General features: G+C 45.8%; 1 protein-coding gene and 3 long non-coding RNA genes across 10 annotated transcripts; 1 reads left to right on the top strand and 3 right to left on the bottom strand.

The window, feature by feature from the left end:
- Positions 1-1,967: 1,967 nt before the first annotated feature.
- Positions 1,968-3,714, top strand: LOC139047620 (uncharacterized). The gene is made up of 2 exons (XR_011507266.1): positions 1,968-2,336; positions 2,401-3,714. It is a non-coding gene; the product is annotated as an uncharacterized lncRNA (long non-coding RNA).
- A 26,849-nt stretch (positions 3,715-30,563) lies between these two features.
- Positions 30,564-33,848, bottom strand: LOC135911534 (uncharacterized). Its single transcript, XR_010567380.2, has 3 exons — positions 33,512-33,848; positions 32,815-32,877; positions 30,564-30,784 (listed from the first exon to the last, which is right to left on the bottom strand). It is a non-coding gene; the product is annotated as an uncharacterized lncRNA (long non-coding RNA).
- A 5,628-nt stretch (positions 33,849-39,476) lies between these two features.
- LOC139047621 (uncharacterized) lies at positions 39,477-51,834 on the bottom strand. Its single transcript, XR_011507267.1, has 3 exons — positions 51,768-51,834; positions 42,872-43,017; positions 39,477-39,579 (listed from the first exon to the last, which is right to left on the bottom strand). It is a non-coding gene; the product is annotated as an uncharacterized lncRNA (long non-coding RNA).
- Positions 51,835-66,434: 14,600 nt separating this feature from the next.
- On the bottom strand, positions 66,435-487,032 carry LOC135911547 (saccharopine dehydrogenase-like oxidoreductase). Of its 7 annotated transcripts, none has more exons than XM_065443875.1 (13): positions 486,842-487,032; positions 365,147-365,253; positions 301,827-301,907; positions 294,855-294,984; positions 255,298-255,347; positions 212,337-212,479; positions 193,585-193,702; positions 168,944-169,063; positions 131,890-131,946; positions 96,595-96,718; positions 88,746-88,827; positions 73,963-74,072; positions 66,435-66,678 (listed from the first exon to the last, which is right to left on the bottom strand). In XM_065443875.1, exons 1-12 carry the CDS (start codon positions 486,930-486,932, stop codon positions 73,970-73,972), a joined length of 1,206 nt encoding a protein of 401 aa, XP_065299947.1. In that variant the 5' UTR covers positions 486,933-487,032; the 3' UTR covers positions 66,435-66,678; positions 73,963-73,969. The 7 variants fall into 7 exon arrangements, with proteins under 7 accessions (XP_065299947.1, XP_065299941.1, XP_065299942.1 ...); XM_065443869.1 differs by lacking the exon at positions 486,842-487,032 and adding an exon at positions 418,935-419,303; XM_065443870.1 differs by lacking the exon at positions 486,842-487,032 and adding an exon at positions 418,935-419,303 and having other exon boundaries at positions 73,959-74,072.
- Positions 487,033-488,654: the final 1,622 nt, after the last annotated feature.

Below are 488,654 nucleotides of genomic sequence, written 5' to 3' on the forward strand. Positions count from 1 at the left end.
CTCTCGTATTGGGCTACGTGAATTAAATCATTCGTTTCCTGCCTGCACAAACGTTTGCATCTCGAGTGGATGTCAAGCACATCGTATAATAACGTGCAATTCCGTCGTGCTTCGCAGCAATATACACAAGCACTGCCGTAAAGCTAGTGGCAAAAGTACGATGTCATGAAACCAGATCAATGCATATACCACGCTCTTTTGGTGCGCTGCGTGAATGGAAACATTGCTTGCCTGCCTGCACAAACGTTTGCATCTCGAGTTAATATCAAACAAACCATATTATATGTGCAGTTTTGTCGAGCGCTTCACCGCACTGCATGCAAGCATTGCCGTAAAGCCTGTAGTATAAATAGGGTTTCATGAAGTCAAATTAATGCGCAAACCTCGCACTTGTGGTGTACAAGGTATACAAAGAATTCGTTGCCGTGTCTCCGCAGTAGTTGGTCACGTTGATTTGTGTGAGCATATTGGTTCATGTGCCCCATCTACCTCTGTGATGAGAAAATAAGCAAGAATATCAGCTGCTATGTGTCGATGCATATGCTTTTTATTACAAGGTGTAGGAGCAGTACATCTTACTGCATGAATAAACCACTCATGGAAACAGTACGTTCCTTGACCATTGTAGCTATTTAGTAGCCAAGGAAGCGCGCTATATTGGAAGTTGCAATTTTTTTTCTGTTCGCAAAATTCAATAACTCAATGCTTTTGCTAAAAGCAAAAAAATATAAATTTCGCAATGATACGTGTGCTGCGTCAGTAAGTTAAGTAGGCAGCACATAATTAGGCTAAACCAGAGGAATATCTGCAGGTAGGGATTGATACAAATGTACAGATCTAGTATTTAAAAAAAATGTTTTCTCAAATCTTTTCAGTGTGGAGTAAGGAGTTGCATATGCGGCCAGCGCTGATTTCCAGCGCTTAATTTTTGTTGAACCTTGATGTAACAAAGACGTAACACTCAGCACTCTACTTTGTTACATCAAACTTTTTTTTACAATGGCACACTGCATTCTACTAAACGTGCCGCTCATGCGCCCCAAAATTTTGGCCCCTCTAAGGAAGTCACTGTTTTAAGTCACTGTTCTCTAAGTTTCGTCAGAAACTTAGATATCGCCCCAAGTAACCACGGATATCCGTGGGACGTCCACCATAAGTCCCAACGTCCATCCATCCGGATATCCAACACGGACGTCCGTGGGACGTACATGAAAAGTCCATATCCTGTTTGGATGTTCGAAGGACATCCCACCGGGATGTCCATGGGACATCCCATTTTGAACGTCCGCTGGCTGTCCATAAATAGGCATGCCCAGGATATACACTAGTGAGTTATATATAAACTAGCATAAATATATTGCCGGAAATTTTAGTTTGTTCATATTATATCTGTTTATTTTTGTTCTCTATCGGACACAGTTCATTCTTTTTTTCAAAGCAAAATAAATATATTTCCAACTTGATATAAATTCTGCCCACTTTAACATCGCAGTATTAAAATACGATTTTTTTTCTATCGGTGGGTCATACAAACAATTTGTAGTTTGCTTTAAAAAAAAATGCTTGTGGATGACCCATTTGAAGCCACTTATTCGACCTAGAGCCAAGCACTCAAGTTACCCCTCATTATGAAAAGTTCCTGATCATAGAGTTTTGGTCCTGACCTCCTAACATGTAGGTTCAGGTTTATCATTGGAACAGGAAGTAAAACACGTTGTTGGGCTAGTTGGTGCATTGTATTAAGAAAAAAACCAGCAAAAAAAAAAGACGGACACAGGAAACATACACAAGACAGGCCTCTTCCAGCCTCTTTCCTGTCTTCTCGTATGTTTCCTGTGTGCGCCTGTTTTTGGCTGGTTTCTTAAAACAGGAAGTTGTCTGCAGTGTTCAATTGTGCTACAATAATATCATTATAGGTAACAAAAACAAATCTCAAAGGCTACGCTTTTGGTGGCTGCATGCGTTGAAAGCGATTACGAAAGCTATAATGCGTCAGAGCCGCCATGCATTGACAGTAATCTCAAAGGCTATGTTATTCTGGCGCCGACAGCTTTAGCAGAAACTAAAAAAACTCGAAAATCAGATACCGAATATTCCCAGAATAAGTAAATATTTAACTGTGTAATAATAGAATATTTAAAAAACCTATTTATGTTTGCGTAGATGCACGTGGAAGTGTTAGAACCTTGGCAAAGCAGAACGCTGCAGTCATCCAATCCAATCCAAGCTCTAGCCATCGTCGCCACGCCATTTTTTCATTCTGCGATCGTTTTAGGGCAGCGGAGCAGCGTTTGTCACCTTCCGTGCCTGCCGAAGTCTCCTACTCAGCTACCAAGGTATGACAGCTACATCGATTTCTTTTTTAATTCGTTTGGGTATTGAAATGTGTTTTCTTCACAGGTGCCAGGATGCCTAGACTGCGGGAGAAGCCGCACGCGCGAAAAAAGAGCGTCGCTGGAAACAAAGACGATATTCGAGGACTTCGGATCTCGCACCGGCAGCCAGCAGTCAACAGCTCGAGAATTCGCAAGTCTAGAACTGTGCAGTGGCGCGTATACCCCGCACGCATGCATTAACATGTGCGGTCGGGCTGTCCCTGCAAACATTTGTACGCCTTGTGATGTTGGTCGCTGCACCGAGGCGACATCGGAAGTTCAGGACGGTGGTTGTGACACTACGCTCACTAAGGACAATGTGCCTTGTTTCCCTGATGGATATACTCTACGTGACGCTTCGGATGGTTCACTTCGCTGTGAGAACGGAACAGGATCCCTTAGGAGAGGTGTACGCACAAGTCAATGCGGGTTTTCTGGTAAGCAGGACCCCGGAGTCTACATTTTTCTTTAGCTACCGCGGACTCTTCATTGGCGCCCTTTTGATTCTCCTGGCAAAGAGCTTCTCCTGGCTAATGCGCTCATGATCAGAGCTGTAGCCGTCAGTAGCAGCAAGATCGCCTGCTGATCTCTACGAAAAATAAAAAGCTCCTTTTAAAAAAGTGAAGAATATATTAGTTGTTTTTATCTACAAGTTTGTTTAATATCGTGAGAATATGGTCACTACGGCCACGGCGGGGACATTGTAAACGAGAGTACGCATTCGATGGCCAAGTGAGTTTTAATAATTGTAAGAACGCACTACGCCACGAGAAAGAGCTATTGTTTAAAGAAAGTGAAGAATATATTGATTGTTCTTCACTAATAGTTCGTTTAGCTACGTCAGAATGTGGAGGCATTGGGAACGAGAGCACGCATTTGACGGCAAGTTGACTTACGAGAACGCACTACGTCGCGAATAACATTTAAGCTGCAATACCATTAAGCATGTCCGTGTGGCACCCCGCGAATGACATTAAAGTTTAAGGCATTAGCCAGTTAATGTCATTTTTTGTGCCCGTGTCGCAGAGTGCTAGTGAAGTGATGTAGTCAAGATTAATTCCTTCATGTCATTTCTGTTGCTTTCGCTGCTTAATAATGCTAATTGATGTATTTTTGCTCTTTCTTTTTATTCCATGCTGCAAACACAAATGTCAAAGCAGGGTGGGCAATAAGTATTTTTTGTTCTGCTGTTCTCTACCTTGTGTTGTGCTATTGAAATTGCAAGTTTTCTTCTTTATCCGTGTATTTATTTGTTCTTTGAACAGTACGCATATATCTGCTTATTGGTCTTTTTATGTATATGTATAAGGTGACAATAAACGTTTAATTGTATTTGGAAGTTGGTGTAAGTTCATTTCTCGTTTATTTAAAACAAGAATGCATTCAAGCATTAGACCAATGTAATATATGTATATATAATGGTCCGGTGCTTGAATGTGTCCCGGCCACTACTGTCGCTTCAAGGCATGTGTATATCTGGAATATCCCCGGGAAGACACACACACACACACACACACACACACACACACACACACACACACACACACACACACACACATATATATATATATATATATATATATATATATATATATATATATATCATGAACGTCCCCTGAATGTCCATGCTGGATGTCCGCGTCGGACGTACTACGGATGCCAAAGCGATTACCTTTGGATTCCCCAGGGACGTCCCTCGGACGTACGTCGGACATTCATGGATATCCCACGGACATCCCGAATATCCAGAAAGGACGTCCGTCGGACGTCGCCCGGATATCCGTGGTTACTTGGGGCTACTTTCAACACTCGTGAAACCAGCAGCCACGTCGGCATGCCGCCTTTACACCGGCCGCAAATTAATTTTACAAAATGTGGCGCGCGCGGGCCGTGTATATGCACTCAGCTGCGCGCGGACAGCCATATGCACGGGCACGGCCGGGCAAGAGACGTCGCGCGCTCTCCGACCCTAGCGCGCGCTTGATCACGGGACGTGGAGAGCGCGCATAAAGCCGCCATCCTTCTCGGCTCACCCTCGCACCCTTTCATTCGCAATTAAGCCCAGCATGTGGGATGCAACGGGGCACTATAATTTTTGTCACGTTGGCGAGAAGCTTCATTTCCAACCTATGCACAAGTGTCGTACCTGAATTTCAAAAGTACACGGACCATATTTATGTTGGCAAAATTATCGGAACTCACTATTTAGACTCGCCAAAATTATACTTAGCTGCTCACTTGAACTCATAAGAATATATACTACTCAGCCGAGCTCACTCGTGCTCAAATTCGCGAAAATACTGCTCAGCTGGACTCACTCAGACTCATGGGATGATCTGAGGGAGTTGACTCATCAGTGAGTTTGCCAGCGTATGATGTGTGCTGAACCACAAACCTGGCTTTCTTCAATAAAAACAGTTGGTCGCTTTAGCATATGGATGCACATAAGTGTAATTCAGAGAGCGCGCGGCATTGTAAAGGCTGCCACAGTTACCATGCCATGCTGCAGCTCATTTCAATCATGTCAAAAGCACTACCCCTGCCAGCTTTTAGTCAGTCGATCAAATGTGATTGCTATTTATCTCATCACAACACCTCATTTTCCTGCCTAAGGCTTTGGGTGAATTTTCCTTGGCATGCATTTTGTTACTCTAACAGGTTACCAGTTATCTGTTGCCTATACGAAATTTGAAGTTGTGCACATGTCATGTGGACTCCATGCCAAACTCGTAGTACTGCATGCGTTTTTGCAGTTAGGTCTAGAGTTGCAGAATCGCATGTTGGAATTACTTTAGTTAGCAACTGTAGCTTTGGAACAAACACGTGCATGAGAGGGTGCTTAAGTGTTACCTGTCAGGACTGGGAGCACCAAGGCAACTTGTGCAGTAAAGGCATGGGCAGTACAAGCCCACAGATTTTACTAAGTGTAGCTGAGGTGATGCGTCGACTTCACTATGAAGAGAGCCAAATAAAAGGTTGCTTATCCATCATACCTATTCTGGAGCCTTTTCTTGAGCTTTTCTAAAGCTCAGCGCGTACATTAAGCTCAGCGTGTACACTTTATCACAGCATAATTATTACATGTGATATAAAACATTGTATTGTGCAGTTTCTCCAACTCTTCGTGAAGGCATCTATCCATAGATTAAACAGGAATAGGCTCAATGTTGACATATCTCCATAGTAGGATCTCCAGGTCCGCGAACTGTCACAATGCATCACAGACATTATTTAAGTGAACTCCAAAAGTGAAGCTCTTCGTTAACATTGGCTAAAATTGTATTTTTATATAGCAAAGTGATCATGCATAAATCTGTATGTCATGACAGAACACTTTGTTTCCCACGGACTTTAGTTTACAATTGTTTTCAAGATCAGGAAAATTGTGCAGTGTGCTAGTTGGTTCAACATACTTAACACTGTTGTGCGGAGTGACGAAGTGACAGGACTTGAGCGAGAAAACAACAGACACCTGAGCACAAACTATCAACTGGTGATTATCACAAGACTGATTCTGCTGAAAAGTAGGAACCAAACGAAAAGACAAGTCGTGGAAGCATACAACCTCAAGGTGGACACATAGGGCTCATGTGTCAGCCCGCCGTCTATTTCACTCAGCAATAAAGAGATTAGCAGAATCGCTGACAATAGAGGGTGTAGGTAGACCGGGAAGAGGACTCCTGTGCATGCGTGTGGGCTTTATGTACGCTTCACTTGCAGAAAAATAAACCAGTTCATAGTTTGCGCTCAGGTGTCGTGTGTTGTTTTCTCGCTCAAATCCTGACCCTTCATCACTCTGCGCAACAGTGTTAAGTTTTCAGGTTGTTCACTATGTGATGTAGGAAGGGTAAAATTGATGGGAAATCCCAATATTCTCGGGCATATCGCGAAAAATATGGCCCAAGTCAAGTGTCATTTTAGCCTTCACTGTCCCCTTATATAGGGCAAATAGTAATAGTTTGAATTCTATGGACGCTGGTTGCTTTTCCTGACTTAACCTAGGCAGTGCTCAGCTCTCAGTTGAAAGGAACAGGTAAACAGGAGGACTTGCCACATAAGCAGGAGGTAGCACTCCAGACTTAAGCTTAATATACTGCGTGCTTCCACAGCCCTAGGGGGCTAGTCTGTAAGTGTTGACTAAGTGGACTGTCCATTCCATTAAATGCTGAATGAATAGAGCACGAGAGCCCACGGTGACGATTGCCGCTTGCTCTACCAGCTTAGAGCTCTACCTAATCAGTGTGTGCTGAAACAGTCCACTTAGTGGATCCTTACAGAATCCTTCCCTAGACTGATGTTTGTGTTGGTAGGTTGCAAGTATTGCACTTTCTTTCCTTTCATGTGGGCAGTTCCCACATATGGATGCAATTTAACATATTGTATTCATATTGCCTTTGGTCTATACATATCTAATTCATGGTTATAACCAGGCCTACCAGCTCTTGTTCTGCATAATTATATAGCCTTCTCATTGGAGAATGGAGTCATTCTCCATTATACCCTCAAGCACTTGAAGTAGACACTGCAATAACCCCAAGGGAGGGGGCACAGTAACGCAAAAACCTTATTGGGCTTGTATTGCTGCTGAAGGATGCACATACCATTTATGCTAAAATTCTCAGCAGACATTCCAAAGTTTGTACGAGTTCGACTTTAGCTGGCTAAACTGAATGATTCATATTGAAGGCAATTCTTGCAACATTTGGTCAAACTGAATGAAACTGGACAGCACCATTAGCTGTGTTCATCTACCATTTATACGACTGCTGCCCCGAGCATTTTGCCTGTTGCTTTGCCTTTCGTTTCTGTACTATCAAGTTCAAGTACACATGTACTTTATCACTGTACAAGTAGAATGGCTTCAAGGCTTTTCCTGGGCATTCAACAGTCACTATCTATTCCTATAAACCTTCCTGCATGTGAAGGCAAAAGAAACTTATTAATTCATGCTGGAAGTATAAAAAGACAGGTATTTGCACAGAAAATGTTTATTTTGAGCACCGAGGTTCTTGCTGATGTAGATATGGTGCTGGCTCCCTCCTTGCCCGAAGCATGTGCTTGCTGTACACAGCACCAGATGATGGCTTCCTAGGTCAAAAGATCAAAGTGAAATAAGAGGCATTTTGTTTTAGCCCCGGAAAGAAAAAGCAGGATTGAGACATTAACATGTATAAAAAATACTTGCCTAAAGAAAAATTAATACACAAGCAAATTCAATAAAGAGGTTCACTTTCAAGAGCAAAAGTATGGTTACAATGAAAATTACAAGGAAGCTTCACTGCTCATTGAGGTTTCAGTTCAGTAGTTGTTGAGCCACGAGGGTTAGCATGCTACATCTTGCATATTATGTTTTGTAGAACAATATTGCACTTTGAACAATGTAGTGCCTATTTAAATGAACTGACAAGGAACGCTGAAACTCCAGGCTAGTTTGGTCTGCACAAGATATGATACAGACACTGTACTGCATTCATTTAGTGTTTTTGTCACTGATCTTATGCACAAAGGTCATTCACACCTATCCTACATGAAATGCAGTTACTTCTTTGAAGCTTCATCTAGTCCTTGAATTTGCTGCATGCTTATGTCTAAGAGAGTTCGTTTGGTTCCTGTTAATGTAGTACATCTAAGCAACTGTTATCAAATGCCCATAGTGTTCCCTTGAATGTACAAAGCATTTTTGGCCCTTTCAATGCAAAATACTCATTACATTTGACACTTGGGACTCGTGCAAGGCGCCATTTAGTATTATATGCTTGTCCACATCTGATAATACATTCATAGCTGGGTCATTCCCAGGCCAAATGCCTTGGTTATCACTGTGACCATCTCACACTTTTCCTTTAGAATCCTCTTGTCCAATTTTAAGGAAGCATCCCACGACACAATGTCTCCATCCTAGTGGTGCTATGGAGTTAACTTATGTGCTAGTTGTAGCAGATGACGTCAAGTGAAGGCCATTGAAGATAAAACTCTCTGCGACAATTCCTTTTGCACAAAAAATGCAAACAATACAGAATAGTCGAAATGTAGTTATCTGGCAAGACTGGCTGCATCCATCAAGTTTTGTTTGGTGCAATTCTGAGGTGGCTCCATGTTACAAGACGCTTCGCGATTATTGCCATGTGACTCTTCGGGACTCTATAAAACATAAGAATTGCCTTACTCCGGCCTTTCTCTTTGTGCAGCGGCCAACGTTATTATTCGTCCAATCGCACCGTGTACTGTTCGTGTGTCCATAGACTGAATTCTTCACCACATTGTTTTTGCGGTATTTCGTGAGTGATCCATGAACTCATCTTGGGGTGGGACTTCTTATCTTTGGCGTTCGCTTCTATCTCTTGTCGTCAGCGCCTCACACAACTGGATGCCACTGGCAATTCTCTTCCTAACCACGAAGAATGCATTCGTCTCGTCACCTCTTCCGATTACGTTCTTTGGCCACCTAGAGAAGAGATTATAGGTGTCAACTCCTGTAACATAGTGGCTGGCGGCGTATTCATTCTACCCTATGACTATCTCGAGCAATTCTGATTACCCCTGGCCTTATTCGCTTCTCTGAGGGGTCTGCATTGCTTACTGCAATAAACCAAATCGAACCCCAACTGTTGCCTCGTGTATCAACTGTCACTTGAGCTGTTGACACTCATGTCGTTGCAATTGTCACGAAGACAGCTCAGTGTGTTCTTGCGTCTATTACCGTGCGCTGAACAAAATCGTGCGCAAAGATGTTCACCCCGTGTCACGGATGGATGATGCACTAGATTCACTCCACGGTGCTGAGTATTTTTCTAGCCTTGACTTTAGACCAGGCTACTGGCAAATGCCAATGTCCAAATCCAACAAAGCAAAAACGACATTTGCTACCCCTGATGGGCTCTACGACTTCAGTGCGATGCCTTTTGGATTCTGCAATGTGCCTGCCACATTCGAACGCATGATCGATAAGTCTTGTGTGGCTCGAAATGGAAAACCTGTCTGTGCTATCTCGACGACATTGTGTTTTCAACCATGTTCTCACAACATTTGCAACATCTTGATGAAGTTCTTGCCTGTCTTGCAAATGCTGGTTTGCAGCTCAACACACGCACACGCGTGCACACACACACGCACGCACACACACACACACACACACACACACACACACACACAAATGCAGTTTGGCCAGCAAGGCCATCAAAGTTCTGGGGCACATAGTCTGCAAAGAAGGTATTCGACCGGACCCCGAGAAGCTTACTGCCATCCTCCAATTTTGTGTCCACTGCGTCAAAAAGACATGCACAGTTTTCTTGGACTTGCTTATGCCGGCACTTCATATGCAACTTCGCTACACTTACGTCCCCGCTCCATCAACTCCTCCCCAGTAATGCGCCCTTTGTTTCGTCCAACGAATGTGAACTTGCTTTCCTGCTTTTGCAACATGCCCTGACGTCAGACCCAGTACTGTGCCACTTTGATCCAACTGCGCCCACCATCTTTCACACCGACGCTAGCAGTCAGTCTCGGTGCCATTCTACTACAATGCGACAACACATTCCGCGAACGAGTAATTGCTTATGCTAGTCGTGCACGAACCAGTGCAGAAAATTACTACACCATAACCAAGCAGGAGTGCTTTGCTGTTGGGCAGTGCAAAAATTTCACCCATGTCTTCATGGCCGCCATTTCAGAGTTGTTACCGACCATAACACACTGTGCTGGCTTTCATCGCTAAAGAATTTATCAGGTCACCTGGGTTGCTGTGTGCTTTACCTACAGGAGTACGATTTTAATGTCACCTACAGGGCTGCAAAGAAGCATCAAGACACCAATGCTCTCTCTTGCTATCCTCTGCCGAATCATGACCATTCACCATAACCTCTCCGTGATTGTGTACATCCTGAGTCCTCTTCATCGCCTTTACCCACTGTAACCCTCGAATGGCTAAGACACAACAGCCCATCTGTCCTTGTGTCCCACTAACGCATCGACCCATACTGCTGAACTATTCTCCAACGCATGGAAGATTCTTCATCACCTCCAAACGCCTTACTTCGTCGACAACTTAATCAATTCAAGCTGCACAATGGGGTTTTACATTGCAACATTTATCACATTGATGGCAACAAATGGGTCCCGGTCCTACCATGTTCTCTGCAATGTGAGGTGCTTGAAGCCTTTCACGATCATGCGACGACTGGTCATCTAGGCTACCACAAGACTTACAACAGAATATGAAGTTGCTGCTCCTGGCCTGGCCCATCTTCAGCCGTTGCGAAGTATGTTGCAACCTGCGTTCATTGTCAAAGCAAACCCAACAGCTCCTTCTGGCTCTTTACAACCTCTGCCTTGTCCCGCTTCGCCTTTTGAAGTAGTTGGAATAGACTTGTACGGTCCTCTTCCCATGACCTTACATGGAAATCGTTGGATTGCAACGGCCATAGACCATCCAACACGCTATGCGGAGACAGCATCTCTACCATCCGGACTGCTGCTGAAGTCGCCGATTTCTTTCTACACAACATTATCTTACACCGCAGCGCTCCGCGCGTTCTCCTCAGTGACCGCAGCGGTCTTCCTCTCTTCTATCCTTACCGAAGTTCTGTGCGCCTCTAGCACAATTCGCAAGACGACTTCCAGTTACCATCCGCAGACCAACAGCTTGATGATTGCGATGTACAGTCACGTGCAATATGAATTGCAACACCGGTGCCCGTGGTCGAAGGGGCTCCAAGGCTGTACGGCTGTGCAGACACATGGTAAGTTCCAGACCGAAACACAGCTTCAATTAGTAGTGTCTATTAAACTGCTATTTCGAACGTCAGAGCTGCTGCGCAGCCGTGGAGCCCCTTCAACCACGAACAAGAGTGTTGCAAGTCATATTGCATGCGACTGTACATCTACCCTGGCCACACGAACGGGGATGCAATCCTGTCGTTCATGACATTCGCCTGTAACATGGCTACGCAACGTACTACTGCATTTTAACATTTTGTCTTCATCTATGGGTGTTCACCAAGTTTCATTCTTGATGTATCATTCCTTTCGACTCCTGTACCCCCATCAGTTCCTTTCTTGGAACAGTTTGTGTCTCGCCTCGCCCCGCTTAACACCGACGTCTCCCAGGACGCTCGCAAGTTTCGTTACGACTCGACCCACCGTGCTGTGACTTTTTCTCCTGGTGACGAAGTTCTTTGGGCTCCTGTGTGCATTCCTGGCTTATGCAAAAAATTTCTCATGTTTTATTCGACTTTCCACGGTCATTGAGCAGACACCTGTCAATTACCATGTCTCGCTTGTTAGAACGCCACCCGATTCCCGTTGCTGTGGCACAGAGATAGTGCATGTCTCCCACTTAAAACCAAATACTTGACGCATTTTATAGTACTTACACGCTGCCAGGCGGCCGCTTCGACAGCGAGAGAGAATTAGCATGGGCACAACACATGCCCGACTTTCAACTTCATCATCTGCACATCTTTTCCATCTGCATATATCATCACCAGCAGCACAGTTTAGTCCTCGAGGTAGTAGTCCGAGCTTGGCTGGAATAAAGCGGTTCCTTACGATATATATATATATATATATATATATATATATATATATATATATATATATATATATATATATATATATATATATTTCTTGCACTTCAAGAAACTTCGCTTGACCTCGAAGACTTGAGCACTGAAGTGACGGCGCTAAGTATATACAAGACCTCATAGTAGGAGACAGTTCAATTTCACAGCCTGAGTCCCCTTGCTGGTGTAATCTTCCTTCGTGTAATTGTCGCATACTTGGCTATCACTAACACTGCTTCGCCTTTCTGCAAAACTGCAGCCTCTCTCTTTTTTTTCTGCTAGTCCGAGCATAAGTGCTGTCGCACATGACTGCTGTTGATTCTGATTTCGAGTGAATCTGGCTTGGCCTCATTATGGTTACTGAGTGAATTATAGGGAGAGAGAAATAGAGGAGAGCAAAGGCAGAGAGGTTAACCAGACGGATGTTCGTTTTTCTACCCTGCACTGGGGAAAGGGGTATAGGGATGAAGAGAGAGAGTGTTCCACAGCTATCTTGCACTAAGATTTAAAAAAAAACAGTTCCGTTACTCGAAGAAAACCTAGTGCATATTGTTTCCAGTAAAGTGGAGTAGTAGCCAGGAATTGTTTTGTTACTGAGATTTAATTTGGTAATTACAATGATCTAACTCGAGAAGTACTCTCATAATTTTCAAAGTGTCAATGAGGCATTTGTTGGCATCCCAAAATGACATCTAACTGCAGTGTTTTCAGCAACATACTAATTGCGTACAATTTTACCGACTGGAAAATAACCTCACGAACTATGAAAAATACCATGTCAGTGAACTCTCACCCGCATCATAAAGCAGTGCCCTCAAATAAGCTGATTGAAAGTAACTGCATTGCCTATCGCAAACCCGAATAGACAGCACACCACCTTGATAATGGCACAGAAGGAACCCCAACAGCAGGTTTTGCAGCTTCGCAGCTACTCCTTTCTCTCTGCGTCACACTTATTATCCCTCTCTTAAGGCCGACTGATACATGATAACAAAAGCCCCTTGATAAGTGCAGCTCTGACCACACACGAAATGTGAAGAGCAATGTAATAGGCACAGAATGTTTCAAAATCCAGACTTTGCTCGCACCGCATCGAAAGAGTGCAGGCGAAGTTATATTTCACACCAGAAACTTGCTTTGGACCAAAGCCAATATAAAGTGCGTGTTTTATTTTTGATGAAAGTGTATACGTGCTGCAAAAACAGGTTCGTGTTAACAAATAAAAGCGAAATAAACACACTGGAAAGCGACCAACTTGTAGAGAAAAGGCAAAACCAATGCATTCACGAAATTAAATATACCACTTCTATGACCCGAACTGGCAATCAGAAAGTCGGCACACACGCACACACAGACAAAAAAACTGTGTGCTCTAACTATCTATTAATTCGTAAGCCCCGTTGAACATCAGCCTAGAGGATGTGTTCAAATAGGTCTCCTTTTGCAGCTACGCAGTACTGTCTATTTTATCACACCTTTAGTGGCTTTCTTGATGACCGATGCCGGAATTCTATGGCAGACATCCATTATCCTTACCTTGAACTAATCTGACGTCCGTCTAATCTGATGTCCGGCACAATCTTTCACATAACCCCAAAGAAAGAAACTTAACGGAGAGAGGTCAGGTGACCTAGCGGGCCTATTTACAGGCTCATGCCTTCCAATCTATTTGAAAAGTAGCACCCAACCAGTTTCGTGCTCGGCTGCTGCTGCATGCAGGTGGCCCATCTTGCTGATACAGCAGAAGTGGAAGATGTGACAGCGGGACTTTGCTGAGAAACTCATCAACCACTCCTTCAAGGATATCGTTCACATAACGCTGTCCACTCAGTGCATGATTGAAAATGGTACTGATTATTGCACTGGCGTAAATTCCAAACCACACATTAAGCAACCACTGGTACTGGCGCCGATTGCGCTGTACTTAATATAGATTGGAGTCCCTCCAATAGTGTGCGTGAATGACAATGAATGTATATATGATGGCACCTGCACTGTTCTTTTGCACAAACTCATCATGCCACAGGTTCTTAAGTGTCAAGATGTAAAACTCACCAGACCCAGCTTGTCAGTTAACAATATACACTGTAGAATTAACGTCTAAGGTTATCACTAAGATGAGTGCTAAAACCCCTTAATGCTTACATTAGGACCAGAATTCACAAGTGGCTGTAATATCAACGTGTAAGCGCTCAGAGGGTTCCTGAAGCACTGTTGATCACATGAACATAACTTCCAGCCGGGATATACACGTGCGATGGGAGACAATGTCACACTATTAAAAGTCACTCGTTACAAAGCAATACACTACACCCTTTCTCACAAAGCTTTATAACACTGGTAAAATTTGTTGGCCAAGTTTCGATTTATCCTACTTTGAAGCAAGCGCATGAAGAGAACATCCCAGTCTTCATCCACGATTAAATCACCAGTATTAAATGGACCCACCTTAAGGGTTATTTGGCAGCAGCATGTGTATGTCCATGCTTGTATCGTTTATTGATTGTCCCGCTCTAGTAGAATGGACGACCACGCGGCCTGATCATGCACTTTGTAACGAAGCTTCTTTCTAGAAAATCACAAATACCGACCGCACACACAACCTTTGTCACATCTGCACAGATCACTCGAGCGTTACACTGCGGAGAAAAATTACCAGAGAATGGCTGTTGATAGCGCAGCGATATTGCTATGTAAAGGCTCATATTACTATGTAAACGAACGCTGATTCTCGCGCGTGCAATGACGCCGCAAAGCACTCATTTAGCGACTTCATTCACTACTGCCCTTAGTCGGTGGACGGCAGACCTGAACCATGTGTCAGGAATGTGCGTTTACATTGCGAGATAAATGATGAATACTCTTTATTTTCTCTAAACAAGTGCGCGCACATGCCGCACTTGGGTCATCTGCCATTTACACATTCTGCCGTGTAGCAGCACCGTAACCAGGTAATGTTACGTTTAAGTGATTGTGAAAAAGGCTCTTACCAGTACACTGTAGCACTGGCTGATTGGTGCGGCGGTCCGCGGGATGCGTCGCAAGGAAAATAAGCTGGTAAGGAACCTGGAAATGAAGTATCAGGCTGCCGAAAGCGTAGGTTTGCATACTAGAGGCACATTAAATGGAAAAGTGAAGTACTTACGATAGCTTACGCTAGCACAAGCCCCCCCCCCCCCCCCAAAATAAACGATCCACATCTTTGTCCAGTTGTTTGAGCGTAGCTCACCTTTGAGCTCGCCATTCTGCCGCCAAAACCAAATACGGATGTGACATCACAGACGCGAAAAACAAAGAATGAATGCGACATCCCTGACGTGACGTTTGGGTGAACCTAACGTCTGCGTTCCGTCGACCGGGTGAACGCAGACACTTTCATACCTTAAAACTATCACTAAAGAAATTATAAGCCAATCCAAGACATCTAAGCGACCTAAAAACATAACTGCGTCGGAGAGTCATATCATTGCAAATCTGAGTTGCCGGAATGACATTGTTATTAAGGAAGCAGATAAGGGTGGAAGTATAGTTATTTGGCCAATAGAAAAATACAAGCACGAGGCTTACAGACAACTAAACAACCCAGAACATTACCGCAAACTAGATAACGATCCGACATTGTCCTACACAGTGAGAATTACCATGAAATCACTTTTGACTGATGAATTGATAACACCATCAGAATACAAATTTCTTACACCAAGCAACAAAACTGCCGGGCGTTTTTACCTCCTTCCCAAAATTCATAAAATTCCATCTGCTCAACTATACACTGCTATTATCCCAGGCCGTCCGATAGTATCAAACAACAACACAAACAATTTTCAAAGACGCTGACAAAAACTTAACTGAGAACTACAGACCGATATCACTAACGTGCATATGCTGCAAAATGATGGAACATATTATTGCATCTCATATTTACCAACATCTAGAATCGAACTTCTTTTTTCATAATCAACATAGTTTCAGGAGAGGTTTGTCGTGCGAAACGCAACTGCTTGAATTTACGACAGATTTACATTTTAACATGGACTCAAACCTTCAAACTGACAGCATCTTTCTAGATTTTTCTAAAGCTTTTGACCGCGTAGCTCATTGTCGCCTGTTTTTGAAGTTATCATCATGAAAACTTAATTCACTAACACTATCCTGGCTTCGAAATTTTTTTCTCTAACAGGCAGCAGTTTACTTTCGCTGACAGCGTCTCCTCGCCCCTTTCAGATGTTTCATCCGGTGTACCACAAGGAAGCGTTCTTGGTCCCTTACTCTTTCTGATATACATTAACGACAAACCCAATAACTTATCATCATGCATGCGCATTCTCGCTGACGACTGCATTATCTATCGTTCTATTAACACCTCCGATGACCACCTGATCCTCCAAAATGATCTTAACGAAATCACTAATTGGTGTGACACCTGGCTAATGACTCTAAACTCATCAAAATGTAAAGTGATGTCCTTCACCCGCAAACGCAATAACTTGGACTATTCTTACTGTATTAAAAATGTCCCATTATCTCGGACCTCATCATTTAAATATCTAGGAGTTAATCTTTCAACAAACCTCTCCTGGACTTCTCACATTACTACCATCTGTGCCAGTGCTTCTCGATCACTGGGTTACCTGCGACGTAACCTTCGGAACTCACCTCCACTTATCCGCAAACTGGCATATCAAACATTTGTTCGCCCTCGACTTGAGTTCGCCGCTCCAATCTGGTCTCCCCATCAAAATTACCTAATTACCATGCTGGAATCAATCCAAAATAGAGCCGCACGTTTCATTTCCCGAAATTATGACTACCGTTCTAGCGTAACTCAAATAAAGATTCACCTTTCACTTCAGCTACTAAGTAATCGTCGCGACATAGCCCTTTTGTCATTATTTCATAAATACGCCCACCACACTAACAAACATTCCTTACACCTAGAAACGTCGTCACACACGTCGCACAGATTATACAATCATCATACCTTCACGCGCATCTATGGTAAAACAGAAGCATTTAACTTATCTGCAATTCCACGTGCCATTCGGCTCTGGAACGACCTCCCCGACAACATAGTTTTGGAAACTGACCGTGATAAATTCAAGCGCTCACTGAACTCGCTTAACCCATGTTAACCATTAATAACACACTCACTACTCTGTATTATTTCTTTGCCTTTTTCTTGCAGTGTTATACGTTGTTACTAACTTGTATTGTTCCTTTTTATTGTAATCATATGCAGCTTTATGTAGCTAATATGTTTCATGACATTTAGGCTGTGCACTTGGCTGCTGTTTTCATTTGTTATTGTTGTTAATTGTATGTACTTGATTGTATGCCCCCCTTACTCAATCCCCAAGAAGGGGCCTTGTAAGGTATTTTACAAATAAATAAATAAATAAATAAATAAATAAATAAACACCCCGACAGAGAGCATCTCCACATTCCTTAACCACTACCTTGGTGACTTGCCAAAAGCACTTCCGTCATTTGTACAAGATACGCCCCACCTGCTGAGAATTATAGAAGACATTAATACTAAAGGCACACTACCCCACAACACAATTCTCGCAACACTAGACGTCACGGCACTGTACACCAACATTCTAATCCCTGATGGTTTATCTTCGATAAAACAAACGCTGTCTCAACACAGTGCACAACACTCTACTGAAGTCTACCTGTCTCTCCTTGAATTAGTTCTAACACATAACTACTTCGAATTTGAAGAGAGGTACTACCTACAGATACATGGTACAAGCATGGGTACGCCTTTTGCACCAACCTACGCGAACATATTTATGGGGATTCTAGAAAAAGATTTCCTATCGCGCTGCACTACCAAGCCCCACACATACCTACGATACATAGACGACATACTCATAATCTGGGGACATGGTCAAGACAGTTTAGATAAATATGTAGCCTTTCTAAATTCTGTTCACCCAACAATAAAATTCACATCAGAATCCTCAACTGAGCGCATAAACTTTCTGGACACAACAATATACATTGACAATGGTGAACTAAAGACAACGCTGTATAGGAAACCTTTCGACAAACAACAGTACCTAGAATAAACCAGCCACCATCCCAGACACTGCAAACAAGGCATCTTTAAAGGCCAAGCCACACGACTACGTCGCATTTGCGTTGAAAACCAAGACTACATAGATAGACTCAATCACCTTAAAGAAACGCTATCAAACAGGAACCGCCCAAACAGTGACCTTCAAACAGCTTACATCGCTGCAACCAAACTTGATCGAGCCGAGGTCCTCAAGCCCCGCCCGAGGATCACAAGAACAACAACGCCTCTTCTTACTACTAAATTCTCAAACGCACTCCCAAACGTGAATAACATCCTAAGTAAATACTACCCGATTCTCACCAGCAACCAGAAACTTAAGAAGATATTTCCCGACCCTCCCAGAGTGGCCTACAGACGCAACACTAATTTTAAAGATGTTCTTGTGCACGCCAAACTACAGAAAAAGAAGAAGTTGGGAACCAATCCCTGTGGCCGCCCCAGGTGCTACATGCAAACACATTCAATCTACTACTACAGTAAAAAGTACAGCGTCGAATTACACACACAAGGTAACTTCGGCTTTCACCTGCACATCAAGCAACGTAGTCTACTGTCTAGAATGCGCCGCTTGTACCAAACAATGCATAGGTGAGACTGGACAACAAATCAATACAAGACTCAATGGTCACCGCGCGGACACAAAACACAATTTACCCAAAGCAGTAGCCAGCCACTTTAATGAACATGGACATATGTTGGACAAAGGAAAGCTCTATATACTACAAACAAATTTCCGTTCCCCTCGCGAAAGGAAGTATACGGAATCATACCTCATACACAAGTTTAATTGCCTACACCCGACAGAAATTAATTTGGCACGCGGCAACTTAGAATCTTTAAAAGCTGTAACTTAAATCTGAAACTCTCATATCATCAACCAATACACAAAACACATTAGGCCACCAGCCAACTTTAATTCTTAACCTCACCTACTCTTCCATGTCGAAAAAAATTTTTTTCCTGCCTACTACTCAATTTAATGTACTCTTTCAGGTTTTTACGTCTACACCAACTGTACGATCCCCTTCTTCCATGTACACTTGCCCCCGCCCGCTTCTGCACGCGTCACCCTCCTGTTTGTTATACCGATTTCGGCCCCCCCCTCCCCCTCCCCCCTTTTTTAATCTTTTTTTTCTTGAAACCCCCTCGTCAACACATTCCGAAATCAATATGCCTTTTTCGGCGCCTCAACCCAGAGTATCGCCTTCTGGATGCCGCCGTAACGACACCTACGTTAAGCGCGTGGGGCAGTGCCCCTTGAAAGACCATGCCGCTGCCTTTCAGTCACCCCATACATTGCACCGCAGACTCGTCGTCGCCACCTTAACTATTTCAAAATTACTCGACGTATTACTACTATGCTACTCAAGTCACTTTCAACTCATGTTTTTTTGTGTGTGTGTGTCTGGGTTTTCTATTTTTCTGTGTCTTGTATTACTCGCGCACAGACCGCTTGAACGGCCGTTCTAATGCCTCAAGAACATGCCTCAAACGACTCCCCCTGAATACCTCCTAACCTTTCGCATCACCAACACGCTCCCAAGCCCCCGTATTTCTTAAAGATTTCATTTTTCTCTTTCTTTTTCTTTCACTCCCCCCCCCTTTTTGTGTCTTGGTGCCGCCCTGGCTCTCCCCCCCCTTTTCCTTTTTTCCCTTTTTTTTCTGCTTCTATTTCTTTTCTTTTCTCCCCGCGTGCCCACTCTCACGCTCTTGTCCCCTCGTCCTGAGGATGACGCTCACAGACGTCGGACGACAGCGCCTGTTGTAATCTCTCTCTTTAAAACCAGCCGTCAGGGACAACACCCGCACGTGACTGCACTAACCCTTTAAAACTAACACGCCGAGGATAACGAGGCCGCCTTTGACGAAGATAGGTTCTCCTATCGAAACGTTGGCCAGCCTGTCTGAGGCACTTTATCCCTGTTTACAAACTTTATACCACAGTGCGCTATTCCATCTGTCAGCCCCTTTCTTGTTTATGAAACAGGATGTAACCTTTCTCTATGGTGAAACCTTTTCGAGGTGTTGCTGCGTTGTATTTTCGATTTAAGTGGTCTTCGCTGCCGTGGTTAGTTTGTTTGGCTGGTTAGTACATGTGCAAACGGCCATTTGTGATGTTCTGGAGTTGTGGAAGGTCGTTGCCCCTATTGCAAGTACTTGCGTTGTCGCGATGTCATTCGAACACTATACCTTCTTTATTCTATGACTATACCATCAGAGCAGAAACAATTGCTATAGCCTCCCCCGGTGGTCGTGTAGGCGTCAGCTCTCGAAGTATTGGGCAATGCACGGTGGGAGCCCGTTTTATCTGCGGATGCGTGCTTGCACCAACTCTGACGAAACTCATCATTCGGGACCTATGAAAGCAGTGCTGTGTTGTTTTTGTTCCCTGCTTAGTTCGCCTGTTTACATACTCGCCTGAATGGGTGCTATTGTGATTTGTAAGTTTTCCCCCTTCGGTCTGTACCAGATACCTCGCATTCAGCTGCTTGTCACCTGTGGTCGTTTTATAACTTTGCTGCAGAATTTTGTCCTTAAGACGAATAAACTTGGGAAGGAAATCGTGAAGCTTTACTCCCGAAAAGCGCTTGTACGTCCATAGAATTTACAGTTCAAATGCAACACATATCCTCATTTAAATTTTAGAAGAATTTATAATTTCAGTAAATTGAAATTGCAGATAAACAGAATTCAATAAATTGAAGATTTCTATATGCACACCAAATAAGTTCTGCAAAGTAAAACGGTTTGTTACTATAAAGTTCAATATATGGAGGACTAATTATACAAAATTGATTGATATAGGAGTTGATTGGATACAGGGTGTGCATATTCACACGCCTGGTTCCTTAGTCAGTCGTTACGTGTCGGTCTACTTGGGCAATAAACCAAGCAACAATGTTAATGTTTTTGAACTGTTCATATATCGGGAGCACACCAAGAAGGTGATCTAAAACCTCCAGGCATATGGTGACTTTCTGTTCCAAAAGGAAGAAAAAGTAATAATAATTTGTACAGTGGCATAGCAGAGTAAACAAACAAAAAAGCTGTCTTTTTAAGACAATGCTACTTTTTTTTTCCTAATTACAGCAGCCGTGCAAGGTGTTCTAGATCAGTTACAATATTTGAAAATTCATTGTGGTGGGCCAGTCTGTTTCCCTTAGTGTTATAATGGCCTCGTATTCTTGCGAAGTTAGTCATATTACTCCTGTATCCTTACTACATTGAACTCCTGATATGTTTTATCCCGGCCACTGCTCCTCATCCACCATGCTGCTTCTGCTTAATTGTTCTCAAGGCAATTATATGGCCCTCCTCTCCCTATTATTCAGGCAGAGAAACAGATCCACATGGCCATCACAAACTAATTTTCACTTGCACATGCCCTGACGTTCAAAACATTGCAGTTGAGCTGGAAGCTAGAGGGAAGCTAGAATTAGCACTAGTGAAATGTGAAGGTTGTTAGCAAAAGTGCCCACAGTGGGTGAGGCCACAGTTTATGCGAAGATAAAAGTTTTGAAAAAATTGTATAAATTTTGCAGTTGATATTGTTGTTTTATTAATGCTGCTCTTGCTTTAGTTATCCTTTTTTTTAGTCACCAAATGTGTTAAATGTCACAGCATTTGATATTATAGCATTGATATATATCAGTGGGTTGGGGGGTCCTCATCTAGATAGTTCATTTCTAATGCATACACTTTGCATGGCTTGTTCGCTTTGCCAACACCTGCTATATTACTTTGCTATCAAAACCTTCACAATTGTTTTTCGCACAAAAATAAAACAAGGAGTCTAAAAATGTTCCTTTGTATCATGCAATATATATATATGATATATATGCATATATCATGCAATATCATGCAATGAGCTGTATGTTCTCGAGACACAAGTTAACAGCTACATGTTAGCTGCAAAACCTCTTAAATTTGCAACAATATCGAATATATTGAGACGCTATCTCGGTTAACATAATGCTATCTCGGTGAACATATTGCTGCAGATGCTGACCAGCACATGAGTAGTGCTTCTTTTATTACAAACATTTCATCACATTGCAGAGAGTGTGTACCACTTAAATCACAATCATTTTATTGAGATATTTTTGTGTCATTTGCATGTGGCAGAAGCAGGAAATAGTAAGCTGACTCTGCCTTAAAGCAAACATATGCATGAGAGAGCGCTTAAAGCATTACTTGTTCAAACCGAGGCTTTGGTGTCTAGATTTCACGACGAAGAGAGTAAAATGTGAAGTCACTTACCCTGTATTCTGAAACCATCTATGACTGGGAGCTTCATTCCACTGAGATGAGCGCAGTGCCACCCCTTGACTGAAGACGACGCTGTGTTTCACAGTAATTGACATGAAGTTTAATTAAAGCTACGCAACCGCCTGTGTCAAGAAGTGGGGCTGCTGTGCATTTGAATCCAGGTGGAGGGTTGAGTAGAGAATACAGAAGTTAGTCATCTTTACCTATCCTCGAGCCTCTTAAGAGGTTTCCTACAACATTTAAGCTCAGCCTTTCTGTTTTCTTACAGCATGGTTATTACAGGTGGTACAAAACATTCCATTGTACAGTTTCTATAATTCTTTGGGAAAATATCCATCACCTCACTAAAGAGGAATAGGCTCAATAGGTTCACTGGTATCATCTATAGTGTTTCCATCCAAGACCTATTGCTATTACAAGGCATTGCAGACATTCAGTGACGTAGCCAGAAATTCATTTCAGGGAAGGATTCTCCACTGGCAACTACCACTCCCCCATCACCTCTCTCTCTAGCACTATATAAATGTGTGGAGGGTTTTACATCACACCAAGACAAACTCCTAGCACTTCCCGGACAGGAATGCTTTAGCAATGAGGATGCACATTTTTACGTTGCCAAAACTTCGCTTAACTTCTGACAAAAGTTTTTCATTGCTTAGACTACGCCTAAAATTATGCTATCATCCTTGCGCTGTTTTTAAAAATGACTATATTAAAAATACCATTTTGTTTAGAAATTGATGTATTTATATAATGTATATTATGACCTTGTTGGTACATTAGTTAGGAAAGCGAACTCTGCTAAAAACATGACAGCGCTCTGTCTTGTGTCTTCTTGTTTGCAGCCCAGACTTGTTGCAGCCCAAGTAACAGTGAAGGTCAGCGTTATTTTACGAGATTTGCTAGTGTGTGGTTCAGCCATGGCTGTGTATGGAAGAGAGCGGGCACTATTTTGGAAGTCGCCTATTACCTTATTGCAGGCATTATGGGCATGCTTCCCTGACACCTGCCTATTCTAAAGACTGCAGAGCAGCAAGCACAGCACATGCTATGACAGGGTAGGTGAAATTTGGCTAAGGCAACTGGCCACGGCTTTCTGGTGTTGAGCGATTGAGCAGTGATAAGACAATCCCCCTATGTTCCATAATTTTTCACTTCCTTCTTGATGCCCTTAATGCGCGTCACCACCCTAGCCCCCTTACCGTATCATTCTCCCCACTCCCTGGAGCTCTCTGAAACTCTTTTCAGCTGATCACTGTCCCACTTTTCAACATTCACGGGGTTGTTGAATGACACAGCATTCTATAACATTCCTATATTTATGTTTCTGTGTGGACATCGAAGCCATTCACCTAGCTCCCATAGTTTGTTGTGGCGGCTTCTTAGCTCCCCTGGTCCAGCACCCCGTCCTTGATATAGATTGCCGCGCGCAAATCAGCATTCTGTAGGCCTTTCTTTCTTGTCCCGTTTTCTCTCCATTTTTTTCATTCTTAGCAGTGTGTACAAACTAGCCTGAGAGCAAGCGCGTCTGAAGTTTGTTAGCATAATAAAAGTCAGAGTCAATGGAAAGTAAACGAAGAAAAAAAAAGGTGGGGGGAGTGTTTTTTATGAGTTTTCTAAACAAGCAAGTTGTAATATAAGTAAGTTGTATAATAGCAAGCACCAAGTATGAAAGAATAAAAAACGCATTTGCACTTCTCGTCTGACTAAATTTACTGTGCTTTTACAGAAATGAAAATCATTGAAAAGGAAGTAAGTGTTTACGTTGAGATACGAGCAAGTAATCTGTAAGCCTCGTAAGCTTATCTCAAGTAAAACAACATGAAATCCTGAGTGAGCTTCGTAAGTACACGTGTTATAATAGGAACACCAACCTTCTTCAGGATGATAAAAGCACTGTAGATCAAGGTTCTCCACGTAGTGGAAACATTGTTAAATCTGTTAAGATGTGAATGTGGGCAAGTTGGTAACAAAGTTCTAACTTGCTAAAGCACATTACTGTCCTCATCGAACTAATGACTATAGTTTCTTGTACATGTGTCTTGATCACATTGACCACAACATTATGCATTTTTAGCTTTCTTTAATACATTCTGTAGCCCCTCAATGGATTCGAGATGCTAGAAACCTATGTTGAACTACAAAGTGCTTGCCATTAAAAAAGAGAAGAAGTCAGTTCCTGTGAAATATTTATTAGTTAGAGAAAGGCTAAAATTTAGTACGAACATCAGCCATGTCTTGAAGTTTCCATCCTACTCATTTTACAGTTGAAGCTAGCTTGCTTCTCAGGTTACTTGTGCTTAGAATTAAAGCACAACAAACAGATGAATGGCTTCCCGGGGCGTTATTCACAGAAAGTGGTCATTTTTCTCACTCTCACCGCAGTGTTTGAGCTACTGCTGGTACTGTTGACCGCATAGCAGCCAGTGCAGTGCCACTGAGTGTCGTGTGCCGATGTGCCAGTTTTTCTTAGCATGTGGACACTTCTCCCACGAGTTTCTTCAATGTTGTCTTGACGAGGGCCGAACAGTGAATGAGCCAGTTCATCTTGAAATTTTATAATTGGTGTAGAGTTTCCTTCAAGCATGCCACCAATGTTCCACGCATTTATGATGGCACATCCAACAAGCAACTCAACAGCTACCTTTCTGTACCACTTGAGTCCTTTTCTAAGGCAGTTGTGGTATAACGTCATTTGGTCACTATAGTCAACGCCCTTTTTTGCTGCATTGTAATCGAGACCGGCCTGATGTATCATGATTGGTGCGCCGTCCCTTGTTTTCTTCCCACTGTCTACCAAAGTTGCTTCATATTTGGCGACAGATGTGAGTATCAGAACAGGCCTCTTGTCCATCCACTTCAGTGCCTTCACTCCATTTTTGGACTGAAGTCCGGTAACACTGCCATTTGCAACCTTTACTTCAGTGATATCTTTTGGCAGCCCTTTCCTCACTGAGCGAACTGTGCCACAAATGAAAGTGTCTTCCTTTAGAAGGCGAAGAGTAAGCGGCAAGCTCATGTAGAAGTTGTCTACGTACAGCGGGCACACGACTTCCTTGTAATTTTGCAGGAGTTTCAAGCATACATCATAGGCGTGTCCGATGCGAACTGTTCAGTCACACTTTCTGGCATATACATCAACCTTTAGCCTGTAACCGTCTTTGGTACATGCCTTGAACAGCCTGACTCTGTAAGAACGAAAGTCTGCCACGCCATGGCACTATTGTTTCATCTATCACAACCTCCTTTCCCGGCTCAAGCACAATGGAAAAAATTTTGGTTCAATTTCTCTACCAGAGGATAGATCTTAAAGACATGATCCTGCAACTCTGCAACCAGTTAATTGTACGCAAAATGCTGGAACCTCAAAAGCAGGGAAAAGGCGGTCACGGCTCATATTTTGACGAATGAGTTCAACACCATACAGGTTACCTTTTGCCCAGTAGTGACTAAGATAGGAAGATGGACGAGATTAATACAAATTGGTATTCCAACAAATGCTTTCGTTTGTTGGAGATTGGTTTCCATCCAATTTTTCAACTTTGATTTAGATTTGGGAGTCGGAAGATAGAGGAGACCAATACAAATCAGTATTCGAATAAATGCTTTAATTTCTTTGGCATTGGTTTCCATCCAATTTTTCAAGCGTGATTTAGATTTAGGAGTAGTTGACATCAACACTTGTTGTGTGAACCTGTTTGTTTCATTGACCATCATTTGCCAAATGTCATCCGTAATAAACAGTGAACATAAAGATGGGGCATAACGGCTAGATGGCAACTGAATGATAGTGGGCGGCCTAGAGTGTGGTGTCACACTAGGCGAAGTGGTTGTTGCCGGTGTCCATTTCTCTAGAGATGGGCTGAGAGAAATGAGAGCGTTGTATCCTGAATCATTCACCTCAGAAACATCAGTCAGGTCTGACTCTCCATTCGACATGCTGGCTGAGGTCTGCGATGGTTCGTAAACACTATCTTTGTCACTGATTTCACTGTCTGTCCAGTGCTGAACATGTGACACTGAAGCACTTGACTCATCCGTTGGTGATCGCGAAGTTGCTGGTGCATTCTTCTGGCCCAAAACTAAGTTTATTTGTTTCCTCTGCATTGTGCTTTTTTTGCATCCGTAAGGGGCATGAGGATCTATCTATTAGACACGCTGAAAAGTTTGGGAGTAGCAAGAAAAATGCAGGTACTTATTCCAATGGCACGTATTTCAAAAACTGCTGCGAAAGTTTGCAAGAAACCCAACTGAGAAATGCGCCGCCACTCCACTCTCCGAAACAAACATGCCACCCCATGTCCAATGCAATAAAAATATATATTAGTTGCAATTTCAAACCTCAGATGGCAACACAAGAGCGAGAATTCTTGCGTGTGGGTCACTGGTGAGTCACGCCACACACAGCATAAAAACGTTTTCATTGAGTGCATCGTGGATTGCCAGTGGGTCATAGCATTTAACATCAGACAAGTAGTCTACTGGCTATCTATAACCTCACACAACGAAAATCGTACCTCTGAGTTCAAGTGTCATAATGTTATCGCAGCAGGAAGCAGATGAATGCCCGTAAATTTGCTGCTGCATAGGAATACAGGCTGTGCTGTGATGGCACTCAGAGTGACACGTGACTTATATTCAAGGCAGCATCAGTTATTTGTTGAATCTGTTGCTTCAGTGGACTAATTAAAGTTTAGAGAAATAATGAAAAATACAACCCGAATGTCTGGGTTCTTTTGTTTTACTTCGCTGTAGCAAGAGAGATGAATTTCCGTTTCGTCACCTTTTTCCGACGTTTGCACGCGCGCAGAGAACGAAACTATACGTCATTGTCTACTGTGTTCCAGCATTGCGATCATGCATGCTCTTTTATCCTCTCGCGTTTGCCTCAGTGCTGGGGCACTGACTTATACCGCTAATCACGTGTTCTCGTGTCGAGCGCGCATTACTGTCCACTACAGGAAACGAGACAAGCGCAACAGCTCGCGCGACACCATCACCGGAAGTGTGCCGGTGACGGTGAAAAAAAGAAGACGGCAGGGTATACCCGCCGCGACCCCTCGGCTCCGGTATGGGAGAACGCAGTGAAGGAAATTTGCTTACACAGGCGAAACGGGGAATGTCGAGAGAGTGTTTATATAGGCGGCGACGCTCGCCTCCTGAAATCATGTGTTCGCGGCACTTCAATCATTCTCTATCTGCTTTTAGTGAACCAATTCGAAAAATGCTTGCGGTAGAACACTTCTTAGAGGGCACGTAACAACTTTCAGCGTATAACCAAAATTTGTTATGTAGCCTGTGAGGGGCCCTTTAAAACAAACTCGGTAAAAATCGGGTGTACCGTGGGATGTTGTTACAGCTGCGTCGAGCTTCACAGCCCTCTACACAAGCATTGCTGTGAAGCCTGTGGCAGAAATAGAGTTTTATTAAATCAAAGGACTGCATAGAGCGCGCTCTCGTGTTGTGCTACGTGAATTAAATCATTCGTTTCCTGCCTGCACAAACGTTTGCATCTCGAGTGGATTTAAAGCACACCGTATAATAACGTGCAGTTCCGTCGTGCTTCGCAGCACTATACACAAGCGCTGCCGTAAAGCTAGTGGCAAAAGTACGATGTCATGAAACCAGATCAATGCATATACCACGCTCTTTTGGTGCGCTGCGTGAATGGAAACATTGCTTGCCTGCCTGCACAAACGTTTGCTTCTCTAGTTAATATCAAACAAACCATATAATATGTGCAGTTTTGTCGAGCGCTTCACCGCACTGCATGCAAGCACTGCCGTAAAGCCTGTAGTATAAATAGGGTTTCATGAAGTCAAATTAATGCGCAAACCTCGCACTTGTGGTGTACAAGGTAAACAAAAAATTCGTTGCCATGTCTCCGCAGTAGTTGGACACGTTGATTTGTGAGCATATTGGTTCATGTGCCCCATCTACCTCTGTGATGAGAAAATAAGCAAGAATATCAGCTGCTATGTGTCGATGCATATGCTTTTTATTACAAGGTGTAGGAGCAGTACATCTTACTGCATGAGTAAACCACTCATGGAAACAGTACGTTCCTTGACCATTGTAGCTATTTAGTAGCCAAGGAAGCGCGCTATATTGGAAGTTGCAATTTTTTTTCTGTTCGCAAAATTCAATAACTCAATGCTTCTTGTAAAAGCAAAAAAAATATAAATTTCGCAATGATACGTGTGCTGCGTCAGTAAGTTAAGTAGGCAGCACATAATTAGGCTAAACCAGAGGAATATCTGCAGGTAGGGATTTAAACAAATGTACAGAGTATTTTAAAAAAATGTTTTCTCAAATGTTTTCAGGGTGGAGTAAGGAGTTGCATATGCGTCCAGAGCTGCAGGATTTCCAGCGCTTAATTTTTGTTGAACATTGATGTAACAAAGACGTAACACTCAGCACTCTACTTTGTTACATCAAACTTTTTTTTTTACAATGGCACACTGCATTCTACTAAACGTGCCGCTCATGCGCCCCGAAATTTTGGCCCCTCTAAGGAAGTCACTGTTTTAAGTCACTGTTCTCTAAGTTTCGTCCGAAACTTAGATATCGCTACTTTCAACACTCGTGAAACCAGCAGCCACGTCGGCATGCCGCCTTTACACCGGCCGCAAATTAATTTTACAAAATGTGGCACGCGCGGGCCGTGTATATGCACTCAGCTGCGCGCGGACAGCCATATGCACGGGCACGGCCGGGCAAGAGACGTCGCGCGCTCTCCGACCCTAGCGCGCGCTTGATCACGGGACGTGGAGAGCGCGCATAAAGCCGCCATCCTTCTCGGCTCACCCTCGCACCCTTTCATTCGCAATTAAGCCCAGCATGTGGGATGCAACGGGACACTATAATTTTTGTCACGTTGGCGAGAAGCTTCATTTCCAACCTATGCACAAGTGTCGTACCTGAATTTCAAAAGTACACGGACCATATTTATGTTGGCAAAATTATCGGAACTCACTATTTAGACTCGCCAAAATTGTACTTAGCTGCTCACTTGAACTCGTAAGAATATATACTACTCAGCCGAGCTCACTCGTGCTCAAATTCGCGAAAATACTGCTCAGCTGGACTCACTCAGACTCATGGGATGATCTGAGGGAGTTGACTCATCAGTGAGTTTGCCAGCGTATGATGTGTGCTGAACCACAAACCTGGCTTTCTTGGATAAAAACAGTTGGTCGCTGCAGCTTATGGATGCACATAACCCACGAAACACGCAAGCAGCTATTTGATGTCTAAAAGATGTCTTCAACGGCTAATTCAAAAGCCTAGTAGCTGTCTTGATCAAGACATTTTGTAGCCATGGACGTCTAGAAGTACTTCAGTTAGCCCTGCTAACGTTACGCTAAAAGTTGGCTAATGGACAGCTTGACAAGAACAACTGAAGACTTTTATTAGACATTCCCTCAAATTTTTGCGGCAGCTCTTACAGTAACACGACGTTTGCCCACAGTTACAATTTATTTTAAACGAGGCATGGACATCAGAAAAAAAAAGTTTATATTGTCGGATAGAGTGATGCAGAGGTATTTTTTCCAGATGTGAAACATGGGAATAGTGTAGTACAGCCTCATTGGTCAATTTGTGCTTTTTAATTAGACCAATCAATTGAATGCCACCTGTCAGAATTATTTTGCAAATCAAACAAGATCTGTATTGTATGCTGATATACTTCCAATGTTCACTCATTGACCTAAACAAGAACATCTCTGCGTGAAACACACCATTATTGACAAAACTTCGCCCTGCTGGGTCTCCACCAAATTGAAATAGTTTCTAGCAAAGAAAAATTTTGTCAGTGATGCTGCAGTTCAGGCAAAAATTATATCCTGGTTTCAGCTACAGGGGGCACAATAGCCTTACACCAGTATACGAAACAGAACACTGTGCTGCAATGAGTTAAGAAATAAAGGATAGTACACATCTGGAAAAACACTCTGCGAACCACTCTAACTAGCAATATAAATATATTTTTTCTGATGTCCATGCTTCATTTAAAAGTAAATTGTAACTTACTTTCCGGGTGCCTCTTGTAAGGTAACGCCAAATGCTTGCACAGCATCACGCAGAAATAATGGCCAGTTCTTCGGCATACCATCCATTAGTGAATTCCTTGTATGTTGCATGTTACAAGATACTGAAAGATAAATCATAATATGCTGTTATTTTTTTTCATAAATTGTATGATGAGCTTTTCATGCATAAAAGGTGATTGCAAGCTAAAATGCAGCAAGGCATCAACTTCACACCATGTCACATACTCATACTTTATTACCTAATAGATTAGAAAAGATGCAGAAAGTGTAATTAAGAAGAGTGACAAATAGCAGCAAAGGTGATCATCGATAAATCTTGAAGATGATTGCCGCCGCTGCCAGAGTAGGCCAGCCTTCGTAGGAGAGCACTGGCTGCCCCCAAAAGCTTGCCGTCACAGGCCACCCGTGACGGTTCTTGTAGACATAGGAAAGCAATACCTGCACAGAACAGGAAAAAAAGGGCAAGGGAGGAAATGGGAATGTTGAAATTGGAACTTCAATTAGCAATATGTGCTACGTAAGAAGTTTGGCTCACATTAAAAATAAATTTAAGCATTCCTTTCTCTTAAATTACGGGTATCTTAAGGTATGTATGCGATGATGTTTAAAATGACTAGTATATTTCCTATCATGAGAAGCCAACAAACACTGACACCAAGGACAACATAGGGGAAATTACTTGTGCTTAATAAATTAAATAAACGATAAATTAATGGAAATTAAAGTGGATGAAAAAACACCTTGCCGCAGGTGGGAACTGAACCCACAACGTTCGCATTTCGCGTGCTATGCTCTACCAATTGAGCTACAGCGGCGTCGTTTTCCCATCCACTTTCTTGGGTATTTATGTGTCCTAGTAGAACACTGGGAGTGTTAGCCAGCGCCCCAACTCAGAGGCCTTGTTCCTGGCATATAGTCGTTAAGTTGCATAGCAGACTCAAAGTCAGCCTTTAAATTATTGTATGGTGTTTTGTGGCTAAAAAGCGACTTATCAACCTGTCAAACAAGTCTGAGAAGCTTCCTGCAAAATATAATCAGTTTAAAACAGTAATTCACTCTGCAGGTAAATGATGTACTAACTTAATTAAAAATTAAATAGCGTTTTATATTGTTGAACTAAAAGCAAGTTTGGCATTTTGCACTGCCTAGCTGTTGCCTGTCTTTCAAACTTAAACATGACACAGTACAGAGTAAGCAGGTAGCATGCAAAGGAGGACTGGTGATAAAGTAGTGTTCCAAAGTAACACTCCTAGCTGGATCAATCACTTTTGTTGATATATTTTGAAGTGACCCTAATTGGCTTCGGGCAATACCTCACACAAATGATGCAACACCTTGGATGATGCTTCATACAAAGTTGAAAGTATCTCATGATGTGATCAAACGATAACATTGCCCGCTGACTTGGAAGTGTTAACATGCTGTTTGCGTGAGAAAGTGTGAAGTGATTCGTATAGGTGGCAAATTATCAGTGTATCTATACTCTCAGGTAATTCTGAGCATCTATGCTGACTGGCAACTGAGAAGCTACTGCACACAAAAAGGTGTATTCAAGTAATGGTCCATGCAGAATAATTGCCCACCTAGTGAAGAGGCAAATGTGGCAGGCTAATGGGCCAGGGCAAATAGATTGATAAATTCTGATAACACATCCAATGATATTACTGAAATAGGTGATAAAAAACAGCACAGGTAAAATTGCAGTCATGACAAAATTTTAAAAGCACCTCTGCAAACTGCTGGAACCCTCAGCATCATGCCTGTTCTACACGCACATATGTTGCAGCGCAATCTATATCTCAGACGCAGGCGCATCCACAGATCACTTTGTGATCTCCTCACAATAAGGTTAAAAAACAGTCTGGCACAAGCTACTTGATGCGATTCATTTTGAAAGCACCAGCCAAGTGCTCATGGTGGTAGAACGAAATTGAAGTTTGTCCTTGTATGGAAGCCTTGGCCCATGTTTTATCAATTCTAGCGGCAAAGCACACCTTTTACAGCATACATAAATCTTAAATAAGACTGCTTGCTGATGCTGTACAGTAAGTTCCTGTAAAGAAACTAAATCACACAGAAAACATTTAGAATACCAAACTAATCAAATACTGGCTTGAATACATTTGTGCATTAGAGAAGCAAGATGTAATGTACACTGTTGTGGAAAATTTTTACTCATGTATGGAATACTTCTATGACACAGCAGAGTTAATTTGTGAGTTCTTACATAGCAATGACTACCTACAGGTAAATTTTGTAAGGCTTAGGGAAACTAATTATTAGTAGAACTGTGTATGTACACTGGCACTGAGAAATTGGTTATAATAGTGGCAGCTTATAATGGACCAGAGCTAAAAAATGGCCGTTGGTGAGACACCAACTAGCTATATTACCACGAAGCGCTCCCTGGCCTTAACCCACATAAAAAGCACTGGGAGGACCAGAGAGGGTACAGTACATTGGCTTACACTGATCATGATGAGGTCCCGTCATCCAGCTAGCGCCAAGGTACAAGAAGGATGTCCAGCCGTCTATAGAGTGAAAGGGACAAAATAAGATAGCATCAAGTCAGTTGAAAGGCAGATTTGCAATTACACATAAGGTGACCCAGTCACAGTCATTCATTAATAAATGCCAAGCTGTCGTGATTTCACTCCCAGATGAAGCACCTACTAGGTTAAACGTTTTGCTGCTTATTTAGAACAAAACAAGTGAAATTTGTACATCAGCAGACGATTTAATTTGGAATTGTATAGTTGAAGTAAACATTGCAGTTATATTTTTTGTTTTGCTATAAAGTGGGATAGCTACAAACTGCATAGTCACTGACACACGCGCGCACACGTAAGTACAAAAGGACACAAAATAAGGCGAGTTCAGTCTGGTTCAGCATTACAGCCAGCGCGTCATCTTCGAATGCACTCCTTTCGGTTGGCTCGTGCTACGTTAACCACAGGCTAACAAGCAGGGCAAAGTTCTGACTGTTGTTGCGGAAGTCGTGGAGCGCGGCAGTGCTGAACGGCTGAACACAAGCAGAACCCTCGTATAAAAGTAATGACGAAAACTCGCAGGGCAGAAGAGCCCATATATCAAGAATTGCCGCGGGTAACACCTAAATATATTCGCATTGTTGACGAAAAACGAAGCGCAATGTATTTCACTTACCGGAAAAAGTGTTATCCGAACGTGCGACGTACAAAGACGCACCGAGACACGAAGGCGGCGAACGCAGATCCCGCCATTGTGGTAGTAAGCCGTCGGCGAAAACACGCTATACAGCCGATGCCACGAAGCACTGATGCAAAACACACGGCAAACAGCATCAGCACAGCTAAATGACTCCAGTTAATATCCAGTATAAATGTACAGAACGGCTTGAACAACTGGCATAACGAACCCACGAACGAGACATTGCGGGCGGGAGTGGCCGTTTTTTTCAAGGTAGTGACTACAGTGACGGGGCCCGGCACTTTAACATCTGCACTACAGTGACGGGGCCCGGTACTTTAACATCTGCACTACAGTGACGGGGCCCGGTACTTTAACATCCACACTACGGTGACGGGGCCCGTCGCTTTAACAACACTACACCTACGGGGCCGTCACTAAAGATGTCGGTATTGGGGGCGAGGACGACTTACGGAGTCGCCATCTGTCGGAAGCGCCTCACATGCGTCGGCGTTAAATAAAGGTTAAATAAACATACTACGCGGCAGCCCTCCTGAACAATTTTGCAAGTACTCTCGAAATGGCAGTATTTTACCTTTAACATAATCATGTTGGACAAACAGAAAGCACAGAATGGTTTACATTGATTGATTGATTGATTGATTGATTGATTGATTGATTGATTGATTAACTTTTATTTTACAGTCCTGCAGAACGCGTATTAGCACGTCGCGGGCCGCTCCCACGACGGGACCGACAGGCCTAGCCTGCCAGCCGCATCGTGGGCCTGCTGGACAGCCCAACGTTGCTCAGCCAGGAGTGGGTTGCGGAGGGCCGCCTCCCTCCTAGCTGAGCTGCGGTCAGGGCTTGCTATAGAGATACATCCCCAGAGCATGTGCGAAAGTGTTGATCTATCCCCGCAAGCAGGGCACGCGTCATCAGTGTAAATCTCCGGATATATCGCATGTAACGTGAACAGGTTGGGATAGGTTTCTGTCTGCAACAGTCTGAATGTCAGTGCCTGAGGCCTAGTGAGCTTGGGGTGAAGAGGAGGGTATTGTCGCCACGAGAGATAGAAGTGTTTAAGAAGTTCATTATAAGTGGCAGGCGCGTCCCTACCATGCATAACTGTAACCATGGTTTACAAACGCTATCTCTTTGCCTACTACATACAGTAAGCTGGGACACTGCGAGCGGTCGCCGCAATCGATTCCACCGAACCGGTTTGCGTGAAACGTAAGCAATCGCTGAGAAAACTATGTGAAATATGTTCTTATAGTGGGATAGCTGTCTGTGTAACTAAATGTAGCATAACAGAATGAAGCTGCAGTGCAGCGATCGCACGGGTTCGCGGTGACCGACTTCGCGTCTGCATGCATGTCCTCGCGCAATGTTTCGCTTTCGCTCCGAGCACGTTTTCGCACCGTGCCGTGAGCTTTATGCCGCAGCATATGAGCATTTGACAGTACGCAAGCAACCATTGTTGCATGGACACTATCGGAGCTGTTCAAAAATAATTTCGTTATAGCTAGGGTCTTCGACGCCTACAGCGACTTGTGACATGTTCCGTCGCGATGATTCAGTCTTAATTTTCTTTTTCTTTTCTTCTAAAGTCTTGGAAGCTTCAATATCATTATTTCTCAAATTTCATCGAACTGCACGTTTATCGGTCTTCTAAGCGAGCAATTACCCGCTGCTTCTTTTTCTTAATTCAGTAGAATATTCATTATCTGGTGCTACACAAGCAGGAACATGTGCCGTGCCTTTTTTAACGTGTTTACCGTTCCCCTTCCATAAGAGTGAACTTTCTTTATTATAATCATCATAGGTGTTGTACTTACGCAAAAGATTGTACATTCGCGGACAAGTACCCATTGCGGTCGTTCGATCCGTATGTGTGCAATCAATGTATTCCATTACTGCACGGAAGTTGCTGACATCGTGAAATTCACGTGGTGTTGTGGACAGTACTGGAATAAAATACCGCGGTCCGTGAAGTGCTTGGCATCCCCATAGGCGCCAGCACCGAGAAGCTCATGCAGCTGGGGGTCCACAACACCTTCGATGAGGTTGGGTCACAGAAGTTAGTCCAGGTTGTCAGGCTCGCTTCCTCGCCTGCGGGGAGGCGGATCCTGGAGGCGCTGGACTTTAACCCGTCAGGGAAAGGCGGTGCGTGCTCGACGCGTGGTCGCGGGAGGCCGTCACGGTCTCGCCGTTCCCGCGCAACGTGCACCCGCAACGCAATGTAGGCACACGCCGGGACCGAGCGGTCGCACTTCTCGGATCCGTCGCCGACGATCCACGATCGGTCGCGTTCGTCGACGTCGCCCAATACGGTTCGTCCGACCGGTTCGCGGCGGCCGTGGTGGATCACAGGGGCAACCTAACGCCGCGTCCGTGCGAGGCAGGTGTCCGGATTGCGGAGATCCATTCTGAACTTTAGAACACATGCTCTGGCGGTGTCCCTCGTTACGGGACCATGGTCATCTCACCACGGAAGAAGAGTGGGAGGAGGCGGTCAGGCACGGCCTGCCCGTCCCAACGTCGGAACGGCTCGCGGCGGCCCCCTCAGGGGGTTTCGGAGTCGCTCCTCAGGACCTTAATAAAGTTCACTGCCTGCCGTGAAGTGCTCGAAGTAATTTGCATAGAATGTTTGAAAGAAGTGCGGCCATTGACGTCGCTACAGTGTTGACTGCAGGGCTGAGGTTAAAGCGCTGGGCCCCGTCACTGTAGTGTATATGCTAAAGTACCGGGCCCCGTCACTGTAGTGTATATGTTAAAGTGCCGGGCCCCGTCACTGTAGTACAAATGTTAAAGTGCCGGGCCCCGTCACTGTAGTCACTACCTTTTTGGTAACTTCCTGCCTCCCAGTGTTTCCAGCACAGAATGAGATGTTCGACAAATTTGGATTGTGCCGCCGAAGTGGTCGCAGCGCGGTGGCTCTGGGACACCGCTGTGCAACACCGGCATTTCGCTCCTGCTGCTGCGCGAGCATAGAATGGTTTCCAGGCGTCGTGTGCGCGCCCTGTATGGAAAACAATAACACGCCCTTGATTGTTGAAGTTCTGGTGTGAAATTATTTAATATTAAAGCCAATTAACTTATGTTGCTTCGAACGAGTTCGATTTGACTGAGGCGTCTTTTATTCGCTAACGTCGACGGCCGACGGTAACCGCACATTTAACACGTCGTTTGGAATTTTATGCACTTTTAGACAAAAAGATCTAGAAAAGTTCTTAAGTTAGACATTCTGAATGCGTTTACCAAAACAGACTCTAGTGACACCCGTAGTGGGTTTTGCCGCAGATAGAATATATGCTAGCATATTCCAAGTGCTGAGGTTATGTTTAGAAGAAATTCTATTTTCAGTCTTATCATAGACCAAGACGTCTATAGCCGTTTGTAGCCATTTCAAGAAGTTTTTAAGAGGTTTTGTGTTTCGTGGGAAGTGTAATTCAGAGAGCGCGGCATTGTAAAGGCTGCCACATTTACCATGCTATGCTGAAGCTCATTTCAATCATGTCAAATGCAATACCCCTGCCAGCTTTTAGTCAGTCGATCAAATGTGATTGCTATTTATCTCATCACAACACCTCATTTTCTTGCCTAAGGCTTTGGGTGAATTTTCCTTGGCATTCATTTTGTTACTCTAACAGGTTACCAGTTATCTGTTGCCTATACGAAATTTGAAGTTGTGCACATGTCATGTGGACTCCATGCCAAACTCGTAGTACTGCATGCGTTTTTGCAGTTAGGTCTAGAGTTACAGAATCGCATGTGGGAGTTACTTTAGTTAGCAACTGTAGCTTTGGAACAAACATGTGCATGACAGGGTGCTTAAGTGTTACCTGTCAAGACTGGGAGCACCAAGGCAACTTGTGCAGTAAAGGCATGGGAAGTACGAGCCCACAGATTTTACTAAGTGTGGCTGAGGTGATGCATCTAGACTTCACTATGAAGAGAGCCAAATAAAAGGTTGCCTATCCATCATACCTATTCTGGAGCCTTTTCTTGAGCTTTTCTAAAACATTAAGCTCAGCGTGTACACTTTATCACAGCATAATTAATACATGTGATATAAAACATTCTATTGTGCAGTTTCTCCAACTCTTCGTGAAGGCATCTATCTATAGATTAAACAGGAATAGGCTCAATGTTGACATATTTCCGCAGTAGCATCTCCAGGACCTCGTACTGTCATAATGCATCACAGACATTATTTAAGTGAACTCGAAAAGTGAAGCTCTTCGTTAACATTGGCTAAAATTGTATTTTTATATACCAAAGTGATTATGCATAAATCTGTATGTCATGACAGAACACTTCGTTTCTCACGGACTTTAGTTTACAATTGTTTTCAAGATCAGGAAAATTGTGCAGTGTGCTAGTTGGTTCAACATACTTAACACTGTTGTGCGGAGTGAAGAAGGGGCAGGACTTGAGCGAGAAAACAACACTCACCTGAGCACAAACTATCAACTGGTGATTATCACAAGACAATGATTCTGCTGAAAAGTAGGAACCAAAGGAAAAGACAAGTCGTGGAAGCATACAACCTCAAGGTGGACCCACAGGGCTCATGTGTCAGCCCGCCGTCTATTTCACTCAGCAATAAAGAGATTAGCACAATCGCTGACAATAGAGTGTGTAGGTAGACCGGGAAGAGGACTCCAGTGCATGCGTGTAGGCTTTATGTACGCTTCACTTGCAGAAAAATAAACCAGTTCATAGTTTGCGCTCAGGTGTCGTGTGTTGTTTTCTCGTTCAAATCCTGACCCTTCATCGCTCTGCGCAACAGTGTTAAGTTTTCAGGTTGTTCACTGTGTGATGTAGGAAGGGTAAAATTGATGGGAAATCCCAATATTCTCGGGCATATCGCGAAAAATATGGCCCAAGTCAAGTGTCATTTTAGCCTTCACTGTTCCCTTATATAGGGCAAATAGTAATAGTTTGAATTCTATGGACGCTGGTTGCTTTTTCTGACTTAAGCTAGGCAGTGCTCAGCTCTCATTTGAAAGGAACAGGTAAACAGGAGGACTTGCCACATAAGCAGGAGGTAGCACTCCAGACTTAAGCTTAATATACTGCGTGCTTCCACAGCCCTAGGGGGCTAGTCTGTAAGTGTTGACTAAGTGGACTGTCCATTCCATTAAATGCTGAATGAATAGAGCACGAGAGCCCACGGTGACGATTGCCGCTTGCTCTACCAGCTTAGAGCTCTACCTAATCAGTGTGTGCTGAAACAGTCCACTTAGTGGATCCTTACAGAATCCTTCCCTAGACTGATGTTTGTGTTGGTAGGTTGCAAGTATTGCACTTTCTTTCCTTTCATGCGGGCAGTTCCCACATATGGATGCAATTTACCATATTGTATTCATATTGCCTTTGGTCTATACATATCTAATTCATGCTTATAACCAGGCCTACCAGCTCTTGTCCTGCATGTTTATATAGCCTTCTCATTGGAGAATGGAGTGATTCACCATTATACCCTCAAGCACTTGAAGTAGGCACTGCAATAACCCCAAAGGAGGGGGGACAGTAACGCAAAAACCTTATTGGGCTTGTAATGCTGCTGTAGGATGCACACATACCATTTATGCTAAAATTCTCACCAGACATTCCAAAGTTTGTACGAGTTCGACTTTAGCTGGCTAAACTGAATGATTCATATTGAAGGCAATTCTTGCAACATTTGGTCAAACTGAATGAAACTGGACAGCACAATAAGCTGTGTTCATCTACCATTCATACGACTGCTGCCCCGAGCATTTTGCCTTCGATTTCTGTACTATCGAGTTCAAGTACACATGTACTTTATTACTTTACAAGTAGAATGGCTTCAAGGCTTTTCCTGGGCAATTAACAGTCACTATTTATTCCTATAAACCTTCCTGCATGTGAAGGCAAAAGAAACTTATTAATTCATGATGGAAGTATAAAAAGACAGGTATTTGCACAGAAAATGTTTATTTTGAGCACCGTGGTTCTTGCTGAGGTACATATGGTGCTGGCTCCCTCCTTGCCCGAAGCACGTGCTTGCTACAGCACCAGATGATGGCTTCCTAGGTCAAAAGTTCAAAGTAAAATAAGAGGCATTTTGTTTTAGCCCCGGAAAGAAAAAGCAGGATTGAAACATTAACATGTATAAAAAATACTTGCCTAAAGAAAAATTAATACACAAGCAAATTCACTAAAGAGGTTCACTTTCGAGAGCAAAAGTATGGTTAAGATGAAAATTACAAGGAAGCTTCACTGCTCATTGAGGTTTCGGTTCAGTAGTTGCTGAGCCACGAAGGTTAGCATGCTACATCTTGCATATTATGTTTTGTAGAACAATACTGCACTTTGAACAATGTAGTGCCTATTTAAATGAACTGACAAGGAACGCTGAAACTCCAGGCTAGTTTGGTATGCACAAGATACGATACAGACACTGTACTGCATTCATTTAGTGTTTTTGTCACTGATCTCATACACAAAGGTCATTCACACCTATCCTACATGAAATGCAGTTACTTCTTTGAAGCTTCATCTAGTCCTTGAATTTGCTGCATGCTTATGTCTAAGGGAGTTCGTTTGGTTCCTGTTAATGTAGTGCATCTAAGCAACTGTTATCAAATGCCCATAGTGTTCCCTTGCATGTACAAAACATTTTTGGCCCTTTCAATGCACAACTCATTACGTTTGACACTTGGGACTCGTGCAAGGTGCCATTTAGTATTATATGCTTGTCCACATCTGATAATACTTTCATAGCTGGGTCATTCCCATGCCAAATGCCTTGGTTATTACTGTGACCATCTCACACTTTTCCTTTAGAATCTTCTTGTCCACTTTTAAGGAAGCATCCGACGACACACCCAGTTGAAAAAAACAATTGGACCCAATTGGAAAATTTCCACTTGTTTCCAATTGGTCCCATTTGTGTATTAGTACCCAATTGGGCCACTTGGAACAATTGGGCCAATTGGTTGTATACCATCTGGCTCAAATGGTGCAGTTGGCATAAAACCAATTGGTTGTATACCATTTGGCTCAAATGGTGCAGTTGGCATAAAACCAATTGGTTGTTGCCAATTGGGTCACATGGTGCAGTTGGCATAGAACCAATTGGGCCAATTGGCATGGAACCAAATGGTGCAAATGGAGCCGCTCGACGGGTCAAATGGTTTCGACTGTGCACCGCCCGCCTGCGCTGTGTGAATCTGGTAAACTAGCACAGCAATAAGGAACCAAATTATTACGTGTTGCTCGGCTAGTTGGTTCATATATATTGTGATCTAATATGATGCAATACAATACGAACAGCACAGAAAGAGAATCTCTTCATTAATACTATTCCCCATGCTTTTCTTGCTTCACATCATATCACACAAGGAGCCACTACTTCCTTAAGATGATAACTACATGTGACAATGAGGCAACAAGTGAAAAGTAGGATTTAAAGCTTTATTACTAAGAAAAATGCAATGCGGGACACTGTTCATGGTCCTTTTCCGGTCTAGTCGCGCCACAACCTGCAGAAATGGATAAATAAGAAGACAGCATTGTGTATGGAATCCTGAAAAACCTGTTGCCCTCAAAAGCTGGCACGACAGGCAAGCTGATATTAGATAAAAAGGCACCTCAATTTTAATATTCAGCAATCCAACCAGGTTGAAGAGAGTCACAATTTGCGGTTTATGTAGCTAAGGTTCAAGCAGCAAATGCAAGAAAATTGTTCTAATCAGTATATATTTTTCGCTGTTCTGTCAATGTCAGCAATGTTCTCCCCCACGTAGTGATTCATACGTTTCACCAGTGCTGTCACGACGCTCTTGGGGAAACCTTGCTTTTAAAGAAACGCTCATGCAATACACTTGAAGCATTTTTGTCGAAATTAGTTCAGTGCATCATGCATATTTGCTACATTACACAAAAGCGTATACATATATCTGTGCAATCATTTAACTCAAACGAGTGTGCGTGACCCGTGCACTCGTGTAGTGCAGTAATGCAAATTAATAAGAGCTTTGGAAACGTGGAAACTTACCTCCGATCTGCAAAATTCTGGCAAGGTAGCGGGCACACGTGCCGGCCGCGTTTGTCCTCTTCACCATATAAATACCCGCCGAAAAGTCGTCGTCAGGCTTGAAGTTCTTTATGTCTGTCACTGGCACAATTGCCAAATGTTTGTCGATTTCGTGCCGCACGAAGCACGCAAGGCGATCAGGACAAAGCGCAGAATGCAGTGCAGCACGCATGCACGACTGTCGACTTTTTTTGTTGCTGCCATGGTTGCTGCACACACGAGCACATGTTGATAATGTTGATGTCGATTATGTTGTCCCGTTCGGCCGCCAAGGAAAAATGACGCTGAGACAAAATTTAATTCCAAGGAAGAATTCTTTCATAGATGTGAAATATAAAATTTAAACAATATTGCTAAATTACAAATTGCATTATGCCTAAAAGTTGTTTGAGTCATGTGTTTAAGAAACACATAAAAAAGTGCAAGTTTTTTTTTTGCTGTTTAACATGATCAATACATCGCAACCACTTTTTTTACGGTTGTTCCCCATTTACTTGCCCTCCAAATGACAAATAGTGTCTTCCAATCTCACGAATCCAATCTCGAATCTCGCGTCCAAATCTCAAAAGGAAAAGAGAAATCTGCAAATTTTGTACACAAGAGACATTAACATTTTCTCACTTAAAATTTTATCCAAATGGTTTTGATAACTCCAATTGGACCATGTGGCAATTCGGATTTACCCAAATGGTCCTGCTGGAAACTCCATCTGGCCCAATTGGAAGGGAGGGTTTCCATATGAACCAATTGGCCGTTCTAACTGGTCCAAATGGTCCTGTTGGAGAAAACACTTGGTCCAATTGGAAATTGCCGTTTCCAGTTGGACCCATTGATATTTCCAAATGGTTTCAATTGTTTTTTTCGACTGGGCAATGTCTCCATCCTAGTGGTGTTATGGAGTTAACTTATGTGCTAGTTGTAGCAGACGACGTCAACTGAAGGCCACTGAAGATAAAACTCTCTGCGACAATTCCTTTTACACAAAAAATGCAAACAATACAGAATAGTCAAAATGTAGTTATCTGGCAAGACTGGCTGCAGCCATCATCTTTGTTTGGTGCAACTCTGACGTGGCTCCATGTTACAAGACGCTTGGCGATTATTGCCATGTGACTGTTCGGGACTCTATAAAACACAAGAATTGCCTTACTCCGGCCTTTCTCTTTGTGCAGCGGCCAACGCTATTATTCGTCCAATCGCACTGTGTACTGTTCGTGTGTCCATAGACTAAATTCTTCACCACATTGTTCTTGCGGTATTTCGTGAGTGACCCATGAACTCACCTTGGGGTGGGACTTCTTATCTTAGGCGTTCGCTCCTATCTCTTGTCGTCAGCGCCTCACACAAATGGATGCCACTGGCAATTCTCTTCCTAACCACGAAGAATGCATTCGTCTTGTCACCTCTTCCGATTACGTTCTTTGGCCACCTAGAGAAGAGATTATAGGTGTCAACTCCTGTAACATTGTGGATGGCGGTGTATTCATTCTACCTTATGACCATACCCTATCTCGAGCAATTCTGATTACCCCTGGCCTTATTCGCTTCTATGAGGGGTCTGCATTGCTTACTGCAATAAACCAAATCAAACCCCAACTGTTGCCTCGTGGATCAACTGTCACTTGAGCTGTTGACACTCATGTCGTTGCAATTGTCACGAAGACAGCTCAGTGTGTTCTTCCGTCTATTACCGAGCGGTGAACAAAATCGTGCGCAAAGATGTTCACCCCGTGTCACGGATGGATGATGCACTAGATTCACTCCACGTTGCTGAGTATTTTTCTAGCCTTGACTTTAGACCAGGCTACTGGAAAATACAGATGTCCAAATCCGACAAAGCAAAAACTACATTTGCTACCCCTGATGGGCTCTACGAGTTCAGTGCGATGCCTTTTGGACTCTGCAATGTGCCTGCCACATTCGAACGCATGATCGATAAGTCTTGTGTGGCTTGAAATGGAAACCCTGTCTGTGCTATCTCGACGACATTGTGTTTTCAACCATGTTCTGACAACATTTGCAACATCTTGATGAAGTCCTTGCCTGTCTTGCAAATGTTGGTTTGCAGCTCAACACACGCACACGCGCGTGTGCGCGCGCGCACACACACACACACACAAATGCAGTTTGGCCAGCAAGGCCATCAATGTTCTGGGGCACATAGTCTGCAAAGAAGGTATTCGACCGGACCCCGAGAAGCTTACTGCCATCCTGGAATTTTGTGTCCACTGCGTAAAAAAGACATGCACAGTTTTCTTGGACTTGCTTCTTCCGGCACTTCATATGCAACTTCGCTACACTTACGTCCCCGCTCCATCAACTCCTCCCCAGTAATGCGCCCTTTGTTTCGTCCGACGAATGTGAACATGCTTTTCTGCTTTTGCAACATGCCCTGACGTCAGACCCAGTACTGTGCCACTTTGATCCAACTGCGCCCACCATCTTTCACACCGACGCTAGCAGTCAGTCTCGGTGCCATTCTACTACAATGCGACAACACATTCCGCGAACGAGAAACTGCTTATGCTAGTCGTGCACTAACCAGTGCCGAAAATTACTACACCATAACCAAGCAGGAGTGCTTTGCTGTTGGGCAGTGCAAAAATTTCACCCATGTCTTCATGGCCGCAATTTCACAGTCGTTACCGACCATAACACACTGTGCTGGCTTTCATCGCTAAAGAATTTATCAGGTCACCTCGGTTGCTGTGTGCTTCAACTACAGGAGTACGATTTCAATGTCACCTACAGTGCTGCAAAGAAGCATCAAGACACCAATGCTCTCTCTTGCTATCCTCTGCCGAATCATGACCATTCACCATAACCTCTCCGTGATTGTGTACGTCCTGAGTCTTCTTCATCGGCTTTACCCACTGTAACCCTCGAATGGCTAAGACACAACAGCCCATCTGTCCTTGTGTCCCACTAACGCATCGACCCATACTGCTGAACTATTCTCCAACGCATGGAAGATTCTTCGTCACCTCCAAACGCCTTACTTCGTCGACAACTTAATCAATTCAAGCTGCACAATGGGGTTTTACATCGGAACATTTATCACATCGGTGGCAACAAATGGGTCCCGGTCATACCATGTTCTCTGCAATGTGAGGTGCTTGAAGCCTTTCACGATCATGCGACGACTGGTCATCTAGGCTACCACAAGACTTACAACAGAATATGAAGTTGCTGCTCCTGGCCTGGCCCATCTTCAGCCGTTGCGAAGTATGTTGCACCCTGCGTTCATTGTCAAAGCAAACCCAACAGCTCCTTCTGGCTCTTTACAACCTCTGCCTTGTCCCGCTTCGCCTTTTGAAGTAGTTGGAATAGACTTGTACGGTCCTCTTCCCACGACCTTACATGGAAATCGTTGGATTGCAACGGCCATAGATCATCCAACACGCTATGCGGAGACAGCATCTCTACCATCCGGGACTGCTGCTGAAGTCGCCGATTTCTTTCTACACAACATTATCTTACACCGCAGCGCTCCGCGCGTTCTCCTCAGTGACCGCAGCGGTCTTCCTCTCTTCTATCCTTACCGAAGTTCTGTGCGCCTCTAGCACAATTCGCAAGACGACTTCCAGTTACCATCCGCAGACCAACAGCTTGATGATTGCGATGTACAGTCACGTGCAATATGAATTGCAACACCGGTGCCCGTGGTCGAAGGGGCTCCAAGGCTGTACGGCTGTGCAGACACATGGTAAGTTCCAGACCGAAACACAGCTTCAATTAGTAGTGTCTATTAAACTGCTATTTCGAACGTCAGAGCTGCTGCGCAGCCGTGGAGCCCCTTCAACCACGAACAAGAGTGTTGCAAGTCATATTGCATGCGACTGTACATCTACCCTGGCCACACGAACGGGGATGCAATCCTGTCGTTCATGACATTCGCCTGTAACATGGCTACGCAACGTACTACTGGATTTTAACATTTTGTCTTCATCTATGGGTGTTCACCAAGTTTCATTCTTGATGTATCATTCCTTTCGACTCCTGTACCCCCATCAGTTCCTTTCTTGGAACAGTTTGTGTCTCGCCTCGCCCCGCTTAACACCGACGTCTCCCAGGACGCTCGCAAGTTTCGTTACGACTCGACCCACCGTGCTGTGACTTTTAGAGCGCAGCTCTTTGGCGTCCGTTCCTGGGTTTCGCGTCGTCGTCAGCGTTGGCCTCGTAACCAGCTCCGCCCCCCTTCGCTGGAGTGGGAGACGAAGGACACGAGCCGCGAATGGCGGAGACCAATGAGAGCGGCCCCTTCAGTGACGTGCACGCGCGATGCTGGTGTCATGCGGACCCTCCTTACGGCTCGATGCGCACTCGTGTCTGGTCTCAGCCGATCCGCTCGTTTCGTACTATCATCTGCTCGCGCCACAGCTCTCGCCCGCGCCTGTTTGGTTCTGTTGGGTCGGTCTCGTTCGCGCTTGTTTTGGTTGTTATTTCGACAACAAACGGTTACAAATATCCCTCGAGGCCAGCGCACCTTCCACAACTTAATGCGGTGAGTGTAAGACTCGTATATCTCCGCGAATCCCATTCATGCAAGTGCGACGACTGATGCACGGCGGAGGCAAATATGGCATTAAGGGCCCAGTTGTGAACGTCTTTGTGAACGTCTTTGATAATCAAGCATTGGTGTACCAAGTCGAACATATATCAGTCTATTTCTCCGACCACAAAGCTTCCTCCATGACTGTCAAGAACTGTTAGTGGAGTCTTTGTTAAAGGAATACGTGTGAAAAATAAAAAAAAAATCTGTGATAGCGCATACATGTGTTGCTCGATTTCTTTGCCTCAATCTATCGAAAAGGTGAAACAGCTTATTTGCTGCGCTCAAATCTCGCATTAGGAAGTAACGTAATCGTCGGTAATTTTTTTCTCCTGGTGACGAAGTTCTTTGGACTCCTGTGTGCATTCCTGGCTTATGCAAAAAATTTCTCGTGTTTTATTCGACTTTCCACGGTCATTGAGCAGACATCACCTGTCAATTACCATGCCTCGCGTGTTAGAACGCCACCCGATTCCCGTTGCTGTGGCACAGAGATAGTGCATGTCTCCCGCTTAAAACCAAATACTTGACGCATTTTATGGTACTTACGCGCTGCCAGGCGGCCGCTTCCACAGCGAGAGAGAATTAGCATGGGCACAACACATGCCTGACTTTCAAATTCATCATCTGCACATCTATTCCATCTGCATATATCATCACCAGCAGCACAGTTTAATCCTCGAGGTAGTAGTCCTAGCTTGGCTGGAATAAAGCGGTACATATATATGTATATATATTTCTTGCACTAATATGCACTAATTGCACTTTACTAATATGGATGAGATAGTTCAAGTGGCTGAGGAGTTCTATAGAGATTTATACAGTACCAGTGGCACCCACGACGATAATGGAAGAGAAAATAGTCTAGACAAATTCGAAATCCCACAGGTAACGCCGGAAGAAGTAAAGAAAGCCTTGGGAGATATGCAAAGTGGGAAGGCAGCTGGGGAGAATCAGGTAACAGCAGATTTGTTGAAGGATGGTGGGCAGATTGTTCTACAGAAACTGGCCACCCTGTATACGCAATGCCTCGTGACTTCGAGCGTACCGGAATCTTGGAAAAACGCTAACATAATTCTAATCCATAAGAAAGGGGACGCCAAAGACTTGAAAAATTATAGACCGATAAGCTTGCTGTCTGTTGCCTATAAAGTATTTACTAACGTAATCGCAAATAGAATCAGGAACACCTTAGACTTCTGTCAACCAAAGGACCAGGCAGGATTCCGTAAAGGCTACTCAACAATAGACCATATTCACACTATCAATCAGGTTATAGAGAAATGTGCGGAATATAACCAACCCTTATATATAGCTTTCATTGATTACGAGAAAGCATTTGATTCTGTCGAAACCTCAGCAGTCATGCAGTCATTACGGAATCGGGGTGTAGACGAGCCGTATGTAAAAATACGGAAAGATATCTATAGCGGCTCCACAGCCACCGTAGTCCTCCATAAAGAAAGCAACAAAGTCCCAATAAAGAAAGGCGTCAGGCAGGGAGATACGATCTCCCCAATGCTATTCACAGCGTGTTTACAGGAAGTATTCAGAGACCTGGATTGGGAAGAAATGGGGATAAAAGTTAATGGAGAATACCTTAGTAACTTGCGATTCGCTGATGATATTGCCTTGCTTAGTAACTCAGGGGACCAACTGCAATGCATGCTCACTGACCTCGAGAGGCAAAGCAGAAGAGTGGGTCTAAAAATTAATCTGCAGAAAACTAAAGTAATGTTTAACAGTCTCGGAAGAGAACAGCAATTTACAATAGGCAGCGAGGCACTGGAAGTCGTAAGGGAATACATCTACTTAGGGCAGGTAGTGACTGCGGATCCGGATCACGAGACTGAAATAATCAGAAGAATAAGAATGGGCTGGGGTGCGTTTGGCAGGCATTCTCAGATCATGAACAGCAGGTTGCCATTATCCCTCAAGAGAAAAGTGTATAATAGCTGTGTCTTACCAGTACTCACCTACGGGGCAGAAACCTGGAGGCTTACGAAAAGGGTTCTACTCAAATTGAGGACGACGCAACGAGCTATGGAAAGAAGAATGATAGGTGTGATGTTAAGGGATAAGAAAAGAGCAGATTGGGTGAGGGAACAAACGCGAGTTAATGATATCTTAGTTGAAATCAAGAAAAAGAAATGGGCATGGGCAGGACATGTAATGAGGAGGGAAGATAACCGATGGTCATTAAGGGTTACGGACTGGATTCCAAGGGAAGGGAAGCGTAGCAGGGGGCGGCAGAAATTTAGGTGGGTGGATGAGATTAAGAAGTTTGCAGGGACGGCATGGCCACAATTAGTACATGACCGGGGTTGTTGGAGAAATATGGGAGAGGCCTTTGCCCTGCAGTGGGCGTAACCAGGCTGATGATGATGATTTCTTGCACTTCAAGAAACTTCGTTTGACCTCGAACACTTGAGCACTGAAGTGACGGCGCTAAGTATATACAAGACCTCATAGTAGGAGACAGTTCAATTTCACAGCCCGAGTCCCCTTGCTGGTGTAATCTTCCTTCGTGTAATTGTCGCATACTTGGCTATCACTAACACTGCTTCGCCTTTCTGCAAAACTGCAGCCTCTTTTTTTTTTTCTGCTAGTCCGAGCATAAGTGCTGCCGCAGATGACTGCTGTTGATTCTGATTTCGAGTGAATCTGGCTTGGCCTCATTACGGTTACTGAGTGAATTATAGGGAGAGAGAAATAGAAGAGAGGAAAGGCAGAGAGGTTAACCAGACGCATGTCCGTTTTTCTACCCTGCACTGGGGAAAGGGGTATAGGGATGAAGAGAGAGAGTGTTCCACAGCTATCATGCACTAAGATCGACTTAAAAAAAAACAGTTCCGTTACTCGAAGAAAACCTAGTGCATATTGTTGCCAGTAAAGTGGAGTAGTAGCCAATAATTATTTCGTTACTGAGATTTAATTTGGTATTAAAACTTATTGTGCGCAACAAACAGGGACGAAGAATAGAAGAAACACAAGGACGAGCGCTCACGAGTAGTTTGCTTTGCAACTAGGCCGACTCGCAGTCTTGCTTTATTTTGGTAATTACAATTATCTAACTCGAGAAGTACTCTCATAATTTTCAAAGTGTCAATGAGGCATTTGTTGGCATCCCAAAATGACATCTAACTTAAGTGTTTTCAGCGACATACTAATTGCGTACAATTTTACCGACTGGAAAACAACCTCACGAACTATGAAAAATACCACGTGAGTGAACTCTCACCCGCATCATGAAGCAGTGCCCTCAAATAAGCTGATCGAAAGTAACTGCATTGCCTATCGCAAACCCGAAGAGACAGCGCACCACCTTGATAATGGTACAGAAGGAGCCCCAACAGTAGGTTTCGCAGCTTCACAGCTACTCCTTTCTCTCTACGTCACACTTATTATCCCTCTCTCAAGGCAGACTGATAAATGATAACAAAAGCCCCTTGGGCAGCCAAAGTGCAGCTCTAACCACACACGAAATGTGAAGAGCAATGTAATAGGCACAGAGTGTTTCAAAATCCAGACTTTGCTCGCACCGCATCGAAAAGAGCGGGCGAATTAAGTTATATTTCGCAACAAAAACTTGCTTCGGACCAAAGCCAATATAAAGTGAGCGTTTTATTTTTCATGAAAGTGTATACGTGCTGCAAAAACAGGTTCGTGTCAACAAATAAAAGCGAAATAAACACACTGGAAACCAACCAACTTGTAGAGAAAAGGCAAAACCAATGCATTCACGAAATTAAATATACCACTCCTATGAGCCGAACTGGCAATCAGAATGTCGGCACACACACACACACAGACAAAAAAAAACAGTGTGCTCTTACTCTCTATTAATTCGTAAGCTCCGTTGAACATCAGCCTAGAGGACGTGTTCAAATAGGTCTCCTTTTGCAGCTACGCAGTACTGTCTATTTTATCACACCTTTAGTGGCTTTCTTGATGACCGATGCCGGAATTCTACGGCAGACATCCGTTATCCTTACCTTGAACTAATCTGACGTCCGGCACAATCTTTCACAAAACCCCAAAGAAAGAAACTGAACGGAGAGAGGTCAGGTGACCTAGCCGGCCTATTTACAGGCTCGTGCCTTCCAATCTATTGTGCATGAAAAGTAGCACCCCACCAGTTTCGTGCTCGGCTGCTGCTGCATGCAGGTGGCCCATCTTGCTGATACAGCAGAATAGAAGATGTGACAGCGGGACTTTGCTGAGAAACTCATCCACCACTTTTTCAAGGATTTCGTTCACATAACGCTGTCCAGTCAGTGCGTGATTGAAGATGGTACTGATTATTGCACTGGCGTAAATTCCAAACCACACATTGAGCGACCACTGGCACTGGCGCCCATTGCGCTGTACTTAATGTAGATTGGAGTCCCTCCAATAATGTGCGTAAATGACAACGAATGTATATATGATGGCACCTGCACTGTTCTTTTGCGCAAACTCATCATGCCACAGGTTCTTAGTGTCAAGATGTAAAACTTACCAGACCCAGCTTGTCAGTTAACAATATACACTATAGAATTAACGTCTAAGGTTATCACTATGATGAGTGCTAAAACCTCTTAATGCTTACATTAGAACCAGAATTCACAAGTGGCTGTAATATCAACGTGTAAGCGCTCAGAGGGTTCCCGAAGCACTGTTGAGCACATGAACATAACTTCCAGCCGGGATATACACGTGCGATGGGAGACAATGTCACACTCTTAAAAGTCACTCGTTACAAAGCAATACACAACACCCTTTCTCACAAAACCTTGTAACACTAGTAAAATTTGTTGGCCAAGTTTCGATTTATCCTACTTTGAAGCAAGCACATAAAGAGAACATCCCAGTCTTCATCCACGATTAAATCACCAGTATTAAATGGACCCACCTTAAGGGTTATTTGGCAACAGCATGTGTATGCCCATGCTTGTATCGTTTATTGATTGCCCGCTCTAGTAGAATGGACGACCACGCAGCCTGATCATGCACTTTGTAATGAAGCTTCTTTCTAGAAAATCACAAATACCGACCGCACACAACCTCTGTCACACCTGCATAGAGCTCTCGAGCGTTACGCTGCGGAGAAAGGTTACCAGAGAAGGGCTGTGGACAGCACATCGATATTGCTATGTAAAGGCTCATATTACTATGTAAACAAACGCTGTTTCCCGCGCGTGCAATGACGCCGAAAAGCACTCATTTAGCGACTTCATTCATACCGCCTTTAGTCGGCGGACGGCAGACCTGAACCATGTGTCAGGAACGTGCGTTTACATTGCGAGATAAATGATGAATACTCTTTATTTTCTCTAAACAAGTGCGCGCACATGCCGCACTTGGGTCATCTGCCATTTACACATTCTGCCGTGTAGCAGCACCGTAACCAGGTAATGTTACGTTTAAGTGATTGTGAAAAAGGTTCTTGCAAGTTTGAAGATACGTAAGATAAACAGTGTCGTCTAATATGCGTTCTCGGCGCTAGTACGCTGTAGCACTGGCTGATCGGTGCGGCGGTCCGCGGGATCCGTCACAAGGAAAATAAGCTTGTGCAAGCGGGCAGCCAGCCGAAAGCGTAGGTTTGCATAGTAGAGGCACATCGAATGAAAAAGTGAAGTACTTACGATAGCTTACGTTAAACGATCCACATCTTTGTCCAGTTGTTTGAGCGTAGCTCCTTGCCATTCTGCCGCCAAAACCTAAGACGGATGTGACATCACGGACGCGAAAAACAATGAATGAATGCAACATGCCGGACGTGACGTTTGGGTGAACCTACCGCCTGCGTTCCGTCGACCGGGTGAACGCGGACACTTTCCCCGTCTCTACGAGAACGATGCCAATCCGAATCTACAACATACCGGCATTCCCATGCATACCACAGCGCAGCAGCGCCAGATTTCCCTCTAGGGGCGCTATTCTGGAAATTCCGCGAATTGTGACGAATGGACGTGCTTTTCAGGGTTCCGTGGCGACGACGAAATCATAAGTTTTTGTGCATGCTTTGAGCTTGCTTGTTTTTATTTGCTGTTTTTTGCATTTAAATAGTAATTGAGGGTTTTTCCGTTTCTTTCCTTTTTTTAATTTGTCTCGTATTTCGGGTCCGCGGGTGTGCTTCGTGTACGTTTGTTTTGCAGGATGATTAGAGCGTCCTTTCGTGCCACGTGTTCCAACATGTGCAGCCTAGTGGGACGTTGAGTGTTTGTAGTCTTTTAGTAGCAGCTTGGAAGTGGCAAGAGAAATAGCTATTAGTGGTTTTACTGTGCATGTTTGGTAGAAAAGTGAGAGCGTGACCGCGTGGTTGAGCGCGTCATACCTTTGGTCTCCGCGGCATTGATTGTTTTTGAAACAGTGGTGAGAGTTGCTTTGCAGCATTTTGAGGATTTGGACCCTGCGCGTATCGCTTTTTTCTAGAAGGCACGTGCTCTGCATTGATATAGTATTATAGTATTTGCAAAAAGCCTGCAATACATGGCGAGAAAGCCGGTAAAGCAGGCAGTACGGGGGGCGAACCTCAAGGCAGATGAGGAGACGGGTGAGAATGGAGAGGGCGTCGAATCAACCGGCACACAATGTGATGTCGATACTAGGCTGCAGAAAATGGAGACTTTCCAGGAAGAGCTTCTTAAACAGGTGCAAGAGCTCAAAAATGAGCTAAACACGGAGCGTGAGGCACGGAAGGTAGTTGAAAAGAGACTGGAAGCAGCCAAGGAAAAGCTGAACAGGACCGCCATTGTGACCGAGAATGTGCGTGACAATGGAACGCAGACCCCCGACGCTACAGGCGCGGGAGGGTCAGAGAAATACGTGGAACGCAGGCAGGGTGATGATGGGTTAGCTGGAAAAAGCAGCACCTACCTTGAGGCCGCTACGCGGAAAAAGCAGGAGCCGAGGGGACAAGGCCCCTTGTCGAGTCCGAATCACACGGAAAATGACAAAGGGAAGCAGGGAGAGGTAGGAGAGAGTGAAAGGGTGATTACTGCAGGCGATTCAAACCTGGCTGGGTGCTCAAAAGCAATTGTGGAGAGGGTGAAAGGCGACAAAAGAGTGGTGGTAGGGACATTTCCAGGGCGCACACTGGGTTCTGTCATGGAGCGAGCAAAAGAAAAGCTCGAGGAAAATGCCCACGTGCGCAACCTCGTCATAGTAGCAGGAGGGCTAAATGACGTCCTAAACAGGAAAGGGCCAGGACTAGCCCAGCGCTTGGCGAAGGGGTGGGCGACTTGCGCGAGCTATTCCCTCAGGTGAAGATCGTGGTGTGCACGGTGCCGGAGGTGCCTGTGCGCGACGGTCACGTACAAAGAGCCATGGTGGCTGCTAATGAGGCAATATGGAAAATGAGCCGAGAGAAAGGCTTCGAGGTTGTCGAAGTAAACAGGGAAGTAAGAAGTTGTGATTTTAAACGAGACGGGATCCACTTCAATTATAGGCTAGCACGAGAAGTGGGCTGGCGACTTGGTGCTCGCGCTGTTGCTTTTTAGGGGGCCCGCGGGCGCTCAGGAGGTCAGAGTAGATAGTAATGAAGAAGGTCCCTTAGGGGAACATCAGAAGAGCATCGCTGTCGGTAGCAGAAAAATGAGGAAAGCAAGAAAAAGAGCTCGCCATGCAATAGGATGCATAAACATGCAGGGCGGCAGAAGAAAGGAAAAGTGGGCAGAAAAGTGGGGCAGTGCCCCTTGAAAGACCATGCCGCTGCCTTTCAGTCACCCCATACATTGCACCGCAGACTCCTCGTCGCCACCTTAACTATTTCAAAATTACTCGACCTATTACTACTATGCTACTCAAGTCACTTTCAACTCATGTTTTTTTTGTGTGTGTGTGTCTGGGTTTTCTATTTTTTTGTCTCTTGTGTTACTCGCGCACAGACCGCTTGACCGGCGGTTCTAATGCCTCAAAAACATGCCGCCAACGACTCCCCCTGAATACCTCCTAACTTTTCGCATCCCCAACATGCTCCCAAGCCCCCGTATTTCTTAGATTTCATTTTTCTCTTTCTTTCACTCCCCCCCCCCTTTTGTGTCTTGGTGCCGCCCTGGCTCCCCCCCTTTTTTTCTTTTTTTTCCCAGACAGCAGTTACATAGAGAACAAATAGGGGTGTATACGGTTACAGAAACGCACCTTAGAGACTCAGTAGAGCCGCCAGTTATTGGGAATTATGTTTGGGAAGGGCGCAACAGAACTAAGTCGGAAAGAAATGGAGGGGGAGTCGGTACGCTCATCCATCAGGGAACCAAATGGAAAAGAGCAAATTCACAATGTCAAGAGCATCTTTGGTTATCAGGTACAATGAATGGGAAAGAAACTTGGCTGGGCGTTACGTATTTGTGGACTGGAAAAATTTGCACAGAGAAGAATAAAGAGTTAGTGGAATGCATAAGCGCGGATATTAAAGGTTTCGGGAATGGTGCTGAAATTGTCTTATTAGGTGACATGAATGCCCACATACAGCATTTAGATGGCTATACTGACAATAATGGGAAGTCAATGCTAGACCTTTGTGAGCAACATGACCTCGTGATCCCGAATACAGGGCCTATGTGTGAAGGACAGATCACATGGGAAGCGGGAAACCGGCCATCGACCATTGATTACTGTGTGATAACAGAAGGAATTCATGATAAGTTGAGAGAAATGGTCATTGATGAGGAAGGGTTTAGCAGCATAGGGAGTTACCATAAACGCATCATTTTGAAAATGGGATATGTAGTTGGGAAAGAGAGCAAGAGCAAAATGGCCAGTCCATATTTGAACGCTGAACGAATAGCAAATATAGTCACTAGAGTTGAGGAAGAGCTTGGCAAATGGTCAAGTAGAGAGTGGGAATATGGTGAGCTTCTAAGTGTAATAACGACAGAAATACGGAAAGAGAAACAACATGTCCATTGGAAAGGAAAAAAAAACCGAAAAGCTGGTGGAACAAGGAGATACGAGAAGCGATCGCCGAACGACAGAAAGCATCTCGAGAGCACAGGCCGGCAAAGAAGGCGCAGTTGCCACAGGATGAAGTAACTAGTAAATGGGAAATATACCGGTAGAAAAAGTGTATGGTTCAAATACTGGTGCAAGCAAAATTAAAAGGTGAAAGTGAATGTTGGTTGTCAGAAATACGTGAGAAACAGAAGGCCGCACCTAGAATATTTTGGAACCACATAAAATTATTAGGCAGGAAGTCAACAACAATACAACAACATATCCTAGACATAGATGAAAACAGACTCGAAGGAGAAGCGGCAATAAATTACATCCGAAAAGCAACAGCCGAATCTTTCCAAGGCAATGACGAGGTTATACTTGTTCAAAAAAGGAGCATGAAAGAGACCCAAGGGGAAAAGCAGCTGGTGCTAACAAATGTAAACTGGAACAAAGCGGAAGAGAAAATTCCTAAGCGTACAGCCACAGGGCTAGACGAGGTTCCCATTAGGCTGATAAATGAACTAGGACCAAAAAGTAAGGAAGCTCTGGTGAAAGCAGTGGAAAGAACTTTAAAAGATAGACGAATACCAGACAGTTGGCGACAAAGTAGAATGAATTTGATTTGTCAAGGAAAGGGGGAGAAAGACAGAATGCACTCGTATAGACCGTTGACCATTACATCGGTAATATACAGGATAGCAATGCAGGCAATCAAATTAAAGCTTGAAGCATAGACAGAGAATAATGGCACTTTGGGAGAGCTTCAGAATGGCTTCAGAATAGGTAGGCGTTTGGATGACAACTTGTTTGTTCTTACTCAGTGTATTGAAATATCAAAAGCAGAAAGCAGACCGTTGTATGTGATCTTTTTAGACATTACAGGAGCCTACGACAACGTGGACCGCAACATATTGTGGGATATCCTGGAAGGGGAAGGCTTAGGTAACGATTGTATACAGCTTTTGAGAGAGATTTACCTAGAAAATACCGTTTGCATTGAATGGGAAGGGATGAGGAGCGAGGAGAAAGTTCATATCAACAAGGGACTGAGGCAGGGGTGCCCTTTATCCCCGCTGTTGTTTATGATGTAGAATGTGAGGATGGAGAGGGCGCTAGAAGGAAGTAATATCGGGTTTAATCTCTCATACAAACAGGCGGGTACAGTAATAGAGCAGCAACTCCCACGTTTATTTTATGCGGACGACATTGTGTTGCTAGCTAACAAGCAAAGTGATTTGCAACGTCTGGCTAATATCTGTGGACAGGAAGGCAATGATTTAGGTTTGAAGTTTAGTGTTAGAAAATCAGGTGTTATGGTATTCAATGAAAACAGTGAACAGACAGTGGAGATACAGGGCCAAGAAATACCTCGGGTAACAGAATATAAATACCTTGGTATATAGATAAACGAAGGCAATGGATATATGGAAACACAGGAAAAAACCATAACAGTAAAAGGGAAGAGAAATGCAGCCATAATGAAGCACAGAGCGCTATGGGGATACAATAGGTACGAGGTCCTCCGAGGTATGTGGAAAGGTGTAATGGTTCCAGGACTTACTTTCGGAAATGCGGTTGTTTGCTATAAATCGGGGGTACAATCAGGACTCGACGGGAACCAAAGGTCAGTGGGTCGCCTCGCATTGGGCGCTCACGGGAAGACTACAAATGAAGCTGTGCAGGGCGACATGGGCTGGACTAGTTTTGAAGTGAGGGAAGCTCGCAGTAAAATTGAGTATGAAGAACGGCTGAGGAATATGGAAGAAAGTAAATGGGCTGGGAGAGTGTTCAGGTATCTGTACAGGAAAAACATTGATTCATAGTAGAGGAAAAGAAATAGGAAGCTTACCAGCAAGTATGCGGCCTGTAGGGTGGACAACACAACAACAAACGACAAAGGTCAAGCGGAAAGTCAGAGAAGCTGAATTAATCTCATAGGTGGCGGCAATGGAAAAGAAACCTGCCATGAGTAACTACTTAAGAGGAAAAAACGAAATCAGGAAAGAAACCATTTATGAGAACTCAAAGGGATGCTCATTACTTTTCGAAGCGAGATCAGGATGCCTTAGAACACGCACCTATAAAGTGAGATATAAGAAGGAAGAAGAAGCATGTGCTTGCTGTGGTAAAGCTAGGGAAACTACGGAGCATGTTTTATTAGAATGTGAAGACGTCTACCCAGTGGTCGATTTAGGCACCACTGGCCTCCTTGAAGCTCTTAGGTTCACAGGGAGCAGTGGTAAAGCAAACATGTCCGCAATAGACATTAGTAAGAGGCGACAGGAGGATTGCTGGAAGAAAAGTAGGGAAACGACAAAAGACGGAGACGTACAAAAGCACAGTTCGCAATAGGGGATCAGAAAATTTGGGCGTGGTAGTTCATAGTGTTTTTTTTGTCTTTTTTCATTGTTTAACCTAGGTAGAATATTAGGCAGTATAGTAGCAAGAGCTTGGTGGCGCAAGCCACTGCCCCATTCCAAAGGGGACGCTCATAACATCCATCCATCCGCAATTTTCTTCGATGCGTGACGTGGGCGCGACGCAAACAATATGGCGCTGGTGACCCCGTTTTGCTTACATAATGTGACGCCAACTTGACGTTTCGCCTAGGAAATTGAAATGAAGGCACTGAATGTAGCGTTATCGGTAAAGCAAAACTTTTCCTCCGCAGTAAAAATAAAGCAGCTATCTCAAAGCGTATGATTATTCCGTCGAAAACGCTTTTCGCTTCCGTCGTCTGCTGCGTACAAGCTGTTGTCTGCTTCAACAGCTAGGATGCGTGTCCCCGGAAAATGGAATGAGTCATCTCATGTTGGTGCCAACGCACTTGTTTTCTTGCTTGAGACGTGCCGCCTTGCGTACATTTCTTTTTACAAATTAGAAAGAGGCCGTTGTCATAACTTTTGATTGGGCGAAAAGGCATTAATCTTGATTACAATACAAATGCAGCAGTGAAAAGTGGACAACATTGCCGAAAGCTTGCTATGTTCAACCAATAATATATCGTATAAACGCGTTCTTTCAAAAAATGATGGCCCCAAACACAAATGCCAAAAGCACCGCAGAGCGATGCAAATACTATGACCACGCATTACGAACAAAAGGTTTTCGTGGTGCCAAACGACGGCGAAAATGTGGTGATACGCATTCCTCTCGGCTGTCATTGCATATGGCTGCTCATTAACGTAATTCGCGTGGCTCCTCGTAGCAAAAATTATGGCGGAAAATTTCAGCAATGGCGGCCCAGGGCAACGTCACGCATCGTCAAAATGACGTTTACGAAACAGCCCTTCCTGTGACGCCCCTCATGAGATATTCCTTCAGCCAATCGGCAAGCTGGCATGGCGCATATCTTGGGGCGTCACTACATATTCGCGCAATTGCAGATGCATTGCACTGGTTTCTGCACGTTACCGCTCACATTCTTATTGAAGCGCTAAAATCACAATAGATCTGCCAAGGACCAAAAAAATGTATTAGTCCATAATATTTGCAGCTTCACGTCACGTTTCGTCATCTTGATGAAAACGCAAAATGACATTTTGCAAAACTTCCATTTCCCGGCACAAACTTCAAGGCACGTGAGCTCGCCACAGCCAATCAGAGAGTCAATATGGCGGATAATGGCAGCCGTGCAACCGCCATGCATGTCGAGAATAGCACCCTAGGTAATGTAGTGAGAAACTCTATGACCGCCGCCTTTTAAAAATCTAACGGGAGCCAAGCCAAATCAGTATTAGTTGGCTATTTGGGTGAATGCAACGCACCCGTTCGAACCATAGAGTTTCTACAAGAATTATATGGTTATATTATATGGTTATATCATATGGTGTCGTCGCGCAGCATTTCATCGACTTGGTGCCTTATAGCTTCACATTGTCGTGTCAAAACTTGGTAAGGGCTTTGGCGGAGAGGTCGAGTGCAGTCTTCGGTTATTATGCAATGCTTTGCGACTGGGGTTTGTCGAATCCTTGACGACGTCAAAAAGCACTCTTTGTATCGTCGACGCAGACTTCTGAGCTGTTGCTGCTTCATCATGGGTAGAATTGGATTTATGTCGAAGTCTGGCTCGGGAACTACGGTCATCAGGGCAGATGCGGCAGAATCCGAGAGGACAAACGCATTGCTGGTTTCCAGAATTTCCTCGATGTATGCGATCGTCATGCCCTTGTGCTTGAACTCCTGGCTGAGGTTTCTCAGCAACACTTTCGTGTTTCCTCCGTGTAGTCGAACGATCCCTCTTGCGACGCAAATTTCATGGTCGAGCAGTAGACATTGGTCGCCTTCGATGATGCCTTCTACGTCAGCGGGTGTTTCGGTGCCAACCGAAATAACAATGCTCGAATGAGGCGGGATGCTCACTTGATCTTCGAGCACACTCATGGTGCGGTGACTAGGAAGGCTCTCCAGCGGTATCGCATGATCTTCCGACAGTGTCATTGACTTTGAGTTCAGGTCGATGACTGCGCATTGTTGGTTCAGGAAGTCCATGCCGAGAATGACGTCTCGTGAACACTGTTGGAGGATAACGAAGGCGGCAGGGTAAGTCCGGTCGTGAATGGTAATTCTTGCCGTGCACATTCCAGTCGGCGTTATGGGGCGTCCTCCAGCGGTACGAATTTGAGGGCCTTCTCTCGTAGTCTTAACTTTCTTTAACTGGGCGGCGATGTGTCCACTCATGACAGAGTAATCAGCCCCTGTGTCGACTAAGGCGGTGACTGCATGGCCGTCGAGAAGCACGACGAGGTCGGTGGTTCTTTGTTTTGCATTACAGTTCGGTCTTGGCGTTGGATCACGGCTGTGTCGCGTTGACCTGTGGCTGGTATGTGACGTCATCAGGTCGTCTTTCGTCGTCGTATTCTTTGCTTCCAGACTTCGTTGGGACGGCGGCGTGTCGTTATGTCGTCGAGGTAGTTTCTTCAGCGTCTTCGTCGGAGGATCTTCGTCAGTTCGACGAACAGCAAACGCACCTCCATCGGTTGCCGCTTTTAGTTTTCTGGATATGGACTTGCTGACCGGCCCCAGGCTGGGCCAGTGTATGGTTGGCGCTGCGGCGACAGGTAGTGGCCTGGTGATGGCGAACGCAATGGTCGTCAAGAGTTCCACTGAGTAGCGGCGAGGTAGTCGGCAATATTGCAAGGGCGTTCACCTTGCTGCGGGCGCGTAGCGTTGACGGCGAACCCTCACAGTCCCATCTCCCGGAATGGGCACCGTCGGTAGATGTGACTTGCTTCTCCACAGTGATAGCAGAGCGGGCGGCGGTGGTCAGGAGCGCGCCAAACGGCTGTCTTCCTCGGGTAGCTCCGCTGGGCGACGGGTGGGCGTGCTGGCAGCGGCGGTGGTGGTTGACAAAATTGCGGCGTTACAGGGCCCTAGCGCGGTCGTGGAGGGGGACCTTGACGGCGGGCGATGGCGGCATAGGTCATCGCTTCTGGCTGGGGCTGCGATGATTGTGGTTACACCTTGGGGACTCCGAGCGATCGCTGGACTTCTTCTTTGGCAATTTCGGTGATTGAGGCCACTTGAGGTTGCAATGAAGGTGAGATCTTCTGAAGCTCCTCTCGTACGACTGCCCTGATGGTCTCACACAGGTCGTCGGTAGCCAGTGATTGAACTCCGGCGTAGCTTGTTGGCTTGGTGCGGCAGTCGAATTGCCGGTTCCGCATTTCTAGTGTCTTCTCGATGCTCGTCGCCTCACGAAGAAACTCGTCGACGGTTTTCGGTGGGCTTCTTGCCATTTCAGCAAAAAGTTCCTCTTTGCACCACGCATCAGTAGGCGGACTTTCTTCTCCTCTGACATTTCCGGGTCTGTGTGGTGGAACAGACGGCTCATTTCCTCAGTGAAGGTCGCGATCGTCTCATTCGGCAGCTGCGCTTTGGTCTCCAGTACAGCTTGGGCTCGCTCTTTTCGCATGACGTTTGTAAATGTTTGCAGGAAGCCGCTTCGGAACAGGTCCCACGTCGTCAAGGTGGCTTCTCGATTCTCGAACCACGTCTTGGCGGCGTCCTCCAATGCAAGATAGACATGTCGCAGCTTGTCGTCGCTCTCCCAGCTGTTAAACGTAGTGATCCTCTGATATATCTCCAGCCGGCTTTCCGGGTCCTCAAATGTGGAACCGTGGAATGTCGGTGGTTCCCTGGGTTGCTGAAGAATTATTGGGGCCGCTGCAGCTGCCATTGGGGATGTCTTCTTGGTCGTTTCTGGACAATCTTCTTGGACTGTCTTCTTGGTCGTATCTTGTAGAAGACTTGTGTCCCGGGGGAGCTGCTGTAGCCGGCGGCTTGCTCGATGTTCCGGGACGACGCTGGTGTTGTCTTTTTGGTCCGGGCTTAGATTACGGCTTGTCAGGAGCGTCCGGTACATGAACGTAAAGCACCTCCACCAGATGTCACTTGGTGGTGATGTTGAAGAACACAGTAGAAATACTGTGAACGACAAAACTTACTTTTATTGGGCGAACCTGTGCACACAAAACAGGCTACAATTATAGCACAACGATAGTGGCGAACACGGTTGGCGATCGTCGAAAATCTGATCAACGGGTCAAGCGCGTCGGCTTTTATACATCAATGGTCGAATGTTCCATACTAATCGCTGGGGCCCGCATGTCTTCCACAAAGTTCTACATTATTCGTGTCGCGCACACACGCAATCAGTTTTCACAAGGTTCGGTCACAGACAGCGGATGGAACCATCGATAACATTCCAGAAACTTCCTATACATGCAGGCGCGTCCTGCGCCGTGCGATAACATTTGTTAGGTGGTGAAATGTGTCGCCCGATAAAGACAAGTACACGTGTCAATAAACACTGTTGGCAGTTAGCGCTGTGCGTGTCCCTGTGTGTCTTCTTTTGTCCCCTTTTTTAATCGCGCTACCGTTCTCCCCTTCAAGATGCATTACCAACAAGCCCACATTGCAACACTTGGGAAAGCAGTTGCTTTGCAAATGTAAAAACAGGCAAGTTCCTATTGTGCAGGGAGCATTTTTTTTTACCCATTGTAGCAGGCACTTGGTTAATTTTTTACTGCACAGTTTAGGCTCACGAAACAATGGTTGTGAGGTCAGGGAGCACGCTGAAGCCTCGACGTGCTTTGTTCAGCTTCTGTACAGAGCTGTACAGTAATGTAGAGTGTTGCAACATATTGTACAGTAATGAATAAAGGCACATGCATAAGCAGTGTTCAAAATGTAAGAAACTTGACTGCTAGTCAAGCTTTGCTCGAATGTGGGTCCGAAATCTTCTATGAGCTCTTGGTTAAGTAAAAACCGCACACTGCAGGAAGGATTCCTTGTAATAATTTGTACATACACTGAACGCTGATGGATAAAAGCAGCCCACAGTGGAAAAAATAATGTTGCACTCAGGCACGTACCCAGGGGGGGGACCGGGGGGCCAGGGCCCCCCCGGAAATCAAATGGCATACGCCCCCCCCCCCCTGCCCACCCATGCCACCACTCCTCACATATTCCTAAAGCGCTGCCAGATCAATGTTGAGACTTCGCAGCTGTTCATCGGTGAGCATTATGCTGCCTTTTTCACTCGTCCTTTTAGATGGCGGTAGTTATCGGCATCTCTTGTAATGCGAAGGACAGTTTTCTCGTAGATTCCGCACCCGCACGATTAACTCGATATGCGTTCAGTTGTCACCATCTATTCAACCATCACGAGCATAGCTGTTGCTTTTGTTAGTTCAACCTTCTTTGTTCAGGCTGATCCTGGGACCAGGAGAGGGATGCGGCTGTTGCTCAGCTGGTCTGTACTCTCATGGAACGAGTTGTGGCCGGAGAAATCACCAGTTGCGTTTAACTTATCCCTTTGCTTCATTGTTTCCTTGAGTTACGGCTCACCGCGACGCTGACAGATGTCCGGAACCATATACACGTGATATGGGTTAGACAAGGCGGGAAATAAAATAATGTGAAAGAGCGTCCATCATGAAACTCTGCAATAACCCTTAAACCCATAAGCAAGATGACTGTCGCCCGTTACCTCGTCTGTTTTTCCCTAACTGTATAGCACTTTTCGTGCAAAATTGGCAACTGGAAACAAAAATCGCAAGGAGTTGAGATATTTAGCGATCTACTAAGGGAGAGAGCCAAGGCAACAACCAAACTGCAAGCAAAAGCGAATAATAAAAAAGTTAACCGTTGTTTATGAGAATATTTATGGATCAACATCTTTTTATTTAAAAAGTAGAGAAATTGCCGCCGGAAGTGGAGAACAATTACTTGTTTTGAATGACGCTTCTACAGTTATCGGTCGAACCGCCTCACGTAGCCACTTCTCTGCTGTGCTTATGTGGGTGTTTTTCTAACCTTTCGCAGTGAGCGCAGTGCGTCTAGAACCGCAGAGTCCTGCGCTCTACGCGGTTGTATGGGACTGGCGGCCGCGCAGCGTTACGCAATTTGCGGAACTGTCAAAACTGATCAACAAGGCGAAAATAACTGATGTTCGAAACTATAACATGAAAAACACTGAAGAAGCCATAAAAAATGAACGCAGCCTGAAATCAGTAAAAAAGAAACCTGGCGTAGGACAAACCATGATGTATGCACTAAACGATACGAAGGATAATATCATCAGCAATCTCGAACATATAGTAAAATCAGCGGAAAAATTCTAAGCTGACCTGTATACAGTACCCAGAGGAGTCACGATAGTTCACTTAGAAACAGTAATGAGCAGGATACAGAAACCCTCCTATATCTAGCGATGAGGTCAGAAGGGCCCTGCAAGACATGAAATGGTGAAGAGCGGGAGGATAAGGTGGAATAACAGTCGATTTAATCAAAGATGGAGGAGACATAATGCTTGGAAAACTGGCAGCTCTTTATACGAAGCGTCTATCGACTGCAAGGGTCCCAGAAAACTGGACGAATGCAGACATTATATTAATCCACAAAAAAAAGGAGACGTTAAAGAATTGAACAATTATGGGACCATTAGCTTGCTCCCAGTATTATATAAAATATTTACCAAAATAATTTCAAATAGAATAAGGTTAACACTGGATTTTGTCAACCAAGGGAACAGGCTGGCTTCAGGAAGAGATGCATTACAATGGATCACATCCATGTCATCAACCAGGTTATCGCGAAATCTGCAGAGTACAATAAGCCTCTCTATGTGGCTTATATAGATTACGAAAAGGCATTTGATTCAGTAGAGATACCAGCAATCATAGAGGCACTACGTAATCAAGGAGTACAGAGCGCTTACGTAGAAAGCTTGGAAAATATTGCTACATGCGTGAGGTATTTGTTTGTTTGAACGAGGCGCCTAGGCGCCATCACACCAGACAAGAAGAGGAAGAATGAACTGGGCTCGCGCTGTGCATCTAACCGGTCAGCGCTGCAACCGTTGTTGCAAATATAATCTGTAAATAGTTTGTCGTCTTACTGACTCGTCTTTTGCGTTAGAATATCTACGAGGTTCTACAGCTACCTTAATTCTACGCAAGAAAAGCAGGGAGATACCTATAGAGAAAGGGGTCAGACAGGGAGATACAATTTCTCCAAAGCTATTTTCTGCGTGCCTAGAAGAATTCAAGCTATTAAACTGGGAAGGCTTAGAAGTAAAGACCGACAGCAAATATCTCAGCTACCTTCGGTTTGCCGATGACATTGTTCTATTCAACAACAATGCAGACGAGTTACAACAAATGATTGGAGACCTTAACAGAGAGAGTGTAAGAGTGGGGTTGAATATTGTTATGCAGAAGATGAAGATAATGATAAATAGCCGGGCAAAGGAACAAGAGAGCAGGATGGCCAGTCGGCCACTAGAGACTGTGAAGGAGTATGTTTACCTAGGTCAATTTTTCAGAGGGAACCCTGATCATGAGAAGGAAATTCACAGAAGAATAAAAATAGGTTGGATCGCATACAGCAGACATTGCCAGCTCCTGACTAGAAGCTTACCATTATTATTGAAAAATAAAGTGTGCAATCAGTGCATTTTGCCAGTGCAATATGTCCAGTGCCAATGAATTTTCCAGTGCATTTCTCAGTGCATTTTGCCAGTGCATATGGGGCAGCGACTGGAGAGCAAGTTAAGGACCACGCAAAGAGCGATCGAACGAAGATTGCTGGGCATAACGTTAAGAGAGAAAGAGAGTGGTTTGGATCAAAGAGCGAACGGGTATAGACGATATTCTGATTGACATGAAGAGGAAAAAATGTAGCTGGGCAGGTCATGTAATGCGCCGGTTAGATAACCGTTGGACCATTAGGGTTACAGGATGGGTACCAAGCGAAGGGAAACGCAATCAAGGACGTCAAAACACTAGGTAGAGCGATGAAATTAGGAAATTCGCGGGCGCTAGTTGGAATCGGTTGGCGCAGGACAGGGGTAATTGGAGATCGCAGGGAGAGGCCTTCGTCCTGCAGTGGACATAAAACAGGATGATGATGATGATGATGGAGGTGGTGCCCCCCCCCCCCCCGAAAAGAAATCCTGGGTACGTGCCTGGTTGCACTTGTTATTAGTTGAACACAACAATCAAAATAGCACACACTCACGAGCATCTACCCATTTTTTAGTCTGTTAAAGCACCCTAAATGTGAGATCGGAAAATTAGACAACCCAACAGAAGCTTCTGCGTCTTCACTGTAGCTATCATTTCAAAATTCTGTTGAGATGTCGACCAAAGCACACATTTTGCATCATTTCATTGAGGAAGTGCTAGGAGCACTGGATGCTAGTTTTGACAATACCTCTAGACAAAGATTTACTTTTCTAGTCTGCAATCTGTCAAAAATTTTCAAATCTAACCAATAGTTAAAGTTCAGTCGTTTCAGGCAGAACAACGCTGTTGTAGAAGAATTCCAAGGGAAATGTCTAACATGCAGAAAAGCTGTCAATGAAGTCGATCGATTTCTACAGGCCTGGTAAAGAAAAAGTTAAGCGTCTAGGCAAAGAATCAGAATTTTGATGCTTATGGTGATCTGAAGCCGTGTCCTCAGATATCTTACACACTTGATACAAACCGATTGCCAACGGTGACTTTCTGTGTACCAAGTGTGTAAGTACCTATTGAATGTGATCTTTAAGAGAAGTTACATTACAAGAAAGTTCACACCCTTTGTGGCTTAGTTTGCCCTTAAACACCAATTGTCATAGATCTTGTGAACACTTCCTTTTACTTAACGCTAGTTCTGCACTTGCTGCTGTCTTGTAAGGAATGCTACATCATGCTGATATGTGCTTGTTGTGCCGTTTGTGACTTGAAAGTACCGGGAATGCTGCACAGTGTTAAAGAAAGGTGATTCGCACAAGATAGCTAGATAGAAATTGCTGTCTGTGAACATAATAGGCCCCAAAGGGTGCAAATCTTTCTTTGAGAGTAATATGAAAGACAGGTCACATTAGATGAACACATGGACCCAAGTTTATTATTATGCAGCACTGTGCAGTGTGAGCATTTAATAGAAGGAGTTAGAACACATGAACCTTGTAAATTCCACCTGGGCCACAAATATGATTGTGTGCCTTTATGCTAGAGCATTCTGCATTACAGAGGTGGTGGTTATCACTAGCGAGACCTCGTGATGATAAAGTGCAACGCCAAGAGCCTCCTCTTGAAGCTTTTGAAGATGGTCCCTCCATGCCATGAGCTGCAACAAAACAGAACTTGCATTAGTTGCAGTGTAGTCACTTATGGAGCCCAACATTATGAAATAACTTTCCCGCAATTCCCTTCAAAACTACTTAAGCTTCACAAGCTATTTGCAATAAACATGTGATTATTAAGTCTGTTAATATGCTTCCTGCAAAAGTGAACTTGGGTAGATTTTTATGTGAAATGGTGGCCAATTCTGTAGTTTCAATATTTTATTCTAGCTTTAGAACATTTGAACTGGGCCTTCGTGCTTAAACTGAGGTTGTTTTGCAACAGTTTGTCACGCTTTAAACAGTGTTAATCTGCTCAAACCCCAACAAATGCCAAGGAATGACGCGAAACCGCATTTAAACAAAAGTGTCAACAAGCCTCTGAAGTACAGCTACGAGTACATCCACACTGACCATTAACGGAACCATGATGATAACGGCAATGGCACCTATTTTGTAATTGAAAGTAAAGGCTGAGAAACACGATTTAAAAATGTTCCTGTACTAAAAAGGACCAATTTCTTTTTGCCCAAAATGGTGGTTAAAATCTCCAGACACAGAGTAATTTCCGTGTAGTTGGCAACACTGCCTAAACTAACCTAACAGCAGCATAAACGGAAGCAAAGAGCTGTGGTGTTCAAGACAGTGGTGCGCTGTCTTGAACCAAGTACATCAACTGTAATAAGACTCGACAGTTGGGCTAGTTTTGCAGTAAAACACGTTGTGGGGCTAGCTGGTGCATAGCTTTCAATAGATGAAGCGCCAGTTGCAAGTAGCGCCTTGTCCTATCTGTATTTCTTCCTGTGTGCCGTTACTATTGGCGCTTCACTTAATGAAAGTTGGGCTAGTTTATTGCCAGGCATATTAGAATGACAGCGCCCAAGTATCATGAGAAGCCAACAAACAAAGACACCAAGGACAACATAGGGGAAATTACTTGTACTAATTCACCCAAAAAGATCCCATACTCGTGACGCCTGCGGCAGAAAGGATGTTCCAGATCCGCTGCCAAGGTTTGTGAGTGGTGGTGCTGGCTAACAGTCACAAGTTTTGTTGTAGTAGTAAAAACATCTACAGTAAAACCTCGTTAAGCCGCACCAGCTTAAACAGTAGTTCTGTTTTAAAACTAGTAAAGTGAAACCCCCAACTCAGCGGCCATTGAACATAATGCATTTTGTATCCGCATAAACCGTATCAGCTTGTCGCATACGTATCGGTTAAAAAGTAATGTTTTCACTTTTCGTCGCGCGATCACGGCGGTACATCGTCCCCGTCGGGCGGCCTGGCAGAACAACAACAAGCCTCAGAGATCCGAACGGCCTCCAAGCGCAAATGCAGAGGGCGCTTGGAAGGGTGAAGCATTCATCCATCTCCCCATCCGAGAAGCCACATCAACATCAACATCACTTCGGCGCCGTGCCAGAGAGCGTTCTTTATTTCCTACGAGAAAGCGTTGTGACGTGCAAGCTAGGACTCTCGTTATGCCGAAGCTCGGCCAAAAACACCGCGTGCTTAGCATTCAGGAAAAAATGGACATCGTTCGTGCCATCGAACGTGGCATGAAGAAGTCGGTGCTGGCACGTGAAAGGGATTTACCTTTAACTACGGTGTGTGGCATATGGAATGCAAAGGAAAAGTTGTTCTGCAGTGCTGCTGCGACCGCGAAAAGATGTCGTATACGAGGTTCGACTTTTCCTGACGTGGAGGAGGCGCTGGTGAACTGGTTAAAAGCAGCACGGTCGAAGAACTTGCCTGTCAGCGGACCCCTAGTTGTGGAGAAGGCCCTGGTTTTAGCTTCGCAGCTGAACCACGATGACTTTGTATGCAGCAATGGCTGGCTGGCGAGGTTCAAGGCGAGGCACGGCGTAAACACAAGAGTCGTTTCAGGAGAAGGTGCCGTTGGCGACGTGGATGGGGCAGAACAATGGCAAAATGGTCAGCTGAGGCACATCCTGACCGTCTACGCGCCCTACGATATCTTCAATATAGATGAGTCGGCACTATTCTTCAAGCTGCTGCCAAACAGGACGCTTGCGTGTAAAGGTGAGACGTGCACCGGCGGCAAGCATGCCAAGGACCGGATTTCGGTTACGTTCGGTGTGAACATGTCGGCAACTGAAAAACTTCCACTTCTCGTGATTGGGAAGTCAGCCAAGCTGAGATGTTTTAAAGGCGCCCGACTGCCCTCCGGAGTTGTCTACCGCAGCAACACGAAAGGGTGGATGACGTCGAAACTTCTGAAGAGTACATGTGCCTCATCGACTGCCGTTTCACGGCGAAAAACAGAAAAGTTGTTGTTATCTTGGATAATGCCTCGGTGCATGTCACGCTTGATAACCTTGCGGCTGTAAAATTGGTGTTTCTGCCTCCTAACACTACAGCGATTGCACAACCCTTGGATCAAGGTGTCATTCAGGCTGTGAAACAGCTTTACAAAAAGAATCTGCTGCGCGGAATTCTTCTGGCCTTTGAGTGTGGCAAGATTTTTTCAATTGATCTGCTGGGTGCAATTCACCTGCTCGAATACTCGTGGCGCCATGTTGAATCGGCGACTGTGCAGAACTGCTTCAAGCGCACTGGCTTCACGGTGTGTGCGGGTGACGCTGAGGATCCTAGCGACGCCGTCGACCAGTCTTCTGACGCCGTCGACCAAGCTTGCGAAACACTGCTCGCCGAAGTGCTGGAGCGGCACGGTGTTACCCGAGGCATTTCTTTCACCGACTTCAGGGACATCGATAGCGATGTTCAGACTTCTCCGGATATGTCCGACGAAGCTATAGTTGCCTCTGTTGCCGAAGTGTCGTGTAACGACAGCGATGAGGATGACAGCGACAGCGACAGCACGGGCGATCCAGGCCTGACAGTGGCCAAAGCTGCACGTTATGTCAGCCTCATGCGGGTGTTTGCCGAGAAGAGGGGGCTGGTGGAAAAGCTGGCTCGTGGCTTAAGTGAGTTTGAGGCAGCTGTCGTCGCTGCCAGGCCGCTGCGCAATCAAACAAAGATCACAGACTTTTGTTGCCCGAAATGAATAAATAGTGTACGTTTTTTGCCCTTTCATTGCATTCTCTCCGAGTTCCGTTTTTGACAGGTAAGTGGGCGATCTCACGCTATTTCGGTTAAACAGTACTACCGTTTAGTACGTACCTTTTCTGAGCTCCGGCCAACTACAGTTTAACGAGGTTTCACGGTATACCCCAAAAAATAGATGGGGAAATGGCGCCGCAATCAGTCAACTGGTTAGAGCATCGCACGAGTAATGCAAAGACGTGGAGTCGTTCTTCACTTGCGGCAAGTTGTCTTTTCACCCACTTTCATTGCCATTATTTTATCATTTCTTTAATTCAATTAGCAAGTAGAAGTAATTTCCCCTATGTTTTCCCTGGTGTCTTTGTTTGTTGGCTTCTCATGATATGATTAATAACAATCGGGCGCCTCAATTAGCCCCCTTTCTTCTAGTTCATTACATAAAGCGGGTCTCGAATCCGGCAACATTGATGCCTTCAGGTAGCATGTGTGGGTTTATTGACCAGTTTCCTTCACCCAAAAAGATCATATACTCATGACACCTGCGACAGAAAGGATGTTCCACACCTGCCGCCAAGGTTTGCGAGTTATGGTGCTGGCTAACACTCCCAAGGTTAGTTGTAGTAGTAAAAAGATACCCAGGAAAGTGGATGGGAAAACAGCACCGTGGTAGCTCAGTTGGTTAGAGCATCGCACGCGTAATGTGAAGACGCGGGATCGTTTGCCACCTGTGGCAAGTTGTTTTTTTGATCCACTTTCATTGCAATTAACTTATCATTTCTTTAATTCAATTAGTAAGTACAAGCAATTCCCCTATGTTGTCCTTGGTGTCTTTGTTTGTTGGCTTCTCATGATATGACTAATAAAAATCAGGCCCCTCGGTTAACCCCCTTTCTTCTCATTCAGCGCCTAAGTACACATGCAACAAAGAAGGAAGTTATTCAAGGTACATGACGCAAGGTAAAAAAACACAAGAACAAAAACAGGCCAACAGAAGGAGTGCCACTTCGCTCTTTCTGGAAGAGTTGCTGGAAGAAGCCTAGTATGCAAAGAAGAAAGGTGATTATTGCATTAGTGTTTCTTCCGTGTCTCTTCACAAGAGTGGCTCTCTGTTTTTAGATACTGCTTTATGATAGCTTGTCTGAGCAAGTTGCAATTGTAATGTTGTTGTGCGCATCTTAACTCCTCGTATATATTGGGTGTAGCCTCATAAAATAAATTTATTTGCAAGCTGGCGCCCTTGCGTGTTTTTACCTTGAGCCACATATCTTGTATAGGGGTTCACCAACTAGCCCGACATGGTACACTCTTGGTACACATGGTACAGTGAAACCTCGTTAAACTGTAGTTGGCTGGAGCTTGGAAAAAGTACGTACTAAACAGCAGTGCTGTTTAACCAAAATAGCATGAGCTCGCCCACATACCTGTCAAAAATGGAATTCAGAGAGAGTGCGATAAAAGGGGAAAAAAACAGGCAGTATTTATTCACTTCGTACGACAAAAGTGTTATTTTCGTTTGATGCCACGGCAGCCTAGCATGACGACAGCGGCCTCAAACTTACTGAAGCTGCGTGCCAGCTTTTCAGCCAGCCCCCTCTTCTCGGAAAACACTTGCATGGCAGATTCCTCGTTGGTGTTACGTATTCTCCGTGCACGTGCGCAGTAGTGCTGCACAAGTCCCGGGGTGCCTTTTTCATTGCCGGGTGCCAGAGTTCGGAATACTTTTCGTTTGGAATAGTTACGTTATCGCGCCCATTCTCGTCGCGACGATTGCATTCACGAGGCTGACAAAGCGCGCAGCTTCTACCCCTGTCGGGCCTGAATCGCCCGTGCTGTCGATTTCCATGCCATTCTCATCACTGTTGCTAGTCGACACTTCGGCAACAACAGAGGCAACAATGGCGAAAAGTCGAACATCATAGCCATCATCTCTTTGCGGTGCCGAGCAACTTCTTCACATTCCAAATGCCACACACCGTAGTCAACAGCAGATCCCTGTCATGTGCCAACACCGATTCTTTGTGTCATGTTCGATAGCACGGACAATGTATAATTTTTCTTCTATGCTGAGCACCCGGCGTCTTTTTTATCTGAGTTTCAGCATGACGCGAGTCCTCGATTGCACGACGCCACAATGCTCTGGCACAGCGTCGAAATGATGTTGATGTTGATGTGGCTTCACGCGCAAACGTACAGGGCGCTTGGAGGCCGTTGCTCCGATCTCTGAGGCTTGTTGTTCTGCCGGGCCGCCCATGGAGACGACGCACCACCATGTTTGTGCAACGGAAAGTGGAAACACTATGTTTTAACCAATGTGTATGCAATAAGCTGGTGCGGTTTATGCGGATACAAAACACTTTACCGTAAAAACCCGCGTATAGTACGAGGTTTTTTTCCTGTTATTAGCGTCCCAAATTTCCGCCTCGTACTATATGCGGATCCGGACAAAAATTTCAGTTCGGCTCGAAGTTTTGGTTTCGTTATTGCTCTGTGGCTACGGCTTGGCTTCGTAATATCTGCATGGCTACGACTTGGCTTTGTTATTGCTGCCTGGCTACGGCTTGCCTTCGCTATTGCAGCGTGGCTATGGCATCGTTTCTTTCTTTGTTGAGTGCGGACCTTGGCAGTTCACGTGTTAACCGCGCTTCGCGAAGTGCATCGTTTTTAGTGAAGGAGCACGATGTCGGGGGCACGGAAGCAGTACTCGGCAGCTTTCATGCGAAATGTGATTTTAGCGGCAGAGGAAATCGGCAACAGTGCGGCCGGGAGGCAGTTTGGCGTCACCGAGGGAAGTATCCGCGGATGGCGACGGCAAAAAGAAGCACTTTTCGAGTGCAGCGGAAAGCGAAGAAGCTTTCGCGGCCCGAAGAATGAGGCATTCCCTGAAATTGAACTCAAACTGACGGAATTCGTCCGAGAACAGCGAGCCGCGCATCTTGCTGTGAGCGTGGAGCTCATGCAGGCAAAAGCCAGGGAGCTTGCGAGAGAAAAAGGCCTAACGAGCTCCACCTTCAAAGCAAGCAAGCATTGGGTTTATCGGTATATATGCCGTGCAGGATTTTCATTGCGCCGGAGAACTTCAATTTCACAAAAGCTGCCGGAATCGTTTGAAGAGTTACTGGTGGCTTTCCAGCGCCGCGTTATTTCGTTGCGCAAGTTGAAGAACTTTCAGCTAGGGCAAATCGGCAATGCTGACCAAACACCAGTTTATCTGGACATGCCATCGCCCCTCACCGTGCACGAAAAGGGCTCGAAACAAGTTTGTGTCCGGTCCACTGGGAACGAGAAGACGCGTGTTACCGTCATGTTGTCATGCACGGCAGACGGCCGCAAGCTCCCGCCCTATGTCGTCTTCAAGCGCAAGACAATGCCGAAAGGTGAGCTGCCGAAAAATGTCATCGTTAAATGCCATGAGAACGGGTGGATGAATGAGAGTCTTGTGCTCGACTGGATAAAGTCCGTTTGGTGTAGGTGGCCCGGTGCACTGTTGTCGTTCCCGTCCATCCTCGTGCTGGACGCGTTTCGTGGCCATTTGGCCGACTCGGTGAAGAAGCTGTTGCGTGATTGTAATACTGAACTCGTCGTTATCCCTGGTGGGATGACGTCTCAGCTGCAGCCTCTAGATGTTTGCGTCAACAAGCCTTTCAAGGACGCGGTGAAGCGGTGCTACGCAGAGTGGATGCGGTCAGGTGAACCTGCAGTGACGCCAACTGGGCGGCTGAAGCGGGCATCGCCAGCCACGCTGTGCAAGTGGATCGTGGACGCATGGGCGAGCATCCCAGAAGACCTTGTGCGTCGCGCTTTCAAGAAGTGCGGGATCTCGAACGCGCTCGATGGCACCGAGGACGAGTACCTCTGGGAGGATATGTCAGACAAGGAATTGTCCGATGAAAGCGCAGTGGAGGACGACAGTGAATGAAGTGCTGAGTCCGGTTTCAATAAATGTTTTCCCCGAGTTTCTCTCACTCGTATTATACGCGGGTAAACCTTTTTTTTTCCATTTCTCGTCCCAGAAATTTCACCTCGTATTATATTCGGGTTCGTATTATACGCGGGTTTTTACGGTATGTTCAATGGCTGATGAGTCGGGGATTTTACTTGACTACTTTTAAAACGAAACTACTGTTTAAGCGGGTACGGTTTAACGAGGGTTTACTGTATACTCAAAAGTAAGACCACGAAACCAGGTGCTGTGTTGCATGTGTAGCTAGCAGTCCCATTCTGATATGCAAGGATATCAACCCCACAAATAGCAGCACACCTACATGCTCCTCAGTCTTGATCGGAGAGTACAGCTATGCGGAAGCCCCGCTTCAGGACCCTCTCCATGTACGACGTCCCATCGAGAGCCACACCAGGGCTGAGGACACCACCCCTAAAACGCAGAGTCGCAAAAAGGGCACATTAACACTCTCAGAGAGCAGGTATAGAAACAAAGCGAAAAAAAAATTTAAAATCTGCTGCACCAGTGCGTGCACATGCATTGTGGGGCAGGGCACAGTTTTCGCTGATACATCATCTAAACATAACCACAAGAACATCAATAGACATAGCATTTCTGACAGTGCATCTGAAGCTACTTAAATCTAGGGAAGACGAGATACTCAAACTGTTTATTTAGGGCTCACATTTTTTACAACACCGACAGACATTTCAAAATGACTATAGGCAGTAATTAGACGGTCATAAAAAGTACACTAATTTGCCACCACAATAATCAGGTGACTAATCTTAATGCAAGACTTGAAGCGCATCATTCGAAGAGTCCAGAAAACTTCCAGACACTGCTATTATCCACATAAAGTAACAAATTCCTGTCAATTTCGCACAGAGAAGTCGAAGTGAAATGCTGAAGACTGCTGCTGTCATGCTCCTAGCAGATGGCCATTGTTGTATCGTGCACAGATTTCAATACGTTATCAATGGAAACATTACTCAGTCCCTCACCATTTATTCCATCCTCTTTTCCTTTCCTTCAGGTGGCTCCAAGCACATGCCTTCTAATGGCGCTGCAGTCGGCAGTGACGCTTAATATAAAATATAAAATCCCCCGACGATGCTAACATTCGTCAGCTTGACCTCTCTAACATTTCTCTTTGGAGTAATGAATGGCTTATGGAACTTAATACTAATAAGTACAAAATTATGCGAATAACAAGAAGTGCCAATTCTCCGCCTGTGTACTACCTAAATAATGTTGTGTTAGAAGCGGTTACTTCATATAAATACGTGGGTGTTCATATTTCTGCTGACCTTAACTGGACGCGCCATACTGAGTCCATTACTAACAAAGCTAACCGCATGTTGGGCTACGTGCGTCGTAAATTTTCTAAAACTCCATCTTCTTTGAAATGATTGCTTTATAAAACACTAATACGTTCTAATCTGGAATGTGCCATCGCGATATGAGATCTGCATCATGAAAAACTGATAACTTTACTTGAGCTGATTCAAAATAACGCTGCTGTTTTATCCTGTTCAACTTTAACCATACTGCAAGTGTAACAAGCATGAAAGCTGATCTTTACCTCTTTTAGCATCCCGCCGGCAGACAATGAGTTTGAGCCTTTTTCATAAACTGTACCATCACCCCATGCTACGCGATTCCCTCATTTCGTCCCCCATATACGTGTCAAATCGCATTGATCATCATCACAAAGTTGGCATCGAAACATGTAACACTAAAACTGCATTTCAGTTTTTCTTGCCTCGTACATCACGTGAATGGAACCACCTTCCCGCAGATATTGTCGACATAACTGATAACCAGCATTTTCGTTCTGCACTAGCTAGCATTGTATAACAGAGGATGATAATACTTGTTCTGTAATATTGACACGTGTATTTATATTTATCGGGCGACCAGGTTTCGCTGCCTAACAAATCTTATCGCACAGCGTGGGACGCGCTTGCATGTATCCGAAGTTTCTGGAAAGTTATGGATGCTTCTCACTGTAGACGTGGTCGCATCCTGTACGAAAGCCACCTGTGGCAACTTTCTGTAATAGTCAATAATTGTAACGTTGAACCGCAATTGGCTGAAGCTTGTGTGAAAGGTCCCACAATGTTGATAGCAACTTTTTCCCAGGCTTTCTCGGGAAGAGTGACAGTCTGCTTTAGAGCTGCAGATGTACATGCTGATTTGTCACATGACTGGCAGGCTACACGTGTGCACAAGTTCTTCAATGTGATTATCCATGCATGGATAATCTTAAGACAAGCTTTGGCACGACTAATTCCTGGGTTTGACTCCTGAGCCAAATCCATCAGATGGCATGGCGAAGTTGTAGGCCCTGCAATCCTGTCGCCCCAGCACAGAATGTCACTAACAGAGAGTTCAGATTGCACGTGAAAGTAAGGTAGCAGCTCTTTTGACAAGGATTTCTTGTCAGGCCAAGAAGTAGTGGTAAACTGCTTAACTTGAGAGATAGCCTGATCAGTGGCACTTGCTTCTTGAAGCTCTTGCATGGTAACTACTGGGAACAAAAGACATAAATTCTTCTTCAGGTGCATCGTGGATGAAACTATGTACGGGCAGCCAGGAGAGTGCATCAGCCACGACCTTTGCACTACCCTTCCTGTATTCCATGATGTAGTTGTAGCACAGCAACCGTGATGACCAGCACACAATCCTTAACGGATAGTGATCTGTGCTTTTCATTGAAAGGAGCGTAACCAAAACAGCATGGTCTGTTCGCAAGATGAAAGGTCGGCCCCACAGGTGACGTGCCAGTGCTTGAAGGCCCAGACGCAGGCAAGGGCCTCACGTTCGACTGAGTACTTCTGCTCATGCGGTTACAGAGTATGTGAGCTGAACACGACAGTTTGCAGTGATGTTCCGTTATCCTGCTGCAGTACAGCACCTAATACATATCCTGAGGCATCAGTTGTAATGCACACAGGTAACTGAGAAACAAAAGGATGAACTTCACAAGATGTTATAAACATTTTCAGCTGCTCCAAGCCGCTTTGTGCTGCTGCAGTCCAAACAAAAGGCGAATTTCCTCCAAGTAAAGTGCACATTGGCTCTACAACATCAGAAAGATTGCAGGATGAACTTGTAGTAGAAAACTGCAAGTCTCAGCAGCGAGCAATGTTCAATGATATTTGTAGGTGATAGTGCCTTGTTACTGCCTCAATAGATGACATCAGTGAGAATAACCCTTTGTCGCTGACAACATGGCCTCGGAAAGTCAACTCTGCGACGTCAAAAACATGTTTATGGTTGAGCCTGAGGCCAGCATGTTTCAAATCAAAATGCAAATTGACCAAGTGATCTTCTTGGAAGCATCCATACACGATTATGTCATCACTGTAAAATAAGACGCATTTGCATCCTTTGAGGATCATATGCATCATCTTCTGAAATGCTAACGGTGCTGATGCCAGTCTGAAGCAAACCCTCTTAAAGTGAAATAGTTTATCGTGCGTTATAAACATAATAAGATCATGACTTTCTGGACTTAGTGGTAACTAGTTATGCAGAAGCTAAATCTAGCTTGGAGAATCGCTGTGCACCAGCCAAGCTGTTCAAAAGTTCCTCAGTTTCTGGCAGGGGAAAACTGTCCACTACTATAAGTCTGCTTGGCTCTCGTAGGTCTATGCACATGCGAATCGAGCCATCCTTTTTTCTGGCTACGACAATTGGTGAGACCCACTCTGAAGAATCAACACACTCAATGATGTCCTGAGCTTCTAATTTTCGTACTTCTGCCGAGACTTGCTCACAAATGACGAGTGGTTGTGGTCTCAGTTTGCTGGCCACTGGCTGAACAGACGCGTAAACTCTGAGCTTATGAGTGAAATCTTTGATAGTTCCTAGCCACTTTTCAAACAAGCGCTTGAACTCGGAACATAATTCAGGAGCTAGCACAAGAGTTTCTTCCATCATCAGCAGACACCTGAGCGGTGACCCCTGAATCTTCATATCCAGAGCTGTGGTACCACCTAGCCCAAGAATGGTTGTTCCTCCAGACACAATGTGCAGAAGAACAGAAGTGCATCGGCCATGAAATGAAACTGTAGTGATGAAACATCCTTTTAGAGGAATTGCTGGCTTAGAATAATTGAGAAGCTGGACAGATGTTGATGTATGAGGAAATACAGTAGCAAAATAACGTCAGTAAAGTTTGTGGGGACTGCGCAGTCCATTTCGTTGCAGCGCCATAGCGGAGCACGTTTTGAGCATAAAAGCCGCATCGCGGCGAGGTCGCTTTCGAACTTTGCGGGCGTGGTACACCGCTTTTCCTCTCTCTCGTTCCTCCGAGGGCACCGAACAGCAGCGGGACCATAAAACACTTGCTGCCGTCCGCCCCAGAACGATCCAGGGGCTCACCCGATTTGTCTGTTTGGGTGGAACCCACGTTCCCTCTCTCCTGGCGGCTCAAGCCAACCGAGGAGCGGCAACATGAAAGAAGCTCTCGGACAGCGAAATGGTGCGTACCGACTTCTGATTCTCCCGGTCACCCCTTGGGTTGGCCGGTCTTGCCGAAGGTCCTCGACCCGAACCAGTTGTGTACCTATTCGCTGCTCCTGTTCTGGAGGCTACACCAAAAAGACATGGCTCACTTGACGTGCGCGGTCGTAGTGCGTCGAGTCGCCCGCGAAGGTTACTCTGAGTGGAAGGAACGTTGCCCTGGTAGCACAGCCGTTGGAAGCCATCCTCCCAAATAGCGGAGTGTTACCGCATTTTCTGGTAGTGAGTGCCACCCTTGACTTTCGGGAGCTTCGGCTCATGGGCCTCGCGCCCATACGGGTGTAACAGTCATCGCAAATGCCAAGGTGATCGTCTAATAAACGCCTTCCTTGTACTCTGGGCCTTCTCCTTGTGGCACTCTGTTTCGCTCGCAGAGGAGACCGAACGAGCGTCTGCTTCGGGCACACGCTACACACGCGGCTTAGCTGATCGTTTCCCTGAGGGGCTCGGATCCACGGACCCGCACGGTGGTCTAGGTGACACCCAGCGGAGCACCACTATAGTTGGAGGCCACAAGTTCTTCAGCTAGGATTGAAACCAATGACCCAGTGTCAATCAGGAACGACACAGAAATTCCTTAAATTTCCAGCACTGCATAAATTCCCTTCTTACGGCTCTAGATGTGGCAAACACTTATGTGATTGTCCGTGTCAGCTGTACGTCATTTTCCGCGACGTGCTAAATTTATTTTACAGACTTTGCAAGAGACTTGCCCACCTTTTCCAAATGGCCAATTTTTCACATCTGTGACACTAATGTGCCTTAGCTTTGCAGTGAGAGCTATTTGCGAGATGTTCCAAAGAAGCACAATGATAACATTCTTGCTCTTTGAAAGCTCAACAACTTTCAGTTTGCGTCTTATAGAGTGTGCATGTGCCACAGTGCCTTTTTCTTGTATTTGTGTCTTTAACGTGATGCACTTGTGCTTCATGTCGTGCAAGTTCTCTCGCTTCTCTTGTCACTTGATCATGCTTTCTTGCAATGGTAAGGGCTCAAGAAAGTGCAAGAGACTCTTCCTGTAGAAGACGCTCATGCAAGTATTTATTACGCAAAAAAGGTGAGGCGTGCAGACAGGACACAAGAGAAGAGAAGTGGACAACACGAACGCCGACTATCAACTGAAGGGAGCACTGAGGCGAAAAAAAGAGGACACAAAACTCATCTGTGCAAGCTCTGGAATGGTATCACCATGTGTCAGTCGGGTACATGTGCCGGTCTACGTGAGAGATAGCTGTTAAAGCACTTAATCTCTTATGTAAAGTAATCCTTATGTAAAGTAATCGAAGGCTGACTCATGCACGCACTTCCACCATTATAGATATGCCATGCCTCTACCATGCCTCTACCATGAGATGCTGTGTGTACAACGCATTAACTTTCCCATAAGCTCTGCTGAGGCAGACGCTGCCACTAAAGGTACAGTGTACTACAATGGGCAGTGCATCGGGCGGCACTCTCCCTGGCTCCAGCTGCATTGCTAGTAGCGGTGGCGTAGCGATCGACCACTCTTGAAAAGAAGCAAATGAAACATTCGCGTTCACTGCAATACACATATGTTTGTTTGGGGCGTGCAGGAGATATTGTTAAGATTTTTGCCCGAAGCACTTTATTTATCTAATCTGTACTCTTTGCTTGTTATAAAAAAATAACATGCATATTGTTTTTCGCCCCAGATGCAAAAGCAATCCCTGAAATAATTAGAGTGTGTCTTGTTAGGAACGGCCTGCAGAGGTGCCGACATGCAAAGTTTTCTCAGCCAGCTGCAGCTGCGAGTGTGGCGAGCTTCCCCGAAGCGACTATGGAAGCCTTCACCACCTGCCGTGGTGACTCATTTCGTAGGGATGATGATGTGCCACGTCAACACCCCCTCGGCACCGCTATGACTAAACGCGGTCGGCAGACCAAGCATTGTTCGTGGATTCGCTGTGTCCGCTGTTTGAAGCAGGGGAGTCCCTGGAAGATATTTTGCACAGTCGTCTCACTGGGTTTAGAAGTCATGGACAGACGCGGTGGTCATTGTCTGTGGGGTCAACACTGGGATGAAGAGGCGCCTGCCCGGGCCAAGCCCCGTGTCTCCAAGTAAAACCTTTTTGGAAGTGTGTGTAACCCTCCCCCTAAAAGGCGGGTCGACTACGATGTTGGACGCTACAATTAGCGGTGAACTGCCGTTTTTCCCTCACCTAGGGATCTAGGGAGGACAGAGTGTTTATAAGCAGCTGTTGTGCGGCTGCTGATTTTGCTTTCTCTCGCAGTCATGCTAGACTGATAAACTGCAACGTCCTTATGTAGATACTGTAAATAAACTCATATTCCTCATTCTCGATGGAAAGCAGTCCTTCCCCTCAACAACATCCTCTGCATGGATAAGTTGGACGACGACATGGGCCAGCTACCATCTATTTCATGCCAGACTCCAAACCTTACAAGTGGTGGCAGCAGTGGGACGGACTTTGCGAGGTAGTGCTGTGTCTGCGGTGAGTGCTTGGTTCTCGCTTTGACTCTTTAGGCTTCATTTTGTGGTTGTTCTGTTTAGAACAGTAGGGAAGCTAGATTGTTGATTGTTAGCTAGGTTGTGTTTTCCTAGGTAGGTTTCGCGAGCAGGGCCAAGGCAGTAAAGCAGAAATCATGGAGTTAAGGACACTGCTGAGAGATGAATTGTTGATTGTTGGTGAGGAATTGGGCCTAGATGTGCGCAAGGAAATGCTAAAATCGGAATTATGCAGCTAATTTCCGAACAGGCCAGTGAGGAAGAAATTGAAATGGGGTTGGAACTTCTGAAGAAGAGAGAGAAACGAGACAGAGAGAGAGAAGAACGGGATAGAGAGAGAGAGGAACGCGACAAAAATCGTGAGTTAAGAAAAATGCAACTTGAACTTGAAAGCAAACGTTTGGAGTTGTCTCAAGGAAGTGAAGGGGCTCTGGGACGATCAAATGAGGCAGAATCACACCGCATGGACAGGCTGGTAAAGCCATTTGAGGTCGAGAACGACATAGGCTTGTTCATTTGGAAAGGACTTGCGAGAAGATGAACTTCGGTCCAAGTACACGGCCACAGCGGTTGCTGTCTATGTTGCCGTGTGAGGCGGCGGAAGTAATCGCCAGACTCGGTGCAGAGGATGCATATGATTATGCAAAAGTTAAGGCTAGTATTTTGAAAAAGTACTGTGTTTCAGCCGAAGCTTTTCGGCAGAGGTTTAGAAGCACAAGCAAGAAGGATAGCAAGGAATATCCGGAGTTTGCATATAGCTTAAAGGCAAACCTAGTTGAGTGGCTGAAACGCACGGAAGTGTACGACAGCAGAGACATGATCACTGAATGTATGTGTCTAGCGCAGTTCTACAAAAGCAATTCCCAAGCTGTGAAACTGTGGGTGCAAGACAGAGGGATGTAAACACTGTTGAAAGGGTGGCTGAATTAGCCGAAGAGTATGCAACGTGCAGAAAGCTGAACGCCGAGGACGGAAATTGGGACAGTCGAAATGGATCGTGGAAACCATTTCCATTCAAAAAGGGTTCGCACGCTAAACGACCGGAACCTGTAGACGTGGAGGAAAAGCGCACAGAAAAGAGCGAGGAGAAATCAAACAAGGAAACAGTACCAAAAGAGCAGAAAAGAAAATTTGAATCTTTTAGACCAATTCGCTGTTACAAATGCCACAAACTGGGACATATCGCTGTAAACTGCAAAAAGCCTAGCGTAATTTTTTCCTACATACATGAAAAAGACGAGAATATGGAACTTTTAAGCCCATATCTTCACCACCTGCAAGTTAATGGTAAACCATGCCAGGTGCGGTGAGACAGTGCCGCCACTATGGACATTGTCCATCCGTCTTACATGACGGTAGATGACTTCACCGGAGAAGTAGCATGGATCAAACAGGTTGTAGAGGAGCGTAGGTGTGTCTGCCCATGGCCAAAGTGAAAATCAGTGGACCGTTCGGGGAGCGTTTCCAAATTTTTGTCGCTGCAGTACCCCTACATTTTTTCGAATCGTTCGGATCAATTACTACGTGACAAAGGGCTTAAACTGGGAAAGGGCGTAGTACAGGCATTGACGCGGGGCCAAGCTCGTAAAATCGCGTCGCTTTCAACCCCCCCAGATGGGAGACCTTGTTGTCCAGCCCCGACCTACCGACCCAGCTCGCGCTGGCGGCTAGGGGCCAGGAACTGCTGGACACATATGGGACCTGAGAAGAAGGTTCCACCCCGTCTGGTGCCAGCGCACACCAACCGTCACTAAGGGATCAGTACAAAAGTTGATTCTCTCTCTCTCGGCTGAAAATGCCCAAGTTGCTCCAGTGGAAGTAGCAAAACAGGTAAGTTCAGTAACCGAATCCGAGCTAGGCTCGAGGGACGAAAAAACGGTTGAGGAAAGCCTGCCAGCTGACCAGCTCAATGAGAGCGTATCACTAGGGTGCCAAAGTTCACGCCTGCAGGAAGAGCCAGCTGACGCAATCGCAAGCGAGACAGGGTCGTTATTATCACCGGCCTCCAAGAACTTTGATCAACTCTTACGTGTGGACAGAGTCACTGGCAGCTGAGCATTGCTAGGCGCAACGTGACGATACATGAGAGAGGAGGATTGCTGTACCGGCACTACAGAAACCAAAAGGGCAGGATTCTAGATCAGTTAGTCGTACCTACTAAGTACAGGGAGGACCTTTTGAGTCTCTGTCATGGGAATGGGTGGTCCGGCCACTTAGGCATAAACAAATCAAAGGAAAGATTGCTTATGGAATGCTACTAGCCTGACTGTTTCAAAGACGTAAAAAACTTTGTAAGATCACGCGACGCCTGCCAGCGCTCGTGTAAACCAGGAGAAACATGGAAAGCTCCACTAAAGGTAGTGCCCTTAATAACAGAACCTTTCAGACGACTTGTGATAAACACGGTAGGGCCTCTACTAAAAACAAAATCGGGTTACAGGAACTTGTTTACCATGCTGTGTCTGGCTACAAAGTTTCCAGACGCAATCCCTCTGAAAGAGCTCAGCTCCACCGAATTAATAAAATATATCCAGAGAGGGAGATTAAGATCGACTGCAACGATTGTGATGGCATCATTGTAATCCGACATACGCTGGCGGGGTGTCCCGCGACTCTCCTCAACCTCGTTAAAGGATGGACATAATGGGAGAAAAGGATTCAAAGCCCATTGTTTCAGGACCAACTAAGGGCTGTCCAGAGGGCTCATGATGTCGCTGAAAGGCTTGGCCTGACAGTGCAGACGTGGGAGCGGCCCCACCTTGGCTTAAGAAGTCGAGCTTCCGGACCTCATTACAATAAAAGTTTTCACACACACACACACACCGAAGAAGCAGACGCGCTTTTGACAGTATTTGCACGAGTTGGGTTTCCAGCTGAAATTCAGGCAGATCAAGGGTTAGTATTCACCAGTGCACTGACTTCCCCATTCTTGCAAAAGTGTGGGGTAAACTTGATACACAGTTCCGTCTATCACCCTCAATCAAATAGTGTAGAGAGGTGGCATTCAGTGCTTAAGCCAGTTTTGCGGGCGCTCTGTTACGAACACAAGGAGGATTGGGAGAATTGTCTACCGGCCACTTTGTTTGCTTTGCCAACGGTTCCTCATGAGGCTACAGAGTTCTCGCCAGCAGAACTAGTGTATGGGAGGACACTCTGTTCACTGAGAATGTTAAGAGAGATGTGCGAGGAAAGAGGAGAGAGTCTAACAACGGTAGAATACGTGCTAAATCTGCTGGAACGGCTAAGTGCAACCCAAGAACTGGTCGCAAAGAACATGGGAGCAGCTCAAAAGAAAGCCGAATTCTATTACGACAAGAATGCGAGGCTTCATACGTTTAACGCGGGAGACCAGGTAATGATCCTCAATCCTTCAAGAAAGAACAAGCTTGAAGTTCACTGGGACAGGCTCGTTAAAGTGTTGCACAAACTTTCAGATACTAACTATGCTCTGAAAATGCCCGGTCGCAGGAAGGAGGTGAGGATATATCATTGCAATTTGGTGAAGCCGTATACAGAGCGGACCGCAGTCTTTAACTATACCATCAAAGAGCAGAATGGCACTAGTACCGAGTTTAATGAGTGTAAGGCGACTTCCAACTCTGAAATCAGCCTGAAAGAAGTGGTAAAAGATTTGGTAAGCTCGCACTCTCTTAGTCCCGAGCAGCTAGATGAGCTAAGAGGGCTGTTAGGGGAATATCTCGACAGATTCAGCGATCGGCTAGGTAGAACCGAACTAATAACGCATGAAATAGAGCTGACATCAACCGAACCAGTAAGATCAAAGCCTTACAGGGTTTCTCCAAGACAAAGAGAGATTATGGAGGCAGAGATACAGCGCATGCTAGAGTTGGGAGTTATTGAGCCCGCTGAAAGTGACTATACGTCATCGCTAATACATGTAGAAACTCTTAACAAGGACCCTCGTCCGTGCGTTGATTACAGGAAGTTAAATGCCATCACTAGGGATCAGCTGTACCCGATACCCAACATTGAGGAATGAATTGAAAGAGTTAGCGCTGCTAAATACATTTCAACTATAGATCTCGTGCGGGGGTACTGGCAAGTTCTACTTTCAGAAACTGCCAGCCGCTATGCCGCATTCATCTCGCCTGTAGGCACATTTCGCCCTCTCGCACTCAGCTTTGGGCTGAAGAACGCGCCGTTTAGCTTCTCTAAGTTAATGTATATTATTCTGAAAGACTTGCAGGAGTTCGCCTTGCCATATCTTGATGATTTAGCAATTTTTTCGGACAGCTGGGAACAGCACGTATTGCACATCAAACAGGTGTTCTCACGGTTGAGGGAAGCGGGCATAACGATGAAAGTGGAAAAGTGTAGGTTTGGCTGCTCGCAGGTTACTTATCTGGGCCATGTTGTCGGTCAGGACATGAGATGGCATGCTGAGCTGAAAACAGCTACGATTGGGGAATTTTCACAGTTGCGCACGAAGACAGACATCCGTTCATTTTTGGGACTTGTGAGGTACTATCAACGGTACATTCCGAATTACTCGCAAATAGCAAGTCCTTTAATGGACGCCCTACGAAAGGGAGCACCGAATAGCGTGCGCTGTGATAAGGACAAAGTGAACGCTTTCCAAAGTTTGAAAACGCTATTGGTTTCTCGTCCTGTGCTTCGCATGCCAGACTACACAAAAGAATTCATAGTTCAGTGCGACGCAAGTGACAGAGCGATGGGCGTGGTACTTAGTCAGGTCGGCGACGATAATGAGGAACATCCTATCCTCCATGCCAGCCGTAAACTAATTATAAGAGAGGAAGCCTACAGTGCTTCAGAGAAGGAACGCGCTTGTTTGGTTTGGGCAGCCCAAAAGTTGTCGTGTTACTTGTACATAGCGAGGATCATCTTCGAGAGCAACCACTGTCCTCCGACGTGGCTCAATCAAATGTCCCACAAAAATGGCCGCTTGCTCTGATGGAGCCTCACTCTCCAAGAGTACAACTTCTCCGTTGGTTATAAGAAGGGAAAGTTGCATAGCAATGCGGATGGTTTGAGCAGGCTAATTTGAGTTCTGCATTTAAGGGTCTCGCCTAAATTTTAGGGTTGTTATTGTTAATTTTGTTAAGCCACAAAGATCCCCTCTCATTTAGCAGGATTCCCTTCATGATTGCCCAATTTGTCAGCACGAAACTGCTTCAAAAATTGGCGTAGCAAAATGCAGCACTTTTTGTTTCTGCACTTACAGTTTCTTTGAAGCCTAGCGGGTCTAAAGTGAGATCCAAGATACGTCATCTGAGCACAGAGCCATGTCGTGGGGTTCATTTTGCAGTTGCCGGTCCTTGTTGGATGCTTTAGGGCGGTGACATCACTGCACAAGTGGTCGCTGCAAGCCAAGGCATCACCCCCTTGCCACCAGCCGTTCTCTTCCTGCCCAGCAGTTGTCAGTGCTAGACAGTCGAGATTTTCCGGGCCATGTATGATTTTGGAAAGAGCATTTCATTATGCACAATATGCTATGCTGCAATGAGTGCTGAAATACAGTTGTCGACTGATTTTCTGGACTCCAACAATTCGGACATGCTCGATTATTCGGTCTGCTTTGCGGCACCACCATTCTCCCCATAGACCATAATGTATAACAACTGCCAAAAGTTCAGACACCTTGCAACCTCTCGTCTGGTTTTTCGAACACTCCTTGAGCCAACTCGATTAAAAGCACCATACACCGACTCTGAGCGATGCAAGGTTCGATTTGCTGAACGCCATTTTTGTTCTGAACGGAGCCTCCTTGCTGTCTCACAAAGTGGCGCTACTGCAAATCCTGGCTCATCATCATCGTTTCTGAAGTACTGAAGCGCCAAACAGACGACACAAGAAGAGACATGGATCGTGTCTTGTCCGTGTCTAGTCCGTGTCTCTTGTGTCATCTGTTTGGCACTTTAGTACTTCAGTAACATGCACCAACTAGCCCAACAAAAAGTTCTGCTGGATCATCGTTTCTGCCTGTTTCGATAGAGTGGTTCTACAGCAGTTCCGGTTTCAGCTTAGTAAGCCATGTCAAGACAATCCAGCAGCTGATTTGTTTCTTTGCGCATGACGCTGCGAGTAGGCCACGTTTTTCGTTTGTGCGACTGGTGTTGGCATGGTGGTGTTTGCTTTGCGTGCTGTGTCGTGGTTCCAGTGATCCTATACGGCATACAGAAATATCGCGTCAAGTGTCTAATGGCGCTGACAGTGCCCGCACAGACTGCGCTAGGGAATTCTGGGAAGCCGGTGCCGGGAGGCCTAAGATTTGTCGCCTTCCAATGTGCTCCCTACTGACGTGGAAAATATTCTGCCGAGACCTGTGCAGTGGTTGCATTGAGATTCTGGACACCGTCTCATTTGACAGTTTCACAGGTGCTGACACTGCTGTACTGACATGCGCAGAACTTGACGAGGGCCAGATCATTCGTCAGGTTTCTGATGCACCGCCGAACGATGACTCTGAGTCAGAAGATGACGCACCATGTGCTACGCTGCCGTTGCATGCGGAGCGTGTACCAGCAGTGACTGTGCTTTCAGCCGCCTATAGTGGCCGTACAGCCATCTCCGAGATTGAGGCTTGTCTGATTGCCCGTAAACAGAACAGCGTGCAACGGCGCATTCATATTTATTCAAGCCTACTGCCGAGCCCAAATAAGTGCGTAGAAATAAAGGATTTTATTTTTAATTTGCTTTTTCGGACACCTGTTTATTTGGACATTTTCGCAGTCCCCGTGAGGTCCGAATAAACGGGCGGCAACTGTATTATTTGTAGTGGTAAATAATTTTTCCCGGGACTTTTAAAAAACTACCATTTTCTTGCAGTAACGCAAGAGTTAAGATAGAGTTAATTAAGACACTCGAACCCACAGCTTTTGGTAGGAGGAAATGAGTAATAGGAAGTAACAAGGAATTCGAATCAGAATGTCAAATAATTTAACAAATGTCTCGTGAATGTGTAGCCTTTCGACTTCATCATATTTAGTGTATGCTAAAGCGACTGTGAACTCTTTTGTTTCTTGACACAAGTTCTCTGCTTGTAGAAACCCTGTCATAGTGAGGAAACACGCTAACAAGCTGAACATATTTACATCAAGATAGTGTTGAACTTTTTAAGTACTTTTATAATTTTTTGCTCAAGGTTATATACATGTAACCATACTGCACTACATAATACCCCATAGTCATTTTTAAACAATAAAATAATGCAGGTCTGAACAAAAATTCTGAGAATTTTTTGATGTGCAGCACAATCTATGCATTATAACAAAATAAACAACATCGATCCAGACATTGTTGTGCTATGCTTTGCATAAGCGAGATGGCCGGCGCAAGAGAACACTTTTGAGGATTGGTTAAAACATGTTGGCGGGCTAGTTGGTTAGAATCCATGGTAAAGTGTATAAGAGTGACTGAACGAGGACGTAGAAAGAAACAGATACACAGACACCAGCGCTTCACTTTCAACGTTATATTTCATTTTCGCATGCATCAATAAATATATACCGTGCGAGTGGAAACAAACGTAACAGTAAAAAAGAACATTCAGTGGTGCATTTCGATGAACCGTACACGTGTGCAAGGCATGGGGAAAACATGTACTGCAATGGTCACAAAGATAAACCAAGGAATCGTACCTCCTTTTCAGATAGCGACACCAAAGGCTTGCTTACGCACTTTTGCTCTAATTTTGCAATCTGGTAGGCCTCCACAATCTCCCTCGTCATCCTGCTATGAGCCTTATACAGAATGGAAGTGCTTTCAAACATGGGCTTGCAGGAACAATCTTGGCAGTGAATACCCGAATGACCCGAGATTACCCTAGTGACGTTATATCAATGCTCTTTTAATCTCTTATTGATGCATCTGCCAGTTTGACCAACATATGTTCTTCCGCATGAAAGTGGAATGGCATAGACAATGTTATGAGTAAAGGTTACAAATTGTTTGCGAATGTACGCGCTGTAAGTGACGACTGATACCATGGAATACCAACTAACCCGTACCCAAACCTTGCTTTAGTATATTTGCTGGACAGCAGTCTATTTTTAGGTGGTCGCCAACCATAGCAAGGAGGAAGAAGGCAGCGAGACACTCACTTGACAATCATCATCTCCTTCTCCTTCAGCACCACCAGTGCCACTTGCACCATGCACATGGCTGTCGTCACATATGCCGGGTCTGCGCATAACAGGCAGTGAGATCAGTGTGACCATGAGCAACCACGTCATCAACATTATCATCACGTCCAATCTATTGGGCATTTTTCTTTGCACTGTACAGAATTTATTTTAAAAATTGCCTGAAAAAGGTAGCACATTATTGTTCTTAAGCTGGATTACTCAGGAGAAGCAGATATTACTAGCACAAAAATGAACAAGAAGAAGGTGAACCAAGGGGCCCTATTTTTGTTAGACACAGCCGTAAGAAACCAACAGAGAATGAAGCCAAGCAATGCATAGGGTAAGTTATTTGTAGCATTAATTGAAGTGTAGAAATGATAAACTAAAGGGAAATAAAAGTGGATGAAAAAACTACTTGCCACTGGTGGGAGCCAGTGGAAATTGTTTCCCTTTAGCTTATATTTCTACATTTCCACTAAGAACTGCAAATATTTTCCCTTATGCTTTACTTGGCGCCTTATGTTTAAACAAGAAATTGCAATTCACAGGCGACCAAAATATCGCAAATGATTCTAAACAAATGATTTTATGGCACATATTTCAAGTTGCAAATTGCAGTCAGTGAATTCGAAAGGCACAAATTCTAAAAATTACACCAGTTCCGGTATTTCAAGTGCACAACAAGATACTTTGACATTCTAAGTATTTTTGCAATTCAATCATAAAATGTTTTTGGAAAATAGTAAGTGAAACAGCACTACAATTTCACCACAATTCTGATGGTGCATATTTCAAACCAGTGCCATATTCAGAGTTTGTTCCGAATAAATATGTCTTGCAAATGCAGTGGCTACAATCTGCAAATTGCAATAATATGTGCCACAATACAATCAGTTAACAACATAATTAGCAAAATTTGCTAAGTATTCAATTATATAGTTTGATTCATCGTGCGAGTAATGTCCGCGTCTTCTAGCAATCCAGTTCAAAGACTAGAAATGTGCTACCCTCCACAGGCAATTTTTAAAAATCTGGTATACACTTGAACCCGCTTATAACGAATTTGACAGTTCCGCAAAATGGATCAGGCCATTGGCAGTTACGATTCGACACAACCTTGGTTTGAAAATAGGATTCTCAGTATCTTTATTTTTGCTCCTAGCACTTTTCTATATCTAACAGCAAGTTTTCGTTAAAGAATGAAATGCAGTGTTACGGTCCTTTCGAAATGGTGATCGGCCGGTTCCAGTCCACTGCCATTTCAAAAGTACAGCACATCTGCCATACTTTTTTCTTCAAGAGCTTGGGATATATTGTACCATCAACGGGACATGAGTGGATTCTGCATACTGACACATGTACTTCCTTATCCTTTTCTCAGGAACTACATTTCACCCGCTAACAACTTAACGTTATTGCTCAGTGCATGACAGGCCGGAATTATTTGGAACTTGAATGTTATGCTTGATTTTGTCTGTTGTGTATGTTCTCACCAAACTTTGTGTAATCCGATTACATGCGCAACATGAATTCTGTAGTACTTTCTGCAAGGCACACAGGCACCAGCGATTATGCTGGACCCTTCGACCAGCCACGTGTAAAAGCCGACATGTTTAACCTGCAGACAAGATTTTCTACGATCAACTCTACTCGCCGCTATCATTGTGCTTGAGTGTTACTTATTTTTCTGGTCACAAGTTTGTTCAACAAAGAGTTAAACTTGTAACTCAGTTTTTAACACTGAGTCCACCATCACTATGTCACAATATGATTCGGCCGTAGCATTGGCCACATGTGCGCCAACAGCCACGAAGTTACGTTTTTATATGTCGTTTCAGCCAAAAAAGTGCAAATTTCAAAAGGTACAACCCCATCACAAACTGCTATCAGCAACAATGTAAATGAAGCATTGACAAACCGTAAATGCCAACACTTTTCAACTTTGCATAGCAGCTGTGCATTGTGCTGCATGCAGGCCGACTCAGGCCACTTGAACATCTGATAGCAACGCCTGAGTGGACCTTGGTTTAGACTCGTCAAAATCGTCCAAACAGTGTGCGTAACATGATGCATGCAGCGTTGCACAGAGAACTGCGCAAAAACGAGCACCTGGTTCAGTCCAGGTGTTGTGCTTCACATGCAGCCTCCTTTTACAACGACCGGCTTTGACGTGTTCATTATAACAGTACAGTGCTTTCGAAAATGTTCGTTATATCTGGATGTAGCTTCAACAGGCAGGGTTGCAAAATTGTAAATGCGATGAAATGTGGTCGCTATAACCAATAAATCGCTACAAGTGGGTATGTGTGCGTGCGTGCTTGCGTGTGTGTGTGTGTACAGTCGAACCTCGATGTATCGAACAGCGCGGTGATCGCCAAATAGTTCGATATAGCCAGAATACATAAAATTAAAAAAAATGCATCAAAAGCTTCAGCAAATTAATCAATGAACCAAGGACACGATCGGGTATCGTTCTTCGGAACGTGCATTCGGTTGCGCGACATGCAATTGGCCTTGGCTGCACTGACTTTGTCTGCCGGGAGCGAGGTTAATTGCGCCGCACACAATTAGCCTAGGCAGCGCCGACCGCGTCCGCCGTGCGAAGCTGGTGCGGTCTAGGCTAATCATGTGCTTCGAACAACGATCCCCGATCACGCCTCAACCGTGGCGCAGTAAACACTCAAAGCTTCACACAAAGTATTTATTTATTTGGCTGAAAGCACTGCAGCAGTGTAGCCTGCTTCTTATTGGCAGCCACGTGCTTAAACACAGAGTCCTCCACATAGTTTAAATGATCCACAAGCAATAGGCCAGCAGTGTAGAAAGGCCAAAAGAAGCCTCAGTTAAAGTCGGGAGCAGGGCAACATCAGCGCTTGTGGGATCAACCTCGGTAGAGTCTTCATTTGGCCGCTACTTCTGCTGCAATCTCCACGCTCGTCAGTCGAAGCATTTTGAAACGCTTTTGATAACAAAGTATTAAGTGGCGTCTGCAAAGGCGTCTATGAGTGAGCCCAGTGAGTGCGCGCTGTCCTGCGTCATTGTGGATGCAAACCACTGGTCCTCGCGAGGCGCGGCAGGGGCAGAGTGCGGCACTGAGGAGGCGTCAGTGCCACAAATACAATGAGTCGATTTTGTCGAACTAGCCAAGCCACTGTGTGTGTACGCAGCGACGTTCAAATGGTGCCCTCGGCGCGATCGATCTATGCAGCTATGGTGCACAGCAGTCGGGAACGCCCATTGCGCCACCGCTATCTTCGAGGGCGTTGAAGAAAAGCTCACCGCCTGTCAACAGAGCACACGTGGTCTGGGGTGGCAGAGATCTGGGGTGGCACGTGGTCTGGGGTGGCAGAGCTCGAAATAAAAAATTAAATATGCATGCGATTTTCCAGGTGATGTAGAAAGTGTTCGATATATGGACTGTATATATAGACCACTATACGAGAGGTATTTATTCTGAAGTGGACATATGCTAGTGTTTATATATACATATACATATACATATATATATATATATATATATATATATATATATATATATATATATAAACAAAAAACACTTTACCCAGCCTCATGTCACTTGGTTTTCTGCTGTCCTCAAGAAGGCATTTCACTACCACAGGCATAATTTCTGTCAGATAGGTGCACGCCACTGCTTATAAACTAAACTAACTGCCTGATCTACTCAAACTCACCATTTTCTCTTAATCTGGACTACAGCACCAGCTACACCTGATCGCTGCCTAAGCCATATCGCTGTCTTCTTGTCTCTTAACATAATGCCTATTACTCTTAGCACTGGCTAGGACTCTTTATCACACTAACAGCCTTAACTCATGGTTATGCAATCAATCAAAGGTGGTTATGCAATCAATCAACTCATGGTTATGCAATCAATCAATGTAAGGGTCTTCAGGGACTCGGTCAAGCTGCCTAGAGCAGCTTTTAGCCCTGAAGACTATCCAGAATTTTCTGGTGAAATAAACTTTGATTGATTGGTTATGCAGGCGCGAGACAGGGGTAACCGGAGGTTTTTGAAAGAGGCCATTGCCCTGTAATAAACATAAAAAAGGCCAGTTATGGTGATGAACACGACTTAGGCATGCATCTACAATGACTGCATATCATCATCATCATCGTCGTCATCATCATCATCAGCCTGGTTACGCCCACTGCAGGGCAAAGGCCTCTCCCATATTTCTCCAACAACCCCGGTCATGTACTAATTGTGGCCACGCCGTCCCTCCAAACTTCCTAATCTCATCTGCCCACCTAACTTTCTGCCGGCCCCTGCTACGCTTCCCTTCCCTTGGGATCGAGTCCATAACCCTTAATGACCATCGGTTGTCTTCCCTCCTCATTACATGTCCTGCCCATGCCCATTTCTTTTTCTTGATTTCAACTAAGATGTCATCAAGTCGTGTTTGTTCCCTCACCCAATCTGCTCTTTTCTTATCCCTTAAGGTTACACCTATCATTCTTCTTTCCATAGCTCGTTGCGTCGTCCTCAATTTGAGTAGAACTCTTTTCGTAAGCCTCCAGGTTTCTGCCCTGTAGGTGAGTACTGGTAAGACACAGCTATTATATACTTTTCTCTTGAGGGATAATGGCAACCTGCTGTTCATGATCTGAGAATGCCTGCCAAACGCACCCCAGCCAATTCTTATTCTCCTGATTATTTCCGTCTCATGATCTGGATCTGCCGTCACTACCTGCCCCAAGTAGGTGTATTCCCTTACGACTTCCAGTGCCTCGCTGCCTATTGTAAATTGCTGTTGTCTTCCGAGACTGTTAAACATTACTTTAGTTTTCTGCAGATTAATATTTAGACCCACTCTTCTGCTTTGCCTCTCCAGGTCAGTGAGCATGCATTGCAATTGGTCCCCTGAGTTACTAAGCAAGGCAATATCATCAGCAAATCGCAAGTTACTAAGGTATTCTCCTTATTAACTTTTATCCCCAATTCTTCCCAATCCAGGTCCCTGAATACCTCCTGTAAACATGCTGTGAATAGCATTGGAGAGATCGTATCTGCCTGCCTGACGCCTTTCTTTATTGGGATTTTGTTGCTTGCTTTATGGAGGACTACGGTGGCTGTGGAGCCGCTATAGATATCTTTCAGTATTTTTACATACGGCTCGTCTACACCCTGATTCCGTAATGCCTCCATGACTGCTGAGGTTTCGACAGAATCAAACGCTTTCTCGTAATCAATGAAAGCTATATATAAAGGTTGGTTATATTCCGCACATTTCTCTATCACCTGATTGATAGTGTGAATATGATCTATTGTTGAGTAGCCTTTACAGAATCCTGCCTGGTCCTTTGCTTGACAGAAGTCTAAGGTGTTCCTGATTCTATTTGCGATTACCTTAGTAACTAGTTTGTAGGCAACGGACAGTAAGCTGATCGGTCTATAATTTTTCAAGTCTTTGGCATCCGCTTTTTTATGGATTAGGATTATGTTAGCGTTCTTCCATGATTCCGGTACGTTCGAGGTCATGAGGCATTGCGTATACAGGGTGGCGAGTTTCTCTAGAACAATCTGTCCACCATCCTTCAACAAATCTGCTGTTACCTGATCCTCCCCAACTGCCTTCCCCCTTTGCATATCTCCCAAGGCTTTCTTTACTTCTTCCGGCGTTACCTTTGGGATTTCGAATTCCTCTAGACTATTTTCCCTTCCATTATCGTCGTGGGTGCCATTGGTACTGTATAAATCTCTATAGAACTCCTCAGCCACTTGAACTATCTCATCCATATTAGTAATGATACTGCCTGCTTTGTCTCTTAACGCATACATCTGATTCTAGCCGATTCCTAGTTTCTTCTTCACTGTTTTTAGGCTTCCTCCGTTTCTGAGAACATGTTCAATTCTATCCATATTATACTTCCTTATGTCAGCTGTCTTGCAGCTGTTGATTAACTTGGAAAGTTCTGCCAGTTCTATTCTAGCTGTAGGGTTAGAGGCTTTCATACATTTGCGTTTCTTAATCAGATCTTTAGTTTCCTGCGGTAGCTTACTGGTTTCCTGTCTAACGAAGTTACCACCCACTTCTATTGCACACTCCTTAATGATGCCAATAAGATTGTCGTTCATTGCTTCAACACTTAAGTCCTCTTCCTGAGTTAATGCCGAGCACCTGTTCTGTAGCTTGATCTGGAATTCCTCTATTGTCCCTCTTACCACTAACTCATTGATCGGTTTCTTATGTACCAGTTTCTTCCATTCCCTCCTCAGGTCTAGGCTAATTCGAGTTCTTACCATCCTGTGGTCACTGCAGTGCACCTTGCCGAGCATGTCCACATCTTGTATGATGCCAGGGTTCGCGCAGTGTATGAGGTCTATTTAATTTCTAGTCTCACCATTCAGGCTCCTCCACGTCACTTTCGACTATCCCGCTTGTGGAAGAAGGTATTCATTGTCCGCATATTATTCTGTTCTGCAAACTCTACTAATAACTCTCCCCTGCTATTCCTAGAGCCTGTGCCATATTCCCCCACTGACTTGTCTCCAACCTGTTTCTTGCCTACCCTGGCATTGAAGTAGCCCATCAGTATAGTGTATTTTGTTTTTACCTTACCCATCGCCGAGTTCACATCTTCATAGAAGCTTTCGACTTCCTGGTTATCATGACTGGACATAGGGGCGTAGACCTGTACGACCTCCAATTTGTACCTCTTATTAAGTTTCACAACAAGACCTGCCGCCCTCTTGTTAATACTATAAAATTCCTGTATGTTATCAGCTATATCTTTATTAATCAGGAATCCAACTCCTTGTTCTCGTCTCTCCGCTAAGCTTCGGTAGCACAGGACGTGCCCACTTTTTAGCACTGTATATGCTTCTTTTGTTCTCCTAACCTCACTAGCCTTATTATAACCCATTTACTGCCCGCTAATTCCTCCAACAATACTTCTAGACTTGCCTCACTAGGTATTTTTCTAGTGTTAAACGTTGCCTGGTTCAGGTTCCGATGGCGGCCTGTCTGAACCCAGAGATTCTTAGCACCCTCTGCTGCGTCACAGATCTGACTGCCACCGTGGTCAGTTGCTTCACAACTGCTGAGGACCGAGGACCGGGTTTGAGTCTCATCACATACATTAATGATATAGCCATGAACATTAACCCACTGATTGAAGTACGACTATTTGTAGATGACTGTTTGTTGTTCTGCCAGGTAAAAAGTACCAGTGACCAAATTTTATTGAACGAGAAATTGCAGATTAATAATGACTGGTGTACCTTATGGGATAGGCAAATTAACTTTAAGAAGTCTGCTTGCATGACTGTATCAAATAAAAAACTACCCTCACTTTTTTTTATGCTATTGGCTATATGATGAAACGTACAAAAGAAATGAAATATATTGGAATATCTATAACACAAGATCTAAAATGGAACCATCATGTGGCGATCACTTGTGGATCTGTACAGCGAAAGCTTGGCTTGTTAAAAAGGAAATTGAAGTTTGCCAGTTCTGATGTAAAACTAAGTGCATACCGGACAATTGTTCACCCTAGTCTAGAGTACGCAAGTGTAGTCTTGAACCCATACCAGCAATACCTCATTAATAAACTAGAAAAAGTACAGTGTCTTGCTGCTAGGTTTGTCTTTTCCTTCTACAATCAAACGCAATCAGTTACAGAGTTGCTTGATAGGGCTAATCTTCCGACACTTGCTGAGCACTGGAGGATTGCTTGATTAAAATTTATGTTCCAATTACAAATGCGAAACGTAAACATGGATCCCAACCTGTACTTGCGACTACCTGGAAGAATATCACCTGATGATATCACAGATGACTGCATATAGTCCTCTACAGACCTGGTCCATCCAGCCGAATGGTGACCGCATGATCCATCTGTCCCCCGTGGCGGTCACTTGTCTCAGCCAGCTTCTCTCTCCAGCCACGGCCACGCATGGTCATCACAAATGAGCAACCCATGGCCTGGAACGCAAGTGCACTCTGTTCAGCAATCACAAGGACAAAGAAAATATTAATGCTATGGTGATGCTACAAAAGAGTTATTAGAAGGCAGATCATACAATAACAGCACAATGCAACAGGATGCTTGAGTAATAAGTTGGCTCATTGTGAAAAAGTAGGCCACACAACTGCAAAAAGCTGCAAGCCCTCTCCTCTCCCTACATATGTAAAAGAAACCATATGAGGATTTAATTGGAAGTTCTGCAGTCACATTAGTATTTGACACATTCAGTGTCAAATATTGTGATGATGTTTCCCATCGTGTGCTGCCTCCATCTTCCCACATAGTAGCCACAGCGTTTGACCTTGCAGAGTATGTCATCTACCTTCACATTAAACTTAATTTACAAAGCAACATATTGGTGTGACAGTGAGAAGTCAATCTGTGTGTCACAGCAAATGAAACTATTTTCGAATGAACAGCATTCTCTTAGAATTTCATTTCTTTGGTGTCAAACAAAACAATGTAATCGCATTACTTCAGACCATTTCCAGATAAATGAGTTCATAAAACTAATTTGCATTCATTTTCATGCTGAATACGTATCCTCAACACCAGAATACCAGCCAGCTTCACAAACAGTGTACAGTCAACACCAGCAATAACAATATCCTGAAGCAATGCAATTCTTGCTACAACAAAATATTTTTGAATCCCTCACGAACGCCCATACGAGTCAATGCATTCCATATCTTGCGACAATGAAACTTTTTTTCACAGCAATCTTGCATTAACGAAATTTTCTGGAACTGCCACATATCTACTTGTGTAACACCAACAGTGTCTAAAAGTGCTCAAATGCATTGGTTGTGCCCTCAAATTGCGTAAACTACCGCCACAGCATGCCTGCGTGGCCACCACCATTTTTGCTTAAAAAAGACAGCAAGCAGTGAAGCAGTTGCACCTGGCAACAGTGATGATGATGATGACTCTGATATATCCTTTGCAATGGGTGCGCGCTGCACAGTGTCCTGACCTGAAATGTAATACAAATTAAACGCCAAGAAAAAAAAAAACAAAAACAAAGAGGAGGTGGCCTTGCAGTGGGCACATTTATATAACCTGTGTGACATGGGCTCATGCGGAGCAGGACACCTGCGTGGCATGCTGACCCATAAGTGCTGAACACATCCACACATGAAGACTATGATGGCACTTTGCGTTTCGTGTACCACGCACGTGATCGTGTGCACGCAGTGTCATCAGTGTGTGCGTTAGTGCTCGGATGCGTCAGCTATGAACGTATGGCGATTGGACTGTTTGCTTTGCCAGCCTGTCAAGATGCCATCTCCAGCCAAAGAGCAGACATTTTTGATGCCACGAGATAAGGCAGCAGTTATTGCCCCGGTTGAAAAGCACAGGAAGAAGATAGAGGCAGCTGACAAATTTGGAATTGCGTGCAACTCGCTGGCTACAATTTCGAAAAACAAGACTATATATTTATTTATTTGTTTATTAATTAATTAATTCATTCATTCAATTACCTCACAGGCTCCTGAAGGAGTATTGCATGAGGGGAGGATACAGGAAATTAGCAAAAAGAAAGGATTACAAAGAAATTATACATTGTTAGTTAGTAAACATCAAAAAACAAATATTTAACAATATTGTTACGCATGAGGAAAACGAAGACTGGTGAACATGCTTGCCGTACTGAGTGGGGAAAAGAAGAGAACGACGCTCCTTCGCGTGTAACAATATAAATAATGCTATAAATTAAACAAAACAACTGTGTGAAGTAGCAAAAAAGGAGCACCAAGAAATTACACAAATGGTAGCTGGTGAAGATGAAAGAACAAATCTCTAACAATGTTAACGCAATACAAAACAAACATTAAAAAAAAAGAAAACTACACAACTTCGCTATAAGTATTTACTTAGATGCGCAGTATGGTTTAATTGTGATGAATTATGGAAATAATATACATAAGCGTGCTTCGAAAGATACAGGGTCAAGAATGTCAACTATGCCGTTTGGTAGGTTATTCCAATGCTGAATGGCACATGGTAACGTGGAATTGAAAGCATTGGTTCGGCCAAAGATATGCTGGAAACTGATATGATTATGCAGTCGCCGAGATGTACGAGTGAGCGGCAGGGTGGACAGGCGCATGCTGTGGACTATATTGTGAAATAGACGACGCAATGCTATGGCTCTTTGTGATTCAAAAAATGAGAGGGATAAAGATGACTTAATGCTAGTCACGCTAGAGTCGCGGTGATAATCTCTGACAATGAAGCGGGTGGCGTGGTTTTGGACTGACTCGAGAGTCGCAATTAGGTAAGCTTGATGTGCGCGGTGCTAAAGTCCAGCGGCTATCAACTACACGCGCACCTTCACTTTCAGTATCATTTACCAACATCCGCAGTCTGTTGCCAAAACGTGTCATGCTTGAATCATATCTTGAAGATAGCATGTCTGATGTTGTATTGTTAACCTAGACCTGGCTTAATGCAGATAAGGTGACTCCGAGTTATTTCGTACTTCTAATCAGTACGCCATTTATCGCCATGATCGTTCACATAAGAAGGGGGGCGGTGTGTTGGTGGCCATCAATAAAACTATTCCTTCTTTTCTCGTTGACACTGACACTGTTCTTGAGGTAGTTTGGGTGGCTTGTCCTACATTATACGGGAAGTTACTGATGTGCGTTTGTTATCACCCACCTGCCACTGACCGCTTGCTCGTGTCTGATTTTCATAAAAGTATTACCAGGGCCCTTGAACAGTTTCCCACTAATAAAATATACTGCAAATCATATTGACCGCAAAAAAGACGGGGACATAGGAAGAAAACACATACACAGCACAGGCGGTAACTTTCAACTGCCTGTGCTGTGTATGTGTTTTCTTCCTATGTCCCCGTCTTTTTTGCGGTCAATATGATTTGCAGTAAATACCAACTAGGCCAAACTGAAGTTCTTCTGAATAAAATATACCTATTGGGGGATTTTAATTTCCCTGATATTAATTGGTCTCACTTGTCTTCATCGAGCACTGATTCAGGTGATTTTATTGAGCTGTGTTTAGAGCTCAATCTTACGCAAATTGTTTCTGAGCCTACCCGCGGTACTAACATATTAGATCTTATTCTCGCAACAGAGCCACATAGCATAAGCCCTGTCATGCAACTTGATGGCTTTAGTGACCATAAGCTACTGCACTTCTCAATTTATATTCCACTGAAATTCGCTGGTGTTGAACGTAAGATTATAAGGGATTATAGCAAAGCAAATTACGAACAAATGAACAATGAACTTGAGGTTTTCCTTCAGAAAACGTTTCTTCCATCATTTACAAATAATTCTGTTGAAGTGAATTGGAATTCATTTAGAAATATTACGTCACTCCCAGTAGACAAATATGTGCCACTACTCACTATATCTAATGACAAACGTAACCCATGGTTTAATAAATCACTTAGATCACTCCGAATTAAAAAGAAAAGGTTATACGCTTCTGCTAAACGGCTATCGTGTCCCTCGGCATGGTCTAAATATAAGGATTGTTTAAAATCTTACTGCCTAGCAATATGTGAAGCCAAAAAGAAGTATTTTTCCAAAGATCTGTCCTCACTTCTACACACTAACCCTAGAAAGTTTTGGCAAGCTATCTCTACTGATCGTGGCAGTAATACAGTAACATTACATGACGCTGACTATGTTCCTGTCCCTGCATCTGAATGTGCTTCAACTTTCAATTCGTTCTTCAGCTCTGTGTTCACCAATGAAGACTGCTCTTCCATTCCCTGTGTCTCCGACCTTCATTATCGCTTCATGTCCCCTATAAATATTAGTGTTGAAGGCATTTCAAAACTAATACGCGATCTAAAGGTATCTACATCATGTGGCATTGACAATATTAATTCTAAAATTCTAAAGAACACGTCAGCTATATCCAGTCAGATTTTGTACTACATCTTTCAGCAGTCTTTATCAACAGGTCTTCTACCTGCTGACTGGAAGATAGCCAAAGTTATTCCTATATTCAAAGATGGAAACAGACACTCACCTGGTAACTACCGCCCCATTTCACTAACATGCATTTGTTGTAAGCTTCTCGAGCACATCATTGCCTCCCATTTACTCCACCATCTTGAATCTAATAACTTTTTCTTTCAAAATCAACATGGTTTCCGTAAAGCGTTGTCTTGTGACACCCAACTATTGCAATTTACATTATGGCATGAATAACAGCAAAATGATTGATTGCATCTTTCTCGACTATGCAAAAGCATTTGACAGAGTGGCTCACTGTCGTCTAACAGCTAAATTAACTGCTCTTAAAATTGACTCATTAACATTACCTTGGCTTCGCAATTTCTTATCTAATCGGCACCAGTTTGTATTTGTGAATAACTTTAGCTCCTCCACGTCTGTTGTAACATCAGGTGTACCCCAGGGTAGTGTGCTAGGCCCTCTTCTTTTCCTAATCTTTATAAATGATTTACCGAGCAACATTTCCTCCTGCATACGACTTTTTGCGGATGATTGCATCATTTTCAGAACGATTAACTGTCATAATGATCACCTAACTTTGAAAAATGACCTTCACCTAGTTAATCAGTGGTGCGACCGTTGGCAAATGACACTTAACACATCTAAGTGCTGCGTTCTTTCCTTCACTCGTACGAAATCATATCCTAAGTTTCCTTACAAAATCTGCTCGTCGGAAGTACCCCGTGACTCTACTTACAAATATCTTGGCGTTCATTTTTCTACTAACCTAGCCTGGAGCTTTCACATAGAGAAAATATGCGCTAAAGCTAACAGAACTTTAGGGTTTTTACATCGTCATCTGCACCTCTCGCCATCTATTATCCGTCAAAAGGCCTACCAAACTTTTGTACGCCCTCAACTTGAATACGCTTCTTCGATCTGGTCTCCTCATCAACAATACCTAATAGATAAATTGGAATCCATCCAAAATTGTGCTGCCCGCTTTATAACTTCCAACTACAGTCGTCAATCTAGCATTACCCAAATTAAACGCGATGTTCTCCTGCCGGACTTGGATTCCCGCCGCTCTGTTGCTCTCCTATGCCTCTTTCACTAATACTACTATAACTCATGGTCCAGCCGCTTGTCGCTTGAAACTCCTTCTCGCACATCTACTCGTCTTCATAATCATCTCAGTTTCAGGCGCATTTTTGGCCGCACACAGTCATTCAATAACTCTGCATTACCGCGCGCCATCGCACTATGGAATAGCCTTCCAAATAATATTGTCTCAATAAAAGATCCTGCGAAATTTTGTGAACATTTGGAACATCACATGTTCACTTGACTTTGCTGTACGACTTTGTATTGTATTCGCCTTTGTATTGTTTGTGGACTTTGTTTTCCATTGTATTTCCTTGAATTTGTATGTATTTTTTCCTATGTTTAACAGTGTTCCTTTTTCTTGCAATGTACAAACTTATTTGTTTCTCTTACTATGCAGTTCCCTTCTTTGTGTTAATTATTTCTCATTTTTCTGTAACCCCCCCTACTCAATGCTCCTCCGAGCCTGTAGGGTAAACTGAATAAATAAATGAGGTGACCAGATAGGGGCAGCGAATTCCAATTGTGGTTAATGAGAGCAGCATTCCGGGCAAGTTGGTAATCCATTGCTTAAAAGATATTGCGCGACATAAAAAACGACACGGACGTGAAAGAAGACTGAATTCCTTTGGCAGCAACAATTACGTAGACTCCGAGAACAGCAGCCACAAAAGAAGCGGTCGGCCCCGCGGAACCTCGTCCACATTCCAGAGTCTGTTGCTTTGCCTGAAGATATTCGAGAAGTCCTATCTCTCGGGCCGAAGTTTGCCATCCAAACCAAAAGGCCCCCCAGAGAACTTCTGTCCTACGTTCGAGATGTCTCAAGGCTCGTCCCAGACCACGAGGTAGGCCGTATCGTATCAGAAGGTGTGGATGTACTACAAAGACACAAGCAACCGAAGGCGAGGATTTCGGTGAATCGGGTGGCCTCTTCTCTAGTGGACAGTGCGCTGTGTGTAATTCCTGCCGACAAAGAAGGCGGTTTTGCTGTGTTACCTGCTCAAGACTTTAACGCCAAGGCTCTAGAAGCCATCAGTGCCACGTTTAACTGTCATAGGGAGGTGTCGCTGGCCAAGGTAAAGGCTGTGGCAAAGCGCATGTGCAACAGACTTAACCTGCAAAAATTAACCAAGGCCTTTGAAAACAGCAAGCGAGATCACCTACAAGTTTTCTTCAGTGCCAAAACGCATAAACCCGGTGTTCCGTTACGGGTTATTGTGTCAGAAATTGATACTTGGCAAAAGCCGTTGGCAGTGTTTTTACAACAAAAGTTGGGCCTTCTGCCTGTCAGCGACCCTTTCCTCGTTAAGAGCTCAGAAACTGTGATTGAATTTTTGAAGTCACATTCTGACCGTGGTCTTCAGGCGTTTTCCATTGATGTAAAGGATCTTTATTATTCCTTGCCGCATAGAAGCGTACTGTCCTGTGTTGAGCAATGTATAGATAAGTATGGTGATGTTTCCTTCCAGAATGAGGCCGGCATGTCTTGCAGTCAATTTTTAGAACTTTTACAAATTTATCTTAATTCCACCTTTATCACTTGGGATAACCAATGTTTTTTGCAGAAGAGCGGAATTTGTATTGGCTCTTGCATTGCTCCCATTCTTAGTGACTTGTTTTTATCCTGTTTAGACCATGACATTTCTTTACAAGTGCAAGGCACTGCAGTTTTTAAAACATTTAGATACGTTGATGACTTTTTAATTTTCATTGACTGCTCTTCTGATGCCTTCATTCTGGAAGCTAAGAAAGCGTTAGAAACGTTTCAGAAGTGCTTAGCCCCCCTTCAAACTACTCATGAGCTGCCGGCAGATAGGTCTCTTCGTTTTCTTGATCTTCGCCTGAATTTTCAGGACTGCCACACGTGTTGGTCGTACGAGCCGCGAGCCAACAAACCACTTCTGCCGTATACGTCCGCACATTCCAAGCTTGTTAAGCGGGCCATTGTCAGTTTGTGCTTCAAGAATGCCCTTAGCAAGTCTTGCTGCCATGTTGTGGACGTAAGCTTGGAAGCGCAAACTTTACGGTTGTCCTTGGCTGGATATCCCAGGGTGGTGCTAGTGTCTGTCGCGGAACGCATCTTAAGAGAAGCGCGATCCAGTACGCAAAAGTCAGTTGCCGATGCCCCTCCTGGCACACGCCCTAAAGTTAGTGTCATACCCTACATGCACGGGATTTCCCACAACTTGAAAAAGATTGCCCAAAGAGCGAATGTAAGAGTTGTTTTTTCTGCTCCCGACAAGCTCGGCAGGCTTTGCAGGCTGACGGATCCAAGTGCCGTCCCTTCCGATAAATGCAGAAAGCATCACCGAAAAAAGTTTGTCGAGTGTGTACACCGGGTGGTGTACAGCCTTCCGCTTTCATGTGGCAAGAAATACATAGGACAAACTGGGCGTTGCCTCAATGATCGGCTCCGTGAGCACAGCACCAGTGTAAAAAACGGCTCTGGCGGTTTCTTGGCGATCCACTGTCGCGATCATGGGTGCAAACCTCTTGAGGATCAATGTACGATTGTTTCCCGTGGCAGCACGCAGCTCATCCGTGAGATATCTGAAGCACAGATGATCGCAAAATTAGGTGATGCGTGTGTCAGCTTCCCGTCTCTAGCTCTCACAGAAAAGGAATTACGTTACTTGGACGCGGCATCACACGACACGTAACCATGTTACATGATTTCGCACTTCATTTCCGTGTAAGCGCATGCGCGATCTACGTGCATGCCATGTATAAAATGACGCAGTGGCACAATGAACTTAGTTGAAAGTTTGCGCTTGGTGTGTCGTCTTCTTTCACGTCCGTGTCGTTTTTTATGTCGCGCAATATCTTTTATCCAATTGTGGCCTTACGAATGTCTGATAGGCGATACGTCTGGTGAGGGCAGGAGTTTCGCGCAGGTTACATTTAAGATAACCGAGCGTATGTGAGGCTTTAGCAGTTATTTTTTCGATGTGTGCAGACCATGACAGGTTAGGTGTAAGGCGAATGCCAAGGTACTTATACGAGTTGGAAATGGTGGAATGTGAGTGAGTGAAACAACTTTATTTGTGTAGTATAGTGTCGCCCCCTGTCAGATCTATGTGTCATCGCACATGTATGTTTTGTAGTTGTTTAGCTAGATGGCGCACTCCCCTTCTGTCATGTGACGAGCATTGGACCAATCGGGAGGTGTCATCTGGCGTGTGAAGTCTTTATTAGCAATAAACGGCCGTGGCTCGGCCGAGTCTTCGTTCCGGTTTTCATCGGTAGCAGTTCGCTCTGAGTCTCCTTCACTGCGCCGGCGTTAGCCGCGCGTTCGCTGGTCGGGGCCCCCCGCTTGCCTGCCGCTGCCGACACAACATCTTTTGGCGACGAGGATGGGATTCCCGCAGCGGTTCCGACCGAAGCCCCGGGCAACCAACGAGCTTCGTAAGTGAAACGTCCCTTCCGTGTCTGCACGGCTGGCAAAAGCCGCCGACGCACTTGGCGTCGCGAGGCTTCCGAGCCTAGGCCTACTCGCCCCCTTGTTCTTCCGCGCCCCATTCCTGCTGCGAGCTCCGGCTTGTTTTCTGCGCTGTCTCCTGCATGCTACCGGGCATGGCGTCTTTTACGGCGAACCTTCCCGTTTTTCTGGAATTGCCCGGGCCACCGTTAATCCCTTGGTATCGCTGGAAAAAAATTTTTCAGGCCCACCTCGAAGCAGCCGGCGGTGGCGACTGGACAGACGCGCGACGAGCGTCCGCGTTCGTCAGCGCTCTCGGGCGTGAGGGACAACGGAAGTACTTTGCAGACGAGGAGCAGGAAGCAGCAAGGCAGTTAACCAGCGCAGCGTCAGCTTCAAGCGAAGCAGCAAGGCAGTCGACCGGCGCAGCCTCAACGTCAAGTGATGCAGTCCCGCCAGCATCACAGTTTCCGAGACTCTTGCAGCGGCTTGACCGGCTGTTCGCCACGTCAACAAATGTCCTGGCGGAACGGCGCGAATTCACTAGTCGAAAGCAGTTCGAGGGAGAAGAATTCCTGGAATTCGTGACCGCATTGAAGGAGAAGGCGGTACAGTGCATCTTCGGCACAAGCTATGACGAGCGCGTCCGAGACCAAATCATACATGGGGTAGCGAATGTCAGCGTTCGCGAAAAGTTGCTGGCTCATGGCGAAACCCTGTCCCTGGACAAGGCAGAAGAAATTGGACGCTCGTTAGAAGCCCTGCATCGAGCGAACCGCGCGTTCGACTCGGAGAAAATACAGAGAATCGAGGCAGCTCAACTTGGCGCTCCATCGACGAGCCAAGATGGCCGACGTAGTCCGGGAGGCCATGAAGATGGCCGACTTCTTCCGAGGAGCCGCCAAGATAGCCGACGCCTTCCAAGAGGCCGCCCAGATGATCGACATTTTCCGCGAGGCTCCTCCGGGACCCGCAATGAAGCACAGTATGCAAAGGACCCTAATTTCGACCGCTGTACATGCGATCGGTGTGGCAGCCCGAAGCATATTGCCACATACAAGAATTGTCCCGCAAGGAACCGGCGGTGCAACGCCTGCCACACGTTGGGCCATTTCGCATCAGTATGCCGAAAAACCCGTACTGTTCAGCACGTCTCTTCCGCAGGACAGCCGTCCATGTCTGTATTGACAGTGAGCACTTTGGAAGCTAAAAGGGATTTACAAGTCCCGGTAATGGTTAAGGACGTCGCCATGCGGCTGCTCGTGGACACAGGAGCGTCTGTCTCATTGATGACGGCCGAGGATTTTGGAAAGCACTTTGGTCGACAGCACAGACTGTCAAAAACAGCAGTGGACTTGAGGAATTTCTCCAAGCAACGCATCGACATTCAAGGCCTGTTTCAAGCCATTGTCCAGTTTTTTCAAAGGTCATGCTCCGTCACGTTCCACGTAACGACTACAGGAACATCACTGCTGGGTTTAGATGCCATCCAACGTTTGGGCATACAGATCGACGGTACGTTGCTGACATGTCGTCTACCATCGCTTCCTTCAGTACAGAGCCCCACAGGTGTGCTTCCGGGTTATGATCACCTCTCCAGTGACGAGTTCGGTCTCGTCAACAACTTTGTGCACCGAATTCATCGGCAGCAAGATGCGAAACCAGTATCTTCAAAGTTGCGCCGACTACCCCTGGCTCTCCGTGACCAGGTCACAAATGAATTACGACGTCTCGAGGACTGCGACGTCATCGAGCGCGTCGAGGCTTCTGAGTGGGTGTCTCCACTCGTGGTGGTGCGCAAGAAGGATGGAACCATGCGGCTCTGTGTAGATCTACGGGAACAGGACAGTCTCGTGTCTCACGTTAAAGAAAGGGTCTTGCAGAAACAGTGGCAAACTAAGCAGTGTATAGACAAACGTAGAGGTGCTCAGGCAACTCGTATCAAGGTGGGCGACACCGTCACAATAAGATTTAAGAGGAAAGGATTTTTTAAGTACAGTAAACCTCGTAAAGTCAAGGCCCAGATAGGACCATCTACTTTTCTACTCAGTGATGGGAAGACGTGGCATGTGTCTAAGTTAACCCTAGTGATGAAGGATCCAGCCGGTAGTACATTGTGTACAAGTGATAAAAATTTTTTGTACTTGTATTCAAACCTGGATATTCATTCTGATGACTCGTCTGTAGTGACATCGTCTTCTCATAAGCATCAGTTAAGTAGCTTGTCTGACTGTATCACTTCCGAGTCTACGCAGTCAGCAGTCGTCTCTGATTCCGTGGGGGAATCGGTAGCCTCCCAGGACTTGTTGGGACGTCGAGAGGAGCTTCCTGGGCAACCCTCTCCAGCTTTGAGCGACAACCACATTCAGTTTTCCAACCAGGGGGAGGGAAATAGTAGTGGGACGACTGGGTCTTTAAAGTCGACCGAAATGCGTCGCAACCCCCAAAGTTCTTCTGAGCTACGCACGCGTCCTCATCGTGTCAAAAAATGGCTTCCGTGGCTTGACGATTATGTTTCTTGAATGTAGAGCGTTTTGCCGTCTTTGAAATGCCACGGCTAGGGGCCTCGTTGTGACATTTAGGAGGCAGTTATTTTTCGTTCACACAGGTAAAATGTGTTCCTTGTTGAACTTTGTTTGAGTGACTGCCTGTGTTTTGGTGCCCAAGACTGGTGCGCGTGTATGTGAACTTGGACCGGGACGAATTGAATTTGTTGTGGACTTAAGTGCGTGCTTTGTGGGCAACTGGTGCGCGTGTGTGAACGTGGGGGGGAATGAACTGGAATCGCCTTTGGACTTAAGTGCGCGTCTTATGTGCGCGTTTCACTGTAGGTTTACTTTGTTTCAAGGGGGGGGGGGAGGATGTAGTATAGTGTCGCCCCCTGTCAGATCTATGTGTCATCGCACATGTATGTTTTGTAGTTGTTTAGCTAGATGGTGCACTCCCCTTCTGTCATGTGACGAGCATTGGACCAATCGGGAGGTGTCATCTGGCGTGTGAAGCCTTTATTAGCAATAAACGGCCGTGGCTCGGCCGAGTCTTCGTTCCGGTTTTCATCGGGAGCAGTTCGCTCCGAGTCTCCTTCACTGCGCCGGCGTTAGCTGCGCGTTCGCTGGTCGGGGCCCCCCGCTTGCCTGCCGCTGCCGACACAACAATTTGGTCCACTACAGACGTAAGCGAACTCCATGTCACCTAGCTAGGCCCACTCGGGGACCATCAGGTGAAACCTGACGGCCCTCTCGCGAGCCCTCTGGACTGTCAGGATTTGAGAGGTCTGATCCTGGGCCCTAATGGTGGCAATGGGAAATGCTTGGAAATGGTGCAGTGAAACCTGCCTGGCTGTGATTGCAAATCATTTTAAACCTACCAGCTTCATTTCCACTTGGCAGGCATGGTGCATTGATCCAGTGGCACTGGATTTGCCCCAAGGTGCACTAGTAATTTCGAGTGCACCTTTTGTTTTCCGGATTCTTTTCAATTTTTCTGATTCTCTTCAAAGTGCCTTGCTAAGTACCTTGCTGCCTCTGCTGCCTCGTTGTGTTGACTATTTTCTGCCCTGATTTTGACGTTTGCATTATGACCACTAAAATTCCTGACCTGAAGCGCGAATTTCGCAAAGAATTAAGAGAGCTGAAGAACAGCATGGACTTTATAAACAAAGAATTTGAGGCTCTAAAGAAAGAATTCAGTGAAGTAAGAAACAAGAATGTGGCACTGAAAGAAACACAACCGGTGCTAAAGCAAGAAATTGAGGCGTTGAAAAGGAAAGTGCAGGAAAATGCCATGAAAATTGTGGTACAAGTTCAGTATTCCAAAAACAAAAATACTGAAGTGAAGGGAATTCCGCAGGAGAGGTCCGAGAGCCTCGTAAGCATACTTGGAAAAGTTGGCGAGGTTGTCGCAGAGATCATGAAAAAAGAGTTCATTGAAGTCTGCCACTGAATTCCAGCACTAAATTCTGACTCTGATCACAACATAGTGGTGGTTTTCCACAGCAGGCCTAAACGCGATGCAGTCCTTAATAAGACCAGGAAGCACAGGCTCACTACAAATAAGGTCAGATTTCCTACTAACCAGTCCGTCTACATAAATGAGTACCTCTGCCCGCAGCTCAAGAAGCTGCTAGGCATGGCCATTACTAGAAAAAAAGAAGTAAACTGGCGTTTCGCATGGGCTAAGAATGGAAAGATTTTCGCACGTCAGACAGACACATCACGTGTCCTGCGTATTTTGTGTGAATCAGACTTGGAAAAAAATGCAATGTGCCACCACCGTTAGCTAGTGTTTTTGTTCGCGTTAATCTTATATTTTGTTTATAAATGGATACACCCGGTGACATTGTAGTGCCGCACGACTGCAACTACTTGAAGTTCTTGCATTTGAATGTGCAATCTGAAAAGAACAAGTGCGATGAGCTTTCCATGTTTTTAAGCAAATGTTTTCAATTTAATGTGATCATGCTAACTGAGACTTGGTACAAGCGAGAGAGTGATGTACTTCACCTGCCTGGATATCAATATTTTTTCTTAAACAGGTCTTCCCGTCACGGAGGCGGCGGGCTGCGGTTAGTATCGAATTAGTTTTCTTGCACCTTGAGCCCCGATTTCTCAACTCGAGATTATGACGTTTTAAGCTTGCAGTAAAAAAAAAAATTTTTTGTGGTTGTATATTGCCTACCTGATGAAAAGATTGATAACTTTACTTTTTTTTTTTAAAGGATTCTCAGTTTCGTGTGTCTAAACGACATGAACCTTTCCGTTGGTGGTGATTTCAACATTAATCTTTTACAAAGTACTTCGCAGTCCCAAGAACTACAACTACTCCTGCACTCTTTTTACTGCAGGAATATTATTACAGAACTTACGTGTGTAAGTCATGCATCTGAAACACTACTTGATCTATTCATCACAAACCGCTCTGAAGATATCACCAAATCGGGAGTGATTATGGCTGATATGAGCAATCATTTGCCGATATACGTGTTCTGTAAGCTTCATCAGGCTTCAAGACCAGTGCATCAGTCTCAGTCATTTGTTTTCTAGGAAATTAATTACAAAACACTAAACACATTCTGGTAAAAAATTAATATTGATTGGAGTTTGGTGCTTCTATGTCAGAATGCTGATGATGCATATGATAAACTCATGCGCTCCCTTAAGGAAGCGTATGACAACTCCTTTAAATATAGGAGAGTAAAGAAGTCAACTAGAAAACGGAAACTGTGGTTTAATGATGAATGCCTTAGGATGATCCTTGAGAAGGATTCACTGTATCATAAGTCTGTCAGAACAATGAACCCTGATGAACTTGCAGGCTTTAGGAAATACTGCAACTATGTTACAAAATTTGCACAAAATGCAAAAAAGCAGTATTACGAGAACCTATTTCAAGAGGTGAGTAATCGGAACAGTCTATTATGGCACGAAATTAAAAAGCTTCTGTATTCCTATGTCCACAATAGTGTTGACTTTAAACTTGTAGTTGAGGATAGAACGCTAAGAGGCAAAGAATTAGCAAATGTGTTTAATCATTATTTCACCAGTCTGGAAAAAAGTATTCACGACACAGCAGTAACCAACTATTTGGGCACATGCAATGCACATACAGCTTTTCTTAAACCTACAGATCCACATCAAGTTTACACTATATTCATGTCATTAAAAAATAGTAAGTCCCATGATGCGAACAGGCTTCAAATAAGACTTAAGTTTGTGCTTGATCTCTTGCTACCAGTACTTACTCATATTTTTAACCTATCACTGTCAACTGGAATTTTTCCTGAAAAAATGCAACATGCGAAAGTTAGTCTTATTCAAGTCCGGCGACAAAAATATGCTGTCGAATTACAGGCCAGTCTCAGCGCTGCCTGTCCTATCCAAGGGACTAGAAAAAGTTATTTGTAGAATATTAAAGTAATCTTGTGATAAACATTTCATCATATCAAATAAACAATTTGGGTTCCGTACGGGAATGTCAACTAAATTGGCTCTTCTAACCCAAAAAGTGTTCATTTTATATCGTTTTGAACATAAGGAACTAACGCTAGGAATTTTCGTAGACTACTCTAAAGCATTTGATAGGCTAATTCATCAGACTTTGCTCACTAAACTAGAACATTATGGGTTTCGGGGCAATTTCCTCAAACTTTTACAATCTTATCTTAACCACAGAAAACAACTCGTTTCAATTTTATCAGAAGACTCACGTCTCCAAGAAATTACACAGGGCAATTCCCAAGGAAGTACACTAGGGCCAGTATTGTTTACTATATATATTAACAACATTGTCAACATTTCTAATGACTCGAACTTCATCACTTATGCAGATGACACCAGCCATTTTTTTTTTCAGTGTCGTAATATCGGCGCTCTCTTGTTGTTGGCCAATGTCGCACTGAAACAATTGGCCAAATGGAGCAAGGTCAACGCTCTCAAATTAAATACAACAAAAACAAAAGCTGTTATTTCTGCACCTTCACAAAAACATCTGAGTGAAGACATACTGCTGCAGGTTGGCTCTGAAGTAATTGAACTTGTTCCTAAGATCACAACTTTGGGTGTTATATTTAATCAAAATTTTAATTAACATGTGGAATATATTGCATCCCATTTAGCCAAAGCTTGTGGCATGCTTTGTAGACTCCGTGAGACGATACCATCTAAAGTTAAGCTGATTCTTTATAATGCACTATTCTCATCTCATTTAATGTATTGCCATCTTGTATGGGGTACCATTTCAAAGCAAAACATCAGTAAATTATTACTGCCACAAAAAAAGGCTGTCATATCGAAAATGCGCCATTCGATGCACATACATTTGAACTATTTTCGAAGTTCAATATCATTTGTCTAGCAAGTTTATATGAAGTTAACCTTGCCCTAAAATACCAGAGGTACTTTAAGTATAACAATGAAGCGTTCTTCGGGTTGTGCAACCTAACAGAACCAACAGATACATACTATAACATTAGGAAAAGAAAGATGGCTGCTACCACTCTCCCGTATAAATCATAGATCAAATTGTTTATCGACTCACGTCCCATTCTTATTAAATGACTTTCATGAAAACGGTGTCGAGGTAACTGACATTACTAGGAAAACAATACGAGACTTCCTAATTCAAACTGAGTAATTATTTTTAAATGTTTCTTTGACTAGGGGAAGTCACTACTTGCCTTCGTTAAGTGGTTTTATGCTTTGATGACATTTTTGCATATAAGATGTAACCTGTAAGACATTTGTACACACCTTTATTTGCCAACTATGTTTTCGTATGTTAAGAGAATGTTATATGATAAATTTTTCAGCAATTAGAAATAATTATGTATATCTGTTATATACTGCAGATTCATATATGTCACTTGTACTGACTAAACACACTGCTTTGTATCACTGACTGTACATTTCGCCTTACAAATTCTCACTTATACATTTGTACATTGCATACACTAAAGTGTACACTTTATCTTTTTTTTTATGTCCCCGTTGTCATGCATACGAGCAAGAACCTCGTCAAGCTGCAAAAAAGCAGCTTTTAGTTTTTGTCCCAGTGTTCATTTTTTGTAAATGAATGAATGCAAAATAAAGGTTCATTGATTGATTGATTCATACATGCTATCGGTACAGTGCCGCCATCGATGACGAACGCATGGGGCGAACTTTGCACCATGGAAAACAAAATTCCAGATGGCCTCTGCGCCCACGAGTTTGTTCATGTGGATGAAGATGCTTTCATATTGAATTAATTGGGCACAATTTTGCACTCCTACATTAACGCACAAGCCCTTGCATGCATACACTTGAAAACACCCCTCAACAACTGGCGAGTTCCCAACTAGCCCAACCGGCATGACACTTTCTTCACGAGGAGACGACCGACGAGGCCATCGTAAGTAACGTGTGTGGAGCTGATGATGCCAAGGACCACCAAGGACCAAAACATCACGAGAAGAAGATGAATCCACAGGATGTGTTAGACACCTTCGACACAATGCGTTCCTTTTTCGATAGCAATGTGGCATTGGACTGCTTCTTGCAGTGTAAAGGTAGAGCTGTCAAGTTGCTGCAAGGCAAGGCTTGGCAAAGTAAGCTCACCAACTTTTGGCAATAGATATTTGTGTTGCAAGTTGCGGCAAGGCTTGGCAAAGTAAGCTTACCAACTTTTGGCAATAGGTATTTGTGTTGCAAGCGATTTCCCAGACTTCTTGTGCCAATGAAATTCCTGCGAGAGCTAATCTTTTTGCTTTCCCTGGTGATTTCCTTGTTGCGGGTTTCGACTAAACATTTCTTCATTGCTCAACAAAAAGGATTTTATCTTCTGTCACTGTTGCTATATAATTATCACATTACTGACATTAAACTACATTACAATGCATAATTACACAAAGCTACTCTCAATCCATTGAGTAGACAGCAGTCTTTGGTGACAGTGCTTGCCAAGTTTGTTGTTGTTCGTACCGTCCATGGCCACATCTTTCCTCACTGTGGTGCTTGGTTCAAACTTACATGAGAGCAGCAATTACACACAACTGTGGTTTCCGTGCCTCCACATCAGACACAGCCACTGCATTTGCTGCACGCTATGCCATGTGGCCTGCCTGACTTTCAGCTTGACTGGACTTGTGTTGGCTGTGTCGACATATTCCAAAGCAATTAAAAGGACCCTGAAAAAATTTTGACGATTTTGTACTAATGTACTGAGTCGTTAGAGTAGGTCCTTCTGATCATTAATTGATGCATCGAAGTGCTCCACATAAAGCATGTAATTTATTATAGAGTTTTAAAAAAATGTACGTCTCTGCCGATCACAGCAGACTGCTTGGCTGAATTTCAAGCTACCCATTTGATGTAATTTACCCCAATGACGTTAGTAGGGTGGGCTATCTGATTGGTTGCCCAGGGCGCTTCATCAATAATTTTTCCAACTTTATGGTGAAGAAATGTTGTTCATAATAGTTGGAATGTTAGTTCATTTGTTTCTATAAAAAGAAAGTAACAGAAAGAGAATGCACAAGAACAATTTCTCACTACACTTAAGCACTTCCGGCACACACCAAGCATTGTCTGCTTGTGTTACAACATGCTCGATTTTGACGAGAGCTCCGCAGTCAAAGTCGGTCTCAGTCTTTTTGCGGGCACCATGATTCGACTTTGTTGCGTTGTGGGCTGCAAATGTAGTGACTGGAAATATGTCAAGCTGCGACATTGTGTCCCTCTGCAAGGCAGCAGACGAGTGGACTAGCTGCAATGCACCGGACCGTCGCTATCTGATCGGCGCCAGGGTTTGCGCGTTTGCGGCAGTCACATTACGCTGGAGGATTACTACCACAATAGCGCTTCGCGAGTCTGAAATTTGGGTAAATGCAAGCGCAAGGAGACAGGGCCTGGCCGTTTGACCATGCTGTTTCACATTATGAGCAGAAGCACTAATGTGAATGGTCGCCCGATGCAGCCACATGATGGCACAGAGCTTAACCACACACAGTATCAGTAACGAAATGTATTCTTCTTTGCTGCTGGTGTAAATTTTTCGCAGAAGTGTAATCGTTAACACATGTTTGTAAATGTTTAAAATGTTTTGCACTTGGTTAGAGCAATATTAACACTTTGTTCGGCTGGTTAAGTTCTGCGCCAACAGGTGGCTGGACCGTGCAGACCAATCAGGCCACTAACGTACGTCTATGCTATAGTTCCTTCATCAGCTAGAGTTTATGCCTCCACCCATTCGTCAAAACGCCCAGCTCGCCTGTGGTTACCAGAATACCAGACACGTTCGGTGCTGCGACAGAATGCTCACAACGCACGTTACTTCGATACCTCTCGCTTGGGGTCGACTGCCAAGCAGCTGGCAGAGAGTTTGGAGAGGTTCGCACGCTCACTCCTGGAGAACCGGAAGGCAACGACATGACATGCCATCATGATGCAGAGCCAGTGAAGGCGGAGCTTAGCTCTGATCACTGGGCGAACAAGTTGAGGAGAAAATGCATGTCTACAGAGGATGGTAACTTGTCACCCTCTATAGCTCTTAATATGAGACGCTTCGCACAAATTGTGGTACGAACGATTAACTTTAGCTGTACCCTACGCATCTGCAAAATTTGTCCGTACCGTTTCGGGGCCCTTTAAGTACTACTGCAAAATAATAATAATAATATTTAGACACAAGCAGACATAATGCTACTTATGCCTCTTTTTACTGACTGTCGTCATTGTTGTCGTTTTCAAATGATTTAATCTTTGCTGTGTGACAGCACACAGGTGTGACAGCACGGAGTGATAATGACATTAATATCAAAAAATGTCATTTCTTAGAAGTGACATTAAATTTGCCATGTGACAGCAGTATAACAGAATGGTTGTACGATGTGATGCATAATGAAGGGCTTTTACACCCATTGTATCAGTTGTCAGATTAGATCATAGAGAGCTGCAAAGTTCCAAACACAGTGCTTCAACATTTCCGTTCTAGTTTTCATCAGTTTAATGAATTAAACAAGGTGTGCTTCCTACAGGCACCAGAATACAGCTGAACCCATTTATAACGAACTCGATAGTTCCACGAAAAGTGGTTGTTGTATCAGTATAGTTCGTTATATATGGACTCCGTCTTGAAAACACTCCAAAAGTGACCGCTCTAAAGCTGGCATCAGCAGTTACAATTCGGCAGCACTTTGGTCCGAAAACTAGACTTTCAGTGTCATATTTGTTCCCAGTGCATTCTCAAATTACCGTTAGAAATGTCCATCTCAAGAGAGAGAGAAAAACAAAATTTATTAAAACAAATAATATCCTACATAAACAAATACAAAAATTAATATATATAGGAACCACACGGTCCCTCGACAGGTCCTGGGCGTGGGTGGAGTCCTCAGTCGAGGACCTCATGAGACGTGCCTGCACAACGCGCTCTTACAACCAGACTGAGCTGGTCCCGGGAGTTGACACTAGACAGCAAAGAGTTCCCACTGTTGCGTGTGAAAAACGAAATGCAGCATCATACAGTTCTTTCAGAACAGTGCCCAGTTCCGATCACCTGTCATTTTGAAACTGCAAGCACAGCTGGCATTTTTTATTTGAGACCTTGTGATTTATTTTACTACTACCAGCGGGACACGACCGTATTCTGCATAAAAGATCTAAGCATTTTAGATGGCCGGAACATAAACCATGCGAACTACTGCGGCATGCCGCCATTCTGAGAAGGTCTCGGACATTGTGGTCTCTGCCATCATGACTGCATGTCAGCCAGACGAAAGCCGTTAAATAACATTATCTATGTCACGTCGGGCGAAAAAAATGCAATGTTGGAAAGGTTTACCACGAATCGTTATTGGCAATCAGTCGCATGTAAACGAAGCATTGCCAAACTGTGATCTCCTGATAACAGTGTAGTAACTGCAGTGGTGACGTAGAGGTAGAGCATCCGCCTCATGTGCAAGACGCCGAGCAATTTTCCACCGGATTAAAAAAAAAATCTGCGTGTTGATAAAATTGCATAACCAGGCCTGGAGTGCGGCCTGATCCCAGTGACCAGAACCGGTAACGCACTCCCTCACGAGAGCAGGATTGGCCCCCCTGGTGCAGTACTTGGCCACAACCTCCTATATGAATACAACGATCAAACCCCAGCCCTCAGTCCCCAGCAGCTGCGAAGCAACTGACCACGGCGGCGGTCAGACTTGCGACGCAGACGAGGGTGCTAAGAATTTCTGGTTCCAGACAGACCGCCATTGGAACCTGGCAATCTTTAACGCTAGAACATCATCTAGTGAGGCGAGTCTAGCAGTGCTATTGGAGGAATTAGAGGGCAGTAAATGGGATATAATAGGGCTCAGTGAGGTTAAGAGGACAAATGAAGCGGGTACAGTGCTAAAAAGCGGGCACGTCCTGTGCTACCGGGGCTTAGCGGAGGGATGAGAACTAGGAGTTGGATTCCTGATTAATAAGGATATAGCTGGTAACATACAGGAATTCTATAGCATTAACGAGAAGGTGGCAGGTCTTGTGAAACTTATCATCATCATCATCAGCCTGGCTGCGCCCACTGCAGGGCAAAGGCCTCTCCCATACTTCTCCAACAACCCCGGTCATGTACTAATTGTGGCCATGTCGTCCCTGCAAACTTCTTAATCTCATCCGCCCACCTAACTTTCTGCCGCCCTCTGCTACGCTTCCCTTCCCTTGGAATCCATTCCGTAACCCTTAATGACCATCAGTTATCTTCCCTCTTCATTACATGTCCTGCCCATGCCCATTTCTTTTTCTTGATTTCAACTAAGATGTTGTTAACTCGCGTTTGTTCCCTCACCCAATCTGCTCTTTTCTTTTGCCTTATAGTTACACCTATCATTCTTCTTTCCATAGCTCGTTGCGTCGTCCTCAATTTGAGTAGAACCCTTTTCGTAAGCCTCCAGGTTTCTGCCCTGTAGGTGAGTACTGGTAAGACACAGCTATTATATACTTTTCTCTTGAGGGATAATGGCAACCTGCTGTTCATGATCTGAGAATGCCTGCCAAACGCACCTCAGCCCATTCTTATTCTTCTGATTATTTCCGTCTCATGATCCGGATCCGCCGTCATTACCTGCCCTAAGTAGATGTATTCCCTCACGACTTCCAGTGCCTCGCTGCCTATTGTAAATTGCTGTTCTCTTCCGAGACTGTTAAGCATTACTTTAGTTTTCTGCAGATTAATTTTTAGACTCTTTGCTCTTCTGCTTTGCCTCTCCAGGTCATTGAGCATGCATTGCAATTGGTCCCCTGAGTTACTAAGCAAGGCAATATCATCAGCGAATCGCAAGTTACTAAGGTATTCTCCATTAACTTTTATCCCCAATTCTTCCCAATCCAGGTCTCTGAATACCTCCTGCAAACACGCTGTGAATAGCATTGGAGATATCGTATCTCCCTGCCGGACGCCTTTCTTTATTGGGATTTTGTTCCTTGCTTCATGGAGGACTACGGTGGCTGTGGAGCCGCTATAGATATCTTTCAGTATTTTTACATACGGCTCGTCTACACCCTGATTCCGTAATGCCTCCATGACTGCTGAGGTTTCGACAGAATCAAACGCTTTCTCGTAATCAATGAAAGCTATATATAAGGGTTTGTTATATTCCACACATTTCTCCATCACCTGATTGATAGTGTGAATATGATCTATTGTTGAGTAGCCTTTACGGAATCCTGCCTGGTCTTTTGCTTGACAGAAGTCTAAGGTGTTCCTGATTCTATTTGCGATTACCTTAGTAAATAGTTTGTAGGCAACGGACAGTAAGCTGATCGGTCTATAATTTTTCAAGTCTTTGGCATCCGCTTTTTTATGGATTAGGATTATGTTAGCGTTCTTCCATGATTCCGGTACGTTCGAGGTCATGAGGCATTGCGTATACAGGGTGGCCAGTTTCTCTAGAACAATCTGTCTACCATCCTTCAACAGTGAAACTTATGAAGAGGTACAAATCAAAGGTCGTACAGGTCTATGCCCCTACATCCAGTCATGATGACCAAGAAGTCGAAAGCTTTTATGAAGACGTGGAGTCGGCGGTGGGCAAAGTCAACACAAAATACACTATACTGATGGGCAACTTCAATGCCAGGATAGGCAAGAAGCAGGCTGGAGACAAGTCAGTGGGGGAATACGGCATAGGCTCTAGGAATAGCAGGGGATCGTCATTAGTAGAGTTTGCAGAACAGAATAACATGCGGATAATAAATACCTTCTTCCGAACGCGGGATAGCCAAAAGTGGACGTGGAGGATCCCGAATGGCGAGACTGGAAATGAAATAGACTTCATACTCTGCGCTAACCCTGGCATCATACAGGATGTGGACGTGTTCGGCAAGGTGCGCCGCAGTGACCATAGCATGGTAGGAACTCGAATTAGCCTAGACTAGAGGAGGGAGCGGAAGAAGCTGGTACATAAGAAGCCGATCAATGAATTAGCGCTAAGAGGAAAAATAGAGGAATTCCAGATCAAGCTACAGAACAGGTATTTGGCTTTAACTCAGGAAGATGACCTTAGTGTTGAAGCAATGAGCGACAATCTTATGGGCATCATTAAGGAGTGTGCAATAGAAATCGGTGGTAGCTTCGTTAGACAGGACACCAGTAAGCTATCGCAGGAGATGATGGATCTGATTAAAAAATGAAAACTTGTACTTGTGCATGAATCATGCTCTCCCTAGCACCTAAATTGGACTTGCTTTGGCAAACTTTCCTGTTGCGCTTCTAGAATTGTTTCTCTTTGTTTTCCAATCTGTTTTTGTGTTATAACCCACTCCTGCCTAAGGCCCCATATGAGAGGTCGGCAGTACTCGTGAAATAAATAAACATGCTCTCAAGAACGGAGAAAGCCTAAAAGCAGTGAAGAAGAAACTAGGAATAAGCAAGAATCATATGTATGCGCTAAGAGACAAAGCCAGCAATACCATTACTGACTTTGTCTTTGTAGGTGGTGATAAACTTTTTTGAAAGGGGGAAGGGTAAAGAGGGTCGTGTCTGAGGGATCAAGTAAGGCCCTGCGCCTGCTTGGCCTTTTCCGCCCAGTCTACCAGTTCAAGTTGTCGGTCGACGTCCCCGGAACTGAGCCAGGCTGTCCAGTCAGTCTTGCTGCTGACGGGGGGAATGAGAGAACAGGAGCGAGGTGCATTCCCACATAATGTGTGTGAGCGTTCCTGTTTCTGAACAGAGCCTACAATTGTCGCTTTCCTTGCCCCCTGTGATTTTGTCACTGTCGTGGGTATGTGTTTGTCTGAAGTCGCCGAAACGCGACCGCTTGCGTTTTGTCAAGTTGCTTGGCCGATGGTGGGAGCGCGCGACGCCTCAAGCGATACCGATGGGCTATTTCATAATAAGTCTCGCAGGGTTCCTCGTGTCTCTCCTCCTCATTCACGCCGTCCGTATCCGCGGACGAGGCTCGGCGCGCGAGGTCTCTAGCCAAACTGTGAGCCGACGCGTTGCTGGGCACAGCCGCGTGAACGGGGGCCCACACAAGGGTTTTCAAGCCGCTTAGGGGATGTCGTGTGAGGACATGGTACGCCTGTTTGGAAATTTTACCACGGACGAAATTGCCGATGGCCTGCTTGCTGTTGCTGATGACGGTATTCGCTTCCGCATGCATGGCCATGGCAATTGCGGTTTCCTCCGCTTCCACCACTCGGCCAGCCGTGATTGTTGTATGTTCTATCAATCCTCCGTTGTTATCCACTACCACCGCGGTCATGAGGTCGCTGCGAGGGTGTCTGGCTGCATCTGCGTGGACCACTCCATCTTGTGAGCCGTAGTGTCGCCAAATGGCTTCACTACGGGCCTGCCGACGGCCCTGATGGAACTCGGGGGTCCATGTTGCAGGGTAGAGGCGGGGCATAAATATGCCCCCTGACCTTTCGCGGAATCGTCATGTACTCTGTAACCTCGGGGATAGCCTCGAGACTGAGCTTCCGGAGGACTGTGCAGCCAGCCGGGGTTAGCGAGAGACGACGGACTTGGGCTGTATGGTGAGCGTCTAAGAGCTCCTCAATCGTGTTATGCATGCCTAGGGCCTCTAGCCTTGCGGAGGCCGCGTGGTCCGGAAGGCCCAAGGCTACCTTTGTGCTTTGTCGGATCATTGTGTTTAATTTAGCTAAGTCCGTGGCTGCGAGTTTGACATATGGTGTCGAGTACATGGTTCTGCTGGTTATGTATGCCTGCACAAGTCAAAGCAGATCACCCTCGCCCATGCCGTGGTGCCGATTAGGCACCCGGCGAATGAGCTGTAGTGTGTAGTTGGTCGCCCTCTGGAGTTTCTTTAACATGAGCCCGCAGCGCAGCATGTTCTGAAAGTCTAGCCCCAATATTTTGATACTGGGGCGCTCCGGGATGGTAGATTCTCCGACCTTAAGTTCAAGGAAGCGCCTTCTCCGTGGTAATCCCCTGGGACAGCTACTTCTGCCGGGCTTGTTCAGGAGGTATTCCAATTTTTCTGGTGAGCACGTCAGGCCCGTCGCCTCCTCCTAAGCTTGTATGACGTCGATGCCGCGTTGCATGATCTCTTGAAGAGTTTGTGGATCATCCGCCGCTGCTCATAACGTCACGTCGTCAGCGTAGAGGCTGTGGTGAAGCCCAGGGATAGAGCACAGCAGTTCCGGGAGCCCGCACATCACCGCGTTAAAGAGAAAAGGGAGATGACTGATCCCTGCGGTGTGCCTCAGCTCCCCAGCTCTATAATGTCAGTTTCATGTCCGCCGACTTTGATCCGGCACTTCCGGTCGGTGAGAAAGTTTGGGACGTATTGGTATGCTCAGTTTCCGACACCCAGTTGGGTCAGGCCCTCGAGCACCGCTGCATGGGCGACATTGTCGAAGGCCTTCTTCAGGTTGAGGCCCAGGAGGCACTGGAATCGGCGAGCGTCCGCCGGACTTTTGGGTTGAATCACCTGCCTTTTTAACTGAAGGAGTACATCTTGGGAGGACAGGTGTGGCCTGAAACCAAACATAGAGTGGGAGAACTCGTCCCCATTTTCCACGTGTTCATTGAGACGGTCTAGGACCACGTGCTCCATCAGTTTGCCGATGCATGATGTGAGTGAAATCGGCCCGAGGTTGTCTGCATTGAGTGGTTTGCCTGGTTTTGGTATTAAGATGATCGTTGACGTCTTCCACTCTTCCGGGATGGCGCCCGTCTTCCAGCATTCGTTCATGAACTCAGTGAGCTGCTCCACTGCGGCCTCGTCGAGGTTGCGTAGGATCTTGTTGGTAACGCGGTCCGAACCCGGCGCCAAGTTCGTCCGCAGCTTGTAGGCGGCGGCCGACACCTCAGCGAACGTAAAGTCTTCGTCTATGTACGCGTTCGGCCGGCCATGGTAGGCCGCAGGTAACGGTGTCTTGAGTTGCGGGCCGATGTACTTGTGTCGCATGTCGGCCAGGAACGTCCCCGGGTCCTGAGCATGCCTGTAGATTAACTTGGTCATGTTTCTGCTGCCTTCGGCCCTGGTGGTTTCCGGGTCCAGGAGGTGGCATAGGAGGTGCCACGTCCGGGCTGCGCTGAGGCGTCCCCTCATGCGATCACATATTTGGTACCATTGCTGCCGGGTGACCACGGTCGCGTGATCGGAGATCTCTGCGTCGAGCCGAGTGATTCTTTCTTTTAGGGCTTGGTTATCTTTCCCCTGCTGTTGCTAATGCCGGAGCATGCTCGATCTTGCCTGCCACATATGGAGCAGCCTGCTGTCGACGTTGGAGGTTTCCGGGGCGTCTTCCAAGTCAAGATGTTCCGTATGCTCTTCCACGTCGCCCAGGCGTTGGCTCGTCCAGGATGAGATATTGGCGATGGACCCCTCACTGGCTCGCACTCTTTTGGACTCGCGGAATTTGTCCCAGTTTGTAACCAAGAAGCGATGCTTCCGCCGATGCTTGCCGCGTGCATAAATTTCCGTGTGAAGGATGCAGTGGTCGCTTCCCAGAGTTTCGCTGGTGTTCGTCCAGGCGTAGTCTTGCGAGTGGACAACGAACGTCAGGTCCGGGTTAGTGTCTACCTGACCTCGGCTGCCGATTCTGGTGCGGGCGGTAGTATCATTGATTAGCAAGAGGCCCAACTCTTGCGTGGCTTCTGCTAGATGTCTACCCTTGCCGGTGTCGCCCAGGTATCCCGACAGAGTATGACCGGCGTTAAAGTCCCCAACGATGAGCAAGGGGCAGTTGCGGCTCACTTTGAGGGCCGAGTGAAAAAGTGTATCGAGCTTCGGGTCTGCATGCTGGGCGACGTATACGTTGAGGACGAATAGGCTGGGATCTGACGTGCGTGTCGAGATGATCACCACGAAAACGTGGGGGATGCCTGAGGGGGGAGAAGTTTCGATGTCGTGGATCGCTGCCACCTGTTCTCGGCGAACGAGCGTAGCCACTTTCTTGGAGTTGTTACGGCAGTGGAAAGCCCGGTAAAAGAACAGGCCGGCTTCCATGTTGACTTCTTATAGCGCTATGATATCAGGTTTGTAGGATTCTTGCTGTGCCGTGTTATTAACATCCTGGTGAAGGTTGGCCTTCTTCTTTTTGAATCCGTGGCAGTTCCACTGCCAAACGTGATAGGTGCTACTGGTTGTTACAGCCATGTTGATTGTTGGGGAGGGTGTGGACGGCCAGGTCCAGGTGAAAAGGGCGGAGGACCGCCGCTGTGCTGACGGTCTTTGTAAACGTGCTATTCATAGCACGTTTACAGGAGGTATTCAGAGACCTGTATTGGGAAGAATTGGGGATAAGAGTTACTGGAGAATACCTTACTAACTTGGGGCAGTATTCGCTGATGATACTGCCTTGCTTAGTAACTCAGGGGACCAATTGCAATGCATGCTCACTGACTTTGTGAGATAGTTCAAGTGGCTGAGGAGTTCTATAGAGATTTACACAGTACCAGTGGCATCCACGATGCTGATGGAAGAGAGAATAGTCTAGAGGAATTCGACATCCCACTAATAACGCCAGAAGAAGTAAAGAAAGCCTTGGAAGCTATGTAAAGGGGGAAGGCAGCTGGGGAGGATCAGGTAACAGGAGATTTGTTGAAGGATGGTGGGCAGATTAGAAAATCTGGCTACCCTGTATACACAATGCCTCATGGCCTCGAGCATACTGGAATCTTGGAAGAACGCCACCATAATCTTAATCTATAAGAAAGGGGACACCAAAGACGAAAAATTATAGACTAATCAGCTTACTGTCCATTGCCTACAAAGTATTTACTAAGGTAATCGCAGGATTTCGCAAAGGGCACTCAACAATACGCCACATTCACACTATCAATCAGGTGATAGAGAAATGTGTGGAATACAACCAACCCTTATATACAGCTTTCATTGATTATGAGAAAGCGTTTGATTCAGTCTAAACTTCAGCAGTCATGCAGGCATTACAGAATCATGATGTAGACAAGCCATATGTAAAAATACTGAGAGGTATCTATAGTGGCTCCACAGCCACCATAGTACTCCATAAAGCAACAAAATCCCAATAAAGAAAGGCGTCGGGCAAGGAGATACGATTTCTCCAATGCTATTCATAGCATGCTTACAGGACGTATTTAGAGACCTGGATTGGAAAGAATTGGGGATAAGAGTTAATGAAAAATATCTTAGTAACTTGAGGGTAGTGGGGCGCCGACTGGTGCGGACGTGCAAACATCGGCTCCCGATATCATCAATGATTTCACGAGGTTATTCACGCTAAATCGAAGTGAATTGTGTACCAACGAAAGCAGCAAGTTACACGGATTCCGTGGATATCGGATTTATTTCGGTGGGTGGATTCTTTCTCAACATTTTCTGCATTCGAATTCTCAACCTCGTCGTTCAAAGGTGGGTAGGCCTAGGCCTAACACCGCAAGTCAGTCATTGCCGCCATGGAAATCGTCACCGGTGTGACGATATCGCCGGAAGATGCGAATGACCCGGGCTGGATTGCGGCATATAACCGCAAATCGCGCAAGGTAAAGGCCAGTCAACCACAAGGAGCAAGTTCAAGTACTCGTGGCAGACGAAGGGACGGCGATCGCACCGCCGGACCGAACAGCGCATACCAGCGCCTCGTTGCTACCTCGAGACTCCCTCAGCTACCGAGGGACACGTTCCGTATAATCGTGAGACCCCGAGACGGTCTTAACGTGGCCAAATCTACACCAGTGCAGGTTGAGCAAGCCCTGGCAATGGCGGCAGCCCTGGCTCCTCAAGACCTCACGGAAGACTCCATCTGCCCCAACGTAACTCAGAATATCTTCATCATCTGCACCCCCAGCGAACGTAATGCAAGAGCATACGCCACGGTGCAACAAATTCGCATGAAAGATACCACGTATCGGGTCGCAGTATACCTGGCGCCACCCGATGATACCTGCAAAGGCGTAGTCCGAGGCATTGACCTCGAGCTCAACGACTCCCAACTCCGAGAACTGATCGTCACGAAACGCAACCCCAACGCCTTGGAGGTGAAGAGAATCAAGAACACCACAGCCGTGACAATCCTTTTCCAAGGAATGCAAGTACCAAATTACATCTACTGCGGAGCAAGCATTGTTCGATGCACACTCTTTCGCAGACACACAGAAGTTTGCTACAACTGTGGCAACATCGGTCACCGCGCGGATGTCTGCCCTAACCCCAGTACGACGTGGTGCCGGAAGTGTGGCATCACAACTCCAGCGGAAGATCACCAGTGTTCCCCTCACTGCACCCTGTGCGGCGGACCGCACCCCACCGCCGACAAGGACTGCAAGCGCAAGTTTCAGGTCCCTTACATCGTTCGACAAAGACGCCGCCGCAGACGCAACCGACGAGGCCGTAGCCGCTCCCAAGGACCAAGCGGCGCCAGTCACAGTGACTCGACCGCCACCTCGGGTATTCCCGTAGCGACCACAAGGAGTCGCTCGGTCACTCCGACACCCGAGCGCCGCAGCGCCCTACGCAGCAGCCGCTCCCGCTCCAGGGGACGACGCAACAGCCGGTCCTGCTCCAGGGGGCGCCCTACGTCCGGCCCCACCGAACTGACGTGGGCCGACCGAGTACGAGGGAGACATCACCAGCAGCAGCAACGGGACGTTTCATCTACCAGACAGGTAACGCGGTCTTCATTGCCCGAGCATGAGAGCGAGATAGTCACAGCCCTACGACAGGAGCTAGCGGGTCTCCGGGCCACCATACAAGTGCTTACAGCGCAGCTTAATGACGCAAAACAGGAGATTCAAAACCTTAAAGCTCCCAAACAAGCACCACCCCAGGAGACCAACGTAAAAGTTAGCACAGCCAAACGCAAGCCCCCTCCGCTCCCAGAGACGGAAGAAGAGAGTAATGCACCGCAAGACACCCTAGGCGAAATTCTGCGCCTCACGCGAGAGAACCTAGAAAGTATTCGTATCCTAACGAATCGTGTAGAGGTGGTCGAAAATAAAGTCGCCATAAAAATTAAAAACAAAGCTAGTCAGCCACAACAGATGGACACGACGACGCAACCCTCGTCACCAATAAATCCCCCGCAAAACCATCATGGCTGACACGACACGGGACACCTTAGAAATTTGGCAGTGGAATTGCGCTAGCTACGCGAAACGCAAATCCTCGCTGCAACAGTACCTCAAAATTTAACCCAAAAAGCCGCACGTAATACTATTACAAGAAACCCTATGCGAAACCCTCACGCTCTCAGGGTACAGCCCCGTCTCCCAAAAAGGAGGGGACGCCAAGAGAGGCATCGCCACGCTCGTTAATAGAAAATTCGCGCATATCGTTCATAACGTCCTTCCGAAAAACAGTCGCATCGAGGCGATCCTAATCGAGCTCGTACCTAACCGACTCCTAAAGCAAAGCATTTTTGTACTAAACGTCTACAGCTCCCCTGCGCACTACAAACAATCTTTCCACGCGATCCTTACTAAATCCACATCATTGGCACGAAACTCACCGCTCATTATCGCAGGGGACTTCAACGCCCCCCACCCGTCGTGGGGTTACCCCACAATCAAGCCTAGCGGCAACAACCGCTCGCGCGCTATCGACGACCTGTCCCTCACCCTGGTGACGGACCACAGGTTCCCCACCAGATTGGGTACGTCGACACGACGCGATACTACGCCGGACCTCACGTTACTCCGAAATGTAGCAAACTACACATGGACGAATACGCAAGAGAACATGGGCAGCGATCACTTCGTCACACGCACAGAAATACCAAACACGGCGGCCCCACCCCGGTCTTTCACCCTTACAGACTGGGATAGCTTCCACCAGTTACGGAAGGAAGACACGAACACGTACGATTCCTTCGCAGAGCTCCTCTCTGCGATAAAGGGCGACGTAGCTAGAGCCACGAAAACCATACAAACGGAATTGGAGGTCCCAAGGGTTGACCCTCACCTCGCACACTTACTCGAGGCCAAGGCCTCGATACTTGCGCGATGGAGAAAACAACGTCTCAACAGACGTCTGCGCAAACGCATCGCGATACTCAACCGAGATATCGAACAATACTGTACGGAGCTCACAAGACTCCAATGGCAGGAACTATGTTCGGCGGTCGACGGCCGCATGCGGACCGGAGGTAAGTGGAACCTCCTGAAACGCATGTTAGACGACAGCCAAACAAAGGACAATCACAGCCACGCGCTAGACCGACTTTTACACTTATATAAAGCGAAAGGGGGAACGGAAGAGTCCTTCCTGGCAGAAATCGCCAAACGTTACCTTCCATTAGGCGATGCTCACCCCAACGATTACCCGAACATAAAGTGCGACACCACTCCCGAACTAGACGCTGCCTTCACGGAAGCAGAAGTTCGAGAGGCGCTACACAACCTCAACAGCAGGTCAGCCTCAGGACCCGACGGGGTAACCAACCGAATGTTACGTAACTTAGACGACCAGGCCATTACACTACTCATTAAAGACATCAACCACGTGTGGGAAACAGGAGAGGTACCAACGCAATGGCGCACGGCCACGGTGGTCCTTATCCCAAAACCCGGCAAACCACTTAACCTCGACAATTTACGCCCTATCTCTCTTACCTCATGCGTGGGTAAAGTAGCCGAGCACGTCATTCAAAACCGAGTGTCACGCTACATTGAGGAACACGAACTCCTCCCACACAACATGGTAGGGTTTCGACCCTACCTTTCCACGCAAGATGTCATGTTGCTCCTAAAAAGACAGGTCTTTGACGTTAAAACAAGAGACGTTCGAGGCATCCTCGCCCTCGATATCACGAGAGCATTCGACACCGTCTCGCACCGCTTCATATTGGAGTCTGTGGCAGGCCTCGGCCTCGGCCAGAGATTTCAGGAGTACGTGCGCTCCTTCCTTAAGGACAGAGAAGCCCGACTGCGAGTCTCACAACTTAAGTCGGACTGCTACACACTGGGTTCCGTCGGAACACCGCAAGGCTCAGTCATCTCTCCATTACTCTTTAACATAGTGATGAAGGGACTCGCAGACAAACTACGAGACATACCGAACGTAAATTGCGCTCTATATGCAGATGACATCACCATCTGGAGCCCGGGAGGCTCCCTGGCAGACATGGAGCAGGCATTACAGTCTGCCCTAGATGCCACGGAGGAGTACCTACTAGAGACCGGAATGAAGCTATCTTCCAAGAAATCGGAACTCTTACTATATCGCAAGTCTTGCCAAGGAGTCCGATACCTAACTCCTCTAGACGAACTTCCGATCGCACTACATACAAGAGACGGCCAACAGATTCCACAAGTCGACCACATACGCATTCTTGGGCTCCTAATCGAAGCCACCGGATGCCACGCACACTCGATCAAACACTTAACCGCCAAAACCGAAAATATGATCAGACTCATCCACAGAGTCTCAGGGCGCAGGAAGGGTCTCTGCGAAGATAACCTTTTGCGCGTATACCACGCATTCCTTGTGAGCCATATTAATTACGTCGCCTCTGCCCACAATTGGACGAAAACAGAAAAGACGAAACTAAACACACTCATGCGCAAGAGCATCAAACAGGTCTTGGGCATTCCACAAAGAGCAAGTACAGCAAAGGTTGATCAGCTAGGCATGCACAACAACATCGACGAAGTGATCGAGGCTCAGACTATGGCGCAAATACTCCGCCTATCCTCGTCCAAAGCCGGTAGACTACTTCTAAGCGAAGCTAATGTCTCCCCATCTCCCTATCTAGAGCACGCTGTTACCCTACCGAGTGAAATTAGAGACAACTACAGAGTCTCACCGTTTCCCAGAAACGTCCACCCACTATACAACGTGGGTAGGCGTCGGGCCCGCGCCCGCGCGATTCTCGACCGCACAGACGCGGATCGTGAAGCCACCGCATTTGTTGACGCGGCCCAGTACGGCAATACATCAACTTTCGCGATAGCAGTTGTGGACGGCAACGGAACGTTACGGTCATCGGCATCGGTTAAATCGACCACCAGCGCTAAAGCCGAACAGATAGCCGTAGCCATCGCCATGGCAGACCCCACATTTACCCATGTCCTCACGGATTCGCGTGCTGCAATTCGGGCTTACGAAAGCGGCAATGTACCGAAAGAGGTAGCTCATATATTACTAGCGAGCTCAAACGAGTGCAAACGGTGCCTCTCCTGGTTCCCCGCTCACATGGGGAAAGACATCCACCCGCAAAAACCCAACCTCAATGAAACGGCCCATGACCGTGCGAGAGAACTTGCCCGCCGCGACGGTCCCACGGCCTCCGAGGGGCTGGACATTCAGTTTAATGACCCGCTACTCACATACCAAGAAATCACCTCACACTATCGGAAAGGCAGAATGAAATACCCGCTCCCGCACGCCAAACTCGAGCGCGCGCAGGCGGCCGCGTTTCGAATGCTGCAAACGGACTCGTATCCGTCACGAGGCCTATTAAGCCACTACAATTCAGAAATCCCGGCAAATTGCCCAGACTGCCCAGAACCCTACTGCTCACTCTCGCACATGCTTTGGCAATGTACCGCGTTACCAGAGGGCCCTCTCTCCAGTGAGCCCAAATGGGAAGAAGCCCTCAAAAGCCCGGACCTCAAACTGCAATTCAAGGCCGCCCAGAGGGCCCAAGAACTGGCGGAGCGTCACCATGTTCCCGTCCCGACTTGGGCGTCGCCTACGGTTTCGGCCCAAGGAGCTCGCCGTGTGCGATCTCCAACGGCTTAGACCCCTCAGGGCCTCAATAAAGTTCTTGACTGACAGTAACTTGAGATTCGCTGATGATAGTGCCTTGCTTAGTAACTAAGGGGACCAATTGCAATGCATGCTCACTGACCTGGTCAGGCAAAGCAGAAGGGTGGGTCTCAAAATTAATCTGCAGTAAACTTAAGTAATGTTTAACAGTCTCGGAAGAGAACAGCAGTTTACGATCAGTAGCGAGGCACTAGAAGTGGTAGGGAATACATCTACTTAGGGCAGGTAGTGACTGCGGATCCGGATCATGAGACTGAAATAATCAGAAGAATAAGAATGGGCTGGGGTGCGTTTGGCAGGCATTTTCAGATCATGAACAGCAGGTTGCCATTATCCCTCAAAAGTAAAGTGTATAACAGCTATGTCTTACCAGTACTCATGTATGGGGCAGAAACCTGGAGGCTTACGAAAAGGGTTTTACTTAAATTGAGGACAATACAACAAGCTATGGAAAGAAGAATGATGGGCGTAACTTTAAGGGATAAGAGCAGATTGGGTGAGGGAACAAATGCGAGTTAATGACATCTTAGTTGAAATAAAAAAAAAAGAAATGGGCATGGGCAGGACATGTAATGAGGAGGGAAGATAACCGATGGTCATTAAGGGTTATGGACTGGATTCCAAGAGAAGGGAAGGGTAGCAGGGTGTGGCAGAAAGTTAGGTGGGCGGATGATATTACGAAGTTTGCAGGGACAACATGGCCACAATTAGCACATGACTGGGGTAGTTGGAGAAGCATGGGAAAGGCCTTTGCGCTGCAGGGGGCATAGCCAGGCTGATGATGATGATGATGAACTGCCGAACCTTTGCAACATTCCATGGCAGCAGTGCACTGACTCAGGCCGCCTGAATATCGACAGCAAGACAGGAATGCTTCAGTGGCCACTGCTCCCATGGTGGAAGGACGTAGATCGTCGTTCCAAATTGATGAAACAGGCATAATGCCCATGGTGCCAACTCTTTAGTCAGCTTTGACGCAGTAGAACTGTGTTATGCAGTGAAATATACACAAAATACTGTATTAGGGGCCACCGTGACGGAATACCGTACGTGTCCCTTAATTATACACACGTGCATCTGCCGTTCCTGGTCACAGGATGAGCACCGAGAGATCTAATAACTGCACTGGCAACCACTTGGACTGCTTCTAATGTGGTGCTTTTTTGAGGGAAGCATGAGCACTTCCTGTATGTAGGAGACATATGATTTGGTCGACCACTGGACACGGGTGGCAAGCTCTTTTCGTGCAGCCTGTTGGCGACCTGATGCGTTGCCGAATAGGTTGCGAAGCCTCTCTTTGAATATGTCCCAGCTGGAAAGCTCGACTTCATGGGTGTGAAACCAGACACGCGGTTTCCCGTCCAGATAAAAGATCACATTGGCAAGCATGATGGTAGGGTCCCAGTGGTGGCTTTGGCTAACACGCTCATATATGTTGAGCCAGTCGTCGACGTCAACACCATTTTGGGCGGAGAATGTCCCAGGATCCCGGGGACTAGGAACCGTAATGTACATTGCGGATGGTGACGGGGTGGGTCCATCCCAGCTACGGCTGAGAAGACGACGGTGCAACTGCTGCGGAGCTCCGTGGTGAGGACGGGGAACGTTCCACCTCCACCACAATGTTACGCGAAGGACGAGTCAGTATGACGAGCAACTATTTACAGGTTATTTTACAACAACGGTTGCAGCGTTGACCGGTTAGATTCATAGCGCAAGCCCAGTTCGTTCTTCCTCTTTTCTGGAGTGATGGCACCCTCGCGTCTCATTTAAACAAACACATACCACACACGTGTAGCAATATCCTTAGACGTATTAGACCAAAAAAGACTATATTCTTGACTAGAGGACAAAGAGAAGCAAGATTGTGAGCACTGTGGCATGAGTTTATGAAAGAAACAATCTTTGTTGTGTGCTCTGCCATCACACTGTGTTGTAGCAGTGCGTGCACCTGCAAAGAGAAAGCAAAAGCAAAGCCAGCTTTGTACCAACCTGCTCCCTGGTAGGGCCACCATGCTTTACCATGCCGGCTGAGAAGAAGCCTGGGAACTGCAAAGAAGATTTCATTGATTGATTGATTGATTGATTGATTGCCAGGATTTGACGTCCTAAAGCAAAATACAGACAGGGAAAGACTGGGAGAGAGATGTCAATGCATAGCAGAGGGCTCCACATTCAATTTCGATGACTCTGTATTTTCTAGTCTATTCCCAGCTTAGTACACCAGCGTTTTTGCATTCTGACTGTATTGTAACATGGCCATGGTAGCTCAAAATTCAACCCACAGCTAAGGTGTTCTGAAGTGGAACACCTTAGCTGGAAAGCCACCTCTCTGCCTGGCACACAAGACACCCACAGCTGTAACATCATCATGTGGGAGAGCTGGTTATCTTCAAGCTTTTCAACTGACAGACAGACAGACAGACAGACAGACAGACAGACAGACAGACAGACAGACAGACAAAGAACTTTAATTACAAGGTCCTGAGAAGCTTTGCCCTAGGGCAGAGCTGCGGGCCGCTCCCACGTGGGGACGGGTAGGCCGAGCCTAACCGCCGCATCGTGGGCTCTCTGGACAGCCCAGGTTTGACGTGAAAGGTCTGAGCTCTGGATGGCAGAGCTCCATTCTTCTTCTGTGATGCGATTGGGTCCCTGTAACGAGGGGCATCGCCAGAGCATGTGTGCGAGATTGCTAACAGCCCCACAGTCGGGGCAAGTAGAGCTAAAAACCTCTGGAGTGATCATGTGGAAAAGGGCCAGGTTTGGATAGCACTTAGTTTGAAGCATGCGTAAAGTGGACGCCAGAGGTCTAGCCAGTTTGCTGTGAGGGGAAGGATAAGTCCTCCTACCCAGGTGATAGTGCGTAGTAATTTCGCTGAAAGTAGTGAGAGTGTCCCGAAACTCGAGGACCCCGGAGTCTGAGCTCGATCCTGCTCCCGCGCGGTGGGTTAGTGCGCGCGCTTGGGAGTGGGCAATGTCATTAAGATTGGGAAACGAGTCAAGCTGGGGTTCGAGGTGAGCCGGAAACCACGTGATGGTGTGCGGAGAGATGATCTTGTTCTTGAGAATCTTGTGAGCCTCCTCAGCGATGGATCCTGAAGCGAAAGCCCTGACCGCCGATCTCGAATCAGTGAAGATTTGTGATCTTCTGTTGTCTAGAAGTGCTATAGCAACTGCGACCTGCTCCGCTCTGGTTGGTGTTGAGCACTTCAGGGAAGCCGCATTCACTATCTGTCCGTTGTGGTCAACGAGGGCAATAGCGAAGTTAGACGACTGTCCATATTGGGCGGTGTCGACAAAACATGCCGAGTAGGGATCGTCCTTGGTACGCTTGAGGAGGGCGAGGGCTCTTGCCCTGCGTCTGCCTACGTTGTGTTGAGGATTAACGTTACGAGGAAACGGTGCAACTCGTATGTTGTTCCTTTGATCTTCTGAAATTTCATATTTCCGCTCTTCCAGGAGGATAGGGTTGATCCCAAGAACCGCCAGGATCTTCTTTCCAGCCGGGGTACAGGATAGACGGGCCAGTTGGGCTGACTCCTGGGCCTCACTTATCTCGTCCAATGTGTTGTGCACTCCTAGTTGCATAAGGAGATCCGTACTCGCCTGTAACGGAATGCCTAGTACTTTTTTAATACTTTTTCTGATGAGCGTGTTTAATCGTTTCTTCTCGGAGTTATACCAGTTGTGCATGGCTGCCACATAAACTATATGACTCATGAGGAAGGCGTGGAACAACCTGAGGAGGTTGTCTTCCTTGAAGCCTCCACGCCTATTCGAGACTCTGTTGATAAGTCTGATCATGTTCTCAGTCTTGGCTGTGAGCTTGTTGAGTGTCGTATTGTTACTGCCATTGGATTCGATGAACATGCCAAGTACCCGAATGGTGTCTACTCTGGGGATGGTACAGCCGCTTTTAGTGTGGAGCTTGATGTTTATTTCTGACAATGGTTTCCAGCCTCTAGGTTTGGGACCTCTCCTGAGTGGCCTGTAGAGGAGGAGCTCAGACTTGCTCGGGGAGCATCTAAGCCCCGTATTTTCCAGGTACATCTCTGTTTGATCTATGGCCTCCTGTAGGCCTGATTCAACAGCTCCTTCGCTTCCTCCGGTGCACCAGATTGCGATATCATCAGCGTAGAGCGTATGATTGATCCCTTCTATATTGGAGAGCCTTTCCGATAGTTTCTTCATGGCGATGTTGAAAAGCAGTGGTGAGACTACCGCTCCTTGTGGCGTGCCTCTGGGGCCCAAAATGAAATTGTCGGATTTGAGGTCACCGATTTTGAGCGTGGCCTTGCGATCCCGTAGGAACGAGCTAATGTATCTGTGAAAGGCGTCTCCCAAATTGAGCTTGGAGATGGAGTTAAGAATGTGAGCATGGGATACATTGTCAAAGGCCTTCTCCAGGTCTAAGCCTAAGATGCCTCTTACATCTCTTGTGGTGTTGTCAATGATTTGACACTTGATAAGCTTCATCACGTCTTGCGTTGACAGGGCCGGACGAATAACTGAGGCGGACCAAAAAATACATAACCCCAAGTTAAAGTTTTGTACTGTATGAATGCTCTTATTCGCTTGTTTTCTGTGCACGAGAGAAATGTTTATGAAGCTGAATTTCCTGAATAAAATTTAATCTGCCATCAGCTATCTGTCTGCTCTACCTATTCACAGTGCCAGAGGCATCAACACAGGACACATACCACGAGTGTGCCTTCGTCCTCCCTGTCCTTGCCCAACCCCCCCCCCCCATGCCTCATACTTGTCCCCAGGCGGCCGACCGTGGCTTCACAACTTGAAGTTACAAGCAGCAGGTACGAGTAGTACGTGGCACATTACATCAAAGCAGCCCTTTGACAAGCCACAGGCCACTGAATGCCTCTTTTTATTGTAAGTTAAGAGCCCAGCTCTGGACATAAGGCTCCAAGCTCCACAAAAATTGTTGCATTCTTAAATGTTGCGCTCTATCACTTACACACAGCCCAAAGAAAATAGGGTGTTTTATATTTTGTGCACCCAAATTCATGAAACGCAAACCACTGGGCTTGCAAAAGAATGAAAAGAGCCTACAATGGAGCCTGGGTTTTTCCATATACAAAAAAACTTTGATACACTGTTTCCAAAACTCCCCGATGCCGCTGAGAACTTATAACCACAACAAAGGTAACAGCAGATAGATGTAGCTAGGGTACAGATTAATTTTTTATCTGAACCTGGCCATCAGTTCCCTGGTTCCTAGCACAAAATGCCACCTTTCTTATTGGTTAAAGACTGTAAATGAAACTGACTGATATTCTGTACATGCAAATTACCATTTTTGAAGAACCCATACCTTTGAAATTGTTTCTTAGATGAACAGGCACAGCATTTGTTTTCTAGTAAAGATTTTTCAATAAAAGATTCCTCAATTATTTTTCACATGTATAGGTATGCAATGAACAAAAATGAATGAAAAGGCACAAAAGCCTTTGATATGGTGACCTTACATGGCAAAGCATGCTTTTAGGACAAGCAAACATTTCAATACTTGAGCTCAGCACAGCGACAGTTGTTTGAATAAAAAATTACCAACCCAAGAAATCTTGAGCATAAAGTTCTTTTTTTTTCTTTATTAGATGGATGTTGACTACATTATCATAGTACAGTAAAACAGCCTTAGTAGGTAACTACTTAATAAGTGATTCGCATTTAAATATAGTCACGACAAATTCCCCACCCTGCTGCCATTGAATTTGCTAACTGCATAAGCTGTAGTCAATTACTGCATGCCAAACGGTTAGTGCATAGTATTGTTACGTGTGGAAAAACACAGATGAAAGAGGCTATATACAGGGTATATAGCCCCTAGACCACCAGGCTGGCACTCACCCGCGCCTAGGGCACCGACCCACTTCGTCGTCGTTCTCGCGGTGGCTTGTCTCTTGAGCATCGCTCAATGATATCGTAATATTACCCCCTGGCGGCAAAAGCACAGTCACGGTGCTGTTAAATATCCAAGGTGCATGGAGAGTTGTAGGGCTTGAGTCGGGCAACGTGGACAATGTCACTGGTTGTCACCGCGGATGACGTAGTGGGCGTGGCTAGAGCGATTTCGTAGGTGACATCGGCTACTTGGCGAAGCACGCGATATGGGCCTGTGTAGCAGGAAAGCAGTTTTTCACAAAGGCCAACTTTACGCGATGGTGACCAAAGCAACACAAGGGTGCCGGGCACAAAATGGACATCACGGTGACGGAGGTCGTAGCGTTGCTTTTGTTTGCCTTGAGAGACTTGTAGACGAGTGCACGCAAGTTGGCGAGCATGGTCAGCATGGGCGATAGCATCACGGGCATATGCGCTAGTTGAAGCTGTGGTGGACGGAAGCACAGTGTCCAGTGGTCGCGTCGGTTCACGGCCATACAAGAGGTAAAAAGGCGAAAAGCCGGCACCTTCGAGACGGGAAGAGTTATACGCAAATGTAATGTAAGGTAGAGCCTGGTCCCAGTCACGGTGGTCGTCTAAAAGGTATTTAGATAGCATGTCTATAAGGGTGCGGTTCAAACGCTCAGTGAGGCCGTTCGTTTGAGGGTGGTAGGAGGTGGTAAATTTATGCTGTATTGAGCAGGCACACATGATGTCGTCAATGACTTTGGCTAAGAACGTACGACCACGGTCTGTTAGCAACTGACGCGGAGCACCATGAATCAAAATGATATCATGCAGGAGGAAGTCCGCAACATCAGTTGAACAACTGGTCGGCAGAGCGTGGGTTACGGCGTAGCGGGTCGCGTAGTCCACCGTGAGGGCAACCCACTTGTTTCCTGATGTAGATTCCGGAAATGGGTCGAGAAGGTCTAAGACAACACAATGGAAGGGCTTGGCAGGGATGTTGAGCGGCTGCAGGTAACCAGCGGGCGGCTGGGAAGGCTTCTTGTGTCGTTGGCAAAGTTCACAAGCGGCGACATAACGTCGTACGAAACGGGCAAGGCCCGGCCACGAAAAACGGCGACGTACACGGTCATAGGTTCGAGATACGCCGAGGTGTCCTGCCATTGGTGCGTCGTGGAGCACTTCTAGAACAGTTGGGCAGAGGTGTTTAGGTATGACAAGTAGGAACTCAGAGCCGTGCGGATGAAGGTAACGACGGTACAGAGTACCGTAGCGGAGGACGAAGAGGCGTAGAGTGGCGTCGGCCGGAGAGTGTTCAAAACGGTCGATGAGTGCTCTGATGTAGGCATCATGACGTTGCTCGTCGGTGAAATGAAGCAGCTGTGACACAGAGAATACACAAGCAGCACTGGTAATATTGGAGGAGTCAGGGTCGTCAACAGGGTAACGCGACAAGCTCTCAGCATCTTGGTGCAGGCGGCCAGACTTGTAGACAATGGAATTCGAAAATTCCTGTAGTCTCAAAGCCCATCGACCAAGCTGGCCTGTAGGATCTTTTAGGGATGAGAGTCAGCAGAGAGCATGATGGTCAGTGACTACGGAAAAAAGGCGGCCGTAGAGGTAAGGACGGAACTTCGCTATTGCCCAGACTACAGCAAGGCATTCTCGTTCCGTAATGGAATAGTTGCGCTCCGACGGTGAGAGGAGGTGGCTCGCATAAGCAATAATGCGATCCTGGCCACGCTGACGCTGGGCTAAGACGGCACCTACGCCATGACCGCTGGCATCTGTACGCAATTCTGTAGAGGCCTCAGGGTTGAAGTGGGAGAGAATGGGTGGTGAGGAGAGAAGAGTGACGAGACGAGAGAAGGCGGCGGCTTCTGCAGTACCCCACGAGAATTGTACGCCTTTCTTCAAAAGATTAGTGAGGGGTCTAGCAATTGCCGCAAAATCTTGAACAAAATGACGAAAGTACGAGCATAGCCCGACAAAACTTAACGTCTGCGGTTGTCTTCGTAACTGGAAAGTCTCAGAGAGCGCGAGTTATGTCGGGATCAGGCTGTACTCCGGAAGCGTCAACGAGGTGTCCCAGAACAGTAATTTGGCGGCGGCCGAAACGACATTTCGACGAGTGAAGTTGCAGCTCCACCTTTTGAAATACATCAAGTATAGCTGTTGGATGCTCAAGGTGAGTGTTGAACGTGGGCGAGAAGATGATGACGTCGTCGAGGTAGCAGAGACATGTGGACGATTTGAAACCACAAAGCAAGGAGTCCATCATACGCTCAAAGGTGGCAGGGGCGTTGCATAATCCGAACGGCATTACTTTAAATTGGTATAGGCCATCAGGTGTGATGAATGCAGTTTTTTCTCTGTCCATATCGTCAAAAGCAATCTGTCAGTATCCAGAACGAAGATCAATAGAAGAGAAATAGCTGGAACCGTGGAGGCAGTCAAGGGCGTCGTCTATACGTGGGAGCGGGTACACGTCCTTCTTAGTGATGTTCTTCAGGTGGCAGTAGTCTATACAGAAGCGCCACGTGCCATCGTTCTTCTTAACCAACACTACAGGTGACGCCCAGGGACTCGAAGAAGGCTCAATGATGTTTTTGTCTGGCATTTTGTTGACTTCATTTTGAATTACTCAGCGTTCCGACGCAGAAACTCGATACGGTCGTCGGTGAATAGGAGTAGCATCGCCAGTAAGAATCCGATGCTTGACTGCGAGCGTCTGGCCTAAAGGGCGATCATCGAAGTCGAAAATATCTCTGTAGGACGATAATACTTGGTAAAGGTCTTCAGCCTGCGCAGAAGACAGGTCTGTCGCAACCATTTTCTGTATCTTGGGATCGGCGGCTGAGGCTGGCACGATGGGCCTGGTAAGCTCGCAAGAAGCATCGGTGGATAAAGTTGCCACGTGATGGTTGCCGAGACAATCAACGTTGGCAAGGCAAATACCTCGCGGTAGAATTTGCTTTGCCAATCTAAAGTCAAAGATAGGCATGAAAGTGCAGTTCGCAGTAATAGTAAGTATACTGTGAGGCACAGTAACGTCATACTGTAGTGGAATGTCGGGCAGAGGAGTGACGAGGTACTCGCCATCAGGGACTGGTGGGGAAGACAAGAGTTCAATATAGGCTATTGATTTTGGCGGCAGGCGAATAAAGCCGGTGGGGCATAGGCGGCACTGGGGTGTGTCAGAAGGTTCTGCGACAATCGGCAACTCAAGGCGAAGGGTACTGGAAGAGCAGTCAATAAGAGCAGAATGCGCGGAGAAAAAATCGAGGCCGCGAATGAGGTCGTGGGAACAATGAGCAATCACGGTGAAGAGGACAGGAGTGTGGCGGCCGGCGATGCTGACACGTGCCGTACACATGCCGATGATAGGCACAGTACCGCCATCCACAACGTGGACAATGCATGCCGATGCTGGGGTGAGGAGCTTGTTCAGTTGTCGTCGGAAGGCAGCACTCATAATAGAAAGGTGTGCACCTGTATCGATGAGTGCCGTGACAGGATGGCCATCAATGTCAACGTCAAGAAGGTTTTGGTTCGTGTGTAACGTGAGCAGAGGATTTGAGGGCAGGGTGGACAATGCAGCTTCACCTCCAGAAGCTGCAGTGCCTAGTTTTCCGGCTGGATCCGGGAGGCGGTAGGCGACGGGGCGGGGGCGAACGAGACTGATGGCGTCGAGATGATGGAGAGCGGCTGTAGCGAAGGTTCGGGGCAGGAGCATCAGCGGCAATGGGTTCATGGCGGGTGGCATAGGGAACGGAAGGTCCAAAGGGGCGGGAATGAGCGGCAGTGTATATCCGAGGAGGTGGTGGCCATCGGTTGCGGCAGTGATGAGCAACGTGGCCGATGTGACAGCAGTGGAAGCAGATCGGCCTGTCATCAGGGGTACGCCATTCGGACGGGTTGCGGCGAGATGTGGCAGAAAAGGACTGCTGGGGACAAGGAGGGCTGCTAGAGAACTGCCGAAGCGTGGGTGGAGACGAACACACGGAGTTGAGACCCATGTTCTCAAATTCCTGTCTGACGACGGAGTGAATCAGCGCAATCATGGTTGCTGGTGGATCGGGAGGCGTCACGGAGAAAGCTGGCAAACAGGTGGCCTCGAGCTCGCGGCGAACAATACGTGTTACATCGTCACAGGGGGTGGTCTGACGCGGTCGACCCACACATGTCGACGTAGCAGCAGTCTTGGGTAGCCGCGTGATGTGATGTGTGATACGGCGGCTCTTAGCTTGTTCAAGGCGACGGCATTCTTTGATGATGGCGTCGATAGTCGAGACGTGACCGAAAACAAGCAAATTGAAAGCATTGTCGGCGATGCCTTTTAGCACATGCGACACTTTAACTGCTTCAGACATTGTGTCGTCAGCTTTGCGGCAGAGAGCCAAGACGTCGAGGATGTATGAAACGTACGGCTCTGTAGATGTCTGAACAAGAGACACAAGAGCATTTCTCACGGCAGCCTTGCGCCCAATGGGGTCGCCGAACAGTTCCCTGAGCTTTGCTTTGAGACAGTCCCAACTGTTTATCTTGTTGTCATGCGTTTGGTGCCACACACGTGGGGTGCCGCGGAGATAAAAGATGACATTGGCGAGCATGGTCGTTGGATCCCACCTGTTATTAGCACTGGCGTGTTCATAGAGCTTGATCCATTCGTCAACGTCCTCTCCTTCCAGGCCAGAGAACTCACCAGGGTCGCGATGTTGGGCAACCGTGATGATTGGAGCAGTCGGACAAGCCGAAGCCGTTGCAGAGGCTGTCTCGTCATCGGGAGGCATGGTGACAAGCTCAATGTACTGACCACTCCGGAGTTCCGTGGTGAGGACGGGGATTGCTGACCTCCACCAGAATGTTACGTGTGGAAAAACACAGATGAAAGAGGCTATATACAGGGTATTTACACTGGAGCCAGACCACCAGGCCGACACTCGCCCGCGCCAAGGGCACAGACCCACTTTGTCGTCGTTCTCGCGGCGGCTCTTCTCTTGAGCATCGCTCGATGATATCGTAATAGTATATTTTATTTTTTGGCATCTACAACGCCAGATTTGTGGAAATGTCGTGTGCGCAAGCCATAGATAATGAAATTGTGGCGCCCGGACATTTCAGGAACAGCTGTCCCCCTCGATAGTGACGTCAAAACACGCTAGCCATGACGTGCTTCTTGCTCCCATAGCTTCCGGTACTCCCAGTGATTAATGACGACAACATGGAAGCCGGTGATGGCCCTTTCGTGTGTTGACCATCATGAGGACATTTGCAGTGAAGCGGGGAAACTGGCTCGCGGCATGGCTGAGTTTGAGGATGCTGCAAGGCCACCACATTGGCAAGTGAAATTCAAAAAAATTTTTTTTTCAGCCTGCTTGCACATAAAACTTGCCTTTGTGTTTGAGTAAGAATTAAGACGTAGTTCTCTTCTTGCAAGCCAGTTTATAGCTGCTCATCTGCCTTGTTGGTTAGTTAGTACATCGCTGAATGCGTACCTGATCCATGTTCCCAGCCAACTACAGTAAACTCTCAGTTGTACGAACGTCGGTTTATCGCATATTTCAAAATAATGAACTTTTTATAGATACCCGGCAGTTTTCTTACAGATTCTATGCAAAAATGTTTCACTTAAACGAATTTCGGAACAGTCAATATTTCAGTTTAACGAACTCGCTCAGAGGACCAAGGCTTATTTTTACGACCCATGTGGTGTGTTTTTCATCAGCTCCGTTCAGCCTTCCAGTTTTATGTAACAACGGCAATTCGCGTGCCCACTTTCGAGACGAATGCGACGAAACGGAAGCGGTTGTCTCTCTCAGATAAGCTGGAAATCCTTCAGCGCCTGGACAACGGTCAAAGGCAAGTGGACGTTGCAAAGGACTATGGAATTGCACTGTCGACGTTGTCAATGATTGTGAAACAAAAATCAAAGCTTGAAGGAGAAACTTTGAAGTATCCCGTGCAGAGTCGTTTCCTGGCGGGATTCATCAAAGAAGTGGACGATGCCGTTGCGGTATGGCTTCGCGACCTACGATCTCAAAACATTCCAGTGTCCGGCCCGATGACACAGGGCAAGGCGAAGGAATTCGCTCTTCTTCTGGACGTTCGCGGCTTCGAAGCAAGCAGTGGATGGCTAACACAATTTTGGAATAGACATGGGATCGCATGGAAAACAATTTGCAGCGAAAGCAAGGATGCCGACCAAGAGGCAGCGAGAACCTGGAGGGATGAGGTTGTAGCTGAGGTTATAGGGTACATTGGAAAGTTGAGAGACTTTGTGTCTCAACAGCAAGCTGTGCCAGAAGAAGTGTAAAGAAACATTGACTCTTTGGACAGTTTCGTTACTTCCTGTGCTTTAAAAGTGCAAGTGCAGAAGAAGATTACAAATTGTTTTTCTAAGTGAGAAAGGCAGCATTATAACTGTTATGAACCTTGTACTTGTTGATATGTACAAATTCCATTTCACACATTTCTAACACTATGAATGCCATGTTTTTTGCTCCATGAATTGCACTTCAAACTTTTGACTCTATGCCATGTCTTATGTTGGTCTAGTGAATATTCAGTTTAGTGAACTTTCAGTTAAGTGAACTATTTCCTTCAGTCCCTTGAAGTTCACTCAAGTGAGAGTTCACTGTACGTATTAACGGAGGTTTTACTGCATGAGGTTTCGATTTCTGGAAAGCACTACAAGTAGTTATGTCACGTTTAAATCTGAAATGCTCCAAAATGTCAGCAACACATGTTGAGCATGGCTCCCCATTAGTTCACTCCTCTTTAGAGGTGCTGGTCATGTAGTAACACAAACTGTTGGCAGGTGTGCAGATCAGCTGGATGCATGCTGCCACATTGGCCATTCTTTCCTGTCTGCATTTCTCAGCATGTGTCACTTGTCTTAGGACCAAACTTGTATGTAACAAATTACATTTCTTGGAAGTTTTGTAATTGATCAATTACATTATTTTGCCAAGTAACGCTCACTATAATTCAGTTACTAATCTGTAACCAATTACAAGCAACCAGTTACTCTGTTGACGAGGTAAGCTGTAAGAAGCAATTCAGCTTTGAGCACTTGAATTCGACGAGAACTACAGCAGAACAGCCACGCTCATGCAATCAGGCACTCTCACGGATGTGCATGTTCAGACAGGCAAGCTCGGGAGGAGCACAGTGTCCACATTAACATGCTCCATCAGATGTTGGCCGACGATTTGCACTGGTGTTGCTAAGCTCAGAGTGATGGCAACTTTCGACAATGATGTTATAAAATCCCTTATGGACAATTTTTCAGTCTTTCACTGGCCCCAACGGGTGTGCCTTCTCAGAGTCCCAGCGAGAATGAAGTGTGTCTCAAGGATTCATAAAAGAGCAGCGCAGCATTGAGTAATCACCATCTTGTGCGCAATATGTTTGTACTTTACAACAATGTCCTTTCCTCCAGCTGGCACATTGAGCGAGTTTCAAAGGGACCACTAACGCAAAACACTAAATCAGTTTAGGCTGATAAAGCATAGTTTGAGAAATGTAATAGGTTATTAGATGAGAAAACGAAGGTCAAAGAGTCAGTATTTCCAGGGTGTTTACCAAGTTTACATTTAAAATTCCCTGAGTTTTCCAGGTTTTCCGTGAGTGTCTTTGCGACATCCCGACTGATCCAGACCTTCGTTTTATGTCAAAACGGGTCGACAGCATGTTGCATGATGCTGTCACTCCCACGTAAGCATGTTAAATATAAGAAGAAATGAATTAATCCAGTTTGAATAGTACGAACTAACATTTAATTTACTCAAAAAGAAAACAGGAGGGCAGAGTTAGTAAAATGCACCGTGAATAAAATACCTTTGAAAAAAAAATAGTAAAACCGATTGCAAATGAAGTCAAACATTCTCAAATACGAATAAAAAGGAGATGCATATAGAAACAAATATTTTCGAATGTGAGCTATTTCCATCAATTCATTGCTCATTGATATGAGGCCAGAACTTTTTGAAAAATTTTTGTGCGCAAACAAACAGGGACGAAGAAAAGGAGCAACACAAGGATGAGCGCTTTTCCTCGTCCTTGTGTTGCTCCTTTTCTTCGTCACTGTTTGTTTGCGCACAAAAAGTTTTTAAAAAATGAATCTGTTCCAACTAGGCCAAATCGCAGTTATGCCTAAACTTTGTCACAAGTGAGATTCTCTCAAGATTTAATATGTCAACCTCAACTGATCTGACATATTCTCACCCCGCGCACAAAGCATCAGTGTTGTGTTTCACTGCTTTAAAGAGTTTATTTTGGTTTGGATGAAAGACACCTGCATGTCGGTGTCAGCCAACGCTTTGCTTTTTGAGCTCCAGCTCCTTCAAAGAAGCGGCGGCATGCTTTCTTTCCCATTCACTCCTCAATGCGCAAGTCGTTTCTATTCTCGTCCTTGTTCTGCCACGCATTTACCTCATGGACCATTTGAAGCATCCTCTTAGTCACTTGTACAGTCAACGTCCGACTTTCAAACTCCCTAGGGGCCACGAAAACGACAGAAAAATAGGGCAGTTCGAAAAAATTAATGCCTATTACTGCCCTCAAAGGCTCAAATCACCACAGGCACATCCGAAAAAACTCTGAAGGCCTGCTAGTACACGTATTAGGCATACAGGTGCTTGTACTGTGACAGGTGATGGCGGGTGCATGCGTGTATAATTAAGGAATACATATTGTGTCCAATGATGATTGCCCCTTCTCACGCTAGTTATGCTTCACGTCAATACTTCCGTGTATGTTTCATTGCGTAACACTGCCATACTGAGGCATAGCTGATTTTCGGAAACCGGCATTATGCAACGCGTTGTGCTTTACAAGTTTCGAAGTGAATCGCGGGGACTGCAAAGGGGGAGTTGGTGCCATTGCTCAAAGCAGCAAAGTCTTTCAATGGCAAAGAACGACAACATGGCCAAGAACGTGGCATGGCAAAGAATGACAAGAAGCTTAGCAGTGAACATCGAAGCAGCTAGGCCTAGCGTTGCTGCGGTGATGGCTACGGCTGCCAGCGAATCTGCATGCGAGAGGGCCAGTTAGAGCTAGGCATCAAGGTAATCAAAATGGCAGCAGTGGTGGCGGCTTTGATTAATGCCATTTCGGACCTGCAGCCACGGCAAAAAGTCCGAAAAATCGAACGGCGAAGGATTCTTGCATCCAAAATTTCAGATGTGTTTCTACAGTGACTCTATGGGTAGTGCCGCGATGCTGTCCGAAGTATCGGGCGTCCGGAAAGTCGGTCGTTGACGGTACGCTGGCAACTCCTCCAGCGGCAACACAGTGTCAAAGAGGATTCGATACGATTCCTCTCAGTTACTCGGGACAGCATTACCTCAACTTTCATTCCCTTTCAACAAAATTACTGCTCCTTTTCTCTTACAGACACAGAAATTCCCCGAGTTTTCCCCGAGTATTTCCAGACTATTCAAGATCCCTGAGAATTTCTGGATTTCCCGGTTGGTAGACACCCTGATTTCAATTTCGCACCAAAACTCTGACACCAGTACATCATTGTAGCATCGGAGATTCCAAATTGAGTTTTTTATATTTACAACACAACACAATACTGTAACGTAGATTGGGGATGGAGTCTTATACGCTCCAAAATATACGCTCCTCTTTAACCCATTGACGGTTTTAGCCGTACATGTGCGGCGGCGGTTTTCTGTCCCGCAGGGTCTTCGCCGTACGGGTACGGTTTCGATCCTCCGTTTGAAATTTCATGCCATAATGACGATACACGCTCACTGGGAGGTGCTGCCACCTCTTAGGACTTACAAGAAGCGTTTAGAAATTTGCGCTACCTTCTTGGGGAGATAAACAGAACTGACTTCTAGCTTCAGCGCATCGCACAGAGTGCGGCAACACCCCTTTTGCGGTTTCGGTTTCGCCGCATGATCGCAACGGAGGCGCGCGAAACGTCATTTTTCTCTTTTTCGGCACTCTCTTGCAGATGCGGTGGAAGTTGATTTCTATCTTGATTGGCGCTGCTCTTAGCTAGTTTATAATCGCCGCTCGCGAGGTATTCTCATTCTCAGCGGCAACGCGCTTTCGCGGTTTCGGTTCCGCCGCAACGGAGGCGCCCGAAACGTGATTTTTATCTTTGTCGGCACGCTATCGCAGAGGCGGCGGAAGTTGATTTCTATCTTGATTGGCACTGCTCTTAGCTCGTTTATCACCGCCGCTCATGAGGTATTCTCGCTCTCTGCGGCTGTGCGGAGACTCGTGTTTCAAGGAGTACCACACTCTGAAATACTATTTAACATTTTGCAGTTCTGAGTGATGCCGACACCAAAATACTGTTCCTAATTTTTTTTTATTATTTATTCCCGACTGTATACATCTTGTACATTCAAGATCCGCAATAAAGTAATTTGACCATTTGGGAAAGTTTTCTTCAAAATAATTCGACCCTCAAAGGGTTAGTGGCCGGCCAGAACAAGAGCGTGCAGCTTACGCACTTCATTGTCTTTCGTGGCGCCGACCTTTGCACGCGCCATCCTGCGGTGCGGGTGCCCCATATCTTTGTGTCGATTGGCCCTTATGTGAAAAGCGACTGTCTAGGTCGCATCAAAAAGTTCTTTCAGTGACATAAGAAATGGAGCTGCTCAGGTGCATCTCGATGTTCACGTACGCGTATAGTATGATTTCATGCGCACTACATGAACAACTTCAGCGTGAGGACGACGACGGAGTGAACCGGGGTCAGAACTACAGGGGACGACTTCGTAGGTCACATCACTGAGGTGGCGTGTAACCTTGTAGGGATCAAAATACCGGTGGGTCAACTTTTCTGACGGACTTGTGTCGGACAAAATACCGACGGACGGGCGTCCAGACCAACACGCAGGCGCCGGTGTTGTAATGGATGTCGCGTCGACAGTGATTGTATTGAAGGGTGTCGGTATGCCGTTGGCTCAGGATACGATGCCAAGCAAGCTGGCGTGCCTCTTCGGCTCTTTGTATGAACTCTTCCACATGTTCGCTGGTCGGGCTATTATCAGCCAGAGGTAGCATGGCGTCATGTGTTGACGCGACGTAGCGCCCGTATACAGGTTCGAACGGCGTAAACTGTGTAGTCTCCTGTACAGCAGTGTTATACGCGAAAGTCACATGGGATAAGATCTCGTCCCACGTCTTGTGTTCTATTTCGACATACATGAAGAGCATATCAGCCAGCATTCTGTTCAGACGTTCCGTTAATCCATTGGTTCGAGGGTGATAGGCAGTGCTCTTGCTGTGAGAGCTATGCGTCAGCTGCAGAACATCCTGCATAAGTTCTGCTGTAAATGCTGTACCACGGTCGGTGATGAGAAGAGACGGTGCACCATGTCGTAGGACGATGTGGCGTACAAAGAACTTGGCCACTTCATACGAATTTGCATGCGGAATAGCTTCGGTTTCGGCGTACCGGGTTAAGTAGTCAGTAGCGACGACTATCCATCTGTTGCGCAAAGAGGTCACTGGGAATGGCCCAAGTAGATCCATTCCTATTTGTTGGAACGGTACTTGAGGAGGGTCCACAGTATGGAGAAAGCCAGCTCGTTTAACTGGTGGTTTCTTTCGGTGCTGACAATTGCAGCAGGTCTTCACGTACCGTTGCACAGAAGAATAAAGCTGGGGCCAGTAATACTTCTGTCGTATCCTTGCTAGTGTCTTAGGGAATCCCAGGTGTCTCGCGCATGGCTCATCATGGCAGGCTTGCAAAATGTCTTGGCATAGCGCCGATGGCACGCCAAGGAGTTACGTATTGGGACCCCTTTTGCAGTTTTTCTTGCAAAGGACGTTGTTGTGCAAGTAGTATGATGATAAGCTGCGCACAAGCGAGCGGGGTAAAACACCTTCAACTCATCGGAGGTGCTCGACCAGCGGCAGCAGCTCATCGTCAGCGCGCTGGTGCTCAGCCATCTTTATGGCGTCCATAACGGCGACAAATGGCAAGTCATGGTCGGGGTCCGATGACGTCGTAGGGAGTGGTGTGCGTGACAAACAGTCAGCGTTACTGTGCTTCCTTCCAGATCGGTAGACAACTGTAATATCGTACTCTTGTAAGCACAGGCTCCAACGGGCTAGTCTGCCTGAAGGATCAAGGCAGAAAGTTGGGCTAGTTGGTGTGTCATCATTATTCAAGACTAGCACAAGATAGCAGGGACACAGACAAAGAAGACGATAGGACGAGCGCTGCCTGAAGGATTCTTGAGGTTGGCAAGCTAGCACAGGGCGTAGTGATCGCTGCCGTACGGTCTACCATACAAGTAGGGTCGGTATTTACCAATTACTCACACAACCACTAAGCATTCTTTTTCAGTGGTTGAGTAGTTTTTTCAGCCTTGGTGAGACTGCGGCTTGCATAAGCAATGGTGCGTTCCCCACCAGCTTGCCACTGCACAAGAACTGCGCCGAGACCCGCATTGCTGGCATCAGTATGAATTTCAGTGTCAGCATCTTCTTCAAAATGATCAAGTATTGGGGCCTCTTGCAAATGCTTGGGCAATTAATTGAACGACTGCTGCTGCTCGTCAGCCCAAAGGAAAGGTGCATCGACGCGTGTAAGCCATGTCAGAGGCTCAGCAATTCTCGAGAATCCCTCGACGAAGCGCCTATAATATGCGCACAAACCAAGGAAGCGTTGGACAGCCTTCTTGTCTTTGGGTGGTGAAAACTCGGCGACGGCAGCTAACTTGTCGGGGTCTGGTCGGATGCCTTGAGAACCAACGACATGGCCAAGAAATTTGAGCTCTTGGAACCCGAAGTAGCATTTTTCAGACTTGATGATGAGGCCGGCAGTATGGATCGCAGCGAGGACACTCTCGAGTCATGCGACATGTTCGTCAAACATGCTCGAGAACACGATGACGTCGTTCAAGTATATGAGGCAGGTTTGCCATTTGAGTTCAGCAAGCACAGTATCCATAATCCGCTGAAAGGTTGCAGGTGCGGAACAGAGACCAAAGGGGAGAATTTTGAACTCATAAAGCCCGCCAGGTGTCACAAACGCTGCTTTTTCACGATCCTGTTCATCAACTTCGATTTGCCAATACCCTGATTTAAGATCCAACGAAGAAAAAAACTTGGCACGTTGTAGATGATCCAATGTGTCATCGATGCGTGGCAATGAATAAACATCGCGCTTGTTGACACGGTTCAACTTTCTGTAATCTACGCAGAAGCATAGTGTGCTGTCTTTCTTTCCAACACTACAGGGGCGGCCCAAGTGCTGGTGAACAGCTGGATCACGTCGTCTTGGAGCATCTCTTTCACATGATGCTTGATCGCTTCCCTTTCCACTGGAGACACTCTGTAAGGATGCCAACGGACAGGGCGTGCTGACTCGTCCGTAATAATGCGCTGCTTTGTGATGGACTTTGGATGATGTTGAAAAACAGTTCGCAAATTCATTCGCGAGACTCAGTAGACGGTCTTTCTGATGGTCTGGCAGAGCGGCGTTGACGTGAATCCATTCCTTTAGGCGGGGTAACTCAGATTGCTGAGACGAGGCAGTTTCCAATGTGGCAATGTCAGTAACATCAGTAGTTTCGTGAAGAAATGCGATTGTTGTTCCTCGCGGTACATGCCGATACTCGTTGCTGAAGTTTGTTAGCAAAACGACTGAACATTTATTTCGCACCTGAAGAAGACCTCTAGATATAAAAATGTGGCGCTCAAGAAGCAGGGGCATGTTTGCCTCAGCAATTCCTTCGGCGTCGTCCTCCATGTCACATCGGACAAGGGTAAGCACACTGCTCTTGGATGGCAATGTGATGTGATCGTCAGCTACGTGAAGCGTGATATCATGGTCGTGGTCATTACTGTTCGCTATGGCTTGCTTAGTAGCGAAGCTGACTCTAGACTCTTGCAGGTCGATGATGGCACCGTTCACTTGAAGGAAATCCATGCCGTGTATAAGGTCCTTTGAACATTCAGGAAGAATGATGAAGTCGCAGACGTATGTGAAGCCCTGAATGTTGACTCATGCCGTGCACCGGCCCATTGGAGTTATGACATGCCCTCCTGCAGTACGAATCTGAGTTCCAGTCCATTGTGTCGAAACTTTGTTCAGTATACGCGTGAGATTCTGGCTCATAACAGACGTGTCCGCACCTGTGCCGATTAACACCGTGACTTTATGGTCCTCTATGGTAACTGGTACGTTGCAGGATACTGACACTGAACTACACTACTTTCTCTGCATCTAAATTACGTCATATCGTGGTCGTCGTAGTGGAGGATTTTCAGCGTTCGCAATGTCAGCGACCTCCCCTCCGCAGGCCACTGGGCTCAGTTTTCCCGGGAGGCTGGGCTGGGTGAGCGACGCCTCTTTGCTCTTGGCGTGAAGAGGGGGCTGGAAGACCTGTTTCGGGTGGGTGACGCTGACTGGGGTTCACGGAACCGTGGGGCAAACGAGGTCCTGATGTCCACGAAGTACGCTTCAATCTCCAGGGAGCATTCACCATTGCGCGGGCACGGTGCATTCAGTGAAAATCCACGGAGCTCAGCTCGGCGGTAAGGACACGCCCTGTACAGGTTATCGGCTTCACTGCAATGAAAACAGAAGGGCCTCCGGTTCGCAGTGCGCCATACGTCGCTCTTGCGGGATGGTCGTGTTTCAGCCATGAATGGCGTGCGGCGAGGCCTGAAGTCACCAGTTGCTTGTTCAACGGTGCGCATACTATGAAAGTCAGGACGTCGCTCACATCATAAAAAATTGGGGACAACGAACTTCGCGCAGCTTCCGCATACAACATGCGAGGTTGTGGCTGCCATACCTCGTGCTGTGGTGTCTCGCTTCGCTCTGGGGCTTGGACTGCCTCCTGATTTCCTCCCAGACGACCTCAGCCAGAGCGAGTCGCTGTACCGATGCTGGAACCACCTGAAGCTTTTGGAGCTTTTCTCGAACAACAAGCCTAATGAGCTCCCGCAAGGCGTCGGTATTGTCCAGGGGTATAGGGAGAGGGTCACGCGATAGGGTCGACACATCATGGTTGTACTGCCTTGTTCGCTGCTGCAGTGCCTTTTCTATTGATACGGCTTTCACGAGAAACTCTGCAACGGTCTTTGGTGGGTTGCGTATAAGGGCACCGAATAACTCTTGCTTGACACCACGCATCAAGTTCACATCAAGATCGGCACATATCTTTGACAAACATTGCGACGCTTTCGTTCGGCCTCTGTACTCTCGCCTGAATTGCAGATTCAGCTCGCTCCTTGCAATCGAGGCTGGCGTATGTGCCGATTAGCTGCTGTCAGAATTCATCCCATGTCGATAAAGCCGCTCCACGGTTCTCAAACCATGTCCACGCATAGTCCTCGAGGGCAAAGTAGGCGTTGCATAGCTTGCGCTCTGGAGTCCAGCTGCTGAATTCTGCGACACGCTCAAAGTGCTCGAGCCAGTCCTCTACATCCTCGAAGGTGTCCCCATGGAAGGACGTGGGGATTCGCGGCTGGTTGAGGACGATTTCAGTCGGCGTGGTCGAGGAAGAAGATGGAACCAATCTATTCATCTTTCTGACTTGATTGGGTAGAGGCTCGTGCTCAGGTAGCAGTCCTTGAAGTCGGCAGCTTGTCCGTACGAGCACAAGAGTGCTCGACTGGACTTCGTACTGGGCTTGTGGATGGTGTTCGATCTGGGAGTGGTAGCATGTACTCCACACCTCCACCAGAAAAATGTAACGTAGATTGGAGACGGAGTCTTGCAAAATATATGCTTCTCTTTAACCCTTTGACGGTCAATGACGTAAATATATGGCGCCGCGAACAAGTCCGAAAATGGTCGATGCCGTATATTTACGGCGTCGTCTGTACGTTTAAAAAGCGCGCCAATTTCCTAACTTTTTCTTTTCTGTCATGTGCTGCCACTATGTGAGGATACAGGGAATTTTTTTTTCGCGCGCCTCCCTCTCTCGGTTTTTGTTCCATGGTTTGTTTTAGCACTAGTTTGCTCCAGCACATCTAAATACTACTGCTCGCGCATTGGCGGGAGCGTGGGCGGGCAGCCGTTTGGATTTTGTTTTGCGGGCGGTTTCAGCTTTTTGCGCATGCGAAACTGATGGCTATCTCGTTCCTAATCGCTCAAAGGGCGACCACTTGTTTCTCCCTCATTTAGTGCTCACAGGGGTGCGCATAGGAAAGATGCCGCCGTGCATGCGTTTCCATTTCTTTTCTTTTTTGTAAGACTTACGAAAACTAACTGCCCTAGCTGGCAGGCGATAAGATGAAGATTAGCGGAAGTTTTTCACACATGTTGCTTTTTTTGATGGGCACACAACCAAACAGTTTTTGTGAGTGCGCGCACCTACGCAGTTCGATTACGCAATGGACGTACGTATTAGTGTAAGAGCAGGAACGTTTGAGGCTTGCGAAATATTTTCGTGTGCGGATTTTCAAAGCCTTGAACTATGTGCATAAAAATGCATCAAATTTTAAATTCTGATAAGTTTATTTCCTTTTTGATTGTTGTTATTCATGAATGAACAGTGCATAAATACCAACGCAAAATATTTTTTTCTCACTTTACAGTCAACCTAGAAAAATTACGATAATTTTTTTTTCACAATAAATCCCTAAGAAAAATCTGAATCTGCAATAAAAAAAATCGACCCTGGGCGGTCGCATATGGCGAAAAAAAAAAAATCAAACCTCAAAGGGTTAATGGCGGGCCAGAACAAGAGCGTGCAGCTTACGCACTTCATCGTCTTTCGTGGCGCCGACCTTTGCACGCACCGTCTTGCGGCGCGAGAGCCTCACATCTTTGTGTCAATATGTTCATGTTGTGTCAGATGTATGGTGCACCAGCAAAAAGCCTTGCAGAAGGGTTGAAATCCGGGCCAGTTGGTACATACTTTAAGGAAAAAACCAGTCAAAAAACACAAAGGACAAGAGACAACCTCTCCTCTTGTCCTTTGTGTTTTTTGACTGGTTTTTTTCCTTAAAGCAAAAAGCTGATCAGAAGGCTTGATGTGGCCGATGCACCCTACAGAGGCTTGGCAGTAGTACACGAGAACATACAAAGAAACAGCGTGAAAACATTTTAAAAGGACAGATAACAAACACAAGATAACAAAGTTGGCATTGTTTTAGCTTTATGTGCATCGATTGAGATTCCTTGTTTAACAAATGCGGGAGAGTGTAGCACAACATTTGGCAACCATGATTAATACGAGTCTTAGGTACAAACCATTTCAAACTAGCTCGCGGGGAGTGCTTAGGCTCTTTGCATTTTCATGTGCACAGCTGTAACATAAAACAGTTATTTTTCATAACACTTGCTTTATACCGTCGGAGGAGTAAAATTTCATACAACTGGGAAAGGGGGTTATACCAAGTGCCTTAAAGATAGGCTCAGTGTGTTCTAGTCGTGGCGCATTCACAATATTTCAAATGGCTTTCTTTTGAAGGAGGTGCAAGCAGTTGGTACTGGTAAAAGATGTGGCACCCCAAACCAGAAAGCAATAGTTACCAACAGAAGAGAACAGTGCATTATACAACATTTGCCTAATACACTTCAGCATGAAGTATTTGGGCCCTGGTGGCTCAGTAAAGGTTCCCAAAACTTGCCATGTTTAATATTAGGATGCTTTAGAGCACGATGTAGTCAATCTGTAGCACTAAATTCCCTAGAAAATGCCATCAAAATGCATGACGTCACAGCAAGCAGGAGTCGCCACCCGTTCACCGTTTGACCCTTTTTCTGGCACACCAAGCATCTTCTTGCAGTAAAAGTGGTGGTCTTGGTATTCTGGAAAGGCAATTTACTAATGTAAAATTAATTTTTTTCTAAAGTGTCCCTCTAAGTGTAGTTGCTGTTGATAATGTTTGCACAAGAAAACGAGGGAAGATGACCAACCAAAATGTTTAAAAGCAGTTGTTACTCAACATGATAATGTGTGAAGGGCTGCAAAGGCTCACTGTATTTGCTGAATGTTGATAAAGGATGGGAGGAAGGTAATCTAAAAGTAATCAATTACATTTTAGTATATGCTTAATTATTTTATTGGTGCAGTGTAACCAATTACATTTTTGAAAGAAGTAATTGCAATTGTGGTCAGGTTACATTTTTGCTATAACATGTACATGCCTGCTCAGTACACAGGGCAGCCCCAATTATCCTTCTGTCCCTTCTTATTTTGTGATGACAAGCGCAAGGCTTGTCATCACCACATTCAGATGAGCTCATGGTTGTCAGAGTGCCCACAACAATGCATTCTCGAAGCAATGCAATGGCCAATTACTGCTTTGAAACACACGATGTTACATTAAATTAAAATTATGGGGTTTAAAGGAACTGACAACTGGCCAGAATGTGTTGCAAGACATTGATGAAACGAAATGACCAGGATTTATAGTGACAGAATACCGCACGCTGTTTGCGGTGTATGTAGGAATTCTACTGATTCTAAATTGGTAAAGAAGGTCTCAAAAACCAGTAAGTGGCGAGGCCTGGTGGTGAAATCTTGGTGCTTCAGATGTAGTCTATAAGATTGCTGCACGTAAGTCGACCGTTATTAAGTAGAACATAATTATTGCTTTAAATTGCAGTTGTTATATAAGTAGACACTTGCGCTTTATTCAATGCTTTGGAAATTAAAAGCGCATGCATGGCTACGGCAACACGCTGAACTGCGTATCACATGTAAAAGCATCGTTTCGTTTTCGACCCGATTGGTTTTGTTTTGACTGGTTAAATACCAAAGCAGTGAACAGGAAATCATAAAAAGACGTAGCTGTTATCGCAGAAATACTTCAACTTTTCGGAAAACATGAATCGCAGGAACCTCGACTTGATAAACAAAATAATAGTTTCTCAGAGTTATGGCCACACTTGTTGTCTGCCTCCCACTAATGCCGGTGTCACTATCGCACTCACCTATCCTTGTTTTCAGCATGCTTCCAGTGAATGACTACATCCACACTGCAGATAAAAAAAATCTGATAAAGAGTGTTCCACGACTTTTTCTGCATTAGCACTTCATGACTAGACTGGTAAGCATTTCATTGCATTAAAATATAGGCACCGTGAAAACAGGTTGTCAGTCTCTTTAACGTTCCGAAAGTGCAGTGATTTTCATGAGGGACATTGTAGTGGGGGATGCGGATTAGTTCTGACCACTTTGGGTTCTTGAACACCCACTGATATCTAAGCACACAAGTGTTTGTGCAGTCCACCAGAATGCGCGGCTGCCACCACCTGTCTTGCAGGCTTATGCTTAGCACCACAGCACCACAGCCACATTTGCAGTGGGTTATGGTGATGCATGTACAGCTGCCAACTGATAACATTAGACATTATTTATTTCATCATGAAATTGTACATGAACATAAGCAAACAACTGTTGGGCCCATAGCCGAGGCTAGTGTAGGCCCACATGGTATATGTGCATATGTGCAATGAAAATCAAGACAGAGATGAACAATCGCGTATCGGTTGTACATAATTAATCAGGATGAGAAACAAAAGAGGAAAAACATCAGTGCAGCATGACATAAAAGTTCTGCGGAAACCCGCAAGGTGGGGAGAAGTAACTAATAAAGGAAAAATGAAACATCCACCCAACTGTAGCTAAGTGCTACAAAGGAAACCTATACGGGTTTCTCAAAAGAAAAGCTCCACTGTTGAAGAAAAATTCGTCCTGGTCTGTGACTCAAACTCGGGACCAACGCCTTTCCGGGGCAGCCACACTACCATCTGAGCTAGCCAGGCAGCTAGCAGAGCGCAGGCAAAGTCTAATTTATCAACAACTCAGAAGCAAGGGCATGAGTTTGACGTAATAGTTCTGCGGAAACCCGCAAGATAGAGAGAAGCAAATAATAAAGGGAATGAGACATCCACCCAAACTGCATTCTGCCTTGACTGGAATGCGGGTGCAGTGCTCTATGTTAGAGTCTGTGCAAGGTGGAAGAATGTTACAGCCAGTGAGCCACTACAGGAAGTACAGTGCAGTCTACTTATAATGATATCAAAAACAAAAAATTCAGTCATTATAACCGATGATCACCGGTATATCTAGACTGCCGTAAAAGAAAAAAGCTGCCAAACATGCCTTTGCAGCTCCGAACCCAAATTTGCTCTTTGCACTAAAGAATAAACATTATAGAAAGTAGGCTGTGAAAAAAAAAAAAATGTTTGTTTATAAATCTAGACAGCGTGCCAAGCGTCAGGAATGGTGAAATAGCCAGAAATCTACACTTGCTTTCGTGGCATTTTCAGGTTGAAAACCACAGTGTGCATCACATCCTACAGCTGTGCGATGAACACTTGTGGCGATTTAATTGAGCGTGCATGAAATCCACGAGCAACCCAATCGACGACAGTGCACTTTGCGTGACCATTGGGGCTGAGGTCAAGGACGGGCCATTATCAATCTTCGTAGTCACTGCCGCTGCTGTTGTCACCTTTGTCACACAATGCCACTGTCTCTTGCGACAACAATCGCCTAGTCATAGATCTCTCTGCAGAATGAGGCTGCACTATCCGCGATCAGAAACTTCTCCATCGAAGCACTACCCGTTTCATCGTCAGTAGCGACATGCTCCAAAAGCTCGGTAATGTCAGTGACTTCCACTGTGTTGGTTTCGCTATCACAGGGGTTTCACGTTGGTGCACAAGCCTGCCTTGTTGAAACAGTCGCTTACAGTGAAAGAGGGCCACTAACACTTTTTCTGTCTATCACAATGGCCACTGGTTCCGGCATTCAGTATAACGGCGCTCCTGATTTTCAGAGTCATCAATATTGTTGACTGCAAAATCTCATACTTTGAGTCTTGCAAGTGCTAAGAGATTTATTAGCAATGGGTGCGAACGGGTAGCAGTTACAAGCATTCGGCAAAGGACAGCAACCACGAGCTCATGCCGGTAGCGATAGTGCTGTGGTGCAGGCAGGCTACTCTTCTTCACAATTGCCCTTTGCAGAAAAAGGCGCCGTCCTGGTGGCTTAAGGCGAAGATACTACTATTGGGTCGTAGTACGGCTTAATGCGAGAGAGGTGGACAAGTTCGCGGCCGCGATGGCGTAGGTTCGTCGGTGGCATGCGGGGCTCTATGATGTAATTGACGGAGGACGTTTGCTCCAGAACGCGATAGGGTCCTAGGTATTTTGCGACAAGTTTTGAGGAGAGGCCGGGTGTAGTAGCGGGTACCCGAAGCCATACGAGAGAGACAGGCGAAAAAGTTAGTGCAGAACGGTCAGCAGGTTGACGGGATTGCTACTGCCACTGGTCCTCGGTGAAAAAAGAGTGGGGAAGCTGGCGGCATTCCTCAGCCTGACGAGCACCTTCAGATAGCAGAGTACTTTCGGATGCGTCAGGTGTATATGAAAGACTGGTATTGAGCGTAGTAGAAGGTTCTCGTCCGTATAGGAGAAAGTAAGGGGAAAAACCAGTAGCTGCTTGGGCTGCAGTATTGTACGCATACGTCATGAAAGGGAGAACTTGGTCCCAGTTTGAATGATAAGATGCGACGTACATAGAGAGCATATCGCCAAGAGTACGGTTGAAGCGCTCGGTCATGCTGTTAGTTTGCGGATGGTACGCTGTACTGGTGCGGTGGACGATTCAGCATTCGTCGAGTAGTGCCTTCACAGCATCGGAAAGAAAGGTGTGGCCTCTATAGCTCAGAAGTTCGCGAGGGGCACCATGGCGAAAAACGAAATCTCGTAACAGAAACGATGCAACGTCGTGGGCGGTGGCAGTCGGCAGAGCAGCTGTTTCAGCATAGCGGGTCAAGTGATCCACTGCAACAATATTCCAGCGGTTGCCTGCTGGAGTGGAGGGTAGCGGTCCGAAATGTCTATACCAGCACGATCAAAGGGCCGAATAGGGCAGGGAAGGCGTTGTGAAGGGTATACTTGTCTGGGAGGTAATTTTCAGCATTGGCACTGAGAACAGGAGCGAATGAACTTTCTGCCGTAGTTATACATGCCGCGCCAATAAAATCGGATGCGAAGTCGAGCATAGGTCTTGAAGAGGCCGGCATGCGCGCACTGAGGGTCTGCGTAGAAAGCGTCGCAGATAAGGTCACGGAGGTGAGAGGGTATCACGAGAAGCCACTTGCGACCGTCAGAGAGGTAATTACGACGATAAAGAAGGCCGTCACGAATGCAGAAGTGGGTAGCCTGGTGGCAAAGAGCGCGAGATGGTGAAGAGGTGAATGGATCAGAAAGGATGCTGATGAGAGCACTGATCCAGGGATCCTTGCACTGCTCCGACGGCATGTTGCGTAGTGCATGAGATGTAAGTGTGGGCGCAAGGGCAGATAGGCAAGCGCAGTCAGCGGAGACCGGTGAGTGAGAAAGGGCATCAGCGCCCGTGTGTTTGTGGCCGGAATGGTAGAGGACATGGATGTCGTACTCCTGTAGCTTAAGGGCCCAGCGAGCAAGTCAGCCAGATGGGTCCTTAAGGGCAGACAGTCAACAAAGGGTGTGATGGTCAGTGACGACATCGAAAGGGTGACCATACAAATAAGGACGGAATTTTCCAAGGGCCCAAATAATGGCTAAACACTCTTTCTCTGTAACAGAGTAATTAGCCTCGGCCTTTGTCAGAGTTCGGCTGGCGTAGGCAACGACATATTCATCAAACCCTACTTTTTTTTGCGTGAATACGGCGCAAAGTCTGACGCCGCTGGCATCGGTGTGGACCTCTGTGGGCGCTGAGGTTAGCAGGCGGCGTAATTTCGTGAAGGCGTCATCACAGGCGGGCGACCAAGCGGAAAGTTCTTTGTCGCCACTTAGAAGAGCTGTCAGAGGTGCACTTATGGAAGCGAAATTTCGAATGAAACGTCGGAAGTATGAGCATAAACCAAGGAAACATTGAAGCTCCTTTAACTTCTTTGGTTGCGGAAATTCGGTGACAGCGTGGAGCTTGGCTGGATCCGGAAGGACACCATCTCGCGATCAAATCAATCAATCAATTAAAAAGTGAGCTTTATTTAAACAAGTCAAGTAATGTGTACAAAAATAGTTGGACCAATAGCCTATGTGGCTAGTAGCTGGTCCAATACACAAAAGTACATATGCAGGTCAACCAAATACATATTTGCTCAATGAGTAAGAACACTTTTTTTACATGAAGTACTTGTTTTTTTTAAGGAAGAGTTATTACGTTTGGCTAGACAAGAAGCGTTTACATACAAGATCAAAATTTCTGGTTACTTTTATTTCCACAGGCACAGTGTTCCAAGTTAAGCGCCAAAGAACTCTATTAATCGTTCACCGTATACATTGCTGCAATAAGGAAGGTTTAAGTTAAAGTTAGTTGCTTGCCTGGTGTTTGCACGTGGAAAGTTAAATATGGTGTTGGGCAAGGGAAAGTTGGTGTTCAGTATTTTGTGAACTAAACAAGTGATCTTATAATTTCTTAACTATGGGAAAGAAAGAATACGAAGGTCAGTAAACAGAACGCTACTTGGGTGATGAACAGAGGAAAATGTTATTATTTTTAGGGCGTGTTTTTGCAACTGCACTATAGGTGTTAAGTAAGTTTTATATGTTAGGCCCCATATTTCACAACCATAGCTCATGTGGGTATGAAACAAAGAAAAGTATATGCAATGAAGCAAAGCACAAGGAAAATATTGCCGGGCACGGGCCGGTGTGTAACAGCTGAAAGCGAGTTTTTTACAGACAACACTAATTTGTTCTCTCCAGTGCAAGTGACTGTCTAAAGTAACACCTAAATATTTAAATGAATCAACACAATCCAGAGTTCGGTTCACTAGAGTCAAAGTGAACTCATTGTAGTCTAGTATTTTCCTGTTAGAGTGAAATATGATATACTTAGTTTTATCAGTATTTAGGGCTAGTCTATTTTCTGAAAACCCTTTAGCAACTTTTAGCAGTTCACCAGATATAGTGTCTTGTAATGACGAAAGGGAGTCCCCTGAGTAAACTAAGGCGGTATCGTCAGTGTACATCAAAACTTTTGACAGGTTAAGTGCGTCCGGTAAATCATATATATATATAAGAAAAACAGAATAGGGCCTGCAACCGAGCCTTGCGGTACACTGCATACAATATCTGTGAAAGCAGAATGATGTTTGTTAACTACCACTTGTTGCCTTCGTGCCTTAAAGTAGCTGTTGATGAATTGAAGCGCGTTTTTAACGATACCATAAGATTCCAGTTTTACCAACAGTATGGAATGACAGATCGTATCGAACGCCTTTCTTATATCAAGAAAGATTGACACAGCAATGTTATTCTTGTTAAGAGCAGAGTTAAGCGATTGCGAAAGTGTTAAGACTGCCGTTGATGTAGATCTACCTGCAACAAAGCCATGCTGCTGCGGGCATATAACGTTATTGCTTACAAGAAATGCATTTAACTGCAGCACAATGAGCTTTTTGAATAGTGTGTTAACTACACTAAGAATTGAAATAGGTCTATAACTACTTGGATGGTTCGGATCACCAGTTTTGTACACAGGGATAACCTTTGACACTTTAGTATATTTCGATAAAAATTTCTACTTATTGCATGGTTAAACATGTGACAAAGGGGCACTCATAAACATCAATATTGTTTTTCAAGATCTTAACTTGAATGCCGTCAAGTCCGGGTGCCTTATTAACAGATAATTTGCCTACGATACTTTTTATTTCCTCAAGAGTTATTTCACAAAACGAAAAATCACTGTCGATGCTTGTCTGGATCCTGGTTGTGGGAATTGAAAATACGGACTGCTTAGATATATTGTCACCAATTTTTGAGAAATAATCATTGAAGTCAATAGCAATCTGAGGGGACGGATTTTCGGGAGTAACATACTGTTTATCCTGTAATCCTACTACATCTCTTACTATTTTCTATATTTGCCTTCCATTGCCATTTAGTCGTTTAATCAAGTTCGTATAATAGACCTTCTTTGATTTGCGAATTAGCATAACTGATTTGTTTTGAAAAAATTTAAACTGGCTTTTGTAGTAGTTGTTGGTTTTGTTATGTTTTAATTTATTATAATAGTAGTCTTTCCTTTTCAGTAGAGCAAGTATGGACTCATTCATCCATGGACATATGGCGTAATCATAGCTGTGTCGTGAAGCGTACCGCAATTCTTCTATCGCATTTGTAATGCAGTCAATAACGTTTTGACATTCCGTGTGAACATTGTCATTGTAGAGGTTATCAAAATCTGTAGTGAGTAAGATGCTGCTTACACGTGGATAGTTAAGCCTTGTCGAATATTTGTGGTGCGTTTGGCGAAAAGAACGCAAACAATCCCGAGGCAAAAACAAAAATGTTGGACAATGATTAGCAATTGTGGTGTCATAAACACCTGCCCGTACATCGATATTAATATTGCACAAAATATGATCGATGAGAGTTGAAGACATGTTGCAAACACGAGTGGGGGATGAAATCACATTTTTAAGATTAAAGGACTGTAGAAAAATATGTACTCATAGCAGTCATCTCTAGACAAGTCGATGTTCATGTCACCACAAATAATAATTGGATTGCAGACATGTATTAGAGGGTCAATAACAGTTTCCATCACAGAGATGAAATTATTAATACATGAGCTAGGAGGTCGGTAAACTACGCCTATAACAAGACCACATTCAAGTTTCACAAAAAGGGTTTTGGCACTTTGGTTGCTGTACGAACTGTTAACTAGGCATTGAAACCCGAGCCTGTGGCTTATACAAAGTGCGACGCCACCGCCACGTGCTGCACTTTCTCTAGGTTGCGATTACATCGTGTATCCAGGTATTTTTATTTTTTCATCCCTTCTTAGCCATGTTTCTGTTATCGCGATGATGTCGTAAGAAAACGAGTGTTGCAATATGTAGGTTAAAAATACCTCTAGATTTCTGTTAATACTACGGATGTTGCAGTGGACTAAGGACAAGAAATCATGTCCTTTCCATGTTTCTTCAATATCTGCTAAAGTCTTCATTTTTCTGTCTTTTTTTACGCTTACTCCACCTGAGCAAGGCCCTCTGCGCATGTCACATGCAGTACACACGAATTTTCTGTTTTCTGCATGAGGATCTTCCCATCCGACACCCAAGTGAATTTCCAGTTATGTTCCCTCTTTGCACTCAGCGCTTTGCTTAACAATACGTTGTTCGCTGGACACAAGTGTTCATTAATAAAAATTGGAGAAATATCGTTAAAGCCAAGAAGAGACGTGTTTATTCTGTGTTTTTTAGCCGCTTTAAACTCTGTCCCTGACCCTTGTCCCTTGTCGGGACACAAACTGAACTACGACATTTTGTTTCGCCTTGTCTTTTGTGGGAGCCCGATGAATTACCTCTATGTCTGAATCCTAAATTTCAGATTCGACACAGACAGCAATAGCTTTCATTATTGCGGAAAGGTTTTCATGTGGAGCCACAGGAATGCCTTTCACCTCCAAATTGTTTTTGCGACTATGCTGCTGCAGGTCGACCAGTTCTTTCTTAATTTCTTTCAAGTCTTTTGAAAGGCAGGTGTTCTCATTCATAATTTCCTTATTCCTGGCTTTGACTTCAACAAGTTCCTTCCTTATTTCTACGATTTCTGTCTTGAAAGTTTCAAATTTTTTATTAATGAACTCCATGCCCTTCCTCACGTGATTGAGCTCCGTTTCTATGACTTTTTTTATTTCGGCGTGCTGCTTATCGAGTCGATCTGACAAATCTGCAAGTACCTTAGCTACTTCCTTCACAGTCGAAAGTGGCTTATCAGACATTCTATTGGCAATAGACAGAGCAATCCAGAAGCCTAAGTGTTGTATCTATTACGAAGTAGGTAGTTACTGACGTACCTGCGTAGAACAAGCAAGCGGTTACTTGTCGATCGACCCTGTGGCTGCCTGGATTGCTCCGCTATGACGCCTTCTTTCGCCGGGGCAGCGTTATGTAGCCGCAGAGTGACGTCAATGCTGGCTGGAGCGCAGACACAGTTTGCAGCCTGGCCGCTGTAAGATGACTTGCCCACGACCTGGTGCTGCGCTGCTAGCAAGCTTCACAGCGACGTGGTGGCGAGTGATGATCCCGGGGCTGTCTGGCGATTTCAACTGCGTAGAACAAGCAAGCGGTTACTTGTCGATCGACCCTGTGGCTGCCTGGATTGCTTCGCTATGATGCCTTCTTCCGCCGGGGCAGCGTTTATGTAGCCGCAGAGTGACGTCAACGCTGGTTTGAGCGCAGACGCAGTTTGCAGCCTGGCCGCTGTAAGATGACTTGCCCACGACCTGGTGCTATGCTGCTAGCAAGCTTCACAGCGACGTGGCCAGCGATGATCCCGGGGCTGTCTGGCGATTTCAACTGCGTAGAACAAGCAAGCGGTTACTTGTCGATCGACCCTGTCGCTGCCTGGATTGCTCCGCTATGACCTGGATTGCTCCACTATGATACAACATGGCCTAGAATAGTGAGCTTTCGGGCGCCGAAACAACATTTTTTAAAGTTAAGTTGAAGTCTCGCGTCAGTAAGGCATTTCAGAACTTGCCCGAGATGGGTGAAATGTGTCCGGAAATCAGTGGAAAAGACAACTATGTCATCCAGGTAGCATAAACATGTGTTCCATTTCAGGCCACGTAAAATATTATCCATAATTCTCTCAAAAGTGGCTGGAGCATTACACCGGCCGAAAGGCATTCCGATGAATTCGTATAATCCGTCAGGTGTTACAAATGCTGTTTTAGGTGCTGTTAAGGGACTTGCCAGTATCCGGAACATAAATCCAGCGAAGAAAAGAACTCAGCTCCCTGCAAACAGTTGAGGCTATCGTTGATGCAAGGTAACGGGTAAACGTCCTTGCGCGTTATCTTGTTCAGACGTCGGTAGTCGACGCAGAATCGAATCGAGCCATCCTTTTTCTTAACGAGGACGACTGGTGATGCCCAGGGACTCTTGGAAGGCTGCAAAACGCCACGCTTGAGCATGTCGGCAACCTGGTGGTCATTGACACGGCGCTCAGAGGCGGATACTCGGTAAGGGTGCTGCCGTAAAGGTGCATGACTGCCGGTATCTATCTGGTGAAAAATGGTTGATGTGCGGCCCAAACAGGAAGCATGGCTGTCGAAAGAAGCGCTGAACCTCTGCAGGAGAGCAATAAGCTGGCTTCATTCTGAAGATGACGTGCCATCGTCGATGGAGCAGTGGAAAGCGTCGAGGAGTGACTGATCAACCGCAGGGTCACAAGTAAGTGCGCCAAGGTCCGCAGAAGTAGAAACGGCAGGAGAGTCAAAGATGCAAAAGGTGTCAACCGGTTGAACAAGGCCTAGGCATTCACTATGAAATAAAGCTATAGGGCAGGCCGTGGGATTGTCGACCACCATCTTCGTGACGCCACTGCGAAGAGTAAGGAGAGCAAAGGGCAGCGGAGAACATCGCCGGCGAATGAACACTTCAGAGGGCGTAAAGAGAACAGTCCCATCAGAAATAGCGTCGCACGACACAGGCACAAGCAGGGAAGAGCGTGGAGGGACAGCATTGTCTTCGGACACAAACAGCTTAACACTAGAAAGGCCGTTTTCGATACTCTCAAGGTCAGGAAGTGCAGAAAGTTCGAGTTCGGTGTGACAACAGTCAATAATGGTATTATTATTTGCACGGAAGTCCCAGCCTAATATAATGTCATGGGAACACGAGTGCAGCACGACAAATTCGACGGTATACAGTAGACCTTGAATGAAGACGCGAGCAGTACAGGCAGCGAGAGGCGTCATATTTTGAGCGTTCGCGGTTCAAAGGGGGAAGTCGGAGAGAGGCGTCAAAACCTTTCGTAGTGTGCGCGTCAGAGTTCAGCGGAAATTACGGATACGGCGGCTCCTGTATCTACAAGTGCCAGGACGTCAATTCCTTCGACAGAGACTTCAATTACGTTGGCTTGAGAGGGACGAGGACTTGGGCATTGCAACGTGGACGCAGTTCGTGCCTCGGGAGCTGAGGCCATCAGTTTTCCTGCTCGGTGAACACAGGGCGGCGCCGCATCGGAGAAAGTGAGCGACGACGAGGAGATGGTGAGCGGTGGGTAGATGCGGTTGGACGGTCAGGGGAAAAGAGGTAGGAAGGCTGGAAGGCGAAGAGGAAAACGAAGCGGGGAAAGGTAGTGCTCGCCGGATGTTTTGAAGAGGAAGCATGCAACAACGACAATGGCGCGCCACATGACCAGCACCACTGCAAGCAAAACATATTGGGCGGTCATCGAAGGTGCGCCACTGGTGAGGGTAAGGTCCGAGTCGTGGTTAGGATTCGGAAAATGCTGTCGTTCGGGTAGCGGCATAAGAGGAAAATGCCGTCGGTAGTGAAGCGGCATAGATAGATGGCGGCAAAAATGTCGGTGGTCGATGCATAGAGGGTGGCAAGAGCGCTTGTAGATGAGATCGGGAAACTGCTTCAGCGTAAGTGAGAGGTGCCGTGACTGGTGTATGCTCAGTGGCTGGAGGAACGGCTTGAGATACTTGCTCTTGAAAGAAGTCGCAGATCGTAGGATGCAAAGCAGGTGGTGGTTCCTGGGCAGAAGATATCAAAGATAGCTGGCGGGCGACTTCTGCGCGAACGAATTCCTGAATTTTCTCGAACAGAGCAGCATGGTTGTCGTCAACTGCAAGGCTTGACAGAGAGTCGGCGGGTGGGGTGGGACGTCGGGTGTGAAGCCGTTGCCTGCGCAACTCGTCGTAACTCTGGCACAATTCTATCACTTCAGCGACAGTGTGAGGACTCTTCGATAATAACATTTGAAACGCGTCGTCCTGAATACCCTTCATTACATGTCTGATCTTCTCCTCTGACATCGACGCATTCACCCGTTTGCAAAGGTCAACAATGTCTTTGAAGTTCTCTCCGGCCTCTTGGGATCGTGTGCGCAAACGTTGCTCTGCACGAAGCTTTCTTACTGCTGGCCGACCGAAAACTTGGGTAAAGTTGCTCTTGAAGACCAACCACGAAGTGAGGTCGGCTTCATGGTTTAGAAACCATAGTTTTGCAAAGTCCGTAAGATAGAATGCGACGTTTTTAAACTTGGTAACATCGTCCCACTAGTTATGGGCACTCACTCGCTCATAAGATGAGATCTAATCTTCAACGTCTTTGTCATCTGTGCCAGAGAAGATAGGGGTATCTCGTTGACGCAAGGCACCGGCACAAACCAAGGTGGCCGGCGCCGTTGGAGGAGCTGGAGGAGTGCGTGTGTCGTCAGGCATGATGGGGGTAGAGTGTGACTCCAAAGTTCCAGGATGGGCGAAACCCAGCACCTCCACCACTTGCTAAGAGATTTATTAGCAACGGGCACGAACAGGTAGCAGTCACAAGCGTTCCGCGAAGGACAGCAACCACGAGCTCATGCCAGTAGCGATGGTGCTGTGGCGCAGGCAGGCTACTCTTCTTCCTTACACAACATTTGCAGCTTCATCTCAAGTGGCACAGCTTTGTGCTTTGTTGGTGCCATCATCTGCATACTGGGCTTTCTGCTGCTTCAAAGCTACTTCTGTGGCACATTTCTGCGCTCACAGAGAGAGCGAGAGAAACTGTAGAAAGCACGAGTGCTACCGTGCCACTTCACTTTTCCCTTTTCACTTCTTTCTCTTTCTCTCTCTTTTCTGGACGAGTATGGCGCATGGTCATAGGCAACATGGATGCGAAGCAGCTGGTGCCCTCGCGATGCTCTTTGTGGTTTCCACAAGCAATGTGCAGGTGGGACGCGCGGTGCAGTAATGGGGGCAGATATGAACTCACGTAGGCAAACTTTTTGCCCTGCCTCAGCATCGTACATAAACTCAGCAACACAAATGTCAAGCTCAGTCTGCATAGAAAACACCGTCCAGAAGGCAAAATTTTTATTGTTCTATCCGATATGCGGCCATAACATATTGCGATATATGCTTTTTTTCTTCTCATAGCTCTAATGCACAAGTTGATATCCTTAAGCCGACTCATTGTTGTAACCAATATACAGTAAAAAATAATTTGAACTCAGTTCATTCGAAATTTCGGTTAATTAAAGAAACTTGAGCGATCGCATCATTTTCAATGCAAATTCACTGAAAAATTTGAGTAGCCCGAGCGGCTCTATCTGGATAATTCGTAGATTCCGGCTGGCAGCAACGTGCAACCCTTAGGTTAGGGTGCTACATACAGTTGCCGACCAATTTCTGGACCTCGCGAATACCAAAAAATAGTCCAAAAAACCCGTTCAGTCAAAAAAAAAAAAGGCTTAGAGTGACTTGAATAATGCCCTGCCTCATGCTATGCTGGGAGGTGATCAGACTTGCTTGGATTTGCACAAGAGTGACGTCTTCTCCATATACAGTATGACAAGAGTGTCGCCGTGTTGGCGATCTCTGCCATAGGAGTTTGCCATTGAGATCACAGAAACGAGCTTCGCACCACTTGGCTCTCGCGAAGGAACAGGAGGCGGCCCCGAGCACACAAATGTGAAGCCACACGAACACTCACAAAGATGCAACGTCTCCGAGACACACCTGCTCTGTGGACAGACTACGTGCAAAATGGCAACCAAATTTTTAGGGGTGGAGGGAACAGATCTTGCATTAAATGACTATGAGACTATGACGATAGTGATGACCAAAAAAATAAAGAAAAAAGAAAAGGTGCTGTCGCCTGGAGTGTTTTGTCAGCCATGGAAGAGGGGGTATGACCTTCGAGACCGGAGAATGGCACTCGCTACCTTTTATAGCACACTCCTCCCAATCTTGGAGGCTATAGAGTGGGACACTAAAAGCCAAGCCAACAAAAAATACAACATGGCGGCCTCCAAGAACGCGTAGCGTAGTTCAGAACGAGCAATTTAATCTGGAAAATCTAACTTTGAACCTCAATTCGTCCACGAAATCGGCCATGTAAATGCATTAGCTCAATGGGAACCCTGACGGTGCATTTATGAAGTCCAGAATATCCACAGAGTGCGAACGATTGGAGTTAAGTGCCCGCTTTAGACGTGGTTATCGATTCTGTGAACACTGTTTGCCATGTCTGTCTGCAGCTTTCTTGAGTGCAGCGGTGGTGATCTGTGTGTGCTACGTGCTACAAGCCAGCTGGAGAATGTGGCATTTGGGGTGGCAAACTGCCGCGCCAAGCAATCCAATGTCAATGATCACTTCCGAGTAATCTTTCTTAGACACGGAAAATAAAGGCGATTTCTTTTTGCAGCGACTACTTGCTTGCTTGCTTTTTTTTTCATTTTGGTTCATTCGAAAATATGCTTAATTCGAAGAATTTTCGTGGCCTGGCTGCCTTCAAATTATCGAGGTTTTACTGTATCGCGATACATGGTATTGTGATAAGTGGACTACGCTGTACACATTTATATATTTGGGGATTTGAAAAAATGAATGATGCCATTTACTGCTTTGTAAGGGGCTGGACTTCTTCTTTTCGTTTTTTTAATGTGGACCCACAAGTTTGAGTTATACCCAAGTAAAAAACAAACAAATTTGTGCCTTTGTTGAAAAACAGCTGTGCTGGCTGCCATGTACAAAGATTTTGGAAAGACTTTAGTTTAGCTTCATTTGCTGCCCCATTCATAGTTGCTGGCAGCTTGCGGCTGGAGCCGCTGCAATGTGGTTCCCCGCAAGCATTCGACAAAATGAAGTTGTCCTGGCACGTGAGCTCAGCACTTGCACAATGGAAAAACAAATCGCATCAAAACGTGAATGAAATGTTGCGATCAATAATACCCGCACACTTTTTAAGACAATAAAGGAGTGACAATGTACGCACAAAGCATGGAAAGCCCGAGTGCGCAGTGTGTGCAGTGACAGTAACTGTATACAAAAGACTGCACAGGCAAAAAGCATGATGGCACAAGCCATGGGGTGCCAAGGAATTAATTTCGTGACAAGGCCAAGTGGTTAAGCCAATAGAGTTCTAGCCAAAATACTATCAACTTCAGATGCAGCTAAACAGGTGACCAATGAAGAGAGTGGAGATATACCATTGTGCGAGTACAGTCGACAAGGCACATAACAGAAGCGGAGGTTAGAAAGGGACACTCCTCAGCGGTAACTTGCCAAGGCATTATCATAAAAAAAAAACTTGCATGCATGCATGCACACACACACGCACACACACACACACGCACACACACACACACACACACACACACACAGGTGATGGTTGAAGAAAAATGTGCACTCACCAAGGAAAAAACGAAAGCAAACAGGTTTTTCAGCATTTCGATGCCCAATACAAGTGCCTTGTTCACTGTATCCAGCATGCTCACCTTCTCAAGCAACCAGCGGCCACAGCTGCACATACTCAGCAGGCCAAACACAGCTGCCACAATGACAAGCCCCACACCAGAAAAAAATCCTGGAACCCGCAGATACGTCTGGATTTGCACCTGCACAGAACACAATATGGAGACCGAGCACAAAGAAGCTTCAGTGCAACCAATTCCAAACTGTGGCTGCTGAACACTCATGCAAGACAGAAACTTTGGCCAGCTGGTGCAGCCTGCTGTATGTAGTAAGACCTGCATTTTTTTCTCGTAATCGTGGCAGGATGCACCCCACACACGAGTTGGGCATGAAACTACCCGTTAAAAGCACAGGCGATGTCGCAAATAAAGTACAAGATAATGCTAACACTGGCTGCATACATATTTATTCGAGACAACAAGCAATGAGCAAGGTTTTATCGCTCTAAATGTTTGTCCATGTCTTCACGAGAGCTGACTATGTGTCCTCGGCACATTTTCAAAAATGGTAATTCTTGGTTCTGTCTATGCCGTGGGAAATTCTACCAACTATGAAACTTTTAGCAGCAGTATCAACCCCACGCCATATGGTCAAGTTTCAATCTATGGTGAACCCTTTACGTGAAGCATCCTCCATTTCGGTCAGCATAGGGGATTGCTTGCTAAAACCACATGTAGCATTACATATAGTATGTAACGAGATGTAACAAAAACATGTAATACCTTAATGTCGGCTACATTTTGCAATCATGCTGCCCACATGCCTTGCTTTGGTATCACTGTAGTGGAGAAAGAAGCCATTACTCGACTGAGTTGTTGTCATGCCATGCATTTAGCCACTCAATTGGCGTTCAGAGAGGCATAGCTCAGCAATGCGTTTGTCAGTTCGAGTGTGAGTGGTCACATTTGAGAGAACTCACTCAGTATATAGGTAGGTATACAATTGAACCTATTTATAACAAGTTCTGCGAAAAGTGATAGTTGTATTAGTAGTTGGTTATAAGTGGAAACAAGCTAAAATTAATAACAGTGAAGATCATGGCGGCAGTTACAATTTGACATTACTTGGGTCCAAAAATTGCAATTTTAGTACCTTACTTTTTGTTCCCAGCACTTTATCCCATCTAGCTAACCATTTCCGTTAAAAACATCACCTAAAGAATGAAATGCGGTGTGGCTTTCAAAATGGTGCAAGGCTGGTTCTGATCACCTGTCATTTTTAAACTAAGACCGCAGCAGGCACCATTTTTTCTTAGAGAGCTTGTTATATATTTTACTATCGGCAGGACACAAGTGTATTCTGGATATGACATCGAAGTGTTCCAGTTGACTGGAAGTGGAAACTGCTGCAGCATGCTGGCATTTTGCAAAGGTCTTACCATTACTGCTGCAGCATCAGTAGCATGTGCACCTAGAGGTGTGAACTTAAATGATTTCTAAGTGGCTTGAAAAAGAACGAAGTTGAAAAGCTGTAACGCCATCGCAAAGTTTATTGGCAATGACGTAAACAAGGTGTTGACGAATCGCGATCTCTCGAAGAATTACATAGTAACGTCTGCCGGCCGTAAACGAGAGTGCGACTATCGTGACCTCCCGATATTGCCCATGGTGCCGCATGGGGAACTGCGCAAAAACTTAAGTGCCGCTGCCGTGGCCTTCGCGATCACACCGGCGCATGCACTGATAGCACTGTTTTATTGCCCAGAAACTTTTGCTTAGGTTAAATGCACAACAAACAGGTCACAGCAGTCCAGGAAGATTTTCTGAGAGTTCTCCAGCATGGTCAGCAGCCGTAAATGGGACATTGCCTTCAACGATCAACGCAGCAGAGGGTGTTGAGCTCGAGTAACATCAAGGTCCGCTGATCGGCAGCAGTACCCTCCAGGCTTCTCGTTTGAGTCCAGTGCTCTCTCCGAGACCTTGGGTTATTTCGCGCCCATGCAGATGCAATAAAATGTTCCAGTGACCAGCGTGCGAAATTTTGACATTAGAGCAGCACAAACCACAGAATGCCTACCTTTAGACTTTGTGCAACTTCTGGATGAATGGAAAGTAGGCCGAATAACAGGGGACAAATGCTTGAAAGTACTGCACCCCAGCACCACTTCAGCTGCTTGTACAAGATCATGTGCCACAGCTCTGGCGGAACCGCATGAGATACAGGAACGATAAGGCTAGCAAAGGTGAGCACCTACGTTTCCGCAAACGATCGTTGGTTTTGGATTTGTATACCAGCCAACAAATTCACTGTTGCCAACATAGCACCGTGAATGGGTGAGATCCAGCAGTTATAGCGACTCCATAAACCAACGCCCATTGCGTTCGCAAGTTCTGAACACGGAACATGAAAAATCATAAAAATATAGGTGGCCATACAGTACTTGTAAAAATGTGCGGAAAATCAGGCACCTTACGATAAAATAGTAAAACTTGGTACATATGCGTCAGGGTTCCCATAGAGCCAATGCATTTTTGCAACCTATTTTTCCAACAAATTTAGGCCCCAAAGTTTGATTTTGCAGACCGAATCATTCGTTCCAAGCATGAGAAATTATGTTCCAAGCCATGCTACCTGATCTTGGAGGCCACCATGCTGGACTTTCCCCTGACTTGGCCAGGCTTCACTTCCAGTGACCCACTTTGGCCTCCAAGATTGGGAGGCGCACGCTATCAATAGAGTGTGCCCGCCATCCTCCTGTCTTGGAGGCCATGCCTGATCTTTCTTGGCTGACAAAACACTTCAGGGGATGCCACTTTTTTGAACGCAGCTCTTAGCTCTTTGCCTACTATAAGGAAAATAGGCTTCTTTGTAGCTAACACCAGATTTCTTTTTTTTTTCTGAAGGAACTACTGCTTTCAGTATTTTATGTAATACAAAAACGAAAAGCAGAATAAATGCACTTTTAATGCATAAATGTTTTATTAACGAGATGCATGTCATAAATAATGATATAAGTTGCCAGAATCAAGATTATGGGATAACGTTGAAGGAAGTATGTAAAGACACGCGTGTATCTACTAAGAAAAATATATAGCAAAAATTAAGAAATACAAAAAATGCATTGCCATTAATAAGCACTACCTAGAAAAAAAAATTTTAATTCATGAGGAATTCCACTACAAAAATTTAACTGCAAGCACTACAGTTGGGCGTGCCAGGCTGCAGCCACCGATGTACCAAACTGGTTTGCATCATCGTCGCCCTGCGAAAGTCCGATGAAAATACAGTATCCTCAGACTTGCTGCTGCTCGATCCATAAATATTATCAGCCACAGATGCAGCAGAATCACGAGATCTGCGACCTCTTGAAGCCGCGCCACGCTCTCGCAGGCAGCCTTTTTGCAAGGTATCTGTATAGTGCAACAAACCAAGGACACAGGAAGAAACGAAGACGAAGACAAGCGCTATCTTTGCTATCTACTTTGATGAAAGCAAAAATGCAGAAAGGCGAACAGTTTAGAAAACCGAAATATAGTTCTCTTCCTTCATGTCCGATGGTGCAGTATGCCCGTGAGTGGCACGGAAGGTCTCGAATATGGTGTTTCAAACAATTGATAGCAGGCGGCCATTTTTGATTTTTACTTTGACAATCGCAAAACTTCTAAGTGCGTTTGAAAATCTCCACTTGGTAGGAAAAAGGGGAACAGTAAAGAAAACAAAAATATAGTTATCTTCCTTCACGTCCAATAGCACAGTGTGTCTGTGAGTGGCACGAAAGATTTTGAAAGCAGCGTTTCAAGCCACTGCTGGTGGGTAAATGATGCCCAATGGCCCCATACAGAAAGAATTAGGCACCCGTTCCTGCGTGTCGGCATGCATCGGCATACCTCGGCATCCCTTGTGAACGAGCACAGCGAAGGATGAAAGAGCGTATGCGGAAAGTAGCGGCAGATTAAAGACAGCAATACCAATGAGAGTGGGAGAAGGATACAGAGGGACCATGAGGTGGAAAGCAGAGGAGGAGGCTATGGCAAAAGTGTGAGAAGTGTAGCGCTGCACAAGATGGCTTCTGTGGCAACAATGGCTATGAGATGGCATGACAGTAGCACGCATCAGACATGCAGCATGAGACAGACTGCAACGTGCCGCACGAGATAGATTGTATGCACCAGCCAATATATCACGATATAAAATTATGGAGTATTACGTGCCAAAACCATGATCTGATTATGAGGCAGGCTGTAGTGGGGGACTAAGGATTAATTTTTACCACTTGGGATTCTTTAACGTGCACCTAAATCTAAGTCATCATCATCATCAGCAGCCTGGTTACGCCCACTGTAGGGCAAAGGCCTCTCCCATACTTCTCCAACTACCCCGATCGTGTACTAATTGTGGCCATGTTGACCCTGCAAACCTCAATCTCATCCGCCCACCTCACTTTCTGCCGTCCCCTGCTACGCTTCCCTTCCCTTGGAATCCAGTTCGTAACCCTTAACGACCATTGGTTATCTTCCGTCCACATTACATGTCCTGCCCATGCCCATTTATTTTTCGTGATTTCAACTAGGATGTCACTACCTCACGTTTGTTCCCTCACCCAATCTGCACTTTTCTTATCCCTTAACCTTACACCTGTCATTCTTCTTTCCATAGCTCGTTGTGTCGTCCTCAATTTAACTAGAACCCTCTTAGTAAGCCTCCAGGTTTCTGCCCCGTACGTGAGTACTGGTAAGATGCAGCTGTTAAAGACTTTTCTCTTGAGGGATAATGGCAACCTGCTGTTCATGATCTGAGAATGCCTGCCAAACGCACCCCAGCCCATTCTTATTCTTCTGATTATTTCAGTCTCATGATCTGGATCCGCGGTCACTACCTGTCCTAAGTAGATGTATTCCTTTACCACTTCCAGGGCCTGGCTACATATCGTAAGCTGCTGTTCTCTTCTGAGACTGTTAAACATTACTTTAGTTATCTGCAGATTAATTTTTAGACCCACCCTTCTGCTTTGCCTGTCCAGGTCAGTGAGCACGCATTGCAATTGGTCCCCTGAGTTACTAAGCAAGGCAATATCATCAGCGAATTGCAAGTTACTAAGGTATTCTCCATTCACTCTTATCCCCAATTCTTCCCAATCCAGGTTTCTGAATACCTCCTGTAAACACGCTGTGAATAGCATTGGAGAGATTGTATCTCCCTGCCTGATGCCTTTCTTTATTGTGGTTTTGTTGCTTTCTTTATGTAGGACTACGGTGGCTGTAGAGCTGCTATAGATATCTTTCAGTATTTTTACATATGGCTCGTCTACACCCCGATTTTGTAATGCCTCCATGACTGCTGAGGTTTCGACTGAATCAAACACTTTCTCATAATCAATGAAAGCTATATATAAGGGCTGGTTATATTCCGCACATTTCTCTATCACCTGATTGATAGTGTGAATATGGTCTATTGTTTAGTAGCCTTTACGGAATCCAGTCTGGCCCTTTGGTTGACAGAAGTCTAAGGTGTTCCTGATTCTATTTGCGATTACCTTAGTAAATACTTTGTAGGCAATGGAGAGTAAGCTGATCGGTTTATAATTTTTCAAGTCCTTGGCGTCTCCTTTCCTATGGATTAGGACTATGTTAGCGTTCTTCCAAGATTCCGGTATGCTCGAAGTCATGAGGCATTGCACATAGAGGACGGCGAGCTTTTCGAGAACAATCTGCACACCATTCTTCAATAAATCTGCTGTTACCTGATCTGCCCCAGCTGACTTCCCCCTTTGCATAGCTCCCAAGGCTTTCTTTACTTCTCCCGGCGTTACCTGTGGGATTTCAAATTCCTCTAGACAATTCTCTCTTCCATAATCGTCGTGGGTGCCACTGGTACTGTACAAACTCCTCAGCTGTGTACTGTGTAGAACTCCTCAGCTACTTGAACTATCTCATCCATATTAGTAATGATACTGCTACGGGACAATATGTGCGATCAAGAAAAGGCGAGCAGTGTGAAGACGACGACGATTAGAAGCTAGCACGGGCTGTTGCCTCTTGGCCAAGCGCAGCGTATTTTCTTGTAAATATACTTGTACATAGCTTTTCGTCTGCGTCTTCCTACATAACATATCTGGTGGAGGTGGACGTTCCCCGTACCTCGTCACAGAGCTTCGCAGTGGGCGGTACGTCGAGCCTTCCTTCATGGCTCCCGGCGACAACAACTCAACTCCACCGGCTCCGACACCTGCTGCCACTTTGACGACTTACATCACTCTCCCTGCTCCCCGTGATCCTGGCATATTCTCGGGCAAAGATGGGGAAGACGTCGATGACTGGATCAGCCTGTATGAACACGTCAGCCGCAATAACCGGTGGGACCCTACTATTATGCTCGCCAACGTAGTCTTTTACCTCGGTGGCACACCTAGAGTTTGGTATCGCACACACGAAGATGAGCTCACCAGTTGGGATTCACTTAAGACACAGCTTCGAGACTTGTTTGGCAACCCCTACGGTCACCAACTTGCTGCGCGGAAGGCGCTTTCCAGCCGTCTGCAGACGTCAACAGAGCCCTATGTCACGTACATTCAGGACATCTTGGCTCTGTGCCGCAAAGTTGACACCCACATGACTGAGTCCGACAAGGTTGCCCACATCCTCAAAGGCATTGCCGATGATGCCTTCAACTTGCTCGTTTGCAACAACGTAGCGACGGTGGATGCTGTTATAAAAGAGTACCGCAGCATGGAACCCGCTAAAAACCGACGTATTGACCAGCAGTTTGCCCCTCTGCCCAACACCCCAGCGACATCTTCCTGTGCCGACACTCCTCGTCCCAGCAACACTGCCGATGGTACCAGGATCGTGCAGCATGAGATCGAGGCCGCCTATCCGGCTGCCTTCGACTCCAGTCCCACCAACACATCTGCAGTCACGGTCTCACTGATCCAGGCAGTTGTCCGCCAAGAGTTCGAAAACAAGAGTTCGAAAACACCATCTGCTCGGCCCATCATCCTGATACCCACCCGGCTTCTTCGATTCCGCCTCGTCCCGCATCTTCTTACCCACCACATTTCCGCAACCCATTGTCAGGATTGGGGGCTCAATCCCTTCGTCCGTGGTCCTTTGCCAAGATTGGAGTACGGCATGAATTCGGAGGTAGCTGGCCCATGCCGTCGTCCAACTTATTTACGCTGAGATCGTTGAGGTAGTGAAGAACTGCTTCTCATCGAGAACGGGGAAAAGGGGTTTAATTACAGAAATTAACTCAGTCTAACATGACTGTTTGAGAAAAAGAGTAACAGTCCAACATGACTGCATGAGAGAAGTGACTCAGTCTAACATGACTGCTCAAGAGAAGTGTGTCCAACAATCGCACAACCACAGTTTTTATACACTCGATCCGCTGGTCCTACGACGCGGCGGCTGTTCGTTTACACACCACCAACTCGCAGCTGCTCTGAAGACCAGTTTACAGACACAAAGGCACACACATTCCGAAGCCCAAGCGACGGCGTTGAAGGTGGTGCCGTTCCGGAAAATCGACGCCGCTCGAGGGACGCTCGTTGTTTTGCAACATGCGGAACCGTGAGAGCGCAAAAATAAGCCGTTCCCGCGGTAGCTTCTTCAGGCGTGTCGGATCAGCGCCGCGTTGAGGAACTCTGGAATCATTGTCCACACCCCAAACTCGTCTTGTCACAATGTCGAAGCGGGCTGGAGGAAGGCGGCGGATTCCAGCGCAAAGGTCGCTTCTTTGAACGCCTCGCAGCTGCAGCGGCGGAGAGCGGGAGGTGCGCGTCTTGCACCCCTTGTCGTAATCGGGTGGCAAGGTGACAATCTTGTTGTGCAACCCGCCGTTCTTTACAGCGCCTCCATGGCCCCAAAAGTCTCGACTGTCTAGCGCTGACAACCGCTAGGCAGGAAGAGAACGGCTGCTGGTCAGGGGGGGATTGATGTCTTGGCTCGCAGCGACCACTTGTGCCTTGATGTCACCGCCCCAAAACATCCAACAAGGACAGGCAACTGCAAAATGAACCCCACAACACGGCTCTGCGCCGAGATGACGTGCATAGGCTCTCACTTTAGACTCGCTAGGCTTCAAAAAAAACAACAACAACATAAGTGCAGAAACAAAAAAAATGCTGCATTTCACTATGCCAATTTCTGAAGCAAATTCCTGCTGACAAATTCAGCAATCATGGAGGGAATCCTGCTAAATGAGAGGGGATCTTCTTCGCTTAATAAAATTAACACTAGTAACCCTAAAATTTAGGCGGGACCCTCAAACGCAGAATTCAAATTAGCCTGCTCAAACCATCCGCATTGCTATGCAACTTTCCCTTCTTATATCTAACGGAGAAGTTGTACTCTTGGAGAGTGAGGCTCCATCGGAGCAAGCGGCCGTTTTTGTGTGACATTTGATTGAGCCACGTCAGAGGACAGTGGTCGGTCTCGAAGATGAACTTCGCTCCGTACAAATAACACGACAACTTCTGGGCGGCCCAAACCAAACAAGCGCATTCCTTCTCTGAAGCGCTGTAGGCTTCCTCTCTTACATTTAGTTTACGGCTGGCGTAGAGGATAGGATGCTCCTCGTTATCGTCGCCGACTTGACTAAGTACCACGCCCATACCTCTGTCGCTTGCGTCGCATTGAACTATGAATTCCTTAGTGTAGTCTGGCGCGCGAAGCACAGGGCGAGAAACCAATAGCGTTTTCAAACTTTGGAAAGCGTTCTCTTTGTCCTTATCCCAGTGTACGTTACTCGGAGCTCCCTTTCGGAGGGCGTCTGTTAATGGACTTGCCAATTGCGAGTAATTCGGAATGTACCGTTGATAGTACCCCACAAGTCCCAAAAATGAACGAACGTCCGTTTTCGTGCGCGGCTGAGAAAAATCTCCAATCGTAGCTATTTTCAGCTCAGCCGGCCGTCTCATGCCCTGACCAACAACATGGCCCAGATAAGTAACCTGCGAACATCCAAACCTACACTTTTCCGCTTTCATCGTTAAGCCGGCTTCCCTCAACCGTGAGAACACCTGTTTGAGGTGCGATACGTGTTGTTCCCAGCTGTCCGAAAAAATGGCTACATCATCAAGATAAGGTAAGGCGAACTCCTGCAAGTCTTTTAGGACAATATCCATTAACTTAGAGAAGCTAAACGGCGCGTTCTTCAGCCCGAAGCTGAGTGCGAGAGGGCGAAAAGTGCCTACAGGCGAGATGAATGCGGCATAGCGGCTGGCACTTTCTGAAAGGGGAACTTGCCAGTACCCCCGCACGAGATCTATAGTTGAAATGTATTTAGCAGCGCTAACTCTTTCAATTCGTTCCTCAATGTTGGGTATCGGGTACAGCTGATCCCTAGTGATCGCATTTAACTTCCTGTAGTCAACACACGGACGAGGGTCCTTGTTAGGGGTTTCTACGAGTATTAGCGGTGACGTGTAGTCACTCTCAGCGGGCTCAATAACTCCCAACTCTAGCATGCGCTGTATCTCTGCCTCCATAATCTCTCTCTGTCTTGGAGACACCCTGTAAGGTTTTGATCTTACTGGTTCGGTAGAGGTCAGCTCAATTTCATGCGTTATCAGTTCGGTTCTACCCGGCCGATCGCTGAATCTGTCGAGATATTCCCCTAACACCCCTTTTAGCTCATCTAGCTGCTCGGGACTTAGAGCATGAGAGCTTACCGAGTGTTCCACTACTTCTTCTAGGCCGATTTCAGAGTTGGAGGTTGCCCTATACTCCTTAAACTTGGTACCAATGCCATCCGGCTCTTTGACAGTATAGTTAACGACTCCGCTCCGCTCTACATACGGCTTCATCAAATTACAGTGATATATCCTCACTTCCTTCCTGCGACCGGGCATTCTCAAAGCATAGTTAGTCTCTGAAAGTTTGTGCAACACTTTAACGGGCCCGTCCCAGTGAACTTCAAGCTTGTTCTTTCTTGAAGGTTTGAGGATCATTACCTGGTCTCCGGCGTTAAACGTACGAAGCCTCGCATTCCTGTCGTAATAGAATTTGGCGTTCTTTTGAGCTAGTGCCATGTTCTTTCCGACTAGTTCTTGGGTTGCGCTTAGCCGTTCCAGTAAATTTAGCACGTATTCAACCATGGTTGGACTCTCCCCTCTTTCCTCCCACATCTCTCTTAACATTCTCAGTGGAGAACGGAGTGTCCTCCCATACACTAGTTCTGCTGGAGAGAACCCTGTCGCTTCATGTGGAACCGTTCGCAAAGCAAACAAAGTTGCCGGCAGACAGTTCTCCCAGTCCTCCTTGTGCTCGTAACAGAGCGCACGCAAAACTCGCTTAAGCACCGAATGCCACCTCTCTACACTGTTTGACTGAGGGTGATAGACAGAACTGTGTATTAACTTTACCCCGCACTTTTGCAAGAATGTGGAAGTCAGTGCGCTCGTGAATACTGACCCTTGATCTGCCTGAATTTCGGCTGGAAACCCAACTCGTGCAAACACTGTCAAAAGCGCGTCTACTACTTCAGTGGAGCTGAGCTCTTTCAAAGGGATTGCTTCTGGAAACTTGGTAGCCGGACACAGCATGGTAAACAAGTACCTGTAGCCTGATTTTGTTTTTGGAAGAGGCCCTACCGTGTCTATTACAAGCCGTCTGAAAGGCTCTGTTATTAAGGGCACTACCTTCAGTGGAGCTTTCCAAGTCTCTCCTGGTTTACCAGAACGCTGGCAGGCGTCGCATGATCTTACAAAGTTTTCTACATCTTTGAAACAGCCAGGCCAGTAGTATTCCATAAGCAATCTTTCCTTTGATTTGTTTATGCCTAGGTGGCCGGACCACCCATTTCCATGACAAAGACTCAAAAGGTCCTCCCTATACTTAGTAGGTATGACTAACTGATCTAAAATCCTACCCTTTCGATCTCTGTAATGCCGATACAACAATCCTCCTTTCTCATGTATCGTTACGTTGCGCCTAGCAATGCCTTCTTTAGCTGTGTCCCGTAATTTAGCTAAGCTCTCATCATTCTTTTGCTCAGCTGCCAGTGACTCTCTATCCATGCGTAAGAGTTGATCAAAGTTCTTTGAGGCCGGTGATAACAACGACCCTGTCTCGCTTGTGAGCGCGTCTGCTTGCTCTTCCTGCAGGCTAGAACTCTGACACTCTAGTGCTACGCTCTCATTGAGCTGGTCAACTGGCAGGCTCTCCTCAACTGTTCTTTTGTCCCTCGGGCCTAGCTCGGATTCGGGTATTGAAGCTATCCCCTTTTCTGCTTCAGCTGGAGGAGCTTGAGCATTTTCAGCCGAAAGCGCCGCGATCTTAAGAGCTTGGCCTCTGGTCAATGCCTGTACTATGCCCTCTCCCAGTTTGAGCCCTCTGTCACGCAGTAACTGATTCGAACGATTCGAAAAGATGTAGGGATACTGCAGTGACAAAAATTTGGAAACTGCAGCCTCAGTCTCTAGCTCCCCGAATGGTCCACTGATTTTGACTTTGGCCATGGGCAGACACACGCTGTGTTCTTCTACAACCTGTTTTATCCATGCTACTTCTCCGGTGAAGTCCTCTACCATCACGTAAGACGGATGGACAATGTCCAGCGTGGCGGCACTGTCTCTTAGCACTCGGCATGGTTTTCCATTAACTTGCAGGTCGTGGAGATATGGACTTAAAAGTTCCATATTCTCATCTTTTTCCTCCACGTAGGAAAAAACTACGCTAGACTTCTCGCAGTTTACAGCTATATGTCCCAATTTGTGGCATTTGTAACAGCGAATTGGTCTAACAGATTCGAATTTTCTTTTCTGTTCTTTTTGTGCGGTTTCTCCGTTAAGTTTCTCCTCGCTCTTTTCTGCGGGCTTTTCCGCCATGTCTACAGGCTCGGATCGTCTAGTTTGCGTACCCTTTTTGAACGGAAATGGTTTCCGCGGTCCATTTCGACCGTCCCAGTTTCCCTCCTCGGCGTTCAACTTTCTACGGGTTGCGTACTCTTCGGCTAATTCAGCCGCCCTTTCCACAGTGTTTACATTACCTCTGTCTTGCACCCACAGTTTCACAGCTTGGGGGATGGTTTTGTAAAACTGCTCTAGACACATGCATTCAATGATCATGTCTCTGCTGTCGTACGCTTCCGCGCTTTTAAGCCACTCGACTAGGTTGGCCTTTAAGCTATACGCAAACTCCGGATAGCCCTCGCTATCTTTCTTGCCTGTGCTCCTAAACCTTTGCCGAAAAGCTTCGGCTGAAAGGCGGTATTTCTTCAGGAGACTAGCCTTAACTTTCGCATAATCATATGCATCCTGCACACTTAGTCTGGCGATTACTTCCGCCGCCTCACACGGCAACATAGACAGCAACCGCTGTGGCCATGTACTCGGGCCGAAGTTCATCTTCTCGCAAGTCCTTTCAAAATTGCTTAGGAACAAGCCTATGTCGGTCCCGACCTCAAATGGCTTTAATAGCCTGTCCATGCGGTATGATTCTGCCTCACTTGATCGACCCAGAGCGCCTTCACTTCCTTGAGGCAACTCCAAACGTTTGCTTTCAAGTTCAAGTTGCATTTTCCTTAACTGAAACTCGCGGTTTTCTCTGTCCCGTTCTTCTCTTTCTTTTTCCCGTTTCTCTCTCTTTTTGAGAAGTTCCAATCCCATTTCCATATCTTGCTCACTGGCCTGATTGGAAATTAGCTCCAATAATTCCGATTTGAGCATTTCCTTGCGTACATCTAGGCCCAGTTCCTCACCAACAATCAACAACTCGTCTCTCAGCAGTGTCCTTAACTCCATGACTGCTGCTTTACTGCCTTGATTCTGCTCTCTAAATATAGCTAGGAAAACACAACCTAGCTAACACACAACAATCTAGCTTCCCTACTGTTCTAAACAGAACAACCACAAAATGAAGCCTAGAGAGTCAAAGCAAAAACCAAGCACTCACCGCAGATACAGCACCATGTCGCAAAGTCCATCTCACCGCTGTCAGCCAGTTGTCAGGATTGGGGGCTCAATCCCTTCGTCCGTGGTCCTTTGCCAAGATTGGAGTACGGCATGAATTCGGAGGTAGCTGGCCCATGCCGTCGTCCAACTTATTTACGCTGAGATCGTTGAGGTAGTGAAGAACTGCTTCTCATCGAGAACGGGGAAAAGGGGTTTAATTACAGAAATTAACTCAGTCTAACATGACTGTTTGAGAAAAAGAGTAACAGTCCAACATGACTGCATGAGAGAAGTGACTCAGTCTAACATGACTGCTCAAGAGAAGTGTGTCCAACAATCGCACAACCACAGTTTTTATACACTCGATCCGCTGGTCCTACGACGCGGCGGCTGTTCGTTTACACACCACCAACTCGCAGCTGCTCTGAAGACCAGTTTACAGACACAAAGGCACACACATTCCGAAGCCCAAGCGACGGCGTTGAAGGTGGTGCCGTTCCGGAAAATCGACGCCGCTCGAGGGACGCTCGTTGTTTTGCAACATGCGGAACCGTGAGAGCGCAAAAATAAGCCGTTCCCGCGGTAGCTTCTTCAGGCGTGTCGGATCAGCGCCGCGTTGAGGAACTCTGGAATCATTGTCCACACCCCAAACTCGTCTTGTCACAATGTCGAAGCGGGCTGGAGGAAGGCGGCGGATTCCAGCGCAAAGGTCGCTTCTTTGAACGCCTCGCAGCTGCAGCGGCGGAGAGCGGGAGGTGCGCGTCTTGCACCCCTTGTCGTAATCGGGTGGCAAGGTGACAATCTTGTTGTGCAACCCGCCGTTCTTTACACCATCTGAATGGCGCACTGGTGACGACAAGCTCATTTGCTTCCACTGCCATCGAATCGGGCACATTTCTCGGCACTGTCGCAGTCGCTGGAGTTTCCCGACCCGGTCTACTTATACTGCCTACTCTCGCCCCCCAGGTGGCCCTTCTCGTCCCTATGCCGCACGCTTCGCAAACGCCGCCGCTGATTCTCCTGCACCGAACCGCTCCTATTCTCGTTTGCCTTCACCCCAACGACGACAATCTCGCTCTCCCCAGCCCTATCGCTCCTATTCGCCGACTCCCTTCGGACGCTGCTCCCAGCCGGAAAACTAGACGATGCAGCGCCTCGAGGTAACGCTGCATTGCTCCCTACGCTGCCAAATCCTCTACCGACGTTGCGCACTCGTCTGAACCTTCTTGACGTGCAAGTCGACGGTGTTTCTGTGTCTGCACTTATAGACACTGGGGCGCATTTGTCCGTAATGAGCGCTGACCTTCGTAACCAGCTCAAGAAAATTATCACGCCGCCACGACGCCTGTTGTGCGCGTCGCCGATGGCGGAACAGCCCCTGTAATTGGTAAGTGTACCGCCCGCGTCTCCTTCGCCGATTGCTCAACAATCGTGCTATTCACAGTCATCACCTACTATCCCCACGACATCATCCTCGGCTTAAAGTTCCTCTCTGCACATTCTGCTCTCATCGATTGTTCTGCCAGTACTCTCCGCCTTGACCTGCCTGTTCTGGATCCTGCTGAACCACACCCCAGTCGCCTCAGTTCCTATCGACTTCGTTCGCTTGCCACCTTCCGCACTGACCTACGTTGACCTAGTGTCATCCCCGTTAGTCCCCGACGGTCACTACATCGCGGCTCCTATGCAAGACGTCCTCCTTACACACGGGATCACAGTACCTCATACAGTTTTATCTATTACGCCGAACTGCGTCTGCCTGCAAGTGGTCAACTTTGGCTTGACAACACAAGTGCTGCCACGTGGGATGTCTCTGGCCCAGCTTTGCTCATTCGAGGATCACTCAGTAGCACCTATTGCAGTAGACGACAATTCACCTGATCCTCCTCTACCATCGCAGTCGGCAACTTGTACCATCGCCGACCTACAGAAAATGATTGCGCCCGACATGCCGCCCGAGCACGCTCGTGAGCTCTACCGCATTGTTTTCCTACTACAATATTTTTTACTTTAAAGATCGTCCTTTGGCCAAAACTACAGCTGTCAAACAACACATTAATACTGGCGATGCCCCTCCTATTCATCGCCGCCTGTATCGAGTGTCACCAGCTGAGCGTCAAGTTATTCACGTAGAAGTTCGCAAAATGCTTGCCAAGAACATTATTGAACCATCATATGGGCGTCACCTGTTGTACTGGTCAAAAAGAAGGATGGCTCATGGCGCTTTTGCGTGGACTATCGGCACCTTAACAGGGTTACCAAAAAGGACGTGTATCCCCTACCTCGGATTGATGACGCCCTTGACTGCCTCCACGGTGCTCGCTATTTCTCCTCTATTGACTTTCGTTCCAGCTACTGGCAGATTGCCGTGGACGATCTCGACCGCGAGAAGACTGCTTTTGGAACACCCGACAGTCTTTATCAATTCAAAGCGGTGCCGTTCGGTCTATGTAACGCCTCTGCCGCTTTTGAACGCATGATGGACTCCCTTCTTCACGGTTTCAAATGGTCCACGTGCCTGTGCTACTTGGACGACGTTATCGTATTTTCCCCAACGTTCGCTACGCGCCTCGAGCGCCTCTCAGCTGTCCTGGACGTTTTTCGTCGAGCCGGTCTGCAACTCAACGCATCGAAGTGTCAATTCGGCCGTTGCCAGATTACCGTCCTTGGACATCTGGTTGACGCGAACGGAGTGCTACCGGACCCAGGCAAGATCCATGCTGTTGCGCACTTCCCTGTTCCGAAGTGTGTCAAGGATGTGCGCAGCTTCATCGGCCTTTGTTCGTACTTCCGCCGTTTCGTGAGAAATTTCGCCGCCATAGCATGGCCACTAACCGAGCTTTTCAAAAAAGACGCCCCTTTCCAGTGGGGCGATAACGAAGCCTCTGCATTCTCACATCTAATCGACATTCTCACAACGCCTGCTGTTCTGGCCCATTTCGATCCTTCTGCGCCTACCGAAGTCTGTACTGATGCCAGCGGTCATGGAATTGGCGCAGTACTGGCACAACGCCAGCGTGGCCACGACCGTGTTATCGCTTACGCCAGCAGGCTCCTCTCGCCCGCGAAGCGCAACTATTCCATCACTGAGCATGAGTGTCTGGCCCTAGTTTGGGCGGTTGCGAAGTTCCGCCCATACTTATATGGCCGACCCTTTTCCGTTGTCACAGACCATCACGCGCTTTGCAGGTTATGCTCACTGAAAGATCCTACAGGAAGACTTGGTCGCTGGCCCTTACGCCTCCAAGAATATTCGTCACCTATAAATCTGGCCGACTACACAAGGACGCTGACTGCCTGTCTCGTTACCCGGTCAACGAGCCTGACGACGCCGACAGTAGTAGCTCCATCGGCATTTTTATCTGTGTCTGCCTTTGCTAACATCGCCGATGAGCAGTACCGAGACCTATTGCTGCGAGCACTTATCGAGCGTCTCCGCTCTACGCCTACCGACACATCCGTTCGTCGATATGTCCTCCAGGGCGGCATTCTGTATCGAAGAAACTTCCTCCCTGATGGCTCTGATCTTCTTCTTGTCGTGCCAAAACAGCTACGACAGACTGTGCTCTTTGAGATGCATGATGCACCCACTGCAGGACATCATGGGGTAACCCGCACGTACGACCGCGTCCGCCGCCGCTTCTATTGGCCTGGTCTCGCTCGCTCCGTTCGACGCTATGTTGCAGCCTGTGATCCCTGCCAGCGTCGGAAAACACCTCAGGTGCTACCTGCCGGTCATCTCCAGCCGATCACCGTCCCTGTGAACTGTTCTTTCGTGTTGGATTAGACCTGCTCGGTCCCTTTCCCATGTCATCCTCTGGGAACAAATGGGTAGCCGTCGCGGCTGATTACGCCACCCGATACGCTATCACTCGGGCTCTCCCTACCAGTTGCGCCACTGACGTCGCGGACTTTCTCTTGCGTGACATTATCTTGCTCCATGGCGCCCCGCGACAGCTGCTTACTGACCGTGGTCAAAACTTCCTCTCGAAAGTTATCGCTGACATTGTGCATTTCTGCTCCATTCAACACAAACTGACTACCTCATACCATCCTCAAACCAATGGCCTTACAGAGCGGTTAAACTGTACTCTTGCCAATATGCTGTCCAAGTACATTTACAAAGACCACCACGACTGGGACATTGCCCTTCCTTACGTAAAATTTGCGTACAATTCTACCCGGCACGACACCGCCGGATTTTCCCCATTTTATCTACTATACGGTCGCGAACCTACCTTGCCCCTAGACACGGCACTTCCTCCTGCTGCAATCTCAACAAGCGAGTATGCGTGTGACGCCATCGCTCTCGCCGACCATGCACGCCAGCTTGCCCGTGCTCGACTGACGGCCTCACAAACCACTCAGCAGTGTCAGTACAACGCTCGCCATCGTGACGTACAGTTTTCGCCTGGTGCGTTCGTGCTCCTGTGGTCGCCCTCTCGTCACGTCGGACTTTCAGAGAAGCTCCTTTCGTGATACACAGGGCCCTACCGCGTGCTGCGCCAGGTGACGCCTGTGACTTACGAAATTGCTCCTGCGGGTTCAACCTCGTCCTCTCCTCCGGCATCTAGTGATGTCGTGCATGTCAGTAGGCTCAAGGCCTACTACACTGCTTCCGAGTCCGATCTTTAGCCGCTCCAGGACGGCGCTTTTGCAGCCGGGGGTAGTGCTACGGAACAATATGTGCGATCACGAAAAGGTGAGCAGTGTGAAAACGACGACGACGATTAGAAGCTAGCGCGGACTGTTGCCTCTTGACCAAGCGCAGCGTATTTTCTTGTAAATATACTTGTACATAGCTTTTCGTCTGCGTCTTCCTATGTAACAACATTGTTGCAGGAAGAAAGCAGGCCCACGAGTGTAAAATAATGTATATTTACAACTGGCGTATATGGCGTTCAGGCAACTGCCAGACTTCGTCTTCGTCTAGTCCAATTCAACTTCGTTTCCTTCACCATAACATCACCCTCCCGGTGGAGTAGCTCCGTCCCGGTGCAAGTTATAGAGACTCACTTATTGGGGGGACATAGGGCTTAAGGGGGGATGCTAGGCTCAAGAGTCAACTTTTGAACTACTGCATCAATTTCTATCAAATTTTCAGCGACTGTTTATAATCTGCTCATTAGAATATATTCAAAGTTTCAATGCGCTAGCTCAAACAGACAAAAAGTTATAGCTCTCATATTCAGCAATCATGTGTCTCAGCTTAGGAAAACTATCATTTCAAAAATAATGGAGATATATCAACTGTTTGTAATTAGATGTCTTCTAGGTGGTTCATAGTGCAAGATAAGACCGCTCGCATGCTTTTTATGCAATTTCTGTAAAAATGTCATCAATCTAAAAACAGTTCAATTTTTTTGTTGTCATTACATGTCAGACATCTCAAAATATTTTCTGTTAGAAACTATTTAGCACCCTAAAAAGCATCTTATCTTGTTCCTGAGAAAATTTCAGTCTAGAAACCACCTTGAAAGCATCTTTTGGCAATGTAGTTTAGAAATGATTGTTTTCCTAACGGTTTTGTTTCCCCAAAAAGTGCAAACTCAGAAAAATGAGTTCAAAGATTTGAGAACATGCTATTTTATTTTGTGGTAAAAAAAAATTAATCAAAGTGCCCTGCTCCATAGGTCGGGCCCTCATCTTCAACGCGACGCTGTTCTGTGGCAATTGCTTCAAGCCTTCTTTTCTTTTTCTCAACTTTAGAGCTGTCCATCACCGCCGTTACCACCGCCTTGATGGCTGTAACTTTTACAAAACGGTAGCCGCTGGGCTCCGGCGTTTCCTCGCTTTCGTCGGCAGGACCCTGGCAAAGTAGCGCGACCTTCCTTTCAAATGTCAATTGGCATTCACCACCATCAGCAGAACCAGTAGACATTTCCATAGGTGACGAACCACCATCGGAGCTTGTAGGGTTCGCATCAGCCGCCGGCAGCAGGCTTGGGCTTGGCGAACGCACAGGCAGACGCTCACTTGCTGGCGGTCGCCCAGTGCTGTTTAGGCCTCTCGCTTTCGTCGTGCGTTTTCGCTTCCCGAAGCTTTTCCGTGTCGAAGCCTTCGTTGCGGGCATCTTCGGGTCACACCACCGGCCACCCGATGATCGCAATAAGCTCACAGAAGGAAGATATAGCAACACATAGCAAGCGTCGAGCGCAACCAAAGCAGGAATGACTCCAAATGGCGCGAAAACAGCGTTGGGTGGTCACGTGGTACATTTCCGCCAATCCAAGCTCCTGTTTCGGTTTGCCACCCACTGTTTCGGTTCGAGCTCCTGTTTCGGTTTCTGCGGCCAGTAATATGCCTTTCTTTTTTAGTTCTTCGATAGTTGCCTTGCATAGTCTCGATGGAAAGTATTCCGTCACTAAACAGCGCGAAAAACAAACTTTCTATCACAGGCATTCACTTCACGTTCGGTTTTTTGCCCGCACCGCGGCCGCGTCTTGAAAAGAGCGTTCACAGACGCCTTCGACGGCAAATGCGCCCCACCACGTCGTGAAAAAAATTCATTTTCTTCTTTTCTACTTCTCCGATAACAACCAAACCTGGTGAGAATATTCTTCATTAAACCAGCAATCCAAAACAACTCAAGCTTTAAAACACATTTTTTTTCCGAAAATCGGTATTTTAACCCCGCATCCCCCCTTAAGCCTGGCGACGTGAACAACATCGCTGGTGACGTTGTGATGCACTGAAGGCTGACCGACCGGGGCGATCTTGTATGTCACGTCGGACAGTTGGTGCAAGATCTGGTACGGACCAGAATACCGGGAAAGTAGTTTTTCTGACAAGCTGATGCGACGTGAAGGCATCCAGAGAAGGACGAGGGAACCAGATGAAAAATGGTAGTCTCGGTGCCGAAGGTCGTAGCGTCGTTTTTAAGAAGCTTGCGAGACTGTGAGGCGATGACGGGCGACATCTCAGGCCTGGGCGGGTAAGTCAATAGCATCGTGAGTGTAACCAGTGCTGGGTGATTGTACTGCAGAAGGTAGCAACGTGTCAAAGGGCAAGGTGGGGTCGCAGCCATACAAAAGGTAAAAAATGGTGAAAATCCAGCAGTGTCGTGACGGGACGAGTTGTATGCGAAAGTGATGTATGGTAAAGCAACGTCCTAGTCACGGTGATCGTCGGAAACGTACATGGCCAGCATTTCAGTTAGCGTGCGGTTGAGTCGCTCGGCGAGGCTGTTCGTTTGAGGATGGTACGCGGTAGCAATCTGGTGTTCTGTAGAGCAGGAGCAGAGCAGGTCATCGCAACCTTCAATAAAAAGTAGCGGCCACGATCCGTCAGCAACTGGTGAGGGGCGCCGTGGTGCAGGATGACGTCGTATAGTAAGAAGTCGGCGACATCTGTAGCGCAGCTGGTTGGTAGCGCTCGTGCGATGGCATATCTCGTGGCATAATCAGTTGCTACAGCAATCCATTTGTTGCCTTTGATGGACTTCGTCTTCGTCTAGTCCAATTCAACTTCTTCGTTCCCTTCACCGTAACATGATTGCAGGCTTTATCTCTTAACGCGTACATCTGATTCTTGCCTATTCCTAGTTTCTTCTTCACTGTTTTTAGGCTTCCTCCGTTCCTGAGAGCATGTTAAATTCTATCCATATTATACTTCCTTATGTCAGCTGTCTTATGCTTGTTGATTAACTTCGAAAGTTCTGCCGGTTCAATTCTACCTGTAAGGTCAGAGGCTTTCATACATTGGCGTTTCTTGATCAGATCTTTCGTCTCCTGCGTTAGCTTACTGGCATCCTGTCTAACGGAGTTACCACCAACTTCTATTGCACACTCCTTAATAATGCCCAGAAGATTGTCGTTCATATCTCCAACACTAAGGTCCTCTTCCTGAGTTAAAGCCGAATACCTGTTCTGTAGCTTCATCCGGAATTCTTCTATTTTCCCTCTTACCGATAACTCATTGATCGGCTTCATATGTACCAGTTTCTTCTGTTCCCTCCTAAAGTCTAGGCTAGTTCGAGTTCTTACCATCCTATGGTCACTGCAACGCACTTTGCCGAGCACGTCTACATATTATATTATGCCAGGGTTAGCACAGAGTATAAAGTCTATTTCATTTCTAGTCTTGCCATTCGGGCTCCTCCACGTCCACTTTCGGCTATCCCGCTTGCGGAAGAAGGTATTCATTATACGCATATGATTATGTTCGGCAAAGTCTACTAATAACTCTCCCCTGCTATTCCTATTGCCTATGCCATATTCCCCCAGTGCCTTGTCTCCAGCCTCCTCCTTGCCTACCTTGGCATTGAAGTCGCCCATCAGTACAGTGTATTTTGTTTTGACTTAACCCATCGCTGATTCGACGTCGTCATAGAAGTTTTCGACTTCTTGGTCATCCTGACTGGATGTAGGGGCATACAGGTGCTCGACCTTCAATTTGTACCTCTTATTAAGTTTCGCAACAAGACCTGCCACCCTCTCGTTAATGCTATAAAATTCCTATATCATCATCATCATCATCATCATCCTGATTACGCCCACTGCAGGGCAAAGGCCTCTCCCATACTTCTCCAAGTACCCAGATCATGTACTAATTGTGGCCATCTCGTCCCTGCAAACTTCTTAATCTCATCTGCCCACCTAACTCTCGGCTGCCCCCTGCTACGCTTCCCTTCTCTTGGAATCCAGTCCGTAACCCTTAATGATGATTGGTTATCTTCCCTCCTCATTACATGTCCTGCCCATGCCCATTTCTTTTTCTTGATTTCAACTAAGATGTCATTAACTTGCGTTTGTTCCCTGACCCAATTTGCTCTTTTCTTATCCCTTATTGTTACACCTATCATTCTTCTTTCCATCCTTCCTGTATGTTACCAGCTATATTCTTATTAATCGGGAATCCGACTCCTAGTTCTCGTGTCTCCGCTAAGCCCCAGTAGCACAGGATATGCCCGCTTTTTAGAAGTGTATATGCTTCATTTGTCCTTTTAACTTCACTGAGCCCTATTATATCCCATTTACTGCCCTCTAATTCCTCCAATAGCACTGCTAGACTCGCCTCACTAGATAACATTCTAGCGTTAAACGTTGCCAGGTTCAGATTCCAATGGCGGCCTGTCCGGAACCAGGGATTCTTAGCACCCTCTGCTGCATCGCAGGTCTGACCGCTGCCGTGGTCAGTTGCTTCACAGCTGCTGGGGACTGAGGGCCGGGGTTGGAGTGTTATAGTCTGTGGGGATGCGCGACCCTCGCGCCTCCCCTGATGTTTTTCCCGCATAGCGCGTCTCCTGTAGTGCGGCTTCGCCGCACACGCGGCGGTCCAAGTGGTACAGGCGCAGTGCGAGAGATGGCGCTAGTGTTGCGCGGCCGCGAGGTTACTTGGGCGCCGAAAGGAAGGCGCTTGCTCTCTTGGGTTGGAGACAGGGAGCGTGCCGCACGTGCAGCAACGCTCTTCCCCGGCGGGTCACCGAACAGCGCGGACATTCCGTGTGCGCGGCGACCATGCATCTGCGAGACCACCTCGCGTGGCCGGCTTCGAACGCGCCACGATTCGCGTGACTATACACGCGAATGACCAGGCGTTGGGATCCAGCATGGGGCGAACATATTCGCTCGCTTCCGGTCGCGGAGAGTCGGACTTCTAGATTTGTCGCGCGCCCATCGGCATGTTTTGTGGATAGCAACTCGGCTAGCAGGCATTGATGGATGAAAGGTGCAATAAATGCCCTTGTGACTGTTTGCACTACTGTGTTGTCGTTCCTTTGTCCCAAGAGTACGGTGTGAGATTTCCCACCTCAGACCCCACAAGTCATATAGGAGGTTGTGGCCAAGTAGTGCACCAGGGTGGCCAATCCTGCTCAGGTGAGGGAGTGCGGTACCAGTTCTGGTCACCGGGATTAGGCCGCACTCCAGGCCTGTTTATGCAATTTTATCACCATGCAGATTTTTTTTTTAATCCAGTGGAAAATTGCGCGGCATCAGATTCAAATTCCGGTCCTCTTGCACGGGAGGCGGATGCTCTACCTCTACACCACCGCTGCACCGCTGCATCACAAATCTAAGTACACGGGTGTTTTTGCATTTCACCCCCGTTGAAATGTGGCTGCTGTGGCCGTGATTTGGTGCCACAACCTCATGCTTAGTGGCACAGCAAACCCACCAAGAAACCATGGTGGGTTGATATCGCAAAATGAAAACGCGTATAGAGCGGGCGCTCAAATTTCGCATTAGGAAGTATCGCAATCGTCAGTGAACCTTTTTTGGGGGGGGGTCAGCATTATCGTTGTAATCACTTGATGCCGAATCCATCTTTTTAGCTTCAGTCACCTTTCTGTGCGTGGTGTGTTCACAGAGCAAGTGTGTCTCGGAGACGTTGTCGCATCTTTGTGGGTGTTTGTGGGGCTTCGCATTTGCGTGCTCGGGGCCACCTCTCGTGCCATCGCGAGAGCCAAGTGGTGCAAAGGAACATGGCTTGTTTCTTCGATCTCCATGGTTATCTCCATTTCGCTCTTGTTGACTGTACACACAGACTACGTCACTTGCGCAAATCCAAGCAAATCTGATTGCCTCTAAGCGTAGTATGCGGCAGGACATCATTAGAGATATCTTTACGTCGCTCTAAGCCTAATATGTTTTTTTTTCTTTTTTGGCTGAACAAATTTCTCGGATTGATTTCTCTGACTATATTTCAGTCCCCGTGAGGTCCGGCAAATTGGTCAGCAACAATATAATATACAGCCATCATTACTGAATTGGTAGAGCACTGCAACACCTTCTGGAGAAGCTGTGGGTTCAGCATTTAAAGACAGAGGTTTCCTTCCACTTTCCTTACCTTTTCTACTATCAAAATTAAGAAAAAGTAAATCATGTCCCTCCACAATTATTAATTAGGGATTCTGTCCAGCTTAAGTCCCTGAAGAGGTGGTCTGTTGGAGCACTGGTGGCGTGGACACAAAATGTGTAGGCAATGCAGTCTTCCCTTATGTACATAGCTGCCCCTGATGCCAGTCTTTCCCGACAAAGACCATAAAAATTGAGGACAAAAAAAGAAAGAGCAAGTTTACCTTATGCTCCCTTGGCTTCAGGTCAGCTGCATTTATTTGGCAGCTTCTTGTATTAATACCGAGTCTCTCAGTTCTCTGGATTCATTCAAGGTGCATGGCGCAAGAGGTGGACGCAAAGTAGGACGGGACACAGGAAGGGTTCCAACTACCAACTGACGCTTACTGCCTGAAATGTCTTCTTCAAACCCTCTCTTGCAGTTCTCAAGACACATCACTGTTAACAATAACAAACCTAGAACAACCTGAATAAAAACATCTTTGACATGTGAAGGAATGACACATTTATCATTGAATGACAGCGATGCTTAGATAACACATCAAATCATATTTCCATGGCTTCATTGTCTTACGAATGCCACTAACAAAAATCAAGCCCCTCAGTTTTATTCATATTGTTTTCAACCATCAAAACTGCACTGTGTGGTGTAGAAGGACATCTATCACTTTGCTTCTCATTTTGTTCTATCATTTTCTAAATATAATTTGTTTTGGACTTACGGAATGCAATGCGTGCTTCTCACAAGCATGGTGACATTTATTATATTTGAATGAGCACAATACAAGGTTTAATCAGTGTGCTTTGAGCAATGATGTTGAGTAGGCAGTTTTACTCTTTCCATCTTCCATCTGTCTTTCCACTTATCTTTTGCGCCATAACCCTTAAAGGGACACTAAACCACTCGTGTAGCCGGGGGGGTCCATACAAATTAAGCAAGCCCAATGCAAGGTTCTCTCGATGCTTGTTGCCAAGATGGCACTAATGCGCTAAAGTTTGCTGGCTAAAAGACTTCCCACCATGACTGTGCACTGACCGGCTTGGTGCCGCAAAGCTGGTGTCGGAACATCTCGCTGTGGATCATGACAGATCGGTCACTTCCTAGGAATGGCACGCACCACCCCTGCGCCACGTCGCTCCAGAAGAGGGCATTCCTGGAACACACCGGCCTCAAAACTTGAAGGATAATGCACGGCAATTTCACTTGGACTAAACTGATTTAAAATATTCTACATCAAAAATTGGTTGCTGCTTTTGAATACTTATTTCTCAGTAAAGATTAATGAAAAGCTATCTGAGATAAGATACCACACATTTTGGAGTTGAAAACACACTCATGATTTGACAAACGAAAAAAAGAAACTGGCATGTCTAAACCCACTAAAAGCATGCCTGTTTGTAGTACAAATGCCTCTGCCCTAAAAATTTCCAACAGGTACTCTCATCATACATTATTGCAAACTTCTTTCTTTCTTTTTTCTTTCTTGGCTCATTCCTGTAATCTAAAAATTTCGCAAGTTATGCCCCATTTGTCTGCTTAGAAAATGTTTGTTTTATCTCCGAGTTGTGCGCCACTTCACTTGTCAAATTGTACAAATTTTTGTATTTAAAGTCATATCAAGTGAAATGGTATTCGTGGCATCGCTTTAGACTTGATTAGGTCATATCTGTGTCATAGATGCCAGTTTGTGCAAATTAATAACATTTCATCCCAAGTTAAACCAGTCTATATTGATGTTCTGCAGGGTAGCATTTTAGGTCCTCTTCTCTTTAATATCTTTATCAATGATATTGTTAATGTAGATTTCAACACCAAGTTAGTTTATATGCTGACGATGCAACCGTGTTGTTTTCCTCAAGTAATGCTGTTACACTGCTTACAGTTGCGAATTGTGTGCTTAAAAAATTATATACTTGGTCTGTCGAAAATGGGCTGAAAATCAGCACAGGAAAAACTAAAGCAATATTGTTTCATGCCAAGAATAAGAATGCCCTCCTGAAGGTTGACATTAAACTTGGCTCTTCAAAAATCATGCTCGTGAATTCCATTAAAACCTTAGGTGTTTTCTTTGATCATGACATGTCTTGGAACTGTCATACTAATTTTTTAACAAAGAAGCTTTCTCAAGTTTCAGGTCTTTTTACTATTAAACAGATTCCACAGAAGGTAAAACTTCTGCTCTATAACTCTTTATTTTTTTGCCACCTGCCTGGTTTGGGGCACAACATCTGTCACTAATATTAATCGTATTTTTCGTCTGCAAAAGAGAGCTATTCGTGCTGTGCGCAAAGTTCCATTTGACTTTCCAACTAATTCATTACTTAAAAACCTAAAGATACTTAAAGCCCCTGATCTCTTCAATTTTTGCTTAGCCTTAACATACGGTAAGGAGTGCCAGAAAAACATTAACCACGCCAGGTCTATAGCCAACTTGACACGACATAGAAGCTATTATGCAACAAGATTTCTGGAATGTTGGTTTGGGCCATAACCACGTACCAACTACACAAAACAAAAGCTTTCATACACTTTACCGCAATTATTAAATAAGCTAATAAACGATGTATTGATGTTTTTTCTTGCAGTAAAAACAAGCTAATAAATTACTTTGGTGCCTATTAGCCTTTAATCTCTGTATAACTAGGCTTCTTTTTATTGAGTTATGTATTTTTTCTATTGCTATCTGCTGTATGAACACTTCTATGAGAACGTTTATTGCTTTTGTTTTTCTTCTTTCTCTCTTACCCTCCCTTTTTGCTATGGGTTGGTTTCTGCTGCTGCTGTCACGAGAAGGTTTAAGGACTAGCCAATTGTTCTATTGTAACTTTTTTCCTTATATCCTCCATAAACTTGTATATTTATGGAAATAAATTCATTCATTCATTCATTCACTGTTATAATACTAATTGCAACGACTGTTCTTCATTTTAATTTGTTCTATTATGGTTGCATACTAATGTTTTATTACTATATAATCATCCCCCATAAACGTCTAGATTTTTCTACACTCCCTGTTATCTCTGATGAGATTACCAGTGTGTTCTAAAAAAATAAATAAATAAAATTCAAATCATAACATACCTACAACAAATCGAATGAAGAAATAAAGCCGAAGTAAATTGAATATCAAATATCATAAAACATATCACAAAGTTTAACCCTTACAAATTTTGGGCAAGAAAACACGGTGCTGCATGTGCTCGGGAGTCTCCTAGCATTGTATAGAATGCAGCAAGCTGTCAATAACTTAGGTACACTACAATCAAGATATACAGTACGGTCTACTGTTATTAAAGAGAAATCCAAATTAGCATGCCAGCACTGATTACAGCTCAGTTCTACTGCTGTATAAGAAGCTCTGGAAAACTTTTTTTTTATTACCAGAATGACTGTTGAATAGAATAAAGCACTGTTTTCCCTCTGAAGATAAAGAATTAGTGATGTTATCTTGTGCTGAAAACCAATGAGGTCCTCAGTTTACTAGATTATGGCAATCTTCTACTGCATAGAAAGTTTTCCTTTCCAGTTTTCTTTCAAAATACAGAAGGGCTTTCCCATCTTTACAGTTGGTGGGTTATTGTAAGGCCCATTTGCGTGACAGGTGAAAGTGCAGAGTGGGCGTGACGTGACTTGAGCACTCCTCGGCACATAGCCTTCATTGGTGCTGTGCAGGTTGACCTCAGTCGGAGACGACGGTAAAGTGTAGGCACCTTTTCATTGTCAGGTTCGGAGTGATTTGCCACATGTCAAAGATCCTCAAATCGGGAGGTGTCGGCAAGCTTGCCCAACGCTGTTTGCCCTTGCCCCCTCTCGTCCATCTACCATCTGTGCGAATGTATGCAATCAGTCAGTCAGCGCCAGTGGCGTCGCCAAGGGGCGGGGGGGGACACAAGAATATAGTAGACTCCCATTTATTTAATGTCATTTAGACTTTTTCACTGATTCAAATGCACTGAAAAGTCCCAGCGAGAAATCATACATTGCTATTGAAGGAAAACTCATTCAGTTTGAAAGTGAAAGCATGTTGCTTCAGCGCAACCCTCAGTGGCATCCCCTCATCAGGGTGTCTACCAAGTTGACATTTCCAAATTCCCTGAGTTTTCCAGGTTTTCCCTGAGTGCTCTTGCGAAATTCCTTGAGTGATGCAGAACTATGTTTTATGTCAAGACGGGCTGGAACCATATCGCCCGATGCTCTCACTCTTTCGTAAGCATAAGAAATTTTTCTTTAAGAGGACCGACTTAATCCAATTTGAATACTAAAAAAATTAATTAAATTATGGGGTTTTACGTGCCAAAACCACTTCCTGATTATGAGGCACGCCGTAGTGGGGGACTCCGGAAATTTCGACCGCCTGGGGTTCTTTAACGTGCACCTAAATCTAAGTACACGGGTGTTTTCGCATTTCGCCCCCATCGAAATGCGGGCGCCGTGGCCGGGATTCGATCCCACGACCTCGTGCTCAGCAGCCGAACACAATGGCCACTGAGCAACCACGGCGGGTAATTTGAATACTAAAGAGTAGTGTTTATGTTACTCAAAAAAAAAAGAATAGAAGGGAGGGGTTAGTAAAATGCACAGCAAATAAAATGTCTTCGAAAGAAATTGCAAATCGAGTCAGACATTCTCAAATACAAATAAAAAGGAGATGCATACAGAAGCAAATATTTTCGAATATGAGCTACTTATACCAACTGATAGCAAGCTCAGTAGTATGAGGCCCGAATTTTGTCACAATTGAGTCTCTCTCAACAGCACGTATGTTAACCTCAACTGTCCTGACATACAGCCCGCGCATGACGCCTCAGTGTTGTGTTTCACTGTTTTAAAGAGTTTATTTTGGTTTGTATGAGGGACACGTGCATCTCGGCGTCAGCCAAGAGTGCTTTTGAGCTCGGGCTCCTTCAAAGAAGCACTCGCATACTTCATTCCCCGTTCATTCCTCAATGCGTTGGTCCTTTCTGTTCTCATGCTCCTTCTGTTGCACGTTCGCACTACGGACCATTTGAAGCATACTCTTGGTCAGTTTACAGTCAACGTCCAATTTTTCGGACCCCCTAGGGGCCGCGAAAACTTCCGAAAAGTCAGGCAGTCCGAAAAAATAAATGCATGTCTTTTACTGCTCTTAAGGGCTCAAATCGACACAGGCACGTCTGGAAAAGCTCTGAATGCCTGTCAGTACACTTATTAGGCATAGCGGGGCTCCTACTGTGACAGGAGAGGGCGGGTACATGCGTGTAAAATTAAGGAATACATACTGTGTCCCGTGACAATTGCCCCTTCCTACGCTTGTTAAGCTTTACCGCAATACTTTTGCTAATGCTTCACCGCGTCACACAACTGTACTGAGACAAAACTAACTTTCAGGAACCAGCATTATGGAATGCGTCGTGCTTTCCGAGCTTCGAAGCCAAAATTATTGCTGACAGCGGAGAAATGAAGAAACACGGCACCGAACGGCAAGCAGCTTAATAGCGAACGTCGAAGCAGCTAGGCGTAGCGTTGCAGCAGTGGTGGATATATATGGCTGCCAACGGATCTGCGTGCGATAGTGCCGGTTCGAGGCGGCGAGGTAATCAAAATGGCAGCGGTGGTGGCTTTGATTAATGCCGTTTCGGACCTGCGGTCATGCAGAACGTCCGGAAAATCGGACGCCAAAGAGTTCTTGCGTCCGAAATTTCAGACGTTCTGATACATTGACTCTATGGGGTACGTGGTGGTGCCGCGAAGCCGTCCAAATTATCGGGAATCCGGAAAGTCGGCCGTTGACTCTACACTGGCAACTCCTCCAGCCGACGACAGGGCGTCAATGACGATTCGTTATAATTCCTGTCTGTTACTCGAGCCAGCATTACCGCGACTTCCGACCCTTTCAATAAAATTACAGCTAATTTTCCCTGATGGAGGCACAAATTCCCTGAGTTTTCCCTGAGTTTTTCCAGACTACTAAAAATCCCTGAGAATTCCCGGTTTTCCCGGTTTTCCCGGTTGGTAGACACCCTGCTCATGCGCTACTGGCTACTAAAACTTTGAGAACAAACTAAACAGATGGCGTTACTGCCTTTCTTTCTTTTGAGGATTTTTCCACTCAGTGACAATGACACTCTCTCAGCAACATGACAGTCAAATGCTGCTGAGGCAGCATTTAAACATGTTGGCACTCTTAGCCGCACGCTTCAAGAGCAAGAAGCAAATATACACTACAGACTACTTCAAGCAGTAAAAAAACATTGTAGTGCATTCATTTTGCTTCCATTCATAACTTCAACCTTTCAGATACCTTGACCAACTCTTGCAGTTTCACAGGGGTCAATTTATTTGGGAGTTGACTACACATTGGCACGTCTCCCTCACATTGTAAAACTCAACCTCATAGTACATAACATAGCGACACTTGACAGGTATGAAAGTTGGCAAACAATTGTAGTAGGACATTTTAGCCTCATACTAATTTGGTCTGCAAATGCCAAACCTACAGCTATACTGACATTATTGTGACGGGTGCTGATATGCTGTGTAGCGATAAGGCTAGGTGTGACAACATTGCTCATGAAAAAACAATAACAAAAGAGAGAAAGTGTTTCATCTGGCTACGCTCAAATGTTGCAGCAGCAATGATTGCAGGAACGAAGAAACCCAACGTTGCACGATATCACATGACATCATGATACATTCACAACTATGGCACCAAAACTGCTCCATAGAAACAAGTATCACTGAAATCAGGGTGCAATGACACTTTCAACTTTTTTTTAAAGGTTTAGACGGTTTGGACCTTCATTCAAAGCAAAGAAAGGAAGAGAGAGAGAGAGTGATAGAAATAAAAAATGTTACGTTGATATTCTTTTAACTGCTTCGTCCTCTTTAATGCCTAAACCAGAATGTGACAAACGAATGGACAAATTTACCATGAGCCCTGAAACTTATTTAATACCACGAATTTCTAGACAAACTAGACGTATGTACACATGCTCACAGCCTTGAACCTCACTTCGTGTGCACGAATCCTTTCATGCACTCTTTTCTTCCTCAGACCATCAATGAGTGGAACACATTACCATTTTGCGAAAGCGATAGCCACGACATTGAAAATTACGTGTCTTCATGATCATGAAGACACGTAAGGGGTTCCGGTGCCAACATGAGGACCACGCACTTAAGGCTCCTGTTTCTGCAGGTTGGTGAATTTTACCATTATAACCAGTTTGCGGAATGTCAGTGTCGGTGCAAGAGCCCTACACATCACCTGGGGTCCTGTTGGGCTCGTGACTGATGTGTGGTGTGCTGTGTGTTCAACATTTTCGTTAATGAAAGCACTGTTACCCATGGTCGGAGACATTGAGGAAAATGCCGGCCCTTTTTCAGAAAATGCAGAACATGAACTATTAAATGCAATAAAATGCCAACCAAAACTACTAGAGGGCCAAGAGAAGATGCTTCCGGAGCTTGAAGTTTTGAGGTCGCAGCAGAAAACATTGCACAAGCGAATTGAGCAGATGACAAAAAAAGTTGAAGCTCTGACCGAGGGCAATGGAAGGGAATGTTTGCGGGCACTCAACACTAATCTGGCTGATACCGTGCGCAATGTATTGGCAAAACAAGACGATATTGAAAACAGGTCGCGTAGAAATAATTTGCTTTTCTTTGGTTTGGGTGACACCGAAAAAGAAACATGGAACGAGTCCGAGTCCAAGGTGATTTCGCTTTTTGAGGAAAATCTGGAAATAGAAATTAACCCCTCCGCTATAGAGAGGGCACACAGAATTGGCATACACGCGGTTAACAAAAAAAGGCCTGTAATTGTGAAGTTTATTGCTTTCAAAGATAAGCAAAGGGTCTTGACTGTTGCCTCTAAACTTAAAAGAACTACCTTTTCAATAAGCGAAGATTATTCTAAACATATTCATCAGGCAAGAAATTCTCTGCTCGCATATGCACAGGAACGTAAAACGAAGTACACGCTTAGGTATAACAAGCTGGTGATGGGTGGAAAAACATACTATATCTTTGATGGCTCTAGTGGTTCTGTTCGAGAATGTACCTAATAGCAAACAACACAGCCTTCTTCCCAATTTACTAGAAATAGACCTGAACAACTTTCTTTTATTGTCGTAAACTGTCGAAGTCTAAAAAATAAAGCGAATGATTATGCAGGCCTTCTCTCGATATCAGAGCCTGACATTGTTATCGCCACCGAATCCTGGCTAGACCCTGACATTGCGGATTCTGAGGTATTTCCATCAGACTATGTTGCATATAGAAAGGACCAAAATGCACCGGGAGCGGGGGGGGGTGTTTGTTTTAGTTCGGGACACAATTGAAAGTGCACCATTTCTTCCAGCTGACGATACGTCAGAATATGTAGGTGCAGGCTATGCTTTTCAGATGGAAACGCCCTTATTGTCGGTTCTTTCTACAGACCACTTAATTTGAACACTGTTGAACCATTTATCAGCCTTTCAAGGTCCCTCTCAGCCCATTCATCTGAAAAGATAATTCTTGGTGGTGGTTTTAACATGCCAGATGTTGAATGGCGTGACCTATGTTCTGTGCAGAATAATAGGTCATTGCTTCACTCTGCATTTTGCGAGCTAGTAATGACCTATGGGCACTTCCAGTTCATTAATTTTCCTACTCGTTTTGGATGTACAGACGGAAATGTGTTAGACTTAGTTTTTAGTAACCAGAAAAATATTATTACGATATCATTGAGCGATGCTCAAGGGACGAGCCACCGTGAGAATGACGGCGAAGTGGGTCTGTGCCCTTGGCATGGTCGAGTGTGAGGGTGGTGGTCTGGCTGCAGTGTAAATACCCTGTATATAGCCTCTTTCATCTGTGTTTTTCCACACGTAACATCCTGGTGGAGGTCAGCGATCCCCGTCCTCACCACGGAACTCCAGAGTGGTCGGTACATCGAGTTTGTCACCATGCCTCCCGGTGACAAGACAGCCTCTGCAACGGCTTCGGCTTGTCCGACTGCTCCAATCATCACGGTTGCCCAACATCACGACCCTGGTGTGTTCTCTGGCCTGGAGGAAGGGGACGTTGACGAATGGATCAAGCTCTATGAACACGCCAGTGCTAATAACAGGTGGGATCCAACGACCATGCTCGCCAATGTCATCTTTTATCTCGGCGGCACCCCACACGTGTGGCACCAAACGCATGACGACGAAAACAGTTGGGACTGTTTCAAAGAAAAGCTCAGGGAACTGTTCGGCAACCCCATTGGGCGCAAGGCTGCCGTGAGAAAGGCTCTTGCGTCTCGTGTTCAGACATCTACAGAGCCGTACGTGTCATACATCCTTGACGTCTTGGCTCTCTGCCGCAAAGCTGACGACACAATGTCTGAAGCAGATAAAGTGTCGCATGTGCTAAAAGGCATCGCCGACGATGCTTTCAATTTGCTTGTTTTTGGTCACGTCTCGACTATCGACGCCATCATCAAAGAATGCCGTCGCCTTGAACAAGCTAAGAGCCGCCGTATCACGCATCACATCACGCGGCTACCCAAGACTGCTGCTACGTCGACATGTGTGGGTCGACCGCGTCAGACCACCCCCTGTGACGATGTAACACGTATTGTTTGCCGCGAGCTCGAGGCCGCCTGTTTGCCAGCTTTCTCTGCGACGCCTCCCGATCCACCAGCAACCATGATTGCGCTGATTCACTCCGTCGTCAGACAGGAATTTGAGAACATGGGTCTCAACTCCGTGTGTTTGTCTCCACCCACGGTTCGCCAGTTCTCTAGCAGCCCTCCTCGTCCCCAGCAGTCCTTTTCTGCCACATCTCGCTGCAACCCGTCTGAATGGCGTACTACTGATGACAGGCCGATCTGCTTCCACTGCTGTCGCATCGGCCACGTCGCTCGTCACTGCCGCAACCGATGGCCAGCACCTCCTTGGATATACACTGCCGCTCATTCCCGCCCCTTTGGACCTTCTGTTCCCTATGCCACCCGCCATGAACCCATTGCCGCTGATTCTCCTGCCCCGAACCTTCGCTACAGCCGCTCTCCCTCACCTCGACGCCATCAGCCTTGTTCGCCCCGTCGCCTATTGCCTCCCGGATTCAGCAGGAAAACTAGGCAATGCAGCTTCTGGAGGTGAAGCTGCTTTGTCCACCCTGCCCTCAAATCCTCTGCTCATATTACACACGAACCAAAACCTTCTTGACGTGGACGTTGATGGCTATCCTGTCAGAGCACTCATCGATACAGGTGCGCATCTTTCTATTATGAGTGCTGCTTTCTGACGACGACTGAACAAGCTCCTCACCTCAGCGTCGCCATGCATCGTCCGCGTTGCGGATGGCGGTACTGTGCCTATCATCGGCATGTGTACGGCACGTGTCAGCATCGTCGGCCGCTACACTCCTGTCCTTTTCACCGTGATTGCTCATTGTTCCCACGACCTCATTCTCGGCCTCGATTTTCTCTCCGCGCATTCTGCTCTTATTGACTGCTCTTCCAGTACCCTTCGCCTTGAGTTGCCGATTCTCGCAGAACCTTCTGACGCACCCCAGTGCCGCCTACGCCCCACCGGCTTTATTGCCTGCCGCCAAAATCAATAGCCTATATTGAACTCTTGTCCTCCCCACCAGTCCCTGATGGTGAGTACCTCGTCACTCCTCTGCACGACATTCCACTACAGTATGACATTACCGTGCCTCACAGTATACTTACTATTACTGCGAACCGCACTTTCATGCCTATCTTTGACTTTGGATTGGCAAAGCAAATTCTACCGCAAGGTATTTGCCTTGCCAACGTTGACTGTCTCGGTGACCAGCACGTGGCAACTTTATCGACCGATGCTTCTTGCGAGCTTACCAGGCCCATCGTGCCAGCCTCAGCCGCCAATCCCAAGATACAGAATATGGCTGCGACAGACCTGTCTTCTGCGCAGGCTGAAGACCTTTACCAAGTATTATCGTCCTACAGAGATATTTTCGACTTCGACGATCGCCCTTTAGGACAGACGCTCGTGGTCAAGCATCGGATTCTTACTGGCGATGCTACTCCTATTCACCGATGACCGTATCGAATTTCTGCATCGGAACGCCGCGTAATTCAAAGTGAAGTCAACAAAACGCTAGACAAAAATATCATTGAACCTTCTTCCAGTCCCTGGGCGTCACCTGTAGTGTTGGTTAAGAAGAAGGATGGCACGTGGCACTTCTGTGTAGACTACCACCATCTGAACAACATTACTAAAAAGGACGTCTACCCACTCCCATGTATAGACGACGCCCTTGACTGCCTCCACTGTTCCAGCTATTTCTCTTCTACTGATCTTTGTTCTGCATATTGGCAGATTGCTGTTGACGATATGGATAGAGAAAAAACCGCGTTCATCACACCTGATGGCCTATACCAATTTAAAGTAATGCCGTTTGGATTATGCAACGCCCCTGCCACCTTTGAGCGTATGATGGACTCCTTGCTCCGTGGTTTCAAATCGTCCACATGTCTCTGCTACCTCGACGACGTCATCATCTTCTCGACCACGTTTGACATTCACCTTGAGCATCTAATAGCTATACTTGATGTATTTCGAAAGGTGAAGCTGCAACTTAACTCGTCGAAATGTCATTTCGGCAGCCGCCAAATTACTGTTCTGGGCCACCTCGTTGACGCTTCCGGAGTACAGCCTGATCCCGACATAACTCGCGCTCTCCGAGACTTTCCAGTTCCGAAGACAGCCGCAGACGTTCTAAGTTTTGTTTGGCTATGCTGTACTTTCGTCGTTTTGTTCAAGATTTTGTGGCAATTGCTAGACCCTTCACTAATCTTTTGAAGAAAGGCGTACAATTCTTGTGGGGTACTGCAGAAGCCACCGCCTTCTCTCGTCTCGTCACTCTTCTCTCCTCACCACCCATTCTCGCCCACTTCGACCCTGATGCCCCGACAGAATTGCGTACATATGCCAGCGGTCATGGCATAGGTGCCGTCTTAGCCTAGCGTCAGTATGGCCAGGATCGCGTTATTGCTTATGTGAGTCACCTCCTCACACCATCGGAGCGCAACTATTCCATTACGAAACGAGAATGCCTTGCTGTAGTCTGGGCGGTGGCGAAGTTCCGTCCTTACCTTTACGGTCGCCCTTTTTCCGTAGTAACTGACCATCATGCTCTCTGCTAGCTCTCATCCCTAAAAGATCCTACAGGCCGGCTTGGTTGATGGGCGTTGAGACTACAAGAATTTTCGTATTCCGTGGTCTACAAGTCTGGCCGCCTGCACCAAGACGCTGACAGCTTGTCGCATTACCCTGTTGACGACCCTGACTCTTCCAATATTACCAGTGCTGCTTGTGTATTCTCTGTGTCGCAGCTGCTTCATTCCGCCGACAAGCAACATCGTGACGCCTACATCGGAGCACTCATCGACCGTTTTGAACACTCTCCAGCCGATGCCACTCTACGCCTCTTCGTCCTCCACGACGGTACTCTGTACCGTCGTAACCTTCATCCAGACGGCTCTGAGTTGTTACTTGTCATACCTGAACATCTACGCTCAACCGTTCTAGAAGAGCTCAACGATGCACCAACGGCAGGACACCTCGGCGTATCTCAAACCTACGACCGTGTACGTCGCTGCTTTTTCCGGCCGGGCCTTGCCCGTTCCGTACGACGTTATGTCGCCGCTTGTGAACTTTGCCAACTACACAAGAAGGCTTCCCAGCCGCCTACTGGTTACCTGCAGCCGCTCAACATCTCTGCTGAGCCCTTCCATCGTGTTGGCTGAGACCTTCTCGGCCCATTTCCGGAATCTACATCAGGAAACAAGTGGGTTGCCGTCGCGGCGGACTACGCGACCCGCTACGCTGTAACCCGCGCTCTTCCGACCAGTTGCGCAACTGATGTTGCGGACTTCCTCCTGCATGATATCATGTTGATTCATGATGCTCCGCGTCAATTGCTAACAGACCGTGGCCGTACGTTCTTAGCCAAAGTCATTGACGACATCATGCGTGCCTGCTCAATACAGCATAAATTTACGACCTCTTATCACCCTCAAACGAATGGCCTCACTGAGCGTTTGAACAGCACCCTTACAGACATGCTATCTAAATACGTTTCAGATGACCACCGTGAATGGGACCAGGCCCTAACTTACATTACATTTGCGTATAACTCTTCCCGTCTCGAAACTGCTGGCTTTTCACCTTCTTACCTCTTGTATGGCTGTGAACCAACGCTACCACTGGACACTGTGCTTCCGTCCACCACAGCTTCAACTAGCGCTTATGCCCGTGATGGTATCGCCCATGCTGACCATGCTCGCCAACTTGTACGCACTTGTCTACAAGTCTCTCAAGGCAAACAAAAGCGACGCTACGACCTCCGTCACCGTGATGTCCATTTTGTGCCCGGCACCTTTGTGTTGCTTTGGTCACCATCGCGTAAAGTTGGCCTTTGTGAAAAACTGCTTTCCTGCTACACAGGCCCATATCGCGTGCTTCGCCAAGTAGCCGATGTCACCTACGAAATCGCTCTAGCCACGCCCACTACGTCATCCGCTGTGACAACCAGTGACATTGTGCACGTTGCCCGACTCAAGCCCTACAACTCTCCATGCACCTTGGATATTTAACAGCACCGTGACGGTGCTTTTGCCGCCGGGGGGTAATATTACGATATCATCGAGCGATGCTCAAGAGACGAGCCGCCGCGAGAACGACGACGAAGTGGGTCGGTGCCCCTGGCGCGGGCGAGTGTCGGCCTGGTGGTCTGGCTCCAGTGTAAATACCCTGTATATAGCCTCTTTCATCTGTGTTTTTCCACATGTAACAATATCATAGACTTCATTGCACCAGTACCAGGGGTCATGAAGTAGTCGCAGGCACTATTGGTTGCAGAAAAATAGAATTTACCAAAATGCGTCTGAGAAAAGTATTTTTTTATGAAAGGGGTAATTATGAGGCTATCTCTAATGAATTAAATGATTTTCTGCCTATATTTGTGCATTACAGTTCATTTAGTAGCATCGACAGTCTGTGGGTCATATTCAGGGATAAACTGCTTTCATTTACCTCAGATTTGGTTCCGTCTAAAGCGGTTTAGACTAAGCGCCACAAAGATAAACCTTGGATTAATAAGGATTTACGTTCATCAAGTCAGAAAAAATCCCAAACTTACAAAATATATTGCAAAACAAGAAATCCAAGCATGTACAAAAAGCTAAGGAATATCAGCACAAAACTTAAAAGCGAATTGAAGGTTGCGAAGAATGCATATCTACAAGCCTTAGCCGATAAACTAAAAGCAAATCCAAAAGAGGTCTGGCGGTATATGAAGAGCAACAAAAAGGATGACACTGGCATCCTGGCCATCGCAAATGATGGCTACCGAATTAAAGAAGACAAAAGCAAAGCAGAAGTTTTTAACAAGTATTTTTAATCAGTTTTTACACTGACACGATTACCGGAAATGGAAAACATTGCCGTGAGCAAGGATGGGGTGGAGGCTTTGTTGTTTAATCTGAACCTGCATTCAGCTCATGGACCCGATGGAATTTCTAATCATGTTTTGAAACACTGTTCTAGACAGACAGCGCCTTTCTTAGTAATATTAAGCAACAAATCATTAGATAATCAAAAGCTGCCTGAAGATTGGAAGACAGCCAACATGACTTCAATATTTAAAGAGGGTGATCGTACACATGTAGGCAATTACAGACCGATATCTTCAACTTCCGTTTGCTGTAAGACTCTCGAACATGTCCTGTACTCTAATCTGATGAAGCATTTTCAAGCAAATAACTTTTTCACCTCGGCTCAGCAAGGCTTCTGCTCTGGTTTTTCGTTGTAACACAACTAGTCAAATTCACTCACGATATTGCATTCGGCCTGGACCATGGTGAACAAATAGATGCACTCTTTCTTGATCTGTGGAAAGCATTTGATGTCGTCCCGCGCAATCTACTTTGCTTAAACTTATCATTATAGGCATTCCTGAATATATTCTCGGCTGGATAAAGGATTATTTACACCTGCGCAAACAGCAAGTTGTTCTTCATGGGGTGACCTCGGCTCCAATGCATGTGCTATCGGGGTGCCTCAGGGCTCTGTGCTTGGGCCACCTTTGTTCCTTGTTTATATATTGATTTAGTATTAGGCCTTAAATCAACCATTAGACTGTATGCCGACAACTGCATCATGTATGGTACAGTGAATTGTCATGCCGATATGTCTGTCTTACAGGATGACCTTGAATAAGTGTCCATCTGGTGCAAGCGTTGGCAGATGACTAAATACTGGTAAATGCTACCATGTGCAGTTTACAAAGAAAAAGAACAAATTTCCCAGTTCCTATTGCGTAAATAATATTGCACTCACTACCACTATGGATGTTAAGTACCTCGGAGTTACGTTTTCTGAAACGCTTGAGTGGACTAATCATATTAACTCAATTAGCGCGAAAGCTTACCGTCTTCTTCACTTTTTCCAACGAAATTTTAAGCATTCTCCTTCGTCACTGAAGGCAACCTTCTATTTAACAAACATCAGGCCTATTCTAGAATATGCATGCGTTACCTGGGATCCATACACTAAAAACCTCACAGATAAAATAGAACGCGTCCAGAAGCTAGCAGCACGCTTTGTAACAGGAAATTATAATTTTACTATCCCAGGATCCGGAATACGGGAAGGGTTGGGTTGGAAAACTCTTTCTTCACACAGGAAAATCCTAAGATTGAAATTCCTTCACAATATATATAAAAGTAAAATTGGTATCAACAAAACACTGTTCATCAAGGAGCCGCATTAAGTTTCATTAAGTTTCATCTAGGAGAGACAACGCTAACAAAATTAGAGCTTATCAGTGCCGTACTGATGTGTTTAAGTATTCATTTTTTCCTAACACGATTAATGAATGGAATGAGCTCCCTAATGAAGTGATGGCAGCGCCTGCTTTGGAAAATGCTATTGAGAGCCATATTCTTTGATTGTTCTGTTATTCATCTCTACACATACGCAACTTTTTTTTGTTAGTTACTTTGTTACTTACTTTGTTTGATAGTTTGTTAGTTTGTCTTCCGCTTTTGCGAATTTCAATGCTTAAACAATGTTATATTTACTGACATATTCTTTTGATGTCACTGAATATGTTTCCATTGTGACCATTTTAACCCCCTTACGATAATGTGTGCAGGTGATGTAGGTATACCAAATAAATAAATAATAAATAAATAATCATATAGAGTCAATGGCCTATTTTTCAGACATGTCCGATTTTTCTAATGGTCTCGTGGCACTGCCACGGTACCCCATAAAGACAATGTATAAGAATGTCTGAAATTTCTTAGGCAAAAACCCTTCGCCATCCGATTTTCCAGAATTTTGTCATGACCGCAGATCTGAAACAGCATTCATTGAAGCTACCACCACCGTTCTGATTCTAAATACAGCAAGCAGTGTTACACGGTGAAGCATACCAAGAATGGGAAGGGGCAATTATCATGGGCCACAGTATGTATCCCGCTGTCTCCTGTGACATACGAGCACCGAGCTAGTGACATACGAGCACCGAGCTATTTCGGATGTGCCTGTGCAATTTGAGCCCTTGGGAGCAGTAAAAGGCAGGCATTTGTTTTTTTTGGACTGCCCAATTTTTCAGATGTTTTCGCGGCCCCTAGGGAGTCTGAAAAATCTGACGTTTTATGTACCGCATTTACCCAAACCCATACCTTTTTTTAAAAATATGGGTCTGAAGATTGCCTGCACATTACAGTCAGATACGAAACCAAAACTGTGTTCACAGTGTCTGTGACAGCCTACGATCAGGGCCATCAGAAACAGCATCATCACCATTACAAAATGGTGACAAAGAACGTTTTTGTGAAGGTTGCTGTTGGTTCATTTTGTGCTCTACTATGATGTTGGCACCGGACGCGCCAGCATATTCGGCTGTCTGCATTCATGACAGTGTGCGAAGCACGCTATCTACACACAGTGCCAGGAATGCTGTCGGAAGCACACTTCGACGAGTCCAATGCAGTCTCGCCAAAGTGGCTACGGTATCCCTAAAAGTGACCGCTCAAGAATACCACCTCTGTGTGCTTGGTTATCTGTGGCCAATGATGTTAATGGTGACTACGAGGAGCTGCTTTTATTTATTATTATTATTTATTTTATTTATTTGTTACATACTGCCGGCCATATTTGGAGGCCAAATACAAAGCTTTCATTGAGCGTTCCTTATGAAAGCTCAATAAAAAAAATTTGCATCTGTGAAGGTGAATTCTGCACCCCTCCTTTTTTTTCTGCTTGTGAATGAAGGGCATACTATATCTTTTTTTATGAATCAGCAGCCTGTTACATTCACGTGCACTTCTATTTTATTACTCTATATCTGTGAAAATTGGCTATGAATTAGACTCAGGGGCACGTTAGAATCGGGTAAATTGATAATAAAATTTATCATAGTAGCCAATATAACATTGCATCCAATATTCACACTGCATCCAAAAGCACGACGCTCATAAAAATGTGAGAAAATGGCAATTAGAAATGGTGTCAGGAAAGGAGACGATTCTCTTGCAATTATTCAGTGGATACTTGAATAAAGTATGCAAGATGTTAGGTTAGCAGGAACAATTAATTGCAAGGACTAATGAACTAATGGGCTCTGCATTGCAATTTGAAATTGTATAATTGCATGTGGTTGAGTAATGCTGGTTCCCAAAGATCAGCTTTGCTACAATATAGCAGTGTTACACGGTGAAACGCGATGTATTACGGCAAAGCATATTAGGAGCGAAAAGGGGCAACTGTCACCAGACACTGTGTATTAATTATGTACACCTACCGTGGCCGTTTCCTTTTCAGGGTGTCTACCAAGTTGACATTTCCAAATTCCCTGAGTTTTCCAGGTTTTCCCTGAGTGCTTTTGCAAAATTCCCTGAGTGATGCAGAACTATGTTTTATGTCAAGACGCGCTGAAACTATATCGCCCTAGGCTGTCACTCTCTAGTAGGCATATGAAAAAATTTTGAAAAAAAAAAACGACTTAATCCAATTTGAATACTAAGGAGTAGTGTTTATGTTATTCAAAAAAATATAAGGGAGGGGTTATTAAAATGCACAGCAAATAAAATGTCTTCGAAAGACTTTTCAAATCGAGTTGGACATTCTCTAGCACAAATAAAAAGGAGATGCATACAGAAGCAAACATTTTCGAATATGAGCTATTTCTATGAACTGATAGCATGCTCAGTGTCATGCAACTGTCCTGACATACTCTCAGCTCGCACAAGACGCCTCAGTGTTGTGTTTCACTGCTTTAAAGAGTTTATATTGGTTTGGATGAGGGACACCTGCATCTCAGCATCAGCCAACAATTTGTTTTTTGAGCGCAGGCTCCTTCAAAGAAGTGGTCGTTCATTCCTCAGTGCGTCGATCCGTTCTGTTCTCGTCCTCCTTTCGCCGCGCGTTCGCCCCACGGACCATTTGAAGAATACTCTTGGTCAATTTACAGTCAACGTCCAATTTTTCAGACCCCCTAGGGGCCGCGAAAACTTCCGAAAAATCAGGCAGTCCGAAAAAATAAATTCATGTCTTTTACTGCCCTTAAGGGCTAAAATCGACACATGTACGTCTGAAAAAGCTCTGAATGCCTGTCAGTGCACTTATTAGGTATATCGGTGCTCCTACTGTGACAGGTGAGGGCGAGTGCACACGTGTAAAATTAAGAAATACATACAGTGTCCCGCGACAATTGCCCCTTCCTACGCTTGTACGCTTCACCGCGTGACACGACTGTAATGAGGCGAAGCAGACGTTCGGGAAAGAGCATTATGCAATGCGCCGTGCTTTCCGAGCTTCGAAGACAAAATTATTGCTGTCAGCGGAGAAATGAAGAAACACGGCACCGAACGGCAAGCAGCTTAATAGCGAACGTCGAAGCAGCTAGGCGTAGCGTTGCAGCAGTGGTGGATATATATGGCTGCCAACGGATCTGCGTGCGAGAGCACCGGTTCAAGGCGGCAAGGTAATCAAAATAGCAGCGGTGGTGGTTTTCATTAATGCCGTCTCGGACCTGCGATCACGCAAAACGTTTAGAAAATCGGACGGCGAAGAGTTCTTGCGTCTGAATTTTCAGACGTTATGATACATTGACTCTTTGCGGTACGTGGTGGTGCCGCGAAGCCGTCCGACTTATCGGGAATCCGGAAAGTCGGTCGTTGACTGTACACTGGCAACTCCTCCAGCCGACGACGATTCGTTACGAGTCCTGTCTGTTTCTCGAGCCAGCATTACCGCGACTTTTGACCCTCTAAAAAAATTACAGCTAATTTTCCCTGATAGAAGCACAAATTCCCTGAGTTTTCCCTGAGTTTTTCCAGACTACTCAAAATCCCTGAGAATTCCCGGTTTTCCCGGTTGGTAGACACCCTGCTTTTACAGCCTGAGCACTGATACACCTAACAAGTATACTGGCATGCTTTCAGAGCTATTTAAGATGTGCTTGTGGCACGAGCCCCTGGGAGCCCTTTCTAAGGAGTCTGAAAAATTGAATGTTGACTGTGTTTCACTACGTTGTGCTCAGCAGTCAAACCAAATTTTAATTACTTCCATCTTTTGTATAATGTTTATCTCATTAACTAGTTTTGTTATGCACCCCCTGATTGGTCCTTGGATCGCAGGGTCTTAAATAAATAAATGAATGAATAAATAAATAAATAAATAAATAAATAAATAAATAAATACATTTAGCCAACTTCCCAGCTCGTGAAATAAAGAAAAATGCAGAAGACTGCTGACTGCCTGCGATATGCATACCTGCGATCCAGATGTGTATGGCGTGGGGGAAGTGGCTTGGTGAAGAGCTTCTCGCGAGCCTGACGGCGCAGATCGACAAGCTCGGACGCATGTGCCAGCCCGTACATGGCACTCTGCCAGGTGCCGTAGTTGATCTTCATGCCCTACACACAAGAAACACACACCCTCAACCACTTGTGACAGACAACTTATTACAAGCACAGGGTATAACCTCAACACAGATTTGAAAAGATGTTTGATTCAGTAAATGCCAGCAGTCATGGAGGCATTCTTTTTCTGCATAAACCGCGAAAGCACAACCAGAAACCAAGCCAAGACAAAGCTGACAGCATCCCAAGACATCACATGGACATGAAATTTTCTGCTGCCCGAAGAAATTTTGCTTGTCACCTGGAAGTCACGTGCCAGTCCACGCGTAGCCACACAACTGTGTAACAGCTACCAGTGCAGATGCTTCGTTCCAAATTTGCTCTTGTTACCTGCTTTCCTCCCGACAGCAAAAAGAAAATGGCAAAATCAAGCTTTTAATCTCACGCTGAGTACAAAGCATCTGAGATCACACGCACACCACAGTCTTGGATGCCATGGAGCCACGAAGGTGTTTTCACTCCTAGCTGTCAGATGGAATCACATCATTTCACATCACAGCGGCATGGAGTGCATTTTTACTGGCAATAGTGGCACATCCAAACTACATGTAGTACCCCTCTGGTTAAAACGTTGGCCTCGCAGCATGTTTGAGCTTTTTGTTAGGGCATAGAATTGTACAGGTTTAGGCCAGAACAAAAGTTAGTTGCAACTTTTTTTTTCTCGATGCCATGCCCAATTGTCTCACAGCGAGACGTGACAGTATGACAAGGTCCATCTATCAAGTCACTTGAATATTGCATGCTTGTGGTTGCATCTTTATTATTAGCTTCGCAAGCCAGGAAAACAAGTGCAGGACTACACAATACAGTAACTACTAAAACGGGAGAGCACAGTTGGCACATAGTCACACAAAAACCTTTTGACAACCCGCTGACAAGGGTAACATGAACGAGTTATTTTTTCTAAAAATCAAATGGAAGTAGACAGTGAAGAATTAAATTCTGGGGTTTTACATGCCAAAACCACAATTTGATTATGAGGCACGCTGAAGTAGGGGACCCCGGATTATTTTTGACCACCTGTGGAACCTTACACCCACCCCTGACGAATTGTACAATGATGGCGCCACTGCCCCGCACCTATTTCGTTGTAGTGTGGACCCAATGCACGGTTCATGGGCATTTTTGCATTTCGCCCCATCAAAATGCAGCCAACACAGCTAGGATTTGATCCCATGACCTCATCCTAAACAGCGCAATGCCAAAGTCACTAAGCAACCACGGTGGGTAGTAGACAAGTAGGATTTTCTTCTATGTTATAATGTATTGCAATTTTCTTTTTATTATCAGTGGTTGAGCACAAGTGACAAAATAATAATGAGGAGTTGCTACATCATCGGGTTAATACTAAGATGTCCAAGTGGAGTCTCAAATAGTGTCCTACAGTTACCTCAATTTCTTGATTACTGACACTTGTACTCGAGCATTAACCTATCGCTTAAACTTGAAATTATATTTTCTTTTAGTGTCCTTTTAAACTTAGAATCTCATTGGTATTCAGTAAAACATAATGTCACTAATTCTTTAGTTTCAGAGGGAAAATAGCACTAGATTCTATTTAATAAAGGCAACTGCTCCTCCACAGTTGAACAGCACCCTCTCACGTGCTGTCACATGGTCAGAAGTGCTGCCGCAGTGTTGCAGAAGTCACACTTTGATGGTGAACCAGGGAAAACATGGGCAAGGTGGGAGATGGAAGTTCAAGACGATGAGCAAAACGAGAACAAGGTGAAAGCAGGAGCCAACGTTTCGAGAAGCGGACTTTTTTTCAAGGCGACATGCTTTTGCTGGTGAATGAGATAAGACCGAAGAAAAATAGTCGGCGTTTGTAGCTTGAAGATTACTGGGTGTTTCGCTCAGACCGCAGTAGGAACCACGGTGGGGTCACGACTTTGCTGGAATGCAAGCACCATACAGGAAACCTCCGTTAACTCAAACTCTGATATCTTGAAATATCAGTTAAGCTGAAATTTTTTACTGGCTTGGTGCCAATGCCATGCATTTTGCCTTCTTATCCCAAAATGCTTTTGCTATGTACTCTGTATAGCTTGAAATCTCAACTGTGAAAATGTTGGGAAAAAGTCACTGCCCAAAGGTTTCACATTTTGTGTGACAGTGACAGGACTGTAAGTTTGTAGCGAATTCCACTGGATTCTAAGCCTCTTATCAACGCTTCACAGCCAGCTGCGATTTCACTGAAAATGCTAGCGGAGCGCCACTCTGGTCCCTGACCCAGTGCCACAAGCGTGAGAAAGTGAATGTGACCTCTGCAACATGCATGCTCACATGGGTGCGGAGTGTGATAAGTTTGCTTATCCACTACTCTGCATTTCTATATTTATGGATCCGCATGTTACACCATGTAAGTTGCGATGCTGGACTGTGAATTTATCGAATACTGCAACAAATGCACGGGGATGGCCTTGTTTCGCTGACTCTGGAGCATAAAGTTACCCTCATAAAGAGGTAGAGAAAGCAAAAAAAAAAGTCAGCCATAGCCAAGGAATTCAGTATTCCTTTGTTCATACTGTCGACAGTGTTCAAGAACAGGGAGGAGGTCTTGGATGAATTTGAACAATGTTTTTGAGCATTTTCACAATATTTCGTGTGACTAGGCTTTGAATACATCAGTGTCTACGTGTAACAGTATTGGCGATTGCATAATCTCAAGTTTCAGTGACCTATTGGAGCGAGGGGCAGACGAAACATTTGCTCCCCGCTGCCAGCGCTTTTCCTGATAGCATTGGAGTGCATGCGAAAGCATGGATGGCTTCACTTAGTTCATACCGCTGATGTGAAGATACCGTCGACTTACGTGACATGAAACCGTATCATTCATCACCGACTCCCAAACTTATTGAAATTAATTGTTTCTTCATTCAAATTAGGTTTTTTCGATTGCCTGATAATTAGGTAAATTCTGCAGCCCTTTTCCATGTAAGAAAAGTCGACCAGCGACTGTACTTAAGCTCGAATTTCAATACAATGAAACTTCTATATAATGTTACGATTGGGGGCTCAATCCCATTGCTCGTAATCAGTTGTCGAGATTGGAGTCGGGCGTGAATTAGAAGGTATCTGGCCCATGCCGTCGTCCAACTTTTGCACGTTGAGGACGTTGAAAGGAAGGACTGCTCCTCATCGAGAACGAGACATATGGGTTTATTTACAGTATCTACATAAGAACGTTGCAGTTCATCAGTCTAGCATGACTGCGAGAGAAAGTGTATTGAGCAGCGTCTGCACAACAGCGGTTTATAAACACTTGGTCCTCCCTCGATCCCAAGGTGAGGGGAAACGTTTGACCAGGAGACGAGCCGCCTTTCTGCGAGAGGAATTACGCACACACACACACACAGACACACACGCACACACACCCGCACAGGTTCACGGTCCCTCCCGATGGCAGACGGCCTTCGCAGAACTTGGAGCTGACCCCCGCAGCGCGGCCGCCGTGGTGTCCATTGTCTTGTGTCTTAAACGGCGCGTGGGAAGGGGTCTCCGTAGACGTTCCTGCGGCAACTCCCTCTCTCATAGCAGATCAGGTTGGCGGTGGCGGGTTCAGGCACAAAGCCTGCTTCGTCGAACTCGGCTCCAGCGACGGAGAGTCGAGGACGCGCATATTGTTCTCCACACACAGTCGACATAGTGACGCCATGGCTAAAGGTTTGCGGTGGCATTCCAGGAAAAGTTGACGCCACAATCGCAACTGGCTGGCAAACTTGCACTTCAGTGGGCCGTTCTTAACAATAATGGAACAAATTGCCGATTTTGCCAACTTCATTATATCAACGTTTAACTGCATTTACAATACTTAAAAGAGAGACAACGATGCATGAACAAGATGGTTGTCGAGACTGATTTCACCTCTACACATAAAATCATCTTCTGACTGGCGGCACTCTTGGTTGCTCCGTAACATAACCTGTGGCTGTAAAGGCGCCTCGGCGCTAACTATAAGGGAGGTGAACTTGTGGCAAAGTAAGGCTTCAGCCAGGACACATGCACAACATCCACGGGGACACGCGAGTCCAGCGGAGCAATCTTGTAGTTGACATCACCAAGCTGACGCAATATCTTGTAGGACCTTGTGTAGCACGGCAGCAGCATTTCAGAAAAGCCGATGCGGCAACATGGTGTCCATAGGAGGACAACGGAGCCAGGAGGAAATCGAATGTCCCGATGTTGGCTGTCATACCGGATCTCCTGCGCGGCCTGAGACTCACTGAGCCGGGAGCCGGCAATCTGGCGTGCCACATGAGCCCGGACGAAGACATCTCAAACCTATTCATTGGGAATGTTCGTCGAGGAAGGAAGCAGTGTGTCAAAGGGCAAAGAAGGGTCGTGGCCAAACAGAAGGTAAGAGGGTGAAAAGCCAGTGGTCTCATGATGGGACAAATTATAGGCGAAAGTCACAAAGGGTAACGTGCTGTCCCAGTCACTGTGGTCGTCAGAAACGTACATAGACAAAATTTCTGTCAACGTGTGATTGAGCAGCTCCGTGAGTCTGTTTGCATGTGGTTGGTAGGCAGTGGAAAACTTTGTGCTCGGCAGAACAGAAATGAGGTAGGTCTTTAGCTACTCGGGACAAGAAGGTGCGGCCGCGATCATTGGAGGATGGAGGATGACGTCATGTAAAAGGAAATCTGCAACCTCAGTTGCACAGCTTGTGCGCAAAGCTCACGTGATCGTGTACTGGGTTGCGTAATCAGTCGCGACAATGACCCACTCATTGCATGATTTCGACGTCGAAAAAGGGCCGAGAAGATTGAGACCGACGCGAAAGAATGGTTCTGAGGGCATATCGATGGGATGAAGGCGTCCAGCGGGCAGCACAGCAGGTTTCTTGCAGGGCTGACAGAGCACACAGGCTGCAACATTGCGCGGTGCACAGAGTGGTACAGGCCTGGCCACTAGAAGCGGCGGCCTATGCAGTCGTAAGTACATGAAATGATGAGGTGGCCTGCAGTAGGGGTGCAATGCAATTGCTCAAGAACTGATGTCTAGAGATGGCGTGGTACAATGAGCAAAAATTCTGGTTCTTCTGGGCATAAGCTGCAATGGCAGAGAACGTCATCGTGGAGTACAAGCCTGTGCAGCGTAGGCTCTGAATGTCCAGAATTGAGGCAATCGATGAGAACACGTAAGCAGTGATCACGCCGCTGTTCAGTGAGAATGTCATGTAAACCAGAAATGGCCAGGACACAAGTGTCGGTGGCATGCACATCACATTCAGGACGGTCGACAGGATGATGGGAGAGGCAGTTGACATCCTTGTGCAAACAGCCTGACTTGTATAAAACAGCAAATTAATATTCTTGGAGCCGTAGCGCCCATCTGCCCAATCATACAGTGGAGTCTTTAAGTGCGGAGAGCCAGCACAAAGCATGGTGATTGGTAACCACGGAAAATGTGTGGCCATACAAGTAGGGGCAGAATTTGGCAATTACCCAAACTAACGCCGGGCACTCCCATTCAGTAATTGAAAAATTCCTCCTGGCGGGTGACAGGAGGCGGCTGGCATATGCAATTACGCGCTCTGCGTTACGCTGCCGTTGAACAAGTACAGCCCCAATTCCATGGCCACTGCATCCGTGTGAAGTTCAGTGGCGGCAGATGGATTATAATGAGCCAGCAATGGGGGAGCCGTGAGCAGGTGTACGAGGGCGGAGAAGGCTTTGGTTTGAGCGAGGCCCCATGTGAAAGCAACGTCCTTCTTAAGTAACTTGGTGAGTGGGCGAGCGGTTTCAGCAAACTTCTTCATAAAACAACGGAAATACTAGCACAGCTAACAAAGCTTCTTATGTCGGCAGTGTAGGATGGAACAAGAAAGTTCTGGACAACACGAACCTTGTCAAGGTCAGGTTGAATGCCAGTGGCACTAACAAGATGGTCAAGAACAGTGATTTGATGATGTCCAAAGTGGCAAGTGGTACAAAGTTGATCAACAAGCGCAAGATACCAGACATAAGGAAGTGTAATATGGATAGAATTGAGCATGCTCTCAGGAATGGAAGAAGCGTAAAAGCAGTGAAGAAGAAACTAGGAATAGGCAAGAATCAGATGTATGCATTAAGAGACAAAGCCGGCAATATTGTCACGAAAAGACAACTGAAGATGTACCCGGTGTCGGCAAGACAGACAGTTGTACAAGGTGGCGTGCAAAAACTCAAGCCGGCGTTCTCAGCCTCTACTTCTTTTTCAGCGCGCGTTCCGGTCACAACTTCTTTCTCAGCGCTGGCTCATGACACCTAGCGGCATTATTCCCCCGCCAAAAGAAAAGCAGCGACCCGAGGCCTACTAAACAAGAGAGTGGAAGTTTGGAAGTCATATGACATTGGGTTGGCGCCACCTTAACGTGCGAAATATGGTTTGAAGTGAATAACATGCACTATGTCCGAGTGCTGCTTTCGACGCTGAGGCAACGCGGCACCGTCGGGAATGACCTCATAGTTCACAAACGTGGGGTATCACTTTGTAGGGTCCAAAGTATCTACTGAGCAGCTTCTCAGACAACCCCTGGCTACGGATTGGAGTCCACACCCAGACTTGCTCACCTGGCTGGGACTCGACTTGCTGATGTCGAAGGTTGTAGCGTTGGGTGTCTGCTCTGCTGCTTCTTGATGTGTATGCGCGTGAGTTGACGAGCTTCCTCTGCATGCTAATTAAGTTGCTCGGCCTCGGAACTAAGTAATGCGTCGGTCTCGTGTGGGAGCATAGCATCTAGCGTGGTCTGGACCTCGCGCCCATAGACAAGACCGAATGGTATGAATCGTGCAGTTTCCTGAATGGCGGTGTTCTACACGAATGTAACGTACGACAGGACTTGATCCCTTGTTTTATATGCTGGACGTCTACATACATAAACAGCATGTGCGCAATGGTTTTGTTTAGCCGTTCCGTCAGTCCGCTGGTCTGCGGATGATAGGCAGTCGCCTTGCGATGCTGCGTGCAGCTCAGCTCAAATATGTCCTCTATCAGTTGGGCTGTAAAGGCAGTTCCTCTGTCGGTGATGACATGTGATGGGGCACCATGTCTGCGGACTATGTGATCGATAAAGAACTGGGCAACTTCGTAAGTCACGGCACGTTGTACAGCCTTTGTCCCAGCGTAGAGTGCTAGATAGTCTGTGGTGACTATAATCTACTTGTTTCTGCTCGCTGACAAGGGAAAGGGTCCCAGAAGATCCATGCCGATTTGGTCAAAGGGCACGCTAGGTGGTGCGGTGGGTTGGAGTAGCGCCCCAAGCTTCAAAGACAGTGATTTCCTGCGTTGACACTCACGGCAGCTTTGTACGTAATACTTCGCCATGGTAGAAAGTCTGGGCCAGTAGTACGTCTGGCGTACTCTTGCAGGAGTACATGAAAATCCCAAGTGTCCAGACATGGGCTCATCATGGCAGGCTAGGAGGGTGGCATCACGGAGGGTGGCAGGTACGACCAAGAGATATTCTTTGTCGCTGGCACTCGAGTTTTTTTTTGTAGAGGACACCCCTTTTGGAGGCAAAAGGTCAAGAGACTGCGAGAAATATGTTGCACGATTGTAACATGCTTGCCTTCTAGATGATCGATGAGAGGGCGTATTTCGGCGCCCTCACACTACCGTATGAATAGGTCAGATGTGGTGAGGGCCCCAAGGAATGTGCTGTCTTCGTCCATGTCCTTATCGCAAGTTTTTTTTTGACGGGAGAGCGCGACAACGTGTCCACATCTTCGTGTTTGTGGCCCGATTTGTAGACGATGGTAACATCGAACTCCTGCAGACAGAGACACCATTGAGCAAGTTGCCCAGAGGGGTCTCGCAAGTTCGCTAACCAACACAAGGAATGGTGGTCTGTCATCACCTTGAAAGGGCGACCATAGAAATAAGGCCGAAATTTCATGATGGCCCACACAAAAGCTAGATACTCTTTCTCAGAGGTGGAGTAGTTGATTTCGGCGTGTGAAAGGGTGCGACTGGCGTAAGCGATCACTCACTCAACGCCTTCCTGGTGTTGAACAAGTACAGCGCCAAGACCGATGTTGCTTGTGTCGGCATGCACCTCGGTGTCAGCGTCCTCGTCAAAGTGAGTGAGGACGGGTGATTCCTGCAGGCGCTGCCGTAACTCGGTGAAAGCTGCGTCCCGCTCATCCGTGCAAACTATTAGATTCGACGGACGATCCTACCGCTGACAACCAGGTGTAGGAGTCGTCGGGCTATCTCGCCGCTGCCACCACTTGAAGGAGTTGAAGGTCGTAGAGAGGAACTCGGTGAACAGCATTTATTTACATATTAACATTTTAAGCCAGATACATTGGCAGTCTAGCACGACTCCCATATGGAGCCCGCAAGACTAACATACAGCAAACAGCTTAAGAGCACACCGCTCACTAGTACATTTCGAGCATGACAACGAGCACTCAGCTCCCGACGACGAGCACACTCTAGCAGCCGGCAAACGCTGCTTATATCCTCTCCGCTTGACGTCATAGTTCGATGTCATCGTTCGACGTCACCATTCGAGGGCCCCGTGGAAGGATTCCCCGTGGACAGAAATGTTCGTGTTGCACACACACAAAGGTTTCAGTGCCGCACAGCTTTCAGTGCTGCACAGCTCTCGGTGTCGACGCGAGAGGTCTTCGTGGAACTGTGCTCAGTCCCGGGTGGCGCGGCGGAGTACCACATTCCTGAGCTGACCGCGCGCCACGTGGCTGCCGGCCATTCGCAGTTCTCCAAAGTGCGCCCCGTCTGGTGGGATTGGAACACGTGCAGCGGGCTGAAAGCGGGCACGTTACCACCCCGTACGGCCATTCTTAACAGCTCCTCAATGGCCCGGAAAATCTCGCCTGGCCAGTGCTGGCAACCGCTGGGCAGGAAGAGAATGGCTGGTGAGCAAGATGACGGCTTTGCTCTCTGCAACCCCTGCGTACTTGGAATGCCTTCAACCATCTTACAATAACTGGCACAGAAGAGTCGACCCGGCAACACATTACCGCTCAGCGTTCAAACGCCCGGAATTAGCTGCTAACCCACCAGGCTTCCTATCACAATTTCCATGCAAGTCACTCAACTGGAAATCCCAAATCTTGCCGCAAAATTTCGTGCCGCCAAAGTGAGCGTTCACGTTCCTCTCGAGTTCGACCAAACCCGACCATTGCGCTGCACAAGAGTAAAGGTTTACGCAGAATTAGACCGAAGGTTTTCAAACACTAATACCCAAACATAACTTAAGCAGCCTAACTTCGCGAACAGCCTGTTCCTATCCTATCACAGTGGCGTACTGATCTCATGTACTGCTGCCACTGAACCGTCTGGCCAACTCCACAGGTATGTAAATACAATCCCGCTAGGCTTGTCGTCTATATTTCAAACGCGTACTTGCGTCGTAGGCAAAATTTTTTATTACGCTGACTCACATTTGTTCCTTTAATCCACACAGGACACGTTCCTTAAACAAACCACCAAACTTGCGTAACTTACGCAACACAGAGGAACCTTTAAACAAATGTGTCTTCTACTAACTAGCTCTACGAACGCGTACTAGAGAAGTCAAAATACGGCTGCCCTCGACACACACGAGCAACCCAGTCCTAAACCTTCTGCTTCCTTCCGTCCGCACAGGACACGCGCTAATGGACCTAAGAGCTCTTCTCAGTGCAAATCACGCACTTACTGAAAATCCACACGCTTAACCTTAGAAAATTCAAAAACACTTAAAAAGAAAGAAGGTTAAATAACACATGCGCGTTACGATAGGCCTCTCAACGATAACCTTGTCCTTCAGGTTACTCACACACACGCAAAGAAGAAAGACTATGTACTCATTAATGAACATCTCGCGAGACTACAGGTTTACATAAAATGCATCTTTCAAAGCTCCGAGCTTCTCAAACAAAACATAAAGCTCGTATCTTACTTATGGAAAGAAAGTGTCTCAAATCGCGAAATTTTCCAAATGCTCAAAAATAAGACAAAACAACACCTTGCACTTCTATGGAAGCTCTCTTGGCTCCCCCGTTTCAAACGTTTACAACTGACTCATACTATTTGAGCCGTACCCGAGGTGGTCGTGGTCCGAAAGCTACTCTGGCTACTGAGGAACAAAAAAGGGCTGACTCACTATCAGCTCCCCCAAGACGTTACAGTCCCCTGCCAATTTGCGTCCTGGCGCCCCGCTTTCATCATGACCTCGATTGACCGTGTCACTACTCCCCACCTGGTCTCGTCTTGCCACCTTGCGCTTCTTCGTACTGCACGCTGAGCTTCGAAAAGAACTACGGAACGACGAGGAATTTAACTGCCTTGTGCCCTTTGTCCGCGTCAGTGCAGAACATGCTTCTCGGTCTCTCTTTGACCGGTGGCTCGAACGTGCTTGATGCACACCCGTCGTCAATGACAACCACACCTTCTTCCTCATGCCTTGCCTTTTTGGGTCTCTCGCCATCTTTGGCGGCGCTACATTAGTCAGCGCATTCCTATCTTTAGCACGCTTCTTTCTGCGGCGCTTTCTCTTTGCATTCTCTTTCATGTCGCCTTCTGGCGCCTCGTGCTGGCCGTTACACATCTCATCGGCCTGGATCGGTCTCTTACCCACACAGTCTGAGTGATTATCATTTAAATTGACTCTATCTTTGCTTCGACTGGCGGACAGCTCAACCGACTTTGGCACAATGCAGCAGTCTTTACTCGAGTTATGCAACTCGCACTCTTGCAAACTGCCCTCTACTGCATTGCCCAGCTCACGCTGTGCATCGACACACAGCCCGTCGGTCTCGATTGCTGTCTCACGCGCACAGTCCGAATGATTCCTAATTAAATCATCCATATCTAGGCTACTTAGACTGGCGGAGAGCCGCACCGATCCCTGAACAATGCAGTTGTTCTCTCGTGAACTATGGAGCTCGCCATCCCGAGAACTACTCTCAACTGCATCGCTCAGCTCGCACTTCACTTCGGCACGAAGATCTGACTCGACATGGGTGCTCGCGTCTGTCAAGTCGACAGTACCCTGTACCTCGCTAACGACCTCGATACCATGAGATGCGACGCACACACGCGGTAACTGTGCCAATTTGTTCATCGCAGCTGGCCTAGCTGTCTCTACAATTCTCTGTTGGCACAGCACGTCGTCGCTCTCATTCTGGCCTTTAACGGCCTCTGTTGCCACTAAGGCTTCGTTAGCTGCTAGCACTTCGAGTTCACCTATGAACGTGCTGCTACTCTCACAGGTACTACTCTCGCCTTTCGAACAAAATCTGCTATCCGCTTCTTCCCACTTTCGCTGCGTCCAGCCTACAGATTTCTCAAGCCGCTGTTGACTTAGTTCAATTACCTGCTCTAAACCTTGAATCTCTTTCTTCAATGCCTCAATGTACTGCCTTGTTACTTCTGTTAGGCCTTCTTCCTGTAAAATGCTTTTCAGTTCCTGCCTAGCTTTTTTCTGTTCTTGCTTAAATTCTTCCTGCTCTTGCCTAATTGCTTCCTGTTCCCGTTTTTTGTTTAGAATTCGGTTACCCATTTGTTCTATGAATTTCGAATCATGGTTACTTTCTAGAATTGCCTTACGAATTTCTGCTTCCGTCAAGTCCTCCTCTACGTCTACCTCGATCTCCTCACACAACCACAACAGGTAAGCTCTCGTCAAACACATTAGCACCATGGTCGCTACTTCAAAGGGACACTAAAGGTTACTATTAAGTCAACGTGGACTGTTGAAATACCATCACAGAAACCTCGAAATGCTTGTTTCGTGCCAAGGAGAGACTTATTTTAAGAGAAAATGCGTTCTGAAGCGTCCGCGTACCTCTAGCGCAGTTCAAATCGCCCGCCCTCCGGAGTACTGACATCATGGTCTCATAGTGACTTTGCGCCATCGGTGAGTAGAACGGCGTCCGCAGACGGCGCTACGGCTTTTCTGCACAAAACGCAAACGCGCGGCCAGAAACAGAGCCAAGACAGAGCTGACAGCAGAGCGAAAGCGGGAGTATAGTGGCTAGCGGAAGGAGAAATGAATTACGTCCCACAGCACACAGAGAGTCAGTTTTCGTTAAACTATAGGCTGCGGCGAGCTCGCAGAGTGGTTGGCGTGGTGTGTGAGAAGTGACGAGCCTTTTCGCACTCGCAACAGGGCATAAAAAAGTGCGAATCGACGCAAAACTCGGCCTAGAAACTTGCTTCGCCACAGCCAGGGCTCAATACGACCCAAGCTGGCACGACCCAGGTGTCGTTTCCCGCACCGCCACCAGGCTCCGCTACTATACCTCAAACTCCAGCGCAAGACGCCCATAAGCTGGTACTTCATTCTATGACGCAAACTTCGACGCTCGTCGCAACGGACCCTGACACCGACAGATTGGCTCGTGATGGTGGGCTCAACTTCAGCGATTTGAGCACCGACGAGCGCGACCTGCTGCTGAGGGCTCGCACTGCCGGCGTCGTTGCGTACTACGACGGCGACTTCGACACCGGCTCTCTGGAGCGGGAAAGCAACGAGGGCTTCCCACGACATCACATGGACGTGGCATTCTCGCTGCTTGTTCCAAATGAAAGTTTCGCGAGCCAGCAGAACCCTCACAGCACGACGCGATAACGAAAGTACTGAAACTCCAAAGCGTGCACGGCGCAAAGTCGAGCGAGCAGAGTCGAGCGAAAACGAAACCTTTCGAACACCCATATTACTGAAGGGTAACGTCAAAATGTTATTTTTTCTTAGAATCGAATAGACGTAGACAAGAAGCATTTTTTTCCGTCTTATAATCGAATGAGATGATATTTTTAATACGAGTCATTGAGTATTAGTAACACAAATTATGAGGAGTCCTTTCGTCATCGGGCTAGTACCGGAATGTCGCTGGGGGCTCTCGAATCGTGTCATGCATTTACCTCAATTTCTCGGTTACTAGAGCTCTGTCCGCGATTAAATTGACGCCTTAGACGTTCTAGAATATTGCTCTACCACTTTAACTTGAGTTTCTGGTAACCTTTAGTGTCCCTTTAAGCTTTGGGTCTGCTGTCACACAATACTTGCTGGGATACCCACGCAAATCAAAATACAAGTAAAATATCCCAGCGAATCAAATCCAAAAACACAGTGAAATTGAAGCCTGGCAAATCTTACAGCCAAAACCAAACGCTTACCCACTGAAGCAGCACCATATCACCAGTCCTTCCCCGCCGTATCCAGTCAGTTGCAAGAGGTGGTCAATCTCAAATCGCCTCCAACTTGATCAGAATGCCAGTCGGTCACCATGTGCCAACGTTCGTCAGCTGCCGTTGCTGTCTCCGATTCGTAGGCCGATTTACGAGCCGTAGGCCGATCCCACTGCTGCCACCAGTTATTAGATTCGTCGGACGATCCTACCGCTGACAACCAAATGTAGGAGTCGTCGGGCTATCTCGCCGCTGCCACCATTTGAAGGAGTTGAAGGTCGTAGAGAGGAACTCGGTGAACAGGATTTATTTACATATTACCATTTTAAGCCAGATACATTGGCAGTCTAGCGCGACTCCCATATGGAGCCCGCAAGACTAACATACAGCAAACAGCTTACGAGCACACCGCTCACTAGTACATTTCGAGCATGACAACGAGCACTCAGCTCCCGACGACGAGCACACTCTAGCAGCCGGCAAACTCTGCTTATATCCTCTCCGCTTGACGTCATAGTTCGACGTCATCGTTCAACGTCACTGTTCGAGGGCCCCGTGGACGGATTCCCTGTGGACGGAAATGTTCGTGTTGCACACACACACAGGTTTCAGTGCCGCACAGCTCTCAGTGTGGCACAGCTCTCAGTGTCGACGTGAGAGGTCTTCGTGGAACTGTGCTCCGTCCCGGGTGGCGCGGCGGAGTACCACATTCCTGAGCTGACCGCGCGCCACGTGGCTGCCGGCCATTCGCAGTTCTCCGAAGTGCGCCCCGTCTGGTGGGATTGAAACACGTGCAGCGGGCTGAAAGCTGGCACGTTGTCACCCCATACGGCCATTCTTAACAAAACAAAGGGTGTCTCTCCTCGCGTGAGGCGTATGAGTGGTTCGACGATCCACGAGAAATTGGCGATGAAGCGACGATAGTACGCACACAGACCAAGAAAGCAGCGTAATGCTTTCTTGTCCCGAGGAGTTGGGAAAGCAGCAACAGCAGATGTTTTGTCTAGGTCAGGCTGGACGGCATCAGCGTTCACGACATGCCCGACAATCTTCAGCTCTTCGTAACCGAAGTGACACTTTTCTGGCTTTAGTGTGAGATTAGCGGAGCGGAGCGCTTCAAGTACCGCCTCTAAACGCTTCAAATGTTCTTCGAAGGTCACCGAAAACACGACGACGTCATCTAAGTATACTAAAGAACTGTGCCACTTCAGACCCGTCAGAACAGTGTCCATCATTCTCTGGAATGTGGCTGGTGCCGAACGCAGGCAGAATGGAAGTACTTTAAATTCGTACAGTCCGTCTGGGGTAACAAAGGCAGTTCTTTCGCGATTTCGGTCGTCAACTTCGATTTGCCAATATCCACTCTTCAGATCTATGGATGAAAAATACCTGGTTTGCCGCAGTCGATCTAACGAATCATCGATCCGTGGAAGCGGATAAACGTCTTTTTTTGTGACATTATTCCACTTTCTATAGTCAATGCAGGACCGAAGCATTCTGTCTTTCTTTTTGACGAGGACCACTGGCGACGACCAAGGGCTTTGGGATGGTTGTATGACGTCATTGTCCAGCATTTCTTTCACTTGTGCATTAATCACGTTGTGCTCTTTCACAGATATGCGATAAGACAGTTGTTGTATGGGACGAGAAGGGTCACACATGATTATTCGGTGTCTCATGATGGGTGTCTGGCATACCTTAGAAGAAGAAGATGCGAAGAACCCCTTGAACCGAAGTAGCAACTCACGCAGCGCTTTCTGTTTTTCCTCTGAAAGGTCTGAATTGATGTCAATATTGCCGAGTGTCTGAGCAGGGTTGTCCTTTGTCATAGACACAAAGCATTCAGCAAAGTCTGCTATGGGCTCAGTGAAAGCGATAGTAGTACGACGAAATAGGTGCCGATGTTTCTGGCTGAAGTTCGTCACGAGGAGTGCAGAACGTCCACCTCGAAGCATAAGACTGGGCTGCACATACACCGTGAGTCAGCAAAAGGGAGGAATTGCCCTCTGCAACAGCTTCGCCATCACACAGATCATCGTATATGACCACTACCAGTACACTTGTGTGTGGTGGTAAAGTTACAATGTCGGCGTAAACCCGAAGCGTGTTACGTCGGCAATTGTCGTGGCTGGTCGCTGCTCTTTCTGTCGAAAAAGTCACTGCACACTCACGGAGGTCTAAAATGGCACCACACTCTCGCAGAAAGTCGATGCCCAAGATGAGGTCCCGCGAACAATCGCGGAGTATAAGGTAGCTGACTGGAAACATAGGCCCACGAATTTGTACTCTGACTGTGCACATGCCCAACGGTGTTACAATATGCCCACCAGCAGTACAAATTTATGTTCCAGACTAAGGCGTGATAAGTTTTCCAAGTTCTGTGGCTAGTTTTCTGCACAAGATTGAGTAGTTGGCACCCGTGTCCAATAACGCACTAACGTGGCGGCCGTCCAGCACAGCAGGTATGTCTAGCGAGAGTCTGTCGCTGAGTTCGGCTGCTGTCATCGCTGAATCGTGCTGAATAGACCATGCTCGCATCGATGGCAAGTCTTCGGAAGGGCGATTATCAGCGGCCTCACCCCCGAAGGTCGCTGTTCTTAGTTTTCCGGGCGAGGGCTTGGCGATCGTCCCTGCGCTGCCATTGCAGGGCTTCTAGGAGCTGGGGAAGATTGTCTGGGGGACGGCGAGCGCGACTGCCGCCGTGGGAACAGTGGCATATTCTGCTGGTTCAGGTATTCTTCAATTGCCCTAGGCCTTTCGCTATATCTGGGCCTTGGTGAATCCACAGCAAAACCTTGCAGTCTGAAGCAGCGGAATGGGCACTCGCGGTATACGTGACCGGCTTCTCCACAGTGATAGCACAGAGGCCTTCTGTCCAGGGTACGCCAAACATCAGATTTCCTTTCGAGCGGGCGCTGATCCCCCATACATTGGATTGGTTGCAGTGATGGGAGCGGCGGGACGTATAACGCGGCGGGGACGAAATGGGTCGGAGCGCAGACAGGGACTCACCCCAAAACTTCCGCATACGACGGCCACTGCAACTGTGCTGTCACAGGCGGCGCATTGCTGCTTGGAACGGGACCTTGGATCGCTTGCTGCACTTCACTTCTCACGAGGGCAGAGATGGAACCCAGTGTGAGCTGAGGCGGGCAGCTGAGCCGTTGAAGCTCATCACGTACCACAGAGCGGATAAGCTTTCAGAGAAGGTCCACGTTTCTAAAGGCAATCGCGTCCGTCAGTGAAGCAGCATTTGCGTGCCTGTCATACAGATTTGAGTGCTGGTCCGAAGGTAAAGTAGCGTTCAATTGCCTTTCAAAGAAAGCTGAGTGCTGGTGTAGCATGTTTTCCTTCCATTGTGGTGGCTTCGGTTAAGAATTCAGCCACGGTCTTCTGCAGGCTTCGAACAAGACCAAAAAATAACTGTTCTTTGACCCCCCGCATTAGATGGCGCAGCTTTTTTTCCTCTGACATGGTTGGGTCCACCCGACGGAAGAGGCGCGTCATATCCTCGACATATGACGTCATGCTCTCATTCGGCAGATGAATGTGGGACTGGAGCGCCCATTTAGCTCGTTCACGGCGATCAGCATTGGTGTATGTTTCCAGCAAGGCACGGCGGAACTCGAGCCACGATTTGATGAGCCCTTCTCAGTTCTCGTACCAAGTGTGGGCACCGTCCTCCAAGCTGAAGTAGACGTTTCTCAACGTCACCGCATTGCTCCATTCGTTTATTTCGGCAACGCGCTCAAACTGGGCTAATCAATCTTCTACATCCTCGAAGATATCCCCGTGGAACACTTTCGGCACTTGGAGCTTCCGCAGTAGGTACTGAGTTGCCGTTGTGGCCGTACCTTACATAATGGTCTTACTGGTCTTACATAATGGTCTTACAGTTACGTACCTTACTGTGTACTTCCGTAAAGCTGCTAGAACACATCATCTGTAAACACATAACCGATTTTCTTGAGGAGAACCACGTTATCGATAACCGACAGCATGGGTTCCGTCGCGGTCTTTCCACTATTACTCAACTGATTGCAACTGTCCACGACCTGGCAGCAGCATTAGATAGGCAAAGTCAAGTCGATATCATTTTTCTTGATTTCGAGAGGGCGTTCGACCGCGTATCACATCATAAGTTACTGTTAAAATTAAAACCCATATTAAAACACGATTGCCTTCTCTCGTGGATTGAAGCCTATCTTTCGCACAGGCGTCAAAGTGTAGTTGTCGATGGTGTCCTTTCTGATGCGGTCCCAGTGGATTCCGGTATTCCGCAAGGCTCTGTTCTAGGTCCCCTTTTCTTTCTAGTATTCATTAACGACATTGCTGAAAACATACATGTTAAACTGCGATTGTTCGCTGATGATTGTATAATTTATCAAGAAATTTCTAGTCCTAACGATCAACTTCTTTTAAGCGATTCGCTATCTACAATTGAAAACTGGTGCTCGACGTGGCAAATGACTGTGAATTTGAAAAAGACCTTAGCAATGACTGTCACACGGAAAAAGAATCCCTTAAGTTTTACATATCGCATAGCCAACAAACCTCTCTTAGTCGTAAATACCTTTAAATACTTAGGAATTCACATAACCTCTTATCTTCGATGGAATGCACATATCTCGTATAAAGTACGAGTTAAAATACACTCATTTATTTACAGGTATCCATCTTGATCACTTTTTTCTCTTCCCCCCTGCTGTTCTTGTCTCTTCTGTCTTCTTCTTCTTCGCCGGAACATCACATCCTCCCGGACTTCGGTTTTCATCCCTCCTGGGATGATAGGGTACGACATTTCCCACTGTTGCTATTTCAGTTTTTCCTTCCGGTCCCAAATAGTGTAGCGATTTCAAGATTCCTTGTTGCTTGACGGTCTTTATCACTGTGTAGGGCCCAGAAAATTTGGACTTCGGTCCATCTAAACTCCTCCGGACTAAAACTGTATCTCCAGGCTCTATTACAGGCATCTTTGGGCTATGTCACAGATCGAAGTGTCTCTTCATTGTTGATCTGTAGCGTGAAAGCTCCTCTTCTGTTTTGCGCCTTTCCTGCAGATCTACTTTCCCAACGATTCCAAGGTCGTAGTCGGCCGGTAGCCAAGTTGCTTCGCCTGATGCAGCAAAGTTAGGCGAGCATCCTAATCCCATGGTATGAGAATGATTGTGGTGCCTGACTGCTGCTTCCAAGGCACACTTCCATCCTCCATGGAAATCATGGTAAATTGCGATGAATGTTTTCAAATCCCGAATGAGCCTCTCAGCTAGGCCGTTTCCTTCTGGATGGTAGGGTGTGGCAAATCTCAGGGCAATTCCTCTATCACGGGCCCATTCTTGAAGCTTCTTACTGCGGAAAGCTGGCCCGTTGTCGGAGACCACTACCTTGGTGTTCTTGAACATATTCCGCTCCAGTAACGTCAAAACAGAATTGGCGTCTTCCTTTCCTGGCTTTGCAGCAGCCATGCGTGTGCATTCATCTATTGCGACAAGGAATGCCTGAGTCTTACTGACTCCCTCTCCTCGCTTTTTTAGTTCGGCAAAATCTAGATGAATTACTTCAAATGGGACTTGGGAATGATGAGCGATGACCATTTGATTCCCTCTTGGACGATACTTGGCCTTGTTAATTTGGCACTGGTGACATGTTTGCACGTAGTTCTTGATATCTTCCTTCATATTTTTCCAGATGAATCGACTTTTTATCTTCCAATAAGTTTTCCAGAATCCATCATGCCCTCCTGACTCTGGGCTGTCATGGTACAGCTTCAAAACTTTTTTCACCAAAGTTCCTGGCACACAAAATTTGCCATTATTGCAAGTCAGATCTTCGGTGCCTTCCCACAAGCTGCAAACATGTTCATGATCAGATGTTCTGACTTCTGTGATGTGAAGCCTGGAAAGTGCATCTGCGTCAGGAAGCTTATCACCAGGTCGATGGCTTACATCGAAAGTGAACTGTTGTATTTCACTGATCCAACGCGCCACTCTGCCCTTGGGCTGGGTTAATCCCAAGAGGTAGGTTAACGCTCGGTTGTCAGTGAAAAGCCGGAAATGACGACCCTCTATGTAGCTTCTGAAATACCGGAGTGCCATCACAACAGCCAGAGCCTCTTTTTCTGTGGTCGTGTAATGTTCTTGAGCTTTTGAGAACGTAGAAGAATAATAGCCAATCACCTTGAGCTGGCGTCCTTGCTGTTCCGTTGTGTCTCGTTGATATAGAACGGCCCCTGTACCATATTGTGAAGCGTCCGTACACAGCTCGAAAGGCTTGTTGAAGTCAGGTAGCACAAGCACAGGATCCGACGATATAGCTTCAACAAGGTACTCGTACGCTTTCTCGCACTCTTCACTCCAGATAAATGGCACATCCTTTTGCGTCAGCTTGGTGAGGCATCTTGTCTTTGCAGCGTAATCCTTAATGAACGCACGAAAATGACCGGCGAGTCCGAGGAAAACACGGAGTGAGTGTAGGTCATATGGCTTGACGAGCTTCTTCATCCTTTGTATAGACTCCTCTTTGGTTGTTTTAGTTTTGCCGTCAAAAACTCTTCCTAGAAAGACAACATTTGTCTGAAAAAATTCACTCTTGTTCTTGTTAATCTTTAACTTTGACTTGCTGAGGGCTTCTAACACGCACGAGAGGTGTTTTTCATGTTCTTCTCTTGTACGTGAGTATATGATGATGTCGTCAATGTATACGTTACAAAACTTTCCCAGGAACTCATCAAGAATGCCATTCATCATTTTCTGAAACCAAGCTCCAGAATTCTTCCAACCGAATGGTAAGCGGTTGTACTCGTACACATCGAAAGGTGTTACAAAAGCAGTGTACTGCTTGTAATCTTCTTGTAGTGGCACCTGCCAGTATCCTTTACAGAGGTCGATCCGAGAGAAAACATTTGATCCACCAGTTTCATTGATGATCTCGTCTATTCGGGGCATGGGAAAAGGAAACAAATCAGTCTGGCCGTTGATCTGCCGGTAATCTGTGCAAAGGCGAAATGAGCCATCGTCTTTCGGTACTATGGTGACTGGTGACGCGAAAGTGGATGTTGATGGCCTTATAATACCGGCATTTAGCATTTGCTGCAGTTCAGCCTTTAGCCAGGTCTTTTTCTCGAGGGAAAGACTGTACGGCTTTTTACGCACTACTGTGACGTCACGAAGCTTAAACGGTACCTCGAAGACATCTGCTGCTGGCGGGTACGTCTCAACACAAATAAGTTCGGGAAAATTTGTCAGTATCTCATCAGCATTTCTAACTCTTCGATGTGAATTTTCAATTCCACGCAAGTTAGGCTTAAATGATCCGTCAATAGTCACTTCGTCTCTCCAAGAAATATTCATCTTCAATCGCTTCATATCAGGCCGAGATAAAAGAAACAGGAAATCAACACCCTGCATGACAAGGGCATCTACTTTTAGGTGATGTCCACCAAATTCAACCTCTACTTCTGCCCAGTGTTGCAACCTTCTAGTTTTTCCATCATAGCTTTGAACACTAACTATTCTTCCTTCATAAACCTTGCTCGGTTGGATGATTTCCTGATTTACCAGGCTTACAGATGCTCCAGTATCAACCAGGGAGTCCAGACATTTTCCATTTACCATCATTTTAACAAATAGGAGATTTGACTTCAGAAGGTATACATTTTCCATCGTGTCACATTGGTCGGACTCGGTATTAAAATATTCTACCGTTTCGCCATGTGCGTCAATGCTCAGTGGTAGAGTACTATGCCTTTTGATGGGACCGTGAATCAGAAAATCACTGGACACATACTTAAGGCAAGCAAGTAAGTCATCCGTGGAGGTTGGACGGTGTACACAAACCTCTCTTTGCGATTCGTTAGTCATGCCTTGAATTATCAGGGGAAGGATTGCAGAGTCTGGTAGATTAGGGTCGGCAATGTAGAGTAAACGTCTCTTCTCGAAAAAATAATCCATGACTGGCCCTTCTCTGTGTCTGAAAGCTAATGCGTCGTCCCATCTGTCAACCGGATTTCGCTCAAAAGCAGAGAGAAAACTATCTTTCCACTTCTGCCATGAATCACGGCATTGACTTGCGATTCGCATGTCCCACCATGTTCTGGCATTGCCAGATAAAAAACGGCGCATGTTACACACTTTGTCGTCCAATGACGTCCAGTGGTTTTGCGCACATGCATATTCATAAAATCTGAGCCACAAGTTGGCGGCATTAGACACCCCATCGAAACTATCGGGCTTGAACTCTTCTTGATGTGGTTTCTGTGCTCTTAGTGAGTCGCTAACTGCTTCGAAAATCAGTCGCTGTTGCTCATACTGCGTGGTCTGCTGCTGAAACAGCGCTTGCAACAAGGCGTTATGCGAGTGCTCAGTCTCGTTCTTGGAATCTATCCTTGAATGTCCCGGAAACATAACCTCAAATTCAGACATAGAAGCATCGATTCTTACCACACCTTTCTCAACGAGGGCTGCTTCGTTCAGTTGACTCTTCTCAGCGATTATGCGAAGCAGTTCCGATGAAGTCGCTGATTCCTGAAGAAGCACTGGATCTTCGCCGTCAAGCTGGTAGGTCTTCACGGTCGTCTGCCCATCTGTTCTTCTTGCCAACGTTACTTCGAGCCACATGGTCGGCTGCGCCAAATATAAAGTACGAGTTAAAATACACTCATTTATTTACAGGTATCCATCTTGATCACTTCTTTCTCTTCCCCCCTGCTGTTCTTGTCTCTTCTGTCTTCTTCTTCTTCGCCGGAACATCACATATATATATATATCACACATATATCGAAAAAAAAGCCCTAAGACAACTGCATTACTTGAGGAGAACACTAGCTCAATCTACTCAGGAAATAAAGCTTTTAGCCTATAAAACCTATGTACGACCGCTATTAGAATATGCTGCGGCAGTATGGGATCCCTGGACCGAAAGCAACAAAGTGAAACTAGAAAATGTCCAACGCAAGGCAGTCAGGTTCATATTTAATTGTTACAGCTGGAGTATAAGCCCAACAGCCCTGCTGCACACCGCAGGACTCGAACAGTTGGACATCCGACGTCACCGCGAACGACTAAAATTATTTTACTTATATTGTCACAATACAATAAAACTAGAGGAAGGCATTCTAGTTGAGCCCATTTCCCACCGCCCTACGCGTTCCTATCATTCCAAAAAAGTCGGCGCAATTTCGTGCAAAACAAATGTTTTTAAATACTCATTTTTTCCCCGCACCATTGTTCAATGGAACGATCTGCCTGGAAACGTGGTCAGTTCCGAAACGGTTATCTCGTTTTTACAAGCCCTGAGTGAACAATAGGGCACACATGCAATTCGTTTTGAATCGAGTGTTTTGTTTTTTTGATTCTACTGTGTTTTGCACTCCAGCCGAGTCTCGTTGTTTTGTTGCAATGTACGATTTCTTTGTTCCTGTTACTTATGTACCCCACTCCTGCCTAAGGCTTGTAATACAGGCCGGCAGTATTTGCTAAATAAAAATAAAATAAAATATAAACGTCGACATTCCTTCCACACTGGTTCGTGGGGGCGTCGATGTTGTTGAGGAGAGATGACCAAGCTCCGCAGGCAATCCTCTGATTCTTCTGCTGGCCCGGTGAACAGGGGTGTTCCCTAGTATAGTACTGGTACTCCTGCTACCAGGAGGGGTCTGTGGCATCGGATGAACTGTACCACGCACCTCCACCAGTTTTGTCACGAAAAGACAATTGAAGATGTACCTGGCATCAGCGAGATGGACAGTTGTACAAGATGGCGTGCGAAAACTCAAGCCGGCATCCTCAGCCTCTACTTCTTCTTCAGTGCCAGCCTCTTGCCGAGAGCGTGTTCCGGTCCCAACTTCTTTCTCAGCGCTGGCTCGTGACAGCTAGCAGCAATATCATTACCAATACAGATAAGATAATTCAAGTGGCAGAGGAATTCTATACAGATTCATACAGTATTAGTAGCACCCACGACGATAATGGAAGAGGGAATAGTCTAGAGGAATTTGACATCCCACAAGTAATGCCGGAAGAAGTAAAGAAAGCCTTGGGAGCTATGCAAAAGGGGAAGGCAGCTGGGGAGGATCAGGTAACAGCAGATTGGTTGAAGGATGGTGGACAAATTGTTCTAGAAGAACTGTCCACCCTGTATACACAATGCCTCATGACCTTGAGCGTACCAGAATCTTGGAAGAACACCAACATAATCTTAATCCCTAAAAAATAGGACGCCAAAAAGTTGAAAAATTGTAGACCGATCAGCTTACTGCCCATTGCCGACAAAGTATTTACTAAGTAATCGCAAATAGAATCAGGAACACCTTAGACTTCTGTCAACCAAAGGACCAGGCAGGATTCCGTAAAGGCTACTCAACAATAGACCATATTCACATTATCAATCAGGTGATAGAGAAATGTGTGGAATATAACCAACCCTTATATATAGCTTTCATTGATTACGAGAAAGCGTTTGATTCTGTCGAAACCTCAGCAGTCATGGAGGCACTACGTAATCAGGGTGTAAACGAGCCGTATGTAAAAATACTGAAAGATATCTATAGCGGCTCCACAGCCACCGTAGTCCTCCATAAAGAAAGCAACAAAATCCCAATAATGAAGGGCGTCAGGCAGAGAGATACAATGTCTCCAATGCTATTCACACCGTGTTTACAGGACGTATTCAGAGACCTGGATTGGGAAGAATTGGGGATAAGAGTTAATGGAGAATACCTTAGTACCTTGTGATTCGCTGATGATATTGCTTTGCTTAGTAACTCAGGGGACCAATTGCAATGCATGCTCACTGACCTGGACAGGCAAAGCAGGAGGGTGGGTCTAAAAATTAAATTGCAGAATACCAAAGTAATGTTTAACAGTCTCGGAAGAGAACAGCAGTTTACGATAGGTAGCGAGGCACTGGAAGTGCTAAGGGAATACATCTACTTAGGGCAGGTAGTGACCGCAGATCCGGATCATGAGACTGAAGTAATCAGAAGAATATGAATGGGCTGAAGTGTGTTTGGCAGGCATTCTCAGATCATGAACAGCAGGTTGCCATTATCCCTGAAGAGAAAAGTGTGTAACAGCTGTATCTTACCAGTAGTCACCTACGGGGTAGAAACCTGGAGGCTTACGAAAAGGGTTCAACTTAAATTGAGGATGACGCAATGAGCTATGGAAAGAAGAATGATGGGTGTAACGTTAAGGGATAAGAAGATAGCAGATTGGGTGAGGGAACAAACGCGAGTTAATGAAATCTTTGTTGAAATCAAGAAAAAGAAATGGGCATGGGCAGGACATGTAATGAGGAGGGAAGGTAACCGATGGTCATTAAGGGTTACAGACTGGATTCCAAGAGAAGGGAAGTGTAGCAGGGGGCAGCTGAAAGTTAGGTGGACGGGTGATACTGTATTAAGAAGTTTGCAGGGACAACATGGCCACAAGTAGCACATGATTGGGGTAATTGGAGAAGTATAGGAGAGGTCTTTGCCTTGCAGTGGATGTAGCCAGGTTAATGATGATGATGAAAGTGGCACTTGGATGAGTTCAATTGCAGGTCGGCGCGTCAGAAAGCAGGAATGGCCGATAGATGCGATAGAAGACTCGCAAGAGTTGGTGAAAAAACTATGACATTGTCAAGATAAAACAGATATGTAGACCGTTTATAGCCGCGATGTAAGGAGTCCATTCTTTCGAAGGTTGCCAGGGCATTACAAAGGCCGAACGGCATAACTTTGAATTGGTAGAGGCCATCAGGTGTTACGAAGTCAGTTTTCTCACAGTCAATGTCATCTACAGAGATGTGCCAATAGCCTGATCAGAGATCAATTGATGAAAAGTACTTGGCTCTGTGCAAGCAGTCCACTGTGTCATCAATACGCGGCAAGGAGTACACATCCTTGCATGTGGTTTTGTTGAGATGTCTGAAATCCACATGAAAGTACCAACTGCCTTCCTTCTTGACAAGGACAACAGGGGACGCCCACGGACTGCAAGATGGCTTGACAACGCCCTTAGACAACATCTTATCCACTTCCTGTTGTATCACTTGTCATTCAGCATGTGAAACACGGTACGGTTGGCAGCATATCGGATTGGTGTCTCCTGTGTAAATACGATAGGTGACCACCAACGTCCACCAAGGGCAGCTGTCAAGGTCAGAAATGTCGTGGTACCGTACTTACTCGATTCTAAAGCGGCCTCAACTGTAATGCGCACCTGTTTTCTGTGACCCAAAAAACACAAAAAAAACCCGAAAAGCTCCATTGTAACAAGCACACATTTTCCATGACAAAAAAAAAAAAAAACAGTACAATACCGCCCACCTCGTGCTTTCATATAGAAATACTATTTTTTCTCATTTGGAAAAAAACAGATTTATTCCCAATACACTAAAGTTGCGATGAATAAAAACACAAATGGTAGCGGCGCACCTTGCCGGCAAGATTTTCACTGTGCTGGTATGAGTCACATGGGGCAATAGATATCACTCATCGTCGCTATCAGAATACTCCTTATCTCTATCAACAGACCAAAGCATTTCATCCTCGGTGCCGTCCATGGCATTCGAAATCCTGCACTTCTTAAAGGCCTTGTTAACCATGGCAGACGGGATCGTGCACCCTGCATCTTTCACTCATCCAGCAAAGTCCTGCAGCTAGGCACGCTTCATTTTATTGGCGGGCATGAATTCGTGGCAGCCACTGACAAGCCATTCGATGTAGAGCACCCTAATTCTATCTTTCGCTGGCTTGTTCAAACAAACTTAGAGCGGCTGGAGCTGTGATGTCATGCCAACAGGTATCACAACAAGGTCGGTGTTGCATGCAGCCAGCTTGCCCTTGATGCACTGGTCAAGGTGGCAGCTGAATGCGTCGAGTACAAGCATCCCATGCAGACCCAAACTGCCGCCGGCTCTCTTTCGCCAAACGTTATCAATCCAGTCAGCGACCAAGTTCGTGATCACCTTTTTCACTTGTGCACAATCACGCCACTCGGAAACACGATTCCTCTCGGGAGCGTCTTCCATCTGAAGATAAGGGGACAGCTTGTGCCCGTCCACAGGGCAACAAGGCATTGCAGTTACTAGTTTTTTCATGGCCGGAAGACAAAACGTGCATTTGCTTTGCCCCCTTTTTTCAACGGTTGTGGTGGCAGGCATGTCAAAGTAGAGCAGCGTCTGATCGGCATTTCCAATCTGTCCAAAGTGGTAGCCATTTCTACGGCGCAACTTCAAAACGTACTGCTAAAAACTGTGCAATTTCTCTTCATATTCTTCGGGCAATTTTTGGCATATCTCTGTCCGGCTTCGAAGAGAAAAGCCTTTCCTTTTCATAAAATTTGATAGCCAGCACCTGCTCGCTTTGAAGTCACTCCGCATTAGCCCTTTCTGTAGGGTTAACTGTAACGCCCGTACTTTGAGCAGATCGGTCGTCACAAGCTGCTGTGCCGCTTGCTGCTCTTGCACGTATTTCATGAGCAGCTCTTCTATTTCAGCGAAGCGACCCTGCTTCGGTCTACTGAAACCCTTCCTTGTTGCTTTGGTGGTGAAAATATTCTTCTGTTTGTGCCACTCCCGCACGCAAGTTTTAGGAACTCCGAATGCTCTTGACTCGGCCCAGTCTCCATCCGTCTCTGCGCACATGATAACTTTCCTTTTAAATGCGGCATCATGGTGGACTCGGCGTGTCTTCGCAGTCGGCGCTTCTATGCTGACTGAATAAACGCAGAAAATGGGTAGATAGGCAGTAGACTAGGTTAGTCCAGCACCTGGTTACACGTACAACATGGACGTATGCACATGGAGGAAGCTATGGCAGCTAGGCTAGAAGCGCGTATGAGGCGGCCATTTTTCTAATGCCGGTGGCGATATGGTAACACAAATTTAGGGTCATACTTGATTCTAACACGCATGCAATTTTTGGACCCGTTTTGTCGGGAAAAAGGTGCGCGTTAGATTCGAGTAAATACGGTAAGTTTCCGAGAGACAACGGAAGTCTGCAGCTTGTGCCGAAAGAAGATAAGGTGCAATCATCTTGCTAAGTTCATCTGTGAGAGTTAGTGAATCGGAGGTTCCTGTAGAGGGCGATGGAATGTCGGCATCAAGAGCTGATATCTCGCAATCATTCACAGGCGAGATGTCGCCTGAAGACATGCCTCTGGAAGGAAGTTGAATTGAGAAGTTAAAATTAAGGACAGGGAGCGAAGTCTCATTGCCTGTAACAGTGAGCACGGTATACGTAATGGTCAAATATCTTTGAAGCAGTATGTCAGTGGTGGGACACACTACGCAGACGTCGGGGATAGATGGGAACGACAGTAGAGGGATGCACGTAGTGGCTTGAGGTGACAGGCGGATGTCTTCGGGAGAGCATAAGCATGGTTGTTTGACTGGTAGACTATAGCAGCTGTGGGGCAGTTCAAGCTGAATGACACTAGTCACACAATCAAAGAGGGCTGTATGGCACGATTAAAAAGTCTAAGCCGAGTATAACGTCATAAGGGCATCGTTCCAAAATGGGAAACAAAACAGTACAGTCGTCGACTGATTTTCCGGACTCCAAAAATTCGGACATGCTCGATTATTCGGTCTGCTTTGCGGCACCCCCATTCTTCCCATAGACCAACAACTGCCGAAAGTTCGGACACCTTGCAACCTCTCGTCTGATTTTTCGGACACTCCTTAAGCCAACTCGATCGAGAGCACCATGCACCGATTCTGACCGGAGCATGGTTTGAATAGCTGAGCGCCATTTTTGTTTTGAACGGAGCCTCCTTGCTGCCCCACGAAGTGGAGCTACCAGAAATCCCCGCTCATCATCATCGTTTCTGTCTGGTTCGATAGAGTTGCTACAGTAGTTCGGTCTCAGCTTAGTAAACCATGTCAAGACAATCCAGCAGCTGATTTGTTTGTTTATTCGTGCACGACGCTGCGAGTAGGCTACGTTTTTCGTTTGTGCGACGGTGTCGGCGGGGTGGTGTTTGCTTTGTGTGCTGTGTCGAGGTTGCGGTGATGCAACACGACATACGAAAACACCGCGTAGAGTGTCTAATGGCGCTGACAGTGCCCACGCAGAGTGCGCTGGAGCATGCCGGCAAGCGAGTGCCGGGAGGCCTAGGATTTGTCGCCTTTCGATGTGCTCACTCCTGACACGGAAAATGTTCTGTGGGGACCTGCGCAGCGGTTGCATTGCCATTCCGGACACCGTATGATTTGACAATTTCACAGGTGCTGACGTGCTGTACTGACATGCGCAGAACTCGATGACAGCGAGATCATTCGTCAGGTTTCTGCTGCACCACCGGACGATGACTCCAGGTCGGAAGATGACGCACCATGTGCTACACTGCCGTCGCATGCGGAGCTAGTACAAGCAGTGACTGTGCTTTCAGCCGCCTACAGTGACCGTACGACCCTCTCCGAGATTCAGGCTTATCTGATTGCGCGTAAACAGAACAGCGTGCAACGGCGCATTCATGATTTCTTCAAGCCTACTGCCCAGCCCGAATAAGTGCGTGGAAATAAAGGATTTCTTTCTGGTTTTTTCTTAATCTGCTTTTCCGGACACCTGTTTATTTGGACATTTCCGCAGTCCCCGTGAGGTCTGAATATACGGTCAGCGACTGTAGTTAGGCGCCCCGCAATGCCAATGCGAAAGTGCACATACCAAGTACGGTATGTGTTCCTCCATTCGTGATGTGGTGGGTGATTGATGCAGCGGGTGTGAGAACTTTGTTCAGGCATCAGCGTGATTGGGCACTCATCCCGGATACGTGCGCACCAATGTCTATGAGTGCTGGGACACTGACGGCATCGACTAAAACGTCCATGAAGTTGTGTTTGGTCGGCAAAGTGATCAGAGGGTTTTGCAAGCAAGCCGTCAATGCAGCAACACCTCCGGGAGCTGCACCACTTAGTTTTCCAAAGACAGGTATCGGGGCTGCATCGCAAATGGTGGGCGATGAGCCTGCGGCGATGGGGACGATGGTCGAAGAGCTGGTGGCGAACAGGACTAGTGACGTTGGAATGACTATGAGGGACTGTTCCAAGGAGCACGAGCGTCACTGTGTCTGTTGCGGTGCTAATGGAGACTGGTAATGACGCTTGTTCTGTTCGGGGTGATAACTGGTGAATGGCAGTCGCAGAGGGGCGGAGACAGTACAATTCTTACAATGGCACGCAACATGACCGATACGCTGGCAGGCAAGACAGATTGGCCAATCGTCCGCAGTTTGTCACTTGGCTGGATTTCGGTAGCGTGCAGAATACCGCGGACCAGTCGATGGACCGGGGGAGTATTCTGTAAGAGTCCACCTAGTGGACTGTCCATTTCGGTCGCTGCTGAGTGGCTAGGGCCACTTGTTTCCTCTTCTCTTGTGCAGCTGCATCTACTCAGCAGCGGCTGAAATTGACAGCCCACTCAGTGGACTCTTGTAGAATAACCCCCCTGGAGCATGAGAAAGCTGTGATGCGGCAATGGCACATACAGAATGAAGTCCAACATTAGCGAGTTCTTCATGGACTGTTGCCTGCATAAATGGTGCTGTAGGTAAGTTCAGCTCACTGGGGCGGGGAAAAAAAGGCTGTAGGAGTCATGGCTTCAAGTTCTCGCCACACTATCCGCGTCGGGTCATCCAATGATAATGGTCGCTGCACTCCTAGCCTCTTTTCACAAGAAAATGTTGCAGCTGTGTTCCGCAGACGTGCGAACAGCGTTGCAATGCGGCGGCTCTTAGACTGCTCAAAGCGTTGACATTCTTTTAAAATGTCCTGTAGTGTTCACAATTTTTGCACATGAGCAGGTTGAAACCATCATCAGTGATCCCCTTCAGTGCATGCCCAACCTTGTCTGACTAGGTCATATCGCTGTCAGCCTTACGACATAGAGCCAGCACATCCTGGATGTAAGAGATGTACGGTTCTGTGGATGTCTGTGCACGCATGGCTAGTTCTTTCTTAGTGGTGCTCTTCTGCTCCACGAGACGGCCGAACAAGTCCCTCAGCTTCTGTTTGCACATGTCCCAGTCGTTAAGCTCTTCCTCGTGATTGACATGCCACACCTTCGCCATGCCTTGTAGGAAGAAGACCAGGTTAGGTAACATAATCGTCAGGTCCCATTTGTTGTGGGCACTTGTTGTAAGCATTTGTTTGTTTTCTTGATACCCTCGATAATTTGTGATTTGGCTAACTCGGAGAATTTTTTATTTTCATGAAATACAAATTAATGAGGTTTTACAGTATGAAAGAAAAGTACTAGGTATGCGCCATCTAATTCAGTAAAATTTATTCTTGTACGTTTATGCTGCAAAATATGACATATCTATTACATGAGAGGCGTTGGAGATGTGCACCTCTTTGCAACCAAATGAATTAACTTACAAGTTCCTGCAGCCAGCGGCCACAACGTTTGTGCTTGCGACCAAGACACAGTAGGTGGCCTACTAGAAGCACAAAAATGCACAAGTAATGTGCGATTAGACATAAAATTGCATCTGCAAGTAGCAGTTGCAATATATGAAGTAGTTATTTTGTAAGAAATGCTGCAGATCAAGAGCAACTGCACTGCAACACGGATGGAGTCAGACTTGTATGTTTGCACTACCCCCGTAGCATTTGCAGCATTGCTTGTCATGTATTGTGTCTCAGTGTAGTCATGGTGTGGTATACACACAGCTTTTCAGCAGGAATGCTAGTGTTTGTGTGCACAATGCTTGTTCCAGCAGAGAAAGGCCGCATGCTACCGTGGCTCCACTGCAGAGCCAATAGAGTAGAGTGGTAGTAGAACGTCTCTGGAGACCTAAGTTCTAAACTACCATGCATGAGCCCTGGATACCAGGACCACACGATGGTGCGATTGAAATTGGTATTCAGGCTCCTAAACACACAAAAAAAGCAGCAGCAGCAGCAGCAGCAGTAGTAGCGGCGGCGGCGGTGGTGGCGGCGGCCTGCCTGCGCGTAGAGTAGCCTGCCTGCGCCACAGCACCATCGCTAGCGGCATGAGCTTGTGGTTGCTGTCCTTGGCCGAACGCTTGTGTCTGCTATCCATTTGGCTGCACCCATTGCTAATAAATCTCTCAGCAAAAGTAAGATCAAGTAAGTTCTTGCACCCTACAAGATCATCCGATGCACTCGACTATGAGGTCGTGCCAGACGGCAATTCGCTATCACAGCGGCGCCACTCATGACCTGAAGTAGTCCATCTTGTACGACTTAAGTCATCCTACCAGCGCTAAAGGACTCTGGGACTATGCATAGCTGAGCTTTGGACTTCCCTTTTCGGACTGTATTACTTTGGACTTTGTTTCTTTGTTGTTTTGTTACTGTTTAATAAGTATATTTTCATTTTTTCGCTCTTCTATTATGTTAGTAGCATCGGGACAATGCTTTTTGAGAGGGTGGCATCAACACATGTACTTGTTTATCTTTTTCGGGTGATCGCTTTTCACCGTCTAACACATGTTATCGCTCAGCGCGGGACGCGCCCGTATGTATCGGAAGTTTCTTGAATGTTACCTATGGTTCTTTCTGCTGTCTGTTTTTACCAAAGCATGCACAATCTGATTGGAAGACACGCGGGCACCATAGATTACTCTGAAACCTTCGATGGCTCATGTATAAAAGCCGACACACTTGACCGGCAGATCAGAATTTGACGATTGCCAACTGTGTTCGCCGATATTGCCGTGCTTCGAGTGCAACTTGATTTTGTGGGCGCAAGTTCGCCCAATAAAAAAGTTCGTTTCGTCCTTCACAGTTTTGCTGCTGTATTATTCACCGTCACCACTACATGACACTGCTGTAGAGTAATTTGTTTTTGTGGGCACTTCTAATAAGAAGTTAGTTTGTGACTCACCCGTTGTTTCACTAGTAGTACTTCAGTGTCACTACAATGTGACCATATTTACTCGTATAACCTTTACCTTTACAAGTTCTTTATTAGTATAAGGCCTGCACTTTTTCCGATTCTTTACCGCTTGCAGACCTAACAGAAGGCATGCTTATGCCTACACACTGAAGCCTCAAGATACGCTCTGACTGCTACCTAGAATAAGGCAACCCCTAGCAGCCGACTACGAACACATAATTATTTTTGTATGTGGACAATGCTGTGAATATGTGCGAACAATCGAGCAGTTAAGTAAAACTACTTGCGATTGCAAAATCGATTTCATTGTTTCTGATAGAGCACCAACAAAGTGGAAAATTTGTTTACAAGGGGCGCGATCAGAGATCAATGTTCGGCGCATTCGTTCGGTTACTGGCACGCCCGACTGCCTACTCCGTGCCGATGTTGCCAGCTGCGGGGCGCAGCCACGTTTTTGATGACATCAAGATGACGACCCACTCCTGTCGATCATCTTGCAACCTAGCACGTCGTCTGTTAGAAGCAAAACGTGACAGGAGTTGTGAAGTTGGAGCAATCATACGCTCATTATGAGACCGGCTTCGCACGGCATGTCAGGTGAATTGGATTAGATCCAAATGGCAGCTGCAGCCGTGGTATTAGGGCGGCTAGAAGGGGAGGTGTGCATACCGGTGGCGCTTTCCTTCGGGCGCGTGTGACCCCCTTGCACACCGATGCCACCAGGGGGAATGTGCGCCTCCGCTGTCAGTTGGTCTCGGCGCCCCTTTTGGAGTGTTCCTCGCGACAATCCGTAATTCGAGGGCGAGATGCAGTCGGCAGCGAAAAAGAAGACGGAGCTTTGTGCCCGGATGTGATACTGGGTGCAAGAAAACCCCAGAAAAGGTATCTCTTCCGTGCCCCTGCCTGCAAACAAGCGTTTGCCAAACGGGATCGAGTGGTCCGAATGGTCAGGCCAGGTTCATTGAAGCTATGACGTCGAGGTCCCCTGCAGAAGTCATGAGGTTATTTTAACATAGTTTTTCTCTCAAAATGGTGCGTGATTGTTCTCTTTGGTACCGTATTTACTCACATAATGATCGCACTTTTTTCGCCAGAAAAATTGACGCAAATTCAGGGGTGCGATCATTACGCGGGTTAAATTTCCCGCAAAAACAAATTTTTTTTTCCTCCCGCGTTTGCTGCGGGTGCGGGACACCAAAACAAAAATGGCGGCCGGCGGAGCAAGCCGAATGCGCCGAACGCAATTTTTTTTTTCTCCTCGTGAGTGCATTACGTGCATTGAAACAGTTTCTTCCGTATCAGTGATGAATAATATCGTTAATATCAACAAGTTTGCAGCAATAACGTAGCCATGTCCACTTTGAGGGGACAGAAACAGATGGGCGCACTTAGCTGACAGTGACAGAAATGCATGGCCGGTGTGCTGCGGAAACTGCGGCATCTGTCTTCACTACTATCCTAACGCGGCACGTTTCCGCTAAAGGTGGGCGAATATCTTAGCTGTGTTACAAGCGTCGGTGTATGAATAGCGTACACATCTAACGTATCCGTGTAAACGTGGCTACTATCATTGCCGCGCACGATTTGTTGCGTGCTCACGAGTGCAGATGAAAAGAATCGAAAGGCGCCTCTTTTGTTTTTGTTGACCACAACCATTATAAAGCCTACCCATAATAAAGGCAAGTTTGGTTGTACCTCTTTTTGTCATGGAAGATCGGAAAGTGATGAAAGTAATGAAATGAGGCATCTGCTTAAGAATGTTGGGTGCGTGCAGACGAGTCGTTCGCGTAGCATTCGACAGATTGTAAGCGCGATCATTATTAGCTAGACTTGGCACACGACATATCGCTGCGGCAAGTTTGGGGTGCGATCATTACACGGGAAATTAAAAAAATCGAATTTTGACGACAAAATTCAGGGGTGCGATCATTACGCGAGTGCGATCATTATGCGAGTAAATACGGTATTCCAGACGAGGCAGCAACAAAGAGGCCACCCTTGATAAAACTCTTCCGTTTGTTGATGAATGGGAGGCTCACTCCAATGGGCTCGGCTTTCTTAGTAACAGTACTTCCGAGGGGCTGACGATGACCATCCATTCAACAAAACACCTTCTAAAGTACTTTACCGACAATGCTGACATCATGTACATGACGACTTCGAAACTGAGCCAAGACCGCCTAGAGCAATGTTTTGGCGTTGTGAGACAAGCGAGTGGGGCAAACAATCATCCTACCCCACCTCAATTCATTTTAGTCATAAGGTATGTATACGTGCAAGCTTGGTAAATAGTACCAATGTTTTGCAGAAGTTCGGCATGCTTAAGTAACAAATGTTGCTTGTGCACATCCAGGTGTCTTAGCTTCTAGAGCCTCACAAGGAGCCCCAAGGACGGCAATGTGTCGTCGGATGTCCTGGAGTTGTTATCTGTTGAAGAGGTGCTGGCTGAACAAGAAAGCCACAGTGAAGACAGCGTGAAGGCTGTGCCAACAGATGCCGTGCAATAGGCTGTGGACCACCAAAGTTGTGTAGAGCACCGCAGCGACGCATGGCTTAAAGTTTATTACATTGCAGGTTATGTGGCGAGAAGGCGTGTTTTCCCCACACATTGTGAAGACTGCAAAGCAGCATGTCTTAGTGATAAAGGCAATATCCCCAGAGAACTTCTATCAGAGGCATCCAAAGAGCTGGACCTTGGGGGCATTTTATATCACCCAGAATCGTCCTATAAGCTGGTAAATGCCCCTGAAAAGAAACTCACTCGTTCATTCAGTGTAACACGCTTGCATGCCAAAGCTGTTGCCGAAATATAGCAGTCAATTCGTGATACGCCAAAAATTGGTTGCCTGGACCATTCTGCTACCCTAACAGCCTCAGTTACATGTTTTTATTGCCTCACAAGGATTCACTTTTTGCTTAAAGGTGTCAATCAGCAGGGCAGTGAGAAGAAATGGAAAACACTGAAACCTTGTGTGTTGTAAAGTTTTCACTATTTCTTTACTCACTTGTAAATAAACGATTTCATGACCAGATCTGTTGTTTCACTGTCTGCAGTCATTGGAAATTGCTTATATGAGCGTCAAAATGACATGCTACAGGTGTGCAAGTGCAGACAGAAAGTGGCTTGTAAATACGTCGAGACGAATTATCAGGTGATGTCTCTTAATCTGGAGACATTACCTGATACGCATAGGGTGATTGACTACTGTACGTGACTACGTCATAGGGTGATTGCATAGGGTGAATGACTACTACGCGTGCGTCACGCATAATGATTGACTGCGCTGATCTAGAGGATGACGGTCGCATTTTCAGGGAGGCGAAATTCAAGGCGCCCGTGTGCCGTATGATGCCAGTGCGCGTTAAAGAAGCCGAAGTGGTCGAAATTATTTCGAAGCCGCCCACTAGCCCTTAACAACCTGAGCCGCTTCACGAAATGTGCACAGACAAAACGCGTTTGAATCTCGATACAGTGCGAACTGGGCCCGTAAAATTTCACAGGAGTAATGATGTGGTCTGACGTAAGATCGTTTTCATGATAAATATTTATTCTTTGACGCTCGCAGAAAGCCCGGAATATCTGAAACGGGCTCACTTTCACTTCGGTTCTAGAGATGCGGCCGACGCGAGGCTGGCAAGGCGCTCATTTGGGCTGGCTGCTTCCCGCGCCTCGGTCAACAGCGTCGCCCCGCGGCATCGGTGCGCTGTGGGGTCATGTTTTCGCCGCCGGTATTCACACCTCCCCTTCTAGCCACCCTAGTGGTATGGCACATTCAGATCTAATCCATAGTTTAATTCAAGAAAATGGCACTTGCCATGGGAACTTTGGTTGTTGCGTTGGCATTGCTCAAAGAAGAAGGAGAGCAGTTGGAGGCGCGAAACGTGTTTAAAGAGATGACAGAATTCCAGCGTCGCTTTCATTTCTCGAACCAAACAGTGTGTTGGTTGTATGGTGAACTTGACCCCATCATAGGGTGCCAGCGAGCCAGTGGAATGTTGTTGCTTCTTGAAATGTGCACCACTGTTCCCATTTTTTTTCTTTTTCCTTGCTGTGCGCCACACCACCTAAGGACCACGCAGGGAGACTAACAGTTATAAATTGTAGTACAGTAAAACCTCGTTAAGCCGTACCCGCTTAAACAGTAGTTTCGTTTTAGAAGTAGTAAAGTCAAATTCCCGACTCAGCGGCCATCGAACACAATGCGTTTTGTATGCGCATAAACCGTACCGACTTATTGCATATGCATCGGTTAAAACGTAGCATTTCCACTTTTCGTTGTGCAAACACGGCGGTGCGTCATCTCCATCGGGTGGCCCGGCAGAACAACCAGCCTCAGAGATCGGAACAACGGCCTCCAAGCGCCCTGTGCGTTTGCGCGTAAAGCCACATCAACATCAACATCATTTCAACGCCGTGCCTGAGAGCGTTGTGGCATCATGCAATCGAGGACTTGCGTCATGCCGAAGCTTTGATAAAGAAGATGCCAGATGCTCAGCAATCAGACATCATCCGTGCTGTCGAACGTGACACGAAGAAGTCGGAGCTGGCACGCGACAGGGAGCTGCTGTTGACTACTGTGTGTGGCATTTGGAATGCAAAGAAGTTGCTTGGCAGCGCTGCTGTGACCGCGAAGAGATGTCAGCTACGAGGTTCGACTTTTCGCCATCATTGCCTCTGCTGTTGCCAAAGTGTCGACTAGCGACAGTGATGAGGACTACATGGGAAGCAACAGCACGGGCGATTCAGGCCCAACAGTTGCAGAAGTTGTGCGTTACGTCCGCCTCGTGAATGTAGTCGTCGCAACAAGAACAGCACCCGGCAATGAAAAGGGCACCCTGGGACTTCTGCAGCACTCCCACACGTGTACACGGAGAATACGTAACGCCAACGAGGAATCTGCCATGCGAGTGTTTGCCGAGAAGAGGGGGCTGGCTGAAAAGCTGGCATGCAGCTTCAGCAAGTTTGAGGCCGCTGTCGTCGTGCTAGGCCGTCGCGGCATCAAATGAAAATAACACTTTTGTTGCGTGAAGTGAATACTGCATGTATTTTTCCCCTTTCATCACACTCTCTCTGGGTTACATGTTCCGTTTTTGAGAAGTAAGTGGGTGATCTCATACTAGTTCAGTTAAACAGTACTACCGTTTAGCACGTACTTTTTCTGAGCTCTGGCCAACTACGGTTTAATGAGGTTTCGCTGTACTGTTAAAAACCTGTTAATTCGGATTTCATGGGACCGGAGAAAATGTCCAAATTAACCGAATGTCTGATTAACGAGGTTTCGACAATAATAACAAAAGATATCTAAAACATCAACATACCTTTCTTCATGAAATAACTAGTTATTGTTGCTTGTTGCGAGCGAGAAGTTTGCGTGGAAAGCAAAATTTTTCGGAGTTTTTGTAGGTGGTGCAGTCTGCGCAGACTGTTGGGAGAAACGACACAGATGTCCTCTAAAACTTTAAGGGCGTCATCAGCCTTTTTAGCAGTGCGGCGTGGCACTTCATAGGTATCCATGACGGGCGCATTTTTGCTATCAGAATCGGGCTCTTTGTCGCCTAGTACACCCAGTGTTTTGTCATCGTTGAGGCGACCGGCAACGACAACATCACTATCGATGTGGATGTATTCGTCCAGCGGGACATCCGGAGGCAGAAGTCTGTCGAAGCGACTGTCATCTTCCTCGGTGTTTTGGTTCACATCCGCATCCCCGGCTTCCAAAGAACCTCCGTCATCGAGAAAGCCGCTGTGTCGTAAGCAGTTCGCAATTACTGCGGGCGGCGTGTTGCTTCACACATGCGCCACCATGTGCACTGCACTGAGCAGAATTACATCATATTTTTTCTTTGCCTCCATACAGAGCAACATGCGCTCAAGCACTTGTCTTCTGTATTGGCCTTTAACATACGGAATAATTCCTTGATCCAGAGGCTGCAGGGAAGCCATTGTGTTAGGCGGCAAAAAAAGCAGTGCCTGTAAAAAGCACCAGTATGTTTGTCAACCCCGACACATTACTGTGCGCACTACAGTTATCTAGAACAACTAGCGCTTTGCGCGATTTTGTACAAAAGTGGTGGTCCAGTTTGCGCAGGCAGGCCTGAAAGAGGGCCGTCTCATCTGCGTTAAAAATGTTGCAGGCATCATAATCGGCTAGGCGTGCGGGTAATCCTGCCCTCCAATCTTCGACCATGCCTTCATTCACAGCCCCTTTCTCACCGCACACGCCTAGGAAGACCAGGCCGTGTCTTTTCTTGAATCGGTCGATCCAGCCTTCCGATGCCTTGAAGTCTTCGATGCTGAGCTTCAGCGCGTACTTTTCGGCCTGCGCACAGATAAGGGGGCCACTCAAGGCAGCTGTGCGTCGCGCGAATTGGCAATCCATCTTAAAAACGCTTCTTAATCTTTCAAGTGTGCTGCCATTCGCAGTCTCTTCCTGTTGTCAGTGAATTTGTCGCTGTCGTACGCCTGAAGAATCTCCGCTTCATTTTTCACGTACTTGCTGAGTGTGCTTCTCTTCACGTTGAATTTATTCCTTATGACCTACCGAGGCACCCCTGCCTTCATGCCTTTCGATATTCCTACTTTCGCTGCCAAATCCTTCGCCTCATACTTCGCCCGCTTCGGCGGGACACGAGAGCACATGGTGGCGCGGCTAGGCGCGGCAACGAAGCGACGGGTATACGCACGATGTCAAGAAAAAAGAAAGTATAAACAGAAAAAAGAAAAGCGCAAACAAAATTTCACACACACACAGAAAGTTCCGCCTTCTCTGCACACGCACCTGACGCAAACTGATAAACACGATAAAAACAACAACGAAAAAAAGACTGCACAACTCCACAACCACACAACTGCACAAGCAAAAGACAACGGCAGAAATGGCGGCCAGCAATACAGAGAAAAAACATGTATGTATAGATTAGGGTTGCTAGCATAGACCAATAACTACCATGCCGATAACCATAGTGATACAGAGGTAGTGCCAAGTGCCATGCCAAAAGCAACTGCAAAGCCAGAATTACGCCACTGCCGCCGTGTTTTTTGAGACTTAGGTTTGTCTGTTATGCAGCAATAAAATAAACATGGCTGCCTTGACGTATTTCTGGCCTTTCGGCACTCCTAGCCCATGCAAGCAAGGCCTTTGAGATCGGCGCACGCTAATCGGAGATGCCATCACTGGCAGTGTGGTTTGAACACCCCCTAGTGCCACCCGATCCTATATGCCTCACGTGCTTCTGAGCTCCGTGAACTGTCCGAATTAACCGAAGTAAGACCAAATATGCCCGAATTAACGGAAGTTTCGTACCATAGGGTTATGTACATGTTCGACGGGACCAGACGGTGCGCCCGAATTAACCAAATTTCTGAATTAACGGGGGCCAAATAAGTGAGGTTTTACTGTAGTCAAACATATTACTATTTGAGAACATGTTTAAGGTTGAGTAGAAAAAAGTACATTTTTTTATACAAGGATATCGTTCATTAGAAGATGAGAAACATATCATTTTGTAGTATATTGTCTGCAAGCAGACGACAAACACGGCAAGTATACTTCTCGGGAGTTCACCGCTTGCCGATTGGCTGCTCTCTTCCTCCTGTTCTCACAAATTTTGCATAATGCACCCTTTGTGACGTTGCAGGAACTGAACAGAACGCATATTAAAAAAAGATTTCCGATTGCACCCAATATGTTGCTCATAACGCACTCCATTCAAATAAAGTTAGCCTGAAATCTAATGATGACAGAAGCCACAAGTGCATTTTGAAGTTGTTGCCCTAACGAAGACAAGTTCCTTTGTCAGCACGTTGGTTCTAGAGAGAACTCTTGTTCAAGCACTGTTACCCACTTACCAAGCCTCCACCTTCCAGTCGACCTGCATTATTTGGTTAGCTATATAGCATCACATAAAAGATTGCTTCCATGCCCCAAACTATCTGTCAGAATAATTAGTTTGTATGAATTCGCACTGGGGTATGTATTCTTGAAATTGTGTCAAGAATTGCAGTCAGCCCTTCCTATAACAAAAGTCCAACTGACAGCGGAAAATTGCATGAAATTGTAAATATCGTAAAGTTGAGGATTCTACATTTCAGTGGTAAAATTACTTTCCAGGCTCCCCGAAGAGTCCTGGCAAACAGTGCTTTCCAAGTAAACATTTATAAACAGAATTTTGCAAGAACTATTACAAACAACCAATAATTATAAGATCAAAATCCTTGCCACTTGCAGTGAGGACATGGTACAGACCACGCATGCTGCTAGGAGCCGCTGTCACAATGCATATGTGATATCATCGTTACCACAGACTGCATATGCCAGGCCACCATTCCTTTTACAATGGCACATTGAATCACAAGGTTGCGATTTCATTCAAGATGACAATACGGCATGACAACGCCGTTACAGCAAGAGGCTTTGTGTGTGTGTGTTGCCGAGCCACTCATAAGGCAACATTATGCAAGTACCATCAAAGTGAAAAACTTGTTTACAAGCTGTTGCTCATTATTGTGCTCCAATCAAATACAATTCACTTGAAATTTAATGAAGACTGAAGCTACAAGAGCATTTCCAATTCATCCATCTTACTCTATTCCATCACCTCTGGGTTATCATTAAATGCAAATACCATGCAGACGGCCTTGATTCTATGACACTAAATTTAGGTGGTGCGCAAAATCAGTTGGAGCTATTTTATGCCTACACGTGAGCTTACACCGTGTTTCAATAAGCACACAAAAAAACTTGGTAGGCATTCAAAGGAGCTGTTGGCTGATAGTCTGCGGAATATTAGATTTTTCAAATAATCGTTACCCACAGTGAAGGTCCCAGCCGTGGTTGGTGCCTTGACATGTGCAGCGTTCCCACAGTGCGCAATGCTTATCAGTACGAGATTCGACCACGTCAATCGGACCGATCCAAACGATTAACGGTATGTGAACAGAGGGAACAACAAAAGCAGCGCGTGTGGAAAGCACAGAAGCATGTGTGAAGGTCAGCCCAATTAGCCACTGGAAGGCACACTTATTGTATCAGATACACGTGTTCAGTGTTCATGCATAATGAGCTTTCTACCCACATACAGCACACAAACTTGACATGCACGCTCATGGTAGTTGCCGGCTGGTCGACCACGGATTCGAATGGCACTTCAATAGCTGTCAATCTAACCTGTACGCATCAATCACTGATGAGCCAACCTCATTAATATTATCAACAAGCTTTCTGCAATGGCCTGCAGCCCATTATCACATTGGCCAGTGGCGAATTTTTGTCACAGCCACACCTTTGATCACACTGTCTAGCCCATTAGGCCTAATTAGAGATGTGTCGTTCGGTATCGGCGACAAAAGTTATGGTTTCACATTGAATCAACACAGATCTATTCACTGCGTTTGTATGAACTTCAGAAAGCCAATGAACTGCCTCACCAACGAAAGCAGATGCATAGGATGACCACTGTTCACGGCCGCCATCTTTGCGAATGCTGTACGGTGACCCCTTGTTCCGAACACAATCTGTAGGTGCACAACGGTCTCTTTTTATAGCTTCATGTGACCCGTTGCAAGAATAACTCTGGATTTACACGGCAGGCTTGAAAATATGTGACAGTGCCCTGACCCTGGGCTGCAGATGCATTTACACAGACAGCAGATGGATGCATACAAAAAAAGGGGGGGTGCGGGGAGCGGGGTAGGTTGCGCAATCTTGCAGAGGCCTCCCAATGTGAGAACTCTTTACCATAGGCACCAACCGCAGTTGACCCGTGCAGCCCAGATGACCATGCAGAGCCGTGCCAAGCGGCATGATACACATTTAGCTGCGCAGATTGGCTGATTAAGGGCCGATTAAATCACTTGTTATAAAGATGGAAAAGCCATCCTGTTTTCTGGAAGAAAACTTTAAAGCAATAGTTTCTAAGCGATAGAAGATTGCCATAAAGCATTGTATGAGCCACTATTCAGCTGAAAGACCCCATTTGTATTTAGGACAACTTTGCTATTTCTTCAGCTACAGCGGGAAAAAAGCACTTGATTCTATTTTATAGAAATTCTATAGGTAAAAGATATTTTCCCGGCCTTGGTACATGAACTGAGTTATCAGTGCTGACATACTAATTTGGTGTTCCCTTCATTAAGAGTAGAGCATACTATACATATAGATTCATAGGTACCCAAGTTAAGAAAGCTAGCAGGACTCTTCTTAAGTAATGTGACTAGCCTCCTGAGCATGTGCAGCACTGTTCTTTATTGCACAAAATTCGGAAGCACAAAAATTGTGTTAAACTTTTCGATATTCAATACTTGATATCTACTACTCGGTATTTGCACACCCCTAGTACAAACGTTTCAGAGCAAACTTTCCATAATGGTGTGCTGCCTGCCGCAAGTGCCAGCTAGGCCTAACCAGTATTGGTTTGTCAGAGTGGCTGATCAAAGTTTCAGTTTGGTGCAGAGTGTGGCTTACAGTGACAATAATGCCACCGTCTTCAGAACAACTAGTGCTATCTATTAACGGCTTGCGGAAATTAACCAGCATGTAGGTATGCAGGTGACGCTCAGTGAAACTTTCTTTCCCCTATGTTCGCACATTAAAGGTAAGAGAGGGGGGTGCGAGCCTTACATGAGGGCTGGCCTTTGATAAGTAAATACGGTCATCACCAAGGACACAGACTGTGAGAAGAAAATCTGTAGAAAAATAAAAATTTCTCTGAGTGCATCAGGCAAGCATGCTCATGATGAATGAGAGCATGATGACAGGCTTGAGTAAAGCAATTCTACCAAGAGTTTCATGAAAAGTACAGTGGCACAGACTTGGCAGCAGTGCAGAATACTCACCAATGGACCTTTCTTCATAAACACGAACGATTCCACTTGGTCCAGGTCACCTGAGAAACAAAGGCACTATGAAAGTCACAGTAGACACTCATTCTTTCCTTGTATAATATCTAATGGCAAAGTTTACCTGAAGATGACAACACCACAAGTCTGACAATAAGTTTCAATCTATGATTTCTCGCTCTGCTACCAGAACACTTAGCTAATTTCAATGACCAACAGTGCTTGAACAAGAGTTGTCTCTGTAGGCAATATTTCAACAAGGAGTCTTGTCATCATTACGGCATGAACTGATTTTCAAAACAGCATTTATACACTGCTTTCCTAGTAGCATGTTAAGGAATGTAGTTTTTGCCTGTGGAAAAACAGTGCAGACAGCGGGAAGGATAAAACAGACAAGACAATGAACAGTTTCATCCTTTGTTTGTTTCATCTGTCTAATCGTCTGCACTATTTCGCCTGTTGAACATAAACGAACAAGCCTAGCTTGGAAACGCTGTGTAGTTGTTGCCCTGTCAAAAACAAGTGCCTTTGTCAGAACGTTGGCTCGAGAGACAACTCTTGTTCAAGCACTGTTAGACACTTACAAGCCTCCACAATCCAGTCAACCTGCCCTATTTCATTAGCTATACTGCATCGCATAAAATTTGTCTGTCGGCATATTGTTAAATTTTGTTTGTTTGAACTTACACGATGGAATGTACCGCATTTACTCGCATGATGATCGCACCCCTTAATTTCGTCTCAAAATTAGATTTTTTTTCTTTCCCATGTAATGATCGCACCCCGAACCTGTAGCAATATGTCGTGTGCCAAGTCTAGCTAATGATGATCGCACTTACCATCTGTCAAATGCTACGCGAACGACTCTTGAAGACATACCAAGTGGTCTGCACGCACTCAACATTCTTAAGCAGATGCCCCATTTCATTTGTTTAATCACTTTCCGACTTTCCACGCTTCCCTGAAAAACAAGAAAGCTACAACCAAACTTGCCTCGGCTTCATTATTTGTAGGCTTCATAATGGTTTTAGTCAGCAACATAAAAGGTGCCTTTGATTCTTCTTGTCTACACTCATGAGCACGCAACAAATTGCAAGCGGCAATGATAGTGGCCACATTTACACTGATACTTTAGAAGTGTACCCTATTTACACGCTGACGCTTGTAACGCACCTAAAATATTCGCCCACCCTTAGCTGAAATGTGCCATATTAGAATAGCAATAAAGACAAATGCCGCAGTTTCCGCAGCATGCCTGCCACGGGTTTCTGTCACTGGCAGCTAAGCATGCCCATCTATGTTTCTGTACCCTCAAAGTGGGCATGGCTACATTATTGTCGCAAACTTGCCAATATTAACGATATTATTCATTACTGATATGGAAGAAACTGTTTCAATGGACATAATGTACTCACAAGAAAAATAATTGCGTTCGGCGAGTTCGGCTTGCTCCGCTGGCTGCCATTTTTGTTTTGGTGTCCCGCACTGACAGTGGCAGCTGCCTGCTTGCTGACATGTCATCCCACAGCAAATGCAGGATGAAAAAAGAAAATGTTTCTTTTCGTGAGAAATTTAACCCACATAATGATCCCACTCCTGAATTTGCGTAAATTCTTTTGACAAAAAAGTGCTATCATTATGCCAGTAAATACGGTATTCTTCAAATTGTGTTGAGAAACGCAGTCAGCCTTCAATATAACAAAGTTGTACATGTACTTGCAGCGGAAAATGGCATTGATCCCAAATCTCATCAAGCTGAGGATTCTACATTTCAGCGATAAAATTACTTCTCAGGCTCCTAGAACAGTCCCGGCAAACAGCGTTTTCCGAGTGAATGTTTATAAACAAAAGCTTGCACCTTCAAGGGGTGTACAGTAGCGCGATTAGAGGACGGGACAAAAGAAGACACACAGGGACACACACAGCGCTAACTTGTTGGAAGTTAGCGCTGTGTGTGTCCCTGTGTGTCTTGTTTTGTCCCGTCTTTTAATCGCACTACCGTACACCCCTTGAAGATGCATTACCAACAAGCCCACATTGCAACCCTCGAGAATCTAGCAAGAACTATACCAATGACCAATAATTATAAGGTTAAGATCATTGGCACATGCAGTAATGACATGGCACAAACCACGCATGCTGCTCGGAGCCACTGTCACAAAGCATATGTGATAGCATCGTTATCCCAGACTGCATATGCTAGATCACCTTTTCTTTTACAATGATGCACTTAATTCACGACCATTGCAATTTCATTCAAGATGACAATGACAATATGACAAGCACAACCCCCCCCCGCCCCAAGCTGCTCATAAGCCAACATTATGCAGCTATGTTCCTGTTTCAAACGGCCACAGCTGCATGTAGAAGCATATCTGTGAGACCGAGCAACCAGGGCACGCCCAGCATCATTCCTATTGTAGTGCCAAGGCGGATGGCGCTAATGGTGCATTCCAACCTGACCCTGTCAGCTTTTTTACCAATTGGCCCATAAAATTTGGGCCTGAATGGAATGGAAAACTTTATTGACCTCTTTAAAGGTTTTAGCGGGTCGAGGCGGAAGTCTTCATTCTTGAAGCTTGAGTCCTCTTCAGTCATGGATGGGCCCCTAGTCCAGGGCTCCACTGAGCCGGGCCGCCTCGCACGCGTGTGCTATTAGAGCTCTTTGAGTCTCTAGCTCGCGGCTGGTGAGCCAGCTCTCCCATTGCTCCGCACTTGGTGTTTTGTGTTTGTGGAATGCCTGGTTTCTTGTACACTCCCATGTAATGTGGTATAATGTTGGCTTAGCTCCACACCACGGACAGGTTGCGCTATACTGCGTGGGGAACATCCTACTTAGTATGTGTAAGTTTGGAAAGGTGCCCGTTTGCAGTCTCCGCCATCCTGCGGCCTCCTCCTTTGTTAATGCTTTATGTGGTGGCGGATATTGATATCTTAGACCCTTATAGAGGTTTAATAGCTCTGAATAGCTGTTCCCGCAGTTGATCTGTGGACCCTCTGGGGCGGTTGACGTTCCTGCTCGGCTGGTCATCCCTCGAGCTAGGCAGTCCACCCCTTTGTTGCCCCTGATCCCTGCGTGGCTAGGTATCCAGATAATGTTATGTGTGGGTTGTCATTCCGGAACCAGCGCGGTCGCCTTGCTCCGCTTCTGCTCCTGCTGCGTTTGATTCTTTACGTAGTTGCGGAAGCTCTGGTCTTGCAGGGCTATCTTTTGATTTAGCTGCTGCATTTGCTGCGGCATTTGCTGCATGAAAGCTTTGAGGTCTTCAATTGAGGTGTTCCCCTCGCTAGTTTGCGTGCTCTCTATATGTTGCTGCGGCGGTGGTGGCGCCCTAACTGGTGAGAAACCTGCCTTTCTCATCTCTTGCATTTCCTGAATTAGGTCGTCTATTCTTTTCCTGAGCTGCCGGGTTTCTTCGTGGCAGAGCTCAAGTTCCTTTTTAAGATTACTGTTTTCGGCACAAAGCCTCTTCTCGTTTTCTGTCTGCATGCTTGTGTTATTGGTTATGTTGTTGTGCGGAGCAAAGAGCGTTTTGGGAGGGCCGGCTCCCCAGCTCACCTTAACTCCGCCGCTTTTCTTCTGCTGATTTGGCTTCGTCGTGGTCTGCTGGCCCGCGCCGCCCAGAGGTGGGTAGGACTCGTCCCTCTCCCGGCTTCGGCCCTGGCCTTGACTGTGGCTGCGCCCTCGGCTGCGGCTCCTGGATTTACTCCGGTAGTCGGTCCGTCGCTCTTGATCTTCATTCCGTAACCAGCGCGGTCGCCTTGCTCCGCTTCTGCTCCTGCTGCGTCCCCGCCGCTGCTGGCCCTGGGGTCCCCATCGTAGTTCGTTTGTCGACTTCAGGCATTGTTTGCAGTCCTTTGTGCCCGCCGCGTGGAAGCCCCCACACAGCAGACACTTGGGTGTACATTGATGATGTTCTTCCGTATCTTTCGGGCCACATTGCTTGCAAGCTCTGATTCCGGGGGTCGGGCAGACGTCCAACCGGTGACCTTGCTGGCAGCAAATATAGCAAACTTGCCGCGTTGGTCTGTATGGATAACACCACATCTCTCCCCCGTAGTACAAAACTTGCTTGGGGAGGATGGGGTCATCAAAGGTGATAACAGCTGTGCTAGATCGGCCTAGCATTCTCGCCGCTAAAATCTTCAACCCTTGCGTGCGTGTTCGTAAGTTTGTCTTGAGTTCTTCGGCGGGGGTCCCCGGGTCCGCCCCGTGAATGACCCCGCGCAGCGTTCCCTCCGGCGCCGCCACGTGCGCGTTGACTTCGTAGCTGTGCTCACCAATCTTCAGTTGCGTGATGCGCCTGACTTGCTGAGCAGCACTTTCGTTGTCTGTACTAATTATGATGATGTTTGAGCCCGTGCGGAGCCGGATGATGAGGTCTTCAGCCCTGCATCCGTGTCCGGTGGCCGCAACCACCGCTCGCGCCACTTGGTGTGTCTGCAGGTTTTTCACTGCCAGTCCCTTCAGCCGGAGGACTATCTTTAAATCATCTCTGGGGAGCAGAGGCAGTCTCCTCCTCGGTGCTCTCTCTCCCTCTCCTTGCTTGGTCACAGCTGGTGCGCCATCTGTGCGCTTCGTCGAGTCAAGGGAATTTTCATTCCCTAGCTTCTTTCCCGCCAAAAGTTCTGCTTGTCCGCTACATTGTCGTTTTCTTTGCCGCTTGGATATGGCGATCGCCCAATCCGCGTCTGTGTCCTTGCCTTGATTTGCTTGTGACATTGGTGTCGCTGGGGTGCTGCCTTTCAGGGCTTGAGTAGTTACCGCTGCTCCATGGGCGAGGGTCTCCCCAGCGGCGTCGCTGAAATCTTCATCCATAATTTCGTGTGTTTCCGCCATGAAACTTGTCGAATCATGGGGTGGTAGGTGTGCTAGGTTGGGGTTTATGACTCGAGAAATCGCTCCAGGCTCCTCTGCTGCTGGCCGAGGCTGGGAGAGCCGTGGAGCCCCGCTACCGTGTTAGGCCTAATGGGCCTAGCTTCTGCCGGCCACGTAGGGAATCTTCAAGCTCGTGTAAATCCAAAAATAGTGGACCCACCGGCTCGAAAATGGTGTCCTCGTGGTCCGTTCCGCTTCCGGCGTCGGTTCCGACCAAAATTTGGACAGTCCAATTGGGTTAGACGGGTCAAAAATCCGGGAAAACTACGGAGCGCATGTGAAGAAGCAGCCAGGGTCCCTCGATCTTCTTCTTCCTTGGGCCTGAAAGTGCACTTGCCAATGATGAATTCACTGTCTAGTGATCTTTTTCTTTCCTGTCCCAAAGGGTTCAGATATTTGCATGCAACGTGTATGGACTTTATTAAATTGCCAATATGGAACAATATTGCACCACTAAATTGCTGAAAATATGTACACTGTGTTTAAAGGGTCCCTGAAACGGTCTCAACAAATTTCATAGATGCGTAGGGTACAGCTACAGCAAGATTCACGCTACAATTTTAGTCAAGTGTCTCATATTAATGGAGCTACAAACAATTACTAGTTACCTTCCTCCCTAGCCTTGCTATTTCTTCTGAACTCATTCGACGAGTGATCGGGGCTAAGCTTCGCCTTCACTGGCTCTGCATCATAATGTGATGCCGTGTAGTCTAATGACTAATGTCTAATGACTAGTCTAATGTAGTCTAATGTGAGCCAGCGCGCGAAGCCTCTCCGACTTCTCCGCTAGCTGTCGATCCCCAGCAAGAGCTATGCAAGCAGTACATGTTGCAAGCATTCTGTCGCAGTGCTGAGCATGTCCAGTATTACTGTAACTGCAAGCGAGCTGGGCATTTCGATGGATGGGCGGAGGTGTAAACTAAAGCCCCTCCAAACTATTACCGCTGAGAGGAAGGAGGCTTTAGCGTAAACGTGACTGGCCCTGAGTGACCTAAGCTCCTCAGATAAAACCGGTTTTCTAGGTAGTGCCACTCCTCCTCCTCTACTCGTTTCTTCTTCCGACCTCCTCCTCATCATTGTACAGAAGCACCCACAAGAAAGCTCAAAACTTATTGGGGCACACAGAAAAAATATTTATTATTTACTTTCACATCGATTATAATTATTTCTTTCATAAAAGCATCTTTTCACACATAAGGTAACTATTTGTTTACTTTCTTGTAGGAATTATGTTATATATATAACCAGTGATTTCGCGGCAGCAGCAGCGGCAGGGAAACACTGAATCTAAGCCTGTGCTCTGCTTTTTGCAGTCAGGAACATCGACCTTGGCCTATCATCACATCGAAGTGCATGCAGAAGAGCTTCCGCACCACCCTGGCCTGCGCACAAGAAGCTAAAGTTTGGACTGCCTGCACGCATCTGTGGCGCTCGTCACCAGCATCTCGAGTATAAAGGCTGCTCATCCTGGCGTAGCAGCATTTAGCGGCAGCAGCAGCGGCAGGAAAACACCGAATCTAAGCCTGTGCTCTGCTTTTTGCAGGTTGGTACCTTTCTGTACGACTCCCTTCTGAGTATATACTATTGCTGCTGCTGCCGCTGTCATTAGACTACTACCAGTGCTTATGTGTTACATGTCTGACTATATGCTCTTTTTTCTTATTGTATTTTTTGTAGAAACATATTAAGTTGTATACATAGCAATGAACACGAAAGAAATTTGTTGCTTTTTCTGCGAAGCCAAGTTTGAACCTACTGAGGCAGTGATAGTATGCACCGACTGCGAGCACCGATTTCACATTGGAGATTGCTCTGGCCTCACAGAAAAGCAGTACAAGAGCAAATTAGCGTCTGCTAGGCAAAAGTGGTCATGTCTCACCTGTAAGGCCTCGAAGAACGTGAAAGAAGGCCAAAAAGTTGCAGCCAGTGCCGATGAGATTACGGACATTAGATCACTGTTGCTTAGCATTAACCGAAAGCTGGACGAACTTATGCCCCTTAAAGAAACAGTGTCTAAAATTGAAGAATCAGTTCAAATGATGTCAGAGAAATAGGATGAAGTTCTTGAACAGGTGGCCACACCCGAGCGGGAAACAAAGGAAATTCGGAAACGAGTGGACATGCTAGAACAAAAATCTAAAGACACAGCTGGTGAGACGGTTCAAGTGCAACTGGAGCTACATGAACTGGAATGGAGAAATCGAAGGCAAAACTTAGGATTTCATGGAATTCCTGTCTCTGAGCTAGAAAATCTTCTAAACAAAGTGAATAGTGTTGCTGACATGATAGAAGTTCCCGAACTCACGGAACTAGACGTTAGTGCCATACATCGCCTTCCAGCAAGACCTGGCAAGATCCCCGGTGTGATCATTAGGTTCACAAGGCAAATGGCACGAGATCAGTGGTTTATGAACAGACATAAATTGAAGGAAAGTAACCCCAGTATCTTCGTACTCGAAAACCTGACCAGTCACAACAGGCACTTACTTGGTATGGTAAAAGAATAGGCCAAAGAAAAAGGGTATCGTTACGCGTGGCTCCGAAATGGCAAGGTATTTCTGAGGTGGGCGGATGGCGACCGAGCACTTGTGATACGAAATGCACACGACCTTCCTGCTTAGTTTATACTTTCATAATTGCACATTGTTATGTTAAAGGTGCAGTATGACACAACATAGATATTTTCTTCCGCAAGAATTAGATGCAGCTGGCGTAACCAAACATAAGAATTCCTTGAAATGCCTTCACTTGAATGCGTGCTCGCTCTGCACTAAACTAACATATATCATGGATTTCATCTCGTTTTTCCTTTTTCTTCGATGCCGTCATGGTCACGGAGACGTGGTTCAAATATGACCGCGACGAACTTCGGTTGGCTCCTTATCACTGTTATTTTTTAAATCGTCCAAATCGTCGAGGGGGCGGTGTTATGCTGCTATTGAAAGATGCAGTGAATTGTGAATTGCTTCCATCGTTCTGTAGTGCATGTGACGACTTCGAAATACTTACGGCACGTGCTGGCAAATACGTGTTCTCTGTTTGTTATAGGCCCCCAAATGGGAGCCTTCCTAGTTTTTTTTTTGTATCTATAAGCAGTTTATGCAAATTGTTTCCGAGAATAACTTGTTCTTGATATCTGGTGGTGATCTTAACATAGATCTGTCTGTAGATTCCACATACCAGGAAGCAAAGATCCCTATAATAATGTAAAACGGTTTTGAAAATCTGATTGCTTCGCTAACCCGAATTACAGACAGCAGTGAAACACTACCCGACTTATTCATAACTAATATGCAAAACAAAAGCATAACCACCGGTGTGCTATCATACGACATAAGCGATCACCTTCCAATATTTATCATGATACCTAAACATAGTTTTCGAGACAAGAGGGATGTGAGATGCTTCACTTATCAGCTAATTACAGCAGCCAACCTTGAGGCTTTTAGAACTCGGATGTTAATCTGTGACCTGAAAGTTATCGGTCAAACCACAAACGCTGAAGAGGCATTTACAAAGTTCATTTTTCTGGTGTATACAAGGACCACTTTTCCGAAAAATGAATTACCTTAGGCGAAAAAATTCGTAAACCTTGCATAACGCCTGAACTGCTTGCAAAAATACATCGCAAAAACGAATTGTATCATAAATTTATTCAAAATATGGACCCAGATACACTGAAACAATTCAAGATATGATGGGTGGTCACACCCAGAACAAATTATTTAGGGGAAAAGCTGTCATACACAATGCCAATGCTTCTAAATAAATATAATAATCTAGGCGCTGATGTCACGCAAATAATGGCCCTACAACTGAGATACTTGTATGCGCAGGATTTTTATATTACTGGTTAAGTGTACATCCTCTTGGCTAGTATGTATATAAAGTGTGTATATATTGTCACATGGTCGTGACGTCAAAGAACACAGTAGCAAAACTGTGAAAGGCAAAACTAGCTTTTATTGGGCGAACCTGTGCCCACAAAACAGGCTACGCTTAAAGCACAACGAAAGCGGCGAACACGGTCGGCGATCGTCGAAAATCTGATCAGCGGGTAAAGCGCGTCGGCTTTTATACAGCAGTCGTCGAATGTTCAAGACTAATCGTTCGGACCCGCGTGCCTTCCACAAAGTTCTACGCCATTCGCATCACGTGATGAAATCAGATAACATAAGGTTCAGCGACAACTGACAGCCGGATAGAAGCATCGATAACTCTCCAGAAACTTCGGATACATGCAGGCGCGTCCTGCGCTGTGCGATTACATTTCTTAGGCGGCGAAACCTGGTCGCCCGATCAAGGTAAGTACACGTGTCAATACCCCCCTCTTAAAAAGCATAGACTCGATGCTGCATACAAATTAAAGTAATAAAGAAAAACACCCGTAGCAAAGAAAACGAAAATAAGGAAGTTCGTCAGCGTCCGTAAAAGGGTTTCAGACGCACCACGTGGACCACTTCAAATTGTGTGCGGCGCCTCTGTGAATGCAAAATTCCGTCTGGCACGACCTCATAGTCCAGTGCGCCAATACGTCGAATGACCTTGTAGGGTCCGAAATAGCGGCACAATAGTTTCTCACTCAGTCCTCGTCGGTGTATTGGTGTCCAAACGCAAACACGGTCGCCGGGCTGGTACTCGACGAAGCGTCGTCGGAGGTTGTAGTGTCGGCTGTCGGTCCTCTGTTGGTTCTTGATCCGTAGGCGGGCGAGCTGTCGGGCTTCTTCGTCGCGCTGGAGATAGCTAGTGACGTCAACATTTTCTTCGTCAGTAACGTGGGGCAGCATGGCGTCGAGCGTTGTCGTCGGGTTCCTGCCATAAACCAGCTTAAACGGCGTGATCAGTGTTGTTTCTTGCACCGCCGTGTTGTAAGCGAAGGTTACATACAGCAGGACCACATCCCACGTCTTGTGCTCAACGTCGACGTACATTGCTAGCATGTCGGCGAGGGTCTTGTTCAGGCGCTCCGTGTGACCATTCGTCTGCGGATGGTAGGCAGCTGTCCTCCTGTGACTTGTCTGGCTGTACTGCAGAATGGCTTGGGTGAGCTCTACTGTAAAAGCCGTTTTTCTGTCGGTGATCAGGACTTCTGGGGCACCATGTCGCAGCAAGATGTTCTCGACAAAAAATTTCGCCACTTCGGCTGCGCTGCGTTTTGGTAGAGCTTTAGTTTCAGCAAAGCGGGTGAGATGGTCCGTCGCCACGACGATCCACTTATTCCCGGATGTTGTCATCGAAAACGGCCCCAACAAATCCATCCCAATCTGCTGGAATGGTCGGCGAGGAGGTTCGATCGGCTGTAGTAATTTTGTTGGCCTTGTCGGTGGTGTCTTGCGTCGTTGACAGTCTCGGCATGTCTTGACGTAACGGGCGACATCAGCGGTCAGACGCGGCCAGTAATACCTTCCCTATATTCTCGACAGCGTCCGGGAGAATCCGAGAGGACAAAGGCATTGCTGGTTTCCACAATTTCCTCGATATATGCGATTGTCGTGCCCTTGTTGATGTGCTTGAACTCTTGGCTGAAGTTGGTTAGCATAACTTCCACTTGCCCTCCGTGGAGTCGAGCAATCCCTCTTGCGACGCAAATTTCACGGTCGAGCAGTAGATGCTGGTCGCCCTCGATGAAGCCTTCTACGTCGGCGGGTGTTTCGGTGTCGACGGAAATAATAATGCTGGAGCGCGGCGGGATGCTCACTTGATCTTCGAGCACACTCAAGGCGTGGTGACTACGACAGCTCTCCAGCGGTATCGCTTGATCTTGCGACAGTGTTATCGATTTCGACTTCAGGTCGATGACTGCGCCATGTTGATTCAGGAAGTCCATGCCGAGAATGACGTCTCGTGAACACTGTTGGAGGATAACGAAGGTGGCAGGGTAAGTCCGGTCATGAACGGTAATTCTTGCCGTGCAGATCCCAGTCGGCGTAATCAGGTGTCCTCCAGCGGTCCGAATTTGAGGCCCTTCCCATGCAGTCTTAACTTTCCTCAACTGGGCGGCGATGGGTCCACTCATGATGGAGTAATCGGCGACAACAGACAGCCGGGTAGAAGCATCGATAACTCTCCAGAAACTTCGGATACAAGCAGGCGCGTCCCGCGCTATGCGATTACATTTGTTAGGCGGCGAAACCTGGTCGCCCGATAAAGATAAGTACACGTTTCAATATGCTTTTGTATATGTGTGTGTACAGTTAAACCTGGATGTAACGAACCTATATGTAACGAATTCCTGGATTTAACGAAGTTTTTGAATTCCCCAACGCTGCCCCCATTGAAGCCCATGCATTTTCGACCTTGATGTAACGAACGCGTTGCGGCGGTTAGCCTTGATGTAACGAACTCCCAAAGCTGATCAGTCATTACATTTTGCACTTTTAAGGAAAATTCGGCCGAAGAAATGCTCTAGATTATTGAATATTAATATTGTAAGGAGCCAGCAGCTATGCGAACGCCAGGGATTGCCGCGACCGAGCAAAGTTAGCGATGATGATGATGATGGCGGCAACTAGCGCCGCTCCCTGCCTAACGTAGCAGTCTTTTCAGGCTTTGCTTGTCTAGCGTGACGCCAGGTGGCATTGGCATCGGCAGCTGATTTCTCTTTCAGATTTATTTTGTTACGTATGGATTTGAGGACAAGCATTCTTATTTAGTGATTTTTATTTGTTTCAACGGCTTAGACGCACTTATGTGTAAGAATTCACTTGAAAAGCAACGCTGATAGCCGGTTCTTTCATTGCCAGGGCGCGGGAAGGGAGAGGGACGATGACGAACGACACTCCATGACGAACGACATCCGTCACTTTTTTTTTCTTTCTCTATGGATGCGTTGCATTCGCCATTTTGAGTGTTGTCCTGCGTTCTGCACGTGTGCGTGTGTCAACTGTGCCCTGGTACTGGTTTGTCCGACTTGTTTTGGAGGTGCTAGGCCTGCCTGTCGGCGTGTAGTCGTGCGTCTCCGCTTCTAACTACGTCGTCGGTTGGTCGTGATGAGTTCTGCTGCCAGAAAACGAAAAGTTCTGTCTTTTGAAGACAAACTCGCAATTTTAAATGCTGTCTCCGCGGGTGAGAAGAAGAAGGACGTTGCCGCCCGTTTCAGCATTCCAGCGAGCACACTATCAACGATTTTGAGTGCGGAACACAGCATCAGAAACGCAGTGGAGTCGGGAACAAGCTCGAAGAAAAAAAGACTGAAGCTGTCCACATACACTGATGTGGACAAGGCAGTGTTCACGTGGTTTTTGGACACGAGAGCCAGAAATGTACCCATAAGTGGTGCGATCTTGCAACAGAAGGCAAAGGATTTTGCGTGTATCTTAGGCCATGATGATTTCAAGGCAAGCAACGGGTGGCTGCAGGGATTTAAGAGCCGGCATGGTGTCGTCGGAAGAGTAATCAGCGGCGAATCTGCCTCCGCAGACAGCGATGCTGCTGCTTCGTGGGTGGCTGACGAGCTGCCTGGAATACTGAGTCGCTTCGAGGCGGCTGATGTCTACAATGCCGACGAGACGGCTCTATTTTATCAGATGCTTCCGGGCCGCACGCTAGCGTTAAAAGGCGATGACTGCCGCGGTGGAAAGCAGAGCAAGCTCCGCATAACGATTCTGCTGTGTGCCAACCTCGACGGCACAGACAAGCGAGTCCCGCTAGTTGTCGGCAAAAGTGCCCGTCCCAAGTGTTTTAAGGGGACGAAGCGTATGCCCGTGAAGTATGTGGCGAATTCCAAAGCTTGGATGACTCGGCCAATATTTTCTGAGTGGTTGAAGGAATTTAACCAGGACGTCAAGCGGCAAGGCCGTCAAGTTTGCCTACTGCTGGACAATTGCTCGGCGCACCAAGTCGAGGGCCTGCAGCTGTCGAACATCGAACTGCATTACTTCCCGGCCAACTGCACGTCTCTAATACAGCCCCTGGACAAAGGGGTCATTAACAGTTTTAAATGCTGTTACCGGCGCCGACTAATCCAGAAGATACTTCTCGACATCCGTCTGGAACGGGAGATGAAGATCGACATTTATCAAGCAGTCGAGATGCTTGCTGCCTCCTGGCAAGAGGTCAGGGCAGAAGTTATCGCGAATTGCTTTTTAAAGGCCGGAATAGCCAAAAACGCACGGGCTGGTGCCGACGAGGAGGAGGAGGAAGACCTTTCTACTCCGTCCGATGTGGCCGAAGCGTGGAACGAGCTATGCACTTACGGCGGTGTACCCGACGACGTTGAACTGACTGACTTTTTGTTTGCCGACAACGCCGCCGTGGCTACAGAAGAAATGTCTGATGCAGCAGTAGCTGAAAGCGTGCAAAATCCCGATGGCGGTGATGATGGTGCCTGTGAGGCAGATCCGTGTGACGTGCCTTCTGCAAAGGAGGTGATGAACGCAATGGACGTTATGCGCCGTTTCGTCGGCTCGCTCGACGATGAAGGAGCTCTACACGATTTAGCTTCTTTGGAGCGGCGTGTTGTGCCGTCACTTGTGCCGAAGAAGCAAACGGAAATTACGCAGTTTTTTGGTGCAAAATAAATGCTTGAAGGGTGAGTTCACCTTCGCGGATATATTGAGCTATTTGGTTTTGTTTCTGCATCATTCGTACGAGCCTTCACGCGAAACCTGCATGTAACGAAAACCTGTATGTAACCAAAAATTGCGAGCTTCTGTCAACTTCGTTATATCCAGGTTTAACTGTATATATGTAGGTATGCATACGAGGGTGTATGCACATACAGGTATATGAATGCATTTGTGTATGTATATATACGTGTATATATATGTATGAATATATTGTTCAGCGGCGTCTTCTTATTTCATTTGTATTCACCACGAGAACCACACAAGCTACCCTAAGTATTTTTGATCTAGTCACCAGTGACTCTGTATGTATACGGGTATGGGTGTACACGTGTATATGCGAGTATGTGGGTTCATGAGAGTATGTATACCGGGTGTCCCAGCTAACTTGAACCAAGGGTTTAAAAATGAAATATTGGGGTCAGGAGAGTGAAACTACCTGCATATTGGTGACAGGCATTTGGCGCACCACAGGAAATTTTTTGTATCGCAATTACTTAACTAGTAATTAAGATAATTTTTTAAAAATTTTTAATATTGACTTTAGACACTAAGTGTGATTCGCAAAGTTGGAGAGCACTTTCAGAAACCCCCATTCCATTATTCGCCATAAAGAAAACCTTACGTGTACCTCTTTTTTCGAGCTCGAAAGAAAGCCCGCGAAATACAAAAAAAACCACGTGACGAGCGCATTTGCGCGCCGCGATCGTGCTGCTCTCAACCGTGCTTTCAGTGAACGAAATCAGCTCCGGTATTCATTCGGCGGCCCCGTTGCAGCGGCAGGCCGATATCTTGGCGGGGGTTTTTCGTCCGCGTCAGCTAGTTGGCACCCGGCGACGACGACTTAGTCCCAATCTGATAAGATACTGAGATGGCGAGTCTGCTTTGTCACTCAGAAGCAAAAGAGAAATACAGGGAATAATGTTTCGCCGCGAGGTGTTGGCGGCTGTGTGTTGCAGTTTCCTAATGAGGATTTTGAAAGCTAGAAGCAGCGGTGAAGCACAGTTTGTCGTGTGCTCTTCTTATGCCACTCTCATGCGAGACTGAATCTTTGGTGTAGTGATTACTAGCACTGCAGACATGCCGTTTACAAATGAAGAGAAAGCAGACATGGTTCTGGCTCTAGGTGCATGTCATGGGAACAGAAGGCGCGCTGCAGACCTTATGCAACAATGGCACCCAGGCAGGCGGCCAAGTTCAGTAACGATCCTGCGTGCCTTCGAGACGCTGCGACGGATGGGCAGTTTTACGTCCACACGACACAGAGCACCTGTTTTTGACGAGGACTTCGAGACGCATATTTTATCGCTGTTCGCTCTGGAACCCCAAGCAAGCGTGCGCAGCGTGAGCGAGGATACCGGAGTCTCCAGGTCATCAGTTTGGCGAATACTGCGCAAACACCGCCTGCATCCGTACCACGTACAGCTTCATCAAAATCTGTTGCCACGGGACTTCCAAAACAGGACCGATTTTGCTAATTGGATTCTGATAAAGATGCAGGACGACCCGGATTTTTTGAACAAAGTGATATGGAGTGACGAAGCTAGTTTTTCGCGCAATTCACAGGTGAACCTGCACAATGCTCATTACTGGAGCGATTCAAATCCCTACTGGGTTTTACAGACGCAGCACCAGTACCAGTGGTCATTTAGTGTTTGGTGTGGACTTTTCGACGGTAGTTTGATCGGGCCTGTGTTTTTCGACCAGACGCTGACAGCAGATCGCTACACCAATGATATCCTCAGAGGACCCGTTGACGACTTCCTTTCGGATCTACCGCTCGCCAGGGCCACAAATGTGTGGTTTCAACACGATGGCGCCCCCGCGCACAGCAGCGCCAAGGCTCGGACCTGGCTCGACGCAGCGTTCCCGCAGAAATGGATAGGACGACTAGGTCCCGTGAACTGGCCAGCCAGGTCTCCTGATATGACACCTCTGGACTACTTTTTGTGGGGTCATATCAAGGACAAGGTGTACAGCACACCAACTTCCACACCGCAAGACCTTAAAGACAAAATAACGGAAGTCTGTTTAAACATGCCTGAGGCTGTCATACGAAATGCAATGGCTGATTTGGTTACAAGATGCCAGAGCTGTATCGTCGCACAAGGTGACCTATTCGAGCACTTTTTATAATTGGTAAGAAACCGAAATGAAATGGAGTCAGGACAACCGCATGCCACGGCTGTCATCGCCGCACAGCCAAGCCATAAACCGCCACTTTTATTTTCTTTGCAACTGGCAAATAAAACTCCTCTCATTTGAAAACTTCGAGCTTGGCAGTCTTTATCGCGACTGCAAAGCGCAGCGCACTCGCTGCAATTTACACCGTCACGCGCGAACTGGCTGACACGGCCGAAGAAACCACCACCAAGATATCGGCCTGCCTCTGAAACGGGGCCGCCGAATGAATACCGGAGCTGATTTCGTTCACTGAAAGCACGGTTGAGAGCAGCACGATCGCGGCGCGCGAATGCGCTCGTCACGTGGTTTTTTTTGTATTTCGCGGGCTTTCTTTCGAGCTCGAAAAAAGAGGTACACGTAAGGTTTTCTTTATGGCGAATAATGGAATGGGGGTTTCTGAAAGTGCTCTCCAACTTTGCGAATCACACTTAGTGTCTAAAGTCAATATTAAAAATTTTAAAAAAATTATCTTAATTACTAGTTAAGTAATTGCAATACAAAAAATTTCCTGTGGTGCGCCAAATGCCTGTCACCAATATGCAGGTAGTTTCACTCTCCTGACCCCAATATTTCATTTTTAAACCCTTGGTTCAAGTTAGCTGGGACACCCGGTATATATTGTGGGGTTCTCACACCATGCTCTTGGGAGAAAAACGATAACACAGTAGTGCAAACAATCACAAGGGCATTTATTGCACCTTTCATAAATCAATGCCTGCTAGCAGAGTTGCTATACACAAAACACGCCGATGGGCGCGCGACAAATCTAGAAGTCAGACTCACCGCGGGCGAATATGTTCACCCCATGCTGGATCCCAACGCCTGGTCGTTCGCGTGTACGGTCACGCGAATCGTGGCGCGTTCGAAGGCGGCCACGCGAAGCGTTCTCGCAGAAGCATGGGTCGGCGCGCACGCGGGATGTCCACGCTGTTCCCCGACCCGCCGGGAAAAAGCCAGCCTGTCCTCCCCTGCGCCCCCCAAGTAACCCGTTAGCAGCGCAATGTTCGCGCCATCTCTCACACTCCGCCCCAACCACATCGACCGCCGTGGGCATCACGCAGGTCACGCGGCGAAGTCGGATTACAGGAGATGCGCTATGTGGGAAAAACATCAGGGGACGCGCGAGTGTCGCGCATCCCCACAATATATATATATATATATATTGTAAGCACTATTAACGTACTTCGTCGTTTTCATTTGTACATATCCATCATCATCTTCCCTCTTCTTCGACTTCTTCGCGCGTGAGCTGCGGGCGTTGCCTTTTTTGGAATAAACAGCACTGGACAACTTGATCGGTCTCGGTATTATGAAGTGGTGGAGGTACGTCAAGATTCCGACGTCCTCTCGCGTTCCCGTCTTCCCTGGAGCTCTGTTCCGGTCGCCGCCTGCACCCAGCTACCCCTACAACAATGGACACTTCCAACCCCGGCCCTTCCGGCGCCTCTACCTTACCACACCGACGACCCCACCTGCGGCGCCCTCTTGGACTGTGACGAGCCCTCAGCGCGATCCCCCTGTCTTCGCGGGACTCCGCGGTGATGACGTAGACGATTGGATCGACCACTACGACCGCGTGAGTTCTTGCAACAAGTGGAACGACACCCAGAAATTGAGGCACGTCGCCTTCTACTTGACCAGTGTTGCAAAGACGTGGTATTTCAACCACGAATCCGACATCGCGGATTGGTCCACGTTTACCTCGAAGCTGCGGCAAATCTTCGCTTCCTCATCTGGCCGTGCAGAAGTCGCCAAACAGAAGCTGGGAACGCGGCGCCAACTTCCCCAAGAGTCTTACACCTCATACATAGAGGATGTCTTGGCTCTGTGCCGCTGAGCGAATCCTAGCATGACGGAAGCCGAACGCGTTCGCCACATCTTAAAAGGCATTGGGCCTGTCGCATTCAACGCCTTAATCGTGCAAAATCCGGCTTCTGTCCAAGACATCACTTCAACGTGTCAACGCCTCGACGAGCTGCAGTCTATTCGTCTTCCACATGACAGCAGCGATCCTCAGGTTCCCCATTCTCCAGATCTACGTGCTCTTATCTGCACCTTCATCCGCGAAGAGCTTCAACTACAAGACCTCAGGCGTCCACCTGCTGCCTGCGCCCCAATCCCCGCCTTCGACTTGCGCGCGGTCGTAAAGCAAGAGTTGACAGCGATGACTACACCCACGACGAATCTTGCTCTGGTAGCGCGCTCCACACCTACCTACGCGGATGTTGTTTCGCTACCCACCCCTACTGTGCCTTTCGTGCCTACTGGTGCTTCCTATGACCATTTGGCTTCGATGGGAACCAGAGCACTTGCTGCGCCATCGTACCCTCAGTGGCGTCCACCTCGTCCAGTTTGTTTTTACTGCGGTATACGCGGCCATATATCTCGCTTCTGTCGCCGGCGCCAGCAGGATGAAAGGCGAGGCTATGCTGAGCACGAAAGAGACCGCACTCGCCGATCAGACGACTACTATCCCGGACCGTACTCGCCCCCGCAACAGCGTTCTCCGTCTCCACCAGCTGCTCCCAATCTGCCTCATAGTTCCCGTTCGGCCAGACGTCGTTCCCCATCCCCTTACCGGCGTTCTACATCACCGCTTCGCCCCACTTCCCATTTTGTCGACCAGCACTCGGAAAACTAACTGTTGCAGTTTTTGGAGGGGAAACTGCTTCTTATCAGTCTTCAAAAATTCCTCCTGTTTGCCCGGCCAACATGCTTTCTGTGACTGTCGAAGGTGTTCCCGCGTCAGCTCTCATCAATACCGGTGCCGCCGTTTCTGTTCTTCGGAGTGATCTGTGTTCGCGGCTCCGTAAAGTAAAAACGCCTTATCTTGGACCTATTTTGCGTGGTGCTAATAATGCATTCATTCACCCTGACGGACAGTGTACTGCTCGTGTTCTCATCGACGGCATACGCCACCACATCCAGTTTATCATCCTTCCAATGTGTATCCATGAACTTATACTGGGTTGGGACTTCCTACATTCTGCTTCAGCCGTCATTTCATGTAGAGAGGAAGTTGTCCACATCACGGATACAGAGCTTGAACCTGTTGCGGACTCTTCACTTTCATGCGTGAACTTGACCATCGCTGCTGACTACGTCCTGCGTCCTGGTCACGAAGACGTTGTAGCCGTAACATCCAGTCAGATCGCCAACGGAGACGCCCTAGTCGCCCCTTCTTCCCGCTGTGCTTCTCGCGGAACTCTCATTGCCACCTGTATCGTCCGGTTTTCACGCGGCCGCGCCCTTCTGTCTGCTTGCAACACGACCCCAGATCCTGTGATGCTGCCCAAAGGGATGACTGTGGCAACCCTCGCCGACACTCAACCTATCTCTCTAGTCGCGCTTTGCCCTTCTTCATCGCCAGCCCCAACCTCAGGTTTGGATGATTCTTTCCCTCCTCCAGCCGTTCTTGGTTCTGACCTAACAGCCGCGCAGTCCGAAGCCCTAATGGTGGTCTTGGCAAAACACGAAGCCTGTTTCGATAGCTGTTCCCCTGTGTTGAGCCAAACTCCTGCGGCTACACACCGCATCGAAACCGATGTTTCCGCTATTATACGACGACGCCCCTATCTGTATCGCCGTCCGAACGAAAGGTCATTGTACAACAGGTCGCTGACATGCTTGCGTGGAAGATAATACGACCTTCATCTAGCCCATGGGCGTCACCCGTGGTCCTGGTAAAGAAAAAAGATGGCTCAGTTCGCTTTTGCATGGATTATCGAGCGCTCAATAAGATCACACGCAAGGACGTATATCCAATACCTTGAATTGACGACGCTTTGGACACACTACAAGGGTCGGAGTATTTCTCCAGCCTTGATCTTCGGTCAGGATATTGGCAAATTCCGATGAACGAGACTGACAAAGAAAAGACCGCATTCGCTACACCGGATGGCCTTTATGAATTTAACGTGATGCCTTTTGGCCTTTGTAATGCTCCTGCCACATTTGAGCGCATGATAGACAACGTACTTCGTGGTCTAAAATGGAAGACATGCCTCTGTTATCTGGACGATATTGTCATCTTTTCGTCTGACTTCAGCCAACATCTTCATCGATTAGACGAAGTTCTCAAGTGGCTTGCGAATGCTGGTCTCCAAATCAATACAAAAAAAAAATGCAAATTTGCAAGCAAAACAATAAAAGTATTGGGTCACGTCGTCTCAAAAGCTGGCATCCAGCCTGACCCCGAAAAGATTAGTGCCGTTCTTCAGTTTCCTCGCCCCCAGCAACAGAAAGATCTACGTAGTTTCCTCGGCTTGGCGGCATATTTTCGTAGATTTATACGCAACTTCGCAGCAATAGCAGCTTCTCTACACAAGCTACTTGTTACCGGTGCCTCTTTCACGTGGACTAGCGCCTGCGAGTCGGCTTTTCAAGCTCTTAAGCGGCATCTTACTTCCGAACCAGTGCTTCGCCACTTCGATAATCGTGCCCCCACCATACTCCATACTGACGCAAGCGCACAAGGTATTGGCGCAGTACTTCTGCAACGTAATACAGAATCTAAAGAGCAAGTCATAGCATATGCCAGCCAAACACTTTCTCCCGCTGAGCGGAACTACACCATTACAGAGCAAGAGTGCGCGGCTATCGTTTGGTCGATTCAGAAATTTCGCCCATACCTTTACGGCCGCCACTTCACCATCGTCACCGACCATCATGCTCTGTGTTGGCTGTCATCAATGAAAAACATGTCAGGACGCTTAGGACGCTGGATACTGCGCTTGCAGGAATATGACTTCACTATAACATACAAGTCTGGAAAACGCCATCATGATGCAGACGCATTGTCTCGCTGCCCACTCTCACTCTCTCCCGGTAACGCGCCGTCGTCTTCCCAACCACGTCGTTCCGATGCTACGCTTGCCTCCCACCAGCTCTCGATAACGCCCCTGGACCAAGTTACGCTTTCATCACGCTCTGATTTCGTCTCGCTTCAGCGGGCCGACTCCTACTGTCGAGCTCTCATGGATCGCCTTAGTGGGTTCACCGAACCACCCAACAGCCGCTTGCGACGCCAACTTCGACAATTCCGCCTTCAAGGTGGCATGCTATACCGCTACGTTTACCACCCAACAGGTCACCGGTGGGTCCCAGTTCTACCTCGCTGCCTTCGCTTGCGGGTATTAGAGGCACTTCACGACGATGTATCGGCTGGCCACTTAGGCTTCCACAAGACTTACGACCGCATAAAGACCCGCTGCTTCTGGCCTGGCCTATCCACAACGGTGGCCAAATACATTGCCTCTTGTGCGTCATGTCAGCACCGCAAACGCTCGACATCCCCTCCTGCCGGTTTACTACAACCTCTCCCTTGCCCGGACGCACCTTTTGAATTTGTTGGCATTGATTTATATGGTCCCTTGCCGTTGACACCCTCTGGTCACCGTTGGATTGTCACTTCGGTCGACCATTTAACAAGATATGCCGAGACTGCCCCTCTGCGATCCGGCACCGCTTCTGAGGTCGCCGACATTTTCTTGCGCGCCATCGTCTTGCGCCACGGGGCTCCTCGCGTTCTTCTCAGTGACCGTGGCAAGGCGTTCATTTCACAAGTTCTCGAGGAAGTTCTTCGAGCCACTAATACCGTCCACAAATCTACTTCTACTTATCATCCGCAAACCAATGGCCTTACTGAGTGCTTCCACCGTACGCTGTCTGACATGATTGCCATGTACATCCGTCCTGACCACACTGACTGGGATAAAATTCTTCCTTTTGTGACATTCGCATATAATACTGCTATTCAATGGACTACTGGCTACAGCCCTTTCTTCCTTGTGTATGGACGATCTCCTTCCACCATATTCGACAGAGAACTATTTCGCACCTTCTTCGCCTGACGCGTCGCTTCCAGAAGATTTTGCTGCCCCAGTTGCACATTGCCGTCAAATCGCCCGGCAAAGCACAGAAGCTACCCAAGCTGAGCGCAAGCGTTACTGCGACAACAAACGCCGTGACCTACGCTTTCACGCAGGCGACCAAGTCCTGCTTTGGACTCCAGTCCGCACCCCAGGCCTCTGTGAGAAGTTCCTTCCACGCTACATTGGTCCATACACCGTTGTGCAGCAAACATCTGCAGTGAACTATCTCGTCCGCCCAGTACACTCCGTCACTGACCGGCGCCGCCGGGATGCCGAAATTGTTCACGTGTCGCGCATGAAGCCCTTCACTCCCCGTTTAGATAATCTCTAATCTGCGGCCAGGCTGGCCGCTCCCATGACGGGGGGAAGTTAGTGTAAGCACTATTAACGTACTTCGTCGTTTTCATTTGTACATAACCATCATCATCTTCCCTCTTCTTCGACTTCTTCGTGCGTGAGCTGCGGGCGTTGCCTTTTTTGGAATAAACAGCGCTGGACAACTTGATCGGTCTCGGTATTATAATATATATTGTTACAAAGAGTTGCGAAGAAATGGTTTTATTTACAGATGGATGATCGTAGCGTGATCGTAGCGCAACCCGGCCTCTCAAACACCTAATTCTCTTCGTGTTCTCTCTTCTTGTCCACGCCTTTCGTATCTGTTACATTTCCCCGCAAGCAGACGAAGCCCGTGGAGCAAGTCAGGATGGACAAGCAGGGTAGAAAGGCTTCAGGCGAGCAATATGAGTCAGCTGAGTTCTGCTTGATCGCCGACCATTGCACAGGAGGCGAGCTATGACATGAGTTCGCTCAGGCAGTCCACAACTACAAATGGGCCTGAATATTGTGACAAGACCTTTTGGCACAATCCACGCTTGCGTTGCGGTGTCCAAAGAAGGACCAAGTCACCTTTTTCCAACGATACTTGTACGTGACATCGCTCTTTCAAACGACTTTGCGAGGCCAGAGTACAAAGACGAACTATTCGACGGGCTTCTTCGGCGAGACACAATGTCTTCAATACAGAATCGTCACTGTGCAGTACGAAGGGTAAGAAAGTGTCCAGAGGGCTTCGCAGTAACCTTGCATAGAGGAGATGAAATGGGCTATAGTTCGTGGTTTCATGTTTCACCGTGTTGCATGCGTAAGTGATGAATGGAAGCACATCGTCCCAGTTCTTATGATTGGAGGAGACATACATGGCAAGCATGTTGGTCAGCGTTCTGCTTGTCCTTTTAACGAGGCCATTGGTCTGTGGATGATACGGCATGGAATGATGGAACTGTGAAGTGCACAAACGAAGTAACTCTTCAATGGCATGAGCAGTGAACTGGTGACCACGGTCACTGATGATGACACGTGGTGGGACATGACGAAGGACCACGGAACGCAGCAGGAAGACCGCCATGCAAGCAGCGGTGGAAGACGGTATGGCTGCAGTTTCTGCATACCGTGTAAGATGGTCTACGCAGACAATTATCCAACGATTCTTGTTGTTAGATAACGGGAATGGACCCAAAAGGTCAATGCCTACTCGCCCGAACGGCGTACTGGGCAGTGTCAATGGCCGAAGGGGACCCGGGGCTGCGGTGGTTGGTCGCTTGTGACGTTGGCACATTTCACAACTAGCGACATAGTGCTTGGTTGTTTCATACATCTTGGGCCAGTAAAAGCGTTCCTGCGTGTGGTGCAGCGTTTGTATGAAGCCGAAATGGCCGGATGTCACATCATCATGCATGGCGCGTAGAACGTCAGAGCGGAGACTCTCGGGGACAACAAGCAGAAAACGCGCTCCATGCCCGGAGTAATTAGTTTTGTAGAGCAATTTATCACGGACAGTAAAGTGACTGCTGCCTTTGGAAGTACGGGGGGGGCGACAAAAAAGCGGATCGAGGGTAACATCATTCCGTTGTTCTGGCTGAAAGTCTGCCACGTCAGGGAATGTAGAAGTAACAGCAGCGAGACAGTCGTAGAAATTCTCAGCATCGCAGTCGGTAGTCACAAGAGGAATCCGAAAGAGGCAGTCTGCGTCAGCGTGACGACGGCCACTCTTGTACAATACCACAAAGTCGTATTCCTGGAGGCGCAGTGCCCAGCATGCAAGGCGACGCATGCTGGGCGAAGAATGATGGTCGGTGATAATCTTGAATGGTCTACTGTAAGGATAACACCGGAACTTTTGTATGGTGAAAATGGCTGCCAGGCATTCCTGTTCCGCAACCTTATAATTGCGTTCAGATTTGCTCAAGCAATGGCTGGCATATGTGACAACATGTTCTGCGTCACTGTGACGTTGTACAAGCACCGCTCCTGTCCTGATTCCACTAGCATTAGTGCGAACTTCAGTCGGGCAAGACGGATCGAAGTGATGCAAGAGGGGTGCTGACGTTAGTATAAACTTCAGTTGAGAGAATGATGCGTCACACTCTGGTGTCCAATTGAAGGATGAATTTTGTCGCAAAATATTTGTCAACGGGTAAACGATGTCGGCAAACCGGGGAACAAAACGACGAAAATACGAACATAGGCCAATGAATGAGTGGAGTTCTCGTGCTAACTGTGGTGGCTTGAACGAGCTCACCGCTTCAATCTTACGAGGATTGGGTCTGACGCCATCCTTGTCGACTAAGGGTGCGATCTTGTACGCGTTCCAAAATAGAACGGAGGCGGTCCGTTCCACCGAGCCGCACACGCTTGGTCAGTTTGAACGGTGTCGAACGCCATGACGTCAATTGTGAAGTGATATCTGCTGTCAATCATTCCGTGTTGTCTGCTATCGGAAGAACGCAACGGAACGGACTGCCAATTTCGCGACGGAAAGAACGGACCGCCTCCGTTCTGGAACGCGTACAAGATTGCACCCCAAGTGTCCCAGGACCAGTGTTTGACGTTCACCGAACCGACACTTTTTTGAGTTTAGAACCAGTCCAGCTTTCTTAATGCAGTCGAGAACGAGGCTGAGGCGTTCGCGATGTTCTTCAAACGTGCGGCCAAAGATTACGACATCATCAAGGTAATACATGCATATCTCCCACTTTAGACCACGGTGTACTGAGTCCATGAATCTTTCAAAGGTGGCAGGAGCATTGCAAAGGCCAAAAGGCATAACATTAAATTCGAATAGGCCATCTGGAGTCACGAAAGCAGTTTTTTCCTTGTTGGCAGGGTCAATAGATATTTGCCAATACCCCGATCGCAAATCAAGTGTTGAGAAGTAAGAAGTAGTGTGTAAGCAATCAATGACGTCATCGATTCGCAGTGGTGGATAGACATCCTTCTTCGTCACTGCGTTTAGATGTCTGTAATCCATGCAGAATCTCCAGGAGTCATCTTTCTTTTTGGACCAGAATTACTGGGGCTGCCCATGGACTAAATGACTCTTAAGCGACACCTTTGTTCATCATCTCCTTGATTTCCTCTGCAATAATTTTGCGCTCGGATGATGACACTCGGTAGGGCTTCTGGTGGATGGGGTGTGCTGAGCCGGTATCTATTCTGTGACGAGTGCAGGACGACGGTAAATGAAGGGGTGCATCTCCATGCGTGAAGTCGAATGCAGCCTCATGCCTGGCTAGGACCTGTACCAGTGCTTGCCGTTCCAGGGTTCATACTGGTGTATATGACAAAAATTCAAGGGTTTTTAAGGACTTTCAAGGTACTGTGTTTGGATTTTCAAGGACCACACGCAGGGCCATAATTATACATGCGTGTATAATTATGGAATACGTACTGTGTCCCGTGACCATTGCCCCTTCCCACGCTTGTTAAGCTTCACCGCAATACTTCACGTATGCTTCACCGCGTAACATCGCTGTGCTGAGGCGCAGCTGCCTTTCGGGAACCAGCATTATGCAACGCGCCACGCTTTTTAAGCTTCGAAGCCATACGTGAGGATTACAGATGCGGAGTTGGTGTGATTACTGACGGCAGCGAATTCTTTCAATGAAAAACATGGCACCGAATGGCAAGAACCGTAGCAGCGAAGCCTAGTGTTGCCACAGTGGTAGCTACTGCTGCCAGCGGATCGGCATGCGAGAGCGTTGGTTAATTCAAGGCGGCGAGATAATCAAAACGGCAGTGATGGCTTTGATCAATGCCATTTTGAACCTGCAGTCGCGGCAAGAACTCCAGAAAATTGGACAGCAAAGGGTTCTTGTGTCTCAAATTACAGACGTTCTTATACATCGACTCTATGGGACGCGTGGTGGAGCCCCAAAGACGTCTGTGCTACCGGGCATTTCACTAAAATCGGGCGTCCACAAAATCGATTGTTGACTGTACACAGGCAACTCCTCCAGCCAACGACACGGCGTCAAAGACAATTCGTAACAAGTCCTCTCTTTTACTCGAGCCTGCAGTAGATCACGACTTTTGTTCCCTTTCGATAAAATGACAGCCAAATTTCCCTGATTGAAGCACAAATGCCCAGAGTTTTCCCCGAGTTTTACCAGACAATTCAAAATGCCTGAGAATTCCTTTTTTTAAACAAAATCGCAGCGGGAATTCAGGAGGGTTGAAATTTTCTCGAATGTAATCACTGGAAGTTTATTAAAAATAAAAATTTAGGAAATTCAAGGATTTTTAAGGATCTCCGAAAATGCCAGGACATTCAAGGCCGTGAAAACAATCTTCTCAAATTCAAGGGTTTTCAAGGATTTTAAGGACCCACACGAACCCTGCCGTTCCGATGTACCGAGAGCCTTGCTGATCATGCCAAGCATTAGCTCTTCAGGATGGCAATTATTGTAAGGAGAGCAAGCTGTAGAGACGTCCGTAGTTAGTGCCGCTATTGAGCTACATGCGGCTTTATCGTAGAGAGCTATTTTCATACCGCAAGAAAGGACAACTGGCGTGGCGGAACAGTTCAGCACCCATAATGTGGCGACTTCTTTCGTCATGCACACGACAGAGCAGAATCAGAATCAGAATAAAAAAAAATTATTATTAGAAGTTGGGTCACATTAGAAGTACTTAGTATGCAGAAGGAGATCCCATAGTGAAAGACTGTATCGGGACCTCCTGTACAAGAACAGTTATTGTAGTTAACATCTAAAAGCAACAACCGTATATAATAAGGAAGTATACAAGCAACAAGAAAAGAACAGTTACAGAACAAAATACAGGATTGATTACAAAAATAACAAGGTTTAGCATATCTCATGGTAGCAGCAAAATTGTGCAGGAACAAAATACCAGCAATTTATTTACAACAACAAAAGAAAAAAAAAGATGGAAAATAAAAAGAGAAAAAAAAAGCGAACAATGACTGACTACAGTAATCCTTATTGTTAATCTGTCAATAAAAATGCATTTTTAGTTCTCTTTTAAAATGTGATAAAGATCTTGCGTTTTTCATTGTGAAAGGAAGGGTGTTCCATATTGATATGGAAGAGAATTCTACAGTCTGTTTACCATAGTTAGTACGGACTCTTGGTAAAAGAAAATTGTTATTCAACGCAAATCTGGTGGTACTATGAATCATTAGGTTAGAAGGCGAAAATGGGATCGATGGTAGTTCATTATTCACAAATCTGTAGAAAAAAATACCTAGGTTGTATTTAGTGAGTCCAGATATGGTAAGTACGTTAATCTCCTGTAGTAGGGAAGTGGCATTAGAAAAGCGGGGGCTGTAAGTAATTATTCTTATGGCTCGGTTCTGAACTGTCTGTAGAGATGCTGTATGAGTATTATAGGTGTTACCCCAACATATTATGCCATAAGTAATGTGAGAGTGGACAAAAGAGTGGTAAAGTGAGAGTAATGTGGCACGTGTGAAGTAAGGGCGTGTTTTAATTAAGATGCATATACCATAAGCTATTTTCTTTTTTATGTGAGCAATGTGATTGTGATATTTCAAATTACAATCAAGTAGAATACCAAGAAAAGATGAACATGAACTTGGAGGAAGGTGGTGAGAACCGAAAGTGATAAGTGATGTGGATGGTATGTTTCGCTGAAGAGAAGAGAATACAACAAATTTAGTCTTAGTTGCAATAATAGATAACAAGTTAACATTAAACCACCTTAGGATATTTTCTAAGTCAGCATATAACTTATTAACGAGAGATGAGATATCTTTATGAAATGTGAATATAGTGGTGTCATCCGTGTACAGAATGCATTTGGTGAAAGAAAGACAGTTAGGTAAATCATATTGTAATAATATAAGATATCATAATAATATAAACCAAAAATAGAAGTGGCCCCAGCAGGGCACAAGCATATCTTTTTTGAGCACAGTTTATGCGAAGAGGCCTAACTACAAGGTGAACGCAATCAGCATTGACAGTAGTTGCAGAAACACGAACAGGCGTCAGGCAGCACGATGGTGCAATCACTTCATCAAGAACACTGAGTGTGTCTATGTCCTTGTCTTCACCACCCAAGCTTTGTTTGAAATGTGCTGATATAAATTACTTGTTCAATGATATTTCATCACAACCACAGTCCACGGAAGCGCCGCACTGTTCAGGAAAATCGATACCAAGAATAGCATTGTGCGAACAACAAGAAAGGACAAGGGATTCCGACACAAACACTTTCCCAGCCATCATTAACTCAAACTGTTAAAAAATACTAAAGAAATTATTGCAGTGTATTTTTCGATGCTCTTTTCACTTTCACTTGAAACAGGAATCTTACCAGACGACTGGAAAGAGGGCAAGGTCATTCCAGTCCACAAATCAGGTAACAAACAATCCCCACTAAATTACCGCCCCATTTCTCTAACAAGCGTCCCATGCAAAATTATGGAACACGTCATATACTCTCACATTATGCACTTCCTTGACACTAACAATTTTTTTCATCCTTCCCAGCACGGATTCCGTAAATCTTTATCTTGTGAAACCCAACTTGCCATATTTCTTCACGATCTACACTCTAATCTCGACCTCAACCTTCAGACCGATGCAATCTTTCTCGACTTTGCTAAAGCATTCGACACAGTATCACACAAACGCCTTATACCAAAACTCTCCCAGCTGAATTTGCATCCTAACGTTTTCGCATGGATCGTAGCATTTCTCAACAAACGTTCCCAGTTTGTTTCAATTAAAAGTAGCCGCTCCAGCTCCCTCCCTGTAACATCCGGCGTCCCCCAAGGATCTGTACTCGCACCCCTCCTATTCCTCATATATATTAACGACCTGCCTGTACATGTATCCTCCCATATCCGTTTATTTGCCGATGACTGTGTCATCTATTGCACAATTACAAAGATTTCTGATCAAACTACACTCCAACATGACCTTAAGCTTGTACAACAGTGGTGTGATCTTTGGTTAATGAAGCTTAATCCTACTAAATGCAAGCTCGTTTCCTTTCATCGCAAACTTAATCCCCTATCATTCTCATACCTAATCTCCCACTCCACTGTCGAACAAGTTCAAACATACAAATATCTAGGCGTCACCTTATCCTCTGACCTTTCATGGAACGCACACATCAGCAATATCATATCATCCGCGAACAGATCCCTCGGTTTTTTAAAGCGTCATTTGCGTCACGCACCATCAGACATAAAACTTCTCGCGTACAAATCACTCATCAGATCTAAACTAGAATATGCAGCACCCATCTGGAGCCCGCATCAAGCATACTTAAGAAACGAACTAGAATCTGTACAAAATCGCGCCACTAGGTTCATCCATTCTTCATATTCATACGACGTAAGCATATCATCCCTAAAACGTAAAACTGATCTTGCTAATCTTTCTGTGCGTCGCCGCATCGCCAGTCTTTGTTTGTTCCACAAATTATTTCACAGTCCACTCAATCAAGCACCGTATATCATCCCACCAGCGCGCATATCCCCCCGTACGTCCCATCCTTACTCAATCGCATGTGCACGTGCTCGCACCACTACTTTTGCTGCCGCATTTTTTCTTCGCACAGCAGTGGACTGGAATGACCTTCCCCGGAACATTGCAGCCATCACGTGTTCATCAACTTTTGCGGACAACTTAACTACATTTGTTTCTCATGAAAATCACTCTGTGTAACCTTGATTTGTAAACCCACTCCTTATGTAATACCCCTTAACCGGGGTCTTTAAGGTAATAAAGTGATGATGTGATGAAAACACTCACAGCACAAACACCAAGGGGATGAAGCCACTTGCCGCCTACTCCACAAAAGGCAATACTGTCGTTCCAAGAAAACATAACTTTGTGGCCTAGACGGTTTTTGAAAGTGAGGCTTATCACAGACACAGTGGTCCCCGTATCAACTAACGCCATGGTCGGTATTCTGTCAATCGAGACATTCACTTTGTTTTTCAGCATCACAACACGCAGAGGTATTTCTTGCAAAGACCGTCCGGTGACCACACCTCCATTGGCCGCGGATGCTAGTTTCCCGGCGGCAGTGAGGAAGAACGGCGCCGAGGGGATGGAGAGCGATGGGGACGGTTATTTGGTGGCGTCAAACTCCGCTCAGATGCTGGCGAATTGCTGCGTCTGGTCTCGTGTGAGAAGTGGTTCATTGGAAGCAAATCGGTCATCCGCAAGTCATATGAAGTACGGGTTCTGGGTGGCGAGAACATCGGTGGTGTCCTACGTGATTGACGGCATTGGCAACAATACCGAGCTACATGGCCTGTGGAACCGCAGTTGTAGCACACGGGAGGGTCACGGTTCACAGCGTCTTCCTCGAAACGAATGGTAGGTGGCTGCGGGCGGCAAGAAAGTTTGTTGTCATGTGAATAACGTGTCTCTGATGCTTGCTGAAATCCGTTATATCGTTCATAAGTCACCTCGTGGTAGTAAGGTCAGTGCTGTTCTTGTCGTGGCCTGACAGAAGTCACAGGGCCTCGGGGGTAAAAACGCGGCTGCTCTCGTTGTGGCCGAGCGTCATAAGTAGGGCCTCTATCGTAGAGACGTGGCTGCTGTCGGGGTGCGAGTTCTTAATCCTCAGTGCCCCTTGCTGCAGCATACGGGGAGAAGGATGCGACGTTTGGCTCGAAAGCTGGTGCAAGACGGAAGCTATGAGTGCCTGGATGTGCCACTTGCGCGTGCAGGCTGAACTCTTCCTGAACTATTTGTCGGATCGTTGATGCAAGGTCAAGGGGCTGGTTGTTGTCCACGCTTGCAACTGTCGTCACATTGGCTAGCCTGCCAAACTTCGGCGTGATGCTTTAGTTGCTCGAAAGTGCGACAGTGCCGAATGATGTCAGCGACGGAAGCCAGGTTGTCTTTTGCGATGAGGAAATTGTAAAGATCCTCGGCAATTCCTTTTAGGATGTGCCCGACTTTGTCTTCCTCGGACATTCCAGAGTCCACCATCCTACACAGTTTTATTACTGCCTCAATGTAGGTCGTGCAGGTTTCACCTGGAACTTTCGCACCTTGCAGTAGTGTCTGTTCTGCCCTTTTCTTTTTCGTCGCGGAGTCACCAAATCGCTCTTTGATTTCAGAAAAAAAAATCTTCCCCAAGTTGTGAACGTTTCCTTGTGATTGTCGAACCACAACAACGCAGTATCCGTTAGAAAGAACACGACGCTCGAAAGCTGAGAAGCGCTGTTCCACTTGTTGGTGGCACTCACCCGGTGATAATAAATGAGCCATTCCTCGACGTCTTCGTCCGATCTTCCGGCGAAAGTACGCGCATCTCTCAGTTGCAGAACAGAACTTGTTGGCGCAGCAGTTGGAATGGGCCGTTGTTCGTCTGCGTCGTGGGACATATTCAGCTCCGGTCGATTCGGTGGGAGTCCAGCAAGGCGACGGCTCCGTCGAAGAACTTGTGGTTCAGCCTCCGTCTTCGGGTGTCGATTACCCCGCACCTTCCGCCATAACTGTTACGAAGAGTTGCAAAGAAATGGTTTTATTTACAGAGGGACAATGATCGTAGCGTGATTGTAGCGCAACCCAGCCTCTCAAACACCTCGTTCTCTTCGTCTTCTCTCTTCTTGTCTGCGCCTTTCGTATCCGTTACAATATGTATGATGCATATGTGTTTGCATGTATGCTGTTGCCAGATATTCTGTAGAGAGGGCTGCGGGCCTCGTCAAGCTGCCTCTACTGGAGCAGCTTTTACTTCGCTACAATAGCAGCTCGGGCTTGTTGGTTTTCCATCCTGCTGTTAACAGCGCAAATTGTAGACAAGAGATGAGACAAGAAGACACCACAAGCGCTGTGTGTATCTGTAAGCAGCACTTGTGGTGTCTTCTTGTCTCGTCTCTCGTCTACATTTTGCGCTGTTAACAGCAGCTTTTACTTGCAGCTTCCTCCATCAAGTAGATAGAAATAAAGTTATTCTATTCTATTCTATAATATGCACAGTCTAACTGCCAATACTCAGCAGGCTGTATTTTACACCACTAACTATGGCATCTCGCATGCTCCCTCACATGTGGCCACCAAGATCTACGCTTGTTATTTGCTCTCTACCCTGACAGCAAGAAATAAATGGTGAAATCAGCCATCGTTTGGTCTCATCTGATGCTGAGGGCAGGACATTAGGTGTGTTTTGTTCTTGAGATCAGTTATTTGCTTTGCCGTCGTTAGGCCAAAACAACAGCGCAAAACAACGGACACAAGAAACTCGACCCCCCCCCCCTCCCCAGGACAAGGCGCTACTCTCAACTGACATTTTATGATGTCTCTCCTTTATAGAGCGCAGAATCTAGAAGAACATGTGCAGTGAGCACCATGTGCAGGAACTACCAACATCCGATCACCACAGCGCACTCGTGTGACAGAATCCAAAAAACCATATTCAACTCTGTACAAGGTTATGAATGAATTAATGTTTATTTCATCTTGAGTACAATTTCAAGAAAGGTTAAAGGCACACTAATGCACTGTGAGCCCCATGACTGTATGAAGAAAGGTTCCGATAATTCTTGGGCGTTGATATCACGGCTCTTTTTCAAAATCATAGTATCACAAAACATAGCTTTGCACTTGCATATTTTACAATGTTAAGCCAAATGGGAACCTGTGCCTGTCGGTATGGATCGCTCATGTTCCCGGCACACATGGGACCATTGGAAAGGCTGTTCCCTAACTTCAACGAAACGGCACACGAGGCTGCACGAGACCTAAATCACCGTGCGAGCCCGGACTCCCTCTCGGCAGAATGGGAGGGCGAACGCGACCTGCTCATCACTTACAACGATCTCACCCAGCATTATAAGTTATTCAAGAAAACCATGCCGCTACCGCACAAAGCACTCAATAAAGCACAAGAAGTCACGTACAGGCAGCTTCAGACGTGCACCTACCCATGCCAGGCCTTCCTACACAATATCTTTCCGGACGCGCACCCTCACAATGTGTGTCGCTACGGTCAGGATATAGCTAGCCTTGCTCACATGCTCTGGGGTTGTCCCCTGGCATCGGGGGCCAGGACCACCAAGGAAGAGTGGGACTGAGCTCTACGCAGCTCGGACCTTGAATCACAGCTCTGGGCTGTCATTCGGGCCCGCGACGCGGCAGAGGGGCATGGCCTCTATGTCCCGACGTGGGTGCGGCCCACTGCGCACTAATCGCACACAGGACCTCAAGAAAGTTATTCATCCATCCATCCATCACCCCACCTAGTCTTCTGCCATCCTTGACTGCACTTCCCTTCTCTTGGCACCCATTTTGTAACCCTAATGGTCCACCGGTTATCTGCCCTATGCATTATATGACCTGCCCATGGAGCTTCATTCTTTTGCTCTTAATGTCAACTAGAATATCAGATATCCCTGTTTGCTCCTTCATCCGCACCATTCTCTTCCTGTCTCTTAATGTTATGCCTAACATTTTTCGTTCCATCGCTGTTTGTGCAGTCCTAAACTTGTTCTCGAGCTCCTTTGTCAGTCTCCAAGTTTCTGCCCAATGTTTTAGCACCAGTAGAATGCATTGATTGTACACCTTTCATTCTAATGATACTGGTAAGCTTCCAGTCAGGATCTGACAATGTCTGCCGAATGCGCTCTAACCCATTTTTATTCTCCGATAAGTTTCCTTGTTATGATAAGGGTCCCCTGTGAGTAATTGACCTAGGTAAACGTACTCCTTCACAGATTCTGGAAGTTGACTGGTGATCCTGAACTCTTGTTCCCTCGCCAGGCTATTGATCATGATGTTTGTTTTCTGCATATTAATGTTCAACCCCACTCTTACATCCTTTCCATTAAGGTCCTCAATCATTTGTTGTAACTCGTCCCCAGTGTTCCTGAACAGGACAATGTCATCTGCCACCCGAAGGTTGCAGAGATATTCGCCATTCATCCTTACCCCTAAGCCTTCCCAGTTTAATAGCTTGAATACTTCTTCCGAGCACACAGTGAACACCATTGGAGAGATTGTGTCTCCTTGTCTGAACCTTTTCTTTAAAGGTATCTTTCTACTTTTCTTGTGGAGAATTAAGGTAGGTGTGGAAACTCTGCAGATATTTTTTTCAAGATATTTACGCAAGCCTCCAGTACTTGACTAAATCAAATGCCTTTTCGTAGTCTATAAAAGCGATACAGAGAGGCTGATTGTACTCGGCAGATTTCTCGATTACCTGATTAATAAGTGCCCATCTAATGGGGGGTGCGTCAAACCTTCCCTTGTTCACGAACCCGGGTGGATCGTGACAAGTACCCCTTCCTGAATTCCAGTGTTGCCCTTATTCTATTGGAAATTATCTTGGTGAATATTTTATACAACACTGGAAGTAAGCTAATGGGCCCATAATTGTTCAGTTTTTTAGCATTAAAAAAACAATGTGCCCACAATTGCTCTTGTGAAAATTTATATCAGCAGCAAAGTAGAATTCCCTTGGTTACTGCTATATTAGCTCTGTTTGGTTGAGCTCTGTGCCACCAGGTGGCTGCACTGTGCAGGCCATTTATGTTTGTGCCTCCGCTCATCTAGTAAAACACCCAGTCCACATGAACTTACATTTACCCGTATACCACACATGTTAGAACTCTGTATTGCGGTAGCAATCCTCTGGCGTGAAGTGACAGCTGCATACACGTAGATGCTGGCGCCAATCAGATACCAACAGCCCGATGCACTGCAGCCATTTCGCTTGCATGTTGCCTTGCAGAGGGACACGATTCTGCAGCTTGACATGTCGCTGACTACTATGTTTGCAACCCGATGCATGTTGCTCGCAAAAAGACCAACACTGATGGTGCAGTTCGCTTCAACATGGAGCATGTTGTAACACGAGCAGACGACACCTGCCCTGTGCCGGAAGTGCTCTAGTGTAGAGATAAATTGCCGTCGTGAATTCTCTTTATGTTACTTTATTTGTATAGAAGCAAATCACCTAACATTCCAACTACTACAAACAACATTTGTTCACCATAACGTTGAAAATATTATCGGTAATGCAACCTGGGTAGCCAATCTGATAGCTCACCCAACTGACGTCAATTGGGCTATATCAATTGGGAGGGAGTAGCTGAAAACTCAGGGGAGCGCTGCTGCTGCAATCGGTAGCAATGCATATTTTTAAACCTTATAATAAATTATGCGCTTCAGACAAAGCACTTAAATTGGTCACTTAATGATCAGAAAGACCTACCCTAACGACTCAGTCCGTTTGTACAAAATTGTCTCAAGTTCTCTAAGAGAACTATGATCCAGAGATGAAAAAAGGTTGCTACATATAGTGGATTTCACTAAAACTAGGTTCATTATATACTAAGGTTTGACTACCTATATGTTTTACATGTTTTTCATCTTTAGTTTGTTTTACTAATACTCAATACGTACATGATGAGCAAAACGTGAACAAGGTGAATGCAGGAGCCAACGTTTCGACAAGTGGACTTGTCTTCTTCAAGGCGACATATGCAAGTCCACTGTCGAAATGTTGGCTCCTGCATTCACCTTGTTCACGTTTTGCTCATCGTCTTGAATTGCCATCTCCCGCATTCCCCGTCTTTTCTCAATACGTACATGTGTTTTCAAAAGCACATGCTTTGATCATTTATTACTGGTATGATTTTGTTTCAGTGTGTGTGTCATGGTGTCTACTAAATTACTTAATAGATATTCCCTGAATTTTCCAGGTTTTCCCTTATAATTCCAATAAAAATTCCCTGAATTTTAAAGAAGAAGGTTTGAGAGTCGAACAGAGGCACAATTCACATAGACAATTCCTCTCACAAAACAGTTTATTGCAGCGCCAAAGCGAGATTATGGGCGCATTTATTCACTTTAAAGCGTCAATTTCTTCCTGGAGAAGAGACGCCTCATTCTGTGCTTCAGAGATGAGCCTTTGCTTCTTTTGTTGGAGTTCCTTGATGCGGGTGGCCGCCCTTTTCCTGTTTTGTTCAGCCTCAGATGCATCCAGCCTGTCTTGCTTCTTTTTCTCGAGCTCCTCCTTCCACCGAATACTTGCGCCACGCACCATTTCCACCATACTGTCTGTAATGTCAACATTGGCTACACCCCCTGCTGCTGAAACTCCATCATACACTATTCTCTGCGCAATGAGAGATTCTTCGTTCAGGTTCTCTATGAGGCATTCTTTATTTACAGAAAAACTTCTTTCGACAGCAGCATTGCCATGGGACATGGTGAGGATGATCTTGACAAAGATAAGCAACTCCTTATGGTTCCGTGAGCACAGCTCAAACCACAAGGTGTCCAGCCTCTGTGCCATCCTATCAAAGTTCTTCAGAAGCAGCTGTGCAGAGCTCAGCGAACAGACTTGCACACAGGATCGGTGCGCGCGTTCTGCTTCTAAGCCGGTCAGCCACCGGTGCTCTGTGAGTATTTCCAGCGCAATCGCTAGTCGTTTTTTGCCAACCTCCACTGACAAGGCGCAGACTGGATCCAGGCAACTCACTCCTGTTGTTAGCCTGTATTTTAGAGGCGATCTCTCCATAATCTTCTGCGAGCACACCTTCAAAAAAGAAATGCATTCCTTCTTGAATGTAAGCAGTGCAAGTTGAGATGGTTTTGCAGCTTTTCGAAGTTCGCTCTTGGCAGCAAAACCAACATCAAAACAGTTGACAAAAACGATGTTCTCGGGCTTCTCCAAATCTATTTTAAGTAACTTGAACGGCGTGTCAGCGGCGCGCAAAATTTCTTGCTTAATGATCCTTCCCAACAGTGATCGTAGGACAACCTCCAATGCTGCGGCAAGGAAGGGGACCATTGGTTCGTCCGTTTGAAATTCGGTCAGGAATGGCTTCAATTCCTCAGCAACTGATAGCATGAAGGCCAGTTTTGCCGGCAGCATCGTGTCAGCTACTAGCGTCTCAACTGTGGTGTAGCTGGTGCACTTCGGCTTGCTCTTGTCTTTAGCTGAACACTCCACGTATTTTATTAAGTGTGGCAGTACTTGAAGAGCTCTTGAAATCACCATACTGTTTTCAAGCCATCGAACCACACAGAATTTGAGCGGAAACGATGTGCTTGCTGTGATGCGAATGTAATCAGCGCGGCGCGCTGGAACACACTTGAAAAGGTTATCAATACTCCGCAGAAATACTACCAAGTTCCAGCCAGTTGCTGCATGGCCTGTTTTGAAGGCACCATGAACCACATGTAGGCCACAGCTTCCAATTTCCAGGATTTGTCGACTGTCGTGACAAGTGAGTTCTTCCTTAAGGGATCTAAGAAACTTGAAGTTTACATTGGGACCATCCATTGACACTTGCAATATCTTGTGCTTTATGTCCTCTGTGGCTTTCTTGAAAGCAAGTGTCAGGTCTTCAGAACAGGTGTGGCCGAGAAAACATGAAGTCAGGTATCGAGTTTTTACAGTAGCGTCAGCCGAATCGCAGTATCTGACCAGCACATCCATTTGGTCTTTCTGCACTACTTTGTTTAGTGATTCATCGAATGCTACAGCTATGTACGGTACTTCAGCAAGAGCTGATAGCAGCTTTTTCCGGAAGAATGGCGCGATGCCATGACAGATAGTATATCCGACTTTGTCTTTTCTTAATTGCATTTTCTTGGCAATTTCACAAGACTGGAACATCAACGGGAAGAGCGCCGCCGATGATGCCACGGAACGGAGGGATGCATGAGTCATTACAGCATTCATGCACCATACGATCTCAGCTTTCGCAACGTCTTTCTTCAACAGAAAACCACGTACCGTGATCTGTGCAGGCGCTGATGTAGCAGGAGGCATTGATGAGGGGTCTGCACTCTTCGCCCGTTCGTCGACGGTCATCGCGGTTGACAGGGCTGCACTGCTTGGCTTGAAGAACGAGAATACACGTGTCTGGGAGCCACTTTCCAGCGCCTTCATGGCGTTCTTATGCTTTAGACTTGCAGCGTGGCTAGACACCACGGTTTTTCCCATGTTGCTCAAGCGAAACGTCTTGCAGCACACTGCGCATTGTGCGCTGTATACATCGTTGGGCACAGGCTTAATCCAGCTCGCGAAGTCGGATACGTTGGCGTTGGTCCAGTCAGCATTGAACGAGCACTTCGTCGACTGTGACATCGCCGATTTCGAGTGTCTTCAAAAGTAGCCTCACCGCAAAACAAAACTATCAGAATGCCGCCGCCATGAACAAAGCACAACATACACAAGTGCACCCACGAGCACGTCACATGCTACCACAAAATGGTGAGATGGTGATACTCATCCGATAATGATGATGACAGTTGCCTCTTAGATCGCTTGCTGCTGGTTGGTTACTAGCGCCACTTAGTGGCAATTAAACTGCGGAGAGCTACGATGCATGGAGTCGGGGATCTACGGCTCAATCTCGGAGGCCGTGTGTAAAAGCGCCGTTGTTGCACACCGCCTCAGAGATCTGCGCGGTATTCGTGCCGGTTTGGGACGCTGTGTGCAACAACGGCGCTTCTGCACGCGGCCTCCAAGATTGAGCCGTAGATCGTATTCATCGCTTTGTCGATCTCACCGGCCACATTCCCTGATTTGACCACGTTTTTTATAATTTCCCTGACAATTCCCTGAGTTTTCCAGACATATCGAGAATCCCTGATAATTCCCGGTTTTCCCGGTTGTTAGACACCCTGGTGTGTGCATACAATATTTGCTGTGCAGATCCTTTTCTTTGGTTGCAATAGCCACCATATATTCCCAACATCACTCCAAGAGAGCTGCCCCCACTGTGCCTATACCTAGTGCCAACCTGTGCTCAAATGTGGAAATTGCAGCACCCGCAGAGCTACATCTCCATAAACTACTTGCATAATCAATGTGAATTGGCACCGCTGCAGTACACGTTTACAACAGAATGATTTCTAGTGTTCCCGATACTTCTCATGCGCCTTATGCTGCTGAAGGTCCCAACAAATGTGGGCCAGGAGCACTTACAACACAAGAAAAAGGATACATTTAAGAGGCATAGGTTACATGGAACTCCTTTATTTGAAACATGAAATCAATTTTTTAAATAGTCTTGTTTCTCACAACCGTAAGAGACTGAAATGAATAAACCAGTGACATACTAGTTGTTTAGTTTCATGTGATACAAACCTTCTACTATTACCTACTGTATCTGCTTGCCTGAATGTCAAAGGCATCATTTTTGCTGCACTTAGAAGTTACTTGCGACCACTGTGTGATAGTGTAGCCTGTTGTGTTTCCCTGCCAGCTTCTGCAAAACATCTTTTTCTATTCCTAAAAGTATTCCTAATTCTTTTTCTATTCGTTTTTCTATTCCTAATTCCATTAAAGTCCCCATTGGGGATTGCAGTAATACTCGCAAACAAATAAATACATGAATATAAACAATATCTTTTTTTTTCACTCGAACTCAGGCCTACAGCAAGACAAAGGCCTATTGTAAAGATCTTTATTTAACCCAGTTATGCGTCACCACACCCACTCAATGCCACAAATTTCCTGACCTGAGTTTAGGAAAGTTGTCATACATTTTACAATGAAACTCATTTCAGAGGCCAGCTCTTTACAAAGAAAAAGTATCTACAGATGCAGCATGCTGTTTAGACAGACTTTGTGGAGCACCATTTTGCTTCTCACTTGTTGTATCCACCAGGAAATTTTTTATAATGGCAAGTGTGAAAGCGTGTGCTACCTGAGAACATTGCCCCTCATGCTTTCACAGGCCACTGCGTTGGTACTGGCAAGCAAGCGGCGCTCAAGCACAGCTTGATGTCATACCTTCAAAGTGCTCCCGCATGTACATGAGGCAAATCTCGGCAGGAATGCTGTCAAAGCCACAAGAGCCCAGGACCACGATGCCCTTCTCGCGGGCTTCATCGTAGAACTCCATTTGCATTCGCTCAAGGTACTGTGGGGGGACACAAGAGGGGCATCAGTCAAAGCAACTCTTTTCACTGAGACCTTGGCTGATCTCCTTGGCTGAAAGCTGCAAATAAATCAGCTTGATGAGACCCACTAGAGGTCAACACATGAAAAATATGTACAGTGTGATCTACTGTTAATGGTGGAGCTTGGTCGTAGGACCACAATTTTTTACATTCTTCATTCTCCAAGTTGTGGTGCCAAAAACAAGAATGTATACATGTCATTTTACAAGCTGATGTTGAAAATGAGGTTCATTTTCGTTTATTATATTATTCCCATTTTATGCAACATTTCTTCACTTATTTTCTAAGTAAACTTGAGAAACTTAAGTTATTCAGATTTCTCTTTCAGTATATCAACAGCTCCTGCATTATCCAAGAAATCTAATAAGACCAACCTCATTGCTCTGTCTAGCATAGAATAAAAGTTGCATGACTTTGACACACAGAAAAATATTCTTCTAAGTTTCAACATCAAAGTATCCTCTTTTTAAACTTTTTCATACTTTCCTAATGTTGCTCAGTTAGAAACAGAAGTAGTGGTCATCGTAAGGTTTGAATTAAACACCATACAAACTCAAGGTGTCTACCAAGCTGACACTTTCGAATTCCCCGAGTTTTCCAGGTTTTCCCTGAGTACTTTTGCAAAATTCTCCAAGTGACACAGATCAGGCTGGCACCATGTCGCCCGATGCTGTAACTTTCTAGTAAGCATGTTAAAAAATAAAACAAACGACTTAATCCAGTTTGAATAGTAAGGAGTAATGTTTATTTTATTCAAAATAGAAAATCAAAGGGAGGGGTCATAGTAAACTGCACAGCGAATAAAATATCTTTGGATAAAAAATGATAAGGCCCATTGCAAATTGAGTCGAACATTTTCAAATACAAACAAAAAGAGATGCATACAGAAGCAAACAGTTTCAAAAATGAGCCATTTCCAACAATTGATAGCAAAGTCATTGCTATTAGGCACAAACTCTGTCACAAGTGGGTTTCTCTTTCAGCAGCTGGAAAGTCAGCCTCAACTGTCCTGACATACCCTCAGCCCATGCACAATGCCTCAGTGTTGCGTTTCATTGCTTTAATGAGTTTATTTTGGTTTGGATGAGGGTCACCTGCACCTCGGTGTCAGCCAATGCTTTCCTCTTTGAGCTCAAGCTCCTTCAAAGAAGAGGCGGCAAAGTTAATTTCCCGATCATTCCTCAATGCGACCGTCCTTTGTGTTCTCATTCTATTTCTGCCGTGCATTTGCCCAACAGAATATTTGAAGCATCCTCTTGGTGAGTAGTACAGTCAACATCTGATTTTTCAGATGTCCTAGGGGCCGCTAAAACTTCCTAAAAATAGGGCAGTCCAAAAAAAAAATGGATGCACGTCCTTCACTGCTTAAGGGCTCAAATCACCACAGGCACGTCCGAAAAAGCTTTGAAGGCCTGCCAGTACACTTATTAGACATATCGATGCTCATACTGTGACAGGAGACGGCGGGTGCGCGCATATATAATTAGAGAATACGTACTGTGTCCAGTGACAATTGGCCTTTCCACGCTTAGTAAGCTACACCGCAATACTCGGCATATGCTTCACTGCTTAACACTGCTGTATGTAGAGGCGAAGTTCACTTTCTGGAATCGGCATTATACACTGCGCCATACTTTCTGAGTTTCGAAGCCAATCGCACAGATTACAAAGGCGGAGTCGGTGTCATTGCTGACAGTGGCAAATTCTTTGAAGGATAAACACGGCACTGAACTGCAAGAAGCATAATAGCGAAGGTCGAAGCAGCTAGGCCTCGCGCTGCCGCGGTGGTGGCTACGGCTGCCAGCGAATCTGCGTGCGAGTGCACCGGTTCGAGGCGGTGAGATAATCAAAATGGCTGTGGTGGTGGTTTTATTATTGCCGTTTCGAACCTGTGGTCGTGGCAAACAGTTAGGAAAATCGGATGGCAAGGGGTTCTTGTGTACGAAATTTCAGACGTCCTTATACATTGACTCTATGGGGCACATGGTGGTGCCCCGAAGCCGTCCTCATTAGCGGGCATGTCCCAAAAAATCGGTCGCCCACTGTAGACTGGCAACTCCTCCAACCGACGACACAGCTTCAAAGACAATTCATTATGATTCCTCTAATTTACTCGAGCCAGCATTAAGGCGACTTTCGTCCCCTTTCAATAAAATGACACCTAATTTTCTCTGATAGAAGCACAAATTGCCCGAGTTTTCTGTAAGTATTTACAGAATATTCAAAATCCCTAAGAATTTCCAGTTTTCCCAGTTGGTAGACACCCTGAAACTATCGTTACCAGCCTGATAATGATTGAACCACAATTAAAATACTAACACGAAAGGCAACAAGAAAGCAAAAGTAGAAAAAGTTTCCTGAGAAATGTTTCATTGGTAACATTTACCCTCTTGCCACTTCGTGCTGTTATTCATTTTATTGAAATTTTATTACCCCACAAACCCCTGCTTTTCTTTTTTTCAGGTATCTTTTCAATGGTAGTTGTTTCACTTTTTTTTTTCAGCCCCATTTCTTGCAATGTGCCTAAACAATGAATCTAAGCCAACTTGCTTGACCAGTTTTTTTTTTTACTTTTTTAAAAATCTAAAACAGTAACTACATCTGTTTCCTCTCAGACATACTATTTCAGGGTGTCTACCAAGTTGACATTTCCAAATTCCCTGAGTTTTCCAGGTTTTCCCTGAGCACCTTTGCGAAATTCCCTGAATGAGCCAGAACTTTGTTTTATGTCAAGACAGGCCGACACCACGTTGCCCGATGCTGTCACTCTCTAGTAAGCATACTGAAACAAAAAAAAAGACTTAATCCAGTTTGAATAGTAAGGAGTAATGTCTATTTTATTTAAAAAGAAAACAGAAGGAAGGTGTAAAATGCACAGAGAAAGAAATGGTAAAGCCCATTCCAAATTGAGTTGAACATTTTCAAATACGAATGAAAAGGAGATGCATACATAAGTAAATATTTTTTAATATCAGCTATTTCCATCAACTGATAGCAAGCTCATCTGTATGAGGTCCTGAACTTTGTCACAACTAATTATTAAGGTTCTCTCTCAGCAGCTGAAAAGTCAACCTCAACTGTCCTGACATACTCTCAGCCCGTACACAACATCTCAGTGTTGGGTTTCACTGCTTAAACAATTTATTTTGGTTTGGATGAGGGTCACCTGTGTCTCAGCGTTAGCCAACACTTAGTTATTTTAGCTCAAGCTCCTTCAAAAAGGCGCCGGCAATTCCTTTCCCGTTAATTCCTCAGTGCGTCGGTCCTTTCTGTTCTCATCCTCCTTCTACCACGCTTTCACCACATGGATCATCTGAAGCATCCTCTTGGTCAGTTGTACAGTCAACATTTGATTTTTCGGATTTCCGGGGGGCCGCAAAAAAAACGAAAAAAAACGGGCAGTCTGAAAAAAATTAATGCATGTCTTTAACTGCCTTTAAGGGCTAAAATTACCACAGGCAAGTCTGAAAAAGCTCTGAAGGCCTGCCAGTACGCTTATTAGGCATATCAGGGCTTGTACTGTGACAGGAGACGGGGCGCACGCATGTGTAATTAAGGAATACATACTGTCCCGTGACAATTGCCCCCTTCCCACGCTTGTTATGCTTCACCGCCTAACACTAGTGTACTGAGGCGAAGCTAACTTTCGGAGACTGGCATTACGCAACGCGCTGTGCTCTGCGAGTTTCAAAGCCAATCGGGAGGATTACAAAGGCGGAGTCGGTGCCATTGGTGATAGCGGCGAATTCTTTCAATGAAAAACACGGCACCGCACGGCAAGAAGCTTAATAGCGAACATAGAAGCAGCTAGGCCTAACGTTGCCGCAGTGATGGTTACGGCTGCCAGCGGATCTGCCTGCGAGAGTGCCGGTTCGAGGCGGCGAGATAATCAAAATAGCGGCGGTGGCGGCTTTGATTAATGCCATTTCAGACCTGCAGTCAGGGCAGTATACATTGACTATATGGAGTACATGGTGGTGCCGCAAAACCGTGCAAATTATCGGGCATGTCCGAAAAATCGGGCGTCTAGAAAATCGGTCGTTAACTACTCTGGCAATACATCGTGCCGATGACGGCGTCAATGACGATTCGTTGCGATTCCTCTGTTACTGGAGCCAGCAATAAACACGACTTTCGTTCCCTTTCAATAAAGTTACAGCTAATTTTCCCTGATGGAAGCACAAATTCCCTGAGTTTTCCCTGAGTTTTTCCAGACTGTTCAAATTCCCTGAGATTTCCCGGTTTTCCCGGTTGGTAGACACCCTGTATTTGGCAACATCAGCTAACATCAAGCAAATGTGTCGGGCCATTTTCTGCTTCTGCATTACATCGTGAATAGGTGTACGGTAGTTTGATTAAAATACAGGACAAAAGAAGACACACAGGAACACACAAAGCACTAACTTCTTTTGTCCTGTCTTTTAATTGCGTTACTGTACACCTATTCAAGATGCTTACCAGCAAGCCCACATTGCAACCCTCGTGATCTGCATTACACCTTCAGAACACTGTCTTGAGCAGGCACACGTATTTATTTGTTTGTTTGTTTGACATGCCTCCAAGGCTCGAGGGCATTGCAGGAAAGAATGGGGAATTACAAGCATTATGCAGTAAAATAATATAACAATATCTTCATTAACAATTACCAAAATTAGCAAAAGGCCATATGAATGAAAGTCTTGGAGCTCTTGATGGCGGTGATGGAGGTATAAAGGTAATTTCATTTGATGCTGGTCTTTAATTTGAAAGAATCATTAATGCATTGTTGGGCAAGATGGCAAAGAAACTTTCGTTTAAATCCAAAGCAGGTGAGGAATTTATAGGAAGATGGAGGCATGAAGTGATGAGCAGGGGTAAAAACAGGAATGCCGCTGGAGTCAGTGTTTCGACAAGGGCACTTGTCATCGTCAGGAGAGGAGGAGAACGAGTAGAAAAAACAAAGTTTTATAAAGACTGAACAGGTCTTTATAAAACTCAGTTTCTTCTACCAGTGTTTATTTTCTCCTTCCTTTTCTTGTTCTTTTCTTTTCCCATGTTCAAACAACATATCTTCATTATTTTTTGCTTTCCGTGAAGATGGGCCTACAGTAATGTCAGCACGAGTTTGCACATTTAAAACTGTGTCTACTTTTTTTCTGCCACACTTCTAAACCCAAAGCAGTTCCCCTACTTCTTGCCTCTCTACAAATGTAAACACCGCAACCCTTCTCCCCCCCAAAAAATTGAACTCTGGGGCTTCACATGCCAAAACCCCAATCTGATTATGAGGCTCATTACAGTGTGCGACTTGTTCTGTAATATGCACCCAATGCATGGTACATGGGTGTTTTTTGCATTTTCCGCCCATCCAAAAGCAGACACTGGCCAGGATTCAATCCTAACATAAAAGCCACTACACCATCACAGTGGATATTCTCCTCTCCTTGTTCCCTCTTCCCCCCCCCCCCCTCCTTTTTTTGAATAACTTGACTTCTGCTTACTTGGTGCATCAGTTTATTTTCCTCCTCCTCCTAGAGAGCAAGCTGCTATGTGTACATAAAAACGCTGCTAAGGAAAGACGCAGCTGCTGCCCCAACAAAGACAAGTCCCTTTGCCGAAAGATTGACTCCAGCGACACTCCTTGTTCAAGCATTATTCACCTTCGTTGTAGACAACATGATGGCATTGTTGAGGCACAAAAATGACAGTGTGCAAGAGATTGCTGAAGCTTTCCTTATTCATAAGTATGCTGACATGCGTGTTGTCAGGATGCCTGTGTTGCTGTAGCAGATAGAAATCTATTCTTGGCTGCCTATATTTAACAGTTTTTTTTACATGTGTAATACATGTGTAGTTTTTTTACATGTAATATACTGTGTATACAAGTTTTTGTCAATAAGCCCCAGTTGCTAACTGTGCACTCGTGTCATACTTCTTGTCCTTTGTGTGTTGCACTATTCTTCATCAGCATGAAATGCCAAATAGCCCAGCATTTTCTGTACATTATATCATACGTCCTGTCACCTTTCTCGTGTCTGTCATGTTAATGCTGTGGCCATCTGTTAGGTTCACATTTCTGTTAATCTTAGAGTTTAAAATGTCAATATAGTGAGGGGGCCCCTCACTACAGTGATGCGGCAACAGCAGCTGACATTCCCGTCTGGTTTCGTGACATTGCGCAAAAGTGTTATGCTCATGATTGCAGGGTCCTGGGTTTGAATCGTGTTGGGTTAAGTGTTTTCTAAAGTTTTGTTTCTAACATTGCTGCATTATTATACATGTATTATTTTCCCAATTCGACTTCTACAGTACATGTACTTTTGTCCTATGCTTCACCACTAGGCCTGACATGAACAGTTCCTGCAAAAGAGAGTGAAATGGCACTGCGCAAAGTGCAGGGCTTAGGTAGGTGCTGCTTTAGTGGCTGCAGACCCAATGAATAACGACACGTTGTGCCCCAGTGACAAGCACTAACCACTGACTCCGTGCACATAAAAGTGCGATAGAATAAAAAGGGGACCCCCTCTCTATTGAGCAACTACACTATTGTGACGAGTCCCCTCCCCATAGTAAGTGCGTAGACTTTAATTTCTGTTTCACGTGAGGATATATCATATTTCCTAAAATTGAAAGTAGTGCCTAATATGGTAAGTAGCAGTAGGTGACAGGTAGTGCCTGACATCAACACAGTGATATTTATATTCACTTTCTACTCACATCCAGTTGAACTATTAATATCTGAAATGCCAAAGTCAGGAGTCACACGGCCCTCTGCAGTTTATGTACAAAGTTGTGATGCAAAAGAAGAAAAAAAAAAACTCACTTGCGGTTCTCCACTGACATCAATGTGGTGGGTGCCAGTGTCAATGCAGGCCTTTACCACTTGGCGTCCAAAGAAACGGTACTGCAGAGAACAAATGGGAACTATCGCCATTAGCAATGAAAAATGGTTCATTTTTAACCAAACTTTTTGTGTGTAAAACAAACAGGGACAAAGAAAAGGAGCAACACAAGGACGAGCGCAAGGACAATCGCAAGGAAAAGCACTCATCCTTGCGTTGCTCCTTTTTTTGTCCGTTTGTTTTGTGCGCAAAAAGTTTGGTTAAAAATGAATCTGTTCCAACTAGGTTGACCCGCAGTTATGCTTCAGTTCAAAGTGATTCAAATTCATCTCAAGTATACTTACAGATGCCATGACATACAAGTCATCCACTGTGGTATGTACACGCTAGGGGGTTGGAATAGGAGAACATTTTTTTTCTCTGGTTCTGGTAAAGACGTGGACTCACGGCTGTCTCTATTGTTTTGCCCAAGACATTACTGGTGGAGGCGCTGGGTAAATGCACCTTTGCCCCCAAGTTTCCGCCATCACTTCTAACACCTTACAGACAGCCACAGCTCCCACAGCAAGAAGTAGCCACCACGTACATGAACTACCACCCAAATTCGATCCCTTTTCATCAAAACTGGAAATAAGGATGTCAATAACCACCACAAACCAGGCGAGCCAAGCCTAGAATGCCCAGTCTGCTCTCCAGCATGTTTTTCATGCACCACAGACACACAGACCATTTTGAGGATGTCGAAGAGTGGTTGGACCACTCCAGTTGGGTTTCCAGCATCGATGAGTGGGACAATGTTCACAAGCTGCAGAGAGTTTGCTTTGCGTTGGAAGACTCGGTGAAGACATGGTACGAGAACCATGACGGTTCCTTTGCAACATGGCTAGAGTTCAGTCAACAGCTCCAACTTCATTTCACGGCCTTTACATTTTTCATATCAGCGGCACGTAGTGTTTTGCTGGTTTCGAACCGATATAGTTCTAAAGTTTGTGTGCTATTTTCTTTACTAATTAAATAGACAGAAAACATGGAAGCATTGATATCAGTTATTTTGGGCACAATTTTCGGGACATATGAGTATATTCTTTTATGAAAAAATACATATTTTACTTGTCTTGACAGTGCATCGCATTCAAAAATTCGTTCACAGCATCTTTTGCAATTGCAATGAAGTTATTATTCATGCATTTGATCCCTCCACAAATACTATGAGGAGGAGGCTGAGCTGAAATGTGAGCCCACACCCAAATGAAATTTCTGGCTACGCCACTGCCTGTGACAGCATTTACGAATGTCATCCAGAGTAAAATCAGACAGGCGGTGCAATCATTCACACCACTCACAGCACCAAGACCTGAGGTTCCCATCCTAACATATGCGGTGGCATTGAGGGCTCCTGCGCCACTGTCTACAGATCCCATCGTGCAGACAGTGGACCAGGCTACACCTCTGTTCCTGGACGCCTCTTCGCTTCCATTACCCGGTTCAAGGTACCCGAACATACCTACGTATCTACCACCTGGCTCAAAACAGAACACTACTAAAGCAAGTGTGTGGTGCTCGTCGGATAATGATCTGCACTTCTACTACTGTGGCGAAGTGGGTCATGTGTACCGCAACTGCCAGTACCGCCAGTACCGCCAGTTAGGTATGGACGGCTCCCAGCCTGATGTGCGGTGCCCGTGCTACGGTGAGCGGCCCCACAAAATTGAAGCGTGTTCGATGGGCCAGCAGATTCCTGTTCAGGTCCGTGTCACCTAGCTTGCCCTGGCCATCTCACGCTCCGCTTAGGAACCGATCACCGAGTCCCCACAGGGGGAACTAGACACGGCGACTTCTGGGGGTGAAGTCACTTTCCAATGAATATTTAAAGAACCTCCCTCGACACAACAACCTGGTGACGACCATTCCAGTTTTTCTTTATTTTCAGACACTAATAAGATTATTTCTGCCGACATCGCCGCATTTGTTGATAATAATGTTGTCACTGCCTTTGTCGACACCAGTGCCGATTATTCAGCTATGAGCGGCGCACTGGTATCTAAATCTAAGTCGCCACGCCATGGCAAGGGCCCCACTTACACATGGCAGGTTGCCATCTGGTGTGGCCAACTGGAATGGTATTCAAATCCATGCGTTTACATCTATGGGGTCTTTTCTTGCATTACCTGTGTGCTCCCACCCAATAACCCTTGAAATGGGCTTTCTTCGTGAATGTGGCACAATCATTGACCTACATGAGTGGCTGGCGTCGTTCGAGGACCCTTTTCCTCCTGAAGCTGACATCCAATTACCGAAGACAGCACTACGTGTGCACAATGAATCTGCGACTCTGCCCCCCTGAAGCAGCCTTTTTGTCGGTGTTGAATGTGAACAGGACGTCCCTGACGCTGTAATTGTGGAGGCAAATTTGCCTTTCCTTCTTGCCCACCAAATCTGCTTTGCCTAAGGCATTATTCAGCCTAGAAACAAACAGGTTCACCTGCTGGTCACAAACTTTCACGAGGATTATCGTCATCTTACACGATACACCACCACTGCATACTTTGATGGAATTGCCAACGTCGACGATCCACCAATATTCGCTGCTCTTTCGCTGTGTGACCAATTTGCCACGGCATTCACAAGCACTCTCGATCTAAGCCCGAGCCTACCATCATCACAATGAGTAAGCCTTCTGGTACTCGGTTCTTCTCAAGATTGTTTCGCTACAACGACGAAGGTTAACCAGACGCCTCTTGCCCAGCATCGCATACTTACTGAACCTACCAAAAGGCCAATTCGACAACATGCTTATAGGTTGTTGTAAACTAAACACTATATGTCACCAAGTTCATCGAATGCTTACAGCCGACGTCATCCAGCCATCGACCTGTCCCTGGGCTTCGCCAGTTGTGTTAGTAAAGAAGAAAAATGGTAGCTTGCGCTTTTGCATTGTTTATCAAAAATTGAATAAGATCACGAAGGAAGACGTTTATCCTCTGCCCCCAATAGATGACTCCTTAGATTGTACATGCAGTGCTCGATAATTTTCTTCCATGGATTTATGCGGTGGCTATTGGCAAATCACATCTGACGCATGTGATTGCAAAAGACCATTTTTATTACTCCTGACGCCCTCTAAGGAGTTTCCTTCCTTGTGGATTGTGCTTGGCGCCAGCTACTTTTCAAGGAATGATGGACACCATTCTCTCTGGGTTCTCGTTTACGTAGACAATGTGGTGGTCTTTTTGGACACATTTGAACAGCACGTCCAGCATCTGCAGGCAGTTCAGGGAATTCGAATTGCTGGACTTTCTCTAATACCCAAGAAATGTCATTTTAGGTATGATGAATTTAAGTTTATTGGTCACGTTGTGAGCCATGCTGGCATCCACCCAGACCCTGAGAAAACGAGCACCACCAGAGCACTTTCCGTGTCAACAAATGCCATATTTACTCACATAATGATCGCACTTTTTTCTCAAAAACATTGACACAAATTCAGAGGTGCGATTGTTACCCGGGTTAAATTTCCTACGAAAAGAAATTTTTTTTTTCATTCCGCATTTGCTGCAGGATGACAAGCAGGCGGCTGCCGCTGTCAGTGCAGGACACCAAAACAAGAATTCCGGCCGGCGGAGCAAGGCAAAAGCGCCGAACGCGATTATTTTTCTTCGCGTGAGTACATTACGTGCATTCAAACAGTTTCTTTATATCAGTAATGAATAATATCGTTAATATCGGCAAGTTTGCTACATAACATAGCCATGTCCGCTTTGAGGGCACAGAAACAGAGATAAGCGCACTTAGCTGTCAGCGACATAGAAACACATGGCGGGCATGCTGCGGAAACTGCGGCATTTGTCTTCACTGCTATCCTAATATGGCATGTTTCCGCTAAGGGTGGGCAAATATCTTAGCTGCATTACAAGTGGCGGTGTATGAATAGGGTACACTTCTAACTTATCAGTGTAAACGTGGCCACCATCATTGCCGCTCGCAATTTGTTGTGTGCCCATGAGTGCAGACGGGAAGAATCGAAAGGCACCCTTTATGTTGTTGTTGTTGACCAAAACTATTATGAAGCCTACAAATAATATAGCCAAGGCAAGTTTGGTTGCAGCTTTTTTTTTTTTCATGAAAGTGCGGAAAGTGATGACAGGAATGAAATGGGGCACCTGTTTATGTATGTTGGCTGCGTGCAGACCACTTGGTATGTCCAAGAGTCGTTTGCGTAGCATTCGACAGATGGTAGGTGCGATCATCATTAGCTTGACTTGGCACACAACATATTGCTGCGACAAGTTCAGGGTACGATCATTACATGGGAAAGGAAAAAATCGAATTTTGACTACAAGATTCAAAGGTGCGATCATTATGCGAGTGCGATCATTATGCGCGTGCGATCATTATGCGAGTGCGATCATTATGCGAGTAAATACGGTAAGCGTGATCTCTGCCGATTTCTGGGGCTCTGTGCGTACTACCGACGCTTTGTGAAAAGATTCTTTAAAATCGCTAAGCCCCTCAACCAACTTACAAAAGAAGGTGTCCCATTTGTTTGGAGTCAGGATCAGTGCCATGCCTTCGATACCCTCCGCAACCTTCTCCAGGCCCCACCTGTACTTGGTCACCTTGACGAGAATGCTGACACGGAGTTGCACACAGGCGCCAGCAACGTCGTACTAGGAGCTGTCTTGGTTCAGTGGCAAAATGGCATCAAATGTGGGATTGCCTATGCGAGCCGCACGTTATCGGCTGCAGAGAAAAACTATTTTGCAACAGAAAAGAAATGCTTAGCCACTGTCTGGGCCAGAACAATGTTTCGGCCAACCTGTACAGTCGCCCACTCCCAGTAGTCACCGACGACCACTCCCCAAACAAATGGACTGACCGAACGGCTGAACAAAACAATCGCGGGTATGCTATCAATGTATGTAGTGTTAAGAATGGCGAGCTGCAATGCAAGATTGCCACCCAGTTACGACTGGGGAAAGCAACATCTCGGGAGCATTGCCGCGAACTTCTAGCCACAGCGTGACTAAAACGACTTTGTGTCAGGGAACAAGACGCGCATCCCCCACTCTCCGTCACTTCAGCTAGGATGCGTTCGATGAAGCGGGCTTTGTGCTGCAACCGCCGCCATCCTCTAGCCTCATCGCCGTTGTGACGGAATGAGTTCGGCGGGCGAACTATTGTGCCCAAACTCCCCAGTGCGGACCTGATCTGTTACGCGTGTGCGAGCTGCCGCGGGAAAACAGTTTTTTGTTGCTTCCCACACGCCGACCGGGACACAGGACAACGAGCTACCCAGAATGGCTCCGAGCTAACCGGAACGGCTCCCCTCTGACGTCGGTTCCGGACATTCGCCCGTGGGTGCCTTTGTGTGTGTAAACTGTCCTGCGGGGTGGCGGCGAGTTTACAATGAGTAAACGAATGTTCGCGTCACCTTGTATCGCGGGAGGACTGAGTGTTTAAAAACTGCTGTGGTGCGAATGCTCGAGACACTTTTCTTACGCAGTCATGTTGGACTGACACTCTTTTTCTTAAGCAGTCATGTTAGACTGATGCACTTTTCTCAAGCAGTCATGTTAGACTGATATAAATACTGTAAATAAACCCATATTCCTCGTTCTCGTTGAGAAGCAGTTCGTCCCTTCATCAACGTCCTCAGCATGGATAAGTTGGACGACGGCATGGGCCAGCTACCTTCGAATTCATGCCGGACTCCAATCTTGACAACGGATCACGAGCGATGGGATTGAGCCCCCAATCCTGACAACTGGCTGACAGCGGTGAGATGGACTTTGCGACATAGTGCTGTATCTGCGGTGAGTGCTTGGTTCTTGCTTTGACTCTCTAGGCTTCATTTTGTGGTTGTTCTGTTTAGAACTGTAGGGAAGCTAGATTGTTGAGTGTTAGCTAGGTTGTGTTTTCCTAGCTAGATTTAGAGAGCAGAATCAAGGCAGTAAAGCAGCAATCATGGAGTTAAGGACACTGCTGAGAGACGAGTTGTTGATTGTTGGTGAGGAACTGGGCCTAGATGTACACAAGGAAATGCTAAAATCGGAATTATTGCAGCTAATTTCCGAAAAAGCAAGTGAGGAAGAAATCGAAATGGGGTTTGAACTTCTGAAAACAAGAGAAGAACGAGAGAAAAAAACAAGAGAGAGAGGAACGCGAGTGTCAAGATGAGAGGGGTCTATATGCCACATTCTAACAAGGAAATTTTACCATTCTCATCTTCCCATTCGAATCTAATTAAGAGTGGCATAGCTATCACCTGTTCGAGGTCAGCCCTTCTGAAGTCATGCCACCACAAGACAGCTGAAAGTTTTCAGACCCAAGTAAATAAGTTGAAACAGGCATGCTTTACAGAAGGGTTCCCATCGGCCCTTCTTCAGGCAGTGGGTGAATCGCTGTTGTAAAAGCTCCGGCACAAGGCGCGTGGTCTGGAGCAGGCGACCCCCCTCAACACAGGCCCCCTAGAAGTCATGGGTCTATGCGCACAAAATGGCACACAACCTGAAGAAGGTGGCGGCTAAACAGGGCCTTCGACTCGTGTTCTCAGTTGCCTGCAAGTTATCCCAACTATGTAGGCATGTGGCGGATGGTCCGCGCAAGGTTGCCTGTACTACTAAGCACGAGTACCAGTACGTGCCCTATGCCACCAATGATGTGGTGTACCAGTTTCCGCTGCAATGCGGCAGTGTTTACGTTAGCCAAACTGGCCAATATATTAAAGATAGACTGCGGCAGCATTTCCACTCCTTGAAGGGTGATAGCAGCGCCAATCTCCCCAGAGACACTAGGGAATGCAAAGGTTCATACCCCAAATTCAATCAAGCCATCATTGTAGGACGGGACAACTGTAGACTTGAGCGAGAAATTATGGAAGCAGCACACATGTGCAGACTTGGCCTAGACAAGTGTGTGTGTGTGAGCCTTTGGCAGCTTTCCTAGATAAAGAAACCCGTTTTTTTAATTAACCTGCGATAGTTTATTTCTTGCCCCTTGGCATTTTCCATAGTCATCTAGGGTGCTTTCTGCCACGTGTGTTTCATTTTGTTCAACAGTATGTCAAGGCACGCTGCACGCAGACGTGACATTTTGCTGCTATGTGTTTTATGGTAATAAACCTCAGTAGCTAGTTCCTGCTCGTCCTGTCCCTCCTTCACCACGTCTCGTCTGAAGTCACGGTACTTTTCCTCTTTAAACCGTTGACCACAACTGGGACGATATCCTTCCTTAAGTCATTTGCATACAATACCGCAATTCAAGGAAGTACAGGATTCACCCCTTTTCGCTTGCTCCACAGTTGAGAGGTCACCACAACGCTTAACACCATGCTCCTTCCCGACAACTTCGGAATGTATCATACGGATGCTGCCATGTTCGGCAATCACGCCAAGGAGGCCCGTCAACTCGCACACTGCGATATTCAAGTTAATGAGAGCAGCATTCCGGGCAAGTTGGTAATCCATTGCTTAAATAATATTGCGCGACATAAAAAACGACACGGACGTGAAGACGACACACAAAAGTTTGCGCTTGGTGTGTCGTCTTCACGTCCGTGTCGTTTTTTATGTCGCGCAATATTATTTAAGCAATGCGATATTCAGTGTCACCAAACTGCAGACACATGCCGCTCCAAGCTTCATCACCACGAGCTTACCTACAATCTTGGCAATGAATTGTGCGTGTGGACCCCCATCTGACAGCATGGCCGGTCCAAAAAGTTGCTGCAGCGCTACTTCGGTCCCTACAAGGTTGTACGGTGACTCAGCGATTTTACCTAGGAGATTCTCCCAGAAGGCACCTCAAGAAAGTTACGTTGACTTCCTCAAACTGATGTCGTTCACGGTTCAAAACTCAAACCATGTTTTTCGCCATGGTTCGACCGTCGACTGACTTTACTACATTAACGACTTAGCGTCGTTCCCTGTTGTTTCTTTCTTCGTTTTTGCTGTGTCCCTTTTTTTTTCTTTCTTTCATTGCTTCTTTGGCAGATTGTTATTTTGCATGACGACACATTCCTTTCATTTATATGGTAACCCTCATTTTTTTATTCTTTTACCCTCCCATAGAGCATTGAGACTACACTTCTTTAGGTGAGGGGGGAGGGCAATGATGCATGCCATGACATATGAGCCATCTGCTGTGGCACGTACACGCTTGGGGGTTGGAAGGAGAGGAGAAAGTTTTATTTCTCTGGTTCTGGTAATGATGTGGACTCCTGGCTGTCTCTGTTTCATCCGTGACAATACTTTCATGTTTACTAAGAGAAAACGGTTGCTCAGCTAAAGACAAGATTGAATTCATTTGCTCTAGAGTTGATTAGAGAAGAAGAAACTTTATTAGACTAGTCCGGCTGTTTTTGTTGTGGTGGCCTCAGGTGGCGGCTCGAAGTCCTTGGACTCGGGCGGCATCTTCTATAAAAATATTAATCTGGCTCTTCCAGCAAACATAGCAAGAAGTTCATCAAGTGTATTTCTGGCTCATTCCACACAGTTCCTTTTTCCTGGGGTAAAGTTTATTCAGGCTGTTGCATTAATATTTCCCATGCCAAATTTTTTCCAGGATACCAGCAGAATCTCACAAATTTTTTATGGCATATTCAATGTGAACCTTTCATTATTTCAATATCGGCAGTTTATTCATTATTTTTGTCCATTGCAGTCAATGTTTTCATGTTTTTGAGTTGCACATAGGCATGGTCACAGGAACTGTATATGTGAAGCTTGACACTTGGAACAGAACTGAAGTTTGCTGCTGTTGTTCTCCATGTAATGTATGCTGTGGCACCGAGAGAAAAGGAAGTTGCAGAGGCACCGGTGGCAATGCATTTTTGTTGAGCCACATTTACACGAGAGGGAGCCAGACGTTCGAACCCTCTCCCGCAGATGTCACTACTAGCTCTGAAGACAACCCACTTTTCTCATCCGATTGTTTATCAGTGGCAAAGAAATGCGCGACCACCAATGCGGCGTTGAAAAAGGCGGCCATCGTCTCTGCAGCCACTTCACTCCAAACCATCACTTTTAATACCCTGGGGAGCATTTCCGCTAACCCTGTCCACAAGAAAAAAAAAAGTTAAATTCTGGGGCTTCACATGCCAAAGCCAATACCTGACTATGAGGCATGCAATAGTGGGGGACTCCGGATTAATTTTGACCACCTGGGGTTCCTTAACATGCACCGTGGTACATGGGTGTTTTTGCATTTGGCACCCGTTGAAATGCGGTTGCTGTGGCTGTGCCTGCAAGAAATCAGTTCTTTTGGAAAGCTGGCGCTGATAGTAGTGCAACATACCAAAATGATCAAACGACTGCCACTAGTTTTCGGTACTTGGTAGACAAAAGAACATCCCGGGACAAGTGAGCCTCATTATTGGCATATATATTGTACAATACTCCTGGCACGTGAGACTCATCCTTGGCACAGAAAGGGTTGACATACATCTTTAAGGTCATCGAGTATCATTGAAAGCATCTCAGTCAACCTGTCTGGTAGCTCATTACAGATGCTATGGTTACTTTGTCTCATGAAACCAAGGTTGCATTAAAACAAATAATCAACTACTGTGAGACATAGCTGGTGTATCCAGGGCAAACACGGGGAAGGCGGGAGATGGAAATTCACGATGATGAGCAAAACGAGAGCAAGGTAAAAGCAGGAGTGAACGCTTTGACAAGTGGACTTGTCTTCTTCAAGGCGACATGTTTATTTATTTATTTATTTAAGAATACCTTACAGGCCTCAAAGTGAGGCATTGAGTAAGGGGGGCAGTACATAGAAAATACATTGAATACAAGACATCTATAAACCGTATCTGTTTACAACCTACAACCAAAGTACAACTGAGATGAGAAAAGAATTATTTAGATCACAATTCACTAGGGAAAAGAAGAAACATAAAAAACATAATATAATAACAAGGAATAAATCACACAGATTGTTTTCAGTGAAGTCGTGTAATTAATAAAAACAGTAATGATGAAAAACAATGACAGAAAAGTTACGGACGCGACATTCCAACGAAACGGCAAACATAGCGACATGACAGTAATAATGCGAAAATAGGCTGTAAATATAGTGCAAGTATAGAAAGCATTGTGCGAAAAACGTAAAACTTCACTTTTCTTTATTCATGTATTCGGTCAAGGCATCACGGAATGAATTGTAGTTAGATTGGCTTGCAATGCTGTCAGGGAGCGAATTCCATATTCTGACAGCACGAGGAAGAGCAGAGCAATGGAATGCCTTTGTAGACCCGAAAATGCGGGCATAGCTGAAATGATTATGAAGCCTATGTGACGTGGAGTAGGGTCGTTTCAAGCATGCGGGTGTTCGAGTGGAGTGAAGGAATTTGTGGAACAGTGTTAAAAGGGCAATGTCTCGGCGAGTGCTCAAGGATTGTAATGAAAGCTTAAGTTTTATTTGTGTAACACTAGACTGGTAGCTGTAATCGTTTATGATGAAGCGGCTTGCTCTATTCTGGATCCCTTCTAGCATTTCAATTAGGTTTCAGTATGATTTCCTCATCACAGTATATATAAGTGGGGTTGTTCTAAAGGGGAGAGGGCTTAAGGCGGGTGGGTGCGGCAACGAGCAAAGGCATGTCGAATTGAGAATAAAAGAGGGCTGTGCACAAGGCCGGGGACCCCCCCGTCTGTCAATCACATGCCAACGCCCGCGTGTCAGCCAGCGTGTGAACGGCGTGCACAGCAGCCCTTTATTACCTGTTTCACTGGTGGTCGTAGGCTATCATGTCTCTGAAAGAGATAATAGATAAAGAGCACAAATGATATTTGCTCTATTTATCGCGATTCAGTTATTGCAGTGGTAAATTGCCGTAGTATAGTCAACAAGATAGATGAGTTTGCTGGGTTGGTTGAGTCATTAAAGGCGGATATAGTGTTTGGTACTGAATCCTGGCTTAACCCATCCATTACCGATAGCGAGGTGTTCCCCTGCAAGTATACTGCTTATCGTAACGACAGGCCGGGTCATGGCGGTGGTGTTTTTCTATTAATTCGTTCGTCCCTTTCGTCTTCGATGTTGAACATCGGTCATGACTCGGTCGAGTCGGTTTGGTGCACAGTTACACTGGCTAATAATCTTTCTTTTATCACTGGAGTGTTTTATCGATCACCAAGCACGAATTTTGGTGTTTTGGAAATGCTGTACGGTATCGTTTCGGGGGCATCTGGCTAACTAATACTGCTTGCGGGTGATTTTAATTTGCCCGACCTAAAGTGGGAAAATGGCACATGCGAGTTAATGAATGCAAACTGTACTAATCTAGAAATGAGGAACCTGGTTGATAGTTTTAGCTTTTTTCAGTATGTCCTCGAACCCACACAAATTAATAGTACCCTTGATCTTCCACTTTGTAATTCGCTAAATTTAGTTGGTAATGTTGATATTATTCCAGGTATAATGATCATCGGGTTGTGGTCGCAGAGATTAAAACGAAAGTACAGCGCATAAGAAAGTGCATAAGTAGAAGAGTTTTCTTCTTTGAAAAGGGCGATTATTCATCAATTTCTGATAAACTTCTTGATTTTCTTCCTGTTTTTGAATGCTTTGCGGAGGAACACGAAGTCGAATTTCTGTGGAGCACATTTAAAAGAAAGTTTTTTGACCTTAGAGAGAGGTTCGTACCAAGTATGTATTGAATCAGCTAGACTCCAAAAGCGTCAAAAACCATGGATCACCTTTCATGTATTGAGGTTAACTAAAAAATGAAGGCATGTGTTTTAAAGACATAAAGAACAAAAACACACGCGAGTTTTAAAAGGCTACAAGAATTAACACGCGAATACAAAGGCCTGTTGAAAAAAGCAAAAGAACAGCATCTTAAACAATTAAATGACAAAATGAAAACAAATCCTAAACCGTTGTAGCAATATTTGAAGGGATGTGGGTCTGATCCTGTTAGAATAAATGAAATTATTTACAATGAACGCATTCTTTCTGACGATGCAAAAAAAGCAACATGCCTAAACAGATATTTCCAATCAGTCTTTCTTTCTCAATCTGCATGCAGCCCACAATCATCCAATAGCAAAGTTTCTCTTATGAAACCAATTGAACTCAGCATTAGCAGCATTGAATCTCTGCTAAAAAACCTTGATGAAAGTAAGGCTATCGGTCCTGACGGTATCTCTCCGAGAATCTTAAAAGTGTGCTCACCCCGTCTCGCTTTACCTTTATTTAATTTTTCACAAGTCATTAACTACTGGCCAGATGCCACAGGACTGGAAAATTGCGAATGTTGTCCCTATCCACAAAGCAGGCTTTAAAAAAGAAGTTACTAATTATAGACCTATCTCACTTCGATTTCGTGCAAGACCATGGAACACATAATACGTACGGCTATCATGAAATATCTAACGAACAACACGTTGCTTACAAACAGACAACACGCAAGGGGTTTTCATGTGCGACAAAACTGACTGAATTTTATGATGACCTAGCGTCTGTAGTTGATTTGGGTGGACAAATAGACGGCATATTCCTGGACTTTTGCAACGCATTTGATACTGTTTACCATTCCTTACTACTTCATAAACTTCGAATGTTAAATATAGATTCTAGTGTATTTAGCTGGATAAAGAACTACTTGTCAAGTCGCTGTCAACGTGTGGTCCTGAATGGTACTAATTCAGATTATTTTGAGGTCACGTCAGGCGTCCCGCAAGGATCTGTTCTGGGGCCTCTTCTTTTTCTTATATATATTAATGACATTAACTTAGGTATTGACTCTAACATGCGGCTCTCCGCAGATGACTGTATTGTGTATAGAAAAATCGATAATGAACATGATGTTCTCAAATTGCAGGCTGTTCTAGATCGCATCTGCGAATTGTGCTTAAAGTGAAAAATGAATTTGAATACCGGTAAGTGCGTCCATGTGCGGTTTACTAAGAAGAAAAAAGTAATCGATGCCAGCTACTGTCTAACGAATAATATATTAAGTAATAAATCCATGACTAAATATTTGGGCGTGATGCTGTCGGGCAACTGCTCTTGGTGGGCACACGTAGACTCTGTAGTTGGCAAAGCGGCAGTTGCTTTGAATTACATTCAAAGAAATTTAAAATGTGCAAATTCTAACCTTAGAAGCACGGCGCACCTAACTTGTATATGACCTATTTTGGAATATGCTTGTACCCTTTGGGACCCGTCACAGATATGTCTTATAAATAAACTAGAAAAAATACAAAACAGAGCAGCCAGGTTCGTCTTGGCTAGGTACGGGAGGAAGTACAGTTGCACAGGTGCAGGTGACGTAGCTGCAATCACTTGCCCGACATCGTTTTTCGAAAATGTGTCCCTGTTGGCTAATCAATAACCTGCTTTTTCACGTGTTATTCTTTGTTTTTATGCACTTGCGAAAATGTAGCTTCCATGTACAATTTTTTCTGTATACCTTTGTTTATATTTGCATTAAAAACTGTACCTACCCCTTATGTAATACCTCTAGCAAAGGGGTCTTTAAGGAAATAAAACTGAACTGAACTGAACAATGAAAACAGAGCTCAACTGGGAATCCCTGTCATCTTGCTGAAAGAAACTGCGGCTAAAGCTTCTTTATGAAATCTATCACAACAAAACTGGAATTGATAGGGAAATGTACATAAAACCACCAAACTATATATCGGCACGCACTGACCACCAGTGCAAAATTAGAGAATACCGGGCTAGGACGGGCCTGTATGCTTTTTTTGTAAAAACTATCGCTCAGTGGAATCAACTGTCATGTGAACAGGTGTGCAGTGTGAATCAAGATGTATTCTTTTCATGCTTCTAACCCCCCTGCTGTAACGCTTTCGGGCTAAGCGGGGCTATGTCTGAATAAAGAATAAAGAAGGGGCAGCAGAAACCGGTGCTTGTAAAAAAAATAAAGAAAAGAAAAGAAGAAAAATACTGAAATGGTATATGTAAATAAAGGGGGAAAACAAAAGAAAAAGAAGGAAAAACACAGAAGAAAAAGGAGGGAAAGAACGCTAAGAAACCAAACTAAGTGTTGTTGCCTACAGCTTGAAATTTAGCATAGCGAATAGATTCTAAAGCTCCATTTAAAACATTTATGCCTATTGGTTGCAATGTATTGAACTTATGGATAATGTATGATTCTCTGTATTTTCTTTCTCGTTCAGAAAGGAAATTTGACTGTAAGATATAGAGTTTAAGTTCATCAAAGTCATGACCTGGTTGGTTGAAATTCTTGGCGACGGCTTTGGGAAACTCTTTAGTTGTGTCCGCATGATGTCCGTTTAATCTGACATTCATTGATTGTCCTGTTTCACCGTTATATAGTTTCTTACAGAAGGAACATTTAAGCATATAAATCACATCTGAACTTGTACAAGTGAAGCTAGATTTGACTTCGTATTTGCAGTGCTTTTAATTTTAATGTCACTTTGAAGGTACCTGCAGGTTTTGCAACTGGGGCAACAACATGCTTTTATTAGGGGGGAATGCTGTTGGCTGACTTTTGGGTGCACTAACATGTCTTTAAAGGGGTTGGGACACCAAATTTTGAGGCTATAAAAAGCATGTTGTAGGCTGCTTCCGTATGCAAGGACACCCAGAATGAGGTATTGGACGTTGCAAACATTTCAAAATAATTTTAATTCAGCTCCAAAAAGTTATTAAAAACTCCTTCTCGTAGTCGAGACCCATCGCTAGCGCGGCAGTTAGTACATCACAGAGGAGGAACGGAAATATTGACGTCATAGCACACTAGCAAAGAAACGTGACGTATGATGTGTAGCGGTGAAATGCGGATTACAAAGCCTGCTGAGCCAAGCGACCGAGGACCGAGCATAGCCTCCACTATGACCGAGCTACAGGCATATAGAAATCCTTTCTTAATGCAAAGAAGGGGTAAGGCGTGCAGGCACGGACACAAGAGGAGAGAAGTGGACAACATGAACGCCGCACGGCGGCCCGCGAATGGCAAACTGCGTGCGGCGAGTTGCCGCACGTTTGAGTGTAACACTAGCCGGCCGACTCCGAAAGGGACCAGGATATGTGGCGTTCGTGTTGTCCACTTCTCTCCTCGCATAGTCGCATAGTTCGGCAGCTTGGAGCAGTCTCTCGTTCGCTTGGCCTTTCTCAATGTGAGGGCCTGTCCACGTTACCGGCACGGAAACTCACCGCACGCCGTTTGCCGTTCGCGGGCCCCCGTGCGACGGTGGTTTTACTCGCGAACGGCAAAATTTCCTTGCCATAGGGAGGACAGGCCCGGGACCCATTTGCGTGGCAGCCGTACGGCGAAGCGGCCAATCAGCGACCGAGGAGTGGTCACTCTGGCACCGACGGCAGCTTCACCGCCTCTGATCGTTCGGCGCCGCCGATATCGTCACTAGGCCTTTTCCGGTTCACTTCAAAGCTAAAGCTTACGGCGCTTCGGAATGAATAACCGACCCTCACAAGCCGTAGTATTTCCGTACCGTTGTTGTCGCTCTTCGCAATAATTATAATAATCGCGACATGCACTTCGAATCGCCAGTTGTTGATCTCTGCTGGCAGAGCACACGTATGCGCGAGCAGACGACGCAGCATAGTTTTACGTCACCATCTTTTGAGGCCATCGTGACCAAGCCATGTTGCGTTTCCTCCTCTGCGATCCCGGAGCCAGAAACCGAAATCGCTAGGTATAATAACGCTATTATTAAATTATTTATCGGATATATATGAATCCCGCTGTGTGTATGGTGCTCCCTGAAGCATGACACAACGTTTGAATCAACAAACGCATGAACAAAAATTTTGATGTCTCCACCCCTTTAAAGATCCTGTTGCGGCGATAGGTAACCCTAGGTACATTCGGGAACACTTTTCTCAGGCGCTCGTTACTTGATAATATTGGGTGGTATTTTCGTAGGATGTTGTTTATATTCGGTAGTGCATTAGAACATTTTGTTATAAAGACCAGCGGTCTGGCCGATTCTGGTGTGGGCTGTTTCTTCGGCAATTCCGACTGTCTCTCCAATCTTGACGTGACATCATAAGCTCTATCAAGAGCAACTTAGGGATAGTTCCTTTCTGCTAGCATTACTTTAAGGTCATTTAGGTGGTGGATATAATCGTGGTCTTCGCTGCAGATTCTTATTCGTTTCACTTGTAAAGCAAGTAAAGTTTATTCTCTCTTTTGCAATGTCATACAGCATCTGACCATACATCGCCACATCAGGAGGGAGGCTAAAGGCTGTATATGCCTGACGAGGGCTATTCTCCTCGTGGTGGCCAACAGTGCATTCGAGACGACAACAAGCTTTCTTCTAAAGTAACATTAAAATCGCGCAAAAAAAAAAGAATGTCCGCAATCCGCCACTTTCACAGCTCCACGGTGAAAGTGGCAACAACGCGACAGCAGCAGCTCATTCATTGTAAATATATTTATTCGCGGTCAAAATGCGTCGACATGCCTTTGAAGTTGAAATGGACGAGCTTCAGCCCTCTCAAACCGTACACGTGAAGTTTGAGTCAATGTTGATCCTGTGTAGCGAAGTTTGAGTTAGGCCTGACCCCGTCGAGTTCGTGCACACGCTGCCGATCGAGCTGGACTTAAAAAATAAGCAATCATGACGAAGGAAACTACTCTTATAGTTAGGTTGTGGCCCTATAGTGATTTGATCAGTACTCTTCACTTCGCACGGCACATACACAATAAGCGGCAAGCGGCGACACAGCGCTCTGCCAACATCTTGTACTTTGGTCACCATTTCCAAACGCTACCGGTCGCATTCCTGTAGATGGTGGGTCTGCATGTGTTAGTATGCTGACATTTCTTAATTCCAAAGCATTGTTTACCTCTGCGTCAAACAGGAAAGAAGAGACAGTGCATTAGATCATTATCATCATCAGCCTGGTTACGCCCACTGCAGGGCAAAGGCCTCTCCCATACTTCTCCAACTGGCCTGGTCATGTACTAATTGTGGCCATGTTGTCCCTGCAGACTTGTTAATCTCATCCGCCCACCTAACTTTCTGCCGCCCTCTGCTACGCTTCTCTTCCCTTGGAATCCAGTCCGTAACCCTTAATGACCATCGGTTATCTTCCCTCCTCATTACATGTCCTGCCCATGCCCATTTCTTTTTCTTGATTTCAACTAAAATATTTACTCGCGTTTGTTCCCTCACCCAATCTGCTCTTTTCTTATCCCTTAACGTTACACCTATCATTCTTCTTTCCATAGCTCATTGCATCATTCTCAATTTCAGTAAAACCCTTTCCGTAAGCCTCCAGGTTTCTGCCCCATAGGTGAGTACTGGTAAGTCACAGCTATTATACACTTTCCTCTTGAGGGATAATGGCAACCTGCTGTTCATGATCTGAGAATGCCTGCCAAACGAACCCCAGCCCATTCTTATTCTTCTGATTATTTCAGTCTCATGATCCGGATCCGCAGTCACTACCTGTCCTAAGTAGATGTGTTCCCTTACCACTTCCAGTGTCTCGCTACCTATCGTAAACTGCTGTTCTCTTCCGAGACTGTTAAACATTACTTTAGTATTCTGCAGTTTAATTTTTAGACCCACCCTCCTGCTTAGCCTGTCCAGGTCAGTGAGCATGCATTGCAATTGGTCCCCTGAGTTACTGAGCAAAGCAATATCATCAGCGAATCGCAAGTTACTAAGGTATTCTCCATTAACTTTTATCCCAATTCTTCCCAATCCAGGTATCTGAATACGTCCTGTAAACACGGTGTGAATAGCATTGGAGAGATCGTATCTCTCTGCCTGACGCCCTTCTTTATTGGGATTTTGTTGCTTTCTTTATGGAGGACTACGGTGGCTGTTGAGCTGCTATACATATCTTTCAGTATTCTTACATATGGCTCGTCTACACCCTGATTCCATAATGCCTGCATGACTGCTGAGGTTTCGACTGAACCAAACGCTTTCTCCGAATGAATGAAAGCTATACATAAGGGTTTCATTTCATTTCATTTCATTTTATTTCCTTAAAGGCCCCATTGAAGGGGTATTACATAAGGGGTGGGTACATACATACATAAAGAAATTGAAGGCCATATTTTTATTACAGGGTAAGATAATTTGTTACGGTGTTTAAAAATGTGCTAGGACAGGTTATGACTGTGATTTCGTTGGAAAGGCCGTTCCAGTCTGTTGCTGCACGAAAAAAGAATGAAGACGAAAAAGTGACAGTGCGTGTACGTGGGCGCGCGACTTGTTGCGGGTGACCGGTGCGGCTGGATATGCGTGCCGGGGGGAGAATGTATGGTGCTTTGCCAAGTGAGCTGTAAAAGAACTTGTGAAAAAGACAAAGACTAGCAATGCGGCGGCGAGATGCAAGCAATGACAAGCCAGATTCTGTTTTTAGTGCCGATATACTGATGTTGTAGGAGTACTTAGAATGAATAAATCTTGCAGCTCGATTTTGAAGCGATTCCAGTTGATTGATGAGATATACTTGATGAGGGTTCCAAATGGGGGATGCATATTCTAATTTCGCCCTGACGAGAGACTGATAGGCTAGTAATTTTACATGTTGGGGGACGTGGCGCAAGTGGCGTTTTAAAAACCCGAGTGTTTTGTTAGCAGATGAAATGATGTTCATAATGTGCGTTTCCCAGGTTAAGTCACTGCAAAGGGTTACTCCGAGATATTTGTAGGAAAGAACTAATTCAAGGTTGACGTCAGCAATTTGGTACGAGAAAACAAGTGGATTTCTGCGGCGGTGGAAGGAGACAGTCTTACATTTGTTAGCGTTTAGTTCGATTAGCCATAGGTTACACCATTCCTGTACACTTCGCAGGTCGTTTTGAAGGGACGTGTTATTGGAAACGCTGTTAATTTTACGATAAATTACACAGAAGGGTTGGTTATACTCCGCTCATTTCTCTATCACCTGACTGATAGTGTGAATATAGTCTATTGTTGAGTAGCTTTTACGGAATCCTGCCTGGTCCTTTAGTTGACGGAAGTCTAAGGTGTTCCTGATTCTATTTACAATTATCTTAGTAAATACTTTGTAGGCAACTCACAGTAAGCTGATCGGTCTATAATTTTTCAATTCTTTGGCGTCCCCTTTCTAATGGCTTAGGATTATGTTAGCGTTTTTCCAAGATTCCGGTACGCTCGAAGTGATGAGGCATTGCGTATACAGGGTGGCCAGTTTTTCTAGAACAATCTGCCCACCATCCTCCAACAAATCTGCTGTTACCTGATCCTCCCGACAGCTGCCTTCCCCCTTTACATAGCTCCCAAGGCTTTGTTTACTTCTTCCGGGGTTACTTGTGGGATTTCAATTTCCGCTAGATTATTCTCTCTTCCATTATCGTCGTGGGTGCCACTGGTACTGTATAAATCTCTATAGAACTCCTCAGCCATTTGAACTATCTCATCCATATTAGTAATGATATCGCTGGCTTTGCCTCTTAACGCATACATCAGATTCTTGCCAATTCCTAGTTTTTTTCTTCACTGCTTTTAGGCTTCTTCCGTTCCTGAGAGCATGCTCAATTCTCTCCATATTACACTTCCTTATGTCAGCTGTCTTACGCTTGTTGATTAACTTCGAAAGTTCTGCCAGTTCTATTGTAGCTGTAGGGTTAGAGGCTTTCATACATTGGCGTTTCTTGATCAGATCTTTCATCTTCTGCGATAGCTTACTGGTATCCTGTCTAACGGAGTTACCACCGACTTCTATAGCAGACTCATTAATGATGCCCATAATATTGTCGTTCATTGCTTCAACACTAAGGTCCTCTTCCTGTGTTAAAGCTGAATACCTGTTCTGTAGCTTGACCCGCAATTCCTCTATTTTCCCTCTTACCACTAACTCATTGATCGGCTTCTTATGTACCAGTTTCTTCCGTTCCCTCCTGAAGTCTAAGCTAATTCGAGTTCTTACCATCCTATGTGATTCGGTTCTTACCATCCTAGGTGCATTCGATACAGCAGCATAAACTCACTCAGTTGCCAACGCTGTGAACGATGGCATCCGCCTTTTTGAGAGAGAACTACACAGCATATAAGTGGGGACTTATGCCGAGCACAGTTGTCTCAAATAATACTTTATAGCATGCGCAAACTGTAAGTATGATGAAGTTAAACAAAAGCTAGAATCAGTAGTAACAGCCCGTAATATATATGGCTGGATCACAGTTGCAGTTTAAGGGACTCAGCCGCTCATACTGACTCGTCTGTATGTTTTGCTATGTTTTGAGATTATTTCACATCATCGACGCGCCATTTCTACAATAACCGAAGCTAACAGCGATCTGAAGCTGTAGACGTAAACAAATGCACCACTTTGGCAAATCCCACTTGGAAGGCTGCGCTCGAAGGCTTCTTGAATATGCGAAATGTTTAGTGAATGTGTAAAAGGAATACAAAAAGCGATATGCAATCGCAGACATCAGTGACAACGAACTCAAGGCAGCCGCGTCGGCAAACGGAACTCAGCGTGCCTTTATCGGCTGCGCTGTTACCATAACAGCGCACGCGGGTCTGTTCACCCACTATAGTCGATGGGAGAACGAAATGCTGCCCCGGAGAAACCATTGATAATTAATCGCGATCCACGAAACGCACAACCGATGCACACTCAACATGGGCATAGGTACACAAATCAACCAGCGAAATCCCCGACACCCTTCGAAAATGTTTCCAGCGGCGTGCGTCAGAGGGCAGCACAGGAACATGTGCTGCCTTTCACATGCATGAAACCGGCACTACTATGGCTGTGCCATTCGCGTCTTTGCTGCTCTTCATGCAGGTTGGTGCGAGGCTCACTTATAAGCCGCTGCCTCGTCATCACCGAAGTGGACATCGTTCAAGGGCCTTCGTCGCAAGTTATCAACCCGTCATGCGCAGCTGACACTGTTTTAGAAAACACTGACTGCAACATCACCGAGGAATACTGCCGTGCCGCTGCTTATGGACGTTGTGCAACTCGGGTCGATCTACCACGGGCTGTTAGCAAGCACCACTTCCATGTACAAAAGGCGGCAAGCTTCAGTCTGGATTGGGGGCGTGAAACCGGCATTACTATGGCTGTGCCATTCACGTCTTTGCTGCTCTTCATGCAGGTTGGTTCAGATGATATATGTGCACAGTGTGTTTTTGCCTTGCCTGTTTCACCCCCTGTGCTTTTCGCGAGTGTATGTTCGCGATCAGGGGCCAAGCGACTTTCTCGTGGAAGGAAGACTCCCTTTTTGCTGCTTCGTCGCGCTGCATTTTACTTCCTGCTGTTGTTGATATGCGGCGACGTTGAGCTGAACCCTGGGCCCGGTGACACGATACTGCAGCAACTCTTGGATGGCCAAAATGAAATCAAGCAGAAGCTAACCGCAATTGAAAAATACCATGCAGACAATAAGGCTGCTATGGCTAATGTGAATGCGCGTATGACCAAGATTGAAGCAACTATACAGGTTCGAAAAATTACGCAGTTGCGTTGCAGAGTATAAGTCGAGCTGTGATTCCTTCCAGGCTAACTTAGCATCGTTGGTACACAAGGTGGATGATCTTGAAAACCGTAATCAGAGGTGTAACCTAAACCTAATTTTTTTTTTTTGGTGTCGACGGAGATGACGCGTGGGAACCATATACAAAATCTGAACAGCCTGTTGTCAATCTGTGCACTTCAGTATTACAAGTCGGCGAGGTGGAAATAGAAAGGGCACACCGACTTGGCAAATTTAACATTGACAAGCAACGCCCTATAATTGTCAAATTTAGTACATATAAGGACAAACAGAAAGTTCTGCTGGCGGCGAAGAAATTGAAAGGTACAAGAATTCCCATTTCAGAAGATTTTTCTGAGCCATTACGAAAGAAAAGAAAAATGCTTCTTGAATATGCGAAGGAACATCAGTCTGAGGCAGATAAAGGGTACGTAAAGCGTGACGTACTCTACTTGCATAAAATGAAGTACGTATGTTTGAGACGAATCCATGGGGAAGGTTGTGCGAGTTTGAAAAAGCCGAGAGAAAGGTGCGCTGTTATCGTTCCTGAACGTTAACTGCAGAAGCCTCCGAAACAAAACTGATGAATTTTTTAACTTGGTTGACATGAGTAAACCATCTGTTATTTTGGGCACTGAATCGTGGTTAGATGGTAACGATTGGGACTGTGATGTCTTTCCTAGCAACTACGTTACCTATAGAAAAGATAGAGACTGTCACGAAGGTGGTGTGTTCATTCTCGTTGATCAAAATACACAGTCGCAGATGTTACGGAAGTCAGATGATTATACTGAGGCTGTCTGGGTGCAACTTCGTTTGAAAAATGGAAAATCACTGGTGGTCTGTTCCTTTTACAGGCCTCCTGGCAGTAAGGTACAGGTTTTAACTAAGCTAGTGGAAGATGTAGAAGTGAGAAATTATGACTCCTTAGTATGGTATGAAGAACTTTATTTATGTCCTGAGGGATCAGTCTGGGACTGATGCGGGCCGCTCCCACGTCGGTACAGGGAGGCCGAGCCCCTCTGCCATCACACGGGCCCTCTGACAGCCCTGAGTTGGTCCGCCAGCACTTTACTGTACAGCATCCGCTGCCACCGCTGTTCACCTCGAGAACCTTCACCGGCCAATGCCAAGCAGCGCCACAGCATGTGTTCTAAATCGAGCAACCCCCCTTCACACACACAATAGACTGAAACCCCGCAGTCCGGATTAATTTTATTCATGATGACCGTGTTAGGGTACGTTCGTGTCTGCAGAAGCCTTAATGTAACCGCCTGCGACCTATTTAATTTAGGATGTGGCAGCGGGAATTAGTGATCGGTGGTGATTTTAATTTACCCGAAATTATTTGTTTGCAAAATGCGACAATATCTAATGTGTCTAGTGCATCAGCAAAGGAATTGATGAAGTCACACAACTCATTTGCGCTATTGCAGTTGGTGTGCCAACCTATTAGTGGAAGCAATGTGTTAGACTTACTTTTTACTAATTTGCCTGTGGATACGCAACCTGTGCTGATCTTGCCAAGCATAAGTGACCATAACGCTGTTTTGTGTAAACTGAAATTGGGGTACATTAAAGTCGCTAATAGCGCAGGTAGACGGATATACAGCTACCGAAAGGCACAAGTCGATGAAATCTCGTTGGCACTCGACTTGTATAACGACGTATTTGAAACATTGTCAGAGTCGCTTAACGTAGACGAATTGTGGTGTCTACTTAAAAAGGAGATTTTTCGAGTTGCGTGACCAATTCGTCCCATCATGGATAATGACGAAAAGGCGGGGTGAAGTAAGCCGTGGTTCACGAGGTAAGTTTGTAGGGCACTGGGAAAAAAAAATCAAGTATAAAAGGCGTACAGGAAGAAGCCGACACCCCAGAAAAAGCAACAATTGCAACAAGCTTCAAATGAGGCGAATTCGGCAATTTCACACGCGAAAGGTATTTTTTATGCTTCTTTTCATTCTAAGTTAAAAAGTAACCCTAGAGAATTCTGGCAGTTTATCAAGAAGAATAGAAAAGACGAAGTGTCAATTCCTCTGCTCGAACACAATGGAACTCTTGTGAACGATATTCTAGATAAGGCAGAATGTTTTAGCTCATTCTTCAGTTCTGTTTCTTCTGCGCGCGCAACTAATACTGATTCAATGTTTCACTACGGACTTATCAGGGGGGAACCAATGAATGACACCGTCTTCGACAGGAGGGGCATTCAACTACAACTTGAGCGTTTAAGTACCACTAATGCTAGCGGTCCCGATGACTTGCCGAACTATCTGCTTTCCGCTTGTGCAGGCCCGTTGTCTAAATACCTTTATGTGCTCTCTGCCAAGTTATTGACACGCAGAATGTTGCCTACAGACTGGAAAATTGCCAATGTTGTTCCTATTCCGAATTCAGGACCTCGAAAATCTGTGTTTAATTAACGACCGGTGTCCTTGACTAGCGTACCTTGCAAGATCTTTGAGCATGTACTTTTTAGCAATATCATGACTCACTTAAATTTGTTTTCCTTGTTGATCCATCAGCAACACGCATTTCGAAGTGGTTTTTCTTGTATTACTCAGGTTACAGAATTAAAGCACGATCTAGCATCCACTCTTGATAAACGGGGCTGTGTAAATTGCATCTTTATAGATTTCAGGGAGGCTTTTGACCTAGTGCCCCATTCTTTGCTGCTTGAAAAATTGTCGTGGTACAACATAAATAAAACGGTTGTTGAATGTATAAAAGAATACTTAAATTGCAGGAGACAACGCGTAGTCGTTGGAGGTAGGCTGTCACATGGTGTTGATGTGTCACCGGGGGTGCCTCAAGGTTCAGTTTTGGATCCGCTGTTGTTTTTGTTATACATGAATGACACTACCGTTGGCATATCATCTTTCATCCGATTGTTTGCGGACGACTGCGTTTTGTATCGCGTTATGAAAGGTCCCGATGATTATAATGAACTACAGAAGGATTTAGACAAGGTTGCAGAGTGGCGTGATAAATGGGGCATGAGTATAAATCATGATAAAACTGTGCAGATGTGCTTTATGAGACAAAGGTCACCAAATGTATATACATACAGCAGTAACGGCACAAATCTTGCATCCGTGTGTGAATATAAATACCTTGGGGTGTACTTGACCCCTCAACTATGCTGGCACATGTCATGTTAACTATATAATTGCTAAAGCGTGTAGAGTTCTTGCTATGCTACGTAGAAATGCAAAATGCTTTCCTTTAGAAACAAGGAACCTGCTTTACAAAAGTAACATGAGACCAATACTAGAATATGCTTGTACTATCTGGGACCCGTGGACTGCGACAGGCATAAAGAAACTAGAAAAAGTACAAAGCTTAGCAGCCCGTTTCGTGGTTCAAAATTATACTCAGTATTTTAGTGCATCCCAAACAATGGAAACATTAGGCTGGAATACACATTAATATTGTAGAAAAGCATTCAGATTAAAATTTCTGCACAATATATATCATTCTAAAACCGGCCTCAATCGTGATAGCTACATAAGGCCACCGGAGTACACTTCTGGCAGGCGCGATCACCCACTTAAGATTAAAGAGTATAGATGTAGAATGGAGATTTTTAAGATGTCATTTTTTCCTAAGATGGTCAGTGAGTGGAACAGGTTGCCCAGCGATGTTGTATCGCTATCTTCAAGTGATGCTTTTGCTTCAGCTGTATGACTTTCAATTTTTTTTCTCTGTACTTTGTGCTTGCGTCAACAGAACCGCTTTGTTTAACTTCGCACATGTACGGTTATGCCCTACGTCTTTTTTTCTTCTTTTTGTTGTGTCGGCGATTTCCCCTGATACGTAATTTTTTTTCCATGTATTCTATATTAACTGCTTTTTGTCAATGATATATGTACTTCTCCGCCCCCCCCCCCGCCCCCCCCACTGTAATGCCAAACTGGCTCTGTGGGTACTGTGATAAATAAAAAAAAGAGGCCGATTCTGTACAGTGTCTAAATGTTTCGACATAGTAATTTTTGAAATTACAGCTGTGAAAGAAACAAGAGCACACAAAAATCAATAAATAAGTAAACCACCGTTATCTAGCAATGTTGTAAATAATCTGCCACATTAAGACTACAGTAGGTCTAAGTTGTGTGTTATGACCTAAGTAACAGATCCATAATTCTTTTCTTGTAAAATATTTTACTTGGAAACTCATGTATTAGAGTTTCGATATCTTTGTTGTCATTCAAGAAAGTTATGATGGTATGTTCAAAAGTCTGAAGCCCATAGTTAGTTCTAACCTCAGGAGTTTTGCGAGAGACATATCGGAGTTAATATACAGCATCAGACCGTGCAACTGAGCAAAAGCTAAGGTTAGGTTTGCTGTGGATCAAGCAATGAGCCTCTATTGCCTGTCGAAGTGTTATTAGCTTATATATTGTCACGTGGTAGTGACGTTGAATAACACAGTACCAATACTGTGAACGACAAAACTAACTTTTATTGGGCGAACCTGTGCCCACAAAACAGGCTACACTTATAGCACAACAATAGCGGCGAACACGCTCGGCGATCGTCGAAAACCTTATCAGCGGGTCAAGCGCGTCAGCTTTTATACAGCAATCACCGAATGTTCCAGATTAAACGTTGGGACCCGCATGCCTTCTAAAATGTTCTACACCATTCGTGTCAAGCGATGAAATCAGATAACACAACGACCGGCGACAACAGACAGCAGATAGAAGCATCAATAACTTTCCAGAAACTTCGGATACATGCAGGCGCATCCCGCGCTGTGCGATTTGTTCGGCGGCAAAACTTGTCGCCCGATAAAGACAAGTACACGTGTCAATACCCCCCTCATAAAAAGCATCGACCCGATGCTGCAAACAAACGAAAGTAATAAGTAAGCACTTATAGCAAAGAAAAAAGCAAAATAAACAAAGTTCGTTAGCGTTCGTAAAATGGTTTAAGACGCAGCACGTGGACCAGTTCAGGTCATGTGCGACGTCGCTGTGAATGCGAAATGCCGTCTGGCACGACCTCATAGTCCAGTGCGCCAATACGTTGGATGACCTTGTAGGGTCCGAAATAGCGTCGCAATAGTTTCTCACTCAGTCCTCGTCGGCGTATCGGGGTCCATACCCAAACACTGTTGCCGGGCTGGTACTCGACGAAGCGTCGTCGGAGGTTGTAGTGTCGGCTGTCGGTCCTCTGCTGGTTCTTGATTCGCAGGTGGGCGAGCTGTCAGGCTTCTTCGGCGCGCTGGAGATAGGTAGTGACGTCAAGATTCTCTTCGTTCGTTACGTGCGGCAGCATGGCGTCGAGCGTCGTCGTCGGGTTCCTACCGTAAACCAACTTGAACGGCGTGATCTGTGTTGTTTCTTGCACCGCCGTGTTGTAAACGAATGTTACGTACGGCAGGACGGCATCCCAGGTCTTGTGTTCGACGTCGACGTACATTGCCAGCATGTCGGCGAGGGTCTTGTTCAGCCGCTCCGTAAGACCATTCGTCTGTGGGTGGTAGGCAGTTGTCCTCCTGTGCCTTGTCTCGCTATATTGCAGAATGGCTTGGGTGAGCTCTGCTGTAAAAGCCGTTCCTCTGTCGGTGATGAGGACTTCTGGGGCGCCATGTCGCAGCAGGATGTTTTCGACAAAGAATTTCGCTACTTCGGCGGCACTCCCTTTCGGCAGTGCTTTAGTTTCAGCGAAGCGGGTGAGGTAGTCCGTCGCCACGACGATCCACTTATTTCCGGTTGTTGACGTCGGAAAGGGTCCCAACAAGTCCATCCCGATCTGCTGGAATGGTCGGCAAGGAGGCTCGATTGGCTGTAGTAATCCGGCTGGTTTTGTCAGTGGTGTCTTGCGTCGCTGACAGTCTCGGCATGTTCTGACATAACGGGCAACATAGGCGGTCAGGCACGGCCAATAATACCTTTCCTGTATCCTCGACAGCGTCCGAGAGAATCCAAGGTGCCCAGCGGTTGGATCGTCGTGTAGGGCGTGCAATACTTCTGGACGCAGTCCTGACGGGACAACAAGAAGGTAGTTGGCGCGCACTGGTGAGAAGTTCTTCTTTACGAGTAGGTTGTTTTGAAGCGAGAACGAAGATAATCCTCGCTTAAATGCCCTAGGGACAACATCGGTGTGCCCATCCAAATACTCGATGAGGTTTTTCAACTCCGGGTCTGCTCGCTGCTGTTCAGCGAAGTCTTCTGTGCTTAAAATGCCGAGGAAGGCGTCGTCATCTTGCGGCGGCAAGTCAATGGGGGCACGTGATAGGTAATCGGCATCAGAGTGTTTTCGTCCGGACTTATAGGTTACAGTGATATCATATTCTTGCAGACTTAGGCTCCACCGTGCCAGCCGTCCTGAAGGATCCTTCAAATTCGCTAGCCAACACAAAGCGTGATGGTCGCTGACGACATTGAATGGCCTGCCATATAGGTATGGGCGAAATTTCGCTGTAGCCCAAACGATGGCGAGGCATTCCTTTTCGGTTGTAGAATAATTGCCTTCCGCTTTTGACAACGACCGGCTCGCATAAGCTATCACGTGTTCATGACCATCTTTTCTCTGGACCAGCACGGCACCGAGGCCTAGGCTACTGGCGTCAGTGTGGATTTCGGTATCGGCGTGCTCGTCGAATGCGCAAGTACGGGTGGCGACTGCATGCGTCGTTTGAGTTCTTGAAATGCATCGGTCTGCAGCTTTTCCCACTTGAACTCGACGTCAGATTTAGTTAGCTGTGTCAGCGGCTCAGCGATACGTGAAAAGTCCTTGACAAATCGCTTGTAGCAGGCACACATGCCAAGAAATCTACGCACTGCCTTCATGTCAATGGGCTGCGGGAACTTTGCAATGGCAGCTGTCTTCTGTGGGTCGGGGCGAACTCCAGACTTGCTGATGACGTGGCCTAGGAATAGAAGCTCATCGTAAGCGAAGCGGCACTTTTCTGGCTTCAGAGTGAGCCCTGATGACTTGATGGCCTCTAGTACTGTCGCAAGCCGCCTAAGGTGATCGTCGAAATTTTAGGCGAAGACGACAACGTCACCCAAGTAAACAAGACAGGTCTGCCACTTCAATCCTGCTAACACCGTGTCCATGACGCGCTGGAGTGTTGCAGGCGCCGAGCAGAGTCCAAATGGCATTACCTTGAACTCGTAGAGGCCATTTGGAGTGATGAAGGTGGCCTTTTCGGGATCTCTCTCGTCGACTTCTATTTGGCAGTAGCCAGACTTGAGATCCATCGACGAGAAGTATTTTGCGTTGCAGAGCCGATCTAATGCGTCGTCTATCCGTGGTAGGGGGTATACATTCTTCTTTGTGATTTTGTTCAGTCGAGGATAATCGACGCAGAAACGTAAGGTGCCGTCCTTTTCCTTCACGAAGACAACAGGGGATGCCCACGGGCTTTTCGACGGCTGGATGATGTCGTCGCGCAGCATCTCGTCGACTTGTTGTCTTATAGCTTCACGTTCTTGCGGCGAAACTCGGTAAGGGCTCTGGCGGAGTGGTCGAGCGCTTTCCTCGGCTATTATGCGATGCTTGGCGACTGGTGTTTGTCGAATCCTCAAAGACGTCGAAAAGCAGCCTTTGTATCGTTGGAGCAGACTTTTGAGCTGCTGTTGCTTAATCACGGAGACACTTGGGTTAATGTCGTAGTCTGGTTCGGGAACCATGGTCGTCGGGGTAGATGCGGCGGAATCCGAGAGCACAAACGCATTACTGGTTTCCAGAATTTCTTCGATGTACGCGATCGTCGTGCCCTTGATGTCCTCGAACTCCTGACTGAAGTTTGTCAGCAACACTTCAGTTTTCCCTCCGTGCAGTCGAGTGATCCCTCTTGCGACGCAAATTTCACGGTCTAGCAGTAGACGTTGGTCACCCTCGATGACGCCTTCTACGTCGGCAGGTGTTTTGGTGCCTACGGAAATGACAATGCTGGAGCGAGGCGGGATGCTGACTTGACTTTCGAGCACACTTAAGGCACGGTGACTACTAGAGCTCTCCGGTGATATTGCTCGATCTTCCGACAGCGTTATGGACTTCGACTTCAGGTCGATGATTGCGCCGTGTTGGTTAAGGAAGTCCATGCCAAGAATGACGTCTCACGAACACTGTTGCAGGATAACGAAGGTGGCAGGGTAAGTCCGGTCGTGAACGGTAATTCTTGCCGTGCATATTCCAGTTGGCGTAATGAGGTGTCCTCCAGCAGTCCCGAATTTGGGGACCCTCCCATGCAGTCTTAACCTTCTTTAACTGGGCGGCGATGTGTCCACTCATTACAGAGTAATCGGCCCCTGTGTCGACTAAGGCAGTGACTGCGTGGCCATCTAGATGTACGTCGAGGTCGGTGGTTCTTTGTCTGACGTTGCAGTTGGGTCTTGGCGTCGGATCACGGCTGCATCGTGTTGAACTGAAGCTGGAACGGTGCGTCGTCAAGTCGTCTTTCATCGGTGTAGTCTTGGCTTCGCGACTTCTTCGGGACGGTGGCGTGTCGTCATTAGGTCGTCGAGATGGTTTCTTCGTAGTGTTCGTCGACAGCAGAGGATCTTCGTCAGTTCGACGAACAGCAACCGCACCTCCATCGGTTGCTGCTTTTAGTTTTCCGGATATGGGCTCGCAGAGCGGCCCCGGGCTGGGCCGGTGTATGGTCGGCGCTGCGGCGACAGGTAGCGGCCTGGTGACGGCAAACGGGACGGTCGTCGAGGGCTCCATTGAGTAGCGGCGAGGTAGTCGGCGATGTCACGTGGGCGCTCTCCAAGCTTTGGACGTGGTGCGTTGACGGCGAACCCTCTCAGTCCCATGTCGCGGTATGGGCATCGGCGATACACATGGCCAGCTTCTCCGCAGTGATAGCAGAGCAGCCGGTGGTCGGGGGCTCGCCAAATGTCTGTCTTTCTCGGGTAGCTGTACTGGGCGACGGGTGGGCGTGATGGCGGCGGCGGCGGTGGTCGGCGGAATTGCGGCGTTGCAGGGCCCTGGCGCGGTCGTGGAGGGGGACCTTGACGGCGGGCGACGGCGGCGTAGGTCATCGCTTCTGGCTGGGGCTGCGATGATTGTGGTTGTAACTCGGGAACTCCGAGCGATCGCTGAACTACTTCTTTCACGATGTCGGCGATCGAAGCCACTTGGGGCTGCGATGAAGGCAGGACCTTGCGCAGTTCTTCGCGCACAATGGCCTTGATGGTCTCCTGAAGGTCGCCGGAATCCAGTCCTTGGATGGCGTACTGCGGCGTGAGCCCCTGGCGGTTATATTGCCGGGTGCGCATCTCCAGAGTTTTCTCGATCGTCGATGCCTCTGCAGAAAACTCAGCTACGGTCTTCGGCGGGTGACGAATAAGTCCTGCGAAAAGTTCTTGCTTGACGCCCCGCATCAGGAAGCGGACTTTTTTCTCTTCTGACATTTCCGGGTCGGCGTGCCGGAAAAGACGGGCCATCTCCTCCGTGAAGATCGCGATCATCTCATTTGGCAGCTGCACTCTGGTTTCTAGTAGTGCTTGGGCTCGCTCTTTTAGTACGATGCTTGTAAACATTTGTAAGAAGCCACTTCGGAACAGGTCCCATGTCGTTAAAGTGGCTTCTCGATTCTCGAACCAGGTCCTGGCGGCGTCTTCCAGTGCGAAATAGACATGCCGCAGCTTGTCGTCGCTGTCCCAACTGCTAAACGTAGCGACCCTCTCATACGTCTCGAGCCAGGTTTCCGGGTCCTCGAATGTTGATCCGCGGAACGTCGGAGGGTCCCTGGGCTGCTGCAGCACGATGGGGGACGCTGGGGCTGCCATTGGGGTTGCCTTGTCCACAATCTTTTGGGTCTTCTCAGGTAGAAGTCCGTGCTCCGGGGGCAGTCCTTGCAGTCGGTGGCTAGCACGCTGGTCTTGGGCGACGTTGGTTTTGTTGTCGGGCTTCGGGCTTCGATCGCGGCTTTGCGGGGGCGTTCGGTACATGAACGCACAAGCACCTCCACCAGATGTCACGTGGTGGTGACGTTGAATAACACAGTAGCAATACTGTGAACGACAAAACTAACTTTTATTGGGCGAACCTGTGCCCACAAAACAGGCTACACTTATAGCACAACGATAGCGGCGAACACGCTCGGCGATCGCTGAAAACCTGATCAGCGGGTCAAGCGCGTCGGCTTTTATACAGCAATCATCGAATGTTCCAGATTAAACGTTGGGACCCGCATGCCTTCTAAAATGTTCTACACCATTCGTGTCAAGCGATGAAATCAGATAACACAACGATCGGCGACAACAGACAGCGGATAGAAGCATCGATAACTTTCCAGAAACTTCGGATACATGCAGGCGCGTCCCGCGCTGTGCGATTTGTTCGGTGGCAAAACTTGTCGCCCGATAAAGACAAGTACACGTGTCAATATGTTAAGGAGGCCCATTGGTCGCCAGTATTCTCCTGTACTCGAAGTGAAGGGAACATTAAGGATTGCTCTAATTGCTTTTTTTTGTAAGATAAATAAGGAGTTTAGGTTTGTAGATGTTGTCGTACCGCATACAAATAAGCAGTAATGGAGAAGTGATTGGATAAGGGTAAAATATAGTTGTTTTTTTAGCCAGGTTGGTAGAAGAAGCCTTAATTTATGCCTTAGTCCGACTGAGCGTGATATCTTAGAACACAAGTAATTAACGTGCTCAGTCCAGGTTAACTGCTCACTGAAGACGACACCAAGGAAACGTGTAGACCTCACACGTTCAATGTTTTCTTCTCTGAAACTGAGGACAGGCTCGAAGGTTAGAATTTTATTTTTAGATTCAAACACTACAAATTATTTTTTCCACATTTAGCTGAAGCTTATTGGCATGTATTCATAATGACAGTTCAGACAAATATTTGTTTGCATTTGCTATAGTGTTCAAGAAGTCATTACCGGAGAAAAATATGTTAGTGTCATCTGCAGACAGAACTATATCAGCTAAACTAGGTACATTGATAATATCATAAGTAAGAAAAGTAAGGGCCCTAAAATGGAGCCCTGTGGAACACCTGTACATATTGTGCCAAAAGCAGATGGAACACCGTTTACAACTGTGCACTGTATTCTTGACGATAAATAGCTATTAATAAGTTCCAGAGCAATACCTCTTATTCCATAAAACGGTAATTTACGTAATATTTCATGTTTAATAGAATCAAATGCTTTTTTGAAGTCTAGGAATAACCCAAGTGTAATAAACTTGTTTTCAATATTACTTGGAATTTTGTCTTTTATTTTGATAAGGGCCTTTTCAGTGCATTTTCCTTTCTGGAAATCATACTGATCAATTATTATTGCTGATGTTTTAGTGAGGTAAGATGTTAATCGGCTCTTGATAACATTTTCTGCAATATTGGAAAAAACAGATAAAACTGAGCTTGGGCGGTAATTATTAAGGTCATGATGATTCCCGCCTTTGTGAATGACACACACCCTTGCCGTTTTTAACTGCTGCGGAAATATCCCTTTTTCTGACATTATGTTGCATATGTGCACCAGGACGGGTGCAACTGCATTAGTTATAGTTTTCACTGCTTCCGCTTTAATATCGTCAGTTCAAGTAAAAGGACCATTCTTTAGTTGTGACACTGTGATGCACAATTGTGGACAAAGCCGTTGGTATCGAAAACACACAAACTTTTAATGAAACAAGAAAGAGGCTTAAAATAAATAGAAGGAAATAGAAAGCATAAAACAAACACTCAAATAGACATCACGGCAGTAAGAAACACACTTGGGGCTAGTATGACGTTAAATAGTGTGCGTGTCCAGGCTTGCCAGGACAGCAGGGACACATAACAGTCTCAGCGTGGAGATGCGGCGACAAGCTGGCGAAAGGAGTTGCGCCGGTCTCACCAAAGGTCGGGGTGTAGGATGGTTGACCAGGCAACGGGAGCGCCCTTGCTCTGGCTTGAAGATAGAGGCAGGCGGCTAGGCGGCACGAGTAGATGGCGGGGGCGTTCTGGCTGGGCAGCTGGGCGTAGAACTCGGGCCCGTAGCCCGACTGCTCTTGTCCTGCCCACGAGCACAGAAGCTCGAACGCCGGCCTCGGGCAGCAGGTGGCACGACAGACGGGGGCGGCGTTCTGGCCGGGCAGCTTGGAGTAGAACACGAGCCCGTAGCCCGACTGGTCTCGTCCTGCCCACGGGCGCAGAAGCTCACAGCCCTTGAGCTGCTGGCGGCACGCTCGGGTTGACTGGCAACGCACAGGAACGGGCTGGCAGGAGGCCCCAGTCGCGTGAAGTCCTGGTGGCTCGGGTCCGGAACCCAACTTCAACTCTCGGTCCGGTCCGGTCCGGTAATTGACCTTCTCCTGGCGTCACTTCCTGGAATTTTCCCGCTGTCTCCCGGCGTCTCCCCCTTCTGCCAGTGCACAACGCTTTTTCTTCTGCTCTGGCCAATAAGTCATTTTCCGATTGGCTGCTTGACGCCCCGTGGTCTTTCCTAATTGGTTGGCTTTTCTTCTTTTAGTTCCTTTTCTTGCGCCACGCGTTCACATGCCAGACACTATTCGGCATTGTTGTTTTCTCCTTCCAGCACGGAATTCACCTCGGCGCACGCACTCCTTGTCGTCTGCTTCTGTCCGTACCGACCACCGCACCATGTCGCGCCCCACACACATCACAGACATGTACTTCTGTATCTCATATGGCGTCACTGGCTCGAGAAAGAGAACTTGTCGAACAATTAAGCAGATTGTGAGTGGGGTCTGGACCGGTAGAGGTGACATTGTTATTAGCACATACAGTTAGAAAGTAATCATTAAATTTATTTGACAAAGAGGCACCACTATAAACCGTTCCGTCGATCTTGATCTCATTTGGTATTGATGGATTGGCTTTCGAATGCAATTTACTGAAAACTTTCCATATTTGCTCCGGGGTATGTTTCTCAAAGAACATCTTGCTATAATATTCTTGCTTAGCTTTCTTCAAATCAGAATTTCTTGTTATTTTGAAAGTATGAAGTAAGTTTAAATCTCTACTATGTAAAAACTTGGCGAAAAGTTTGTTTTTGTGAACAATTATTTTGTATAGTTTCATATTTTACAGGGCTTTCTCGACCTTTTGTGTTTAGTACGACGAGTCAGTGGAAAAGCAATTTCGTATATCGCACAATTTTTTTTCAGGAATATATCGTAACAAATGCTGGGGTTTGTTTCATTGTATACTTCAGACCAATCCAACTGAAAATCTAATTCATAAAAATGGCTCAATGTTTTCTCATTATATTATCTGTATCAAGAATGCTGTGTTGAATTATTTAACTCATATTTATGAATAGGTAAGATAGCAAGAAATGGAAGATGGTCACTGAGATCAGAAGCCAGTACACCAGAAATAACATCAGAGCATAGAAAATCCGTAAAACACAACTCAATACTAATTTCACTACTTTCAGTTATTCTTGTCGGTGCCGTAATTACCCATTCTCACAATTATAACTTGACAAAATATCAGATAGGTCTCTGGACGCCACACTACCTGATTTCATGTTGATGTTAAAATCACCAAGTACAACAAGCGGGTTGTTAGTGTTAGGAATGCACTGGAGTGTATCCCCTAAATACAACAAAAAGTTGCTGATCTTTCCGGAGGGAGGCCTGCAAATTAAAACTACAGTTGTACCATTTGATTTAACAACCAAAACTTCATAGTCAACGTGTACCGTAGAGAACTCTTCCAAGATAAGTATATGCTATACCATTACGAAAGTAAAGTGAGATACCTCCTCCTTTACTATTTTTTCTGCAAAGTGATAAGTTGGAATAGCCATCTAGTGATAGAGCGTCGTGGCAATCAGTGAACCACGTCTCTGTAAACGACAGAACATCAAATTTGTAGTCTAAGGTGCTGAGAAAAACACGAATATCATCAGCTTTATTAGTTAAACTTCTTGTATTCAGACAGAATATCGAAAATTTATTGCTCTGTTACAAAAAGGATATGCTACAGTTTTTCTAAATTGTTCAACACTATGGTATACATAGGTATGCGGGTTGCGTTCTTTGTCCATATTTATTTGCATGAGAAACATAGGGACGATTCTTATGCATTGCTCGAAAACCTAGTTTCTGTCTGTGTTTTCTTTTGTTACAAGGAGAATGCTATGTAATGAGGGGGCTCTGCGCTTAACTTCTTCAAGATCAGATTCATTTCTGATATGCAATGCTGCTTCCCCGCTCACTCTACGAACCATAATCTTTCCGTCTCCCTGCCATGTGAATTCATAGCCCCTCTCCTTAGTGGTGGTACGTACCAGCCAGAGCAAATGCTTATTGTGAGGTGTCGAGTTGTCATAGAAATGCACATCTGCTTTAGTGTCTCTTAATTGCTTAGCCTTTTCTTGCCACTTTGCCTTTGTTTTATGCGAGAGAAATCGCACTATGAGCGGTGGCGTTCGATCACCTTTGGTGGGCAAGCAGTGAATAGCTTCCATATCATCAGTCAGCGGGGCCAAACCAAGCAGCTCAGCGATATCGTTTACCTTAGACTGAATATCCTCTTTCAATACATAGGCAACTCCACGGATTTCTAGATTGAGCCTTCTTCCATATTGTTCTAAATCATTTATTTGATCTTTTATTTCTTCAACTTCGCTTCGTGCCGCAGAATTCTCTACATGCTCCATGCGATTTTTATTTCCTGCGATTTCACTGTCGTGACCTGACAGCTTTTTCAGAACTTTGTCATATTTATCTAACATATGTCGCACTGACTTTTGTACACCTATGATTGCATTTTTCAGTTCCAGAAGAGATTCAACTTTTTCTGTCGGAGGCAGCAATGCATTCAGTTTTTTGTTAATGGCTGACATCTCTCTTGCTATATCCTGCTCATTGGGTGCTGGATTATGGGCAGAAGTGACGCCAACGCGCAGAGTAGCTTACGAGCATGTTTTGCATTCCCATTTAGGCAGAGTGCCAAACGCTTTCTTCTTCTTATAAGTTCTCGCTGCCATTCCGGAACACTTGCCGAAATGATAGCTTAATTCGCACCCTTTACAAGTGACGAACTGTCCCGTTTCTGGAAGCAGTTTAGAACATTCAGGGCATTCATCACTATCATTAGCCATGTCTATCTAATAAACCAAAGAAAAGGACAACGAAAAAACATTTTCGCAATTCGGCAGCAGCAGCAGCACTTAAGCAAATTAGAGCAGCGAAGTAAAGCACCAACCTGCAAAACAGGAGAGATTTGTCAAGTGCTGTCCATCCAAAGGGCGTCGCACTGCTGCCGCTACCAAATGCAACTGTGTAGCTCAAGCTCGCACAAGCCACCGTAGTAAATTCCGGGGTAGCTGACTTTGGATATCTAGGCCAGTATCAGTAGAACAGCTCATGCGCAGCAATGCGGCGATTCCAGCGAGTGTTGCTGTCCCCGAGATTAGTTTCCGTCCGTGGCTGCAAGAGAGGAGAGATTTGTCAAGTGCTGTCCATCCCAAGGGGTGTCGCACTGCTGCCGCTACCAAATGCAACTGTGTAGCTCAAGCTCGCACAAGCCACCGTAGTAAATTCCGGGGTAGCTGACTTTGGATATCTAGGCCAGTATCAGTAGAACAGCTCATGCGCAGCAATGCGGCGATTCCAGCGAGTGTTGCTGTCCCCGAGATTAGTTTCCGTCCGTGGCTGCAAGAGAGGAGAGATTTGTCAAGTGCTGTCCATCCCAAGGGGTGTCGCACTGCTGCCGCTACCAAATGCAACTGTGTAGCTCAAGCTCGCACTGGCCACTGGTAGTATATCCTGGGGTGGCTGACATCAGATATCTTGGCCAGTATCAGTAGAGCAGCCCATGCGCAGCAATGCGGCGATTCCAGCGGGTGTTGCTGTCCCCGAGATTAGTTTCGGTCCGAGGCTGCTAAACAGGAGAGATTTGTCAAGCGCTGTCCATTCAAGGGGCGTCACACTGCTGCCGCTATCAAATGCAACTGTGTCCGACAAAAATTCCTTGCTTGCAGTGTCGCGGGTGATGACTGTTGCAGTCTAAATATTTGTGTATATAACACAAGAAGTAGTGTGTGTCAGCCAATCTACAGTCACACTACAGAATAAAATGTTCACTTCCATAAACTGGCTAAACACAGAGCCGGTGGCTTTACTTTTTGTAGCTTAATTGTAGGCTCTGATGCCTGTAGCGAGTGCCTGTCCTGTGGGCTTTTACAGTAGTCTAGTTGGTTGTAGAAATCTTAAGGCACTGACGATGAGTCTCCGATAGATGTGCATTCAAGTACAAAAGCATAACAGGCAGAGAATTACGAGAGAATTGGAGGCTGCAATCCATCACAAACAAAAGTACATGATACCAAGGTCAGAATCTTCTGCTTTTCATGACTGAAAAAAGGTAAAAGAAATTAGCCCATTTTCTTTTTTTTTTCTCAGTTGTATATTACTGTAACACATTACGAACAGATCAAATAAATTTGAATGTCCTTGAGTCAATGAGGTTACACCTCCCAAAAATGTATACAGTAAATATAGTTTGCACTGCAAGGATACTGAAGGAAAACTAGTTTTGTTTCTCCCAAATGAGTTAGAACGCACCAGTCAGCATCCTTTTTCTTTTTTTTTTTCAGATGCATGTTGTATGAGCCAGACATTCAGATAGTGTCTATATAGCAAGACAATGAAGTGGCGCAACTGTCAAAACAATGAATCTTTTACATTTCAATATTTTGAGTGCTTTTGGTACCGGCAAAAGCAAGTAAACATGCAAAGTTTGAATACTTTTTTTTCGGAAGCCAGGAAAATCAAGAAGGCCCAAATTAAATATAGAATCGTAGCCCTGTCAACATAGAATAGCAGAAAAATATTTGAATTCTTGGAGGCTCAGAATATTGCCTGAAAAAAAATTTTTTTGCAAACAGCTCCGTTTTCAAGGTCAAATAAATTGCTTTGGTTTTTCAAGGTCAAATAAATTGCTTTGGTGGTCGGCTTAAAAATATATGAGATACATCATCAGATAGCCCTGCATATCTGCTATGTATGTGAGAAGTTACAAAAAGGAATTAGTTTTGAAATACAACAAATCATTTTTTGAAATGTTCATACTTGGATTGCGATGTGAAGCCTTGCTGTCTAGCAAGGAGAGATTGTTAATAAAACAAACCATTCAACACATTGTGACGTGATTTTCTTTTTATCAATACAAAGAGAAGGGACATTAAGCGTCACAGCCTCAACTTATATTTCTTTTTCCATAAATGCAAAAAGTGAATATCAACCACGTCTGGGCACATCTGCCTGAAAAGGGCACATATGAATTTTATAGCAAAGCACGTTCAGGCTGTTGAACAGTGGTAAGTCACAACACCAGAAAACATTGCTCAAGCTCGTGTAGGTTTTCAGTTGTAATTATGAAGTTGTTTTCTACGTTTCTACTTGTATCGTCCCATGACAGTGTTTGGGCTCTAGGGAGCATGGCACAATGTGTCCTGTTCCCTGCATGAGAAGCCAACAAAGACACCAAGGAAAACATAGGGGAAATTACTTCTACTTACTAACTGAATTATAAGAATGATAAATTAGTGGTGCAATGAAGCAGACACGCCTCATGTTTCCAATAGCAGCTCGGAGACGACGACCCTTGCTGTGATTTGCAAGAGAGCTCGGGCTGTTTGCTGCTGTTTATCTGCTGCTTCTCACTTTTAATTAAATATCATTACATTTGGTGGAGATTGCTGGAATCCCTCAAATCACCCTGGAGCTCTGCAATCGTACATTGCCCACCAACACCATGACAGATGCAACCTACACACTGACTGTACCCATGATTGCTCCTGTCACTTGCGCCAGCGTTCTACGTCAGCACGACCCAGCCATCTTTTGCGGGACAGGAGCACATGACGTCAAAGACTGGCTGTCCTCCCATGAACGTGTAAGCGCTTGCAATAAGTGGAGGAGCAGTCTAAACTGAATAACGTCTTATTTTACCTGGCTGACGTCACAAATCTATGGTTCAAAAATCCCGAATCTTACATTTAGAGTCAGTCCGCTTTCAAGACACCTTTCGCTGAAGTGTTTGGCCGCCCTGCTGTCCGCAAGCTACATGCCAAACAGTGTCTACGCCAGCAAGCACAGCAACCAGGCGAGACTTTCCCCGGCTATATTGAGGATGTCTTGCATCTCTGCAGCCATGTTAATCCAACGATGACGGAGGACAAGAAGATCAGCCATATTATGAAGGTTATTGAGGACGACGCGTTTCAAATGCTGCTGGCCAAGAGTCCAACCAGCATCGCCATACTCTTCAACCTGTGTCAGAGTTTCAACGAATTGAGCCGCCAATGTAATGTCGCCCACCAAAACGTCCCACAGGCTCACTCGGTCTCGGCCATTGCAGCTGCCGCTGGCCATACCGATCCTTCTGCTCTCCTCCTTCAGCTCAAGGATTTCATTAGCGAAGACGTGGCCCACCAGCTCTCGCTACTCCCTCACAGCCAGGAGCCTGCCCCAACAGCGACTCTGGCCGTGCAACAAGCCCTCCGTGCCCAAATATCTGACACACTTACCCCCGTTCGCTCGCCAGCTCCTGTGATGGCACCACTCTCTTACGTTGACTACTCGCCACTATTCACATCTCCGACAGCACTGCCCTCTTATGCCAACTACCCGTCGAGGGTCACACCTCCACCGCTCAACTATGCTGCCACTATCGCATGGCCACCCCACTGTCATATTCCATCCCCCCATCAACGTACCGGGCTCCCCCTGCTCCCGTTCCACGGCAGTCACCCCAGCTTTTTCGTCAAGCAAACACATGACGCATGCCAGACAACAGGCCTATTTGCTTCATCTGTGGCATTGCTGGTCACACTGCGGGCTTTTGTCGTCATAACATGTCCTCGCACCGTGATGCCTTCAACTAGTTTCCATACGCGCCACAACATGTCGCCAAGATACGCTGCCAAGATGCCGCTGACTGGCCGCTGAGACCCTTCGATCGCGACCACCGTTCAGACAGTCACCATTCTCTTTCTACACGTCGACAGTCGCTGTCACCTATGCGTCGTCAGCCACCTACTGCCGAGGGAAACTGACTAGCACAGTTTTGGAGGCAAGAACTGCAAGCTCATTGAACTTTCTAAGGCCTCAATTTTCACCCCAGAATGTCATTGATGTCCATGTCGAGGGAGCACCAGCCCAAGCACTTATCGACCAGGGCCACCATTTGCGTCATCCATGAAAATCTTTGGCGTAAGCTGAAAAAAGTCACGAAGTCTCCATCTGGCATGGCACTCTACACTGCTAGCACGCAATGCATTCATTGTACAGCTGTATGCACCGCCTGTGTAGTCATCTAAGATGTTTTGTACGTCAAGTTTTTTGCGTTGGCCTCCTGTTTTCGTGATCTCATCCTCGGGTGGGACTTCGACTTCCTGTCATGTCATAGTACCATCATCGATTGTTCTCGCGCGCAAGTGGCCCTTTCGCTGCTATGCGACTCGCCATCGGTCGGCGCCAACCTCAGTGTACATAAAGCCTTCGTTGATTATGATACTGATCTACCTCCAGAGGTGTTGGTGCTTGTGACCGTGTCGCGTACTGCTGTGCCAGACTCAACTATGGCGTTTACACAATCTGACATGCTTGCTCATCGCAAGGATTTATTTTTCCCATTCACCGTCCTCACTGTGAGTGGGCACGGCGAAAGCGCTGCGGGCAAGGTGCTCAATATGCTACGTCTTTTCCTGGTACAGGTCTTGCTGCTGTCAAGTACGCATGCACCTTCGCAGACTATCGCCACGTTTCATCAAGTTTCAACAGAAGAATTGGTCACTAAAGATAGTACATGTGGCAGCGCCGTCACCGTGGGGACACCACAAGTACATGGATATCTGACATTGTCGATCGTGACATCATCAACCTTTGGCCCAATAAATTCGGCACCACACCCGTCTGTCTTCAGTGGGCACGGCGAAAGCGCTGCGGGCAAGGTGCTCAAAATGCTACGTCTTTTCCTGGTACAGGTTAGTTATGTATGCACCATACGATCTGATGATAGGTTTCTTGTTCTCCTGCCGTGCCCACGCACATGTCTAATCTGTGCCAATAACTGCTATTGCTCATGTATGCTGCTTATTTGTGGAGATATAGAAATGAATCCAGGCCCAACAGTTGATGAAATGTTTCAGACACTCATTATAGGGGGAAAAGACATTAGGCCTTGTTTAGAGGCAACAGAAAGGGCACTAGGGAACTTTGGTGATCTTTGGTGCAATGAAAACAGATGGAATTGAAAACACAAGCATAGCTTTGAATGGTGTGCAGGATGCACTTATACGGCCTTAAGCCAGACTCAAAGATTTAGAAGATAGAAGTCGGAGGTCAAATTGTTTTTGGCGTAAGGGAAGATCCTATTGGATTAGAGTCGGACTTGCGCAGAAAAGTTATCGATGATCTCTTTTCTGCTAAATTGGGAGTGCAGTGCTCATCTGGCATGGGGTTACAAAATCGAAACTCAAAAAGGCAGGAACCTATGGCTAGACGCGCAACAGGAAGGCCTGACCCTCGTGACCGACCCATCGGTTCCCACGAGAATAGGTGCCAGCGTTTGCGCAGATACTACGGCAAATTTAACATTCACCAAGAACATACGGGATGCGCAGTAGACAAATACGCAACACGACTTTGGGAGCGATCACAATATACTAGAAATAACGGTAAGGGCAGGACCGCGCAAGACAAAGGGCAGACCACTTAAGATTGTCGACTGGGACAAATACAGGAAAATAAGGGAGGAGGACGACGACACGACACAAGGTATTGAGGAATGGACTGAAAAACTAAAGGGAGATGTGGCGGCAGCTGCGAAAACAGTCCCGCCGGAGGCGCATTTAGAGAACGTAGACAGTAAACTTCTACAGATGTGGGAAGCTAAGGCAGGGTTGCAACGGAGATGGAAAAAACATAAACACAACCGGACGCTTCGTAGAAAGATAGCCAAATTAAACACGGACCTAGAACAGTACGCCCAGCAGCTATGCAAACAACACTGGGAGGAAAAATGCAACAACATGGACGGTCAGATAGGAATGGCAAAAACGTGGAACATCCTTCTATATTTGTTAGACCCGGACGGGACAAAGTCGGCACATAGGCAAAATATAAATCGGCTAATACAAACGTACCGAGGGACAGAGCAGGACTTCCTCAAGGAAATCGAGAAAAGATACATCTCGCAAGCGCTGCCCATCATACACCCTGACTACACAGGGCAGGTAAATGATGAATTAGACCGCAAAATTGGCGAGTCAGAGGTCAGGGCAGCCCTGCAGAAACTCAATACTAAGTCGGCACCCGGACTAGACGGTGTAACAAATAAAACACTAAGTAACTTGGACGATGAGTCTATAGCTAAGTTAACCGAATATATTAACGAATGTTGGGAGGCAGGGCAGATTCCGCAGCAATGGAAGACGGCACAAATCGTGTTAATACCTAAACCGGGAAAGCGACTGCAAATTGAGAACTTGAGACCCATATCTCTCACTTCTTGCGTGGGGAAACTCATGGAGCACGTGGTCCTAGCGAGGATAACCACCAACCTCGAAGACTGCGACGCCCTCCCGCCCACGATGATAGGATTCAGGAGAAACCTCTCAGCGTACGACGCTCTGTTACAACTAAAACATCAGATCATAGACGATTCGGGCAGATCGACAAAGGCGATTCTCGGTTTGGATCTAAAAAAGGCCTTCGATAACATAACACATGCAACGATACTAAATAGAGTAGGCGAACTAGAACTGGGAAAACGCACGTACGATTATGTACGCAATTTTTTAACTGGTAGAAAGGCAAAGATCACGATAGTGAACCTAGTTTTGGAGGATATCGAGATAGACAGCACAGGTACGCCACAGGGCTCAGTCTTATCACTGATGCTATTCAATATGGCGCTAATCAGGCTGCCAGCCAAGCTACAAGAAATCGAGAGTCTAAATCATACCTTATACGCAGACAATATTACCCTATGGGTGGGAAATGGAAGTGACGGGCAGATCGAACAAACGCTTCAAACAGCAGTCGAAACAATAGAAAAATATCTAGAGGGGACAGGGCTAACATGCTCGGCAGAGAAATCGGAGCTGTTACTGTACAGCCCGACTCGCAGAGGTCGCAAACCAGGCAACTACAGGGAAGAGCTCACCCATAGAGAGGAGATGCAGTTAAAGGCGGCTGATGGGAAACCCATACCCAAGGTCGATAGGATCATGGTATTGGGGCTCCTCATTGAAGCTAAGGGCAACAACGGAGAAACCTTTAGAAGACTGGAGGGAAGCAACAACTGAGAAACCCTCAGAAGACTGGAGGGAACTGTAGCGCAAATCATGAGGCTAATCAGAAAGATAACAAATAAACGTAGCGGGATGAAAGAGGAAAACATGATCAGGTTAATAGAGGCCTTCGTAATAAGTAGAATGGTGTACGTAGTGCCGTACTTAAAATGGCAGATCATGGAAAACATCAAACTAGAATGCCTCATTCAGAAAATATACAAACTAGCCATAGGACTACCGATCAGCACCAGCACGGACAAGTTGCAGCAATTAGGCCTACACAACACTATAGACGAGCTCATTGAAGCACAATGTACGGCACAATATGAACGCCTCTCTAAGACTAGAGCTGGCAGACACATCCTAGGGAGATTAGACATAGGTTACCCCACACAGCATGGTGTCAAGGTGGACATCCCGATAGATACGAAGGAAAGATTGGTAATACCTCCCTTACCAAAGAACATGCACCCAGAACACAATGAGGACAGAAGAAAGAACAGAGCGAAGCAAATACAGAAGAAATTCGGCAGCGACAAGGACGCAGTGTTCGTAGACGCGGCTCGATACAGTCGCAGACGGGAATTTACGGCAGCCGTAATCGATAGGGAGAAACGGTGCAAGACGTGCGCGACGATACGCACCACAAGTAACGAGATAGCTGAAGAAGTAGCCATAGCGCTCACAGCAGCTCAGACTAACGCAACCGTGATAGTCAGCGACTCTCAGATGGCTATAAGAAACTTTGCCAACGGCCGAATCTCCTCGGAGGCACTACGAATTCTTCTTGCAGGAGGCCAAAATTACAAAAGAAAGATATACATCACCTGGACACCCGCTCACACCCTCGCGGAGGACGGCAACAACGAGGCGGCACACGACGCGGCTTGAGGGCTTACGGACCAAGCCGCAGCCGCAAGTGACGCCCCGACACCCTCCGGACGTGACGGTGCAGTAAATAAGTGGGAGTGGGAGGACAGAATGACCACATATAATGACATCACGAAACATTATAGGTTAGAGAGGCGCATGTTCTCGCGACCTCACGCAAAATTGACAAAAAAGCAGTCTGTCGCATGGCGGCAGTTACAAACTAGGACGTATCCGAATCCTGCGCTCTCGCACATCATATATCCGGATGTATGTCCTACGGACAAATGCAAAACATGTGAATCCAGAGCCACTCTGGAGCATATATTATGGGAATGCCGAGGGATAAATAACAATAAAGAAAACACGGCCTCTAGCAGCAGCCTTCGCACGTGCTGGGAAGCTGCGCTGCTCAGCCCCGCCCTCGAAGATCAACTATGGGCCGTCCAGCGGGTCGAGGATGATGCCAGGACCCAAGAAGTCCTGGCCGTCACCTAGGCGGGGCCTTTGGCCCTCCCCACCAACTCGCAGGGCACACCATAAAGTTCTTTCCTCCTCCTCCTCCTCAGATTGGAAAATAGCACGTGTGATTCCCATATATAAAAAAAGGTGATCAATTGTCAGTTTCAAATTATTGGCCCGTTTCCATAACACGTAGTTGCTGTAAGATGTTGGAGCATATTGTAGCCAGTTACCTGCGAAAGTTCCTGAGCAATCATAATCTTTTGTCTGATAATCAGCATGAGTTTAGGCAGGTGTTATCCACAGTTACTCAGACTGTTTTGTCTGTACGTGAATATGTGCGGGTGCTTGATATGTCCGGGCAAACGGATGTGGTTTTCTTTGATTTCAGCAAGGCCTTTGATAACGTGCCACATGGCAAACTTCTCTATAACATGGAATGTATGGGTATACCACTTTTTATCATTCTATAGGTTCAAGCTTACCTTACGGACAGACAGCAATAGTATGTGGAAATTAATATAACCACTTCTAGTGTTGTTAATGTCCATTCAGGAGTTCCTCAGGGAAGTGTGCTGGGACCATTGTTGGTTTTAATATATGTAAATGATTTAGTTACGGTTGTTTCTGAAGATGTCTCTATTAAGTTATTTGCAGACGACTGTGTTGTGTTTAAACAAATTTCATCAGAACATGACCACAGCTCTGTACAAAAAGCAGTTTTTGCCATTGAAGATTGGCGTCTGAAATGGGCTATGGAATAGTGAAAAAACTGTTCTCTTACGTATAACTAGAAAAAAGTCTCCCAGTGTGCGTCCTTACTTTCTTCGCGGCAACATGATTTTGGAAGTTGAGAAATATAAATATTTAGGTGCAACACTTGACAATAAGTTAAAATGGTCGGCTCACATTACTAATATTTCTACAGCTGCATTTCGAAAGCTATGGGCTTTACGAAGAAAGCTAAAAACTACCCCTGAACACAAAAAAATTGGCTTACAAAACTTGTGTGCGGTCTTTACTTGAATATGTTTCAGTAGTGTGGGACCCATACACGAAAAAAGATATAATGATGCTTGAAAAAGTCAATAGGAAAGTGGTTAGGTTTATATGTGGAAAATACAAAAGGGAAGACTCTCCCTCGCAGTTAATGATCTCAAATAACATTCATAAACTAGAAACCCACAGAAAGATTAATAGATTGATATTCTTGTTTAATAGTTTTACAGAAAAAAATAAGCTCCAGCATCTAGAGTGCATTAAGCATCCTCTAGTGAGAAGGACTCGGAGCGTTCATGAGCACTCACTTGCTCCCCTTTTTGCCAAAACTAACAGTTTTAAATCCAGGTTTTTCCTAGAACAGTGCAAGATTGGAATTCATTACCGGCATCTGTTTTTTTCCTCACAAAATTTTTTCTGATGCGTTACATCATCCACTTACCTGATAATATGTATGTTTTGTATTCGTGTGCTGCTAATATTGTATAATATTATTCTTTTGGTTTATTCTTTTGATATCCGTGTGCTGCTAATATTGTATAAATTTTATTCTTTTGGTTATGTAACAATGTAAATATGTTCCTGCTTGGGCCAAGCAATGGCCTGCAGTTTTCTGAAATAAATAAATAAATAAATAAATAAATAAATAAATAAATAAATAAAATCTGCTTTGATACCCATCTGTAATCAGCACCGGTACCCAGTGATCATACTGCACAGTGAGACCTTAGGATATGTGCCAGCTGTCACGTGTATTGAAGACGTTGACGATGGCACCACCTGTTTACATATGGATGCCATAACTTCCGTCTCATCAACCCTGCCTTCAGCAGTTTTCAACAACGCCATCACCATCGACCTTTCGCTGTCTCATCGCACTAAACTTCGTACACTACTGAATGAGTTCGTTTCTTCGTTCGCCTGCAACGAACCGTCCTCGAGTCACCTGACAAATGTCTCTCATACTATCAACACCGGTTCCCATGCCCCCTTGTGGCAGCGCGCGTATCGCGTTTCTGCAGAAGAGCGCTGAGCTATCATGGAAAAAGTGGACGACATGCTGCAGCGCAGCATCACTCAGCCTTCTCAAAGCTCTTGGTCATCACCTGTTGTTCTAGGGCGAAAAAAAGGTGCCACCATTTGGTTTTGTATTGATTATCGCCGCCTAAACAGAATTACAAGAAAAGATGTCTACCCACTGCCTCAGATCGACGATGCTCTTGAATGTCTGCAAGGTGCCGAATAGTTCTCGTCTTTAGATCTCCGCTCTGGCTATTGGCAGGTTCCCATGGCTGAGGCTGACCGCCCAAAGGCAGCTTTCATCACTCCCGATAGCCTGTATGAGTTTAACATCATGCTTTTCAGGCTCTACAATGCTTCCGCTACCTTCGAGCACACGATTGATACCATCCTTTGCGAACACAAATGGAAGACTTGTTACCTGGATGACATAGTTGTTTTCTCACAGGATTTTCCGACACATCTCACCCGTCTGCATGACGTCCTGACCTGTCTCACTTCTGCTGGCCTACAGCTCAACCTTAAGAAGTGCCGTTTTGCTGCCTGAAAATTAACTGACTTGGGTCACATCTCGAAAGACGGCATCCTTCCTGATCCTGACAAGCTTCGTGCAGTCGCCGAGTTGCCGAAGCCCACATCTATCAAGGCCTTGCGAAGTTTCACAGGCCTGTGCTTTTATTTTTGATGCTTCATGCGGAACTTCGCTTTTATTATTGCACCCTTGATGAAGCTGCTTACCGCAAACAAAGACATTTGCGCATGGTCATCAGCACACAATGAAACTTTAGGCAAGTTACGCGAGTTGCTGACTTCCCCGCCAATTCTTCATTATGGCCCAACTGCGCCAACAGCGGTTCACAGTGACGCCACTGGTGTCGGCCTTGGTGCAGTCTTGGCCCAATGGAAAGCCACACATGAAGAATGTGTCATAGCTTATGCAAGTCACACCCTTAAAAAAGCCGAGATGAATTACATTGTTACAGAGAAGGAATGCTTAGCCATCATTTGGACATCGGGCAAGTTTTGTCCTTATCTCTACAACCGTCCTTTCAGCATCATCACTGACCATCATGACCTTTGTTGGCTCTCCACCTTGAAAGACCAGTTGGGCCGCCTCGGCCGTTGGGCACTTCGCCTGCAGGAATATGACATTTGTGTCATATATTGCACTGGTCAAAAGCATTCCGATGCGTTTGCGCTCTCCCGCTCGCTGATGACACCTGGTGTGGCTTCTCTTTCTGTTGCTTCGCCGACCTCAGACCCGTCACTACTGACCCCTATTGACATGCCTTCCGAGCAATGCAAGAACCCATTGTTTGCCCTGCTGTTTGACTACCTTGCCGCTCCATCAGTCATTTCTACAGCGCTGACGCTACGCCATCAAGCAACCCACTTTGCCATGCGAGACGATGCCCTCTACCACCGCAACCATATGACTGACAGTCGAAAATGGCTTCTGGCTAACCCTCATCACATGCACTTTGATATGTGCGCGTACTTCCATGCTGACCCTTAAAGCGCCCATACCGGCGTCCTAAAAACCTTCACAAGGCTGTGTCAACAATGTTACTGGCATGCAATGTATCAGTTTGTGCTGCAGTAGGTTCAATCAGTATGTCCGCCTGCCAACTAAGCAGAACTCCCCCCTGCGTACTACTGCCCCATTACAGCCGCTACAGTGCCCTGCTCGACCATTCGAACGCGTAGGCATCGACCTCTATGGCCCACTCCCACCCAGCGGATGTGGAAACCACTGGATTATTGTTGGCGTCGATCACCTGACGTGCTGCGTCGAGACCGCGGCTCTTGCTGCCGCGACGTTGCGATGTTCATTCTTCGCAACTTCATCCTTCGCCACCATGCTCCTCGAGAACTGCTCAGTGATAGGGGTCATGTCTTCTTGTCAGAAGCGATACAATCCCTCCTTCATGAATGCCAGATCATTCACCAGAAGTCGACCATGTGTCAGCCCCAAACAAACAGTCTCACGGAGCGCTTCAACCGAACACTGGGCGACATGTTGAGGATGTACATCTCGTCCGACCACACCAATTGGGACACCATACTCCTGTTTGTTACTTTCGCTTATAACACCGCGACACAAGCGACCACCAGTTTTTCCCTTCTTTTTCTCTTGTATGGGCATAAGCCTTCCTGTCCTCTGGATACTATACTGTCTTACTGACCTGACGCTCCTGAGCGCACCACTATTTCAGAAGTCGCCCGATACGCTGAAGATTGCCGCCAGCTGGCTTGTTTGTTGACCAGCGAGGATCGGGGGTATCAGATGACAAGACGCTACAGTCATCAGGCCACGCCCACCTTCCCTACTAGTTCCCTTGTTTGCCTATGGATACCACCTCACATGCCTGGCCTTTCTTTTAAACTACTTGCACAGTACCACAGTCTGCACTGGATCATCGACGCCTCCTCCCCTGTGAACAATATTGTTGATGCCGTCACACCATCACTGGACCTTCATTGTCGATGTCGTGAGACAGTGCATGTTAGCCGGCTGAAGCTTTATTTCAACTCCCTCATCTTTCTCTGCTCCTTAAATCGCCAGGATGACTCCATTTCACACCCGGGGCCAATGTAATGAAGCAGACGCACTTTGTGTCTCCGATAGCAGCCCAGAGATGACGCCAACCCGTGCTGTGATTTTCAAGACAGCTCGGGCTGTTCGCTGCTGCTAGCCTGCTGTTTACCTGCTGCTTCTCACCTTTAATTAAACATCATTACAGTGGCAATGAAATTGCATAAAAAAACAACTTGCCGCAGGTGGGGAACGATACCACGTCTTTGCACGCATAATGCGAAGACGTGGGATCATTCCCCACCTGTGGCAAGTTGTTTTTTCATCCACTTTCATTGCCATTAATTTATCCTTTCTTTAATTCAATTGGTATTTAAAACAAGTAATTTCCCCTATGCTTTCCTTGCTGTCTTTGTTTGTTGGCTTCTCATATGATAAATAAAAATCGGGCCCCTTGATTAACCCCCTTTTTCCTATTTGTAGATGGCATGAAATGTACCTTCCAACTCTGCAGGACTCCCTGATGAAATTAACACATCAGGATATTTGTGGGGTTCTCCTCCCGTACTTTTGGGACAAAGGAACGACAACACAGTAGTGCAAACATTCACAAGGGCATTTATTGCACCTTTCATAGATCAATGCCTGCTAGCCGAGTTGCTATGCACAAAACCTGCCGATGGGCGTGCGACAAATCTAGAAGTCGACTCACCGCAGCCGGATAGCGAGGGAATATGTTCGCCCCATGCTAGATCCCAACGCCTGGTCATTCGCGTGTACGGTCACGTGGACGGTGGCGCGTTCCAAGGCGGCCACGCGAGGCGGTGTCGCAGAAGCATGGGTCGGCGGCGCGCGGGACGTCCACGCTGTTCGCCGACCCGCCGGGAAAGAGCCAGCCTCTTCTCCCCTGCGCCCCCAAGTAACTGCCGTAAGGCGGCGTCTCAACCACATCGACTCAACCACATCGACTGCCGTGGGCATCACGCAGGTCACGTGACGAAGCCGGATTACAGGAGACGCGTCATGCGGAAAAAACATATCAGGGGATGCGCGAGAGTCGCGCATCCCCACATATTCTACCTGCAATGGCTGTATGATTCACCTGGCACACATTGCATTAGAGCGTGCATCTCTTGGCAATGAACCGCAGGCCACGACACCATTTCTTTGTCATCCGCATTGCAGATGAAGTCAGCAAGATCATGCTTCATGGAATCATTTCTCTTTGTCGTCTGCATCCCAGGCTGGCAAGCTTGAGAGCATGTTGGAGAAATGCTGGTGCTGGACACAATCAATTGAAAAATAATTTTTCGTGTTTAAAAAGTAATATGTTTTTGTAACCTCTCACATACAGGGCAGACATGCACAGCTAACAATGTATTACATACATTTTTAGGCTGACCACCAAAGCAACCTTTTTTACCTTAAAAGAGAAGCTTCTGGCAAAAAATAAGTCAAACTAAATAAAAAAATGTTGAATGTTATGCTTCTTTTTCAGGTGATATGCTGAACCTTCAAAGCATCAAATATTTTTCGGCTATACTTTGTCAACCGGGCTACCATTTTCTACTTAATTTGTGCCTTTGGGATTTTCCTGTGTACTGAAGAAAATATTCAAACTTCACAAGCAATTCCACTCCCTTTTGCCAGTGCTAAAAACACAAAATATTTAAAAATTTGAAAAATTGACTATTTTGGCTGCCCCGCCACTTCATTGTCTTGCCATACAGAGTATATGAATGACTGAATAATACAATGTGCATTGAAAAGGATGTTGATTGATGCCTGCTAGCTCATCTAGGCAGGAAAAATAAATTGTCGCCAGAATGCTAGACATGTTCTTGCAACAAAAATAAATGTGGAGAATGGAGTTTTGAACTTCAACACAGGTGCACAATTTTTCAGCTATATCTGTGATGTTCAAAAAAATGCTTGATTTGGCATGGAATAGTCTTTCTCTTTAGGTGCCAATCGGTTTAGTCCATCAAAAGCTTTCCTCCGCCTCATTTTTGCATCTTTATATACACGAAAAGCATGCTGCTGTGAAACAGACAGAACATTTTTAATTCTTCAGTGAGTTTTGCAACAGTTTACAGAATGTGGATATCAAGCGGGATCTCTCTACAGGAACATAAGACGTGAGAACGTAGATTGCCTTGTGCCTAGCACATGCTTGAGAAGCAGCCCTCCAGCTGCTTGAAATATGTGCTGGATGCAAGACTTTGTCAAAAACAATGAAATAGGGGTTATGACATACTGGTACCGACAGCAAGCACCCAGACGTCAGTCTTCCAACTTGTTTTACTAAATAATGCTTGCACATGTTTATTCAAACTTCCAATCAGGGATGTTTCCAGATTTTTGCAACACGTTTTAAATATCACTGATCACATCAGTGCCTTTGAGTTTGGGCTGCTATCTTGGTGGGCACAATTATGCATGCACCAACTCAGGGAAATACAGCTCTATCTTGTCTACCTCAAATGGAAGAGGAGAACAGAAAGGTGCATAGAATAGAATAGCAAACGGGCATAGTTATGCTTCTGGTTCTTATAAGAAGTTGTGGGTGACGAAAAGAGAAGAAAAAAAAATGCTCACGCACACAGGCATTGGTAATCTGGTTGGCTGTTTTTCCAGAAAACAGAAAGTATGAAGAGATAGACTTGGAGAGTTGAGAGATAGGCAAAAAAAAAAAATATCTGAAACAATGGAGGGGAAAAAAGCTTTAAAAAAAGTTGTATGACGAGATGTCTGGTTAAGAGCAGGCCGTGCAGATGGTACACGAAAAGAAATCAGTGAGAATACAGTCAAACCCACTTATACCAATATTCAAGTGCTACGAAAATTCCATTGTTATAACTGGGTTGCATGAAAAAATTAAAATAAAGGGATGGCAGAGCTGTTCTGAGAAAGCTACAATGGCAGGGAGGCCAGCACCCCTACCCACCACATTCCTCCATTGGATGCTGATTGTGTTCTCTCGTTTAACTGCTTCCTGGGCGCTCCGATCGTGTGTAACAAGCCACGGCTGTGGACATTAAAGAATGGCACTCATATAGAGGAGTCACGTGCAGCAAGTTACATACAAGCTCCTCCGAGGCATCGCTTCGGTGGCCACAAAAGCGGCCTTTTAAAAATTCAAGAAGCTTGCAGAGACAGCCTGTCAGCTTGAGAAATGAAGAAGAAACGCCGAGGCGAGATTGTCACAAGCATTTCGCCACATACTTCGCACTAGCTTGCACGAGAGAACCTTATGTCTGTCAGCCCCGCATGCTTTACGCAAAGCTTGCCGACATCCTTCTCCAAGGCACCCATGTGCTTCACGTAGTGCAGTGGAAACTTCCTCATGAAAACGAAACACCGTAAAAGTAAATCATCTGCCAGACCTCCTGTGAGGTCAACGTCGCGGCAGCCTGCCCTACCATGTCATCACTGCCGTCATCGCCGTCGCTATCGGATGCAAGCACGTTCGTGACGATCGCCTCATTGGTTAGAAGCACTTAGTTTCCAAATCTATAGCCGTGCGCTTTCTTTTCACATGCAGCGCCGTGCATTGCCAATAATAACTGGGCAGTTGCAATGCATTGCATTGGCAATGGTAACCAACAAAGACGAACACAAATGATTAAGCTGTTTACAGAACTGCACTGACTGAGGAGCCAGTGAGCAATCTGTGAGCGGCGCAGTTAGCGCGGTCCATTCGTGTTCCAGAAGGTGGCACGGCATAGAGCTATGGGCACAGCCCATTCATGTTCGGAGGGGTGCAAGGGCGACGGGAGAGAGGCACGTGGAGAAGGCTGAAAAATGAGCACGTGGTGGTTGTCAGGGCCATCGCTCAGTGGCTAAAATTTCTGGTTTTCTTTCTTTCTTTCTTTTCAAGGATTTCACATTTCACTACCTTTCAGCAAAAGACCCAGCAGCCAGACTTCATCATTATAACCGATAATGGGGCATCGAGGCATTGTAGTAAGCAGGTTATTTCACCATGGAAAACATTAAAAAATTGACAGTGCAGCAGCTTCTCATTGTTATAACCGATATATCGTTAAAACCGGTATCATTTTAAGTGGGGTAGACTGTACACACTTTGTCAAAATTTAAGAAAGAGAAAACAGATTTACTAATCATCAAATAACCAACTCAATAAAAAATACATGAAAACAAACTCAGTATGAAAAGAAGTTTGTTACTATAAAATAAAGTTAGTAAAATGGGTCAGGAGAAAAAAGAAGCAGTTGGAGCAAGGGATACGATTAGCTCTGTTCTGACCAAATGTATCTAAGAGGGCAAAAATTAAATGCTGCTGTTTTCTTGCCATTAGTATTTCATTTCATTTTCGCTTATCATTTCTGCATTACAACGAAAGGTGGGCACGTCAGCCACAGAACATAAACGCACATAAATATGGTGCAAAACAATATGGGGCAACCGTCCTGCTGCTTCACAATCTATGCGTGGTTGAATAGAAACAAGCATCCCTTCCGCTGGCAACAGAATGCCACAGTGGCAGGTCGTACATTGAGCGATTTCACGAGTGTCAATATGGCTATAGTAGTAGTTTTTAGTGGGCTGATGGGCAACTGTGGTACAAAGCATGTTTGCAAAAGGAAAAACCTGCTTAGCCTTCAAGGTCAAAAGTCGGGAAGGTGGAATTGGAGATTCTACAAAAAGAAAAGCGGTTGAGGAAATGTACTCCCAAACTTCTCCCTAAAATTCACTGGGAAAGTCCATCAATAATCCATTGTCTCTTCAGCATACTTATAAGGTACAGCACAAAAGGCAGAATGACTACCAAGTATTATTGAACTTGAATGAAACAGTGCTAAACACAGGATGGTGACAAGAGGCGACAAACATGATGCTGTTGCAGGCACTGCTACACAGGCCATTGTATTAATGATTCATTATGCAAAAAAGAAGTGAGGCGTGCAGACAGGACACAAGAGTAGAGAAGTGGACAACACGAACGCCGACTATCAACTGAACGGAGCACTGAGGTGAAAAAAGAAAGAAGACACAAAACTAATCTGCGCACGCTCAGGAATGGTAACACCACGTGTCAGTCGGGTACACGTGCCGGTCTATGTGAGAGATAACTGTTAAGGCACTTAATCTCTTCCTTATGTAAAGTAATCGAAGGCTGACTCATGCACGCACTTCCACCATTATAGATATGCCATGCCTCTACCATAAGACGCGTATCTTCATTCTTATGCTTGTACAATATCGCGCATTCATCTAACTCTGGCGTGCAGTTACAATCTCGGCAATGTAGTGAAAGATTAGAAGGCCATCCACCGGTTAACGACCCTTTATGATCCGTTAGCCTCTGATTGATACACCGCCCCGTTTGCCCTACGTAGAACTGGCCACAGCTAAGGGGAATATTATAAACCACACCCATAGACAGTCAGTAAAACTACTGCTCCTCTTGTGCTTCACTGGACAAATATCTGTTCGTTTTTTGCCTTTTACCCGCTCCTTTTTATTCTGTACCGCAGCACATATCTTACCTAGCTTATTGGGAGCAGTGAAAGCAACATTAACATCAAATCTACTTGCAACTTTTTTAAGCCTGTGCGACAGTGAATGAATATACGGAATAGCCACTACTCTTTTTTTGCTGTTACTCAGGCATTTGTATTGGCTCAAAGGTTGCCCCTATTCCTAGCAACATTTACTTCAGTAAGGTTGATAGCTGCTTAGAGAAAGCCTTAGGTGATAGCGTTATCAAGATATTTCGTTACGTTGATGATTACCTGATTTTCTGCAATAGGGAAGAATTCGATTCTGCTGCTACTTCAGTAAGTGAGCAATTTAAACTTTATGGGGGAGGATTAAAGTTTACGAAGGAATTTCCTCAGCGACGCGTAATTCAGTTTTTTTACATTTCCTTGATCTTCGAACAAAATCATGTTTGTTGGCAGTACTCCTCAAGATCTTCGAAGCCATTGCTAAACTTTCAATCCAAGCATTCTAAATTAGTAAAAAACAGAATTGCCATGTCGTGTCTTAAGTTTTCCCTCACCAGATCCTGCATGCACAAAATGAGCGCCAGTTTTAATGCGCAGGTCCGGCGCCTATTAGAAGCAGGTTATCCTAGTGTAGCAGTGGCCACTGTGGCTGAGCGCCTAAAGAAGTCGGTTTCGAGAGTGATGAACGTGATTACAGAAAGTAGTAATAGCAAAGAAAGTGTAGTGGCTATTCCGTATATTCATTCAGTGTCGCACAGGCTTAAAAAAGTTGCAAGTAGATATGATGTTAATGTTTATTCCACTGCTCTCAATAAGCTAGATAAGATATGCACTGCCGTACAGAATAAAACGGAGCGGGTAAAAGGCAAAAAACGAACAGATATTTGTCCAGTGAAGCACAAGAATAACATCAGTTTTACTGACTGGTATGGGTGTGGTTTATAAAATTCCCCTTAGCTGAGGCCAGTTCTACGTAGGGCAAACGGGGCGGTGTATCAATCAGAGGCTAATGGAACATAAAAGGTTGCTAACCGGTGGATCACCTTCTAATCTTTCGCTACATTGCCGAGATTGTAACTGCACGCCAGAGTTTTATGAATGCGCGATATTGTACAGGCATAATGAAGATACACGTCTTATGGTAGAGACATGGCATATCTATAATGGTGGAAGTGCGTGCGTGAGTCAGCGTTCGATTACTTTACATAAGGAAGAGATTAAGTGCCTTAAGAGGTATCTCTCATGCAGACCGGCACGTGTACCCGACTGACATGTGGTGTTACCATTCCTGAGCATGCGCAGATGAGTTTTGTGTCTTCTTTCTTTTTTCGCCTCAGTGCTCCCTTCAGTTGATAGTCGGCGTTCGTGTTGTCCACTTCTCTACTTTTGTGTCCTGTCTGCACGCCTCATTTCTTTTTTGCATAATGAATCCTTACCAACTAGCTCAGCTTTCTGTCGTTCTAAGTATTAATGATATCACGAGCACGCATATTCACTCTAGAAGGTTCAGTTAGCCCCCACCTAGGCGAATATTGCAAGAAATGTAACTGTAAACCCATGCTTACGGAGTGCTTACCTTTAGGTAAATAACCTGAACAACACTATTCATAAAAGTTAGAATTGTGTCGGCATGCTTTCATTGTCACTACATCGCAGTGAAATCATGTACCTATCCAGCATGTGTAAAAGCACTGCTAAGGGCAATATCTCATGTACCTGTCATTGTTTGCTCCCTTGTGCTCATTGTGCTTCCAGAATATAGTATTGGCATCAAAAGGCACTTGGTTCAGTTATGTATTTCTCTCATGTTCAGCCTTCAAGTTCAGTAATGCAACAAGAAGCCGAATTCAGAATGCTGTTACTATCATCATGGTGCTGGCAGTGCCACCGTGCATGTGCCTTGAATGCAGTGATATCGGTCTATTGCTGCTGTCCTAATAGTGCAATGCAGGATGTAAATGTCAGGTGTGAAGGGCGTGAGCATAGTTCATCGAATGGCCGGGAGCAATACAAGATAACAATGACCACGAGCTGCACAAATTTGGCGTGTGCCAATAGAGACACAAAAAAAATTTTAATAAAACACAAACACCAACTGGTGAGGCACACAAACACAGGAGGAGAAGAAAACAGAAGAGGAGAGTAAAGAGAGCAGCGAGGGACTTTAAAAGACGTGTCGGCGGTTGGAACAAGGGAAGGAGGCTAGGGTGCAGAGGTGCAAGATGGACAGGTGTTCGGACCTGGGCTCACGAGGCCTCTACCGAGCCAGTTGTGCACTTCCCGACGGCTCGGCATCTCCTCGTCGAAGGCTGCGGAAGCAAAGTGACAAGATGCAGAAGAGCAGGATGCCTGAACCTAGACTAGCACCATGTGTCTGCAGAGTGAGCTGACTAGGAATCTGTTTCCACTTTCTTCCTTCGCCAGTAGAAGTGCTGCAGAGTTGGGGTCATCATTTTCTGTTGTCTGCTAGCAGCATGAGTTCCTGTGCTTAAGTATTTCATTGCAATGTGGCCTTGTAATACACAATGTTACTTTTCCTGCAACACTACTAGCTTTGCTATGACATTATTACTGCTTCCCATGCTAGTTGCAAAGGAAAATTTAATATGCAACAAGAAACTGCCTACCGAACTCCCTCTTTAATCTTGATTTTCAATGTAGACATACACTGCTATACAACGGCTTAATTCGTGCTTTTCAGGAAGCTTTATATTTGAGCTTGGAGATTATGTGTTTGTGTTGCATCTTAGGTGAAAATTGCTACACCATAGCCTGAATTGTGCATTACACTGCAGGCAATGATAGAGATGTACTGATCGAGTGGTTGACGCCATGCACGCATTTTTGCTTGGAGGTCCGAGAACCTTCGAATTTCCTCATTTGCAAGTACAGCTCCTCTTCACACATTATTTTGGCCACAAACAATTGTTCTTGCATTATTATAGTCATCATGTGCATCATTCAGACATTATTATACTTTCCGTTGGAAAATGTCTGTACAGACATGTATTCGCGTTTTCTTCATTTTCGCCCCAGCATTCCGTGTTAGCATTCAATCGACTAGGTGGACACTGCTACTTGTAAATAAAAGATTAGAGTAATTTATAAGATACTCTAGATTAGAATATCCTAATTAAAGGTAACTTCGCTCAGCAGCAATGTGAGTGGACATTGTTGCACTCTGCAAACAACGTTTCCTCTCCTTGCATGCACAACTTAAAAAATGGTGCACTTGCACTTCTATTCCTCCAGTGCATACATTTCGAACAATCCATGATATTTAATAATTTGAGTATATACCTGGTGGTCAGCATGTGCTCTTTCATTCTTCAGCTTTGCAAAAAGTTTCTCAGTAAAAAAAAAAGCATTTGTACCACGTCAATAACTTTGAGAAGCACAATTCAAAGAGCCAATTCTCCATCATAACTATGAATCACTCAGAAGCTGCTTCTTATGCTCCATCTCGCGTGCAACCATGAAGCCATATCAGAGAGTTCCGAAACTGTGCCCGAGTAACACCAGAAATTGTTTATTTGTGGCTCCTCAGTAAAGCAGAAAAATTAACAAATTCATGTTCCAGATAGCGCTTATTGATGTGGTTTTTTGAGCACAATATTTTTGTTTTGTCAAAACACTTCCCCATTTTTATACATGTTGGCGACAGCGCCTAGCAGTTCTATGCTTTCGTGCTATAAAATGATGCAAAGATGCCCCTGCAGTTACTTCATAGGCTCCCTTTCGGGAGCCAGAATTGCACCACTGTTTTCCACGTGCCACTTGCACCAACTCCAGCAATTCCAGCTAGTAGCTTTTCAGAGTGGCTTCACCACATAACTTTGGAGGCTAAGATGGTGCACCCTGACGCAACTCTAACGGGACCCTACACAGTAACTGCATAAAAGCCCCCTATCCTGTAGTGCCAGTAGCAGGAGAGGCACAAACTACGAACATGGAAGGAACCAGTTGCTGGGCATTGTTAAGTACCTGTCTATTCTTAATCTATGAACTAGATCCAAAGGGCTTACACTCATTCCCTGCTATCTTCTGCAAAGCCTGGGACCTCCCGCTATGACTACTTCCTGACCACAAGGCAACAGTCGAGCGTATTGTCATGTTGGCCGCCTGCAACCGGCTACTCTCTTCCGACTTGTGCCTCATACAGTTTGTGCCGTCACAAATTGGACTGCTCAAAGGCCATCACCACATCTGGGGAACCCTTTATTTGCTGACTTTTGTTATTCCTTGATAACTTAGTGAATTCTCTGCTGACTCCATAGCTTCTTAGTGTGTCTTGTGACATAATGATCGTTGTGACTTTCCGATGGGCTGTATTAACTCCTAGTCCTAGTCTTGGTTCATTAGTAGCCCTGTTATCTCTTGCCGATAAATTTATTGTTGCTTGTGGTTTACAGCCAGCCTTATCTTTCACTGAATGCACCAAAGCCCAACATCTTGGATGCATTTAATTGAATTATTAAACAAACCTTATCATCATAGTACACAAGCAATGACACAATGCATGGCTGCACGCACTGGCACAGATGGGGAAAATTGAGGCTGAAAGACGTATATTCATTCAGGAGGAAGACATGTCGCCTCTCTTTCGTGCAAGGACGTCAGCTGAGCGTCTCCACTTGGCAAGGCACGCTTCGGCGGTCGCATTAATGTCTCAAGCGAAGCAATTCTCCCATGCCCCTTCCCCCCCTCCAAGTAGGTTCTTCCAGCGACTTACAAGTAGGCCACCCTCTTGGTCAAGTTATCTCAGTCAAATCTGTCATCACAGTCAACCAGGCGTGCATCCATTTGTCACAACAATGATGTACACACAAGCTTTTTGCAGAATGTTACAGCATGACTCAAGAGAAATATACTTTCAGAATTTTCATATCAAATTTTAAACAGAAATGACACTTGAAGCCTGTCAAACATTCGTTCAACAGGTTTGTCTGGTCAGGAGTGAAAAATCTAACTCAATAAACTCAAGTCTAGAAAAGGAATCAACAGAACAAAGAATGATAACATCTGTAGAACAGCTTTTGTTTTCTATGTGATATCTTTGCTTTCTTGATTATTTGAGTTGTCACTGCATTTCAACTTTTCCAGCTGGCGGACTAAATCACTTGGAACTGTGCTTTTTTTTGTGTGTGTGTCTACAAGCTTGTCATCTATGCGTTATATAGCATGTTTTGCTCGGCTCCAAAGAAAATTTGGTCGAAAGTCATTGCATATGCCCTGATTGTACATGTCTTGTTCTGTCACCTGCAGTGCTGATAATGTTGAAGGAAAAATCACGAACTTAACTTTGCACCCTCATCTACACCCTAGGGTGGTACTACAGCTACTACTCTTAGGCCACAAAACACTGAAATTCTGTCACAGCTTTACAAATAGGTGCATGCAACGTGTCAGTTGGACACAGCGACAGCATACCTGGTAGAGAAAAAAAAGTCGTATTTTCAGCCAAAAGGCAAAGCATCAATTCCAATAGCGAATAGACAGACAGCTAGAGGAAGATAGTAGTTTTATCGGCTGTAGAAACTTGGAAACATTCACTTACTAACTAAATTAACAAGCATAGTATGAATTGTTTGCAGATGATTGTATTATATTTAGCAACATTTGAACTGTCTCTGATCAGCTTTTTCTGGAAGAAACTTTGGATAGGTTGGCAGAATGGTTGAATGGGATATGGTTATTAATTATGACAAAACAGTGCATATGTGTATTACAAATAAGTCAAGAAAGCTAGAATACTTGTACAAAATGAAGGATAATAAGATTAGGAAAGTAGAAAGCTGCAAATACTTGGGGATAACTTTTAACTTCACATCTATTTTGGGTGCCTCACATAGACAATATAACCTGTGCAGCCCGAAAAAGATTAGGATTTCTAAAGTTTAAATTAGGTGACTCCACATCCTCACTAAGATTAGAAGCCTATAATAATAATATTTGGGGTTTTACGTGCCAAAACCACTTTCTGATTATGAGGCACCCGTAGTGGAGGACTCCGGAAATTTTGACCACCTGGGGTTCTTTAACGTGCACCTAAATCTAAGCACACGGGTGTTTTCGCCTTTCGCCCCCATCGATATGCGGCCACCGTGGCCGGGATTCGATCCCGCGACCTCGTGCTCAGCAGCCCAACACCATAGCCACTGAGCAACCACGGCGGGTTGATTAGAAGCCTATAAAACGTACGTTAGACCTCTCATAGAATATTCGAGTATTGTTTGGGGTCTGCACACAGCGGTAGGTATTGAAAAACTAGAAAGAATTCAAAGGTTAGCCGTGCACTTCATTTATAAGCGCTTCAAACGACGTGATTCCCCAACGAGTATGATGGAAGCCGCAAACTTGGAACCACTAACTGATCGAAGAAAAACTGCTAGATTAAATTTCTTTCGCCAGCTTTATTACGGGAAATTAGGAATACAATCGCGCGACTATATTATTAAGGACACATCTCGAATTTCTCGCCACAAACACAACCAGTATTTAAAACCAATCTTTGTACAAACAAACCTTTTCAAAAACTCATTTTTTCCGAAAACAATCAATGACTGGAATGCCCTACCTGGTAATTCCCACTGGTTACAACCACCCACTTGATTTATCTTGTTGACTGTATCCCTTGTATATATTTCTATGTTTGATTTTTTTGTATTTGCTCACGTAGCCCCCTCCTGCTTAGACAGATGTCTGCAGTATTGTGAAAAAATAAAATAAAAATAAAACATGCAGAAGCAAACATGAACACATCACAATCGATGAGCACAGACACTCACTGTCAAAACGCTGGTATGAGCACGTGCGGCCGCAGCAGTGAGCAAAGTAACCTTCGTGCTGTCTATCGCTTCAACATGATAATGGAGAGAACACGCCGTGTACAAAGATATCAGTCGCCTGTAGATCCTGGCCATGGTGCACACGACCATGCAAAGTACACACTTGTTGGCAGAGTCTAAGCTGCCCCCCCTTCCCTCCTGCTCTGCCTCCCTGCTTTCCTCCATATGTGGTGGACGAGATTGAGCCTGTCTGCTTCCTTCGCGTGCTTTCACCTGCACATACAGCATATGTAGCACGGCGACAGTATTTTCGTCCCTAGACTTTATATGGAACATCACGGGAACAGCGATGTTGACAGCGAAAATGCAGCTGGAGTGTCCATATAATTAAAAATTAAATTATGGGGTTTTACATGCCAAAACCACTTCTGATTTTGAGGCATGCCATAGTGAACGGTTTTTTCACATTTCGCTCCGTCAAAATGCGGCCGCCGTGGCCAGGATTCGATCTCACGACCTCGTGCTCAGCAGCCCAACACCATAGCCACTGAGAAACCACGGCAGGTGTCTATGTAATTGCTATCACAACAAAAATCGCCAACCTGAACTATGCTCATCTTCATACTGAACCACGGCTGACTAATTCTTTCATCAGCATTAAATTTTATGTCCACTGCAGAACAAAGGCCTGTGTGTCTCATGCATAAAAGGCAACAGAGGCATGAGGGGGTCATTAAGAAAAAATGAAACCTGACACATTGTAGCAACATTTCACGCATTTGCAACTTCAATTAAGGGTTGTTAGGCAAAGCACTTTGTCATTTATAATCAGTAATAGAACCAACCAGTTACTTGCCTGAACCATTGTGTACTGTGAGTTCATCTTTTGATTCGTTTTCTCTTCTGCAACCTTCTTTTCAAGCACAAAATTAAGTAAAAAAAAAAAACACAAATATGACATACTGTATAAATAAGAGTGTCAGCTGTACATGATCGTTCTAGCTAAACCACTCGCTAATTACCACTCAAATTTCAGATAGTTGTATACTTAGCAGAGGCTTTACTCTATTGCCATGTTTGTGAGCATCACTTGCCTGTAGTGTGTCGTCTACAGCGATGCCACATAACAAAAAAAAATGAGTATTTCATAATGAAATGGGGTGACATCTGTCACCACTATGATGGAACATATCTTTTTTGTAGCAGTGACAGATGGCACCACTGTTATGTTGCAGCAGAAGCAATATTGTTTTTGTAAGTGTCATCACAGCAGATGGCGCTCCTTTTTGTGTTAGTGTGAACAAAACAGGCAAGATCTACAATTTTCACAAACACAGTATTAAACAAAGCCCACTGCAAAATGCTACCTCTGTATGAAACCTGAACAGAAATCAGTTGGGTGATGCCTGGTACTCCTATTTATGCAACACTCAGCACAAGTACATCCAAAAGGCCACAATGGCAGACACTGACCGGACCGACTGTGTTGAGCACCAAGCGTGTCCGCTTTGCCATATTCAGCAGGGACTCCTCGTTCGCCACATCAGCCACGATCACTGGCACGTTGTCCAGGGCATCCTCTGCACGACAGACACGTCAGCAGGCTCCAAGGAAGGACTGTTTCAGTTTCAATTTAAACCACGCGGCAAGGTTACAAAATGTGGATTACCATATTTATTCGATTCTAATGCATCCCTGAATGTAACATGCACCCAATTTTCAGGGGTTTAAAGTAATAAAAGTGCAGCTGAATGTAACCTGCCCTGATTTATAAAACAAAAATATAGCATGCCCCCTCACATTTGCAATCAGAAAAAGATGAGATATTCCGACTTTACCTTCACAGAAGGGAAATGAAAGCTTTCGCAATGAACGCGATGCGTTGTTGTTGCCATTTGCATTTCAATAGCCACAGATACCAAGCACACAGGGGCAGTATTCTTGGCAGAGCTTGGCACGGAGCCAGAAACACTGGCAGCCACACATTTGGCATCTCTGAGAGCGGTCGACTGAGAAGACCAATACAGATCATAGTCAAACAGAAAGAGAACCCACAGCATAACCCACAGCAACCTTCATGGACATGTGCTCTGTTGTCATCTTGCGATGACGGTGCGTCTGATGGTAAGCTGATGTCGATACTGGAATGCAGTTTTGGTTTCATATTCAACTGTGATTCGCAGGCAATTTTTTTACCCATTTTCTCAGAAAAAAAGGTGCACGCTATACTTGGAAAAATACAGCACAGATGTTGACAAAAATATCAGAGTCAACTGGCCTAAAAGTGTATCTCTCGTTAGTACACTGCTATATAGAAAAACTAAATATAGTAGTGAAGCCACAAACAGTATTTCTGGAGCCAGCAGCTGACAGGAAAAATTATCTCAATAACACAGAACAATTATTGTCACAAATGGTAACTGGTGGAATAATTACATTATGGTAAGTGAAAAAAAAATTCACAAGTTTGATTCAAACTTCTAAAGTCATTGTTCCCTGAAATAGGATAGTAAAAAATTGCGTAGTAGTGTGATTAAAAAATTTGTTGTGAATGTGCCATACATTTTTTCTCGATCTTGGTAATAAGTAGTTGTCAGAAGCAAACTGGGGTGAAACTGAAGGGAGGGAACTGGCCGTAGTTATTATTGGGAATGGGAGCCTTCTGCTGTTGAATTTACGTACAAGCACTATTACAAGTGAACATTTCTTCAGTTCACACAAAAGGATGCACGCAAAAAGGATGAGTGCTACTACGAACGGTCGATTGGTAGCAGCATTCATACAACTATCATTTCTGGCTTGTAACTCATCAGAAAGACTCTGCTACCAACTGTCGATTGGCAGTGGTGCTTGTCATGGCTTAGTAGAGTGGTCAGGTTAATTGGCTGAACATTTTTTGGGCTGTAGTACAGAGTAGATGAGAACAGAAAGTGTGTTCTTCAGCGTTATTATGTCTATTGGATTCACTTGCACCACTGTGGATCAGTTTACAGCAGGGCAAGGGAAGTTCAGAAATCGCGCAGCTTTATTTCATTGGTGCAGATACAATGCAACATGAGAAACGAGTGCCAAGGTGCAGACAAGTTTCAGAACCAGGGGTATTCATTGGCTTCTGAGGCGTTGACAGCACACCCCGCAGTGCATAGACACAGCAGAAGCGTGTGAGAGGTGTTTGAACAGCACTTACAGCCATGTGCTGTGTCATCTGCTTTGCTGCTGTTTAGCACCTGCATACATGCACCGCATAACCACTGTCAGCAGGGAGGATGCAAAAAAACTGTGGACCAGCCCTGAACTTTGAAATATACGGCATGATTCAACGGGCACCATTTCTGCACCACTGAAACAAATGGCAAGGTGCAGCACCTCGTAAACTGGTTCAGGTGGTGCAAGCAAATCAAATGGGCCTATTACGCCTTCACCTGTTTTAGGTTGCAACCTAAATAGCACATCCATTTTTTTTTTGTCTGTAGAAGAATTGACAACTGGTCAACAGGTACACTTGCACTATGGAGAAAACAGCGCGAAATATGAAATATGTTGTATGAAATATGTTGTACGAAATATGTTGTACGAGCTCAGAATTGCAGCAGAAAAAGCGCTGAACTAACCATTACAGTGTTATTTACCATAATGTATGTTTAACTTATACATCGACAAGAAAAGCAAGAAAAAAACAAGAAAAGAAGTACAATGCGAATGAATTTTAACTCTCACGTGTGCCAAGACAAATAAAAAATAGGAGAGCCCAACAGCGCCATCCGAAATAATTACACTACTACTATAGGCACCGGGCGCGGGATGAGTTTGGACCAGTGGCGTCTTCATGCAGCGGCGCCGCGAATGTAATGGCATGTGGCAGTTGGGCTGGGGAAAGCAGACACAGCCGCCAGCTACCTTGGCCTAATATGTTCCATGTTTCTCCTGTTTCCATTGCTGAAATACCACATGAAACCAAATCTGATCAAACATGATGCGTTTTTGGGTGCACTAATAGTTACTGAAACATGACCGAAGCTGGTTAGGCCATTCATTTCAATCGTTTTTTTTTAATCGCGGCCTCACCTGATGGAACGACGAGAAAACTGGATACACATGGTCTGTAGGCAACAGTACAGCCGACCTCTGAAGTTCTTGGAGCACAGAAAATTAAAATGTTAAATTTTTTCACGATCTCAGCACAGAGTCTGAAATGTGTGTCAGGAATATCATGATTCTACAAAGAAGCACCAACTCTACATTTCGATTCGAGGACCTGTACTCAGGCTGCAGTGAAATTTAGATTGTACTCTGATGTTGTGTTCCGGAAACTTTTGAAAGGGGGGGGGGGGGGGGGTACGTACAGTGCTCAGCAATTGAAACACGATACTCGAAGCACATGATCCCCGGTGCTTTTTGTACAGACTGTAAGCACTGGGGACGCCGAGCCGATGCATAGTGGTATACAGTAAAAGCGAGAACCTTGGTGATGCATTGTGACTGCATTTCGTCCCATGGCAATTCCTAGCGATCACCTATGGCGAAGAAAAAAAAAAGCAACAGCTGAGCACTCCAAGTATCGCGTTTCAATTTCTGAGCACTGTACATTTCCGACGCTGCTTTACTATGATCTAGTTGTTCTAACATTATTAAAGGAGCCCTTCATCATCATCATCATCATCTTTATCATCCTCATCATCATCAGCCTGGTTACCGCCCACTGCAAGGCAAAGGCCTCTCCCATCCTTTTCCAACTACCCCGGTCCTGTACTAATTGTGCCCATGTTGTTCCTGCAAACTTCTTAATCTCATCCACCCACCTAACTTTCTGCCGTCCCCTGCTACGCTTCCCTTCCCTTGGAATCCATTCCGTAACTCTTAATGACCATCGGTTACCTTCCCTCCTCATTACGTGTCCTGCCCATGCCCATTTTTTTTTCTTGATTTCAGCTAAGATATCATTAACTCGCGTTTGTTCCCCCACCCAATCAGCTCTTTTCTTATCCCTTAATGTTACACCTATCATTCTTCATATGCATGAGCTTCGTGTCCCCTGTGAATTGCCTGTAAATTGCCCATGTTCGCCTCCGCACGTGTAACGGCTCTGGAGCAAGGGCACCGAAGGCAAACACTCAGATCTGCAGTGATTATTTTGCTGTCAAAACGGTGTACTCCCTTTAGGGTATATTTTCCTTCCTGATGCTTCCCAGCTCTGATGGTTGTGAGCAGCACACGACTATTTGCTGTGCATCAACGACAAATGCAAACACACTGGAGTGTTCACACTCGTCACGACAGCGGGCTCTCGTCGCACTAAGCTATGTGGAATGGACCCCGACTGAAGATTGGGCGTTTCTAAAGCATTAAGAATGGTGAAACATTGCAAATATAAAAATTACAACAGACAGAGAAAGAGAATTAAATGTGGGACAATGTTAACGTGCACAGCAAAATAACATCTGAAATATAACTGCTGGAGTTCTTAGCTTGCCACGGTGAGCTCAGTTTGTGGGGCACAATTACACAGAAATTTGCACTATTTTTCAACTTAATAGATTACTTGATGCCATGAACGTGGCTTGCCTCTTACAAGTGGCGACTTTTCTCAAAAACAGACACCTGACATGCATATTTACGGTATGTCATGCCTTAAGATCCGCAGAGCGAAATCACCGGAAACACCGCGAGCCCCATCCTCTGCTTCGCATGCCAGTGCTCTGGCTTTTGCTGTTTGCCAGCACATCACTGGCAATGGCCAACCGGCGCCTATAAGGTATCTCTTTTGCCGACGGTGCAAATGGCTGACTGGGTAGCACATGTCGCCATTTTCGCACAATAAACATTGCTCCTACGATTACATGTGCTCTGTGGTCTTTGTGAACAAACAACACTTTCTGATCATTAAACTTCTTTTACAGACAATGTGCAGACAAGTGCCAATTTCCGACATTTAATTATAATAGGTCATTGTGCAATTTCACGTTAACGCAGCGGCCAGTTTGGCAAACATGTACTTTACCACTCCGTTATTCTGCTTTTACACAAACACACCTTATCACCAAACAATTTTGGACATTCACATTTCTATGTACATGCACAACTGTACATGGACGATTTTATTGATACAAAAGTGCTGCTTGCTCAGAAAGAACATGGGTAACCATGAAAGCTACCTTGTTGATCATGCTGATCACGTGAAAATTGAGACTTGTGTTAGCTAGCCATCCATCACATTGTCAGTGCAAGAGATACGACCATATGGTTCTATAATAAATCACTCGGGACTTCCAAAATTCTTTATTACAAGTCACTTCATTGTAAATATTGTGCATCCTACCCCGCACAATACCGCAGGCTAGGCATGCTCAGTAAAGCAGAACACTTATCTAACTTAAACTCCAAAGATACTCAGTAAACGAAGCCACTAATTTTCTTCTGCACACTTTGTCCAATGGAACGTACAAATGCAGCTGGTCTTATTACATGCAGTTCTCAGCACATTCTGCATGGAACCATGGAGCAACACAAGGTACAGCTTGCAGAGAACTCAATGCTGCTACTGCCTCCATAGCCAAAATTCTGCAGGCTCTTCGTCACTGATGCCTTTGTTGAACTTCATCCCCTTGCCATCATTGTTGACTTCAAAAATGTCATCTGCCTTCAGTTGCATGAAATCGCCATCAACAGTGACACACTTATCAGCGATCACACTAACTCCTACATTGCAAAAAGTGTTGTATGAGCTCAGCGATTCCTGGAGCTGTGCAGCAGAACTGCAATACCCACTGGCATGCTCAACAATTGCATTGCATACACTAGCGCTGACTGCAACATAGTTGTGACTGCAGAGGGCAGTGGCAGTGTGCGTGCAATGTAAAGCAACACATCTAGGACACTTAAATTCTTGTTTTTTTCATGAGCACCGGTTGCTGACGTTCCTTCTATTATCTCTTTCAGAAACACTATAGTCCACAACCACCAGTGAAACAAGTAATAGAGGGCTGCTGTGCACTCCTTTGACACGCCGGCTGACACACAGTCATTGACAAGCGATTGACAGACGGCCGTGTCACTGGCCTTGTGCGCAGCACTCCTTTATTCTCAATTCTACACCCTCGCTGCTAACACACCTTTGCTCATTGCTGCAGCCACCCACCTTACGACCCTCTCCCCTTTAGAAGAACCCCGCCTATATATACTGTGACAAGGAAAGCATATGTCGCCTTGAAGAAGACCAGTCCACTTGTCGAAACGTTGGCTCCTGCTTCCACCTTGTTCTCGTTTTGCTGGTGCACAAGCAAGTTTGTTCTAGTGGTCTTGGCTGCAGAGACTTTTACAATACATATTGTCACGTAGTGGTGACAGTGCAAAAATGTGAATTATGAAACCAATTTTTTATCTGGTGAACCTGTGCCCACAAAAGCAAGTGACACTTGAAGCACAACGATAGCGGTGAACACAGTCGGCAATCGTCGAAATCCGATCAGCGGGTCAATCACGTCGGCTTTTATGCATCACTCGTCGAAGGTTCTGGTGTAATAGCTGGTGGCCACGTGGTTTACAGAAACAATTACACAATTCGTGTCACACATGCATAACATAAAGCATCAACGATGACATTCACGTAAACTCCAAATCATGCATATGCGTCTTGCACTGAGCGATAACGTTTAACATTTGTTAGCTGGTGAAAAGTGGTCACTGGAGAAAGATAAACAAGCACACATTTCAATATGAGAGACAGGAATTCAGCCAGGACAATGTAATCATTTGTTATACAGGTAATTTAATTGTACAGGCATTCATTCCAAGGGCCTTTTCTGGCCCTCACTTGAGTTAGGGCATGTGCAAGTTAAGGTGATAGGCCACAAAGAATTTGTTTTTTAATTGGAATACAGAATTTAAACAGCTTTTTTTTCCTGAATAAGCATGTCTTATTTAACTTATGCAACTATTTAAAGTGCAGAAAATGGTCCATTTAATTTTTCTGGCAGGTAACCTTTACAATAAAATGTGGTAAATGTGCTAGTCATGCCAGCAGTGATAGGTAACTAATAAACTGCTGAATTGAGTAATGCTTTGGCATTTACAAAGCTAAGTGGGGGACCTGTGCTATGAACTAAGATAAATGCAATGGGATAAGCATTAAGAAAGTAATGTTTGAAAAACTGAGCAAAGTGAAAAAAAATTGCCAATTTGGACTAAATTTATTTGCAAAATGAGCTGCAAATGCAAAAATACTGCATCATTTTATTTTGTTATAGTTTGTTGCACACATCTCTATGTAAGGAATGAGTGTGCAATATTTCATATCAAAATGTTAATTTTAAAAAGTTATCAATGTTTGCATAACCTGAGGTGGGGCAAAATCTTGTCTTGAGAAAGATGTAAACAAACATTCAAACCATGTGATGGACCAGACTCATAGCGGGAGCCCCCATGAGATGTACTGAGATGCTCCGTTTGTTCATGTGGCTGCTCAGCAACAACATAAAACAGAAAAAGTTATTTTGATTATTTATACAAAAGAAATAGTCCTGATTTACCCTTTTGCAATACGAGGATATGGGCTCGAAAACTCACTGTAACTTTCAAACTAATGAACATAGGAAGCTAACTTCTTTTGCAACATGTTGCTGAATGTTTGGGCACACATAAAACATAAAAAACAAAAGAAAAATTGTGAAAAGAAGTTGACTTTTGAATGTGGCCTACCACCTTAAGCTTCATCTCAGGTGTATGTCCTTTCCTGTATTTTTTCTTTTTTCTTTTCTTGCATTAGTATAAATCTGGCTCATGTCAAATAAAACCTCAGTTGCAAGTTGACCCTTGTCCTGTTGTTCTTCACGACTTTGTGTAGCGTCTTTTGTGCTGCTTTCATCTGTTTTGTTTCTGTGCGTCTGTTTTGCACCAGGTGTAGATTTTGACACTCACACACCAATCAGTCCTGCAAGAAGTTCCTCTGAGTGACAACAGTCAAGCAAAGATGTGATAGTCGCATGGATAGTGACCAGAGCATGAGCATCGGGTTGTGCACTTTACAAGAAATTTGAAGCAAAATAATGACCTGTGCCAGGCAGAGTGTTAGGGATGCTGAGAAGGATGATGGGCTTGCTAGGGATCATGAAATAGCAGCAGATATGCACGTTTATAATGAAGGATATCTTTGTGGTTCTTCACACAAATATCTGAAGACATTTCAGAGAAAAGATAACAAGATTTATTGACTGAGTGTTCTAAAACAATGCAAGGGCTAAATGAATGAAGGGCTTGAAATGAATTTCAACTATTTATTTATTTATAAATACTGCTATCTTAAACAAGATCTTAGCAGCGTGGTGCACGAGTAAGTTCACGAAACAATATAAATACAAAAATGGGGAATTACACTCAAAAATTCTTCAAACAAGCGCTTCACAAAAGCGCTTCACACAAGTGCAAAAAACAGGCACAAAAAACACAGGCGCAAAAACAAGCGCTTCAACGTTACATCAGCGATCTTTCCCAATCATACAGTAAAAAAGTGCTATCACTGACAATCTCAGCAAGTGCAAAAAAAAAAAGTTAGATATGTTTCGAAAAGTGATAATGAGTACTGTGTTACAGTTTTATCGGCCAGCTTATTCCAATCTACTATAGTTCTCTGAAAAAAAGGAATACCTGAAGCAGTTGAAACGTGTTGTAAATGGAGTTACAGCTAGTGAGTGTCACTGTCTGGTAGCGTAACCTGTTGCACAGGCGATAATGTGAGACGTGTCGATGTTGTAGTGACCATTTATTATTTGGAAAAAGAATTTTAAACGACGTGCATGATTTCTGTCACTTATAGAAGGCAAGCCGCTCCAAGATAAAAGGTTAGTAATAGAACTACGCCCATATGTGTTGTAGATGAATTGAACTGCTTTTTTCTGTAAGCCTTATAGCTTTCCAATATTGCTTTTAGTCAACGGGTCCCATATAACTATAGCATATTCTAAAACAGGGCGGACTAGTGTTTTGTATGCCAATAGACGTACAGTTGGTGTGGAGGATTTTAATATGCATCTTAGAAAAAACAACTTGCGGCGACAATTTGCTATTACTGTTTCAAGGTGCTTTGACCAGGAAAGATCCTTTGTTATGTACAAGCCAAGGTACTTATATTGCGCTACCTGTGACAAAAAAGCGTTTTCTGTGCCATAGCGATATACCAATGGCTTCTTTTTTAAAGTTATCCGCATATATACTGTCTTTTCAAAATTAATGCTCATTTGCCATTGTCTATACCACTCAACTACCTTATTAAAGTCCCTGTTTAACCTAAGTTGGTCTTCTTCCTTTGTTATTTCATCGTACAGAACGCAGTCTTCAGCATAAAGCCTGATTTTAACAGAGAGGTTGGTGACAATATCGTTTATATATACCAAAAAGAAAAGGGGGCCAAGAACAGATCCCTGTGGGACACCAGAATTCACAGCAGCTATATCAGAGGTTGTTTTATTTACAGTAACAAACTGATGGCGGTTTGTAAGGTAGGCTTTAATCCATGCTAATATTTTATCATTTTTAAGCACAGCTCCTAGCTTATGAAGCAATTTAACAGGAGACACCCTATCAAATGCCTTGCTGAAATCCATGAATATCGCATCTGTTTCCCTTTGTTTACAGTGTTAGCAAAGTGATGTATGATTTCAACTAGTTGAGTAGTCGTCGAAAGGCCACTTCTAAAACCATGCTGCATGTTTGTGAAAACATTATGTTCGTCTAGAAAACCAGTTATATGTTTATGAATTATATGTTCTAAGAGCTTACAAGATGTTGATGTTAATAAAATCCGTCTGTAATTTTTGATGTGAGATTTACCCCGATTTATGTGAAGGTTTTATTCTAGCAATTTTCCAGTCTTCCGGTAATGATCCTTCGTTGATTGACTTCGCAAATAGAATGCACAGATATTTTGCACACTATCCAGCATAACGTTTTAGAAAACAGTTCGGGATATCATCTGGTCCTGGAGATTTTTTAATGTCAAGCTTTAACAATAAATCCAGAATACCCAGTTCCGAAATAACAATGTTGGGAAGGGAAGGCAGTTCAGCAAAAAAGCATGGTAAACAGCCATCATCACTTGTCATCATCATCATCAGTCATCATCAGTCATCATCACTATACAAATTTTAAAGGGACCCTGAAGCACTCTTTGAACACAGCAAGAAAATGGTGCCAATCTGTCATAGAGGGCGTAGTGAACATGTGAGCCAACTACTGCACAGCATACAGGGAGTGCACTATCTACTGTCAAACAGCGAAAAATCACTTGCTCTTGCTTCGCAATGTTGTCATGTGGCATCATCGAAAGCACATGCCCACCAATGATATTGGCTGATTCCATGATGGCAAGAGCAGTCTCAGTAGTACAAAACTGCCAATTTTGAGTTGCATAAATGAAAACTATGTATGTCTGCGATCTAAAAAAGACAGAAAAAAATTTTAATCTTTGCAATGCGCGCAAGTGCATATACATCAATGACCTCCGAGAGGGCAGTGGCATGCTGCGTACCAGTCTGCTATGGTCACCATGGTGTGCCGCGACGAACTCTCTCGCCGCCGCAAAACTCAACTTTTGACCGGGGCTTTGCCCTCCTGGCTTCTCTGCTGTGTAGCTTCCAGCGTGCTAGCCAGAGAAGCCAGGAGGTCAAAGCCCCGGTCAAAAGTTGAGTTTTGCGGCGGCGAGAGTGTTCGTCGCGGCACCCCATGGTGACCTTCCAGCGTGCTAGCAGAGACAAAAACAGAGAAAGCTGGGCAACGGTGCAGTAACTCATCCCACAGTTGAAGGATTAGAAATATTTTGGGGGGGCATGAGATTCCCAAGATGGTGTCCTTTAATGAGGCCATTTTATGATTATTTAGGAAAATGTTTTCAGGGCACTGTTAAATAAAATAAAAGTGCTTAGAGTCATGTATGTTCCCAGTCATCATCATCATCATCATCAGCCTGTTTTATGTCCACTGCAGGACTAAGGCCTCTCCCTGCGATCCCCAATTAACCCTGTCCTGCATTACCCAATTCCAACTAGAGCGTGCGAATTTCCTAATTTCATCCCTCCACCTAGTTTTCTGCTGTCCTCGAGTGTGTTTCCCTTCCTTAATGGTCCAACGGTTATTTAACCGGCGCATTACATGACCTGCCTAGCTCCATTTTTTTTTTTCTCCTGAAAGAGCGTAGGTTAGGGCGTGTTGGTATTCCATAACTGAGGTTTTTTAGCGCACGAAAAGGGACGAAAGACAGTGGCAAGACGCAAACACGTTGATGTCAATTAGAATATTGTCTATACCCGTTTGCTCTCTGATCCAAATCGCTCTCTTAACATTATGATTAGCAATCTTCGTTCCATTGCTATTGCGCGGTCCTTAACTTGTTCACAAGCTTCTTTGTCAGTGTCCAAGTCTCTGCCCCATATGTCAGCACTGGTAAAATGCACTGATTGTACACCTTCCTTTCCAATGATAATGGTAAGCTTCCAGTCACAAGCTGACAATGTCTTCCGTATGCGATCCAACCCATTTATTTCTTCTATGAATTTCCTTCTCATGATCATTGTTCTTTGTGATTAATTGACCTAGGTAAACATACTCCTTCACAGACTAGAGGCTCACTGGCAATCCTGAATTACTGTTCCTTTTCATGGCTATTTATCATTATCTTTGTCTTCTGCATATTAATCTTCAATATACTCTTTCTCTGTTAAGGTCTTTAATCATTTGTTGTAACTTGTCGGCATTGTTGCTAAATAGAACAATGTCATCGGCAAACCTAAGGTTGCTCAGATATTCGCCGTCGATCCTTACTCTTAAGCCTTCCCAGTTTAATGGCTTGTATACTTCTTCCAAGCTCGCAGTGAATAGCATTAGAGAGATTGTGACTCTCTGTCTGACCCCTTTCTTTATAGGTATGTTCCTGCTTTTCTTGTGTAGAATTAAGGTAGCTGTAGAACCTTTGTGGATATTTTCCAAGGTATATATGTAAGCATTCTGTACTCCTTGATTATGTAATGCTTCTATGACTGCTGGTATCTCTACTGAATCAAATGCCTTTTTGTATTCTATGAAAGCCATACAGAGAGGCTTACTGCACTGTGCGGATTTCTTGATAACCTGATAGATGACATGGATGTGATTCATTGTAGAGTATTTCTTCCTGAAGCCAGCCTGTTTTCTCGGTTGACTAAACACCAGTGTTGCCCTTATTATACTGAATATTATTTTGGTAAATATTTTATTTAATACTGGGAGTAAGCTAATGGTCCTATAATTTTTCAATTCTTTAACGTCTCCCTTTTTGTGGATTAGTATAATGTTTGGATTCTTCTAGTTTTCTGGGACCCTTGCAGTGGATAGACATTTCGTATAAAGAGCCACCAGTTTTCCAAGCATTAAGTCTCCTCCATCTTTGATTAAATTGACTGTTATTCCATTTTCTCCTGCAGCTCTTCCTCGTTTTATGTCTTGCAAGGCCCTTCTGACTTCATCGCTAGTTATAGGAGGAGTTTCTGTATCCTGTTCATTACTGTTTCTAATGAATGTAACCTGACTCCTCTGGGTATTGTACAGGTCAGTATAGAATTCTTCCGCTTCTTTTACTATATCTTCGAGACTGCTGATGATATTACCCTGCTTAGCTTTCAGTGCTTGAATCTTGGTTTGTCCTATGCCAAGTTTCTTTCTCACCGATTTCAGGCTGCGTCGATTTTTTACGGCTTCTTCAGTCTTTCTCATCTTAGTTTTGAATGTCACTTATTTTCGCCTTATTGATCTGTTTTAACAGTTCTACAAATTCTATCTATCTCTTGAGTTGGACTTTCATTCTTTATCGTTTCTTTATTAGGTCCTTTGTTACTTGGGAGAGCTTGCCTACCGGTTGTGTTGGTGGCTTGCCTCCCACTTCAATTGCTGCCTCTGAAGCCAGCCTAGTTATGGTTTCATTCATTAGCTCTATGTCATCATCATCTCTCTGTTCTAAGGCTGCATATTTGTTTGCAAGTACGAGCCTGAATTGGTCTGGTTTTACCCTCACTGTTTCTAGGCTGACCTGTTTCTTCTTGACCAATTTTGCTCTTTCTTCAAATTGAGGTGAATCCTAGCCCCCACTAACCTATGATCACTGCACTTTAGCCTACCTATCACTTCTACATCTTGCACAATGCTGGCATCAGCAGAAAGTATGAAGTCAATTTCATTTCTTGTTTCACCATTAGGGCTTTTCCAGGTCCACTTCCTGTTGCTATGCTTCCTGAAAAAGGTGTTCATTATTCAAAGCTTATTCCTTTCTGCGGATTCTACCAGCATCTCTCCTCTAGCGTTCCTAGAATCGACACTGTAGTTGCCAATTGTTTGTTCACCAGCCTGCTTTTTCCCCACTTTTGCATTGGTCACCCGCTGCTACAGTATAATGAGTTTGCATTTTTCTCATCGATGATTCAACATCTTCATAAAACTGATCTACATCCTAATCATCTGACTGGATGTTGGAATGTAGGCTTGTACTACCTTTAATCTATGCCACTTATTAAGTTTGATTACGACTACAGCTACCCTCTCATTAATGCTGTAGAATTTGTCAATGTTGCCCGCTATGTCCTTATGAATTAGGAATCCTACCCTGTATGTCTTCTTATCTAAGAGACCTCTATAGTAGAGGACATGTCCGTTATTCAGCATTGTATAAGCCTCACCAGTTCTAATCTCACTAAGGCTGGTGATATCCCAAACAATGTCTGATAGTTCTTCAAAGAGTCCAGCTAAGCTAGCCTCACTCGAGAGGGATCGGATGTTAAACATTGCAAGGGTCAGTTTCCACTGGCGGCCTGTCTGGACCCAGAGATTCTTAGCATCCTCTGCTGCGTTACAGGTCTGACCGCTGCCTTGGTCAGGTGCCCCGCAGCTGCTGGTGACTGGGGGCCATTGGGTGTTAGATATGGCGCCGTTTCCTGAGGCTACTTCGAGTTCCCCAGACCACATCGGATGGCAGCACAGCTAATTGAGGAATGCAGAAGCAGGAAGCGCATTCCAGAGAAGCGGCCGAGCAAACAAGTTTAAGGCAACAAGTTTACGTGCCAACAAGTTCGTGCGCCGCCGGGATTAGCAGGTGGGCATCCGACAATGAAGCAGGTGCAGCCCTCCCCTTCTCCTCGTTCGAAGTGCATTGCCAGTCTGCGAGGCAAGACCGCAGCAAGCCGCCAGGTGTGACACCACGACACGGGCGCCTACCATTGGCTGAAAGTGGCGTCATCGGAGTGGACTCTCCCATTGGTCAAACATGACGTGACTTACAGTGCTCGAAGGGTTTATAAGAAGCCTTCCAGAGAGACCTGAGGATTCTGGGACATGCCCTGATTCCCTGATTCACCTCTCTCGAACTTCTTGCCGCGGGCCGCAGCGTCCGAGTTGCTGCCGGCCCGTAATGTCTGTACAACCGTTCCTTGTCGCTCACCTCCTTGTATATAATGTAGAATAAATCCCTCTCAAGTTTGGGGTTTTTTCATCCCGGAGCCCGTACTCCAACCCCTACATCTGGTTGGCAGCGGTAGGATCGCCTCCGAATGCATCAGCTGGTGGCAGCGCTACAGATAAACCTTCGTCGAGAGAGATCCTAAGGAACCGGGAAGAGCGACGAAGAGAGAGCCTTCGTCGAAAGAGGTCCGAAGAGACTGGGAGTATCGAAGAAGGAGCGAGCCTTCGACCCAGGGAGTCCGGAAGGAACCGGGAACAGCGGACGGATGAACCGGATGGCAGAGTGCTGCAACCGTAAGTGAGCGCGTGGTTTTTTTTCCTTATGATTCGCCAGACTCAAAGGTTGTGTGTTCAATTTTGATAGTTCTGGGAATCGGGAATTTGTTGCATTGTGTGTTTGCACAAATTAATTAAGGAAAACAGTTTTAACCACCTGTCGGGGCAGCTGCCATGGATCTTAGAAGGTTGACGAGGTTAGACTTGTTGTTGGTGTGCGACGATTTGGGAGTTGAGGCGGACGAACGGATGAAAACGCCAGCTATCATAAAGGCGATTCAAGATAGTGGCAATGATGAGAAAAGCATTGAGCTTGCTTGGGAGGTGATACAGGAGCCACGGGAGCGTGTGCGTCGTGTATGTTTGCGAGAGCGTCGTGAGCTTAGGAGTGAGCGTCAGCGTGAAGAACGCGAGAATGAACGGAAGCAGGAGCTTCAAGAACTTACTCTTACGTGTGAGCGTCACGGACGTGAGAATGAACGCGAACGTGAGCGAGAGGAAAAGTATGAGAGAGAGAAGGCAGCACTGATCAAAGAGATACAGTATTGTGATCAGTTATTGGCACAGAGACAACGGCTGTCTGAGAATTCTGTAGGTAGTACAGAGCGAAAGAATGAGGAAGCATCGAGCGGATTTTCGCCAGAAGCCGACGAGAAGAGTAGTGCCTGTGAGATTAGCTGCAGATTCATAAGTAAAGGGAAAAGGCTAGCTGCTAACGATGCCTTAGTGGCAATAGAGGCCGTTAAAGGCCAGAGTGAGAGCGACGAGGTGCTGTGCCAACAGATGACTGTAGAGACAGCTAGGCCAGCTGCGAACAAATTGGCACAGTTACCGAGCGTGTGCGTCGCTGGTAAGGTTAGCGAGGTTGCTAGCGAGGAAAAGGGTACTGTTGACGCGACAGACGCGAGCACCCATGTAGAGCCAGATGTGCGTGCAGAAGTGAAGTGCGAGCTGAGCGATGCAGTTGAGGGTAATTCTCAGGATTGCGAGCTGTGTAGCTCAAGAGAATACAACTGCATTGTTCAGGGATCGGTGCGGCTCTCCGCCAGTCTAGATGGCCTAGATAGGGATGATTCAGTAAATCATTCGGACTGTGCGCGTGAGACAGCGATCGATACCGACGGGCTGTGTGCCGATGCACAGCGTGAGCTGGGCAATGTAGTAGAGGGCAGTTCGCAAGAGTGCGAGTTGTCTTACTCGAGTAAAGCCTGCTGCATTGTGCCAGAGTCGGTTGAGCTGTCCGCCAGTCGAGGCAGAGAGAGGGTTGATTTAAATGTAAATCACTCAGACTGTGCGGGCAAGAGACCGATCCGGGCCGACGAAATGTGTACCGGCCAGCACGAGGCACGTGAAGGCGACTTGAAAGCAAGTGCAAAGAGAAAGCGCCGTAAAAAGAAGCGCGGTAAAGACCGAAAGACGGTAATTAATGAAGCGCCGCCAAAGATGGCGAGAAACCCAAAAGGGCAGGGCGCGAGGAAAAAGGTGCGGTCGTCTAGGACGATGTTGACGCATCCAGAATGGTCGAGCCACCGGTCAAAGGGGGACCGCGAAGAATGTTCTGCTCGGACGCGGACAAAGGGCACGAGGCAGCTAAACTCCTCGTCGTTCCGTAGTTCTTTTCACAGCTCAGCGTGCAGTTCGAAGAAACGCAAGGTGGCAGGACGAGACCAGGTGGGGAGTAGCGACGCGGTCAATCGAGTTTGTGTTGAAAGCGGGGCGCGAGGACGCAAATTGGCAGGAGACCGTAACGTCTTGGGGGAGCTGATAGTTAGTCAGCCCTTTTGTTGTCTCTCGGCAGCCAGAGTAGCTTTCAAGCCGCGACCACCGCGAGGACAGCTCAGAGTATGAGTCAGACATAAGCGTTTGGAAAGGGAGGCGAAGAGCCCTTCCGTAGAAATGGAGTGTCTTGTTTTTTTATTTTGAGCATCAGAAAGGTTTCGCGATTTGAGACTGAGATTTCTTTCAATATGTAAAGGTTTGAGCTTTGTGTTTTCGTTCGAGAAGCTCGAGATTTGAAAGATGTGTTTTAAGTAAACATGTAGTCTCGCGAGATGCTCATTAATAAGTAGATAGGCTTTTTTTTTGTGTGTGTGAGTAACCTGAGGGTCAAGGTTATTGTTGAGAGGCCTATCGTAACGCGCGTGTGTTTTATTTAACCTTCTTTCTTTCTAAGTTTTGAATTTTCTAAGGTTAAGCGCGTAGATTTTCAGTGAGTGCATGATTTGCACTGAGAAGCGTTCTTAGTTCCATTAGCGCGTGTCCTGTGTGGACGGAAGGAAGCAGATTTATGACTGGGTTGCTCGTGTGTTGAGGGCAGCCGTATTCTGACTTCTCTTATAAGTACGCGAGGAACGAGTTATTAAAAGACGCATTATTTTAAGAGTTCTGCGGAGTGTGTAAGTCCCGCAAGTTTAATTGTTCGTTTACGTCACGTGTCCTGTAGGACTTTCAGGGAAGAAACGTGAGTAAACGTAAATGAAAAGTTTGCCTACAACGCAAGTACGCGTTCTGTTTAGTGACCACAAGGCTAGTGCGCTTGTGATTACGTACTTGTGAGGTTGACCAGATTATTCAGTGGCGCCAATACGTGCGATAAGTACGCCACTGCGATAGATTGGAAACATGCTGTTCGTGTAGTTAGACCACTTAAGTTATGTTCGGCTGTTTTCATTTGTTGTTTGCATCGTCAACGACCCTTTTGTTTTGCAACAACAATAGTACTCTGGTCTTGTCGGCAATCGAGGAGAAATGGATAGCTGTTTGGAAGGGTGGTTACAACAGTTTTGTCGAAATTGGGGAACTAAAAGATCAGGGTTCATTTTGACTCAGTAATAGCCTGGCGAGTCAGGGGTGAAGAGCCTGCGCTTACACGTGGGGCAGCGCTGTGTTATTTGGTTTGTTTGACGTATGTTCTCCAGGGCCCAGGATCCCGAGGGTTGTCAAACGTGGCTCGACCCCAGTACCCTGCAGCTTCTTTCAGCGTTCCTCATGGCCAGCGAATTGAGTTCACCGGCCATTCAGAACTACCGGGGCGAGGACGAGCTGTTAGATATGGCGCCGTTTCCTGAGGCTACTTCGAGTTCCCCAGACCACATCGGATGGCAGCACAGCTAATTGAGGAATGCAGAAGCAGGAAGCGCATTCCAGAGAAGCGGCCGAGCAAACAAGTTTAAGGCAACAAGTTTACGTGCCAACAAGTTCGTGCGCCGCCGGGATTAGCAGGTGGGCATCCGACAATGAAGCAGGTGCAGCCCTCCCCTTCTCCTCGTTCGAAGTGCATTGCCAGTCTGCGAGGCAAGACCGCAGCAAGCCGCCAGGTGTGACACCACGACACGGGCGCCTACCATTGGCTGAAAGTGGCGTCATCGGAGTGGACTCTCCCATTGGTCAAACATGACGTGACTTACAGTGCTCGAAGGGTTTATAAGAAGCCTTCCAGAGAGACCTGAGGATTCTGGGACATGCCCTGATTCCCTGATTCACCTCTCTCGAACTTCTTGCCGCGGGCCGCAGCGTCCGAGTTGCTGCCGGCCCGTAATGTCTGTACAACCGTTCCTTGTCGCTCACCTCCTTGTATATAATGTAGAATAAATCCCTCTCAAGTTTGGGGTTTTTTCATCCCGGAGCCCGTACTCCAACCCCTACATGGGTAATTGAGTGAGTCGTTTGGGAGGGAGTGGCTGAATACTGCACCAGGGAGGCCAATTCTTGTTCTGGTGAGGGAGTGTCTTGTTGAAGCTTAGTGGGCCTTCCTAATTGGGTTGTACCTGGATTAGTATAGCCCCATTCGCTCTCGGCATATTTTGCTGGTGACAGGCATCACTCCAAGCCTGCAGATGTTGTGCCAGTTATATCACAAATGAAAGCTCTTATCCCTACCACTGTAGAAGACAAGCTGTGTGAATTAAGCAAGTTAATCGGGGCAGAAAGTGCCACAGCCAAGGAAAGACGAAAAATTGGGCTCTTATACAATCCATTTTCAGTAATCAGATTTTCAGTGAAGCATCCGAAGATTAATATCAATTGTGTTGAACTATCTTAGTTCATTGTGCAGTCATATTGTGCATAAAAAATTAGGAAAGATGAGCATATATTTCATTGAAAAATAATAAAGTGGAGTTTACACTGGCAGTATGCCAAGAAATTGTAGGAAATGAAGTTCTGCTCATCTGGCAATCATAGTGCCAGGATTCTCTCTAGAATCTTAAGTAGCACAATTTACAAGTACTGCCACTATGCTCAGCCCTCTAGAGGAAAAGTTCAATTTCATACATTGCGCTGACCTTGTACTCAAAGGAAACATAAAATGCTCCGAGGGACACAGCCACGATGCACATATGGATGGCTCTACCACAAGCAGCTGAGAACAATAGCCAGGAAAGTGGAGGCTGCTTCCGTGCTGTATTCATTACACGGAGCGGTGCACTCTGTGAAAACACATGCTGTTTCAAAGATAATTCAGTGCAGTGAGCCATACGCAAAAGCTCTCATCTGCCTCGCATAATCTGACCAGTGAGCCCCGAAACTATCATTGCCTTGCATATGAACCTGATCATTCCTGCTTCAAGTGCTGCTGAATAGAATTCAGCTTCATCCCTTTAAGCTAGCAAGAGCTCAGCAAAAACACTGTCAGAAAGGGAATGTACACTCAAGTCACAAATTCCAATGTGCATCTGAGAGCTCTAAAAGGCTTCACAAAAACACTGCATTGTCAATGGTATCAAGCCTGCCTGGCCATAGAGTTTTCTGCTAAGACCGAAAAGCAGTGCTGTGGTGCTGTGGCAAGAAATTAGGCCTTTATTGAAGAGCCAGGTCACTTTAAACACGCACCTGACAAACATCACTCCAACTGTCACAATGGTTGAGTCTCTATTAAATCATCATTTAGAATTCAGGCTTCTGTGTATAATTATGCAAGAATGCTCTTAAAGGGACACTAAAGGCAAATATTAAGTCAAGCTGAAGTAATAGATTAGTGCTCGAGAATCTCTAAGGCATCAATATTATGGTGAAGAGAGCCTTAATAATCGACAAACTGAGGTAAGTGCAGGATATAATTGAAGACACCCCAGGGACATTCAAGCACTTGCCCGATGACGAAAGCTTTGCTCAGTTAAATTATGTCAATAGTACTCAACCACTTGTTGCAAGAAACATCCTTGTATTGTATTATAAGACGAAGTAAAATGCTACTTGTCTAATTCTATTTCATATTTACAGAAAAACTAATTGAAATTACGCTTGACAATGACGCGAGTGGTCGAAAGGTTAAATTTTCGCTTGACTCCGTGCCACCCACGCATTTGGGTTTCAGTAGTTTCGTTATTGCATAGTGCTGCGCTGGTTTTGCTGGCTCACAAAACTCGCACAAACTGCAAGTAGCAGAGAATTCAACTCCCATGTGATGTTGTAGGATGCCCGAACAGTCTACCACACTTAACCAAAATGCAGCTGCTGTGGCGAATCTGCCACTGCCTTGGCTCAGTACCGCCATCTGTCGCGCGCCGTTTTACTCACCGAGGGTAGCAAAGGGTGGTGATGGTGCATGCAACGTGACCACTCCCCCAATGGGGTGGCAGGAGATTTGAATTTCGAAAAAGATGCTCAGACGCTTTAGATGCAATTTTCTCGTAAACTGTCTTTTCTAGGCATTAAACAACGATTGTAAGGTTTCTGGAATATTTAAACAGCCCACATAGACATAGTATTTGCCTTGATTGTCCTTTTAATCAAATTCATTATGAACCTGCAGCGTGCACATAACAAACAAGACACAAGGCAACTTTCAGTACTTAATTAAAACATAAGTACTCGCAGTAGAACACACAGTTATACTGACTGTGACCAGCACTGGTGGGTCGCTAAAGTTCGAGGAGAGGATAGAAGGCCCACCTTCTCTGAATGTTGCTTTAAATTGTATGTTGCAGTTTTCATGTATCTGTCAGTAAACATTAAGAGGGCACTGCAACACTTTTTGAACACTGCAACAAAATGCCTGCAATCTGTAGACATGCCTGCCAAATATAATTCCTCTTTAAGGCAGCGCGGAGTCTGCAACATTGCATAAAAGATTACTCTTTTCTCCTGATGCTTTCAAGGCCCCCTCTATTATTATGATGTCACAAGTGTGTCCCCACCTCATAGACAGTGACATCATACACTAGCTGGTGCACTCAACTGCGATATCAGGGATCACCTAGCAATGTTTCTTACCTTACTAAATCTGTAGCCCCTGTCCTTCTACCGCACCTTCACGCATCTTTTGACAGCAATGAATTTGTCTGTATTATTTTGAACACTGACTGGTCCCATTTCCTTAAATTCACAGATCCTGAGGCTCCTTTGTCTGAATTTTATTCCATCATTACTGATGCGATACAGAGCTGTACAAGAACTATATCTTCCAATAGGTGACATCGGGCTTCACGCACCCCACTTGGATTACTAAATTTCTTCTTTCTTCTTTACAGAGGAAGGAAAAATTATAAAAAATAAAATAAAACGGCAGCCATTCAACTGCAAGCTAAAATCATGGCATGAAAAGTATTCGGCTGTATTAGCCTCTCTTCTCAAAGCAGCCAAGCGGCACTATTAGTCAGCAGCTTCAAGATTGTGTAAATAACTAAAAGAAAATGAAAACTGCTTAATCTGTTTTTTAACAACGTAAAACCACATAAAAAAAAAGCAAGTGACTTGGGTTGTTCAGGATGGCTGATGTATTGATGATGCCTCAGGGATTGCAAACGCTTTTTCTGAACACTTCTCATCTGCTTACTTTGACACCTCTACCTCTCCTTGCTCCCGTTATCCTCATTCGTTTTTTCTATATATCGTACTCATCCCGAAGAAGTGCAATCGGTTATTACCAGGTTGCGCGCCACAGGCCTGCGGTGTAGATAACATTAATGGTGCTGTCAAAATTAATCGCTCCTGTGCTTTCTCACATATTTAACTTGGTATTTAAGACTGGAGTGCTTACGCAACAGATCAAGGAGGCAAAGGTACTGCCCGTCTTTAAAAATGATGACTGTAAGCTTGTAGAAAATTACAGGCCAATTTCTGTGTTTTGTTTCCTCGACAAGATTTTAGAAAAACTAATTGAAATCCACTAAGTAAATATCTCAAAGTTTCATATTCTCTCCAATTGTCAGCTTGGATTTCGTGAGGGGCTTTCTACGAATATAACTATTGCAAACTTCATTGACATAATTAAAAGATATATTGATAATGGAACTTATGCTGGAACTATTTCCCTTGGCTTTGCATTTTGAATCTATTGACCACAACATACTTATTATAAAACTGGAGAATTCTCATTTTAAGACGTCTGACCCTGTCCGACCGTTAGTTAATTACCCTGTGGAGCTTAAACTTAGACCAGTAATATCTGACAAGGAAGGTTATTTCGTAATTATGCCAGATGACATGTTTTCAGAAAAAGCGATTTGAGCCGTAGAAAAAATTTAAAGCCAGTAAAACTCAAGCCATCGGCAGTTAAAGGGAAGCTGAAACACTTTTCGAAAAAAATGAATTCTCTGCAGCATTCTACAGTTTTGGGTCCCTGAACACGAATATCTGGTTCAAAAAGGGCGGAAACAAATGCAAGCGGCTGTTTTTTCAAGAAAACACGCACCAGCGCCTCAGGGCATCGCGCGAATGCCGCTGTTGCCCATGACTGGTCGGGGCCGCTGTGACGTCATTCGCGGCAGTCGCCGGTCGGCGCCGCCGTTTCAGAGCGTAGCACGCTGTTCTGTTCTGGCTTCATAGCTGAGTTGTAAGCATTATGGAACATTCTCGCTGTTTCGGACAGCTTGTATTTTCGCCGCACATGTTCGAAACGACAGCTGATACGGAAAACGATGGCGGCAACGACGATGTTGAGTGTGCCAACAGCAAGAGCGATGTGTGTACCTTCTCGCGCGTTGGAAATCTTAGCTGGTATGTATTTTTTTTTTTTCCTTGTAGCTGCACGTTCCAATGACGGTAGAAAAAATGCGCTAAAGTGTCACTGGGAACTTGCTGCTGGAAGAATGCCGAAGCACTAACTTCTCATTAGATTGTAAACACGGGTGCAATTCCGCGATGTCAAGCACCTTGCTGCTGCTTGTCTCAAGTCCCGTGGTTCTTTAAGTGTTGATACACGATCACGAACATAAGTGCCACGTTTCAAAGCGCGCACATGCAGTGCTGCGAGGTACAGTCGTGGAAGTTGCTTATCATACACATCCAGAGATGGCCAGAGGTATTATATGTACAATATTCATACTATGGTTCAACGACTTTGCGATTGTGGCTCGATCAAGAATCGGTATGCGTGCTCCATGCTAGTGTTGACATAAGGATATTAGGCAGTTTTAGCACTCCCTTATGGTAAACACGATAACTGCAACTGTACATCGAACGTTACTAGGCAAGCCTATACTCCATTTCATACCTCAGGTGCAACGCTGTGGAAGCTACGCACGAAGCCCGGTCACCAAAATTTATTACTGCGCGCGTTTCCGTCTATGCTTTGCAGCGTGCCAGCGGCGTTTGCTCATGCGAGCATGCACGTGAAGCTACCGCGAAGGGCTGCAAGTAAAAAATGCCGAAAACAAAACTGATTTAAAAGAATGTGTTAGCAGCTGTATAAGTACACGGACTGTTTCTATGGGTAAATTCTTTTTTTTTCATTCAGAACTGAGCTTATATATAGAAAATTTTCTCAAAAATCGGGTCAAGAAACACCCATTTTCTAAGTGCGAACGCAGCCACTGCAAGAAGTATCTCAAGCCTCCACAGCGTTGCACCTGATGTATGAAACGGAGTATAGCAACGCTAGCAACAACGCATTTCCGCATTTGTCGTAAGGCTATCCGGCTATCACGGAAATGGTCCGAGCACAGCACAGTTGATTTTGTCGGCATGAACTTATCTCTCCTCACCGCATGGACCCACTGCGCTGCAAGCTTCTTGTCTTTCGGGAACCTATGAAACACCACATCGTCTCGCCCGCCTGTGTTCGCGCAGCCGAATGCTGCCCAGAATGAGGGCATCTTGGCCGCCCTTGGCTGTAGGCACTCACGCAGCACAGAAACAGTTTACGAAAATCGCAAAAGAAAACAAACGTGAGCGACGGCGGCAGATCTCTCGTAGCGTCGTTCAGTAAAGTGCAGGACGGAAAGAGGCATGCCAGCACATGGCAGCACACCGGTCCGGCAGCTCGATCCCCCGGGAATGACGTCACTCTCGCCGGTTCTCTTCTCTGGCAACCACCTCACCCGGCGCTCCGGGAAGCGATGGGGGCGTGTCCGGGGGGGTGATTTAGAAAGCAATTTCCGCCCCTTATACTAACAAAACGAAGAAAAAAATTGCGGAACCGTAAATTATTAGGTCTGTTCTTCCCAATCCCAGCAATTCATGGAAATTGAAAACCGTTTCAGCTTCCCTTTAAGCAATGTGCGCATGACCTCCTGTCAAGACATGATCTTGATAGGATTGTCTCTAATTTCAAGATAGCAAAATCCCTCACCTTAGAACTGTTTTTCTTGGCGAAGACCCATAAGCAAGAAATTCCTTTTCGTGCTATAGTGTCAGAGAAAGGGACGTGGCAGGTCTGTGTCGCAACCTACCTACAGAACTGCTTAGCTTCACTAGTTTTTTCAGACCCCTTTCGCTTGCGTATTTCTCAGGCACTAGTTCAATATTTGAGAGAGGAAAATCCTGGTGATCGTACAGCTTTTAGTATGGATATCAAAGACCTGTATTATTCCTTGCCGCATGACAGGTTGCTTAATTCGGTGAATGAGTGCATTAAAGAACAAGTGCAAGAGTCGGCTTTTATTGACAGATGCGGTGTTTCCACGGGAGCTTTTCTAGAAATTCTTTCAAGGTACTTGAAGTCGACGCTGATTGGGTGGAGAGATGGCGTTTTTCTGCAGAAATCACGCATTTGTATTGGCTCAAAGGTTGCCTTATTCTTAGCAACATTTACTTGAGTAAGGTTGACAACTGCTTAGAGAAAGCCTTAGGTGATAGCGTTATCAGGATATTTCGTTACGTTGATGATTACTTGATTTTCTGCAATAGGGAAGAATTCGATTCCGCTGCTACCTCAGTAAGTGAGCAATATAAACTTTATGGGGGAGGATTAAAGTTTACGAAGGAATTTCCTCAGCGACGCGTAATTCAGTTTCTTGACATTTCCTTGGTGCTCGAAAACAAAATCAGGTTTGTTGGTAGTACTCCCCAAGATCTTCGAAGCCATTGCTAAACTTTCAATCCAAGCATTCCAAAGTAGTAAAAAATAGAATTGCCATGTCATGCCTTAAGTCTTCTCTCACCAGATCCTGCATGCACAAAATGAGTGCCAGTAGCTTCAATGCGCAGGTCCGGTGCCTATTAGAAGCAGGTTATCCTAGTGTAGCAGTGGCCACTGTGGCTGAGCGCCTAAAGAAGTCGGTTTCGAGGGGGCCGGACGGTATTACAGAAAGCAGTAATAGCAAAAAAAAGGGCAGTGGCTATTCCGTACATTCATTCAGTGTCGCACAGGCTTAAAAAAGTTGCAAGTACATATGATGTTAATGTTGCTTTCACTGCTCCCAATAAGCTAGGTAAGATATGCACTGCCATACAGAATAAAACGGAGCAGGTAAAAGGCAAAAAACGAACAGATATTTGTCCAGTGAAGCACAATAAGAACAAGTTTTACTGACAGTCGTATGGGTGTGGTTTATAAAATTCCTCTTGGCTGTGGCCAGTTCTACGTAGGGCAAATGGGACGTTGTATCAATCAGAGGCTAATGGCACATAAAAGGTTGTTAACTGGTGTAACGCCTTCTAATCTTTCGCTACATTGCCAAGATTGTAACTGCACGCCAGAGTTAGATAAATGCGCGATATTGTACAGGCATAAGAATGAAGTGACGCATATTATAGTAGAGGCATGGCATATCTATACTGGTGGAAGTGCATGCGTGAGTCAGGCTTCGATTACTTTACCTAAGGATGATATTAAGTGCCTTAACAGTTATCTCTCACATATACCGGCACGTGTACCCGACTGACACGTGGTGATACCATTCCTGAGGTTGCGCACATGAGTTTTGTGTCTTCTTTCTTTTTTCGCGTCAGTGCTCCCTTCAATTGATAGTCGGCGTTCGTGTTGTCCACATCTCTGCTCTTGTGTCCTGTCTGCACGCCTCACCTCTTTTTGCACAATGAATCCTTACCAACTAGCTCAGCTTTCTATCATTATAAATCAGTTATAGGCCCTCTTCTTTTATTAATTTACATTAACAATTTACCCAATGACTTTTTTTATATTTACCTTTTTGCAGATGACTGTGTTATCCTTCGTGAAATTTCAGACAAATGTGATAAGAAATTCTTACAAGATGATATAAAAGCTATCTCTAACTGGTGTGACGTATGGTTAATGCAATTTAACGTAACTAAATGTAAATGTATGCATGTAACTTGCAGTAATATTCCTCCACCAAACTACTATTACTTTAATGATACTCCCCTAGAAGTCGCAACCCCCTATATATACCTAGGCGTCCACATAACCTCGTCACTTTCTTGGTCGTTGCACATAGATAAGGTAATTAACAATACTAACTGCACGCTAGGTTATCTTCGCCAAAATTTTTCTTCTGCTCCTACATCATTAAAATTAATCTTATACGAAACGCTTATTAGGAGTAAAATGGAGTATGCCTCACCCATCTGGGACCCGCACATAGAAAGCATTACTCAATCACTTGAACTAATCTCAAACAATAGTGCACATTTCATTTATAGCAATTATAGCCGCACATCAAGTGTAACTGCCATGGAAAACTCTTTGCAACTTGCTTCCCTCTCAGCCCTACATAAGTGCTTTCGCCTTGTTTTATTTCATAAACTATATTTCCACAATTCATACCTGTGCAGCAATATTATATCATCTCCTACCTACATTGCCTATTGCATTGATCATAGCCATAAGGTTGGAACAATTCAATGCCACACCGGAACCTGTCACAAATCATTTATTCCTAGGACCTCTCAAGAATGGAACCACCTTCCCGGCGCAGTTGTCGCAATCAAGGACAAATCAAAGTTTCGTTCGGCCATATGAGACATCACTCCCGGACACAATTAACCAATCAATTTTGCTGTAATAACAAACCACCTTTTGCTGCTTTGTTATTTACTAATGTATATGTTTATTACCCCCTCCTCTCTGTAATACTTTGGTCTTGAAGATACAATAAAATAACAATAAATAACACGGGGCTGCTGCTGTTATGGCCGAGGCATCGAAGCGATCGCTCATTGGGTTGAGGAAAAGGCCACTGAACTGATGGCATGAAATAGCTTGATATTCTCCCAGCTAAAATATGGCAGAATGTTTTCGTTTTTCTCATTATTTCAATGTTGGTTTTGAAATCTAGAGGTGCTGCCGCTGGAAAGGCGCCACTGATATCTTATCAACCATCTGCGTTTCACAGCCATACCAAAAAATTTCAAAATTTCAATAAAACCCGGCAATAACCGTTGAACCCACAAGCAATATGAATGTCACCCGTTACCTCGTCTGTTTTTTTTTTTCCTTAATTGTACAGCACTTCTCATGCAAAATTGGCACCGGGAGCAAAGAGTCATAAGAACTTGAAAAATTAAGTGATCTATTAATGGAGATAGCCGAGGCAACAGCCAAACACGAAGGGAAAACAAAAATTAACTAATTTAATAATTGTTCGTGAAAACATTTATGCACGACAATCCTTTTATTTAAAGAGGAAGTAGAGAAAACGCCACCGGAAGTGAAGAATGGTTCCCTGTATTTTGAATGATGCTTCTACAGTTATTATTTGAGCAGACTGACATAGGCACTTCTGTGATGTGCGTATGCGAGTCTTTTTGTAACGTTCCGCAGTGGGCACAGTACGTCTAGAACTGCAGCGTCCTGCACTCTACGCGGTTCTACAGTGTTAGGCTGCTGAGCACGAGGTCGCAGGATCGAATCCCGGCCATGGCGGCCGCATTTCGAGGGAGGCGAAATGCAAAAACACCCGTGTACTTAAATTTAGGTGCACGTTAAAGATCCCCAGGTGGTCGAAATTTCCGGAGTCCTCCACTACGGCGTGCCTCCTAATCAGAAAGTGGTTTTGGCACGTTAAACCACATAATTTAATTTCTTTTAACGCGGTTGTACAGGACTGGCAGCCACGCTTCATTACGCAACTTCCTAAATAACAATACAAGTCTGTTTTGGCACCTAACTTGGTTGTGTAGTAAACGAGAAAAGAAAAGAACTGTGACTGTTCAGCAAATAGATCTTTCTCAATAATTCTTCCAAAGGTAATTATAAAAACTACTCGAAATCTTCATTTTACGTTTTCATCTGTCTACTTGTTCTTGGCCGTGTCCTTGCTGTGTTTCTTTCCTGCGCGAGTCAATTTGATGAGGTTCCTGGTTTACCATGTAAAGGATACGTGTATATCACAGGCGTACTTGTGAGATACACCTTATTTCATTTCTACATTGTCATGTAGTAGTAGTGACTGTAAAGAAAGCAGCCAAACTGAGAAAGACAAAACTAGCCTTTTATTGGGCGAACTTGTGCCCTCAAAAACAGGCTACACTCAAAGAATGGCAACAGCGGCGAACACAGTCAGCGATCGGCAAAAATCTGATCATTAGGTCAAGCGTGTCAGCTTTTATACATCAATCATCGAATGTTCCAGACTAATTGCTGGGACCTACGTGCCTTCCACAAAGTTCTACATTATTCGCGTCGCGCACACATGCAATCAGTTTTCACAAGGTTCGGTCACAGACAGCAGATGGAACCATACATAACGTTCCAGAAACTTCCGATACACGCAGTCGCGTCCTGCGCCGTGCGATAACATTTGCTAGGCGGTGAAACGTGTCACCCGTAAAAAAAAAGTACACGTGTCAATACCCCCCTCTTAAAAGCCATTGACCCGATGCAGCAAACAAACGAAAGTAATTAAGAAAAGCACTCGTAGCAACGAAAACAACAGAATAAGGAAGCTCGTCAGCGTTCATAAAAGGGTTTAAGACGCACCACGTGGACCACTTCAGATCGTGCGCAGCGCCACTGTGAATGCGAAATGCCATCTGGCCCGACCTCATAGTCCAGTGCACCAATACGTCAGATGGCCTTGTAGGATTCGAAATAGTGTCGCAGTAGTTTCTCACTGAGTCCTTGTCGGCGTATCGGGGTCCATACCCAAACACGGTCGCCGGGCTGGTACTTGACGAAGCGTCGTCAGAGGTTGTATTGTCGGCTGTCGGTCCTCTGCTTGTTTTTGATCCGCAGGCGGGCGAGCTGTCGGGCTTCTTCGGCGCGCTGGAGATAGGTAGCGACGTCAAGATTCTCCTCGTCAGTGACGTGCGGCAGCATGGCGTCGAGAGTCCTCGTTGGGTTCCTGCTGTAAACCAGCTTGAACGGCGTGATCTTTGTTGTTTCTTGCAGCGCCGTGTTGTAGCGAATGTTACGTACGGCAGGACGGCATCCCAGGTGTTGTGTTCAACATCGACGTACATTGCTAGCATGTCAGCAAGGGTCTTATTCAGCTGCTCCGTAAGACCATTCATCTGCGGGTGGTAGGCCGTAGTCCTCCTGTGCCTTGTCTCACGGTATTGCAGAATGGCTTGGGTGAGCTCCGCTGTAAAGGTCGTTCCTCTGTCAGTGATGAGGACTTCTGGGGCGCCATGTTGCAGCAGGATGTTTTCGACAAAGAATTTCGCCACTTTGGCGGCGCGACATTTCGGCAGGGCTTCAGTTTCAGCAAAGCAGGTGAGGTAGTCTGTCACCACGACAATCCACTTATTTCCGGTTGTTGACATCGGAAAGGGTCCCAACAAGTCCATCTCAATCTGCTGGAATGGTCGGCAAGGAGGCTCGATTGGCTGTAGTAATCCGGCTGGCCTTGTCGGTGGTGTCCTGCGTCGCTGACAGTCTCGGCATGTTCTGACATAACGGGCGACGTCGGCGGTCAGGCGTGGCCAATAATACCTTTCCTGTATCCTCGATGGTGTCCAGGAAAATCCAAGGTGTCCTGCGATCGGATCGTCATGTAGGGCGTGCAATACTTCTGGATGCAGTCCTGACAGGACAACAAGAAGGAAGTTGGCGCGCACTGGTGAGAAGTTCTTTTTTCGAGTAGGTTGTTTTGAAGCGAGAACGAAGACAATCCTCGACAATGCCCTAGGGCCAATGTCGGTGTGCCCTTCCAAATACTCGACGAGGTTCTGAATTCCAGGTCTGCTCACTGCTGTTCAGCAATGTCTTCCGCGCTTAAAATGCCAAGGAAGGCGTCGTCATCCTCGTCATCTTGCGGCGGCGGGTCAATGGGGGCGCGGGATAGGCAATCGGCATCTGAGTGTTTTCGTCCGGACTTGTAGATTACAGTGATGTATTCGTGTAGCCTGAGGCTCCACCGTGCCAGCCGTCCTGAAGGGTCTTTTAGGTTAGCTAGCCAAGACAAGGCGTGATGATCACTGACGACTTTGAATGGCCTCCCATATAGGTAAGGGCAAATTTCACTGTAGCCCAAACGATGGCGAGGCATTCCTTTTCAGTTGTAGAATAATTGCCTTCCGCTTTTGAGAACAACCGGCTCGCATAAGCTATCACGTGTTCATGTCCATCTTTTCTCTGGACTAGGATGGCACCGAGGCCTAAGCTACTGGCGTCAGTGTGGATTTCGGTATCAGTGTGCTCGTCGAAGTGCGCAAGTACGGACAGCGATTGTATGCATCGTTTGAGTTCTTGAAATGCGTTGGCGAGCGGTGTTTCCCACTTGAACTCGACGTCACATTTAGTTAGCTGTGTCAGTGGCTCAGCGATGCATGAAAAGTCCTTGACAAATCGCCTGTAGTAGGCACACATGCCAAGAAATCTACGCACTGCCTTCTTGTCGACGGGCTGCGGGAACTTTGCGATGGTAGCTGTCTTCTGCAGGTCCGGGCAGACTCCAGACTTGCTGATGACGTGGCCTAGGAACAGAAGCTCATCGTAAGCGAAGCGGCACTTTTCTGGCTTCAGAATAAGCCCTGATGACTTGGCCTCTAGTACTGTCGCAAGCCGCCTAAAGTGATAGTCGAAATTTCCGGCGAAGACGACGACGTCATCCAAGTAAATAAGACAGGTCTGCCACTTCAGTCCTCTAACACCGTGTCCATGACGTGCTGGAACATTGCAGGCGCGAAGCACAGTTCAAATGGCATTAGTACCTTGAACTCGTAGAGGCCATTTGGAGTGATGAAGGTGGCCTTTTCGGGATCTCTCTCGTCGACTTCTATTTGGCAGTAGCCAGACTGAGATCCATCGAAGAAAAGTGTTTAGCGTTGCAGAGCCGATCTAATGCGTCATCTATCCGTGGTAGGGGGGTCTACATCCCTCTTTGTGATCTTGTTCAGTCGACGATAATGGACGCAGAAACGTAAGGTTCCGTTCTTTTTCTTCACCAGGGCAACAGGGGATGCCCACGGGCTTTTCGACGGCTGGATGATGCCGTCGCGCAGCATTTCGTCGACTTGTTCTCTTATAGCTTCACATTCTCGTGGTGAAACTCGGTAAGGGCTCTGGCGGAGTGGTCGAGCGCACTCCTCGGTGATTATGCGATGCTTTGCGACTGGTGTTTGTCGAATCCTTGATGACGTCAAAAATCGGCCTTTGCATCGTCAGAGCAGACTTCTCAGCTGTTGTTGCTTAATTGTGGGGAGACTTGGATTAATGTCGTAGTCTGGTTCGGGAACCATGGCCGTCAGGGTAGATGCGGCGGAATCCGAGAGGACAAACGCATTACTGGTTTCCAGAATTTCCTCGATGTACGCAATCGTCGTGCCCTTGTTGATGTGCTCGAACTCCTAACTGAAGTTTGTCAGCAACACTTCAGTTTTCCCTCCGTGCAGTCGAGCGATCCCTCTTGCGACGCAAATTTCACGGTCTAGCAGTAGACATTGGTCACCCTCGATGACACCTTTTACGTTGGAAGGTGTTTTGGTGTCGACGGAAATGACAATGCTGGAGCGAGGCGGGATGCTGACTTCACTTTCAAGCACGCTTAAGGCATGGTGACTACAGGAGCTGTCCAGGGGTATCGCCCAATCTTCCGACAGTGTTATCGACTTCGACTTCAGGTCGATGATTGCGCCGTGTTGGTTCAGGAAGTCCATGCCGAGAATGACGTCTCCTGAACACTGTTGGAGGATAACGAAAGTGGCAGGGTAAGTCCGGTCATGAACGGTAATTCTTGCGGTGCAGATTCCAGTCGGCGTGATGAGGTGTCCTCCAGCAACCCGAATTTGAAGGCCTTCCCATGCAGTTTTAACTTTCTTCAACTGAGCAGCGATGTGTCCACTCATTAGGAGTAATCGGTCCCTGTGTCCACAGGCGGTAACTGAAGTCTAGGGTTTGACGAAAACTCGTCTGGCGAGGAAATAACATGGCTGAATAAACGTACACTCGCCAACTGAAAAAATTACAAAACACGGATTGACGTTTCGGCGCCCAATACGGGTGCCTTGTTCACAATGAGCGAATGCATGGTGGTCTTTATTAAATATGCGTCGGAAGACGTAATGCGCTTGCGTACAACTCAGGGAGGGGTCCCCGTGTCCGGTTTATCGTGTTAGTAGTAGATTGTATGCAGAATGATTCAAGGAGCAATCGGGATGATAATTTTTTCTCTCTTTCGATGATAGAAGCCGAATTCCAGTTAATACTGTGTCCAGTCTTTTCATGGTGCTCTGCCAGGGCGCTGGAGACCGTGTGTCCTTTGGCTACATCATTGCGATGCTGCTGTAGCCTTCTTTTAAAGTTCCCCGTCTCGCCTACGTAGCACGCATGGCAGTCCTGGCTTCTTTGAAAATTCTTGATAATGACTCGCTTACGCCTCGTGCATAGGGGAGAGACGCCCGTTTTCTTGTTCTCATCGGCCTTACAGGGGGTTCAGCTGCACGTTTTTCTTCAGTCTTTATAATCTGGCCAGGGTAGCCATTGCTGACCAAATCCTGCGTCACTCTCTTCAGCTCAGCTCTGCGTGCGTCAGTAGTCGAGCATAATCGGAATGCACGGGTGAACAATGTGGAGGCAACAGATCGTTTTTGTCCAATGGGATGGGCCGAATCAAAGTGGAGATATTTCCCTGAAATATCTCCACTTATTTACCGAAAGCCTACACACACAGGGAAATATCTCCACTTTGATTCGGCCCATCCCATTGGACAAAAACGATCTGTTGCCTCCACATTGTTCACCCGTGCATTCCGATTATGCTCGACTACTGACGCACGCAGAGCTGAGCTGAAGAGAGTGACGCAGGATTTGGTCAGCAATGGCTACCCTGGCCAGATTATAAAGACTGAAGAAAAACGTGCAGCTGAACCCCCTGTAAGGCCGATGAGAACAAGAAAACGGGCGTCTCTCCCCTATGCACGAGGCGTAAGCGAGTCATTATCAAGAATTTTCAAAGATTATGATGTACAAATCTGCCACGTCCCTGCAAGCAAGCTAAAACAACAACTCGTCCGAGTGAAAGACCGCCTCGAAAAAGAAAAATTCCCCGGCGTCATCTACAAAATCCCTTGCCAGGACTGCCATGCGTGCTACGTAGGCGAGACGGGGAACTTTAAAAGAAGGCTACAGCAGCATCGCAATGATGTAGCCAAAGGACACACGGTCTCCAGCGCCCTGGCAGAGCACCATGAAAAGACTGGACACAGTATTAACTGGAATTCGGCTTCTATCATCGAAAGAGAGAAAAAATTATCATCCCGATTGCTCCTTGAATCATTCTGCATACAATCTACTACTAACACGATAAACCGGACACGGGGACCCCTCCCTGAGTTGTACGCAAGCGCATTACGTCTTCCGACGCATATTTAATAAAGACCACCATGCATTCGCTCATTGTGAACAAGGCACCCGTATTGGGCGCCGAAACGTCAATCCGTGTTTTGTAATTTTTTCAGTTGGCGAGTGTACGTTTATTCAGCCAGGCGGTAACTGTGTGGCCGTCGAGAAGCACGTTGAGGTCGGTGGTACTTTGTGTGGCGTTGCAGTTAGGTCTTGGAGTCGGATCACGGCTGCGTCATGTTGAACTGAAGTTGGAACGTCGCGTCGTCAAGTCGTCTTTCGTCGGTGTAGTCTTGGCTTCCTGACTTCGTCGGGACGGCAGCGTGTCGTCATTATGTCGTCGAGATGGTCTCTTCGGTGTCTTCGTCGGCGGCGGAGGATCTTCGTCAGTTCAGCGAACAGCAACCACACCTCCATTGGTTGCTGCTTTTAGTTTTCCAGGTATGCGCTCGCAGAACGGCCCCGGGCTGGGCCAGTCGGCGCTGCGGCGACAGGTAGCGCCTGGTGACGGCAAACGGGACGGTCGTCGAGCACTCCACTGAGTGGCAGTGAGGTAGTCGGCGATATTGCGAGGTCGTTCGCCAAGCTGTGGTCGTGGTGCGTTAACGGCAAACCCTCACAGTCCCATTTCCCAGTATGGACATCGGCGGCAGACGTGACCTGCTTCTCCGCAGTGGTAGCAGACTGGACGGTGGTCAGGAGTGCGCCAAATGTCCGTCTTTTTCATGTAGCGGCGCTGGGCGACGGGCGGGCATGCTGGCGGCGGCGGCAGACGGGATTGTGGCTTTAGAGGTCCCTGGTGCGGTCGTGCAGGGGGGCCTTGGGGGCAGGCAACGGCGGCGTATTCATCGAACGTATGTCATCACTTCGGGCTGGCGCTGCGGTGATTCTGGTTGCACCTCAGGAACTGCAAGGGATCGCTCAAGCTCATCTTTGACGATTTCGGCCATTGAGGCTACTTGAGGCTGCAATCTAGGGTACAACTTCTGCAGCTATTCCCGTACGACCGTTCTGATAGTCTCGCGCAGATCGTCGGTGGCCAGAGATTGAATTCCTGAGTAGTTGGTAGAGATTGTGTGGCGGTTGAATTGCCGGTTCCATATTAACGAGTGTCTTTTCGATGCTGGTGGCCTCGCGAAGAAACTCTTCTATGGTCTTCGGTGGGCTTCATATCATTGCGCCGAAAAGTTCTTCCTTCACAACACACATGAGAAGGCGGACTTTCTTCTCCTTGGGCATATCCGGGTCGGCGTGGCAGAACAGACGGTTCATTTCTTCCGTGAAGATGGCAACATTCTCGTTAGGTAGCTGTACTCGGGCGTCGAGCATGGCTTCGGCCCTTTCCTTGCGCACGACGCTCGTAAAGGTGCGCAGGAAGCCGGTACGGAAGAGGTCCCATGTCGTCAAGGTCGACTCCCGGTTCTCAAGCCACATTTTGGCGACGTCTTCTAAGGAAAAGTATACATATATGACAAAGTTCATAGGTCTCCAGCCAGGATTCCGGGTCTTCAGTAGCTGCTCCGTGGAAGGTCGGTGGGTCCCAAGGTTGTTGCAGGATAACGGGGGACGCTGGGGCAGCCATTGGGGTTGTCTTGGCCACAATCTTCTTTGTCGTCTCAGGTAGAATTCCGTGCTCTGGGGGCAGTCCTTGCAGTCGCGGCTAGCACGCTGGTCTTGGGCGATGTCGATTTTGTCCTCGGGCTTCAGCCTTGGATCGTGGCGTAACGGGGGCGTTTGGTACATGAACGCACAAGCACCTCCACCAGATGTCATGTGGTAGTGACTGTGAAGAAAGCAGCCAAACTGAGAAAGACGAAACTAGCGTTTTATTGGGCGAACTTGTGCCCTCAAAAACAGGCTACACTCAAAGAACAGCGACAGCAGCGAACACAGTCAGCGATCGTCTAAAATCTGATCAACGGGTCAAGCACGTCGGCCTTTATGCATCAATCATGGAATGTTCCAGACTAATCGCTGGGACCCACGTGCCTTCCACAAAGTTCTACATTATTCGCGTCTTGCACACATGCAATCTGATTACACAAGGTTCGGTCACAGACAGTGGATGGAACCATCGATAACATTCCAGAAATTTCCCACATATGCAAGCGCGTCCTGTGATGTGCGACAAGATTTGTTAGGCGGTGAAATGTGTCACCTGATGAAGACAAGTACACGTGTCAATATTGTGGGTTTACGTGCCTGTATAGCAAACAATGGGAATTATTAACACATTTACTAGTAAAAGCACATCCCTCCCCCTCATATGCACAGAAAAGTTACATAGGGAGTTGGGCCTCCCCCGAAAAAAAATCCTGGGTAATTTTCGTGAATGTATCAAGGCACGAAAATTATGCCTAGCGCTACACACTGTGAAAAACCGTGAGAGGAGTGAACCCACTACATATATCATACTCACACCAAGCAAGTACACACAACTGTCTACCTTGCTATTCTTTTTACTAAAACCTTTCGAGTTTGAGCCCATTATTCAAACTTGCAAAACGATTCCAATCAGAACAATTCCAAGATGCATGTGAAGCATTTTAAATATCATTACTTTGATAGATGCTTTTGCTGTTGACACACTTACATGGTGAACACAAATGTGTAAACAGCACCTTATTATTAAAAGTTTACATCAGCAAAACCAACGTGGCACAGGTGCCGTTTCGGTACCTTGCACAGAATACAGTGGTGCCAGGCTTCCGTCTAGATGCACGGCCTTCAATGTGCCAAACATTCATCATCTCCTACACACACTTTTGGCAGCATGCAACCTCTTCCGCAGCCATCTGTGGCCGCACTCGAGCAATCATGCAAATTTTCCCTTGGACTCAACTGGACTCTGACAGCGACAACACAGACTAAGAGTCATTAAGAAATAAAGTGAACCTCTCTCTATCTCTCTCCCCCCTTCTTTACTTCCTGTGCTAATGCTGGCAGAACTTTCCAGGGACACCACAAGCATGCGTGGCTCACTGCTTGCCAGTGTTCTGTGCAAAAGGTTGTAAGCAAGTTAGCCGAGACAGCTGGCATCAGTACCTCAGTATAACATGGATATTCCGTACTGAAATGATCTACACTACCAAATTGCAAACATTGTTGATACTTTGACTAGTTCATCCGGTGACCAGCAAGCCTGCCTATGTGATGTTCATGCATTGTATGTGTGGTGTCGGCATACAAATTAGTCATCAAGATCAGCAGCAGCAGCAGCAGCCTGGTTACGCCCACTGCAGGTCAAAGGCCTCTCCCATACTTCTCTAACTACCCCGGTCATGTACTACTTGTGGCCATGTTGTCCCTGCAAACTTCTTAATTTCATCCATCCACCTAACTTTCTGCTGCCCCCTGCTACGCTTCCCTTCCCTTGGGATCCAGTCCGTAAACCTTAATGACCATCGGTTATCTTCCCTCCTCATTACATGTTCTGCCCATGCCCATTTCTTTTTCTTGATTTCAACAAAGATGTCATTACCTCCCGTTTGTTCCCTTGCCCAATCTGCTCTTTTCTTATCCCTTATCATTACATCCATCATTCTTCTTTTCATAGCTTGTTGCGTCGTCCTCAATTTAAGTAGAGCCCTTTTCGTAAGCCTCCAGGTTTCTACCCCGTAGGTGACTACTGGTAAGACAAAGCTGTTATACACTTTTTTCTTCAGGGATAATGGCAACCTGCTGTTCATGATTTGAGAATGCCTGCCAAACACAGTCCAGCCCATTCTTATTTTTCTGAATATTTCAGTCTCATGATCCGGATCTGCTTTCACTACCTGCCCTAAGTAGATGTATTTCCTTACCACTTCCAGTGCCTCGCTACCTATCGTAAACTACTGTTCTTTTCCGAGACTGTTGAACATTGCTTTGGTTTTCTGCAGTTTAATTTTTAGAAGAGTTAACTGCTGGGCTAGTTGGTGATCTTGCATACTGAAAAGATTTTGCGCCAAAAAACCACACACAAGAAAGACGACGACACCACGGGCGCTTTTTAGACCCACGCTTCTGCTTTGCCTCTCCAGGTCAGTGAGCATGCATTGCGATTGGACTCCTAAGTTACTAAGCAAGGCGATATCATCAGCGAATCGCAAGTTACTAAGGTTTTCATCATCATCATCATCATCACCATGGTTACGCCTACGGCAGGGCAAAGGCCTCTCCCATACTTCTCCAACAACCCCGGTCACGTACTAATTGTGGCCCCCATGTTGTCCTTGCAAACTCCTTAATCTCATCCGCACACCTAACTTTCTGCCGCCCCCTGATAAGCTTCCCTTCCCTTGGAATCCAGTCAGTAACCTTTAATGACCATCGGTTTTCTTCCCTCCTCATTACATTTCCTACCCATGCCCATTCCTTTTTCTTGATTTCAACTAAGTCATTAACTCACGTTTGTTCCTTCACCCAATCTGCTCTTTTCTTATCCCTTAACTTTACACTCAAAGTTACTAAGGTATTCTCCATTAACTCTTATCCCCAATTCTTCCCAATCTAGGTCTCTGAATACCTCCTGTAAACACGCTGTGAAGAGCATTGGAGAGATCGTATCTCCCTGCCTGATGCCCTTCTTTATGGGTATTTTGTTGCTTTCTTTATGGAGGACTACGGTGGTTGTGGAGCCGCTATACATATCTCAGTATTTTTACATACGGCTCGTCTACACCCTGATTCCGTAATGCCTTCATGACTGCCGAGGTACCGACTGAATCAAACACTTTCTCGTAATCAATAAAAGCTATATATAAGGGTTGGTTATATTTCACACATTTCTCTATAACCTGATCGATAGTTGTGAATATGGTCTATTGTATAGCAACCCTTACGGAATCCTGCCTGGTCCTTTGGTTGACAGAAATCTAAGGTGTTCCTGATTCTATTTACTTTGTAGGCAACATACAGTAAGCTGATCAGGCCATGTTTTTTCGTCTTTGGCGTCCCCTTTCTTATGGATTAGGATTATGTTAGCGTTCTTCCAAGATTCCAGTACGCTCGAGGTCATGAGGCATTGTGTATACAGGGTGGCCAGTTTTTCTAGAACAATCTGCCCGCCATCCTACAACAAATCTGCTGTTATCTGATCCTCCCCAGCTGCCTTCTCCCTTTGTATAGCTCCCAAGGCTTTCTTTACTTCTTCCGGAGTTACTTGTGGGATTTCAAATTCCTCTAGACTATTGTCTCTTCCATTATCGTCGTGGGTGCCACTGGTACTGTATAAATCTACTGAACTCCTCAGCCACTTGAACTATCTCATCCATATTAGTAATGATATTGCCGACATTGTCTCTTAACACATACATCTGATTTTCGCCTATTCCTAGTTTCTTCTTCACTATTTTTAGGCTTCCCTCCGTTCGTGAGAGCATGTTCTCAGCATAGTCTCCAGCCTGCTTCTTGCCTACCCTGGCATTGAAGTCGTCCATCAGTATGGTGTGTTTTGCTTTGACTTTACACAACGCTGATTCCACGTCTTCATAGACGCTTTCTACTTCCTGGTCATCATGACTGGATGTAGGGGTGTAGACCTGTACGACCGTCAATTTGTACCTCTTAAGTTTCACAACAAGACCTGCCACTCTCTCGTTAATGCTATAGAATTCCTGTATGTTACCAGCTATATCCTTATTAATCAGGAATCCAACTCCTAGTTCTCGTCTCTCCGCTAAGCCTCGGTAGCACAGGACGTGCCCGCTTTTTAGCACTGTATATGCTTCTTTTGTCTTCCCAACTTCACTGAGCCCTATTATATTTCATTTACTGCCCTCTAATTCCTCCAATAGCCCTGCTAGACTCGCCTAACCAGATAACGTTCTAGCGTTAAACGTTGTCAGGTTCAGATTCCAATGGCGGCCTGTTCGGACCCAGGTATTCTTAGCACCCTCTGCTGCGTCACAGGTCTGACCACCGCCGTGGTCAGCTGTTTCACATCCGCTGGAGCCTGAGGGCCGGGGTTTGTTAGATGTATTCATATAGGAGGTTGTGGCCAAGTACTGCACCAGGGTGGCCAATCCTGCTCTGGTGAGGGAGTGCGTTACCGGTTCTGGTCACTGGGATCAGGCCGCACTCCAGGCCTGTTTATGCAATTTTATCAACATGCAGATTTTCTTTTTTTAATCCGGTGGAAAATTGCGCGGCACCGGGTTTCGTACCATGGTCCTCTTGCACACGAGGCGGATACTCTACCTCTACCCCATCGCTGCACCTGTACAAATTAGTAGGCCACGGTTAATCCTTTTCTTGATATACTTGTTCAAGTGTGACACGTACTACCGTATCGCAAGCACTGAATGTGCATTTTGCATAGTTGTTCATTTACTGCAGCCTAACTGACTTCTACTGCTAACTATTGTATAAAAGTCACTTCAAACTTCTGAATTTTATGAAATGAGTTGATTCTGCTCCTGTACATTAGGTTTAACCATTTCTAAACCCTGTCACACAAAACTCCCTATCAAAGACTGTTAGGACATTGAATAAATAATTTCCTAAAATACGTAGTGGAGACAATGCTGTTACGATGCACAAGCCAGAACTGTATACTAACACATTACTTGAGTATTCTAGTTGTTTTTTGTTATTCATTGCATTTTGTTTAGTTTCTCATGATTTGTATTTTATTTTACCCACTCCCCTCTGTAATGGTTTTGTCATTTAGGGTGAAATAAATAAATAAATAAAACTAAATAAATGTAAACATTTTCTTGCCAATGTCAGCATTTAATGAATATATGCTTACAGTAAATATCTGATAGAAGAAAGGAATTTTCATGTAGAATGCAACTATAATGAGGCTTCACTAAAGGATTCAGATAGTTTCAGATCAATATTACTTTGATTACTCCTATCGTCATGTCTAGCACAGGCGCCGCCTACGGCATAGCACAGGCGCCACCTACGGCATAGCACAGGCACCGCCTAAGCCCCCTCCAAAGTGTCCTGTGGGGGGGGGGGGGGTGGCAGAGCCCCCCCCTCCTTCCGTCGAACACGTAATTGTGAGAGTTGTGCCACCCAAATCATTTGAGGTTTCTTTTGGCTTGCCTCGACCTTTTCTTTTAAATCTTTATTGTGGATAATAGCTTACTGCACTGTTGGTGGGGATGTGCACGGATTTTTTTATTTTTATTTCATAATGCCCCTAAAGCCCCTCGAAGGGGTATTACATAGGGGGAACCGATACATGAAAAAATGCAAGCTTTGCACATTACGGAAAAAACAATTGAAGCACACAAAAGTTATACAAACTTTCTACAAAAGAATACACAAGAGTTATTCTGGAATGGAAGAGAGAATAGCCTAGAGGAATTCGAAATCCCACAGGTAACGCCGGAAGAAGTAAAGAAAGCCTTGGGAGCTATGCAAAGGGGGAAGGCAGCTGGGGAGGATCAGGTAACCGCAGATTTGTTGAGGGATGGTGGGCAGATTGTTCTAGAGAAACTGGCCACCCTGTACACGCAATGCCTCATGACTTCGAGCGTACCGGAATCTTGGAAGAACGCTAACCTAATCCTAATCCATAAGAAAGGGGACGCCAAAGACTTGAAAAATTATAGACCGATCAGCTTACTGTCCGTTGCCTACAAAGTATTTACTAAGGTTATTGCAAATAGAATCAGGAACACCTTAGACTTCCGTCAACCAAAGGACCAGGCAGGATTCCGTAAAGGCTACTCAACAATAGACCATATTCACACTATCAATCAGGTGATAGAAAAATTTGCAGAATATAACCAACCCTTATATATAGCCTTCATTGATTACGAAAAACCGTTTGATTCACTTGAAACCTCAGCAGTCATGAAGGCATTACGGAATCGAGGTGTAGATGAGCCGTATGTAAAAATACTGGAAGATATCTATAGTGGCTCCACAGCCACCGTAGTCCTCCACAAAGAAAGCAACAAAATCCCAATAAAGAAAGGCGTCAGACAGGAAGATACGATCTCTCCAATGCTATTCACAGCATGTTTACAGGAGGTATTCAGAGACCTGGAGTGGGAAGAATTGGGGATAAGAGTTAATGGAGAATACCATAGTAACTTGCGATTTGCTGATGATATTCCCTTGTTTAGTAACTCAGGGGACCAACTGCAATGCGTGCTCACTGACCTGGAGAGGCAAAGCTGAAAGGTAGGGTCTAAAAATTAACCTGCAGAAGACTAAAGTAATGTTTAATAGTCTCAGAAGAGAACAGCAGTTTACAATAGGTAGTGAGGCACTGCAAGTAGTAAGGAAATACATCTACTTAGGACAGGTAGTGACTGCGGATCCGGATCAAGAGACTGCAATAATCAGAAGAATAAGAATGGGCTGGGGTGCGTTTGGCAGGCATTCTCATATCATGAACAGCAGATTGCCATTATCCCTCAAGAGAAAAGTTTATAACAGCTGTGTCTTACCAGTACTCACGTACGGGGCAGAAACCTGGAGGCTTACAAAAAGGGTTCTACCTAAATTGAGGACGACGCAATGAGCTATGGAAAGAAGAATGATAGGTGTAACGTTAAGGGATAAGAAAAGGGCAGATTGGGTGAGGGAACAAACGCGAGTTAATGATATCTTAGTTGAAATCAAGAAAAAGAAATGGGTATGGGCAGGACATGTAATGAGGAGGGAAGATAACCGATGGTCATTAAGAGTTACGGAATGGATTCCAAGGGAAGGGAAGCGTAGCAGAGATCGGCAGAAAATTAGGTGGGCGGATGAGATTAAGAAGTTTGCAGGGACAACATGGCCACAATTAGTACATGACCGGGGTGGTTGGAGAAGTATGGGAGAGGCCTTTGCCCTGCAGTGGGCGTAACCAGGCTGATGATGCTGATGATGACACAAGAGTTATACAAAAGTACGATATCTAGCAAAATACATAAATAAAACAATTCATACTACTCATTAATTCATACTTTGCTTTATTTCTGCAAATTCTGACAATAGGAGAACAAGCGGATTAGAAGTACCAGCGGCGACTGCCTCATCTGTATTTCCTCACTTCATAATCATCATCACCGTCATCAGCCTGTTTGATGTCCACTGCAGGAAGAAGGCCCCTCTCTGCTATCTCCAATTAACCCTGTCCTGCACCAACCGATTTCGACTACTACCCGTGAATCCTCACTTCAACATTGCTTTAAATTTCCACTGTAAACACTATGCCCATTTATAATATATTTGAATATATACACAGAACAAAGTTTATTCTATTTTTAGAGAGAAGGAGGTAGCCAATTAACAATTATTTCTAAAGCTATGGATAGCTTATGGCTATAGAATGAATATGTTGCTGTATGGTCACCTCGCTTCAAAATGTTTTGCACGCTTTTTTAACACTGAAAAAAATACTGTAAACTTTAATAACACCTTAGGCAGAGTCTTTTATCAACAGCGTATGAAATGCACTTGAATGATATGTGTCTCCGTATTGCTTCTCTTTCCAGTAAGCAACGCTAACAACTCATTAAAAAACTTATAATAATTTACAACATTTATTAGGGATGCAAACATCACCATTTGCACGCAGAGGTCATAAATATATGCACAGTGTCCCAATTAACTATCGTGCACTAAGATTTAAAAACAAAGGAATGCATTACTCGAAAAAAACCTAGTGCATACTGTTTCGAGCACAGTGGAGTAGCTGCCAGCGATTCTTTAGTTACTGAGATTTAATTAGGTTATTGTAATTATATCGTTAACTTGAGACATACTATGATCATTATCAAAGTGTGAATGAGGCATATTGAGGCACAGCTAAGGGACATCTAACTTCGGTTCATTCAGCAACGTACTAATTGCCATTAATTTCAAACACTGAAACCCGTTCCCAAGAAAGATTTGGGAACGGGTTCCCAAGAATGATTTGGGAATTAGTACTAATTGCATACTAATTTTTTCCGCCTGATAAGTAAACCCTGTGAAATATGACGAATGACATGTGACTGCGCTCCCACTCACATCATAAAGCAGCGCCCTCGAACAGACTCCTTCTCAGTTAGCCAGAACAAAATGAAGGAAATAAAGTAACAAAATATCCGCTCGAGCACTGCGTACAGATGGTTAACCAGTGAAGCTGAAACATGCGGCCCCAGTGCTTATAACTGGGTTAATTCTGACGGTTCATTAAATGACAGCTTGATAACCTGCCAGATCCTTAGTACACAGTTGCTGCTTGAGCTCGGCTGCATGAGCCTGTTCTTGTGCGCAGGCTGCAGCCTCGGGACGGCATAGACAAGCTCTTTCCTGGTTCTGCTCGCGGTGTTGCTGATGGAAAGCTGCCTGCTCTTCAGGAGTCTGTATGATGTGTGGCTTACCCATTTCGTAGCTAGAGAGAAACTGCTGCGTGCCTGCTCAGCTGTGACAGAAAGCAACGACGATACTACTGGCGCAGCCAATTGCATGGCTCTCTTTCGCTTTTTTTTTTCATGTATTCGCATTGGGTTGCGCCGGAGGAGTTTTCGGCATACAGGCGACAGACGGCAAATCGGCTAGCCATATGCGGCTTTGCTGTGAAACATTGTGATCAAGCTAGTTTCTTATGTGCCACAACTCGGCCGAAGTAACGTGTCGCGTTTGGTGTTGGTTGGAAACAAGCTGTGATAGCTGTTGTCTAGCACAGACAAAGTGCACGGATGGTTCCTTTCTTTCCCACTATACCTATCACCACAAAAGCGAATTGACAACATCATTGCAAATGTTTAGAGGTGCATTTTGTTTCGTCCCAGTCGCCATGTCTTTCTCTAATGAGCAGAAGGTAAAAATGATCCCTGCCTTGGGAGCTGAAAATGACAACAAGAGGAAGGCCGCAAATACATATCAGGCATGGAAATGTAGTAGACCAAACGCGTCGACTATCATCAGAAATGATGAAAACCTGAGACAAACTGACAGCTTCAAGAAATAGCGGGGTAGGACTCCATCTTTGAGTCCTAGCCTACGGACGGATGTTCTAGCATTAATGGCCTCAAACCCTCATGCTAGCATGCGGGACGTGGCTGCCCAAGAACCAATTTTCAAGTCATCAGTTTGAAGGTTTCTAAACGATGGCCTTTCATCCATAGCACTTTAACCAGCACGAATGCTGGTTACCAATAGGGACCTGTAGAATCATTTAAATTTCTTGTATTGGGTCCCCACAAAAGCTGATAAATCACCCAACGTTTTGAGCAACATCATGTGCACAGATGAAGCCAATTTTCACAGAAATGCCCATGTAAATTTGCATAATGCACACTATTGGAGTGACAACTACAATGCATTCTGGGTAAAGCGCAAACGGCACCATTACCGGTGGTCATTCAATGTGTGGTGCGGAACTTATGCCAGTGCTATAATCTGTCCCATTTTCTTGGAACACAAACCGAATGGACACCGTTACATGGAAGAAATCCTTGAAGGAGTGGTGATACGTTGTCACGTCTTCCACTTCTGTGGTATCAGCAAGATGGAGCAACAACACACAGCAGCAGCCGAGCACAACACTGCCTGGATGCGACTTTTCATGCAGAATAGAGTGGAAGGCACGGACCTCTAAATTGTCCGGCTAGGCCACCTTAGATTTCCTCCTTTGGGGTTATGTGAAAGATCGTGCTTACATGATCAAGATGGACGTCAGATTAGCTCAAGACGGATGCCTGCCATAAAATTTGAGTGGCAGTCATCAAGAAAGCCATTGAAGATGTGATGAAACAGACTAAGTATACTGTGTAGCTGCAGAAGGAGACTTATTCGAACATGTCCTCTAGGCAGCAGTTGGTGTCCAACAGCATTTACGAATTTGTAGATAATAAGGGCACACTGAAATCTATTGTATTTTAGTTTGTGAAGATTTACAAATTCAGCTCATTCAGAAGTGGCGATTTACTTTCTTGAACGTATCGGTTTTGCCTTTTCTTAACACTTGGAGCGCTTCCTTTTCTGTATATTTCACTTTTATTTTATGCAATGAACCTGCTTTTTGCAGCAAGTATACACTCTCATGAAAACAAACTGTCGGTCTAATTTGGCTTTGGTCCGAAGCAAGTTTCTGGCGCGAACTGTAGCTGCACGCGTGCACTCTGTTGATGCGGTGCAAGCAAAGCCGGGATTCTGAAACATTACATTGCTTTTCGTGTTTCGTGCCTACTCAGAGTGGCGCTTTGGCCGCGTTATCAAGGGGCTTTTGTTACCAATGTGACCAGTCGGCCTTGAGAGACTGACAATAAGTGTGACGTAGAGAGGAAGGAATAGCTGTAAAGCCGTGAAACCTGCTGTTGGTGCTCCTTCCATACCATTATCAAAGTGATACACTGTCTCTTCGGGTTTGCAACAGGCAATGCGGTTGCTTTCAATCACTTAGTTGAGGGCTCATAATGCAAAAAAAAGGGCAAGGCATGCAGACACGGACATAAGAGAAGTGGACAACACGAATGCCGTGTTGCACGCTTTACCATTCTTTGCATTATGAATTCTTACCAACTAGCTCAGCTTTCTATCCTTCTAAGGTTTATTTAAGGGCACTGCCTTATTATGCGGGTGGGAGCGCAGTCACGGGGTATTTTTCATATTTTGTGAGGTTTGTGTGCCAGTCGGAAAATAAATTGCACGCAATTAGTACGTCACTGAAAACACAGCAGCTAGATATCATTTCGGAGTACCTGTGGATGCCTACACACGCCTCGTTGACACTTTGATAATTAGGACAGTACTTCTGCAATTAGATAATCAATTAAATTTACAAATAAAATTTCAGGAACGACATAATTATTGGCAGCTACTCTACTGTACTGGAAACAATACGCATTAGGTTTTCTTCAAGTAATGCAACTGCTCTTTCTTTAAGTGTTGGTACATGATAGTTGGGGCACCCTGTATAACTCACTCAGTAACTGAAATGAGGCCAAGCCGGATACACTCGAAATGACAATCAACTGCAGTCATGAACGGAAGCGCTTATATTTGGACTAACAGAAAAAAAAAAGACAGAAAGAGGCTGCAGTTTCGTCAAAAATGCGAAACAGTATTAGTAACAGCGAAGTGTACGACAATTACACAAAGGAAGATTGCACCACCGAAAGACGCCAGGTTCTTGGTGGTGGGAGAGGACTCAGGCTGTGAAAGAGAACTGTCTCTACTATTTAAACTGTTAGCTAAGGCCATCACTTCAGTGAACAATTCTTTGAGGTCACGCAAAGGTTCTTCAAGTGCAAGAAATATATATATATATATATATATATATATATATATATATATATATATATATATATATATATGGGGTTCGGAAAGCTAGTCAGCCCCCCCCCCCCCCTTCCGGAAAAATTAAAACTTTCTGCCTATGATGTCTAGCACCACAAAAGCAAAGCTTTGGGAATTAAAAAAACACAGAACAGCAACATTATGTTAGTTAAGTCTGGCAAACTAGCTTTCGTGAATTGATTTCCATTTATTTCACAAGAAAACATTTGAGTGGAGGAACAGGAATTTTCACATTTTTACCATTTTGCACTTGAACTGCAGTGCTAACAGGATAGCGCAATACCACTATTTTTGTTCAGAAAAATGTTTTCAAAACTCGCAGGGTTCAGCCCATTGTTCCTTTAAAATATAACTTAGTCATTGTTCATAGATAATTGAAACCATTAATGAACAGTGCACAGAGACTATTCAGATCTCATGACATCTCGAGGTCTAGGTTGGGAACTTCAAGCACTGTTTCAGTTTTCAAGCATCAGTTTTTAGGTTTTTTAATGGTTACCAGGAGTATGTTAGTACCAAAACTGACATTTCTGCCATAGTATTTCAGAAGTGTAATTCACCATGCTGCTTAGCTTTCTTACATGGGGCATGTTCAATTATCGCTTGGGCTGTGGTAAGTCAAACACTATATATGCTTGTGCAATGTTTACAATAAAGCAACATGCCTCTAATTTAACCAACATAAAAAACTAATCATGCAAACAAATTATACCCACTAAATTGGTATCATTAACTGCATTAATCTTCTATTTAGAAGCATTTTTTAGTGCAGTAATTTGTCTGCTACTGAAAACAAGATGGCAAATGAAATGAATGAAATGAATAATGAAATGAAATGAAGCTGTTAGCTGTAAGTGTATTTGTGCTAGGAAAGGAATAAAATAGGTTGTTCTCAAAAGCTGTGCACTGTGGATAAGGCTGTGTTGAGCAAGGGCAGGGATAAACAAGAATGCCACAAAGGTTAACAACAGCAGTGGCAACTCCTGCCAATGAAAAATAGAATTACCGTTTGCCATGAACACATGTTCAAGTTCTTTGGGAGAGAATTGGATGCACTGATGTCTTCTAGTGGAGGAGAGACTCATGCCTGGTGCTGGCATATATACCTGTGGTGCTGCTGTGCTTCCAGTGACCCAAGTTGTCTACTAGATCGGGCCATTACAGGTATGAGCCTAAATAGACAACCTGCAGCTGGCTGACCTACAGACAACTTGGGTCACTGGATGCATGCCCAAACAGACAATTGACATTCTATAGTTACTTAACATAAGTGTAATAATTAGAATATTTGCCAACAATGAATTTCCAATCCCAAAATAACAAATGCTCCACCACTTGAATGCTAACTGCACTCACACAGATAATTATATCCAAAAGAGGTGTCCTGCCCGATTTTTTTTACTCCTCAGTGATGATGGCGAGTGCAGAGTGCATTGCAGTGAAAGTGTGCTCTAGCCTTCAGACATCCTTCGTACATTCTATTGCAGCTTGCCTCTCTCTCAATAAAGTAAGAGAGAGAGGAAACGTTAACCAGAGGCGAGCTTCCGATTTGCTACCCTGAACTGGGGTGGGCTATATAGGAGTTGGAAAGAGGGCAGATTGTGAGAAAAGAAAAGGAGGAAGAAAATAATAACAGGAACTAGTAACAGAAAAGACTTTCAATCACAGGGGTTAACACAAGCTGATCGATCTCAAGAAGCACAGTAGCACTTGCACAGCCTTCTGGTGCAAACCGTGAAACTATTATGCAATATATTTACCACAAATATGAAGTGGAAGTACATGGAAGTGGTTTGGTTATATTTTGACTCTCAGGGTTTGAGAAAATTGACATTTATTTTATTTAGAGTTATTTGCCATCACAGATGTTGAAAAGTACGGCATCAAAGATGGCAAGTTAGGCCAGTTGGTTGAGATTCATAGTAAGGTTCGTTACAGCGCAACACAAGACAAGGAGAAAAGGAGGTATAAAATGACAACACAGCGCCAACTCTCAACTGATATTTTTTAAAGTATGTCTAACATATAACATATAGATGCCAGTTGTTAACCATGACATCACGAGACACAGAGATGCATTGAAGCACTGATGCATAATAAAAATTGAGATAGGCAACGCAGTTCCTTGTCATGAAGAGTGATAGACGGTTCACTGATACATGCCTTGTCCTTAAACTTAATATTGTAAGCCTCGGCGATTTCCCTTGTCAGTTGGCTTGAGTGTTTAAAAATGTCGTCGTTTTATACCTTCTTTGGTCCTTGTCTTGTGTTGCACTGTAAAGAACCTTACTATGATGAAAAGTGGACACCGCAACCCTGTTGTGACGATGACACCTAATGTGCCTATCTTCGTGCAGATTGTTGCTGGATGCCGTGTTCTCGCTTCGGCCTCAGTAACAACGATTTCGACAAGCAACGGATGCTGCTGGTGTGGCTCTGAATTGGGAACTCCGGTGCCGCTTCATTTCAACAACCCTTCGGTACCTTTTCTACGCCACCAACAATCTCAGCTGCTGCACATGTGCATGATGCCTACGGAGGACCACGCAAAGCTACGATGAAGTCAGTTACCGATAAATGGATCGCCTCGCCGTTGCGTTGAAAAGGGCTACCAGCGCCTGCTTTATTTAGTGGACACGGCAACCCTGTCGTGACAATGACACCTAATGTGCCGCTCTTCGTGCAGGTTGGTGGTAAAAAAACAGGCCTTTCTAGTAATTGCTTATGTCTTAGTGTGTCGCCGTGTCCACAAGTAGTACTGGATTGTTTGAATGATGTGTTTTCAATGGCAAGCCTGTTACTTATGCTTTCTGGAGATGTAGAAGAAAACCCCGAGCCTCTGCTGGAGGTTATGGTTAAAGAAATGCTTCAGAACCAAAAAGAAATTTTGTCAAAAATAACCGAAATTCGACAAAAACAGGTATCATCAGAATTAAACATCAAGTAAATTCAATGTAAACTTGTTGATATCGAAAAGAAGTTACAGAGCATGGACCAAATTGAGAACAGGCTTGCCAAAGTGGAAATTTGTGTTGAGACACTAGATGCACACGTGGCTGCTTTGAGAAGACAAACTGAGGACTTGGATAAGCGCACTAGGCGAAATAATCTTATCATAAGAGGAGCAAGAATCTGAAACAAATGAAATTTTGATGAAAAATGTGAACGAGGAAATCGTTGGAGGTATAGCAAAACAGAAACTAAACTCGATCGAACGAATACATAGGTTAGGAATGAAAATCCCTGGTCAAAGTCGTCCAATTATTCTTAGAGTTACGGACTTCAGGGATAAAGTTAGAATTTTGAGCAACTGCAGGAAACTCAAAGGTACACAATTTAGCATTAATGAAGACTTTTCCAGGCGAGTCGTTGAAATCCGCAAGAAACTTTGGAAGTCATCGGAAGAAAGAATTAAGGGTGCCAAGGTTAAATTATTTTTTGACAAGCTCCGAGTTGATAAAACTATGTACACTTGGAATGATGTAACAAACAAGCAGAGCAAGTGGCACGCCTCTCCTGATAAAACTACAGCATGAACTCATCACCCTCTGCTTTTAAGATCTTAAATTTAAATGCCAGAAGCCTGGTGAACAAGGCTGCTGCTTTGGAATGTGCTGTTTTGGAACATGACCCAGACATCATGGTCATAATCGAAACATGGTTACACACAGACATATGCGATGCGGAAATAACGCCTTCTGGGTACATAGTAATAAGAAAAGATCAAGGGAGAAGGGGTGGTGGTGTTGCCATTATGATTAAAAGCAACATTTCATTCACGATTCTGCCAGCTGAAGTTTGAAGTTTGTTTTCTTTCTTCATTACAGAAAGAGGAAACAAGAGCTAAAGGCCATTTGGCCTGACAAGGGGCTCTTGCTCCTTCCTAAGTGCGTTCGGCTTACACGATGATCCAATGTATGAAAAAAGCAAATATAACAATAAACAAGAAAGTACGATGTAGAAAATACAAATAAACAAGATAATGTTTACATTGTACAATGACTATGTGAAAAAGACATTTATGCTTCAAATTGTGTTTTTCATTCACATTACAGCGAAGATTAAGGAATACATATATAAAGCATAAAAAAAATTGTAGTGCGATAGCATTTTATGTATAAATAATTTGATTGTGTATGAGAAGGTTTTTTTATACATTGCTTAAAATTAGGTGCACAGAAATCAATTTTTTGCTCAACAATGTTTAGTAGTTCGGAACAGTGGTTGCACTTACTAGACAATCACATGAAAGAAGACAGGACAGGCGTCTTCTTTCATGTGATTGTCTAGTAAGCGCAACCACTGTTCCGAATTACAATGAACCAACTTGCCCAACAACGCATCCTGCTCAATGTTTAGTAGCCTTGGTACTTGATAGTTTATATCCTGATGTCCGTAGTTAGTATGCGTGAATGGTATTTTCTTGATTTGATAACATGATGGGTATCGAGAAGAAGTGCGTATGCTGGCAACATGGAGCTTGTGTTTTTTATATGTAAGAGTAATCTATAATAAAATACTTGATTAGCTCGGATCAGTAAATGTTTGCCAAAGAGATTGTGTGTGGGTAAGTCACGCGGCCTACCATGGTAGTTTTCAAAAATTCGGACTACTCGTTTTTGCAAGCTTAATAGTTTATCATAGTTTTTTGCTGTAGTTGTTCCCCAAATCAAGACACAATAAGTTAGTTTTGAGTAAAAAAAGGCGTAGTATATTGCTTTCTCTAGCCATAAAGGTATTAGATCACCTATTTTATACATACAGCCTACTACTTTGCTAAAATCATTGCTAAGCTTATTGACATGATTGTCCCAGGAGAGGTTCTCTTGGAACACAAAAACTTTTGCGTTGTTACTTGTTCTAGCCTCTTTGCTTGAAATAGAACAGTTATATTAATAGGCAATGGCTTGTTTATAAGTTTAAATATTATATATTTGGTTTTGTTGACATTCAATTGTAGTTTGTTGATGTACAGCCATTCAGATAATAGACTTAAATAATTATTTATTTCTTTTAGTAAGCATTGCAAGGAAGAATTTGCAAAGAAAAGATTAGTATCATCTGCATACATGATGATATTAGGTGAGGAAGAAATGTTAGGAAGGTTATTGATATAAAGATTAAATAATCTAGGACCAAGTATGGATCCCTGTGGCACGCCAGTCTGTATTTTGAGAAGTGAGGAAGTGGCCTGATTATATGAAACAAACTAGCAACAGTCCGTTAAATACCTTTTCATTAAATCTAGTGCTGTACTACGTATACCGTAGCCGTAATCAACAGTGATTTACACTGTCAAAACCCTTACGCAGGCCCAGAAATAAGCCTACCGTGTATAAATGGTTTTCCATATTTTGCAGTATTTGATGTTTTATTATTTAGGAGCGCATCCTCACATGATTTATTTTTTTGGAATCCATACTGCGCCGCACTAATAAAAGTTGAGAGTGATATTGAAGCACTATGGATTAAAACTAACTTAGGCAGTCGTACAGTTTTTATAAGTGGTGTGTACCGTCCCCCCCGGTTGCCCCTTAGATCCGTTGTTTCAATTTAGGAACTTTATGGATTCGAATCTGCACCAAGGTGATAACATTCTGATCCTACGTGACTTTAACTTATCAGGGATTGATTGGCTGTCCCAATCCTCTGGACCGGTAGAAGTCGCCAGTTGTGAACAACTACTAGAGCTTGCGTTTTGTTACGAGCTAACCCAGGTTGTAACGGATTACACACGAGTATGCGGAACGACGTCCTCAATTCTTGATTCGATTTTTGTATCACCAGGCTTGATGCCTTCTCTTGTTTGCTATGAAGTTGCAGAGGGTCTATCTGACCATACCATTGTTTTGTTATCTTTAAGCGTTACTGCAGACATGCCTAGTACTCATCTAAAAAAGTTAATTTTAGATTTTCAAGCTGCTGATGAAGTCGGTGCACTTGACTTCTTTGAACAGTCCCTCGACCAGTTTTTAATGCATTATCGTTCCGGAGCCAGTACAGACCTGCCGTGAAACACTTTTTCAAACATTGTACGACATTGCATCAAACGTTTTGTCCCCAAATGCCGCAAAATTGTCAGGAAGAAAACTCCTTGGATGACGAGGGAAATAATACATAATGAAAGGAAACTGAAAAGGAAAGGAAAAGCCAGTTCGCAAAACCCCACCTCACAATATAAGGAACCCATTCGACAACTAAGTAAACAGCTAAAACAACTTGTTCGGAAGAGCAAGGACAGGCTTTATAGCATCACACTTTAAAAATTTCTTGCAGAAGACCCCGGAAAATTTTGGCACTACGTTAATCTTAAGGATAAACGACCATACGTGGATGTGAGCCAAAATAATGATAAACAGCTTGACAGCTTTAGTGATTATTTCTCGTCTGTTTATATGCGAGATAACGGTATGGTTCCGCACTTTGCAGATACCTCTGATAGGGTCCCAATAGAGGATATAGTAATTAGTGAAGGAGGAATTCTTAACTTGCTCCTTAATGTTTATATAAAGAAATCGCCTGAACCAGATGAAATACCCAACGAATTTTTATACAGGTATGCAGCGTGGGTTTCAAAATATCTTGCCATTATATTTCACTCATCTATTACAACCAGCTGTTTCCCCAGTCGTTGGAAGTGTGCCAAAATCATATCCATACACAAAGGCAGCGCAACAGCAGACGTCAACAACTACCGGCCAATTTCTCTTACCAGCGCGTGTTCAAAATCACTGGAGCATATTGTATCCAAACATTGAATTAAATATCTGGATTACCATAAGGTATTATACAGCCGTCAACATGGGTTCAAAAGAAAACTCTCCATGACAACTCAACTTACAGAAATTGTACATGACCTCTCCCAAACCATCAATTCACGTGGCCAAACCGACATAGTGTACCTAGACTTTGCAAAGGCGTTTGATAAAGTTTCTCATCCTAAGTTATTACACAAAATAGAGGCCATATTTAAAAATCCCGCAATCACGAAATGGTTCACGTCTTACCTTCATTGCAGAACAGTATGTTCAAATTGGAAACTGCCAGTCTGTACCCTCACTGGTCTCATTGCCAACGGTTTTTGTTCGCGCTGCCAACTAGCCCAGTCGCTATGTTTGCCGAGTTATTCGATCTAACTACAGTTTTGTACAAATTCATGTATTAATGATAAATAAATGAGACAACAGCTGTATTACCAGCGAGCTGCAAATCTTAGCACCACCACGCATTACGATGCCGAGTAAATGGAAATGTAATAGGTGCCGCTATCAGCAGTATACAGAGGCGCAGTATCTGCAGGTGTTTCACCAAAATGTTTACAGCACGGTTCGCGTTATGTCATTCAGCTGGCAGACAGTTTCGGCTACTGTTTCGCGGCGTCGAATGTGTCGATCAGTCTCGGAAGTGCGCGGTGCTATCGAAACATCCCACCTTCCAGGCTGAGGTTCTTGGCGGCTGCGCGCAGTGTACTACGCAGTTTGTCGACGTTCCTGCCGGCGACGCCCCAGCGCAGGCCCTCGGAAGAACGGTGCAGCTCCTCGACCACGTAGACGCCCGTCACGCCCGTGGCGCCGAAGAGGACGATGTCCAACTCTCGCGACATCCTGCCGGGGTCGACGCCGCTCACTTACTGCTGGCGCGTCGCTTTAGAGTTTCCGCCTTCTGCACAGTTTCCGCGTTGTACGGTGCAAAGACAATCGCTTGCGCAACCGGGCCTGTCGCGACGGTGTTTCGTTTATCGTCCCACGTTCATACTTGCAAGCGTACCTAGCCGGCCGAGCATAGAATAAAGAACCAACAGGAGCGAGGATGGATGGATGTTATGAGCGTCCCCTTTGTAACAGGGCGGTGGGTTGCGCCACCAAGCTCTTGCTATTATACTGCTTAAAGGGACACTAAAGGTTACCAGAAACTCAAGTTAAAGTGGTAGAGCAATGTTCTAGAACGTCTAAGGAGTCAATTTAATCGCGAACAGAGCTTTAGTAACCGAGAAATTGAGGTAAATCAATGACACGATTTGAGGCCCCCCAGCGACATTCCGGTACTAGCCCGATGACGAAAGGACTCCTCATAATTTGTGTTACTAATACTCAACTACTCGTATTAAAAAATCATTTCATTTGATTATAAGACGGAAAAAAATGGTACTTGTCTACGTCTATTCGATTCTAAGAAAAAATAACATTTTGAAATAACATTTTGACGTTGTCCTTCAGTAATATGGGTGTTCGGAAGGTTTCGTTAGCGCTCGACTCTGCGCGCTCGACTCTGCGCCGCGCACGCTTTGGAGTTTCAGTACTTTCGTTATCGCCTAGTGCTGTGAGGGTTCTGCTGGCTCGCGAAACTTTCATTTGGAACAAGCAGCGAGAATGCCACGTCCATGTGATGTCGTGGGAAGCCCTCGTTGCTTTCCCGCTACGGAGAGCCGGTGTCGAGGCCGCCGTCGTAGTACGCAACGACGCCGGCAGTGCGAGCCCTCAGCAGCAGGTCGCGCTCGTCGGTGCTCAAATCGCTGAAGATGAGCCCACCATCGCGAGCCAATCTGTCGGTGTCAGGGTCCATTGCGACGAGCGTCGAAGTTTGCGTTATAGAATGAAGTACCAGCCAACCAATCTAAAAACCACGACCTACTGAACTACAGACCTGCACAGATCTCCCTCCTCCAGCACGCCTGGTCTAGTTCGCCCCTTTTGCCGCTAGGGAAAGAACGTGCGAGCAGAGTGGCGCTAGTCATAACCTGTTCGCTGTCGTCTGCTTCTGCGATCTGTTCAGCGCTTGTCTTGCCATTTCGGCAGGCACAAAGCGCTTGTTTTGGCGGTAAATGAATAAATTCACAAATATACAAAAGAAGACATATTTGCGAATGCTTTGCGTTTGAATAGTGAAACTAGAAGAGGATGAGCGGTGCAAGAAATGTAAACAACGAGCATAGGTGGCCGCTGCAATGCTAGATCAACGGCATAAATTTCCCTTTCCTAGCCTCCTTAAGAGACTGGAAAAATTGTTTAAAAAGATTCATAGGATAATCTAGCTTTCTTTAGTTGATTACAGACAGCCTAATGTCGTAGATCACATTAGGATTTACTACTGTGTGCCGTAGTGAAAGGAAGATGATCTGGTAAAAGTAATCACTAGTAAGTCCTCCACCCGATATGTGCAACAGTCTGATCGATTCTGCTTCAAGGGAAGGTGAGCATATCTTGTTTTTAATATCGTTGGATGTCTAGCGCAGTAGAAAGCACGCAAAAAATTAAGCGATCCCAATGCTTTAAAACGTGCTGCAGTGCAGGCCTTAAAAATCGTGTCACGGAACTCTTTTCAAACTGTAAAGCTAGCTTTTCCGCGTAGTACGGCGGCAGCATAACGGTGGTGCTGAAGATACGTACGCAGTGAAGCTGTGTGCGTAATTCACTTTTTGAGCTCGTGACGCATTCACGGACATTTAAGAGTTAAAATGAGTGGTAATCGTTCTGTCGTCGAACATTACGGTGGCTTCAAGTTTCTAAAGAGCGCAGACGCGAATTTTACAACGTGTACAATGAAACTGTTGGGTACGTTGCGAACTCTATACACAATGGGATTTATAATAATCTCCTTTAAAAAGGCAGTGGGAGAGCTATTTAACGCTATTTTAGAGAGCAGCGGACTACACGCTCCGACATTTTTTAGGTTCGGTGAGTCAACTTTTGGAGCCAAGTGACCTATCAAAGCCTTGTGACATCTCTGTCACTGTGTTAGCAAAAATCGTCAACTAGAGAAGCGGTTCGTGGCAACACAACAGCTGCCGTACTACTTACAACGCCGCACAACAGCCCACCTCGTAGCAGACGAACAGGTTATAAAAGCGCCACCTACGGCAGTCGGTTGAACGAAAGTGGGCGCAAGCTGCTCCCATAGAAGCCGGATATCTGTGCAGGTCTGGAGTTCCAGTAGGTCGTGCTAAAAACGTTGGTACCAGCTTACGCATAGAGTTTCTCACTATAACACTATAATGTAGTGAGAAACTCTATGAGCTTACGGGCGTATTGCGCTGGATGGATGGATGGATGGATGGATGGATGGATGGATGGATGGATGAATGGATGGATGTTATGAGCGTCCCCTTTGGAACGGGGCGGTGGCTTGCGCCACCAAGCTCTTGCTACTATGCTGCCTAATATCCTACCTAGGTCAACGTTACTAGATTGTTTTCAGTTGTCAAACTCCGCCCCTGCACCTGGCCCCTTTCTGTCGCGCCCGCGGGGCGGCGCGCGCGACACTGTCGGCCCGAAGGCGGGCGGTGCGAGCAACGTTTGTGCGGGCGGACAGAGACGCTGATGCGTGCAGCAGCGTGGCACGTTTTGCTCGTGTTTCTTATTTATGTGCCAGGAAAATGCTGCTTGTCTTGTGAGCAAACATGCCTGCAATGAAACAATGAAACCAGGAAAACCACGAGAAATAAGGTGATAGCTAGGGAGGGTGCAGCGCCCTTAATTCTTAACTATCACTTTGTCTGTTTTTACTCCTGTTTTTTTGTTTGTGTTAATAAAACCTTGCAAGCATTCTACGACGAAATAGTGTACCAGACCACCGCCTTTCAACTTCGTGCGCATTTCCTGAGGGCTATAAACTTGTTAAACTAATCATTTCAGGTCATCAAAGATGTTTTGGAACTGCTAAACTTGACAGAACAGAACGCAGTTCAAAAGAACCTGAAGATTTTTGCATCATAAGAAACGACAGAGCCGCTGCGAGTAACTCTGATGTCGAGTTTAAACATTGTCGATAATCTGCTGCGTCAAGGTGTGCTCTATGTTTCGACAGCCAAGTTAAATCAAGATCCATTGGAGGTACACTAGTTCACATTTGTTGTGACTGCATTCACATTACACTGTTTGCTAGGAAATTCACCCACTCATGTTTTTTCAGCGACACTTTGGACTAGTGCAGTCCTTCGGTGGAGGTGAGTCCCATCCAACTATAAACAACTTCACGCAGATATTCCGCCTTCTAAGCCTCTATATACACCTGTTAAAAGCTTGTATACACTTGGCGCTACGTGGGAGTGTGGAAGGTGTGCCAGGCTCTGTGCTCGTCGGCGTCAACGACACATTCAAACAGACCAGAGAAGCCTGCAAGTCAAAACATAGTCTTCGCAATGCCATTGAGGCGACGTTGATAAGTTGCGTGGAGCCATTGCAAGCAGCTCACCAGAACGTGCATGCTTGCAATGAGCACACTTATGCTCGAGGAAACATAGAGGACAATGCTGGTTATTATCTGTGTGGATATGTCATTCATAAAGTCAGAAAGGGCACACCATGTGATCTGTGCATAGCGGACATAAGCTCTGAAATCCCAGCAGTTGGCTGCGACAGTTACTTAATAGACTACAGAAGTCTCAATTGAGCAAGGTTCCTTAAAGCACCCGACGCCGATGATGCTGGGCTTTATGAAGACAACTGACAGAAGTGTGTCAGCTTCCCTGGATGAAGCAGGCCTTTACGGAGAGATATTTTGGAAGGTTTTAGATGATCTAGAGGGGTGCTGCCTCCCTCTTCTTGGTTGTGCAGAGCATATGTACGCGTTCACGTGCGAAGTACTGAATTTCTTCATTGTTATGCGGATCGATTTTTACTCCAGGGATACAAGCTGTCAACTAGAAAGCAGTAGCCGTAGCAACCAAGAAAGCGCATCTTTTGTGAATATCGATGCAGCATATAGATTCCTCAATCCGGCGTTGTACCGGTCCTATTCATTTTCATGCGTACATAAAACAACACGCCACAAACGAAAGGCTTCACTCTCCTCTTCATTCACCTATTAGCTGCTTTTTACAGAGTGCACAATGTAAAAAGGCTATTCTTTGAATATTTAGCGCCACGAAAAGCAGCAAAAGAAAAAAAAAACTGGCATTGAGTCGGCGGCGCGCTGCTGCCTTGGGAAGCTTCCGTAGCCAACCGGGCCAACCGTGGCGGCAGCGCCACCTCGCGAGAGGAGACGGCAGAGGGTCACGTTCTCGCGCCGCTCCCAGGCGGAGTTTTACAACTGAAAAGTATCTAGTATCGGTGACCTAGGTAGGATATTAGTTCGAGGTATAGTAGCGGCGCCTGGTGGCGGTGCGGGAAACGACATCTGAGTCATGCCAGCTTGGCTGTGGCAAAGCACGTTTCTAGGCCGAGTTTTGCGGCGATTCGCACTTTTTTATGCCCTGTTGGGAGTGCGAAAAGGCTCACAGACCACGCCGACCACGCTGCGAGCTCGCCGCAGCCTATAGTTTAACGAAAACGGACTCTCCGTGTGCCGTGGGACGTAATTCGTTTCTCCTTCCGCTAGCTAACCATACTCCCGCTTTCGCTCTGCTGTCGGCTCTGTCTTGGCTCTGTTTCTGGCCGCGCGTTTGCGTTTTGCGCAGAAAAGGAAAGTGTCTGCGTTCACCCGGTCGACAGAACTAGGCACTATAACTATAGTGCCTAGAATATACTGGCTAGTGTGCCGTGCACCAGCTCTTTTCAATGGACGAGCGTGGCGCCGCCTGCAATGAATGCCCACGGTGGCCGACAGAGGTCACTGCCACACGGGTCGGTCAAAAATTCCAGCTTGGATTTTGTGGCGGATGGACGTGCGTTTCGGGGCTCCGTGGCGACGACGAAATCATAAGTTTTTGTGCATGCTTTGAGCTTGCTTCTGTTTTTATTAGCTGTTTTTTTGTATTTAAATAGTAATTGGGCGTGCGGACGCTCCTGTGTCGAGGCTTCAGCGACTTCGTTCGTGGCTAGGTGGTCTTTTTTTTCTTCTTGTTGGCTGATGTTTTTGAAGAGTTTTGTTTTGCATGGAGCGGGGGCGCAAATTTTGAATTCGTGGTAAGCGTGGTAAACGTGCCGGCTTTGTCTGGGTCTGGCGGTTTCCCTCGTTGGGCCTGGGTGCTAGGCGGGACCTGTTTGATAGGCCTATGTAACTATCTCAGCTAGCTCTTCGAAGTGATTTGGCGGACGTGCTCGTTGAGCCTGAGGAAGTAGGCCTAGCGATGAAACCAAACAAAGGGAAGGCCGCGGGGGATGCGGAGCAAGTGCAGTGCGACGAGTGCCTGCGCTGGTGCTCCCTCGACGAGACCAGTTTCCAGAGCTTAGCAGACGCGGAAGAGTCCAGCTTTACGTGCAGGCTGTGCGAAAAGGTCAGGGAAGCAGTCCAAAAACTGGAAGGAAATTGGACAGCCAAGTTCGAGGAGCTGAAAGCAGACCTGAAGGAGGAGCGGGAGAGGCGGTTAGCTTTGCAGGCGAAAGTCGCCGAGTTGGTCAAGGTGGAAGCGGTGCAGGCCGCGCAATTAGTAAGAACCGTGGCCGAGCTTGGAGAAGAGAAGGAAAGGAGAGCAGAACTGCATAGGCGTCTCGATGCGCTTGAGACGCGCGCAGCGGAGAATGATGGGTCGGGACACCAAGCCGGAGGCAAAAGCACAGAAAGTAGGGTAGACCCTACATGCGAAGTCGGGGGCAGGGTGGCAGGGCAAGCGGTAGTCAGCTCGCCGCCGGTGAATCGGCGTAGTTATAGCGAAGCAGCGCAACACACCCCGCGGGAGGCGACGCTGCAGCCACAGGAAGCCGGGAAGCAGGGAGAGGTAGGAGAGAGTGAAAGGGTGATTATCGCTGGCGACTCAAACATAGCTGGGTGCTCAAAAGCAATTGTGGAGAGGGTGAAAGGCGACAAAAGAGTGGCGGTAGGGACATTTCCAGGGCAGACACTGGGTTCTGTCATGGAGCGAGCAAAAGAAAAGCTCACGGAAAATGCCCACGTGCGCAACCTTGTCGTAGTAGCAGGTGGGCTAAATGACGTCCTGAACAGGAAAGGGCCAGGACTGGCCCAGCGCTTGGCGAAGGGGGTGGACGACTTGCGCGAGCTATCCCCTCCTCAGGTGCAGATCGTGGTGTGCACGGTGCCGGAGGTGCCTGTGCGTGACAGTCACGTACAAAGAGCCGTAATGGCTGCCAATGAGGCAATATGGAAAATGAGCCGAGAGAAAGGCTTCGAGGTTGTCGAAGTAAACAGGGAAGTGAGAAGTTGTGGTGGTTTTAAACGAGATGGGATCCACTTCAATTACAGGCTAGCACGAGAAGTGGGCTGGCGACTTGGGGGTCGCGCTGTTGCTTTTTTAGGGGGCCCGCGGGCGCTCGGGAGGTCAGAGTAGGTAGTAATAAAGAAGGTCCCCTAGGGGAACAGCAGAAGAGCATCGCCGTCGATAAGAGAAAAAGGAGGAAAGCAAGAACAAGAGCTCGCCATGCAATAGGCTACATAAACATGCAGGGCGGCAGAAAAAAGGAAAAGTGGGCAGAGATTGAGGAGCAGTTACATAGAGAACAAATAGGGGTGTATGCGGTTACAGAAACGCACCTTAGAGACTCAGAAGAGCCGCCAGTTATTGAGAATTATGTATGGGAAGGGTGCAACAGAACTAAGTCGGAAAGAAAGGGAGGGGGAGTCGGAATGCTCATCCATCAGGGAGCCAAATGGAAAAGAGTAAATTCACAATGTCAAGAGCATCTTTGGTTATCAGGTACAATGAGTGGGAAAGAAACTTGGCTTGGAGTTACGTATTTGTGGACCGGAATAAATTGCACAGAGAAGAATAAAGAGTTAGTGGAATGCATAAGCGCTGATATTAGGGGTTTCGGGAATGGTGCTGAGATAGTCCTATTAGGTGACATGAATGCCCACATACAGGATTTAGATGGCTATACCGACAATAACGGGAAGTCAATGCTAGACCTTTGCGAGCAACATAACCTCGTGATCGTTAATACAGGGCCTAAGTGTGAAGGACAGATCACGTGGGAAGTGGGAAACCGGCAATCGACCATTGATTACTGTCTGATGACAGAAGGAATTCATGATAAGTTGAGAGAAATGGTCATCGATGAGGAAGGGTTTAGCAGCATAGGGAGTGACCATAAACGCATCATTTTGAAAATGGGATATGTAGTTGGGAAAGAGAGCAACGAAAGCAAAATGGCCAGCCCAAATTTGAACGCTGAACAAATAGCAAATATAGTCACTAGAGTGGAGGAAGAAATTGGCAAGTCGCCAAGTAAGGGGTGGGATTATGGTGAGCTTCTAAGTGTAGTAAAGACAGAAATACGGAAAGAGAAACAACACGTTCATTGGAAAGGAAAAAAGAAACCGAAAAGCTGGTGGAACAAGGAGATACGAGAAGCGATCGCCGAAAGACAGAAAGCATCTCGAGAGCACAGGCAGGCAAAGAAGGCGCAGTTGCCACAGGATGAAGTAACCGGTAAATGGGAAATATACCGGGAGAAAAAGTCTATGGTTCAAATACTGGTGCAAGCAAAATTAAAAGGTGAAAGTGAAAGTTGGTTGTCAGAAATACGTGAGAAAAAGAAGGCCGCACCTAGAATATTTTGGAATCACATAAAATTATTAGGCAGGAAATCAACAACAATACAACAACATATCCTAGACGAAGATGAAAACAGACTGGAAGGAGAAGCAGCAATAAATTACATCCAAAAAGTAACAGCCGAATCTTTCCAAGGCAAGGACGAGGTTGTATTTGAAGAAAAAAAGAGCATGAAAGAGACCCAAGGGGGAAAGGAGCTAGTGCTTACAAATTTAAACTGGAAGAAAGCGGAAGAGAAAATTCCTAAGCGCACAGCCACAGGGCTAGACGAGGTTCCCGTTAGGCTGATAAATGAACTGGGACCAAAAAGTAAGGAAGCTCTCGTGAAAGCAGTTGAAAAAACTTTAAAAGATAGACGAATACCAGACAGTTGGCGACAAAGTAGAATGAATTTAATTTATAAAGGTAAGGGGGAGAAAGACAGAATTCACTCGTATAGACCGTTGACCATTACATCGGTAATATACAGGCTAGCAATGCAGGCAATCAAATTAAAGCTTCAAGCATGGGCAGAAAATAATGACATTTTGGGAGAGCTTCAGAATGGCTTTAGAATAGGTAGGCGTTTGGATGATAACTTGTTTGTTCTTACTCAGTGTATTGAAATATCAAAAGCAGAAAGCAGACCGTTGTATGTGGCCTTTTTGGACATTACAGGAGCATACGACAACGTAGACCGCAGCATTTTGTGGGATATTCTGGAAGGGGAAGGCTTAGGTAACGATTGTATACAGCTTTTGAGAGAGATTTACCTAGAAAATACTGTTTGCGTTGAATGGGAAGGGATGAGGAGCGCGGAGAAAGTTCATATCAACAAGGGACTGAGGCAGGGGTGCCCTTTATCCCCGCTGCTGTTTATGATGTACATGGTGAGGATGGAGAGGGCGCTAGAAGGAAGTAATATCGGGTTTAATCTCTCATACAAACAGGCAGGTACAGTAATAGAGCAGCAACTCCCATGTTTATTTTATGCGGACGACATTGTGTTGCTCGCAAACAAGCAAAGTGATTTGCAACGTCTGGCTAATATCTGTGGACAGGAAGCCAACAATTTAGGTTTGAAATTTAGTGTTAGAAAATCAGGTGTTATTGTATTCAATGAAAACAGTGAAGAGACAGTGGAGATACAGGGCCAAGAAATACCTCGGGTAACAGAATATAAATACCTTGGTATATGGATAAACGAAGGCAACGGATATATGGAAACACAGGAAAAAACCATAACAGTCAAGGGGAAGAGAAATGCAGCCATAATGAAGCACAGAGCGCTATGGGGATACAATAGGTACGAGGTCCTCCGAGGTGTGTGGAAAGGGGTAATGGTTCCAGGACTTACTTTTGCAAATGCGGTTGTTTGCTTTAAATCAGGGGTACAATCAGGACTCGACGGGAACCAAAGGTCAGTGGGTCGCCTCGCATTGGGCGCTCACGGGAAGACTACAAATGAAGCTGTGCAAGGGGATATGGGCTGGACTAGTTTTGAAGTGAGGGAAGCTCGCAGTAAAATTGAGTATGAAGAACGGCTGAGGAATATGGAGGAAAGTAAATGGGCTGGGAGAGTGTTCAGGTATCTGTACAGGCAAAACATTGATTCACAGTGGAGGAAAAGAACTAGGAAGCTTACCAGCAAGTATGCGGCCTGTGGGGTGGGCAACACAGCAACAAAGAAGGTCAAGCGGAAAGTCAGAGAGGCTGAATTAATCTCATGGGTGGCGGCAATGGAAAAGAAACCTGCCATGAGTAACTACTTAAGGGGAAAAAACGAAATTAGGAAAGAAACCATTTATGATAACTCAAAGGGAAGCTCATTACTTTTCGAAGCGAGATCGGGATGCCTTAGAACACGCACGTATAAAGCGAGATATAAAAAGGAAGAAGAAGCATGTGCTTGCTGCGGTAAAGCTAGGGAAACGACGGAGCATATTTTATTAGAATGTGAAGACATCTATCCAGCGGTCGATTTGGGCACCACTGGCCTCCTTGAAGCCCTTGGGTTCAGCGGGAGCAGTCGTAAAGCAAACAGGTCCGCAATAGACATCAGTAAGAGGCGATTGGAGGATTGGTGGAAGAAAAGTAGGGAAACGACAAAGGACGGAGACGTACAAAAGCACAGTTCGCTATAGGGTATCAGAAAATTTGGACGTGGTAGTTCATAGTGTGTTTTTTTTTCTCATGGGTTAACCTAGGTAGGATATTAGGCAGCATAGTAGCAAGAGCTTGGTGGCGCAAGCCACCGCCCCGTTCCAAAGGGGACGCTCATACCATCCATCCATCCATCCATCCATCCGTGCAGACTGCGCGTGTCGTCTGCTTCGCATATCAGTTTCGCAGTTGTTGCGTCGGTTTCTGTGTTTGCGTTTTCAGTGTTATTACAGCGTTGCGTGTTTGTGCTTGGTGTTGTCAAAGAGTGAGTGCGTGGCTGTTTTGTTCGTATGTTCGTGTGCCTGTCATTGCGAGAACTATGCGGCGGCGGTGAAAAAATGCCGAAGCTGAGACAGTGCAAGGAGAGGACCTGCTTTGTGCCGTTGTGTGGAAGCGGTTACCGCTCGAACAAAGGGCGTGTATCCTTGTTCACTCTACCATATGATACGAAGCGGCAGCAGAATGGGCAAGAATGATCAGGAGAACGGACAGAAGACCGGCACCAACTGCTGCGGTTTGTGAAAAACAGTTCGAAAACAGCTTAGTCGAGCGCGCGTTCTCTATCACCGTGAATGACGTTGTCCACGAGATACCCCGCGATAAAACACGCCCACGGTGGAAGTATTCTTCCATCGTGACCACGCCTGAAACCCTAAGCTATACCCACGATAGTTACCCACGATATCCTGAGTTTGCTAAGCATTCAGCTTACTGTTCCTGAGTACCAGGGGAAAAAAGAAAAGAAGGAAAAACGAGCAGTAGTGCTTTGATCTACTATACTGCAGGTTATGTTGCACGATAGATTACTGCCCAAAATTCTTGACCACATTGTGCAGGCTTCCTTTGCGTAAGTAAAGTTGAAGCTAGTATACAGACGCTGCTTCATTATTGTACCTCCCATTTTGACAATGGAGGCATTGCTTGTCTATCTTAGCCAGACGTCAACCGCTGTGAAGGCCGAGGAAGATGCTTTTACTGTGTTCTTCAGCAAAAACAAGTTACATGTAGCGAGTATAGCTGATTTTTCAGGTCAGCTGCAGACAGCTGGCCTTTCCTCAACCAGGGTGCCCAGAGCATGAAAAACCAGCTTTTGACAGCAGTTGCAAAGTTCTTTGTTTTCTTGAGGTTTCGTTTTTTTTTTGTAAAAGGCATAAACAAAGAGAGGGAAGCGCAAAGGCAACGGCAGAAGCTCCTGAAACTGCGTCACTGCGCGATCTATTCATGTATGTGTGCATTAGCTCATCTAGCTAGGGCTGTCTTATATGCCTGCGATTGACTGTTGTTACGCATGCATAAAATCTTTATTATGCTTAAATGAAATATCTGTTTCCTATTTTTGTTCACGTATATCAGACATAAAAAGAAATCTGCACGTATTTACCAGGTATAAAAAAAAATGTATAGCACACGGAACACCACGTGCAGTCCATTTTATAGGCATTTTTTTTTGCTTATTATCCTATCCTCGGGGCCCAATGGGAATTATGAGGAGATGGGTACATGGTTTACAAACCATCAAAAACATTCAAACCTATGAGGACAACAATGAGATAGTAGGCAGAAATAGCAGCAAATAAAATAAAAAGAAAGAACACAGAAATTCAAGTCATTTCAAAAGATGATCGGTTACAGCGGTTTTGAATGGTTATGCATTAATATAACATCAATAGAACAGTAACGTGACCTTAGAATTCCTTTACTTTATTAGAATGAAAAATGTAACCTGAAACGTACCCTTAAAACATTACGCTGCCATCATCGCTAGAATAAAAAAAACAAGTGTCCTTAGCTATAGCCGAAGATATACACGTACGAAGGCGAAAGCCTTGTAAAGCCTACTCTAATTCACTCTAATCCTTAATTATTACACCTATAATCCCTCTAATTCAGCCTTATCCCCTTAATCCAATCACTATAATGAATACTTAAATTTGCTAATCATTTAGCATCTCCTATACACGGCTGGACATGCTTTGGTTCGTTTCTGGCCTTCCTTGTATCGTGTGATATGTTCTGTACCTCGCAACACGGCCTTGGAACATGGAGATCAAGGCATTTGCCTTAGAAATTACGTTTTCTCTTCGCCAGCATAGAAACACATCAGGTTCCCCGCTCGAAGCCCAGCTGAGCTAGCACACGCTTTTCACGCAAGCGCTAGAGAAGCCTGTTGTAATCGAAACAAACCCTGATTTATAAATCAGCTGCCCACATTTGAACTGTGCTGCTGCTACAGCTTAATAAAAACAAAACGCGCAGCAGCCCGCTTGCCGATGCTGTGGAAACACGGCGGGCTACGAAGACCAGATGGTGCCGCGGCACCCACCTGCACTGCAGCGCCCCTAGTGGCAGCCGCCGGCATTCATTGCATTTGGTGCCACCCGAGAGGCCGCGGACGGCACACTAGCCAGTATATTCTAGGCACTATACCATAACAAAACGCAGGCGTTAGGTTCACCCAAACGTCACGTCCGGGATGTCGCATTCATTCATTGTTTTTCGCGTCCGTGATGTCACATCCGTCTTTGGTTTTGGCGGCAGAATGGCAAGCTAAAGGTGAGCTACGCTCAAACAACTGGACAAAGATGTGGATCGTTTATTTTTTGGGGCTTGCGCTAGCGTAAGCTATCGTAAGTACTTCACTTTTCCATTCGATGTGCCTCTACTATGCAAACCTACGCTTTCGTCTGCCTGATACTTCATTTCCAGGTTCCTTACCAGCTTATTTTCCTTGTGACGCATCCCGCGGACCGCCGCACCGATCAGCCAGTGCTACAGTGTACTGGTAAGAGCCTTTTTCACAATCACTTAAGCGTAACATTACCTGGTTACGGTGCTTCTACACGGCACAATGTGTAAATGGCAGATGACCCAAGTGCGGCATGTGCGCGCACTTGTTTGGAGAAAATAAGAGTATTCATCATTTATCTCGCAATGTAAACGCACATTCCTGACACATGGTTCAGGTCTGCCGTCCGCCGACTAAGGGCGGTAGTGAATGAAGTCGCTAAATGAGTGCTTTGCGGCGTCATTGCACGCGCGGGAAACAGCGTTCGTTTACATAGTAATATAAGCCTTTACATAGCAATATCGCTGCGCTGTCAACAGCCATTCTCTGGTAACCTTTCTCCGCAGCGTAACGCTCGAGCGCTGTGTGCAGATGTGACAAAGGTTGTGTGTGCGGTCGGTATTTGTGATTTTCTAGAAAGAAGCTTCGTGCATGATCAGGCTGCGTGGTCGTCCATTGTACTTGAGCGGGACAATCAAACAATACAAGCATGGACATACACATGCTGTTGCCAAATAACCCTTAAGGTGGGTCCATTTAATACTGGTGATTTAATCGTGGATGAAGACTGGGATGTTCTCTTTATGTGCTTGCTTCAAAGTAGGATAAATCGAAACTTGGCCAACAAATTTTGCTAGTGTTATAAGGTTTTGTGAGAAAGGGTGTTGTGTATTGCTTTGTAACGAGTGACTTTTAAGAGTGTGACATTGTCTCCCATCGCACGTGTATATCCCGGCTGGAAGTTATGTTCATGTGCTCAACAGTGCTTCAGGAACACTATGAGCGCTTTACACGTTGATATTACAGCCACTTGTGAGTTCTGGTCCTAATGTAAGCATTAAGGGGTTTTAGCACTCATCTTAGTGATAACCTTAGACGTTAATTCTATGGTGTATATTGTTAACCGACAAGCTGGGTCTGGTAAGTTTTACATCGTGACACTAAGAACCTGTGGCATACGGACTGTTCTTTTGCGTTTGCGCAAAAGAACAGTGCAGGTGCCATCATATATACATTCATTGTCATTCACGCACACTATTGGAGGGACTCCAATCTACATTAAGTACAGCGCAATCGGCGCCAGTACCAGTGGTTGCTCAATGTGTGGTTTGGAATTTACGCCAGTGCAATAATCAGTACCATCTTCAATCACGCACTGACTGGACAGCGTTATGTGAACGATATCCTTGAAGTAGTGGTTGACGAGTTTCTCAGCAAAGTCCCGCTGTCACATCTTCCACTTCTGCTGTATCAGCAAGATGGGCCACCTGCATGCAACAGCAGCCGAGCACGAAACTGGTTGGGTGCTACTTTTCAAATAGATTGGAAGGCCTGAGCCTGTAAATAGGCCGGCTAGGTCACCTGACCTCACTCCGTTAAGTTTCTTTCTTTGGGGTTATGTGAAAGATTGTGCCGGACGTCAGATTAGTTCAAGGTAAGGATAATGGATGTCTGCCATAGAATTCCGGCATCGGTCATCGAGAAAGCCACTAAAGGTGTGATAAAATAGATAGTACTGCGTAGCTGCAAAAGGAGACCTATTTGAACACGTCCTCTGGGCTGATGTTCAACGGGGCTTACGAATTAATAGATAGTAAGAGCACACAGTTTTTTTTTGTCTGTGTGTGTGTGCTGACATACTGATTGCCAGTTCAGCTCATAGAAGTGGTATATTTAATTTCGTGAACGCATTGGTTTTGCCTTTTTTCTACATGTTGGTCGCTTTCCAGTGTGTTTATTTCGCTTTTATTTGTTGACACGAACCTGTTTTTGCAGGACGTATACACTTTCATGAAAAATAAAACGCTCACTTTATATTGGCTTTGGTCCGAAGGAAGTTTCTGGTGTGAAATATAAATTCGCCCGCACTCATTCGATGCGGTGCGAGCAAAGTCTGGATTTTGAAACATTCTGTGCCTATTACATTGCTCTTCACATTTCGTGTGTGGTCAGAGCTGCACTTTGGCCGTGTTATCAAGGTGCTTTTGTTATCATTTATCAGTCGGCCTTGAGAGAGAGATAATAAGTGTGACGTTGAGAGAAAGGAGTAGCTGCGAAGCTGCGAAACCTGCTGTTAAGGCTCCTTCCGTACCATTATCAAGGTGGTGTGCTGTCTCTTCGGGTTTGTGATAGGCAATGCAGTTACTTTCAATCAGCTTATTTGAGGGCACTGCTTTATGATGCGGGTGAGAGTTCACTCACATGGTATTTTTCATAGTTCGTGAGGTTATTTTCCAGTCGGTAAAATTGTACGCAGTTAGTATGTGGCTGAAAACACTGCAGTTAGATGTCATTTTGGGATGCCAACAAATGCCTCATTGACACTTTGAAAATTATGAGAGTACTTTTCGAGTTAGATCATTGTAATTACCAAATTAAATCTCAGTAATCAAAGAATTACTGACTACTACTCCACTTTACTGGAAACAATATGCACTAGGTTTTCTTCGAGTAACGGAACTGTCTTTTTTTTAAAATCTTAGTGCATGATAGCTGTGGAACGCTCTCTCTCTTCATCCCTATACCCCTTTCCCCAGTGCAGGGTAGAAAAACGGACATGCGTCTGGTTAACCTCTCTGCCTTTCCTCTCTTCTATTTCTCTCTCTCTATAATTCACTCAGTAACCGTAATGAGGCCAAGCCAGATTCACTCGAAATCAAAATCAACAGCAGTCATGTGCGGCAGCACTTATGCTCGGACTAGCAGAAAAAAAAAGAGAGGCTGCAGTTTTTCAGAAAGGCGAAGCAGTGTTAGTGATAGCCAAGTATGCGACAATTACACGAAGGAAGATTACACCAGCAAGGGGACTCAGGCTGTGAAATTGATCTGTCTCCTACTATGAGGTCTTGTATATACTTAGCGCCATCACTTCAGTGCTCAAGTCTTCGAGGTCAAGCGAAGTTTCTTGAAGTGCAAGAATATATATATATATATATATATATATATATATATATATATATATATATATATATATATATATATATATATATATATATATATATATGTGTGTGTATCGTAAGGAACCGCTTTATTCCAGCCAAGCTCGGACTACTACCTAGAGGATTAAACTGTGCTGCTGGTGATGATATATGCAGATAGAATACATGTGCAGATGGTGAAGTTGAAAGTCAGGCATGTGTTGTGCCCATGCTAATTCTCTCTCGCTGTGGAAGCGGCTGCCTGGCAGCGCATAAGTACTATAAAATGCATCAAGTATTTGGTTTTAAGCGGGACACATGCACTATCTCTGTGCCACAGCAACGGGAATCGGGTGGCGTTCTAACAAGCGAGACATGGTAATTGACAGGTGATGTCTGCTCAATGACCGTGGAAAGTCGAATAAACCACGAGAAATTTTTTGCATAAGCCAGGAACGCACACAGGAGTCCAAAGAACTTCGTCACCAGGAGAAAAAGTCACAGCACGGTGGGTCGAGTCGTAACGAAACTTGCGAGCGTCCTGGGAGACGTCGGTGTTAAGCGGGGCGAGGCGAGACACAAACTGTTCCAAGAAAGGAACTGATGGGGGTGCAGGAGTCGAAAGGAATGATACATCAAGAATGAAACTTGGTGAACAGCCATAGATGAAGAAAAAATGTTAAAAGCCCGTAGTATGTTGCGTAGCCATGTTATAGGCGAATGTCATGAACGGCAGGATTGCATCCCCGTTCGTGTGGCCAGGGTGGATGTACATACATCGCAATCAAGTCAGAGAGGGTATGGTGAAAACACTCCGTCAAGCTGTTGGTCTGCGGATGGTAACTGGAAGTCGTCTTGCGAATTGTGTTAGAGGCGCACATAACTTCGGTAAGGATAGAAGAAAGGAAGACTGCTGCGGTCACTGAGGAGAACGCGCGGAGCACTGTGGTGTAAGATGATGTTGTGTAGAAAGAAATCGGCGACTTCAGCAGCAGTCCTGGATGGTAGAAATGCTGTCTCCGCATAGTGTGTTGGATGGTCTATGGCCGTTGCAATCCAACGATTTCCATGTAAGGTCATGGGAAGAGGACCGTACAAGTCTATTCCAACTACTTCAAAAGGCGAAGCGGGACAAAGCAGAGGTTGTAAAGAGCCAGAAGGAGCTGTTGGGTTTGCTTTGACAATGAACGCAGGGTGCAGCATACTTCGCAATGGCTGAAGATGGGCCAGGCCAGGAGCAGCGACTTCATATTCTGTTGTAAGTCTTGTGGTAGCCTAGATGACCAGTCGTCGCATGATCGTGAAAGGCTTCAAGCACCTCACATTGCAGAGAACATGGTATGACCGGGACCCATTTGTTGCCATTGATGTGATAAATGCTGCGATGTAAAACCCCATTGTGCAGCTTGAATTGATTCAGTTGTCGACGAAGTCAGGCGTTTAGAGGTGACGAAGAATCTTCCATGCGTTGGAGAATAGTTCAGCAGTATGGGTCGATGCGTTAGTGTGACACAAGGACAGATGGGCTGTCGTGTCTTAGCCATTCGAGAGTTACAACGGGTAAAGTCGATGAAGAGGACTCAGGACGTACACAATCATGGAGAGGTTATGGTGAATCGTCATGATTCGGCAGAGGGTAGCAAGAGAGAGCATTGGTGTCTTGATGTTTCTTTGCAGCCCTGCAGGTGACATTGAAATCTTACTCCTGTAGGTGAAGCACACAGCAACCCAGGTGACCTGATAAATTATTTAGCGATGAAAGCCAGCACAGTGTGTTATGGTAGGTAACGACTGTGAAATGGCGGTTATGAATACATGGGTGAAATTTTTGCACTGCCCAACAGCAAGGCACTCCTGCTTGGTTATGGTGTAGTAATTTTCTGCACTGGTTAGTGCACGACTAGCATAAGCAATTACTCGTTCGCGGAATGTGTTGTCACATTGCAGTAGAATGGCACCGAGACTGACTGCTAGCGTCGGCGTGAAAGATGGTGGGTGTGGTCGGATCAAAGTGGCTCAGTACTGGGTCTCACGTCAGGGCATGCTGCAAAAGTAGGAAAGCATGTTCACATTTGTCGGACGAAACAAAGGGCGCATTACTGGCGAGGAGTTGATGGAGCGGGGACATAAGTGTAGCGAAGTTGCATATGAAGTGCCGGAAGAAGCAAGTCCAAGAAACCTGTGCATGTCTTTGTGACGCAGTGAACACAAAATTCGAGGATGGCAGTAAACTTCTCGGGGTCCGGTCAAATACCTTCTTTGCTGACTATGTACCCCAGAACTTTGATGGCCTTGCTGGCCAAACTGCATTTGTGTGTGTGTGCGTGCATGTGTCTGTGTGTGCGTGTGTTGAGCTGCAAACCAGCATTTTCAAGACAGGCAAGGACTTCATCAAGATGTTGTAAATGTTGTGAGAACATGGTTGAAAACACAATGTCGTCGAGGTAGCACACACAGGTTTTCCATTTCAAGCCACACAAGTCTTATCGATCATGCGTTCGAATGTGGCAGGCACATTGCAGAGCCCAAAAGGCATTGCACTGAACTCGTAGAGCCCATGAGGGGTACCAAATGTTGTTTGGCTTTGTCGGATTTGGACATCGGTGTTTGCCAGTAGCCTGGTCTAAAGTCAAGGCTAGAAAAATATTCAGCACCGTGGAGTGAATCTAGTGCATCATCCATCCGTGACACGGGGTAAACATCTTTGCGCACGATTTTGTTCAGTGCACGGTAATAGACGCAAGAACACACTAAGCTGTCTTCGTGACAATTGCAACGTGATTAGTGTCAACAGCTCAAGTGACAGTTGATCCACGAGGCAACAGTTCGGGTTCGATTTGGTTTATTGCAGTAAGCAATGCAGACCCCTCAGAGAAGCGAATAAGGCCAGGGGTAATCAGAATTGCTTGAGATAGGGTATAGTCATAGGGTACAATGAACACGCCACCATCCACAATGTTACAGGAGTTGACACCTATAATCTCTTCTCTAGGTGGCCAAAGAACGTAATCGGAAGAGGTGACGGGACGAATGCGTTCTTCGTGGTTAGGAAGAGAATTGCCAGTGGCATCCAGTTGTGTGAGGCTCTGACGACAAGAGATAGAAGCGAACGCCAAAGATAAGAAGTCCCACCCCAAGATGAGTTCATGGGTCACTCACGAAATACCGCAAAAACAATGTGAAGAATTTAGTCTATGGACACACGAACAGTACACGGTGCAATTGGACGAATAATAACGTTGGCCGCTGCACAAAGAGAAAGGCCGGAGTAAGGCAATTCTTGTGTTTTATAGAGTCCTGAACAGTCACATGGCAATAATCGCCAAGCGTCTTGTAACATGGAGCCACCTCAGAATTGCACCAAACAAAGATGATGGATGCAGCCAGTCTCGCCAGATAACTACATTTTGACTATTCTGTATTGTTTGCATTTTTTGTGCAAAAGGAATTCTCGCAGAGAGTTTTATCTTCAGTGGCCTTCAGTTGACGTCATCTGCTACAACTAGCACATAACTCCATAGCACCACTAGGATGGAGACATTGTGTCGTGGGATGCTTCCTTAAAAGTGGACAAGGAGATTCTAAAGGAAAAGTGTGAGATGGTCACAGTAATAACCAAGGCATTTGGCATGGGAATAACCCAGCTATGAAGGTATTATCAGATGTGGACAAGCATATAATACTAAATGGTGCCTTGCACAAGTCCCAAGTGTCAAATGTAATGAGTATTGTGCATTGAAAGGGCCAAAAATGTTTTGTACATGCAAGGGAACACTATGGGCATTTGATAGCAGTTGCTTAGATGTACTACATTAACAGGAACCAAACGAACTCCCTTAGACATAAGCATGCAGCAAATTCAAGGACTAGATGAAGCTTCAAACAAGTAAGTGCATTTCATGTAGGATAGGTGTGAATTACCTTTGTGCATGAGATCAGTGACAAAAACACTAAATGAATGCAGTACAGTGTCTGTATCATATCTTGTGCAGACCAAACTAGCCTGGAGTTTCAGCGTTCCTTGTCAGTTCATTTAAATAGGCACTACATTGTTCAAAGTGCAATATTGTTCTACAAAGCATAATATGCAAGATGTAGCATGCTAACCCTCGTGGCTTAACAACTACTGAACCGAAACCTCAATGAGCAGTGAAGCTTCCTTGTAATTTTCATTGTAACCATACTTTTGCTCTTGAAAGTGAACCTCTTTAGTGAATTTGCTTGTGTATTAATTTTTCTTTAGGCAAGTATTTTTTATACATGTTAATGTCTCAATCCTGCTTTCTCTTTCCGGAGTTAAAACAAAATGCCTCTTATTTCAATTTGATCTTTTGACCTAGGAAGCCATCATCTGGTGCTGTGTACAGCAAGCACATGCTTCGGGCAAGGAGGGAGCCAGCACCATATCTACATCAGCAAGAACCTCGGTGTTCAAAATAAACATTTTCTGTGCAAATACCTGTCTTTTTATACTTCCAGCATGAATTGATAAGTTTCTTTTGCCTTCACATGCAGGAAGGTTTATAGGAATAAATAATGACTGTTGAATGCCCAGGAAAAGCCTTGAAGCCATTTTACTTGTACAGTGATAAAGTACATGTGTACTTGAACTTGATAGTACAGAAACGAAAGGCAAAGTAACAGGAAAAATGCTCGGGGCAGCAGTCGCATAAATGGTAGATGAGCACAGCTAATTGTGCTGTCCAGTTTCATTCAGTTTGACCAAGTGTTGCAAGAATTGCCTTCAATATGAATCATTCAGTTTAGCCAGCTGAAGTCGAACTCGTACAAACTTTGGAATGTCTGCTGAGAATTTTAGCATAAATGGTATGTGTGCATGCTTCAGCAGCACTACAAGCCCAATAAGGTTTTTGCGTTACTGTCCCCCCTCCCTTGGGGTTATTGCAGTGTCTACTTCAAGTGCTTGAGGGTATAATGGAGAATGACTCCAATTTGCTATAAATATGTGCAGTGTTGATGCAGAAATGAAAAGGCTATATAAATATGCAGGACAACAGCTGGTAGGCCTGGTTATAAGCATGAATTAGAAATTTATAGACCAAAGGCAATATGAATACAATATGTTAAATTACATCCATATGTGGGAACTGCCCACATGAAAGGAAAGAAAGTGCAATACTTGCAACCTACCAACACAAACATCAGTCTAGGGAAGGATTCCGTAAGTATCCACTAAGTGGACTATTGCAGCACACACTGATTACGTAGAGCTCTAAGCTGGTAGAGCAAGCGGCAATCGTCACCGTGGGCTCTCGTGCTCTATTCATTCAGCGTCTACTGGAATGGACAGTCCACTTAGTCAACACTTACAGACTAGCCCCCTAGGGCTGTGGAAGCACGCAGTATATTAAGCTTAAGTCTGGAGTGCTACCTCCTGCTTATGTGGCAAGTCCTCCTGTTTACCTGTTCCTTTCAACTGAGAGCTAAGCACCGCCTAGGTTAGGTCAGAAAAAGCAACCAGCGTCCATAGAATTCAAACTATTACTATTTGCCCTATAAAAGGGGGCAGTGAAGCCTAAAATGACACTTGACTTGAGCCATATTTTTCGCGATATGCTCGAGAATATTGGAATTTCCCGTCAATTTTACCCTTCCTACATCACATAGTGAACAACCAGAAAAATTAACATTGTTGTGCAGAGCGATGAAGGGTCAGGATTTGAGCGAGAAAACAACACACGACACCTGAGCGCAAACTATGAACTGGTTTATTTTTCTGCAAGTGAAGCGTACACAAAGCCCACACGCATGCACAGGAGTCCTCTTCCCGGTTTGCCTACACCCTCTATTGTCAGCGATTATGCTAATCTCTTTATTGCTGAGTGAAATAGACGGCGGGCTGACACACGAGCCCTATGTGTCCACCTTGAGGTTGTATGCTTCCACGACTTCTCTTTTCCTTTGGTTCCTGGTTTTCAGCAGAATCATTGTCTTGTGATAATCACTAGTTGATAGTTTGTGCTCAGGTGTCGTGTGTTGTTTTCTCGCTCAAGTCCAGTTCCTTCGTCACTGCGCACAACAGTGTTAAGTATGTCAAACCAACTAGCCCACTGCACAATTTTCCTGAACTTGAAAACAATTGTAAAGTCCGTGAGAAACGAAGTGTTCTGTCATGACATACAGATTTATGCATGATCATTTTGGTATATAAAAATACAATTTTAGCCAATGTTAACGAAGAGCTTCGCTTTTGGAGTTCACTTAAATAATGTCTGTGATGCATTGTGACAGTACGAGGTCCTGGAGATGCTACTGTGGAGATATGTCAACATTAAGCCTATTCCTGTTTAATCTATGGATAGATGCCTTCACGAAGAGTTGGAGAAACTGCACAATACAATGTTTTATATCAGATGTAATAATTATGCTGTGATAAAGTGTACACGCTGAGCTTAATGTTTTAGAAAAGCTCAAGAAAAGGCTCCAGAATAGGTATGATGGATAGGCAACCTTTTATTTGGCTCTCTTCATAGTGAAGTCTAGATGCATCACCTCAGCCACACTTGGTAATATCTGTGGGCTCGTACTGCCCATGCCTTTACTGCACAAGTTGCCTTGGTGCTCCCAGTCCTGACAGGTAACACTTAAGCACCCTCTCATGCACGTGTTTGTTCCAAAGCTACAGTTGCTAACTAAAGTAACTCCCACATGCGATTCTGTAACTCTAGACCTAACTGCAAAAACGCATGCAGTACTACGAGTTTGGCATGGAGTCCACATGACATGTGCACAACTTCAAATTTTGTATAGGCAACAGATAACTGGTAACCTGTTAGAGTAACAAAATGGATGCCAAGGAAAATTCACCCAAAGCCTTAGGCAGGAAAATGAGGTGTTGTGATGAGATAAGTAGCAATCACATTTGATTGACTGACTAAAAGCTGGCAAGGGTATTGCATTTGACATGATTGAAATTAGCTGCAGCATGGCATGGTAACTGTGGCAGCCTTTACAATGCTGCACTCTCTGAATTACACTTATGTGCATCCATATGCTGCAGCGACCCACTGTTTTTATTCAAGAAAGCCAGGTTTGTGGTTCAGCACACATCATACGCTGGCAAACTCATTGATGAGTCAACTCCCGCAGATCATCCCATGAGTCTGAATGAGTCCAGCTGAGCAGTATTTTCGCGAATTTGAGCCCGAGTGAGCTCGGCTGAGTAGTATATATTCTTATGAGTTCAAGTGAGCAGCTAAGTATAATTTTGGCGAGTCTAAATAGTGAGTTCCGATAATTTTGCCAACATAAATATGGTCCGTGTACTTTTGAAATTCAGGTACGACACTTGTGCATAGGTTGGAAATGAAGCTTCTCGCCAACGTGACAAAAATTATAGTGCCCCGTTGCATCCCACATGCTGGGCTTAATTGCGAATGAAAGGGTGCGAGGGTAAGCCGAGAAGGATGGCGGCTTTATGCGCGCTGTCCACGTCCCGTGATCAAGCGCGCGCTAGGGTCGGAGAGCGCGCGACGTCTCTTGCCCGGCCGTGCCCGTGCATATGGCTGTCCGCGCGCAGCTGAGTGCATATACACGGCCCGCGCGTGCCACATTTTGTAAAATTAATTTGCGGCCGGTGTAAAGGCGGCATGCCGACGTGGCTGCTGGTTTCACGAGTGTTGGAACTATAGCGATATCTAAGTTTCGGACGAAACTTAGAGAACAGTGACTTAAAACACTGACTTCCTTAGAGGGGCCAAAATTTTGGGGCGCATGAGCGGCACGTTTAGTAGAATGCAGTGTGCCATTGTAAAAAAATTTTTGATTTAACAAAGTAGAGTGCTGAGTGTTACGTCTTTGTTACATCAATGTTCAACAAAAATTAAGCGCTGGAAATCCTGCAGCTCTGGACGCATATGCAACTCCTTACTCCACCCTGAAAACATTTGAGAAAACATTTTTTTAAAATACTCTGTACATTTGTTTAAATCCCTACCTGCAGATATTCCTCTGGTTTAGCCTAATTATGTGCTGCCTACTTAACTTACTGACGCAGCACACGTATCATTGCGAAATTTATATTTTTTTGCTTTTAGAAGAAGCATTGAGTTATTGAATTTTGCGAACAGAAAAAAAATTGCAACTTCTAATATAGCGCGCTTCCTAGGCTATTAAATAGCTACAATGTTCAAGGAACGTACTGTTTCCATGAGTGGTTTACTCATGCAGTAAGATGTACTGCTCCTACACCTCGTAATAAAAAGCATATGCATCGACACATAGCAGCTGCATGATATTCTTGCTTATTTTCTCATCACAGAGGTAGATGGAGAACATGAACCGATATGCTCACACAAATCAACGTGACCAACTACTGCGGAGACATGGCAACGAATTCTTTGTTCACCTTGTACACCACAAGTGCGAGGTTTACGCATTCATTTGACTTCATGAAACCCTATTTATACTACAGGCTTTACGGCAATGCTTGCATGCAGTGCGGTGAAGTGCTCGACAAAACTGTACATTTTATTTGGTCTGTTTCATATTAACTCGAGAAGCAAACGTTTGTGCAGGCAGGCAAGCAATGTTTCCATTCACGCAGCTCACAAAAAGAGCGTGGTATATGCATTGATATGGTTTCATGAGATTGTACTTTTGCCACTAGCTTTACCGCAGTGCTTGTGTGTATATATATATATATATATATATATATATATATATATATAGTGCTGCGAAGCACGACGGAACTGCACATTATTATACGATGTGCTTGAAATCCACTCGAGATTCAAACGTTTGTGCAGGCAGGAAACGAATGATTTAATTCACGTAGCTCAACACGAGAGCGCGCTCTATGGAGTCATTTGATTTAATAAAACTCTATTTCTGCCACAGGCTTCACAGCAATGCTTGTGTAGAGGGCTGTGAAGCTCGACGCAGCTCATCCCACGGTACACCCGATTTTTACCGAGTTTGTTTTAAAGGGCCCCTCACAGGCTACATAAGAAATTTTGGTTATACGCTGAAAGTTGTTACGTGCCCTCTAAGAAGTGTTCTACCGCAAGCATTTTTCGAATTGGTTCACTAAAAGCAGATAGAGAATGATTGAAGTGCCGCGAACACATGATTTCAGGAGGCGAGCGTCGCCGCCTATATAAACACTCTCTCGACATTCCCCGTTTGGCCTGTGTAAGCAAATTTCCTTCACTGCGTTCTCCCATACCGGAGCCGAGGGGTCGCGCGGCGGGTACACCCTGCCGTCTTCTTTTCTTCACCGTCACCGGCACACTTCCGGTGATGGTGTCGCGCGAGCTGTTGCGCTTGTCTCGTTTCCTGTAGTGGACAGTAATGCGCGCTCGACACGAGAACACGTGATTAGCGGTATAAGTCAGTGCCCCAGCACTGAGGCAAACGCGAGAGGATAAAAGAGCATGCATGATCGCAATGCTGGAACACAGTAGACAATGACGTATAGTTTCGTTCTCTGCGCGCGTGCAAACGTCGGAAAAAGGAGACGAAACGGAAATTCATCTCTCTTGCTACAGTGCGAAGTAAAACAAAAACACCCAGACATTCGGGTTGTATTTTTCATTATTTCTCTAAACTTTAGTTAGTCCACTGAAGCAACAGATTCAACAAATAACTGATGCTGCCTTGAATATAAGTCACGTGTCACTCTGAGTGCCATCACAGCACAGCCTGTACTCCTCCTATGCAGCAGCAAAGTTACGGGCATTCATCTGCTTGCTGCTGCGATAACATTATGACACTTGAATTCAGAGGTACGATTTTCGTTGTGTGAGGTTATAGGTAGCCACTAGACTACTTGTCTGATGTTAAATGCTATGACCCACTGGTAATCCACGATGCTCTCAATGAAAACGTTTTTATGCTGTGTGTGGCGTGACTCACCAGTGACCCACATGCAAGAATTCTTTCTCTTGTGTTGCCATCTGAGGTTTGAAATTGCAACTAATATATATTTTTATTGCATTGGACATGGGGTGGCATGTTTGTTTCGGAGAGTGGAGTGGCGGCGCAGTTCTCAGTTGGGTTTCTTGCAAACTTTCGCAGCAGTTTTTGAAATACGTGCCATTGGAATAAGTACCTGCATTTTTCTTGCTACTCCCAAACTTTTCACCATGTCGAACAGATAGATCCTCATGCCCCTTACGGATGCAAAAAAAAGCACAATGCAGAGGAAACAAATAAACTTAGTTTTGGGCCAGAAGAATGCACCAGCAACTTTGCGATCACCAGCGGATGAGTCAAGTGCTACAGTGTCAGAGGTTCAGCACTGGACAGACAGTGAAATCAGTGACAAAGATAGTGTTTACGAACCATCACAGACCTCAGCCAGCATGTCGAATGGAGAGTCAGACCTGACTGATGATTCTGAGGTAAATGATTCAGGATACGATGCTCTCATTTCTCTCAGCCCATCTCTAGAGAAATGGACACCGGCAACAACCACTTTGCCTAGTGCGACACCACACTCTAGGCCACCCACTATCATTCAGTTGCCATCTAGCCATTATGCCCCATCTTTATGTTCACTGTTTATTACGGATGACAGTTGGCAAATGATGGTCAATGAAACAAACAGGTTCACACAACAAGTGTTGAAGTCAACTACTCCTAAATCTAAATCACGCTTGAAAAATTGGACGGAAACCAATGCCAAAGAAATTAAAGCATTCATTCAAATACTGATTTGTATTGGTCTCCTCTGTCTTCCTACTCCCAAATCTAAATCAAAGTTGAAAAATTGGATGGAAACCAATCTCCAACAAACGAAAGCATTTGTTGGAATACCAATGTGTATTATTCTCGTCCATCTTTCTATCTGAGTCACTACTGGGCAAAAAGTAACCTGTATGGTGTTGAACTCATTCGTCAAAATATTAGCCGTGACCGCCTTTTCCCTTCTTTTGAGGTTCCGGCATTTTGTGGACAATTAACTGGTTGCAGAGTTGCAGGATCATGTCTTTAAGATCCATCCTCTGGTAGAGAAATTGAACCAAAATTTTTGCCACTGTGCTTGAGCCGGGAAAGGAGGTTGTGATAGATGAAACAATAGTGCCATGGCGTGGCAGACTTTCGTTCTTACAGAGTCAGGCTTTTCAAGGCATGTACCAAAGACGGTTACAGGCTAAAGGTTGATGTATATGCCAGAAAGTGTGACTGAACAGTTCGCATCGGACACGCCTAAGATGTATGCTTGAAACTCCTGCAAAATTACAAGGAAGTCGTGTGCCCGCTGTACGTAGACAACTTCTACATGAGCTGGCCGCTCACTCTTCGACCTTCTAAAGGAAGACACTTTCATTCGTGGCACAGTTCGCTCAGTGAGGAAAGGGCTGCCAAAAGATCTCACTGAAGTATAGGTTGCAAATGGCAGTGTTACCGGACTTCAGTCCAAAAATGGAGTGAAGGCACTGAAGTGGATGGACAAGAGGCCTGTTCTGATACTCACATCTGTCGCCAAATATGAAGCAACTTTGGTGGACAGTGGGAAGAAAACAAGGGACGGCGCACCAATCATGAAACATCAGGCCGGTCTCGATTACAATGCAGCAAAAAAGGGCGTTGACTATAGTGACCAAATGTTGTTATACCACAACTGCCTTCGAAAGGGCCCCAGTGGTACAGAAAGGTAGCTGTTGAGTTGCTTGTTGGATGTGCCATCATAAATGCGTGGAACATTCGTGGCATGCTTGAAGGAAACTCTACGCCAATTATAAAATTTCAAGTTGAACTGGCTCACTCACTGTTCGGCCCTCGTCAAGACAACATCAAAGAAACTCGTGGGAGAAGTGTCCACATGCTAAGAAAAACTGGCACATCGGCACACGACACTCAGTGGCACTGCACTGGCTGCTATGCGGCCAACAGTACCAGCAGTAGCCCAAACACTACGGTGAGAGTGAGAAAAGTGACCACTTTCTGTGAATAACGCCCCGGCAAGCCATTCATCTGTTTGTTGTGCTTTAATTCTAAGCACAAGTAACCTGAGAAGCAAGCTAGCTTCAACTGTAAAATGAGTAGGATGAAAACTTCAAGACATGGCTAATGTTCATACTAAATTTTAGCCTTTCTCTACCTAATAGATATTTCTAACACAGGAACTGACTTCTTGTCTTTTTTGATGGCAAGCACTTTGTAGTTCAACATAGGTTTCTAGCATCTTGAATCCACTGAGGGGCTACAGAATGTATTAAAGAAAGATTAAAATGCATAATGTTGTGCTGAATGTGATCAAGACACATGTACAAGAAACTATAGTTATTAGTTTGATGAGGACAGTAATGTGCTTTAGCAAGTTAGAAATTTGTTACCAACTTGCCCACATTCACATCTCAACAGATTTAACAATGTTTCCACTACGTGGAGAACCTTGATCTACAGTGCTTTTATCATCCTGAAGAAGGTTGGTGTTCCTATTATAACACGTGTACTTAAGAAGCTCAATCTCTCAGGATTTCATGTTGTTTTACTTGACACAAGCTTACGAGGCTTACAGATTACACCCTCGTATCTCAACGTAAACACTTCCTTTTCAATGATTTTCATTTCTGTAAAAGCACAGTAAATTTAATCAGACGAGAAGTGCAAATGCGTTTTTTATTCTTTCATACTTGGTGCTTGCTATTATACAACTTACTTATATTACAACTTGCTTGTTTAGAAAACTCATAAAAAACACTCCCCCCACCTTTTTTTCTTCGTTTACTTTCCATTGACTCTAAACTTTTATTATGCTAATAAACTTCAGAAGCGCTTGCTCTCAGGCTAGTTTGTACACACTGCTAAGAATGAAAAAATGGAGAGAAAACGGGACAAGAAAGAAAGGCCTACAGAACGCTGATTTGCGCGTGGCAATTTATATCAAGGACGGGGTGCTGGACCAGGGAAGCTAAGAAGCCGCCACAACAAACTAGGGGAGCTAGGTGAATGGCTTCGATGTCCACACAGAAACATAAATATAGGAATGTTAGAGAATGCTGCGTCAGTCAACAACCCCGTGAATGTTGAAAAGTGGGACAGTGATTAGCTGAAAAGAGTTTCAGAGAGCTCCAGGAAGTGGGGAGGTGGATACGGTAAGGGGGCTAGGGTGGTGACGCGCATTAAGGGCATCAAGAATGAAGTGAAAAATTATGGAACATAGGGGGATTGTCTCATCACTGCTCGATCGCTCAACACCAGATAGCCGTGGCCAGTTGACTTAGCCGAGATTCACCTACCCTGTCATAGCAAGTGCTGTGCTTGCTGCTCTGCAGTCTTTAGAATAGGCAGGTGTCAGGGAAGCATGCCCATAATGCCTGCAATTAAGTAATATAGGCGACTTGCAAAATAGTGCCCGCTCTCTTCCATACACAGCCATGGCTGAACCACTCACTAGCAAATCTGGTAAGAAAATAACGCTGACCTTCCCTGTTACTTGGGCTGCGACAAGTCTGGGCTGCGAACAAGAAGACACAAGACAGAGCGCTGTCATGTTTTTAGCACAGTTCGCTTTCCTAAGTAATGTACCAACAAGGTCATAATATACATTATATAAATACACCAATTTCTAAACAAAATGTTATTTTTAATATAGTCATTTTTAAAAACAGCACAAGGATGATAACATAATTTTAGGCGTAGTCTAAGCAATGAAAAACTTTTGTCAGAAGTTAAGCAAAGTTTTGGCAACGTCAAAATGTGCATCCTCCCCCTCGCCGAAGACGCGGATCGCCCGGTAGAGCGTGTGAACTACATGGGATTCTCGGCACCTGATCTAGACGAACCTTTCACCGTGTCAGAGATCAGACACGTTCTCTTCAATCTAAATGGCAGATCAGCCCCGGGACCTGATGGAATCACGAACAAACTCCTCAGGAACCTAGACGATAGGGCAATCGAGATAGTCACGGCCAAAATAAATGAGGTATGGAAAAGTGGACAGGTCCCGATAGACTGGCGTACCGCAAAAGTGGTACTCATACCCAAACCAGGAAAACCTCCACATATAAATTATCTGCGGCCTATTTCCCTTACATCATGCATCGCCAAGGTTGCGGAGCACGCGATACATAACAGGATCACTGAACATATTGAAAACAAGGAGCTATTTAGACACAACCTAATCGGCTTTAGACAGGCGTTGTCCACGCAGGACGCTATGCTTTTGCTTAAGAAAGCAAGCTTTAATAACCCTACTCGCGACGTGAGAGGGATCCTCGCACTGGACCTCTCCAAGGCCTTCGACAGGGTCGCGCATAAACACATCCTGACAGAGATTTCGTCTCTCAACCTGGGCCAGCGGTTTCATAATTACACTAGATCCTTCCTCGCTGATCGCAAGGCACACCTTCGACTAGGCATGGTCACGGGAGGACCCTACGAACTAGGCACCTGCGGCACCCCGCAGGGCTCAGTCCTCTCCCCACTCTTATTTAATATAGCCATGCACAAACTCTCCACTCGCCTCGCTGCAATTCCGAACGTGGGTCACGCCATTTATGCGGACGATATTACGATCTGGGCGCCGGGCGGATCGCTAGCCATGCTCGAACACTCGTTGCAAAGCGCGTTGGACGCTACCGAAGATTTTCTTTCAAACACGGGCCTTGAACTCTCCCCCGCTAAATCAGAGCTACTGTTATACCGCCAGTCCAGACAGGGGGTCAGAAATCTTGCGCCTCTGGAAACTCTGCCGGTAGAAATTCGAGCTAAAAATGGGCATCCCATACCGAGGAAGGACTCGGTCAAGATACTAGGTCTCCTCATTGATGCCAAGGGCTGTAACTCGACGGCCCTCAACAGGCTCACTGGACAGGCAAGTAATGTCCTAAGACTTGTAGCCCGCGTCTCAAATCGTAGAGGCGGTCTTAAGGAGGATAATTTGCTCAGAGCTTATCAGGCATTCTTCCTGAGTCATGTCACCTACATCGCGCCGTACCTTAATTGGGGTAAAGCTGAAAAGGCCAAGCTCGACTCCCTAATCAGAACCGGCCTCAAGCGCGTGCTCGGCCTTCCGCAGTCCACAAGCACTGAGAAGCTGCTGGAGCTAGGACTCCATAACACCATCGATGAGCTAATAGAAGCTCACACAGCGGCTCAGATAATGAGACTTTCATCCACTAAGCCAGGGATTAAGATTTTAGAAGAAGCAGGAATCCAACCCAGACATGAACCGGCGACCAAAGTTAGCTTGACCCGGGAAACCAGAGCTCACATCATGGTTGACCCCGTCCCGCGAAACATCCACCCAGTGCATAACCAAGGAAGAAGGTTCGCGAGAGCCAAGTCCATCCTTAAAAGATCAATCAGCAGAAGCTAGATGCCCTCTTTGTCGATGCTGCCAGATATGACAGTGGGGATAAGTTCGCTGTCTCGGTGGTAGACGCGGGGGGCAACCTGGTCAATGCGGCCTCTGTTTATACTAAGTTTGCCCATGTGGCGGAAGAAGCGGCGATCGCTCTGGCTTTTCACAGCTCAAAAGTTCCCGCTATCATCTTCTCGGACTCGCGCACCGCGGTTAGATCCTTCTCATCTGCCCTCATATCTGAACAGGCGCACAGTATTGTGATCAAAGGACTACAAAGGACTAGGGAAAGTACCGAATTTGGATACCAAATCTTGTGGTTCCCAGCCCATCTAGATAGCTCAATTAACCCGCTTGGATGTAATCCTAACGAGCAGGCCCACCGGAGAGCGCGCGATTTCACCCACCGCGCTGTCGCGGGTAGCCAGGCTTGGAACGAGATCAACATCCACAAAGATTCATTAAGTACATTCCACGAAATTGTTTCTCATTATCGACTAGGCAGGAGGACATTTCCACCCCCTCACCCCAAATTGAACAAACCTCAGGCTACCACACTAAGACTCCTGCAAACCCGTACATATCCCACTCCTCGGTCTTTTCACAGGATAGATCCTGAACACTCACAGTCGTGCCCCAAATGTGGTCATGACTCATGCTCCTTTGACCACATGCTCTGGCTGTGCCCAGCCCTTAACGCCTCTCCACCCATCACGAAAGAATAATGGCAGGACTCTCTCAAGAGCAGCAATCTCAACATTCAACTCCAGGCTGTCCAGAGGGCCCACGACATTGCCGCGGGACTTGATCTCCCGGTTCCATCGTGGGCGGAGCCACCGACTTGATCTTCGGGAGCCTTCGGTTTGGCTCCCCGAGGTCTCAGTCCCTCAGGACTCAAATAAAGTTCTTGTCCTGTCATGTCATGTCATTGCTAAAGCATTCCTGTCCGGGGAGTGCTAGGAGTTTGTCTTGGTGTGATGTAAAACCCTCCACACATTTATATAGTGCTAGAGAGAGAGGTGATGGGGGAGTGGTAGTGGCCAGTGGAGAATCCTTCCCTGAAATAAATTACTGGCTACGTCACTGAATGTCTGCAACGCCTTGTAATAGCAATAGGTCTTGGATGGAAACACTACATATGATACCAGTGAACCTATTGAGCCTATTCCTGTTTAGTGAGGTGATGGATGTTTTCCCAAAGAATTATAGAAACTGTACAATGGAATGTTTTGTACCACCTATAATAACCATGCTGTAAGAAAACAGACAGGCTGAGCTTAAATGTTGTAGGAAATCTCTTAAGAGGCTCGAGGATAGGTAAAGATGACTAATTCCCGTATTCGCCACTCAACACTCCACCTGGATTCAAATGCACAGCAGCCCCACTCCTTGACAGAGGCGGTTGCTTAGCTTTAACTAAACTTCATGTCAATTACTGTGACATGAACACAGCGTCATCTTCAGTCGAGGGGTGGCACTGCGCTCAGCTCAGTGGAATGAAGCTTCCAGTCATAGATGGTTTCAGAATACAGGGTAAGTGACCACACATTTTACTCTCTTCGTCGTGAAGTCTAGACACCAAAACCTCGGTTTGAACAAGTAATGCTTTAAGTGCTCTCTCATGCATATGTTTGCTTTAAGGCAGAGTCAGCTTACTATTTCCTGCTTCTGCCACATGCAAATGACACAAAAATATCTCAATAAAATGATTGTGATTTAAGTGGTACATGCTCTCTGCAATGTGATTAAATGTTTGTAATAAAAGAAGCACTACTCATGTGCTGGTCTGCATCTGCAGCAATATGTTCACCAAGATATTCTTTTTGTCTCAATATATTCGATATTGTTGCAAATTTAAGAGGTTTTGCAGCTAACATGTAGCTGTTAACTTGTTTCTCGAGAACATACAGCTTTAGGTGAGAGGAGCGCTATATTGCATGATACAAAGGAACATTTTTAGACTGCTTGTTTTATTTTTGTGCGAAAAACAATTGTGAAGGTTTTAATAGCAAAGTAATACAGTAGGTGTTGGCAACGCGAACAAGCCACGCAAAATGTATGCATTAGAAATGAACTATCCAGATGAGGACTCCCCACCCCAGTGATATATGTCAATGCTATAATATCGAATGCTGTGACATTTAACACATATGGTGACTAAAAAAAAGGATAACTAAAGTAAGAGCAGCATTAATAAAACAACATTAACTGCAAAATTTATATAATTTTCCTCAAAACTTTTATCTTCGCATAAACTGTGGCCTCACAAACTGTGGGCACCTTTGCTAACAACCTTCACATTTCACTAGTGCTAATTCTAGCTCCCCTCTAGCTTCTAGCTTGATTCTAGCTTCTAGGTCACATGCAATGTTTTGAACATCAGGGCATGTGCAAGTGAAAATTAGTTTGTGATGGCCATGTGGATCTGTTTCTCTGCCTGAATAATAGGGAGAGGAGGGCCATATAATTGCCTCGAGAACTTTTAAACAGAAGCAGCATGGTGGATGAGGAGCAGTGGCCAGGATAAAACAGTTCAGGAGTTCAATGTAGTAAGAATACAGGAGTAATATGATCAACTTCACAAGAATATGAGGCCATTATAACACTAAGGGAAACAGACTGGCCCATCACAATGAATTTTCAAATATTGTAACTGATCTAGAACACCTTGCACGGCTGTTGTAATTAGAAAAAAAATGTGGCATTGTCTTAAAAAGACAGCTTTTTTGTTTGTTTACTCTGCTATGCCACTGTAAACATTATTACTGTTACTTTTTTTTCTTTTGGAACAGAAAGTCACCATATGCCTGGAGGTTTTAGATCACCTTCTTGGTGTGCTCCCGATATATGAACTGTTCGAAAACATTAACATTGTTGCTTGGTTTATTGAACAAGTAGACCGGCACGTAACGACTCACTAAGAAAGCAGGCGTGTGAATATGCACACCCTGTATCCACAATCAACCCCTATATCAATCAATTTTGTACAGTTAGGCCTCCATATATTGAACTTTAATGTAACAAACCGTTTTACTTTGCAGAACTTATTTGGTGTGCATATAGAAATCTTCAATTTATTGAATTCTGTTTATCTGCAATTTCAATTTACTGAAATGATAAATTCTTCTAAAATTTAAGTGAGGGTTTGTGTTGCATTTGAACTGTAAATTCTATGGACGTACAAGCGCTTTTCGGGAGTAAAGCTTCACGATTTCCTTCCCAAGTTTATTCGACTTAAGGACAAAATTCTGCAGCACAAAGTTATAAAACGACCACAGGTGAGAAGCAGCTTAATGCGAGGTATCTGGTACAGACCGACGGGGGAAAACTTACAAATCACAACAGCACACATCCAGGCGAGTATGTAAACAGGCGAACTAAGCAGGGAACAAAAACAACACAGCACTGCTTTCATAGGTCCCGAATGATGAGTTTCGTCAGAGTTGGTGCAAGCACGCATCCGCAGATAAAACGGGCTCCCACCGTGCATTGCCCAATACTTCGAGAGCTGACGCCTACACGACCACCGGGGGAGGCTATAGCAATTGTTTCTGCTCTGATGGTATAGTCATAGAATAGAGAAGGTATAGTGTTCGAATGACACCGCGACAACGCAAGTACTTGCAATAGGGGCGACGACCTTCCACAACTCCAGAACATCACAAAAGACCGTTTGCACATGTACTAACCAGCCAAACAAACTAACCACGGCAGCGAAGACCACTTAAATCGAACATACAACGCAGAAACACCTCGTAAAGGTTTCACCATAGAGAAAGGTTACACCTTGTTGCACAGACGCTCACAAGAAATTCAAGAAATGTACAAAACGCACTACCGCCGCCTTTTAAATATCCAACGGGAGCCAAGCCAAATCAGTAACAAGTTGGCTATTTGGGTGAGCGCAACGCACCCGTTCGAACCACCGGGTACGCGCAACGCCGGCCGCAGAAAAGCCGTAGCGCCGTCTGCGGACGCCGTTCTACTCACCGATGGCGCAACGTGACTATGAGACCATGATGTCAGTACTCCTCGATCGGAGGGCGGGCGATTTGAACTGCGCTAGAGGTAAGCGGACGCTTCAGGACGCATTTTCTCTTAAAATAAGTCTCTCCTTGGCACGAAACAAGCGTTTCGAGGTTTCTGTGATGGTATTTCAACAGTCCACGTTGACTTAATAGTAACCTTTAGTGTCCCTTTAATGTCCTACCTAGGTCTTGACTTACGTTAAACAACGAAAAAAGAAAACACGATGATCTACCACGCCCAAATTTCTGATCCCCTATTGCGAACTGTGCTTTTGTACGTCTCCGTCTTTTGTCGTTTCCCTACTTTTCTTACACCAATCCTCCAATCGCCTCCTACTAATGCCTACTGCGGACATGTTTGCTTTACCACTGCTTCCGCTGAACCCAAGGGCTTCAAGGAAGCCAGTGGTGCCTAAATCGACCGCTGGGTAGACGTCTTCACATTCTAATAAAACATGCTCCGTCATTTTCCTAGCTTTACCGCAGCATGCTTCTCCTTCCTTCTTATATCCCGCTTTTTAGGTGCGTGTTCTAAGGCATCTCGACCTCGCTTCGAAAAGCAATGAGCTTCTCTTTGAGTTATCATAAATTGTTTCTTTCATGATTTCGTTTTTTCCTCTTAAGTAGTCACTCATGGCAGGTTTCTTTTCCATTGGCGCCACCCATGAGATTATTTAAGCTTCTCTGACTTTCCGCGTGAACTTCTTTGTTGCTGTGTTGCCCACCCTACAGGCGGCATACTTGCTGGTAATTAAGCTTCCGAGTTCTTTTCCTCCACTGTGAATCAATGTTTTTCCTGCACGGATACCTGAACACCCTCCCAGCCCATTTACTTTCTTCCATATTCTTCAGCCGTTCTTCATACTCAATTTTACTGCGAGCTTCCCTCCCTTCAAAACTAGTCCAGCCCATATCACCCTGCACAGCTTCATTTGGAGTCTTCCCGTGAGCGCCCAATGCGAGGCGACCCACTGACCCTTGGTTCCCGTCGAGTCCTGATTGTACACCTGATTTAAAGCAAACTGCGTTTCCAAAAGTAAGTCCTGGAAACAGGGCGTAGCCAGGGGGGCTTATGGGGCGTCAGCCCCCCCCCCCCGAAATATTTTCGTACTTTCATGCCCCGCCGACCAAAACAACCCCCGGTGCCGGAAATCATGCTCGATTTTGTCTAGACTGTCCTTTTCACGCTCGAAAAGACATTTTAGCGCGAACATTGCGCAATCGGGCTGTATTTCGCGACAACGCCCATGCACCGGAAGTCACATATTCTAACGCCAAGGAGCTCCATCCGAGCACAAAGTTTCAGAGGCGTTTGGATCGCGGCATTTCGTGGACGCCGCGGAATCTATAGGGAGCGCTTGGATTGAAATTATGAAAATTTATGGGTATAAAGTTCTCATAAACTTTTGATGCGAAAGGCGCATTGACATTTCCAATGTCATGCTTTAGATTTTGAATTCCGGAACTATGCGAGTTTAATGTTGGGGCGCTCTAACGTAAAACTATTCCAAACATTTCTAGTCCTAAATTCAGCAATCAGCCCTCTGCGATTGGACAAAAACTTTTTTTAGACCACCCCTACTTCACCTGTCTCTCACGCGACGTCACGAAAAGCGCATAGGTCCCCATGTGATATGGCGTGTACACAATGATTATGCATGATTTGGCCGAATAAAAGAAAAACAGTTATTCCTGATTCGACGCCTTTTCTCCATAACCACTTGGCTACTCGTCAAAAGTTTCCGGGCTGCACCCACTTCACCTATCTCTCACGCGACGTAACAAAACTGCAAAAACTCACCGCGTCAAAGTGACGTGTACGCGTTAAAGATGCATTAATATGCCGAACAAAACTGAATTTTCTTCTGAATAACCGCAGGGTGCCCCGTTCCGAAAGGAATAAAAGATGGCTGCCGCGGATCGCTCAGGCACGGGACTCGCACCTGCCGGAGAGCACGGGTTTATTTGCGTGTAATAAAGGTTTTTGGGTATCCGTGTAACGTTTTCGAGCACTTTCGGCACGTTTACGACTTCGTTCTGCCTACTATTCTTTGCTGACGATCCGTTTTAGCGTCATTGTTAAGCTTCCGTTGCATGCCGCCGCTATTGTCGACGAGCCACTGCAAGCTAAGTAATGGAGAGCGGACCAATCGCAGATGTCGGCGCCACCCTCTTCTCCGGTTATCAATTTTCAGTGCAGTGGCTCGGCTCCATCGAATCCCTCTCCACTTGAGAGTGCTCCTCGCCTCTTGTGAGTCAATTAGATAAGTCAAGCTGCTTGATGTAGGCAATGTTACTCGTTTTTCAAAGAAAGAAAAGTGACCTCCTATGAACGAGGAGAGCGTTTGATTGGTCTGCTCAGACAACCCTGTGGGTGAACGCCCGATGCTTGCGTCGACAGTTACGCAAAGTTGACATCAGGAAATTGGAATTAAAACATATTGGAATAGTTTTAGATTATAAGGCCCTCGTTATAAACATATGACGCCAAAGGTGCATGGACTTTTCTAAAGTCGTACATCGGACCATACAACGAGACAAGCGGAATCAACACACTATCAGACAAGCTGACAATTAAAGCACGCCGCGAGGTCCGATGAGACGAAGCGTTGTGGCGGTTCATTTGTGCCGTCATGCCACAGAAAAGAATATCAACATTTCTTTTCATCTGCGCCAAAGCATCCATGTCAAGACCGTAAAGACAGCAAAGGTAACTGTTAAGTTGCTGCGTGGGTCGTATCGCGAGGCACCATCGCGACAAGGCGTATCGGCAATAACCTTTTATTGCCGTCACGAAACAAACACAGAACAGGGGGAACTTCATAACTGCTACAATATATACATTCTTGAGGCCGGGAGAGGGCGCTCTTCAACACAGGGGTTAACTGATGCAGATACGTCATCCGCTGAACTCAGCGGCCAGAATCGGTACACAACACTCCTTCCCCCTTAGTTGGTACTCAACAGTCAGCCAATGCCAGCACAAAGTCCCGAAGATGTTGTGGTGTCTTCCGGGAACGCTGCGAACGGCGTGGGCCCGGCAATTCTACACTTTGCTCTGTTGGTGCTGGCTGAGGTGCTGCTATGTCGTCCGAAGGAAGCATGACTGTTGGTTATGCCTCGGGAGGTAGCATGGCTGTCGGGTGCTCCTCGGTTTCACTGGGATCTGGTGTCTTGCTGCTGCTCATTCCGCCAGGTGAAGGGCTTGATGAAGGCCGAACCTCAGGCTGTCCTTCAGGTACAGTTTCGGCTAACCTCATGGGAATGCTGCTCCGCCGACGAAGCTGGTCCACGTGCCGGCGACACACACGACCATCCGGAAGAGCAACTCATAAGAGATCGGGCCAGTTGCTCTGGAAATCACAGCAGATACCCATGGTGGGCCCTGGCCGTAGTTACGTGCAAATACAGGGTCGTCGGGCTGGAATATGCGTGGTGTCGGCAGAACTTCTGCCAACCGGGAGGACTTTTCAGGGGCCCGGTCTGGATGCAGCCGATCCAGCATGGTAGACAGTTGGCGGCCCATCAACAACTCGCACGCGGCGCGCCCCGTGACTGTGTGCGGAGTTACATGCTGCTGTAGAGTGAAGTCTACAAAGCGCTGTGCCCAGCTTCCTCGGATTATTCGAGCTAATGCCTCTTTGGTGGTCCGTACCATCCTTTCGGCCTGCCTGTTCGTGGAAGGATGGAACGGTGCAGATGTCACTTGGCGGATGAGGTTGGCATCCAGGAACCCTCGAAATTCTGTGGATGTGAATTGCGGGCCGTTGTCTGCAACAAGGGTATCTGGCAGGCCATGAGTTGCGAACAATCCTTGTAAGGTAGTGATTACAGCACTCGATGTCATTGACGACATTAGTATGACCTCCAGCCATTTGGAATAAGAGTCCACCACAATCAAGAAGGTCTGTCCTTGGAAGGGACCAGCGAAATCAATGTGCAGGCGTGACCATGGTGTCCGGGTCGTCTCCCATGGGTGCACAGGTGCCCGAGGCATCTCGGGCCGTGTTTCCTGGCAAGGAAAACATCGCCGGACCCATTCCTCATTGGCCGAATCCATGCCGGGCCACCATACATAACTGCGGGCAAGCGCTTTCATTCTGACGATGCCAGGGTGTCCGACATGCAGAGCTTCGAGGACCCGGAAACGCAACTTCTGTGGAATCACCACACGGTCACCCCACAGTACGCATCCCTTGTGGGCGGACAGTTCATGTTGCCTGGACATGAAAGGTGTGAACTCGGAACTCGGAACGCACCTTGGCCACCCCTTCCACACCCAGTTGAGGACACGGGAGAGGATAGCATCCTTGGCAGAGTACTTAGCCACATCGTCTGCATGGACTGGAGATTCTGGGAGTACGTCCAGAAGCATGACGACCTCTGCTGGCGTAGGGTCATCCTGGCACTGGTCCGCTTGAGGCAGTCTGCTGAGACCATCTGCGTGGCCTAACTGTTTTCCTGGTCGGTGGTGGAGAGTATGCTGGTATCCATTAAGAAAAATGGACATTCGTGGTGAAAGCATCTGTGGCGTTTGCCGGTCTGATGTGAAGAGCCCCAGGAGCGGCTTGTGGTCTGTATGGATCTGAAATGGGCGGCCGAATACGCAGTCATGCAACTTCTTTACTTCGCTTTTGAACAACGCCAATCAGGGCGATATGATGTCAGACATTGAATTTGATGTTAGTGGCGTCGATTCCTTATTACGGCATTCAGATAAAACGAAAGCGATTGGATCTGGTGGAACTTCCCCATTGGTCCTTAAAGAATGCCATAGCATCATTTCTCCGTATCTAACGATCATTTACAAGCTTTCCCTTGAAACAGGCCTCATTCCCCAAGATTGGAAAACGGCAAGCGTGACACCAGTTTTTAAATCGGGCGACACAAAACTAAGAGAAAACTATAAGCCGATTTCGCTAACGTCGATATGTTGCAATAGGCAGCGCGGCACTGGAAGTCTTAAGGGAATACATCTACTTAGGGTAGGAAGTGACTGCGGATCCGGATCATGAGACGGAAATAATCAGAAGAATAAGAATGGGCTGAGGTGCGTTTGGCAGGCATTCTCAGATCATGAACAGCAGGTTGCCATTATCCCTCAAGAGAAAAGTGCATAACAGCTACGTCTTACCAGTACTCACGGATGGGGCAGAAACCTGGAGGCTTACTAAGAGGGTTTTACTTAAATTGAGGACGACGCAACGAGCTATGGAAAGAAGAATGATAGGTGTAACGTTAAGGGATAGGAAAAGAGCAGATTGGGTGAGGGGACAAACGCGAGTTAATGACATCTTAGTTGAAATCAAGAAAAAAAATGGGCATGGGCAGGACATGTAATGAGGAGGGAAGATAACCGATGGTCATTAAGGGTTACGGACTGGATTCCAAGGGAAGGGAAGCGTAGCAGGGGACGGCAGAAAGTTAGGTGGGCGGATGAGATTAAGAAGTTTGCAGGGACGGCATGGCCACAATTCAATTAGTACATGACCGGGGTTGTTGGAGAAATATGGGAGAGGCCTTTGCCCTGCAGTGGGCGCAACCAGGCTGATGATGATGATGATGATGATGATATGTTGCAAAACACTCGAACACATTTTATATGGTAACATATAGGCATTCCTTAACTCAAATGCTTTCTTTACACCTTCCCAGCACAGATTCCGCGAAGGTTATTCCTGCAACACACAATTATTAGAATTTCAGCACTTCTTATATAAAGCCATTGATAGCAATAGTCAGGTAGATACGGCTTTTATTGATTTTCAAAAAGATTTCGATACTGTGTCTCATAAACTCTTATATGTAAAGCTTGCTGCATTAAATGTAAACGAAAACGTTCAAAATTGGATACGAAACTACCTAAACGGAAGAACTCAGTCTGTCGTCCTAAGCAACGCCGCATCTTCATCCATAACTGTTTCGTCGGGCGTTCCTCAGGGAAACGTACGGGCCTTTTGTTATTTGTAATCTACATAAATGACATTGTCGAACTAATTACATTAACTATAATACTACTTGCTGATGGCTGGTGATTTACAGAGAAATGACTACAGAAAATGACCTAGGTACATTGCAAACAGATTTAGATAAGGTAGCGAACTGGTGTAAGAAATGGAACATAAACTTAAATATAAAAAAGTGCAGTAGCTTAAGTTTTTCCAGAAGATTATCCAAATTGCAGCACCGATATAACATAAATGGCACGCTTATCGACATACAGTTGGAATACAAATATCTAGGGGTCTATTTCACCGCATCACTCACTTGGCATAAACAGATTGACACTGTCATAGCAAAAGATAGTAGGATGTGACATTTTATTCGCAGAAATTTTAAACAGGCAACGCGCGAAGTTAAAGTTTAAACTTCTTACATGTCAGAACAATACTCGATGATGCTTTTGTAATATGGGATCCCTTTCAAGGTGACCTCATTAATAGACTGGAAAAACCACAGAACCAAGCAGTAAGGTTTGTTTGTAAGAATTACAGCCCGTACTCCAGCGTTTCCGAAACGAAGGCCGCTTTAGGATGGGATCTGTTACATATGCGTAGGCAGAAGTTAAGGCTCAAACTATTGCACCGAACATATAACAGTAAGACGGGTATCAATCGCTATAACTATCTTCTATAAACACTTTTTACTACTCTTTTCTCTCCAAACCAGTTAGACAATGGAACAGTTTATCAAATGATATAGTAAATATGTCAAATAACGAACTATTCTATTCTGCTGTGACGGCGCTCTTGTAAAATAAATGTATGTGCTATATATCTTGAAAACCTGTTTGTTTCACATTACTTGTATTTCTTTGTTTAAATGCTATTGTAGTGCTTCTGTTTGTGAGTATAAAATATTTTCTCTATTAGTGGTTATGTTTTGTTCCCCTGTACGTAATTCCTTTATGGCGATGTAGGTAATCTGTAAATAAAATAAAATAAATAAATAAATAAATAAATCCCGTTAGAGGTTAAGTTGTAGCTGTTGCGTGACTGGATGAGACAAGAGCAACTGATATTTTACTCCATCGAGTACGAGAGCCTTAGTTAAGGTGCCTTTTCCTTTGGATGTGATCAACACTTCAGCCCACTCATTATACGTCTGTTTCTTTTCGTCGTAATCATACACCGTCACAGCATAATCTTCCACGTTGCTTAGGTCCGGAATTCCGCTCTTGTTTACAACTGTTATCGAAGCTACACTATGTACTAAAGCCTTGACGCCCTCCCTCCCCCCATTTGCTTGCACAAAAATGTACACAAGCTTGGCACTATCGGTAAGGAAGATGGTCTCTTGAAATGAGAGAGGGTGACCTCCCGATGTCACCATGGTCACATTTTTACACGGCAGTGTGTGATCTTCATCGGATGAAGAACTGTAACCGTTAGAAGCACTCTCTTGATGCTGAAGGGTGCATAAATATTTCATATTTGTAAGCAAGTCGTAAACAGTGTGCGGCGTTCGTAGTTGGACTTCGTGGTGCATGCTCTTCAGCAATCCTAATAAAATCAGAGGTACGACTGACAAGTCTGATAAAGTGGAATCATCAATATGTAGCATAATTACAACGTGCTCAGTGGCAATATGTAGCAGCCCTCTCAAAAAAGTATTCTACCAAAGTGCCTGAATTATATTTGAAGGCTATAACGCTGACCCAGCTCTGGAGCTTACTCTTGATGATGATATGTGGCGTTTTATGGCGCAAGGGCCACTCATGGCCAAAGAGCGCCAAGCAATGTTTTAATGGAGTCAGTGATGCAAGTAATGATCAATGGCGTCGTGGTTGGCTATAACAATGGATCCTGGCTGTATAGGGGCCTTAAAACAATAGTAAAATTAATATATATCTATTAAAATTGTCACAGTGACTTTTTAGATGTACTATGAATTTAAAAGATATGTTCTCATGGAAGAAGAAGAAGAAGAAACTTTAGTAAAGAATAGTCCGGCAGTTCTTGATGTGGTGGCCTCAGGTGACGGCTCGAAGTTCTTGGACTCGAGTGGCATCTTCGGCTTGCCGGACGGCCCAGAGCTGGTCTGCCAGCTCCGAACTTCTGATAGCCGCCTCCCAGCGGCGGCGACGCCTACGGAGAAGGTCCCCGGCGGCTCCCGCATCCGGGGCGGCGTCGGGAAGAACGGAGCTCGAGCCTTTTCCTACTCTGGCAACAGCCGCGATTATGGACGCGTCGCCAACGGAGCCGCTTTGATAACCGTTGTTGCCGGTACACTCCCAGAGCATGTGTCGCAGCGTTGCTCTGCGTCCGCATGTTTTACACGCGTCTGTTGGGTACAAACGCGGATAGCAGTGGTGTAAGATAGCGGGGAGGGATGGTATAAAATATGTAAATGCCAATAGCACTATTGCCTCAAGAGGCCCTTAGGTGCAAGGGCCTGTAGGCACGTGCTCTACAACATGCTACTATCGCAGCAGCAGCGTCTGGTACGATGCTGTGCTACGAATCTCGTCGGCCTATAACTTGCAATGAATTAACATCTTCCAGAAAGTTAAAAACTGACTTTCTGTGAAAAAATGGGTCAGCACCAAGCAACATTGCAGGATGAAAAGGAATGTTGTGTCGGTAGGCTAGAGGGAAGTGTTTTTTCCTTTCATTTTCCATTTCTCTACACTCCAGCAAGACATGGAGGACGCTTAGTGTCTTGCCACATCTACAGCATATGGGAGGTTCGCTACTGGTCAAGAGATAAGAGTGCGTGCCATACGTATGACCTATCCGAAGGCGGCAGAAAATGACCTCGATTCGCCGTATTTTTGTTATCGGTGGGAAATTTCATTATTGTGGCTTGATCAAATGGAGTTTATTCGAGGTTTCTGTGTCCCACTTGTGTTGCCAATGCCTTCGAAGTTTTTTGCGTAAAAATGGCTTTAAGTCTGAGGCAGGGATACCTACGGAACAGCTGCCAGCTTTCGTTGCAATGGATGTGGCAATTTCATCTGCAAGCATGTTGCCCTTAATGTCTCTGTGCCCAGGTACCCAACATATTATGACGTGCTGATTAGATGTATATGCTGTGCACAGGAGCGAATATAACTCATTGAGTACAGGATTGTAGCGTTTCTGGAGTGAAATTAGAGATTTTACGACACTAAGGGAGTCTGTGAATATAATAGCCTTTTTGCAATTTCATTTTCTTGATATGTTTAACAGCTCTCAGTACAGCATGTGCCTCAGCAGTGAATATGCTTGTTTCTGGGTGCAGGACGTTGGAGTCTGAAAATGATGGACCGATGGCTGCATACGAAACGCCGGCATGTGACTTTGAGGCATCTGTGTAAAATTCGTGGCAAGAGTACTTTGACTGAAGTTCAAGAAAGTGCATTTCAATGTGTACCTGGGGAGCGTTCTTCGTTATTTCAACGAACGAAGTGTCACACTCAATGAGCTGCCATTGCCACGGCGGACATAGCATGACAGGAGTCATAAGAAGATTTTCAAAAAGTGGAACGTCCATTTCTTGACTGAGTTTCCGTACACGCAGTGAGAAGGGTTCTCTAACTGCCGGTCGATTATTAAATAAAGCTGCAGATGTCATGTTGTTTACACTTGGGTAAGAGGGATGCTCACGGTTTGCATTTACCTTCAGAAAATACACAAAACTTGAGTACGACCTCTGAAGATGAAGCGACCACTCATTAGCTTCAACGTAAAGACTCTCCACAGGACTTGTCCTCTAGGCACCGGTCGCCAGGCGGATACCTTGGTGATGGACAGGATCCAGCATCTTCAATGCACTAGGGCTAGCCGAATGATAAACTATTGCCCCATAATCTAAGCGTGTTCGAATGAGGCTCTTGTAAAGGTTCAGGATGCATTTCTTATCGCTACCCCACGTTGTGTGTGACAAAATTTTAAGAATGTTCATGGTTTTTAGGAGTTTGTTTCTGAGGTACTTCAGGTGTGAAATAAAGGTTAATTTCGTGTCTAAAATAACGCCTAAAAATTTGTGTTCTGTGCTCACAGGTATGTGCTGTCCCTGAAGTTCGACTTCAGGATTTGCTATGAGACCTCTTTTTTTTAGTGAAAAGAAGACAGGTACTCTTGCTGACATTGAGCGTAAAGCCATTTTCATCAGCCCACTTAGACACCTTGTTTAAACAAAGCTGTACTTGTCGCTCGCAGATAGCGAGATTACATGACTTAAATCCAATCTGAACGTCATCAACATATACTGAATAAAATATACTACGTGGTATTGATGAGCGCAAGGAATTCATTTTTATGATAAAAAGTGTGCAGCTAAGCACGCCACCCTGCGGTACCCCAGTTTCCTGTAGAAATGGTCTCGAGAGGACATTACCAATTCTGACACGGAATGTGCGATTTGACAAATAGCTTTCGATTACATTAAGCATTTTTCCGCGGATGCCCAACTCTGATAAGTCACGCAGAATTTCATACCACCACGTGGTGTCGTAAGCCTTTTCCATGTCTAAGAATACAGAAAGAAAGAACTGTTTGTGTATGAAAGCGTCCCGAATATATGCTTCAATGCGAACGAGGTGGTCTGTCGTCGATCGGCCTTCCCTAAAACCACACTGATATGGGTCAAGGAGCTTGTTTGATTCAAGGAAGTGCAAGAGCCTGCGATTGATCAGTTTCTCAAAGAGCTTACATAGACAACTTGTGAGTGCTATGGGCCGGTAGCTTGCCACAGAGGACGGATCTTTACCTTGTTTCAAAACAGGGACTACTATAGCCTCTTTCCATGCCAATGGAATGTCTCCTGTTTCCCAGATGGTATTGAAAATAGACAACAGAGCCATCTGCGTGTCAGGGTGAAGATGTTTTATCATTGTGTACATGACTCTGTCGTCTCCTGGCGCCGATTTCGTGCAGCCGTTCAAGGAAGCTTTGAACTCAGCAATGCTAAATGGATGATTGTACGGTTCAGTTCCGCTAGCTTTACGGTTCAGTGCCTTACTTTCAGCTATCTGTTTATGTTGCTGGAATGACTGCGAGTAGTTCGCAGAGCTAGAAACTCGCTCGAAGTGTCCTCCCAGAGCGTTCGCCTGGTCTTGAAGGCTGTGGCCTTCATCATCAACCAAAGGCATGTTGTAGGTTTGTCGAGTAATTAATGTTCTTAGCCTGTTCCACACTTTTGCTTCTTGTGTATAGGAATTTATGCTTCTGACGTATTTTTCCCAGCTTTCTCTTTTAGCGATACGACGCGTTCGTCTGCCTTTCGATTTCACGTGCTTAAAGTTGATAATGTGTTCTGCCGTTGGAGATTGACGTAGTAATCGCCAGGCTTTGTTTTGCTCCTTACGCGCATTCTTGCATTGCTCATTCCACCATGGCACGCGCCTCTTTTTTGCAGTCCCCTTCGTTTGTGGAATGCACTCTATTGCAGCGTCAATTATAAAAGCGGTAAAATAAGCACTAGCATCGTTCACACTAAAATCTTTAAAAGTGTTTCGCTGCATCTGGGTGATTTCCTCAAATTTTTTCCAATCTGCGGATGCAACTTTCCATTGAGGGGGGTGTGGCAGGAATTCCTTTTGTTCTAAAGCTTTGAGGCAGATGGGAAAATGATCACTCCCATATGGGTTTTCGACTACCTCCCATTCTAGGCAAGGTACAAGTGTAGCCGAGCAGATAGCTAAATCTATCGCAGAGTACGTGCCGTGTGTTGTGCTATAGAATGTCGGCTCTTTTTTATTTAATATGCATGCACCTGAAGAAACAAGGAAATTTTCTACTAAGCGGCCTTTGATATCGCATCGAGAGTCTCCCCAGAGAGTATGGTGCGCGTTGAAATCTCCAAGTACGTAGGGCTCAGGCAGCTCATTGATTAGACTAAGAAATTCTGTTCCTTGGAGTCGATAATGCGGTGGTATATACACAGAAGAGATTGTAATGAGTTTACCTAACAGTAAGGCTCGAACCGCAACTGCCTCAAGAGGCGTTCGGAGTTCCAAGGCCTGGCATGCTACACGCTTATCAACTATAATCGCGACACCACCAGACGAAGCAAAAGCATCGTCACGGTCCTTGCGAAAAATGTTAAATTGGGGTAGAAATCCTGTCTGTGTAAGTTTCAAATGGGTCTCTTGTACACACAGCACCTTTGGATTATATTTACGCAAGAGTTCCTTGACATCATCGAGGTTATGTAGGAGACCCCTGACGTTCCATTGTAATATTTGTGTCTCCATAGCTAATAGTGTGCGTGTGTGTGCTGTGTGTTAGGAGAGGAAACTTGATTGAGATTACAGGGCCTTCCCCGGCCCTGTAATGCGGAGTTTGTCTTTTTTGCCGCCGTCCTGAGACTGGCGGTGGTCCTTGGGCGCTTGCTGCGCCGTCTGGCTTGAAGTAGTGTCCATTGCCTCTTGAGAGGCACTGGACGTCCGCTCTTGTGAGCGGAGCGTTTGTCGTGAAGGCTTCACCTGAGCAGATGAGACCTTCGTGCCTACCAACCCTGAGGTCGATGGGCCCTCTTTCTGTGACGGCGAGGCAGCGTTGGCTGCTATCGCCAAGGGGGCTGGTGGCACAACCTCGGCCACACTCTTTGTGGGCCGGGCTGATGCCGGAGTCTGCTGCGGCGTTGCCCCCTTACGCGCCGCACCAACATAGCCTGCGGTATGAATGAAGGAAACACGTTTCCGCGCTTCTTGAAACGATATATTCTCTTTAACTTTCAGTGTAATAATATCCTTTCCTTTTTTCCACGTCGGACACGATCGGGAATATGTGGCGTGATCACCGTCGCAGTTCACACAGTGGAGTGCGCCAGTGCAGTTGTCGGAAGCATGCTCTTGACCACATTTTGCGCAAGTGAGACGGCCTCGGCAGCTTTGTGAGCCATGGCCAAATCTTTGACATTTGAAACATCTACGTGGATTTGGAATGTGTGGTCTTACTCGTGTTTTTGTGTATCCTGTATCGAAAGATTCTGGCAGAACACTTGTAGCAAACGTCAGAACGAGATGTTTTGTAGGAATTTCTTTGTTGTCGCGCTTGATCGTTATTCTCTGTACTTTGACAACTTCCTGTTCCTTCCATCCTTCGAGTAGTTCTTCTTCACTCAGGTTCAAAAGATCGGTGTCTGATACCACACCTCTGGATGTGTTCATAGATCGATGTGGCATCGCTGTGACTTCGACATCACCAAAAGCCAGAATATTTGAAATATCTTCACGTTGGAGCTGGTCACGTACTTCAGTAGGTCGTACTTCAGCAGTAGGTCGCCGCTAGCTATTTTAGTAATCTTGTTTCCAGGACCAAGGACATCGGTGAGAACTTTCGCAACGGTGAATGGTGAAAGGGTTCTTACTGTCTTATCAGGGCACTGACTATGTATGACGTGGTAGCGTGAGAAGGATTCCTTGCGTTGGGCAGAGAATTGAAAAGTTTCTTCGGTGCGCCCTCTTTTCGAAAGAGGGCGATCAGGAAGTCGGGGAAAGGTGCTTAAAGCCATCAATAACTTATTACATTTCGGCAGCTATGCCAGCCACCCACCACCGAGCCCAACAAGGGGACGCTGCGAGACCCGAAGGAAACGCAGACGCCAGCTGTACATAGCTACTATAACCCATGTAGCGGGTAATATGCATGTGGCACTGTAGTTGTAGTGGGTAATATGCATGTGGCACTGTGCGGACTGCCACCGCTGCGGCGCGAGACACGAGCGCGGGTTGTTGATGCGAAGCGCTAGGACTCGTGATCTAGACCTACCTGCGATCCCTCGAACGAGCTACATAAACCCCATTTCATTTGGTGGAGCTGCGGGGTAACCTCGAAAACTGGAACTCCGAAGCCGGACGCTACCGACTGCTGCGACCATGCCTGACGAAACCACCCAGGAAGATGCACCACAGCCTCCGACGGTCATCGTTTCCGGTGCATTGCGCCAGCGTGATCCTGCCATCTTTAGCGGCAGCGATGATCATGACGTGGAGGATTGGTTGTCATCTTACGAAAGGGTGAGCCAGCATAACAAGTGGGACGACGTCACAAAGTTGCACAATGTGCTGTTTTACTTAACCGGCGTCGCGAACCTCTGGTTCCGAAACCACGAACACGATTTCACGACGTGGAGCAGATTCAAGACAAGTTTCACAGAAGTGTTCGGGCGCCCCGCTGTGCGCAAGCTTCGCGCAGAACAACGCTTACGGGGGCGCGCGCAACATCACGGTGAAACGTTCACAAGTTACATCGAAGATGTCATTGACCAGTGTAAGCGCGTGAATCCGTCAATGGCGGAACAGGACAAGATAAAACACATTATGAAAGGCATTGATGAGGACGCATTTCAAATGTTGCTAGCGAAGGATCCGCGTACCGTGGCCGAAGTTATCAACTTGTGCCAAAGTTTTGACGAGCTACGGAAACAACGCATCTTAGCTCGGCGCCCACCGCCTACGGAAGATTCGTTAGCAGCATTGGTTATTGGCGACAACCACACAACTTTGCTGACGCAAATAAAAGAATTTGTGCGCGAGGAGGTCGCGCGACAGCTCTCGATTTTGCCGACCACGGAGAAGCCTTCTCAATATTTGGCTCCAGCGATCCGACAGGTAATTCAAGAGCAAGTGACCGAAGCTCTTCCACCTCCGTGTCAGCCGGCTCCCGTGGCCGCGCCTCTGACGTATGCTGAAGCCGCTGCACGGGCGCCTCGTCTGCCGGGATTCTCTCCTCCGCCTTCAGCGCCTCTCCAGCCGGTGTTCTCTCATCCGCCCTCGCCTCGCCAGCAGGTCGCTCCCTTTTTCAGCGCACAGCAGCAAGGCACAAATCCTTGGCGTACTCCTGACAACCGCCCAATATGCTATGCCTGCGGTACACCGGGGCATGTAGCGCGCTTCTGCCGCCGGCGCTTGCCGGCCTTCGTGGGCACCGCGCGACCACCCAGCTCCGGCTTCCGACCATACCGTATGCCTCAGCGACCACCACCGGAAGTCTACGCTGCTGATGACATACCAGCACCGCAGTCACAACTCTACAATACTCGTCGCTCACCTTCCCCTCGTCGGCGCTCACTCTCACCCATGCGTCGTAGGCCCAGTGCCAGTACTACTGAGGCGGAAAACTGATTTCCGCAGTTCCTGAGGCACGAACTGCGTCATCGTTGGAACATCAAAGTCCTCGTTTTTCCCCCGCTAACGTTATTGAAGTGTCTGTTGATGGCATCAAATGTCTTGCCCTCGTCGATACAGGTGCTGCTGTATCTGTGATTAGTGAGAAACTCTGCCGTGAATTACGGAAAGTGACCATGATGCCTTCGGTATTATTGCTTAGAACAGCCAGTGCACAGCAAGTTCAGCCAGTCGCTATGTGCACTGCCAGGGTGTTGATTCGAGACATTTTGTACCCGATTGATTTCTTTGTGCTAACTTGTTGCTCCCACGATGTGATTCTCGGTTGGGATTTTCTGTCGCGCCATCACGCCGTCATTGTCTGTGCACGTGCTGAGGTTCAGTTCTCCGTTCTGTGCGATATGCCATCTCACGACTTTCAAGTTCATGATGTAACCAGGATCTGTGTAGCTTCAGATACTGACCTTCCCCCTCACAGCGCGGTATTTGTCCCTCTTTCATGCGCATCGCTTGCCGAAGCGACGGTCATGTTTTCACCCGCTGCCGTCTTCATTCGCCGCCAGCCTATATTGTTGCCTTTCGCTCTCCTCACGGTTCACCATGGGGCTGCAGAAATACTGATTTCTAACCCAAATTCGTACACTTTGGCTTTGCACTGTGGCGAGACTATTGGTACCATCCAGACTGTGGACGCTGACGTTATTGTGGATTTCCCTGTTCCCGACGACGTGGATACTGCCAACAACAGCACTGGCACCCCATGTGCCATCTAACCGAGTACCACCGGATGTTTTTTGTCGCTCTATTGCCGATGACCTCGAGCCGACACAACGTGAGCGGCTTATTACTCTTTTAAATGATTTTCACGCCTCTTTTGACTGCAACCAAGCATCATTAGGCCGCACAAGTACCGTCTCTCACCACATTGATACGGGACACCACGCACCATTACGCCAGCGTCCGTGCCGCGTGTCATCCACCGAGCGTCGTGTCATCGCCGAGCAAGTTGAAGACGTGCTTGAACGTGGTGTTATCAAGCCATCCTGCAGCCCTTGTTCATCTCCTGTAGTACTCATTAAGAAAAAAGATGGCTCGATTCGTTTCTGTGTGGACTATCGTCGCCTCAACAAGATTACACGAAAAGATGTCTATCCTCTACCGCGCATAGATGACGCCCTAGATTGTCTTCATGGTGCCGAATTCTTTTCTTCTTTGGACTTGCGATCGGGCTATTGGCAAGTGCCAGTGGATGAATCCGACCGCTCCAAGACAGCTTTTAATACGCCTGATGGCCTGTATGAGTTTACCGTAATGCCATTCGGCCTCTGCAATGCACCCGCGACATTCGAAAGGATGATGGACAATCTTCTACGAGGCCTCAAATGGAAGACGTGCTTGCGTTATTTAGACGACGTGGTAGTTTTCTCCCCTGATTTCACCACTCACCTCTCTCGTTTACGCGAAGTTCTTACTTGCCTTACCACCGCCGGCCTTCAACTTAACTTGAAAAAGTGCCGCTTCGGAGCCCGCCAGCTGACCATACTTGGCCATGTCGTGTCCAAAGACGGCGTCCTTCCCGACCCTGACAAACTTCGTGCTGTCGCAGAATTTCCGCGGCCGACTACAGTGAAAGAGCTCCGCAGTTTCGTCGGTCTTTGCTCTTATTTTCGCCGCTTTGTGCGCAATTTTGCCTGCATCATCGCTCCCCTGACGAAGCTCCTGGCTGGCTCTGGTGCCCTTCGCGACTGGACTCCGGCGTGTGACCAAGCCTTCACCACTTTGCGTCGTCGGCTTACCTCACCGCCTGTTCTACGCCACTACGACCCGAGTGCACCGACTGAAGTTCATACCGACGCCAGCGGCGTTGGTCTTGGGGCCGTCCTTGCACAACGGAAGCCTGGCTTTCCAGAATATGTGGTTGCATATGCGAGTCGTGCTCTCACGAAGGCAGAATCCAATTATTCTGTCACGGAAAAAGAATGTTTAGCTATAGTTTGGGCCTTAAACAAATTTCGTCCTTACTTGTATGGCCGTCCGTTCGACGTTGTGACAGACCACCACGCGCTCTGCTGGCTTGCGTCACTGAAAGACCCGTCGGGGCGTCTTGGACATTGGGCTCTGCAGATCCAAGAATTTGACATTCGCGTCATTTATCGATCCGGGCGCCAACATTCTGATGCAGATGGACTCTCCCGTGCGCCCATGCGATCCGACGAAAGGCAACCTTCATCCATAGAGTGCCCGGTTGCTACGCTTGCTGTTACTCACATGCCGTCTGAACAGAGAAAAGATCCGTGGATTGTGTCTCTCATTGACATTCTTAGCAGTTCTTCAACGTCTACATGCCCTCGAGCCGTTCGTCGCCAAGCCACCCACTTCGTGCTACGGGACGCCATCTTGTAGCGCCGAAACTATCAGCCCGACGGTCGCAAATGGCTACTAGTCATCCCTCGCCATTTGCGTTCCGACGTATGCACGTATTTCCATGCAGACCCACAACAAGCTCATGCTGGCGTCCTGAAAACCTACGAGCGGCTCCGCCAGCGGTACTACTGGCGCGGCATGTATTCTTATGTCCGCAAATACATTCGGTCATGTGCAGCCTGTCAGCGACGCAAGACATCTTCTCATACGACAGGCCCTCTGCAACCTTTACCGTGTCCTGCACGTCCTTTTGATCGGGTTGGCATCGACCTTTATGGGCCTCTTCCATGCAGTGCTACCGGAAATCGTTGGATAATTGTCGCAGTAGACCACCTGACAAGATATGCTGAAACTGCTGCACTTGCTTCGGCTACTGCTCGCGACGTCGCCGCATTCATCTTACGGCATTTCGTCTCACGGCACGGCGCACCGCGAGAACTGCTCAGTGACCGAGGCCGTGTCTTCTTGTCCGAAGTTATTAATGAGCTACTCGCCGCGTGCCGCACTATTCACCGCACCACTACGGCGTATCACCCACAAACTAACGGTCTAACGGAACGATTCAACCGCACCCTTGGGGACATGCTCACCATGTATGTTGCGTCGGATCATTCCAATTGGGACGATGTCCTCCCTTTTGTGACGTACGCATACAATACCGCCGTTCAGGCTACCACACGCTTCTCACCATTTTTCCTTCTTTATGGGCGTGAACCATCCACTACCCTCGACACCGTACTACCATATCACCCGGATGCCTCTGAATTCACCCCTCTTTCCGAAGTTGCTCGCCATGCTGAAGAGTGCCGCCAACTGGCTCGCTCGTTCACGTCGGATACCCAAGGAATCCGCAAAGATCGCCACGACAACGATCAGCCCACACAGTCCTTCGCCGTGGACTCTCACGTCTGGCTTCGGCTGCCCTTCCAAGCTCCAGGCCTTAGCCCAACGCTTGCCCTGAAATATCAAGGTCCGTACCGGATCGTCGCGTGCACTTCGCCTGTGAGTTATGTGGTCGAACCGGTGACGCCATCTTCGGACAAACGCCGCCGTGGCCGCGAGACTGTTCACGTCAGCCGCTTGAAGCCGTACCACGACCCTCTTATCGTATCATCGCCTTAGGTCGCCAGGATGGCTCCTCTTCGCCCCGGGGGAAGTTGTAGCGGGTAATATGCATGTGGCACTGTAGTTGTAGTGGGTAATATGCATGTGGCACTGTGCGGACTGCCACCGCTGCGGCGCGAGACACGAGCGCGGGTTGTTGATGCGAAGCGCTAGGACTCGTGATCTAGAGCTACCTGCGATCCCTCGAACGAGCTACATAAACCCCATTTCACCCAATATAATAGATCCAAGGTTGGATGAACTACACCAGGTTAACCCTCGCTGCCTGGAGAATTGGAAGTAAACGAAGTGAGAAGAAGACAGGAAAGGTGGAAAGTGATAGAGAAAGACGAAGGTTTAAGAGAGAGAAAGACAGGAAAAGGCATCTACCGATTTCCCCCGGGTGGGTCAGTCCGGGGGTGCCGTCTATGTGAAGCAGAGGCCAAAGGGGTGTGTTGCCTCCGCCGGGGGGCCTTAAAGGTCCAAACACCCAGCATCAGCTCAACCCCCAGGATCCCCCTTTCCCCAGACACGGCTAATGCCTGTTTCACATGCTGCGACTGGAACGACGAAAATCGGTGCTGTCGCACGCGTCGCAGAGCGATTTTTAGAGGGCCCATTTCACATGATTGCGATTTTAACAATGCGACTGGTGCGATTCCCAGGGTTGCTTACTGCCAGGTTTCATGGCACACGTTGCACAATTATTTTATTGTAATGAATAAAACGTTTAACTTATAATATTGTTGACTTTTCTTTATTAGGAGCAAATAATATGCTTGTTTTGTAATTTAAAAACGTGTTGAAGTTAACATTTGTTTCGGAGTGCGCGACGGCGGTTTCTGTAGTTCAGTGCGACATCGCGCACGTAAACAATGGTAAACAGCTGTTCGCAGGTGGTTCAGCGATTCTTTATTCTATGGTTCAGCGCTGTGTGTTATTTTATCTACCTTCTATGACCGTTTCGTTCTGCCTGCGCTACAACAATATACAAGATGATCTATCGACAAGTTCATATAGCTACCCTCACCGTATATGCAGTATTCGGAATTCGGCTGCCACGAAGTTGTCGTGTCAGCCCAACAAGATCCTCGCGCTACCCGTGCTCGGCGTCAGCTTCTGGAGAAATGATGCGTGTATATTGCCCGTCATTGCGCATATGTGGTGCCTGCTCCTAGCCATATTCTTACGCCAAACGCAACAAGAAGCACCAACCCGAACGCCCGCGTGTGCCCCTGAACGAAGCCTCAAACGATCTGTGTGATTACGACGTGGAATGAAAATTGTGTTGTGAAATTCAACCTTAGCGCTAGCCTGGTTCGTCCATCGCCGCGCTCGCGCTGCGAATGTATATATGGGAGCCCTCTCTAAATATTTCTAAAGGCGCAAAAGCCGACGCATCAAATGTTTCGAGCAGTTACCGTCACTTTTGTAAAAACCTGTACGTTGTAACATAGCATTCTAAAAGACACGCTTCTCGTCCACTTTGTTGTCCCGTGTCTCGCGCTGGTAGTATACTAGGAACTTCTAACAAGAAGACCATATCAATACGCGCTATTCATAACGCAGGATCGTAGGCCCACGGCAGGCGGACTTGCCGTAGAATTTTTCAGCTTTCTGCTCAGCCTCGCACGCCTCTCAAGGTTAGCCTGTTTTGTGGAAATAAATATTATTATTATATTATTAATGTTATTAGATATTATAGCTTCTTCACTGTAATTTATAGCCATCATCCGGATTTCTTAAGCTAGTCATGCATTTAACCTGTATTAGATCAACATTGTTACGACGTGTTTACGGGAGTCATTTAAAACTAGATTGCTCAGCCAGAGAAAGAACAAATGCAAGCCTCAGTGTTTATTCCAATTTGGTATTCCTAAACAGATTGTATTGGCAGAATTTTATGCCTGCTTGCATTTCCTGCAATTCAATGTTCAGAGCTGGAGAAACTTATTCCTTTTCTTGCTGTCGAAAGGCTGCTTCAATGTCGATAGCAAGCTATAATTATTCATTTCGAAAGTGTTAAGCAATGACTATATGTCTAAGCTTATCAATGCATTTTTGTTCTACGAACACAATTAAGTTTTCTCTCTCCCTCTCATTGACAGCCATGGAGTGAAACTGTTCACTTTCATAAGTATCCGGATGCAAACATTCTGGAGTTTGTCCTGAGCATTTATCTGCATCCTATAGTGTGCATGTATGTATCAAGTTTTTGTGTTACAATCGCAGTGATCTACACATATTGTTATATTGCAACAAACAAATTTATTTCACTTTGTTTTCAAATCTACAATGTGGCCATGCAGTAACGACTGCATTAATAAGCAAAGAAGAAAACTGCAGATTCAGTGTACGTGTTGGAATCTATGCGAAGTGAAGTTCTTGTCAAGTGGTCAATTAAATACTGTTAAAGTAACTGCGATATATACAATTTGTCTTATTTTCAACAATCCAACATGTCATCTTTTGCAAGGTTTGCTTATGCACCGCATAGGTCACAACCTTAATGTAATGTAATTTTTATGCATTACACTGTTCACAAACCATACCGAAACGCAAATGGCAGTTAATGTAGATGCACGCTGCAAGACATCAATGCAGTGACGTTTGTTGAGCAAGAAATGATGCGAGGTATATGCAGATAAATGAATGACATGTGCTTATATACATATTTATTTATATACCTCGCAGGCTGCAAGGTTGGAGTATTATGCGAGGGGGAATAGAAAAGTAGCTACAGAAGGAAGAAGGGCACAACATAAAAAAAACATCAAAAAAAGCAGTGCCAATACATTGCACCAACTAGTCCGTGTTTTACTGGCACAACATTATACAATACTTAACAAACAATAACAGAAAAAGTTACTGCCCGTGCACCCTGTACAGACAGTAAACCAGCAAAGCTGAAATGTGCAGCCCCGGTGTTTATCACTGGGTTAATTTCAATGGTTTATTCAAGTCTTTCTATATTATTGGTTATGTCTGTGTTTCTTAATGAGGTTATGCACATGTTTGGCTTGGGTTTATCACATTGTTTATTTGGAATGCCACACATTGCACTTTGCAAGATCACTATCATGGAAAGTGCAATGAGTGGTTCATTGTGGTATTCCAGCGGGTCCATCAAAGTCTTTCTGAATTATGTTACACACTTGTGTTTTTTAATGCATTAATCATAATGTTTATGACTCAGTTATGCACTGCAGTTACGAAGTGACACACCGGGGCTGCACATTTCATTTAATTAAATACAGGGACACATTTTCGAACCTATTGGGAAGTCGGAGAGAGACTGCTGCACGCGTGCTCTGCTGCTAGAGAGAAACGACGTCACTATCGGTCTAGCCAATGGCCCACCACACCTTTGCTGTGAGATAATAATGACATCATGATCTTGTCTTAACCCCGTCCCCCTCTGTGTCCCTTCCCTGCAATAATACGCAGATAAATGTATGTTTGAAATGCATAAGCATTTCTGTCTACCCAAAAAGAAATGTCGCCGTCCATCATGCAAGACGAATGCAATGGCTCACACCCCCTTAAACAATGGCTCATACCCCTACACTAGGGTTTTTGGGATCGGACCATGAGTGTTTCGCCTAGGCATATACAGCTTCACTGTAAAAAGAATGAACACCTTTCTGCTAGAAACCAAGGCAATCATGAGGTGTATTAATATATGAAAGTTTATTGAACATGCCGAGTAAATGCTGTTCGACAAGCAATAAACCGAATTTACACAAGAAGCAGAAGCAAGATCTGATGTGTGTCCATACAGATTCCAACAGGAAACGCATCCATCTCTGAAAGTGTAACAGTGGCCATGCTGACACAAGATTCTCCCAGTGTGTTTGCATCTACAACATCCATAATTTCTCTAGGCAGCCGATCTCCACAGAATGCTAGCTTCTTCCTCTACAATGCACTCTCCACATCTGAGCGTGCATTGTAGAGGAAGAAGCTAGCATTCTGTGCAGATCAGCTGCCTAGAGAAATTACGCAAGCTGTAGATCTAAAAATGCTGGGTTAATCCTGTCAGCACGGCCTCCGTTAGAAATGGATGCATTTCCTCTCGGGAAACACACATGAATTTTTGATTCTCCTTTTTGTGCATGTTCAGTCTATTGCTTGTCAGCGAGCATTTACTCGGTGTGTACATTAAACTTTTGGTTGTTAGATCATCTCGGTTTTCTTGTTTGTCCTATGTGTTCTCTGGTGCCATCTGCAGCCAGGCTATTCGTTTTTTTTTTTTTAGACTGCAACAAGTCACTTTAATGGCCCTCATGATACCTTATAAAATCTTTTATTTGGCCAATGTAGCAAGAATGTACAGTGTGAAGCAGTAAGAACAGGGTATGCTAACTTCTGATTAAAAGGTTTATTGTGAAAATGCAGTGATCTATAAAGGTTACCACAAAGTAGTACAGCAATAAAACCTGATAAAGACTAGTGCTTGATGAAACCAAACATAAAAGCAGGAAAGGGAGAAAATACATATAGATATACAAGTCCAGGGAAAAAAAAACATTGTGATCATCAAGTGTGCATGTGGCTACCTTCCAGGAAACTCATTTTTTTCCCAGTGGCATGGAACTGGAAGTATGTGCTTGCATAAACAAGCTGTCAGTCCGTCTATTGGAATAACAACAAAGTTTCTTGAAAGGTGCTGGCATGCAGGATTGGCAATTGTAATGATTTTTTTTCTTCTTGCACTTGGAATTTTTCTATATTTTCTTTCTGTAGCATCTTTATTTATGTTTGCCTGTATCAAGCACCAATTTTTATCTATCCTTCAAAGATGTCTTTCTTTTTCTGGGGAAAACTCGGGGAAGGCAGGAGATGGAAATTCAAGACGATGAGCAACATGAGAACAAGGTGAAAGTAGGTGCCAACGTTTTCACACGTGGACCTTGAAGAAGACAAGTCCACTTGTCGAAACGTTGGCTCCTGCTTTCACCTTGTTCTCGTTTTGCTCATCGTCCTTTTTTTTTTGTGCTAATTTATATAACTCGCCACATTTTTACAAATGAACCTCAGTTGAAAGTTCGTCCTCATCCATATCTAGTGTCATCCTGTTGATACTGCTTCATGCTATCCACTCTTGCAACATTTGTGTGTGTGTGTGCACACGCGTGGATTTGGATGTGAGATCGGGCCCTTGGGCAGAGGTATCATTCTTCTCCTGTGCAGCCTTATGAATTAATTAACTATACTGCAACAGAAATTCGATGGACAGGAACGAAGTGAACACACCGAGTACTTCTTTCTTGTCTGTTGTCTATCTGTAGCACTTTAGTTAATAATGAATATACACAAACTCATCTAGTTCTCAGTTATTATGTCAGGCTTATAAGCCCGCTTGTTTCCTGAAATATCTGCATGGCTATGTATTCTGTAATTTAATTTCTGGCTATGTGCTTGCAAGTCGCGTGTCAATCTCCTGATTTTCCCGACAATCTTGTGTGATGTGCAGGCCCAGACAGTTTCTGGTGAATCCATGCAGGGTGTAATCTGCACTACAAGTGCTGCTTTGATTGCCTTCAGTTCAGCTTTTCTAGGTGTAGGATGACCTGGAATGGTACTCACTTATATGGCGTTTAGTTTTATGTAGTGTCATACTACTGTTACACTGGTATTGCCAGATGAGTCTACTATATGTGCCTTATGTTTGCTTGCATTTTCATGATTAGCAACCTCCTCTGTGTGTTTGGCAGTTGCATATAGTCTCCTGCCCTAATTGTTTGCCCCCATATTCCACGGTATGGGCCTGTTGTGTTTCAAGTTCAGGTACTCCCGAGGTTGTGTTTCTGAAGGGAGGGGTAGTCATCTTTGCATCTCGTATGCTAGCTGGCATAGTATCTTGGGACGAGGTTCTGAGCTCTTGAGACAAAGAATTTGTGCTGCAGGCTGCAACTCTACTCCGTCTAGGAGCTTGTTCGTCAGCTCTTTTTCATAGAGGTCATCAAGCATGGTACAGTTGGAAAGACCTGTTATTACTACCCGATGCCTGTATTCGATGAGTTGTCTTTTTTGTGTGCTGCTGGTAATTCATACCGTGCCACACCTTGGACACAAGCACAGCATCTGCGATTTTCTATAGTATGCACTAGTCCACCCCCATTATTTCGAGATTATTCTGTTCACCAGGTGTGGAAGTTGCGTCCAGGCATTGCATAATTGTTTCACCCACGTGCTGGCTCTGCCGTCACGGGCTTACACTAGCTGAGGATTTGTGGATGTTGACTTGCGGGCATATTTGTCCAGCTATGTGGATCACAATGTGCAATCTTGGGTAGTTCTTGATTCTAGTCTTTCTTTTTTTTTCCGACGTCCATATGAGCTGACTTATCAGAAAGCGAGAGGCCAGACTGGCCAAGAAAGTCTGCAGTGTTGTCGAGGGCTTGTTGCATCATTCTTGATTTCTGTATAAGATAGCTTTCCCATGGACTGTAATACACCATAGGCTGTAGTGTTTCTTGTAGTATGCCCGTGTTGTTGGTGTGTGTGCGCCAAATGTACCTCCAACTCTCACCTGAAATTTTCTGTCTTTCAGAAAGTTGCTGTTTAAGTGCTCTACCAGAAATGTTTTTGCTTATCGTTCCTCTTATTAGAGCAGCATGAGGTACTGCTGTTAAAAGCCTTTTCACTCTCTTCACTCTTTCATAAGCAGTATTACACAATGTCCTGCCATAAAGTTTCTGCTGCTTATGTCCCACTCATATCTGCCAGAAGGGACAACTCTCGAAAAAGGTTTTCTTTGTGCTATGTGTGCGACGTAGTATGAGCATTCATGCCTTTTATACATCTGTAGAACCAGCTTCCTGACAGAGTACTTGCTACACCTGCTCATGCTTATTTGTGCAGTGCTGTTGAACAATACATATCGATGCAATGAATATTTACACACTCGAATTATCACGAAAGATGGTTGGTTTACAATTCTGCCCTTTGCTTTCTATTGGTGTTAGATTTTGCATAAGCATGCCCCCCTATGCAATAGTATTTTGAAGTGTAAGGGTTCAATAAAAGGTGATGAACTAAATCTAAGTGCAAGAGCTTTTTTTCTCACCTACAACTCCCATCGAAATGCGACTTCCATGGCTGGCAAATCAACCCCTCGCCTTGTGTTGGCAGCAGAATGCTATAGCCACAGTGGCAGGTGAACAAATTGAAGAACAATATTTCTGTCTATAATTTTTTTTCTTGCCTGTATGTAAGTAAAGTTTGGAATAAATTTGTCATGGCAAAAAAGCCCAGTTTATGGTCTTTTATTGAATAAGCCACAAATTGTGTATAGTTAAAATGCAGAAATTTGTTCTGAAATCCTTGGGTGATATATGTTCTTGCAAGTAGCATGGTATTTCATTACTTATAAAAATAATAATCGCAGCGGATATCGTTATATGGATTTACACACTAATATATGTGATCACAAACTTATTAGAAACTTACTAGAAACATGGAAGGCATGTTTCTGCACACTTGATCCGCTGATCCGCTGGCTGACTTCACTGCACAGTTTTGATTTACTTTTCTTCAGCGTGTCGTTTTATACTGTTTTATCCCCACAAGAACAGGCCGTTTGCCTGCTTTTCGCATTGTTGCACGAGTTCTACATAATTGTGCTGGAGGGTACGTTGTCACTTTGCCTCTATAGCAAGCAATTTAATTAATCTGCTAGCTGTACAGTTGATTACCTTGCAGAGCAAGTGTTCATACAGATGCAGTAAGGATACAAAGTCCGCAACATAGCCTATGTTTATTGGTTTCTGTGCAAGAAAAAAAAAAAAATCTCCAGAGAAGAGGTGCAACTTAGCGTGCATGTAATATTTTATTCAAGCCACGGATTTAATACTACCGTAGCAAATTCATTACGATAGCCTACACTTTTGCTCTGTCAAATTTAATAAGAGGCAAGATAAGCTTTCAAGATGAATCGGGAAATTCATGCTTGAAAACCGACAAGAAAATGCAACTGAACGGTACCGCGTTCAGCGCAACGTAGAAACTTCGGGTACTTTGCTGTCTTGTCATTTGCCCTTGCCGAGGTTGAAATAATTCAAGCTGCTCCGTAAGCGCGATTTTTGCATGCTACTCAACAAAAGAAAATTGTGACGACCTCGTCGTCTGCTGGGGATCGAACACCTCCTAGGACTGACAACTCGCAAAGGCGCACGAAGCAAAGGTGAAAATGCACTTCATTTGCTGTGTAGCGTGTCAACAAACGCATAGCAATAGGAGAATGCAATCTGTACAAGTTTTTTATTCTCCCTTAATTCGCGCACGTACCTAATTCGACGATCCACGTCTCCGCGATTGCACTGCTCGTGCGAGACGCCATCAAAACAAACCGGCGCAATAGCTCCGTTGACAGCTCTCCGCGCAATTTCGACGGAAAATCGCAGCGATCGGTGCGACGGTGCGACTGTGCGACCAACCGGTTGGTCGCAGCCGAAAATCGGGGGGTCGGCACTGCGACTGCGATTTTCATCGCAAACGACGGAAATCGCACTTCCGGTGCGACGAAAATCGCATCATGTGAAACAGGCTTAAGCCGCGCACGGCTACACGCGGGAGGGTCCAACCCTCGTGTGCTCGGGTACGTGGTGTCGCAACACACCAAACGCCTGCTTGCGCAGATGCCCCTGCGGGGAGCTTACTCTTGGAGAAAGACGTCAAAAGAAACTGCCTCTCCACTCTGCCCACGGCCTCTTTGGGTGATTCTCAAGTCATGCCAGGTTTTCGCTATGCCTCAGAGGTACAAGCGCATATTCATAACCTTGTCAAGGTCCTGTCGCCACCTATATTGGTCACACGCGTACTCAAGAAACGCAGCCAAGCTTGAGCGTTTGCAGGTCATAAACCGTCATAAACATCGGGTTTTATCGGTTCCAACGACGCCCGCCGAGAATGCTGAACGTTTTTCGTCACTAGCTCGAGTATTTGTTCCTGGGGTTCACTGCTTCTCTGCTCGAGTTCCATTATATTGTGACACGCTGACGAAGATGTTTCCAGCTTGATCGGAAGAAGACCACGCTCTGGACTTCACGCACTGTCTTTCATCTTGTCAGCTGCTACAGTTATTGTACCTATCCTGTAAATATATGTCTGACTGTTTTTCGCCCCGTAACATTTTTGGAGGAGGTTGCGGGATCATTATCGAGACGCATTTACGCAGCGGGCCCTCCTTAGCTGCAGCTGCAATGCCAGCTAAAGGCGAGGATGCTTCGGGCCCATCGGCACCCAAGCCCACAGTCATTCTAGCACAACCCCGCGACCCAGGAACTTTTTCTGGCACCGATGGCACTGATATTGAAGACTGGCTTCAACTATATGGGCGGGTGAGCGCCAGCAACCCCTGGGACCAGGCCATCATGCTCGCTAATTTGATATTTTATCTCCCGGGCACGGCACGCGTCTGGTTTCAGACCCACGAGGAGGAACTTACCAGCTGGGACATTTGTAAACAGAAACTCAAGAATTTGTTTGGCAAGCCTGGTGGACCTCGCTTCGCCCAAAAAGACCTCGATTCGCGTGTGCTGACGTGCACTGAATCCTACCTCACGTACATCCAAAACGTGCTCGCTCTTTGCCGCAAAGCGGATCCGAAGATGTCCGAACCTGATAAGTTGCACACGTCATTAAGGGCATAGCAGACGAAGCCTTCCACCTCCTTGTTTTCAAGAAATCTTCCACTGTGCAAGCTATTATTACCGAATGCCGGCGGTTTGAAGAGGCCTAGAGTCACTGCATTGCCCAGCCATTTCCCCGCCTTCCCAAAATGGCTGCTACGTCCTCCTGCGAAGACCTCCGCAGTCCGCCCACGCCCAACCGCTCTGATGACATTCTTGATATAATCCGACGTGAAATAGAAGCCGCATCTGCTGTCACCACCCCAACCCATGGCCCCAGCAATTGCCAGGCTACCGTCTCGTTGATCCAGTCCGTCGCGCGCCAAGAATTGGCCAACGTTGACTTGACCAATGTCTGCTCATTTAATCAGCCTGACTACACTCCGTCCAGCACTGTCATACGCACCCGCAGCCTGAATGCCCCAATGCGGTATTGCAACCCAGCCGAATGGCGCACTCCAGACGACAAACCTATATGCTTCACTTGTGGCCATATCGGCCATATTTCACGTCACTGCCGGTATTCGTGGAATTCCACCCCCTAGCCCTACTTCCCATTCTACGGCCCTCATGCTGCTCCTCGGTTCACCTTATAAACGCAGCTAGTAAATTCTGGAGACAGTTCTCTTCCTACCCGCTCTAGCCGCTCTCCTTCGCCAAGTCACCGCTTCTCCCGACCGTCCCCATCTCGTCGATCACCATCCCCTAGCTCCTTCCCGCGCACCCTTCCGGAAAACTAATGGGTGCAGCACGTGGAGGTGATGCTGCCAACCCGACCCGAGGCAAAAATTTTCTTCTGGCCTTGCCGACACATCGGAACCTCATTAAAGTAAACGTGGATGGTGTACCTGTTACGGCTCTAATTGACACTGGCGTGCACGTATCTGTTATGAATGCTCAGCTTTGGAATCGTCTCAAGAAATTCCTCACTCCTGCCCCGTCGCCTGTGGTCCGAGAGCACTGGGAGAGGGGGGGGACCTCACGACCTCTTCCTAGGCCTTGACTTTCTGTCTACACATTCCGCTTTGATAGAATGTTCTGCTGGTGTTGTTAAACTCGCTCTGCCCGCTACCATTGACTCTCCCGGTAGTTCTCCGATACGGCTATGTTCCACAGAGCATATTCGCCTCCCTCACCGTGCCGTTACCTACATAGTTGTCTCCCCCGTTCCGCCTGTACCAGACGATGACTACATTGTATCCCCTAATCGAGATGTCCTGTTCTCGCACAACATCGCTTTTCCTCACGCCGTCATTGCCATTTCGAACAACACGTCCTGCCTTCCGCTTGTGAACTTTGGACTTTGTACACAAGTACTCCTGCGCAGAATATTCCTGGCGCAAATAACGCCGGCCAGAGACTACCACATTTCGGCTTTAACTTGTTACAGCTCCTCGTGTTCAACTCTTGCTTCGCTCCTGTCCCTTCAGACTTGAATGCCCTAACAAAAATGATTGCTCCCGACCTTTCGCCCCAGCGTGCTCAAGAACTACGTTGCCTCCTTATCACATACTGGGACATATTCGACCTTGGAGAGCACCCTGTAGGACAAACATCTGTCGTCAAACATCGAATAAGCACCGGTGACGGGAGCCAGATCCATCGGCGACCCTAGCGCGTCTCGCCTACTGAGCGACACATCATCCAACATGAAGTTGACAAGACGCTTTCTGGAGACATCATCGAACCTTCTTGCAGCCCACGGGCATCTCTTGTTGTACTAGTTAAAAAGAAGGACAACAGTTGGCGATTTCACGTGGATTATCGAAACCTCAACAAGGCAACATAGATGTACCTCTATCCGCTACCACGCATTGACGATGCCCTGGATTACCTGCATGAAGCACAATATTTTTAGTCCATTGACCTTCGCTCCGGCTACTGGCAAATTGCCCTGGATCACATGGACCGCGAGAAGACAGCGTTTATAATTCCCGATGGCGTGTACCAGTTCAAAGTGATGCCTTTAGGTTTCTGTAATGCCACAGCCACATTTGAACGAATGATGGACGCCCTTCTACATGGTTTCAAGTGGTCCATCTTCCTCTGTTACCTGGGCGACTTGATCTTTTTTTCTCCAACTTTTGCGACACACCTCGAACGCCTGTCGACGATCCTATCTGTTTTCCGTCAGGCGGGGCTACGACTAAATTCGTCCAAGTAGCACTTCGGTCGACGTAAAATTTCTGTACTCGGGCATTTCGTCCATTCTGCTGGCGTACGCCCTGATCACGATAAAATACGGGCAGTAAAAGACTTTCCCATGCCAACATGTGCCAAGGATGTTCGTAGCTTCTTGGGCCTTTGCTCCTACTTCCATCGGTTTGTCCGAATTTTTGCGAACGTTGCGCGCCCTCTCAGTGAGCTCCTCAATAAAGACGCTTCATTCATTTGGGGGCCGAAGCAAGCTGGTGCTTTAGCCGACCTTATTAGGCTGCTTACGTCCCCGCCAATTCTCGTTCACTTTGATGGGTCAGCTCCAACAGAAGGCCGTACCGATGCCAGGGGCCATGGTATAGGAGCTATCTTGGCACAGAAACAACAAGGGCGAGAGCGTGTTAATGCCTATACCAGCCGCCATCCTTCCTCTGCAGAGCGCAATTATTTTATCACCGAACACGAGTGTCTGGCTCTCGTTTGGACAGTGGGTAAATTTCGCCACTATTCGTGCGGCCACCAATTCACAGTCTTCACAGATCACCACGCTCTGTGTTGGCTTTCGTCTCTCAAAGATCCTTCAGGGCGCCTTGGCCACTGGGCTCTGCGCCTTCAAGAATGCACCTATTCAGTTGTATATAAGACCGGCCCGGTTAGATCAACATGCGGACGGCTTGTCGCGCCGTCCTGTCGACCCTCCTGACGTTTCTACGGCCGGCATACCTGTCACCGTTCTCTCTCTGGCCGCTTTTCGCGACATTGGAGCCGAACAACGTCGGGACGCCTCCTTAAAACACCTTATTCAAAGGCTCACTTCAACGACACCCGATCCTTCCCTTCGCATGTTTGAACTCCAAGATGGTATATTCTACCGCTCTAATATGCGCCCGGACGGCCCTGCCGGACTCTTCGTTCTGCCTGAGCATCTGCTGTTCTCGCCCAGCTTCATGATGTACCGACTGCCCGTCATCTTGGCGTGACACGTATTTATGACCGCGTTCGTCGGCGCTTCTTTCGGCCTGATCTATACCATAACGTCTACCTTTATGTCGCTTTGTCAACGACGCAAAAAGCCGACCAAACTCCCTGCTGGTCGCCTTCAACCACTTGGCGTAACATCCGAACCATTCTTTCGTGTAGGTGTTGATCTTTTAGGCCCTTTTCCTACGTCTGCTTCGGGAAACAAGTGGATTGCTCAAGCAACAGACTACGCCGCCCCATATGCAGTCACACGGGCTCTTCCGACAAGCTGTGCAACCGATGTCGCCGACTTCGTCATAAAGAACGTCATCCTTCACCACGCCGCCCCTCGACAGCTCCTCACCGACTAAGGCCGCTACTTTCTTTCTAAAGTTGTCAATGACATTTTACACTCGTGCGCGGCTAAACACAAACTTGCTACCGATCCACAAACGAACGGTCTAACCGAGCGCCTTAACTGCACCCTTACTGGCATGCTGTCCATGTCTGTCTCCGCTGACTATCGCGACTGGGGCATTGCGCTGCTGTTCGTTACTTTCGCGTATAATTCGTCTCGCCATGATATCGCAGGCTTCTCTCCATTCTTGCTCTTGTTTGGCGGCGACCCTACGCTACCTTTCGACACCGCTCTGCCTGGTAGTCTGAATCCCCCATTCGAGTACGCCCGTGAAGCCATACTCAAAGCGCAAGAAGCACGCCATATTGCCCGACGTCGACTTGTGGGGTCGCAGGAAAATCAGCGGCGCTTATATGACGCTTCGAAAAGAGGGTTGTAGCGCCGAAAAAGACACTTGCTATGACACTCGCTCGCTATGTGTTGTCTTTTTCGGTGCTACAACCGTATTCTGGAAACGTGCAGCAACTAGCCCCCCAACAAGTATTACTCTTTTATATGACGCCCGCCATCGTGACGTCCATTACCCACCGTGCGCCCTGGTTCTCCTTTTGTCGCCGTCGCGACGCGTCGGCCTCTCGGAGAAGTTACTTTCAGGCTACTCTGGCGCTTACCGGGTCTCGCGTCAAGTAATTGACGTCACGTATGAAATGGCCCCTCTTGAGCCAACCGTGGCTCAGCATCGCTCCGACGTGGTCCACGTCGCGCGTCTTAAGTTGTACCACTCACCCACCTCCTAACCAGCACCGAGCCGGTGCTTCAGCCGTCGGGGGTCAGGTGACATGCTAACGAAGATGTATTCAGCTTGATCGGAAGAAGACGATGCTCTGGACTTCGCACGCTGTATTTCATCTTGTCGGCTGCTACAGTTATTGTAAATATACTGTAAATATATGTCTGACTGTTTTTTACCACGTAAAAATATGATTAAAAATGTCTTGCGCACTTTCATATATTCGGCCTTGTTCACTAATGCTGGTCGTACATAGTTTAGTTGCACTACTAATAGCAAAAGTCGTTCGTAAGCGTTTTGAACAAGGGATCAGTGCTCACCCACAACAGCGAATCGTCTTCCGTGGAAAAGACTTGCCACGCTCGCGTGCCTGTCGCCGTACGCGTAGATTTCAATAACGTCCAAACACATGGTCCTCGGTGAAACGAAGCGGATTTGGTGCACAACTCAGGTTAGAATCCTGTCGTTGACTGCGCCAAATTTGTAATAAAACTGAGATATGCCAGTATGACAAGGTAGCCATCCTTGTTTATTGTCACTTCTCCTTCTTCTCCCCCCACCCCAGCCTTTCCTCTTCGTCTTCTACCTTACAAGAAATATTTGGATTTATTCTAGCATAGAGTACAAACAAAATAATTCCACTATTTAATAAACAGGGAGCTAGCTACAATTTTCGACAATGTAAGAACTTTTCCCTTAGGTGAAATCTTGCAAAACTTGTTAAAATCATTTTGTATAAACATATGATGAATCGTGTATCTGAAAATGCGTTGCTGAGACCAAGTCAAAAAGGCTTCCTGCTTGGCCTCTCCATTTGGTGCGGGCATGTAGACTTAGAAAGACCTATCTGATTTGCTCGGCAAAGGAAAGAATATAGTATATTAGCGACTCCGGGCATTGCGAAAGCTCACGATAGCGCCGAGTGCCTACTACTCTTGGACAGATTACAGGCCTACAGTTTTACTAGATATATGACGGTGCGGTTTCTTGAATTTCCAAGAAATAGAGAATTTTATAGTTGTCAATACGGCGTTTCAACGACGGAGTTCAAGCCGACAAGAGGGGTGCCCCAGGGAGCTGTTCTTATCCTTTCATATTTACACTGTTGATGAGTTCAGTTACGCGTTCAGTTCCTCTGTGTCTGTACAGACGACATCGCAGGGAATCCATCATCCGCTTGAATGTGGCTGGGGCATCACGCAGACTAAAAGGCATGGCATTGAAGTAGTAAAGCCAATCAGCCGCTATAAAAGCTGTTTTCTCTCGGTAAATCGGGTTCACAGCAATATGCCAATATCCATATCTAAGGTCGACAGAAGAGAAGTAAACGGCACCATACAGAGGTTTACGTCAATCAAGGACATCATAAATTCGCATTAACGGGTGCGCGTCATTCTTCGTAATCTTGTTGAGGTGGTGACATACCACATAAAAGTGCCGTGATTCATCCTCATTTTTTAACTGAAAACAACAGGGGGACGCGTAGGGATTGGAGGATGGCTTGAAAATGTCCTTCGCAAGCATCTTGCTGACTTCTTCCTGGATGTCGCTTCGCTCAGACGCAGTAGCTCGATAGGGCACAAGAGTACGACATCGCCTGCGTATATGCGATGCACGACAATGGACGCCTGGCCCAAATACTTATTAAGGCTTATACGACTCGAGAATACGCCGAACGGTTTCAGTCTGCTCAGACGGAAGGTCATTGGCTATCATGCTGCCAATTTCGCGGCTGCCACAAGTTGTCAGCATCAGAGTGCCCATGTATCATCATCAGGACATGCATCATCTAGTTGAAAATTCTCTGGCTGAATGTCTTGCAGGGAGCAATGGTGGGCATGGAAAGCCACTGTGGGCGTACTTGCCTGATAAAGCCAAAATTTGCAAATGGAAGGCAGGCTCTCTTAGCCGTAATGCTCAGGACCGTGTAGGGTGCATCTACACCATGCGTGAGTAAGACGTCAGTAAGGTGCATCAGGTAGTAATTACCATCAGGAAGAGCTGGCGAACATGATAATTTGATTAGTAAAACAATGAAATAAAACTTAGACGTTCATGATCGTATTGCGCCTATATAGTGTTACACTGACGGAAGAACTAATGGACGAACATAAAGGACAGGTTGTATTGTAT

The sequence above is a fragment of the Dermacentor albipictus genome, chromosome 7 (genome assembly GCF_038994185.2).
Source record: "Dermacentor albipictus isolate Rhodes 1998 colony chromosome 7, USDA_Dalb.pri_finalv2, whole genome shotgun sequence".
Lineage (NCBI taxonomy): Eukaryota > Metazoa > Arthropoda > Arachnida > Ixodida > Ixodidae > Dermacentor > Dermacentor albipictus.

Excerpts from the sequence above, each read along its gene's own strand:
- LOC135911547 (XM_065443869.1), bottom strand. The coding sequence starts at position 419,106 with ATGTCGCGAGAGTTGGACATCGTCCTCTTCGGCGCCACGGGCGTGACG. Across the intron at positions 212,480-255,297 it reads TTATGAAGAAAGGTCCATTG|GGCATGAAGATCAACTACGG; the intron begins GTGAGTATTCTG and ends TCTTGTGTGTAG. Across the intron at positions 169,064-193,584 it reads AGCTTTGCGGCACCAAGCCG|GTGCAAATCCAGACGTATCT; the intron begins GTCAGTGCACAG and ends TGTTCTGTGCAG.